Source organism: Sphaerodactylus townsendi, linkage group LG06, assembly GCF_021028975.2.
Source record: "Sphaerodactylus townsendi isolate TG3544 linkage group LG06, MPM_Stown_v2.3, whole genome shotgun sequence".
NCBI classification, from domain to species: Eukaryota; Metazoa; Chordata; class Lepidosauria; order Squamata; family Sphaerodactylidae; genus Sphaerodactylus; species Sphaerodactylus townsendi.
In genome coordinates this window covers 117,259,856-117,830,214 of record NC_059430.1, presented here as the reverse complement: position 1 = coordinate 117,830,214, position 570,359 = coordinate 117,259,856, and the positions used below count along the sequence as shown (strand labels likewise).

The following is a 570,359-nucleotide window of genomic DNA, read 5'->3' as shown; positions in this document are numbered from 1 at the left end:
CCTCCATAAATCTGTCCAAGCCCCTTTTAAAGCTATCCAGGTTAGTGGCCATCACCACCTCCTGTGGCAGCATATTCCAAACACCAATCACACGTTGCGTGAAGAAGTGTTTCCTTTTATTAGTCCTAATTCTTCCCCACAGTATTTTCAATTTGTGCCCCCTGGTTCTAGTATTGTGAGAAAGAGAGAAAAATTTCTCTGTCAACATTTTCTACCCCATGCATAATTTTATAGACTTCAATCATATCCCCCCTCAGACGTCTCCTCTCCAAACTAAAGAGTCCCAAACGCTGCAGCCTCTCCTCGCTTTGCATAGGGTTGCAGCGTAAATCTCTTAAGGTTGCAGAGGTTCTGCTTCCAAGGCATTGCTCAGCACAAGAGGTACATTCCATTCCTGAGTGGAAAACCGAAGTGTTCAACTCACACCACAATGAGGCATTACAGGCCACTTGCCCCCTCTAGTGGTCAATGCAACACCGTTGGGAAAGCTGCATTGCCAGAAAGTCACTAGAACCGATATTAAATGCTCTCTGGTTACTATCCTACCTTGGCTCTGTGTTGATTTCTGAATTATTTTACTCTTAACTGCTCCCAACTGGAAACCCCTCTGTGCTATAGCTGGGTTTGCATTTCTCAAGGAACCATTTCAGAGCTAAATTTTCCGAAGCACTAGTTACGGTATGCTGGAAAGCAGTAAGACAAGAACTCTTTCACTCTCTGTATCTCACATTTTGGTTTGGGCCCAGAAAGTTCTGTCTACTGAAGATCTTGGGGATGACATTCGCAGTAAGTCCACAGGCTGTTCGAGCAGTTCATAGCATTGTAAAGCTACAGATTTCAGAGTGATAACAGTGCATTCCGCCCCCTTTTGGAGGCAAGAACTGTTTGCCAAATCAGCCAGCTCGTGAAGAGATAAGAAGGTTGGACAATGGGTACCGTTGAGACATTTGCAAGGACAAATGTGCCCTTTCCAAGCCCAGAACTGAAGGCTCTCTGTCTTTGGAAATGACTCTGCATTTTAAAAAAAAGCTCTTGGCAGCCACTGAATAGTTCTGTCGAGAGAAGCGACCTGAAGCCTCTAAAGAGATTGATTACAAAGAAGTCAGAGGCTAATAGCTTCTGTGCAGGTTAAAAGACTTCTCACACAGCGATGGCAACATACAGGCATTTTTCCACAGGAAAATCTCTCTAGACCAGGGGTAGGGAACCTGCGGCTCTCCAGATGTTCAGGAACTACAATTCCCATCAGCCTCTGTCAGCGCATGGCCAGTGGCCATGCTGAGTGAGAGAACTGATGGGAATGCTGGTCCTGTTATCTGAAGCTTATGAGTTCTCCTAGGCCAGTGGTGGCCAACCTTTGGCACTACCGATGTTATGGACTACAATCCCCATCAGCCCCTTGCCAGCAGTGGCCATGCTGGCGGGGGTGATGTAGTGTGACCCATAACATCTGGAGTGAAGGTGCTCCTAAACTCCCTCTAGGAAGTGTGACAAAATGGGACAGAACAAGCTGTGCTTTGCAAATACAGACCAAGAATTCACTGAGCCCGCCATTCTGTTTAAGTTGTTTCTGGAAGGGTCTTCTCTCAAGGCCTTGCTCAAAGTACATTCCACCCTGGAGTGGAAACAGAAGCTCTCAACTCACACAAGATCAACCTGGCTACATTATATAATGGCTACTAATAGTCTGTGTTTACTAATCGAGCTTATGAACTGAAGATTTATGTTTCAGCTCATTGTGTATTTTTTTCTTAACTAGTAGTAGTATTTATTCCTTGCTAGATTTGGAAATCTATATACAACTTTTTAATCAGTCCACTTCTCAATATGTTGGGAATAGTTCTGCTAGAAACCAACCCAGGACCCCTGATAACCAAACACAAGCAAGTGTGGAGGACTTATAGAAAGATGTTGCAGTCTCATTATCAGGTGTCACTGTTTATCTGAACCGTAAAATAGTAAGCACTTATGGACTGTAGCTTTTGGTGATTATGTCTGGGCTTTTTATTGACAAGAGCTGGAATTACAAACAGAACCCATGAGAGCTATTTGTATGTATATGTCTGATGCATTTTATTTTTTATTGATTAATGTTTTACAGTCATTTATCATGCCAATTAAGGCTTTATGCCCTGTTTCTCCGAAAATAAGACAGAGTCTTACATGAATTTTTGCTCCCAAAGATGCGCTACGTCTTATTTTCAGGGGATGTCTTATTTTTCCATGAAGAATTCACGTTTATTGTTGAATAAAAAAAATTAACACTATATCCTGTACAGTAGTTGTCATCACAAACCAGTCTGTTGGGGTGGGGTCAGGCGAGGCAGGAAGGGGGAGGGGTTTAGGGGCACACATGCTTCCAAACAAAAACTTTGCTACCGGTACGTCTTAGTTTTGGGGGATGCCTTATATTTAGCAAAACCTCTGGTATGTTTTATTCTCAGGGGATGTCTTATTTTCGGAGAAACAGTGGGTATTACTAAACTCACACAAGAATGAGATATAAAAGACCATCTGCCCCCTCTAGTGGCCAATGCGATATCTTTTAAAAAGCTGGATTCCCAGAAAGTCACCAAAACCAATATTAAACTGAGGGCAAGCCCTTATGCTTACTGTGAACAATACTTGTGTATAAGAAATTCCAAATATATACTGCTTGATTACTCACTGTCTTTTTTGATATAGCTCTCTTTTGGAAGATGAACACCTTTTGCCCGGGGGCACACCGGTATGCATTTTTATGCACGGTTGCTGCAGAAAGACATGCATAAGAAATAAGTCATGATGCCAAATCTATCCAGGCCATTGTCAAGCCATCTCCAAGCAGGTCAGGGGATGCTTCCCATTTTACCTTATTCGCTGCTACCTTCTGAAACAGTCTTGGCTCTTCTGAGCCAGGAAGTGCAAGTTGTGGCAGAAGCCAATATCAGGGTGCTGTGCCAGAAATGTGAACCAGCACACACACTGGCATGCATAGTGGAAAGAACTTCGGCAGCAACGCCTGAACAGAACAGAAGAGCAAGCAAGCACACAAGGGTTCACATAAACCTCAGTGGTTTTATTTTAACACTTGCAAGATCTCAAGGAGACTACAGCCACACAAACTGATGCTTCATCCCAAAGGCTAAACCCTCCTCCTCCTCCTCCTCCTCTTCCAGGGGAAATTTGGTGCAGTTGTCTTCACTACGGTGTTGAGGCTGGTACAAGCTGCTCTGGAAAGCAGGACTCACATTCACATGGACGCACACAAAGCTTTTACGGTGACACACACGAGAAAGGGTGCAGTGTTCTGGGTTCTGTGGTGGAAGCAAAGAACTGGCCCAGAGATCAAACCTATGGACTAAAGGGGGTGTGAGGCCACTCTGCCCGACAGCCTGGAACAGAGAGTGTGGGCAGCGCTCAGTTCTCCTTGGAGTACATATGCTTCAGGAGGTCTGCTACGCGGCAGCTGTAGCCATATTCGTTATCATACCTGCGGAACAAAAGCAAGAAATATTAGGCTGCTTTTGCAAGTCCCAAAAGTCTACATTCTGCAAATCAGCTGTTCCTGGCAGTGTCCAACAATGTTCCCTCTAGTCCAGGATCCTGTTTTATGTACATCTCCCCTGGATGGCCAACACATATGACCTAGAGAGGTCATGTGCATCCCATGATGCCGCCTGTTAGTGATGAGTTTAAGAGGTTTACTGCCCCTGACTATGGTGTTTCTCTTAATTCACCATGAATCCATCTAATCTCCTTTTAAAGGGATTTGTGCTTGAGGCCACCCCAACATGGCAGCAAGTTCCACAATTCAATCACTCCTTGAATAAAGAAGTATTTCCTTTTGTCTGCTCATCAACTTCACTGGAAGCCCCTGAGTTCTAATATTATGGGAAAGGGAGGAAAGGCTCTCTCTATCCACTTTCTCTATCCTGTGCATATAATTTTATCAACTTCTCTCACATCTGTCCACCCCCCCCCATTTTTTTCTGAACAAAGAAGTCCAAGACTCTTCAGTTTTTCCTCATAGGGAAGGGGTTCCAGACTCTTAAGAGATCTGAATCAGAGAACCAGGGATCCCAACCTTAAATGATCACATGCCAAGTTAGGTAAATCCCCTTGCATTTAGCCACATTTGACACACACAAAATAGGGATCATTTGTTGCAGAGTGGAAGAAAAACACAATGGGGAACCCAATGCTAGATCTCACCAGGAGATGAGCTTCACAAAGTTGTCATTGAGGGAGATCCCAGCTCCAGCATCAAAGATAGAGGAACGATGGTCCCCAATGAAATCAGTCGAAACGACCTGCCCAAAAATAAAGGTGAACATTTGTGACATGCCATGGAAGATGAGCAACTGGCACCCCGATGTAGGCACCCCATATTAAGAAGAGGCTGCAGCTCTTGGTGAGATATACCTTAATGCAGCCTTGTAACAGGTGGACGTGTTGGTGAGCCAACCCTCTGAAATAGCCATTTCCTCCAGGAGAACCAGAGTCTGGAAATCAGCTGTAATTCCAGCAGAACGCCAGGCTCTGCCTGGAGGTTGGCAACCCAATCTGGTCATCTGGTTCATTCCCCTGCATAGTTTGCCATACTTGGAGAAGCCCTTCAAGACACCAGTGCTGTTTACCTCATCCTCTGTGTATCCCAGGATCCCAGCCATTGGCCCTTTCGCTGCCTTCTTGACAGCTTCTTTGATCTGAGCATAGGTGGCTGGCCTGGAAAGGCGGCAGGTCAGGTCTACTACCGAGACATCACAAACTGGCACACGGAATGCCATGCCAGTGAGCTTCCTGTTGGAGAGGAGTGGAGACATTACAAATAAAAGCAGAAAGATCAGGTTTGCTGGGAGCTGATGACACAGATCTTTTCAAACGCATTTCCTTGTACCAAAGCTGCAAGAAGCACAACCCTGGGGGAAAGTCCAAGTGCTGATCCAAGGCCATTTTTGATGGCACAAACAAATTACTTCGTTTGGTTGTACTGGCTCTTTTGAGTGTTCGGCACTTTTCAGAAAGGCAGACTTCTCTGGGAGGAAATTCACAGACCTCGTGCAATAGACCCTGCAAGCACCTGGGCAGGGAAGTGCTTTTCAGTTTGCCCCATGGAAACATTATGGACCAATAGGAAGATCTGGTTGCTAATGAGGGGCCTTTTCCAGGGGCCACTCAGATAGGATCCCTACAGAGGCCAATACTTTTCCAAACTGGATTCCCAAGGAAAAAAGACATCCCATACCCATTCAGCTCAGGGATAACTTTGCCCACAGCTTTGGCAGCACCAGTGGAAGCTGGAATGATGTTCTGGTGGGCACCCCTGCCATCACGCCAAGCCTTGGCAGAAGGACCATCCACAGTCTTCTGGGTGGCAGTGTAGGCATGAACGGTGGTCTGCAAACAAGAGAAGGCGGTTCATAGAGGAACATAAAAAGGAGACAATTGCAGAAGTGACTTCTGGCATTGATTAGCTTACTGAACAGATCTGCCTGGGAATACAAAATGTTCTTTTTGCATTTACAAGTTTTACAATAACCTGTGGTGCTCTTGTTCATCTTATGAATCCCCAGCCATCATCAGTGGCACAAATATGTCTTCAACCATCCTTAAAGACTGCGCTGCAGACTCAGCTATTTCACGAGGTCCCTTCTCACATCTTTTAGCAGTTGGTATTAAAAGCGAAGAAAAAACTTACAAGAGATTTATGAAAACTAAACACTGCCGTGGGCAATGGAGTCCACACATGGCCATATGACACAGTTGTAAGCCAGAGTCAACTCTCTACTGCCAAGTTCCCAAATTGAAATAAAGATACTTAAGGGCTGAAGGGAAGCAGTAACAATAGCTTTTAAAACTAAGAATTTTCACCATATGTGCTATATGTGTCTACGCTGGATTAAAAACTACACAAAATGTGCCCTGTCAATAAGAGAAGTTTCCAGTTTCCTTTAGATATTTTTTTTTATAAAGGGGAATAAGGAGAGGGATCTGCTGCTGGAGGCGAGTTCTGTTGTTACAGGGAATGAGCCAGTCTTACCATGAGGCCTTCCACAATGCCAAAGTTGTCGTGAATGACTTTGGCCAACGGTGCCAAGCAGTTGGTGGTGCAGGAGGCATTGCTAGAAGGCAAGCAGAAGACACTGAGCTGAACTGCCACCTGGCCAACTTGCTCAAAACCTCTATTTTGTCATCTTTGTCAAACTGTAAAGGGGAAGGTGTGCTTGGGCCTAGCACCAGAACAGCATAACCAGCCCGCCCACCCAGAGAAGCAGCAATGTCTACACAACTGGGGTTCCAGTGAAAGACTTTCTAAGGAAACCAAAAGGAAAAGGAAGCAAAAAAGTAACTTGAGGGGACTGAGCAGGCTTAGGATGTACCGAATATTCAAGACAGTCAAATGTTACTTTAAGAGGGGGAGCAAGTCTCGAAGGCCTCAAGTGTAGAACTCAAAGGAGATTTTAAAGCTGCTTATCCTTTTTTAGGCAATTCCTTATAGCCCCCCATTCCCAATCTAAAATTTCACAAACAGGTACCTATCTAGAAGACAGTGATATGGAGCCTCCTACCAACAATGTAGAGGTTTCTGAAGCGATGGGAAGACTCCCTAGATATGCAGGAAAGCATTCTGGCTGTTGCGGTTTTCTGGGCTGTATGGCCATGGTCTAGTAGTTTTTCTCCTAACATTTCACCCGCATTTATGGCTGGCATCTTCAGAGGCATGTCACAATATGATGTGTTTGCGGGCGTAAAGCTAGGAGCAAAAATGGCCAGACCACTGCCTCACAGTCCTGAAAACCCACAACAGCCAGTTGAGTCCAGTTGTGAAAGCCTTCGACAATACACAGGAAAGCATTCATTGCTGAATGCTGAAAAGTGATCAACCGTGCCTTAGGAGTCATTTGAGCTGGGCAAAGCTTCCCAATTTTTCATTCTGTTCGGCTGGCCCTCCAACTTGTTCCAGAAGCAAATCAGTATCAGCGAGGCAGCGAAACAGAGCCACTTGAAAGGCTTCCACTTGTTAATGGACTTCAAATCCACAAGGAAAATATATTTTAAAAAAGGAAAACTCCAAAAATGGCTTGGCAAGGACTGAGTATACCCACCGTTCTCTAGAACAGTGGGAAAACTGAGGTAGGTGGAGTATCAATAATACAGGGAGCAGGGAGGCAACTACCAGCAATGCTTAGAGATTCTAGCCTCCTGCAGGGGAGAGGTTCCCAAGGGTCTACTGTTCATGCAAATTCACCAGTTTTTGGATACCTCTAGCTTGATTTATACAGACGAGAAAAACCAACACGTATGCCTTAAAGCAGTGATGGCGAACCTTTTAGAGACCGCGTGCCAGGGGCAGAGCAAGGGGAAACTGTGCCCAGGGCACATGTGTGCCCTGCACCCTTGCCACGCTCCCCGTCCACCTGCTCTGGAACACCCCCGAAACGCCCCAAAACATCCAAGCCACACCCTCGGAATGCCCTCACCATGCCCCTGTAGGGGTGAGCGCCCAGTGTGTCACACACCCCTCACCCCCTTGGTGCTATGCCACCGCCGAGTGCCCAAACTGGGGCGACGGAATGCGTGCCCACAAAGAGGGCTCTGAGTGCCACCTCTAGCATGCGTGCCATAGGTTTGCCAACACTGCCTTAAGGGTCCCACTCAAAAGGTGTGCAGACTTCTACACTGGTGAAGAGACAACAATTACCAGCAAGGTCAGCAATTGGGAGATTTTTCAAACTGTAAACCTCTGACCATTTACCAGATCAAGAACCAGCATCCCAAAACCCAGGAAGCCAGAGCTCTGATCCACCTTTCTTTCGAAGGGGGCCTTTCACCAAACCCCCTAGCCCTGAAGTGATGTTACAAAACAGAGTCGACTTCCCTCACCTCACAATATTCATGCTGGAGGGATCATACTTCTCGTGATTGACTCCCATCACAAACATAGGCGCATCGGGGGATGGGGCGCTCACCACTACTCGCTTAGCCCCACCGTGGAGATGAGACTGTGGGAAGAGGGGCAGGATTCAGCAAGTCAGTCATGAGGCAGAAGGCACTAAGCATGCAGGGGCTAAGACAGCAATATTCTATGTTTATTTCATTAGATTTCTACCCTGCCTTTTCCTGGCACAAGCCCAGCTCGGGACGGCTAACAGCAACCATAATACAATAATTGATACATTAAAAACCAATCATAAAAACATATTCATACACACAGGTAGGAGGGAGAAGAGTTGTTTTTTAATACCCAGCTTTTTTCATTCTTAAAGGAATTTCAAGGTGCCTCATAAACTCCTTTCCCTTCCTCTCCCCACAACAGACACCTTGTGAGGCAGGTGGGGCTGAGAGAGTTCTGAACAAACTATGACTAACCCAAGATCACTCAGCAGGCTTCATGTGGAGGAGCAGGGAAAACAAACCTAGTTCTCTAGATTAGAGTCCGCCACTCATGTGGAAGAATGGGAATCAAACCTGGTTCTCCAGATTAGAATCCGTCACTCTTAACCACTACACCATGCTGGAGTCTTCCTTTATTCTGGGTTCAACACTTCACCCAGATGTAGTGACCACTTCACAATGCCGGATATTACTATAAAACCCAAAAGGTTCAAATTAACTAAAATGATGCACTAACGATGACTACATAATTTCACCAGATTAAAATAGGGTGAATCATTCTTTAATAGGGTAAAATTGGTCCTAGAGGGTAATAGTTGAAGACCTATAAAGCAAGAAGGAGGCACACAAAAAGGAGCCAGGCAGGAGGCACAACCCCTCCGCTCTAGGCAAAGTGGTCCAAAAAGAGGGAAGGAGATTTTCCCCCCTAAAAGCTGGCTCTTCATCTTTGATCTTCTTCTTTTTCGCTGTGATGCATGGAGATGGCAAAGTAACACAAAGGCCCTTTCCGCACTGAGCAGGGGTGCATCGGCATAAATTATGCCAATGCACCCCCCCCCCCCGGACCGTTTGCACAGACAGTCCCAGTAGGGGTGCTGGAGAAGGTGCAGCCTTCGCACAGGCTGTGCCTTCCTAACCGGCTTACGCTCCTACTGACTCCTGCCGCGTTGTGGAGGCCAGGGGACACGCCCCCCTGGCCAGAGCAATGGCGCTGGAGACGGAGGCCAGGGGGGCATGTCCCCTGGCCTCCACAATGCAACGGGAGCCAGCAGGAGCAGGTAAGCTGGCTGGGGAAGGCGGGAGGGAAACGTCACCTTCCAGCCGCTGCCGTTCACACAGCAGCGGCTGGAAGGCGCCCCTTTTGAAAAACCTCGCTCATGGAGCGAGGTTTGAAAGGGGTGTTTCCGTGCCGCTTGGGCGGTGCGAGCCTGCTATGTGAACGCCTCCTCAGGGATGGCATTTTTGCTGTCCCTGGGGCACTCTATTCCACCCGTGCGGAAAGAGCTAAAGGCTGCTCTCTACATGCAGCCAAGATTTGTGCCAACAGATCTAGATGAAAAACACCTGTTGGGGAGCCTATCACAGCTTCATGAAACACACAATTTTATTTTTCATTTCTGAGCAAGCAGCCCCACAGGCACCCCCATTAACTTACCGAAGCTTTGTCAACAGTAAGGAAGACACCAGTTGATTCGACTACATACAGTGCTCCCGCATTACCCCAAGGGATCTCATTGGGTTTCATGCTGTAAAACACAACAATGCAACAGTTACCCACAGGCTAGTCACCTGACCGCTGCTTGGAACCGTGTGTGCCCATGCACCACAAGTTAACCTGGAATCGCAAAAAAAATTAAATAAGCAACCAACTCGTGCATTCATCTTCGCAGCCAGTACAACTGACTCTATGATCCCTCTTTCAAACTGACCAATAATTACAAAGCAACAATAATCGTTTATTAATGTTGCCACTTTCTGAACTAAAGGAGCTCTTTGTAGTGCAGACAGAATGCCACCAGTAAAGACTAGGCAATGAAAATGGAAGTAACCCATGCTATCTACATGTGGCTGTACCAAAACTGATTCTATCTGTTTCGTCTGTAATGGCACCTACTGCAGCTTGTACCATGTCTCAGGTGTTATGATTGGGTCTCTGATCCCAGGGCAACAGTTCATTTTCCCAAGAGGGGTGAGACTGAGAAAGAACAGGAACAGAAGGTTCTGCAGGGAAACTACACCATTTGGGCCTACCTGCCAAAATGATTTGATGTATGGACATCATAAAAATTGTTGGGGTGGGGGAGAGAGATGAGGGCTATGTGCCAGAGGGTCTCATCAGCAGAGAGCTAAGCTTCTTGAATAAGGAACAAAAGGGGATTTCACCTGACCAGGCACAAGTTTTAAAAAAAGATTTGGGTTTTATGCCCCATTTTTCTCGACCGAAAGGAGTCCCAAAGCAGCTTACAGTCACCTGTCCTCCCCACCCCCCACTCCCAACAGGCACCTTTCGAGGTGGTAAGGCTAAGAGAATTCTGAGTGAACTGTGACAGGCCCCAGGTAACCTAGCAGGCTTCATGTGGAGCAGTGGGGAATCCAATGTAGTTGTCCAGATTAAAGTCCACTGCTCATGTCGAGGAATGGGAAATCAAGTCCAGTTCTCCAGATTAGAGTCCACTGCTCTTAACCACAACACCATGCTGGAATCTTCCTTTAATCTTGGTTCAAACACTTCATCCAGATGCAGTGACGTGAAAAGAGGGGGAGGGGCTTGTCCTCTATAGCAGCATAGTAGGGGGGATGAAGATGTGTTTGTTCCATCTAAGTTTACGTGGCAGCAGTTGGTCTACTGAGAGAGTGAGGAATTCTAAAACCCAGGTTCTGGCATTCGGTCCTAGATTGATCTCTAGACATTATTTGGGGTGGGGGTGGGGGGGAATGAACTTGCAGTCCTAACTGGAAAAATGCACTGTAGGCATTATGTTAAGAAATGCCACAAGCCGTCTTAAGAAGGAAAATGGGTTTTAAGTTTTTAATCCTACTTTTCCGCCAAGAAGATATGAGCAGTGTAGACCATTCCCCTTCCCACCTCACCCCTTCATGGCTAAGCAAGAGTTTGGACACAGGTTTCCACATCTTTGATCCAATCATTCACCTACAACATCACAGTGGATCTTTCCTGCTTCATTCTAACATTGTTGCTAAGTGTGGCAAGTATTTTTGAAACAGACAAGAGAAGACGACCTGCTTGTCCATGAATGGTTTGGTAAAAACACAAATAGATGCACATACCTCAAAGGAGTGCATGCAGGTTTCTAGTGCAGTCTTTTGGCAAGTTTAAAACCAACAACACAACTGAAGCTGAAAGCATTCCAGAGACTGATATCTTGTACTGATGGTCAAGGAAGCAAATTCCAGACCCTCACTTACCACTGAAATACTGCGATCTTATTCCCATTCACTATTAGCTTGCCACCTTCAGCATGTACTTCTCCTTTGAAGCGCCCATGGGTAGAGTCATACTTGAACATGTATACCTAAGGAAGAAGGCAGGAGTCAACCCAAAGCATATTAAGCAAGACAGATGGTATCGTTCCTGAATTATGTGGCTAGAACTGGAGATCCTGTACAGGTCTTGCTAGCCAATCTAGCCCGACCTCTCCCCAGTGATGCTCAGCATACATATGACAGGCACCCTGAGTGTCATGCTGGAATTAAGGGGCCAGATGGCATGACCCCCAACCACTACACTATATAGAAAACTGCTGCTAAGACAAACTTTTCTATACTAGTGATTCTGCAAAGTGTGTGGTGGGGGGAGGACAGAGTGCAGTTCCACACTGAGGAACAAAGTATGGGCTTTATGCTAGGAAACTCAGCCCTTAGCCTATCCTGAGTAGCGGCGCCTCATTCAATTGTAACATCTTAGTTATGAAAGAACACATTTCTAGGTCTATTAAGGCTGACTTCTATATTCTCATCAAGAAAATTTACTTAAGTAAAAACTATTTAGTGGTCAGTGTTAGAGTTTTTTAATTTGTTTCACAAAATATAGCACAATATGGTTGAAGCATCAGTGGTTTTACCATCTAGTGGCCTCCCTCTTTCGCTATCCTTCCCTACCTTTCTATGTAGACTTTTGGAATTTTAATGTTTTAATTTTTTTAATTTCTTCACCATCAGGGTTATATTTTTAAGACAGACTTGGTTAGATTTGGATGTTGCTTTTATCGTATTGTATTGGTTTTTGATTGAAGCCACCCTGAGCCTGCAGGGGGAAGGGCAGCCTACAAACGTCATGATTATTAATAATACTAATCTTAAAATAATGTTTACTTTTCCTCATTTATTCTCAAAATGATGCTAGTGCCAAAACAAAGCAATCATTACCATAACACAAAAGCATCATTCAGGTTTACCAATTTAACAATCTCCTAACTAACCAATCATTTGCAATATAATTTTTCGACTTGTTAAAATAAAGTAAGGTGTTCCTAACACTGGCTTATGACATGTAATATAGTACAGACAAGTAGTCAGCAAACCATAACAGAGAAATCTAAATTTCTGTACATAGCCTAAAAGGGCATGAATCTGTTCCCAAGTTTGCTGCAGCTCAGAGCTGTGGGACACTCAAAGGATGCGGTGCCAAATTTGTTCTTGAGCATGCTCAGTTTAGTTCAGCTTTCCCATAGCAGAGATTTGGTCTCGGACACCCTCTCTGCAGCATATTTTCTGATGGGTTTTATCAGCAGGGTAAAGAAACCACTACAGCAGTTGAGGTGTAAAGACCCATTAATATCTCCTGGGCAGAGCTCCACTATCACCATCTCTAACCTCTTCTGGAACTGAGTTCTGGCCCTCTTATAAAACACAATAAAATTAGGCTACAAGTCTTGGAAGTAGAAGCACATTTGGAAATCTGCTGTAAGCCACTCTGAGCCATGAGCTAGGACAGACATATATCACAGATACAAACACTACCTCTTCTTTGGTTTCTCAAAAAATTAAAACAGATTAATTAGAAGCTCTGCAGTGTGGCAGTCACACAGGTAAACCTTACCATATAGTTGAGGTCAATGAAAGGGTCATTGACAGCCACCACTTTGATCCCTTTCTCCACGCAGGCTCGGAGGACCAAGCGTCCGATGCGTCCAAAGCTGCGGAAAGAAAGAAGCAAACCTGTTGTCACCAGAATGCTATCAGGCCCTTGCATGCCAAACAATTTTTGGAACAGGCTCTTCCCAGGTGGCAATGAAGGCTTCCTTAGGCCCGTTTCAACTGAGCTGAAGCTACCCAACAAAGGAGACGTTCTAAAAACTGGAACTAATGCAACACCTTCTTAATGATCAAACCAATTTCAATGGGGTTTGCTGAAAACTATATGCTAGAATTTACTTCCAGGGAATCCTGGAGTTCCCTGAAACTTCATTAGGGGTTCCAAGAGAAGACAGGTAATGGTATTTAAGCTTTGCTGAATGAAGGACAGTTTCCCACCAAAGATTCCCAATAAAATGTGAAACCTCAAGTGATAATTTTCACCTACTGTGGAATGTGCTAAGGCCATGCATGTGACTGAGAGGTCCCAAAGGCCTGCCCAGTAAACCAGATAAGTGCAGCAGGACAGGCCCCAGAATTCTCTGCAACATGGGGTGGAATGGTGGGGGGGGGGGCTACAGCAGCTTTCTCAGCAAACAGTTCAGTGCTAGAAGTAGTTCCCAAAAGTGGAGAATTTGAAAGGCACAGGTTAAAAAAAGTGATTTATTTGATTCCCTATAACATTATCAGTAAGGACCCTTTCTTTACAAATGGCCTTTGAGGCATAACTCACCCCCCACCCCCACCCTAGCAAAGGCTCTCACCCATTGATTCCAACTGCTAGTTCAGCCATTCGTTTGGTAGGCGGTGGAGGAGGAGGAGGAGGTGGTGGTGGCGGCGGTGGTGGTGGTGCTTCTGGATCTGGTTCTCGCTCCGGTTCTGGCTCTGGTTCTGCTGGTGGAGTAGGTACCTTCTCCTCAGAGATCTTTGGGGGAGAACCTTCGTGGATCTCAAGCCTGGAAAAGTCAGGAAGGGATAAGAAGGCTGGCTGGCTTGGGCAGATTTCCTCCAGCTAGTTTTTTTGCCCTTGTGCAGGAGATTTTCAACAGGCAACCTATCTGGTTATCTCTGCCAGTCCATAATGCCACCTCCACACTTTTTTTGCCAATAGCACCACCACACCACATCAAGCACATGAGTTGACTGTGCCCACTGATAATTAATGAGGAATCCAGAAAGTGACAGCACAATCACAAGTCAGATAACCCATTGGAATAAAAAAAATGGAACACAGCCCATCAGGAGTAAATTCTAGTCTGAATCAAGCAGGTGAGCATTGCAGCCTTGGATAACAGACCATTCATTTTACCAGGAACTTTCGGTTTACAAGATCTATTGCTATATTAAAGAAGTAAGATACTTGAAATGGCAAGTGCCTTAATCCTCATCGTATACTTGAGATACCACTGATTTCACTGGACTTGTTCCAAAAAAGTATCCCTGAGGTAACAGTCCTACTTCTACAGAAACAGAACATGGGTCTGGGCTGTAAATACCACTGAGTCCAATGGGGGTTACTCCTGAGTAAGATGGCATTGCTACTTCAACCACTTTTAGGTAGATCATGGTCAAGCTATTTGTTTTGCTTCTGAAAGCAAAAGTTTTAAAGATGGATTGAAGCTGTTATAGCGTGTAGAATTCAAATCTCTCACACATCACCAATATACTTTGTGTAAGTTTCCTTGGAGGGAAAGAGTCAGGGGATCAGAACGAGGACACCCTGAACCATTTTGTATTGACTTAATTATAATTGCCTCTGATAAGGAGATCTGGGGATTGTAATTTGAGAATCCCTCATCTCCAACAAACCGTAATTCCCAAGGAACTGTGGGGCAAAGGAATGACTACAATATCTGCTGAAGTCTAAACAGCAGATACTCCTTGATCTCATGACAAAGGCCATTAACCTTCTTATGGACATCCTTTCAAGATTATAGGCTGTGATGTATTACGTGGGAACCAGAGATAGGACAACAAAGGAGAAATGGCAAGCATGTTATGGGTCACTGGGCTGATCCTAATATAAGATATTGGGTTGGTCCTAATATAAGGTATTACATGGATTATGTTATTGGCTTTTTGGATCTTACTTTTGGACCAAAGCAGCTGTAAACAACTTGTCTAATATGCCTCCGCCTAGGCTAACAATAGCTTTATTTTCAGTTGCTTTGGATCAACAACCTCAAAACAAAAAGCCCTTAATTCGTAGAGAAAATAGTTTGGAACATTTCCAAACATTGTTAAGTGACAAGCACATGATAGTCTTTTAATATAGGTTTAATACTTCAGTGCTGACTTGCTTGGGAGAGGCTCCACTGGATTCTTTTGAATACATGAAGCAGAACCACAAGAGTCCCTGACATCTACCAATGTGTTCCCTGAGAGCCACTTACTTCTTCCCCAAAGAGAAGATCAGGCAGACCAAGTTTTCCTTTACTGCAGTAGAAGGTGCTTTAGAACAATCTAGAAAGGATCACATTTGTCCTTGCAGGGAATACCCATGAGGAAACAGCTGCTTCCATCACAAGACAACGCTCAGCTTGGAATCTTCTAACATTTTGTGGATGTTCCCAATCTCCTGTGACTAGATGTAGCCCACATGGAAGATTCTAAAAGTGCCCACAGCTTCGATAAGGCATGAGGTCCATGGTAAAGAGTTTTCTGGAGGATACCAGGCACATTGGATTTTCTACTCTCAAGTATAACTTTCATTCATTGGAAAAAATCTCTAAGCATAAATGGGATTAGGATCTTGGTAGTACGAATTAGACAATGTACTGACACTCTCAGAATATATGGCTATAAATAAAAATATGTCTTACTGGTTGTAGTATCAATTCAGGGAGAACGTTGCTTTATTTAAATCCCATCAGAAAACCCTCAAGAAATTTGCTTACCTGAAAACTTTGACACTAACTGATGTGCCTGCCTGATCCAATATTTCGGAGTTACTGCGCTGCATCATTTTGCTGGCTGACCTATCTACTTTCTCTACCTGGAAATACTACCTGGAAAGAGGATTTCAAGACACTTAAAACTTGAGCAACAACAAACAACTAAACTTATTGTAACCATTACAAGAGACTCCTTTGCTCCCACCATTTCCATCTTTTTGGCTCCCTTCCAAAGATCGTTTTTACATTACATTCCACTGATGCCTTCTCAAAAATCAGGAACCAGACAGAGAAGGGTTTTAACAATAACCAGCTCAGGGTGGGGAAGCACAAGATGTCCACCAAAAAACCTCAAGAAGCTCTTGCACACAAAGCAACCTTAGAAAATGAATGAAAATGCAAATTGAAGTCCCTTCAGTTCCCAAAGGAGATAATTTTGTAGCAGTCAAATTTTAAAATTGAAAGCTGTTGTACCAATAAGATGCTAAGATGGATATAGCCTTCATCAAGACTACACATTTCTCCAGACAATATAGATGGTATACACAGAAATGAGGGGCAGAAAAATTTCCATGTCTAAAGGAACCCTTTGATCCCAATTAACAATGAATGAATGCTACTGCAACATAATATTGGGAAGTTGGACAGCTTTAAAGCTCTTAATTAATTATTTCATGAGATTTTCCTTAGGAATTGTGAGGATATACATTTGTATTTTATTGATTTGTAAACAAGGAAAGAAAGATAACCACATATATGTATAATAATCCAAATTTAAAATTTAATTAAGAATCCCCCTGGTTGGCTGCACAGGACAAATCAAAACTAACCAATTTCTTAATGATACATCTCTTGTCACAGAGTGATAATGATACTGTAATAACTAGTCATATGTAAAACTATAAAGTAATACAAGTGATGCCAAAGAAGAACTACAAAACTGAGTTGCCTCAGTGATTCCTGTGGAAGACATACAATCTGTGGAAACAGATGAGTGAACAACCACATCCAGAGAATATTACACATACAGTTCTTCCGTTTCTTGGAAGACAACATTTAAATCAAGTATGATTCAATTTTTCCCTAATCAAATTTCTGTTCAAATATGTGTTAATTTTATGTGGAACACTTCTTACTGAATAAAAGTCAAATATGCTTTATGGATTTATATTTATCAAGAAAATCCACATCACTGCATGAAAAGGATTATGACAGATCTCAATACTGATGAGATCTTACCTTCCCTAAGGAAACCGTCTATAAATTGGCCCCAATTTTAACATATGCCTTCCATTTATATGAATGCAGGATCATATTTCTGTGGACCATCAATATTATATTTTTGGCACTGGCCAACTTGAAGCTTTTGTTCCTTAAGTAGCATAGTCCATTGTATAATGGGCCAAGGAGGAAATGCTGGATTCTATCTACAGGCTGGCTTACAACCAATAACAATGTGGAAATCCTTGTGGAAATTCGGCAGCTATACATAGTAGCACTTTGTGCAAAACAGCAACACATATTGAAGCAAAGGTGGAGGGTTTTATAGCAGGATGTATTTGTTAACCTTCCTCATCATTACTAAGCAGGGTTGATATTTGGTTGTATGGCCATGCATGAGTGCTGTCAAGTCAGGAAACCTTATGTTAAGACATCTTATCAACCCACCTCACCAGGATAGCCCAAGCTAGCCTGATCCCATCAGATCTCAGAAGCTAACCAAGGTCGACCCTGGCAAGACCTTTTTCCTGGGAGACCTCCAAGGAATACCAGGATCATGATGCAGGGGCAGGCAATGGAAAACCACCTCTGAACATCTCTTGTCTTGAAAACCCAGTCAGTGGCCACCATAAGTCATATGTGACTTGATGGTCAAAAACAAAAAATCAAACGAACAATAATCTACTTCAACTCTGCTGACAAAGTTTCCCACTATGCATACCCTGTAGCAACCCACTGATAACTTTCATTGGCAATCTGCCCATCTGAACAGTACTCCAGTAAATGCATTTAAATAAGGTCATCCAACAATTTCCTTGATTTCTGGGCTTCAGTAGCCTCAGTATGTAGCCCCACAGGTGTTGTGTAGCAATAGTTTTGTACTGGAGGGCCCAGCAGAGCATTAGAGGACCCAAAGATTGTGAGACAGCTACACAGCAATCCTAAACCCAACTCTGGCCCTTCTAAATGAATCAGTTTCGGACTTGGAAGGGTGAAACTCTTATTTAGGTATGCACCACGGTGATGCCGTTTATCCTCCAAAGCACTTGCTTACTGTTGGAGGGCTCCAGCAAAAAAGGGGTGGGGAGCACAGCATCAAATTTTGAAGTCTTACATAACCATAATTGCCTCTTTGGGCTGCTCTTCAGCCCCACCACCTTCATTTAAAAGGATAAATAACTTTGATTTATATTCTGCTGGTTCATATGTGCAACATCTAGAACAGAGGCTTAAAAGAGGCATCCGATGTCTACGTGCACTCTTGCAGACATTTTATAAGCTTTGACTACAGCCTGCTAGACGCTACTAGCGGCAAGATGTTCTTACTGGGTGTGCTAGCTGAGCTTCTTCAACGTTCTAGATTACCAGGCCCCTTGCTCTCCTCCATCAATGAATCAATTACCGCAGCATAATTAGTAAACTACAGCTACTTTAAGAAACAGTTCCCAGCAATGCAAATCCCCTCCCCCCCAATTCTCTAGCCACTGTGGCTCAAGATCTCTGAATAGAGATGTCCCTGTTCCTGAGCAGGTTAGGACTTACCATAAGTAATGGGGAAAAAGTTTAATATTTATTTATTTATTTTTATATTCTATTTTATTTATATTCTGCCCTATTCCCAAAGGGTTCTGGGCAGGTTACAACTGAAAACATTCAATAAACTTTAAAATATAAATCCTAATTTAAAAATTAATATGCAAGGGAAAGGAAGGGTGTTATTAGCTAGACTTAATTTTCTTCTTGATAGCTTGAGTCCTCTGCTTTGATTTCTACTCTCAGATTCTTGCCTTGAGTCTCTGTGAGAAAGGCAGCTTAGTGGTTCAAACTGTTATACCCCCAACCAGTGATGTAGGTATAGATTTTTTATGGGGTGGGTTCGATGACTGAGGGCTTTCCGGCTGTTCCATTCTATGCACTGTTTCAAGCAAGCCGGACATGTAATGGGAGGGGTTTAAACCCGAGAACCCCCCCTTACCTACGTCCCTGCCCCCAACCTCTGCCAGAACCACATCTCACAACTTTTGACCTTGAACATGATCACTTCAAGGCCGCACATTAGCTCATTTGTAAAAACATGATTATCTGGTGGCCTTCCAAAATGCAGAGGACCATGTAAAGTGCCTGCAGGGATAGAGGCATTTGACTTCAAGGCCAGATCCTGAACCCCCAGGAGTTATAACGTGGAAGCTTTTCCATTAACCACTCACCTGCTTGCCCAAAGCAAATAGTAATTCCTTTTGGGGCAGCAGCATACTAGACCCTCTGCAGGTTGCAATTCTATCAGCCAACAAAAGGGTTATGGCTATCCCCCCAAAGGATCAAAACTCAAGGCCCCTACTTCCCAATGTTTCTAAAAAGTTATATGATCAAGATAACCATTTTGCCAACCTAAGCAATTCTACAGTGCCCCAAATTAAATAGGAATGTATTAAAAGTAAACCAGGCATTTATTTTTAAAAGTAAAAACAGATCTCCTGTATCTTAGCAGTCGCTCTCACTTGCACCTGCATTTTCACTTGTTTATCAGGAAGCAGCAAACCATAGCACCAAGACAGCAGAAGCCATTTTATTTCAGCACAGCAATTCCACCTCTGCAGTATCACAGACACATTTATATTTCTGAGTACAGAATCACTGTTTTCAGACCATTGGCACATCCTTAAATGTTTTGCAACCTGTTACATGTCAGCACATTTTTACAAGAATGTATATCCCCAGTACTGATTTTATCTGCACCCTTCCCACAATGGAATACACTGTTAAGAACCTGATATGGCAGCAAAAGAAAGGACTTGGTTCCCATGTCTGTAAAGACATCAATATATGAATTAAAAACCCAGGAACCCCAGGAATGTCCTGCTTATGGCACAACTATTCCATACAAATCTTTGGAACAATTTAGAACAGACAGACAGCCCTGACAAACTGTTAGCTCCAGCCTGACTTGATATTGGCAGTGTTAAATAGCATTTGTTGCCGCATTTCCATTTGCCTATCTGATGAGAGACTATGGCCATTCCACTGCAGGCATCCAGAGGCTGCAGTGACACTTGGTGGCCAGGAGCAGAGAGCCAAACCAAACAACCCAACCCAGCCCAAAGCAGCCCAGCACGTAGGAACTGCCTTTGAGTACTTTACAACCAGCACATCCTGATGCAGAGGCTGTGTGACCTTGGGAGGAAGGCAGAGGCATGAGAGAAGCCTGTAACAGTCTGATGTTATGCAGAGTTAAGTGCAGCCATGTCCATTGACTTCAAAGAGTTTAGGTCACCTAATTCTGTGCAAGATTAAGCAGTAAGGGTCTCAATTTCTACCCACAGCATCCACTATACATGGGTGACATTAACACTTTGGGTACAGATTTCCAGCTGGCATGTTTGCCATTTTCTTCCCATAAGTATTCTGGTTTTGGCTTCCAGACAGCCTGAACAGGAAGTCTGCTCTATTTTGATTTTAACCCAACTTGACATGTTTTCTTCTCTTCCTCGCTGCTTGCAGAACTCAGGGAAGAGGGAGCAAGATAACAGCTCATTATCCATGCACAATGACAGCGGAGACTTCCAGAAGGACTCCTGCAAGCATCTTTTCTGCAGATGGAACTTAAGTGTCTTCATAGCCTTGAATGTACTCTGGGGGTGGGGAGGAGGTGATTCTCATCTTATGTGGAAGTAAGAACCAGGTTAATCCTCCTTTTAATAGGGTTGTGACTTGTAGAGAAGCAGCTTTAGATTCCTGCAGTTCAGGAGAGGGAATCCTGGCCATCTTTCCGCTGCTGCTCTCTAGAACGTGCCTGCTTGCACGCAGCGGATTACCAGCGTCACAACCTCACCGCAGCAACAGTCACATAAGGATAGCAGAGCCAGACCATCAACTATTGATATGGAACTCGATATTAGGAAACGAGGGTCTTTGATTCCCCATCCACATGAGAGGTGCCCAAACATTAGAAGAACTAATCTTTGAGCAGGTATTTGAAATTGACACTGTGGTGAAGGGCAGAATCCCTTCCAAAAAAAGTTCTATTTGATTGTGAAAAGCTCTTATCAACACTCTTCAGTCAGCCCTCTTCCCAAGAAGGAGCCAAACAGCCTGAGCTTTTAGACGCTGTGAGAGGAAACACAGCATCAGCTTTCCCCAAATCCCTGTTAACAAGTGATGGGGAAGGAATGCAACGTGTCCATGTTGCATAAGAGACAGACAGGCACTGCCCCGTCTAAATATCTGTCCTATAAAATGGGATTGTCCAAAACTGGGTCTCTGGTCATTTTCCCTGACGCAGTTCCATTTCTGGAGAGATACACAGTACAGAGGCCCCAAAGAAAAACCCCAAAGAGAAAAGAACCCAACGAATCTGCATCATCCTCTAAGGGCATCTTGTGCAAGGTCAGGGGAGCGGGAGGCTTCCTCCATATTCACCTCCTTAAGTAGGGCAAATATTTCCATTATTTTCCTAGCTAGAACATCCAGGCTACTGTATTCCTCGGGGAGAGGTCAGAGACAATCAAACCCATACCTGGTTTGCACCATTTCCCCTGCAGTTACCAGTACCAATCCACAAACCACTTCCCGCTATGCATGTACCCTACACCCCCTTCTACCTGGGTGTTACAAATCCATCAAGTTGCCAACTAAATCCCTAACCTGTCGCTCCTTACATTTTTATATCCAAAGGCCTCCAGTTTTAACCCCTGATGTAGTTTGCCTGGCTGATGCGGGGGGCGGGGGGGAGAGGAGGGGAGGGGAGGGGGCAGCGAGAGTAGCATTATAGAGAAATACATCAAGCTGTTCAGAGGATGACTCTCACCATCTGCAACCTCCAACTGAGGAAAGCTACTGCAAGCTCTGCATCAAGCTCTCCCCCACCCCCCCAAAAAACAAGCAACAGCATCCTCTGTGGCCACATCCCACCCCAAACGCCATGGTGCAGTGGTTAGAATGTAAAACTACAGCCAAGGAAAGTAGGGTTCAATCCCCACTTGCCATAAAACTGTCCCTGGGTCAGCCCACTTGCAGTTTAACCACCTTTGCAGGGCTGCCGTAAGAGTAAAAGGGATAAAAGGAAAGAGCATCCTGCAAGCAAAGTGCCTGGGGTTCAAGGGAAGAGAGGGAGAGAAAACGCCTACCCTTCAGGGCTGTTTTGAGGGGGGGAAAGGAGGAAAGGTCAACAAAGGAAAGGCCGACCATGTACCGAACATACACTTAACTCTTGAAAAACGGAAGAAGAGAATAGCTCAGCCAGCCAACCCGCATTTCTCTCACTGCTCCATCACACAGTACCCTTTCTTGAACTAAACAGCAGAGGACCTGCCTTCCAAAACCAACCCTCCATTTTGGAGCCCACTAACACATTATAGCCTAGATCAGTGATGGAGAACCTTTTGGGCTTGGCGTGTCAAAAATTCAGAAAATGCACACACACTCCTAAACAAAAAAGAAGCAATTCTTTAGGGATTCATCATTTTTTTAAAAAAATGTAGCCCAATCCAGCATTATATATAAAAAGTCAAATAATTACAAAAATGACACAGAGAGAACACCTGTGGGTGTTGGCAGATGCACGTCACCCAAAATGTTGTGGGGTCACTTTTGACACGCATGTCTTAGGTTTGCTACCCTGTTTCCCCTAATATAAGACATCCCCGAAAAATAAGACATAGTAGAGGTTTTGCTGAAGTGCAAAATATAAGGCATTCCCCCGAAAGTAAGACATAGCAAAGTTTTTGTTTGGAAGCATGCCCGACGAACAGAACACAGAAAAATAAGACATCCCCTGAAAATAAGACATAGCGCATCTTTGGGAGCAAAAATTAATATAAGACACTGTCTTATATTCGGGGAAACACGGTATCACTGGGTTAGATAGTCATTACTTGGATCCTTTCCCCTCATTGTAATGATTCACTCATCAACATCTGCTCCCCCTCCCTCTGAAGGCACCTGTCAGCATCCCCGCCCCGCTGAAGCTTCCCTTCTTCCTCCCCTGGCTACCTGGATGGCCCCTCTGCTCACCTGCCCTTCCCTCATCACCTAACCCCCTCCCCACAAGCAACCTTGGCCCCCCACAGCTGCGTCCCCGCCTCACCTACGAGTCCGCCCAAGAGACCATCAAAGTGTCGAAGGCGCAGAGCAACGGCTGGGAGGCCGGTTTTATACGTCGCTCCGCTGCTAGGCAACGCCCGGCCCACTCCTTTATCTCCGCCCTCTCGGATAGGACACTTCCCCGCTCGCGCTCCGAACTCTCTCCTCCCTCCCTGAAGAGAACCAGCAGCGCGCCTGCGCGACGCACCCGCCTACGCTAGCTTCCCCTCTGGTCCTCTCGCCGCGCGCGCGACTCGCGCTCCCGTCTTATAGCATAACGGTCGTAGCGCGCGCTCCGGGCATGCGCCGTGTTGTTTAAGAGCATCCTGCGGCTGATGCACCTGCTCTTCGAGGAAAGAATGAAGACGGGAGCGAGCGAGCCGGCGGGCAGGGGGGAGGGGGAAATGAAAGAATGCGCAGAGGCTTCTGGGCATTGTAGTTTTCGCTATACTCCTTCAGTGGTCCTACCAAAGCCCGTTCTCATATTTCCTCCACATCTCCAGGCTACACATTAAATAAAGTGTAAACTGTTTTTTACAGCATCTAAAAGCAGTTTGCTCACCCCTGGCATAGTGTCAAGACAGCCTCTGTGTTTCCTCTATGGAAACTGATCTCTTTGTCATTTTAGCATTATTTTTATATGAGTTTTATCATTTGTATGTTATGATTTTATATAATTTCTATTTTCTTGATATTGTTAGGCGTCCTGACCCCACTCTGGCTGAAAGTGTAGGCTATTAAATCAAATAATAACAACAATATCTCAGAGAGTACCCCTGATATATGATCATCTAGCCTCTTTTAAAAACCTCCAAAGGAGTGGACTCCACCACTCTCGAGGCAGCAAATCCCACTGTCGAACAGCCCTGAAAGTCAGCAAGTTCTTCCTAATGTTTTGGTGGAATCTCTTTTCCTGCACCTTGAATCCATTAACCCGTGTCCTAGTCTTTGAGGCAGCAAAAAACAAGCTTGCTCCCTCTTGACATCCCTTCAAATATTTAAGCAAAGCTATCATGTCCCCCCTTAACCTTCACTCAAGACTAAACATCCCCAGTTCCCTAAGTCTCTCTTCGTAGGGCATGGATTCCAGACCTTTTACCATTTTGGTTTCCCTCCTCTGGACATGTTCCAGCTTGTCAATATCCAATATCCTTCTTGAATTGTGGTGCCCAGAACTGAACACAGTATTCCAGGTGAGGTCTGATCAATGCAGAATAGAAATGTACTATTATGTCCCTTGATCTAGACACTATAGTGCAGAATTGCATTGGCTTTCTTGGCTGCCATATCAAACTGCTGGCTCATGTTCAGTTTGTGGTCTACAAAGACTCCCAGATCCCTTTCACATGTACTGTTGTCAAGCCAGGTGTCACCCATCTTATATCTGCGCATTTCATTTTTTTCTGAGTGGAGTATCTTACATTTACCTCTGTTGAAATTCATGTTGTTAGATCTGGCCCAGCTCTAATCTGTCCAGATCATTTTGAATCCTGCCCCTGTCCTCCAGGGTATTAGCTACGCCTCCTAATTTGGTATCATCTGCAAATCTGATTAATATACCCTTTATTTCATCATCCAAATCATTGATAAAAATATTGAATAGCACTGGGCCCAGGACAGAACCCTGTGGCACCCCACTGCTCACTTCTCTCCAGGATGAAAATGAGTCACTGATGAGCACTCTTGTGTTTGGCTAGTCAACCAATTACAAATCCATCTAACAGTTGCATTTTCCCCTTTTTGAAGATGGGGACAACATCAGCTCTCCTCCAGTCCGCTGGGACTTCTAAGATTATAGCAAGAGATTCTGAGATTACTTCTGCCATTTCTTCTAATACCATGGGATGTAGTTCATCAGGCTCTGGAGATTTGAATTCATTTAAAGTATTCAGGTATTCCTGCACTAGCTCTTTATTCTGTGCTGAATTTCCCACACTGTATCTTCTGATCCCCAGTTGAGCACTGTTTTTCTTTTGAGAAAAAAAACAAGGCAAAGAAGGTGTTGAGTAGTTCTGCCTTTTCTCTGTTCCCTATTAGAATTTCACCATCTTCTCCACGCAGTGACCCTATCATATACTTTTTCTTCCTTTTGCTACGAACATAACCAAAAAAGCACTTTTTATTGTTTTTAACATAACTTGTAAGTCTGAGCTCATTGTGAGATTTAGCTTCTCTGACTTTCTCCCTACATGTCTTGGCTATTTGTTTGAATTCCTCTTAAATAATCCCCCCCTTTTCCATTTCTTATACATGCCCCTTTTATATCATAGCTCACTTGAGAGTTCTTTAGACAGCCATCCTGATTTCTTTAGACACCTCCCATTTTTTCTGTCTTTTTCCCTGGTCTCAGAGAGTACAGTTTGTCTGCTGCTTCTGAGCAAGTCAAAGACCAAGTGGCAGCAAGCGATAGTAACATAGGCAAAGACAACAACAGACCCAGGTATGCTTAAATTTGCTCTGAATCGTTTTTCATGTGACATGAAGGGCATGGTGCCCGCTGATTTGAGAGTCAAGCACATGATTACATTTCTCCCTCTGGATTAAAGTACTTCAACCTCAGCTGGATTTTGGCCCTCACATTTGGATAACCTAGCTATATAAAAACATCGACCCATACCTACTTACACAGACAGATGGGGCAGAAATAATCTGCTTAGAACACTTGAAGACGCTCTTCCACAAATAATTCTCCCTTAGTCTGTTAAACCAAAATTAAACAGAAGTCCAAATGGCTCCTTAAACATTAAAAAGACATATGCCATTGTATACTTTCATTTCACTTTTGACAGCTTTAGAATCAGCTGGCTCTCTCTACTATTCAATGATCTGCTCTTGCCTGTTAGGCTTTGGCTAATAGAAACTTATCCTATATAATAAGATGCCCCACACCTATTTCTGTAACATGGCTAAGGATGGTTCTTGTTTTTAATAAGCAGAGCACTCAGGCAAGCCAATTAAACTGCATTTGTTTGCCTAGATATAATTTCAAAGTATCTAAACATGATCACATTAGAAAAGAAACAAAGGGATGGATAAGTATGAATTGCAAAATAATAAAGAATATTGTTGTTGTTTTTTTAAAAAAACAGAGACCAGATGATCAACCTCTTTATGTGCAGGAGAGAAGAGGAAGGGCTAAGATAAAAAAGAAAAAGAAAAGAAGGACAGATCTTGCTGTGTGGTGGGGTACTTTTAGAATGGATAGGCACTACTATAGGAAGGCTTCCAAGTTATCTTGCCCCTCTCTTCAAGTTGCTGGGTAACAGAGGCTGTTTTCTTCCATCCTTCACCCACAGGGAAAGGGTCTGTCTGTGAGCACGAGGCCTGCATCGAAGCTGACGTCAGCCGGAGAGATGAGCCAGCACAATTGAGCTGTTAATAATTCAGAAGACAGGAGCGCGGGTGGAGTGGGGGAGAGGAAGAAACCAGAGCAGCTGCTGTGTTCTCCCCAATGTCTTTGATAAGGCCCTGTCTCAAGGAGACGCCTCCTCCTACAGCTCCGATATCCAGCATGGAAGCTGGGCTACTCCCCTGCTCCGTTCCAAAAACTGAAGGGATTCTCAGTTAATACAAATCGACAAGCCAAGAATTCACGTCCAGTAGAGGGGACAGACTTGTCTCCAAATCAGGAGCATGGATTTTGCAGAATTGGCACATTTCACATTGATGCACCAAGGGAACACTGTAGATCAAAAGACTGATGTGACAAATTTCAGAAAGGTTGTCATATTCTGCTGCAACCCCCCCCCCCCCAAAAAAAAAACGTTCAGCAAACCAAAAATTAAAATAATTTTAATCAAATTGCTACTGGAATAAACATTTTAACCTTGGTATCTCATGACCTGTGCTCTACTGAAAAGCAAAGGTGAAAAGCAGAAATTTAGTATCTTTTCCAAAGAAACATCATCAAATCTCCATTTATTTCCCCACCATGTTTTTTATTTCCTTTGGATCAAAACATTTGCTTCCAAGGTCACCTCCTCTCTCTCTCTCTCTCTCTCTCTCTCTCTCTCTCTCTCTCACAGGCTCACTTATAAAATATTAAGCAGCCAATCTTCTTGCTGTCTTCTTAGATGCCCTACAGGGATGGGGCGGTATAATAAATCGAAATAAATAAATAAATAATAAAAATAAATTGACAAGCACCCTTTCAGAAGAGGAATTGTGGCTACCTCATAATTGGGGACTGACCTTGGGACTTCTGAGATGTAAAGCAGATGTTCTATCACTGAGCTATAGCTTCTCCCTAGGTCCCTTTCTGTAAAAAAAAATACAGAACAGCTAAAATGCAATTTGAATAAGCTACTGAGCACAATTAATCAAAATAAACAAATCTGTGTTCATTTTAGTGTGCTTTGCGCAAGCATTCCCATGTGAAGAGTTACTGATCTCCAAAACGTGGGCTTTTGGTACACTATTCCACTGTTGGTGAAGGACATTTTCCTTCTTGTCATGCAAGTATGGCTACAAGACAACATAGCGGCTCTGATTTATCCACAATTGAGGCTAACATCTCAGCTTCTCCCAGGGGGGCTTATAGCCACACCCAGCCATCTGATTGCTTTCTGCTGTCTTTCCTCCTCTTTCCAGCCTCCCTCCAATTTCCCATGTCTCCTTTGCATGCTCCATTGGTGACCGTAATAGGTTATTTTTAGTCTCCACCACAGCAGCCCTGAGCTTCTTCATTAAGCTGCCACAAAGCAGTGCAGCATCGAAATGCAAACTCCAGCCAAGCCCAGCCCTTCCTGGTTTGGGGGTGTCTGTGCAGAAGAGCAGGGATGGGCAGAGGCATCACACGGCATTTCCGAAGGAAGCACTTTTGAGTCAAATTGACCAAGGCAGGATGGCAAGAGCCTCTGGGCTCCAGCTGCTGTACAGGAGACAGAGGTCTGATCACATGGCAAGTCTGCCCACACAACGGCAGCATTGATGCTCACCGATTCTGACACTGGAGTTGTACTTTGGATACCCACCCTCTGGGTGAGGAAAGATATGGCACCTTTTCCATGCAGAAAAGGCCCAACCGGGGTACCTTGATAGTTCCTGTGTGTCCCCTACGCAGCCCTATGTTTGGAACTTAGGCAAAATTCCTTGGAACTTAAAGCCTGGCTTAGAGCTTTTAGATTTTGGCTGCATCTTCATTATCTTCCATCTGAACATTCCCTTGTTTCCTTAATACTCCCAGACACACAGGCTAACCCCTGGTTTTCTCTGATTGAAAATTAAATTGTATCTATCGGTTTGTCTCTCGAATCACTCTACTCTCTTTCCTGCTCAGAAGCGTACAAACTACTCAAAAACCGTCTCTTAGATTGGGAATTTGCTGAACTGTATCTAGCAGCTAAAAGAACTTGCTCTCCCACACAATTTTTAATTCCATTTAAGCAGGGTCGCATGGCCCACTACTTATATTTTCTAACCAACCCCTGCTCAAGGAGAGCCTTCACAATTGCTAGATTCAATGTTATGCCATCTGCCTTACTACATGGCAGGTTTAATAACCTGGAAAAATCTAAAAAGTTGTGTAGCTGTAATTCTAAGGTAGTTGAAACATTGGCTCACCAGCTATTACATTGCACTAAATTTGCTAAAATTAGATCTAAATATGTCAATCTACACCCTCTCTTCCAATCTAACAGATTCAATTAGATTATTTCTCTTGTTGAACAATTCTGATTCTGTTTTTTGTGAAGAGGTTGCAAGCTTTGTTACGGAAATAATTCAGAGGCAGTAATAATATGTATATATCTGAGGTTATCCTTTTTGCCTTTTAAATTTTTTACGTTTGCTGTGTTTTGCTACTGTTGTTCTATGTATGCCAATAAAGGCTTTGCTTTGCCACTATTTGATAGTTCCTGTATAGAGGAGATTCAACCATGATGCTTACCAAATGGATCCTAACGATTTGTGATCACTCTGGCTTACCATTCAGGAGAAAAGATGGAAGCTTCCGTTGAATACGGGACATATCATTTCACCCATTCATGCTCACGCATAGGGTTGACAGCCTGGAGATTTCCCACTGTTATAACTGATCTCTAGACTGCAGAGATCAGTTTCTCCGGAGAAAATGGCTGCTTTGGAGGGTGGACTGTGCCCTCCAAATCTCCAGGTATTTCCTGAACTCCGACCTGGCAGCCCTACTCACAGGGCCTGCTTTCAGCGTTCCTCTTTACCTGTCACAAGGATTAGCCATCATGATATCCGAGGCCTACGCTGGGAATTGGGAAACCTCCAAGATAGATTTGCAAAAAAAGCAAAATTGTTTTGCATGCAGGGCCGATTAAACACTGGGACGGGACCCAGATGTGCCAGCAGCACTGATGGCCCTGAATTTGCTCCCAGAGTGTCTGACCAAGAATCTCACTACCTCTTTCCGCCCATATTTGCTGGGACATCAACATCTTCACATAAACATAAGAGGCGGTTTGTCACAGACCAAAAAGGTTTGCTACCCCTGGCCTACAAACTGCCTCCAGGTCACATTGAAGGGGAACGAGATCCATTAACAGAACAGACGAGATTTGCTAAATATGCTCAGGGAGCATATTGTTGGGACTGACGCTGCAACTGATCCCAATGAACAGAGATGTTTTTTTATTTCTCACTATCGGGCAAAAAAGCATTCCAGGTTTGGCCCTTGGGGGAAGGTCCTGTTAAAATGTTTTAAGGCGCTGATAACACACGTGAAAGCATTTCGGATTCCTGGGCTGCATTCAAAAACACCTGCAGTCCCTGACTTGAGACCGTCTCTGTGGACTGTGTGTCCTCCTTTGCCTCCAGCAGGACGGGCTCAGTCAGTGGCTTTCACAGTGCCGGGTCACGCAGCACAACATGTGAACGCACGAGCCCCAAACGGCCCCCTCGCGTGGCCGGCGTCTACCACTGCACGCTTCAAGAACAGCACACTGTATCCCGCTGAGCCAGGGGCTACAAGCCAAGTGGTTGTTGTAGGAATGACTGCCATCTGCTGGGCAGTTTGAGAACAGTTTGAGAATTCCCCCCCTCCAGGGATAACCCCCAGAAGAGCTGCTCCGAAACCCCTCTCAGCCCCTTCACACCTCCAAAATTCGACAGAAGGCCCATAAGCTAAACTGCTTTTGATCAGATTTGCAATGAGAGCATAGATGTCTCCTTGCTCGCTCAACGTGGAGTCTGAAAACGTTTGCTTTGGCAGCTTGTGGACGAAGAATGACTCAGCACATATGAGATTCAAAATATGATTCTCAGTATTGGAGCCCAGGAAAAGAAAAGATCATATCTGCCCAGAAAACAGCTTTGGAGGGTGAAATGGAGAGAGCTGTGGTACAGAGCAACAGTTGTACATGGAGAAGATCTCAAGGTTCAAACTCCAGGGAAAAGGATCAGCTAACAGAAGCCAGTGTGGTGTAGTGGTTAAGAGTGGCAGGACTCTAACCTGGAGAACTGGGTTTGATTCCCTGCTCTTCCACTGGGTGATCTTGGGCCAATCACAGTTCTTTCACAGCTCAGCAGGCAATGGCAAACCACTTCTGAACATGTTTTGCCTTGAAAAACTCTACAGGATCGCCTCAAGTCAGCTGTGACTTGATGGCACACACACACAACAAGTGTTAGGAAAGATTTTCACCTGAGCTCCCTGCTGCCAGTTAGAACAGACAGTATGGACCAGGGGTCTGCAACCTGCGGCTCCGGAGCCGCATGCAGCTCTTTCAGCCTTATACTGTGGCTCCACGTGGCCTGGAGGTTGGAGGGTAGCGTGGGCATGTCCCTCCAGAGCAGCACTGGAAGGTGAGTGTAGGGGCCGAACCAGAGGCGGCTCCGTGCGTGAGGGCGCCTCTTTTCGCATCCCTTCCACTCACCTCTCCTTCCAGCACTGCCTTGGAGGGCTGGAGGGACATGCCCATGCTGCCCTCCAACCCCTGCAGGTCGGAGGGTAGCGTGGGTGTGTCCCTCCAGAGCAGCCACCATCCACCACCACCCCAGAGCAGGCGGCTGCCTGCTCAGTCGGGAAGAGGGAGTTTCCCTGCCCGGCGCCACTGCCTCCAGCAGCGCGAGAGGTGGTGGCACCAGGCAGGCCACAGCCGCCATCCCCCCTCTGCCTCACAGAGCAGGCGGCTGCCTGCTCCATCGAGCAGAGGGGATTTCCCTGCCTGGTGCTGCTGCCTCCCGCAGAGCAAGAGGCAGCGGCACCAGGCAGGATGTGGACACCATCCCCCCCTCTGCCGCCTGCTCCAGCTGGAAGAGAGGGTTTCGCTGTCTGGCGCCTCCGCCTCCCAGCACTGGAAGGAAAGGTGAGTGGAGGGGCCGAACCGGTGGCAGCTCCGTGCGGAGCCACCTCTCTGGCTCGGTAGATCTTTGGGGCTGTGGTAAATGGGTCCAAATGGCTCTTTGGGTGGTAAAGGTTGCCGACCCCTGGTATGGACCAAGATACCCCAGTGGTCCAGTTCAGGATAAGCTCTCTCAAACACTATAGGCCACCCACAATTCTAGAAAAAAAAGCACATAAAAACCTTCCTTTATTAAAGCTGTACTGTACCTTCTGAAGAGTTACTTTTTGCTCAGAGAACTTTCTGTTCTTAACTAGCCGACACCTGCTTACTAGAGAGAAACAGGACCAGCAAACCTTGGACAGCAAACCTGCAGAAGGTACCAAAGAACTAGAAATTGGGAGGAAGCTCATTTATCAGGAATAGGAGGAAAATTGGAAAGTGGGAAGACTTAGGAGACGGGAACAGTCAGTTGGTACAAGTCTTAGAAAGAAGGGATGAAAAACCTGGATGTCCACAGAGGAGAACCAATAAGAGAGGCATTTTCCAAATACATAATCTGAAGAATCTCCTAGTCCAGTGGTTCTCAACCTGTAGGTTGCGACCCCTTTGAGGGTCAAACGACCCTTTCACAGGGGTCGCCTAAGACCATTGGAAAACACATATTTCCAATCGTCTTAGGAACCGAGACACAAATAATTTTATGGCTGGGGGTCACCACAACATGAGGAACTGTATTAAAGGGTTGAGAACCACTGTCCTAGTCCAACACCCTATTTTCTACAGTGGGCAACACTGTGCAGAAGAATGGAGATGTGAATGGAAAATTCCACAGGAGTGGTTTTAAGGTAATAAATCCCACCGAATACTTGCTCTTCCACAAAGTCATGTTCAGGGGGTTTACTGTCTTTGAATATGAAGACTTTATGGCCAGCAAGCTGTTGGCAGACTTGAACAAACCCCGAGATCTACCCGTCCACTTGAAATGTTACAAATCAGATTAATACAATTTACTCATTTTATTTTCATTTATACAAAATCGTAATCTCAAAAATACACACAATTCGGGGAAAAACCCAACTTGGCGACTAATCATTTTGAGGTATTTACAGCACTAGAAGTTAATTCTAAGGAGAACAATATTTTGGTTTTGTAAACACAGAACAAAAAGCCACAGGTCTTTAATAAAAAAATGTGCTGAAGCAATTTTACAACTTGGGCTGTGGGAGGCAATGAAGCTGCGTGGGTGCCCTTTGGAATAATTGTAAGGAAAATAAACAAAGACCGATTCCCATCTGTTGTTTTCTGGCCTGATTGTGCCGTATTATTTGCAGTACTGGAGGACTGTATTCAAGTGTTCTTTTGCCAAACCTGACCATTTAAATTAAAAAATTCTAGGTCTGAAATTTAAAAAGGAGTACCAAAAGGGTTTCAACAATTCTCCTGCAGCGCCAACTATGTCTCCAAACTCCTTGAGAATCTCAGCACAAAAGTGAGGCAAAGCTAAAACAAGGCACAGGAGTCAGTTCCTTGAGCGTTGGGACGGCCAACCCATCTGATCGGCAGCTGGAAACAGCGGAGCACATCTGCCCCGTGTCGGAGTTGTCTGGCACAAAACAGATGCCAACAGAGACTGTCGCTAGAGCCGGTATGCAGCTCACCTTGGACACTTGCGTCGTGGAACGGTACCAAGTTTAAACCACCAGGCTCTCTCTGCTGACAGCATGATTCTGGAGGGGGAAACAAACCAAGGTTAGCAATGCCCTTGAACACATATAAACACAACTGATATTCTGGACATCGCAAAGCAACTGACAAAATACAAGACCTGGTAAACCTGAGGGTTTGTGGAGCATGGTTTGCTTTCATATTATGTTTATGCATAGGTGGAGGCGACTTTCATAGGGGAGCTGTGGGGACCCCCCCAGCAGCTCTAGCTGCCGCCCATACTCATGACGACTGAACACAGGCTGCAATGGACCAGCCTTAGGAGAAGATGAAGTTGTTAGGCCTGGGGCCATCCAAGAAAGCTTTGTTCCTGCAATCTCATCGTTTTGCCGTCTCTCTAAGAAAGAGCTCCTGTAATTATGCTTCCATAGAAGACCTTTAAAATCACGTTCATCAAGATGATGGTCCGGTTAGTGTGACTGGTCAGAACTCTAGAACTTGTCCAGCGGGTACCAAGCTGGCTGGGAAGTTCTCTTTCCAAGCCAATTCCTAACCCCAACCCTGCCTCCCACTGACAAAACAACATCAGAACTAGATGCTATTCAAGGCACTCTTTTTGGCCTTTATTATGGTCCGGGGCTGACATAATTAGGCCCCCGTATGCCCTTATGAATCCACTCAACCACTATGGTCATCTTTAGATGCTCTGCTTCATCTTTATGGTCATCTTTAGATGCTCTGCTTCAGGTGTCCCTGCCTTTTGAGGTTAGGAATGGGCCTTTTCAGTCATGGCACCAAAGCCCTAGGATTCTCTCCCCAGAGTGAAAAATGTTTTGTTCCGTTCGGCATTCCCTCAGTGATCCCACCTTCCTGACGAATGACTGAATTGCTGTTTTTACATCCTTGTCTGCTCTTTAACTGTTCTGAATTTATTTTAATGATGTATCTTGGTGGGGCGGGGGGTTGATTTTAATGGTTGTAAACTGATTTTTATTGCGTGCATCTTAAATTGTGAGCTGCCTCGGTGGCCCTTGTGTGGGGTGAAAGGTGGGATACAAACTTTGTTAATAAACAAAATAAATTGCTAGGGTAGATTGACCCAGCATCCCCCCTCCCCCCCCCCCCAAATGGTCTCTGTCCTCACCCTTCTAAGTTTGCGGTCATTCTTGCCACGGGAAGAAACAGACTCCGTCTCGGTGTATGGAGGCGGTGGAGGCGGCGGGAAGTTGTTGCTATCATCGTCTCGGTTCTTCCTGTTACCAGACCTGCCGCTAGAAGGACTCGTTCGATCCAGCTGCTCCCGGCTGGCGGCCCGTTGCTTCCTGCGCAATGCCTCCTCCAGGAGCCGGTCGTCATAATAGGACGGCTCCAAGTCCCGCAGATCGTCTCTGCTCCGGCTGCGCCGCCCGCTGTAGTGCTCATAGTCATTGCGGGAGTCTGGGGAGTAGTCACGGCGGCGCCATTCATCTGAGCCTCGGCGCCCTCTGCTTCTGGGATGGGCCGGATAGGGGTCCCGTTCGAATTCTAGGTCATCCACTGAGTGCGAGCGTGGGCGTCGGGTGTAGCCCTGTGGCGGGGAGTTGTCGTAGCGGTCACGGTGAGTGGGGGGCAGCAGCCGCCGGTTCTCACCACCCCGCAGGCTTTCCTCCTCCAGGTCACTGATGGGGGACATGGCCTGGCTCCTCAGCCGCCCCAGCCCTTGATGTAGGTCGTAGCGCCGGTCGTCCTCATGCAGAGAACTCAGCTCGCTCATCACAGTGCCTGGAATGCATTTAAATTGGAATTTTAAAGGTCTCTGCTCTTATCCCAGATAGGGAAAAACAGGGGTCCCCAAACTTTCAGCCCGCGATTACCTTTAGAATTTGTGGATGTGGCAAGGCGGGCACAGCTGCGAAATGGCCGCTATGAAATAGCTGCTTCAGGAGGCAGGGCCAGCTACCAAATGGCTGCCCAAACTCACCTTCAGTCATACAATGAAGGTTCTTGTGCTGCAGTGGCAGTGGTTGCCAAAGCAGAATTTTAAAACATCTGTACAGCCAATCAAATCTCCAGGAGCCAATCAGAAGCCTTGCTGGGCAAAAGCTCCACCAGCTTTCTAAAAATGCTTGGTTGGTGCCAGAAAAGGCACCACATCAGGGATCCCTGGGGTGGAATGTCAGACAGCCATGCTTTCCTTGCAACGGTTACCACCGGCCACTCTCAACTGGCAAAGTCCTAGGAAGCCAAAAATACCTTTCTCAAGCCTCCCGTTAGTCTGGCCTGGACGAGTGGGGTCAAAGTTAGCCAGCTCCTTCTCCATATAGTACAGCACCCGCATGGAATCATCTTGCTGGTTTGCTTGGATGCGGTAGCCGCTGCGAACAGCTGGGGAGAGACGCCAGGAGCAAGCTTTAGGAAAGGGGGCCCATACTTCCACCACAGGGGTGGGTCTGAATTAGACAAAATGGGGAAAGGGGGTCCACAACGTCCTCTTTTCGTGTAATATTTTTTATTTTCTCAGCATACAAAAATATATATATAAACACTTTCACACCACCACCACATCAATACAAAACAACGCTAGGAAATACAGAAAAGAAAAAATAAACACACACAAAGGAATTAAAAGCATAACTCGTACAATAACTAGACTCAACCTATTATACCCAACTACAAAGTACTCTTTCTCGTGTTGCCTTTGAATCTGCAACTGACACAGAAGACCTCTGTTGCTTCCGCTGCCCACCTGGCCCACCAGCCCTTTTAACCTGCACACAACAAGGTGAGCAGGGCAGACATGCAGGGCACAGAACCATCAGGATGGGGATAAGTTGGCAGGAGAAATCACTGTGGCTTCTTTCAAAACTCAGCAGCAGGTTTAAAGAAGAAGAAGAAGAAGGGTTTGGATTTATATCCCCCCTTTCTCTCCTGCAGGAGACTCAAAGGGGCTTACAATCTCCTTGCCCTCCATGCCCTGTGAGGTGGGTGGGGCTGAGAGAGCTCAGAAGAACTGTGACTAGCCCAAGGTCACCCAGCTGGCGTGTGTGGGAGTGTACAGGCTAATCTGAATTCCCCAGAGAAGCCTCCACAGCTCAGGCGGCAGAGCTGGGAATCAAACCCGGTTCCTCCAGATTAGATACATGGGGAATCTAGGGAGGGGACTTCACAAATCCTAGCCTTGACTCAGTTCTTTTAAAGTTTCATCAGCTGGCACTTTGGGTACAAACTAAGGCACGCACCCCTCTTCTCCCTCCACCTTTCCTCAACTGGAAACATGAAGTTTCTTTCTGTGCAGCTCCCAGGCAGCAGAAGCTTCCAATTCCCATATCTTAATTTCCCTAAAGGATCCCCCTCTTTCCTCGCAGACCACTCTCATGATGGGAAGGTGCTGGTTTCCCTTCTTCCAAACAAACTGCACAATATTTATCTTTTTTTAAAAAAAATTCAACTTTATTAATGTACAATTTTTAAAAGTACCATGTCAAAACTTTAGGTCCAATAAATGTTCTGCACCTAAATTCAAGGAAAGACTTTCCACTTCTTCACTAAGACGGGACTGATTTATTTTTCTAAGTCATCCCTTGCTGTCGCCGTACTGAAACACTTATATAATGTCTAATTTCTACTACAATTGAATTGACTCATTACTGTCTAATATACAAAGCCTACGGTTAACCAATCTCTTTTACATTTCATCAGGTAGGCAATAAGTGGTTTCCAAGTATTAAGACACCCGTCTGGGTCTTGCCCTCTAATTCTGCACAGTATTTCTAAAGGACTCATCTTAGGCCACCAGGTTTTACATTTGCACCTTCCCACTTCTAATTGGGCAGATTCCTCACTGGGTAATGAGACTTTTCTCCGCTGGAAGGGAAAAGCTCTGGCGCCTCTTTGGCTATGGGGAGACCAAGGATGGCTCCTTTCATCCCAACCACCTGGGGTGAGTTCAGCCAATGCCATCAACTGTCCCTTCATTTTAGGACCAGCCCATGTGCCCAATTCCATCCTCAAAAGCCTCAAGTCAGAAGGTGTTTCTAAGTTGGTCTGTGTTCCGCCCTGATTAATAACTGGCACCAGTCTGCCTATTTGCCTTTGTAATACCTTCTGCCATCTTCTGACATGCCCGGATTGTTATTGGTAAATGCCAAGTTAAAAGTTTCCCTCCTACAAAAAGTGTTATTTCATTTTAATGTTTCGGCTTTTTGGACCTTCCACCGATCCATCCCGTATTGTGGCTCGTGCTACAGAGTTCTTTCTCCTACTGAGGTTTTGTAAGAGAAGCAATGACTCTTCCGTTAAAGCAGTGGTTGTTTTCTAGTATTCTGGATTACAGTTTGATTAGGAGAGAGACTGAAGTAGCAGGGCAGAAGGAACTCTGAATATGCTGAGCAACCTGACCCTCTACAAGGGATAATTTCACTGTATATTACTGGAAAAGCTCTGCTGAGTAAACAGTCAAGCCTCCTCCTCTTCCACTGAACCAGGAGAGTGTCTCCTACTCTTTGAAATTTTGTCCTGTTTTGTATGACAATAAAGGCTTGTCGTTGTTGTTGTGTCTCCTACTCCGGTGCAATGAAAAATTAGCTTCTTTTCATGGCAAGTGAATCTAGAATCATGACTCAATAGAACAGTGGTGGCTAACCTTTGGCACTCCAGATGTTATGGACTACAATTCCCATCAGCCCCTGCCAGCATGGCCAATTGGCCATGTTTGTAGTCCATGAATTGGACTACAATTGGCCATGAATTGTAGTCCATAACATCTGGAGTGCCAAAGGTTAGCCACCACGGCAATAGAATGTGGGGGGCTCCCTCACCACAGGAAGGTCGATAACACCCGGCCAAACCCTTCTATTGTGCAAGCTCTTCTGCTTCTGTCCAGCAGGGGGAAGCTATAGCTACAGATCGACTTTCAAGGTTTCACAATCTTCCTCCCTGGAAACTAGTACCTTCTCAGATCAAAGGGAAACAACAAAACTGCCAGACCTGCCCATTACAGTTTGATTAGGAGAGAGACTGAAGTAGCCACCCATCAGGGCAACCTTTCTGTGCAACTAAGCACGGAAAGGGCAGATCCATGGCGGAGAGTGGCAAACTGCAGTACTGCAATCCAAGCTATGCTCATGCAATGAGTTTGATCCTCATGAAAGTTGGTTTCAGGTAGCTGGCTCAAGGGTGACTCAGCCTCTCATCCTTCTGAGGCTGGAAAAGCGAGTAACCAGCTTGCTGGGGGTAAAGTGCAGAAGACTGGGGAAACCACCTAGTAAAGAGTCTGCCTAGTAAACATTATGCTGTGACATCACCCCATGGGTCAGTAATGACCTGGTGTTTGCTCATATCTTTACGCATGGGGAGGGACTGCTGTTCAGGAACAGCCTCTGCTTTACACGCAGAAGGTCCCTGGTTCAATCCCTAATTTCTTGAGTTAAAAGGACCGGGTAGCAAGTTATGTACAACCTGTACCTGAGACCCTAGAAAGCTAGTGCCAGACAGAATAGACCAAGAGTCTAAAACCTGTGGCTCTCCAGATGTTCTTGAACTGCAATTCCCATCAGCCCCTGCCAGCATGGCCTTGCTGGAAGGGGCTGATGGGAATTGTAGTTCATGAACATCTGGAGAGCCACAGGTTGCAGACCCCTGGAATAGACTGTACAGACCTTGATGTATTAAAGGTCAGATTCAGTATGGCTTCATGTGTGAATACCGACCCTGGACTGCATAGAGTTTGCACTTGTTAACATATATGCACACAACATGCAATGCAGAAACCAGCCATCTTAAACAAGCACATTTCTTACCAGAATTTGCAACGCTATCCGTATCTCGCAGGAGGGGCACTTGAGAGCTGTTCCCACCCACTGCAATGCGAAGGGGAGACAGTAGAGATTATTAAGAGCGATGCCACTCTGCCACAACTGGCTGGGAAAACAAACAAGTGAGCAAACCCACTGATGAAGCTTACCCTCCTAGATCCTGCAAACCCTTTCCTATGGTTTCCAGGGTGATACACAGTTCTGGGATCTGAGGTTCTACACCCCACCTAGGCCCCGTCTAATAACATGCCTTTTAGGCAAGCCTGTTTAAAGCAAAACCTATAAGGCTACCGTGGGTCTAGCACAGGGGTCTTCAACCTGCGGCTCTCCAGATGCTCATAGACTATAATTCCCAATTGGCCATGGTGGCAGGGGCTGATGGGAATTGTAGTCCATGAACATCTGGAGAGCTGCAGGTTGCAGACCCCTGGTCTAGCATATAGCACCAAACAATCGGCTCAAATGTTTAGAGTTCCAAAGAAGAGATTAACTGGGCTGGGCCCACAAAAGGGAGCTTAAAAAAGAAGAAGAGTTTGGATTTATATCCCCCCTTTCTCTCCTGCAGGAGACTCAAAGGGGCTTACAATCTTCTTGCCCTTCCCCCCTCACAACAAACACCCTGTCAGGTAGGTGGGGCTGAGAGAACTCCGAGAAGCTGTGACTAGCCCAAGGTCACCCAGCTGGCGTGTGTGGGAGTGTACAGGCTAAGCTGAATTCCCCAGATAAGCCTCCACAGCTCAGGCGGCAGAGCTGAGAATCAAACCCGGTTCCTCCAGATTAGATACATGAGCTCTTAACCTCCTACGCCACTGCTGCTCCAAGAACCAAGCCCTTGAATAACAGAAATCTAGCCTCTTTCAAAACTGAAATAATGAATTAGAAGAGTTGGATTTAAATCCCTCCTTTCTCTCCTGTAAGGATACTCAAAGGGGTTTACAAGCTCCTTTCCCTTCCCCCCTCACAACGAACACCCTGTGAGGTAGGTGGGGCTGAGAGAGCTCAGAAGAACTGTGACTAGCCCAAGGTCACCCAGCTGGCATGTGTTGGAGCGTATAGGCCCGTGGTGGCAAACCTATGGCACTCCAGATGTCCAATTGGCCATCCTGGCAGGGGCTGATGGGAATTGTAGTTCATGAACATCTGGAGTGCCATAGGTTTGCCACCACTGGTAGAGGCTAATGTGAATTCCCCAGATAAGCCTCCACAACTCAAGCGGCAGAGCGGGGAATCAAACCCGGTTCCTCCAGATTAGAGGACACCTGCTCTTAACCACTACGCCACTGCACTGAATTCCATGAAATATTCTGAGGGCATGAAGAAGGACCAAGGAAGGCCTTGCTACCTGCTGCTGAATTCCACTGGGGTTGTTTCTTTCACTCACTAACTCATTCACACTTTTCTCTCCTTGCCAGTACTTAAGGCCTGGGCAGGACCAGAGGAACAGGTCCTCAGGGCTAAACAGAAGGGCAAAAGCCAAAACATTCTGGATTTTAGCCTACAGCAAACAGGCAGTCCAACATCTAGCTCCGTGGTGGCGAACCTTTGGCACTCCAGATGTTATGGGCTACAATTCCCATCAGCCCCTTCCAGCATGGCCAATTGGCCATGCTGGAAGGGGCTGATGGGAATTGTAGTCCATAACATCTGGAGTGCCAAAGGTTCGCCACCACTGATCTAGCTGTTTCATCGTTTTATTACATTTCGGTATTTTGTGTCAGGCACTCTGGGTTGCTAAGCAGCACATAAATGCTATGGACAAACCCACTCAGATTTATCACAGCACAAAACTTTCACGGACTAGACCGTCCCTTCCCCTTGAGGTGCACGAAATGTTACCGGCTGAGTTGGCAGACATACAAATGGAAATGGCCAAGAGTGAGGCCAAAAGGGCCTTGAAATCCAAGAGGTACAGTCAGGAACACCTTTGTGCGAAGCCAGAATGTCTGGCTACCGTGCCCATTCACAAAAGGAGTAACTGGGACTAACACAACCTTCCCCAGCGCTGCCATGTTATTTAAAACCTCACAGTCAGAGAGGGAAAAAACACTCTCGGCTTTCTCTCCATTCAAGCTAGCTGGGGCCTAGTTCTGGGGCAGCAGGAACTTTGCTAGGAAAACTTACCTGAGCTGGCCCTGTCATAATCCACTCCATAGCCATTGTACACAGGGTTTACGGGACCCATGGAAATCATAGGACCTTGAATCCCTGCCTTCAGGTGATTACTGGATGTGTACATGCTGGGAGCATAAACGCTGGGGACGCCAGCCGTTGCAGCTTTTCCCGCAACGTAGACTGAAAAGAAATAGCAGAGTTAGTGGTCAGAGGATCATCAGTGAGAGCTCTTGAGTATCCCAGGGGCAACTTTGAGGAGCTGCGGCTCGGCTTCCTATTCAGAGGGTCCCAAGTCCAGTCCTCTGACTCTCCACTTAAAGGATCTCTGAAAAGCCTTGGCTCAAGATCCTGGAGAGCCACAGAACTCTACTTCACTAGATAAATTTAGGAGAAGGCAGCACGCCACGTCAACATAGGGCACGGAGCATCTGCTTGCTCGGTAAAGACCAGAACAAGACCTTGCTCAATGAAAGAAACCTGATGTATGGTGTCCCGCGGTTACCCAGCCAAATTGCAGGGCAACCAACTGGGTCAGGAGGCAAGGGCTTGGGGGCGGGGGGCATCCGTGAGCAAAACTTACGAGCTTCAGGGCAGCAGCACTTCTTCGGGCAGCAGGGGCACCGGACGTAGCAGCAGCACGTGTGAGGGCAGCACTGGCACCAGCAGATCCCCAAGAGCAGGATGAGCAGAAAGAACCCCAGCACCACCACAATGACAAAGACCCAGTCTGCAAGGAGAGGGAGGAAGGGGAATGAGAGACAGAGAGAAGAGCAGACCCGTTGAGACACAGCCAACTCTGGGTACCTTCTGGGTATCAACACGAGGCCCAGTTGCGCGGCCTCTACAAAGCTTTCATCGACGGAGAGAGAATTCTAGCTACAACTCCAGGGTCCCTAAGGGCACTTCCGCACATGCAGATTAAGGCACTTTCAATCCACTTTCACAACTTGGGTGCTGTGTGGTTCCCGGGCTGTATGGCCGTGTTCTAGCAGCATTCCCTCCTGACGTTTCGCCTGCATCTGTGGCTGGCATCTTCAGAGGATCTGATGTTGGGAAAGCAAGTGGAGTATATATCTGTTGGAGTGTCAGGGTGGGTGGAGAAACCTTGTCTGTGAGTAACAAAGAAGGCAACCAGGTCAATAGTTGAGGGCATCTGAATAGAAGTATGAGTAACAATGAAGACTATAGCATGGGCGTAACACTGGAGATAGCAAGGTCACTGGTGGGAGCATCTCAATAGAGGTATCCTGGCCTTTGTTTCTTTTGTCTATGGTCATCCTGTGTTTGTGTGGAGCTGGTTAGACACTGTCTTGACTCTAGTATTTTTCAACACTGGCAGCCAAGTTCTGTTCATTTTCATAGTTTCCTCCTTCCTGTTAAAATTGTCCATGTGCTTATGGATTTCAATTGCTTCTCTGTGTAGTCTGACGTAGTGGCTTTCAGAGTGGTCCAGAATTTCTGGCCGATTCCGGCCGTGAAAGCCTTCGACAATACACTTTCACAACTGTTTGCAAGTGGATTTTACTATTCTGCACAGAAAAACACAGCTGCAAAGTGCATTGAAAGTGGATTGAAAGTGCATGATTCTGCAGGTGCGAAAGTGCCCTGAGTGCTTGGATCAAACTAGCTTTAGACAACATCTTAACTTTTTTTTTTCAAAGGATAGTGGGCCTGGATGTCAGTGGCTTTCCAGGCTGCATGGCCAGGGCCTGGTAGTTGTAGGTCCTAACGTGCTGTACCTATCTATGCTGGACATCTTAGAGGACAAGGTACGCTGTTGCGACCAACGAGGACATCATCAGCGGACACAGCCAAGGATATTGGCTCCCATGTCACCTTCTCTGCAGGCCTCTATCCTGAGCACCGGTACTGCATGTGTGTATAAAGTGTTGTCAAGTACAGCCAACTTAGGGCAACCCCTTGTGGCAAGAGACTAGCAGAGGTGGTTTGCCATTGCCTGTCTCTGCATAGCGACCCCGGTATTTCTTGGAGGTCTCCCATCCAAATATTAGCCAGGACTAACCCTGTTTAGCTTCCATGATCTGATGAGCTTCCATGATCTGATGAGATCGGGCTAGCCTGGGACATCCAGGTCAGGGTTTCCGATATTTCATACTTTTACAACATCAGCCCTGCCTATATCCATATCTGCACCTATGTATGCATGCACACACACTCACTACGCAGAACCAGCTTTTTATCCTACGAAGAATGCAGACCCCATTCTTCGAATATAGGTTAGGGCTGACGCTCCTAAGTATGATATACCATTGCACGGTTTGAGGTTCGCCTTGCAGAGTTGGGCATTGACAGAGACTTCGAATGAGCCCTCACGCTCAGCTGTCCCCTCCCGCCTCAAAAGCTACAATTCAGACACCTGTGTTTAATTCTTGGCATTTGGGCACGCACTATTTTCCGTGTGGCGCACTCCTTCGTCCTCATTAGCTTGTCTGAGGGGCAGGGCCAATTAGTGGTGAAATGGAAGAGCTGCCAAGATGGAGCAAAAGATTTCGAGTCCTCTGGGCTGTTGAATGGGCTTATGAAGCAAGCCACTGCACCCAGACCCACAGCCGCAAAGACATCTCAGTCCCGTTTTGCACATTAGTGTAAGGACACATGGGTTGTTGATCTCTAGTCCAAAAACACAAAAAACTGCAGTTTCCCATATTAGCCAAAAAAACCCACCCCAAAACATTTGCCACATATACACTCAGAAGGGCATTCTGGCTGTCTGACAAGTATACTAGGAGTTGCTGGTCACAGTCACATTTAATGTTTTCAAGTGCATCCTCAAGAAAACACGATCATGTGTATAGCGTTGCAGTTGTCCTGTCCCCCAAAATCACAGACTCTGCAGGACCCTCCAAACTGAATTTCTCCGCTCATACCATAAGGACTAATTCAAACCATAAGGACCTGAAAATGGTATTTTCTTGCATATTCCTGGGAGAACAAAAGCGGAGACGCCTCAGAAAGCATTCACAATAGCACAGTGGAAGCTCGCCAGGGAAGAAAAGAGAAGGGAGGCAAGAGGACAAGCACTTTGAAACCTTTCCCAAACCCATGTCCCTCTGCGATATTGAAGATGAAAAACAAAGTTAGTATTTTACCTACGACAGTTTTGTCCTGCTCCTAAAAGGGGAGGGGGGCAATCCAGTTATGGTCTTAACTTGCATAATTTCAGCAGCCCAACAGAATCCAGTGGTCCCAGCCAGACCTCACACCTGGCCCCAAGGATGGGAGATGGTAAAGAATTACTGTAAACCCCTCCCACTTCCCGCTCCACAGAAAAAGAGCACAGATGCAAAGCCAGTACCTTCCATATCCCCTATCTGAAAGCCTGGCAAAAGCTCTGAGACATCGGAGGATTTGCCTACAGAATGAGAAGAAAACACACACAAAAAAGAGAAAGTTACTAAATATGGCTGGCTGCCCTGGAGGCAGGCATTCTTGGCTAGACTACACAGAGGTGAGCACAGCATGCAAGGCCTGCCCTTGATGAGGAGTTCTGCTGGTTAGCAGCCACTCACCTGGGTATCAGTGAGCACAATATTAAATTACCATAATAAAGTCTACTTTCCCTGTACTTTTATGAGCATCAGTGCACCTCTGTCTACAGACGGGTTTGTACTGTTGCCACATCTTCTCACCCTTTCTCTCCCCTTATTTAGCTGGCTAGGAAAATAAAGTAAAGCTCTTGGGGTACTTGTTCTTCATTATCTACAGCATCAATAAAAACATGTTTTGCTGTACCTCATTAGCACATGTATGTGTAGGTGAGCATCTGAGAGACTAATAAAAATGACTGCAGGTTAAAGGGAAGGACTTCAGCATATGCAACCCTATCCCCACCCCCACTCTCTTCCTTTGCAGAGTTTGCTTTGTGAAGAAATAGAAGCCAAAGGGAAACTGAAGGCCTCTTCATGGAATTCCTTAGAAGCACACACCTTTTGCGCCCAAATCCGAAACATGTTTATGTCGAAATGCCACTGAATGAGGCAACGGACATTTCCAAATAAGCATTCTAAGGACTGATCTAAATAGCTAGCCAACGCACTCTTCTTCCATGGAACTTTACATAAGAGGTTGAGTGCAAATTGATAGCCATGCAAGGCAGCAGTGCGTGTTTGGAGATGTAAAAATTTCAGAGATGATGAATCAATAGGAAGGAGGAAAAAAGGGGACTTCGGGCAGAGGGAACTGAAATATATGCAGAATAAATTTCCTCTCAAACTGAAGTTTTGATGCATTAATGTAAAATCATTCATAACTATTTGTATACTAATTAGCTTATTTACATTATTTATAAGTATGATGCTTTCATTTGCTTTGAGAAAAACTGCTAATATATACAACGCTTAAGAGCTGCAAACTGCTGTACCCCATGTTAATTTTGATATTTTGTTTGCCATATGACAAATAAAAATAAATAAAAACCTGAAAACATATTTCAGATTTATCAAACTTTACTGTAAGAGAATTAAGGTGGCAATAATTTGTGAAGGCACGCAGATAATGTTTAGGGCTGATGCGAATACGGGAAAGGACTAATGAATCATCTGCATAGAGAACCAGGGGGACATGTTGTTTTCCAGTTTCTGAAAGATGACCGTCTTGCCAGGTACACCGCTAGATCATTGATAAAAGCTATATCAACACTAGATCATTGGTAAACAGGCTGAACAGATGTGGGGCAAAAACATCTTAGCTTTATTCTCTTATTTGTTGGAATCTTGGGGGTAATCAGGAAGGGGTTCCTAAATGTAAATTGCATAAGAGGATGAGCAGGCGAGGGTCTGTTTCTGTTTTGGCAAATTTATTCCACAGAGCTTCTCTGGGTATGGCATCAAATGCATCTTTGAGGTTGAAAAACACTACAGCTTTTTCTGTCCAATATCAAGGTATTTTTCAGCCAGGATCAGTTGTAGATCTACCACGAAAAACCCAAATTGTTCAGGTACCAAGACATTTTTTTATTTTGCAACCAGGAAACCAATTTTTCCTCAAGGTATTTTGCATAAAGCTTTCCTACGGTGGAAAGGAGACTTACTAAATGGCAATTTTGAGGTTGATCAGTTGCACCTTTCTTAAAAATGAGAATAAGGGAATTCAGCTAGCTGTCTAGAAAGATACCAGAATTGTTTAACAATGCAAAGAAATTAGCTACAGGCTGACCCCGCTATTGTGGATCACTTTTAATAAGTTTGTTTGGAAATTCATCTGGTCCTGATGTTTTGTTGGATTTTAAGAGGTTTATTAAAATAATGATTTTGTTTATTTCAACAGGAGGCCAATCTGGGGTGTCTTTAAGCAATAGGAAATTATTACCGGGCATTAGATGTGAAGGATCTGTGAACAATGTCAAAAAACAGTCAACCCACTGTTGGGCTGAAATCTTAGCAGTTGGCCGAATGTTTGTTTTGAAATGCACCTGAAGCGATCATCCAAAGCAGCTTAGTATTATTGGAGTTGAGTGATTGAGAGACAGAGTGTCACTTTTCTTTGTAAAATTGTGGATTTTTGTTATATATTAAAGAATGGAAGAGTTTCCTTTGTTTGAAGTTTTCTTGGGATCAAATTTTGTAAGGAAAAGAAAGGGTGGTATTTGGTAGAAAGTCTCATTCAGTCACGGTAAGCAGGACCACCCAGAACTCTAACAACTCATTAAGGGTATTACAGCATCTGAATGGTCACCAAAATTGACAATTAAACAGACAGACCCTTGGAAATATGCTTTTTAAGGGTTGTTTGACACATGCATTCTATGTATCTAGATTCCACATCTCAGTGCACTTGCAAAGCAAGGCAAAGAATCAAGTTTCAAGAGAGATTAAACCAAAGCAAAGGTCTGGATTCCATGCCCTATGAAGAGAAGCTTAAGGAGCTGGGTATGTTTAGTCTGGGGAACAGAAGGTTAAGAGGCGACATAATAGCCATGTTTCAATATTTGTAGGGATGTCATGTTGAAGATGGATCAAGCTTGTTTTCTGCTGCTCCAGAGACTAGGACAGTGGTGGCGAACCTATGGCACGGGTGCCAGAGGTGGCACTCAGAGCCCTCTTTGTGGGCACGCACAAACAGAGTCCCCGCACACACATCTAGGCTGGCCTGGGGTGCTGGGCTCGATTATTAGCATTAAACCTAAGACCTAGTTTTGGGGAAGCAGTGTAGGTAACCCTGTTAATCACGGTTAAACCCCACTGATTTTCATGTGAAGAACTAAAGCGCGATCCTTTACCTGGGGGTAAGCTCAGTTGCTGGCAATGGGGCTTGCTTCTGAGTAAACCCTCCTAGGGTCGTGATTCACCCGTTCGAAGAGTTGCACAGTTGCTTCAAGGCAAAATCACTGAGTACCACCAAGCTTACTCCTGAGTAACGCACACCTTGGAGCCAACCATTTTTTCTAAACGAAAACCTCAGTACTCAGGTTAAATTGCCATGTTGGCACTTTGTGATAAATAAGTGGGTTTTGGGTTTCAGTTTGGGCACTCCGTCTCGAAAAGGTTCACCGTCACTGGACTAGGACAAGGAGTAATGGATTCAAGGCACAGAAAAAGAGATTCCACCAAAACATCAGAAAGAACTTTCAGACAGTAAGGGCTGTTCGACAGTGGAATATGCTGCCTTGGGGGATGGTGGGAGTCTCCTTCTTTGGGGGGTTTTAGAGGCTGGAGGGCCATCTGTCTGGAGTACTTTGATGGTGTATTCCTGCATGGCAGGGAGTTGAACTTGATGGCTCTTGTGGTCTCTTCCAGCTCTATGATTCTATGATACCAATGGCTCAATTTGCGGTGGAAATCACTAAGGTTTCAGTAGACAAGAGATGGATATGCTATGTGTGAACTTGCCTTGAGTGAGATAAGCACAAACCACTGCCTTTGTCTTTCAGAAACAGGGCAGGCAGAGAGTTATGGAGCGAAATGCCTGCTCTCTGAGCCTCACAGATGATTTCTCGAAGAAGAAGAAGAAGAAGAAGAAGAAGAAGAAGAAGAAGAAGAAGAAGAAGAGGAAGAAGAGGAAGAAGAGGAGGAGGAGGAGGAGGAGGAGGAGGAGGAGGAGTTTGGATTTATATCCCCCCTTTCTCTCCTGCAGGAGACTCAAAGAGGCTTACAATCTCCTTGCCCTTCCCCCCTCACAACAAACACCCTGTGAGGTAGGTGGGGCTGAGAAAGCTCCGAGAAGCTGTGACTAGCCCAAGGTCACCCAGTTGGCGTGTGTGGGAGTGGACAGGCTAATCTGAATTCCCCAGTTAAGCCTCCACAGCTCAGGCGGCAGAGCTGGGAATCAAACTCGGTTCCTCCAGATGAGATACATGTGCTCTTAACCTCCTACGCCACTGCTGCTCCTAGGCACATGATCTATGAGATCTCACCTACAGAGGTTTATAAACATGCTTCCTTTCCCAGGCCCTGCCATAAATAGCTAACATTTTTCAAAATACTTAATCCTGGCACAGCCAAACTCATTAACACAGTATTGCAAACTCCAAACTCTTGTGGAGAACATCTGATTTTGAGCAAAGGGAAAGAAGGAAGGGGGGGGGGGGCAGAGAAGGCAATGAATTGGCACTGTTCCCTGGCAACTTCACTTCGCAGCAGAAACTCAACCAGGAAGTTTTTATTCTAGTAGATGTTTATTCTGCCCCTTCCTCTAAGGAGCCAACAGTGGACAACATGGTTTTCCCGTCCCCTGTTTTATCCTTGCAAAAACCCAGAAGGGGCGGGGGTGCTGGCTCACTAAGATGAAGCTCAGGATCACCCAGAGAGCTTTGGTGACCTTGTGGGGATCTGAACCGAGACCCTGGCCTGATATTATATTGGCTGTGCAGGAAAGCACGAGACAGCTGCATACATCAAGACAACAGCAAAGCAATCGACAGCCAGCTTGCACGGCTCCCTCTTCACTGGCACGCTTGCAGCCCTTGAGAAGGTGCAGATGTCGACAACATAATTGTGTAGGAAGAGACAAGCCCCGAAGGCTTGCAACTAAGACACGGAATCCAACATCCTGAGTCTGACAGTAGCCAGTCAGATGCTCCTAGGAAACCCTCAAGCGGTCTATGAAAGCCGCACCCCTCCCCATCTGCTACCCCCTGATATTCTAGCCATGAACACGGAAGAGTCCATTTCATTATTGTGGCAAGCAATTACTGACAGATCTCTTCAGTCAGTGATTGACAGGGGAAAAAAAGCCAAATCCAGGATCAGACATCCAACCAAGCAGCCAACTCCAAATCCCGTGAGCATCTTCCTACAGACTTTGTGCTCTTGGAAATTCTGTGGAAATGTAAGCATCTGTGAATAAAGATGACAGGCTAGATTCTCAGCCATGAGGAGCCTCAAAGGCACCCACTGGTAATAAGTCTCGGCAATCTTTGCCACCCAAGTGAATTCAAAGGCTAGCTGCAGGACTTCCACACCCTCGTTGCGTGTGGCGAATCTAATTTCAATAGCCTTGTGTATGTAAATCAGGAGCCGGCGCTGTACTTCGAAAGTCGATGTCTACAGCCTGTACAGGAGGCTATTTTTAAAAGCTTTCCCCCCTCCCCCATCCTATTTTAATACTTTTATATAATTCAGTTGCACCCTGCCTTTCTCCCCAATGGGATCCAGAGATGCTTACATCATAGTCTTCTCCAATTTATCCTCACAACTATCCTGTATGTAAGTTTGGCTGAGAGTACTTGACTGGTTCAAGGTCACCCAGCAAGCTTCCATGGCAAACGTGGAGATTCGAATCCAGGTCTCCCGGATACTAGTCCAACATTCCCGATCACTACGCCACACTGGCTCTTGTGTTGGTGTTTTGCTATTTACAGTAGAGCAGAATTTATCGTGTATGGCTGTGGGCCGTCACAGTTAAGTCAAAATAGATACAATACAAAATATTTAAAATGTTGAGAGCTGCCCAGAAAATAGACATGCTAAGGTATGGACCTTATTAGCAAAAATAATTAAGAATTAATTCCATAATCGTTATTAGAGAGCAAGTCGCAAATGTTTAAGTGCATGTACATTTGGTGCAGACAAGATCGGGAGCGCCCCCTGTAAAGTGTTTATGTACCTTTGTATTGGTTTGGGTTTTTGGTCTGTTTGGCTTTTCTTCTTTCTGCATGTTTTCACATCATTAATTAGAAAAAGCTACTCCCCCTAGAATATTGTGAGCTGCCCCGCAGATATTTAAATTTAGATATTGGGGGGAGGAGGGAACTGCCCCAGTGCTAGACTCTTCTTCTACAGCATGAATTTCAAAGTCGTCGTTTCCTAGATGAAAAGAGCCACTTGGCCAGAGGTGCAGAAAGCACGGGATCCCGGCCAGAAGAGCAAGAGCTGAGGCCAGGCACTAGAAGGGATGAAAAACCGCACGCATAACTGCCAGAGAGCTGCAACCGTTCCCCCCTTTCGGCAGTCATCTCTCTCTTCCGCAATGGTCTCAGAGCCTCCCCACATCTGACCATAATCTTCTCCATTTGGCGGCAGAGCACGCCCCTGGACAGACCAGATTTGGGCAAAGCAGAAACAGAGACGCACAGCAACAGATCTTCTAAGGATCCGTCTCTAAGAAAACTGGTTACCTACTTCACCACAGAGCTTCCTTTGACTGAAAAAATTCTGTGCTATCAGACAGTTCTGTCCTGGACAAGGAAGTGAGCATCCTGAGAAGCTCATATCTGCGGTTTTTTAAAAACACACACACAAATCCTTAGTTTCTAGTCCCTGAGTGTCCAAACATTGATAGCACACAAGTAATGTCTTGCAAAATGGACTCATAGCATAGGCTTGCCTGTGCCAATACAGGCATGAGTACACAGAAATCAACCATGACCTTACTTATTTGTTTTACTTGGGAGATGCAAAGCCACTTCCATCCTCTTGCTTTCCTCCACTTTACCCTCGCGACAACCCTTTGAGGTAGGTCAGGCTGAGAGTGCACGTCGGGACCAAGGTCACCCAGTAAGCTTTCATGGCTGAGCAGCGGATTCAAACCTGAGCCTCTCAGATCCTACTCTGACACTAACCCATGCACCACACTGCCCTCAGAACATTATTCCTCTTCTTTTAAAACCAGCAGAAAGGTGGCAATGGGGAAACGGCACAGCGCATTTGGCACTGCCTGTAAAGCAGAGAAGCCAGCTAAACACACCTGCCTGCCCCAGCCACGATCCCATTTAGAAGCAGGTGGCTTCTCTGCAGCAGTTGTATTCCCAGCACCCACCACGCTGCCGGCAAAGAAAGAGCCAAGTGTACACAGCAAACAAAACTTAGCCCTCCTGGCTTTGGTCCCAGGGAGCTGCTCTTTGTTCCACAACACAGAATGCTTAGAATGTTTGTACTACCTATATTATTGAGAAGAATACCTGGAAACAACAGCTTCATGGAAGGGAAGCTGTTCCCATGGAGGGGAAGCTTGACAGATTCTGGCGCACTGCAGGGAAGCAGGCAGCCAGAGCCTTAAACCTGGGGACAGCACAGTGGAACAGCTATGGCGAAGCAGAACAGAACGATAAGTTTGCAACAAGGCTTAGAAGAGATGCGTGGAGCACATACCATAAAGTTGGAAGGGGCCCTATCAGCCGTCTAGGCCAGTGGTGGCGAACCCATGGCACTCCAGATGTTCATGGACTATAATTCCCATCAGTCCCTGCCAGCATGGCCAATTGGCCATGCTGGCAGGGACTGATGGGAATTGTAGTCCATGAACATCTGAGTGCCATAGATTCACCACCACGGGTCTAGGCCAACCCTTTCCACAACGCAGGATCAGCCTAGAGCACATGTCACAGGCTGGATAGACACTTGCGGCAGGAGAAGGAAGTGTTAAAGTGGAATCGAATCCCTGCTTTGCCCAGCAGGTGGAGGAGAAAAATACCACCAAGTTTCAATAACAAAGACACTGCAAAACGAAAGTTCGAAGAACTGGGTGGGGAAGGCTGTGGTCCAATGCTACTAGATTTCTTCCTCCACGTTTCATTTTCTTTTTCATGAAAAATACTATTCTCCCCAACCGTAGTATGAAGGACCCTTCACAACCTTACTGCACTATACTCAAGACCAGGATCTTCTCTGGATTTGGACTGTAACAGGGTGCAGGGGGAAAGCATCAGCATTTGTTTTGCGGGGGAAACTTCTGCAGCCGCTCTGGCATGGCATCCTTCCCGTTCAGGGATTAACTTGGCAGGTTCAGCTAGACTAGTACGAAAGCATCCCCTCCTACCAAGCATACAGTTAAGCTGCCTTGAGATGCCAGCACCCAGCAAGCGTCGGGTCTCGTGACTTACCCAACACAATCAGCTCGGCGTAGGCTTCGTTGTTGCCTTGCAGGTCTTGCGTGGAGGTCACGGTGCAGTAGTATACTCCGCTGTCCCCCCAGGCAGTCTGCTCTATGCTGAGATCGGCATCTGGATGAAGGGAAGGGGTGAAACAGAAGCCAAAGAAGTGTAAAGACAGATGCCAAATTCAAAACCCTCCCAGACGTAACAGTTCTGTTAGGCAAAACATGCTAATGTTTCATTTCCCTGGTTTGGATGGGAGACCACCAAGGAACAACCAGGGTTGCTGAGCAGAGGCAGGCAATGGCAAAGCACTTTAGTCTCTTGCTCTGAAATAAGGGGTCACTATTGTAGGGATGAGCCCCGCGAACCCAGCAGAGCCTCAGAAAGAGCGCAGGAATGCCTGCGCCATCTGTGTCCTTCTGGGCGCACACGCTCACCAGCCCCCAGGCCCCCGTGAGTCACAGGTCATGAACTACCTGACTCACAGTCACCAGATGTCCCAGACAAAGGGACAAAGGGGCACTTGCCCCCAGGTATGGATTAGACCCAGACGCGAACGTTTCCTCCCGCATGTAGGCCACCCCATGATGTCATTACTATACTGTATTCTCCCGCTCTCCCGCCTCCCGGTCTGCCCCTATTGTAAACCCTAATAAAAGGTGCCAGGGACTAGCACACGGCAGAGTTGCCAGATCCACAGATCACACGCTTCCTGGTGCTGGCTCTCTCCACCGTATGATATCTCCGCGTCTCGCCTCTTCCTTGCGACCCTCGCGGGCCGACTTCAATTATAAATTTTGGCTGGGACTTTATGGCACTCTGCATACACCCACTCACACAAAAAGAGACAGCTTTTCACTGCAAGCAAATAATTTTGTAATATTTTGTTGTTGTTTTTAAAAAATAAGATTCTTTCAGGACTTTCAGTTAAGGTCTTCCTAACAAACCAGCTCTCTGTTCCCCTCTTACAGAACAGCCTGAGATAGGGGTATTTTTAGTGGGCACACCTGGCCCACGAAACATTCTTCCTCTCAAAGCTAGCTTGACACATACCGTACTCCCTTTTAGGTGCCAGGCCAAAATACTTGCTTCAATCCAAGCTTTTAATTGTGGAATTGATCTGTTATCCTCAGTTACAATAGACTGCTTTTAGCCAGAGAACATTTTATTTGACTTGTTTTAATCTGCTCATTTTTTGTGCATATTTATGCTCTGGCTGCATTTTTCATAGTTTATTCATTGTTAATTGCTTTTGTGGTATTGTATGCTTTATGTTTTACTTTTCAAGCTGCCTTGAGCAGGTTCTCTGGATGGCCAGCATAGAAATTTTCCAAATACACAACTAAAATTAATTATTCCACTCACGTATTTAGTATTCACAACTTGATGCATGCACCGGGAATCCATGGGTGTTGCAAGAAGTGATCAATAGTTGCTCAACGTGAAGAGAAAGAGGTAAGGCCAGCCACCAATTATTCATAACCTAGCTATCTGGCAAGCTGATGCATTTTAGCATATGGGCGTTCAATACTGCTGACTTGCCAAAATACAAAAATCACAATTTCATAAACAAAAGCTACCATTCATTGTTAGCAGGAAAAGGTCACATTTATTTAATGGTGTACGTGCAGCTTTTGAACAAGAAGTGTTCCCAAAGCAGTTCAGCTAGAGGGAAGGAGTGTGGGGAAGGGCTGTGGAACAGTGGCAGAATGTATGCTTTGTATACCACAAGTTCAATCCTGAACATCTTCAGCAAAAAGTACCAGGAAGTAGGTGATACTTAGTACCAATCAGAGAATACAAGACTGATCTTGAGAGCCCAATGGCCAGACTTGCTATTTATTATTTACTTTATTTGTAGTATGCCTTTCTCACAGAGACTCAAGGCACACTACACAGGGCCAGTCAATGAAGGTGACTAGATGAAACATCTAATAAGCAGTGTAATACGACTAGGATTACAGAAATCTGAAACAAAGCATTGAATAGGGATGAAGATTCTTTTTAAGTCTGAAGGCACCTATGGAATTCTGAAAAATATATAGTGGGCCTGGCCACAAAAAAGGTGGAGCCAGCCACAAAACAAGGCTGCTGTGCCTTAACTTTAGACACACAGTACAGATCCTTGTGCTGTGGTGGCAGCTGCTGCTTTGCCCATCAAACCAGCAGTGGCCAATCAGAAGAACAGCTGGAGGAAGACCTACCTGGCCCCACCTACTTAAAAAAACACTTGGTGGGCACCAGTAAAGGTGTCAGCAGATACTATGTTGGGGACTGCTGGCATAGAATATTAGACATGACACATTAAACAATGGAGAACGACTGTCGGTCCTCATGTGTGAAGGGTCCTCCTCCTTTGAGCATTGAAGGACATCTTTCTGGATAATTCTCACCATTTGCTTGGGAAGCAGGAACTAAACTTTCTGCTTCCTGTGGGAGTTATCCAGTTAACTTCAGTGTGAAGGGTCCTCCTCCTTTGAGCATTGAAGGACATCTTTCTGGATAATTCTCACCATTTGCTTGGGAAGCAGGAACTAAACTTTCTGCTTCCTGTGGGAGTTATCCAGTTAACTTCAGTTCCAGTACTGCCTTTAGCTGTATCAGACTCTCAAACTAGTTAAACAAACTCAAACAGGAAAATACAGAATAACAGGAAACAGAGTAAAAGACAGACAACACTGTGTACACACAACATGGTGTCTTGATGAACTCCAATGATGTAGGGAGGGCATGGTGTCCTCTGACGCTCAGAGAAGGACCTTTCACAAGTAAGGACCAACCGTCATTCTCCCTCTGAGCCTTAATTTTCTCCTCACAACAACCCAGTGAGGCGGGTTGTGTGGAGAGTGTATGACTAGCCCAAAGTCTCCTAGTGAGCTTCGGGGCCAAAGTGAGGATTAGAACCTGGGTCTCCCAGATACCACTGTAGCACACACTCTTACTGCTGCAGCACACCGACTCTCCAGTAGAAGAGAAACAAAGGAACACAGTCGGCAAGCTGCCCACAATAGGGAAACACAGGCGAGAATACAGGAATTGGTGGCAAACGCATCTAGAATCATCTTTGCCAGCGTCCTCTCTTTGGGCACAGCTGCCTCTCTGAAGAGCTGCTAGACAAGCTGACCCACTCTGCACCCCAGAATCCTCGCACAGAGGCATTTTCCAGTCTCTGCCTTGTACATAATCTGTTTGCAAGGAGAAAGGACACCACTATCCCCTGCTACATACTCGCAGTACTGGAGCCTGAAAGAAATCAGGAAGTCCCCAAGTATCATAAAATATCTTTGGGACGCGCCTGCACAAAAGCTCGTATTGTCTTTTTACATTGCACTATCAAGGTTGAGTGTCCTGTATCTGCTACAGGGTCCTGAAAATTAACACGGTGTAAATAAATGCATACCAAAACCTCGAGGAAGAACATGACCCTCACCCCAACCTAAAGAACACTGTAGATTTGATGAAGTCCTAAACTCACCTTCCATTTCTCCTACACTTCCTTCTTCCAATTCGTATTAAAATAAATCCGAAACAGATTTTGAGAAATATCTCCAACCAAGTGGGACTTCCTTTGCCCAGTTTTATTTTCAGTCCTCTCCCCAAATTCCAGTTTATTTCTCACGGACAGTTCTTTTCTCAGCTCCTCCACCAGCCATGCTTCCAATTTTTGCAAAACATGCAATAAACCCATGTATCTGTTTTTTAAAAATCTAATTCCCATCATGAGGATTGTGATTTTAGCCCAGATTTTAAACCCAGTGTTTAGGATAGGGTTCTATCTAGTTCTCAGAACAAGATGTATCCACGCTTTTAGCCCGAACCATCTTTAAAAGCTCAGCACTAGGAGATTTTAGAAATTCAGCAATGCCATGCCTCTTGCAACGGGTGGAGCGTGCATTGTTTGGGATGAAGTACAAAGAAAACCCAGAATTCACGCAGAGGCAAGACGCCATACCCTGCCAAGGGGGAAACACTCCCAGGATTAAACAGGAAGCAGACAAAGTCATGCCTCCCCAGGACACTGCATTCCAAGTTCAACAGTAATTCACACTCAGCTGATCAAACATGCAAAGGACGTGTTGATTTGGGTTCTTCAGAACCCTTTTTGTCCATCCAAAAAGAATATAAGGAAGCTAGAATGTAAAAGCCAGAAGCCGGAGGGGGGGACGACAAAATGGTCACCAATGAACTGGGGGAGGGGACTCACAGAGCCCCGCCTCCTGCGTTTGGAGCCCTATAGAGCCCCATTTATTTCAGGATGCTTTTTGGAAGGATTTTGTGTAAGTAGGTATACACAGAGGACAAGCATCCCTATATTTATCCTTGGGTTGAGAAAGTAAAACTTCAGCCCAGCAGCTCAAGTTGTGCTTTCTGGTCCCTTGATAGCCCAGGCTAGCACGATCTTGTTAGGTCTTAGATAGGAAGCAGGGTCAGCCTTGGATAACATGTTGACGAGGGACCACTGAGAAATTCCAGGATCGTTATGCAGAGGAAGGCAATGGCACATCTCTCGACAGACAGCCCAACCAGCTAGTAAGTAGGGAGATCCAGGGGAGACAGGAGCCTTTTGAGAGGGATAAAAGCAGAAGGGGGGACAGCAAGGTGGTTGATAAGAGAGACGTGGTGAAGAGAAGAGGGAACTGTATTTGTTGGAAGCAAAAAGACCTTCTAAGGAAGGAACCCTATGGTTTTTGCCTTCTGTCATCATGCTGACTGGTCGCAAGGGTCTGAACCTACCCTACAAGGGCAACGGAGAGGGGCGGTGCTCACAAAATAGTGACCTTGGTGGACCAAGTAGCTGATTTAGAAGGCAGCTTTGTGACTGTGACCAGGAACTCAAGGAGGGGTGGGACAGAAGCAGCCTAGAAGCCAGGGCAGTACTGAACAACAAGAGCGTTGCCACCCCTTTTGCACTAAGAAGGTGCAAAATGACAAAGGACTCTACCGGGTGACACCTTAAGTGTGTGTGTGGGAGGACCTCTCCGGAGATTTTCATCACTACTTCTCAGCAGATTTGGATTTCAACCACCCAAAAGCTTACAGATATTACAGGGTAAACATCAATGAGTTGGGTGGCTTGGGCTCAGCAAAAAGAAAAACGCTACTCTGCGTACATTGTCCCAAAATTAGTTCCTGTTTCTCAACTCAACCTATACGTGGTCTGGCTGTTTTATCAAGGGAACACAAAAACAGACGAAGCGAACCGGAAGCTGGTCATGTGGACCCAAGCTTCCACGTTAGGAATTCTCTGGTTATCCCTACAACAGCTTTGTAAGGTGCTGTCACTCATACATTGCCAGCAGGAGTAAAGAGAGGAACAGCTTGTGAAAGTATTGTCGAAGGCTTCAGATCCTCTGAAGATGCCAACCACAGATGCAGGCGAAACGTCAGGAGAGAATGCTGCTAGAACACAGCCATACAGCCCAGAAACCACACAGCACCCCAACTTGTGAAAGGTCACCGAGAGAGTTAATGCCAGAGACGATGCTCGTACGAGGGACTTCCTGGTCAGTATATCAGAGAGGCACTAACTTTGTGGATGCAATGTGGATATCACAACAAGTTCAAAACGTGCTGAAAGACAACCAAAGGTGTGTATCTACATGGACAAGTCAACCCCTTTCTCTTGAACAAGACCCTAGCCCAGAGGTTATTGTTACTGATAAGTAATTTTAAATCAACTAATTATAAGATTGCAGAGAAGATTTTCTAACTTTTATATCAAAATATTATTGCTTCTTATTCCAAATTGTTTTTTAAAATCTCTTTAGTATGGTTGATAATTAAGGTATATCTTATCTTTTATGTGTTTGTATATCATTATTCTCTTTTCTATGCTCTTTCTCTTTCTTGTTATGCTGTTATTTTTTGTAAAAAAATAAACGAATTATGATTATGAGCAGAGCAGAGCTGTGACTGAAGTACTCCAGCTTACCCCTCTGCGCCATGGGGCCCCTCATCCCTATTCTACCCCAACCTTGTTCATGGACTCTCAGCTTGCCCAATAGTCATTCTTCAATGGTGAGTAAGAGAAACCAGCCGAAGCAAGAACTCTTGGTATTAGCACCATAAGAGAGTTCATAAGGAAAGAGTTGCTTTCTACCTGCTGAACTGACCCATGTATGAATGGTCATTGAGAGATTATATGATCACTAGTCTAAGATGCTCAAGATTACAAAGATGGGTCTCATGGTCTCTCTTCCCTTAAAAAATAAAATAAAGCCAGGTCCTCAGAGTCTCACAGATACACTTAAAAACTGGATGGCAAAATTTAAAACGCTACATCCATTCGGCCGCTGCCCCCCCACATTTCATTATCTCCTAAAAAGTAAAACATTGTTCAATTTTTTTTGTCTGCTGTGATATTACGCTACAAAATGAGCAATGCCACCAAAGAACTCAGGCAACACACTTTACCTGTTGCAAGTCTGACACCTGCCATATTAAGAAAACGTTCAGATCAGCGTAATCACCAATTATAGGTCAAGGAATTAAGCAAATCAACCACAGCCTCCTAGTGCAAATTTATAAATCAATCACTGCTGTTATTTCAGTCTGGCACCTATACTGCTATCACAGCAGCCTTCTTCTTACTGTCGTCTTCATTAATATTTTTTCCAAGAAGCACAATGCAGCTAACAACGCATATGATGACTCACCAGACAATTAGAATATTGACTGATATTTGAGAATGATTAAGTACTTTAAAAAATATTTGCCTGTCTCCTGGAGACTTATGGTCAATGAAAACAGCCCCTCCATCTTTTAGTCCAGTGTTTCCCAAACTTTGTTTTCCATGGCCTGGTTATTTTAATACCACTCCTCTGTGACCCACTAAAAATTTTATGGCCTATTTATTAGTAAAATAAAACAAATTTGAATGTCACCCCGCCACAAGTCTGCATGCAGCAGCGTCAGGGAGGCTCCCTGGGGTGCTGCTTCTGCCCCCACCTCCCTTGCGGTACCAGCATTTGCCACGAGTTATGGCTCTGTCCCCAGCCCCTTTCTGGGTGGTTGGCTGGCCAGGAAGGAGCCTCAAAGCTGCTGGATCGTCCCAGCTGGTCCGCCTCCAGGTGGGTGGTGGCCTCCAAGCAAGGACAGGGGTGGGGTGGTCGGCCCCAGCCCCGGACATTAGGTGACCCAGCATTTTGCTTTCGCCATTTGGGAAATGCTGTTTTAGCCTGTTGCTAAAAGATTTCTATTACAACACTGGAAAGATAGATGTTTCGCTCCAGGAACCCAAGGTATTGGAGACCTTTCAACCTCATCAAGATTTGAATGAGCTGCACGTGGATGACAACTGAATGTGAACACATTTTTAGATATCTGGAAACCTTTTATACAGGCTAATCTGTAGACTTTGCCACCATGGTTATATTTTTATTTCTTTCCGTATGGAGGTTTGATTTGTAATTTTAAAATGTAAAATCCAGTCGGTTTTAAGGGGAGGGGGGAGGTCACAAGCTAATAAGATAGGAGACAGGGAGAGAAAAATGAGTCACATTTGCCAGTTCTATAAAGTCTATAACTTGTTTTTGGAAGGAAACTACACTGACAAGATAACCTTGGTTCTGGAACTTTATGCATTCCCAAAAACCTTGGACTTTATTCCAACCTAAGGCACTAGTATTCCCTAAACTAAGACTACCAGTATTTAGATCTGATCAAGACAGTAGCCCCATTAAAACAGAATTCATTTATTCAGCTCCAGCAAAGATAGCCAGATTCTGTAATCCCAGGAACAACACAGTTCTCCTGTCTATGCTCTGCGGACTGGAAGTGTATTTTGCTACACAACTCAGTTCATTCATAAACATTTTGCCTTGGTTAATAGTCAGCAAAGGTGCAGCAACTTAATTAGGTCTGATCTATACATTCAGGAGAAAGCGAACACAGAATCCCAAGCATGTTGGAATATTTCTGACTACAGGTAGGGAATGCCATTTTTTGAACAACCCAGGCTAAAATAATAATAATAATAATAATAATAATAATAATAATAATAATAATAATAATAATAATAATAATAATAATAATAAACTGTAAATTAAAAACTAAAGAAACAAAGAGAAATACTCCAGCAAAGCAAAGCCCCTGCATGTTAATTTTCTGCTTGCAGGGAGCTTTTCACCCAAAGAAGCATTAAAAAACAGTACCCACGCAACTGCCGTGGTCAGTCCATAGCACCTTACTACAATCATTTTACCCCAGCCGTTCACTAGGCTCCAGTTACATGGGGCACAAGCACTCAGGTACGGCCAGGATATTATACATGAAGCCCACAAGAGGAATGTTATCTGTGTCTCATACAATGTTTGCAAAAAGAGTGCTCTTATCAACTGCAAATGAAACTTTGAACAGCAGTTTTTCACCACTGATGTTGGACGGAGAGGCTAGGAGCCAGATGCAGCTGCTGAACAGACCACAATAAGAACCTAAATAGAACTTGTGGGATCAAACCAGTGGTCCATCTATTCGCGACCCCTTCGGGGGTCGAACAACCCTTTCACTGGGGTCGCCGAAGACTCTCTGCATCAGTGTTCTCCATCTGTAAAATGGATAAATGTTGGGGTTGGGGGTCACCACAACATGAGGAACTGTATTAAGGGGTCACGGCATTAGGAAGGTTGAGAACCACTGGACTAAGGACTTCCCTTGATGCTGCCTCTCAGCCCTGGTTTGTGGCATCTTTATATGGATGTATATTTTAGCCAACATGCCTAGTTGCCACTGATGGATTTCTCTGACCCTTTTTAAAAGCCATCTCCTCGTTTGTGCCACGAAGGCCAACCCTGCTCTAGAACACGAACACGCCTGCAAAGTAAGCATATTCCCGGGCCAGTCGCTTCCGCAACCGGATCGGTCTCAGCCATGCACGCTTTTAATTGACGCTCTCTGAGAAGCACAACCAGGCATTTAGGAAAGTGCTGGGAGGGTGAAAAACGTCTGCGAGGATGTAATTAAGAACATTTTAAACTGTAGGTTCCAGACTGCTGCGCAGCACTTTGCCAGCCATCAGGATTCAACCCCGTCATCCACAGCAGAGTGGTAGAAAAGAACCTATTAAGATACAACAGGCATCGCAAATGTTTCAAAGGGGGTTTTTTCTCTTCCCCGACATGAGTCAGGCCATTCTGTGGCATGCAAAAAAGAAAATCTTCTGTTATCACACTGTAATTTTTGTGGATTTGGTGTGGGGGGGAGGCAGGGCAAGACAGAACAGCACGTAATTCTTCCGAGTCTGGAAACATGTTGTCACAAGCTGTACTTTGGCATGGACTTTTGACCTCCCTGAAACACTAAACTGTTGATTTTGTTGCTATTTTGCAGCTTTCTATTTTATCAGTTTTCTTTTTTAAAAAAAAATTGAAGTGCCACCCCCAGAATTTAGCAGAGGCCTGATTCTGAGATTTGAAAACTGCAGTATGAATGAAATAAACTGACAGCCCAAAGGTATGTTGCCTAACTCCATATCTGGATGAAATCGATGAACTTTTTTGAGGAAGTATGAAAACATGCCCGAAAGACATTCCTCACCACAGGTCTCTGCAGATATCCTGGGACAAGGAAGAGTTTACATATTCAGCACAGTTTAGCTGATGCTGTGTTCGGAATGGAAACTAAGAAGCCTGAACTCTAGCAGAAGTGCCATCGTTCTTAGCTACAGCCCCCAAATATTTTGGGTGCTGGTTGTAAGAGTGAGCTATTAGTTGCCACACTGTTTTTTTTAAACACACTTGTTGCATTTAACTAAAGCAATCAGACACCATGAAATATGCAGAATATAAACAGGACAGGAAGCTCACATCAGTTCCATCAATGGTCCAAGACCAGTTGTTTTCTGCATAGCTTTTACCTTCATTTCATATTTTAAATAGCAAACTTCTTGGGACACCTTGACAGGAAGGCAGTATGTAAACACATTAAAATGATTGAGCATATTATAGAGATTTGCACGGTCTTGCTTCAGGGGGGAACAATTCAAGGTACTGGTTTTGATCTATGAAGCCAATATAGTTTTGGCCCAAAAGGACTGTCATCTACTATACATCATATTTTGGTGTAAGGTTAACTACAAACAGCCATTCCAACTTGATCAAACTCTGGTTGATGTCACTACCACACCTTGCCTCCAGCGGCTTCAGCCCATCAGCTACATCTGGGTAAAGTAGGTTAAAGCTTCATGGCATGAGGAAAACTGATAAGAAATTGGCTGCCTGTCAGAAGAGTTCCTGCCGCTTGGGTTCGCCAGAAGTTCTCTTCGCAGCCTCTGGTCAAAACCACAAAATGATTCAAGCAGCACACATAAAAATCTGAGCCCCATATTCTCCCCAACCTAACAGTAGAGAACTTCACACCTCTAGAAGCTTACACACAGAGAATTGGGAATGCTACCATAACACGACTCACCTTTTCCCTTCAGGAGCTTAGAGAAAGATACAACCCCTGCCGACAACAGATCCCTTCCCCAAATCCTTGCAGAACAAACAAGGGGTCAGAATGAGCTCTAGCCTTCCCCGAAGGTGTCCCCTAGGTGTCAAGTGCCCACATACTGGCAGAATATATCCCTGGACATAATGTAGAGGGGATATGTCCCTGGACATAATGTAGAGGGGATATGTCCCTGGACATAATGTAGAGGGGATATGTCCCTGGACATAATGTAGAGGGGATATGTCCCTGGACATAATGTAGAGGGGATATGTCCCTGGACATAATGTAGAGGGGATATGTCCCTGGACATAATGTAGAGGGGAAGGCCACAGCCAGGAAAGAGAACAGTACTTCTGATGTTGTGTCCATTTGTTGTAGTGAAAGAATTGGGGGGTGGGGGTGGAAGAACAACTGGACTAAGAAGATGCAGTTCCTTAGAGATAAAGTCCTCTGTATTCCTCTTGTAAATTTCCTCGGGAAAAGGTTGCTCTTGGAAACCTGCTGATTATACCAGTTCAGGAAACGGCAGGAGGTTTGCACCAGGCAGCAGAAGCAGGCCAGCAGGCAAAGGGCCAGAATACCTCCTAGGTTCCTCCCTCTGCTCAGTGCAAAAAAGCTGGGTGTGACCAGATTCCATCCCTTCCCCATGTCCCAGTTTCTCCAGCAGCAGCAGCAGCAGCAGGAGAGTTTGCACTAACGTTCGCTCAGCTTGCCTTCTGACCAGGTACTCATTCTCCACCCCAACAGAGAGCCTGCTTTGCGGAGACACCACAACTAAGGTTCTCCTCGGAAACCTTTGAAATAAAAAAAGGAGGATCTCTGTATAAACAGTCTGGAGCTGCAGAAACTCCACATGCAAGAACAAGCTTTGTTCTATTTTCTGCCACCCAAGACACGCTCATCACTTCTGGACAGAAATTCATTTGTTGTGTGTTATCAACAGTATCGATTTCAACGCAGGAACTAAGCGGCAGTGCTGCAGGCAAAGCTCTACTTACAACCCGAGTTCAATCCAGACAGAAGCCGGTTTCAGGCAGCCTGCTCAAGGCTGACTTGGCCTCCCATCCTTCCAAGGTCAGAACCCCGAAACATAGATGTGATGTCACCCCATGGGTCATTAATGACCTGGTGCTTCCGCAGGGGACTACCTTTACCTTTACAGCGACTAAATACAGGGAAAGCTCAGAACAGAATTGCCAGGCAAAGAATTTACATTCTTCGTATTTAGGCAGAGCATTCAGTATTCAATTCCCTTATATATGTATTACCTTATGAATGTTAAGGACTACTAAAAGACACTAGCGGTATTTTCATATTGGGGAAAGGGGAGTCTGAGATTGCCAAGAGCTTCCTTGTAATTGAGCAGCCAAGACCAGTTCCAAGATTGAATCTTTCCAACTCACAGACCTAACACTTCAGCCGTACAAGCACCAGTGTGACATTACTTGTTTTTAAAAAAAGCGGAATTCCATAAGCAACACTTCTAAAGAGGCAGGGAGAACATGAAAAGGAAACAATGGAAAAAGCTGAAGGCACTCCCCTGCCCAGAAAAAAAAATCAAAAGCAAAACCTAGAAGCCCAGAACTGCTCCCATCTAGCAACAACACACACTTTTTAGATTGGCCCTGCACACCAATCCTCAAAAGGAACTAGACTGCAAAAAAACTTGTGTGAGTCATGTGTGACTTCAAATCTCAACCTCTGCAAAGCAGCTCTGCCTGATCGACTACAGCCTCCTTTTAAGCGTCTAGGTTGCTTTCGTTTATGAGACCACCGACACATCATACTTACCATTGGTGATGGTGATGCGTCGGCCCTGGTAAAAATCCCCAAGGGTGACAGAATTGCCTTGCTTGGAAGCTACAACTCGCACGGTCCTGACGCTGTCCTGACACTCCACGTAGGGGTTGTAACCCGGGTTGCTTTGCTGCAGCTGGTTGTTGATCTGGCTGTCCTGGGTGTTGGGGCTGAAGGCATCGGTCAGGCGGCTGCGGCAGTAAGATTTGTACTTCCAGGTGACCACGGGCGGCTGGGTGTAGGTGGTCTGGTAGTTGCACTGCAGGGTGACAGGCTGAAATAGGATGACCACGTTGAAGGGGTTCAGCATCGTGACTTGTAAGGCAGCCACATGATCTGGGGACAAAAGCAGATAATCAGATTGGGAGGGGGTCAAAAGGACACCAAGTGAGTCAGCTGTACTCAAAGGCTTCGGATGTCCCCACCCAAACACTCATTCAGAACTCTGCAAGCCCATTTCCCCCTATGACCCAGGGTGCCAAACCCTCCCAAGAGGGTAAAATGACCTTCCTCACACATTTATTAACCAGCTCGCTCCAGGGGAATGTAGCTAGTCTCTCAGACTGGTAAGGCCAGTTTGGCTTCTTTATTTTATCGGGAAGGGGTGGAGGGGGACAAAAAAACCAACAAAGAACAAAGCATGAGATAGCCCCAAGGAAGCCTCAGTTTCTCAAAGCTCAGACTGAGTGTCACCTCTTCCTTAAAAGACACGATCCTGGTTTGGATCTGTCATCAGGTATCAACAGCAGGAAACATCCTCCGAGGAATTTAACATGTTTTACAAGAGTGCATTGGATTCAGAACAATGCATAATCATGACAGCAAGTGGCCATCGGGACAGCCAAAAGGGAATGCTGGTTCACATACTTTCTCCAGGCAAGAGAAGTGCTTCATATTTCATGCTTCCTTATGCTCTAGGACTTGGCTGGTGGAAGCTAGAGCTGGAAATGTATTATTATCCGGATAATTTTTTTCAAGTGGAAGGGAATGCAAGGTTTTAGGGTGTAAGGATAGGAAAGGAATCCCACAGGGACTGTTTTCTGGTCTGTCTGCCACAATCAGATTTCCAAGAGGATCATTTTCCTCCCAATTGGAAGGTGCTCGTCGCTCCGGGGTTGAGGATTCAAGCCGCTCCAATATAGAATGAGAACTTAGTTAACTGAAACAATCCCCCAAAAATGAGCCAGTAGAAGAGAAATAAGAGAGATTTCTTGAATTTCTTAACCTCAAACTTTGTTTTTTTTTAAAAAGCCGAGGGAGACAAAGACTGCTTCCAATCACTAGGTCAGCATGCCAGGAGTTGAGCTACTTTATTTTGAGTAAAACCACCAGTCCACCAACATCCACTGCTTTCTACTCAGAAGGGGAGAGTAGCTATTCAAAATCTCAAGCACAAAAAAGGTCTTTTCAACCTGTTCCCCAGGAAATGCTACAGAATGAAACTTGACATGTACTTACTTATTGTTTATTTCATTCTTATATATCCCACCTTTCTCCAAAACAGGGTCCTAAAGTAGCTAACATTCATTTCACCCTCGCAACAATCCTGCGAGGTAGATTAGGCTGATAGAATCTGACTGGCCCAAGCCCAAGAAGAGAAATTCAAATCTAGGGCTTTCTAGATACTAGTCCAAAACAGGGTGGATTTGATCTACATAAAATCAGTTTAAATCATGATTTAAATTGTTAGTCAGTAACCATTTTTAACCATTTTAAAAATGGTTTTCTACATTAAGATTCATTCTTGCTAATATAATCTTAATATTTGCAACCAGGTGACATTTTCGTTCTTAGAATACTGACTTTTTTGGATTAGTTTTACAGTTAGATCAAAAATGCTTGATTTGGTTGTGCTATTAGAAATACACAGACGGTTAATTATGAAATTATTACTGTGAACAATCTCTACTTTCATTTGAACCACCAGGCCTCGCATTTCTTCACCACAAGGTTTGCATTCTACATGCGTACCTACAGGTAGGGGTACCTAGGTCAGGTGACCACAGGCCAGGGTTAATGTATCCCCTTCCTTTAAAGGGTCCCAAGTACACCACTTTATTGAATGTCTTGACCAGGATGGTCAAGCAAGCCTGATCTTGGAAGCTAAGCAGAGTCAGCTCTGGTTAGCACTTGGATGGGAGACCATCAAGGAATATTAGGGAGGCAGGCAATGGCCAACCATCTCCGCTCCTCTCTTGCCCTGAAAACCATGGGGGGCAGGGGTCTCTCCATAAATTGGCTGCAACCTGACAGAATTCCTGCCACTGTAGCAGTAAACAGCTTGTGTGCCGTTTGTAATGAAAAAGTTGTACACGCTTCCCTTTGATCCTCTTGCATTTTTCTCTATGTGAGGAAAAGGACAAACATTTTTTTTCAACCAAAGTTTCATCCCCACTGAAACAAAGCCAGCCCATATAACGTGATGGTCCAGTACAAAAAAGGGCCGCACCTCATCAATTGTTTGTCATGCCCCTCCAATCAGCACTAGGAAACTCATCTCGAGTCTTTCAAGTGTAAATTTTCTATGTAAAAAGAGGAAGGAGCTGCAGTAAAAAGACGTGAATCACATTATAAATCTTCTAAATGTGACTTTTCTATGCAAGCGGCTCGAACAGAATTAGCAGTTAGAAGGCTGAATTTAAAAACCTGAGGAAAGGGGGGTCAGGCAGTGGTGGGATTCAAATAATTTAACAACTGGTTGTTTACAAGCACCATTTTAACAACCGGTTCTGCCAAAATGGTGCGAACCTGCTGAATCCCACCACTGGATAGGGTGTCTGAAACTTTTTTGCCCTTTTCTAATTTGTGTAATCCTAGAGCTACTGCACTGCTTATTAGATCCCTCATGTTATTCAATTAAATTGCTTCACATCAGGTATCCACCTTCAGTCTCAAGTACAAAATTGGTTTTAAAAAAGAATAAAGAAATAATAAAGAAAACAAATAATGATGGGCTGACCAACACTGTATTCATTTACTGCTTCCACCCCCCACTCCAAAAATACACGGGCCTGAAATTCCACGCGTTTGCAGATCTGCCTCGTCTATTTGCTTTTGTGGTTTCTCATCTATTTGCTCCCATGGTTTCACTCCAACCTGGAAGAGGGGGGAGGGTTGGTAGAGAGATCAGCTTCCGCCCACAAGGGGCAGGGAGTTTCGGCAGACTGGTGTCAGCATCACCACACCAGCCAGGATCAGACATCACTCTTCCGGGGGAGAAAACAATTACACTCCCCCACAGACGGACACACCTCCAGCCTGCACCCAGGGATCAGCAAAGCATCGCTTACTGTGGCAAGCACCACCTTTCCCAGAGGTCACGAAACCAGGGCTTCTCAGAGGGAGCTAGGGACCAAGAACAATTTCCATTTTTTTTTCAAGCCACGCATTTACCTTTGAAGGTTAGCAGGCAAAAATACACCCTGCCTCACAACATACAAAGAGGCCACACAGCGAACATCGGAAAAGAGGAAACGAAAACAGCCCTGAAGCCTTCTGATCCATGAGGACATGATGCTGCTTTATACTGAGTCACTCCAACCGGGCCACCAAAATCACTATTTTTCACAATTCAGGGTCTGCAGCAGAGAAAGGGCTTTCTGAACACCACTCCTCTGCCTTTGTGACTGTTTAACAGGAGCCGTGGAAGATTGGAACAATGTGTGGAAAAAGCAGGCGCTCCATCACAGCCCCTCTCCAAGACGCCCACTGCAGAATTTGTCCTCCAGCATCACCTGTCGCCCCAGAAATAAAAAGCCTTTGGAGACCCAGTCCAGTACAGCATAGTAGAAATCCATTAAGGTACTCATGAGACTTTCTAGAGCCCACAGGTAAGAAGAGGCTCCATGTTCTCCAGGTGGTCCAGACGAATGCCTTTTCTTTTTTGGACGACACCAGCCTCTCCACATGTATAAGTGAGGTTGCCAGGTCCCAACCTGGAGATCTTCCCTGGGCCAGAGAGATAGGGGGACAGCAGCATCACCTATCCCCTCTCCACCTGCCACAAAGGTCTTTATAACAACAAAGGGAGGTGGCCGGATAAGAGACTATTGAGTCCCTCATTTGCAGATGAATTGGGAGACTTAAAAGTACAGGACATATTTCCGGGTTGAGACCTGGCCACCCTGCAGACAGAGGAAAAGGAACTCGCCCATAGAAAGACTGCGGGAAAGAATCTGTGAGGGCTGTAAACTAGAAACGGGGGGGGGGGGGGGGCATCAAAGAGGCAGAAGAGGAAGAGTTTATATTTGATATTTCAGATGGGGGAGGAAATTGGAAAGCCAGAGGGGAGCAGAGCATGGTCGAACCACAACCTCCTGGATCTCAAAAAGGGATTGCAAAAGTGGGTAAAAAGAGTGTGCCACTGCATAAATCGGAGTCACAGAAGTGGAAGGTGAGCTCACCAGCAGACCCCAGGTTGCATGCTCCCTGGCGCATAGTCACATTTACAGTTTTCAAGCAGGAATGAAGCAGCAAGGAGAAGTGGTTGTTTACACAACCCGTACTCTTGCAACTCCTCTGGGAAACCAAAGCTAGGCTCAGGTCTCCTGGAACATTGAAAGAGCTACCACGAGACACCCCAGGGCACTCAGCGGACCCCCAAAATCCTCCAGTAAAGTGGCAGATTCGGGAAACGGAGGCAAGCAGGACCATTTTGCCACCATGGGCCTTGTTCGCTCAGCAATCCGAGCGCCTGTGCAAGACAGCCAGTCAAGGGAGAAATCGCCCAGCCACCAAAGTTTCAGGGCCTCGCGTCAACCCTGGCCTTCTTTCCTATAACTGGAAATGTCTGGCTTTTAAAGTCACGCAGCAGGGTGCAGTTCAACCGGTGCAGCCTCTCCCCGTATAGCAGAGGTCTGCAACCTGTGGCTCTCCAGATATTCACGGACTACAATTCCCATCAGGCCATGCTGGCAGGGGCTGATAGGAATTGTAGTCCATGGACATCTGGAGAGCCACAGGTTGCAGACCCCTGCCGTATAGAGACGACTGACGGGAGGGAGGCACCCGTGGAGCGTCTTCTCCACTTGCTCGAGTGCCCACAAGGGCAGCACCTGTTGAACCTCGAATCCCCACAAAGAGAACACCTATTGGAACCACAGATTTAAAGAGGCAGGCACCCTGCTAAAAGAAAGAGACCCCCCACCAGTTCACATGTCCTACTCCAGATCCCCAGGAGGATCCCGCTGGACTCCCACAGGAGCCAGAGAACTATCCCGGGAGCCAATCAGCGCTCGAATACCCCCCTGCCCCTAGATAGGAAACCCAGGGGGACTATTTTCGCGCCTCAGAGGCGGGCGGAGGGGTCAAAAATAGTTCCTCGCCGCACTTACCTGTGAGCCAAGGGCTAGTCAGAAGCCATAGCAGGGTCAGCATAGCCGGCCGAGTTGTGGTACGAGCCTCCATGGCTGGCCAGCTTTTCCCCCCACTCCCCTCGCACGGACCTGAGGAGCGGTCCGCCAATGAAGAAGGGGAGGCCGCCGGGGGCGCGAACCAATAAGCCCTTCGAGCGGCTTCGGGTACCACGGGGCTTTTTTCCTTGTTTTTTTGCCCGCCCGCCCGCCCGCCTCTCTTCGGTAGATTGCTCGATGCCCGCCAAGGAACCAACTCCACTCGCGAGCCTCGCCTGGGACTCTGCGCGCGCCTCAGGTGCAGCGCGCTGGCAGTGCCTCGCCCCGTCGGGTGGACACTACCAACTCCGCCCCGCCGGGGGAGGGGAAGAGAGGGAAAGTAAGGTACTGATTCAGTCCTTACCAAACTTTGGACAGCGGAGGATTTGGCTTTGTTATTCAACCCACTGACCTGTCGTATAAAGAAAACGATGAAAGGGACAGGGGAGGGGAAATTGAACCTCACCTGCGTGTTCCTCCCCCCCTATTTTGGGAATGGTTTCGCCTCAATCCCCAGGGGAATGTATTAAGCCCTGGCCAATCGAGTTGGGAAAGGGGGAGGGAGTAGGTGAAGTTTGTTCAGCTAGGAAAGTGAACTCGCCCAGGTATTGCCTAGGAACGCTCAGAGAGATAAGGGGGTAGTTTTTGAACGGCGATGACTGATTGGGTGGCCAGACTAGGACATTTGAGCCGAGAGGTTATTCCATTGGTCAGCAACTAATTTTGAAAAAAAAAAAGGGGGGGGGGTCATAGTTTAAATTAAGAACTTTTATTTTTGCAAACTGGGAGCACCAAATGCCAGATATTTTACCTTTCTTTTTTTAAAACAAATTTTCATTAATTCCCAGAGGGTACTAAGCAGAATAGAAATGGGGGGAAAAACTAAAGAATAGATAGAGTTAAAGAGAATATCTACCCAAAATTATATTGAATACACATTACATCATGGATATGAGATATTTTACCTTTCTGTTTATGGTGTTTTCGCTGGTAGAGTTGCCAATTTCCCTGGCTGGGAATGGGGGGGGGGGGGGAATAAAAATAGGATTATCAATCGCAACGCTCAGCCCGGAGTTTAATTCTTCTAGTTACATGCGATTGCCACATTACAGAGTTCATCAGTTCATCTGGAGCAGGGGTAGGGAACCTGCGGCTCTCCAGATGTTCAGGAACTTCAATTCCCATCAGCCTCTGTCAGCATGGCCAATTGGCCATGCTGGTAGGGGCTGATGGGAATTGTAGTTCCTGAACATCTGGAGAGCCGCAGGTTCCCTACCCCTGATCTGGAGCAAATAGAAAATTCGCAGAATTCTTTGGTGCAGCACAGAGATTGCATTCCTCGTGAGCTCTCCATCCCCAAACTTGGCTCTCCCTTGACAACACTCCCCAATTGCCAGGAATTTCTCGAACTTTAGTTGGCAGCCCTAGTTAAGTTTTTAATATGCAGATATGAGCAAGTGAAACATTTCATTAGATGAAGAGGAGCTGTGTCCATCGTGGTTGCCCTTAATTGGTTACTTCTTTCTATTTTACTTTTTTTTAATAAGGCCAAAAATGGCTAACTATAAAGGTGTACCTACCAAGGGCAATTGAAAAGCGGGAAACCCTAGGTTGGTTTTAAGATATTTTGCTGAATAATACCGATATACTGAGAGCCATTTGCTTTTGGGATCAAATGCTTACATTTAGATTTATTAGAAAGATGGCCAATAATAAAATACCATCAAGTCGCAACTTGTCGTCTTATGAGGTTTTCAAGGTGAGAGACATTCACAGGTGGTTTGCCATCGTCTTCTTTTGGTGGTCTCCCATATAAATACTAATCATGGCCAGCTCTGCTTAGCTTCCAAGCTTTGAATTCTACATTGCCTTTGCATATTTTGTAAATATGTTTAAATTTGATCTAGCTTCATTTCAGCTTGCATTCCAAGACTGGCAGTGTTCTTGTATTGCTTGCAGAGAGGTGGGTTAGAGAATGTGTCTTGTTTACAACACGTCATAACTTCTCAGTGTAAATAAGGCAGACAAACCTCTACTGGAGTTTCCTAGAAATAACTTCTGCTCTTGTTTTAAAATGTTGCCAGTCCTTAGAAAGTAAGAGCTGAAAATGGGAGGGAGGAAAGGGAAAGAGACGGGAAGAAAAATGTAAACCAAGATGAAAGACTGAAATGGGTGTTTTCCACACACAATCAAAACAAGTTGAATAATCATGCCTACCATTTTTCCTCCCAGATCTCCTGTTTCTGCTCTACATTGCAATTCTCCAGAAAAATAACTTCAAAGGGAAACTCCAGCACGATGCCAAAGTGGACTTCATCAAGATGTTCAATACCAGCACTCAAGAATTTAACCAGGACTGGGGAATCTTTGGCCATTACAGGTGTTAACTAACTTAGTAAGTGAGAGAAATTGCCAAGTACTGCTACCAGGAATAGTGTCGATATTTTCCATGATTGTATTTGAAGTTTAGCTACTGCTACGTGCCAAGAATATCAGCTTTTTATTTCTAAGAGCACAATTCTATTAGGGGGGGGGAGGGAATTGAGTAATGGAGCCGGCGTGGGGCAATAAAAGGATACAATTGGCTCCTTTCCACCCAAGGGACAGTAACAGTGGCCGGCTTCCACTCAGGTCCATGGCAGCGAAACCTGAAAACCATAGCCCCGTGGTGGCGAACCTTTGGCACTCCAGATGTTATGGACTACAATTCCCATCATCAGCCCCTTCCAACATGGCCAATTGGCCATGCTGGAAGGGGCTGATGGGAATTGTAGTCCATAACATCTGGAGTGCCAAAGGTTCGCCACCACTGCATAGCCCCTGTGGAACTATACTAGCATCCAATTAGATGCCAGCACAGGCTGGAGCATCCCTGGGAGAGCAGTCAGGTACACCACAGTCTGAGGCTCTGAGTTACAACGGCGGGTTTATTGTTGTTTTTCCTCTGCTTCCCTGCACCTCTGCAAAGCCCTCTGGAGGCAAAGGGGTAACATGATATTGGCGCTGTCCTCAGCAGCCTCAGGCTTTCGATTGGGCTGCAGGTCTGCTGCTTTGTACCCATTATTCTTAGAGGTAATCCCTGTTGAACTTTGTGACCACGGGTTTCTGAGTTAACAGGCATGTGGATCAGGTTGCATACTATTGAGTGGGGAGACGTCTTGTGATGAATATTCTGAAAGATTACTGAGTAATGAAAGGAAAACAGGGCTTGGCTTAGATAAAAAACCCAGCATTGCTCCACCACACCTTCTCCTTTCAAGTTTCGCTCATTAGTCATGTCCTATATATATGATGTGTGAGGTCATATGTTTACTTCCCCCATGCGAGAACAGTGTTACACAGCCAGACTGCTGCTTCTCCACACGTCCCAAGCAAAACACACTTACACAGAAGGCAGTTTGAGTGAATTCAGAGCATATTGGATTGCCGCTCTGGATACATGAAGCTGCTTGTTATTGAGTCAGACGGACCCTTTGTCTGCGAAGGTCAGGACAGTCAAGTCAGGTTGGCAGCAGCCCTTCAGGGTCTCAGGTGGAGGTGTTTCGCATCACTTGCTCCTTTGATCTTTTTGACTAAAGATGCCGGGGCTTGAACCTGGGGCTTTTAGCAATGCTCTACCACTTAGCCAGAGCCCTTTCCCCTTTGAAAAGAACAGTATTTTTAAAAAAAACCCTGAAGAATGACAGCAAGGCTAATCTGACTCCTGGAAATTTTAGGCTTCCAAAATCGGAAGGGATGGTATTGACACCTTCACTCACGGTCCAGAGCCTGGGGGTGACTTTGGATGCCTCCTTAACAACGGAAGCCCAAGTTGGACAAACAGCCAAACAGTTGTTTTCCATCTGGACCTAATGAAGCAGCTAGGCACGATGGGGGCATAGCTGGGCATTCCAGGGGCGGGGCATTCCTGGGCAAGGACGCAGCCACTGCGCCAGTCCTTGGGCAGGAAACAAATGCACGCAGGCGCAGGCTGCCACGCACGCCGGTGCACCTCCTGCTAGACTGCTTCAAGTTCTGCGCGCTACTGCTGAGAGGAGGGGCGTAACTAAGGCAAAAATCACATGGCAAAATCACCAATTAGTAACCCCCTCTCGGCACATGCAAATAATTAGTAACCTACTCTCGGGAATCTGTGAGAACCTGCTGGATCCCACCTCTGCCCCTACCCCTGACCTAGCCACAGTTATCCATGTGACAGTCACCTACAGACTGGATTACTGTAATTCACTCTACACTGGACTTGAAACTCCTCCAAACACTACGACCGGTCCAGAATGCACCAGCAAGAGTTCTTACTAGAACTCCGATAAGATCACACATTACACCTGTGAGTTGCCAGCTGAATTCTGGATCGCGTTCAACATTTTGGTATTAACCTTTAAAGCCCTGAACTGTCTGTGACCCTTGTATCTATGGGACCGCATTTTCCAATGCCATCACCAGAGGGTATTATGTTCCTCCAGGACTAATCTTCAGGATGTCCCCAGCCCAAAAGAGATTCAACTAGCTTCAGCCAGGGCTTTTTTTTGGCCTTGGCCCATGCCTGGTGGAATTCTCTGCCACCTGAGACCAGAGCCCTACAAAATGTAGTGTGGCTCTACAGGGCCTACAAGGCACAGATATTCTACTAGGCCTATGGTTGAAGGAATCAGCTCTACTAACTTTCTGGCCTCCACCTTCACTCCTTCCCCCATTTCCCTCTTTCCCCCCCCCCCTTTTCTGGCACCTGGCAAGTGTTTTTAGAAAGGGAATGGTGCCAGGTAGGGCTTTTGGCGAGCAAGGCTTCTAATTTCCTGTTGGAGATGTGATCGGCTGTGCAGATGTTTTAAAACATTGCTTTCATAACTGTTGCCATCACAGCACAAGGATCTGGATTGCATGGTAGGCTAGGTTGCTTGTACAACTGCTCCAGGGCCTCCCTGCAAGTTTCCATGGCAGAAAAGGGATTCAGACAGGGGTCTCCAAAACCCTAATCCCATCCACTACTAGTTCTTCAGATTTTTGCTTTTAAACGGGAGGGAGGGATCGATCGATCTAGCACACTGGAACAGACTAGGAGTGGAGCTAATTCCCAACTTCCTGTAAGCTTAGGAGCATCGGATCCAGCACATTCATTCAAAATGCTGGGCTTCAGAATGGTAGCTTTGCAGCATATGACCCATTATGACCTCATCCTCTTGCTCGCATCAGTGGTGACATCACAGTGAGGTCAGTTGAGCTTTCTTTTCCAGTCCTCCTACTTATGTCAGAGCGCAGCTGGCCATGCCCTCTGGAGCAGCTGCTGTCGGTCTATTCCTCAGCCTAACCTTGGCCGTTACCAAAGGTACCCGGTTTGAGGGTCACTCACTTGGGCCGCCGTGTCGTCCCAGCCATGTTTGCACACTAGCCTTTGTCTCTGACAACCCAGTGTTTCTGCGTTGCCCTCATGGCTCGCTCAGGGTCTTTATCACCTGGCAGTATTTCGATCCGGCCCAGAGCGACGAGCAGCCCGCCACTTTTCTACACTCCAGGAGCACCTTTGGGCCTGTGGTCAGCCAAGCCCATTTGCGAAGGTTGCAGTCAAAGTCCCGCCTCTTAAACAGCAACCTCTACAACCCAAGCCCCAGCGTGCAGGACTCTGGCGTGTACACCTGCCGCACGGGCGATGCCACGCTGGCCTATTACCAGGTCGATTTCCAGGATGCCAACAGCATCCACGTCTCGCACGCCAGCCTTGGGGAGGCCACTCTGGCCAACACCACTGTCAACGTGACGAACGAGTTGCAGGCCAAGCTGTTTACCTCCTGGAGTCCCTGGCAACCCTGTGATCGCTGCGGCCGTCCTGGAGAAAGGAAGCGGGTTGGATTTTGTTATGCTCAGGTGATCTCCTGGAAGGAGCACCGTGTGGAGCAGCTGCTGCCGTGCGGAGTGGCCCAGAGGAAGCACCCGACGCTGCCCAAACGGGGGCCAGAGCTGAGAGTGGAAGCCTGCCAGGTCCCCTGCAATGAGTCCCACCTGCTTGCCAAGGAGGAGCCCGGCACAGTGCCGCTTTTCGTCTACACCATCTACCACCCCAGTTTCCAGGACACCACCTACTTACGCTGTCCGACCTCTTCTATCTACAGGTACAGGTCCCGAGCTAGGGTTTCTTCCAGAGGTGGGATCCAGCAGGTTCTCACAGGTTCCCGCGAGTAGGTTACTAATCATTTGTGTGTGCCGAGAGGGGGTTACTAATTGGTGATTTTGCCACGTGATTTTTACCTTAGTTACGCCCCTCCTCTCAGCAGTAGCACGCAGAACTTGAAGCAGTCTAGCAGGAGGTGCACCGGCGTGCGTGGCAGCCTGCGCCTGCGTGCATTCGTTTCCCGCCCAAGGACCAGTGCAGCGGCTGCGTCCTTGCCACAGCCCCGGCCAGGAATGCCCCACCCTTATATGCCATTAAAGGTTTTGTATTTGTATTTGAATGCCCCACCCTCGGAATGCCCAGCCATGCCCCCGTCATACCCCACCCAGCCCCATTGGCGCTACGCCACTGTTTGAATCCCACCACCATGGGAACCTGTTACTAAAAATTTTGGATCCCACCACTGGTTTCTTCCCCCCAATCCTCAGTCAGGCGAACAGATGTCAGGCCTTCATGCGTTAGTGGGTAGGAGCAGTGGACTTTAATCTGGGGAATTGGGTTTGATTCCGCACTCCATACGAGTGGTGGACTCTTATCTGGCGAACTGGATTTGTTTTCCCCACTCTTACACATGAAGCCTGCTGGATGACCTCAGAACTCTCAGCCTCACCTACCTCACAAGGTGTGGGGAAAGGAAGGGGGCAGAGTTTGTAAGCCACTTTGAGGCTCCTTGCAGTAGAGAAAAGTGGGGTATAAATCCAAACCAGGGGTCTTCAAACTATGGCCCTCCAGATGTTCATGGACTACAATTCCCATCAGCCCACCCCCCCCCCCCCCCACCCCCCACCCCCCCCCCCCCCCCCCCACCCCCCAACCCCCCCACCCCCCCACCCCACCACCCCCCCCCCCCCACCAAAACTATGGCCCTCCAGATGTTCATGGACTACAATTCCCATCAGCCCTGCCACTTGGCCATGCTAGCAGGGGCTGATGGGAATTGTAGTCCATGAACATCTGGAGGGCCATAGTTTGAAGACCCCTGATCCAAACTCTTCTTCTTCAAACGAGGACTGAGCAGGGATAGTAGGATAAGGCTGGTTCAAGCTATTTGTTTTTTACTAAAAAACAAAGGACAGTCAACATCCAGCCCAATGCAACTCTCAGCCCAAGCCAAGCTCCTGTGCCCCCCTCCCCACCGCCAGCCACCGGGACCAAGAAGGAGACATCACTTCCTACCCTCTGGAAATGAGCTGAGCTCCTGCAGGGTTTCAGCATTTCATCTCTCTGTTCCACAGCTTCCCAAATGCAGATCACCCATCACCAAGTTGCTACTTCCCTGTGAAGGAAACCAAAAAGCAAACCCTAGAGCTCAGTCACAGAACACCTTCCTTGCGTGTGGAAGGTCCCTTGTTCAAATTCCGGCCAGCCCTAGGTAACGGAACTCAGATAGTGGGAAGGAGTTTTCTCTATGTGAGATCCTGGCCAGTCAGAAGAGAGGCGGTTCAGCAGATCAGAAGTTTAAGGCAACTTTTGTGCCAGAGAGGTGGCGCAGCACTCAGAGTATCAGCCTGGGGCAGTGGTGGCGAACCTATGGCACGGGTGCCAGAGGTGGCACTCAGAGCCCTCTCTGTGGGCACGCGTGCACAGAATTCATCATGTGATAATAGTGTAATTATTTCAGGGAGATTATTAGCATTAAACCTAAGACCTAGTTTTGGGGAAGCAGTGTAGGTAACCCTGTTAAGCACTGTTAAACCCCACTGATTTTCATGCGAAGAACTAAAGCATGATCCTTTACCTGGGAGTAAGCTCAGTTGCTGGCAATGGGGCTTGCTTCTGAGTAAACCCTCCTAGGGTCGTGCTTCACCTGTTCGAAGTGTTGCACAGTTGCTTCAAAGCAAAGCCACCGACTACCACCAAGCTTACTCCCGAATAACGCGAGCCTTGGAGCCAACCATTTTTTCTATACTAAAACCTCAGTATTCAGGTTTGTTTGTTTGTTTGTTTGATTTCTAAACCGCCCTCCCCCTAGGGGCTCATGGCGGTGAACAAGAATGATAAAACAACTTTTAAAAGTTAAATTGCCATGTTGGCACTTTGCGATAAATAAGTGGGTTTTGGGTTGCAGTTTGGGCACTCGGTCTCAAAAAGGTTCACCATCACTGGCCTGGGGAGACCCTAATTCAAATCCCTTTTCAAATCAGAAAGCTCTCTGGGTCACTGTGGAGCAATCACTGACTCTTCTTGATTCACACCATTGTCAAGATAAGAGGCAAGAGTGTTTTGAAACTGGTTAGAGTATTGGGCTAGGTCTCTGGGACACATCCCCAGCTCTGCTACGAGGCTCACTTGGATGGCCTTGAGCCACTCATTTCCAGTCTTTCCTACCTCACAAGGTTGTCATGAGAGAAAAGGGAAGCTATGTATGCTATCCCAAGCACTTATGAAGGAAGGTGGGGCAAAAATGCACTATAAGGCCCCTTCTGCATGGGCCAATAAACACAGGAGTAGGACACTAAATAACCCATGGGGGGGGGGGACTTTGCACAGATCCCACGCCCCCAAACAAGTCTGCTCTGGATGATTTCCCCCAACCCGGGTTTTTCGAAAACCGCTAAACAAGCGATTCTTTTTTAAAATCCCAGGTTGCAGCCACTCACAAGCGAACAGCCAGGCAGGATACGCTTTATTTGCCTAACTTTTCCTCTTTTTTTGTGGCTTGCATCTGCGTAGCTACGCAGGTGCAGCTGGTTGTATTGTGGGACATCAGCATGGCTGTGGGGGTCCATTTGTGCATGCCTGCATAACTACGCATGTGTGGGAAGTAATTAAAAAACCAGACGCATCTCCATGCAAAGACGCGACAGCAACCTGGATTGTTTCCGTGGGCTCCAATTGCTGTCTGCACGGATGCACGTGAGTGCAAAAACAGGAATACAGATTCCTTTATCATGACCGCAACCGGTTATGGAGCAGCAGTGGCGTAGGAGGTTAAGAGCTCGTGTATCTAATCTGGAGGAACCGGGTTTGATTCCCAGCTCTGCCGCCTGAGCTGTGGAGGCTTATCTGGGGAATTCAGATTAGCCTGTACACTCCCACGCACGCCAGCTGGGTGACCTTGGGCTAGTCACAGTTTCTCGGAGCTCTCTCACCCCACCCACCTCACAGGGTGTTTGTTGTGTGGGGGGAAGGGCAAGGAGATTGTAAGCCCCTTTGAGTCTCCTGCAGGAGAGAAAGGGGGGATATAAATCCAAACTCTTCTTCTTATGCAATTGCTGTGTGGAAGTGGCCTTAGAGAAAGATATGATACAGTACGAAAGCCCTGCAGGGCAGTGACAACTTCATCTCTTACCTGTGAAATAATATGTGGATCACGTCAGCATTGACCACATTCTCTGCCTTGTCCTCTGCAGCCCCGTTTACTGGGAGGAAGGCTCCACAGCACTGACCCGCCTCCAACTTCTCCAGCAGAACCGTAGTTCTCATAACTTGGACGAGGCAACCGGAGGAGGGATCCTTCGCCTCTCCTTCCAGAACCGCTCGCAGAGAGTTTTCTACCAGTGCTACGTCAACGGGCATTTGGTGGGCAAGTTTCTGATCACCGCCCCCAGCCGTGTCGGAGAGCCGACCTACACTTACTCCATCGTCGAGGCGCTTGTGGTGGGAATGTCCATGTTCCTGGTCTTCCTGATGTTCCTCAGCATCATCCAGTCCTGCAGGAAGAAACCAGGAACCACAATGGTCTAGGTGCATGATGCGCCGCAGACGCTCCAGAAACAGCACATGGGTTGCTGGCGAATAAAAAATATATATCGGCTATGTTTTTAATTAGCCCGGGTCCAGCAGCTGCATCGAGGCTGTGTCTCAGTATCAAACAGTGTATATCACAATGCCCTGGAGCAACAGAAGGGGTTGTGACTGAGTGGTAAAGCATGTGCTTTGCACACCGGAAGTCCAGGTTCAGTCCTGGGCATCTCAATCTAAAGCAGGGGTGGCCAACCTATGGCACTGCAGAAGTTCATGGACTACAGTTCCAATCAGGCCCTGCCAGCATGGCCAATTGGAATTGTAGTCCATGAACAGAGCGCCATAGGTTGGCCATCCCTGATCTAAAGGATCTGGTAATGGGTGGCATAGGAGAGCCACTTCCAGTTGGAATGGGCAATAGCAACTTGCATGGAGGACTGATCTGACTCAGAATAGGACATCTTCAGCAGTCTCTCATGGGCTGTATTCTTTTTGCATTTTAATCCCACTCTTCCTCTGACAAGCTTTAGCTCAACCTACAAGGGTCCACCCTCCCCTGTTTTATCCTCCCAGCAAGTTTGTCGGATAGGTTAGGCTGAGAGAGAAACTGACCCCAAGCTCCCAATTCCTAATGGGACACTCTAACCACTACTTCATGCTTACGCTCATTATGGTGCCACTGGTTTGCCTTGCAGCTTCTCTGCAAGGATTAATCTTAAAGTGTACCAGTGTGGCCGCTAGAGGGCGCCATGGTACAAGGTGACCTGCAGCAGACTTTCTAGGAACTGCTGGCCACTGAGCATATGGGAAGAGAATTGGTGTTTGCAATATTCAGCTTTACTTTTAACCAGGGCTCCTTCCGGCTGTTGTTTCCAGTGCTGGGACTTTCACTCCTGCACAGGTGCTGGAAGCGCAACCTGTAAATTGCTGTTTCCTTAAGAAAACCAGTCATCCTGTTCCATCAGACATTTTTTATAGACTCTGCTTCTCATGCAAGTTGTGAAGCTTGGCTCATGGCGAGTGAAGTCATGAACTTTATCAAGGTCAGTAGCTCTCCTGGAAGTCTTTGACATCACTACCACCTGATCCTTTTAATAGGAGTTACTGGGGTTAGAACCTGGGACCATCTGTATGCAGATGTTGTACCCCCGAGCTACAGCCCCTCCTCTCATCAAGACCAAAAGAAGCATTTTGGTTAAAACTATTGATCTACTGTCTACTCTGACTGGAAGCAACTCTCTGGGTTCTCATGAAGGGATCCTTTCACATCTGCAGGGATCAAATATGGGACCTGATGATGCCAGGGATCAAGTATGGGGCCTTCTGCCTGCAAAGCAGACGCTCTGCACTGAGCTACGGCCCCTGTCCAAAAGATGTGTCCAGGATTGGCATCAAGTGGGAGCATGACAGTCTTCAGCCAGGATGGGCAGAAGGCACTCTGTCGCTTGGGTTTTTGCAAAGAGCCAGTGGCATATCTAGGGTGGGATAGGCAAGGCATGTGCCCCGGTCACCAGTCTTTAAGGATACCAGCTGGCACTCTGCAGTCTCTCTGGGAGCAACTGCTCCCTTCCTCAAATGTGGATTTTGAGGCAGGCACATAGTTGAACACTGGACTCTTGACTGATATGCAACTCAGGAGCTCATTTGTTCAAAGTTGGAGTCTGGGATTTGCTTGGCCCAGCTCTAAAGCTCTGGTTCAGTTGGTGACGCTAGTGCTGAACTGGAGCAATGGAGCCTTTGACTGGCTCCAGCTTTATTCTGCTGGCTCTGTTTCTCCCCCCCCCCCCCCCAAGATCCACCTCTGAAGGTCAAGTGGAGCTTGGGGGGAAAGCCAGGAATATAAAGCTGGAACCATTCAAAACCAGTGCTCAGTTCAACACTGGCGTCACCCTGGCTGGACCAAGCTTTAAACTGGGCTCAGCAAATCCCAGACCAGCTTTGAACAGGTGAGCCCCACCCAGTTCAGCTTCAAGCCTGCAGTTTAAAGTTCGGTCCAGCCAAGCCCAGTATTGAACAGGTGAATCCCTCCCCTAAAGTTCATGTAAACTTTGAGGGCAGGGCAAGTCCTAGTGCTTGTCCTGCATGCCCTTCTCCACAGATCTGCCTCTGCAAAGAACACTAGATGAGCTTACCAGTAGTTTGATTCAGCAATGCACTTCTCATGGCCATAAGCAAAGCAGGCATCCCCAGATCCAGGGGCGTAACAAGGCAAACTGGAGCCCTGGGCAAAACCTGAGTTGGATGCCCACCCCCCCATGGGCGGCCACCCCATCACGACCCAAAATTTTTTTTGCACCAGGTCATTGGTGCCTGCAGGGGGGGCATTTTTAGACATATAGAATAGAATATTTACGGTCAATAACCAAATATATTTTTAGACATATCAGCACCAAAATTTCAGTGTATCATCAGGAGACTGTCCTTATGCTATCCCCCAAGTTTGGTGCAGTTTGGTTCAGGGGGGACAAAGTTATGGACCCTCAAAACTGTAGCCTCCATCTCCTATTAGCTCCCATTGGAAACAATAGGGGATTGGGGCACCCCTCTTGGGAGTCCATAACTTTGGACTCCCTGAACCAAACCTCACCAAACATGAGTGGTATCATCAGTAGGGTCGCACGAAGATACTCTGAAATTTTGGTGCCGCTAGCCTAAAAACTGTGCCCCCTGCAGGCCAAAAATGGAAAAAACTACTCAAATACCTAAAAAACGGTAATCCTGCATTTTTTTTTTGATGCTCCACTACAAGGTGGTGCCCTGGGCAGCTTTGCCTTCCACTTTGCCCAAAATAATGGGTATTGTTTCTTCCCCTGCTAGGGATCATCACTAAACACATCCTCAGTACGCCTTCAGAGATCCTGATTATAAATTCTGGTTTTGTCAATTCTATTGGCGGGCCAAAGGATTCTAGTTACAAAAAGCATAAACCATGCCAGATTGAACAAGAGTTGGTTTTTATATCCCGCTTTTCTCACGTTGGCTTATAATTCCCTTCCCACCTAGCCCCCCCACACACACACACAACAGGCAGATGCTAATTTGATGGTGAGCCAGTCTGGTGCTGCAGTTAGGGTGTCGGTCCCAAATGCCGATTTGAATCCCCACTCTGCCATGGAAGTGTACTGCGTGACCTTGGGCTGGCCTACATGCTCAGCCTGAGCTACCTCAAAGAGTTGTGGGGATCATTGAAAAGAGATGCCCTGAACTCTCTGGAGAAAAGGTGGCATACACATTTGATAGATGGCAAGTGACACTTCATGGCGACCTCCTGGATTCCAGACTGTGGCCTTGGTAAAGGATGCTCGGACAGCCACCAGTTTGGTTCAGGTCTCGTTCACCAGGCGTGATCAGGCAGCCAGTTTTTGGGCAGACTATTTACCCACTGACATGTTAGTGTCTGTTCTGCAGCTGGCTCCAACATATTGCTAACAGCACAGCAGAGTGCAAGTGGTTGACAAAATTCGACTTTCCTCTGTCCTTGCTGTAGCTGTTCCACTCAAAAATGTTGTACACAAGACTACTGAATCAGTCCCTGACCAGGTAAATCATGAATAAATGCTATGCTTAGCAAATATTTCTACCAACTCTTTCTCAAGTAATACTAGGAACCAGGGTACATTAATTGTCGCCAAATGCTGGGGGGAACCAGGGTCTACTAAAAGCAGCCACTTCTTCAGACAGCCATGTGACTGGTGTTTGGAATATGCTGCCATAGGAGGTGGTGATGGCCACTGACCTGGATAGCTTTAAAAAGGGCTTGGACAGATTTATGGAGGAGAAGTCGATCTATGGCTACCAATCTTGATCCTCCTTGATCTGAGGTTGCAAATGCCTTAGCAGACCAGGTGCTCAAGAGCAGAAGCAGGAGGAGGCCATTGCTTTCACATCCTGCATGTGAGCTCCCAAAGGCACCTGGTGGGCCACTGCGAGTAGCAGAGAGCTGGACTAGATGGACTCTGGTCTGATCCAGCAGGCTAGTTCTTATGTTCTTAACTGTTGGGTTGTCTGGGTCAACAGCATTTTCAGACATACAGTTTTGAAGCACTCAGCGAAAATGGCAGTTGTGAATTTTATGGGCTGTGTGGCTGTGGTCAGGTTGTTCCTAACATTTTGCCTGCATCTATGGCGGGATCTGCAGAGGCATGTCATGGAAGATGTCAGTTACAGATGCGGGCAAATTGTTGGGAGCAAAAACTACCAAACTAATAACTGCAATGTCTTGAAAACCCAGCATCGGCTTTCAGTTGATCTCCATGAGCTGGAAAAGCCGGACACTCAATATAAAACCTTGGTAGGGTACTCATTACTCTTGGTGCTGAACTGAACAGACCCCATGATCGGCTCATGCCTCATTGTCACAGAATTCAGCCATCAAACATGGTTGCCGCAAAAATGGAGACACTCAGAGGTGGGATCCAACCAGTTCTCACCACTTCTCTAGAAGTGGTTACTAATTTTTATTGAGTGCCGAGAAGGGGTTACTAAAGCAACCTCCCTCCCCAATAGGGACTGGAGGTGCGTGTGTGCGGCGGCGCCACTGTTTGAATCCCACCACCATCGGAACCTGTTATTAAAATTTTTGGATCCCGCCACTGGAGACACCCCTAATAATTTGCACGCCCAAACTTCCAATTTTCTTTTAAAGCCATCATTATCGACTCTGCCCACACATTCACCATCTACCTCTTGTTGACAAATAAAAGGGTAGAAGAAGACAGTGGATGGAGCACAATCGAAGCAGCGAATCCACAATGCTTTGAGTCCAATAAAATGCTCGTCCCCAGGACAAGAGAAATAACCCTCTTTCAGGAACAATAAGCCAATTCTCTGCTCCCCACTGAAACAACGTACAGGGCTGGCATTCCTTGGCAGCCTTTGTATTCGCAATGAATCACCCGGCTGCACACAGTGGCTGTCGACTGACTCATCCAACTTCACAACCACCGTCTTTGTGCCCAGGGCCCAGGATGGCACAGTGGGGGACTGACACAGCCTCTGTGCCAGGAACGGCAAAGTAAGGAAGGACTCTTCATCTTCCTCCAAGGAAACCAAACTCCTTCGCCCACTTTCTAGCAGAAGCCTGGCTCGTGGTGTCATCCTGGCCTGGGAGGAGAAGGATGCTCTAGAGATCCAGAATTATATTACCACCTGGGCTCAATCGGTTGAGCTCCAGGATCAGCCTCCAAAGACCCAGGGTTGAATTGGACCAGCTGGAAATTCATGGTGCACAAACTTGCTTGCCGTGATCTATCCCAACAGGAGCCCATGGTGGGTAAACTCCAATTCCCTGGACTCACAAGCAGGGACAGGCTACAAGCACAGGTACTCTGCATACACCACAAGGCCTCCACCATCGTTGGGAGTTCGCCAGAGGGGCGCTGGGCCTCTGATGGGGCGCTCATTCGCAGGACAGCACATGCTTCTTTGCACAACCCTACGGCGCATTTAAATTGTAAATCGGTAGCTGTCACTTGAGAGCACAGGCCCTGCTTTCCAGTATAAAGACACTTCTTCAGGATCACACTATTCCAAATGAATGAAACAGAAGTCCAGTGACACAGTAAAGATTACTAGTTTTTTTTTTTCAATTAGGAGCTTGTGAGTCAGAGGCAAGAATTGTCCATCTTTCAGGGTGATTGATAACAGCAGCAGCAGAAAGGGAGAGGCTACGAAGAGAAGCCAGTTCAAAACAAGATGCTGTCCTGAAAACAGTTTATTCAAAGTGGGTGTAGGACGCTCCCAGCTATTGTTAGATATAAACATAAAACCTGGCAGAGGAGGGAAATATAGGCAGTTGTGCAGAGGTACAGCTCCTGCTCACTTTCTGTGGTGTATATAAATCAGCCTGGTGGGTGTACGCATCTGATGAAGTGAACTCTGGCTTGCATTGGAATTAAAACATGTCAGTATTTTTGCTCAAGTGGATCTTAATGTACGTTCAAAAATGGACCCCAGATCCAGAGGTGAAAATTGTAGCTAAATTGCTAGCGGATGTTGATCCTCGTGTGACTCTTGCTGTGGCAAACTTCCCGTCTGTGGCTTTCAATAATTTGTTTATGACCTATTGAGTCTGCAAGCATGAATGAAGCAGTGAAATGAAGTGAAATTACTCTTTAAAGGGGGTCCTGGGACTCCTATCCATTCTGCTACTCCAACCTAACATGGCTACCTATTTGGAACTATTCTAAATGGTATTAGCCTGTGAGCTAACTTCTGTAATGTTGCTTCTCACACACTGGCCGTGAAGGACTCTGCAATTGATCCTTTTCTGTGCACATGTTGAGATTATTGGCATTGATCAAGGGCAGAGGTGGGATCCATGGTTCTCTCATGGTCTCGGTAGGAGTAGGTTACTAATTATTTGTGTGTGCCAAGAGGGGGTTACTAATTGGTGATTTTGCCACATGATTTTGGCCTTAGTTACGCCCTTCCTCTCAGCAATAGCCCGCAGAACTTGAAGCAGTCCAGCAGGAGGTGCATCAGCGTGCGTGGCAGCCTCCGCCTACATGCAGTCATTTCCCGCCCAAGGACCAGTGCAGCGGCTGCATCCTTGCCACAGCCCCGCCTAGGAATGCCCCGCTCCAGGAATGCCCCGCCCAGCCCCATTGGCGCTACGCCACAGTTTGAATCCCACCACCATGGGAACCTGTTACTAAAATTGTTGGATCCCACCACTGATCAAGGGGAATGCAAAATTCTAATCAAGAGGTTTTGTAGCACAAGGGACGTACCTGTCACTGTTTTTCAAATGCCCAATTATTAGAGAGATTCAAAGAAGATAAAAGATCTCATGGTTTTGAATATTCTGATTTGATTAGAAGTATGAATTACAATCATGTTATTGCCAAAATGTATACACTTTTGTTGAAATTTGATACAGAGGAAGAACAAGTGAGACTGTATGACAAAATGGAGCAGTAACTTTGGGTATCATATACAAAACAATGAATCAGAGAGTAGGAATTAAAAGAGTTTAAAATTGCATTAAAGTTCCAGTCTTAAAGATAATTTCTATAATATAATGTATTGTTGGTGTTTGGTGTAAGAGAAATTAGCAAAAAATGTATACAGATGTTCCAAACATATGTTGGAAATGAGAATGTCATGAAGGATCATTTTACCATTTATGGTGGATGTGTAATAAAGCTAAAAAAAAAAACCTGAATGCAAATCAATTTAATAAGCCGGAAGATTTTAAAGCCTAATATACAAATGAAATTAGAGGTTTTCCTTTTGGGTCTTATGGATAAGTTTTTAAAAAGTTACGGAATTTTGTTTTTATATATGACATGGGCAGCAAGAATATTCTATGTGCAAAAATAGAAAACTTCATCCATAGCAATAATAGAAGAATGGTTTCTGAAGACATTGGCACTGGCCGAGAAGGCTAAGCTTATTTCTTTGATTGGAGAAAAGAACATCTAAAAGAGCATTTATCGAGAACTGGAAACTCCTGATAAACTTTTTGCTCCAAACAGAAAAAAAAATGAACTGACAATCTGTAAATTTGAAGACAAGGATAATAAGAAAATGTATATAGTAGAGAAAAGTGTGAATCCTACTTAATCAGTAATAATAAAAATTAATTGAATTATAATTTCATAACTATAACTAGGGAGCAAGGGGTAATTCTTTAGCCCTCCCTTTCCCTCTTATAGTATAGCTTTTATGTATATCTGAAAACAGATACCAAGACAGCAGCCGATGCTGATCTCTTCTCTCAGTTGCACCCTCTTGAAACTCTGCTATTAAATGGGCAACCATGAATGATCGAAAAAGAGCCATTTCGGACTTTCCTGGTCTAGCAATCTTGCATATATACAGAGAGGAAACAACTCACCATCTAAAATCCTGGACATATATGTTTCAGTGTTAAATCTTGTAGATTTTTTCCCTTCCTTCTGATATTGTGAGGGCCTTTAACCAAATACAATAAAATTTTACTACCACCACCACCACCACCTAAAATCCTCAAAGTTACTCAGAGTTGCAACTGTGCTTTACAAGGGACCTTTAGGGTTTTCAATTCTGGGCTAGGAAATTCCTGCAGATTTGGGAGCAGAGCTGAGAAAAGGCAGGGACTTCAGCAAGGTATAATGCCACAGAGTCCACCTTCCAGTTGTCTTTTTCTCCAGGGGAACTGGGGATCAGTTGTAATTCCACAAGATCTCAGCCCCAGCCTGGAGGTTGGCAACCCAGACTTTGGTGTTTTTTTTTAAAAAAAAGTCTTCTAAATATGCTGTTATTAGATTTATGGCGCGAGAAAAGGCCATAATAGTATCACCCAATGACCCTGAAGAGTTATTTAGCGCTACATTTCAAACAGCCAGCAAAGATCACGTGTTGATCTCTCTGTGGGGGGGGCTCGGCTAGCCAGGTAGACCTGCACATAGGTCCCGCCCAGTAAGTGGCGCTGCGGCATTCGATTGGCTGCAAGTGTGAGCCTCTCCTCCAATCGCCTGGAGTTTAGGTCTTCCAAAACACAGGGATTAAAAAACCTATGGAATGCGGCGAGCTCTCGTTTTCCTTGGACAGCGGACCCGTCAAGCTTCATCCAATCGCGGTACTCAGAGGGCTGGCCCTGAGAAATGGCATCCCTATTCAAGTCTAGGTGAAATACGAAGGGGAAAGACTACAATTCCCAAGTGTCTGTTCGGCAACGCCTATGACCATAATAATCAGCAACTGGCAGTGTGACAAACACCAGTGGGGGGTCCCCCTCCCCATCACGATTTGGAGGCTGTTTTGATTTAAGAGTCGCTCTGTTGTTGGTCTCTTCCTCCAAACTGCATACCTGGACAGGTAACAAAAGGGACTAAATTCTGCTCCGGAGACTGCGTGGTCCCCAAGCAAAATCCCAAACCGAAAGCCATGTAGGACCGACATATTTTTTGGGTCCCCTTTCCCAGATCCTTTAAAAACAAACAAACAAAACTGCATCCAGAGTCCTGGTGGAGAACTCGCACGTTTGCACGCTTTCCCGCCGCTGCTTCTGTTTTGCCCTGCGTGGCTGTTATTGTTCAGCTGGGCTTTGTTTGCGGCGGGTGATGCATGAGCGACGATGGCCCAGGATCAAAAACGAATCTGCCGTGCCTGTCTGGACACGTTTCCCCTGGTTTAAACCACGCACACGTGCACCCACCCAGGAAAAGGAGGGGGTTGATTCTGCCCTCCCAAGGCTGACGGCAGCTGAAGACCTCCCGCTGTTACAACTGATCTTCAGGTAACAAGAAATCGGTTCCCCTGGAGAAAATGGCTATTTTGGAAGATGGATTCAATAGCATTATATACCCCACTGAAGTCCCTCCCCTCCCCGAACCCCGCCCTCCTCAGGCTCCGCCCCCAAATATCCAGCCTGGAGCTGACAACTCTATACAGACCATCAGCTGAAGATCTCCCACTGTTACAACTGATGTCCAGGTGAAGGAGATCAGTTCTGGAGGAAAAAATGGGTTGCTTTGGAAGGTGGGTTCAATGGCATTATAGCCCATTGAAGTCCCTCCCCAAACCCCGCCCTCCTCAGGCTCCACCCCACCCCCCCACCCCCCAAATATCCAAATATTTCCCAACCTGGAGTTGGCACCTCTATCCTCACCATTACCTTAGTGGCAGTCCAAACTTGCTCCTCCCCTAAAATGAAAAAGGCAGGCGGGAAGTCCCATCCCGGGTTTAGTTGCGATCTCTTTGTAGCTATCAGTGGTATCAAATTCAAGCCCACCTGGTGTCGGCTGAACTGAAGCCTGGAGCCAGCCAGGCAGTTTGGATTGCAAGTCATTTGGAAGGTGGCACAAAGTGAAACAGAGAGGGATTATTTAAAGTGCATATTTTAAATGAAAATTCAAATTGCTCCCTGTCACCACCAAGACGTCACATTTGCAGTGCAATCCTAGACACTTATTCTGGTCTAAAACCATTGAAATGAATGAAGGAGAAGGAGCAGGTGTTTGGATTTATACCCCACTTTTCTCAACTGTATGGAGTCCCAAAGCAGCTTCCAAACTCCTTCCTTTCCCCTCCCGATAACAAACATCTTGCAAGGTAGGTGGGGATGAGAGAGTTCTCAGAGAACTGCAACTGGTCCAAGGTCACCCAGCGGGAATGTAAGAAGGGAAAAACTAATCTCGTTCACCAGACAAGAATCTGCAGCTCATGTGGAGAAGTGGGGCATCAAACCCGGTTCTCCAGATTAGAGTCCATCTGCCCTTAACCATTACACCACAATGATGGTCTCTTAGACCAAAGACACTCTGCTTTGGTTTGTTAGAACTCTATAATTCCTGAAGCCTAAAGAAAACCCAAAATATTCTGAGAGGCCCGTCTCATCCAGCACACTCTCTTTTTGAACTGTTACCATCTGGCAGATGATACAGGTCTATCAACACTAGGACAAAGAGGCTTAGAGACAGCTTCTACTCTAGAGCTGTGGCTATGCTGAACTCCGTGGCTTCGTGTTGATGTGTTTGGGGCTGTGTAGGGATGAGTGGAGGAAGGGGAAAGTGAGGATGGGGTATGAGTCTGAAATTGTGTGCATCGAGGAATGCTGCTGTAAATTTCGTTGTGATCCAGGTGATCGGGAGCAACAGCCGCAGAAGGCCATTGCGTTCACATCTTACATGTCAGCTCCCCAAGGCACCTGGTGGGCCACTGCGAGTAGCAGAGAGCTGGACTAGATGGACTTTGGTCTGATCCAGCTGGCTTGTTCTTATGTTGTGCGTGCACAATGACAATGAAATGCTTATGCTTATGTTAAAGAAATTTAGTTTTGTTTATTGGATTTATATCCCACCCTTTCCCATCCAAGGATGGCCTCAAGGTGACTTACAAAGAATAAAATACAAAAATATTTCTTACTGGAATACAACAGATAAATAATGGTATGGATACTACTTGTACATGTGTCACATTATACATTGCTACAGGCTTCTTAGAGCTGCAATAACAAACTATGGTTAAAATTACAATTCAGTGTTCATGGGAAAATTCTGCAACTGAATGGGTAGGCAGAAAGATTTTAGTGTAGAGTAGCTAAACTGTACTGCCCAATCTGTGGGGTGGTCTCCAAGTTTCTGTTCAATTCATGCTTAAGGCTTCCTCCTCAAAGCAACCAAATTCTTTGCTCTCAAGAAATTAAAAAAGGGGAGACAACTTTGTGTCTTAAAATAACTGGGAAACATAAATCTACATTGTCATCTAAAAACAAATCAGGTCGGGTGGCTACATTTGCAGATGAATGTGATGATTTTTGCAGGGTTAAATATGGCGCTATTATACAGCTTTTTGGAGCTACATCCACTGGTTCTTAAATTTCCTGAACCCAAACTCATCTGTAAGAAAGTTTATTTATTTATTTATTTATTATTACATTTTTATACCGCCCTCCCCCAGAGGGCTCAGGGCGGTGTACAACACTAAACAGACAATAAAACAAATAAAATTAAATTAAGACTTAAAATGCAGCAGCCCAGCTTATCGAACCCGATTTAAATTTAAGTTTAAAAATAGATGGCATCCGACTATTAAAACTCCTCTTAAGAGAGGGACAGTGGGTCTAGAATGTTACACAGCATGTTTGTTTGTTATGGGCACCCACATCAGCAGCTGGTCTCCCCGAAGGCCTGGTGGAAAAGCTCAGTCTTACAGGCCCTGCAGAACTCATTAAGGTCCCGCAGGGCCCAGACAGTTCATCAAGACCTTCGAGAATATCCAACTTTGAATTCTTCTTCTTCTTCTTCTTCTTCTTCTTCTTCTTATTATTATTATTATTATTATTATTATTATTATTATTATTATTATTATTATTATTATTATTATTATTATTATTATTATTATTATTAATTCGATTTGATAAACCGCCCTACCCCCAAAGGGCTCAGGGCGGTGTACAACAGCAAATAACAAGACAATAAAACAAATTGAATAGCCCCAATTAAAACAATACAAAACCTTAAAACTATTAAAACTATAGCAGCAGTAACCTACAAAAAATGAATAATAATAAAAGGCGTCTGGGATCAAACCCCAGTGGACAAACCCTGGGTGGGAGGGGGTAGGCAGATATATAGCCCATATTTCCCACTAAGTCCACCAACTTTGTATTTCCCACTAAGTCCTTCCAAACTCTGCCACCCCAGCTGATCCCTACTGCTTTCAGTCTGTCAAACAATCGTTCTTTCTTTCCCAATGGAGACCGCCTCCATTTTATCCTTACTACAACAACCCTGTGAGCTAGAAAAAAGGTTTGAGGTCTTAAAAGTGCCCCTGGACTCAAACTTCTTTCTGATGTTTCAGACCAATACAGCCACCCACCAAAACCTGTGAGGTAAGTGACCCTCAAAGAGAGTGACTGGCCCAGAGTCCTCCAGTGAACTACCCTGGGAGACTGGTGATTCGAACCTGCATCTCCCCAATTCTAAATGGCACTCTAACCATTATACAATGTCGACTCTCCTGCCTCTTAAAAAGGGTGCAACCCTCTCTTGGAGCTCTGTTTACTTCCTCAATCCCCCCCTTTCCTCTGTTTCTTCCTGGCTCCTCCCCGCCCTCCATCCATACTTAAGCAAAACCTCCTCACTTGGCACGTCTGAGCATCATTTCATCCAGATATCTCCCCGTTGCTCTTTCTGATGCCGGGGAGCACAGAGAAGCCCATTGTGCTGAGATTGTCTTTCTCCCTCTGCCTTGGGTTTAGCAGGCCTCTGGGGCTGGCATCCCCTGGTACCCTTTGCTGAGTCTGAAGGTCTTCTCTAGCTAGCCGGGACCTATTTGCTGGACGAAGCATCAGGGATTCCTCACACATACACAAGAACCTCTCGGTGAGTGCTCTTTTCCTACTTGCTTGACTGCCTTCTGGGGAATGCAAAGGATCTAGCTTTATTTTCTGATTATCTGTGGCATGAATGTAATCTCGAAGCAGGATCAGGAAGCAATCTGGAATCAACCTTAGGCAACAGAGCGAGAATCTCCACCCCTAAGATCTTTTCCTGGCTTTGAAAGGAAAAGGGGTTTTTGTGTGGGTGCATGTGGCTTAAGGAAGGGCGCCTGCAACTCCTGTCTAATCCCGATGCAAAATTGGAATCAGGGTGTGGAAGGATACTATGTATACCTGGGCCACTTGCTTTTGCCCAATCTAGCCTACCTTGCAGGGTTCTTTTGCAGATAACAAGGATAGGGGCAAAGCTAAAATATCTGCTGAAGAAAAGGTAGGATACAAAAACTGTCTTGAGCAAGGCTTTGGAGAGGGGGCAACATACAATTTTTTAAAATAATATAAAGAAATCATGTGCTAAGCATGGTGTAGTGGTTAGAGTCTCAGAGTAGCATCTGAAAGGCCCAAGTTTGAATCCCTTCTCTGGCATGGAAGTTTGATGAGTGACCATGGATTTTGGCCCCTTTGAAAGTTGCACCCTAAACCTTTTCCCAGCATTGCATCTGGGGTGGAAATTCTGGACAGGGACCGGATACAGCATGAAAACCAGCCTCCGAAGAAATGAACATTTTTAATATGGTAATGCAAATATTAATGTATCCAGCAGGGGGCAGCGGCGACACAGGCAAAAGAAAACATTTTAATTTGTGCGAGTGGAATTTCCTGAGTTTTAAAAGCAGGTGTCAAGAGGAACTGTGGTCGCTCCATCAGTCACAGGTGCCCCATTTCTACCTATTTACCTTTCCCACTCTTGTGAAATATTATTATTTTTATTAGATAGAGTTAAAAGTAGTTCCCTGTGCAAGCACTGGGTCATTACTGGCCCTTGGATTGATGTCACATTGTGATGTTTACTAGGCAGGCTATGTTTACAAGGTTGTTTGCCATTGCCGTCCTCAGCTGGGTACTCATTTTATCAACCTTGGAAGGATGGAAGGTTAAGTCAGTCTTGACCTGGCTGCCTGAAACTGACTTCCATCAGGATCAGACTCAGGTTGTGACCAGAGCTTGGACTGCAGTACTGCAGTTTTCTACTCTGTATCATGGGAGCAGCAGTGGCGTAGGAGGTTAAGAGTTCGTGTATCTAATCTGGGGGAACCGGGTTTGTATCTAATCTGGAGGAACCGGGTTTGATTCCCAGCTCTGCCGCCTGAGCTGTGGAGCCTTATCTGGGGAATTCAGATCAGCCTGTACACTCCCACACACGCCAGCTGGGGTGACCTTGGGCTAGTCACAGCTTCTCGGAGCTCTCAGGGTGTTTGTTGTGAGGGAGGAAGGGCAAGGAGATTATAAGCCCCTTTGAGTCTCCTGCAGGAGAGAAAGGGGGGGATATAAATCCAAACTCTTCTTCTTCCTCCTCAGTTGTTATTGCTATTTTATGAAATCACAGGTACCAGATCTTTAGCTGTTGTCAACCTTCAAACGCATTGGGTTCTTTCCAAGAACCTAGGATGTCATTATGTGTCAGCACAGTATACATGCGGATCCAAGCAATGCGGCCTTATGTAATTGACAGATGGAGAGTTTAGCAATGTGTACACGGTTTCAGTGCTGTCCAAGGTTTTTTGATATGGCACCCAGTGTGCCAATAATCACTGGACCACAACTGTGACATAATCTCTTGACTTCTATTCTATTATTATTTTAATTTGTTCAATCTCACCGCTGCCAGTTCTTTAGCTAGTTATTGGCCTTTTGTTACCATTTGAACCTCTTCCAGAGGCCTGGGACATTGAAATGTATCGGTGTAGTATTCATGTAGATCCTAGTAGGTCTGCCTTTTGAATCTGACAAATGGTGGTTTGGTCAATCTGAAGATGTTTCAAGTGCGGCCCTAGTGTTTTTGGAATGGTGCCCAGGGTGCCGATTACCACTGGGACGACCTCAGCTGGTTTGTGCCATAATCACCGAATCTCGATTTTCTATTATTTAATTTTGTTTCCTATCACAGCTGCCAGTTCTGTAGCTGGTTGTTGACCTTTTTCTAGTTGTAACAATTCGAGCCGCACCCAGAGGACATTGCAATGTATTGGTGTAGTATTTTTGCGGATCCTAGCAAGGCTGCCTTTTGAACCTGACAGATGTTGATGATTCTGAATCTCGATTGTCTATTATTATTTTTATTTGTAATACCATACTGGGTGCCACTTCTTTAGCTGGTTGTTGACTTTTCGTTACAATTCAAGCCTCACCCAGAGGCTTGGGACATTGTAATATATCGGCATAGTATTCGTGTAGATGGTGGTTTTGTTGGTTTGGAGATTTTTTTAAGTGCCGTCCTAGTGTTCTCAGAATGGCACCCAGCATGCCAATTACCACTGGGACGGCTCAGCTGGTCTGTGCCACAGTCGCAGAATCTCAATTTTCCAATTGTGTATTTAGTGACCTTCTTATATTCTTTTTCAATGACCCTACTGTCACCAGATACCACTATGTCAACGATTGGTCACTTTCTTGTCCTAAATCGCTGTAAATGTCTGGTGTATTATGCACCAATACTTTGTTCGTTTGGATTCAGAAGTCCCACAAGATCTTGTCATTCTCATTTTCCGTAACTTTCTCTGGACAACGTTCCCACCACAATGTCCTAATGTTGTAATTTTTACAGAAGCTCCAGTGAATCATTTTGGCCACTGAGTTGTGCTTCTGTTTGTACTCAGCCTGGCCAATCTTTTTGCAGCAGCTAAATAACATAATCTAAGTTTAGTCGGCTTCCTTGCATAATCTGCACTTTGCATCGTCTGAAGAAGAAGAAGAAGAAGAGTTTTGGATTTATATCCCCCCTTTCTCTCCTGCAGGAGACTCAAAGGGGCTGACAATCTCCTTTCCCTTCCCCCCTCACAACAAACACCCTGTGAGGTAGGTGGGGCTGAGAGAGCTCCGAGAAGCTGTGACTAGCCCAAGGTCACCCAGCTGGCCTGTGTGGGAGTGCACAGGCTAATCTGAATTCCCCAGATAAGCCTCCACAGCTCAGGCGGCAGAGTGGGGAATCAAACCCGGTTCCTCCAGATTAGATACACGAGCTCTTAACCTCCTATGCCACTGCTGCTCCTGAAGATTTTTCAATTATGCTGAAGATTTTTCAATTATGGCCTCGATTGTATTTGTCCTAATGGCCTGCTCTTGAGCAGTTAAAATCAGTGATTCGGTTACCATTTTCAGAGTTCCAGTTGCTAACCACAGCCAGGTCTTTGGCCATGTAATGCTTTATGGTGCTAGCTTTCGGTCCTCATTTTAATCACATTTTTTTTCTATACTCCTGTTGGTTGTTTGGGATATTATTGTTGTCATTGTTGTCTGGGCTGTTATTGTTGTTATTTAATTCTGTTTAATATCACAGCTACCAGTTCTTTAGCCGGCTGTTGGCCTTTCATTACAATTCGAGCCTCACCCAGAGGCCTAGGACGTTGTAATATATCAGCGTAGTATTTGTGCAGATCCCAGCAGGGCTGCCTTCTGAATCTGACAGATATTGATTTTGTTGATTTGAGGATGTTTCAAGTGCTGCCCTAGTGTTTTTGGAATGGCACCTAGGGTGCTGATCTCCACTGGGACAACCTCAGCTGGTTTGTGCCATAGTCAGTGCGGTGTAGTGGTTAAGATCAGGTGCACTCTAATATGAGGAATCCCCACTCTGGCACTTGAGCTGTGGAGGCTTATCTGGTGAACCAGATTAGCTTGTTCACTCCAACACATGCCAGCTGGGTAATCTTGGACCAGTCACAGTTCTTCGGAACTCTCCCAGCCCCACCCACCTCCCAGGGTGTTTGTTGTGTGGGAGGGGGAAGGGAAAGGAGATTGTGAGCCCCTTTGAGTCTCCTTACATGAGAGAAAGAACTCTTCTTCTTCTCTGAATCTCAATTTTCAAATTGTGGTATTTAGTGACCTACTCATGTTATTTTTCAGTGACCCTGCTGTTATCAGGTACTGCTATGTCGACAATGGTCACTTTCTTGTCCTCGATCACTGTGATGTCTGGTGTATTATGTGCCAATACTTTGTCCATTTGGATTCAAAAGTCCCACAGGATCTTGACCTTCTTAGTTTCCATTACTTTCTCTGGACAATGTCCCCACCAGTTTTTAGCCGTTCTGATGTTGTAACACTTCCATAAATTCCAGTGGATCATCTTGGCCACTGAGTTGTGCCTCTGTTTGTAGTCAGTCTGGGCGATCTTTCTGCAGCAGCTGAGTACATGATCTACAGTTTTGTCAGCTTCCTTGCACAATCTCACTTTGCATCGTCTGAGGATGTTGATGATGATTATTATATTCCGTTTAATATCACAGCTGCCAGTTCTTTAGCAGGTTGTTGTTGGCCTTTCATTACAACTCGAGCCTCACCCAGAAGCCTATTACATTGTAATCAGTGGTGGGATTCAAAAATTTTAGTAACAGGTTCCCATGGTGGTGGGATTCAAACTGTGGCATAGCGCCAATGGGGCTGGCCGGGGCACAACAAGGGCGTGGGCGGGCATTCCGAGGGCGGGGCATTCCTGGGCGGGACTGTGGCAAGGACGCAGCCGCTGCGCCGGTCCTTGGGCAGGAAACAAATGCACGCAGGCGCAGGCTGCCACGCACGCCGATGCACCTCCTGCTAGACTGCTTCAAGTTCTGCACGCTACTGCTGAGAGGAGGGGCATAACTAAGGCAAAAATCATGGGGCAAAATCACCAATTAGTAACCCCCTCTCGGCACACACAAATAATTAGTAACCTACTCTCGGGAACCTGTGAGAACCTGCTGGATCCCACCTCTGATTGTAACGTATTGGCATCATATTTGTGCTGATATTATAATAATATCATCATCATCATCATTGTGATCATGTTGGAGGCTACAGTACTTAATCCTGGAGTGTTAACTTGCATTCTAATGACAGAATTTCTCACTTTGGTCATTCGATTAAACAGCTCACCAAAGATACAGTGTGTTCTGAAATTCTGCACAAATATTATGTTTGAAAGCCAGAGTTGTACTATGGATAATTTTAGATGGGTAGCCTAGAAGGAAAATAAAACTGGCGTCTTGGAGGGAGGGAGAATCTTAAAAACATATTTTATTTAGGCATAGGATTTCATGAACCACTTTGCCTTGATCAGATGCACAAAACATTTACCTGTGGGGGACAGGTATACTGTCTGGTGCCTCAGAAGAAGTGAGGACTGACTTAGGCTGGGATAAATCTTCTTTGTTTCTAAGCTGCACCCCCACACACCCCAGATTTCTGTTTCATACATCTGTATTATTCATTCAGAGACATCTTTATTTGTACAAAAGATTTAATCCTGCTACTCCTGCTGTTCAGAGTAGCTTACAAAACCCTAAATCAAAAATATGCGTGCATAAATCAATAAAACATGGTATCAAAACAATAAAAAAGGAACATGAATTTTCCAGAAGGTAAATAAATAAATGCTTCTTTTGAAATTTGATAAAGGGACCAATTGCCTGGAAGAAGGTTGCCTGGGACTACAGGTTTTCAGTCAGAGGTTAGATAATCATCTCTCAGAGATGCTATAGTTTTTTAATTTCTTGAATTGGGTAGCAGATTGGACTAGATCATCTCTTCCAATCCTAGGATTCTAACAGTTTAACCCTAGGCATAGCTACTCCCATCTAAACTGACTGGGTTCAGGCCAGACTGTTAACTAGTAACTGGTAACACTGGTAACTGTTAACTGGTAACGCTTCAAATAGGCATTTACTACCACTAGATGGCATAGAAACGTGATGACATTTACATGAAATTAGGAGGTTTATGCTCATTACTCACTGCCACTGTTCCAAATTTGCACCTAATATTGGAGAAACAGGCTAATAGTACCTTATTTGGCTACTGGAATTATTTCTTATGAGTTCTTGAAAAAATTTTTAACCCATTTTTCTTCTCAGGTGCTCCCAGAGGCCCCTTCCGCACCTGCAGAATAATGCACTTTCAATCCACTTTCACAATTGTTAGCAAGTGGATTTTGCTATTCCGCACAGTAAAATCCAGCTGCAAAGTGCATTATTCTGCATGTTCGGAAGGGGCCTCAGTGTGTAGAATAGATTCAACCTTGCAACCAGTATAAAAGCAAGAAATAGTATACTGAACAATCATCAGTATCATGGCCAGTACAAAATAGCAGCCCCAAAAGAACACCCTTAGCACACATTAATATCCAAATCAATGTCCAGCAGCCCAACCAACACAAGGGCATGGGAGAAACAAAGGTTTCCATTACCTTCCTGAAAGTCAAGAGGGAAGGACCCAACTGTGCCCACAGGAGGAGGGAAGTAGGGTTACCTATTCTGTGTTGTGAAATTTCTGAAGATTAGAGGGTGTAGCCTGGGGAAGGTATAATTTGGGTAGAGCTGTGATACCATAGTGGCCATCCTCCAAATTGTGCCATTTTGTCCAAGGGAACAGATCTCTGAAGTCTGGAGATCAGTTCAAATTTTATGAGAGCTCCAGGCCCTACCTGGAGGTTGGCAACCCAAGGAAGAAGGCATTCCATAATCACAGTGCCACCACTGAAAAGGCCCTTTCATCCACTTGGACACTTATCATCTCATGTGCCCTTCTAAGTCAGAAGAATGATTCAGTATACTGTTTCATACAGTAGCCAGCCAGTTGGCCCAGAGAGCCAGTGAACAGGGCATAGAGGGGAGGCCAAAGTTTCCCCCAATGTTGCCTGCCTCTGTCCCACCAAATGATAAAAATGTGGTTCTGTGTTGTTCAAAGGAAGCGAAAGTAGTGTACTTCCGCTGTGGAAAACAAGTCCTGATGCTAAAATGGATAAAACCACCTGTATCTCTGGAATCACAATGGTTTGAACTGCATTATGGTTAGTGACCCCCAAGGATTTTTCCCCCACTAATGTTTTTTTGGAATTCAAACCCCCTGATTTTTCCAAAATGGCTGCCATAGGTAAAAACACCTGTATCTCTGGAATCCCTTGGGCTATCACATCGATTTAAACTTCATTCTGCTTGAGGTCACCTAGGGATTCTTCTCCACTTATTGGTTTTTGAAATATCAGATCTTCCAATTTTGTATTTTTTCCTGGTCCACTAAGATGGGTACCTCCTTCTTTCCATACAAAGAAGGTCCAGGAAAAGGCTGCGGATTAATTCAATATTGAAGTTCTATCTTTCTGTGAGATAAGGTATTAAACTGGTCAACTGTCTCTGGACATAGAAATTTCCATTTATCACATTGGACCTCTTCTCCATGGATCTGTTGAATTCCTTTGATGGTGCCCATAGCAGGGCCTCATCGGGTGATTTCAGTGTCCACGGGAGGTGGGGTCTGTGCATTTCATGATCCGGCAAGTGAAGTGCAGCAAACGAGTTTGGAATTTTGGCCACAAGATTCCACCAATCTCCTGGGGGTGGGGGGTGGCAGTTAAAAACTGGGAAATGCAAAAAGACAGAGATTGCCAACATCTGGCAGGCTATAAAGCACAATGGCATTCATAAGCCCCAAATTATGCAGGCCAGCTCTTGCCCAAAAAGGATCCAAGAAATTTGCTCTTGTGTATAGAGTTTTGAAACTGTGGAAATAAGATTGCTCACCAAATCCAAATGGCTCACGCAGAAAGTCCAAATGTATGGTTCAGGCCAATTTCCCTCTCCCCATTTATCCCATTGACCTTCAGAAGATGCTTTCTAGTTGCCCTTCAAGCCGATTGCTCGTGGCTCTCCCAAGTGGCATCACTGACAGCCAAGTCTTCTTCTGACATCAACGGTGTCGCCAGGGTAACACGATGACAAATTGCCCGTTTTTTTGAAGGCTGTAGAAATTATTTAAGAACTTCAGAAATGTTCTTTTTCTCCTCACAATACAGGGACGCTGCATTATAACAATTTGAAAACATGACAAACTGTCTCGCCATATGCCGGCTCTTAAAAACGTAATGAGCGGAAAGCCATTTGGATGCAAACACATCGGGCGTCTGTTTACTTCGATGTATCTTTAAAGTATGGCGATATTTTTAGAGCCTGCGCCGCTTTCCCAAAGTTTATCGGGAAGGCAAACAGGGAGGGACTGTGACTTGCTAGGAGACCATTGCATTCAGAAGAAGCTGGGTTCAATTCCTGGCATTTCCAATTCATGGATTTTAAAAAAAAAACAATATTGGGAAAGAGTTTTCTAGGAAACTTGATGAGCTGCTGCTAATCACAGTAGACTATCACTCTGTTCAGATGCTGCATGAAACTCTGGCCCCTTCCGCACACGCAAAATAATGCATTTTCAAACCACTTTCACAACTGTTTGCAAGTGGATTTTGCTATTCCGCACAGCTTCAAAGAGCACTGAAAGCAGTTTGAAAGTGCATTATTCTGCATGTGCGGAATGAGCCTCTGATTTAATTAAACTAGCCTTGGTTTCTGTGGTTGTCTGAATGCAGGTCACGGGACTCACTTGTTCACTGAGATGTTTATACCCAGCTCTTCTCACCAATGAAGACCCTAAGTGGCCCTTTCTGTACAGACACTTTAAAATGTTGTGAGGCAGGAAATAAAATGTTTCCTTCGAGGAGTTCCCCCAAAGTTTTTACCCGCCAATTTCCAGCATGAAAACATCTTAAATTAAAGTGACCAGATTTTTCTTATTAAAAAGCGGGGCGTGCGCGTGCGTGCACCCGCAGCAGCACACTGCCTTTTGCGGCGGCGCTCCCCAGTCAGGAAACAGGGAAGCGCCCCAGAAGGCACTGTGGCAGCCGCAGTGCCTTCTGGGGCACTTCCCTGTTTCCTGACCAGGGACCGCTGCACAAAAGGCAGTGTGCTGCTGCGGGCCATTGTCCCTAATCGGGACAATGGCATAAGCCCAGCGGGACGCGGGACACTCTACGCAAAAGCGTGAGTGTCCCGCGAAAATCGGGACAGCTGGTCACCGTATCTTAAATGCATCCTCAAGAATAGTGATTCTGTTGCCGAAACGTTTTCGAAACGTTTTGACTTGCTGCGTGATCTCTTTAAAACGTTTCCCATGCCTCTCTGCAGTCCCTGGACGTCCTCTGTTGTGCCATTTTCTGAGCTTGCTCTGTTCCCTCTCGCCTGTTTATTTTCATCAGTTCTGCTTGCTTGTTCGTTTTAATTTGGGAGGATGAAATCTAAGAAGCCTCGGTTGGCAGATTTGCAGCACAAAGCATTGAAGCATCAAATCCACCAAGAATTTTTTAAAAAAACCTGGAAAAATCACAAAATGGCAGCCAGGAATCATTTTGAGGGGTTGAATGTGGACAAACAGGAGGGACTGAAAATGTGTTTGTAAATGTTTTCAGTGAGTTGTGCAGAAAGGGTCTCTCTGCCTTACAGCATCATTCTCGCTGCCTCCATTTTTTCCTCGCAGCAACAATTCTGCGAGGTAGGATAGTCAGAGAGAGCGATTAGCTCAAGCTTTCCATGGGAGAGTGGGGATTTACACCTGAGGATCTCAGATCCTAATCTTCCCCCCTGAGCCTCACTAAAGTTGTCAAAGTAGGTCTGTCGTAGGAGGAGAAACTGCCATCTAAAGGCAGTTTATTAACTGCAATCAGTCGTAACCAGTGGTGGGATCCAAATATTTTAGTAACAGGTTCCCATGGTGGTGGGATTCAAACTGTGGCGTAGCGCCAATGGGGCTGGGCAGGGCACAACGGGGGAGTGGTCGGGCATTCCAGGGGCGGGGCATTCCTGGGCGGGGCTGTGGCAAGGATGCAGCCGCTGCGCCGGTCCTTGGCGGGAAACGAATGCACGCAGGTGCAGGCTGCCACGCATGCTGGTGCATCTCCTGCTAGACTGCTTCAAGTTCTGCACGCTACTGCTGAGAGGAGGGCGTAACTAAGGCCAAAATCACGTGGCAAAATCACCAATTAGTAACCCCCTCTCGGCACACACAAATCATTAGTAACCTACTCTCGGGAACCTGTGAGAACCTGCTGGATCCCACCTCTGGGTAACTATGGTTTCTCGTGCGATGTCAGAACGGAGGCCTTCTGGCTCCATCTTGACTCAGCCTGTGGCGATGCCATCAGCGACAGCAGAGAGAAGGAACAAAACCATTATTGGTTGGGAAGAGCCAGAATTTGAGTCATGCTGGTGAGCAGAATCCTGATTTCGAAAATGGTTAAAATAAACTAGAGTTTCATGTTAAGCCTGAACCAAGCCAATTATTAGGTCCAAAAAATCAGTGGCCATTGATGCATTTACTAGCTAACCTGAAGCTGTTTGGTCTGCAGGGGCGTCTCCCCACGTTTCTTCGTTTACATGCAAGGAAGTGCTCCACTGATTCCTGCCGAGCCGCCATTTTGCCCATGCTTGCAACCTCCATTTGGGAAGGCTGCCTCCTTCTTTATTGGGGGGAGAGCTTTCAATGCTCTATTGCTCCTGCAATGGACCCTAACTTTTTTTTTTGAAAAAAAGAGAAGCTTCCTGATCTCCTTGAAATGCCAGCAGAACTACTCCTGTGTGGATGGGGAAGGTGGGGAGGAGCAGAAAACCGGAAGGAAGGCAAACACAGACTGGACTTCTTCGCATTCCCTGCACAGTGAGACAAAAAGTCACACTTTCGCAGTTTCGGAAACCATGCAGAGAGTCCAAACTGTAATGCTCTGGAGCCTATTTTAATATGCCTAATAAAGGTTGTTGTATTGAGTCAAAACTGCGAGAGCCGTGAGTTCTGAAGAGCAGGTAACCTTGTCTACCTGAGAATCTGACTCGAAGGGAATGTACGCTCACTGTGAAGCAGACTACAAATGCATAAATGACCAATGACTCGGTTTGGTTTACAGCACCCTCCTGGGTGATAGAATTGCTAACCTCCGGGTGGGGCCTGGAAATGTCCCGGAATGAGAACTGATCCTCAAACAACACAGGTCAGTTCTCCTGGATAAAAGGATCACTTTGGAGGATGGATTATACGACATTAAACCCCACTGGGATTCCCCACCCACCCACCCTGCCCTCTCCAAGTTCTATCTCTGAATCTCTAGCAGTGGCATAGCGCCTAGGGGACAGGGGGCATCTTGCACCGGGTGCGCGCTAGTGCAGGGGCGTGGGCGTTCCGGGGCATCCTCGGGCATTCCCGGGCATGGCAGAGGATGGGGGCTTGTCAGGGGTGCAGGGCACACATGTGCCCAGGGCACAGTTCCCTCTCACTATGGCTCTGATCTCTAAGAATTTCCCAACCCTGAGACGGCTACCTTGTGTGTGAGACAGTGTGGTGTAGGGGTTAAAGGGCCAGAGTACAGCCTAGGAGGCCCATGTTCAAATTCCCCCCCTCTGCCACACATCTTGCTCAGTGACCCTCAGCCAGTCATACACTCTAACTAACCTTCCTCACAAGGTTGTTGTAAGGATTCAGGGAGGAAGGGAGATGCATGCCAGGAGTCCCTTGGAGGAAAGGGAGAACCAACCACAGACTGGACGGTTCACGGGCCGAGAAAACGTCCAGCCGATGCAGCTTCGGTTTCCATATCCCCTGCAGTCAGATTTCAGAAGGCAAAAGGACTGGAATTGGAAAAGCTAGGTTGGGAGTTATTTGGGGGGGGGGGCAGGGGGAAACATATTTCACCTCTTCAACCGAGCTGTCCCTGACATCAGATTTGCTCTCTGCTTTCCTCTCTAATGTCAGAACACAAGAGCAGCTCGGCGGGGGATAGGCTGATCCAGGGCTGGACAATCCGCTTTGTTCCGTGACCTTTCCTCGAGCAGCACTACCAGGCGGTGCCATTCCAGAGCTGCCGTTTCCAGGCGTTGCTCTGAGCACGAACTGCTTTTTCATATCAGCTATTGTAGTGAAATACAGAAGCTGAAGGACGGAAAGGCCGGGAAAGAAAAGCACCTTCAAGATACTGTCCAGTTGGAATGGATATGGAAAATATGGAATGGATATGGAAAATATGGAATGGATATGGAAAATATAACTCCTACACTGCTGCACCCATCGGTCCACAGGCTGCATTCAAACCCCCCAGGATTCAGTGGGACCATCAGCTTTGTTCCTTTGGACAGTGTGAAGTAGTGGTTAGAGTGGGATCTGGGAGCCCCCACGTTCAGATCCCCATTCTGCCACGAAGACTCGCTTTTAGTCCCAGTCAAACCCTTTTTCTAAGCCTATCCAACTTCACTGGGTTGTTGTGAGCATAAAAGGGAGGAGGGGGGAAATGAGCTCATCAGTCACTTTAAATCTCCACTGGGGCAAAGAAAAAGCCCCTCCTTTTCTCAACCTTTAAGGAGTCTCCAAGCAGCTTACTAGCTCCTTTCCCTTCCCCTCCCCACAACAGACACCTTGCGAGCAGGCTTCATGTGGAGGCTTCATGTGGAGGAGCAGGGAAACAAATCCAGCTCACCAGATCAGAGTCTGCTGCTCATATGGAGGAGTGGGGGATCAAAACCAAGTTCTCCAGAACAAAATCCACTGCTCTTAACCACTGAACCACACAGGATATAAATATCGAAATCATTAGTGGATGGTTCATTGGGTGGTCAAGCTTCTCTCTCTCTCTCTCTCTCTCTCTCTCTCTCTCTCTCTCTCTCATCCTAACCCACCTCACTGGGTTGTTTTGATGATGATGAAGAAGAAGAGTTTGGATTTATATCCCCCCCCTTTCTCTCCTGCAGGAGACTCAAAGGGGCTGACAATCTCCTTGCCCTTCCCCCCCTCACAACAAACACCCTGTGAGGTAGGTGGGGCTGAGAGAGCTCCGAGAAGCTGTGACTAGCCCAAGGTCACCCAGCTGGCCTGTGTGGGAGTGCACAGGCTAATCTGAATTCCCCAGATAAGCCTCCACAGCTCAGGCGGCAGAGCGGGGAATCAAACCCGGTTCCTCCAGATTAGCTACATGAGCTCTTAACCTCCTACGCCACTGCTGCATACTATAAAAATGGTATGACTTGTAGGCATCATGTTGAAGAAGAGTGCAACCCATCTCATCAAAATACACGTTCCGAGGCATTCTTGTTGGGGTTGATGGGGGAGGATATCCCAGATCAATACAGAACACTTTTTTATGTACATGGCTACCGCAGCAAAGATTTTGTATGCATACAAATGGAGGGGGAATAAAATATCCAACAAAACAAGACTGGATTTTAAAAGTCTCAGAATATGCAGAGATGGCCAGGCTGATAGTGTTTATAAGAGACAAGATTATGGACAATTTCCTTAAAGATTGGAAAGCCTTTGGGGACTAGCTAGTGAAAACATATCCAAATAGAGAAATAATGGCAGGGTTTGAGATTTAAATGAAAACAGCGGATTCGGCTAAAATAGTTTTATAAGAAGGACTAAAAGCAGAGGAAATTATCATATATGTATGCAGGAAAGTATTGAAATGTGTGTGTGGGTTTACTATTATTATTATAGTGGGGGAGATTACATTTGGGGGTTTTTCCCTTTTCTTTTTTTCCATATGTTTTCTTTATATGTATAAAAGAAATGAATGTGTAAAAGAAATAAACAAAAATTTAACTGCGAAAAAATATACCTGCTGGGACAACTATGTTCCATTTGTTGGTGACTATGCCCCTGGGCGTACTGCCCAGAGGGACATATGGGGTCAAATGTCCCCAGGCTACGGCCATTTAGTCACATGGGGGGCAGAAAATCGCCCCCACTCTCTCTTCCTTCTCCCCAAAGGAGATGGCCTGGTCAGTGGTGGGATCCAAAAATTTTAGTAACAGGTTCCCATGGTGGTGGGATTCAAACTGTGGCGTAGCGCCAATGGGGCTGGGCGGGGCACGACGAGAGCGTGGCCAGGCATTCTGGGGGCGGGGCATTCCTGTGCGGGGCTGTGGCAAGTACACAGCCACTGCGCCAGTCCTTGGGCGGGAAATGCTGGTGCACCTCCTGCTAGCCTGCTTCAAGTTCTGCGCGCTACTGCTGAGGGGAAGGGCGTAACTAAGGCAAAAATCACGTGGCAAAATCACCAATTAGTAACCCCCTCTCGGCACACACAAATAATTAGTAACCTACTCTCGGGAACCTGTGAGAACCTGCTGGATCCCACCTCTGGACCTGGTGCAAAAAAAAAGTTGTTTGGTCGTGATGAGGGAGGGTGGTCGCCCATACAGGGGGTGGGGACCCTCAGATATTGCACCGGGCTACATTTTCCCTAGATGCTAGCCCACACTGCTCTCCTCTGCTGTGAAGTCCTGCATTTCCTAGCAGCTTGATATTTGCCATTCAAGCCCACCTGGTTAGCTGTTCCTTTCATTGCTGTGAAACTGGAGGAAAAAGAGAGAGAGACAGACTCTTCAGTCCTCCCACCGCGGGTCCTTTCCAGGCGGCAATTAGCACTACTGCCGTTTGCCACCTCCCGCAGGCTTGCCCGGGCTCTTTCTTTTGGGGAAGTCAACCTAGGCCTTGAGCTGGAGGTATTCTCAAGCCTGGGCCTCTTGCCAGCTGTGGGCGGGCACAGCTGCTGCCCGTAGGAGGGAAGTCGCCTCCAAAGGGAGCCTCAGCCAGAACGGATGCCAACGTGGGCATGCCCGGGTGCTCGCAAGCACAGAAACACTGAGCAGGCCATCAGGCACGGACCGCTGCTGCTTCAAGCGTCCAGCAGAGAGCCATTCCACTCAGAACGTGGCACCGTGCCAGTTCTACCTGCCTTCAGTTTTCTGATCCAGACTCAAGCTCTTTGGAGGGAGGGCTAAAACTAAATAAATACAAAAGTAAATTAAAGGACAGATGAAGCACAAGCAGCCATTCCAGAGGAGGAGCTTTGAGGGGCTGTTGGAGCAATAATTGTTGCATCAGTGCTTCCGGAGTGCCAGCTTGTAATGTTAAGCATGAATATGTCTACTACGGATGTACAGTGGAACCTCGGTTTTCGTTGCTAATCCGCCTGAAAAGAATCGATGAAAACCGAAACCGATGAAAACTGAGGCAAACCTCTCCATAGGAATCAATGTAAACCCAATTAATCTGTTCTAGGCGCTCCAAAAAACATAACCAAAAACACATTTTTGGTGAATAAATATCGCGTTTAATGCAGTGGTGGGATCCAAAAATTTTAGTAACAGGTTCCCATGGTGGTGGGATTCAAACAGTGGCGTAGCGCCAATGGGGCTGGGTGGGGCACGATGTGGGCGTGGCCAGGCATTCTGGGGCGGAGCATTAATAATTTTTCTGTTACTGTAAAAAACTCTTACTGTAAAAAAAAAGTTCCTAATTTCCAGCTGGTATCTTTCTGTCCCTAATTTAAACTAATTATAGCAAGTCCTATTGTCTACTGCCAACAGAAACAACTACTTCTCCTCTAATTGACTGCCTGTCAATACTTTCAAATACTTAATTTTGTTTCTAGAAATCAAAAGAAGGATACTTTCCTTAAACAAGGAATTTTACCATATTTCTAAAACATGTTTTTAAAACAGCCCAACAGGGAGAATTATCCCGTTTTCTTCCTTCACTAACCAGCCACGTAGGAAACAACAGGACTTTACGATTTTTGGACCTAATGGAATTTCTAACGGAAAAGCAGACTCAATTAGTAACCCCCTCTCAGCACACACAAATAATTAGTAACCCACTCTCGGAAACTGGTGAGAACCTGCTGGATCCCACCTCTGGTTTAATGCTGAAAACAGTAACAAACAATAACACTAGGACCAGCTTCAGAGCCAGTGGACCAATGTCGCCCCAGAAAGCTGTCCAAAGAGGTCTGTTTCTGACGCCTCTTTAAGATTTGTCTGAAATGCGGCAAGACATTGTCATTAAACAAGTTGCAGACACGGCCTGCAACAGCTTTGTCCGGGTGATTTTTCTCCACAAACCCCTGCACCTTACTGCAAATCGATGAAGGGCCACTCCCCACTCACTATAAGCTGCGGGGTCACCTCTTTAAAAGACACGAGGAGGATGGACGTTCCCCACGTCACCAGCGCCCACTGCGCAGCTGCCCTTAATTTGCCGCTCTCCCACCTCCTTGTTGCGCGGCAAATTAGGTCCTCTGCAAAGAGCAACATTTTCAAAAACCCCGTGGGTGCTGCGGTGGGGTGGGGAACTTCGGCTGTTTACGCGCGGCTGATTCGCTCTGACGCGCAGCTTCTGGCCAATCAGGAAACAGAAACCGCCATTTTGTTTAGGGAGGTTGTCCCCGTCAGAAAGTGCTTGGAAATTGAGACGTGTGCACAACAAGACGTGCCAACATTGCTCTTTTTTGCTCTTTTTTGCTCGAGTTCCACGGTTTTGCAGCTTGGCAAAGTGCCGCTGAGCACAGTGTAAACCGAAAACGGTGTAAACCGAAACCGATTTTTACTTTCGTTTTTCTGCCCAAGCAATTTGCAACGGGTAGTGACGTCAGCATGTAGTGACGTCAGCATGTGCAGACGTCTCAAAACAATGCGTTCAGCTTATCCAAACCAAATTTTCCGGTCAGCCATTCAAAATGGAGCCCCGCCTTCGGCTGGCTGCAACTCCCACATGTAAATGACGCACACACGTGCCAGCCAATCAGAACGCTCGATTGCCTCTTTGACTCTTGATGTGGAACCCCGCGCTATTTCCTGAATGGAAAATGAGTGGGGAACAAATGTCTCCGTGGTCAAAAGCCACGGAGGCTTTTCTACAAGGGGTCGCTGCGGGGTTGCACTCAGACGAGGTAAGTGGGGAGTGGTCCAAAAACCGAGGCAAATCGATGAAAACTGAGACAAATTTTTCACTGGAAAAATAGATGAAAACCGAAACTGATGAAAACCAAAGGCAATGAAAACTGAGGTTCCACTGTACACTTCAAAGCCTCTGAGGAAACGAGCAGTGCCAGTATGCCATGGTGTTTGAGAGCAGTGGAATTTAATCTAGAAAACCGGGTTTGATTCCCTACTCCTCCACATGAGTGGCAGTTTCTGATTGGCCATAAATAAATTCCATAGGTGGCCATTGCTTGTTTTGCTAGTTGCGCCTAAGAGCACTTTTACCACTTTTCTTTCATTCTTGACTACTGAGTTACTTGCCCCAACCTCCAAGACTGGGCCTTGACGCCCAGTAAGCTCTGATCCTGTTCCTTTGAACCTGTCAGTTCTTAGTAAGCCACGACAGTGGACTTAATCATGATGAAATATAGAAGACAGTTTCTCAGGCACACAGAGGGTTAATAACTTTGATGGAGTAACAGCAGAAGAAAGTCAAAATTGTGGGGAAGATTACTCAGTGTGGCGTCTGTCTTTCCTTCAACATGAGCCACAAGGATGGTTCCCTTGGATACAGATTCAGAATTTCCCTCCTAGTACATATTTCAGACAAAGGGACCAAAAAAGCAAATCTACCTGATGGCAAATCTCAATAGGGCTGTTATTAATTTAGTAACTGTTAAACCCCAGCTCCTGGCATCCTGGGAATATGGAAGAAATCAATGATTTACTAAAAGGATTCACTGGCTAGATTTTGTGAAGTGTCCTACATAGGGCTGTCTAATCCTGTGAATCACACCTCACAGCATTCGCAGAAGAGATGGATTATATTTAGATGTCACAAAACAGGTATGTCGGTAGCCTTCCCTGCTGCCCTCTTTTGGTTCAGGTACTCCGCCTCTAAGAATTTCAGGAGAAAAATGGCCGCCATAGTGACATTCTAGGAATTTCCTATGGTCTTTACCACAGAGATTAGGGGAAATTCCTAGAGCATCACCAGGGAGTGGTATCACATGCTCCCCAAACTCCACTGCCCTCAATATCTCCTGGCCCACCATAGGTTTGACAATGCCTTTGAATTATAAAATTGACAGTCAATCAAGGCTGGCCACACCCAGCAGTCAGATCAGGCAAAGTTCCATGGATTTCCCAGAAAGAGCCGGGGTAGTGTAGTGGTTAAGAGCAAGTGGATTCTAATCTGGTGAACCACGTACGTTTCTCCGCTCCTCCACGTGAATCCTGCTGGGTGATCTTGGGCCATTACAGTTCTCTCAGAACTCTCTCAGCCCCACCCACCTCACAAGGTTTTTGCTGTGGGGAGACTGATGAAAGGCGTTTGAAGGCTGCTTTGAGACTCCTTATGGTTGAGAAAAGTGGGGTATAAATCCAAACTCTTTTTCCTCGTCTTTTTCTCCTTCTAAGGAGAAATTTCTACTCTAGAATTTCTGTCTCTATGCTCTTCCCTACATTCTGGATCCAAACTTTGCCCTGAACCTCAAAGATGTCTCTGATTGGTGGTAGCCAGAACACCTGGATAGGAGCACCACCTTTCTTTCTTTCTGTCTTTCTGTCTTTCTTATTTGTGCGACATAATGCAGCAGAAACATTTCCAACACATCAGCAGCTAAGGCTGTTATTTCCCATTCATGGAATGCCCCCACCCCATCCCAACTGAAGCAGGTAGAATACCTATCCAAAGAACTAAGTCCACAGTATGGGTCCCGTGATTAGAAATCCCTGCCTCCGACTGAAACTTGGCATCAGCACCAGTGATCCAGTTTGGGTGGGGGAGGAATAACTGCAATACATTCCCCTCAAAACACACACACACACACACACACACACACACACACACACACACACACACACACACACACACACACACACACACACACACATTTCTAGCACAGTCAAAACAAGCAGACAGATGGAAATGAAGCATTCTGCCAGATAAACAACCACATTTCAAAGTGGGGAGGGGGCATCCAGATTTAGGATAGGTGTAGATCTGGATCTCTGAACACACAGTCATTATTTAGCAGGAGGACGTGGGGCAGGGGGGAATGATAGAATTTTTCTGAACATGCCCAAACTGTGTTTCTCCGGTTATTAGAAAACCATTCCAGAATAGAGGGAATTCGTCCAGGAGATGCACCTCTCTGCCACTGAGGATCGCTCGTGTGCATTGCACACTGCAAGCACACATAAAATGATTCCACTTAACCCAGTAGGGGCTGGCAAGACTACTGTAGGGCGTAGTAGCGTGTCCCCGCACTCTCACTACAGGGCTGCAACAACGAAGTCAGCTGACGCTGCTTTCCTCAGCGCAGGCCACCTCTGGCGCCTTCCAAGCGGGTGCCTTTGATGACCTCTCATGGGTCGGGCTCCTGGTGCACGCTTAGAATGGACGACGCTTGGGACAGCAGCTACAGCATAGGGGTTGTGGCAAGTGCGGAAACGCCCAGTGCCACAGATCTCTCTTGAATACATGCCACAAAGAAGAATGTGAGCACACATGACCATCAGCTGTGAGAGCCGTTTGGTGGATCTCACCTAACTAAGTGCGGCTTAAGATTCAAATTCAGAGGAGAGAGCTACTCACCCCGTGGCTCGGGAGCCACAGGTGGTTCTTCTGAGCACTGTACTCCATTGCCACACCTGGCCCATGTTTCAGAAAGTGGGCAAGGCGTGGTGGGGCGAATGATTGCCAAGGTGTTTCCACCTGGAAACTGCTGCCATCAGAGGGACAAGTCAGGTGTTCACCTCTCTGAGTTGGGTTGCCAATCTCCAGGTAAGGCCTAGAGATCTTCCATGATTACAATTGATCTTCAGGTGATAGAGATCAGCTCTCCTAGAGAAAAATGGCGCTGTGGAAGGTGAACTCTTTGGCATTGTACGCTACCCTGACGCCACATCTGTAGTGGATGGGAGAGCCACTCCCATTAAATCCACCTTCTCCACACAAACACGCTACAAGGGTCAGTGCTATCAGTCACAGACCAGGAAAGGGATTTGGGCGTCTTAGTTGATAGTTCCATGGGAATGTCAACTCAATGCATGGCAGCTGTGAAAAAGGCAAACTCTGTGCTGGGGATAATTAGGAAAGGAGTTGATAATAAAACTGCAAAGATTGTCATGCCCTTATATAAAGCCGTGGTGCGACCGCACTTGGAGTACTGTGTTCAATTTTGGTCGCCACATCTCAAAAAGGATATCGAAGAGATAGAAAAAGTGCAGAGAAGGGCAACAAGGATGATTGAAGAATTGGAGCATCTTCCTTATGAGGAGAGGCTGCAGTGTTTGGGACTCTTTAGTTTGGAGAGGAGATGTCTGAGGGGGGATATGATTGAAGTCTATAAAATTATGCATGGGGTAGAAAATGTTGACAGAGAGAAATTTTTCTCTCTTTCTCACAATACTAGAACCAGGGGGCATTCATTGAAAATGCTGGGGGGAAGAATTAGGACTAATAAAAGGAAAAATTTCTTCACGCAACGCATGATTGGTGTTTGGAATATGCTGCCACAGGAGGTGGTGATGGCCACTAACCTGGATAGCTTTGAAAGGGGCTTGGACAGATTTATGGAGGAGAAGTCGATCTATGGCTACCAATCTTGATCCTCCTTGATCTGAGATTGCAAATGCCTTAGCAGACCAGGTGCTCAGGAGCAGCAGCAGCAGAAGGCCATTGCTTTCACATCCTGCACGTGAGCTTCCAAAGGCACCTGGTGGGCCACTGCGAGTAGCAGAGTGCTGGACTGGATGGACTCTGGTCTGACCCAGCAGGCTCTTTCTTATGTTATGTTCTTAACAGTATTTCGCTTAGGGCACCCTCAGAGTTTAAGCGGTCAACAGAGACAAGTTTCAGGGTCCCAAGGCATGGCTTCCAGCAGACGAGAACCCTGACGATGCTAATCGGTGGATTGGGTCCTGGCAGCAGGCATCTGAACAGCAGAGCCTGCACTTTGCAGATCCTGGGTGAATAATGCTTTGGCACACTGATCCATGGTGGTGGGCGTATTTACTGTTCCGTATCCTGCCAAGTCTTCCTGTTAGGAGGAGCCACCTGAGAACGATGAAAGAGACTGTTTCTGCGTTCGTTCCAACTGTTCTTGTTTTCTGAGGACCGTTCCTCATCAGTGGCAGTCGTTATATCGTCCCTGTTTTTATTGGGGGGGGATTTGAAGCAGGGGAAGGGGTGACTTTTATGTTCTGTCTTTGTACACTTGCCCTACAAAGGCTAATTTTGAAGCTTTGGTCCCTCCAGTTGCTCAGCAGAGGTGGAATATCCAAGAATGTGCACATGTGGGGTGCATCGGGTTTCCGATACCCATTTATCTCTATGCATGCATATGAAAACTTAAGGCACCCTCTTGACCAAGGGTCTTCAAACTATGGCCCTCCAGATGTTCATTGACTACAATTGGCCATGCTGGCAGGGGCTGATGGGAATTGTAGTCCATGAACATCTGGAGGGCCGTAGTTTGAAGACCCCTGCTCTTGACCATAGTCTACCATTTCACACACTGCAGATGGTAGGGCTTCTTTTGAACCACGTGAATTTTTATTATCAGACAATGTTAGGTTTTTTTTTAAGTGTGTGACCAGATCTAGGCTGGATCCAGAATAATTCGGCATAATCTAGATTCAGACAAAATAATTTGCAGGAGATATAATTTTAGAAGGACTCCAGGCATCACTTGACGCTGATTCCATAGTGGGAGTGGGGATTTGAACTCAGTTCTCCCAAATTCTAGTCCATCACCTTAACTCAGGGGTGTACTGGGGGAGGGGCGAGGGGCTTGGGGGGAGTCGGCAGCTGGGAGGAGGACAAGGCTTGGGGGGTCCTCTGGTTTCCTTGACGATGATGACATGGGCGGGGCCAAGGGTATCAGAAGATAACAAGGCAGCAGGAACATAACATAGGTGGTGATCATTGATATGAGCCCCAGTGGTTGCAAACCTTTGGCACTGCAGATGTTATGGACTACAATTCCCATCAGCCCCTGCCAGCATGACCAATTGGCCATGCTGGCAGGGTCTGATGGGAATTGTAGTCCATAACATCTGCAGTGCCAAAGGTTCGCCATCACTGGCCTAGACCAATCATCCAAGTACTCACAGATGTCCATGTTTCCATTTCTGAAAAGTTGAGGGAGGGGGACTTTCTATGAAGGAGTGCTCCTGCGTCCACCAAATGACACATCTTTCGAGGCAGTAATTCAAATCAGGTTTCCCATTTACCAGCCTGAAGTAGTGAATTACAAGTTCCCAGTCCTCATTTCCCATCCCTGAGAAACTGAGGATTGGGGCGGGGGAATGACCTGCACATAGTGACACTCTAGGAATTTCCCCAAGTCTATAGAGATTAGAAGAGGAAGCTTAGAGCATCACCCAGAGGTGACATCACATCCTCCCCAAATTCCACCCTCCTTAGACATTGCCCTTTAAAAAGACTAGAAAAAGGCAGCTGACTTACAGCAACTCTGCAGGGTTTTCCAGGCCAGAGACATTCGTGGTGGGGGGTGTCATTGCCTGCCTCTGCGTCACAACCCTGGTATTCCTTGGAGGGTTCCCATTGAAATATTAGCCAGGGTGAGGGCCGAGAGTGTATGACTGGCCCAAGGTCACCCAGCAAGATTCCATAGTGCGAGTGGGGATTTGAACACAATTCTCCCAAATTCTAGTCCATCACCATAACCCAGAGGCAAACTGGGGGAGGGGGAGGGGCTTGAGGGGAGTCGGCAGCTGGGAGGAGAACAAGCTGCTGGGATTTGGAAAGTGTCAGTCACACAATCCAGCAATGAAGGAGTTAATTGTTGCATGCTAATTAGTTAGTGAGATCAGAAGTCAGTGACCAGGTAATTGATACCTATTGGTCAAACAGACCCGGCATGAGCTACATGCAGTCCCACACGTAGGCATTAGATATATATTCTTTGTTACACTCTGCACATGATCAGTAGTAGCTTTTGTTACATGGGTGGGGCCGAGGGCACCAGAAGAAGAAGAAGAAGAAGGAGGAGGAGGAGGAGGAGGAGGAGGAGGAGGAGGAGGAGGATTGATTTATATCCCCCTTTCTCTCCTGCAGGAGACTCAAAGGGGCTTACAATCTCCTTGCCCTTCCCCCCTCACAACAAACACCCTGAGAGGTAGGTGGGGCTGAGAGAGCTCCGAGAAGCTGTGACTAGCCCAAGGTCACCCAGCTGGCGTGTGTGGGAGTGTACAGGCTACAGGACTTCTTCCTGGTCACATGGGGGGCCGATTTTGCACCCCACGCGTGACCAGATCAGTGGCACCCAGGGACAGAGGGTATCCCCTGTCCCTAGGCAAATACGCCACTACCTTAACCCCTACGCCACACCAGCTCTGTGACCTTTTAATACCCATCCTCTAAGCAGCAGTCAGTCTATTTCTCCTATTTGATTGCTGTTTCATTTTGTTTGTTTATAGACTTTAGGATGGATCACAGCAATTTCACAAAAATAAGGAGATGAATCATATTCCAAAAGAGCTCCCAGCAGGTCAATAGCCAGAAATGTTAGAAGATTGGAGAAGCGTAGCTGAAGGTACCCAGCAGGGAACCCCACCATAAGTCACTGTGAGATCACAGAAACATAAAGTTTAAACGTTTTCTCAGTGATTAAATAATGCTAAACAGATTCAAATGTCAATAGCATACCCCCCCCCAACCCCCACCAAAAATGCCCTAGTGTTTGCATGCCTATCTGCTGTTTGGATATCAGACAAGAAGATGAGTGCATGTTTGCTTCTCACTGAACAAATGGGTGGAATATTAAACGCTGTGGGGCCAGTGCTGGGGTCATGGAGGTCATTTGTAGGAGGCATGAATAGTGCCAGTTCCAGATTTAGGGGGGCCCTGGGCAGACAGTGTCCAGGGCCCCGTTGCTGCCTACAAATCTCCTTTTCTATGCATCAACCAGTGTGCATTCCCACCTGACTGTGAATCGTTGCTCTTCTCACAATTCACCCCCACTACCTGCACTCACCAGTGGCGTATCTAAAGTAGGACAGGTATGGCACATGCCCTGGGCACTACTTGAAAGTGGGCACCATCCCTGCCTGCCCACCACAGCCACACCTGTCCACGCACCTCGCCTTACATGCGTCCAACATCCAGCCCCTCGGCACTGCTCAACCACTGACAAACCCCATGCCTGTCTGCTCCTTCCGCCCCCACCAGGCTAGCCTCATCAGATATCAGAAGCTCAGTTTTGGGGAGAGGCTCACACCACCCTGAACAAACAGCAAGGCAGCAGGAGGACCAGCCTCCAGGCCAGGTATCCAAGGGGCGCACCATACACACCATACGCACCATATACACCATACATACATGCCATAAATATGCCGCTGGCATGTGCAGCCACCTGCACTACATTCATGCTTTTCCCCTGACAGCACCAACTGGTGCATGCAGCTGCTGTGGCCACCAGAGGCGCTGCAGCTGAGCGCTGCCCGCTTGCAATTTCCCATCAGTGCTAGGAAGCTGGGGGCATGGGTGGGGAATGTGCTTGCAAGCAACTGGGCAGCAAAAAGGCACCTGGGCAGGTGACGGGGGAGGTGCACACATCAGGAGCCTGTGACAGCAGACCGTGCCAGAAGCCCCAGGCTCAAGCAGGTGCCCCACCTCCAGGTAGGCTGTTACCAGCCCAGTCACAGGCCTCTGCCGCACGTGCAGAATAATGCACTTTCAATCCACTTTCACTACTATTTGCAAGTGGATTTTGCTATTCCGCCCAGTAAAATCCAGCTGCAAAGTGCACTGAAAGTGGATTGAAAGTGAATTATTCTGCATGTGCGGAAGGGGCCACATACAGCTATTCCCACACACTGCGTATTCCCCAGCAAAAATGTTGGAGGGTAGATGTTTGCTGGACTACTAAGCCTCTGATTTCTGCTGTTCTTACCATATGAGAACCATCACCAGCAGTGGGATTCAGCAGGTTCACACCACTTTGGCAGAACCGGTTGTTAAAATGGTGCTTGTAAACAACCAGTTGTTAAATTGGGGTGCTGTGTGGTTTCCGGGCTGCATGGTCATGTTCTAGCACAGGGATCTGCAACCTGCGGCTCTCCAGATGTTCATGAACTACAATTGCCATCAGTCCCTGCCAGCATGGCCAATTGGGGGCTGATGGGAATTGTAGTTCATGAACATCTGGAGAGCCGCAGGTTGCAGACCCCTGTTCTAGCAGCATTCTCTCCTGACATTTCACCTGCATCTGTGGCTGGCCTGCATCTGTGGCTGGCCTGCATCTGTGGCTTGGTCCAGCCACAGATGCAGGCGAAACATCAGGAAAGAATGCTGCTAGAACACGGCCATATAGCCCAGAAACTACATCACCCCAGTGATTCCGGCCGTGAAAGCCTTCGACAATACGGTTGTTAAATTATTTGAATCCCACCACCATTAAAAATCATCTCCTATCCCTCCCAGCTGTCCAGCAGGACACCTCCCATGTTCTCTGGAGGTGACAGAATACGTTAAGCTTCAGATTTGTTATTTTATAGATTTTTGTATCATGTGGTTCCCCCTCACTGCCAGGCCAGCCAGCTGTTGGAAGCAACATCTCCCGTGTCACTGCTATGAATCTGATGGAGGAATTACCCCTTGGAAGGCTCGAAAAACGGTTGGCTGTCTTCACTGGTTGCGCTGCCTTTACAGATGTTTTCCTGGCAAGATATTCTGTAAGCAGTGGCGTTCCTACCTAGGGACAGGGGGTACCCTATGTCCCCGGGCGCCCCCCATTTGGTCACGTGGGGGGGCGCCAACATTTCAGGGTCATTTGTGCGTTTTTAAATTTTTAAAGTGTTTTTTGAGTTTCCTTCACTAGCAGGGGGCGTGCATATTTACAGTTAGCAGCACTAAAAATTCCCCAGGGCACCACTCAGACTGTCTTGGATGATGCCACCCAAATGCTTAGGATAAGTTTAATTAGGGAAGCAAAGTTATGGGACTCCTCAAAAGGTGTGTTTCCCATCCTCATTGTTTTCATTAGGAGTTTTCAACCTGAGATGGGGGCTACCCATTTGAAAGACTATAAGCCCTTTAGTCCCTCTGAAATTATAATCTCACTCAGTTCCTTGGCTGGCATCATAAGAATAGTTAAATACATATGATACCCTGAAATTTTGGTGTCAATTAGCTTTTAAAAATAGCCATTCTCTCAGGCACTCCCCAAGAATTGTTCAAGATTCTTTATTTGTTGTGACTTTAGCTACATCAGGGCTAATAGAATTTCTGTGTGTAGGGTTGCACATATTTTGAAGACAGAGCACCACTTCTCAGGGTGGCTCCAGGAGGGCATCCTGGTACTGCATCCAGGCTTGGAGACTTTTGTTTATGGGGGGTTCCTTTAAGGGGCCCCTCAGCAGGCTTATTTTGTTTCTCGGGCCTCAGTAACATGAAAAGTTTGTGGGCTGGAGTTCTCTCAGAACCCTCTCAACTCCCCTCCCCCCCACTCCAGAAGTGAAAAGCTCATCAAGCTTGGATGCTGAGTTACTCAAGGGCCCTTGGAGTCAAGTTTGAAAATTATTTTCTATCTTCAAAAAAATAGTGCAGCCAGTGACACTCTGTGAAATTCCCCAGAATGTGCCAGACTCCACAGGCAGTTCGCTTGTGGTGGGAAAAAATTACTTTCCCCAATCACCATAGATGTCTCTGCAATGGCTATCTGTTATGCCCAGATGGCTCGGTTGTAGAGGTTTCAACAGGAGGCACTGTGGTAGGGATGTTGCATGTGAGTGGGGAAGGGCTGGAGAAGGCAGCTGGTGTGAGTCTTTCCGGGAAAGGGAACCAGCCAAATTTGCTAAAATGTGTGTGTGGAAGAGGAAAATGCTGTGCGCATCGAGCTGAAGGTGAACCTTGATGCCTACAGCATTCGGCCATCACAGGCAACTTTATAAAGTTGGCTGGTTCCTTTTCAGGAGACTCACACCAGCAGCCCTTGCAGGAAATAAGTGCCCCGCCCAGAGAAAGACCATCACACACTATGCCTCCTGTTGAAACCCCTCTACCACAGAGCCAGCTGGGCATAACAGAAAGCTCCCATTGAAGTCTATGGTGGGAAAAAATAATTTTTTTCCCACCACAGAACATGCACATCAAGTGCAGGCTTGATGTTCCTGGCAGATTCTGGGGAATTTCTGAGTGTGTAAGCAGTGACCACACATTTTTGAAGATAGAGGCCAGACTCTCAAGGTGGCTCCAAGATCTTTGGAGTAATAATAGCATCCAAGCTAAGCGAGCTTTGCTTTGGGGTGGTGGGGGCTTGGAGAAGTTCTGAGAGAACTCACCCAGCAGGCTTCATGCCAGGGAGCAGGTGAAACAAAATAAGTCTTTGGGGCCCATAAAATTGGACAGAAGTGCAAAGGTCTCTGGGCCTGGATGCTAGTTACCAGAAGGGCTTCCCTGGAGCCACCTTGAAAGTCTGGTGCCTCTATCTTCAAAAAAAAATGTACAGCCTGCCTCAGAAATTCCCTCATTAGCTACAATGGAGCAAAGCTTCACCGTGCAAAACAAAGAATCTTAAGCAAATTTCTTTGGGGTGCCTGGAAGGGATGTATTTTTACAAATTTCAGTGGCAATTCAAATTTCAGGATATCATCTGTTAACTATCTTTATGATGCCACCCAAGTTTGCAGGAAGTTATGTTCAGGGAGGACCAAAGTTATTGTCCCCAAATGGGCAGCCTCTATCTCAGGTTAGCTCCCACTGAAAACAATGGGGATGGGAGCATTCCATTTAAGGCCCATAACTTTGCTATAAGCCCTGAACCAAAACACCATCGCCAAATCTCAGGGTATCATCAGGGCAGCTCTGGATGATGCCCTGAAATCATGGTGCCGCTTAGCTTTGGGCAAAAATGCGCCCCTGCAGGCTGAAAAAACACCAAAAAAATGACTCCCCCAAAGCCCACCAGGATTGGTGATGGGGAGGGTGGCCACCCATACGCCTGCAGGCTGGGGGGCGGAGGGCCAAACTCAGGTTTTGTCCCCTCGGCACCAGCTCTTCTGTCTAGGGCACTGCCCTGTCTGTAAGGCTGCAACACATGTAGAAATTCAGCCGCGGACCCCTTTCTCTGGGGTCTGGTAAAAATAATGGGGAAAAGTATTCAGCGCCTAGATTTCTGCTGGTTCATACTTCTCCCTCCTCCTCAGGGTGATTGTCTATAATATTCTTCGTATGACGCAGTCCATGCTAATTTCTTTCCTGCTCCTCCATCCGCAGGCTGCGATTTCTCCCATGGCAATTATTGCTTGTTTCTGCACAGCTCCCTTTCTGCTTTTCATGCCAGGAACAGTTGCGATCCTTACACTGTTAAGAGAAACAGAGCAAATGAGTCAGAGCAGTAGTTAAACAGGGCCAGAGGCATAGCTCCAAGGGGACAGGGGGGCGCCCAACGCCCTGGGTTCATGCCCCTGTGGGGGTGTGGCGAGAGCATTCCGGGGGTGTGGCAGGGGCATTCCGGAGCGGGCGCATTCCGGGGCAGGAGGGGGCATTCTGGGGTGGGACGGGGGCAGAGGATGCACCGGTGCTCCGGGCACTTTCCCCCCTTGCTATGCCTCCGAACAGGGCCAGTTCATTGGTCCTTCAGTTTCAGCATTGTCTACTCTGGCTGGCAGATGCTCTCCACAGGGTCATGAGCAGAGAAAGACCCCTGAGATCCTTTCAACCAGAGGTGGGATAAAGGGGCTTGACAAACCTACACACGATCAATGGCCCCTTTCAGACCTCATGTGAAACCATGGCTTATTTTAACGAAGGTTCATTAGCACAACGAGAATTCGGCACGTAGGCAATCTGCTCACATCGTGATATGTTTTGACAAGTGCTGCTTTCACCGCCTTCAGGTGTCTGTAGCTTGGGAGCGCATGAGGGGCAGAGCAAGGGAACAAACTCAGATACTGGCATTCGCAAATGACACAGGAACTCCCGCAGCTGCCTTCTGAGTCAGACCACTGGTCTATCAAAGAATTGCCTACTCTGGCTGGCAGCAGCTCTCCAGGGTCCCAGACAGAGGTCACTCACATCCCTTCCTACCTGATCCGTTTATTAGGAGATGCCAGGGACCTTCTATGCACAAGGCAGATTTACTACCTCTCAGCCACAGCCCCTCCCTTTAGAAGAAGAAGAAGAGTTGGATTTATATCCCCCCTTTCTCTCCTACAGGAGACTCAAAGGGGCTTACAAACTCCTGTCCCTTCCCCCCTCACAACAAACACCCTGTGAGGTGGGTGGGGCTGAGAGAGCTCCAAGAAGCTGTGACTAGCCCAAGGTCACCCAGCTGGCCTGTGTGGGAGTGCACAGGCTAATCTGAATTCCCCAGATAAGCCTCCACAGCTCAGGCGGCAGAGCGGGGAATCAAACCCGGTTCCTCCAGATTAGAGTACACCTGCTCTTAACCCCTACGCCACTGCTCCTCCTTTAAGAAGACTACATGAATCCCAAGTCAGACTATTGGTTTATTTGAATCAGTATTGCCCACTTCAACAGGCAGTGGCTTGTCAGGTTTTCAGGGAGAGATGTTTCATACCACGTGCTACTGGATGCTTCTAACTGGAGACTCTGGGAACTGGATGTAGAAACTCGTGCACTCAAATCTCTACCTGGCTAGTCTGATAGTTCAAGCAGATTACAGTGAACAAACCCAAGTAAGACAATGAGAGTCACTGTGGTGTCACAGAAAAAGGGTCAGGCTAGTATCTGGAAGACGTTGGTTCAAATCCCCAGACTGCCACAAAGCTCACTGGAAGATCTTGGCCTATTCTCTTGGCAAAACCTGCCTCATAGGATTGTAGGGAGGATAAATGTGGAAGGGAGTCTTCATGCACACTGCCCGCAGCTCCTTCATAATTTATTTTGTTTCATTATATTTATACCCCAGCCATCCCTGACAATAGGCAGGCTCAGGGTAGCATACAAACAGTAAAAACCTTATATAAATACAATCTTTATATTAGAATTAGGCTGCGCATAGGTGTCAAACTTACGGCCCTCCAGATGTTATGGACTACAGTTCCCATCACCCCCTGCCAGCATGGCCAATTGCTCGTGCTGGCAGGGGATGATGGGAACTGTAGTCCATAACTTCTGGAGGCAGTGGGATCCAGCAGGTTCTCACAGGTTCCCGAGTGTAAGTTACTAATTATTTGTGTGTGCCAAGAGGGGGTTACTAATTGGTGATTTTGCCACGTGATTTTTGCCCTAGTTACGCCCCTCCTCCACTCCTCAGCAGTAGCGTGCAGAACTTGAAGCAGTCTAGCAGGAGGTGCACCGACGTGCGTGGCAGCCTGTGCCGCCGTGCATTCGTTTCCCGCCCAAGGACCGGCACAGTGGCTGCGCCTTGCCACAGCCCCGCCCAGCAATGCCCCGCCCCTGAAATGCCTGGCAATGCCCCCGTCGTGCCCCGCCCAGCCCCATTGGCGCTACGCCACTGTTTGAATCCCACCACCATGGGAACCTGTTACTAAAATTTTTGGATCCCAAAAAATTTGACACCTGTGAATTAGGGTATCAGAATCTCAAATTACATTTTCAGATGGCGATAAATAATGTCACATTCAACCTATGGATATCTCAATTTCCTCCAAGGGGACAAGATAGAAACAGGGCGGGAGGCACACAGTTTAAATACAGCAGAGGCACTCGATGGGCATCGGGTGGTCAGGGAGTCAAGGTGATTGGGAGGCTGGCGAGATGGTACCAGAACAAGGCAGGGATGGATGGCTTCAACCGAAACAAAAATCAGATGGCGAGATGGGGGGGGAAATCAAAATCCACACTTCCTCAGTTCTATCTTGAACAAATAGAAACTAGCATCCTTCCCTCAAGGTAGGCCTTAAGAGAGGTACATCTGAGCTGTACAAATGTCACATACTGGGTTCACTTACACTTCACTAACTTTTATCTACACATTTCTCCCACCATGCCTGTGAGCGTGTACAGAGGTGTGTACATACATGTGAATGTGCATATGGTGGTGGAAAGTGCAAGAGGTGGTTTTACCATGGCCTGCCTCCGTGCAGCGACCCGAAACTTCCTCAGTGGTCTCCCATCCAACATTCCAACCAGGACCAACCCCGCTTAGCTTCCGAGACCTGGTGAGATCTGGCTTGCCTGGGCCACCCAGGTCTGGGATGTGTGCAGTGGTGGGATCCAAAATTTTTAGTAACAGGTTCCCATGGTGGTGGGATTCAAACTGTGGCGTAGCGCCAATGGGGCTGTGCGGGGCATGACGGGGACGTGGCCGGGCATTCCTGGGCGGGGCATTCCTGGGCGGGGCTGTGGCAAGGACGCGATCACTGCCGGCTCTCAAGGGTCCTTGGGCGGGAAACGCATCGCACGCAGTGCTACAGGCTGCCACGCACGCCGGTGCACCTCCTGCTAGACTACTTCAAGTTCTGCGCACTACTGCTGAGAGGAGGGGTGTAACTAAGGCAAACATCACGTGGCAAAACCTCTCGGGCAACAATAACAAATAGCCGGTTAGGTAACCCGCCTACTCTCGTGGAACTCTGTGAGGAGTTCTCAGCGGGATCCCAATTCTCTGGATGTGTGTGTGTGTGTATATATGTGAATGTGTGTGTAAATCTGTCAATCAAGGGCACACGTCACACATCTGGTGAAGTGGGCTGAAGTTCACAAATGTTGCAATCAATCTGTTCGGTCTTGAAGCGGCTGTAAGCCTCTTTGCTTCCCCCCCTTCAGTTTAGCCCCCCCCCCCCTTCTTAGCTCCCATTTCCAGCAATAAATAACACCTTCCTATTTTGGTGATTGAATTCAGAAACATCCATTATGTTCTTGGGAAGTGTGATGATTAGTCATTCCCCATTATGTTCCAGGGATATTCAGGAATACGGCGTCGACATCCATCTTTGTGTTCAGTCCCGCGCTGGCTACTGGCGGCAGCTGTCAATCTCCCTTTCAAGCGAGCTCTGGAAATTCACAGCCTCGAAATTTGGCTGCCCCCCAAGCCCCTGACCTGGATGATCCTGGCTGGTCTGAGCTCATGAGATCTCAGCAGCAAAAGCAGGGCCAGTCCGGGTTAGTATTTGGAAAGCCAAGAAGTCCAGGGTTGTTATGCAGAGGAAAGCAAAGACAAAGACAAAGACAGGTCGGTCTTTTGACCTGAAAAGAAGAAGAAGTTTGGATTTATATTCTGCTTTTCTCAGCCACAAAGAGTGTCAATGCAGCTTATGAACGCCTTCCCTTCCTCTCCCCACAACAGGCACCTTGTGAGGCGGGGGGGGGGGCTGAGAGTTCCGAGAGAACTGCGACAAGCCCAAGGTCACCCAGCAGAAATGTAGGAGAGGGGAAACAAATCCAGTTCACCAGATCAGAGTCTGCCACCCATGCGGAGAAGTGGGGAATCAAACCCTCCAGATTAGAGTCCACCCACTGCTCTTAACTACTACACCACGCTGGCTCCCTACTGGGTTGCCACGAGTTGGCAGTAAATTGACGACTAATAAGAAGAAGTAGAAGGAGGAGGAGGAGGAGGAGGAGGAGGAGGAGGAGGAGGAGGAGGAGTTTGGATTTATATCCCCCCTTTCTCTCCTGCAGGAGACTCAAAGGGACTTACAATCTCCTTGCCCTTCCCCCCTCACAACAAACACCCTGTGAGGTAGGTGGGGCTGAGAGAGCGCCAAGAAGCTGTGACTAGCCCAAGGTCACCCAGCTGGCATGTGTGGGAGTGTACAGGCTAATCTGTATTCCCCAGATAAGCCTCCACAGCTCAGGCAGCAGAGCTGGGAATCAAACCCGGTTCCTCCAGATTAGATATACGAGCCCTTAACCTCCTACGCCACTGCTGCTCCTTTACACACACACCCTTGTCAAATAACTCAAGAGTTCCTCCTACTCTTGCAGAAGCAGGGGTGATGCTGAGAGAAGGTATCCAAATGCTTGGCCTGTCACTGTAGGAGAATGTAAGAAAAGCCTTGCTAGATCATATCAAAGAGTGGCATGTACAATGGTTAGAGTGTTAGATCAGGATCTGGGGTTGAATCCCCTCCCCCCCCCCCCCGCCATGGAAGCTCGCTGGGTGACTTTGGGCCAGGCACAATACTCTAACCCTCCCCTCCCTCACAGGGTTGTTGTGAGGACCATATTGCTGAGCCCAGCAGTGGTAACTACCTCATCTTGTGGCAATAAGTTCCATAGGTTAATTGTGCATTATCTGAAGAGGCCTTGTGTCTGTCTGGAATCTGCTGCCCATCCCATTTACTGAGTATCAAGGAAAGGCACAAAATGTGAACGTTCTCTAATATTTCGCAGCAGTGGTGAGAATAGGAAGTCAGTTCACAGAGCAGTCTCCTAACCGCTGGCACAGAGGGACTTCTGCAACATGGCAGGATAGGCATTCCATTTCAAGTAATCTCAGAGCATTGGAAGACTTTTATACCTTCACTTATGGGCTGTTTTCTGCTGAGTGGTGCTGCCCCACCCCCGGCCCCCAAGATTTTTCTCCACTTCTTTGCAAGCTCTGGTGCTCATTGAAAGAAAGCAGGCCTGGGCGTGTGGCTGTTTACTCAGCTGTGAAATCGATATGATAGGATTCACCATGGCAATGTGGCACGGCACGGGCAGAAGGGAGCTGTTCTCGAGGAAGTCGGCACCAGTGCCCATATGCTGCACAGATTGAAGCCGATTCACACCAATAATTAGGGCCGGATCCTTCTTTCTTTCCAGCAGAGGAGCTCTCGGAGAGGTTGGGGACAGGGACTGGGATTCAGGATCAATGCCAGTGACTCAGAGTTTAGTACAAAAGCCCGCAGGATTAAAATAGGCCCTCTCACAATAGGCAGCTATCTCTTAGATGGGGGCAGCTGCAGAGAAAGTTTCACACAAGGTCTGTTAAGATTTAACGCTGAGATGCAGCCATTTCTGGGGCAAAACTGGGGCACAGCAGTTGGGCACAAGCTCAGGGTTTGGGAGGGGCAAAGAGACACTCTGCAGTTGGTTTTCAATCCAAAGCGAGGGGCTTTGGACATAACTGCAGCTGCAGCTGTTCTTCCAGCCTTGGCTTCCTTATCAGTGAAATGGGAACAGTGATGAACTACCCAACAAGGATTATCACCATGATTAACAGAGTAGCAAACCAGGTTATACATAACACATGCCAAAATAGTTGAGACATAAAAGGCTAGTTCTCCAGTATTCACAAATAGAGGCGCAGGGCTATGCAGACTGGAACAGTTTTTTCTCCATGACTTCTTATTGAATTATATGTATGGGACGAAAGAAATGGGCTGCAACCTGCTGATTGGAACAAGCTTTGTTCTTCATGGCTTCCCATTGAATTCTATGGGACAAAAGAAACGGACTGCAATCTGCTGATTGGAACAGGTTTTGTCCTTCATGGTTTCCCATTGAATTCTATGGGATGAAAGAAATGGACTGCAATCTGCTGATCAGTACAGGTTTTGTCCTTCATGGTTTCCCATTGAATTCTATGGGATGAAAGAAATGGACTGCAATGTGTTGATCAGAACAGGCTTTGTCCTTCATGGTTTCCCATTGAATTCTATGGGACGAAAGAAACGGACTGTAATCTGCTGATCAGTACAGGCTTTGTCCTTCATGGCTTCCCATTGAATTCTAAGGGACTAAAGAAATGGACTGCAATGTGCTGATCAGAACAGGTTTTGTTCTTCATGGCTTCCCATTGAATTTTATGGCACAAAGAAATGAATTGCAGTCTGAGACATGATGGAAACACTGGAATTAATGGGACACAGGGAAACTCTAGCTCTTACCCAAAGAAGTCTCCCCATTACTTTCACCTATATAAACAGGTGCCGTTCACTTCACTGTAGCTGAAAGAGGCAAAGCGTATCCTCCCAACATTAAATCGGCCCAGATCCAGTAGGATCCCATTGGGGGCAGCGGTTTCAGTGTACACAGAGATGCGCTGAACCTCACAAGAGGCTTTGTGATGTATATGCACACCCCTGTAAGCGTTCTCGCTATAAATAATGATTCTCAGAGAAGTGTCCGTGAGAGTTAGGATGATTCAAGATAGCTCTCAGCATGCGTAACAGTCTCAGCTCAGATGCCATAAACATCTCTTCTAATTGGGTTAGCTACATTTGCAGGCGAGATAATTGTCTGTTGCTGTTCAACGGCTGCTGAGCTCCCTCCCAGAGGTGGTCACATTCTGCTGCCAAAGGAACGATCTATGGAGGGAAGGGAGGTTATCTATTCCGGAGGCTCTTGTGTTGCAGTGCCAGGCAGTTGGGCGCCCGTGTGGCAAATAAGATCACAGTCTAAATGGTCGCCCAGAGAGAAGGCTGTGCGCACCAAAGACCGCCATGTGCTGAACAAACAATTCAGGAGGGGAAAGGAAAGCAATTGGCATGGGCCAATGTTCCAAATGACTCAGATTTGTCAGTTTCACTTCTCAGCCTGGTGGTTTGGGAGTAAGGAGAACCGTTGAACAGGGAGCTTTTTGTGGCTTGTTGCATTTTCCACGGGGGTAAAAGGAAGCTTGTCTGCCCACTGTGTTGGGGGGTGGGGGAGTGAAATGTGCCAGGAATGTGTTTTGGGGCATGTCAAGAATTCCTCCTCATAAAAAGACTCTGCTAGAGGATATTGTGCGATGAGCCCAGTGGAGGGAAAGGGGTCGCTAAACTATTTACCTTCCAGGAAACTGGAAACTCCGATTCTCAGTTCTAAGGGACCATAGCCACTAGACCATGATCCTACCCAGAAACCAATCCCCTCTTGGACATCAGCAGTCACAGCCAATCCCCTCCTGCGATCAGTATCCAAGCTCAATCGGAGATGCCACCAGCAGAGCCCAAGTCCCTTCAGCCCCGGACAACAAAAACCAATCCCTTCTCACCATCAGTATCTGAGCTGCCAACCAATAGACGGTCCAATCCCCTCTTGCCAGTTAAAACAAAAACCAATCCCTTCTCACCATCAGTATCTGAGCTGCCAACCAATAGACGGTCCAATCCCCTCTTGCCAGTTAAAACAAAAACCAATCCCTTCTCGCCATCAGTATCTGAGCTGCCAACCAATAGACAGTCCAATCCCCTCTTGCCAGTTAAAACAAAAACCAATCCCTTCTCGCCATCAGTATCTGAGCTGCCAACCAATAGACAGTCCAATCCCCTCTTGCCAGTTAAAACAAAAACCAATCCCTTCTTGCTATCAGTATCTGAGCTGCCAACCAATAGACAGTCCAAACCCCTCTTGCCAGTTAAAACAAAAACCAATCCCTTCTCGCCATCAGTATCTGAGCAGCCAACCAATAGACAGTCCAATCCCCTCTTGCCAGTTAAAACAAAAACCAATCCCTTCTCGCCATCAGTATCTGAGATACCAACTAATAGACAGTCCAATCCCCTCTTGCCAATTAAACAAAAACCAATCCCTTCTCGCCATCAGTATCTGAGCTGCCAACCAATAGACAGTCCAATCCCCTCTTGCCAGTTAAACAAAAACCAATCCCTTCTCGCCATCAGTATCTGAGCTGCCAACCAATAGACAGTCCAATCCCCTCTTGCCAGTTAAAACAAAAACCAATCCCTTCTCGCCATCAGTATCTGAGCTGCCAACCAATAGACAGTCCAATCCTCCTTTGCGCAAGTTAAAACAAAAACTAATCCTTCTCCAGGCTATCAGTATCTTGAGCTGCCAACCAATGAGACAGTCCAATACCCTCTTGCCAGTTAAAAAAACAAAACTGCAATCCCTTTCTCGCCATCAGCATTCCTGAGCTGCCAATCACATGAGACAGTCCAATCCCTCTCTTGCCAGTTAAAACAAAGAACCAATCCCTTCCTCGCCATCCCGAGTAAATCTGAGCTGCCAACCAATAGACGGTCCAATCCCCTCTTGCCAGTTAAAACAAAAACCAATCCCTTCTCGCCATCAGTATCTGAGCTGCCAACCAATAGACGGTCCAATCCCCTCTTGCCAGTTAAAACAAAAACCAATCCCTTCTCGCCATCAGCATCTGAGCTGCCAACCAATAGACGGTCCAATCCCCTCTTGCCAGTTAAAACAAAAACCAATCCCTTCTCGCCATCAGTATCTGAGCTGCCAACCAATAGACGGTCCAATCCCCTCTTGCCAGTTAAAACAAAAACCAATCCCTTCTCGCCATCAGCATCTGAGCTGCCAATCAATAGACAGTCCAATCCCCTCTTGCCAGTTAAAACAAAAACCAATCCCTTCTCGCCATCAGTATCTGAGCTGCCAACCAATAGACTGTCCAATCCACTCTTGTCAGTTAAAACAAAAACCAATCCCTTCTCGCCATCAGTATCTGTTCAGTCTCCTCTGCCACCAGCATCACAGTCCGATCTGCTCTTGCTATCAGCATGTCAGCCCAACAGACCAATCTAGTACCACAGAGCAATCCTATTCTGCCATTACCGGTAAATCCCCTCTTGCTACTTACAACAAAAATCAATCCCCTTCTACTATCAGCAACAGAACTAATTGTCTTTGCATCTTACATACTGCTGCTCCCTATAACTGTTGTGCCTGCTCGTAATATTCCTAACCACTTGTGCGTCTTCACATATACATGCACATCAGGAGCAGTGGCGTAGTGGTTAAGAGCAGGTGCACTCTAATCTGGGGGAACCGGGTTTGATTCCCCACTCTGCCGCTTGATCTGTGGAGGCTTATCTCAGGAATTCAGATTAGCCTGTGCATTCCAACACAGGCCAGCTGGGTGACCTTGGGCTAGTCACAGTTCTTTGGAGCTCTCTCAGCCCCACCTACCTCACAGGGTGTTTGTTGTGAGCGGGGAAGGGTAAGGAGTTTGTAAGCCCCTTTGAGTCTCCTATAGGAGAGAGATGGGGAATATAAATCCAACTTGTCTTCTTCTTCTTCTTCTTCTTCTTCTTCTTCTTCTTCTTCTTCTTCTTCTTCTTCTTCTTCTTCTCCTTCTTCTTCTTCTTCTTCTTCTTCTTCTCCTTCTTCTTCCCACCATGCTGCATTTACTCCAGAGTAGTCTTCCTGCCCTGCACTAGGTTCTTTCTGAAACAGAAACATTAGAAAACTGTCCCAAACCCCTTTTCTATCCCTTCCAAATATGCCTTGCTTAAATCTCCCTGGATCTGGCAGTATTTCCGATTCTACAGCGGCTGTTTAAACGCTATATGGAATATTTACTATTCGGTCAGGAGTCAAGCAAGCACAGGGATGAAGCAGTGTGCTGGCGTTTGGTGTTGATATACCACGTGCGTGCACTCATCTGTCCCTCTCTTCCCCCCCTGCAAAGATTTAACCTCAAATCCAGAAATAAGGGCTGAGATCTTTAGTGCAGATATGCAGGTTTGTCCATATTTAACTTCAAAAGAGCATCTCCCACATCCCTCCAAAAGCCGAATATTTTCCCAGGGAAATATTTCACAAAACGTAGACTGTCCTTGCTAGGAAGGAGGGCTCAGATCCTTACTTGCAGCTCTCTTGCTCTAACCTCTAGACCCTGCTGCTTCCCCAGAATCCACTGCAGCAAGTAGGAGGGTGCCTCTGACATGCAGACAATGTACTCAAACGGAACAGGTATTTAGCCGATCGCTATAGCTAATAGCATGGTACGAGAAGCAAAGGAGCTGGCAGGGGAAAATTAAGGATGTGTCCCTGGTTGGGGAGCATCAGGCCCAGCCCCAATTGCATCCACTCAGGAGAGAGGAAGGAAGATGTGCTGGAAAGAGGCAGCCAATGTACTCAAGCAAGCATTCCCCCACTCCCTCAGAAGCCTCTGTTTCTCTCCCCCCCCCCCCAACACGCACACACAGCCGGTGGAATTTGTGTGTGGGCTCCGCTTGCAGAAATGCAGAGCTAACATAGTCGGGCACCCACTAACACATGCCCAAGGAGAAGCTGGCTCTCCCCGCAGCCCTGCCAAGGATGTTCTAGCTCAGCTACGCGCAAGCCCTCTTTCAAGGCCTGGAGCCGGGTGCAACTGTCCTGAGACGGGACCAGGCGAGCCTGCCGTGTCCCCCTGCGAAGCCTGGCTCGGATATCTTTCCCTGCTGCTCCCTCTCGCTCCAGCCAGCCCTCCTGTTTCTATCAGCAGGCAGCCACACCAGGGGGAAGGAAGCTCTGTTTCTGAGCCACTGCCTGCCCGGGACGCATCCCACCCTCCCACCCCCTGCCTTGGAGACGCTCAGATTCTGATTCGACGGGTTGTTTCCATTCCAGATCCCCACCCCAGCTTGGGGCCAATCGATGCTGGAAAGGCCGACAGGTGAGAACGCCTGCGAGACGCCACCAGAAGGTAAGGTCAAGCGTCATGGCCGGGAGGCCGAAGGGCTAGATCCAGGCTCGTGGGCTTCTCTAGCCAGATTTGTCGGTAAGGTCAAATCCAACCCTCAGCTAGAAAGTAAAAGCCCAGAAGTGTTCTTGCCTGCAAGGATACTTTTCTGAGCATTGCCTTTTTGGTCCCTGGTGAAAGCTCACATCTGGAAGTGTCTTCAACTGGCCCGGGGCCAACATCTGCAAACTGTCTCGGTGGCCCTTTAGAACCTTGCCCCCTCTTGGTTTCAGTGTGTGTGTGAGTGAGTGTGTGTGTGTGTGTGTCAGTAGCTCAAGCTAAAAAGCAACATACAGCTAAGAAGCAACATACTGTCTAGGACAGTAGGCTCTAGGGTTCCTGGTGGGCCCTCTCCTTGCATCCAAGAACCATTAAGACTCCAGGGGGATTAGTTTTAGGGACTTGCTGTAATGTATCCTCCATACTGTAGATAAACATGCCCATTTGTTGGCATGGAGGCTGCACCCTCCTTTCCCTACCTAGCCCAGTTTTTGCCAGTATCGGTCCTTCCCTTCTCTCCATTTATATGGAACGTAGCAAACTCAAAAGTCCACAAGCAGGAAATGTGATTCGTTGCATACAACGAAACAAGGGGGGGGGGAAGCAAACTCATCTCCCCCCTGAGCATCAAAACAGCTGGGCCAGGCCTGTTTCTTCCCTCTTGGGTCTGGAAACAGCAACGGCTGGGCGCAAAGAGGCCTTGTTCAAAGTGTCCCCTGCCTCCGGCACTGCTTCCTTTCCGAAGGCACAAAAACATCTTTGTCTTGGCATCGCGACCAGAGACGAGCAGCTTGTTTATCTGCCTGAATCCTCCTGGGGGAAGAGGTGGGCTAGCCCCCCTACCACCCTGATCTCGGGCTGCTGTGATGGGGGTGGGGGGGTGCGCTTGTTTTCCTCGGAACAGGCTGTGGCGAGCCAGCCCCCTTCCTTGGGGACACAGAACGGAACTGCTAATGACAGTAATGGATTGAAGCAGGGTAAACGCTGAAATGTGAGAAGTGACAGACAGCCGCAAGATCAGAGGGGCTCGAGAGAGCAGGCTTGATCCGAAATGAGCTACCAGTGTGTGTGTATCTAAGTGCAGTAAAGTGACTGCGTATTTACCAGCCTCCATAAAGGAAGGTGTGTTCTTAAATGCGGGGGTGGGGGGGGGGGGTTTAACCCCCTTGTACAATTTAAAGGCTTTGCTTTACATGCATGCAAGATGAAATGGGGAAAAGGGAGGCGGTGATATTTCCACAAGGGTAGACAAGCCAGTCTGTCGTAGCAAAATAAAACCGGGGTCCAATGGTACCTTAAAGACCAATAAAACGCACTCCGTTTCGTGAGTCAGCGCTCACTGCTTCAGACGCTGTCAGAAACAGACTATTTGGGAGGTTTTTATAATAAAAGACAGGGCGAGGGAGCTGTTGGAGCAAATTAATGCTGGTGTGAATCCCTTCATCTAAGATGGATGGTTTCACCCAGTGGTTAGGGCTGCCAACTCCAGGTTGGGAGTTTCCTGGAGACTGGAGGGTAGAGCCTTGTGAGGGATGTGATGCCATAGAGTTACAGATGTTATGCCATAGAGTTCCAGAGGGGCTGATGTCTGTTGCCTGGAGATCGGTTGCGATTCTGGGAAATTTCTACCTGGCCCCGCCCTTTGGAGGTTGGCAACCCCCAGTGGTGAAGAGCTGTCACTCCAAAGCAGAAAGTCCCTGGTTCAAATTGCTGGCTAGAGAAGTCCTATTCTTTCAGCCTTAATAACGGGCCTACTTTACAAGGTTGTTGTAAGGCAAAAATTACAGAGAGGAAATGCTAGACAAAAATAAATTTTATTGTGAGCAGTATTTGTTGCAGTTGCTGTTGTGTACCCAATGAAACCAATTCTATCAGCTGAAGTCTACCAATCAGGTGTTTTTGTTTTTAAAGCCCTAAGACTTTGTGCTTTTGGCATGCGTACCTAACAGGCAGGTTTGCTTGTGACAATAGTCTCAAAGTGAACAAACTGGGAATGTATTGCGGAAGGCTTTCATGGCCTGATTCAACGGGTTGTGGGTTTTCTGGGCTGTGTGGTCTGGTACATCTTGTTCCTAACGTTTTGCCTGCATCTGTGGCCGGCATCTTCAGAGGTATATCAAAGAGAGAAGTCTGTTACGCACTGTGTCCGAACACCAGAGGAGACAAAAGGACACAGTGTATAACAGACTTCTCTCTGTGATACACCTCTGAAGATGTTGGCCATAGATCAGTGGTGGTGAACCTTTGGCACTCCAGATGTTATGGACTACAATTCCCATCAGCCCCTGCTAGCATGGCCAATTGGCAGGGGCTGATGGGAATTGTAGTCCATAACATCTGGAGTGCCAAAGGTTCGCCACCACTGCCATAGATGCAGGCGAAACGTTAGGAAAAAGATCTACCAGACCACGGCCACACAGCCCGGAAAACCCACAATAACCAAACTGGGAATGATTACACTATAAATGTACCTGCGATGGGTTGTTTAAAGGGTAGATAGGAGCTGTGGAGCCCCTGATAAGTCAGAACTGGGGCAATGGGGGCGGGGGGGGGTCAAGTATTTTCTCCTTGCCATTTCTCCAAACTTAATCACAGGCTCAAAAAGCTGCCGTTTGGCCAGTCAGGTGGGAAATGGTGCAGACGCTCGATTGTCGATTACAGCATCAAACACCTGAACTGATCTGTGGTCCATTTTTTTAAAAAAAAAATCCCCTGAGGGATGATGAGAATTTGAGAGGTCACTGGGGAAGAAGAATTAAATCTCCTCTGAATCGTGCACCCACTCAATTCCTCTTTGCATCTTTCTGAAGACTGAGAGGGTCTCAGTAGTGGATCCTGCTCTCACTGGATCCACAGCTGCCCAGGAATAAGGATGTCTTTGAGGGATGACCCCGTCAAGTTGGAGATGTGGGGGCATGGAAGGCAGATCCCAGCCTACCCTTCCTAAAAGCAATCCCATTTTTTTTAATGAGGGGAAGAGAGCAACTGGGGAGAATTTCATCCAGCCTATTCCATCCCTGGGATACCTGTGAGCAGGTGGTAAATACCGACACAGGTCGTCAAAGCCCTGAGTTAATCTTACTTGTTTTATTATACTTCATTTATACCCTGCCTTTCCGCCCAGTGGGGACAAGTTGGCTTATATTGTCTTCTGCTCCTCTTTTTTATCCTTACAATAACCCTGTGCGGTAGATGAGCCTCACAGTGTGTGACTGGCCCCAGGTCACCTAGCAAGCTAGTGGAATCTGAATCTAGATCTCCCAGATCCTAAACCTAAGTCTAAACCTAAGTCTGACTCTCTAATCCAAGGGTGGCCAACTCTGGTGCCCCAGAGGTTCAGGGACTACGATTCCCATCAGTCCCTGCCAGCATGGGTGATTGGTCAAGCTGACAGGGACTAATGGGACTCATAGTCCATGAACATCTGGGGCACCACAGTTGGACACCCCTGCTCTAATCACTATGGCCCGCTGGCTTTCTTAGCTAAGAGGACGTTGCCAGGGTCCATTGGTGTGGGTCCATCTTTCCAACAGACAGGGAAACTTCAGCAGATGCAACGTTTGGAAATCTCTGCAATGGATAGGGTTGCCAACTTCAAGGAGACGGCTGGAGATCTCCCACTATTACAACTGATCTCGAGGCAACAGAGATTAGTTCACCTGGAGAAAATGGCCCCCAGAAGTCCCCCCCCCCCAACATGGAGCTGGCAACTCCTAGCAACGGAGCCCAGGAGTTCTGGATTCCAGCTCTTTCTCTCCAAGCCTGCCAACCACTTTAAACCAGCAAGACTCTTTCTCCTCCCAGAGTTGCTAAAAGGAATTCCCACACCCATGTTTTTCATCTCCTTTCACAGCTAGTTCCCCCCGCCCTCCCCTTTTAAGGATTTCCCTTCCTTAACTTCACAGATTTGTTTGCTGCTTCCAGTTCCATAACGCAGATTTGACCTGCTCTCTTGGCTGTTTTGCAGCTTCCTGTCCCGTTCTGAGGGCACCCTTGCGATAAGATCTCCCTGTGTACGTAACCTGAGCAGATGTCACGCACCCATGAGAGGGTAGCAGCCCTGCCCGTGGCTCATGCAGCCCTGCCAGGTTTTGCTGCCATTGAGTCTTTGGCCCTGCCGTGTGGCAACCACTGGACTTTGCTCGGCTGATGCGGGTCCAGGATTTTGCCAGATGAAATCCAATAAACACAAACACAGTAAGACAGAGAAGCTCTCCACACACCCTCAGGGGCATTCTCCTCAGCATGGCTGCTCTCGGTGCTCCTGGAACCAGGAACACCATGCCCATTTGCCCTCAAACTCACGGGGGATTAAGTGTTATCAACCAGTGTCGGTATCTCTGATTAAGTATCAGCGGCATCTGAGCTGCTGGGGGTTTGGAAAGGGGGGAACGCAAGCCACATCCGAAAGAGCCTCTCGCAAGCCGCTCCTGTGTTTTGCAGAGGCGAGCACTAGAGCTTTGAAAAGAAAGGCCACCTCGGTACAAGCAGCCCCAGAGGTGAGACGTGAGATTTTGCTTGCGGAGCCTACATGGTGGCATGGGGACGTGGAGGGAGGGATGCGGAGAGGCCTGAGGAGGAGGAGGAGGGCCAACACCAGAGGGGACAAGAGGTGTATTGACCAAGGCACAGGTTGCTTTTGTTGGGTGCGTGACGAGGACGGCTTGCTCCACCCGGCCAGGATCAAGCCAGCTCTTGTGCCTCGTTTTGTGACAGAAGCAAGCAAGTGGGTGTCGCCGTCAGCCGTTCGACAATGGGGGCCTGTGTCCTCCTGTGTGCGGCGTTTGTTTGGCATCCGGCTCCTTGGAAGCAGATTCTTTCCCCTGCTTGAGACCACTTGCTGGCTTAGCACTGGGACAGGGAAGGCATAATATTGGTTGCCCTGCAACAGTCGGTGTCGGCCATTGTGGGATGGTAATCTTGTGCTGGGATACTGTGCATGGCCTTTGTTGGCCTAGCTGTCATGAGAAAACAGAAAATATCATGTCAGTTGCCCCACATGTGAAGGGACAATGTGGAGCACCATGTTGTGTAAGGATGATGTTCATGGCCTCTGATGGCCTAGCTGTCACAAGAGAACAGAAAATATCATGTCAGTTGCCCCACATGTAGAAGGCCAATGTGGAGGGCCATGTTGTGTGGGGATGCTGTTCCTGGCCTTTGGTGGCCTAGCTGTCATGAGAGAACAGAAACTATCATGTCAGTTGGCCCACATGTGGAGGGCCAATGTGGAGGGCCCTGTTTTGTGGGGATGCTGTTCATGACCTCTGATGGCCTAGCTGTCACGAGAGAGTAGAAAATATCATGTCAGTTGCCCCATATGTGGAGGGCCAATGTGGAGGGCCATGTTGGGTGGGGATGCCATTCATGGCCTCAGATGGCCTAGCTGTCACGAGGGAACAGAAAATATCATGTCAGTAGCCCCACATGTGGAGGGCCAATGTGGAGGGCCATGTTGTGTGGGGATGCTGTTCATGGCCTCTGATGGCCTAGCTGTCACAAGAGAACAGAAAATATCATGTCAGTTGCCCCACATGTGGAGGGCCAATGTGGAGGGCCATGTTGTGTGGGGATGCTGTTCATGGCCTCTGATGGCCTAGTTGTCACGAGAGAGTAGAAAATATTCTGTCAGTTGCCCCACATGTGTAGGGCCAATGTGGAGGGCCATGTTGTGTGGCGATGCTGTTCATGGCCTCAGATGGCCTAGCTGTCACGAGAGAGTAGAAAATATCATGTCAGTTGCCCCACATGTGGAAGGCCATTGTGGAGGGCCCTGTTTTGTGGGGATGCTGTTCATGACCTCTGATGGCCTAGCTGTCACGAGAGAGTAGAAAATATCATCCAATGCTTTGTGGAGGCCAATGTGTGAGAACCATGTTGTGTGGGGATGTTCACTCCTGATGGCCTAGCTGTCACGAGAGAGTAGAAAATATCATGTCAGTTGCCCCATATGTGGAGGGCCAATGTGGAGGGCCATGTTGGGTGGGGATGCCATTCATGGCCTCAGAGGGCCTAGCTGTCGCGAGGGAACAGAAAATATCATGTCAGTAGCCCCACATGTGGAGGGCCAATGTGGAGGGCCATGTTGTGTGGAGATGCTGTTCATGGCCTCTGATGGCCTAGTTGTCACGAGAGAGTAGAAAATATCATGTCAGTTGCCCCACATGTGGAAGGCCAATGTGGAGGGCCATGTTGTGTGGGGATGCTGTTCATGGCCTCTGATGGCCTAGTTGTCACGAGAGAGTAGAAAATATCATGTCAGTTGCCCCACATGTGGAGGGCCAATGTGGAGGGCCATGTTGTGTGGGGATGCTGTTCATGGCCTCTGATGGCCTAGCTGTCACAAGAGAACAGAAAATATCATGTCAGTTGCCCCACATGTGGAGGGCCAATGTGGAGGGCCATGTTGTGTGGGGATGCTGTTCATGGCCTCTGATGGCCTAGTTGTCACGAGAGAGTAGAAAACATTATGTCAGTTGCCCCACATGTGGAGGGCCATTGTGGAGGGCCATGTTGTGTGGGGATGCTGTTTATGGCCTCAGATGGCCTAGTTGTCACGAGAGAGTAGAAAATATCATGTCAGTTTCCCCACATGTGGAGGGCCAATGTGGAGGGCCATGTTGTGTGGGGATGCTGTTCATGGCCTCAGATGGCCTAGCTGTCATGAGAGAGTAGAAAATATCATGTCAGTTGCCCCACATGTGGAGGGCCAATGTGGAGGGCCCTGTTGTGTGGGGATGCTGTTCATGGCCTCTGATGGCCTAGTTGTCATGAGAGAGTAGAAAATATCATGTCAGTTGCCCCACATGTGGAGGGCCAATGTGGAGGGCCATGTTGTGTGGGGATGCTGTTCATGGCCTCTGATGGCCTAGCTGTCACGAGAGAGTAGAAAATATTATGTCAGTTGCCCCACATGTGGAGGGCCAATGTGGAGGGCCATGTTGTGTGGGGATGCTGTTCATGGCCTCTGATGGCCTAGTTGTCACGAGAGAGTAGAAAATATTCTGTCAGTTGCCCCACATGTGGAGGGCCATTGTGGAGGTCCATGTTGTGTGGGGATGCTGTTCATGGCCTCAGATGGCCTAGTTGTCATGAGAGAGTAGAAAATATCATGTCAGTTGCCCCACATGTGGAGGGCCATTGTGGAGGGCCATGTTGTGTGGGGATGCTGTTCATGGCCTCAGATAGCCTAGTTGTCATGAGAGAGTAGAAAATATCATGTCAGTTGCCCCACATGTGGAGGGCCAATGTGGAGGGCCATGTTGTGTGGGGATGCTGTTCATGGCCTCTGATGGCCTAGTTGTCACGAGAGAGTAGAAAATATCATGTCAGTTGCCCCATGTCTTGGAGGGCCAATGTGGAGGAGCCATGTTGAATTGGGATGCCATTCATGGCCTCAGATGGCCTAGCTGTCACGAGGGAACAGAAAATATCATGTCAGTAGCCCCACATGTGGAGGGCCAATGTGGAGGGCCATGTTGTGTGGGGATGCTGTTCATGGCCTCTGATGGCCTAGTTGTCATGAGAGAGTAGAAAATATCATGTCAGTTGCCCCACATGTGGAGGGTCATTGTGGAGGGCCATGTTGTGTGGGGATGCTGTTCATGGCCTCTGATGGCCTAGTTGTCATGAGAGAGTAGAAAATATCATGTCAGTTGCCCCACATGTGGAGGGCCATTGTGGAGGTCCATGTTGTGTGGGGATGCTGTTCATGGCCTCAGATGGCCTAGTTGTCACGAGAGAGTAGAACATATCATGATAGTTGCCCCACATGTGGAGGGCCATTGTGGAGGGCCATGTTGTGTGGGGATGCTGTTCATGGCCTCTGATGGCTTAGCTGTCACAAGAGAGTAGAAAATATCATGTCAGTTGCCCCACATTTGGGGGGCCAATGTGGAGGGCCATGTTGTGTGGGGATGCTGTTCATGGCCTCTGATGGCTTAGCTGTCACGAGAGAGTAGAAAATATTATGTCAGTTGCCCCACATGTGGAGGGCCAATGTGGAGGGCCATGTTGTGTGGGGATGCTGTTCATGGCCTCTGATGGCCTAGTTGTCATGAGAGAGTAGAAAATATCATGTCAGTTGCCCCACATGTGGAGGGCCAATGTGGAGGTCCATGTTGTGTGGGGATGCTGTTCATGGCCTCAGATGGTCTAGGTGCCATGAGAGAGTAGGAAAATATCGTCTCAGCTGCCCCACAACAACTGATTGTGTTTGGTCACTGTGCGTCAGCCATGTTGTGTTGGAACGTTGTTAGTGGCCTCAGATGGTCTAGCTGTCAGTTGCCCCACACAACATGGCCCTCCACATTGGCCCCACACGTGGAGGGCCAATGTTGCCCCACACGTGGAAGGTCAATGTGGAGGGTCATGTTGTGTGGGGATGCTTTTCATGGTCTTTGATGGTCTAGCTGTCATGAGGGAGTAGGAAAATATCGTCTCAGCTGCCCCACAACAGGTGACCGTGCTTGGTCACTGTGCGTCAGCCATGTTGTGTTGGAACGTTGTTAGTGGCCTCTGATGGCCTAGCTGTCACAAGACAGTAGAAAATATCGTATCATGGCCAATTGGCCTTGCCAGCAGGGGCTGATGGGAATTGTAGTCCATGAACATCTGAAGCGCCAGAGTTGGACATCTCTGATCTAAGCCTTATAGCCTCTAGTGCTATGGACTGTGACAGCCAGTTTCCTTTCTGAATCCTCTTTTTCTGAATCCTTTGCTTCGTTCACTGAGCGGGAGGGGGTAGGGAGTTGTTCTGTTCATGTTGGGCAATTTATAGCGAGCTGCTCTTTAAGGGAGACTTTGGGACTCCAGGACGATTAACCCTTATTATCTTGCTAATGAATCTTTGAACCAGCGCTGCTGAAAGATCTTTCAAGTTATTGCAGTATCCTGTGTCTGGGAGTCATCACAGTATCCAATGTCTGATAGCTTGGAAACCAGCCATGTTTTAAAGTTGCAGGATTTCCGATTGCCCTGTCACAGAGATTCTGGCAGCTAGTCTATCCAATTTCTCATTTGATTAGTAAAACATAATTCCAGCAGTGCCTTAAAGACTAACAATATTTGGAGTGCGAACGGATTCCTCTCTGCATTTAAGAAGTGAGTGTTAGGGTTACCATCTCTGGCCTGAGAAGTTTCTGGAGATTTGGGGGTGGTACCTGTGGAAAAGAGGGTTTAGGGAGGGATTTTCACTAAGATCTTGTGATATACCATCAAGTTTTTCCTCTGAAGCTGCCATTTATCTCCAGAGGAACTTATCTCAGGGATCTAGAGATCAGGTCTGAAGAACTCCAGGCCCCACCTAGAGTTTGACAACCATAGGTCTGATTCATGACCACTCTTGCTGAGGTAAATGTTGGTAGTTTTTAAGATCTAGGGGTGGTGGGAAGTGTCTCCAAGCTTGGACTCCTGTTTGATTCTGCTGCTAGCAATACGGTGGAATAGTGAGGGGACGTGGGGGGACTGGAGCCCTGGGCACCACTTCCTTGGGGGTGTATTGCATGGCCATGCCCCCCTCCCAACTGTGCCCCCTGCTGAACTCCCCGTGGAACTTGGGAGTGAGGCCAGCTGGAGTCTCCCTGCCCCCAATCTCCATGTGGAATGCAGTAGTGGGGCCAGTTGGCTCCCCAGGGGAAGATTAGGGTCAGGGTGGGCCCATTTGGTGGTAGCCTCAGCTCATCCAGGTCCAGCTTTAAACTGCAAGCATCCAGCCTGCAGTTTAAAGCTCTATCCAAACCTCCCTGTGGCCAGGATCAGACTGAGAATTGAGGGGCTGACGGGCTCTAGCTTTATACTGTTGGCACCACACACAGACACCCCAAGCTCCACGTGGAGTTTGGCAGGTGCAGCTAAGGGTGTGTGGCACTCAGGATTAACCCCATATGCCATTTTATGAAGCTACATCTCTATTTCATTAGACTAAGTTGGCCACCTGTCTCTTTTTGTTCAATACCCCTAGAGCAGGGGTAGGGAACCTTTAACACTCAAAGAGCAATTTGGACCCGTTTTCCATGGAAAAAGAAAACACTTGGAGCCGCAAATAATTTTTGACATTTAAAATAAAGTTAACACTGTATATATTGGGTTTTTTAACCTTTTACTCCGCTCATTCTGAGAAGCGCACGGATGCATCCCACCTTTGCTGGATACTCTGCAGAGTGAGACAAGAGATGGCGGGCCAGCGATTGAAGGCTCGCCCGACAGCCGCTGGGAAAAGCACTCCCGCCTGCCTCCAAAGGGACAGAGGCGAGGGGAAGCCAGCTGGGCGAGCCCAGCCGCATCAAGTGGGTGAGCAGCGCCTGCCTCTGCTGCCTGCAGGGTGGAGCAGGCGATAGGGGCCAGCCCGAGGCTCAGCTCGTGGTGAAGCCTCCAGTGCAAGGGCAGAAGAGCCAAGATCGTCGGGTTCTTGAGCCAAGAGGTTCCCCTACCCCTGCTCCTAGAGATACTTGGGCCATGCAAACGTCCAAATCCTCCCTATACATTTTAGAAGAAGAAGAGTTTGGATTTATACCCCACCTTTCTCTCCAATATGGAGACTCAAGGTGGCTTACAAGTTGCTTTCCCTTCCTCTCCCCACAACAGATACCTCTCTCGGCTGAGAGAGTTCTGAGGAACTGTGACTAGCCCAAAGTCCCCCAGCAGGAATGTAGAGTGTGGAATCACATCTGGTTCACCAGATAAGCCTCTGCCACTCAAGTGGAGGAGTGGGAATCAAACCTGGTTCTCCAGATTAGAAACCACCTGCTCTAACCACTACACCATGCTGTCTCTTAGGGCTTTGCGGGTCTGATCCTGCCTTTTCTCTACTGATGCCTGACGCTCGAGATATTGGACACCACTTTGTTTGGCATTCCCTCAGCGATCCTCCTTCCTGCTCGATGTTTTAATTGTTTTTAATGTTTTGATTATTCCTTTTATGTCTTCATAAGATTTTTTTTAATGCACTGGCTTTGATAGCTTTAATTATGCATTGCTGCCAATTACGATGATTTGGTTGGCTTGAAAATACGATTTTATCATGAGCGTCTCAATTTGCTAGCTGCCTCGGCGGCACTTGTAAGGGCAGAAAGAGGGGATATAGATTTTATAAAATAAAATAAAATTCGGGGGGGGGGGTATGGTAATTATACTGGCTCACCAAATAACAAGTGAACAGCCATAAAGATGGATGGGGGAGTGCCCAAGAGTCAGTGGCACTCAGCCGCCATTTCCTGTTTTCCTGCTGGGTATTCCTCGCATGTACCTCCCACCCCCCACCCCAATCTTGTTTCTTTTGTGTAGGACTACTGTGCTTATCTAAATAGCATGAGAAGCAGATGTGTGATGACTGCAACTTTCCTCCTTCTCTGTATCCCCAGAGTACAGGGGAGAGGGAAAGCGGGGGAAAGGATCCGTCTGCTGGCTGCTAATGTAAAAGTGGTTTAAATGAGCCAAGGAAGGTCGAATCCCCACTTGAAATTTGCACGCAGATCCAAACCTGTTCGTGGTGAAACCGTGTCGTCTTCATCGGAGTTTCTCCCTCCCACTGCAGCTTGAAAGCACACAGCAGACACCCCCCGGTGTATCGAAAAGCCTAATTACCGAGGCGATTTCGCTTAGCCACGGGTCTCCCCTGATTGGCTGGCGTGACTTGATGGGGCGGGACCTTTTCCCACTGCGGAAACGTGCATTGTAGGAGCGTGATCAAAAAAACAGCGTGTAAAAGTTTAACGTTTCACTGTTTAACTGTGCAAACAGTTGTCGTTACCTGTAAACCATTAACGATTCAAAGTTACACTTTGACTGTTTATGTTTAATTTTATCTGCTATTGTCCAGCGTCCCCTTCTGCTGACTGTTTAATGTTTGCATCCCCTTCTGCTGGCCGTCGCGAAAAGCAGACGAACTTAAACCAAGGAAGGCTGCAGCCGCGACATCGCCCAGCCGCTGGTCGATTGGTTGCTCGAATTCTGTGCCACACTCCAGGGCAGGAAGCGAGTCAGGGTTTCAACCCTCATCCCTCCCGGATCAGCTCTGAACCATGTTAACAGGGTCTATGCCACTTTGCAACCAGAACTCTGCCGAACGCTGGATTAATGGGGAGAATGAGCACCAGAAACAGAATCTGTCGAAGCCACGCAAGCAATGGGGAGATGGTCCCTCAAACCTGGTTAGTTTGTGTTCTGAAACCTGGCTAAGACGGTAGTGGGGATTCGACCTAAGAGGACTGGTGCACAAGCCCTTATGTCATAGGTCTCTGAATGAGGAGAAGGAGAAGATTGGTCTGTAGGCTGTGACAGTCACAGTGATCTAAACGGGCAGAAGGAGATCATTGGTTTACCTTAATGTGCAAAGAGTGCAAATCAATTTACTGGCTAGTGATGTTATTACACCTTTAAACTTTGCAATGAAAAGGCTTTTATTTTTTCCTACTCTCCCCAGAAGGATGGAAGCATTTATGGAGGCAATTCCTCCCAACAGTTAAGCCCACAGATCCTCCTCAGTCTATAATTTTGCCCTCCCTCTGTTTTCTGATGCTTCTTCTCCTGTGCATGCTAGCGAAATGTATCAGGAGGAATAATCCAGCAGGAAGGCACACAATTATACCACTGACATCTTGGGTGTTTTTATGGAATAACTTCCTCTTTATGTGACATCATCACAGAGTTTGGTCTATGATGTCTGGAGCCAGACCATAGAATAAAAAGCCTGTTAACCCTCCTTTTTGGACTAACTGCATTTTTCATCCCTGGGGGTGGGAGGAAGGGAAGGTGGCCCACCATTGGCTCTGTGGGGCACCCCTCACAGCTTAGAGAAGGTGACCTCTCATGGCTGAAGGGGATGAAGCAGAAAACAACAGACTGAGCTTGGATGAGGCAGAGAGAAGTCAGACAGATGTTGTTGTGATGGGTGAATCTTCTGGAAGGTGCAATGCCTACTTTACACTGGAGCAGGGCCCACTCTGCCCTCTTCTTCCTTTCCTTTCCCCACACTGTACCATGCTGCTTCCTGAAAATCTTGGAAGATGAGGTGTTGCCCAGTGGTCAAATTGTGAATGACTGACTTCTAGCTTAAAGGTACAGGCTCTTGCCTCAGGGAACTGAACTCTGAAGATGCCATCTGATCGAGGGAATGTAACAGCATCACCTTGACTTGGGAGTTGCCTCTACTGTACCTTGAACATGGTCTCCTAAGAACATCTGAGGTACCTGCTGGTTCAGCCCAGTGGTCCACCTAGCCCAATAACTTTTTTCACACAGTGGCCAATCACACGCTCCTGTAATCCTGTCCCCTGATGTTGTTTCCTGGTATGTTTGTCCTGCTGGTCTATGACCATGTTAAATAATATTGTTGTTTTCTAGCCTTGGTATTCACAGATTGGCTGCCTCAGACTGGAGGTTTCCGTTGGTCATCACGGCCAGATTTCCTCTCCATTCATCTGCCTAATCCCTTTTCAAAGCCACCCATGTTTGTAGCCATTAATACTTCCATTGGCATCAATTTCCACAACTGAATCACTCACTTGAGTAAAGAAGTGCTTCCTCTTGTCTGTCCAATCGCAACAAGGCATTTCTTTCTGGGTCTAGATCTCTCTCCTGCTTGCCCTGTATGAGAAATGCTGTAGCCGATATTGCCATCAGGTCCAACCATAAAATCAAGTATTTTTGGTTTAGAAACAGTACCAAGCTTTGTTTGCAGAAATGCCCAAGTTCACTTCAGATCTCGGGGAGACGATATTGTGGGGGAATATGCCTGATGGCCACAGCTGGTTGGAATAGCCAGTCTTAGCCCAAGGAACGATAAGTGTCGGTATGAGGCAACTTCATGTGTTCATTTCAAAGTTGCTCCTATTCACCCAAGTTATTCTTCGCAGGTTCTCCGGGCCAATTTTTTTGTTAGATCCTTGCAAAGAAGTTCTTGCCCTATTGCTGCTTGAGAAATTTGGCAACATTAATTCCAAGGAAATAATACAGTGTAAGTGTTATAGGAATGTTTTCTCCCATTTGGACAATGTGAGACTGCTTGAAACTGGAAGCTCTCATGTCAAACATCTTATGTCCTGCTTTCCAATTCTCCGTTCTGCCAGGCTATCTGAATGTCACTGAATGAATCAGAGGTTTTCCCCAGCTATAAGCTTCTCCATCAGTAAGACGCCAGAGGGAGAATGAAGTAAAAATCCATTTGGAGCACTCTTTTTCCCCATTCTGCTGATTTTCTTGCCAATGTCTTTGTGTGTGTGTGGGGGGGGGGGGTCATAATGAAGAAGGTGTAGAACGGATGTATGGATGTACCCAACTGTGTGTTGCTATGGCTAGGTCAGGGGTAGGTGACACAAAACTTTACTTGCTTACTTTTATTTGTTACGGTCTTTGGCCAGCATTAAAAAAAAAAACACATGCAAATGTGACCGTATAAAAAAAGGAAACACAGCGTGACGACGCCTTCCCCAAAATTCATGAGCAGAGACACTAAATGCTTTCTTTTGCATACAACATCATATGTCATCAAATACATAGCTGTTAACACGACTCCCCTTTCAACAAAGAGCGCCTTCTCTTTGAGGCTAGAAAGCAGAATTTCGCTGCAGCATAAGAAATGGCCGGCCTTGCATCTTCCAACAATAATTTAATAATTAAGCTTTCACTGGCAACAGAGTAATTTAAGCAGTCGAAAGTGATGCATCTGAGGATCAATAGTAACATAAAACTGCAGCTGCTTCACCGGTCTGTGTGTGAAATGATGCTAGACTAGATGGACCTTTTACCTGTTTCAGCAAGACTTTGCTTATAGGTAGCGCAAGTACAGAGGGAAGGTACAGTGAAGATGGTTACAGAGTCAGTGTGGTACAGTGGTAAGAGTGTCAGATTAGGATCTGGTAGACCCAGATTCGAATCCCCATTTTGCCATAGAAGCTCACTGGATGAATTTCGGCCAGCCGTCCTCTCTCAGCCTAGCTTGCCACACAGATTTGTTATTGTGTGGATAAAGAAAGGGATGAGAACCATGTTGTAAACTCCTTTGGGTCCCCTCATCTAGCTGCCATGAATCCCACTTCTGTCTGTTTAATAGGTTTCCAGAACACAAACTATACCTGTTCAGGTTTAGGACGACGGCTTCCTGAGTTAAATCACTATAGATGCTGTCGTGCTTTAGCCAGGTTTCAAAACACAAACTAAGGTCGTTTGTGTTCTGAAACCTGGCTAAGACGGTAGTGGGGATTCAACCAAGGAGGTCGTCCCTCAAACCTGGTTAGTTTGTGTTCTGAAACCTGGCTAAGACGGTAGTGGCAGAGGCATTCCTCCCATTGGGCAAAGTGGGAAGCTGCTCTAAGCAGCAATACTTGTGGGGGGGGCGTAGGGTTCGCTGGTGGGATTTTTTGGCCATTTTCAGTGTTTTTTTTCCATTTTCTTGGCCCGCGTAGGGGCGCAGTTTGTAGGCTTAGCTAGCACCAAAATCCCTCTTTCAGTGGTATCTTTAGGGAGACTCCCCTTCTCTATCGCTACCACCTAGGGTTTAAGTTTGGGAGATTCCAGGGAGTCCAAAGTTATGGACTCCCCAAAGGGAGTGCTCCCCCATCCTCCATTGTTTCCAATGGGAGCCTAATAGAGAGATATGAGGGCTACACCCTTGAGGGAATCTCTTTAACGTTGGACCCCCCCTGAACCAAACTTCACCAAAACCTGGGTGGTAATCATCAGTAGGGTCTCATGAAGATACTCTGAAATTCCCTTTCGTGCCATGCTAACCTAATAATTGCACCCCCTTGACAGCAGGCACTCTTACACCTAAACCCCCCTACATTCCCCAGATTTTCCTTTTAAATCCACCCTTCCCATGCCAATGCTTGTTTTCTTTTCTTTCTTTTATTCCCTCTCAATGCCTAATAAAGGTTATTATTATTATTATTATTATTTAATCCATCCCCTTTGGCATAGATTTAAAGGAAGAATCTGAGGTCCCCGGATTAAACATTGAAAGTGATGCTGTTTCAGGTTGGGGGAGAATCCACCCCCAAAAGAGCATCACTTTCAATGTTGTTTAAACTGAAGACCCCAGATTCTCCCTTAAGGTGGATTTAAAAGGAGAATCTGGGCTCTCTAGTTTAAACACCATTGAAAATAATGCTGTTTGGGGGTGGATTCCAGCATCACTTGTTTAAACTAGGAAGCCCAGATTCTCCTTTTAAATCCACCTTAAAGGGAGAATCTGGGGTCCCCTGTTCAAATAACATTGAAAGTGATGCTGTTTTCCCCAATTGGGGGGATTGGATACAACACCATAAAATCTTTTCATAGCAGTAATAAAACATTTCGAAAGCATTTTGAAAATGTTTTCAAAAAATATTTCTGCTGTGTTCAGATTTGTGAGTTATGGCATGTTCTATAATGTGCTGGTGACTTTGAAACAACCTGGTGGAAAAAATCATTGTTTGGTTGCCGTGGGAGAGGTTGGCCGCCCGTGGGGGAGGGGGGCATCAAACTCAGGTTTTGCCCAGGGCTCCAGTTTGCCTAGGTACGCCCCTGGGTAGTGGGGATTCAACCGAGGAGAAAAGTGGGATATAATTATTGAAGCAAAATAGTAGAACTCGTGGTTTGGCGGGTGAAACTGAATGGTTGTAGGTTGAAGGCAGAGAAAAGGAAGTACTGCTTCACATGTTGGTAGTTGACATGTGGAACTCCCTGCCACAAGAAGTGGTGATGGCCACAATTTAGATGGACTTGATAGGAGGCTAGACGGATTTAGAAGTCTACCACTGGCTATCAGATGCTGAACAAATGGTTTAAAGGCAAAATGACTGTCAGAGGTTGGGGGGTAGACAGAAGAGAAGGGTTATGGCCAGACAGGTCCTGCTGTCCTTATGGAAACTGACTTTCCCCTGGTGGAAACAGTATGCTGGAATAGATGGACCATTGGTCTGATCCAGCACAGCTGCTCTTATGACCATAAAACTTTCTTTGCTTGTGTGGAGTCTGAATTTCTTTCTCTTTTGCAAGAACTTAAGCTTTGGTGGACTGGGTAGTAGAACAGACCCAGGCATTATACGGCCCGGGGGCCACATCCGGCCCGCCGGATGACCCTGACTGGCCCCCCTGCCTTGCTGGGGAGCGAGGCGCCTTTGAAAGCCCCGCAGAAGCCGGTTGCCTTGGCTGCCTGCTTCTGCGGGGCTTTCAAAAGCGCCTCGCCCCCCCGGCCTTTTGGCCCGGCCCTCCACAATATTTTCTGTTTCTTATGCGGCCCCATGGAAAAAATAATTGCCCACCCCTGTAGTAGAAACTCTGAGGTGATCATGGGGATGGGATAGTGCAGAACACCTCTGTCATTCTTCGGCCTCTGATGGGTTCCCCTTCCAGTCAATGCAGTCCACATTCTGGGAACGTAGATCAGAGGTCAGCAAAGTGTGCTAAACCTCCAGGCAGCCATGAGAATCCAGCTGTTCTTCCGATTTTTTCCTGAGCTTTTAGCAGCAACACAATGAGTAGAAATCCAGCAGTTGGGTTGTTTTGTGATCCACAAACTGGGGGAAACTCTACCTGCTTCATCTCTGACTGTTCAACCAGGCTGGATCCTAACCTGGGGAAGTTATAGCCTAGCAGAAGATAAGTTAGTTTGGTACCATCCTTTGTAGTCTGGATTCATTACAGGCTTTCCCCCCCTCTTTTTGCCATCAAGTCACAATCTGACATGGCAACCGCTGAATAGGTTTTCAAGGCAAGGGATGTTCAGAGGGGTTTTTTAATTGCCTTCCTCCGTATCACAACCCTAGTATTCCTTGGAGCTCTCCTATCCAAATCCTCGCCAGGATTGACCTTGCGTAGCTTATGAGATCTGGTGAGATGGGCTAGCCTGGAGCTATCCAGGTCTGGGCTTTTAGCAGTAGCTAAAAACACATTGCGGGGAGGGAAGGCAGGACGATATAGTTGGATCTCATCAAATCTCGGAAGCTAAGCAGGATTGGCACTTGGAAGGGAGGTCACTACAGTATACTCTCCAAAGGAAAGCAATGGCAAACCACCTTGCCTTGAAAGCTGGGGGTCTCCATAAGTCTGCTGGGATTTGAGGGGACTTTACTCACACGCCATATGTATCGTACTACTGCCCTCTGCTGACACTCTGAAGCAAAGCAATCATTGTACTTGGCCAAATGTTTTTTAAAAACCAGTCTGATTTTTTAATATTCTTTTTTACAAGAGTATGGTGGGGGAAGCTGGTACTCCTGCCCCTACAGTGTACCTGATACGAAGTCCAACACAACTGGGGCAAATGTTGGCTAAATAGCGATGCACAATTTGGAAAGCAAACTGGGAAATTCAGCTGGTTGTGGTAGGTTTTCCGGGCTGTGTGGCCGTGGTCTGGTGGATCTTGTTCCTAACGTTTCGCCTGCATCTGTGGCTGGCATTTCCATTCTTACTGGACACAGTGCGTAACAGACTTCCCTCTGCGATACACCTCTGAAGATGCCAGCCACAGATGCAAGTGAAACGTTAGAAACAAGATCCACCAGACCACGGCCAAACAGCCCAGAAAACCCACCACAACCAGTTGAATCCAGCTGTGAAAGCCTTCGACAATACATTGGAAAATTCAGCTTCATACCAACCCATGGTATTGGCATGCTTTGCCAGGTTGATTTAAGACGTGCAGCATATCCTGTTCCTTTTCCCTCCTGCATCCTTCTTTGTCCGGAAGCAGCAGAAGGTGGAGAACCTGCTTTTGACACTGGAGGCTTCCTCGAGTATGGGTCCACCCCCTCCAGCCTGTCCCCTGATGCACTTTGATCCATGTTCTTGCCTCTTGGAACTACCATCCTTGCTCACCCCCCTGACTTCACCTGCACATTCATCTTTCTCTTTGCCTATGACATCCATGTGCCCTGCAGAGGAGCTCTATGGCACATATACAGTTATGAATTAGTAGTTAAAGGGAAAAGAGAAGGAAAAAATACTGATCTGGCCAATTATGCATGGAACGCTTACCTTGGAGCTCTTCATTGGGCAGTGGGCTTGTAGGGAGGGGGGGTCTCCTCGCATTTCTCTTTTTACATGTGAGGAGGTATTTACTCCTTGCTGAGCAGCTTGTCTGATGAAAGCTCTCCCAGGTTTGCTTTTCCTGGTTCTCTTAACTCTGCCCATCAACTCACTCTTGAAGGTACAGATCTCATCACACCCAGTAGTCTCAAAATTGCTGGCTTTGTAAAAGCCTTTAAATGACCATTATATCAATATTGCTGTCGTTGCAGTTATATCAATCTTGTAGCTTTTTCCAAAAATAATCCCCTCCCAAATGAAAAAGGCAAAGCAATTCCCTGGACTACATGCTGCTGAATAAGGGGATCATGTCCTTGGACTGATATTCTTTACCCCTCCTCTCCCCTCCCTGCCCCCACATATACACATACTTCCTGCTGCTGCTGCTGCTGCTGCTGCTGCTGCTGCTTCTGCTGCTGCTGCTGCTGCTGTCACCACAGGAGGAGAGAGAGGTTTGTTATTTCAATATTCTTCTATTAGATCTATCATTATTTCGATAGATCAAATATGGCGTAAATGCTTGAAGCTGAAAAAAAGTTTTTAAAAGTCCTGTAGTGAGTGGGGGGGATTCACATCATCCCTGTAAAAGGGGGGGCTGAATGCATGGGAACATTGGGTATATGACAGGACCAAGCACTCTCCATTATTTTTATACCAAGATATCGATATATTGATATGAGAATTTAGAAGACAGTGTGTCTTGCCTATGCCCGTGTGGCTAAGCATCTTTTCTGTGACTCCCACTTGCTGGCTACTGAAAGATGCTGGCAGGACAAGTGGGAAGCAGGAAAGAGTTGGCAACATGGAAGGATGGCGAGGGGAAAAGTGTGGTTGGCAATGCAAGGGAGTGGAAAGGGTTAAGCTAAGTAGGCTGGCTGTGGGTGGAGGGAAGATGTCCGGAGCAAAGCTGTGCTCACTGGCAAATCTGTCCTGCTCTGGCGGCGAAGCAAATTAAAGTTGTCCTAGAAGCGGTGTTGCTTGCCATGGAGAGAATGGAAAGAGAAAGTGGGGCTCTAGGAAATACATCCATACAAGAAATCTTGCCGCAACGGACATTAATCCCTGCAGTGCCGCAGACACTTTGTGCATAATCCGCCTCGGTTTGACAAATGTATTACAATGCGCAGATGATGTTGTGGTGGTGGTGGTTCCCTCACCATGGCCTATTGTGCATGGAGAGCTCTCCTCGGGGCTCTTCGCTCCACGGTGGGGTCTCCTCACATTTCTCTGTTTACATGTGAGGAGGCGCCACACTGCCTGATGCACAGCTCACCTGCCTCCACTTCCAGATGCCTGCTGCACAGCTCCACCTGCCTCCACTTCCAGTCGTCGCAAGATTGCCAACTTTGTTTTTAAAGGCCTTTAAATGTTTATATCATTACTTCTGTGTGATATCAATATTTCTGTGTTATAGTGATACTGTTGTGTTTTTCTCAAAAGCCTAATAGAAAGGCAAGAAGTTGGGGTGGTGGTGGGGGGGGAACCATACACATGTTCTCTTTCTCTGTCCAAGGAAAGAGGATTTTTAAACTGTTTTCAAGCCACTTCGAAAGGCCATAATCAAAAGAAGCAGATCCAGCTGTCGTCTGAGGGAGGGGGTGAACTCACCTGGGTGGGGCGCTGGCAGACTGTGTGTGCGCCCCGATGTGATCCTTTTCGCCACTCTCTCCAGTGGGGAAGTTCTGTTCTGTTCATGCATGTTCTGTTGGTACCGGAGTACAGCGGCTCTGCCCAGCTCTTCCCTCACTGCTGCTATGGCTTCCCCCTTCTCTCTTTCTCCCTTTCCCTCTGACAGTTCTCTCTCTGACCCAGAGCAGGGAGGGATAAGTGGGTGGGACCAAAAGAAGTGGAAGCCCTGAAGCAAGGGAAAACATTGGGGTCTGCCTGCTCTCAGAAACCTCAGGGCTTCCAGAATATGTAGCGTGATCCAAGTGTGAGCACATCGGCAGTGAAATCTCTGCCACGAAGGAAATGTACTCTTGCTGCACAGCAGAACACCAATATATAATCAGCCCATGTCATGGATTTTAGTTTGGGTGTACAGTTCCTGTTGGATTAAGTTTCCAGCAATCAGAAGGAAGAAGTACTTTGCATAGATTGGTTCATGAGGATTTGAAAAAGTCCAAAATAATAATGGGGGGGGGGTCCCATCCCCCCAAACACAGGCTAGATGAAGCCAGAGGAGGGATGGCTGTGATGATCCAGTGGGAGGATTAAGAGGGGTCTGTCCAAGAGCAGATGCTCTCGGATCAGGAAAATGCACAGGTGTGCTGTGGTGCTCATGCAACTTGCATCAACCAAAGCATGCACATGGGGCATGGCCATTACAGCCCAACAAATCCAAACTTCACCAGCTGCCCTTATGGAGTCCCGAGCTCTGTGTGCTCCCTTTCTAAAATGTTGGTTTTAGTGAGATTTTCCTGGGGCACACTTTGACATGGATAGCTTTATTTTTTATATTTTATTCATTTTGTAAGCTGTGCTGAGTAATTTATTTAGCATGTTTGCCCACAAGTACATTTCCCTTGGGAAACCCCTAGAAGAAATTTTGTTAAGTTTTTAAGCTGATACTGGACTCTGGGTCTTTTCTACTGCTATAGACAGACTAGCCCGGCTGCCCGTCGTGATCTATCCCCTCAAAGAACTGAGGTTTAGCTGCTCAGCGTGCTCCTTGTAAAGGTCTCTCCCTGCCACCTCTTGATGGAGACTGTCCTCTTAATTGTTCCTGAGAGTCCAGTGGTCTCTTGCACTTCAACTCAACCTTGTTTCTCATTCTCTCCTATAGACCAACCTTCTCATCATTCTTCATAAGTCCGCAACATGAAGTTCTTCTACAAGGCTCTGCCCGTCTTCTGGATGCTGTCGGAAGGTATTGAGATATTTATACCCTGTTTTTATTCCCATGGGGACTACAAAGCAACTCCTTCATTTTATCTTCATGTCAACCTTGGTCGAATCCCCACTACCATCTTAGCCAGGTTTCAGAACACAAACGACCTCAAACCTGGTTAGTTTGTGTTCTGAAACCTGGCTAAGACTGCAGGGGATTCTAATCAGAGGCTGCCCTCAAACCCTGGTTATTTTGTGTGTTCTAAAAAACCTGGCTTAAGACGGGGTAGTGGGATTCAACCGGGAGTTCATCCTCAAACCTGGTTAGTTTGTGTCTTGAAAACCTGGCTAAGACGGTAGTGGGGATCTGACCGGGAGGTCGTCCTCAAACCTGTTTAGTTTGTGTTCTGAAACCTGCCAAGACGGTAGTGGATCACCTGGGAGGCCGGCCCCTCAAACCTTGCTAGCTGCGCCTGAAACCCGCTGGGACGGTAGGTGGGGATTCCACCCAGGAGGTCAACCTCAAACCTGGTTAGGTTTGTGTCTCTGAAACCTGGCTAAGGCGGTAGTGGGGAGTTCAACGAGAAGGTCATCCCCTCAAACCTGGTTAGTTTGTGTTCTGAAACCTGGCTAAGACGGTAGTGGGGATTCAACCGGGGAGGTCGTCCCTCAAACCTGGTTAGTTTGTGTTCTGAAACCTGGCTAAGACGGTAGTGGGGATTCGACCCTAGTGTGGTGGGCTAGGCTGAGAGAGCGTGACAGGCCCAAGATCAGTGAGCTTCAATGGCAGACTGGAAATTCAGAGTTGAGCACCGCAGATCAGAGTGCGTCATACAGAATCTCTCTGCTACGTTCTCTGTTCCACCTACACAATTTGTGTACGGTAGCTCTTCCCACCAGTTGTATTACGTATGTACTACCAACACCCAAGTCTGTCCAGGATGACTAGGGACTCAGCAGGCTGACTGAACAATTCCCTGGGGCTGAAAACTACCAGATGTTTAACAACCTCCCCTGAATTGCATTCTCAAGTTCTGTATATACTCGGGGGCTGCATTTCACTCACTGGATCATGAATCACGCAGATCTGGACAGTGAACATAAGAACATAAGAACATAAGAACATAAGAACAAGCCAGCTGGATCAGACCAAAGTCCATCTAGTCCAGCACTCTGCTACTCGCAGTGGCCCACCAGGTGCCTTTGGGAGCTCTCATGCAGGATGTGAAAGCAATGGCCTTCTGCAGCTGTTGCTCCCGATCACCTGGTCTGCTAAGGCATTTGCAATCTCAGATCAAGGAGGATCAAGATTGGTAGCCATAAATCGACTTCTCCTCCATAAATCTGTCCAAGCCCCTTTTAAAGCTATCCAGGTTAGTGGCCATCACCACCTCCTGTGGCAGCATATTCCAAACACCAATCACACGTTGCGTGAAGAAGTGTTTCCTTTTATTAGTTCTAATTCTTCCCCCCAGCATTTTCAATGAATGCCCCCTGGTTCTAGTATTGTGAGAAAGAGAGAAAAATGTCTCTCTGTCAACATTTTCTACCCCATGCATAATTTTTTAGACTTCAATCATATCTCCCTCAAGCCAGCCTCCTCTCCAAACTAAAGAGTCCCAAACGCTGCAGCCTCTCCTCATAGGGAAGGTGCTCCAGTCCCTCAATCATCCTTGTTGCCCTTCTCTGCACTTTTTCTATCTCCTCAATATCCTTTATGAGATGCGGTGACCAGAACTGGACACAGTACTCCAAGTGCTGTCGCACCACTGCTTTATATAAGGGCATGACAATCTTTGCAGTTTTATTCTCAATTCCTTTCCTAATGATCCCCAGCATAGAGTTTGCCTTTTTCACAGCTGCCATGCATTGAGTTGACATTCCCATGGAACTATCAACTAAGACGCCTAAATCCCTTTCCTGGTCTGTGACTGATAGCACTGACCCTTGTAGCGTGTATGTGAAGTTTTAATCAGCAGCAGCATAAGACAAAATCTATATTGCAAGGCCAAATGAACAGGAATGATTACAGAGAAAGGAACAGACCCTCGGATATAAAAAGGAGGAGAGTGAGGACAAATGTGAGAGTGAGCTTTGTCCCCAATTCTGCTAATACCCTTTGTCTCTCTTTTCCAAAGGGGTTCTAGCTGGGCCCTGGAGCGCCTGGATGCCAGAGAACATTGTTGCCTTCGAGGGCACCTGTGTGGTCATCCCCTGCCGTTTCAACTACCCCGAAGAGCTGCGCCCGTCGGTTGTGCACGGCATCTGGTACTTCAACAGCCCCTACCCCAAGAACTACCCTCCCGTAGTCTACAAGTCTCGCACCAACATTGTCCACGAGAGCTACGTCGGGCGCACCCGGCTGACGGGAGACCTGAACTCTCGCAACTGCTCCCTGCAGATCACCCGCCTCAGCCCGGAGCTGACCGGCAAATATTACTTCCGCGGAGACCTGGGTGGCTACAATCAGTATACCTACTCAGAGCACTGCAACCTGGAGATTATCAGTGAGTACTGGGGGTGGGCGGGCAGGTTGAGAAAGCCAGAATACCAGTTCTGTGACTGGCTTCCTGCCTCTTCTCCAGTTGGCTTCAATGATGGGAGGAGGGAGCTGGGAGGAGGGGGAGCTTTCTGCTTTATCTGAATCAAGGGAGAGTACAGGGCTACTCGGTTAAGTGTGAGCACAGCCTGGAGCTCTGTGGATTTATGTTGAACAAATGTAGCGGCCTTATCCCAAATGAATTTCCCCCATCTATCAAGATTTGTACTGTCTACTCTGATCAGTAGAGGCTCTGTGGGTTCTCAGGCAGAGGTCTTTCACAATACCTACGACTCGATCCTTCTGAATGGTGATGCCAAAAATTGAATCTGGGTCCAGCTGCACACTGAACGGATGTAGCAGTGGCGTAGCGGTTAAGAGCAGGTGCACTCTAACCTGGAGAACCGGGTCTGATTCCCCGCTCTGCCACTTGAGCTTGGAGGCTTATCTGGGGAACTAGATTAGCCTGTGCACTCTAACACACACCAGCTGGGTGACCTTGGGTGAGTCACAGCTCTTTGGAGCTCTCTCAGCCCTACCCACTCCACAGGGTGTTTGTTGGGAGGGGGAGGGAAAGGAGAAGGGAAAGACCCTTTGGGTCTCCTACAGGAGAGAAAGGAGGGGTGTATAAATCCAAAATCTTCCTCTTCCTCTTCTTTACTACAAGGGTAAAGTCAGGACCACTGAGTAACCTTTCTTGCAGGGAAATCTATCCTCTGTTACTGAACTCATTGACAAAACCCTGATGAATCTCTTTTTAAAAAACCTTGAGGGTTTCATCAAGGGAAAGATTTTAACGGCGAATAAGATTTCAGAGAGAGGTGATGAGTTAGTGGTAGATAGTCAGTGTTTTAGACCCTTAGCAGGAGTGGAAGTGCAGAAGTGGTGCAGTGGTTAGGCATGGTGTAGTTGTTAAGAGTACTAGACTCTAATTCCCCACTCCTCCACAGAGTCTTATCTGGAGAACTGGGTTTGATTCTTGACTCCTCCATATGAGAAATGGACTGTCTGGAGAACTGGTTCAATTCTCCACTTCTCCATATAAGCAGCAGACTCTTGTCTGGAGAACCCGGTTTGATTCTCAACTACTTCATATGAGAAATGGACTCTTATCTGGACAACCAGGTTTGTTTCCCCTGCTCTACACATGAAGCCTGGTGGGCGACCTTGAGAGCCATCATGGTGTAGTGGTTAAGAGTGGTAGACTCTTATCTGGTGGACTAGATTTATTTCCCTGCTCCTCCACATGAAGCCTGCTGAATGATCTTGGTCTCTAGTCACAGTTCCCTCACAACTCTCTCAGCCCCACCTGCCTCACAAGGTACCTGTTATGGGGAGAGGGAGAGAAAGGAGTTTGTAAGCCGCTTTGAGACTCCTTACGGTTGAGAAAAGTGGGGCATAAATTCAAACACTTCTTCTTTGTCATCCCTTCATCCCCACAGACCAGCCCTCCATTGTGACCCCGCCCGAAGTGCTGGAAGGGTCGGAGGTTGAGCTGCGCTGCGTGGTGCCCGACAACTGCCCTGAGATGAAACCCATCGTCTCGTGGTCCAACCACGAAGGTCTGAAGGAGTACTCGGTCTACGGGCAGGTGGAAGAGGAGGGCAGCACCTGGTCTCTCATTTCCACACTCAAGTTCCTACCTTCGCGTGAGAACAACCATCAGGAGTTAGCCTGCAAGGTCACCTACATCAACACCACCTTCGAGTTTGATGCCTACTCCGCCCTGGATGTCAAATGTGAGTCCATGTTGCTAAGTGACTGTCACCAAGGCAACCCACCATTCTGGTGTTGGAGACCTCACCTAAAGTGTGCCATTCGGTGATCCCCATTGTAGTACCCTTGGGTGCCATAGTACTCACTGGCCAAGTATGCAGGAGGCCCCCACAGCATGCTGGCAACCGAATGCCCATGCAACAAACATTCAATGTACAAGGATGTTGCCGGACGTGGGGAACAGAAGTGGAGCATGGCAAACTTCCTTGTACCTACTTCTCATGCTCTCGGCTTTCCCCGCAGTAAGCAAGAGCACTTCAGGCTTGTAACTGATGCTGCAGTGGGGCAGAGAGGTGGCAAGCTCTCCCATCCGTAATCGGCCACGGATATGTTCCCTAGCACCCAACAGAGTCTTCCCCCCACCCACCACCAAAAAAACCCTCCTCTTTCGTGAGGCAAAAGTCCTGTCCCAGCTATCATCCAACTCGCTGGATCTGGAGACACTTCAGGAGACCTGAGGAGACCTCGTCCTTAAGTTGGCAAGGAGCACTCATTCAAAAACATCTCCCCCCATTCACAGAAGAATGGCTCGGCTTCAAACCTCCCAGAGTTTTGCAGCTGTCCCTCTGTGGAAGCCATTTGAAAGTGGTCCCCACTACCCTTTCGCAAAATCCTGAAAGTGCTCACTGTCTTAACAAGTTGAGGAACTCTGGTCCATTGTATTGTCGAAGGCTTTCACGGCCGGAATCACTGGGGTGCTGTGTGGTTTCCGGGCTGTATGGCCGTGTTCAGGAGGATCCTCTGAAGATGCCAGCCAAAGATGCAGGTGAAACGTCAGGAGAGAATGCTGCTAGAACACGGCCATACAGCCCGGAAACCACACAGCACCCAAACTCTGGTCCAGTTTGTCCCTTTGTTATTTTTTTAAAGCAAGTTTCTAGCCCCAACTGCTGCAGTATGAACTGAGGCAATATACCCAGACCTGACCTCTTCTGCTTTCCTCTGCAGATGTACCCCGTATCGTGCAAGCAAATTCCTCTTCAGAGGTAATACAGGGCTCGCCGGTGGTATTGGTGTGCACGGTGGACAGCAACCCCTTGGCCCTCATCTCTTGGCTCAGGGACGACGACGTTCTGTATGAAGCACAAGGTGGAAGCCTCACGCTGCATGTCGAAAACATAACCTACCTGCAAGATGGCATCTACACTTGTGTGGCTGAGAACATCTACGGGAAGGAGAACCATTCTCTGGCCTTGACCGTGATGTGTGAGTGGCTAGCCTCTGAACACGCAGGGTGGGGATCTGATTCCTGAAAGAGAAATAGGGTGCAGTGCTCGAGGGGGGGACTGAGATGCTGATTGTGTGGGATAAATTTATTTATTTATTTATTCAATTTAATATGTCCCTACGCGGCCTCTGCGTTCAGCGAAATTTCAGAGGTTAATTTGCTGGAGTTGTCCCTAGCCTCGGGATGTTGCGTAGCCTTCATCTAGGCCAGTTGAAGTCTTACAGTCTGCTCTCGCCTGCGGAACACTTGCCACCAAAGCTATCCGGCCCCCCATGTGATCTTGGAGAAGTTCACGCAGGAGCCCGTTGTGGCTAAGCACCGAATTGTTCCACTGGATGCTTGGAGAGGCGGCGCTGATGTCATCTCTTCCCTTTTTTTTTTTACACTCTGGACCCTCTAATTTTTATGGGGGCCCAGCTCTCTGGGTTTGTTCTTTCCAGGGTGGGTTTATGAAGTTTCACGAAGTTTTATGCTGAGATGCGTCATAATTTTAGCTTAATCTGCTGTTTTAAAATGGGGTTTTAATATGAAAGTTGTTATTGTGTTTGTTCATCACGCTTCAGAGCCCTTCGGAGAGGGGTAAGTGGTGGTATATAAAAATGATTATAAATAATGAATGAATGAATGAATGAATGAATGAATGAATGAATGAATGAATGAATGAATGAATGAATGAATGAATGAATGAATAAATAAAATAAATCAATAAAATAACATAATAGGACCGCCCTCACCCCGCGTGAAGGGCTCAGGGCAGTTATCTCACACACTAATCCAAACATAATACAATACAATTAAAAAAAAAAAAAAAATCGAATAAATCCCAAATTAAAATGCAATATGATGATAAAACAGTAGCATCAGTAACCTGTCCATAGTTAAACAATTAAAACAGATGACGTCTGGTACTAAACCCCGGGAGAGGACTGGCAGATGTTCAAATTAGCCGATGGCACAGAGGGCAACAAAGAGGGCGGAGTCAGCGGCCAGCCTCCCCAAAAGTCCGGCGGAACAGCTCGGTTTTACAGGCCCTGTGGAACTCCCCAAGGTCCCACAGGGCTCTGACAGCTGGTGGAAGAGCGTTCCACCAGGCAGGGGCCAGGGCTGTAAAGGCCCTGGCCCGGGTAGAGGCTAGCCGCATCAGAGAGGGACAAGGGACCACCAGTAAATTAGCCACTGCAGAGCAGAGAGGCCGACTCAGGACATAAGGGGTAAGGTGGTCTCGCAGGTATGGGGCCCCCCGGCCGTATAGGGCCTTAAAGGTCAACACCAACACCTTGAAGACAATCCGGAACTTTACTGGGAGCCAGTGCAGATGGCACAGCACGGGGGTAATGTGATCTCTAACTGAGCCACCCGTAAGAAGGCAGGCTGCTGCATTCTGGACCAGCTTCAATTTCCAGATCAGCCGCAAGGGAAGGCCCGCATAGAGCAAGTTACAATAGCCCAATCTGGAGGTGACCGTTGCGTGGATCACCTCTGAAAGCTTCACAAAAGTGACCGAACTGGCAGGATATCAATGTGTCCTGCACTTCAAGGGATGGCTGAATAATTTGTTTGGATGTTTTGAATTGGGTCTCACTCTGAAGCAATGGCCATTTATGCATCCACTGCTCACCCAGCGGATGTTTTCTTTGCAGTTGCTTTTCCCATTTGTTTTATTTACAGAGGAATTTTCCTCTGCAAAGTGTCGCTAGCCAACTGATTCACCATTTTGACCGCCCACACACACATACACACACACTCGCTGTTTCTGTGAAACTGCAATTTGGGGAGGTTGCCTGCCGTCTTTTTTGTTTTGCTGTCTTTGATCTAGTGCAGGGGTAGGGAACCTGCGGCTCGAGAGCCGCATGTGGCTCTTCTGCCCTTGCGCTGTGGCTCCACGAGCTGAGCCGCTGGCCCCATCCTTGCCCGCCCTGCAGGCAGCAGGGTGGGCGCACCAACTGCCTGCGGTTGTCTGGGCCGCGCTGCGGGCTTCCCCTCTCGCCTGCCCCGTTGGAGCGGGGCGGGCGCTTTCCTGGCGGCCGGCGAGGCCGAGCCGCCGGCTTCATCCTTGCCTGCCCTGCAGGCAGCAGGGCGGGCGCTTCCATGCACTTCTCAGAATGAGCGGAGTAAAAGGTAAAAAAAACCCCAATATATATAGTGTTATCTTTATTTTAAATGTCAAAAATTATTTGCGGCTCCAAGGGTTTTCTTTTCCCGTGGAAAACGGGTCCAAATGGCTCTTTGAGTGTTAAAGGTTCCCAACCCTGGTCTAGTGTTAGTTTGATAGACTAGGTCAATTTCTTGTCAATTTCACTGGGTCTATCACTCCAGTGATAGACATTAAATGTGAAAACTTTAAAAAGCTCTTCTGATCCTTATGAAAGGATGGCCCAAAGAGAGGGAGAAACTGCTGGGTTGTGGTTAGGGTAAGGTGGAGAAAAGCAAGAAAACCCAAAGAATGCTACACGTGCCGATCTCCTTTGCTTTCCCTGTGAAGGAAGAGGAACAGTCACGTTTTCAGAGCTCTTAAAAACCATGGAGATTCTCTGATCTGAAGACGGGGTGACTGCCGAAGAGGAGGATGAGTGTAAACAAGAATCAACCCTCAGTGCAATGTACACTCAATGTGAAGGAGATCACAAGATCAGCCCCCTCCCAGAATTTGTCCACTCCCAGGTTTTGATCGCTGGGGTGTGATGCCAGACGCCCCTTATTATGAATTATTAACTATTTATTGTGGAATGCTGCTGCTATAGTTTTAAGATTTGTATTTTAACTGGGGTTATTCGATTTGTTTTATTATAGTTGTTGTTGTTTTGTTGTACACCGTCCTGAGCCCTTCGGGGGTAGGGCAGTTTATCAAATCGAATAAATAATAATAACAACAACAACAACAACAACAACAACAACAACAACAATAATAATAATAATAATAATAATAATAATAATAATAATAATAATAATAATAATAATAATAATAATAATAATAATAATAATAATAATAATAATAATAATAAATGGCCAATGTTTTGAATTGGCTTCTGCTCTGCTCACTTCCACTTTAAAAAAGCCAGAAATGCAGTCATTTTGTTGCACCATAGTTTCAGAACTAAGACTTTTAGGATCACAAAAGCGATGCCAATGGTTCTTAGTGTCACCTGGACATACAATGCAAAGCCTACCATGGCCTAAAGATATCCTAACGGGTGCTAAAGCTCTCTTCTCATGTTGCTTTGTTTTGCGGTGTGCAGATATAACATTGGTCAGGTAATCTTCTGAAAATGTTTGAAAATTAGGGATTCTTCTTGCACTGCCTTTAGGGTAAACTATGTGTATTTCCCTTGACCTTTCCCCCCTCTGCAGATGCCCCTTGGAAACCCATAGTGAATGGGTCGGTGGTGGCAGTCGAGGGAGACCCTGTGACCATCCTATGCAGCACGCAGAGCAACCCTGAGCCCATCATCACCATCTTCAAGGAGAAGAAGGTCATGAAGACTGTGGTCTACAGTAATCAGCTGGCCCTGGAGTTCGCCTCCGTGACGCACGAGGATGACGGCGAATACTGGTGCATTGCCGAAAACCAGTTTGGCCAAAGCAGTAGCCCCTTCAACTTGACTGTTGAATGTGAGCATCGGCCTTAATGGTTTGTTGGAACACCAAAGGCCCTTAAAGCAAGTGAAACGTTCATAAAAGGGAGAGAGAGCATTAGGGCATGGGTAGAATGCCTGATTAAGCATGGAGCTGTATGTCTCCCTACCTTCCCTTCCTTTCCCCAGGGCTTCTGGAGCAACTGGGACTCACAGTGTTGCTTCACCATTCCTTACGATCCTTACTGTAACTGCATACACACTTGCGCTCAACAATAGTGGGCTGGATCCAGACTCCATTTTCTATGAGAAGAGAGAAACTTTCCCGCCTGTCCCCCTCCCTGCACTTTAGGCTACTGATCTCCACAAAATCCACTGATCTCCTGGGATTCAGGAGACCCTGAGAAAGACAGGGGGAGGGTGTGCAGAGGGAAGGGCCAGGAAAGTGGAAACTGCCAATTTAATCTCGATCCCACCCAATACAACCAAAGACAATGTATACCATGTTGCTTGGTGAGTGAGACACAGTTGCGCTTGAAAAAAAATGGGTGGCGATGACAATGCAGTTCCATGCAGAGGTACTCCGGTCTGATCCTATCAATAATCAATGAACTTAGATGGGAGTGATTCTGCACCACTAACGACTGTGCATTGCATGCCTCTGATGTAGTGGAATGTGAATCACAGGAGCCTGTGCTGAAATCAAATAGAGGTAATCTTGAGGCAGGAGTCCCCCAAGTGGTGCCCATGAGCACCATAGCATCTGCCAGTACCTTTCCTGACACTTGCCAAGAGTTTTTAGAAAATGGGTGGGGCAAAGGGAGCTTCTGCCCAGCAAGGTTTCGAATTGGCCACTGGAAATCTGATTGGCCAGTGGAGATTTTTAAAAACCTTGGTTTGGTAGCAGCTGTCACCATAGCACAAGGCTCTTCACTGTGTAACTGAAGGTAAGCTGTGGCAGCCATTTTGTGGCTGGCTCCGCCACCTGCAGCAGCCATTTTGTGGCTGGCTCCGCTGCCTGCAGCAGCCATTTTGTGACTGCCTTCTCCACTCTGTGTCAGAATTCCAAAAATACCCACAGGCTCAAAAAGGTTGGGGACCCCTGCTTTAACGCACCCGCAAGATTCCGGGTTAATTTTACTGCAACAGGCAAACATGCTGTAGTGCTGGAATTGTTATACTTGTCTCTTTCCTCCTTCTTTTCCAGTTGCTCCACTTATCCTCACCGAATCCAAGTGCACGGCCGCACGGGATACGGTGCAGTGCGTCTGTGCAGCGAAATCGAATCCTGAGGCCGTGATCATCTTCAAGCTGCCCAGCCGCAACGTGACGGTGAACGAGACCGATCGGGAGTTTGTGTATTCGCAGAGAACCGGCTACACAGTCACCAGCATCCTGACCCTGCGGGGGGAGGTGGACTCTCAGCTGTACATCGTCTGCTCCGCGAAGAACTTCTACGGCACCAAGGACCAGCAGCTCCATTTCCACCACTCCAGTGAGAGTCCCTCACCAGTAACAGTTCAACCTGCCCGTCATAGCTTTATTCCTTGATAAGATGGTCCACAGGCTGGAATGAGCCTGTGGAACTCGCTAACCGGTCCTCTGTTTTTCATTTCGTGTTTCTACTGCTCCTCACCGGGGTTGAGGGCCTGGCCACCACGTTTCCTGGTTTGGCCGTTTCCATCCCCAGTTTCCCCCAATCTGTTCTAAATGGTGAAGGGAACATCTTGAGGTTGCTGCTATAATCCCTGGCAGCCCCAGTTAAAGGATCTGCACAACCACGTGCGGAGGAAAGATCTTTTCTGCAGCCTGAGACCCCGGAAACCTGCCACCAGTCAGAAAAGCTAATCTTGAATGGTGTAGTGCAAAGGTCTGATTCATATAAGGCAGCATTAGGTATAATTGCAGATGCAGGTTTTCTTCCTAATGGGAACCCCGGCTGCCTTACGACATTGTCCGCCATTTTGTCCTCACAAGAATCACTGCGAGTTGGGAAAGCTGAGAGACAGTCCCCCGGCAAACTCCAAGGCTGAGTGTGAATTTGAACCAGGGTCTCCCAAATCCTATTGCAACACTCCAATTACAACAACACGCTGACCATCTCCTATGGTTATATGATGCAGGAAGTTCCAAGGGATGTGTTCCTTTACAAGGAAAGGACATGGGAGTATTTTTATGACATCTGTTTATTTAGGTACACAAGTTGAGAGTGAAGGGGAGCAGGGCACTTAAAACAACTCTTGCTCCTTCCAAAAAGTACACAGTTATGGCCTCTCCATGTCCCCGCTCCATTATCACTAAAGTTCTCCAGCCTTAAGCAAGAATTCTATCCTTCTAAGCCCACTGAGTCCAGTAGGTTTAGAAGGGAGTAACTCTGCTAAGGAGTGGACTCCGAGCTTTGCAGCTAACAGGACAGAAAAGACTCAGACCCCTTCCGCACATGCAGAATAATGCACATCCAGTCCATTTTCACAATTCTTTGCAAGTGGATTTTGCTATTCTGCACAGCTTCAAAGTGCCTTGAAAGTGGATTAATAGGGTATTATTCTGTATGTGCGGAAGGAGCCGCAGTGCTTCCTTTCCTAACTCCAAACAATTTTCCCTCTCTGGCTCCCACTCATGCATGCGCTATAGATCATAGTCCTCAGCTGTCATTGCTAATGAAAGGAACATCTGAGCAAGCATCTTCAGCTGGCTCTGGAAATTGCAACTGACCATCGACCCCTGTTAATGTGCAAGCAAGCTCTAGAGAAGATGACCACCACCACAAAACAGCATTTCCATATGCACTCTGAACCTGAGCAATGCCTTAGGCCGGGAAACAGCAACAGCAGGCGCTACGACCCCTTCCGCACATGCAGAATAATGCACTTTCCATCCACTTTCAATGCATTTTGTGGCTGGATTTTACCATGCGGAATAGCAAAATCCACTTGCATACAATTGGGAAAGTGGATAGAAAGTGCAAAGGGAGCAGCAGTGGCATAGGAGGTTAAGAGCTCGTGTATCTAATCTGGAGGAACCGGGTTTGATTCCCAGCTCTGCTTCCTGAGCTGTGGAGGCTTATCTGGGAATTCAGATTAGCCTGTACACTCCCACACACGCCAGCTGGGTGACCTTGGGCTAGTCACAGCTTCTCGGAGCTCTCTCAGCCCCACCTACCTCACAGTGTGTTTGTTGTGAGGGGGGAAGGGCAAGGAGATTGTCAGCCCCTTTGAGTCTCCTGCAGGAGAGAAAGGGGGGATATAAATCCAAACTCTTCTTCTTCTCTTCATTATTCTTATGTGCGGAAAAGGGCTACAAGTGCTAGACTTGGCTAGACGCTCCCTTCTCTCACAAAGGCCCACCTCACCTATTCCTTGGCTATGCTCTGAATCCTCACCTTCCCCCCATCTCCTCCCTCGCAGAACGACGAAGCCTTCTCGCCAATCCCACGCCCGTGTCTTTTTGTCTTTTCCAGACAGTCTGATGTGGGCAAAAGTCGGACCAGTGGGAGCAGTCGTAGCCTTTGCGATCCTCATCGCCGTGGTGTGTTACGTCAGCCAGACCAGGAGGAAGTAAGTCAGCACTGTGGTTGAGGTCATCACGGTTTCTTCCAACGGCAGGGCTGGGCAGCAGGGAGAAGCCCAGTAGCTGCATTTATTCAATAGAGCAATAAGCTTAGATATTGTTCTGGGAAAGACTCAGACAAAGAAGTGGTCATTCAAGCCTGGAGTCAACTACTTATGCTCAAAGGTGCCATGCCTGGTTACAACAGTGAGGTAGCGGTGTGGTTCAGTGGTATAGCATTTATTTGGCACGCAAAGGGCCCCGGGTTCAATCCCAGATCTATCAGTGGGTTGTATGAAAGACCTCCGCCCAAAACCTTGGAAAAACTGCTGCCGGTCAGAGCAGACAATACTAACCCTGATGAATCAATCCTTTGACTCGGGAGAAGGTAGCTTCATGTCGGGGTTCCACACAGCCGGTTCCACATTCAGCTCTCACACAAAACTGTCCCTGATCTTCCTCCCTCAAGGTTTGGCATGATGTTTTCCAGGAGAGATTTATCTATTTAGAAACTGACGAGCACATAAATTTACCCACAGACGGATCCTTCAGATCCCTTTCAGAACACCGAGGGTGCTGTCGGTTTCAGCATCGCTTTCCCTTCATACGTGATCGATTAGTCCTTTGCTTATACCCTTAGTGGAATTTTACAGATCAATCCGCAATCCAATTACACGGAAGTAATTGGTTTTGAAATTATTCTAGCCCCACTGGCAGTCGCTGAATGATGGCACACAAAGCAATCAAACCTTGCATTGTCTGCCCATCGCTGGCTGCGAGTGAGAGCCTTCAAGAAATATGGGCAAAGGGAAAATAATTAGGGATTTGTAAACAAGAGCGAGATTTGGCCATTAATCCTAATTGCAGGTTGCCAAATTGCCACCAGGTCTCGATTATGAATGGGCGCTAATCAAAGCTTGCAGTTATATAAGCCATCGGTTTAATAATTAAACAGCTGACTAATTATTGATCGCCCATGATTGCAAACCAGAAACTCATGCTAAGTAGATGAGGCACGTGGGTGTCTGGCTAATTATATCCAACGCACAGCCTGCTTCCAGAAGTGTTCGCTGGCCACGATTCCCCTTTTGTGACCAGAAACTTTTTTTCATTCCTAGGAAAAACATGAATGAAAATTCAAGCTTCATGCAGACAGAAAACCCTCCCGTCATCTACAGCGGAGACTACAAGACTCCAGGCAACCTGGAGAAATCGGAGGTACTGACAAAGGGAGCGCTAGGCGAGGCAGAGATTCAATAGGCTGGAAATGAGAAAGAGCAGAAGTAGCCTGCGTGGCGTAGTGGTTAGAGTGTCAGTCTGGGATTGGGGAAAGCCAGGTTCAAATCCCCACTCTGCCATGGAAGCATTCTAGATGACCTTGAGTCAGTCGCTTACCTTTTCCCTACCTCGTTGGGGTTTTGTGCAATTAAAAAGGAGGAGAGAACCATGTTGTAAGCTGTTTTGAGTCTCCTTTGGGGAGAAAAGCAGGATACAAATATAAAACAAATAAGCAATAATGAAATAAGCAGTATTTACGCCCTATGAGACATAAAGACCTGATCCCTCTTGAGGGAGTGCACGTATTTGCCAAATGACCAGTCCAAAGACCTGCCCTTCCATCCTTCAATCAGACCCCGAAACCAGGAGTCAGCCTTAAATCTGAGTTCTGGAAAGGAGTCAAAACCAGTTTTGAGTTGCTCTGGATAAGTTGCTCACAGATAAGAAATGAGCATGGGGGAAGCAAAAGATGACAGCAAGGGATAAAGCAGAGGGGAGTCAGAGGGCAGATCTTGGCTGAAAGATGCCGAAAGCTCTTCTGCTTTTGATAACTGGGAGAATCCAGCATTGTCTCCGGTCACAGAGGCTCAGCTTGGCAATTACACTAAACAGGGGGTTTTCACTAACCATTCTTTAGACATTTCAGAGGGTAGCCATGCTAGTATGCTGTAGAACAGCAACATTCAAGTCTGGTAGGACTTAGAGATCAGCAGGGTTTTCAGGTATAAGCTTTCAAAGTACGTCACATGATAAAGGGAACTTTGAGTCTTGAAAGCTTATACTCTAAACATCTTCCTAGTCTGTAAGACGCTACTAGACCCAATCCATCATTTTCAGCAAAACCATGGTTACAGCTTCCACCCATATAGGTAAGCCATGGTTCACACAGGTTAGTACGGTGTTGTTCTGCATCTAGTCAGCACACCAGATGCATCTAACACTCTAACTATGGTTCGTCAATTGAGACACCTTCCCAAACCACTGCTGACACAAACCATGGTTACCAAAGCCACTTCAGGCCATGGTTTCTGATCCTAGATTTCTGGGTGGTCACAACCTGGCTCATGCATTTACTGGCTCATGCACTGGGACAGTCTACCAAACCATAGCTTGGTTTTGTTAACTGATTTGGGGTGGGGTCCAGATTGAACCAAGGCTGAAAACAGCTGCAGCAAGCGATCTTTTCCTTATTATTTATGTACTTAAAGCCATCATCTCCCCCTCCAAAGAGCTCCAGCGTTGACATTTCCTGTTTTCTGTTTGGGCAGCCTGCAGGGCTAGATCTCGACACCCACTGGGTGGCAAAAGGGCTGGACTAGGGCTGGGGAAACCCAGGTTCAAATCCCAAATCTGCCATAAAACATGACAGACGAACAAGCTTAGGTCAATCTTTTTCAGTCTACCTGGAGTAAATATAAAGCTGGGGAAGCGGAGAACTATGTAAGGCTGTGGTGGCGAACCTTTGGCACTCCAGATGTCATGGACTACAATTCCCATCAGCCCCTGCCAATCGGCCATGTTGGCAGGGGCTGATGGGAAATGTAGTCCATAACATCTGGAGTGCCAAAGGTTTGCCACCACTGATGTGAGGTATCCCAAGGTCCTTGGAGGAACACATGAAGCTGCCTTCTGTCGAGAGAGGCCGTCGGTCTCTCTGGATCTCCTCTGACTGGCAGCAGCTCTCAAGGAGCTCAGGCAGAGGTCTCTCACATCACCTGCTACCTGAACGAGAGATGCTGGGGACTGCCACTGAGCCACAGGCCCTTCCCAAAGAAAAGGCAGGAAAAAAATGCATGGGCCAATCCAGTGGTGAGATCCAAAAATTTTAGTAACAGGTTCCCACGGTGGTGGGATTCAAACTGTGGCGTAGCGCCAATGGGGCTGGGCGTGGCATTCCGGGGGCATGGCTGGGCATTCCGGGGCGGGGCATTCCTGGGCGGGGCTGTGGCAAGGACGCAGCCGCTGCGCCGGTCCTTGGGCGGGAAACGAATGCACGCAGGCGCAGGCTGCCACGCACGCCGGTGCACCTCCTGCTAGACTGCTTCAAGTTCTGCGCGCTACTGCTGAGAGGAGGGGCGTAACTAAGGCAAAAATCACGTGGCAAAATCACCAGTTAGTAACCCCCTCTCGGCACACACAAATAATTAGTAACCTACTCTCGGGAACCTGTGAGAACCTGCTGGATCCCACCTCTGGGCCAATCTGTTCGGCTTCTCCCACTGAATTGGGCCCTGGGCTTTCCTTGAGCCTCTGCCTTCTGAGTTTGAACAGTCCAGCAGCACTTCAAAGCCGAGGTGCCCATGTGACCTGGTATTAAGGAGGTTGCCCGCCATGAGGAGCAATCCCACGAAGCTGCTGCAGCTCAGTCTTCAGCGGTTGGTCCCAGGAATATACACCAGGGCCTGTCCAAGACAGAAAACCCAAACCAGAATCCTCCTGGAGTTTCATGGGTTCAACCAGACCCTCCCTCTCTGCTGCCCCAAACCCACCACCTCGCCATGCCTCATGGCAGCGTTGGTCCCAGCGCCAGCCGGAGTATCTGTTCCCACTCTGGTCACTAGTGACTGCTCTTCCTTTTCTGATAGTCTAAGGAGATCTGCTCCCTGGAGAGCCACTGACCCGGGCAGGTAAGTACAGATTCCCCTTTCAATGTGTCACTTTGTTGTTGCTTTCTGTGTACGTGACGCTTGGGCTGAGAGATGGACACTTTCCCATGTCATGCTCCCTCAGCTCTCTCCCTTCACTTTCCTCGGTAATGAAGAATCCAGCACTGCTTTTACATCAGTGGTCCCCAGTGAACACTCCTACAAAATGGCTGCCGTGAGGGGAGGGACCAATCACAAAATGGCTGCCATGAGCTGCTGAGGCCAATCACAGAACATCAGGAAGTTGCAAGCCTCCAATGGGGGCAGCTATTTCCAAATGGGTGCTCCCTGCAGACCCAAAGAAGACCCACAGGCTCTTCTGCAGCCCCTCCTGCTCCAAACTAGGGGAGGAAAGTCAGGATTGGCTCTTGGCAGGGGGCACCAAGAAACCCCAATGGGCACCCTGTTGGGAATCACTACGCAGTGGTGTAGTGGCTAAGAGCAGTGGCTAAGAGCAGGTACACTCTGATCTGGAGAACTGGGTTTGATTCCCAGCTCTACCGTTTGAGCTGTGAAGGCTTATCTGGGGAATTCAGATTAGCCTGTGCACTCCCAGCTTACTCCCGAGTAACGCTCGCCTCTGAGCCAACCTTTTTTTCAAAAACTAAAACCTCAGTATTCAGGTTAAATTGCCGTGTTGGCACTTTGCAGTAAATAAGAGGGTTTTGGGTTGCAGTTTGGGCACTACAGTCTCGAAAAGGTTCGCTATCACAGGGATAGAATAACCTCAGTTTACAATAGCAATCTTCACCAGCAGCTGAGATTCAAGATGTGGCAAGAAAGCATGTGACAGAGTCAGGTGACAGAGAGGAGCAGCCAGAGTCACTACATCTCTGCTGTAGTTTAAATGCGATAACATTCTGTTCCAAAGGAGGCAAATATATTCCAGGGGGGGCTGTAGATATTATTATTGCACAGCTCCTATGTGGAGCCTCGATATAGATCCTTCGTGTTAGTGAGAATTTAGACCAGCTTCTTTGTCATTTTTTGCGGTGAATTACAGGGACTCCCAAGATATGTTGTTCGGATATCTCCAGTGGTGGTATTCAAATAACTTAACAACCGGTTCCGGTGGTAGGATTCAAATAATTTAACAACTGGTTTTATAAAAGCACCTTTTTAACAACCGGTTCTGCCGAAGCGGTACGAACCGGCTGAATCCCGCCACTGGATATCTCTCAGGTTAGAACTGGGCCAAAGATCTATTGATCCTGAAGCGTGGTTGCAAGCATTCAAACATAGGCTAAAGGTCATTTTTGAAAGAAAGAAGGAGGCCTGCTCTGTGAATGTAATATTAAGATCAGTTCTATTCTTGCTGGATGCAAGGAAAAGATAAGGAATTGCTCAGGAGCAGCAGTGGCATAGGAGGTTAAGAGCTCGTGTATCTAATCTGGAGGAACCGGGTTTGATTCCCAGCTCTGCCGCCTGAGCTGTGGAGGCTTATCTGGGGAATTCAGTTTTGCCTGTACACTCCCACACACACCAGCTGGGTGACCTTGGGCTAGTCACAGCTTCTCGGAGCTCTCTCAGCCCCACCCACCTCACAAGGTGTTTGTTGTGAGGGGGGAAGGGCAAGGAGATTGTAAGCCCCTTTGAGTCTCCTGCAGGAGAGAAAGGGGGGATATAAATCCAAACTCCTCCTCCTCCTCCTCCTCCTCCTCCTCTTCTTCTTCTTCTTCTTCTTCTTCTTCTTCTTCAGCAGCCTTGGCCTAACAAAGGATGACACACTAAAGCATAGGTGTCAAACTTGCGGCCCTCCAGATGTTATGGACTACAGTTCCCACCATCCCCTGCCAGCATCATGCTGGCAGGGGATGATGGGAACTGTAGTCCATAACATCTGGAGGCTCTAAGATTGTTTACACCTGTGCACTAAAGCTTAGAAGAAGAGAATCTCAATTTCCTATTAAAATATATAAAAGAACTAGATTGCTTTTGTTCAATTACATGAGCTCAAAGAGTATGCTCCACCCAATTATTTTATATTATCCTGCCTTTAAATATCCCAGGTTACATTAGATACCTGACAGTCCCTTGGTATGACAGAGCATTCATGCCTGGACGTTTGAATGCAGCACTTTCAGCGGTCTTATCTGAGAGATACCAGAATCTACCCTATTCAGATAGGCTGCATCAATGCGATTTGAAAAAGGTTGGCTCTCTATCACATGTGATTTGGGAAGGCGCTCATTATAATTCTTATTCTCTATGGATTGCTCCTATTTTAACTAAGCTCCCTTCTGTCATAATAAAGGATAATTCTATCATAATAAAAGATAATATAGCCCCCTACTTGTTGGTGGATGAAGATCCAAGAATCACGCTGGCAGCAGCTAAATCTCTCTCCACCGTATTTTCCTCAGGGACATAAAAGCTCCCTGTGCACTGTTCAAGATCTTTAGATCAAAATGGTGTGAAAGAAGGAAAGGAATGGGATAGCAGCCACCTGGGTTTGTGTACATTCACCTTGGAAAGCAGCTTCCATCCGTAATCCATCTTCCATTACCTGTATTCGCCGCAGCGCAAGAACAGCTCAAAAACACCTTTTAGTGTCATGCGTGAAACTATCCATCTCAGTTGTTTTTGTCAAACCAACCCATCTGCAATGGCTTTTGCGGTAAAACTGAGCCTGTGTGTGCCTTTCCCAGGTACTGTTGTGGTGTTTCGTCGTCTTTGTTTTGTGTTTAAAAAAATGAGATCCTCCAAAGAAGGCTCACTTGTGTCTCCCAGAACTGGCTCAACCATTCAAACCACCCAAGTGTTTAAAGTAGCAAGATTTTTAAGATGTGCTGGTAAACCAGTATAAAGCTTTGGCCTAAGATCTCTTGCTATGGTGTTAATGAATTCTCAGATCACCCCCAGCTCTTTTAGCATGCGGTAAAGATAACAGGAGGAAAGATAACGGTAAAGATAACAGCAAGGAAAATGGCTCTACCGGTAGCTGTAAGCCACAATGGCTAATTGGAACTTCCATGTTTGGGGCAGTGTACCTCTGAGTAGGAGCCACGTGGCATAGTGGTTAAGTGCTTGCACTGCCACACACACGGTCAGGAGTTTGAGCCCCCTGTGGGTCAGATATCCTCACAGCTGGCTCATGGTCAACTCAGCCATCCATCCATTCCTTGGTTGGTGAATGAGTACCTAGCACATAGGTAGGGGGTAAAGAATAGCCGGGGAAAGCAATGGCAAACTTCCCCACAAAAACAGCTTGCCTATGAAATCACTGCTTGCAGTGGTACCCCAGGGCCGAACACGACTGAAGGGGAAACTTTACCTTTTTTACCTCTGAGTACCATTTGCACCCTGCTTAGAAGTCCTAGAGTGACTCACAATAAGAGGCAGGAGGCTGGACTAGATAGAATTATGCCTGATTCAGTAGAGCTTTTCTTATAAAGGAAAGGAGGACATGTTCTCAACTATCTTGAACTCTAGGTAATTCCAAATCTGTGCCATTGCCAGGGCATAGCTCAAGTCTTGGGTTTTCATTTATTTCATTCATTTATTTCATTTATTGGATTTATAGACACCCCCCCCTTCCCCAAAGGGCTCAGGGTGGTGAACAACGACAAATATACAATATAAATTTAAACACGGTATAAAATAACTTTAAAATATAATATAAAACCATCTCAAACACCCCCCCCTTAATAAAATCAGGAACCAAGTAACCTCAGATGGCGGCATTTTCTTCCCCCCTCCCCCCCCCATGCCCACGGGAGGCCAGATGGAACTAGAGTGTTGTTCTTAACCATGCTGGCCAAATGCCTGGCTTTTAATATTAAAACTCAGCCCTGGGGTATTAGAACAGATAAAGGGCCCCTGAGCAGGTGCAGAGTACATTCCCCTCGGTACTGAGGATTTGGAGAAAGTGTATCCCAGTCCAATGGATTATGTTTCCAGGAAGGCGTCAACACCCCCACCTCACCTTTTAAAGTAGCTAATTCTCATCGAACTCAAAATAAATGCAAAGCCCATTTGGGGAATTATATGAACTAAAACTATACGTTCAGCAGAAATCACGCAATAAAAGTGGCTAATTCATCAAGCAGCAGGTGAAAGCTGTATGCTTGAATGCGTGCTGTAAAATAAAACAAACATCCCTGCATCTAAAAAAATCAGCCATCTATATGCAGGGAGTTCAAAATTGTCTGAGTTGACATGCCTGCAGCCTGGAATGGTACAGTCCAATAAAGGGATTACTGCGAAATTCAGGTGACTATATAGGAGGTAGCAAAGGTGAAAGATCTTTCTAGAGTTTCAGCCAAATTCCTCTTTTGCAAATGTCCTTGAAAGTGGTTGTCAGTATCCACCCGTTGCCCTCCCCTTCCAAAGGATCTTCTCCCTTCTTTCTGGTTTTTCAGTGCTGAGTGAACAAACCCATTCACATACTCCCCTGGCTAGAGGAGACCCATAATCCAGGTCTTCTGAGCGTTTTTTAAAACGTTAAAATCATGGGGATGTGGTCTGATGGGGCCCCCATCATACAGGAGGAAGCCATAGTCCAGGGGTAGTCCAATTGGCCATGCTAGCAGGGGTTGATGGGATTTGTAGTCCATGAACATCTGGAGGGCCGCAGGTTGCAGACCCCTGCAGTAGTCCTTTCCCCCAGAGTTATTTTCCCAACCACACTCTAGGGGCCTTTCCCCACTCACGTTTTGCAGCGCGCTACTCTGAGCAGGAGCGATTTCGCGCTGGGTTCGTCAGAAGGTGCCGTTTTCTTCAGTGTCAGAAATGACGCGCGCTGAAGGGACGTTAGAGCGCAGAGTCCGAGGCGGCGCGTTGTCGCCCGCCAGGACTTCATGGGGAGCACCGGCGCTGGACCCGCAGCGCTTATTAGCAGGGGGGGCACGTGGCGCAGCAAACGGTAGGTGGGAAAAGGGCCATAGATGCCATATGTCCAACAAGAGAAAATGCTCCAACACTATTTTCCCACCGAGCACAAATTGTAGCACTGGGGGAGGGAGAGATATCTACAACAGCCTGGAGAGAAAACTGATCTTCCTTTCACCAATGCCACAGCGCTGACCCGTCTCCGCACTGCCAGCCGATAGCAGATTTCATGATTAGAGAAAAAGCCACGTATCCTTTGAGCTGATAACCCAGTGTTGCATTCCCGCGGGTGGTAAATCCCACAGATTAATGATCTTGTTTCGGGTCTGTGTTGATGTCTCCTTCTCTGTCCTGCCCCTGCAGTACGGACGCCACCCGGGTACCGACAAACGGCTCTTGAACAAGCGGGAGGACCTGGGCATTGACTACGCCAACATAGACTTCACCAAACTGTCCACCAAGGATAGCTACACCCTGACGGAGGAGCTGGCTGAATACGCCGAGATCCGAGTCAAATGAGACTTGTTCGGTACAACCACGGCAGCTCCCACGGATCTCCGAACATAAGTCAGTCGCCTAATTGACACCCCTCGCCAAGCCAGCTGGCCCAGCTAACCCTACCGGTCCATCGAGATGAGCCTATCCACCGGCTTCTTCTGTAAATGTATGTCATGATGCTCCCGCCGTGAGATCCCCACGTGATGTTTGTGTTTTCTTCAGGACACACGCTGAAGATCACTTTAATGTATTTTTATGCGTACCCTCAGCTGCCCGCTTTTCAAACTATTATTTCAGCCACACAATCAGGGCGATTACAAAACAGTAAAAGGACAGCCGTATTCCACTCCTTACAATCCATACCAATTTTTCCAGTCCACGTTTTCCACATCTGCAAAGATCGGGGAGCCGTCCTTGCTCCCAATTAATGCTGAAAAGATTAACAAGTCCAAAATGACAGAGTGATTTGACTTATGTACCCTTCTCATTCCACTCAAAGATCACCTTTTTGGTATGCACATGCGGACGTGTGTGGTGGATATCTGTTGGCACACACCGGGCTGATTCTGGTTCATGCCAGCTACTACCTGCTGCAGATCTGTGATCTCAGCAGATCTCAAAAAGTCCATTTCATACTCCAGGCCCAGGTTTCAGAAAGCACGAAGTCATGAAGGTCAAACGCTGATGCAGAATTCATGGCAGACCAGTGTCCTTAGTTAGAATAGCAGGAGGGTGCTTCAACAAACTATGTGATTTAGGTTACCCAAAGCAGCATCGCTGGTGAGAACCCCAGTAGTGTGGTTAAGAGCGGCGGATTCTAATCTAGTAAACCGGGTTTGATTCCCCACTGCTCCACGTGAGCAGTAGATTCTAATCTAGTTAACTGAATTTGTTTCCCCTGCTTCTCCACATGAACCCTGCTGGGTGACCTTAGGTCGGTCACAGTTCTCTCAGAACTCTCTCAGACCCACCTACCTCACAAGGTGTCTTTTGTGGGGAGGGGAAGGGAAGGCAATTGTCAGCCGCTTTGACACTCTTTAAAGGGAGAGAAAAGCAGGGTATAAAAACAAACTCTTCTTCTTCTAAATTCTCCTGAAGCCTGTAAAGTGTATGCAGCTAGATACAGAACTAGGGCTTCCTATCTTGCCAGCCACTGATTTATGCCTTGGTATTAAAGTTGTTTTGTTCTTCACAGACTGCCTTCAAAAGGTAATTTGATTGGGGGGGGGGGAGTCCTGTCCCCATCAGGGCAGCCATCTTGGGCATTTAAACTCATCCTCAGCCAATCTGTTTAAGATTATGCTAAAAGATAGGAATAGTTTTCATTAAGCCATTCCCTCTCTTGGGTAGGTAGGTGAGCCAGTGTGGTGTAGTGGTTAAGAGCTGGTGCATTCTAATCTGGAGAACCGGGTTTGATTCCCTGCTCTGCCACTTTGAGCTGTGGAGGCTTATCTGGTGAACGAGATTAGCTTGTGCACTACAACACACGCCAGCTGGGTGACCTTGGACTAGCCACAGTTCTTCGGAGCTCTCCCAGCCCCACCCACCTCACAGGGTGGGAAGGGAGATTATAAGCCCTTTTGAGTCTCCTTACATGAGAGAAAGGGGGATATAAACCCAAACTTTTCTTCTTCTTCTAGAAAGTGGGCAAAAGGTGAAAAAATTATATGTTAATCCCCCGTAGGCAAGGTGCCGATCCGTTACGTTTAAAGAGATGGCTAATTCACACTCAGGGCTGGAGATTCTAACGTTTCAGAATCCAGCCTCACAAATACAAATAACTAATAACAGCAAGGCACACAAACCATCTGAGATTGATGATTTCTAGCATGCTGAAGTGATAGCTAAAGGAGGTGGAACAAGATCAGAACAGATCTCCTGTGGTTCACCCTGCGTGAGCTCACACTGTTAGCCAAGGCACCACATTTCTTCCGTGATCCCTGAATCTGTTCCGTTGTGGAATGGCCCGTGTGCCTTCAGAAAAAGGCCTTTGTGTCTGAAGCACAGCTAGTCAGCAACCTCCCAAGCAGATCTATGCCTCTGCAAAAGGGGACCTAAAGGGCCAGGTAACGCAGAGATGGCTAATTCACACATTCATGAGAACACAGGTCCAGACTAGATTCTCCACCCTGTGTCTTTTGTTAATAGTCACGTGTGAGCTGCATATGTTATCCATTTCCGGGCATGCTGGGCCTGATTTGCTTTGTGACTGTGATATGCATGAAAAACAGCTTCGGCTTCTCTCCCACCATCCCTGTTTTCTTGACTTGAAATTGTCCAGGGTGGGGGTTCTGTCTGGTCACTTGGGGACAGCTCAATCCCTGTGCTAAGGTCGAGAGCAGCCATAACAATCTGGGTTTGCCAGCTGCTTCACAGACCCTGCTCAGACCCTGTCTTTAAACACTGCAAGCTGTGTAGAATCCATGCCTTTAAAAATCAGGCTTGGGAAACTTTCCCCACGCCCTGTACCTGGGGCAGACTGGCAGGCCAAAACGGCCCTGCCTCCCCATTCCTGATGGAGAGAAGCAGGCAGAGCAAGCTGAAAATGAGAGTCGTTGACTTGTGGCATCGGATGCCACTTGCACCTGCGCCTAAAGAGACTGGAACTCATCTGCGCCTCACTCCAAAGTAATGGGAGCCTCTGGATTTTAAGCCTGCGTACTTTGTGCAAAGCAAAGGCTGCTGGCTTGTGGCAGTTCTCGCCTACTTTGTGTGGGGTCACCCTGCTGAATCTTGCCTCGCTCAGGGCCACAGTATCCCTGACCTAGGGTTGTGGCCCTCATAAGAACATAAGAACTAGCCTGCTGGATCAGACCAGAGTCCATCTAGTCCAGCACTCTGCTACTCGCAGTGGCCCACCAGGTGCCTTTGGGAGCTCACGTGCAGGATGTGAAAGCAATGGCCTTCTGCTGCTGCTGCTGCTGCTCCTGAGCACCTGGTCTGCTAAGGCATTTGCAGTCTCAGATCAAGGAGGATCAAGATTGGTAGCCATAGATCGACTTCTCCTCCATAAATCTGTCCAAGCCCTTTTTAAAGTTCACATCATTGGCCCACGACAGGGGTCTGCAACCTGCGGCTCTCCAGATGTTCATGAACTACAATTCCCATCAGCCCCTGTCAGCATGGCCAATTGGCCGTGCTTAGCAGAGAGTGATGAGAGTAATGGATTCATGAACATCTGAAACTAGCTCCAAGTTGAATATTACCGGCAAGGACTTTTCCCAGTGGCCGATCCATTCCTGGCAGTTTTCCACGTTATTATTAGCTTTCCCGCACTAGATGGTTAGCCCACTGTCTCGTGGCAAGTCTCACAGAGAAACATTTGTAAAATCAGGGCCCTTTCCCCACCCTGTTTTTTTTTTTAAACCAAGGCTATATCTCCTTCCACTGTTCCCATCACCTCTATCTGTACTGTACAGACAAAAAAAAATGTTTTTTGCTGATCAAACTACGGATAAATCAGAATGCAAAGGAGCTGTCTTTAAACTGGAAATTCATGAAACAAAGCTGGGGAGATGGAGTTACAGCAGCCACAAGCAGGGACACACAAAGAGGGGGACAGGCTGCTGATTGGCAGCGCCGTAGGCACTATCCAATAGGTATTATTTCTATTGCAGTTCTGAAAGCAAAGCAGTTACCCAGCGACAAGAAAGAAAGCTGATTTTTTTCCCCCTTTCCATTTTCTTGTAACTAAACTAATTTCACCTACTGGAAATCAAATCTCCTAACCCTCTTAATCCCTAACACTCTGGGCAAAAAGTCGGGAACGTTCTATTTATTGTAAAGGTACATTTTTTAAAAAAAAAAAGTTTTGTTTTAGAAGCGGTGGGAGGCTGGAGTCGTAACAGTCTGATCTAAAGAATCAGTGAGATATTCTAATGGTGTTTAAAATGAAGCGTACCAACTATGGTCGCCAACCTCCAGGTGGGGTCTGGAGATTTTCTAGAATTAAAACTGGTCTGCAGAAATCAGTGTCCCTGAAGAAAATGGCTACTTTGGAGGGTGGACTCCATGACCTTATTCTCCATTGAGGTCCCTTCCCTCCCTAAACCCCGCCCTCCCTAGACTTCACCCCCAAATCTTCAGGAATTTCTCAGTCCAGGCGTGGCAACCTTAGTACTCAATGCCTGGGCCACAGAGAATGGCTGGAAGATTCCACTGCAAGAATCTTAGGATAAGCTAGCAAAAATCTACAGACGTTTGCCACTGGCGACGGACTACCGTTTTTAAGGGCCAAACTAATGTTACGTTGGAAGATCTATGACTGATTTTTTTTTTCACTAAATGCAGCTGTGCGTTAGGGCTGGGAAACGCTGATTTGACTAGGGCCGTGGTGGCGAACCTTGGGCACTCCAGATGTTATGGACTACAATTCCCATCAGCCCCTTTCAGCTGGCAGGGGCTGATGGGAATTGTAGTCCATAACATCTGGAGTGCCCAAGGTTCGCCACCACTGGACTAGGGAATCAGCAAGGTGTCTGTACTGTACTCCTTGATCACCCACGCAAACCCTCGAGACGCTATCTGCCTTGAAGGGGGGTAGAATAGAAACTCATGGCTTTTTATTCTTCCCTCCCAAGCAGAGGGAGTAAACAAGTCTGAGGGAAGGTTTAGGTCAGGAAAATAGTACAGACAGTTAATCTTCCTCACCCCTTGAACTATTTCCTTGATTCTCCTCCCAGGCAGCCACATTTAGTATTTTGGTTTTTCAATTGAGAGATCTCCTGCAGTAACATGTAGTTCAGCCAGAAGAGAGCTGGGAGTGGTTTGTTACATGAATGGCTAAAAAGGTGTGGCGGGTTTTGTTTTAAGCTATCAACCTGCCAGACCTGTTTACCCAACTGAGTCACAATCTCCCTTTCAGTCCAGTTCTCTGCGAAAGCTGTTCTCTGCCTCCAACCTTACCCAAATTCAAGCCCCCTCTGTATCAGCCCAGTAATTTAAAGGAAGCCTGGCAGAGACCTGGTGTTACTCTGAAGCTACAAAAGCCGTTTGCTTGGTCAACACCACCTGAGCAGAGAAAGGGGAAGAACACCCCAAGAATCTGTCATCAATCTTACATGGGAGGACTTTCCACTTCCTAGGGGTGTCCCTGAGAAGGGCTACAAGAGAAGCCCTTCTCAGGTACCTGCCAGTTTTTAGGTGAATGTAGAGTTCCATACCAGAATTGGAACAGCTGCTGTTGGCAAAGGAGGTTCCTACATTGATAAACATTACGGATGGGACTGTTACATGGTTTGGAGCTGAAAGGAATTGGAATCAAGAGATGGCAATCTGTGCACATTGAAATACCAACTGTTCCCAAGATCCACTCAAAATGCTTTTAAGTGCAAGAGACATCAATAGCATCATCTCCTATACATACCAATATCCAAATAAGCACAGGTTGAGATTGCTGGGGGCGGGGGGGGGGGGGGAATGCATCCTCGTGCAACCAACCCTGCATGTAGAAAACTACCATGTCAAAGTGAAGAGCTTCCTTCTAGTCTGATGCTTTGAGTATTGCTGAAACGCTTGGTTCCTTTTCATATGAGGCAGCATTTCAACAAGCAAGCTAACACCAGACACTTCAGCTTTGGTCAAGTTCTGATTGAAGGAACTGTCATGCCAGGTTCTTCCATGATGAGTGTAAAGCATAGGAGTCAAACTCACGGCCCTCCAGATGTTATGGACTACAGTTCCCATCATCCCCTGCCAGCATGATGCTGGAACTATAGTCCATGACATCTATAGAGGCTCTGAACTGACACCTATGGTATAAAGCTTCAGGGCACTCAAAAGACTCCGTTTGTTTCAGCTCCAAAACAGTTGGCATAAGGCACACCTATTGTCGTGGTCTCTGTCTCTATCTCGACCGAGTGAAAGAAACTGAAGTCTCTGGTTCAGATGATCGAGTTATCTGTCCACATTTCCTCAATGGGCAATTTCAGCTTGATTGTAAATAGGGGTGGGGGTGGGGATTCCAATAAATATGTTACACTTTTAAGAGTGACCATTGACACCTTAAAGCCCCTTCCTCCGTCTGTGTGTCTGTGACAGGTATGCATGTGTGTGAGTGTGTGTTAGGCAGATTAAAATAAAAATAAAAACTCTGCAATGATTTCTCTGAACAGTCTGGCCTCGCAAATGTACGCTAAAGACCAGCTTGTCCATCAGGCCGGCAAGAGTCATCCAGCAAACTGCTGGGCTTTTTTGTACATCTTTGGTCCCACAATACGGCAAATATTTAATGACTTTAACCCATCTGACTTTGTATTCTGAAAGAAATAAACAATATTTTACAAATCCACATGGTGTCCTGGCTCCTTTAAGTACTGACCTCAAAATCATCTCTCAAAATAGATGCTCTATGCTGTAGGGAGTATAAGCGTGAAGACATGTTAAGAGTAGTGGAGTCAGCACGGTGTAATGGTTAAGAGCAGGTGGATTCTAATCTGGAGAACTGGGTTTGATTCCCCACTCCCCCACCTGAGTAGTAGAGGCTTACCTGGTTCACCAGATGTGTTTCCACACTCCTACATTCCTGCTGGGTGACCTTGAGATAGTCACAGTTCTTTGGAACTCTTCCAGCCCCACCTGCCTCACAAAGTGTCTGTTGTCAGGAGAGGAAGGGAAAGGAGCTTGTAAGTCACCTTGAGTCTCCTTGCAGGAGTGAAAGGTGGGGCATAAATCCAAACTCTTCTTCTTTTTCAAAATGGCCATAAATGCACTACTTACCCTGGAGCTGTTTGCTACACAGGAATTCTCCCCTGTGAAGTGTCCCTAGCTGAGCTGATCTTACATTTTGCAAGCTTCCTTATTCTTTCCATGCAACCTCCATTTGGGGAGGTTGCCTACTGCTTTTCTTTCTTTCGTTCTTACGTTACTTCAATAGATCATGCCAATTTCATAGGATCAATCGCTCCAGCAACAGATCTTCACCATTAAAATATAACAAAAGAGAGAGAGAGAGACCTTCTGATTCTTCTGAAATGGTGGCCCAAAGAGTAGGAAGAACTGCTGTTGTAACACATATGGATCTCCTTCGTTTTCCCTGAAAAGGGAATTAAAAAGCCACGCTTGAGGAAGTGTCGGAAATGTTCTGATCAGAGGGCTCTGGGTGACTGCCAAAGAGACCAAAACGTGCATAATCGAGAATCATCAAACCCAAAGGGAACATAAAGGAGACCACACGTGCGTAAAATGACAGTGTTGCCATGCAAACTAATGCACATTTCTCTGGTCCAGGAGCAAACTCTGGGGAATACATGTTTTGGTAGGTTTTCAATACAGTTCAGTTTAATCTAAGGAAAAGCCGGCTGTTGAGGGAAGCTCGTGCCAAGGACACCTCTAACATATACATATGTCAGAGTTCCTAGAACAGATTTGCAACAGTTTTTGATGCGTGTGCGGATGGCCTGCGCCCAAGCCACTTCCAATCTTCACAGACTCCCACAGTTTCCTGGAGCAGATTTGCAACTGTTTCTAAAATGTTTGTAAAATTGGGGGCGGAAAGGCAAAACAAGAATATGCGCATGCACTCAAAATGTGCAGCACTCAAAATGCGGAAGAGACATGAACTGACAGTGTGCTAGCAATACCCTTGAAACGAAAAGAAAAACTCTGACACAGCATTCAGCTTACTGGTATATATGTCTGGAACCCAAATGCAACAAAGCCAAACCTGGCTAAATGCACTTCTTTGATTAGAGAAAAGAACTTATCCAAATTTACTGATAATTGAAAATCCCTGATAGACTTTTTACAGAAAACAGAAAAAAAATTGATGATGTGTGCATTTGAGGTATAGAAGAACATGAAAGTAGATTTAATAGAGGAAAGTGTGCAGCTTATTAATAATAATAATTAAGAATTAATTTTATAATTGTAACAAGTGTGAGGCCAGAACCCATGTCCGGCCTGCGCAGCTGTCTTGAGAAAAGATAGGTTAAAAACAAACTCCAAAAAAGCATCAGACATCTGACATCAGAAACAGACAGAATGTTTTACTAAGCAGAATATAGAAGGGGACAGAAGGTGACCCCCTGGGTGCTCTTGAAAGAGAGACACACCCACCATACGAAAGACCTTAGTCTTTATAGATACAAAGAATACATACGTCACAGTTCATCCCCATACCCACGTACATAATCCATACCTTTCATGTGCTATATTGCATGAACCTTAAAATCCCATTGGATAGTTTGTCTTCTTTCTGCTACATGTCTGATTCCTTCTGTTACACAAACACTGCATGCTGTTTGCTCACGTCCCTCTGCCCATATGCAAACGGCTGCAATAAAACTAACTTCTACCTTTTCTTGTTTCCAAGAATAACCTGTTTTCCTACTTTTCTAAGTTTGCTCCTGAAGAGAGATACCTCTCCAGGGTATGCAGGTCTTTACATCCGATTCCGTAGAACCATAAAACTTCCCTTTTCCCAGTTTGAAATGATTTCACTTTAACAGATTGTACAAACATTGATTCTAACAATTATACCGTTGGATTCTAATACAATAGAATTATAGTAAAATACAAGTACATATGAATCTCACATTATCATTTCTGTGTTCATTTAACAATATAAAAACACTTTTTCCATTTAACTAATCACATTCATTTCTATTCTAACCTCTGATCTCTTTATGATTCTGTTTATTCATGTAGCTATCCCCTATAGCTGGTTCTAACAAAGTTATAAATGTATATGTCTTCTGTCGCGTATTAACCTTTAGTGACAAGATCTTAAAGATATTTTTCTTTGCTTGCCTGCATAATCTGCTAACATGCAGGCCTGCTGGTACAGAAACCCCATTTTGATTCTTAGAAATCTTTGGTTCATACAAAATCCATATTCCTTGATCAAATACAATTTGTAGACATTCTGGTCCATTCCCACACTAGAGAGCAAGTTTTAAGTGTTTTTATACTCAATGCAGATGAAATCAAAATCCCTCCCTTTCCTTCTTGCTGGACGGACTTTTTGTGTGTTTTTTCTTTCTCATTTGTTTGAGCTGTACAACCCCTTCTGCACGTGCAGAATAATGCACTTTCAATCCACTTTCAATTTGCTTTTACTTTTGCAGCTGGATTTATTTTACTATGCTTGGAATAAGTAAAATCCACTTACGCAAACAATTGGTGAAAACATGGACTAGAAAGATGCGATTGGCTTCTGCGTGATCTTGGAAGGGGCCTATATGACTTTAAGGTCTTAATAATACAAAATTAAGTTAAAAAGCTGAACCTGCTATAGTTGGCCTTAGTCATACAAAATGTCATTTCCCCCCAGTTAGAGTCAGGACTGGATTATGGCCAAGCAACTTCCTGTTCCTCAGAGGCTGAGTGGTTGCACCCGCTGCCCATCAAAAGGGTTTTACAAAACAGAATTTATGAATTCACTTCAACTACAGCCCATCTTCCTCACTGAGACTCAAGATGGATGATGAAATGTTTTTGGAAATTCAACCACACACAGAAAGAGATCCACTGAAGGATTATAGAATTAGAAAACAATGGAAACAAATACTGTTTAAGGCAGGGGTCCCCTAAGTGGTGCCTGCCAATATTTCTCCTGGTGCCCGCTGTTCTGTCCCCCAAGCAAAACAATCTAAAGGTGCCCTGTTCTTGGGTGGAACAGAGTGGGAGACACACAGGGATTCAGCAGGTTCTCACAGGTTCCCGAGAGTAGGTTACTAATTATTTGTGTGTGCCAAGACGGGGTTACTAATTGGTGTTTTTGCCACGTGATTTTTGCCTTAGTTACGCCCCTTCTCTCAGCAGTAGTGCGCAGAACTTGAAGCAGTCTGGCAGGAGGTGCACCGGCATGCGTGGCAGCCTGCACCTGTGTGCATTCATTTCCCACCCAAGGACCGGCGCAGCAGCTGCGTCCTTGCCACAGCCCCACCCAGGAATGCCACGCCCCCAGAATGCCCGGCCACACTCCTGTTGTGCCCCGCCCAGCCCCATTGGCGCTATGCCACAGTTTGAATCCCACCACCATGGGAACCTGTTACTAAAAATTTTGGATCCCATCACTGGAGACACATAAGCAAAGTATAACGGTTCGAAACAAGGTTTATTGCTTAGAGAAATGAGACCTTAACTCCCCCCAAGGTCTGACTAAGATAAGTTTGAAGCTTGAGACTTTTGTTCTTTCTTTGACTGCTTCCAAGAAAGTCCACTTTGTCTGTGCTTCTTCTGGGTTCCTTGACTGTCCTTTATCTGGATTCTACTTTCTGTACACCTTAACTTTATGCTATCTCAATACACCTTGGACGTAACATATATTGCAGCTTTCCAACTACCCGAGGCACCTTAGACTGATTGACTGATCAGGAGGATTACTGGGTAATAATATGAAGACTGCCTGTAGGGAAATTTATTAAAGGGACAGGGTCCACTAAAATTCCCTTTCTTAGAATACTATACAAAAAACTAGACCCATTATAACATGCTTAATGAGAAAAATAATGAAAGCTTCTCCGGGGGCATAACACCCGCCCAGTGCTTTTCAATACTTTTATCAATGACTTGGATGGTGGAATAAAGAGTATGCTGGCACAGATGTCTAAAAGACGCCCTCAAACATATGGGTTAGCTAACACCCTGAGATTTCAACTTGCTGTTCTCAAGGACCCCAAAACCTAAGTCTCTGGGCCCAAGATTCAGTAACTAATCTTGTGTGTCTGGCATCAGAGAACCTTCTCCACATTACACACCAGAGGTAGCTGCTCATTGTAAGGCACAAAGGGCTATTTTATCCCCTCTTCTTCAGTGCTTACATTCACACTATTCATCTTTCACCCAGGGCACTCTGAACACCTCTCATGCTGAGATCTGGGCTGGTATTTTCCTAACTGCCACTGGCACACGGTGAGATCTGAACCCAGGTCTAGCAATCTAATCCCACTGGTTGGCAGTGACCTTAACCAGTGGTGGGATCCAAAAATTTTAGTAACAGGTTCCCATGGTGGTGGGATTCAAACTGTGGCGTAGCGTCAATGGGGCTGGGCGGGGCACGACGGGAGGGTGGCCGGATATTCCAGGGGCTGGGCATTCCTGGGCGGGGCTGTGGCAAGGACTCAGCCACTGCGCCAGTCCTTGGGCGGGAAACAAATGCACGCAGGCGCAGGCTGCCACGCTTGCCGGTGCACCTCCTGCTAGACTGCTTCAAGTTCTGCACACTACTGCTGAGAGGAGGGGCATAACTAAGGCAAAAATCACGTGGCAAAATCACCAATTAGTAACCCCCTCTCGGCACACACAAATAATTAGTAACGTACTCTCGGGAACCTGTGAGAACCTGCTGGATCCCACCTCTGGCTCTTTTATCCCCTCTTCTTCAGTGCTTACATTCACGCTACTCATCTTCCACCCAGGCCACTCTGCACACCTCTCATGCTGAGATCTGGACTGGTATTTTCCTAACTGCCCCTGGCACACAGTGAGATCTGAACCCAGGTCTAGCAATCTAATCCCACTGGTTGGCAGTGACCGTAACCACATAAAACGAGCCCTACTGGATCAGATGAGAGGTCCATCTTCTAGGCCTGCTTGGCTATCCATCTCCAATAAGCAGAGAGGCCAAAACCTTCCTCTATTGCCCCTTCTCTAGTAATCATAATTCAGAGATTCACTGCCTCTTGGAGATGTGGAATAGTATAGCATAGCCTGACCTCATCAGATCTCAGAAGCGAAGCAGGATTGGTACTTGGAGAAGAGACCACCACAGAAATGTATTGTCGAAGGCTTTCGCGGCTGGATTCAACTGGTTGTGGTAGGTTTTCCAGGCTGTGTGGCCGTGGTCTGGTGGATCTTGTTCCTAACGTTTCGCCTGCATCTGTGGCTGGCATCTTCAGAGGTGTATCACAGAGGGAAGTCCCTCTGTGATATACCTCTGAAAATGCCAGTCACAGATACTGGTAACAGATAGGGGCAAGCTCAACTCAGACCAAACCACCTAACTCAGCTCCACCACAACTCCCTACACAAAATCTTTGCAGAAAAAAGGCAAACCACCGCTGCTTAATTACTTGTCTTGAAAACCCTATGGAAGTCACTATAAGTCAGCAGCAACCTGCTGATACTTTACACACACACTGCCTCTTAACATGGAGGCTCTGTTTATCTACCATGCCCAATTGCTGTTGACAGAACAACCCTCCATTATTTGTTCAATGCCCTTTTGAAGCCCTCTAGGTGAACGATCTTTAAGGCAATGAGTTCCATGGGATAAACATTTCTCTAGAGCTCAGTCAATTGTCCACATTTGCCCAGAGGAGAAAAAAATGGAGGGCATACAAGAGAGAAACATAGTTGTAGCTGGTCACGCCAGGCAGAGGGAACTACAAAGCTCTCCGCCTTACTTGGCTTAGGAGAAAACGTCTACTGTAAGGAGGTGGGGTGCTGTGTAGGAGGCTGGACTGAGCCTCTAAGCCACTAATTGCTTAACCCTTCTCATTGGAAGGCTTTAAAAGCTTCCATCCTGGCACGACCATGCTGACCAGTTGATGTGATTCACACTCCTCTCCCAATAGGGCAAGTTAGTCACTTCAGGAGATGGGCTTGCTTAGGTCATGGTTGGGGCCAGCACAAGAAGTCTGATTCATATCATAACTATTTTCCCCGTATAAAAAAGTGGTGATAAACAATGACTCACACAGTAGAAGCTTCACATTGTCTCAACACAAGACTCTTACTCTGTTCCCATCTAAGCCACCACTGTTACAGCAACAGTGGGCTACTCAATAGTCTCCGTGGTTACAGCTGGTTTCACACAATGGAAAACCTATCCTTACCTCCTACAGTCCTGTTGTTGCTGCTAATGGGGGGGGCAGGGGGAAAGTACTGTGAGTTTCATACATTGTTTGTCAAGATGTGGTTTGTGGATATTCTATAAAAGCACAGAATCTGCTGAGTTGACACCAGATCTGATGCCCTAAGAGTCTCTTCTCTCTCTCTTACAAATACAAGTTCCTAGAAAGTGTCAGTACGACAATCTTCTTTTTTTTTACAACCTTGATTTGGATGGCCCAGGCTAGCTGAATCTTGTCAGAGATTAAGCTGGTTAGTATGTTACTGCGCTGCCTGGTAACTTTTATTAGCTCCAGACCAACCAGCTCTCAGCAGCGCAGGGGAACAGAAATGGGACCCGACACAGCGAGTATAGTGAAAATAAAGAAGGTTTTATTGAGATGCTGACCTATGTGTCAGCACCTCCACACCACAACAACTGCGCTGCCTAGCAGCTTTACAACACCTTAAATACACATTCTCCCGCTGGGAGTCTGGGAGAATACAAGACAGCCTACAACCATTCATTCACAAAATACATGACAACCAATCATACATCTACAAGTACATGGGAACCAATTAGAGTCCAGTGGGCAGTCCCTTCTTGAATTTCGCGGCAAAGGCAGGGCGAGGCGATGACGTAGGTACTGGCGGGAAGAACACAAAAGAGTCCTTTGGGTGCTTGGGGTCAGGAAACGAAACTTAACGACGATGGCACCCTTATCTGCCTGCTGGTGGGATTAGGCATATTGAGGCGCTTCTTCCGGGGTCCCTTTTGTCAACATCCATTCAGGGTTTTACAAATGAAAGGGACATGCCTATGTGGAGCAGGGGTAGATTCCTGCCTTGAGCCAAGGAGTTCCATGCAGACGCAAATACAAGATAGCTATAATTCCTACTTTCTACCTAATACAGTTTGTTCCTATCTATCTTATACAGAAATAAAACATTGTTCCATCTTTATTCAAAACAAGACCAGAAATGGAATAAATCACTTCTGACTCCGCTATCAAGTACTTGGACGGGCGACCACCAAGGAATACCAGTCTTGCTATGCAGAGGCAGGCAATGCAAACCACCTCTGTTAGTCTCTTCCCTTGAACGCCCTGAAAGTGGTCATCCTCGGTGGCACTTTACACACACAAGTTTCTAGCTTGCATAGGTGCAAGAGGAATGGTTAAGCAGTATCTGTAGGTAATTTTGCACATGCTTTTGATACGCAAGCCACACACAACATCCACATTATCAAAGAATTATCAAAGAATTTGAAACTGTCAAGCAAGGATTAACGTGTCTGAAAATAATGGAAATAGCAGGGGCACAGACGATGGGGACCAAACAATCAAAACATTCACGGGGACAAGCACATGTAAGTGACAGCTTTGGTGTTGGCCTTAGGCTACCCAGTATTGGCCTAAGGCAGCGATAGCGAACCTTTTCGAGACCCAATGCCCAAATTGCTACCCAAAACCCACTTATTTATCACAAAGTGCCAACATGGCAATTTAACCTGAATACTGAGGTTTTAAAAAACAGTTGGCTCCGAGATGTGCGTTACTCGGGAGGTAGTCGGAGGTAAGTGGCTTTGCTTTGAAGCAACCATGCAACTCTTCCAACGGGTGAATCACGACCCTAGGAGGGTTTACTCAGAAGCAAGCCCCATTGCCAGCACCCGAGCTTACTCCCAGGTAAAGGATTGCACTTTAGTTCTTCACATGAAAATCTGTGTGGTTTAACAGTGCTTAACAGGGTTACCTACACTGCTTCCCCAAAACTAGGTCTTAGGTTTAATGCTAAGAATCGAGCACAGTGGCCCAGGCCAGCCTAGATGTGTGTGTGGTGGGGGGGGAGTGACTCTGTGCATGCCCACAGAGAGGGCTCTGAGTGCCACCTTTGGCACCTGTGCCATAGGTTCGCCACCACTGGCCTAAGGCTACACTGGAATTCCAGCTGGAGATTTGTGGGTGATGCCTGGCATGGTACCCAGCAGGAATGTGAGGTCACTCTAGAATTTCAATTTCTCCTAGGCTCTATGGTATACCACCCTCTGAGCTGGGTTGTCTGAGGTCAATTGTAATGTAAAGAGAATTTCAGACCCCACTTTGAAGTTGGTAACCTAGCCTATTCCAGCAATTCAAAGTGGCTCTCCTGATTCTTTTCCCCTGTGTCAAAGCTACAACTTACTTCTTGCAGGGAAAGCACAGGTGTATCAGTATATTCTCCTATGACCAGGCAAGTCACAAGGGAGGGGAGTTGCTTTGGGAAAATAGTAGGAAAAAGGTTTCCCTACCCGAGCATTGCAGTGCATACCAGCTCTGACACGCTGCAAGTTTTGGTCAAGATGCCATTTTGTGAGCCTCTCCAGCCACTAAGCTGCCATTCTGAGTCTGGCTCCACTCTCCAAGCTGCCATTTTGTGAAAGTTTTCTCCCCATGGTCTTGAAAAAAAATGAAGATTCCAGAAACATAAACTCCAGTCCTGAGTCCCACAATAATGACGCTTTTGAATCTGTTCCTGGAATGGAGAACACCAAAATCTGAATTTCAGATTTTTCCATCTCAAAAAATCAAGATGCTGTCAATTGTTTTTTTAAATAGTTGGAACCCAGATGCTAACAAATGTGCTCTTAAACACCATTTTAGCCGATGCAAATAACAGTCGCTTAATAGTTTCAGAGAGGTAGCCATATTAGTTTGTTGCAACATACATAAATAAGAACTTTGAAGAAATTGTTAGAAACGTGGGTCCAAGAACTCTAAAAACACTCTGGACCAGTTTGGTGAAGCAGGTAACAAAGCTTTTATTGGTTTACGGTCTTGCAAGCTCGGGTGTCCACCCAGTGGTAGACACATCCTTCCTTTGTTTTACAACAGTTTATATTTCTTTTTCAGGTCTACCCAACCCCTCCCTCACTTATCCATTGGCTAGGAGATGAGAAGGCCACAGCCTATTACAATTCATCTAGGCATACTATGTCATATACCATGTGGTATCTCCTTCAATTACATACATCTCTATATGGTCATTTCCTTTCATTAGTACCTATTTCTCTTTAGTTGTCAACCCTTCATTAGTGTCTTCTTGATATATATCACACCTGCCACGTCTTATCTTACTGTGAAAACGCCATCATATTTCAATCACCCCTTAACAAGCGCATTAGGCTCATAGGTGCCTCTTGGCACAGGAACTTAGCCTCCTATAAGCAGGTGCCTCTTGGCACAGGAACTTAGGCCTTCTTGGTCTGAGGCCCCCACATTCCTTTACTGTAGATAACTATTGAATCCAGGCTTCAGGAGCATCTTAGAAAAAGACTTTAAAATGTTTCTTTATATTTAGGTTAACATGTAAGTTATGAGTCAATAAAAATATATTCAGGGCAAACAGTTATTTCTGCTCCTTTGGCTATACCTTAGCTAGAGGCCTAGGAAGCCCAATCAGATTTTCTACATGGAGTTTCTGCTGGACAGCTCCTACTAGCACCATCTTACTGATTAGGGTCTTCTGCAGAGAGGCAAGCTGTTTTTACACTTCAAACTGAGAGAAAGACATTTTCTTTTGACCATATTAAAGGATTACATAAAGATTCATGACACATGAAACATTCAATGCCTATAACATACTTAGGATACATACATTGAACGTGAGTGATTAATATATTCTTTAAGTTTCATTATTAGCTAAAATATAAAAGCATTCAAATATAAAAACATGCTTATAAACTACTACATTACTGGGGTGCTGTGTGGTTTCCGGGCTGTATGGCCATGTTCTAGCAGCATTCTCTCCTGACGTTTCGCCTGCATCTGTGGCTGGCATCTTCAGAGGATCTGATAGAGGATCACTTCATCAGATCCACTCTGAGAGGAAATACTCCAACACAGACTCTGGCGAAACATCAGGAAGAATACTACTACCTAACTGACCTTTGCCACAGCCGGGGCTCCTGTCACAGCTACTGCAATGATTCCAGCCGTGAAAGCCTTCGACAATACATACTACATTACTTATTATTCCCCTCTAACCCTTGACCTCTTCTTCTGCTAGCTCATTTATCTTAGAGCAGGTGTGCTTTTAATTGGAATATGATAAGAAATACACAAGTCAAATGGGATATGATAAGCACCATACTCCCATCTCTCCTGCATTCTATCCAATGAGCAGGCTTTTCTTACCCTGGAGCCAGGCCGTTCCACATACTTTCCTTTATAACATTTTATAAAAGTATATTAGGAATATAAAAGTGTATTTTAAAATCATCTAATATTCAAGCGTAGATACTATATATGAACTTTATAAAACTAGATTATATTCAGTGTTCAACAACTAAATCTTGTGATTCTGTGAAGGGTATATTTGTGCACTAAAATATGTTTATGTGTGAAGATAACTCAATATAGTCTTACACCTCATGAAAACACCTAATGATACCTCCTTTATAACTTATAAGGCAATCTTTGTCATTGCCCCATGCATACTTATGTTTATAAAAGTAACACCTCTTTGGTGTATGTGAAGGCAACATTTTACCATCTCTCACAGAATTTAACAACTTTTACAGTTTGATATAAGCCTATCAAGTGGGGTTGCCAACTCCAGGTTCAGAAATACCTGAAAGCTACAAAATATTCAGAAATGGCAAAGCTACTAATGGACAGTATTTGGGCCAATTGTTTTAGAAACCTGGAAACCTTTTAAAAACCTATTTCAATAGAGAAGCAGTAGCGGGGTTTGAAATCTAAAAGATAACAGTCGATTGTAAACACTAGAATACATTTTTTTAAAAATAACAGTTGAAGTAATGTTTTTAACTATATACCTATGGTTACCTTTCAATCGAAGATAACCTAATTGGAAGTCAATATATGGTGTGTAAGGGATTGCATTTTGTTTTTGCTTTTTTGTTTTTTTAATTCTTTCTGCGTGCATGTGTTGTTTGTTTTGCATGTGAAAAAATAAAAGAAGTATTATTGAAAAAAATACCTGAAGCCTTGGGGAGGGATCTCAGTAGTAGGGTGTTGGTATTATGCCATACAGCCCACCTTCCAAAGTAGCCACTTTTCTCTGGGAGAAGTGGAATTGTTGGAAAGTAAGATTTATTTACGGTCTTTGACCAAAGCATTTACAATACAGTTTAAAATAAAGCAGCTTAGAACCTTCTTAGCTACTATAAGGCCCCTTCCGCACATGCAGAATAATCCACTTTGAATCCCAGTTCACAATTGTTTGCAAGTGGATTTTGCTATTCCGCATAGTAAAATTCAGCTGCAAAGTGTATTGAAAGTGCGTTATTCTGCATGTCTTGGAGAAAGACCTAAAAGCCTATTTCAAAGATAATAATTAAATACTCCTGCATATTTCAGCAACCAAGATGACCAAAACTTATAATGGTGTTTCTCAGTATCTATTTAAAAAGTCACTTCACCCTATTTTTCATTGTTCTTCAAAGTTCCAACAGTCTCCCAGTTGCACAGAGACATGCAGAGTGGTTCAAAGAAGCAGATAAGCTTTTATTGCAATAATAGCCGGACAATGTGCTGCAGTCAGCCAAAAAAACAATGTCCAAAGGACACACTTCAAACACATTTTAATAGTCTTTCAAGCAGGCAGTTTATTTTTGCAAATACCTGGTGAGTTACAATCTAATATTTCCTACAAAAGAAGTATTTTGAATGAATGAATGAATGAATGAATGAATGAATGAATGAATGAATGAATGAATGAGGGATCTATGAAGATCAGCTCTATGAAGGTACCTATGAAGGTATTTATGAAGATGAGGTCTCGAGACCCGACCTGGGGGCTGGCAGCGCTACCACCCAGGTGGGGTGGCTAGTTGTAGCTGGCACCTTAAACAAGCTTTCATTCCCCTTTATGGAAGCTGGAGCTACAATAAACCCATGCTAATATTTCACAGGTCACAGCGCTCCCGTTTGCAAGTTTTCGGGGCTTTTCGATTCTCAAGACACCGGCCCCCGCTCCCCCCCCAAAAACTACAAATCCCAAGAGGCCGTTCGGCGCCTCGAGGCCGCCGCCGCGGAACTCCCGGCATGCCTCGAGAAAGGGGCGGGGCTCGAGTGGGCGGAGCCAGGCCGGGGAGGCGCCGGAGTTGAAGTTTCGCGGGCACCGTTAGAAACGCCGTCTGGGCCACCATGGAGCGGAGCGGGCCGTTGTTGGCGCAGGAGCTGAGACGCTGGGCGGCCGAGGAGATGAAGCTCCCGCCGGGCAAGGTCCCCTCCGAGAGCGCCGCTCGCCGGTGGGTGAGACTGGGGTGGCTTCCTCCTCCCCCAGGCTATGGGGATTGGCTGGCGAGAGCGCCTCTGAACATGTACAGAGTGTCTCTCGGCTGCTTTTTCTCTCCCAGGCTGGGGGTGGGTCTCAGTGCTTCTGTCGCTTGCCTTGTTGCAGCGGGCCTTTCTTTCTTCAAGGAGTCTTGGGGCACCTTGGAAACAACTACTTTTAACCTTAAACTTTTTTTTTTCCCATTTCAAGTCATACGTTTTTTTGAGGGGAGGAGGGGATCTTTTTCTCTCATAAGTTGAGAAATGAGCAAAGATCCATATTTTCAGTCATTTTAAATAGGGATTTGAACAAGGAGGTATTGAGGTATTAAAAAAACTCTGCCTAAAATAATTGAAAACCCAAATCCCTACATCTAACGCGTGTAGATTCTTACTATGTGCTATTATTATTCGGAGGAGAGTTTTGCAGATCCTTGGACCTCCGAAAAGCCAAATAAGACAGTTCTGGATTAAATCAAGCCCCTGTTCTACCGATAAGATAAAATGGCTAAACAGAGGCCACTGTATTTGGTCACATTATGAGATGACAAGACTCACTGGAAAAGGCAATAATGCTAGGAAAAATTGAAGGCAGCAGGGAAAGAGGAAGACCCAACATGAGATGGATTGATTCTATAACGGAAGAAGAAGAGTTTGAATTTATACAGTACCTGGAAGACCTGAATAAGTCTGTTAACAGTATGATAATAAATCATAGGGTTTCCATAAGTTGTGAGCTACTTAATGAGACACACTTGAGAGGGGGGAGCATTGGGATTCCCCCCCCCCCAGGAAAGTTTTCCTTCTACCATGCACCATAACAACATTACTGTACAGTGACCAAGCATTTGCTTTGAAGATTTTCATTGTGTTTTCCATTGTAGGAATATGAAAACAATAAATTTATGGCAATGGGAATCCACATGGATTAATCTTTCCTTGCCTTTATTCTCTCTTTCTTGCTCCCTTTCCTTAGGATGTGCTCCGGCCAGTGTGCCGAGATCTGGAACTATGTTATCCGCCACGTTCGCCACCAGAGGTAAGATACAGATGGAGGGAGTTGGATTCGGATCAGCTGGATTTTTGGCAACTCCTGGCTGCAATTTAGGCCAGATTTCATTTGGGATGCTGCCATGCAAGAAATCTCACCTGTCCATTGTTGCATGTCCAAGCAGCTCCTTTAAGCAGGGCCCTATAGCTGAACAAAGCAATTTTAGAAGAGGAAGAAGAGTTTGGATTTATATCTCCCCTTTCTCTCCTGTAAGAAGACTCAAAGGAGCTTACAATCTCCTTTCCCTTCCCCCCTCACAACAAACACCCTGTGAAGTAAGTGAGGCTGAGAGAGCTGAAGGATTGTGATTAGCCCAAGGTTACCCAGCTGGCGTGTGTTGGGTGTGCACAGGCTAATCTAGTTCACCAGATAAGCCTCCACAGCTCAAGTGGCAGAGCGGGGAATCAAACCCGGTTCCCCAGTTTAGAGTGCACCTGCTCTTAACCACTACACCGCACTGGCATGCTAATGGAGATGTTACCCATCAGCATCCTACTGAAAGGATGGGCACCAGCATGGAAGAAGGTACAGCCTGTAGGGAACTTGAATCACCCACCCACTTCTAAAGAAGAAGAGTTGGATTTATATCCCCCCTTTCTCTCTTATAGGAGACACAAAGGGGCTTACAAACTACTTACCCTTCCCCCCTCACAACAAGCACCCTGTGAGGTAGGTGGGACTGAGAGAGCTTAGAACCGTGGTGGCGAATTGGCCATGCTGGCAGGCGCTGATGGGAGTTGTAGTCCATAACATATGGAGTGCCAAAGATTCGCCACCACTGGCTTAGAAGAACTGTGACTAGTCCAAGGTCACCCAGCTGGCGTTTGTTGGAATGTACAGACTAATCTGAATTCCCCAGATAAGCTGCCACAGCTCAGGCAACAGTGCGGGGATTCAAACCCGGTTCCTCCAGATTAGAGTGCACCTGCTCTTAACCACTATGCCACTGCAGCTCCTCGGGTCCTTTACCCTCGATTGTTGCAATCTCTCCCTGCTTAATTGTGCATGCCAGGCTCATATTTAAATGGAGAAGGGCCTGGTCCGTTTTTTAAAAATAGTAACCTGATGACCTCTTTTGCGAGAAATGATATGCTTTTCTTCTTCGGCTCGCTGTCATGAAAGGGGCTTTTGGGTCTGCCAAGCAGCATGCAGTTTCTTGTGACACCAGTTAGCCTCTGGTGTTCTGTTGCTTCCCCCACACCCACCACTTCACATTTCCAGCTGCTCTGTCTGGATGTAATATATTTTGTTGTTTTCTGTTGTAGGACTGTGAAGAAGATCCGGGGGAACCTGCTGTGGTATCCTTTTCTTTTTTCTCTCTCTCGGAAAGCGTCCTGCTAAGTCTGCTCCCCCTCGTCGGTGTCAGCCATCGCACGGCAGGCAGCCGTTCCTCCAGTGACGCTTTCTCCTTTGCCCGGGAAAGTGTTACCGTAGAGATGGCATGAGTTGCGTTAAAAATAGTCCCCTGTGCAAGCGTCAAGTCGTTACCGACCCACGGGGTGATGTCGCATCACAAAATTTACTAGGCAGAACATGTTAGCGGGGTGGTTTACCATTAAGAAGAAGAAGAAGAGTTTGGATTTATATCCCCCCTTTCTCTCCTGCAGGAGACTCAAAGGGGCTTACAATCTCCTTGCCCTTGCTCCCTCACAACAAACACCCTGTGAGGTAGGTGGGGCTGAAAGAGCTCCGAGAAGCTGTGATTAGCCCAAGGGCACCCAGCTGGCGTGTGTGGGAGTGTACAGGCTAATCTGAATTCCCCAGATAAGCCTCCACAGCTCAGGTGGCAGAGCTGGGAATCAAACCCGGTTCCTCCAGATTAGATACACGAGCTCTTAACCTCTTATGCCACTGCTGCTCTTAAGGTTTTGTTACCTTGACTGGATCTTTTCTGACTTAGGTATCAGCAAATGGACAAGACTGAGGTAAGCAACAGAGCACTGGGTGAATGGGGTGTTTGCTAATCTTCTTGGGGGGGCACGGCAGTGATTCTTAGACTCAAAGAGCAGATTCACTCTGGGCAGGTCAGTGGGCACAGAGGTAGACAATTCCAAGGGAGGCCTCGGTAGATCGAAGGCTTCCCTGAGTCATGGAAGGCTTTGACTGAGTTCCGCCCTGCGGACGCCCCCCTCCCCCTCCTGTTTCTCCTCAGAGCAAATCCAGTGGCTCGGATTCAGAGAAGGAGCGCCGTAAGCAGCTGGCTCAAGGCATTGCCCGCCTGCGGGGAGAACTGGAGCAGATAGACCTGCAGATTGAGTCAGCCCAGCGCCAACTCGCAGCTGATGGTGAGTGACAAGGTGACACCGCCGGAGCAGGGAAGGCCTCAGGGGTGGCACGGAGGGCAGACTGAAGGGCCCCTGGGTTGGTATTCCCACTCCCAGGAAGGGGAAGTCTTCAGCTAACAGATTAAGACCAGCAAGCAGGTCTCTGCCAGACCTAAGATGTGTCACATCTTTGGCTCTGCCCTGTTTGCTTTGATAAAATTAAGAGCGGGGGGGGGGGAAGGAGGAGGATTCTATATCACGCTGGTCTTAAATGAGTTTGAGTCTCATCGTTCCCACACCTGACGCTCTTATGAAATACAGTTTGGGTCTCGTGCTAAGGATGGTCTTAGGTCTCCGCTTCCCCGTCCAGCTACTGCTTAGTGCAGGGGTGGCCAACCTATGGCACTCCAGATGTTCATGGACTACAATTCCCATCAGTCCCTGCCAGCATGGCCATGTGTCAGAATCCGAAAAACTGAAACAAACTCATGTAAAAGAACAGTAGTTTATTGAGTATTGAGATCTTCTCTGGTCAATGCCAGAACTAAGGTTTGCCCGCGCAAAACCCAATAGTTAAAGCAGACTGCACACCCCCACCCCACCCCCCCATCGTGGGAATGCACGCCCAAAAAGAACTGCAAATGAGATAACGGTGAAGACAACCAGGCACTGACCTTGGGCAGCACCTGGTAAAGTATAACATCATACAGAAGACAGAGGAAAGTCAGTTAGAGATGCAATTAACCCATTCCTCCACCCTCAGCATCCAGAAAGCAGCAAACGCAAAATCCCCTTTATAACAGGCCTCCTGACATTATGCTGGCAGGGGCTGATGGGAATTGCAGTCCATAAACATCTGGAGTGCCATAGGTTGGCCACCCCTGGCTTAGCGGTTAAAGGCCTTTACATACTACAAGAAGAACAAACTTTGTAGGAGTAATTTTAGTAATTTCTGGGAGTAATCAGAGTCATTTTAAAATGGGGGAAGGGGAAAGTGCCAGAGGAGGGGGAGCCCTCAGAAGCACGTGAGAAATGAAAGATGTCCTGAAGCCACGGTAAAATTGCCTTCTGGTTTGGAGGCTTGCCAGTGGGATTCCCGAAACGGCAAGAGGTCACTTTCCTGGCAAGGTTAGGAAGGCTCCCACTTCTCCTGGCTTTCTGCAAACTATGCAAAAAAGAATTACTCAAGACAGATTTTTGCATGGGTTAAATGGGTCTGTGCTGTAATGAAATGGTCAGAAAGTCACCTTGGTAAAGGGACGGGCTGTAACCTACCCTACTGTCACTGGAACTGTGTTTCAGGCTAGGTCAGTGATAACGAACCTTTTCGAGACCGAGTGCCCAAATTGCAACCCAAAACCCACTTGTTTACTGCGAAATGCCAACACGGCAATTTAACCTGAATACTGAGGTTTTCGTTTAGGAAAATGGATTTGTCTCAAGAGTAAAATTATTATTTTCGGGGAGTTAGCTTGAGTGGTGATGCGGTGGCTGCTTTGGGAAGCTGGCTGTGCAACTCTTCCAATGGGTGAATCACGACCTTAGGAGGGTTTACTCAGAAGCAAGCCCTGTTGCCAGCAACCGAGCTTACTCCCAGGTAAAGGATCACGCTTTAGTTCTTCGCATGAAAATCAGTGGGGTTTAACAGTGCTTAACAGGGTTACCTACACTGCTTCCCCAAAACTAGGTCTTAGGTTTAATGCTAATAATTGAGCCCAGCGGCCCAGGCAGCCTAGATGTGTGGGATACTCTGTTTGCGCGTGCCCACAGAGAGGGCTCTGAGTGCCACCTCTGGCACCCATGCCATAGGTTCGCCACCACTGGGCTAGGTGGTTCTATACCACTTTGTTTCATCTCTGTTTGAGATTTTTGTGTCTTCTGATTTCTGTAGTCCAGACTCTATTGTACTGGTCACTGGAGGTCCCAAACTGTTGATTATACTTGACTTACAATGGTGCACGTTTGTCCCCTGTGTGGTGGTTGACACGTGTGGGTAAAACGCAGACAGAACCATTGGAACAGTGCCGTCTCCTTCTGGTCCCCCAGAGATCGCTGTGGAGGTAGCTCAGGAGAAGATCCATGACACCAAACGCCGGACGTTGTTGCTGAAGGCCTACTCGGCTCGGGTCACAGCGGAGCGTCAGCAGTTGAAGACACAGGTGGTGCAAGTCGAGGGGCGCCTGGAACAGCTGCAGGAGATGGAGAGGTATATGATCTTTATCCTCAGATTCATTGATTCCCAGTCGATGAGAGTGATGTTTGCAGGTAGTCGAATGTAACGCCTGGGACAGGGCATTGGCCGCGAACATATTCGCCTCTCCAAATGAACTGCCCAGAGAACTTTACACTCAGCAAACAGCAATTTACTGGTGATCCTTGGCTTGAAAACTGTCCGGCTGTCCTCATCCAGAGCCAGAGCCTTTTCGGGCTTTGCCTTAGCCTGGTGGAACACTGTTGAATGAGACCAAGGCCCTGCGGGAGTGTTCCATCAGTCTTATGCAGTGGTGGGATCCAAAAATTTTAGTAACAGGTTCCCTTGTCAGCCTCCCCTCAGCAAAGGGGGCAGAGGCGTACCTGGGCAAACCTGAGCCCTGGGCAAAACCTGAGTTGGATGCCCCCCCATGGGCAGCCACCCCACCACGACCCCCCCCCCCAATTTTTTTGCACCAGGTCATTTCTAAATCATCATCACATTATAGAAAATGCCCCAACTCACAAATCTGAACACAGCAATGGTGAAACACACAGGTTCTTTGATAGAGACTGCGTAGATAAAAGGTACGAAAGGCTGAGAATCAATGAATTGCAATTTACCTAGAAAGGGATTAACCTAGTTCCAGGGAGTTACATGATTGAGTACATGGTGGTGCTATATGGAACCTTCGCGTTTCCAAAGGAGCAGTAGGCCTCTCGGGGAGTCGTGGAGATGGAAAAGCGGACCCAATTAGTAACCCCCTCTCGGCACACACAAATAATTAGTAACCCGCTCTCGGGAACTGGTGAGAACCTGCTGGATCCCACCTCTGGTCTTATGGTTCAGGACATTGGTGGAATCCCATCTGTTTGGCCTCCTCTCCTCTCCTTCACTTTTCTCTTGTCCTCTCCTTTCTTCCTGGACTAGTATGAAAGCATTCGATGGGAATATAGCCTATATTTTAATTACCCTCCCTCAGTTGGATGTACTGGTGCGGTCGCATTGTTGAATAGGAATTTTATTGGATTTTAGCGTAACATTGATGTTGTACGACACTCTAAGCCTGCTTGGGGAACATTGTTTTATGAATCAAATGTAAAGAAACGGGTGGCTTGGAAAGAAGGGGTGAGAGATTCACAGACGAGAAAATTCCTAATGATTATTCTTTGTGGCAGCTGAGGGGAAGCTCCATATTCAGAGGCAGTGTGTTTCTGCCAAGCAGGGCTAGGAGGCAACATTGAGAGGATGCCTTAGTGTGCCCTGGACCACTGCTCTGATCCGCCAGCCTGGCTCTTAAATGACAGGGCCTGAGAAGCATCCCTCCTGTTGTTTTTGCTATGCATGTTTGATAGTGGAAGAGAAGTTGCCTCTTGCAGGTCATCAACCACCTGTAGCGTGATCTTGGCTAAGCACTGAGTGGTCCAGATTGGCGCCAGAACCGGGTGACCCACCTCCTACCCCCGTGGTGGCGAACCTTTGGCACTCCAGATGTCATGGACTACAATTCCCATCAGCCCCTGCCTGCATGGCCAATTGTAGGGGCTGATGGGAATTGTAGTCCATAACACCTGGAGTGCCAAAGGTTCGCCATCACTGTCGATGAAGCCCTGGCACTTTTCTGTCTTCACAGGAAAGCCAAGAGACCGGTGGTGTTTGGCGGCAGAAGAGCCCTTGAAGCAGGATTCCCCAGTTTGGAGCCCAAAGTTCTGGTACGAGCTCTCAGTGAATATGATAATCTGTGCTTGGTTGCCATAGGAAAACATTGCTCTAGTAAGCAGCGGTGCCTTTCCTTGGAGTCAGACATTCAACTGGCAGGGATGTTAGTTCGGTCAGTTGAGGTGCAGCTGTTGAGAAGATTGTACACTTCCACATTATAATATAGTCCCAAACAAATACGAGAATTATCATTAATTTTTGACCACTGCCTTTGTCAAAACCCTTTTGTGATGCAAGAGCATTTGGGCCAAAATGTATTTTTACTTTCAAATGGATGCGGCGATCAGGGCTAGGTAGGCACTAGGATCCCAGCGGAGCATTCTACCACAAAGGAGGTCCGGCCTGCTTTGTTTTGTGGAGGAGGAAAATACAACCTACTAACATCTTTGTGTGAAACAGAGGATAGCTGAGTGTTGCAAGGTTGGGGGTGCCGAATGCTATAGTTAGGTTGCTCTGACAAAGATGCTGTCCGTAGGCTCCCTCCCGCAGTATGGATCTTCAAAGTATTGCCCGGGGGGGGGGGGGGGGGTGCAGTCAAGTTTCCTGGCCAGAGCCTTGCATGAACACCAGAGAACATATCCCAGAATCCTCAGCAGTGAGCCAGGGTCCCATGGTGGCTGCTCAAGCTGGGAGGGATTTCCTCTTCAGACAACTCAGTACAGATGGAGTGATGGGAAAGTAGGAAATGTAAAAAAACTTCTGCCTTGCCCATGTTCCGTTTTTTGTCTTTCTCTCCAGCGTGACGTGCAGGAAGCCTGCAACTTGCGGTTTCTCTTTCTGAAGACCCTCTTTGAACAGAGTGTGTCCGGGAACATCCCGTAAGGCCTCCCCCCGTGTCTCTGAAGGGCCCTGGGCTGTCTGGCCTTATTTGCGGTGGTTCTGAAAACCCTTTCCCTCTGTGTCTCTCAGCAGCGGGATGAGTGAAGAGCAACTGAGCATGTCCTATCAAAGCTGGCTGGGCAACGTGGAGGTAAGGGCCAGCGGGGAGCAGGGCTCTCTTTTATTTTCCTCCGGACCGTATTGCAGGGGTTCCCAGCTTTTTTGAGCTTGTAGGCACCTTTCGGTTTCTGATACACCACAGAGAGCTCAGCCACAAAGCGGTTGCCTCAGGAAATGGAGCCCGACACAAAATGGCTGCCACAGCATATCTTCAGTCATTCAGTGAAGATCCTTGTGCTGTCGTGGCAGCGGTTGCCACAGCAGCATTTTTTAAAAATAAAAAATCTGCACAGCCAATCAGAAGCCTTGCTGGGCAAAGGGCCTTGCTTGGCCCTTTCACTTTCTAAAGCAGTGGTCCTCAGCCTTCCTAATGCCGCTGCCCTTTAAGACAGTTCCTCATGTTGTGGTGACCCCCCCAGTGGTGGGATTCAAACATTTTAACAACAGGTTCCGATGGTGGTGGGATTCAAATAATGACTGTTAAAAAGTATTTTTAAAAAATTTTAATATCAGTTTTTTATTTTAAGTATTAAAAATATTAATACTTAATGAAAAATATTTGAAGTATTAAAAAAGTGATATTTTAAATTTTAACAACAGGTTCTACGGAACCTTCAGAACCCCCTGAATCCCACCTCTGCCCCCAACCCTAACATTTATCCATTTTACAGATGGAGAACACTGATGCAGAGAGTCTTAGGCGACCCCTGTGAAAGGGTCGTTCGACCCCCAAAGGGGTCGCGACCCACAGGTTGAAAACCACTGTTCTAAAGCTACTTAGTGGTACCCATGGGGTCCCCATTGAAGAGCCCCGCCATATCCAATGAATCATTATCTCCTTCCCACAGAGAGTCACCGGTTCCCACCCGCCTGCTCACATCCTCTCAGCCCTGGAACACCTGGCTCTTCAGAACACCCTCCAGTTGCAGGAACTCACAGACGGCATCGACATCCCTCGCGACGTGGAGGCACTCAAGTGGGTTCCACCCCAGGGTGGAGGGAGGACGTGTTCCTACCCCTTCCCATCAATGGCAGCACAATTATCGTGGGCCCTCTCTATGGTCTTCAGATCTGCCTGTTTTCCCCATGTCCAGGTTCCGCTACGCCAGTGTCCACCTGGAAGATGTCTCAGATGCGGTGGAGGACTTGCCCTCTGTCCATGGACTCATACAGGTGAGGGGTTGGCCATTGCCAAGCAGAGGGGTCAAGAGTCCAGCTGGCATGCGCTTGTTCAGCTCTTCTTGGTGGTGGCCCCAGATGCAGCTCTCCTGCAGGCTCAGTCTTCCTTTCATCCCTCTCTGACGGCAGGAAGGCTGGAGCGAGTGTGAGATGCTTTGTGTGCAGCAGTTCCTCCTGCAGGCCAAAGAGAAGCAGTTCAAGGCACAGCTCGAAGCCGTCGTCCAGGAGATGCACCGTCTGCTGTCCGATGGCTCAGAGGTCTCCATTCTGGCCAGGTGAGAAGAGACCTGCTATTGTGTTCCTGCCAGAGACAGTGTTCCAAGGCCCTTGAAGCAGGAGTGTCCAACTCTGGTGCTTCAGATGTTGGACAACAATTCCCATCAGCCCCTGCTGACATGGCCATGCCAGCAGGGGGATGATGGGAATTGTAGTCCATGAACATTTGAAGCGCCAGAGTTGGACACCCTTGCCTTAAAGTTTGTTGGGCAACATCTTGGTTAAGTCAGTGCTTTCCAGACCTCTGTTCTGTGCACGGGTGGTGTCCTCTGGAAACAGGGAGACATTGTCCCTGGGTCCACGATTCAGATTAAGTTCTGCGTTCTACACCTGGGTAACAAAAAGGAGGAACACACATACTGGATGAGACGCTACCAAGTAGCAGTGTGTGTGAACAAGATCTTGGGGGTACAGGTGGGCAGTAAGTTAAATATGAGCAGTCATTGGATGCAGCGACAAAAAAAACCCTAATACGATCTTGGGGTGTATTAACCAAGACATAAAATCAAAATCACAAAATGTCACAGTCCCACCGTACACTGCCTTGTTCAAGCCTCATCTTGAATATTGTGTACAGTTCCGGAGGCTTCCCTTCAAAAAGGATGTGGACAGAATGGAGCGTCTTCAGAGAAGGGTGACAGGGATGATCAAGGGCCTGGAGTCCAAGGCCTACGAGGAAAGGCTAAGGCCGTTTCATACTTTTTTTTTTTTTTTTTTTGCCACGCGGCCCCTCAGGCCCCATGCGCCGGCAGGAGTTCTGCCGAAGCGTGAGGGGCGGGAGCGCTGCTACGCACTGAATAGCGTCGCGAGAGCAGGAGCAACTTTAGGGAGGAAGCCCGGCAGAAGCGCGAGGCAGCTCCGCTTGTGGAGCCGCCTCTGCCGCCCTCCCCTGCCCCACTTACGGTGTCCTCCTGCGTTAAGCCTGCTTGAGGCGTGGCAGCCCATACTGCCCTGCCTCAGGCTGCCTGTGCAGGGAGGACAGCCTGTGAAGCCGAGACTCTCTGACGCCAGCTTTGGCTGGCGAGCTGCAGGCGAGGAGAAAGCGTCTTCTAACAACAACCCTTTAAAGGGTTTATTTGTTTTAGAAGCTGGCTTGGCTGCCATGCCTGGGGAGGAAGAAGAAGCGTCAGGTCGCCCAGCCTGCTCTGCGTTGCAGCTTGTGGCCCTCTTGGCTGGGGTAGCTCTGACAGTGTACAAAGCGCCTTTTTTGGCAGGCCCAGGTACACGTCGTCATGACCGTGCAGAAGCGGCCCTAAGGAGGCTTGAGAATGTTCCATCTGAGCCTGAGGGGAGGCGTGAAGAGGAAGAGGAGACTGAGGGGAGGCGCGATTGCTGTCTTGAAGTACTTGAAGGGCAGGAAACTGCTCCTGTTGGCAGAAGAGGATAGGATTGGCAATGATGGGTATAAATTACAGGGAGAAACGTTCCAACTGGATATTGACAGAAATGTTTTTACAGTAAGAGTTGAGCAACGGTTGGAATCAGCTGCCTAGGAGAGTGGTGAGCTCCCCCTTACTGGCAGTCTTTCAGCAGCTGTTGGACAGACATTTGGCTGGGATGCTCTAGGACGGTGATTCCCAATCTTTTTCCACTCACGTACCCCTTTCCCTAAAACTGTACCCCCAAATTAGCACACCCATTATGTAAATTGTTTCCCATGACCCCAAACTCTCTGGTGCGATCCCTGAGAATACACAAGCCACAGGTTTGGAACGACTGTTCTGGTCTGATCGCGCGTTGAGCAGGGGGTTGGACTAGATGGCCTGTATGGCTCCTTCCAGCTCTTAGTTTCTTGCCTGGGAAACCCTGGAGCCAGTCCAAGTCCTCACCCCTTTCTTTAGCTTCTTTTTCTCCCTTCTGTTAGCTGGCTTCATTTCCCCTTCTCCTGCCTCTTCTCCTGACAGCCACTGCTAAACTAATATGTTTGCACAAATAATGCGTCTTTTTTTCCACTCCATTGCTTCCTAAAGGCACTAAATTAGCACACCCATTATATAGAATTGTTTCCCATTTAAACTCTCTGAGTGCAGTCCCACAGGAATGCAAATACAGGTTGGAGCGGCTGTTCTGGGTCTGGTGTAGCGTTGAGCAGGGGGGTTGGACTAGATAGCCTGTATGGCTCCTTTAGCTCTTAGTTTCTTGCAGGAGCCCTGGGGCCAGTCCAAGTCCATCACCTCTTTAGCTTCTTTTTCTCCCTTATTTAGTATTTCATTTCCCCTATCCTGCCTCTTCTCACAGCCACTAAACTAATGCTCTTTTTAGATGTACAGCTCTATTTCTTGATCTGCATGTGTAAGACTGGCTATGTTTTGTTAAAAAATTACTGACTTAATGGATACCCTGTCTTTTGCCCCAGTGGGGGACAGAAAGGGGCTTATGTTACTCTCCTCTTCTTCAGGTTGGTTAGGCTAGAACAGGGGTAGGGAACCTGCGGCTCTCCAGATGTTCAGGAACTACAATTCCCATCAGCCTCTGTCAGCATCAGCCTCTGTCAGCATGGCCAGAGGTGGCCATGCTGGTAGGGGCTGATGGGAATTGTAGTTCCCTGAACTGCTCCTGATGAGCCGCGGGTTCCCTGGAGCCTAAGCACATGATTATCCCAGGGTCACCCACGAGCTTCTGTGGTAGAGCAGGGTTTGGAACCTGGGCCTCTCCAATACTAGTTTGACGCGCTAACCACAACACCACACTGTCTCTCTAAATCAGGGGTGTCCAACTCTGGCACCCCAGATGTTCATGGGCTGCGATTCCCATCATCAGGGGCCGATGGGAATCGTAGTCCAGGAACATCTGGGGCGCCAGAGTTGGACACCCCTGCTCTAAATAAACAAACCCTTTTCTCAAGGAGAAGAAGTCTGTCACTGGCAGGAATCTTCTTTCCTTCCTCCCCTTGCTCCCCCTTTTGATGCAGAGCTGTTTTTGAACTGGAACTTCGGGCAGTGAAATTGCGGGGATACCGAGACGGGCTGCTGAACGGCTGTCGGGCGTTGGAGGAAACCGTGAGGACCCGGTGCGAAGAGCTGCAGGCCTTACAAGCCAAGCGTCATCGCATCCTACAGTTCCGCCACCTGGTGGTAAGAGCCGGGAAGTGCCGATCAAGATTTCATTGACACATCTTGGGCTAGCTAGTCCCAGTTCTTTGGAACTCTCTCAGCCCCACCTACCTTACAAAGTGTCCGTTGTGGGGAGAGGAAGGGAAAGGAGCTTGTAAGCCAACTTGAGTCTCCTTACAAGAGAGAAAGGTGGGGTATAAATCTTCATCTGTCTGTTGGCTCCTTGCTTAGCTATCAGCATCTTCGGGGCAACCTTCAGACCATAAAACATCTTGACTGCAATGTGTCAAACAGAATTCTTTCAGAGAGCATTTTTAAACTGATGGAATAGGAATGTCATTTTTACATGCCTGCAGAAAATGCTTTGTACGTAGTGTACTCTTTTTATTTAATTTCATTGAAACATTATTTTAAGAGTCCTGGCCAGAACAATAGACTTTAAATGAAGCAAATAAATAAATTGAGGGTTTGGTGGGGCAAGGTATTCCAGGACTTCAGGGAGTGGGGTTCCTGTAAACGGGAATGGAATCGGGTCCATGGGGTGTTGCAGATTTCATTAGCCATGTTTAGAACATATATTTAAATGTTCTGCTTTTTTGTTAAAAACACTTAGAGATGTTTAACTTTAGCCTAGCTAGATCATTTTCGTCCCAGACTTCCTTCAGGGGGTTCGGGGTAGTTTAAGTGGTTCTCTTCTTCCTCTGCCCCCTTTAACCTCATAACGATGCTGAGAGGTACCCTAAGCCAACAAACTACATTCTTAAAAATCACCAAGCGTGATTCCTGGCTGAGTGGGGACTTGAACTTGGAGCTTCTAAAATCTAAACACGCCATCCTACTAGCTCTCCATTCCTTAGAACTGTGGTGGCGAACCTCTGGCACTCCAGATGTTATGGACTACAATTCCCATCAGCCCCTGCCAGCATGGCCAATTGGTGAAATAGCAAGGAGCAACTATTAGATAAAGACCAACAAATAACGGATGTCAACAGTTTAGTTTAGTTTCGTGTAGAAGTCGCCATCTAAATTGGATGCTGTTATCAGGTTAGCTAATCTATGAGGCTTGACTTAGTTGTAACAGTTTAGGATTTAGGTCTTAGGGCTTAATGCTGTTGTAGGTGTCAGGATGTTGTGGCCCCTGGTGTTGTGCTATCATGTTATGCATCGTATTGGGTGTTATGCTATTACAAAATGTTATGATGGTTATGTTATGAATTGTTGACCTGTGATAGGAATATTTAGTATTACTGTGTATTAAGTATTATTGAATTGCTGTTGGTCTATGTTAGGGTTTATTGTAAATGCTGTTGTTATTAGGCTCATTATACTAATTTTTTGGTGTTTATCCATGGTTTATGCTAGTCCTACTGTATTAATGTATTGCTTTTTATTATTGTGTTGTACACCACCTGAGCCCTCCGAGGGAGGGCGGTTTATAAATTAAATTTCAGATCAAATTAAAAAATTGGGGGGGGGGGGGTTCAGTGCCCCAAAGTACAGGAGAATATAGTCTCTGTCCTATGCCCGCAGATGCAGGTGATGCAGGTGTCAAGCAAGTGTCACTGGGGAGAATATTCCATTAGGTGCCACCACAGAATAGACCCTGCTAGAATCAATCGCCTGCCTACACTCTGTCTCAGAAAAAGATGTTTGCCTGGTCTGTTGAGGTGCAGCACTGAGAAAATTGAATATTTCCACATTAGAATATAGTCCCAAAAGAATGAGAATTGTCATCCATTTTACGCTCTGCCTTTGCCAAAGCTATTATTTTGTGCATTATTACACATAGTACTTTGATACAAAAATACTTATGGTTCATGTATTTTTACTTTCAAGCGTTGAAACAGATGAGGAGGAACAGAGCTGGTGAACCTTTGGCACTCCAGATGTTAGGGACTACAATTCCCATCACCCCCTGCCAGCATGGCCAATTGGCCATGCTGGCAGGGGCTGATGGGAATTGTAGTCCATAACATCTGGAGTGCCAAGGGTTTGCCACCACAGCACTAGGACCACAGCAGAGCATTCTACAACAAAGAAAGTCCAGCCTGTTGAGTTCTGTTGCAGAAGACTACTAGCATCTTTTTCTGAGACAGACTATCGCCTTTTTTAAAAAAGTTACTTTGAAGAGCAGGGACTTGGGAAAGTAACAAAAGAACAGGAGGATCATAAGCCAAGCCCACAAGGTTACTAGCCCTCAGATTCCCTAGCCTACTTGCTTGCATTTACCTCCACTGTAGCTCTGGGCAGCCCATAGCTGAAAGGCACCCCACTGTTTCTTTCTGGTTTCACAGCAGTGATTCTCGCTTGCAAGCAAGAGAACTCGGGAAACAGCCATTCAGAAGGCCAGGGAGAAAGTTCCCTTTAGTGGCATTGGTCGTTAGTTCTCAGGACTGGTACAAAATGCCTCTTTGTGCCGCGCTTTCCTTCCGACCTGTGAGAAATGCATTCACGCGTGGCGGCCGGGCAAGGTTGAATGTGTATCGGCGTCTCGAATCCGCTTCCCTTCTTCTGTTCCCACAGGACGAGAAGCAGCAACATATCCGGACCCTCATCAAAGGCACCTCCTACATTAAATCTCAGCTGCGCAAGGACCAGGCGGAGGTGAGAAACGCCTTTCATCAGGCAAGCGTCTGGCCAGAAGGGCATCTGATTCCTACCCTGGAAGCCACTGGATTTGAGTCCAGTAGCACCTTAGCAACCAAAAAGATTGAAGGGGGGAGTGGGGAGAAGCTTTTAAAGGTCAAACCTCCATTTTCAGATAGCAATAGAGTTTTAACTTTCTCAAGCTCATACTCCCAAAATCTTGTCAGGCTGTGGACTCAAATCTCGCTGTTTTGCTGTGGACCAACATGGCTACCGTCTGCCTCAAAAGCATCAGGAAAACATTGCTGTGGGGGGGAAAAACATTTCCGCTCCTGGATTCCACAGCAGTCTTCAGCACGTTTGCACAGGCTTTGCTTCAGTGTAATCCTATTATTGTGGCTTTTCTTTGTGAGCGCTTGCGATATTTTTTTCAAGTTCTGAGGTGTTTCAGCAGTTAAAGCAAGGGGAGAATTAATAGGCGGGCAGTTGATTGATTAACTGATTAGATTTGTATACCGCCCTCCCCCGAAGGGCTCAGGGCAGTGAACAACAGCTGCAAATAATATGACCAATAATCACATTAACAACCACCATCAAAAAACATAATATCAATAAGCATGAAATAATAAACATACTTTTATAACAAAACATTCTAAATTACAATAGTGTAACATTTTCAACAAAGGATAATAATAACAGAAGCATCAACATTTCAACATCATAATATCACAGAGGCATCAATAATCCTAACCTAACATCATAGAAAACAACAACATCAATATTTCAACATCATAACATCACATAACAAAGGCATTGATAATCATGAGGCAAGGACAGTCGCTTTGAAGGAGAGATGTTAAGGCAGGGACGTGGATACGAAAGTTCTAACCATAATAAAGTCCCACACAGCGTTGTGCAGCTTGTTCACATTTTCTTTTTAAGTCGACACTACTTGTTCCACTGTCTGCCTCTGAACGTATGAGCTGCTGCCGTTCCGGGCATATTGATTTGATCGCCTGCTTTTCACAGATCCAGGACTTCATAGAGAAGAAGCTACTGCCTCAACAGCAGCAGGTGGAACTAGAGGCCCAGCGCCTGCACAACAGGGTGGATCGAGAGGTCCAGCTGTTCTGGGGTGTCAGTCTGCCTTGCTTGCTGCGCCGGGACCTGGCGGGGTGAGTCTTTCCTGGCTGCTGGGTCCGGGTGAAGAAGAATACGAGTTGGATTTATATCCCCCCTTTCTCTCCTGTAAGGAGACTCAAAGGGGCTTACAAACTCCTTTCCCTTCCCCCCACCCTGTGAGGCAGGTGCGGCTGAGAGAGCTCCAGAGAACTGTGACTGGCCCAAGATCACCCAAGGTGGCATGTGTTGGAGCACACAAGCTAATCTAGTTTACCAGATAAGCCTCCATAGCTCAAGTAGCAAAGTGGAGAATCAAACCTGGTTCTCCAGATTAGAGTGCACCTGCTGTTAACCACTACACCATGCAGTACTAAGGAGGATTTCACCTGCTTTACAAGGAGAGTGTAAGGTGGCTGAATTCCGTGCTCACACAAACAAGTTTCTAGTCCACGTGGTTCAGAAGGAGTCAAGTAGGACTTTTTGTGAATTCTCCAAATCCAGAAAGGTGACTGAATATGATTTGCCGTGACCGTAGCAATGGGCAAGTCTGTGTCCATACTGATATATGTTCTTTGTACCTATTTTTAAAAAATCTGTTATATACTTGCAATGTTTTTTAATCTGCCACCTGTAAATGTGTACGCTAATGTCACTGGCTCATCATCACCCAGCGAGGTTCAGTGGCAGGGTGGGGATTTGAATCCGGGCCTCCTGGACCTGAGTCAGACACTCTAACCACTATCCTGATGTTCCTGCCGCCGTCTTTCAGGTTGCAGCGCATCCCCGCCCACGAGCTCTCGATCCATCGCCTGAGCCGGACCGCACCAGCTGAATACCGGGCATTTATCAACGTCTGCAATGGCGCTGCCTTCCCCCTCTACAAGGTGTGTGTCGTCTTGACCCAGGTCTTGAGCATCTTTTACTGGGAGAGCTGGGCCCCTTTTCCATTCTCTTCTCCTGCAGGGCCCTGAGCAATTCCTCTCCCACGTGGCGGAACTGAAGAAAACACTCCACTGCCTGCGTACCCAGCTGGGCTCGAAACAGAGGACAATGGGAAGTGTGCAGCGCCAGCTGGAAAACACTCAGGAGCCTAGTGTGCAGGGTGAGTTTGGGGGGGTTTTTTTGTTGCACCTCTGTCCATGCTTGGCTGGATCGCCTTTTCCGGTATGTGGCTGCCTGCTGGATGAGATTTTGGCAAGGCGTCTCCATTTTCTATGGGGAGAAGGGGGAACTACCAGGAGTAGGTCCTGGCCGGTGGTGCCTCCCTTCCCCCCCAGCAGTGGAACAATCTCCCCAGGCCAGTTTACCAAGAACTGCAGCTTAGAAGAGTACATTTTGTACTTTCCCTCCCAGGTGCTTAGCAGCATAACCTTGCTACACCCCTGCTAGCTCTTAAAACTCCCAAACCAAGCCGATGGACAAAACGGGGACTTTCGCATCCAAGTCCAGGTGGTTGGAGAACACCATCCAGGTCTCTCCCATGCCAGGTCTTTCTTAATCCCTGTGTTCGTTCCCAGCATTACTGCAGGAGTTGCAAGCCCATGATCAGGAGCAGGCCCGCAAGCTGCTACCCCGGGTCCTGCGGATGACGGATCAGTGCAAGAGTTGCATAGAAAACTGGCCGGAAATGCAGGCCATGGTTGATGCCTGGTGAGTGCAACGGGGAAAGCGGAAGACCCTGGTAAGACCCACCCACTTTGGGCCGCATCGCTAGACTGCTTTTACACATGCTCAATAATGCACTTCCGGTCTAGCTCCAGTGCGCTTTCGCCATCGTTTGCAAGTGGGTGTTCCCATTTAGCATAGTCCAATCCGGTTGTAAAGTGCACGTGGATTGATGTGGCTCATACGTGGAAACGAAGCTAGCGAGTCACGTGGGCTGTTCTGCACCAGCAAAGTGGGGTGGAAATTTTGCCCAAATGCTTGGGTTTCCCCACCCACCCACCCCTGTGGAAAATTTTCAATCATCTCCACCCCCACCCCAGGGGGACGTGGCCTCTTGTTTACAGTTATTCCTTCCACATTGTGGGGATTAGCAGCACGGTGTCCCCTTCATCTGGGAATCTGTATAAAAAAATTTGGCCCTCCCTTTGTACAGAGAATACATACATTGAAAATGCTGGGGGAAAGAATTAGGACTAATAGAAGGAAACATTTCTTCATGCAACGAGTGATTGGTGTTTGGAATATGCTGCCGCAGGAGGTGGTGATGGCCACTGACCTGGATAGCTTTAAAAGGGGCTTGGACAGATGTATGGAGGAGAAGTCAATCTATGGCTGCCAATCTTGATCCTCCTTGATCTCAGATTGCAAATGCCTTAGCAGACCAGGTGCTCGGGAGCAGCAGCAGCAGCAGAAGGCCATTGCTTTCACATCCTACATGTGAGCTCCCAAAGGCATCTGGTGGGCCACTGCGAGTAGCAGAGTGCTGGACTAGATGGACTCTGGTAGGCTCTTTCTGATGTACTTAGAAGAAGTCTGTATTTTTTATTTTTCTTTTATTTTGACTTTGAAAAAAGAAACTATGTTTATGGCATTAAAAGATAAAATATGTGGATACTGTACAATACTATACAAATATTGTATGCATTTCTGAGTTTCCAAGCTTTTTCAGTGCCAACTGCGGCTTCTGCAAAATTGCCCCAAAATTCTCATCTAATTTCATACGCCGACCCACGATATATCAAAACCGCAACGGGGCAAGTCACAATGTGGAGGGGATGACTGCAAATCAATTGTGCTGAGTGAGCTAAATGTTGGCTATGAATCACGGACAAATCCCCAAAGCCAGTCCGTGGTCTAAGCTCGTACGTGACGCATTCGCCTTATTTTGCTACCATCATTTAAATCAGTGGTTCTCAACCTTCCTAATGCTGCGAATCCTTTGATACAGTTCCTCATGTTGTGGTGACCCCCAACCCTAACATTTATCCATTTTACAGATGGAGAACACTGATGCAGAGAGTCTTAGGCGACCCCTGTGAAAGGGCCGTTCGACCCCCAAAGGGGTCGCGACCCACAGGTTGAGAACCGCTGATTTAAATCATTGCTTAGAACTGGACAGTTTTCCACTTTTAAATTTTCCTTGGAAAACCCACACCGCTGTTCACCACCATGAGAAGGGAAGATGGCTTTCACCTTCTGGGGCACTGTCCCTCAGCTCCTGAGCTGTGAGGGGAGGCCTATTGCCCTAATGCCTAGTGCAGTGGTGGCGAACCTTTGGCACTCCAGATGTTATGGACTACAATTCCCATCAGCCCCTGCCAGCATGGCCAATTGGCCATGCTGGCAGGGACTGATGGGAAGTGTAGTTCATAACATCTGGAGGGCCAAAGGTTCGCCACCACGAGCCTAGTGTGAAAGCACCTACCTGTCCTCCACTGGAAACAGGACGCTGCACTAAGCAGACCTTTGGTCCAGTTGAACACACTGTGTAAAGAGGTGACCTAGCCTAGGGCATGCTTCCAAATATCCTGCAGCCCACAGGAGTGCCACAAACCAGTAGGATTATCTGGAAGTCCAAAACAGCGGGTGCTCGGTGACAAGGAAGCCCTGGTTCAATGGCTGGGGATGCTTAAAAAGCATCCCCAGTTGCTAGGTCTACCAGGAAAAGATGGTGGGGGAGATTAAAAAACACCCATAAGGATCAGGGGTGGGTTTGAAAGGGAAACTTTAGCCATTCCCAGTTCACATCTTTTGGGGGCAGAGAGGATCCCTGCGCTCGCAGCTCACTCCCGCACTTTGTTTTGCAGGTGGGAACAACCCGGACAATTTGTGCTCCCCGGCGAACAGCGCTTTGGCTGCACTCTCCAGCAGTGGCTGGAGCGCTGGACCTTGGCCGCCAAGATGGTGCAGCAGAAGCAGCAGCAACTCCCCGGCTGGATCTGAGAGCAGGAGCCAGTTGGAAGCAACCCCCTAACTCTGGAACCTGCTGGAGTGGACTGAACTATAGCACTGGCTCTTGTAGGGGTGTAGGTGTTGGCTGGCCGAGAATTGGAAGGAACAAATGTCTGGGAGGAGAAGGGATATATCCCCTTTTCGTTGGAACAGAGTCTTGGCAGGGACATTAAGGGCAAGAGTGACCTGTCTGTTTCTTTCTGATCTTCCGGAATAAAACCTAAATGCATTAACCTTAATTATGATCTCTGTTTAGTCCACTTTTTATTGTCAGTATACCAGGGGGAGGGGGCCCTTCTTTATTTTATCCTCCGAATGGCAACTGTAAAGTTGTTTCTGGAGTAGTGGAACAAAGTTAGAGCCCAACGTTACCTGAAAGACCAAGAAAAGCTACAAGGCTATATAAGCTTTTCTGAGCGAAAGCGCAGTTCATCAGATACAAATGAAAATGTAGCAGCCTTCCTATCCTGGTCAGAACATGGAATATAAGAAGAAAAGGAGAAGTTTGGATTTATACCCTACTTTTCTCAACAGTAATGAGTCTCAAGGCAGCCTACAAACTCCTTTCCCTTCCTCTCCCCACAACAGACACCATGTGAGGTAGGTGGGGCTGAGAGAGTTCTGGACAAACAAACTGGCCCAGCAGGTTCATGTGTAGGAGCGGGAAAATGAATCCAGTTCATCAGATCAGCTGCTCATGTGGGGAATCGAAGTTGGTTCTCCAGATTAGAGTCCACCTACTCTTAACCACTTCATTAGGTGAAATCCTGATGCCATCTGGCTCTGTAATCCCGCTCCCATTTTCTGACCTGGATTTAAGAGACAATAGATCTTCATTCTGAAAGACCACCTAATCCCTTAAGAACATGCCTGAACATTACAATCATCTTTGGAGACCTTTCTTTGGGTGCCCCCACCTGGTAGAAGGCCTTCTTGCTGATGGTGCCCAAAGTCTGAAACACTTCCTGGGGAGATTCATTGGCTCTTTCTGTTGCTATCTTCTGACAGTGGCTTGAAGACTTCAGTTTCATTTGGCGTCCCCTCACAACAGCCCTTCCTACTAATGTTTTATATGTATTTTCACTTTGTAAAGTTGTTTTCATGCAGTATATTTGGAAAGGGGAGTTATTGTAACACTTTTACATTGTAATTTGATCGTGGACATTTTAAATTGTCAGGGTAGAAAAACCGGATATACAGTTTGTACAGAAATACAATGGATTTGTATCTGATGAAGTGAGTTTTGACTCACAGAAGCTTAGATCCTAGTAAATTTTGCTGATCTTTAAGGTGCAGCTAGATTCTAATTTTCTCCTGCCAACTGATGAACCAGACCACCTTATCAGCTTTCCTGGCAGACTGGGGGACGTGACCCCGGTCTCCCACCTTTCAGAACTAAGGGTCCTAAATGTTCTACCACACTACTCAAGAGCAACCATTCCAGACAAAAGCCATTGACCACAACAGGATTTACTTAAGAGAAATATAGATCTGAGTCCAGTAGCACCCTGGAGACCAACAAGATTTTTGAAAACCTTGCAGGTCTCTGAAGTTCTACTGACTCAAATCTAGCTCTTCCACTGAAGACCAGCATGGCTACCCTCTGATGTCTCAATGTATTGTCAAAGGCTTTCATGGCCAGAATCAACTGACTATTGTGGGTTTTCCGGGCTGCATGGCCTAGTTTAGTAGTTTTTGCTCCTACCGTTTCGCCCGCCTCTATCGTTGGCGTCTTCAGAGGCATGTCGCAGTGCTGCGGAGGGAGGAACACGTCTAACCATGACATGCCTCTGAAAATGCCAGCGAAACGTTGGGAGCAAAAACTACCAGACTATGGCCACACAACCCAGAAAATCCACATGATGTCTACAATCTGTTTCCTTCCCAAAATCTTAAAAGTCTGCACCCCTCTATGTAATGTTCTTGCTGTGGTTGTCATAGAAGAAGAAGAGTTTGGATTTATATCCCCCCTTTCTCTCCTGCAGGAGACTCAAAGGGGCTTACAATCTCCTTGCCCTTCCCCCCTCACCACAAACACCCTGTGAGGTAGGTGGGGCTGAGAGAGCTCCGAGAAGCTGTGACTAGCCCAAGGTCACCCAGCTGGCATGTGTGGGAGTGTACAGGCTAATCTGAATTCCCCAGATAAGCCTCCACAGCTCAGGCGGCAGAGCTGGGAATCAAACCCGGTTCCTCCTGATTAGATACACGAGCTCTTAACCTCCTACGCCACTGCTGCTCCTTACCAGTCCACTGCAGAGTATTTGATGAGCCATGTATTTTTAAAATTCTGTTCATTTCCCCTATATACACTGTTAGTATTGTAAAAAGAAAGCTAGAAAGAATTGCATGGTTAAGTGTCTGAACAGCCCCATTTCGTCCAATCTTGCCTTTTGGTATCTCCTGGAGCATTTCGCCAGTTGGCGTGCCACAAACGGATCGATCGTGTGGCCAGGTCTCCCCGTAAGGAGTGACACCCACTTTGGAACCCCGAGAAGCTATATGATGCTGGTTTGATTGTTCCTTGGCATTTGAAAGACAAATCCTTTAGGAAGCCGGCGTTCTCCCCTTCCTGTTCTGCAGCTGCTCGGCCAGCTCCCCCAAGAGGCCCCGGACGTCGTGGACAAAGCGATAGACGTAGCGCTGGCCGCTGGTCTTGTGAATGATGTTCTTGTGGTAATAGTAGCGCAGCCCCCGGCTCAGCTTTTCATAGGTCATGCGTGGCTTGTTCTTCCGCTGGCCCCAGCGCCGTGCCACCTGGTGGGAGGGGAGGAGAAAAGAGGCTGTGATTAGCAAGAGCGTTTTGCCGGCAGGTAGCATTCAACAGTAGTGACTCTCCATCCTAGCAGCCAGGATGTGCAGTGGTACAGTAGAGCCCCATCTCGCAAGCTACGCAGAGTCAGTACTTGGAAGACCATCAAGGAAGACTCTGCAGAGGAAGGCAATGGCAAACCACCTTGGCTTCATCATCACTTGACTTGAAAGCCTTTTGATGAGGTTGCCGGTTGCTTCTTGACGGAACACAATTATTATTACTGGTCAGAAGTGGCTCAATGGAAGGGAAGGCAGAATGGTATAACCAGAGGTGGGATCCAGCAGGTTCTCACCAGTTCCCGAGAGTGGGTTACTAATTATTTGGGTGTGCCGAGAGGGGGTTACTAATTGGGTCCGCTTTTCCATCTCCACGCCCTTGCCTCCCCGAGAGGCCTACTGCCTTTGAACGTGAAGGTTCCATATAGCAATTGCGACTAATAATGTAACTCCCTGAACTGGGTTAATCCCTTTCAGGTACCGCAATTCATTGATTCTCAGCCTTTCGTACCTTCTATCTCACCAGTCTCTATCAAAGAACCTGTGTGTTTCACCATTGCTGTGTTCAGATTTGTGAGTTGGAGCATTTTCTATAATGTGATGATGATTTAGAAATGACCTCGAAAAAAAATTTGGGGGGTCGTGGTGGGGTGGCTGCCCATGGGGGGGGGATCCAACTCAGGTTTTGCCCAGGGCTCAGGTTTGCCTAGGTACGCCTCTGCCCCCTTTGCTGAGGGGGGGGGGGCTGGCAAGGGAACCTGTTACTAAAATTTTTGGATCCCACCACTGTGTATTACCCCATGCAGTCGGATTTCAGAAATTAAGCAAGGTTGGTTCCTGGATAAGGGACCACCAAGGAAGACTCCGCAGAGGAAGGTGACGGCAACCCCCTACTGCTTTTCACTTGCCTTGAAAACCCCTTGCTGGGGTCACCGTAAGTCGGCTGCGACTTGTTGGCTCATCCGTATATACTCTAGTAGCCAGAAAGTGACTTTTGCTCAGTTTGGTAGCACAGCAAATATTGATTTGGTTGATTTGGTTCATGCCCTGCCTTTTTCCCCAAAGGGGGCCCAATGCCCTCTCCTCTATTTTAGCCTCTCAAGAGCCCTAAGAGGTAGGCTAGGCTAGGAGAGACTGGCTGGTCCAAGGTCACCCAGCAAGCTTCCATGGCAATTCAAAGGTTGGTCTCTTAAATCCTAGCCCTGTGGTGGCGAACCTTTGGCACTCCAGATATTATGGACTACAATTCCCATCAGCCCCTGCCAGCATGGCCAATTGGCCATGCTGGCAAGGGCTGATGGGAATTGTAGTCCATAACAACTGGAGTGCCAAAGGTTCGCCACCACTGTCCTAGCCTGACTCTAACCCCTGCACTCCACTAGCTAACTGCTCTGTATACTCATAAGAGCTAGAAATGTGGAATTCCCTCTCCCCCTAAGAGCAGGCTCAAGAGTGTTTTCTTTTGTGCTGGAATTAGCAGAGGAACTCGTAAGAATGTGTAACTCCTTGACTCAACACAGAGTCAAGGGGGAAAATACAGGCCTTACCTCATGAGGATCCCGGAGTTTGAACTCCCAATCATTCCCCGTCCAGCAGATAAAGGCCTGACATGAGCCATCCTGGAGCAGCTCCAGCAGAAAGCGCCACAACTGGATTGGACCTTAACATGACCAGAAAATAAAGAGGGCTTTTTTTACTGTCCAGACTAAGGTCTTTGGGGGACAGTGAGGTAAAGTCTAAAGGCATGGTTTTCCCCAGATATGATATGAGAGAGAGAGAGAGAGAGAGAGAGAGATACTAGTAATATATATACATGAGTTGCTTTTTATATGATGGTTTTTTAAATAATTTCTTACTTTCACATGTGTTATAAATAAATAAATTTATTTCACATGTGTTATAAATAATATATGTATATATATCTAATATCTATATATATATAGATATCTCTACATATATTATTTATAACACATGTGAAATAAATTTATTTATTTATAACACATGTGAAAGTAAGAAATTATTTAAAAAACCATCATATAAAAAGCAACTCATGTATATATATTACTAGTATCAGTAAAATGGGTCTTAATAGTCAATGAAAACATGATATAGACTTGAGAAAGAATCTTCCATTTTACTTATGTCATCTTACACTCTGCTTTTCAGTTAACACAATAAACAGTTACTTGTAGTTTTACATTTTGAACTGTTCAATCAATTCCTTTGCTTCTAATTGTAATCTGCTTTGGTATTATTATTATTATTATTATTACTTTTTGTGGTTGTTTAATATCCCAGCTGCCAGTTCTTTAGCTGGTTGGTGGCCTTTCATTACAATTTGAGCCTCTCCCAGATGCCTAGAACGTTGTAATGTATTGGTGTATTGGTAGTATTTGTGAGGATCCCAACGGGGCTGCCTTCTGAATCTGACAGATGTCGATTTGAAGATGTTTGAAGTGCCGCCCTAGTATTTTTGGAATGATGCCCTGTGTGCCGATTACCACTGGGACAACCTCAGCTAGTTTGTGCCATAGTCTCCGAGTCTCAATTTTCAAACTGTAGTATTTAGTGGTATTATTATTTTTAAAAGTGATTCAACAACATTCAAGAAACACAATTTCCAGTTCTCATCAAATTCATGCTTTGACTGTTTGTTTACAAGGTCTGTTTACATGCTTTGACTGTCTGTTTACTGTCTGTTAGTTCAACCATTGCAGAATGCTCTCTTACTTTTATACTGTTTCAATCCCCCACTACTGTTGTGTCTCCCCATAGTTACCTGTATATTCCCTCAGGGGCTTCTGAGGATCAATCCGATCCGCTGGCACCTTCTTTCTCCTGTTTTGTTGCTTGCATTGACACAAATCCCAGTCCTTGCTGGGCTGACTGCTGTCAGCTGGGGCAGGCTTCTTAGTCCAGTCTAAAGATGTCACAACCCTTGAGATGATTTGTTCTGGAAGGAATAGCAGAGCATGAACAGGATCCTGGAAGTCACTTTTAAAATGGAAGGATAATGCGGAGGGTAAGTGGGTGGTACTGAGTATCATTTCTGGTGAGGCGTCTTCCCTTCCCCTATGTCCCTCAGCTGCCATAAAAGACCTATTTTCTAAATGCATTTTAAAACTCTGCAACCCAAAGCGAACACAATTTCTTAAAATGCAAACCTTCAGAGAAGTAAATATACTAAAATGTTTGCACCAAACAATAGGTAAAACTATTAGGCGCATTTCTGTGTGTCAGCAGTTGGATTAACCCAGGGGTCTGCAACCTGCGGCTCTCTAGATGTTCATGGACTACAATTCCCATCACCTCCTTCCACCATGGCCAATTGGGAATTGTAGTCCATGGAGCTGAAAAAAAACAATTCTGAACCTGGAATACTGAGTTTGGTCTTTTTCTGTGACCTGTAACCAAAACAAAACATAATTTCTTAAACTGTACCGGTTCAAATAAATAAATACACCGTTTCTCTGCCACAGAAAAGATACGCCTAGTCATTTTAATGTTGTTCACAGTCGCATTATGAAGAAGAGAAGAGTTTTGGATTTATACCCCATCTTTCTCTCCTGTAAAGAAACTCAAGGCAGCTTACAAGCTCCTTTCCCTTCCTCTCCCCACCACAGACACCTTGTAAGGTAGATGAGGCTGAGAGAGTCCTGAGAGAACTGTGACTAGCCCAGGGGTCTGCAACTTGCGGCTCTCCAGATGTTCATGGACTACAATCCCCACCAGCCCCTGCCAGCATGGGCAATTGGCCATGCTGGCAGGGGCTGATGGGAATTGTAGTCCATGAACATCTGGAGAGCTGCAGGTTGCAGACCCCTGGACTAGCCGAAGGTCATCCATTAGGAATGTAGGAGTGAGGAAACACATCTGGTTCACCAAATAAGCCTCTGCCACTCAGGTGGAGGAGTGGCAAATCAAACCCAGTTCTCCAGATTAGAATCCACCTGCTCTTCATCACTTCACCACTATGCAAATTTGGTTTGGTCCAAAGGCAGCACATGCTAGCATTCTTGCTCCCAATTTCCTTACTTTTCTCTCCTTGCCCCTGAGGAGACAGAAGATGAGAATGGGATTGGAACGTCTGTTCTTCAGAGGACCAGGAATATAGCAGAGGCATCAAGGGTTGATGCGGGAGGTCAGTATAGTAAGCGGCTTCCTGTCGAGAGGGGATGCTGTCCAAGTTAGGCCTGGGAGCTAAAAGAGATTGAATAAATGGTCACTAAGAGAATGGGGAAGGTCATAATTCAGGGGCAGGCCTAGACCTTCCAGTTTGGAAAAGCCAACTCTTTCCCCACACACAAGTACGAATTCACACGAGACACAATCTCTGTAAGCAGGGGACAAAAGTCCTCATCTGTCCATTGCTTCTCCTTTAGCCATGTCTGTTCAATCCCACATCTCCCCTCTTGCATCTGTGTCTCTCAAAGAAATGAGGTGGTTTTTTCTTCCACCCTTCCTCTGAGGAACTCTGGGATTTACATGGATTTCTTCCAGGTTATTCCCACAACAACCCTTTGAGGTAGGTTAGGCTGAGAGAAGGATGGCCCCAGTATCACCTGATACATGGCCCAAATCTGAACCCAGCTAGCCGAGGTCATTGTCTCACTCCTCTCAAAAAAAATGTCAGCTCCGAATAACCACCTACTTCAAATTATCATCAGGATAGAGGGAAAACCTTGCAACTCTCACTTGTTAGACTCCAACAAGTGAGATTTGCACAATTGCCCTCTACCCTGATGATAGTTTGAAGTAAGCAGAGATTCTGAACAGGAACAGTCTTTTAAGAGGGTGTCTGACCGTCGGTCACCAGACAGAGATAACCTCCAGCTACTAGAGCAGTGATGACGAACCTATGGCACGGGTGCCAGAGGTGGCACTCGGAGCCCTCTCTGTGGGCACGTACACACAGAGTTCGTCATGTGGGGGGCAGAAAATCACCCCCCACACACACACTCACATATAGGCTGGCCTGAGCCACTGAGCACGACATGCGTGCACTGCGGTGGGCAGGGAGGACTCGGCTGGCGGGCCCGGTGCCTGCTGCTGCCCGAGGGGGGGGGGCGTAGAGAGGAGGCAGAAATGCTAGAGAGGCACAGAGTGGTGCGCATGGGACTTGCTGGAGGCTAGAGCAGACTGGCCCCTGCTCAAGCGGGTGGGGCGGAGGAAGAGGGAGCCAACCGTTTTTTTCTAAACTAAAACCTCAGCATTCAGGTTAAATTGATGGGTTGGCACTTTGAGATAAATAAGTGGGGTTTGGGTTGCAATTTGGGCACTCAGTCTCAAAAAGGTTCGCCATCACTGTACTAGAGGATTCAAAAAAAGATTCCTATACATGCCAAGCAATTGTGGAATAAAGAGTAGTGAATTCTCACTGAGGTCTAGCAGCTTGGGACTCGGGCCAACAAGATCAGTTCCACGTTCCTCATCTGTGTTGCAGGATCCCCAATCATCCAGGTAGCAGGGAAGCTGGGTGAATTCCATGATGGTGTTGGTGTAGTCTGGGGAGCCTAGGAGCCACAAATGGGAACATTGGACTGCGTGTCAAAGTTGGTCCATCCACCTTACGACAGCTGCTGTTTCTGGGTAGGGTGAAAGGAGCGTTGAGCGGTCACAGCCGCCGCCTCCAGAAACTATTTACCTTGCAAGCCATCTGTGTGATGGAAATGTGTCTCCTCCTGAAAGTCCTCAAGCTCAGCTAGATAACTCCTTCCACCCCAGTTCGGAAGTTGCTGATCCATCCCGTTTGGGGGCTGAAACCAGGGATCCAGGGGGCTGAAGTCTTCTTCTTGGGAGATGGTCACTTCCACAAAGCCTTGGTAGGGAAAAGAAGGGGCAGAAGAGAAGAATTTAGACAGGGCTCTTTCACTGCGAACAAGCAAGGTGACTTATGGCCACCTTGCAGTAGGGTTTTCAAGGAAAGAGACATTCAGAGGGGTTTGCCTGGATGGTGTAGTGGTGAAGAGAGGTGGATTCTAATCTGGAGAACTGGGTTTGATTCCCCGCCTCTCCACATACGCAGCAGACTCTCTGGTGAACTGGACTTATTTCCCTGCTCCTACACATAAAGCCTGCTGGGTGACCTTCAGCTAGTCACAGTTTTTTTGGAACTCTCTCAGCCCCAGCCCCACCAACCTCACCAGGTGTCTGCTGTGGGAAGAGAAGAAGAAGAAAAGTTTGGATTTATATCCCCCCTTTCTCTCCTGCAGGAGACTCAAAGGGGCTTACAATCTCCTTGCCCTTCCCCCCTCACAACAAACACCCTGTCAGGTAGGTGGGGCTGAGAGAGCTCCGAGAAGCTGTGACTAGCCCAAGGTCACCCAGCTGGCGTGTGTGGGAGTGTACAGGCTAATCTGAATTCCCCAGATAAGCTTCCACAGCTCAGGCGGCAGAGCTGGGAATCAAACCCGGTTCCTCCAGATTAGATACACGAGTTCTTAACCTCGTACACCACTGCTGAGTAAAAGAGGAAGGGAAAGGAGTTTGTAAGGAGTCTCCTTACAGGACAGAAAGGCAGGGTACAAACCCAAACTCTTCTTCATCATTGCATGCCTCCCTGTGGTGTAATGGTTAAAAGTGGAAGACTCTAATCTGGAAAACTGGGTTTGTTTCCCTGTTCCTCCACATGAAGCCTGCTGGGCGGCCTTGGGCCAGTCACAGTTTTCTCAGAACTCTCTCAGCCCCACCTGCCTCACAAGGTGGCTGTTGTAGGGAGGGGAGGGAAATGTTGGTTGTAAGCCACTTTGAGACTCCTTGGAGAAAAGCGGGGTATTAAAACCAACTCTTCTTTTCCACGTCATGACTCTGGTATTACTTGGAAGGTCACCCATCCAAATACTAACTAGGGTCGTCCCTGCTTAGCTTCTGAGATTTGACAAAATCAGACTAGTCTGGGTCTGTTTCAAACAGCATTTAAAAGCCAGAATATTAAATAACAAATAAAGTAGCAATGCCACTTGCAATGTGAACACCAGGATTCAATATTTTTATGAATGAGCTGGTGTGGTCTGGTGGTTAAATCATACAACTAGGATCTGGGAGGTCTCCGTTCAAAATTCCATCCCCACCATGGAAGCTTGATGAGGGATCTGAAGCCAATCACATGCTCTCATCAAACCCACCTCACAAGGTTGTTGTGAGCATTAAATGGAGGAGAGGAAAACAATGTAAGCCACTTTAAGACCCCAGCAGGGTTGTAAGTTAAGTAAATATTAAAATAAAGCATCACATCGTCTGATTTGTCCTGGGTTTTCCTCCAGTCTGTCTTTTGTATGTTTTTGCTAATGTAAACCATACAGATTGTTTATTGTAAATGTACTATTTGAAACTAATAAAATTTATTCCACAAATTTATTCCACAAACATCAAGGGATTTCGCAAGGAGCACAGCCACACTGCTTTACTGGTGTGAACCAAACATTTGCAAAGAAACACTGGTACAGGAATGAATTGGGCATGAAGAACATTTTATTCCCAAGTTAAAGCCTACTTTTCTGTTTTAACCCAAACGGCATTTGTTTACCTGCAGAACAAACAGAGGTCCAGCATTATGCTGAATTATACAGATTTTAAATAGCACTGTATTCTAAATAAGCTACTACCATTCATGGAAAGCTTGAGAAATATTCATTGGTAGAGTTGCTGCCACATACAGAAAGGCTGGTGGGGGAAAGGGATAAACTTGGCTTAAAAGCTTTGCTTTAAAAAAGCCATTTTTATGGCCCCGTAACCACTTCGACCCCCACCAATGACACTATACTGGAAGGAGAAGAGAAAATCCTCTACCTGGTTCTTCGATCTCTGCTCCAGTTGGTACCACTTGCTGGGCTGAGTCCACCCAACAAAGTCGCCAGGTATCCAGGTCTTCCATCCAAGCGTCAAAACAGACGCGGTAAAACCGGAGAGCTCAAGAGTGGGGTGCAGGGTAGGCCCAGGTCTGCACCTGAAATGACAGGTGTGATAACATATAAGATGCTGGCTCAGCCCTCGGTCCTTCCCTGCAGGGGTATCGGCCTGGATTTCCATCACCATTCTCAAACCACAATGAGTTCAATCTAGCCAGGTGTTTCCCTCAAACTCCCCCCATTCCCTTTCTTCCAGACACTCCCATCCTACATGGTTTTTGTCTATACCAGTGTTGGCGAACCTTTTTGAAACCGAGTGCCCAAATTGCAACCCAAACCCCACTTATTTATCGCAAAGTGCCAACCCGGCAATTTAACCTGAATGCTGAGGTTTTAGTTTAGAAAAAACCGGCTAGCTCCCTCTTCCTCCACCCCACCTGCTCGAGCAGGGGTCAGCCTGCTCTAGTCTCCAGCAAGTCCCGCGCGCACCGCTCTGTGTCTCTCTAGCATCTCTGCCTCCTCTGCCCCCCCCCCTCAGGCAGCAGCCACCCAGAGCACAGGCACCAGGCCTGCCAGCCAAGTCCTTCCTGCTCACCACGGTGCGCACACGTCGTGCTCAGTGGCCCAGGCCAGCCTAGATGTGTGTGGGGTGTGTGTGTGTGTGATTTTCTACCCTCCACATGACAAACTCTGTGTGTGAGTGCCCACAGAGAGGGCTCCGAGTGCCACCTGTGGCACCCTTGCCATAGGTTCGCCATCTATAGGTTCGCCATCGTCTATACCAGCCTTGTGATTCACAGCTTAGCCGTCTTTATTGTCCCTAGGGTTCTCAGTTCCAGGATGGGAAACTCCTGGAGAGGTGGGGCGGGGGTGGGGGGGGTGGGGGGTGGAACCTTCGGGGAGACAGTGGGGTGCAATTTCATAGCAACTGCTCTCCCAAGCATCCCTTTTCTCCAGGTGAAGTTGTTCACTCCTGCTAATCTGGGGACGCTGTAGGCTGAACCCAGGCTGGAGATGTCCCTGATCCCACTACTGAATGCTGCAGACTTGTCCCTTCCCGTTGCTCAGATTTTTCACTTGGCAGAAAAAACTGGATTTGAAGTCCAATTCAATGAGTATCCAGTACTCTTTTTGCGCACTCCTTTTTAAAACATCCTGTTATCCAGTTCTAGGTAACCACCCAGTGTGCCATCTACTCACCTCTCAGTGATGTTTTCTGGGATGGAGAGATTACCCATGTAACCTCTGGGAATGCCAGAGTTGCCTTGTTCTTTAACGGCACCAAGGGTTTCCATCCAATTCTACAACCTTTGTCTAATGCTTGTTTTCTCCAGCACTTTGAGATGCCTCTCACTCGCCTCCTTGGGGAAGAAAAATGTCAAGATATTCTAATTCTGGCTGAGATTTAAGCCATGTTGCCTTTTCCTTGCCTCTATTCCATGCAGCCTCCATTTAATTCTCATTGGCTGGGTTCACATTTCGTGACTTTTCCTCTACTGGGGAGGGGGAGATGAAGTTTCCATGACATCACAGTTGTGTGTGGGGGGGGGGAGGAGGTAGGTCTATCACGACTCTGCAGACCCAGATCAGAGGCCAGGTGGCCAGAATTCGAGGGGAGCGTAGGGGGGTAGAGGAGTTGAAAGGAAGCAGGCCTGGTGTGTTTATCTCTCGGGACCGTGATGTAGACAGCGCAATCTCCCAGGCAGGCTTTCCCCGACCCTAATAAATCTTGAAATGAGACACCCCCCACTTCCTCCAAGGCCTGCCCTGGGCAGAAGACACACAACAGAGGAAGATAGAAGTCTTGGTGGTTGCTACAGCTATGCTATAACTACTAGGCTTTCCATTTTTGTCCCTTCATGTGTTGCCAACATGCGGTTGGGAGATTCCTGGAGATGTTGGGGGATAGAGAAGAAGAAGAAGAAGAAGAAGAAGAAGAAGAAGAAGAAGAAGAAGAAGAAGAAGAAGAAGAAGAAGAAGAAGAAGAAGAAGAAGAAGAAGAAGAAGAAGAATTTGGATTTATATCCCCCCTTTCTCTCCTGCAGGAGACTCAAAGGGGCTTACAATCTCCTTGCCCTTCCCCCCTCACAACAAACACTCTGTGAGGTGGGTGGGGCTGAGAGAGCTCTGAGAAGCTGTGACTAGCCCAAGGTCACCCAGCTGGCGTGTGTGGGAGTGCACAGGCTATTCTGAATTCCCCAGATAAGCCTCCACAGCTCAGGCGGCAGAGCTGGAAATCAAACCCTGTTCCTCCAGATTAGATACACGAGCTCTTAACCTCCTACGCCACTGCTGCTCCTTACTTGAAGAGGGTGTGGTTCGGGGAGGAAAAGGGACCTCAGCTAAAAGGGTATAATGCCGTAGAGCCCGCCCTCAAAAGCAGCCTTAGTGTTCAGGGTGAACGGTCACCTGGAGAGTGGCTCAAATTCTGGGAGATTTCTAGGCCGCGTGTGGAGGTGGCTCTCAGCCTAGCCTACCTCGCAAGAGTAAAAGCAACAAGGGAAATTGATAAGTACTCCTGGGAGGAAAACTATGATTTTTCAAAAATGCAGTAGGTTAGTCCAGGCTAGGCCAACCTCGCCAGGCCCCCAAAACTAAGCAGGTTAGAATGAGAAGTATTTGAATGTATACCCTCCCCTTTCTCTCCTGTGACTCAAAACAGCTTACAAACTCTTTCCCTTCTTCCTCCCACAACAGACACCTTGCGAGGTAGGTGAGGCTGAGAGAGTCCTGAGAGAGCTGTCTTTCCAAAGGTAATCCAGCAGGTTTCATGTGGAGGAGCGGGGAAACAAAACCCAGTTCACCAGATAAGAGTCCGCCGCTCATGTGGAGGAGTGGGGAATTGAACCCGGTTCTCCAGATTAGAGTCCACCTGCTCTGAACCACTACACCACACTGGTTCTCTCTTAGGGAGAAGCATCGGGTTAGTACTTGGATGGGAGACCACCAAGGAATACTGGAGGGCTACACAGAGGCAGGCAATGGCAAACTACCCCTGAATGCCTGATGCCTTGAAGGAGGAGCAGCAGTGGCGTGGGAGGTTAAGAGCTCGTGTATCTAATCTGGAGGAACCGGGTTTGATTCCCCGCTCTGCCGCCTGAGCTGTGGAGGCTTATCTGGGGAATTCAGATTAGCCTGTGCACTCCCACACATGCCAGCCAGGTGACCTTGGGCTAATCACAGCTTCTCGGAGCTCTCTCAGCCCCACCTACCTGACAGGGTGTTTGTTGTGAGGGGGGAAGGGCAAGGAGATTGTCAGCCCCTTTACTGTCTCACAGTAAAATTTTAACTGTGAGACAATGTATGTCTATTCTGTAATGTTGTTATGTTGAATAAACAATCTATTAAAACCAAAAAAAAAAAAAAAGATGTTTCCCACGCCTCTCTGCAGTCCCCGGACTTCCTCCTTGGCGCCATTTTTTGAGCTCCCTCCGTCATCATGTCTGTTTATTTTCAACAGGTGTTTACAAATTGGGGCGGGGGGGATTATATCTTCGAAGCTTTGAGGGCACAGCCTATGAACAATCACAGCACTGGGCTCTGAGGGAGCTTGGCGGGAATGTGACACTACTCTCTGAAGCTGCCATTTCCTCCATGGGAAATCATCTGTTGTCTTAGGGTTGCCACCCTCCAGGTGGTAGCTGGAGATCTGCTAGGACTTCAACTGATCTCCAGGCAACTTGGCGGACAGATTCACCCGGCAGCAAGGCTTCAGAAGGGTGAAGTCAATGAGCATTATACTGAGCCCATCACTCATTTACCCAAAATACCTAGTTCTTTTCAATATGGATTAAGCTAGCAGACTCGCACTGTAAGTTGCCATTTTAAGAGCATTCAGGCCCCACCTGGAGACTGGCAACCCAACCTGTCTTCCTGACCATGCCCCTTTCCAGAAGACTCACGGCTTCCACTGCCAAGTGCCAAGATTCCATGTAAGATAAGTGAGGAAAATAGGCCACTGGAGGAGAAGGGTGTGGCTCAGTGACTGAGGATGCTTTACATGTAGAAGGCCTCAGGTTCAATTCCCTGTGTCTCCAGTTAAAAGGGTCCGATGGATCATAGGTGATATAAGAACCCCTGCCCCGGGAGACCTGCTTCCATGATGGACCAGTGATTCATCAAGCAACCCATAATTCGTAAATGCATGCACATGAATGCTAAGGCATCATGCAGCAAACACTTGGGGCATTTATTTACATTAATCTGAGATTTGATCTGAGATTGCAAATGCCTTAGCAGACCAGGTGCTCAAGAGCAGCATCAACAGAAGGCCATTGCTTTCACATCCTGCATGTGAGCTCCCAAAGGCACCTGGTGGGCCACTGCGAGTAGCAGAGAGCTGGACTAGATGGACTCTGGTCTGATCCAGCTGGCTTGTTCTTATGTTCTTATGTTCTTATATTTTTATTAGGGGATCAAGCAATAAACAAATCAAGTGTTTCAGCGCTGCAGCTGCGAAGAGATATCGTGAACGACCGGTAGCAAGTTTTTCTCTGTCCCAGTTGGAAGGGGAGCCTGGCCTTTGGCTGGGAAAGGGCAGGGTAGAAATCAAATAAAAGTAAAAAAGTAAAAGAAAGCCTCCCCCCAGCCTCCAACCCCCATTGACAGCAATGCAGAAAACTCAATGCAGAGCAAAGATCCTTGGGCAAATTTCTGGGATGTTCCTGCAGGGGGCGCGTTTTTGGATGTATCGACACCAAAATTTCAGGATATCATCTGCAGACTGTCCTGTTGGGACCCCCCCAAGGTTGGTGCAGTTTGGTTCAGGGGGTCCAAAGTTATGGACCCTCAAAAGGGTAGCTCCCATCTCCTTAGCAAAGAATGCAGGCGGGGGGGGGGGCACATTTCTGAAGGCACAGTCTCAAAACTTTCAGGGTCTCATCAGGAGACTGCCCTAATGATACTCCCCAGGTTTGGTGCAGTTTGGTTCAGGGGGGCCAAAGTTATGGACCCTCAAAACTGTAGCCCCCATCTCCTATTAACTCCCATTGGAAACAATGGGGGACGGGGCACCCCCTTTGGGAGTCCATAACTTTGGACTCCTTGAACCAAACCTCACCAAACCTGGGGGGTAGCATAAGGATAGTCTCCTGATGATATGCTGAAATTTTGGTGCTGATATGTCTAAAAATGCACCCCCTGCAAGCACCAATGTCCTGGTCCAAAAAAAATGTGGTCGTGGTGGAGTGGCCACGGGGGGGGATCCCAACTCAGAGTTTTAGCTCCAGGCCTGGTTTGCCTCCTTACACCCCTGGTATGAGAGAAACATTACCCAGCCGACTGCAGGAATCAGATCATTCGTGCCCCTCTTCTTCCACTAACCAAACAGTCAAACAGTCCCAAATCTATTCCTAGACCTTAAAGGGGGGGGTGGGAGGAGTGTTGGGTGTTTGCAGTCACCGTTCTGCAGTTTTGCAGTCGTGATGGAAAATCTTTTGTAATCCCAGGGAGAATTGGCAGAGGAAATGGGCGAGGGAAGGGGGGGGGGGAGAGACAGGAGCGTGCCACACCTTTTCTTTCTCCTCACACACAAAACACATCATTGTGAACTCATGTGCATTAGTGGGCACTTAAAACTTTTCAACAATTTGTATAGCCGTTTGGCTTGTGAACTGGGAGTTGCCGCTTGCATTTTTTAAAAGGCCTTCTCTTTTCTCCAACCGTCACTTGTGAAACGTCTCCCGGATTCAGACGAGGAGCCATAGAAAAGTGCAAGAAATTCTGCACATCCAAATAGATTTTTGTTTGCTTTGTTTATATCACACCTATCTCCCCGCTGGTGATAAAGTTACGAGCTCCAGGTTGGAAAATACCCGGAGATTCTTTTTGAGGGGTGGGGAGGGGGAAGGAAGCCTAGGGTGAGCTGAGTATAATACCATAGAGTCCAGGAGAGAGACTTCAGTGGGGCACAATACCATAGAATCCAGCTTCCAAAGCAGCCATTTTCTCCAAGTGAACTGACCTCTATTGCTGGAGATCAGTTGTAATCTCAGGAGATCTCAAGCCACCTCCTGGCAACCCGGCAACCCGGCCTAAAGGAGCCCACGTTGCTCTCTTCACTGCCGTTTTCATCTCCAGGTCCCACCTGGAGGTTGGCAACTCTACCAGAGGAGGGGATTTGGCAAAATGTGTAGAGAGCCGGAGTGGTGTAATGGTTAAGAACAGGTAGACTCTCATCTGGAGAACTCGGTTCAGTTCCTCACTCCTCCAGTCACAGTTCTCTCAGAACTCTCTCAGTCCCACCTGCCTCGCAAGGTATCTTTTGTGGGGAGAGGAAGGGAAAGAGTTTGTAAGCCACTTTGAGACTCCTTGCGGTTCAGAAAAGTGGGGTACAAATCCAAACTTCTTCCTCTTCTTCTAGGATTTGCAGAATCCTCTCCTGATATCTCACAGGTCTCAACCTTCTAATAACTTCAAAACCCCACGAGTGGCTTTATTTATTCAAATATTTAGTCAAACATCCTGCACTTGCAAGCAGGGGAAGAGACTGGTGTAACTTGAAAACTGTCTTCCAACACTCAAAAGGCCCTCAAAATGATATTTCTTCACTGATTCAGGATTTTGCTTGCACGCACACACATACAAATTCTCTGTTTTGATTGTACATACATAGTTGAATCCGTATTACCCCACATGGCTTATCTCTGGGGTGTCTTCTTTTTTGTGCGGAAGACTGAGAGGAACAATGGCCAGGTCTTGTTTCATCACCCCATAGCCCAGCCCCTTTGCACTTAAACAGCCTTAAACCACAAACCCGTAGATTGTGTAACAAACACCCTTCTGTTGGGTAAGGGAGAAAAGGAGACTCATTCTTCCCCTCCCCACTCCTGCTTTTAAACCTCTTGTTATGCCAATTGGAAACCAGCCTTAGGTGGCCCCCTGGCCCCCGTCCGCCCAGAATCCTCTCAACAGCGTGAATGCATGAACCTGCCTTATCCTGAGTCAAACCATTGATATGTCAAGGTCAATATTGTCTACTGGCGAAGAAGAAGAAGAAAAAGATCCCCCCCTTTCTCTCTTGTAGGAGACTCAAAGGGCCTTACAATCTCCTTGCCCTTCCCCCCTCACAACCCCCTGTGAGGGGGGTGGGGCTGAGAGAGCTCAGAAGAACTGTGACTAGCCCAAGGTCACCCAGCTGGCGTGTGTTGGAGTGCACAGGCTAATCTGAATTCCCCAGATAAATCTCCACAGCTCAAATGGCAGAGCGGGGAATCAAACCCAGTTCCTCCAAATTAGAATGCACCAGCTCTTAACCACTGCGCCACTGCTGCTCGAAGGCAAAGGTCTTTCCCACCACCTCATTCTTTTAACTAGAGATGCCACTCATTATATCTGGGACCTTCAGCAAGCAAAGCAGATGTTCTACCACTGTTGAACCACTGTCACAGTTTGTCAGAACTCTCTCAGGCCCACCTACCTCACAAGGTGTCTGCTGTGGAGAGAGGAAGAGAAAGGAGTTTGTAGGTTGCCATGAGTCTCCTTACAGGAGAGAAAGGTTAGGTGTAAATCTAAACTCTCCTTCAGTTGAAGACAGTTTTATTTAAGACTGCATTTGATAAATTTAGAAAGAAAAGGAGGCGGAGTTTGGATTTCTACCCTGCTTTTCTCAACCACAGGACTCTCAAAACAGCTTCCAAACTCCCCTTCCTCTCCCCACAACACACACCTTGGTGAGGCAGGTGGGCCGAGAGAGTTCTGAGAGAACTGTGACTGGTCCAAGGTCACCCAGCAGGATTCACATGGAGGAGCAGAGAAGCAAATCCAGTTCACCAGATAAGAGTCTGCTGCTTCTGTGGAGGAGTGGGAAATCAATCCCCTCCCTCCCCTCCCTTGTCATGCCACCCCTCCCTCCCTCCCTCCCCTTCCCTTGCATGCCACCCCTCCCTCCCCTTCCTCTCCTTGGGTGAGTGGGCCATGTCCAAATGTAGACACTCCTCCTCCCTCCCTCCCCTTGCATGCTGCACCCCACCGCCTCCCTCACGCCCCTTCCCTTCCAGGCATTGCCACCCCTCCCCTCCCTCCCCTTCCTCTCCTTGGGTGAGTGGGCCATGTCCAAATGCCGAGCCACTCTCCTCCCCTCCCTTGCATGCCACCCCTCACTCCCTCCCCTTCCCCACTCCCTTCCCTTGCATGCCACCCCTCCCTCCCCTCTCCCTCCCTCCGCATCAGCATCCACCACTATACCATGCTAGCTCTAATTTAGTTTTTTTAATTTATGGGCTGCCTTGATTTGTGGTCTTCTGTGTGTTTTTCATCATTGTTTTCTTTGCATTGCAAACTGCCTGGAGTTCTGCCAGGTGGAAAGACAGCTTAAAAATTTAAACAAGAGATGAATATATACTAGAAAAGTCTTCCTTGTACCTGTTTCTTGATACCTTTCAACCAGAGGTGCTGAGAATTGAACCTGCCATCTTCTGCATGCAACGCTTGGGAGGCTCTACCACTCAGCCTCAACACTTCCCCTCTGACCAGCTGACTTGTGAAATCTCTTTGCAAATTCCCTTCATAGCAGGCGTGATATTCTCCCATTAGGGGGAGGGGGACCCTGACAATCCCCTCCTCATGTCTCTTCTTACCCCTTCGTCTCCTTTCAGGGATTCTCCAGGCGAGGCCGCTTGGACCTGAACGTACAGCGTGAGATTGTGCAACGGCCCCAGCACTGAGGCAAAGAGTGCACAACGGCGACCGGAAACCACAGGCCCCCACGGCTCCCCGCAAAGCGCAGCCCAGGTGCACACACAGACTCATAAGGAGAATCATGAGGCTCCTCTTGAGCTGGAGAACTGACAGGTCCAGCCCAGAGCCAGCTTCATTCGGTATCAGTAGCGGCGTTCCAGACCTTGACTCCGAGCGTTCCTTTTGTAAGCATAAGCATAAGCATTTTTATTGTCATTGTGCACGCACAACGAAATTTACAGCCGCATTCCTCGATGCACACAATTTCAGACTCATACATCATACTCATACAATTTCATACAATACATCATACTCATACAATTTCTTACTCATACCCCATCCTCACTTTCCCCTTCCTCCGCCCATCCCTACACAGCCCCAAACACATCAACACGAAGCCGCGGAGTTTAGCATAGCCACAGCTCTAGAGTAGAAGCTGTCTCTAAGCCTCTTTGTCCTAGACTTGATAGTCCTGTATCGCCTACCAGATGGTAGCAGTTCAAAAAGAGAGTGTGCTGGATGAGACGGGTCCCTCAGAATATTTTGGGCTTTCTTTAGGCTTCGGGAATTATAGAGTTCTTCCAAGGAGGGGAGAGGGCAGCCGATAATCCTCTGTGCAGTAGTGATCACCCTTTGGAGCGCCTTCCGATCTGCCACTGTGCAACTGGAGAACCATACACAGATGCAGTAGGTTGAGACACTCTCTATAGCACAGCGGTAAAAGGACACCAGGAGTTTTCCATCCAGTTGTTACTTCCTTAAAAGTCTCAGGTAGTACACAGGTAGTACACAAGTGAGTACACAGCAGCACACAAAAACACCCCTAGAAACACGTCCCAGAAACCCTCCCATGTTCAGGTTTCAAGTGATGTTCTTGAGGGTCTTCTGTTCTACCTAAGCTAGGGTTGCCAACTCTGGTTTGGGAAATTCCAGGAGATATGGGGTGTGTGGATTTTAGCAGGAGTATGGTTTGGGAGGGGGGACCTCAGCAGGCAATAATGCTATGGAGACCACCCTCCAAAGCAGACGTTTTCCACCAGGGAACAGATCTCTTTACAGATCAGGGTTTTTTTTTTCTTCTTCTGGGACATCTCCAGGCCCTACCAGCAGGTTGGCAACCATTGCTTCCCTCCCCCTCCTCCTAATGTAAACCTAGGGAACAAGAATGCAATTTAAGCAGCTGTAGGCTGTGATGTACCAACCAAGGATTTGGTTCCCCTTCCTAATTTGACAGGACACTTCAGTTCCCGTCCACATTAACCGCTTCTCTGCACAATCCCACCTGAAGCATCATTCACTGTCCCCCTCCTGCAATTGTGAAAAACGACGAACTGTCGAAATATGGCTTGTTCCTAAATATCTTCTGTGATTGGTCTTTACAAAAAACAGAGGTCACATTAAATAGATCAAAGGGGGGGGGGGTTAAGAAACCATCGTTACACGACAGAATGATGTGAATCTAGGGTTCCCAGTTCTCACCTGGCCACTGGCAGTGGGTGTGGGGTAAGGCCAGAGGTGGGATCCAGCAGGTTCTCACAGGTTCCCGAAAGTAGGTTACTAATTATTTGTGTGTGCCGAGAGGGGGTTACTAATTGGTGATTTTGCCATGTGATTTTTGCCTTAGTTAACGCCCCTCCTCTCAGCAGTAGCGCGCAGAACTTGAAGCAGTCTAGCAGGAGGTGCACCGGCGTACGTGGCAGCCTGCGCTTGCGTGAATTCGTTTCCCGCCCAAGGAACGGCGCAGTGGCTGCGTCCTTACCACAGCCCTGCCCAGGAATGCCCCGCCCCCGGAATGTCCGGCCGCGCCCCCGTCGTGCCCCGCCCAGCCCCATTGGCGCTACGCCACAGTTTGAATCCCGCCACCATGGGAACCTGTTACTAAAATTTTTAGATCCCACCACTGGGCTTTGGTTGAAGTGCACCGGGACACTATAACTAGGCTGCAAACAACATACAAAGTGAGCATCCATCCAAGGAAAGGGTGTGTATTTATTAAACCAACAGTATGCAAAATGAAAACAGGCAGATCTGCAAAAGACACAGAACAGCTCTCAATGTCCTCTAAGAGAACTGTCCATGGTCGATTCCTTACTCATGATTAGATGCGTGCTCGTCACTCCAAACATCCAGGTTTCCAGCAAAACTCCCCACTACACCAGTGCTGAACGCGCATTCATCCCGTTTCTGTTGCTCCCCACCCCCCATTCCCAGCACGTGTTATTTCAGAACCTGGAAGAGAGTTGACCTTTTCGAAAAATGTGTGTGCAATCTGGAGCAGTGGGGAAGTTGGGGGGGGGGGGGGAGAGGTGGGATCCAGCAGGTTCTCACCAGTTCCTGAGAGTGGGTTACTAATTATTTGTGTGTGCCAAGAGGGGGTTACAAATTGGGTCTGCTTTTCCGTTAGAAATTCCATTAGGTCCAAAAATCATACAGTCCTGTTGTTTCCTATGTGGCTGGTTAGCAAAGGTAGAAAACGGGATAATTCTCCCTGTTTGGGCTGTTTTAAAAACATGTTTTAGAAATATGGTAAAGTTCCTTGTTTAAGGAAAGTATCCTTCTTTTGATTTCGAGAAACAAAAACTATTTGAAAGTATTAAGTATTTGACAGGCAGTCAATTAGAGGAGAAGTAGTTGTTTCTGTTAGCAGTAGACAATAGGACTTGCTATAATGAGTTTAAATTATGGACAGAAAGATACCAGCTGGAAATTAGGAACTTTTTTTTTACAGTAAGAGTTTTTTACAGTCACAGAGAAATTATTAATGCCCCACCCCCGGGATGCCTGGCCTCGCCCCCGTTGTGCCCTGCCCAGCCCCATTGGCGCTACGCCACTGTTTGAATCCCACCACCATGGGAACCTGTTACTAAAATTTTTGGATCCCACCACTGGGGGGGCGGGGTTGAATCCAGATTCGAACTACGCGCCCTTAAGAGTAACGTGGAGCCTCCCATCCAATCAGGACACAGTGGGCTGTGCTCGAAGCACAGGTCTCAGATACTGATCATATGAACAGTGTCAAGACAGTCCAAATTCATATGAGCTTCCTCATGGTGTATGCTCGTTTCGTGGATGCCTGTCCTCTTTCTCACCGTAATATTTCAGGCTTGCCCATAATATTCCAGGATCACTATCTTTGGGATATGTATTGTACAAATTAAATGCAATCCTATAAATGCGTCCCCACAAAATCGGTCTAAGCAACAGATAGATTTGTTTTGTCACACTTTGCTTAATAAATACACACTCATTACTTGGACGGATAGATGTGTGCCTTGTATATTGTTGCAGCCTAGGTATAGTGTTCCAGTGTTTAATTTAAATTATGGTCTCACACTATATCCTTTTGTTGCTTCTGTTTGGTTAAAATACAGACAGATCACCCATCAACTATGGCTGCCAACCTCCAGGTTGGACCTGGAGTTCTCCTGGAATTACAACTGAACTCTCAATGACAGACATCAGCCCCACCCCCCCACCCCCGGGAAGAAATGGCAGCTTTGGAGGGTGAATTTCATGGCATCACATCCTCTTCTGTGGTCCCTCCTTTTCTCAAACTGCACCCTCAAATCTCCAGGAATTTCCCAACCCAGAGTTGACAACCCAACCAGAGCTGCCATCAGTTTGTCAGTCTAAGTGGTGCCAGGCTTAGGGAGTGACATTTTGTATAACAAAACAGCATGATTCAGATTACGTGCCTAGAACCAATTGCAAAGATTGAGAGCTGGATTTACTATCAGCTCCAAACAGGCATACAGGCTGTTAAATAAATATCTAGATGCGGCCACTCATGCTGGAATCCAGAACTCCAGAAGAATCCGCATCATTGCAAAGTAAGCCCTAGACTCTCTTGTCTGTATTTTGCTTCTGCAAGGAATATTCCCAGACAACACAGCTTGCTTGGTAATCCAGAAGCCTCTGGTCATGTGCAGAGTGCCTGACCCTTGTCCAGAGTAACTGTGACCATTGCTGACTTCATCCACAGCCTGTCTTTCTTCCCAAGACTCAGGGCACATTACAAAATATGAAAAACTTTTCAATTGAACGAGAAAGCCCTCCGATACACCATGCAAACAAATAAAATGACAGAAACTGGAAAACAAAACAAATGTAAAATTAAGGCATGACATACCTTCATGCAGGAAGAGGGTTCAGAGTAGAACAGAAGAGGATATTGCTGTAAAAAGGGAGGGAGATATATAATAAACTTTGCAATAGACTTCTGTTCCAGTCTCTCAACATTTCTTAATAAGGAGCAGGGTTTCAGATCAGAGACACCAGTTTTTACAGTTCTGGTTTTTACAGAAGTTCTCATTTTTGGTTGTTAGCACCTTTCTTCCCATGAGTTCTAAAAAATCCAAGCTAAAGAATCGTCCCACTGAAATCCATTGGTCCTTAAGGTGAGCAACATCTTTTTCTTGCCATCACTGCATCTCTCAATCTCTTTATCTCATGGCCTGTCTTACCCCACCCCCCCATACACCATTTGCAATTTGCAAAAAAATAAAAAAAAACCCTTTCAAACCGACCGATGCTATTGAAGAAGAAGAAAAAAAGGCTCAGAGCTTGCAAGCTCGGTCACACCAATAGGAAACCAGCCCTGGTGGTTTGTGTGACTTCACTTCCCAAAATTACACACACACACACACACACCCGAGCCCTGTTCATCCGGCCCCCCGTGCAAGATCCACCCCTGCCAATGCAACTCTGCTGGCTGCCCATGGAGTTCTAGGCGGGAAGCAGCAGGTAGAGGCGTGCCATGGATTGCCCCATTAAGGTAAGTTCTGGAGATGTTCGTCCGGCTCCATCAGCCACTGATTCCTTCACCCCCTTCTCTGTCTGTCTTGCTCTGTGCTGGTCTCTGGTGCAGTTCCTCTCTCATACACACCCAGTTCCAGAAACAGGGGCCCCCTCCGCTCTTTCCTTCTGGTACAAAAAAATTTCCTCTTCCTTCCCTTTCGTGGTGGTTGATGTCTCTGAGCTTGAAAAACCCAAACCAAACCACCACGAGAGACGCCTTCAGCTCTAGAAGAGGAGACCTCCTTCGACTGTGGAGACTGACCGACCGATTATTTGGGGGGATAATCAGGGACCCCGCGACACGTTGATAAGGGAAGGCCGGGCTCCTTCTCTTTCAGTTCCTCTGGTGCAAAGGAAAAAAGAGATTCTTATAGGGATGCCTACAATTGTCAAATCATCAAGTTTTAGGAATGGCTGTGAAGAGTCGGGGTCACTGCGATCCCACAAAATGGAGGTTCTTCCCATCATAAAAGGTCAGTTCAAGTTTCCTTTGGGATGTCGAGCACTGGTGTTTTCTTGTCCCCCAGATTTCAGATTGATTTATTCTTTACAACTTAAAAAAAACCACTGGGGGTTTTGGGGGATCATTTTCTTGTTTATCACAGATCAGGTTTTGTCAACCAGTCACTGGAGTCTAGAGATGTCTTTAAGGTTCTGACTTTCTTCTGCCTTGATTTAGAAATCCTGTGGAATCAGATTTGGCTTTGAGGGGTGTGTTCTTGGAGAAACTGATTGCTTTTAAAAAGAAAGTCACATTATTTTATTTTTGAAATGATGGTTGAGACGAACTGTCTCTCATCTGATGACCCCCGGCAGGTCAAATTGTGCCTAAAAGACTCACCCCCCAAAAAGGTTCAGGATTTGTAATCAACGCAACATGAAAGGCATCTTGTCACATCTTGCAAGCGGGTCTAAGCTGGGCTCAGCAGTAAATTAGGATCGGCCTGATCTAGATTTCCAAAACAAGAAATGCCTTGTCAGGGTCAGCCCCAGAGGGTGGCAATATTGGGCATTTGCCAAGGCCCCCCGCTTGGCAAGGAACCTAAAACTACAACAGAGACCTGTTCTCAGGGTTATTTCCTTGGACGGCTCAGTGCCGGCGCAGCATGTGAAAACGTTGCTTGTCTATACACACCATCTTGGAGTGAGGGTTTTCACTTGTTCTAGAGAATGAATCTGCTTCAACTGCAGAATTCTGAAACACCGTGGCTTGCGCATTCAACCAGATTGTGACACCAGATGCCATTTTAGCGGTGAATTCAGCATCTGCGTTGGCAAACTTTTCACCTACTAAAAAGGACAACAGTAGTTGCTTTGGTGCCGAAGCCATTTACGGTGTCTTTTTAACTGCGGAGGGAGAGAGGAGGTGGAACAACCAAACTCTGGCTTTTTTTTTACTAGCTCCAGCTTTTCTGCGATTAACATCTCTCTGATCGGCAGGTAAAGATCTTCAGAGTAGGGAAATAAATATCACTGCTTGACAATTTCTGCAGCTTGTTAAAAGCCAACGAGCAGGGGTGGCGGACAAAGTTGGCATCCCTATTTCTCGAGCTCTCCCGGCAAGAATCCTAGCATTGTGAGCTTATTATGAACAACAGGCATTGTTGACATTTTTTTAAATTAACGCTGTTCCTATGCCTTTAAATAGCATCCTGAGGTTAAAAAAAATGACCAAAGCAGGCAAAGTAATGGGGAAATCTTCCTATTCATGATTTCTGCATGTCAGTTTTCTCTTCGCCTAGAAGAATTTACTGCTTTCAGCTACCCACTGGGAATCCAGAATTCAAACTTCAGCTAAACCATGAAGTCACTAGGCAAATTCGTTTATCTCCTTCCTACTATCTGCAATATAGGAACTGCAATAGTGGTGTACCTTGCAGGGTGGCTAAGGATCATGCTGACTTATGCAGTTTTAAGAACTCTCTCTGTGGCAATATAGGGTCAAAAACAAGGGAAGCATTTTCTTGAAGCCCTGCCAGTAAAAGGAAGATGGCCCTTCTCAATAGAACCAGCTGATAGAACAAGTTTTTCTCCTAGCATAAAGCTAAAACTTTTATGGAGTAGATCTCACTCCACCAGATCCAAGTCTTTAAGATACCATTAGACACCTGCTTGTTTTGGGGCTGAAACAGACACACAGCCAGCCTGACAGAATTAAAATCCAGGTGAAAAATAGGCTGAATTAAATAACCTGGAGTACTTATAGGCAGTCTGAAATATGGCACATCGAAACCTTAAGACATATCAAAGCCATAGTCCCCTTCCATCCCAGCCTGGCCTCACACTGCCAAATCTTTGCTATGCCTCTACTGAAAGTCAGAGGCAGCAGCCACAGGCTTTGTACGATTGTTTTTTCTGCAGGTCTAAGCAAGTGAGAATCTCCCTGCTGTGAAAAGCTTTTTGTTGAACCCGTTGATCAAACTGTCTTTAAAGACATAGGGGTAAACCAGAGACATTTCTCCCTCCCCGCCCCTCCCCGCCCCGCCCCGCCCCACCCCGATCTGCTGGCAACCTTATTGATTTTTATCCCAGCTTCCCTCCATGGTGTTCAGGGTGGTTCTGGGGTTGCCAGCTCCCAGGTGGGGCCTAAAGATCTCCTGAAATTACAAATGCTCTCCAGGTTACAGAGATTAGTTCCCCAGAGAAAAATGGTTGCTTGGGAGGATGGAATGTATAGGGTTATACCAGTGATGGCGAACCTTTTCGAGACCGAGTGCCCAAATTGCAACCCAAAACCCACTTATTTATTGCAAAGTGCCAACGCGGCAATTTAACCTGAATAACCCCCTCGAGCAGGGGCTAGCCTGCTGTAGCCCCCAGCAAGTCCCATATCTGCCACTCTGCGCCTCTCTAGCATCTCTGCTGCCTCTGCCCCCCCCCCCCCGGGTAGCAGTCACCTGGAGCACAGGTACCAGGCCCACCAGCCGAGTCCTCTCTGCTCGCTGAGGTGCATGCACATCAAGTCCAGTGGCCCAGGCCAGCCTAGATGTGTGTGTGTGGGTGGGGGAGCATTTCAAGACAAACTCTGTGTGCGCGTGCCCACAGAGAGGGCTCTGAGTGCCACATCTGGCACCCGTGCCATAGGTTCGCCATCACTGGGTTATACCCTCCGAGGTCTCCCCCCTCCCCAATTCCCACTCTCTCAAGGCTCTACACCCCGCGTATCCATCCGCAGATCTTCAGGAATTTCCCAACAGTGCTGGCAGTTTACATCAATATGTCTAGAGACTACCTCAATCTCCCTCCTCCTCCATTTTATTCCCTCAACAATTTGGCGAGGTAGGCTAGGCTGAGGGGGGTGTTTGGTTCAAGGCCATTCAGTGGGCTTCCACAACAGAGTATGGGTCTGGTCCTGGACTTCCCAGACTCTAGTCCCATTCTTTCACCACTACAATCAAGGTGTCTCTTTGTGGTTTGGCTGCTCTGCTCCCAGTCTCAGTGTGGAGGGGACGTCTCATCCCAGGCTTGGTCAGAAACCTGCATCTTGGGCTCCTGGACAAATCCATCCCTGATTCTGCATAAGTTGTACTACCAGATGAGGAGAAACTATAGCTACATAGGTTAAGAACTGACTACCCTTCCTCACCCCTCCACCCCCTGCCATACCCAGGATTTTGGCATGGCAGGAAGTTGTGTTCCCATCCCTCCATTGTCCCCCCTCCGAGTGCCTCTGGCCTTTATTATAGCAGATGGGAGAGCTATTTAAAGCGACCCCCCCCCCCCAAGCAGGCAACTTCTGAGCCCATTTCTCAGCAGGCAGCCCTTATCAGCAGCAACAGACACTTCCGGCTTTGCGGTCTCCAACTTCCTGCGTTGGCTTCCTGCATTAGCGGTCCCACCAGCACTGCTGAGCCAAATAGAGTGTGTGGGTCCCCCACCAACTGCTATCATGTCAGTCAGACAGCCTAATCTTTGAGCAGCTCCCATCTCACACATACACCCAGTCTCATGCTCAATTCAGACGTCTGAGTTGAGGTTTATTTATACCCCACTTTGCTCTCCTCGGGAGACCCAAAGCGGCTTACAACATCGTGGTCTCTGCCTCTGTTTTATCCTCCCAACAACCCTACAATGTTGCTGAGGTTGAAAGAGAAGGTACTGGTTCAATGTTACCTAGCAGGCTTCCACAGCAGAGATTCAAACCTGGGGCTTCCAGATCCAAATCTGATGTCCTAGTATTGACTACAGGGGTGGCCAACCTATGGCATCCCAGATGTTCATGGACTACAATTCCCATCAGCCAATTGGCCATGCTGGCAGGGGCTGATGGGAATTGTAGTCCATGAACACCTGGGATGCCATAGGTTGGCCACCCCTGTAGTCAATACACCACACTGGCTATTATTCAGAGGCAGGGGCCAATCCTGACAGCTTGCACCTAATTCCCAACATTGCTGGTCCCTACCCATCATAGATAACCCAAATGAATAAAAAATTAACAGGATTTAGGGGGTGGGAAAAAGGAGAGCTGGCATAGTAGCAAAAGAAGAAGAAGAGTTTGGATGTATACCCAACCTTTCTCTTCTGCAAGGAGACTCAAGGTGGCTTACCCTTTCCCTTCCTCTCCCTACAACAGACACATTGTGAGGTAGGTGGGGCTAAGAGAGTCCTGAGGGAACTGTGACTAGCTCAAGGTCACCCAGCAGGAATGTAGGAGTGGGAGAACACATCTGGCTCACCAGATAAGCCTCTGCCACTCAGATGGAGGAGTGGGGAATCAAACCCAGTTTCTCCAGATTAGAATCCACCTGCTCTTCACCACTACACCACCAAGCCTGATCTTGTCAGATCTCAGGGTCAGTACTTGGAATAGAGATTACCGAGGAAGACTCTGCAGAGGAAAGCAATGGCAAAGCACCCCTGCTTCTCCTGTGCCTTGAAGGCCCTTTGTTGTTCAGTTGTGACTTGATAGGCACTGCACACAGCTGCAGGGGAGGGAAGAGAGGATTTGATGTCTTGGTTTAGTCAAATCATACGATGTTAATTTTTCCGGACGGATACGCTGCTTCTTGGTAGCTGGTCCTTGCCGACCCTTGGGGATAGGCTGGGATAAAAATTCCACACAAACAAACCGTCCTTTTATTTTCCCCTAGGGAAACATATGTAGTTGCTAGGCAGCCCTGGTTTCCTTCCTCCCTGGACCCAGCGGCTGTCGTGGCAATAGAAGGGCCAAGCCCAAGATAACCCAGCAAAGTGTGGAGAGCAGACTCAAGGGTGGACTGGGAGAAGTTCCCTAAAGTAGTTACCATTTCAGAAACCGGAGGAATGGATTTCTCTTGGGGAAATGTTTAACGGCTCCTATTTAGCGTGTCTGATGAACAGACCTTTGACTCTCAAAAGTCTGAACCCTGCAACTCTGGTTGATTTCTAAGGTGCGACTGGACTCAATCCTCTCTTATATAGGGCTGCGTACTGATAAAGCACATCTCGAGAGCAAATAATCTGACCTCTTTAACGAAACCCCTACAACAAAGGCCGTTTTCATTAGCAAAGCTAAATGCTTTCCTATCATCAGTGACGATAGGCAGATACTGACACTCCATTCCATGTATACCCCTGTGGCATTGACACACCAGATAAAATATTGCTTACTGCATATACTCGTGTATAAGCCAACTTTTTCAGCACATTTTTTACGCTGAAAAAGCCCCCCTCGACTTATATTCGGGTCGGCTTATACTCAAGTATATACGGGTTGGCTTATACTCGAGTATATATTGGCAAAGTCTTCTCAAGTTACTTTGGCTGTTATTCCAGGTGGGCATACAGAGCTAGTTTACTGTTTTTCTTTGAAATAAATATTCAAAAACATTTAACCTACTGATGCCTCAATTGATGTAACTTTATTGGTATCTATTTTTATTTTTGAAATTTACCAGTAGCTGCTGCATTTCCCACCCTAGGCTTATACTCAAGTCAATAAGTTTTCCCAGTTTTTTATGGCAAAATTAGGTGCCTCACCTTATATTCGGGTTGGCTTATACTCGAGTATATATGGTATCTTAAACTGCCTGCTTCATAAAGAAATTCGCTCCCACCTAATTGGGCCTTCAATCACCAAAGAAAGAAAAGTTTGGCTAGACCTCTTAAGCAAACTTTTTTGGCTGAAGCCCCTTCCGCACATGCAGAATAATTCACTTTCAATCCACTTTCAATGAACTTTGCAGCTGGATTTTACCGTGCGGGATTGGTTTTGTGAAGAGAGATGCAGACAATCCACTTGCAAACAATTGTGAAAGTGGACTGAAAGTGCATTGTTCTGCATGTGCAGAAGGGGCGTGAGACGATACCATCCTTGGCAGCATGTTTTCGGGGCACAGCACTGATCGAAAGATTTTGAATAGGATATCCTGAACTTAAAAGAGGAGCAGCAAAATGAGGATTAACCTTTCAGACAATGGAATAGTTGTCATTAGGTATAATTTTATATCTTTATTTATTTATTTATTTTTCCATTTGTATCCCGCCCTTCCCACAGGGCTCAGGGCGGCAAACAATAAAACCACGACAATCATACAATATAAAACCAATACCGACACCATAAAACCAATAAAACCAATATAAAACCGACACAAACGGTATCATTTAAAAATCCTGATATTGGGGTGCTGTGTGGTGTCCGGGGTGTATGGCTGTGTTCTAGCAGCATTCTCTCCTGATGTTTCGCCTGCATCTGTGGCTGGCATCTTCAGAGGATCTCATGGTAGTAAAGCAAGTGGAGTATATACCATCAGATCCTCTGAAGATGCCAGCCACAGATGCAGAGCCTTCAGAGAATGCTGCTAGAACTTGCGGCTATAACCCGGACACCTACCAGTGATTCCGGCCGTGAAAGCCTTCGACAATACAAATCCTCATATTGTTATATGTAATGAGGCCCAATTGGACATACACTTGTCTTTTAAATACCATTGAAAATCTCTGATTCCGATAAAGGGCTGCTAAATCCAGACTGGGGAACTCCGGGAGATTTGGGGGTGGAGACAGGCAGGGTCATATTTGGGAGGGGTGGGACCATAATAAGTTGTAATACCATAGAGTCAGTCTGCTAGAGGGGCCCTTTTCTCCAGGGGACCTGATTTATGTTGTCTGGTAGAGGCGAACTGTAATTCTGAGACGCCTCCAGGCCCTCTTTGGAAGCTGACAACCTTCCTTAATATCTCCCTTCGAGATCCCCTGTAAGGGTTTGCCTCAGTCTGTAAGACTTCTGAGAACAATGCTGTAATATTATCATTGGCCTCTTCCACACATGCAGAATAATGCATTTTCAATCCACTTTCAATGTACTTCACTGCTAGATTTTACTGGGCGGAATAGCAAAATCCACTTGAAGAGAAGAAGAAGAAGAGTTTGGATTTATATCCCCCCTTTCTCTCCTGCAGGAGACTCAAAGGGGCTTACAATCTCCTTGCCCTTCCCCCCTCACAACAAACACCCTGTGAGGTGGGTGGGGCTGAGAGAGCTCCGAGAAGCTGTGACTAGCCCAAGGTCACCCAGCTGGCGTGTGTGAGAGTGTACAGGCTAATCTGAATTCCCCAGATAAGCCTCCACAGCTCAGGCGGCAGAGCTGGGAATCAAACCCGGTTCCTCCAGATTAGATACATGAGCCCTTAACCTCCTACGCCACTGCTGCTCACAATTGCAACCAATTGTGAAAGTGGATTGAAAGTGCATTATTCTGCATGTGTGGAAGGGGCCTCAGTACAACAGTATTCAGCTGCTAATGTTTAAAAGTAGAAAAAGTCCATGGAGACAGGGAGCTGCCACCATGGGACCAGGGAAGGGAAACCAGCCATGTGGAAGCCGCATTGCTGTTAACGCCATACTGGCAGGTGTTACTGGAAAACTACACCCTTCTCCACGTGGTGAGTTCCACCCAAACACTTACTGATTGGTTCCCCACCCTGGGACATGGACAATATATACCCCACTAAAACATTCCCTTCTCACTGGACACAGTGTGTAACAGACTTCCCTCTGTGATACACCTCTGAAGATGCCAGCCACAGATGCAGGCGAAACGTCAGGAACAAGATCCACCAGACCACAGCCACACAGCCCGGAAAACCCACCACAACCAGCTGAATCCGGCCATGAAGGCCTTCAACAATACTAGTTCCAATCGTTTTCCATGGGGGTTCCAGACCTATGTAAGCGAGATACAATTGGTGGGAGATAAAAAGAGCTGGGGAGGGGATTTAAAGGGAAACCAACTGATAGGGGGAAAGATTAAGCATTCCCTCTTGTGGATCCCTTCCGTAGGCAAATATCCCCCCACCCCCCCATTCTGCACTTTGTAGCTCCCTCCTCCTGAATTTTTATTTTCAGATTCTCCTTCAGTCCTCGCTGTGTCCCTGCAGTCTGGCTGGGCTTTCTTCCAGAGGTGCTATTGAGAAAGGACTCCCATGTTGCCCTCCCCCCAAAACCCCAGCTCCCTTATACTGAACTGAAATTAATTTTGCTCCCTTACACTGCTGAGAATGGCTTTGCTCCCTCCCCCGCAACCCCCCTTTATTTTTGCTTGTTCGCCTCCTAATCTGAGTCCATCAGTTTGCTACAGTTAGAATCATTATCTCGTATCTCTCAATGAAGCATCGAGGCTTAACGCATCGGCTTGCTGATTGGCTGGCTTCTGAAGGGGAAATAGTGTGGGAAGATGAACGGATCACATGCTGACAGGGGCCGAGAAGCGGCAGGAGGGGATCAAAAATTGCCTGCAAGGATGATAATAAAAGAAAGGGGATCACTCAGTACAAATCCCTATGCACAGAGGTGGGATCCAACCAGTTCTCACCACTTCTCTAGAAGTGGTTACTAATTTTTTCTGAGTGCCGAGAAGGGGTTACTAAAGCAACCTCCCTGCCCAATAGGGACTGGAGGTGCGTGTGTGCGGCGGCACCACTGTTTGAATCCCACCACCATCGGAGCCTGTTATTAACATTTTTGGATCCCACCACTGCCTATGCAGGTCTAAATCTAATCCTGAGGGCTGTAACTGGAGTCACTCTGCACAGGGTGGCATGTTTATATTGAATTTAAGAGCCCTGATGGATCAGACCAGTGGTCCATTTAATCCAGGAGCCTGTTTCACCAGAGGGCCAACAAACTCAGCATAGAGGGCATTATCTTCCCTTCAAATTCAAATTCCCTTCAAATTCAAATTCCCTTCAAATTAATAGAATCATAGAGTCGGAAGAGACCCCAAGGGCCATCAAGTCCAACCCCCTGCAATGCAGGAACACACAATCAGAGCACTCCTGACAGGAGGTCATCCAGCCTCTGTTTAAAAACCTCCAAAGAAGGAGGCTCCACCACACTCAGAAGTAATGTATTCCACTGTCGAACAGCCCTTACTGTCAGGAAGTTTTCCTGATGTTTAGGTGGAATCCCTTTTCCTTCACCTTGAGCCGATTACTCCTGGTCCTAGTCTCAGGAACATCAGAAAACAAGCCTGCTCCTTCACCAACATGACATCCCTTCGAATATCTAAACATGGCAATCATGTCGCTTCTTGACCTGAGGTTCTTTACTCATACCTTGTCTTTCTCCCCAGTGGGGATCCAAACCAGCTTGCGTTGTTCTCCTTTTCTCCATTTTAACCTCACAACAAACCTGCGGGGTAGGTTAAGCTGATTGTGTGACTGGCCCAAAGTCCCCTAGCAAGCTTCCAAGGCAGAGCAGGGATTTCAACCTGGGTCTCTCAGATCGTAGCCTGACAATCTAGCCACTGCACCATACTAGCTCACTATACTGGCTCTCTGTTACTTCTTAGCACTGGCATTCAAAGGTTTGCTGCCTCTGTCTATGGAGGTTCTCTTTCGTCACTGTAGCTAGCAGGTATTAGTGATGCTGGTGGAGAGAGTACGGTTGCTTCGATGTCATGCTAGAAATATAATGGAAATGGGGACATTTTAAATGTCAAGAACGTTTTTACAGTCTCTTATAGTGTAATCTTAAACAGAGTTATGCCTTTCTAAATCCACTGAAGTCAACGGGTTAGGAGGATGCCACTCTGTGCTTCCCTTCTTAGTACATAATTAAAGTGGTCAGAAGCAATGAAGGAAGATCTGTTCCCACAATAGAGTGTAATGGTTAGCAGTGGAACAGGGAGACCTGGGTTCTAATCCACACTTGGCTGCCAAGCGCACCAGAGAGTCACTGTGGTGTAGTGGTTAAGAGCAGGTGGACTCTACTCTGGAGAACCAGGTTTGATTCCCCACTCCTCCACATGAGCTGTGCACTCTAATCTGGTGAACCAGATTCGTTTCTCCACTCCTGCATTTCTGCTGGGCAACCTTGGGCTAGTCACAGTTCTCTCAGAACTCCCTCAGCCTCATCTACCTCACCAGGTGTCTGTTGTGGGGAGAGGAAGGGAAGGAGTTTGAAAACCCTTTGAGTCTCCTTGCAGGAGAGAAAGGGCGGGGGGACATAAATCCAAACTTTTCTTCTTCATTGCTCCTCCACATGAGGGGCAGATTCTTATCTGGTGAGCTGGATTTCTTTCCCCACTCCTCCACATGAAGCTTGTTGGGTGACCTCAGGCTAGTCACAGTTCTCTCAGAACTCTCCCAGCCCCACCTACCTCACAAGGTGCCTGCTGTGGGGAAAGGAAGGGAAGGAGTTTGTAAGCCACCTTGAGTCTCCTTACAGGAGAGAAAGGCGGAGTATGAATCCAAACTCCTAGATGACTGTAGTGCATTCATTTTCTCGCAGCCTGTCCTACCTCGCAGGGTTGTTGTGTGAACAAAATCAGTAGGATCCATCTATGCAGCTCAGTAGAAGGATGCTGGGATTAAAAATAAAAAAAAATCCACCCCCTGCCTCCCATGTCATTAGATTGGCGCTGACTATAAATTGGCTGACCATGTTTTCAGTAAAAGGGCAGAAATCTAAGCAATAATATACCCTAACTGGGAAAGCTAGTGGGTGTTTTCTTATCTGAGTACATCCAGAAATTTTAGCAAGTGATTCTCTTCCTGTCACAGAGATACAGGGCTTGAAAACAATGCATCTCCTTAATCTCAGCATGCCAGTTTTTTGCTAAAGGCGCAGCCCCCTCCCCCCACCCGAACTAGCCAAGCATAACCTTCTGCAACACAAATGTTGCTATATCCAGACAACTTTTCCTGTCTGCTTTCCATTTCGCACCAAGCTGCTTGCCTTCATGAATGGGCAGCCTCTTTTAAAACCAAGACTACTTAAAATATGGAAAGATCCTGGCTCCTTCTTCTAAAATGGGAGCTTTCAAAATTTGTTGCCAGAAGACCCTAAGATTCTTCAGTAGGTTCTAATCTGGACTGGCAAAAGAACAGCAGTGGCGTAGTGGTTAAGAGCAGGTACACTCTAATCTGGAGAACCGGGTTTGATTCCCTGCTCTGCCGCTTGAGCTGCGGAGGCTTATCTGGGGAACTAGATTAGCCTGTCCACTCCAACACATGCCAGCTGAGTGACCTGAATGACCTTGGGCTAGTCACAGTTCTTCGGAACTCTCTCAGCCCCACCCACCCACTCTCTCAGTTCCACCCACCTTGTTGGGGGGGGGGGCAGAGGGAAAGGAGATTGTAAGCCCCTTTGAGTTTCCTTACAGGAAAAAAGGGGGGGATATAAATCCAAACTCTTCTTCTTCTTTAATGAAAAATTAAATTATGGAATTTGCTATCAGTTGACATAGTGACTTACAGGACCATAGTTGGCTTTAAGAGGAGATCCATGAAGGAGAGGTCCATCAATGGCTACTTACCATGGTGACTAAAAAGAACCTCCACAGTCAGAGGCAGTCAATCTCAACACCAGTGCTAGGAGGTAATACCAGGTAGATGCTGTAGCTTCTATGTCCTGTTCGTTGCCCTCCAGGCAACTGGTTGGCCACCATATGAAAACAGGATGCTGGAGTAGATGGGCCACTGGTCTGATCCAGCAGGGCTCTTCTGGAGTTCTTATCAGGAAAGAAAAGACCAATCAGGAATAGCAGACAAATTTTGTTTCCAAAGGCTGTTCTTGAACTTTGCTCATAATACACAGCCCCCAAAAAGATGGGAGCGGGTATGTCCTAGGAAACACTCTCAAGAAACTTGATCTCCATTTCACACAAACTGTACATTCAGAATCCTTAGCAATACCCACGCACCACTTCGGCAGAACCGGTTGTTAAAACAGTGCTTGTAAACAACCAGTTGTTAAATTATTTGCATCCCACCACTGGCTATTTGGCAGGAGAGGTGGTATGGAGAGGATTTTCTAAATATTTGGGTTTGTGCTCTGGGAAAATCACAGTCGGGTGAAATTAACAAAAGAAGTGAAATTGACAAAAATGGTTTTCCAGTTTGAAATGTGTGTGTCAGTTTCTCTTGTTGTCAATGTCTCATGGTGTCAGTTTCTTTTGCAAAGATGCACAGTAACAGAAAAGCGATCTGAACCCAATAAGGGGCTTTGCCAGATTGCAGCTTGTGATTTTGGACCTTGCCTTTTTAAAAATTAAAAAAAAATATGTTTCTTTGGTGAGAAGGATCTCAATCTAGTGCTCCTTCCCGAACATCAAATTAGATTATCCTCTGTTTTGTAACTGCACTTTATTAATGCAGACCTGGGCAACTATATCTGGGTTGGGGGGCACATACCCAGCACCTGTGGGCATGTCTAACTGTTCATTAAGGGACAAATACCCATGGGAGCTGGCTGTATCACCCTAGCTGGACTAGAGCGCAGAATATCTCTTAAAACTTAAAGAAAAGCGTTCTTCTGTACTTGAATGACGAATATTATCTGAATATTTTCTGACTGTGTGGATATTCTCAGCAGGAGCATTTTGATTTCCCAGTATTTTCCTAGCAGCAAATAAAATTTACAAATTAGACCAGTCAGTGTTTAACAGCCAGCCTGCAACAGCCTGATCGTATCAGATCTCAGTAGCTAAGCAGGGTCAGTTTTGGCAAGCAGGAATTGATAATAAAACTGCAAAGATTGTCATGCCCTTATATAAAGCCGTGGTGCGACCGCACTTGGAGTACTGTGTTCAGTTCTGGTCGCCACATCTCAAAAAGGATATTGAAGAGATAGAAGAAGTGCAGAGAAGAGCAACGAGGATGATTGAAGGATTGGAGCGCCTTCCTTATGAGGAAAGGCTGCAGGGTTTGGGGCTCTTTAGTTTGGAGAGGAGACATCTGAGGGGGGATATGATTGAAGTCTATACAATTATGCATGGGGTAGAAAATGTTGACAGAGAGAAATTTTTCTCTCTTTCTCACAATACTAGAACCAGGGGGCATTCATTGAAAATGCTGGGGGAAAGAATTAGGACTAATAAAAGGAAACACTTCTTCACGCAACGTGTGATTGGTGTTTGGAATATGCTGCCACAGGAAGTGGTGATGGCCACTAACCTGGATAGCTTTAAAAAGGGCTTGGACAGATTTATGGAGGAGAAGTCGATCTATGGCTACCAATCTTGATCCTCCTTGATCTCAGATTGCAAATGCCTTAGCAGACCAGGTGCTCAGGAGCAGCAGCAGCAGAAGGCCATTGCTTTCACATCCTGCACGTGAGCTCCCAAAGGCACCTGGTGGGCCACTGTGAGTAGCAGAGTGCTGGACTAGATGGACTCTGGTCTGATCCAGCAGGCTAGTTCTTATGTTCTTATGTTCTTAAGTACTTGGATGGGAAAACTCCAAGGAATACCAGGATCACTATGCAGAGGAAGAAGAAGAGTTTGGATTTACACTCCACTTTCCTTAACCATAAGTAGTCTCAAAGTGGCTTACAAACCCCTCCCTTCCTTTCCCCACAACAGAAACCTTGTGAGGTAGGCGGGCCGAGAGAGTTCTGAGATAACTGAGTCTAGCCCAAGGTCACCTAGCAGGCTTTATATGCAGGAGCGGGGAAACAAACCCAGTTCACCAGATTAGAGTCCGCCGCTTATGTGGAGGAGTGGGGGATCAAACCCAGTTCTCCAGACAAGAATCTACCAATCGCTACACCATGCTGGCTCTCAATGTTGCCATAAATTGGCTGCAATTTGATGGCCGTTTATACATGAGTTTCCACTAATCAGTAGTGACTGAAGGACGTTTATACACACACAACAGCAGTTGTTATTTGATATCTGTCAGCATCTGACAGGCCACAGTGATGACTATTTCATAAGATTCTGGCAGGTGATGTGCAGTTTAGCAAATTAACCTTTCATTTAGTCCATCAAAAATAAAATCCAAATTGCAAAACAGCCAGTTTTGAATCCGATAATGTTTTCTCCATCTCTAGTATTCTTCAAGGTCAACTTTACAAAGGTGCAGTTTAAAGGTGTTCAGAATTCATCAGGTCAAAGTTGGAGGTTGGACGTTTTGCTATATTTCAAATCTGCAAGACATTGTCAGTTCTGTTTTAGCAGTCCCAAACATCTGGCGACCAAAGGTATACTGTGTTCATACATGGAGGTTTCATTCTGCTCAAATATTGGCCACAACCTCCAGCAATTTAATTCTTTTTTTTTAAAGGACCATTTATGACTAGTGACAGTGGCAACATCCTGAACCCATGAATTGCAAAGGAAGAAGAATGTCATAAGAACATAAGAACAAGCCAGCTGGATCAGACCAGAGTCCATCTAGTCCAGCTCTCTGCTACTCGCAGTGGCCCATCAGGTGCCTTTGGGAGCTCACATGTAGGATGTGAACGCAATGGCCTTCTGCAGCTGTTGCTCCCAATCACCTGGTCTGCTAAGGCATTTGCAATCTCAGATCAAGGAGGATCAAGATTGGTAGCCATAGATCGACTTCTCCTCCATAAATCTGTCCAAGCCCCTTTTAAAGCTATCCAGGTTAGTGGCCATCACCACCTCCTGTGGCAGCATATTCCAAACAACAATCACACGTTGCGTGAAGAAGTGTTTCCTTTTATTAGTCCTAAATGTCCTTTTCTTCACTCTTCCCCTGACAATCAAATACCTGGGCAAACCTGACTTTTTGGAACAAATATTCCTCTCCATCCTTGCCTTCTCTCTGCACTGCCTAGTTTTTATAGCCATGCCACACTTAGGCCCACTTCCGCACCTGCAGAATAATGCACTTTCAATCCACGTTCAATGCCCTTTGCAGCTGGATTTTACTGGGTGGAATAGCAAAATCCACTTGCAAACAATTGTGAAAGTGGATTGAAAGTGCATTATTTTGCATATGCGGAAATCTTTCCTCTGTGGGTATGTCTCTGTTGGAGAGGTCATGCCAGGCAAAGATCTGGATCACACCCAGCCTGGGTTTTGTTTGTTTTGTTTGTTTAGTGACTCATATCCGAATACCCCATCCTCATGATCATGTTTGGCTTTTGGAGCTGGGTGCTGGTCACGATGTTGTGCCAGCAGCCCGGGCATCATGTGTACCCTCTCGTGCCCCGTGCGAAGGCTTAGTGATGCAACACAGCATCCTAAATCTCCGCTCACACACTCAACTCATCTGTCTAGCAGAATTCATTATAACAAACAGCAGTGGCAGCTGGCTGCTAACTTACCTAAATTATTTGTGCCCTGAATGCTCGATAAAACGTTTCCGAGGCTGCTTTCATTTAAACAAATAAAAACACACAGCGATCGGCAATAAATAAAACAGCAGCGCAAAAAAACCCTTTAAATGCAGCAATAAAACGTTTTTTTAAAATGCTGAAGAGACAGTTTAAAGCATCATTAAAAAGATAACAGGAGCCAGGAGAGAAACCCTACTGCACCCACAGACATTTAAACTGACCCAACAAAAAATGAAAAACAATAAATTAACAAAAAGCTTGGGAAAAGAAAGTTATTTTCACCTGGGGCATGAAGGAGAAATAATTTGGTGCCATGTGAGTTTCTGCAAATTCCAAAGTCTTAGTGCCACAACTTAGAAGTCCCTGTCTCTGACACCTACTTCATTTTCCTTCTGAAAGCTGCAGCACAAAACAAAGGGCTCATGAAGATGCTTTCAACTGTTAGGCAGATTTGCATAAATGGAGGCACACCTTTGCTTGGCCTGATCCCAGGTGGTGTCAATGGTGTCTATTCATCTCCTCCAGAAGCAAACTGGCAGACATCAGAAATCTTCTTGACAGCCAAATGTTAGACAAAAATGAACAAAAACCAGTCTGCCAATAACTAGTATTAGCCACAGAAGTTAGAAATGAAACCTCCATGTTCAAAGGCAATATATCTTATTGTTGTTTTCTGGTCTGAGTGTAGGCTGGACGTTACCCACTCCTGTTGCTTTCTCCCACAGTTGTTTTCTCCCCAACAGCACTTGAGCAGAGATCTAGCCCAGTGCCGAGCAAAAAGATCTGGTGTACCCATGTCATGTGCCGGGGGGGGGGGGGTGACCACTCTGATGTAGTTTGACCCACCACAATGTCACCAGGGGTGGGATCCAGCAGGTTCTCACAGGTTCCCGAGAGTAGGTTACTAATTATTTGTGTGTGCCGAGAGGGGGTTACTAATTGGTGATTTTGCCATGTGATTTTTGCCTTAGTTACGTCCCTCCTCTCAGCAGTTCGCAGAACTCAAAGCAGTCTAGCAGGAGGTACACCAGTGTGCGTGGCAGCCTGCACCTGCGTGCATTTGTTTCCCGCCCAAGGACCGGCGCAGTGGCTGCGTCCTTGCCACAGCCCTGCCCAGCAATGCCCTGCCCCCGGAATCCCCGGCCACGCCCCCGTTGTGCCCTGCCCTGCCCCATTGGCGCTACACCACAGTTTGAATCCCACCACCAGGGGAACCTGTTACTAAAATTTTTGGGTCCCACCACTGAATGGCACTCTTGTGTTTGGGCTGCACCACTGTGCCACGTCTACTCAGCAGCAAGCACCACCCAAATCTACAAGGCTAATTTCCAAGCAGGTAGGAATCAAGCCCGTGACTTCATCTGCCGGGCCTCAACAGCCTCTCTTGACAAACTGAAAAACCGCGCTAGTGAAACAAACCGCAGCTCCCCACCCCCACCACTGGGGCCTTTGCATCTGCTGTTAGCATCTTCCACCAGCGCTGCTAGGAGAAACGTCTGCTCAGCACCCACTCCCCCAGCGACTTCTGCTTTCGATGCACACAGTAGCTCACACCCTGGAATGGGGGGGTGGGGCTGGGGTCACAATTGCTAGATGCAGCCGTGGGTGCACTTAAACAGAATATGGACCTAGAGCCATGGTGGCGAACCTTTGGCACTCCAGATGTTATGGACTACAATGCCCATCAGCCCCTGCCAGCATGGCCAATTGGGAATTGTAGTTCATAACATCTGGAGTGCCAAAGGTTCGCCACCACTGACCTAGAGCTTTCCCCTGGAATTTCTTTGGCAATTAGGGGTGCCAGGAGTCCTAGAGGCAAGAGTCCTGTCCCTTTAAGAGTGACAGGTGTGGGAATGGACAGAGGACCATTTGTGTGGCTTGGAAGTCAAATAGTATCACCTGGTAAATAACATCCCATTAATCTCTTCAGATCTTGGAAGCTAACCAGGGTTGGCCCTGACCAGTACTTGGATGGGAGACCACCAAGGAAGTCCAGGGTCCCTACTCAGAGGGAGGCAATGGCAAACCACCTCTGTTAGTCTGTTCCCTTGAAAACCCTATAAGGGGATGCCTTAAGCAGGCTGTGACTTGATGGCTCCTTATAGGCACACACAAGTCTCTATTTAAGCGACTGAGCATATTTCTCCACACCTTCTGGAAACCTTTAATGCAAGCCGATTAGCTGGGGAAGCCAGTGAGAGCCAGCATGGTTGCCGTGGTTAAGAGCAGCAGGCTCTAATCTGGAGAACCAGGTTTGATCCCCCCACTCTTCCACATGAGCAGCACAGTCTTATCTGGTGAACTGGATTTGTTTCCCTGCTCCTGCACATGCAGCCTGCTGGGTGACCTTGGCCCAGTCACAGTTCTCTCAGAACCGTCTCAACCTCACCAATTTCACATGGTTTCTGTGGGAAGAGGAAGGGAAGGAGTTTGTAGGCTCCTTTGAGTCTCCTTATAGTTGAGAAAACTCTTCTTCTTTTAAAGAATAACCAATAACTCTTCTTCTTCTAAACTAAAGAGAAACCGATTCGTGATTTTTAAGCATTGCAAATATTTTAAACATTGCAAATATTTATTGTTGACAAAGAAGAAGAGTTTGAATTTATACCCCGCTTTTCGCAACTGTCTCAAAGAGTCTTGTGAAGTCCTCCCTCTTCCTCTTCCTCTTCCCCTTCCCCCATCCTTTCCCCCTCCCCCTCCCTAACCTCCCCCCAGGGTGGGCCACAACCAGATGATGGGCCCAGTCCTCTCTCCCCCTCCCTAACCCTCCCCTCCCCCTCTCTAACCCTCCCTCTAGTGCAGCAGTTCTCAACCTGTGGGTCACGACCCCTTTGGGGGTCGAACAACCCTTTCACGGGGTTGCCTAAGACCCTCGGAAAACACATATTTCCAATGGTCTTAGGAACCGAGACACAAATAATGTTAGGGTTGGGGGTCACCACAACATGAGGAACTGTATTAAAGGGTTGCGGCATTAGGAAGGTTGAGAACCACTGCTCTAGTGTGAGGTAGGTGGAGCTGAGAGAGTTCTGTGGTTGGACCAAGGTCACCCAGCAGGCTTCACAAGTAGGAGCAGGGAAACAAATCCAGTTCACCAGATTAGAGTCTCCTGCTCATGCGGAGGAGTGGGGAATTGAACCCGGTTCTCCAGATCAGAGTCTACCATTAATCACTACACCGAGCATACATTTTACTATCTGCTTCGATTAAATGTGCATCTGGATACAGCAATCGCTGCAAAGAAACGCACACACTTTCTGCGTTTGAAGATCCTGCGCTCATGTTCCACAGTGGGGAGCGCTGGGGGGGGGGGGGGGGCATTCCTTCCATGAGTAAAAAAAGGATACTTCTATGAAGGATTCGTAACAGTTTACATTAAACGAGAAAATCTTCCCCCTGATTAATGAGGGATAGGCACCCTTCTGAGAGGCAGATTTTTTTTAAAAAAATCAGGTCACAGACTTAACAGCAAACTTAATTTTAATATGGGATGCTTTGTAAAAGGTTCAGCAACTGTTTCTTTCAGGCTTTGAAATGTACCACATTAAGAGAGTACCTTTGCTTCATAACTTTTGGCTTTCTACAGTGGACCTCGGCCCTTCAGAGGCGTAGGGGGGTGGGAAATGGTGCCCGGGGTAACACCTGCTCGGGCTGCCCTCCTGCCCCACCCCCCGCCCCACTTATCTTAGCCAGTGGGAGCCTGCCGCCAGCTGCCCCTTGGCTTGACCCCTTGACCTGGCTGCTTTTTCAGCCAGCAGAGCCTCTGCCGGTCAAAGGAGTAGTCTAGCGGGACGGGCCCGAGGAGAGGGGCGTGGGGCTGCCTCCATGTGACCAGTTGGCGTTCGCCCAGGTGAGCGTTCTGCCTCCGTGGCCTTCAAGGCAGGTTTTCTGGAGCTTGCTGAGGATCCACCCTTTTCATTTTAGATACTCATCACCCCCCCCCCCTTCCCTTGCTGTGGTCTCAAACAAGACCAGAATGGATGCCAAGCAGCATTCAAGAGACTCTGGCCACAAGCTTCCAGGTTTCCATCTGCTGAGCTGTTATTTCAGGACTCTGTAGTCTTTTACCATTAAAGAGCCAAACTGCACCACAATTCAGAGCAAGAGATCAACCAAGAACCAGACATATTTGCGAATTTAATGTGTGCAACTTTGTTGAGAGGCGGACGTTTAACCACCCAAAAGGTTTCCGCGACCCAAACACCAGTAATTGTGAGTCCTTCATTAGAAAGTGGCACACATTAAGTTCTCACAGTAAACTATAAATATGCGCCGGAGCACCCTGTACAATTTATTAATATGCAGGAAAGACACTGTGCATGGTTTGCATTCGGATCACTGGCAGCCGTTCACCTCTGTAACTTCCCTTTCTGTAAAACGTCTCATCTCATAAAAATCTTTGCCCGCTGTTCCTTTTGCATCGTGGGGATTCCAGCACCCCATCCATCCCTCCAATAGACTTTAGCTTAAGTATTTAATTTCCTTTAAAAAAAAATGAGTTATTGAGCCACATTTGGCTTTGGATTTATAGGTTGCAGCCCCCTGTGATATTGATAAAGGGAAAGACACTCTTTCTCAATAGTGGAAGTTACTCCCTTGGAAGTTACCTTTATGCTGAGTCTGAGAAATGCAACAGGATGGAATTCTTGATCACTCCCTCTTTGGGTAAAAACAACGCCAAGGTCACGGTCACTTACATTGGTTTGGAGAATAAGTAGTTTCTGAAAATCTGGAGCAATCGGAAAAGAGACTGGAAAATTCTTTTTTCTTGACCAAGTTGAAATCTAGAAGAGGAGGAGGAGGAGGAGGAGTATGGATTTATACCCCACCTTTCTCTCCTGCAAGGAGACTCAAATTCCTTTCTCTTCCTCTCCCCAGAACAGACACCTTGTGAAGTAGGTGAGGCTGAGAGATTTCCAAAGAACTGTGACTATTCCCATGTGATCCCTCTTCTAGTCTAAAGTGATAAACTCCAATGTATCACCTCATTCTGTGTTAGAGTCTATTAGAACTGGATATGCTGAAATATCTTATCTTTTGGTTAATTCATTCCAGGGGTCATTTTTTCCCCTGTTTTGCCTCTGCTCCCCCCACCCGGCTTTCCATTCTTGATAGGCTGGGAGCAGAAATTAGAGTTGCCAACAACCTTGAGGAGAGGGGGGCAGGAAATGTCCTGTGCCCTTATTCGAGATTTAATATGTGGACGTGAGCAACTGAAGCATTTCATGTCATGGAGGTCAAATAAAATCATCTGCTGCTACACAGCATCTCCTGACCTGAATGGGTTAGGCTAGTTCAATCTTGTCAGATCTTGGAAGTGAAGAAGAAGAATTTGGATTTATACCCCACCTTTCTTTCCTGTAAGGAGACTCAAGGTGACTTACAAACTCATTTCTTCTTCTTCTTCTTCTTCTTCTTCTTCTTCTTCTTCTTCTTCTTCTTCTTCTTCTTCTTCTTCTTCTTCTTCTTCTTCTTCTTCTTCTTCTTCTTCTTCTGTGGTAGTGTTGCACATGCCTGGTTGACATTTGGCCAATAGAAAGTGCACTGAACTTTTGCTACAGTGCGCTTTATGCCCAGATGGTAAGAAAGAGATAAATTATGTGCAGTCTTTAGCATTTGCTCCCTATAGTTCTGGGGAACCACAAGTTATGTAGCTGGTTGCCAGTCACAAGACTGTCACTCTTTGATATGTTCATAGTGCAGCAATCTGTTTTTCTAGAAAAAATCTGCCTGGATTGTTAGGTGTATGCTGTTCAGGGGTCTGCTCTGCTTGGTTTCTACATTCCTTTCTGGCTATCTTTGCGCTCTAGAGAGCAATGCATTAGCTCTCCAGTCTGGTATAGTGGTTAAGAGCAGCAGACTCTACTATAGACACCTGAGTTTGATTCCTCACTCCTCCACATGAGTGGTGGATTCTTATCTGGTGACCTGGATTTGTTCCCCTGCTCCTTCACATGAAGCCTGCAAAGTGACCTTGGGCTAGTCACGGTTCTTTGGAGCTCTCTCAGCCCCGCCTACCTCACAAGGCATCTGTTGTGGGAACAGGAAGGGAAAGGAGTTCATAATTTGCCTCAAGTCTCCTTACAGGACAGAAAGGCAGGATATAAATCCAAACTCTTCTTCTTCTCCTAGCTAGACCTGGTTGGAACTATCAGAGACACTCACAGGTTATAAATCCTGGCTCTGATGTCACCTATCCCCTTCAGTCTCTTGCTGGGTTTTAATTTTTGGAGACTGTGTTTGAGTGGCATGGACCTGTGCTGTTTTATGAAAAAGGTCAGCCCAATTTCCAGATCTATAACCATGCTTCCTATGCCCAAGCACCATGGTTCCCCCTCTACAATTCTCTAAACTTCACATATACTCCAGCAAGAGAAACCTGTTTACTTTTACTCCCGGAAAGCTCTATTTGCACCAAGCCTTCTGCGCACCATTCCTGACCTTCTAACCTCTTCCTCGTAATGGAATTGATATCAGCACCAGAATCTATCACACCCGCAAGAGACACCTTAGGAGACAACAGCTCAGTTCTCAAATGGTAGACCGGCTGGTGTTGCCGCTGAGAAATAAGCTGACTCACGACAGTCGCTTCCAGTTAACCCAGGACAGCGTGTGCCGAACTGACTTCCAAAGTATCTTTGGAGGAAGCTTCTGAGCTGGACTCCGTTGCCAATTCCTAGCTCTGCGCCACCCTTGCTGCTAAAGTCTCTGAGTCAGGCCGTTGCTCTGCAGGCTGATTTACTGAACCCCTTACTATCGCTATGGGCGAGATGTCTGAGTCGGAACCACTGCACTTCCAGTTCTCGGCATTTTCAGGAGAGCTGTTGCTAGCAGAGGGTCCCACCTTCGTGTAGTAACACAACCAAGTTACTCCCCAAGTAATGCACATCACAAAGTAATAGAAGCTTTTATTGAGGAAATCCTAGAAAGGATATAAAAACAAAGTATATAGTTCAGTGGCAGTAAAATGCATGAAAATAACAAAGCTGATCAGCTATCTTACTCACTGGATTCTTCACATAGCATAGTTGGTTCTTAAAGCAAAGAGTTCCAGAGCATAATACAAATATTTTCATGGCAGCAAGGAGAGAGAGGGAGAAAAGAGTAAAAGGGGATAAGAATTCTTCTGTCTTGACTAGGCTTTATTGAAAAATCCGGGCCATAACCTCCTGACCTCCTTAACCAAGTCAAGTCAAGTAGTATTTATTGCTTGAGCCATTGGCTATAACATCCCAAAATACATACAGTTAAAACATTCAGATTAAAATAATAAACTTATCTTTAGGTTAAATATAAATGATTTCTATTCACTATATCCGAATTAAAATGCCCCATCAAATACTTTCCTTAACCAATTATTGGGCGGTATCCGTGAAAGTTTCCGAAGTGAGAGTGAGTTGCCAGATTCACAACTGAACTGTGAGCTAGTTAACAGGTTCTGGGTTGATGACTTTGATGTGCTGTGCAATAGTGTGCGTGTGCGTGTGAGAGAGAGAGAGAGATCAGAGAACAGTGAACTTAGAAGAAGAAGAGTTTGGATTTATATCCCCCCTTTCTCTCCTGCAGGAGACTCAAAGGGGCTTCCAATCTCCTTGCCCTTCCCCCCTCACAACAAGCACCCTGTGAGGTGGGTGGGGCTGAGAGAGCTCCGGAAAGCTGTGACTAGCCCAAGGTCACCCAGCTGGCATGTGTGGGAGTGCCCAGGATAATCTGAATTCCCTAGATAAGCCTCAACAGCTCAGGCGGCAGAGCTGGGAATCAAACCCGGTTCCTCCAGATCAGAGTGCACCTGATCTTAGCCACTGCTCTTAGCCAATATGCCACTGCTGGAACTAACTGGAAAATTTCTCGAAGATGACTTCTCTCTTGAAAAGTCGGCAGCCCCTAAGAGGCACAGGAAAAGCCTTCAGTTATTGATTTGAAAAGGCATACTGAAAAGCATCCTTGACCTGGATGACTCAGGCTAGCCAGATCTCAACAGAACTTGCAAGCCAAGCAGGGTCAGCCCTGGTTAGCACTAAGATCTAACATTTCACCCCCCATCTACGGCTGGCATTTTCAGAGGCATGTCACGGCAAGTTGTATTTCTCTCTGTGGCACAGTGTAGAGTGCTTGTGTGGAGGGGTATACCATATCTGTTTTGTCCTATTCTCAGGTGTGCGTGTTGGGGGCGGGATGAGGCACATTCTGGACACATGCAAATGTGCCTCCCCCACCACCCCCTGTGAGAGAAACACATCTCACTGACCCCCAGAGAGAAACATCTCTCACCGTGACATGCCCCTGAAAATGCTGGCCATAGATGTGGGCAAAATGTTAGCAGCAAAAACGTTCAAACCACAGCCGAACCCGATATTTACTTATTTCAAGAATAACAAGTGTGGCTAGTGAATATGGTTTTGATTGTGTGTTTTTTGCATCTGAGGTAGAAAGGTCTGCGACAGGGCTTGGCCGCACTAGATTTGATTGCAAGGAGCCTCCTCCTTACGTTTCCTGAGCTGGGGCTGTCTCACTGCCCTGGAATTCCATTGTCAAGCCAGGCAGGCAGAGAGGTGGAAAAACCTCACGGTGTAGCCATGGGAAACCTCAGCCAGCCAATTCCCTCCTTGCTGTATTTTCCAAACTGATTCCAAGCCCTGCTTTTAAGAAATCTTGTCAACACCTCTGGCTGGATCTACCTAGGCAACTGAACGAGGTGGTAGAGTCTTGCCAGTCGAGAGGTCTGTACTGCTTCAGACCAAATGCATGTGATTCTGTTTTTTTTTTACATATGCCAGGGGGAGGAAAAAGAAAAAAAAATGGCAGGAAGCTAGCACAACTGGCAAAGATATACCCCAAGAACCCTTCTTTTTATTGGGACACATTTTAATGGAGGAGCATTCCCATGTGATCCCTCTTCAAGTCTAAAGTGATAAAGTCCAGTGTATCACTTCATTCTGTGTTAAGAGTCTATTAGAACTGGATATGCTGAAATATCTTATCTTTTGGTTAATTCATTCCATTTTTATCATGTTTTGTCTCTGCTCCCCCCACCCTCTCACCTCGCTTTCCATTTTTGATAGGCTGGGAACATAAATTAGAGTTGTCAACAACCTGGAGGGGCGGTGGGAAGAAATGTCCTGCACCTTTATTAGAGATTTAATATGTGGAAGTGAATGACTGAAGCATGGAGGTCAAATAAAATCATCTGCTACACACCATCTCCTGACCTGGATGGGCCAGGCTAGCTCAATCTTGTCATACCTTGGAAGTGATGAAGAAGAAGAAGAAGAAGAAGAAGAAGAAGAAGAAGAAGAAGAAGAAGAAGAAGAAGAAGAAGAAGAAGAAGAAGAAGAAGAAGGAGAAGGAGAAGGAGAAGGAGAAGGAGAAGGAGAAGGAGAAGGAGAAGGAGAAGGAGGAGGAGTTTGGATTTATACCCCACCTTTCTGTCCTGTAAGGAGACTCAAGGTGGCTTACAAACTCCTTTCCCTTCCTTTCACCACACCAAACACCTTGTGAGGCAGGTGGGGCTGTGAGAGTGCCGAAGAACTGTGACTAGCCCAAGGTCACCCAGCAGGGATGTAGGAGTGGGGAAACACATCTGGTTCACCAGATAAGCCTCCGCTACTCAGGTGGAGGAGTGGAGAATCCAACCTCGTTCTCCAGATTAGAATCCACCTGCTCTTAACACCATGCTGGCTAAGTGGGGTCAGTCCTGGTTAGTATTTAGACGGATGCCAATAAGGAATCCCAAGGAAGGAAATGGCAAACCACCCCTGCTTGTCTCTTGCCTTGAAAACTCCATAAGGGGTCATCATAAGTTGGCTGTGGCTTGACAGCACTTCACCCATTCACACACAAAACATCCCACGGAGCCTTTCTTCAAGGGATGGGACATTTTTCTCTAGGACTGTGGACAGTGTGAGTACTTTCCCCCTGCAAATGCTGTAATCAACAACACAACAGCCTTTATTTGGCATTTAAAATAGGCTCTAGAATGTTACCAGACATTTATAAAGGACAAATCAAGAGTACATTCAAAATGCAGACAGAAAGACTGTAAATAGCAGTATACATGGCTTTGAAAGTTCTGTCACTTGTAAAAGAAATTTTGCTACTTTTTCCAAGAGCACGACATCTGCATTGTTCAACAGAAGCTGCACAACAGAACTGTCAAAGTCTCCTTCAGATTTGTCTAGGCCGGGCCAGCCCGGGAGAGTAATTCCTAATGCCCACATATCTCGGACAGTCGAGTATAATGTGAACAAGAGTCTCCACTTGGTTTTGACAGTGTGGACAAACCCGATCCTGGAGAAAGATGGATAAGTAACGACCCTTTGTAATGGCCGATGGGAAAGTATTGGATCTGGCCCTTGTGATAATCCATCAGTTAATATGGGGTTCAGTTAATAATTCAAGATATTTGGCTATGTGCCCCTGTTCCGGTATTATTCCGACAGAGAGGGGTGAGCATTATTTATTAGCTTGCCCCAACAAGGTATGGTATTCCTGTTCTAAAAGTCTGCTTTTTAAGGTTTGGAAAATCTCTCTGGGTGACAGCATACAGAGATCTTCAAGTAATAAACCTATTGAATAAATTTTTGATTTGAGAAGTTGGTACCATTCGAACACAAATAGGTCTGTAATCCACCTTCACTTTCAGCAAGAAAGGTGGGTTACAAAAGAAACAATCTATATGTACAAAGACTTAATGTAATAAACAAAATGCAGACTGCTTCAGGGTTAACAAATGCAAGCATCTTGCATTTGAGATTAGGAAGGGGGAAATGGCTTTATTCCTTTAAACCCTGCTTCTTTCACTGGCCCTTTCCCCACTCACTGTTGGCCACTGATGCGGCTTACGGCATCGTTCTCCCCTCCTCTGTTTTATCCTCACAACAGCCCTGTGCGGTAGGCTGAGAAACAGTGACAGGGCCAAGATCAGCCGGTGAGTGTCCATGACAGAGCAGAGAATCGAACCCGGGTCTCCCGGCTCCTTGTTTGACCCTCCAACTGTTGTGCTACAGTGGCTCAAACATGCAGTTGCTTTGTGAGCAGGCTAATGGGATTCCTGTTCAAATCGCAAGAGTTCTGGACTAAAGTGCACATGTGAACCTCAGAACAGGAGCGATGACTGTGCAGGAAGTGAACTATTTTTGCACGCCTAATCTAAGTCACACAGTCTCTGCTCTTACCCTTTCTTCTTCACTATGCAAACATCCTGGGCCTGTACGGTTTCTCTGTTTTTTGTTTTTAGAAGAAAAAGGGGGGGGGGAGGAGCTAGAGCTGCTTCCCTCACCCTGAATTCCGATGGTTTTTTTTAAAACATTGTTTTCAAACATACATCCTGCCAACTAGCCTACCTGAAACTCTTTGATGGTTTAGGAAGCTTTTTTTTTTAAAAAAAAAATGCAGATTCAAGAACGCTTTTCATCTCCCTGTTAGGAAAAGCTTCCCTTTGCTTAATGTCTGCATATTGAGTTCAAAACGCAGGAGGAAAGTCAGGCTAAAAAAATTTAAGTTAGCATGGCAGGGCTGGTGGCCTTTATAAGAGACGAAAACTTGGACAGTTTCCTCAAGGACTGGAAACCCTTTACGCAGTGGTGGGACCCAAAAATGTTAATAACAGGTGCCGATGGTGGTGGGATTCAAACAGTGGCGCCGCCGCACACACGCACCTCCAGTCCCTATTGGGCAGGGAGGTTGCTTTAGTAACCCCTTCTCGGCACTCAGAAAAAATTAGTAACCAGGGGCTTCCGGTTGGGATATGGCCGCCCTCGACAGCCTTTGAGCTTCGGCAACAGAGGCAGCTGTGCATAGGGAGTGAAACCCTTGGAATAAAGGGAAAATTCCCCACCAACAAGAAGGAGGGGAAACAAAGGAAAAAAAGAATAGAGCGCGAGTTCTTGGGAGGCTTAACCGCCGAGACTTTGCTCTCATTTGAAAAAAAAAACCACTCAAAGGGCACAGCGGCGATCCGGTAAGAAGGGGCCATACCCGACAGTTTTAAAAACAAAGCACTCTACGGTATATAAATTAAGAAGAATCAAAGTACAGACGAGTTTAGCAAAAAATTACTTACTTACCAAATACTAACAAATGGAGGGACGAGTAGTGAAAAAGGAAAAAGAATAGCCGCGAGTGATAAGAGCACAAGCGACCGGGGAAGGAGGCGCTAGTTCGCCCCAGCTTGGACTCGACGGCGGCAGGGACTTTAATTTTTTGGAAGTAAACATGGTCAGGTTCGAGGCGAAATCTGTAGAACTCCCTTTGGCTGAGACTTAACTTGGAGGGTTTACAAACGAGAAAGTAGTCGCGCGCGGGGAGAATCAAAAGTACGTGCCCTTTAAAAGCTGAGGAAAGGAACGGGGAAACCCGGGCGCGACGGGATGACGTCACGCCGCTGAAGCTCCTCCCAAACGCGCTGCAACGAAGCGGTGCCGAAATAACCGGACGAGTTTAGAATAAGGAAAATAAGCAATATAAGGAAGACGGAGATAAATCCTTTAAAGGAGCTTGCAGACGGCTTGGCTGCGCTGACGGGGCGAACAGGAGCTTGTAAAACCTGATTAAAAGGAAAAACGGCTGGAAACATTACAGTCAAATCTATCCATAAGAAATAAGGTAATGACTGCAAAAACGAGACAGACCCAACTTAACGAATTAAAAGGCCTGAGAAACGGTTTGGGGGACCCAAAAACACCAGAAAAAATGGCAGACCTGAATGCAAAGATAGAAAAACTATTGGAAGTAACGATGGGCACACAAAAAGAGACAATCATCTTCCAGCAGGAAACGAAAGATAGACTCACTAGGATGGAAGATGAAATGAAAGCTTTAAAACAAGAATTAGGGACTATTAAAAAGTTAGAAGAAACAATCTTAACATTTAAGGAAGACCTTAAAAATAAGGAAACTAGAGTAACAGCGTTGGAAGTTGCAACAGACAATATAAGAGACCACAATGCAAGACAAGACGACACTCTTGCTCTTTTGGAGTATGCCCAAAAAGAAAAAATGTTAAGAATCCGTGGCGTGCCTGAGGTGGAAGGTGAAGTGACCCTAAGCAGAATTATGCCACTGCTTTTGGAAGTATGGGGCATGCCAAGGGAGGAAATTGCTAAAGAAATTGACCACATCTATCGAGTCACCACACGCTCCTCAAGAGCTAGAAACTATCCACGTGATATAGTTATTAGTTGCGTCAGAAGAGACTTAAAAGACGAACTTCTCCGGGCCAATTCCAGGAAGAACTTTAAATTAGATGACGCAAAAATAATCATCATGAAGGAATTACCTGTCTCGATTCAACAACGTAGGAAAGACTACAAGAAGCTTATAAACTTTCTTAAGGAATCCTCTATAAATTACCGCTGGATTATACCAGAAGGACTATCATTTATCTGGAGCAGCAAAAGATTAAACTTAACTACTATCTACAAGCCAGGCAACAAGAGTTCCTGCAAATCGATTTACGCAACTCCACAGCAGACAAAGGAAAAGTAAGGAGGGAGTAGGAAGGGGTGAGGGGAACCTTAATCATGGTATTGAGAATATTAAGCTGTAATAATGTAAATGGTATGAACCACCCCTGCCAAAAGAAGAAAAGTCTTTGCCCACCCTCAGCAAGAGACATCAAACCACAAGATTCTTTGCCTACAAAGTATAGAATCTTGCATATCAAAAAAGGGGAAGAAATGAGAATTAATAATGCAAAATTGGGGGGGGGTATTGTTTCCATGCTGGTTAAGCAAAAAGAAAAAGAGAGGGGTGGCCCTATTCAGGTGCAAGAAAATTTGCACTTGGCTAGGAAATAACTGAAAGATAAAGGAAGGGTCGATATTTGGTAGTAGAAATATTACTAGATAACTCCCCGGTGATGGTGGTGGGGATTTATGCTCCTAACCAAGCAAAAGCAGAATTCTACGCCAATTTAAAACAAAGATTAACAGAAATCCACTCTCAACTATGGATTCTAGTTGGAGACTTTAACGGGGTTGTGGACGTAGATATGGATAAAAAATTAAATCAGAAAATCAAAGAGGGGGGAGAAATAAGAGGAGGAGGTTAGGAGATAAAGTGAGTAAAGAGGGGAAACTTCCTAGAACTTTCTTCGAATTAGTGAAGGATTTGAATTTAAGTGATATTTGGCGTACAAAAGTGGGAAGTTCTAGAGAGTTCACCTTCTATTCGAACAGATATCATTCATATTCACGTATCGATATGATATGGGCATCAAAAAAATTAGGCATAAACACTACTAGTATCCAAATAAAACCTAGGATAATTTCAGACCATAATCCTATCCTGTGGGAGTCTTCTGGGAGGCGGGTAAGAACCCCGTGGAAAATGAAGGATTGGACATTGAGGAATGCCACATGCGTAAAGGAAGTGAAACAACAGATTAAAACATATTGGGAAATAAATTTAGGCTCTGTGAAAGGAGAGGATACCTTATGGGACGCACACAAAGCGGTCCTACGTGGCGTAATAAATGGACAAGAGATTAAATTGAAAAAGATTAGAAAGTTAGAAACTCAAAGGCTCGAAACAGAATTGAGAAATTTAGAATTAAAATTACAAAAAAAGAAAGAGAATCAAAAAATAATGAAACGTATTAAAATAATAAAAACCCAACTAGAACTATTACTAACTAACCAAGTTACCAGTGAGCTAATATATTTGAAAAGAAAATATTACGCCTTGGATAATAAAATTGGAAGGTGGTTAGCAAACAAGATCAGGAAACATAAGGCCAAACAATATATCACTCAATTGAGGGTAAATTCGAAGATAATTACAGAGAAAGAAGAAATTAAAAAAGAAATTTTAACTTTCTATCAATATCTGTACGCTAAAGAAACAATTAAAGGGGAACAAATTACTGAATACTTGAGGTCGCAAAAAATCCCAAAATTGAATATGGATCAACTAGAGAACTTAAATAGCCCAATAACGCAAGAAGAAATTGAAGTAGCGGTGAGAAGTCTTAAAAATAAAACTCCAGGAGAAGACGGCATAATAGCAAAATATTATAAAATATTCCTCCCAGATTTAATAGTACATCTACATAGACTATTTAATAATATTTTAGAAGGGGGGCAAATACCAATGTCGTGGCAACGTGCTCTAATTTCACTGATTCCAAAGAAAGAACAAGCACTGTTAGAGCCGAAAGATTTCCGCCCTATTTCTCTTTTAAATCTAGACTATAAAATTTTTATAGGGATACTGGCTAAACGTTTTAAAAAGATACTCCAGAACTATATTACAGAAGAACAAGCAGGATTTCTTCCAAAGAGACATTTATCACATAATGTACGAAAAATCTTAAATATAATCGAGTATCTAAACGACAAGCCGGGACTACCGACAGCCATCGTATTTCTCGATGCAGAGAAAGCGTTCGACCAAGTTAATTGGGACTATATGCTTGAGGTATTAAAAAATATGGGTATAAATAAAGAATTTTTTCAGGCAATTAAAACAATATATACGAATCAAGAAGCCATAATTAAAGTTAACGGCGAACCTACAAACAAATTTAAAATAGAAAGAGGCACCAGGCAAGGATGCCCCATATCACCCCTACTCTTTATTTCAACCTTAGACATATTATTAAGAAAACTAATAAACTGTGAGACCCTAAAGGGGATACAGTTTAAAAAATACAAGATAAAAGTGCTGGCCTATGCAGACGACCTAGCTTTAGTAATAGATGACCCCATGGAAAAAGCCTCTGAGATATTGGAAATTATAAATGAATACGGCAGGGTGGCAGGGTTAAAAATTAATTACCAAAAAACTAAAATGCTTACTTTTAATTTGACTCCTAAGGATAAACAACAATTAGAGGACAAACTAAACATTAAAATAGAAAATAAAATAAAATACCTAGGTATTACTATTGAAGCAAGTAATAAAAATCTCATTCAGAACAATTATGCCCCAACATGGCTGAAAATCAAAGAAGATTTGAAAAGATGGTCAAATAACCAAACCTCCATTTTAGGCAGGATCAGTATTATTAAAATGAACATCCTGCCCAAATTTCTATTCCTATTTACAAATTTACCCTTTATAACGTCAAAAGTCAACTTTCAGGAATGGAGAAGGGAATTAACAAAATTTATCTGGGAGGGGAAAAAACCGCGGGTCAGATATAAATGTGCAATACAAAGCAAAAATCAAGGGGGGTTAGCACAACCAGATCTCCAATTATATCACGATGCGGTGGCCCTAACGTGGGTAAAAGAGTGGATAACCCTCCAAAATCACAAATTGTTATACCTAGAGGGATATAATTTACCCTATGGTTGGCATTTATACTTATGGCCTCAAAAAAGAAAAGACCAGCCACCGGACAAGTTATTCAAACAACACTTTATTAGACCAAAACTATTAAAAATCTGGACGAAATATAGAAACATCTTCTATAACAAACTGCCGCCCTGGGTGTCCCGTTTGGAAGCACAGGGTGGCGGAGAAAGAAGTAGTGAGATTCACTGGATAAGGTACCAGGATGTCATCCAATGGGACCAAGGACTACCTAAATTGAGAAATAGAGAACACATCATTATAGATGGGAGAGTATGTCAGTGGTACACATACCTCCAATTACAAAGTAGCTTTAATGCAGATAAGCAACTATGGAATCTGGAAAAGAAAATGACAGAATTAGATTGGGCTTTAACCAGAACTGACATAAAAAGTATAAGTACAATTTACAAAACCCTATTATTACAAAAGACAGAACAGGAAGTAATAAAAACAAACATGGTGAAATGGGCCCAAAATGCAAACGAGATAATAACTATTGAACAATGGAATAATTACTATAAAGATATTTACAGACTGACCCCTAATTCATCCCTTTGGGAAAACAACATAAAGATGTTTTATAGGGCCTATATAACTCCAATGATACTTAACAATATGAACCCTAAAATACCACCTTATTGCTGGAAATGTGGGAAAAAGCAAGGAACTTTTTTCCATCAATGGTGGTCTTGTAAAATAGTGGGAAAATTTTGGTCAGAAGTCCACATTCAAATAACGAAAATACTGAAAGTTAATTTTAAAAAACACAGTATTACCTTTTTGGGTCCAGCAATGGCAAGAGAAAAGTTTACAGCAGAGGTTAAACATTTGTTGTTTCACATGTTTTCGGCAGCAAGGACAATACTTGCACAGCATTGGAAGTCCGGGTCAACGCCGAATCTAGATGACTGGAGGAATAAAGTACAAAAACTTTTTATTCTAGACAAAATTTCTTTTGAATTGAAAGACCAACCAACAGTAGACTACTACCGAACCTGGCAACCTTGGATGAATTACATGTCTTTGTTATATAAAATTCCGGCTTTTAAAGTTAATTTTTAAGTTTGAATAAGTAGCTCAGGAAAAACTTCTGTTTGTATTGGAAATTAATGATTAGGTATTAATGAACTGTTACTTTAAAATGATGTTTTAGTAAAAGTAAATATTTTTTCGGGTACTTATCTGTACTTTAGTATAAACAATACGTTATGATGTTAAATGTAGAGAGGAAGCAGGGGAACGGGCAAGGGTGGGGGAGGGGAATGACAAGCAACAAAGAAATATTAAGATATTTGGGTGGGGTAGCCGGGAAGGTTGCCTTTTTATTTTATTTGACATGACTTTATTTAGTAACTACACTACTCAGTTATTGCTGTTTAGAACAGATAATTTCAAACTTATTTCTGTAATATATAATGTTTAACTCTGATCGCTTTGTATTCTTCTTGCTTGTCATGGGGAAGGGGGGGAAAAAGCAATAAAAATTATATATACAAAGAAAAAATTAGTAACCACTTCTAGAGAAGTGGTGAGAACTGGTTGGATCCCACCTCTGCCTTTACAGATGAAAACATACGAAGAGAGAAATAATGGCAGGATTCGAGACTCAAACGAAAATAGTGGATTGGTCTAGTGTAGTTTTACAAGAAGGACTAAAAGTGAAAGAAATGCAGATATTAACCATAAACACGAAACTAGATTTGTGTTTGGACCCATAATGAGATAACTGGAAGTCACCATATACGTATGTAGGGATTTGTGTTTGTTCTTTTTTTTTCTTTTACTATTTATTTATTATAGGGGGGGAGGGGAGACCAGATTTGGGCTTTTTCTTTTTTTCTGTATTTTATTTGTTTATTTATTTGTTCAATTTATATACCGCCCTCCCCTAAGGGGCTCAGGGCGGTTCACAACAATTAAATCCATTAAAAACATGAACAGCTAAAACACTCCACCCTCACAAAGTTAAAAGAACCATAATTTGGGTTTTTTTAAGTTTTTATTGTTAATAACAAAAGAATATATAAACAAAATACATAAATATAAAACAGACATATTAACATAAAACATCGACAAATTACATACACCTGTAGTTACATACGCAAACTTATATATCTTCCACCCTAACCCTAACCCTTCGACACCACACACCCATACACATACACAGAACCATAATTTGTTGATGCCGTCAGAAAGAAATTAATCCCCCCCCCTCTTCCTTGCGCCCACAGGAGGCCAGATGTTAATTTATAGCGAAATTCGATGTTACCCTGGCTGGCCAAACATATGTGTTGCCTATATGTGTAAAAAAAATTAACTTTTCTAAAAAAATTAAAAAGTCAGTGAGCTTATATGTAGGTGTGGAACTTGGAGTGACACAGACTTGGTCCCTGTACATACACTCGTATTAAATATACACTCACACTGAAACATTCAGATATTTTAAGGCTGTCTATTGAGGCATGAAACGGACCATTTAAAAAAACCAAGGGAGTCATCTTTTTTAAAAAACCACAGTATTAAAAATAAGAACAAAAACCATTAGAAGAGTGGAATGAAAAAATGCTAGATGATAACCTTTGACCATTTGGACTTCTGTACATTTAATCGTTGCCAGCAATCTGGAGAAACATCCTTGTGTGTATAAATCTCAGAAGATGAACATGCCTAATATGGATTTAGAACATTATAGTATCGTGCTCAATATTGTCTGCTCCGACTGACAGCCCCCCTCCAGGGTCTCAAGGGAAAGGTCTTTCCTGGCACTTAAGAGACTCTTTGGGATGGGACTTGGTACAGTATAGTCTGATCATAGTAACACCATTATCAAATTTGCCAATGACACAACGGTGGTGGGGCTCATCTCTGGAGGGGATGAGTCTGCCTATCGGAGTGAGGTGGACCAATTGCTCTCATGGTGCAGGGAAAATAACCTGGTTCTTAATACTAACAAGACAAAGGAGCTTATAGTGGACTATAGAAGGAACAGCTCAGAAATTCAGCCCTTGACTATAAATGGAGATCAAGTAGAGTGGGTGGCTAGTTTTAAATTTCTGGGCGTTATGATTAAAGAGGACTTGACCTGGGGCGTACAGACTGCTGCGGTGGTTAAGAAGCCCCAGCAAAGACTGTACTATCTGAGACTTTTAAGGAAACAACAACTGAATGGAAAACTCCTGGTGTCCTTTTACCACTGTGCTATAGAGTGTCTTAACCTACTGCATCTGTGTATGGTTCTCCAGTTGCACAGTGGCAGATAGGAAGGCGCTCCAAAGGGTGATCACTACTGCACAGAGGATTATTGGCTGCCCTCTCCCCTCCTTGGAAGAATTCTATAATTCCCGAAGCCTAAAGAAAGCCCAAAATATTCTGAGAGACCCGTCTCATCCAGCACACTCTCTTTTTGAACTGTTACCATCCGGCAGACAATACAGGTCTATAAAAAACTAGGGCAAAGAGGCTTAGAGACAGCTTCTACTCTAGAGCTGTGGCTATGCTGAACTCCGTGGCTTCGTGTTGATGTGTTTGGGGCTGTGTAGGGATGGGTGGAGGAAGGGGAAAGTGAGGATGGGGTATGAGTCTGAAATTGTGTGCATCGAGGAATGCTGCTGTAAATTTCGTTGTGCGTGCACAATGACAATAAAATGCTTATGCTTATCTTGTCAGATCTCAGAAGCTAAGCAGGGTTGGTACTTGGATAAGAAACCCTCAAGGGATCCTTTGCAGTAGAAGTCCAGAACAAATGACATCTGCTCCTCATTTGCCTTGAAAGATCCTTACTGCTGTTGCCATAACTCAATTGCAACTTGATAACACTTATGTACGTAAAGAACCCTTCAACAGAATTCTCCAGGCTACAGAACTGGGGAAATAAATCAAGGGAGCATGCAACAATTGCAAAATTAATGAGCTTGGTCAATAAAAGAGCCAGCATGGTGTACTGGTTATGAACAGATAAACTTCAATCTAGAGAACGAAGTTTGATTCCCCACTCCTCCACATGAGTGGCAGACTCTTACCTGGTGAACGCAATTTGTTTCCCCGCGCCTACACTTGAAGCGTGCTGGGTGACCTTGGGCTGGTCACAGTTTTCTCTGAACTCTCTCAGCCCCACCTGCCTCACAAGGTGTTTGTTGTGGGGAGAGGAAGGTAAAGGAGTTTGTAAGCCACTTTGAGACTCCTTATGGATGAGAAAGTGGAGCATCAAGAATAAATCAAGAATTCCCAGATATATGGAAAATGTATTTTCATATTACTAATAAATAATTAAAAACAAAAAAGATATGGAAATATGGAAATGTAGTATATGTGTGTATATTTGTATGCGTGTGTGTGTGTATATATAAAATCATTAGTAGACATTAGTATTGTTATACCAATGCCGGACGATTAAAAAAAATTATATCCCAACAGATTTTATAAGGTGGGCGGGATTTTAGAATATAATAATAATTGTGATTGAATATGAGTTGTTCAATTTATGCCTTTATAGAACATCGTTGGTATAACTTTATTGGCTCTCTCCCCATATATTTAGAATTATAACCTAGTTATGTTTCGTTCTCAGTTCCTATTCTTTAGTTTGTTGATGTCTTTATGAAACATTTTTAAAAACAGATTTTTCAAAAAGGATCCCTCCAACTTCAAATGTCAGGGATTGAACCTGGAATCTTCCGCATGTCTAGAGATGCTCTACTACTGAGCCGGGGCTCGAAATAAATTGTGTCCACTAAACTTAAACCAGACCATTGGTCTTTCAGAGTACTGTCTACTCTGATTGGATGAACCAATCCAGGGTCTCAGGTACAGATCTGCCCCATCAGTGGACATGCTGGGGATCAAACCTGGGACATTCCACAGGCCAGGTAAATACTCTACTACTGAGCCATAACCCTTTCAAAAGAACACAGGTTTGGCCCCCAGCCAGCCAGCCAGCCACCCTCCTCCTCCTCCTCCTTTGATTCTGATTACCTTTCCTCTGCTTGCTTAATGTTTTGCTGAAGGCCCTCCAAAGGGCAGCAGGTCAAAGATAACCTGTTTCTTCGATCTGCCCCTCCACAGGAGGCGCTGTCCGTGGTGAGCGAGGACCAGTCGATATTTGACCCCTCCTTTGGTGCTCCGCAGCTCTTGAAGACAGAGCTGCCCTCGGTGGACGACTACGGCAGCAAAGAAGGCCTCGGTTTGGAGGATCCTCAGTGGTCGACCCAGAACAACAACAGAGGTCATGTGGTCAAGCAGGAGAACGAGCAGGTCAACTGCTCCAACAGGTCAGCAGCAGCCACAGCTTCGTTCTGATCTGGGTTACCAACTTCTTTTTGGGTGGAGCTCCTGTGCCCATATGGGCGTAAAGCATATTACCAGCACTAAGGCTGGCATACTAAAGCGTAATGTGACCTAATAGTTATAGTCTTTTATCTGCCAATGCATCATGCTGGCAGGGGATGATGGGAACTGTAGTCCATAACATCTGGAGGGCCGTGAGTTTGACACCTGTGCTTTACCCCTTGTTTTCTTTTAATATTTACGCTCTTATTCCACCCCCTTTATGTTCCCATACCTTTTTAATGTTCCCAGTTTTGTTCTGCCCTTAGACTTTTTTAGACATACGTTTACAGTTTTATCTTATCCTTTTACTTGTATTTCATTTACCTTATGTTGATCCATGACCGCAATAAAGATCAGCTGATTGACTGAGCATTCATCAAGCGAAGCGCCCCCTTTAATATGCATGCACCGTACACCTGCGGTTACCCTCAAACATACACAAAACCATCTTATACAGAAGCAGACTTTTGGTCCCATTAAAGTCTGTATTGTCCACAGGGGTCTGCAACCTGCGGCTCTCCAGATGTTTATGACTGCAATTCCCATCAGCCCCTGCCACCAATTGGCCATAGTGGCAGGGGCTGATGGGAATTGTAGTCCATGAACATCTGGAGAGCCGCAGCTTGCAGACCCCACTCTACTCAGACTGGCAGCCACTCCCAGATCTCAGTCTTCTACATCACTTACCACCTAAGGCTGAATTTGAGATGGCAGAACTTGAATCTGGGACCTTCTGCAATGCCAAGCAGAAGTCCTACCACTAAGCCATGCCTCCTCTCTTGTGGAGAAAGCTTTGCCTGCTGGATTTCTGCAGCACTTAAAAGTACAGGAGCCGCCCTAGAAAGGAGTTGGCAACCCAAAGTTTGTGGCCCCTGCTCACTCTTTGGTCTTTCAGTAATTTGCCAGTGGGTGGAGGGCGGAGAATTTTTGGTTCCCCCAGATGATGAAAGGGTTTACTTCTATAACTCACAATACACAACTGCTCCCATGTCTATAACTGCCAGCTGTTTTTTATTGGCCTGGCTAGTCCCTTAAACAATTCCCTTCAACAGTTGAACATTATATCAAGAAAAAGCTTGCCCTGCTAGATTTCTACATCGCAGGCTGCTTTTTATTCCCAGGGGCAGACGCGACAAGAGCCAGTCAAAAAGGTGACTGTTTCTGTTAATCACTCCCATTTTTCTTTTGTTTGGAAACTGTCTGAAATTTCAGTTTCTGTGGGAACCTGAAACTTAAGAGCAGGTTATCGAGGCATGAAGTTCACTTTTATTTTATTTTTTTGAACAAGTATATGCCACATTTCCACCCAAATAAGGTCCCCAAGGTGGTGAACACAGAATTTCTGAACACAGAGTTTCAGATATTTTAGGACAAAATCCAGGCTGAATTAAGACAGGCTGAATTAATTAGCTTTCTTCCTCCCCATGACGAGTTGGTTACACAGAACTGGTTTTTAACCCGATGTAGCTCATTGGTCCTAACATCATGATGATTTGGAGCTTAAGCGTGAGACTCCTTGGTGACCAATCCTATCCTATCACCAGTGGTGGGATCCAAAATTTTTAGTAACAGGTTCCCATGGTGGTGGGATTCAAACTGTGGCGTAGCACCAATGGGGCTGGGCGGGGCACGATGGGGGTATGGCTGGGCATTCCGGGGTCGGGGCATTCCTGGGCGGGGCTGTGGCAAGGATGCAATCGCTGCGCTGGTCCTTGGGCAGGAAACAAATGCACGCAGGCGCAGGATGCCATGCATGCCGGTGCACCTCCTGCTAGACTGCTTCAAGTTCTGCGCACTACTGCTGAGAGGAGGGGCGTAACTAAGGCAAAAACCACGTGGCAAAATCACCAATTAGTAACCCCCTCTCGGCACACACAAATAATTAGTAACCTACTCTCGGGAACCTGTGAGAACCTGCTGGATCCCACCTCTGCCTGTCACCTTCTGCAAGGTCCCTCAGGGATGTCATCAGAAAGGGTGCCCTGTTCTGTCCTCTCGCCCTTCCCCAAAGCCTCGCAACGGAATAGCAAGACTGGCCTTCTCAAGTTTTGTGGCTGTTCAGAAACCCACAGGAAATAACTCACTTCCCTTTGGCCAAATAGTTTGGATTAGCATCTTGGCATCAACAAAGGGCGGAGGCTCGAAGGGGCTGGGTTGGCAGGAGCCAGTACGTGTCAGGGCTGCAGCGGGATTGTCCGGCAAGCTCTCCCAAAAGGGCCTTGTGGAAAAGTCCATCAGGAAGGTCCTCTTCCAGGTCTCGGAGCTTGCACAAGAGCGCAGCTGGGAAAGGAGAACATGGTGCATCACAGTGCAGCGGAGGGAGGGGATTTCTCATAAGCCAAAAAGCTGGCAAAAGTCGCCCAATGTTCTCCACTCCTGATTGACACAGGACACTGCCTCATACCGAGTCAGACTGTTGGTCAATCAAGGTCAAAGTTGTCTGTCAGGCTGGCAGCTGCTCCCCAGGATCTCAAGTAGCTGTCTCTCCATCGCCGACTGCCAGGTCTCTTAGCGGGAGCAGGTGATGTGAGGTTGGAGCTTAGACACTCTGTGACTTAGACTTTGGGCTAGTCACAGTTCTTCTGAGCTCTCTCAGCCCCACCTACCTCACAGGGTGTTTGTTGTGAGGGGGGAAGGGAAAGGAGTTTGTAAGCCCCTTTGAGTCTCCTTATAAGAGAGAAAGGGGGGGGATATAAATCCAACTCTTCTTCTTTCTTCTGTATATATTTACTAGCGGGGCCCGGCCACACGTTGCTGTGGCAATTGTCCTTCTCATCACAGTCCGCAACCCACACAGATGTCCATGCAGGTCCAATGATCCCCAGCATAGCCTTTTGGGAGCAGCAGTGGCATAGTGGTTAAGAGCAGGTGCACTCTAATCTGAGCAACCGGGTTTGATTCCCCGCTCTGCCGCCTGAGCTGTGGAGGCTTATCTGGGGAGCTAAGATTAGTCTGTGCACTTCAACACACGTCGGGTGGGTGACCTTGGTCTAGTCACAGTTCTTCTGAGCTCTCTCAGCCACACCTACCTCACAGGGTGTTTGTTGTGGGTGGGGGAAAGGAGATTGTCAGCCCCTTTGAGTCTCCTGCAGGACAGAAAGGGGGGATATGAATCCAAACTCTTCTTCTTCTTCTTCTTGTACCCCATGATCCATATAGTTTGAAACAGCAGAGATCTGTTTATGCAAACCTTATGTACCAGTTGGGTTTTTACGCACCTTTGAAATGTAAGGGTTGTTCTGTGCTTTTGATGCTTTTAATTATTATACGTACTGGGCTTTCACGGTTATTTTAATGTGGGTTTTTTGAAGTGCTGTGATTTGTATCTTTTATGATGCGGACCACCTGGAGCAGGACTCAGAAGAGCTTATAAACGCCTTAAATATATAAGTGGAGTGCATTTTTTTCGGAATGAGCTTGAGGGCCCGATCCGTTGAGCTCCCTTCTTTTCCCCCCCAGGCAGTCGCCTGTTGACTGTAGCGTAACCCGGAGGAACAAGGCAATAGGTGCTGTTGACTCCTCCCAGATAGCGTACCCAGGTGGCTACCTGCGCAACAGCCCCCCAGCCAACCCCCCCAGCGAGGAGAAGAGGGTCATCGTCCCAGCAGGTCAGTACAAAAACCACCCACCTGTCCCTTCATCCTTTGCTGACATTTGCTTATTTTGCACATAATTCCATAGGGTTTTATGCTCTTATGCTTTTTTAGGGCGTGTCCCCCATTTTTGAATCTCCCCCCCCCCCCCAACCTATTCCTGAGTCTTCCTTGATTTGCTCTGGGACTCATCCCCGGAACCTCTTTTGAGTGCTAAAACGTAGCTTTGAAACAAGCAAGAACATGAAACATGTATTGAAGGGTTTTATGACTCTTCTGAATGAGCACAGCCGTCATCCAACAGGGAGAGAAGGAAAGCCTCCTCGGGTTTTGGTTGCCAGCCCACAGGTGGAGACTGAAGTTCTCCCGAAATTACAACCAATCGCCAGACTACAGAGTTGTTGTTGTTGTTTTTAAAAAAGGCAGCTCCAGGAAGCAGGCTCTATGACATGCCATCTCTTCTGAGCTCCCAACGCCATTCCAAAATCTCCAGGAATTTTCAAACCTGGAGTTGGCAACCCTGCCCTGGCAGACAGGGCTGAGCCCCAGCCCCCCTCATATCTGCAGTCACGTCTCTGAGCATGCGCAGAGACCACTGCAAGCTTCACTCTTCCCCATTGCTGTATTTCGCCCACAGATCCCAGCATCTGGACATACGAGCACGTCCGTCAGTGGCTGGACTGGGCAGTGAAGGAGTACAGCTTGCTAGATGTGGATCACACGCTCTTCCAGCATGTGGATGGCAAGGAATTGTGCAAGTTGGGGAAAGAAGGCTTCCTACGACTCACCACGCCGTACAATGCAGACATCTTGCTGTCCCACCTGTCCTACCTACGCCAGAGTAAGCCCTCCCAGCCATCCAAAACCTATTTGACAACAGCGAAATTGATTTTCAAAACAAACATTGACAAACTAGATCTGGGCATGGCCCACCCACCCTAGCGGAGGGTGAGGGAGGGAGAGGGGTGGCATGCGAGGGAGGGGGAGGGGCCCGGCATCTGGACATGGCCCACCCATCCTAGTGTAGGGAGGGGAGGGGTGGCATGTAAGGGAGGGGAGGGAGAGAGGGAGGGGAGGGGAGGGAGTGGGGCTGGCATGCAAGGGAGAGGAGGGAGGGAGGGGAGGGAGAGGGGTGGCATGCAAGGGAGGGGAGGGAGAGAGGGAGGGGAGGGAGGGAGTGGGGCTGGCATGCAAGGGAGAGGAGGGAGGGAGGGAGTGGGGCTGGCATGCAAGGGAGAGGAGAGAGGGAGGGGAGGGAGAGGGGCTGGCATGCAAGGGAGAGGAGAGAGGGAGGGGAGGGAGAGGGGTGGCATGCAAGGGAGGGGAGGGAGAGAGGGAGGGGAGGGCGGGAGTGGGGCTGGCATGCAAGGGAGAGGAGGGAGGGAGGGAGGGAGGGAGTGGGGCTGGCATGCAAGGGAGAGGAGGGAGAGAGGGGAGGGAGAGGGGCTGGCATGCAAGGGAGAGGAGAGAGGGAGGGGAGGGAGAGGGGTGGCATGCAAGGGAGGGGAGGGAGGGGAGGGAGGGAGTGGGGATGGCATGCAAGGGAGGGGAGGGAGGGGGCCCAGCATCTGGACATGGCCCACCCATCCTAGCGGAGGGAGGGGAGGGGTGGCATGCAAGGGAGGGGAGAGAGAGGGGGGTGGTCTTGGCAGAGTCTGCATGATAGTGTGGTCAGAGTACCAGACGAAGATCTGGAAAGTGTATTTGCATTTACGTATTGATATCTTGCTTTTCTCCCAGTTGGGACTCAGAGTGGCTTAGAACACTGCGCTCCATTTTCTCACAACAGCCCTGTGAGGCAGGCCAGGCTGAAAGACGTGGAGGGGCTCAAGGTCACCCAGCGAGCGTCCATGGTAGAAGTGGGGATACAAACCCAGGTCGTCCAAGGTCCTAGTCCAGCCCTCTATCTACTATACAGCACTGGCTCTCAGACCTGGAAGCGTCAGGTTCGAATCCCCACTCCGCCATGGAAATTTGCTAGATGACTTTGGGCCAGGTACTCTCTCTTAGCCTAACCTGGATAAAATGAAGAAGGGAAGAATGTTGTCACCCCTTTCCGGTCCCGCACTGGGCAGAAAAATGGGGTACAATTGATGTAAATAAATAACTGGGATATTGTGGGGTTTCCGGGCTGTATGGCCGTGTTCCAGCAGCATTTTCTCCTGAAGATGCCAGCCACAGATGCAGGCAAAACATCAGGAGAAAATGCTACTGGAACATGGCCATACAGCCTGGAAACTCCACAACATCCCAGCGATTCCAGCTGTGAAAGCCTTCGACAGTGCATTACATAAATAACACTTCCACCAACATAGGTGGAAATCCTAAGAGAACACACAAGCATCTGAGCATTGTCTGAAAACAATCAGTCATCTTCAAAATTAAAGGTTTTATTTCTAGGCAAATATATCCAGATTTGGGCCTCCAGTGATGAACTGGACGAGATTTCGGAGTGTGATAATGGTCTAAGTCAGGGGTAGGGAACCTTTAACACTCAAAGAGCCATTTGGACCCGTTTTTTACAGGAAAAGAAAACACTTGGAGCCGCAAATAATTTTTGACATTTAAAATAAAGATAACACTATATATATTGGGTTTCTCATTCTGAGAAGCGCATGGATGTGTCCGCCCTGCTGCCTGCAGGGCGGGCAAGGATATGACCAGCGGCTTGGCCTTGCCGGCCGCCAGGAAAGGGCCCGTCCCGCTCCAACGGGGCGGCGAGAGGGGAAGCCAGGCAATTGGTGCGCCCAGCCTGCTGCCTGCACGGTGGGCAAGGATGAAGCCAGCTGCTCGGCCTTGCTGGCCGCTGGGAAAGCACCCGCCCAGCTCAAACAGGGCGGGCGAGAGGGGAAGCCCGCGGCGCGGCCCAGCTGGCTGCGGGCAATTGGTGCACTTGCCCTGCTGCCTGCAGGGTGGGCAAGGATGGGGCTGGCGGCTCGGCTCGTGGAGCTGCAGTGCAAGGGCAGAAGAGCCGCATGCAGCTCTCGAGCCGCAGGTTCCCTACCCCTGGTCTAAGTAGAAAGAGAGTGGTAAGCTGCTCTACGGCAGTCAAAAGCTCCACTCACGACCCGAGTTCGATCCCGACAGAAGTTGGTTTCAAGCCGCTGACTCAAGATGGACTCATCCTTCCATCCTTCAAGGGGGAGTAAAATGAGCACCCATCTTGCTGGGGGTAAAGCGTAGACAACTGGGAAAGGCAGTGGCAAACCACCCCGAGAAATGAAGCCTGCCTAGTAAACATCATGACGTGACGTCACCCCGGCGTCTCTAACGACCCAGTGCTTGCTCAGTGGACTACTTTCAGCTTTATCTAATGGTCTTAGTGGAAACACTATCGCTGAGTTGTCCCAGATTGTCTCATTTGGAAAGAAAAAGCTATAATCTGATGCCAATAAAGGCTACGGAATGGAGTGGAATGGAAATAACGGCTTCCAAATCTTGAGTCGGCATAACAAGAGACCAGTCTGTGGCCGGCCAGTTACTGCTTGGGCCCCTTCTCTCTAATGGCGCCTTCTTCTTTCCTCCCCTGCCTAGGCAGCCCCACGTTTACTTATCCATCTGCGCCAGTAATCACCCAACAACCACAGCCACCACCACCGAGAGCTCAAGTCAAATCCGGTAAGTTGGCAACATGGTTGTTTGGAACAAAGGTAGGGCAGGGGGGCTAGGAACCAGGTTGCATGGGAAACCTGCAGCACAACACAAGGCCAGCGTGGTGTAGTGGTGAAGAGCAGGTGGATTCTAATCTGGAGAACCGGGTTTGATTCCCCACTCCTCCACCTGAGTGGCAGAGGCTTATCTGGTGAACCGGATGTGTTTCTACACTCCTTCATTTCTGCTGGGTCACATTTCTTCGGAACTCTCTCAGCCCCGCCTACCTCATAAGAATAGTTTGGATTTATATCCCCCCCTTTCTCTCCTGTAGGAGACTCAAAGGGACTTACAATCTCCTTGCCCTTCCGCCCTCACAACAAACACCCTGTGAGGTAGGTGGGGCTGAGAGAGCTCCGAGAAGCTGTGACTAGCCCAAGGTCACCCAGCTGGTGTGTGTGGGAGTGTACAGGCTAATCTGAATTCCCCAGATAAGCCTCCACAGCTCAGGCAGAAGAGCGGAGAGTCAAACCCGGTTCCTCCAGATTAGATATATGAGCTCTTAACCTCCTACGCCACTGCTGCTCTGTTGTGGGGGTGGGAAAGGAACTTGTAAGTCACCTTGAGTCTCCATACACCTTGAGTCTTCTTGAGTCTATAAATCCAAACTTTTCTTCTTCTATTCACGATGCTAGAAAGAAATCCTCAGAGTTGGGGGATATCTGGCCATAGAATTGATCCTGCAGTCTTTCCTCTGGGGGAACCACTTGGGAAATGACACTTAGGACATCCCAAACAGGAGAATCACGTCGTGTACCTCTGGCTGGATTCAGATAGGGTGTAAGAGAGTACAAGGTTGGATGCTCTCAGGTGTTAAATTCGAAGATTTCCCTGCATATGGAAAACTAATGTAACAAAGAAACATAGCTAGGCCAGAACCTTTTTCCTTGATGCGATACCTTTCTTTGAGCTTGGTGTTTATAAATAGGGGCTGCTTTCAAAAGAGAGATCTATCACTTGCTGTCTCGAGTGATCCAGTGCAGATATAGGACTATACGGAGCTGCCTTGCGCAGAGATCCAAAGGCACTGTGACGTGGTTGTGTCTTGGTTGTACGCAGACTAGATTACGGTAAAGACCACTGCTTGGAACCTCTGTTGAAAGGTGTTATGATTGGTGCAAAATATGGCCTAGATTTACATGTGATTCTGCCATTTTTGTCACACACACACACACACACACACACACACACACACACACACACACACACACCCACCCACCCACCCACCCACCCACTAAGCGATTCCTGGAGTCTGGTTACCCAGGAACAGAATACAGGGGTGTGTTTGGGGTCTCCTTCAGACCACTGACCACAAGTATTCTTGAGGAACACGTCCATTTCTGGCCTTTGCACCATACACATTTAACCAGTGGTGGGATTCAGCAGGTTCGCACCACTTTGGCAGAACCGGTAGTTAAAAATGGTGCTTGTAAACAACCAGTTGTTAAATTATTTGAATCCCACCACTGCATTTAACCCCAGCAAGCGCTGGGGAAATCCAAAGCTTCTTTTTTCTCACGTCTTTGAACCCTGGCTGGGAACGTATATAAATTGAATAAATAAATAAATAAATAAATAAATAAATAAATAAATAAATAAATAAATAAATAAATAAATAAAACGTTGCCCCGAACGCCAAGAGACCCCACCAAATATGGAACGGTAGCCCTCCTCCCACTTTAATTCGAACCCCTCTTCTATCTCTTGGCACAGAGTCTCCCTACGAGGAAATCCGGAGGAGCAACTGGAGTGGAGGCCCGATCAGCCCCGCTCCTAAAGGTAAGAACGTGAGAAGAGCCCTGCTGGATCAGACCAGTGGCCCATCTAGTCCAGTGTTCTGTCACACTCAGAGGCCAGCAAATTGCACTGGAAGCCAACAATAGGGTCTTGAGCAGTGGTGGTGAACCTATGGCACAGGTGCCAGAGGTGGCACTCAGAGCCCTCTCTGTGGGCATGTGCAAAGAGTCCCCCCCCCCCCCACACACACACATCTAGGCTGGCCTGAGCCACTAGGCTCGATTATTAGCATTAAACCTAAGACCTAGTTTTGGGGAAGCAGTGTAGGTAACCCTGTTAAGCCCCACTGATTTTCATGTGAAGAACTAAAGCGCGATCCTTTACCTGGGAGTAAGCTCGGTTGCTGGCAATGGGGCTTGTTTCTGAGTAAAACCCTCGAAGGATCGTGATTCACCCATTGGAAGAGTTGCACGGTTGCTTCAAAGCAAAACCACCGACTGCCACCAAGCTTACTCCTGAGTAACACACACCTCGGAGCCAACCGTTTTTTCTAAACTAAAACCTCAGTATTCAGGTTAAATTGGCGTGTTGGCTCTTTGCGATAAATAAGTGGGTTTTGGGCTGCAATTTGGGCACTCGGTCTCGAAAAGGTTCGCTGTCACTGGCCCTGAATGTTGCCTCCTGGCACTGGGTTCCAGATGGGGTGGCCAGCTCTGGATGGAAAAACTCCCGGAGATCTTGGTGGTGGAGCTGGGGAGGGCAAGGTTTCAGGAGGGGAGGAGCCTCAGGGGGGTGCAATGTCACAAAGCCCTTCCTCAAATGCAGCCATTTGCTCCAAGGGACCTGATCTCTGTTGTCTCGAGATCAACTGGAATAGCAGGAGATCTGTAGGACCCACGTGGAGGTTGCAACCTAGATTCAGTGGTTTACTGTCTCTGAATGTGGAGGTTCTCTTTAGTTACCACACTACTGGACCTTCCCAGCCAAAATGCAACCAAAATGGTGAAAGGTCCAAAATCCATGCCCTACGAGGAGAGCCTTAGGGAGCTGGGGATGTTTAGTTTGGTGAAGAGAAGGTTAAGAGGTGGCATGATAGCCATGTTTAGATATTTGAAGGGATGTCATGTTGGTGAGGGAGCAAGCTTGTTTTCTGCTGCTCCAGAGGCTCAGGAGTAATGGGTTCAAGGTGAAGGAAAAGAGATTCCACGTAAACATCAGGAAAAACTTCCAGATAGTAAGGGCTGTTCAAAAATGGAGTGCACTACCTCGGAGTGTGGTGGAGTCTGCTTTTATTTATGTATGTATTTATTTATTGTATTTATTTATTATTAAACTTGTATACCGCCCTCCCCCAAAGGGCTCAAGGCGGTTCACAACATAGATATACAACACAGGTAGATAAATAAACTCCGTATGTTTAGTACTGATCCTTATTAAAATACAGCGCTCAAATTATAACATTTAATTACAAAAGCAACAGATGGCGTCCAACAGCTTAAAACTCCCCTAGAGTGGGGGGACAGCAGGGCCCCTGCTGTTAAAAGGGGGCGCACATCAGTGGCTGGCCTTCCCAAAAGCCCAGTGGAACAACTTTGGAGGTTTTTAAAGAGAGGCTCAACGGCCATCTGTCAGGAGTACTTTGGTTATGTGTTTCTACATTGCTGCGGTTTGGACTTGATGGTCCTTGGGGTCTATTCCAACTCTATGATTCTATGATTCCCAGGGGAGTGCGGGGTTGGTTGGAGCTTCGTTACCTCCTACCAGCCACTTCCTACTGAACCCGCAATGTACAGCCATTGCCCCAAAATAGTTCTATTTCATTTGTTCCTAATAACACATAGTGTGCAGCTTTTGTTTCTAGCAAAACCAAGTAACCTTTCTCCCTTGCTTGCACTCTTTTGCACTTTAGGCTCCCCGCCGCAGATCCAGAACGTGGGCCGGACTCCTGATTCTACACGCGTGGCGCCAGGTACACCACTGTCCCGCCCTCTGGAGGGAGTTCAGCACCTTCCTGCCTTTTAATTGGGTCGGCTAATTTTAACCAGCCCTGCTTCTGGGCCTCGAATGTTGTTGCAATCTGCGGTCGTGAGCAAGCAACAAAAAGGGGCCAAACCCCTTATCTCTGCCACTGCGAAGAGCTAGCAGCAGATCAAGCTACTGATTAAAACATCAGAGCAGGCTAGGTGGTTTTTCTTTATGCACAAGGTTACACGGGCAACCAAGCCTCCTAAACAGCACAGGATGAAAACCATGTTCTGGCGGTGCTGTCTAGGCAAGATCTGTGGCTCTTGGAGGCGACGGGAATGGAAAGTATCGATCGACCCCACGGAGCACAGAAGCTGCAGCATGTCATGAGGGTGGCCAGTTTTTAAAATAGTCCCGTTTTGGACATTCCTGAAGATTTTCTGAAGGAAGGGGTGGAGCTTTGGAAGAATGGGGCTTGGGGAGGGGAGGAACCTCAGTGGGGAGTCCGTCGATTGGCTCCAGGGGAACAGATCTCTGTTCTCTGGAGATTATTTGTAATCCTGGGAGTTCTCCAGTCCTTCCTTAGAGGTTGATAACAACCAACAGGCACCCTGGATAGATGAGATCACAAACACATAAACACTGTGTGCACACTGGCCACAATAACGACGACTGCATTATTTCTATTAGTCAGTTGTACAGTATATAAAAATGTGTACGCGTTAATTTACAGTACTGTAATCTTACTATAATGGAGCAGCGTGTTCCCAATGACGAGCCAGAAAAAGCGAGGGCTGCTGGGAAGTGTAGTCCTTGGCCATCCGTGAGGGCCCAGATTGCAGCTCCTCCCAGAGGAGCAAGGACCACACTATGTATTGTCAAAGGCTTTCACAGCCGGAATTACTGGGGTGCTGTGTGGTTTCCGGGCTGTATGGCCATGTTCTCAGATCCTCTGAAGATGCCAGCCACAGATGCAGGCGAAACGTCAGGAGAGAATGCTGCTAGAACACAGCCATACAGCCTGGAAACCACACAGCACCCCAAGGACCACACTTCTCAGCAGCCATACTCTCATTCATCCCCCATGATGTGCTTTTCCTGGGGGCAGCAAGCCATGAAAAAGAAGAAAAGTGTAGAAACTATTCACACACACACTCACCACGGTGTGCTTCTCCCTACCAGGACTATGTCCCTGTGGTGAACTTTGAAGAACTTCCTGCCTGGCAATATGGGACAAACTCTGTCAAGCCACAGCTGAGCCAAAAGAGCCTGTTAGCAAAGTTAGGGGTGCCTCTCTCTGTGTTTGTGCGTGGGTGGAGGGGGTAAGAACATAAGAACAAGCCAGCTGGATCAGACCAAAGTCCATCTAGTCCAGCTCTCTGCTACTCGCAGTGGCCCACCAGGTGCCATTGGGAGCTCACCTGCAGGATGTGAAAGCAATGGCCTTCTGCGGCTGTTGCTCCGGAGCACCTGGACTGTTAAGGCATTTGCAACCTCAGATCAAAGAGTATCAAGATTGGTAGCCATAAATCGACTTCTCCTCCATAAATCTGTCCAAGCCCCTGAGAATACCTGAGAAAGGAGAATCCATTTGCAATGTTAGGGGAGCCTGTCTATGTGTTTGTGTTCGTGGGGGTGAATCTGTAAGTAAGCTCTTTTTCCATTGACTAATTAAACTAGGTTTTCGTTATCTGCAGTAAATTGAGAACCAAGTGGGGAGGAAAGGTGGGGGGGTTGGTTCACCACAGTTTTCTAGAGCCCTTTAACCCACCAACGGTTTTCTAGAACCCTTTAACCCACCAATGGTTTTCTAGAACCCTTTAACCCACCAATGGTTTTCTAGAGCCCTTTAACCCTCCAACATGTTTTCTGGAGCCCTCTAATCCACCAACTCTTTTCTAGAGCCCTTTAACCCTCCAATGGGTTTTCTAGAGCCCTCTAACCCACCAATGGTTTTCTAGAGCCCTTTAACCCACCAACGGTTTTCTAGAGCCCATTAACACACCAATGGTTTTCTAGAGTCCATTAACCCACCAGACAGTTTTCTAGAGCACGTTAACCCACCAACGGTTTTCTAGAACCCTTTAACCCACTAACGGTTTTCTAGAGCCTGTTGTATTTGTTCGTACAATGGGCTTTACTGCTAGTAGCGTAATAAACAACTTAAACAATACCCACTTGTTTGTGTTTATCAGTATCAGATCTCTGTTGTTCAACTGAAATTATAAACAGGTATACAGACCTTAGTATAGAAATTAACAAAAGCCGCAAATGCTAGTACTCACAGATGCGCTAAGACAACTTCTTGCATGCTGCATAATATACTTTAGGGATTTAACACAAGTTCTGTTAAAAGGTGCAAGACCTTTTAAAGATAGTGAAAGATTCAGAAAGGCACTCAACCAATATGTACAGCAAATATATATAGCAAATATGTAGGCAGATCTCTGGTATTATTGAACTACATTTTTACGCACACACATTTTTATACACTGTACAATTGATTCACAGAAATAATACGTTCAGTGTTATTTTTGCCAGCGTGCACATGGTTTTTACCCACTCGGGTATTGGCAGCCTTACCCTGCCTTTCTCTTTATAGTACCTGTTTGAGCAGCAATTCTCAGGCAATGCTGTTTAGCTCCATGCCCCAAACAGTTTGACTGCCCATTTCCACATATGAAATTTCTGTTAAAGGGATGGGATTTTTTCCACCTCCAGGTCTGTTGGCAACCTTACTTGTCACGCCCATGGGAACAAGAAAAGTAGCACAGGCTGAGGTTCCCTCTCCTGTGGTGACGCAAAATGCAGGATAAGAGGTCGAGATTCCTTTCCATTGTAGCCCCCATTAATGAATCACCAAATGGTAAATACGTTTTAAATAAATGCGGGCCACCTGACCTTCAGGTGACCCAGTACAATTTGAGATGGTAGCAATATTTCTGTATCTTCCCCAGCAACCCTGCAAGGTGTTTCACAACATTTCCCACTTTTACAGATGGGGAAACTGAGGTTGAGGATCAGAAAGATCAAGTGAGCTTCACAGTTGCCAACTTGTTTAATAGGAAGGCTCCTCCACTACCAAACAAAGATAGGGGGATTTTGGCTGTTAAAGGCACAGGAGCCCTGCTATGAAAGGATGTTGGCAACTCTACCAGGGTGACATTTTGGAATCTTGCTCTAATTCTAATTCAGTCGTCAAGAGTGGGCCTCATATGGTTTGACTAGTGGCCTCGCTGAGCTGAGACACCTGTGATGGGGCTGTACCATATGAGACCGTGGGTGGAATTCACATTATTAAGTCTATTCCTCAGTGCAAAAAAGAAAACCCCTCAGGACTAGAACTAGTCGTTTTCCCTTGCTGTGCTGACTTTCTGTGTGCAATGCTTTGCTGAACAGAGGAGCACCCAATAGATGACCCACCCCTTCCACTTGCAGGCTCTAGTGGTACAGCCCTGCCTCAGATTTTCCACCTCAATGAGAACTGGGGCAGAAAGGCACTGGAATGAGCAGCCAGGCATCTTGGGATGATGGGATGAGACAGGTGGAAGTGGGGGAGGACCACCTGAGTGCTTCTGGCTCTAGCCCTTCTCTCTGATTCACTTCTCATCCCTGCCAGATCCATACCAAGTCCTGGGACCCACTAGCAGCCGCTTGGCAAACCCAGGTGGGTCCAAATCTTTTTCCTCTTGGGGGTGGTGGGTAGGGGTGACAGGTTTAAGGAAAGCGCGCCTTTCCCAGGCATGAAGATACATAGGTGGGGGAGCTTCACCTGGTGAGCTTCTGCCTTTTGCATCTCTGTTAAGGGCCAGGAGGGGGAAACGATGTAGAAAAGAGATTAAAAATATAGGAGCCCGACAGCACCTTGGAGACCCACAAATCTCCCCCAGGATGAGTCAAAGCTCACTTCATGAGCTAGTCGCTTAACTTCCGACACCATCCTGAGCGCAATTACACCCTCGTCAGTCAATTGCAATCAATGGGCTTGCTCAGAGCTGTTAAAAACAACACGCATTAGCTTATGTGCTGCCCCCTCGTGAACCACCAGCCAGCATCAATAAGCGAGTCGATGCCATTTTCGGTAGCGGCAGCAGGGCCTCAGCCGAGTGGCCCCGCGGTGCTGTCTCATAACACCACAGGGCCACTCCGCTCGGTTTGCTGTGGGCCCATTCCAACTTCCCGCCCCCTCCCCCCCACCCCACCAACAGTCAGCAGATGCTAACCCGGTCCTGGTCTCCCTCGGCAGGCAGCGGTCAGATCCAGCTATGGCAGTTCCTCCTGGAGCTCCTGTCGGACAGCAGCAATGCCAGCTGCATCACCTGGGAAGGGACGAACGGCGAGTTCAAGATGACCGACCCCGACGAGGTGGCCCGGCGGTGGGGCGAGCGCAAGAGCAAGCCCAACATGAACTACGACAAGCTGAGCCGGGCGCTGCGCTACTACTACGACAAGAGCATTATGACCAAGGTGCACGGCAAGCGGTATGCCTACAAGTTCGACTTCCAGGGCATCAACCAAGCCCAGCAGGGGCAGCCGGGCGAGCCCAACCTGTACAAGTACCACCCCACGGACCTGCCTTACCTGCCCTCTTACCACCAGCAAAAAGTGAGCTTCAACCTCGGCCACGCTGGGCAGATGCCTGCCTCCTCTGCCGGCTTTTTCGGGGCACCCTCCTCTTACTGGAGCTCAGGCAGCGGCAACCTGTACCAGAACGCCCCCGTGCCCAGGCAAGCTGGCAATCACTTGAGCTCCTTCTATTAATCCCCAGTGGCTTTGAGGGTCATGAAACCACCTGGGACTTTGACCAGCCAGAAGACCTTGTTATTGAAACAGCAGTCCACCCCTCCGGTCTAGAATACCTTCTATCCACCTTGAACAAAGGAGTGGGGATGGGTGGGGGAGAGGTCTGATGCCCCTCTCTTCTGCCATCCCACTAAACCGTCTGCTCTTCACCCTTATGAATCAGCACTGAAGAATGCTCAAGGGAAGGAAATAAAAGCAGGGCAGTGTACAGCCCCCAGCCAAAGATTCCCTCTGGGCCCCCTACATACTGCCCCCCCCCCCCGCCCCGACCCAACACAGTTATATAATAACAGGAGTTGCCAACCTTTTTGAGTCTGCAGGCCGCTCTGGAATTGTGGCATGGAGTGGCGGGCGCAGCCACAAAATAGCTGCCACAGGAGATAGAGCCAGATACACAAAGTGCAGGGGAGAGAGGGTGTTTTAAGAAAAACACTGGGAAAGAGGAGTGAAAGAGAATGAAACTAACACTGTGCTGGTAGCTGTCATTGAAACTACATTATTTTGATTTGCTCAGCCAATCAGATCTCCAGTAGCCGGTCAGGAGCCCTGCCGGCCAAGTCCCCCACCCACTTTCTAAAACACCTGTCAGGCATCAGAAAAGGTGTTGACGAGCGCCGTTGGGCATCCCTGATATCAAAATACAACACAGAATTTGCCTCCATGGTGTCTCGAGCTGAACAGGGCCTTCGGAATCCTGTCCTCGTGGCCCCCTTATCTCAGCCGCCCTGAACACAACCACAGTTCCACCAGCTGCACTACATCCAGAGAGTGAGCCATATGGGTCTGCAGTGCCAGAAACGAACAAGAGAATTCCAACCCTTTAAGGGAGAACATATCTTTAGTCCCAGTTACCCTTCTTTGAACAAGGGTTCCCTTTGTCGGGTACTTGGAATTGGATGAACTCAGCTTCAAGTTGTCGAATGTTACGCTGGGAGATAAACTGATTTGTTTTTAAGAAGCTCCCGAACACCAGCTCATTTTGGAATTAGATAGTTATCAGTGACCTGTTTATTTTTTGGATTTGACAGTTATCAGTGGCCTTTACTGCGCTCCTCGGTAAAGGCAGATCTGAAATTTCCTGATAACGGCCGGTTAAATGTAATGCACAACGATTGAAGGCGGACATCTTGCTTAACCACGATGAAAGACGCCCGTGTTCAAAGTCAGTTTGTTTCCAGGTTTGCACAAGTGCCTTATTCCTCTTTCCTCCCTCCCTGTGCTAAGACTTGTGGTTAAAAACTAATTTTTTGTTACCTGTGATGCTCAGCTAACAGGCATCCTGAACCATCCCACTGGCTGGGGTGTGGGAATGAACCACCTGATATTCTATGGTTCCTTCTCCCTTCTTTCAGCTCTGTTGAGGATGAGGCCTGGTTCTCAGTCACTGCTTTCCGTTGCATGTGGGAATTAGGCTTACTGATTCAAAGGAAGAGAGAAGAAACATAAACAAGCCCACCTCTGAGTCTTCCTGCCACATCTAGTTCCGCCTGATGTTTCAAACCCTTGAGGTGATGATGGACATACTTTTTTCGGTGGTGGGGGGGGGGATTACCGTGGGAAACTCGTACCTTTTTTCTATTCTAAAGTGAGCTCAAGGGGTGGTCAATGGTTCTGCACGTTTTCTAGGTAGTGGGGGAACTGCTGCATCGGGTAAGCGCCTATTGGCCGGAACCCTATACGTCACCAATCTCTTTCTATTCCAATCTCTCAAGCGGTTTCACAATGTTTTAACAAAGTGTTCTTGAATTTTTTTTGTAAAGTGAAAGATGCAAATATTTGTCTATAAATGTATATATGTAGCTTTTAACTCACAGCAAGGACGGTAAAACCGAGGCACTGTCCAGCAGGAGTGGTCTTCTTTGACAGGCGAAAGAAGGGTTGCTATTGTGTTCACAATGCAGGGGAGATAGATGTCTTCACTTCTGGTTATCTTGCCAGTAGATAACTGCCGTTTGGTTCCAGTAGTTGCAAACCTCAAAGCACAACCAGGAGAGAAAACTATGCAGAGCTCTCTGAGGAATCAAGGATTATATTCAGAGATTTGAGTCCTTACTCTTGTCTGTGTCGTACCAAGAGGTTCATAGTGGTGGGTATTATTCGAGGGAACTGCAAACCTGCCTCTAAACAGGGTCTACAGGTAATCTTGCAATGTCAGAGCTACACTACCAACCGCTACCAACTAAATTTGCTCAACACTTTTTATGAAAAGCAGTCAAAATAACAGAAAACAGTGTGCAAGTTTTCAGATTCGCCAGAATTCTACGTCAGGCTGAATGGTAAAAAAAAAGAAGAAAAAAAACAGCAAGAAAAGAGTGTATGTGTGTGCGTGTGCCGAGAGATTTCTCATGGAAGTTCCTTTTTTTTAATAAGGAAGTGAATTTAGACATCGCTAGAGAGCTTTGGGGGAAAAACTGCTAGTGTACTTATTTAGCTTTAAGAGGAACTGATCAAGACCATATGAAGCCTTGAATTGCCACTAGGAGGATAAAGGTATTCCCCTGAGCAAGCACCATGTCATTACTGGGCCGTGGGGTGACGTCACATCAACAAAACTCGGTTTCACATAAAGATGTTAGTAGATTGTATATTCTTCCACCAGAGGACAAAGCATGCCAGACCTTCTTTGTTGTAGAATGCTCTCCCTGGGTCTTAGTGGCTACCTATCCTGGCTCCCCCATCTGTTTGATAGTAAAAATAATTTTGGCATAAACGCTCTTGTATCAAAGTACCGTGTTCAATAATGCACAAAAGAATGGTTTTGACAAAGGCTACGTGTAAAAATGAATGATAATCCTCATATTGGCTTGGGACTATATTCTACGCAATTTTCTCCACGGCTGCACCTCAGCTGACCAAGCCAACATCTTTATGTGGACACAGAGTCTAGGCAGACTATGTTTATGGGATGGTTTACCGCTGCCCTCCCCATTCACCCGCTTTGTCCCCAGCAAGCTGGGTACTCATTTTACCGACCTTGGAAGGATGGAAGGCCGAGTCAACTTTGCGCTGGATACCTGAGCCTCGAACTCAGGCAGTGAGCAGAGCTTGGACTGCAGTGCCGAACAGCAAAGCCACTATAAAAACACCCAAATGTTTGACATTGCACTGAATGTTCTGGCTGCCCTCAAGCATGCTGTGTAACTTGGCAGTTTGGCCAGTCTGGTTCCAGGACGCAGGTTACCGAGTTACCCCCTTCTAAGCCCACAGACCTCAATGGACTTAGAAGGGGAAACTGTGCTGAGGACTGAATCGTTCTTGTTTCTTGCTAGCTTCTTGGGACCTTGCGGGTGACTGCATTCTTTAGCAAAGAGGGCTCTCTGTCTGCCAGCTGGGCGAGGCTTGGGCATCCCCTCAGGTGTCTTTGGAAGAATTTTGGGGTCACTGTTTCTGAGACCAATCGGGAGCGGGTGCTTTCTGTGCCCCCTGAATTGTATAGGAGACTAGGCTGGCCGTGGTTGCTGGCAGGAGTCTTGGAATTGTTTGATTCATGTGAATTCCAAAAGGGGCATGGTGCTAGAATACCAGCAAGGCTTTGCCAAGTGAACTCAGCCAGTTTTCTTCACAGCAGAAGTGAGAATTGCAAGCAATCGCACCATGAAAAACTGTTGCTATTCTGACTGGTGGATCACCCTCCAGTAAAGGCGCAAAAAGACAGATGGCTGAAAAGTTGCCAGCCTCCAATTTTTAAAAACGAAGTGCTATTTCACAGCGCCACCCACATGTGGAACTTGGGGCCGCAACTAGTGGCGATCCGTAAACTCTGCGCTTTTGTCCTCTATTCCCACATTTATGGCTACCAATCTTGATCCTCTTTGATCTGAGATTGCAAATGCCTTAGCAGACCAGGTGCTCCGGAGCAGCAGCAGCAGCAGCAGGCCATTGCTTTCACATCCTGCATGTGAGCTCCCAAAGGCACCTGGTGGGCCACTGCGAGTAGCAGAGAGCTGGACTAGATGGACTCTGGTCTGATCCAGCTGGCTTGTTCTTATGTTCTTATGTTCTTACATACCTTGAAGCTCCGCTCCTCGCTTTTCAAAACTTTCGCAATCAAGTTTTTGGCACTTGAGTATTGAAACCACACGGGCAACTTGGTGAGATCTCAGGGGCTGATCTGTCCAGGAATGGGGCTAAGCCACCAGGCACAGTTCCTCGTTTTGCCTCGAGGACTAGCAGATGCGAGCCTTTTGCTGCGTCGGCCAACATACCCAAATCCTTCCCTATGCTTTGTGAGGGCCCACTCTATGGGTGGAGACAGACCATCTGACAACGCTTACTGAAGGTAGGCAAGGTTTGCTGAGTGGCTGGATGGGATCTTGCCTAGGCAAGCTTCCAGTCAAAGAGTCCAGACCCATAAGACTCGGGCTTGATCATTTAAAAAAAAAAAGAAGAAAAGCACCCCTTCCTTCATGGTGGGGGTACGGTTTCGTTCAATGTCTCCTGTTTGCATTAAACATTTCATTTGTACCTCTGGTTCCAGTTGTGATTTTTTTTTAAAATGAATTTTTCACAGGAAATAGAAACAAACAGAGAGCGCCTCAGCTCACTTCAGCCTGCCCCCTTGTCACACTGTTAACCAAAGACTGATACAAGAGAAGAAGAGTTTGGATTTATACCCCACTTTTCTCAACCATAAGAAGTCTCAAAGTGGCTTACAAACTCCTTCCCTTCCACTTTCCGCAACAGATATCTGGTGAGGTAGAAGAAGAGTTTGGATTTATACCCCCTCCCCCTTTCTCTCCTGCAAGGAGACTCAAAGGGGTTTACAAATGCCTTTCCCTTCCTCTCCCCACAACAGACACCTTGTGAGGTGGGTGGGGCTGAGAGAGTTCCAAAGAACTGTGACTAGCCCAAGGTCACCTAGAAGGAATATAGGAGTGGGGAAACAAATCTGGTTCACCAGATAAGCCTCTGCCACTCAGATGGAGGAGTGGGGAATCAAACCCGGTTCTCCAGATTAGAGTCCACCCCTCTTAACCACTTCACCATGCTGGCTCTCCCTGTACAGTTTTTGATCTAAATGGACTCTGGTTATAAGTACAGAGACTTCATTTAAAGCTGCATTCCATCTTTTCTAGAGTTCAGAGGTGGACAAGGGTATCACTCAGTTTGTCTTCTTACGTAGCCTTGGGAGGAGGGTTACCAACACTAACTTGGGAAATTCCTGGAGATTCGGGGGTAGATCCTAAGCAGGGTGGGGTCTGGAGAGGGGAGGGAGCCATAGAGCGTAGTCCCTCAGAGTCCACCTTCCAAAGAAGCTGTTTTCCTCAAGGGGAAACTATCTCTGTGGTCTGAAGACTAGCTGTAATGCCAAGAGATTCTCTTGGCCTGCCAGGAGGTGGAGATCAAATACTGTTAATTTCAGTGCTGAGTGAGAGTTGAACTTAGCTCCGCAAGGTCATGTGACACTGTCCCCGCTGGTGTCAATTTTACGTTTTGCACGCACCGCCTTGCACAAATTTCTTTCTGCACCAGCCTTCCCCCCGAAGGAGAAAGCATGTGTCCTGGCAGAACAGATTACAGCAGAGGTAAAAAGCCGGATAACAGCAAGCCGGTCACAATTGCGGCGCTCTGCTGCCCCTTCCCTTTCTCCCTGGCTCTCTTATTTATTTAACCAAGGAGCCTCGTCCTTCACAACAGCTGGCGTCTGACCCGCCTGCCTCTTTCCCCGCAGGAGCCAAAGGGGCCACCTTCCTCTGCTTCTCCCATCTGCTTCCTACTCTAGAGGGGCCTCGAGCCAAAGCTGCCTTTCCTGTTTGTCCGGCTTCAGAACAATGCAGACCCCTCCTCTGGAGCAAGCCGGGAGAGATACTTAGAACAATGAGGACTACAAAGCAGGTGGGCTGGGCAGCAACGCCAGCTCCTGGGGGCATTTCCCTTCCTCCTGTTTTGATCTGTTCCCACTGTTGGTGGAACAGGACTTCTTCCCGGTAAAGCTGGCAGAAAAGAGCGCACTCTGGTGATGCGTAAGGAGAAATGGGGAGGGTTCTTGCACAAGGGAAAGAGAGAGCCGCGGGCTATGCTTGGCTCCTGCTCAAGCCCACTGACCTGAAATATGCTTGGCGGGGGGGGGGAGAGGGAGGGGTCTCCCATCCACTTCCCCTGCAGTTCAGTAGCCACAAACAGCCTGGCGTGTGAACTAGAGATACACCATGAATGACGGTGCAACGACCAAATATTTAAAGAGAAAACAACGCGTTGCACTTACCGCTATACAATATATATTGGTTCAACTAAATTATCAACAAAGTGCAATAGACAATAAACATGCTCATAAAATACAGTGCTCTTAACCTATGTACAACATCAGCATCCTACAAAGTATACAATCACAGAGCCTTGTGGGAGAATGCATATGAACGACTTTCGAGTGCCCAATTAGGCGTCCACAATATAGGCAATAGATTGGTTCAGTATCGAAGTACTTCTGTTACTTGTGCGATCGTCCTCGCTACTGAGGTCTCATGCACTCAACGAACATAATGTGAACGGGATACACGATTTTTCACCGTTTTCGAACTCGGTCTTCATCAGATACTGAAGCTCTTACCCTTAAATATGCCTCTCATACGGGGTCTATGCAAAATTAAATATGATTCATATATTTAATTTTATATAGACCCCGTATGAGAAGCATATTTACGGATAAGAGCTTTAATATCAGATGAAGACGGAGTTTGAAAACGGTGAAAAATCACGTATCCCGTTCACATTATCTTCGTTTGTTGCATGAGAACTCAATAGCGAGAAAAATTGCACAAATAACAGAACGTTATCTTCGTTGAGTGCACGAGAACTCAGTAGCGAGGACGATCGCACAAATAACAGAAGTACTTTGATACTGAACCAAGTTATTGCCTATATTGTGGGCGCCTAATTGGGCACTTGAAAGACGTTCATATGATGGTGAATTCTGCATTCTCCCACAGGACTCTGTGAGTGTATACTTTATAGGATGCTCATGTTGTACATAGGATAAGAGCACTGTATTTTATGAGCATGTTTATTGTCTATTGCACTTTGTTGATAATTTCGTTGTACCAATATATATTGTATGGCGGTAGGTGCAACGTGTGAACTAGAGAAGCCAGGGGTCACTTCCCAAGTGAGCAGTGCTGCCAGCACAAAGAAGGAGGGGCTGCTTCATCAGGTGCCGCAGCACTCTGAGTCAAGCGGCACCTCTGCCTTAGTGACCAGCAGAACTTTGGAAAGGGCAGGGTGGTCTTAAGTGGGAGGACAGCAGAATGGGTAGAAGCGCTGCAAAAGAGAGCAAATGGAGGTGACCCAGTTTTCTCCCCCACCCCCACCCCAAGTTGGGTCTGATTTCCAAGACACCCTGAACCTTTGGGATGACCACTGAACTTTTTGTGAAGACACTTTGCTTCCCCGCTGGCAGGGGCTGATGGGAATTGTAGTTCATGAACAACTGGAGAGCCACAGGTTGCAGACCCCTGCACTAGTGGTTTGATTTGGCATAAAGCAGCTTTAACAAGAGATGAAAGCTTGTCCATATACACTCAAGCCATAGGGGAGAGGTGCTCACAAAAAACCAGAGGATACAAACAGCTTGAAAAGCACATTCCTTTCCTTCCCGCTCCATTAGTTGGACAACAATATAACGAGAGATGTCTAGGATTGAGGACTTTGTGACCAGACTACTAGAATCAAGTGAACAAGAAAAACGGATGGTTAAAGATGCACAGTGAGAACATATCACTCTGCAGGCCTTACAACACTTCAACCTATAATAAAGACTACCATGTCCAGGTCAGTTTCCCTTTTTAAAAAAAAAATAAGTAAACCATGCCAAAGAAAAAAATGGCTCTTGCAAAAGTCAAGAAATTTAAATACAGAACAAACCAGAAGAGATTTTTCTAACTTTCTGAAAAGCCGTGAAGCGAGGAAAACAGTTTGGCAAAGTCCCAGAGGAAACAAATGAAGCAGAGAAAACAACGGGAAAAAATAGACACATTTATTGAGTTAAGACACTCCCCCACCCTACGCAAATGGTTGTTATGCTCAATTTTTTCCCCCAGAAGAAAGCGCAGGACTGCAGTCTTGTTAGCGCCGTGCCCACTCGAAGACTTTAAGTCTGTAGGAGCTACAAGGAGGTGTCTGTGCGCACACATCTTACGTGCCTGGCTGGCAGGAGAGCTGTGGGGAACTCAAGGTCTCCTACACGCAAAGCCTGCTTGCGATGGGCATCCTGCCCACCAGAGGGCAGGACTTGACAGCTCAGAGGTGACAGGACGGCTCCTTGTTTCTGTATCAGAGGGTGAACAGGGCATAAACAGCTGGGTTACCTCAGGCCCAGCTTCTTTTTCTCCTTCTGTTTCTTGCGCACCACGTCGATGTTGCGATCCTTCCACATGCTTTTGCGCAGCTTGATGGGCCGGCTGCCGACATACTTACCTATAGCAGACACAGAAGAATAGAGAACAGTTAGGCAGGCAGGCTAAATGTGAGGACAGAGAGGCGCCCCAAGAAAAGCCCGTTCCTCCGTGAGCTAGACTTCCACCTGACAGCCTAGATCAGTGGTGGCGAACCTTTGGCACTCCAGATGTTATGGACTACTATTCCCATTAGCCCCTGCCAGCATGGCCAATTGGCCATGTTGGCAGGGGCTGATGGGAATTGTAGTCCATAACATCTGGAGTGCCAAAGGTTCGCCACCACGGGCCTAGATCATAGGTGTCAAACTCGCGGCCCTCCAGATGTTATAGACTACAGTTCCCATCATCCCCTGCCAGCATCACACCACCCCTTAGAAACTCAGAGTTGGAAGGAACCCCCAAGGTCATCCAGTCCAGTCCCCTGTACAATGTAGGAAATTCACCGCAACCATCTTCCCCACCTCTACCAATGACCCCTGCTCTGTACCCACAGGAAGACAGCAAAAAACCCTCCTGAATGGGCTAATCTGCCCTGGAGAAAAATTCCTTCCTGACCCCGAAGTTGCCATCAGCATTATTCTGGGTCAAGATATTCTAAGAAAAGGCCACCAGAGTCAATCGTTTGCATATCCCTTTCTGCCCTCTCACTCACAACCTGCCTAAACTCACAGTGAGGATTGCTGTCAGATGGCCATCCAGCCTCTCCTTAAAAACCTCCAAAGAAAAAGAGCCCATCACCTCCCAAGGAAGCCTGTCCTACTGAGAAACGACTCTGACCATCAGGAAGTTCTTCTAATGTTTAGGTGAAAACTCTTTTGATTTAATTTCAACTCGTCATTTCTGGAACGACTTTCTGAGGCAACGGAAAGGAATTCCACTCCAACCTCTATGTGACAGCCCCTCAAATACTTGAAGATGGCTGGCATATCACCTCTCCATGCAAAACATACCCAGCTCCTTCAAGAAGAAGAGGAGACTTTGGATTTATATCCCCCCTTTCTCACCTGTAAGGAGACTCAAAGGGGCTTACAATCTCCTTGCCCTCCACCCCCCCATAACAAACACCCTGTGAGATGGGTGGGGCTGAGAGAGCTCCATAGAACTATGACTAGCCCAAGGACACCCAGCTGGCATGTGTTGGGAGTGCACAAGGCAATCTAGTTCACCAGATAAGACTCCACAGCTCAAGGAGCAGAGCAGGTAATCAAACTCGGCTCTCCAGATTAGAGTGCACCTGCTTTGTCGCCTTCCTCTGGACACGTTTCAGCTTATGAACATCTTTCACAAGCTCATTAGTTCCCCTTCCGCCCACGCCCACGCCCACACAGAGCCAACAACAATTTACTCCAAAGCTCTGGTTTTGTGCTCTAGCAGGATTCCAAAGAAGACAAAATTAAGGTGACGCTTCTGCACAAAATGGGGTTTCTAAGCCATCATTTCATGCTGCTCAGGAACAGCCAGCCAGTGTGTTCGAGTGTCTGCATTCAGACTTCAGGACAAACTGGGATTTAGACTGGGAACTCGTCAACTGGGTTCAAGGCATGATGGGAGAAGAGAGGGAGAAGTTGATATGCAAGCACACGGGCACAGCTATAGAGCAAGGGACAGGGAACTCTGGCCCGAGCACAAATTTAAAGTATTTATTTTAATAATACTTGTATTTATCGATTCATGTTATTTATAATACGCCCTTCTCACTTGGATTCAAGGCAGGTTACGCAGAGGAAGTCAATGTAACTGATAGGATAGGACAGTCGATAAGCAATACAACAGGATTAGGGGTGCAGAACCAATCAGAAACACGCCTTTCTCCCCAATGGGAACACAAAGCAGCTTACATCATGCTCTCCTCCATTTTATCTTCCCAACAGCCCTGTAAGGTGGGTTATAGGCTAAGGGTGTGTGGGGGCCTGTGGTTACCCAGCAAGCTTCCACAGCAGAGAGGAGATTTGAACCAGGATCTCTCAGATCCTAGTCCAATACTCTAACTACTCCACCAAGGCTTTCTTCTACAGCCATGGTGGCGAACCTATGGCACTCCAGATGTTCATGGACTACAATTCCCATCAGTCCCTGCCAGCATGGCCAAGACTGACTTTGGTGGGCCAAGGGATAAGGCAGCTCTGGGAGCAAGAACTACACCTGCTGTTTTAAGGGGGCAATACAAAAATGAACGTCAGAGAAATCTTGGAGCCGCAGTATAAGGCTGAAAGAGCCGCAGGTTGCAGACCCCTGACTCAGCTAGATGGCTCAATGGCGGAATTGGTCATGCTGGCAGGGTCTGGTGGGAATTGTAGTTCATGAACATCTGGAGTGCCATAGGTTTGCCACCACTGCCCTACAGGGACCAACTAACCCAGTGGTTCTCAACCTTCCAAATGCCGCGACCCTTTAATACAGTTCCTCATGTTGTGGTGACCCCCAACCCTAACATTTATCCATCTTACAGATGGACAATACTGATGCAGAGAGTCTTAGGCGAACCCTGTGAAAGGGGTCCCAACCCCCAGGTTGAGAACCACTGAACTAACCTAATCCTTCCTATCTCAGGGGCACAGTACTGCAGCCAGCATTCCCAGCACAGACGGGGGCTCACCGTTCATCTCTCGCATGGCACGGACGTAATCGTTGGGGTCCTTGAAGCTGACGAAGCCGTAGCCTTTCGTCTTGCCGGTACGCTTGTCCCGGATCACTTTAGCCTTCAGGAAGGACGGGTAGCGGCTGAAGGCGCGTGCCAGGATGTCGTCGTTCACCTCGTTGCCCAGGTCCCCGCAGAAGATCCGGAAATCATCTGGCAGAAAGGGAGGGAAGAGCGACGCAAGGAGTAAGGGAAGGTGACTGGTATGGCCTCTGAACATTTGCCTCGGGACAAGCTTCTAGCAAGGAAGCAGAGCTAACCCCGAACAAGCATGGGGAGACGGAAGCCAGCCTCAGGAGAATTTCAAATCACTGAGAAGCTGGTCACGCCTCTTGCATAGACAAGCAGAATCCCACATTCTCTCCCCCTTTAAATCCTAGCTCCAACAGTCTAAATAAGCATCAGAATTCAGTTTTACCTGACAGTGTTTCAGTTCATTTTTCTGCCACATTATTTAAGGAGGAGGATGTTTAATAGCTACAGCAGAGGTCGGCAACCCACGGCTCTAAAGCCAAATACAGCTCTTCAAAGACACAAATAAATTCTTAAAATATGTTGGACAGGTGAAGGTGGGGGCAGAAAAACCAAGATGTGAAAGGACCAACAGGAACAGGGTTTTGTGACTTCTTAGAGGCGATGTACGGAAGACAAAATGGGAGATGTGAGAAGTGATCGGCAATCCATGAGCAGATTTGGGCAGCAGGCTAAAATAACTGTGCAGGATGCCGGTGTAGTGGCAGAGTGGTTAAGAGCAGGTGCACTCTAATCTGGAGGAACCGGGTTTGATTCCCCGCTCTGCCGCCAGAGCTGTGGAGGCTTCTCTGGGGAATTCAGATTAGCCTGTGCACTCCAACACACGCCAGCTGGGTGACTTTGGGCTAGTCACAGTTCTTCTGAGCTCTCTCAGCCCCCACCTACCTCACAGGGTGTTTGTTGTGAGGGGGGAAGGGAAAGGAGTTTGTAAGCCCCTTTGAGTTTCCTTACAGGAGAGAAAGGGGGGTATAAATCCAACTCTTCTTCTTCTGTATATATTTATGACTTACTGCAAAACTCAGCGTCTGCCACTTCCTAATGAAGGGCTCGCAACTATCACCGTTTGGGCTGCAGAAACTTTAGGGACTGTTAAACACATTGACTCTCCATGGAACAGTATATTTCAAGGTGCACAAATAGGCTCCTTTGCGTTGATTCTTTGTTGATCTCTCACACAATGTCTCTTCAATGAGAAAAGACTGCCCATTCCTGGCTGCAAGCTCTGCTTTGGGCATCCACCGATCCAGGCTACTGACTGCAGGCTTGAGGAAAGAGCCCTCATTGTTTTAGGCAAAGGTTCCCTCAAATAGCAGCTGCTCACCGGGGTCCCACTCCAGGAGACTGGCGTCTTCCCAGCAAGTGCCGGCTGCTGTGCGGATGCAACGCTTCAGCTTCTCCTGCTTGGTTTTCTTCTTGTCCTCGGGTGTGTTCTCCACGACAGGCTGGGGAGGGGTGAAGAAGTATGCTGGTTAGTCCATGCACTATACAAGTACGCTGGTGGATGAACTTGAACCACTCAGCTCAGGGGTCGGCAACCTTTACCACCCAAAGAGCCATTTGGACCCATTTTCCACGACCCCGAAGATCTACTGAGCTGGAGAGGCCGCCTCTGGTTCGGCCCCTCCACTCACCTTTCCTTCCAGCACTGGGGGGTGGAGGCGCCAGGCAGGGAAACCCTGCATCCTCAGTCTTTCTTTCACCCCTGTGGAAATTAACCCTTTCGTGCCTCTTGCCATTAAATAAACCCCACTCCCAAAACACACGTTGTATCCAACATACCCCTAAACTTAATAGCTGAGAGCATGCCTTCCGTGAAGAATATTCCAAGATTGTTCCGAGTATACCAAATAAATATAAATAAAATAAACAATCCCTTTCTAAAGTGTTCTCTCTGTGCCTGTGAATTTTCTTCTCATACAACTCCTTGTTTCTCACTGCTTCTTCTGGCAGACAGGCCAAGAGCAAGCATCAGTCCAAAGATGGGACACTAGAGTTCATGGATATCATACAACAGTGGTGGCGAACCTATGGCACTCCAGATGTTCATGGACTACAATTCTCATCAGTCCCTGACAGCATGGCCAATTGGGCATGCTGGCAGGGGCTGGTGGGAATTGTAATCCATGAACATCTGGAGTGCCATAGTTTCGCCACCACAGGCATACATAAATCCCTTATTACCTCAACAGGGACGAAGCCAGAGTCAGGTCCTCGGGGGCGCTTCCCCCGTGCAGGCGGCGGCTCGTGCACGCGCATCGAAGGGAGTCGACTCAGGTCCACCAGCGGAACAGGCTCCGCCTCCGGCATGCTGGGTCCAATCACCGGCTCCTCCAGCCCAACTGGCTCCTTCTCCTCCACCACAGGGGGCGGAGGCTCTCGATGCTCCTCCTACAGGGGGAGGAGAAAAGGCCATGAAACCCAGGAGTAGGCATGGATCAGATGCGTTCCTCAGAAGATTGCCTAAGGAACTGCCTGCCATGGGAATCTTAGTGGTGCAACTCCTACATCCCAGAGTTGCCGCACGCAGGATCCACCCACAGGATGCTGCGCTGTCACCAACCTCTTGCTTCTTCACCGGAGGGGCAGAATACACCGTAGGAGCTGCCTGGATGACAGTGGGGTTCACTTTGGGAGGTGCCACAACAGGCCGAGGAACAGGCACCAGTGGAGCCAGAGGGCCGACAGGAATTCCTGGGCCAACCTAGTGGACAGAGAGCAGCAAGAATTCAAAAAGGATATAGAAGAGATAGAAAAAGTGCAGAGAAGGGCAACAAGGATGATTGAGGGATTTGAGCACCTTTCTTGTGAGGAGAGGCTGTAACATTTGGGACTCTTTAGTTTGGAGAGGAGACGTCTGAGGGGGGATATGATTGAAGTCTATAAAATTATGCATGGGGTAGAAAGTGTTGACAGAGAGAAATTTTTCTCTCTTTCTCACAATACTAGAACCAGCGGGCATACATTAAAAATGCTGGGGGGAAGAATTAGGACTAATAAAAGGAAACATTTATTCACGCAACGCGTGATTGGTGCTTGGAATATGCTGCTACTGGAGGTGGTGATGGTCACTAACCCGGATAGCTTTAAATGGGGCTTGGACAGATTTATGGAGGAGAAGTCCATCTATGGTGACCAATCTTGATCCTCCTTGATCTGAGATTGCAAATGCCTTAGCAGACCAGGTGCTCCGGAGCAGCAGCAGCAGAAGGCTACTGCTTTCACATCCTGCATGTGAGCTCCCAAAGGTATCTGGTGGGCCACTGCAAGTAGCAGAGTGCTGGACTGGATGGACTCTGGTCTGATCCAGCAGGCTCTTTCTTATGTTCTTAAGAACAACCTAAGAATTAACCGCTCATATCGCTGCCTGACCCACATCTCCAGCCTACATCCTCTCTGTTGCAATTCGAATGCTGCTCAGGCAGGTTCCTGACAGCATCTCTTTAGCAATTATAGGAATATATAATACAGAAAGCAGAAGATGGGGTTTCTGGGACAAGGGCAAGATCACATGCAGTCAAATGCCCAGGTCAATGATAGAGGAAACATACAACCAATCAGGGGTTGTTGGTCAACAAAATAATAAACGTGCAGCCAATTGGGGATGCGTAGTCAAGTCTGTTCTGGATGGGACTGCATGTCGTAGCTTGGAGGTGCTGCCAGTTGACAACTTATCTCCCAGCTGCTGTGAATGGCCCTCAGCTGATCTAGGAAGTGTGCCCGCCTGCAGACCTTCCTGGACAGCCAGAATCCGGCCACAGTTACTCCTATTTGACTTCATCCTGTGTGACTGCAGCGTGCTTGGAAATTTTTCAAGGCTTGCAAGCGATGCAGGTTCTGTCGGTGCAAAATGCAAAAGAAACTCTTCTGGAGGCCCTAGGTTAGCGAGGATGCACACACCTGGCCCAAACTACACAGACAGTGAACTCCTTCGAAGAATTATTTGAACACAAGTTCACTGAATGCACGGAGCTTGATCGGGAATTAACTGGAAGGGCTGCACGGCAAGAGAAGCCCACTGGCTGCTCATATCCTACCGCAGTTGAATGCGCTGACTTTTAAAGTTCTAAACTATCTAAACCCGTTCCCTCATGAGTCTCCTGATCAATTAAAGGTATCTAAAGGACCCCTGTCCTGGAGGTCCCAGGCTAGCTTGATCCCATCAGACCTCTGAAGCGAAGCAAGGTCAGCCCAGATTACTATTTGGGTGGGAGACCCCCGAGGAAGTCTAATGGCCAGCTGCCTCTGAATGTCTCTTGCCTTGGAAACCTTGTAGGGTACACTGTAAGCTAATGCAACTTGATGCCAAGAAATAAAAATAAGTAACAGCCTTGATTTCCTGTGCCAGCATCTTCGGGGTGAGCTAGGGAGGCAACCTGTTTTTGTTTTTCCTGGTTGATAAATTATTTTATTATTATCAGTATCAGTGGCGGAGCAGCAAGGGGACGGGGGGTGCGTTGCGAACTGGGCGCACGTCTGGGGGTGGGAAATTGCCCACCCGCACCCCTCCCCCTTTTCCTTGCACCCCCCTGTGCCCCCCTGCCCCATTCCCACATTTACCTTAGTTCCTTTTCTTTTTCTAGTACTTTTTCAGGCTGAAAAAAGCAGCCTATTTACAGTTCAGGCTCAAAAACGGCCTGAGCTCACAAGGTCTCCTGGGAAGTATAGTTTCTCAGGCAGTTTTTAGCCTGAACTGTGAAGAGGCTGCTTTTTTCAGCCTGAAAAAGTACTAGAAAAAGAAAAGGAACTAAGGTAAGTGTGGAAAGGGGGGTGGGGGGTGCCGCGGGGGCCATGGAGGGCCAGAAAAAACACACTGCGCACTGGGCGCAGTTTGGCCCAGCTACACCTCTGATCAGTATTTAAATATGAAACCTGGATGCTGAGCAGTCTGGAGCAAAAGCATTTTAAATATAAACTCTGCCCTCTCCCGAACGACCTCTGGATTCCCCTCTGCATCCCTTTCTTCTAAAATGCCAAAGTTCAAAATGCGTCTTCTTTGATTCAACTCTAACACAGACATGCAGGAAGTAGTCTCAGCACCCCAGGAAAGACAAACCCAGCCGGTGTCAACCGACCTTCTCACAATAAAGGTACTCACGGGGGGACCAGGTCTCATGGGCCCGATGCCTCCGAGAGGCGGGCCAGGGGCTCTCTGCATTGGTGGACCCATCAGCATTGGGGGGCCCTGGGGCCCTGGCATGGGAGGCCCCACCATGGGTTGATGATGAGGCGGCCGCATTGGCATAGGCCGAGGACCACCTGGAAAGAGGACAGAAGAGAAATAGTTAGCAGGCAGCGATACCCAGCAACAGTAACATTAGCCAACGATGGCAACAAGAAGTGTTTTAATAAGACAGGTCTTGCTGGTTTTATTCTTTGCAGGGCAGCTTACTTAAATAACATTCCTTAAACAGCCAAAAGGCCCGCGGCAGCATCACACTAATATGACCCCCAAAATTACTGCCCACAAAACTTTAGCTACTGATAATATAATTCTATTATCTTTGGAGAATAGTAGCCACTGATCTGAACTTTGCAAGGGAAGATATGATTTATAGGATAAAAGTTGCCCTAAATATTTCTGCCTCTGATCACCCCAACAACAGCAGAACAAAGTATGTTCCAGAGTCTCTAGATGGCCATTGCACATTCACAACTTCTGTCTGAATAAGTAATGCTCGCAAGATGTCCTTCGGCGACCCTAGACAGAAATGCATTAATTGCAGAGCAGCTATGAGATTCAGATTCAGCTGAGGATCAGAGAGTACCTAATTTGAATGTGGCCTTTGTTGCCAATTCTGACTACCTTTAGCAAAGCCCCTCAATCTGAAGTCCAGCCAACAATCATCTGTAATACAGACCACCTTACAGAACCATCATCAGGTTGATGAGACAATATATTTAAGTATTGTCAAAGGTTTTCACGGCCAGATTCAACTGGTTGTGGTAGTTTTCCGGGGTGCGTGGCTGTGGTCTGGTGGATCTTGTTCCTGACGTTTCACCTGTATCTGTGGCTGGCATCTTCAGAGGTGTATCACAGAGAGAAGTCTGTTACAGGCGGACCCAGTGTGTTAAAGACTTTCCTCTGTGATACACCTGTGAAGATGCCAGATACAGGCGAAATGTCAGGAACAAGATCCACCAGACCATGGCCACACAGCCCGGAAAGCCCACCAGAACCAAATGTATTTAAGGCTTTTTGACTAGTTAAAATATTTACATAAACACTATTTATGATGTTGCTGTTGGGTTGGGATAGGTTAGAAATTAAATTTTAAAAGCCTTCTGGTTAGAAAGGCAGTAGGTTTTATGTATTTAAGCACTGGTGCTCACACTTGTCTGGAAGAAAGAAGCAGCAAATGGGTGCGAATGCTGGGATTTCCCACAAACACAACTAAATATTTCAGGAGGGTTTTGGGCCCGTCTCATCCTGATTTAGCAACAGCTCTCCTGGGAGTTCAGGAAGAAGAATTTGCCAGGCGTATTTTCAAAGGTCTTGTTTTTAATTAAGATGCTAGAGACTAAACATGAAACCTTGGCATGAATGAAAAACGGGTAATTTAACAAGACCTTCTAGGGTGGACTAAAATCTTAATGCCAGATGCCTCTGCAGTGAAACGAGTGAAACGAAACAGAACTTACCAGATCTCTGCAAGACATGAGGCACAAAAGTCGGTCGGAGGATAGGAGGTCGCTGTGGGGGCACAGCTGAAAGGCAAATACCAAATTCAAGATGAGACTGGAATCCCTGTTACCACCCAGCTGCAAACAAAGCAAGCATACAATGCAAGTATAGAGCACGACAGGATACCTCTTTTTCAAAATGCCATCTCAGATTAGAAAAATGGCACATCAGAATGAAGTCTGCTCCTTTGACACAGCAAGTTCTGCATGAGGTAGCGGTTAAGAATTCTCTTAGTCTAGAGAACAGGGTTTGATTCCTCACTCCTGCACATGAGTGGGATTTCCCACAAAACAGATAAGAAGAAGAAGAGTTGGATTTAAATCTCCCCTTTCTCTCCTATAGGAGACTCAAAGGGGCTTACAAACTCCTTTCCCTTCCCCTCTCACAACAAACACCCTGTGAGGTAGGTGGGGCTGGGAAAGCTCAGAAGAACTGTGACTAGCCCAAGGTCACCCAAGTGTACAGGCTAATCTGAATTCCCCAGATAAGCCTCCACAGCTCAAGCGGCAGTGCGGGGAATCAAACCCAGTTCCTCCAGGTTAGATTACACCTGCTCTTAACCACCACGCCACTGCTGATAAGGACTCTTATCTGGTGAACTGCATTTATTTTCCCACTCCTACACATGAAACTTGCTGGGTGACCTTGGAATAGTCACAGTTCTCTAAGAGCTTTCTCAGCCCCACCCACCTCACTAGGTGTCTGTTGTGGGGTGAGGAAGAGATGGAATTTGTAAGCTGCATTGGGACTCCTTACAGGAAAGGAAGTGTATAAATCCAAACTCTTCTTCAAATGTAGTAACCTCAACTATAGTGTTCACTTCCATGCAGAAAGTTTTGTGCCCCTGTTTCCAGATCCTCCTTTCCTGACAAGAGGTTACTAGTCTACCTACCAGTCCCACCTTCAAGCAAATCTGCAATTATGGTAGGTAAAGATAGGGGGGGGGGGGGGGAACTGGTCTAGCTAGGTGGCAAAGGTCCACCAAAAGCATACCTGGGCCTACAAACGGTACTGGAGGGGCCACAATAGGAGCGACAACAGTTGCAGCAGCTGCTGCTCGAGCTTCCAGTCTCTGCTGGACCTGGAGGACAAGAAGAAAGATCCCAGTAAGAATGGGTCATCGGCTCAACAGGATGAACAGCCAAATGCAGAAGTCTGCCTGCCCACTCTTGTCACCTTCCCCATGCCCAAATCCTAGACTATAAAGCTAAAAACTAAAAACACACAATCATATTTACGTTACTGTATAAGAATGAGGAATCAAACCCCACCCCCAATGTGACATCCTACACGATATCACAGAATCATATATTTATTCACAATATATCTTAATACCCATTTGTTTTAGCCAGGCCTCAATGGGCTTACAATAAATACCGGAGAATAAAATATGTGCAAAAACGCAATCACTTTAACCATAAAAGATCCATCAAAAATTCTGCTCCCTCATCTAGCTGCGAACACCCATCATCTAATTGTCTTGCTGAAAGAATATGTTTGGGCCAGGTGACTCAATGGTTCTAGTAAATGAGGCTAATAAAATTTCAAATAGCAGTGGCCACCACTGAGAAAGCTCTGCTCATGTCCACAAGCATGGGTTTTCAGATTCAGTGGCCTAAAAGTGCTTATGATTTACAAGATGAGACTCAAATGAGAAAGGTATCAAGTGAGCATGTCCAGTGCTGTATGATTTGCTCAATGAAGGATCACAATGCATTATATCAAGTAGAAATGCTGTACAGCACAACATTGAGAGATGAAAGTGAAGCATGTTCCTCCTGCTTCAGCCAGAGTACTAGCATAATGCTGTTCCCATAGCACTAGAACCTCTACAATACACAGTCTCCTGTACCTCCAAAGTCAAGACTGTCTGGTCATCTAAGCCAGATTTTGAAATGAAACCAGCTTTCTAAGCTTCCTAAGGTTGCAAAATAAGTGGCTCAAATCAGGTTCTTACCTGCTGGTAAGTGTTGGTGGCGATGATAGGGCGGATGACTGGGACAGGTGGAATTGCAGGCACAGCTGGCACTGCCAGGGCAACTGGGACAGCCTCCACCACTGGAGTCACAGCAGGTAAGGAAACTGGAGCTCCCAGCACTTCTTGTGAACCAAATCATGCCAAATGACACCCATATGAGTTTATGCTCATATAAATTGCCCAGAGTTCACCTAGAACACCTCACATAAGTTAACTTCGTAAGGCAGGTCCCCCACTGACTGTTTGACCTGCCAGTTCAATGATCCATCTTCAGTGTGGATCATAACATTTGTATTTACACATATTTTAGTGATCAACAGCGTCTGATTATGTGGAATGGGAGGGGAGGTACCCGCTCAAGAACCTTGTTGTTTGTCCCCTGTGGGAGATGGGCTGAGACAAAAAAACTCTTGCATAATCTACTGAGTCCATAGCAGAGGTGGGATTTGAACTCGGGGGCTGGATCCTCCAGGTGACACTCTCAGGCTCCATTACACACAAGGATATGAGGAAGTGGCAATAGCCCAGCTACACAAACTCCTCATCTTGAGGAACTATGGCTTGCGGTACAATGGAAATCTGCTTGGCATGCTAAAGCCCTGCTGAAAGGATCAGGTAGCAATGATGTCAAAGACCTCAGCCTGCAACATTTAAAAGCTGCTGGCTAGCCAGCTGGCTAGCATACGTCCCTGTGACGATTGCAAAGGGATAACCATAGTGGTGCATCGTAGCAAAATAAAACCGGAGTCCAGGGATATATCAAGGACTAAAAACACTTATTTCAACATGAGTTTTAATGTGAGCTCACTTCCTTCGACAGATCCACAAAAGGTAAACTGTCCCGGAAGATTATGCATCCATATGAAGAAGTGCCCTTGACCACTGAACAACTGGAGTCGAGTCCAACAATATCTTAGAGACCAATGGGATTGTCAGTGTGTAAGCTTTCGAGAGAAAACGTTCCCTCGGACTCTCCAAAGCGAATACTCCCAAAATCTCACTGGTCTCTGGGTTCCAGTCGAGTTCAAGTGCAGATGAGCACCGCTGCCTCCCGAAACCCACTCAGGAAAGCTCATATGGAAATGTGGTTGTTAGTACTTCAGGTGCCACTGGATTTTCAGTTCAACTCAGCCCGACCTTTCTGGAATCCATACTGCTCCCTCAACACCTCTGTGAGCTCCCCTGAATCTCAGTTAAGGGCTAACAACTCCACACTGTGCCTCTGAGCATATGACAAGTGCGGCTTCACACGCTCAATGGGTCTCGACAAGGGAGCCCCCCCCCCCCCCCGCCCGGGGAAACCTCTTACAGCGCCATCTCGGCCTCCATCTCCTTCAGCCGCTCCTCCCCGCTCTTCCCGCCTCCCGGTCTCGGTTGTCCCCCGGGCACCGCGGGGGGTCCTCCCGGAGGAGGAATAGCGGGAGCCGCCATCGCAGAGACTCTTCGGAGGCCGGCCGCCTCACGACCACCACAACCACGAAGAACAACTCCCGGCGCCCGCCTATGACACCGGAGACGGCTTCCGGCGCCGCTCTCTCTCGCCGCATAACTTCCGGCAAAAATGGAAAAGGTGTCATTGGCCGTGGGACTCTGTGGGCGGGGCTAGGTCTCCAACTATGCCCTCCAGACGCTTATGGACTACAATTCCTATCAGCTCTGCCAAGGCCGTGCTGGCAGGGGCTGATGGGAGTCGTAGTCCAATAACAGCTAAAGGGCCACAGGTTGGAGACCCCTAGACTTTGATTACTCGTTTCTACAGCTAGAGTTTTAACTCTTTGCATGCTGTCAGTTCTTTTTTTCTCCAGTTGGAGAATGCTGCGCGCCAGGGAACGGATGGGAGGTGCTAGCAGCCTAATTGGCTGCCTGAGACACAGGAGGCGGGGCCTAGCTTCAGAGAAATGCACAGCTGTCAATTTGGAATCCGCAGTCAGTGGTGTTAGTCTGCTGTGTGCAGTGAGACATTCATTCCAACAGCAGGATCTTTATATCACAGAGACTTTGCATGAGTTATTTGTTATTTCCCGTCATCCCTTTGTTTTTGTCTATTTCTTTATACAATTTCCACCAACACGACCCTTCTGCTGGGCAAAAATGCAAACAATTTGGATGCAAGGCACGAAGGGCATTTATTGGCCCATCCAGCACATTCCAATTCATGTTAACTCAGGAACTAACCCCTCTCAACTGAATGCATTACTCCCAAGAAAATGTGCATAACCTTAGAATCTTGATCTGGTGTTCCCACTGACTTACACGTCCCAGGAAGGCATTTTCTACACTCTTGAGCTGTGCTGAGGCCTTTTCCTGCTTGCATCTCCATCATCTATTAATCCAGTGGTCTTCCCACGTGAGTACTACAGCGCTATCAAATTACTTCACTGCTTTTTTCTTTTTGATTTTGCAAGCAAACAAGAATTTACACATTCTTCAACTGTCTGCGAACTCTGTCCGTTGCTTTAGTCTTTGATGGTTAATTGAAAGTTACAGAAAAAAATTAGATGAATTGCTTTTTTCACAGAGGTTAAGATTGGTTTTCTTATCTTGCTTTATCAAATGTTCATTCATGCACACCTGTTGCCTCATTTGCACTTCTGATGATTATCTCAGATTTAGAACCAATCATTTACCTAGATAGTCATCACATGATTAAGACAGAAGAGATTTAGAGGATACAGCAGATTTTTTTCAGCAAACATGCACAAGTGTGATAAGCAAATCATATTTCCCTAGATGGAAATTTCAGAAGATCGGGCAAAATTTCTGTGTGTGTTCAACTTGGGCTTGTTATTAATCCCTAAAAGCAGTGAGACGTAAACCTGTAACCTGATTTATTTTTAAAATATTATCAAGAAATGTTAGCAACCTTAATAATTTTTGCACTTATTTTTACAGTAACTAGGATTAAATTTCACATGCCTGCATTTCTTAACATCTTGCATAATAAGGAGAACTGTTTATTTTCAAAAAAATTTCAAAACCAGGTTTTCACTGGTTTGCTGGTTATAGTTCAAAGAGCAGAACTCGCATCTTATTTCTTCATATTATCAGATCTGAAAGCCAATGAAGAGCCTTTAACAGATCAATCCTGGAGAACTTGCTAAATGGTTTGATTTAGACAACGCCCTTTTAAAATAGTTCAGTCCAAATTCTCTAACTGGATGCAGGAGTGACAGTCCTATTACAGTAAGGCTCTACAATTGAAGGTCCAGATTTAATACTTTCCTCTTTCAGGGCATACCTGCACTACACAAGACGGTTAGTTTCTCCTTCTACATCTTGAACTTATACCAAACTGGCAGCTGGTGCAGGAAACCTCTGAAGAACGGATAGTTTACGCATCCACACATCAAGAACTACAGGAGTTAGGGAGGACAGATTTACAGGTTGGGAACCCTCCAGTTTTTTCATTGGTAATCCATCTGAAAATAATTGATGAAAACCGAAACTGATGAAAATTAAGGCAAACTTTTCCATAGGAATCAATGTAAGGAACCAATTAAATCCTGTTCTAGAGCACTCAGGAAACACATATACCAAAAAATTACATTTTTTGGTGAATAAACTATAGTGTTTAATGGCACTGAAAACAGTAACAAACAATAACACTAGGACCAGCTTCAGAGCCAGTGGACCAATGTCGCCCCAGAAAGCTGTCCAGAGAGGTCTGTTTCTGATGCCTCTTTAAGATTTGTCTGAAATGGGGCAAGACATTGTCATTAAACAAATCGCAGACACGGCCTGCAACAGCTTTGTCTGGGTGATTTTTCTCCACAAACCCCTGCACCTTACTGCAAATCGATGAAAACCGAAACCAATGAAAACCGAAGGCAATGAAAACCGAGGCTCCACTGTATGTACATATATGTATAGTATAGTTTATGTAGTGTATATCTTGATCCTGTTTTCTCCCTGGTTTTCATTTTGTTTTTAAAATGTGCACCTTCATTCAAGCTCGGGCTCACTAGCTGAGGATTTATACCTTAACTCGTGCATTTCTAAGTGGGCAAGACCCAATCCTCCCAGTCTCATCTGCCCTTAAAGGTATGAATATGAATATCAGTTCTGTTCTTTATCTGTGTACCACGTGGACGGTTCTTCATGTGTAGTCACAGCCCCAGGGGCAAGTGGGTGATGTGAGGTTCTATGGAAGAAGAAATCAAAGGATGCCTACTCCTCCCTTCCCACAGCCTAAGACAATCTGAGTTGAACAGCTCCAGAAGAGAACTGTCTCTCCGCCACTGAGCCATAGCAGAATTGTGAGAATAAGCAAAATATTACTCCAACCTAATTTTAGAAAAATTATGGAAGAGCCTGCTGGATCAGACCAGAGTCCATCTAGTCCAGCACTCTGCTACTCACAGTGGCCCACCAGATGCCTTTGGGAACTCACATGCAGGATGTGAAAGCAATGGCCTTCTGCTGCTGCTCCGGAGCACCTGGTCTGCTAAGGCATTTGCAATCTCAGATCAAGGAGGATCAAGATTGGTAGTTATAGATGGACATACGTCTGTCCAAGCCCCTTTTAAAGCTATTTAGGTTAGTGGCCATCACCACTTCCTGTAGCAGCATATTCTAAACACCAATCACAAGTTGCGTGAAGAAATGTTTCCTTTTATTATCCTAATTCTTCCCTCCAACATTTTCAATGTATGCCCCCTGGTTCCAGTATTGTGTGAGAGAAAAATTTCTGTCGACTTTTTCTACCCCATGCATAATTTTATAGACTTCAATCACATCCCCCCTCAGACGTCTAAATTAACCTCAGTAAGAGTCTCTTGCCTTGGATGGTCCAGGCTACCTGATCTCGTGAGTTCTTGGAGGGGTCGGTCCTGGTTAGTACTGGGATGGTAAACCACCAGAGCAGTCCAGGATTGCTATGAAGAGGGCAGGCAATGCCAAACCATCTCTGTCTGCTGCCTTAGAAATCCATTAATTTAGTTGGCTGCAACTTGACAGCAACTTTATACACACAAGAGTCTTCCGATTTCTCCAATTGCCCAGAATAAAAAACGGAATCAAAGATTCCGTTCTATTACTCTATGAATGACAGCACTGGATTACTACCCAGTCCACATATTCTTGCCTGAGCCTCTATGTAATTTCCCTTGTAGATCTGCATGCCGGTAGGTAGACCAGATATGTGAATGAAAGGACCCAGAAGTGATTGCAGAAGAAGTCTTGACAACTTTTTTTTTGCATCATCAGCAGCAAGACAAACTCACTCTGCCGGAATTGTCCCTGCTTGCAAACTAACAAGCACTTAACAGCGTGGTGTAGTGGTTAAGAGCAGGTGGATTCTAATATGGAGAACTGGGTTTGATTCCCCACTCCTCCACCTGAGTGGCAGAGGCTTATCTGGTGAACCAGATGAGTTTCCACACTCCTACACTACTGCTGGGTGACCTTGGGCCAGTCACAGTTCTTCGGAACTCTCTCAGCCTCAGTTCTTCGGGACTCCCCACAACAAGGTGTCAGTTTTGGGGAGAGGAAGGGAAAGGAGCTTGTAAGCCACCTTGAGTCTCCTTACAGGAGAGAAAGTGGGGTATAAATCCAAACTCTTCTCTTCTTATACAAAGATATTCCAAAGCTGTTTATCTAGGGGGGAGGGACAGGAGGCAGTACTTTATGAGCAAGCAAGCAGTATCATGGCCCACTGAATTGAGAGGCATACCACCCAGGGAAAACACGGTGCCACAGATGAACAGCTTATCAGTCAACCTCACTACAAATGGACATAATGACAGGTTTCAATAGGATTTAATGAGAATTGGCAAAGCCCAAGACTCTGCACCATCACATGATGATGGATTTTCAAGACAAACAGAAACCGGAGAGGCGACAGATGTCGGACATTCCTTCAGAGTCACCCCACAGAGAGGACTCAGCAGTGCTGCATCATCCTGAGCCATTCAGCAGGCACGAGACAATCAGATCTTGCCTTGAAAATTCCCGTTTTCTATGCGTTCATCCCAAGCAGTGACCTGAAAGAGACCAACAGTTTCTTTGAGTCAGTGGTCCAATCTTCAGGGGCAAAGTGCAAGATTAAAGAGGACTCCAGTATAGCTGAATGCTGAATTATATAATTTACATTTTTTAAAAAATATATCAGATTTCGTCCCTGAGATTATAAGAACAGTTAAAAAATAAATAAACACCCAGAACCAAGTGCAGACAGTAGCTTACAGAAGGCTCTGCTGTACTGAAGTCAGGTCATCACTAGAAGAAGTGCTACCCTACCTTCATTGGTTCTACAGAGGTTGCTTTATTTCCCTTTCAATTACTATTCTCTTTCCTTTGCACATTTATCAGAAGGAAAGCCCCCAAGGCTTGCGTTCCTCTAGGCAAAGTGGGTCATGCTTAATCCATATTAAGACTGAAATATTTTTCACTGGACCATTTAAGCAAATCAGACGTTTATCTTTCAGAAAATGCATGAACAGCCCCAGCCCCTGAGCTGCATCTCTGTATTGGGATGGATTCCATGTCATGCGACCACCACAGAAATACCTCTTATACCAGACCTAAAAAAGGCAGAACCCCAGAATGTGCTGAGCATCATCTGACCCAACTTCTTTCAGTCCCCTCCCTTGCCCTTACCACCCCCTCTCTCACACTCCTCACAACTTGCTAACACAAACTGCGTTTTATTTACCTACCCAAGAAATAGGGCAGAGGGACGTGTACACCCTTTTGTACCACTGGCAAACGTAAGGATCTCCTCCCTTGGCAGCCATGGCTTTCTCACAGCGATGGTAATCTGCACAGAGAAACATTTTGTGACCACAAGGAAGCAGATGGAGGCCACCCGAGTTCCCAGAGAAGGAGGGCATGTTGTACTCTCAATAATACAACTGTAGGTTTGAGTTCCAAATTATTTACAGAAACCATGAAAGCCATCAGCCAAACAAAAGGCGATAAAACCCATTTTGCACATAGTAAAATTCACTGCAGAATGAAGCCACTCATTGAATGAACGTAATGTTCTCTGAAAGAGGAATGCCAATGTCCAGCGCCAAACAAGTCACAGGGAGGAAGAGCAATGGGCAGCAAAGATAGAGAGGGTTTAGGTCAGTGCTAGAACTTCTGCTTGGCATGCGGAAGGTCTCAAGTTCAATCTCTGGCACCTCCAGCTGAAAGGATCAGGTTGTAGGTTATGCAAAAAGACCTCTGCCCGAGTCGTAGATGACACTATGACATCCAGGGAAGAGCATATGGGAGCAGATCTTCTTCAAACATTGTCTTAGTGATCTTCAGTTGAGACACTGTAGTCTAAATATTCAGTTATGTTTTCCTGTTTTGTCCATTCACTGTCACCTTTTATCTTCAGAATCCAGCGATGTCGCACAAGCATCATTACAATGCATACAATTCTGCAAGTCAACGCTATAGGAATTCAAAGTTCCTAACAAAATAAAAAGTAACCAGACTCTTTTTGCCTTGTGACAATCTAATATTCAAAAGCCACACTGGGGATGAGAAATTTGGGGGAGGGAGAGAGAGAGAAAGATTAAAAGACTCAGATTCACATCACTAACTATATACCCACCAAGGTAGTTTTGCCAGCAATTGCGTGTTTGGTTTTGGTTGGGGAACCTGCTATCAAAAGGAGCTGTTTTATAGTTTGCCAACTTCTCTCGAATGTTGTCAGCCATTTTCTGTATCCTGAAAAGATATATAGAGTTCATAAGAAAGCAAACAAGACCTTCGGCACACAGCCCTCAGAGGATAAACTACCTTCCCAAGGAATTGTGTTTCGAAGTAGAAGTTATATTCCTGGGCTACGTTTTGGTAACTGAATGACAGAAAGCTTCAATTGGGAAACGGTACACTGCGACTAAGAATCCAGTGCCAATGCAAACCATTTACTCAAGAAGCATATCACCGATTGGTACCTCTTACCTGCAACATTAAGACCCTACTCTAATAGGCTTCAGTTCCGAAAAGTATAGACCTTATTTCACAGGATTTGGTGCTTGCTTCTTCTTCCTTCTCACAAAATGGTGCCACGTCACCAATCCAAAATTAAGGATACATAAATACAAGCACTGGTGTAGTATAAAGATTGAAAGAACAAACAAGTTACTAGTTCAAAGTTCACAATCTCACTGGGTGATCCTAGGCAAGGTGATCCTACATTGAGCATGGGGTTGGACTAGATGGCATGTATGGTCCCTTCAAATTCTATGATTGTATGGTTCGTCTGTGTCATCCAGTAACCTGCAACATGAGGATAATACTGGCCTGTCTCTTTGGGTTGATGCTAGAATTATTGTGATGCACATGCCATGGTTTGAACGTGGAAAAATGCTATACAAATACTACTACAATTGTAATAGCTAACACCATTACTACCCTTTATCAGGAATCATACCCACTGGTCTGTAACAGAACCAACCTATGCTGTGGGTGATTCTGAGAAGACTGCAGCAGAAACTGCCTGAACTGAAAGACTGACTTTTATTCAGAGAATGTTTAACATACATGATTAAAGAAAATGTATACGGAGCAAATACAGACAGTTCCCGGAAAGGTGGGTAAATGCAAAACATTGGTCAAGGAGGAAGTAAGACTACTACACATCGTAGTAGCCAGGAATTTTGCTCCAGCCCAGCTACAAAGTACCTCGACTTCCTTGCATATGAGTGGAAGTTCCTTTGCCAGATGCAGAAAACACTTGTTTTAGAAGTCCTTAGGTATGAATTCTGCCATCAGCACCAATTGCTGAATTGGCATTCAATCCTGCCCCATTCTCAAAGCAGGACAGATGTAGGAGAAGGCTGAGGAGAGAAGTACTAGGGCTCAACAGTGCACCAGCAGACACCAAGAGGGTCATCAAAAGCAGGAGGGAGATGCCCTGAATGCTTGACAACCAACTACTTTTAGCTGTTAGCAGAAGAGGATGAGACTCACAATAATGGGTTTAAATTATGGCTGAAAGGTTTCGATTGGATATTAGGGGGATTTTTTCCCCCGATAACAGTCGTGCAACAGTGGAATCATTCACCCAGGGAGGTGGCAAACTTCTCCTCACGGGCAGTATATAAGCAGCAGCTGGATTAACACTTGTCTGGGATGCTCTCCTGCATTAAGCTGGGTGTTGTACTAGATGGCCTGAATGGCCCCTTCCAACGCTATGATGCTATACAGGATGCTTACCGAACGCTTACACCACCCCTGGAAGGTAGGCCACTCAAGCTGTCACACCTTGAGCCTATGAGAATGCTCACACCACCCTTGCAGGTTAAGCCATTCACTCAGTTCTCGCCATCTGCCTGTGAAAATGCATACACCAGTCTTGTTAGGTAGGCCCTTCAAATTATCAGTGCGACCCACCAATTAGAAGGCATACGCCAGCCCTGTTAGGTAGGCCACTCGCTATCAGAGGCATCCACCCATTAGAAGGCCAATAGCAGCCCTAAAACTTATTTCGGTGGCTGCCGCAGCGCAAAAAGCTCGCCAGAAAAAAACCTCCCGCCTTTGCAGCAGGTTCCGGGGCTCAAAGTCGGTCACACGGACCGAGCGAGGCCTGACCCGGCCAACATCCAAGGAGGCCGCGTCAGAAGCCTCGGGCTACTTTTTATCCTCACCCCGGCCCAGGCCCGTCCTCTCCTCAGCGCAGCGGCGGCGATCGAGCGCAGACCTCAAAGTGACTTTCACTCGGCCACGGCAAACCGGATCCAGCGACACCGGGGAAGAAGGCGGCGGCCAAAAGGGTGGGCACGAACGAAGGCACTTCCGGTTACTCCTGCTGCCCTTTCCTTGATGCAAACCATAGAGGGAGAGGCTTCCCGTGGAGATTGCAAAGCCCAGAGCGGCTCTAGAGTATACGGGCCAGTGGTAGCTTTCAATACGCCGCTCTGTCCTTGTTTTTAAAATCTCCATGGTGACAAAAAACGCCGTACTGGAATGGCGACTGTCGTCCTTGTAAAGCGAGGCAGTTCCAGATTAGGCAAATGCACCGTGGAGGACTGCCACTCAATGGATGTTGCTTTTTTAAAAAATTTATTTATTTTTCGATTTTTATGTTTGTAAATGGTACTCTGAGCGGACTTTGGAAGTTTGCAATGCAATTTAAAAAACAACAACCATAGGCTGATTCCCCATGGGCCACAAACAGTGGAGTGAAAACGATATAAACCCTTTTACACCATTTTCACACCTCTGTTTTTGGCCCATGCGGAATGATCCCTAGTTTCTTGTCCGCTGGTTGTTGGGGGATGCTGTTTCCCCAGTGCCTGATAGGACATATTTGGAGCTTGGGTTTTGTGGGATTTACAGACCAAATTGGCACACTAGCTTGTACTTATGTATATATAACAATTGTAATAAATAATTCCAGCAGCATTTGTACAAAGTTATTTTTTCAATTATTTCTCATACAAACATCAACACAACTATACTAATACTAACCCTATTCTAATATCCTATTGATGAAAGTCATAAAGTGCAATACATTTATATAAAGTGCCAGTGTCAATAAAACAAATCAATGTACAATTTTCATCATTTCATTTGTAAAGTGTGTATTCAAAAGTCCATATGAGACTTCAGATTGATGAGTTCCAAGAAATATTTACATTTCCATTTTTTATGTGGTTCTCAAATGGAACTTCACAGATTCTCATCACATTTTGTGGGATTTAGGCAGAGGTACAACCTGAGAGCATTGTCATATTAATAAATCATACCTACTACATCATAAGAATGCCTTTGAGGAGGTTCAGAGGGCCTTCCCCAGTACCCCCCCGACTCCCGTGCACAACCATTAGACTTCCACCTTAGACATTTCATTTAGAGTTGCAAGTTCTGCCCTGGGAAATTCCTGGAGATTTTAGGGACTGAGAATGGAGACAAGGGATTTGGGGAGGTGAGGAGCCTCAGCCGGGTTTAATACCATAGAGTCCACCCTCCAAAGTTGCCATTTTCTCCATAGAAATCTGAAAATCATAATACTGAGAGATCTACCCCAAATTCATCTATCATACCAGAGACGTTATGGCAGTCCGTGGTTGCTGAACATGAAGGCAGCTGTCTGCTCTAGATACCCAAACATGACACCCAATTTTGGTTCTGTAATCAGAACATCTTATCACACACAATACATGCAAAACAAAGTGCCGGTTTCCACCCACGCAATTGCACGAATGGGAACACAATCTTTGTGTGCTTTCCTGCCCCTCAGAGTCCTATGCTTTGCTCTCCTCAAGGCACACTATGGGCCCATTCAATCCAGCTCTTCCCAAGACCTACCTGACCCACCAACCTATTTTCTGCAGTGACCAGTTATATGGTTCCTGAGGAAGAAGAAAAGTTTGGATTTATACCCCACCTTTCTCTCCAGTAAGGAGACTCAAGGTTGCTTACAAGCTCCTTTCCCTTCCTCTCCCCACAACAGACACCTTGTGACAGTGGTGGCGAACCTATGGCACGGGTGCCAGAGGTGGCACAGCCCTCTCTGTGGGCACAAGCAAACAGAGTCGCCCCCCTCCCCCCTCAAATCTAGGCTGGCCTGGGCCGCTGGGCTCGATTATTAGCATTAAACCTAATTTTGAGGAAGCAGTGTAGGTAACCCTGTTAAACCCCACTGATTTTCATGTGAAGAGCTAAAGTGTGATCCTTTACCTGGGAGTAAGCTTGGTTGCTGGCAATGGGGCCTGCTTCTGAGTAAACCCTCCTAGGGTCGTGATTCACCCGTTGGAAGAGTTGCACGATTGCTTCAAAGCAAAGCCACCAATTACCACTAAGCTTACTCCCAAGTAACACACGCCTCGGAGTCAACCGTTTTTTCTAAACTAAAACCTCAGTACTCAGGTTAAATTGCTGCATTGGCACTTTGCGATAAATAAGTGGGTTTTGGGTTGCAGTTTGGGCACACGGTCTCGAAAAGGTTCGCCAACACTGCCTTGTGAGGTAGGTGGGGCTGAGAGAGTTCTGAAGAACTGTGACTAGCCCAAAGTCAGCCAGCAGGAATGTAGGAGTGAAGAAACACATCTGATTCACCAGATAAGCCTCCGCCACTCAGGTGTAGGAGTGGGGAATCAAACCCAGTTCTCTATATTAGAATCCACTTGCTCTTAACCACTACACCATGCTGGCTCCTGAAAATTATGAAGGTGATAGGCCTCCCCCAATGATGCTCTGCAGCGACTGGTATCTAGAGATATACTGTCTCTGAACATGGGGTTCAATTTAGCTAGTGTGGAATAACTTCTAGACCCCAAGCTGAAGAACTGTCAGACTTATAACTGCGGATTTGAATGGCAGATCTCCTCAGCCCTTATTTGACACTCTAATTGCAAATCCACACTACCCCTCCTGTTGATTGCTAGGCCAAAATCCTATGTATTCAGAACAAAAATAAGAGTTTGAATTTATACCCTGCCTTTCTCAACTGTAAGGAGTCTCAAAACAGCCTACAAACGCCTCCCTTTACTCTTCCGGGGGGGGGGGGTGTTGAGAGAGTTCTGAGAAGACTGTGACTGGCCCAAGGTCACCCAGCAGGCTTCACAGGGAGGAATGGGGAAACAAATCCTGTTCACCAGATTAGAGTCTGCTGCTCATGTGTAGGAGTGGGGAATCAAACCAGGATCTCCAGATTAGAGTCCACCACTCTTAACCACTACACCAGGTTAGAGGCCACTGCTCTTAACCTCTACACCCATAAAATAAACACTCTTTTATGGGTAAAAAAACAGTGCCTCTTGCACTTGTGGGTGCTACTCAAAATTTGTTTTGCAGCCATGTTGAATCTCACCAATGGTGACCTCTGTGAGGTTCTGAAGGCAAGAGATGTTCAGAGGTGACCTTCCTTTGCATCATGATCCTGGTATTCCTTGGAGGTCTCCCATCCAAATACTTGCCAGGGTCATCCTTGCTTGGCTTCTGAGATCTGACAAGATCAGGTTAGTCTGGGCTACCCAGTTTAGGGTGCTATGCATAATTATGCAACTGACATTGTTCTTTCACCTTTCTCCCACCTTTCTCTCCTGTGGCTTACAAGCTCCTTTCCCTTCCTCTCCCCACAACAGACTCCTTGTGAGGCAGGTGGGGCTCAGAGAGGTCCAAAGAACTGTGACTAGCCCAAGGTCACCCAACAGGAATGTAAGCGTGTGGAAACCAGTGCTGTAGCGCAAACAGGGCCAGGTGGGGCGCGACGCCCCAGGCGGAGCAGTGGAGGGCCGTGGCTGGGCCGTGGAGGGGACAGGGGTGGAGCGTTCGGGGACAGGGACACGGGGGGCACGCACACTCCGGGTGCAATCCCCCCTCCCTCTGCCTCTGGCAGAAACCTATCTGGTTCACCAGATAAGCCTTTGCCACTCAGGTGGAGGAGTGGGGAATCAAACCCACTTCTCCAGATTAGAATCCACCTGCTCTTAACCACTACACCACGCTGGCTCTCCAGGTGGCTCTACATCAGTGGTTCTCAACCTGTGGGTCGGGACCCCTTTGGGGGTCAAACAACCCTTTCACAGGGGTCGCCTAAGACTCTCTGCATCAGTGTTCTCCATCAATAAAATGGATAAATGTTAGGGTTGGGGGTTACCACAACATGAGGAACTGTATTAAAGAGTTGCGGCATTAGGAAGGTTGAGAGCCACTGTTCTACATGTTTGTTACATGTAGGTAACAAACAAGATCAGCTACTAACTAAATACGATAGGAAAAATTGGCCTCGCACTTATGGATTCTTCTGTTTTGTTTACACGCAAAGGTCAGCACACAGGTGTCCATGAGGTACCAGCTTCTCACCCACTCACATTTGACTTAGCCTGGCAGCCATGGGGAGAGATAAATGGAGTAGGATATTCATCTGGACAGAAACAGAGCCAATGCCTTTGAGAAGGGGAAAGCAGACGTGCGCACAGGATATGACTAATGCTATCTATGAGCATTGCCCACAAAGAACATATAATAGCTTCACTTGGCACAGAATGTTCAGTCTTAATGGTAATAAAGACCAGATTTCTAAGAAGTAGCCTTGCCCCGAATGCCCTATCTAATCAGATCTCAGAAGCTAAGCAGGGTCCGCTCTCTGGGTAGTACTTGGATGGAGACCAGACCTCCAAGGAAGTCGAGGGATGCTACGCAGAGGCAGGTAATAGCAAACAAACTCTGGTTGTGTCTTGCCTTGAAAACCCTACGGAGTCCCTACAAGTGGGTTGCGACATGACAGGGATTTCCACCACCAACCTGGTTTTTAAGTGAACTTCAACCTGGACTGAGGAAATCACCGAAATACAGACTGCTCACTGCAAGTTATTTCTCTAAAAATTAATGAAAACTGAAAGTAACAAGCTTGCAATCCTATGCAGAGTTACTCCAGTCTAAACTCATTAATTTCAATGGGCTTACACTGGAGTAACCCTGCACAGGCTTGGAGAGCTAGTATAACATATATTCTACTAATCTTGATATCTCATCCTATGAAGTCAACCTATAGAATTCTTATTTGCTTCATATGGACTCTCAAAAGGAACAACTCTTGCTTCTCTCATATCATACAAATACTAATAAAATCTGGATGGTGTAGAATGATACTTAAGAGGCACTAATATCCCCTAAAAGTCATAGAATAACAATGGCCCATGATTCCTCAGTTTTACAGTTCTGAAATGTTTCCTTCTTAACTGAAAAAGGTATTGTTGTTAAAACTGCAGGGTGGCATCATTGGCTGAGACGAGAGTTTAGATTTTGTTCACTTGTGATGCCTGTCTGGGAAACAGATGACTTTGTAGAAAGAAAATTTGAAGTAGTTTGAAACAAACAGAAGAAGATGAAGACAAACAGAAATCTATTTATTTAACTATGTTGCATCCCATAACATACCATATAGTTACAATAAAAGTGCAATCTTCAACAGGTTTACAGATTGTCTCAAAGATGTTAATACAGTCTGTTCAGGTGCAGTTCTCGAGGAAATTGTATGCTTCTGCATTAGAATATAGCTCCAAATGAACATGAGAATTTTCATTTATTTTTACATGCTGCCTTCGTATTATTTTGTGCATGGTTTAACATAGTATTTTGATGCAAGAGCATTTATAGAACATCTATCACCAAACTTTCAAACGGATGGGGGGGCGGGGAGCAGGGCTAGGTAGGCACTAGGACAGTGATGGCGAACCTTTTTGAGGCCGAGTGCCCAAATTGCAACCCCAAACCCACTTATTTATCGCAAAGTGCCAACGCGGCAATTTAACCTGAATACTGAGGTTTTAGTTTAGAAAAAACGGTTGGCTCCGAGGCTTGGTGGTAGTCGGTGGCTTTGCTTTGAAGCAACTGTGCAACTCTTCCAACGGGTGAATCACGACCCTAGGAGGGTTTACTCAGAAGCAAGCCCTATTGCCCAGCTTACTCCCAGGTAAAGGATCGTGCTTTAGTTCTTCGCATGAAAATCAGTGGGATTAAAGCGAAACTTGACAGGGTTACCTACACTCTTTCCCCAAAATTAGGACTTAGGTTTAATGCTAATAATCGAGCCCAGCGGCCCAGGCCAGCCTAGATGTGTGTTTGTGGGGGGGGGGGGGGGGGCTCTGTTTGCGTGTGCCCACAGAGAGGGCTCTGAGTGCCACCTCTGGCACCCGAGCCATAGGTTCACCACCACTGCACTAGGACCCAGACAGAGCATTCTACAACAAAGAAGGTCCGGCATGTTGAGTTCTGTGGTGGAGGAATACACAATCTACCAACATCTTTTTGTGAGGCAGAGTATAATCAGAATCCTACTCAAGTCTACTCACTCAGTGTGGTTTACTTCCAGGAAACAGTTGTTAGGACTTTACTAGAAGTGCAAGGTTTTTCAGAGGGACAGTGCAGTGTAATGGCTGGAATGTCAAACTAGGATCTGGGAGACCCGGGTTCAAATCCTTACTTTGCCAGGGTTATTGTGAAGATTGTGAGGATAGCATGGAGCAAAGGGTGATGTAAGCTGAGCGAGGTCTCCATTGGAAAGAAAGGCAGGGTATAAATGTTACCACTGTGCACTGTCCCAATAAACTTATTCGATTTTGTTGTCTGAACTATTCCTCTTATAATTTGTGAGTTTAGTCATTGCAATTTCCCCCCCCCTTTTTTTTTTAAATGAAAATATTGGCAAAATATTTGATGTCCTCCAATATGCTGCTAAACATTTTTTAATCCAAAATTATAAAATCCAGGAGATTTTAGCTGTAAGGCGTTTAGAATTTGAGTTGTCGTTCGGCATCTTAGACTGTATTAGCAGCGGCATCTCTAACCATAGCATCATGTGCCTCTTAGTCATTGTTATCTTTTGACTTTTAGGGGATATTTTGTCACTTCACTATCACTACATAACATCTGGAAATGATTTTTACCAGTGTTTGCCTTTCAGGCACAAGATTATATTCTCTTGAGACTCTGCATGAAATCTACTCCAACGCTGTTGGCCCACTGAGTCTGAGTCTTTGTTTCTCCCCTGAACTGGCATATCTAATTGGCTTTATGGTGTGAACCTGCCTTCTCCAACTTGGTGAGATTTACAGGATCAAAACTCTATACAGACTGCTAAAGAAGGCAGGCTTTTCAAATGAACAGAAACTATGTTAGACTGGGTGTATTGCACATTTATTTTTACCAATTTATTATTTTCAAGAAAAAAACAGTATGCTGTGCGTGGTGCTCAACCCAGCCAATGGTTTTCTCTCTGTGTGACATAGAAAGTCTATGTGGAGGATCATGTTAAAGGTCAGATTATCTCAAAATCTGCTATTTAATACCATTAATGGTGGTGGAAAATGCTGTCAAGGTGCAACCGAATCATGGCAACCATGTAGTGCAGTTGTTCTCAACCTGTGGGTTGGGACCCCTTTGGGGGGTCGAACAACCCTTTCACAGGGGTCGCCTAAGACTCTCTGCATCAGTGTTCTCCATCTGTAAAATAGATAAATTTTAGGTTTGGGGGTCACCACAACTTGAGGAACTGTATTAAAGGGTCGCGGCATTAGGAAAGTTGAGAACCACTGATGTAGTGTTTTCAAGTAAAGAAAGGAAGTGATTTCCTATTGCTTGCATCTGCACAGCCACCTGGACTTCCTTGGTGATCTCCCAATTACTTCTAAGAGAAGACTGGTAGTTGGAATTTTGTTTGAATGTGGATCAGCCCAATCCTGTGTGTGAATGCAGTAAAAGGAGCTCTTCCAAACAAATATATGCAAAAAAGGAAAACCTACATTTATTTCAAATAACTTTGGATCCCGAGCATTGTTCCAGGTGAAAGGTAGATAGATAGAAACCTTAGTCTAAAGAGATAATTTCCCCTATAACAGGTGGGCATTCTAACACGCCATCACATATGTGCAAGTGTGATATGCTTCTGCAGGAAAGCCCCAGCAGGAGAAGGTAGCCATTACATTGTGCTCGGTGCAAAAGAGAAGAAAGGAAATGGCTGAAGGGTGAAGAATGAGTTGGTGGGCGGAGCCTAGACATGGAGTGCAAACAATAGAACAGTTTAAACTTAGAGATACATAGCGCCCCCCCCCCATTGTCTTTAAAAAAAAATTTATTGTATCATTTGAATTTTACAGTTTATAGTATTTTCCTTCATACATTTTCAAACAATACTTTCCCCCCCTTTTCTTCCTCCCCCATTACTACTTCTTCATAGTTTTGTCACACAAACAGCATTCTCTGTAGCCTCTTCTCCCATATTTCTTCATCGACTTGAGCTTCTTAAATCCAGTCCACGTATATTATCCATATCTTCAAAATTTCATTCTGTTTAATCCTTGCTGACGTCTGTATTTTTTTGGATAATATATCGAAAATATCAAGTGTCACTTGTTCCCAGATATATTCTAACCAGAGGTGGGATCCAGCAGGTTCTCACAGGTTCCCGAGAGTAGGTTACTAATTATTTGTGTGTGCCGAGAGGGGGTTACTAATTGGTGATTTTGCCATTCGTGATTTTTTGCCTTGAATTCGACCTCCTCTCAAGCGAAGTAGCGCGCAGAACTTGAAGCAGTCTAGCAGGAGGTGCTTTTCCAGCGTCTTTGATGGCAGCCTGTGCCAGCCGGTGCATTAGCGTTCCGAGCCCAGGACAGGAGCAATGACTGCGTCCTTGCCACAGCTCCGCCCAAGAATGCCCCGCCCCCAGAATGCCTGGCCACGCCGCCCGTCGTGCCACGCCCAACCCATTGAAACTCACATGCAATTTGAATCCCACCACCATGGGAACCACACTAAAATTTTTGGATCCCACCACTGATTCTATGCTAATTTCTGGAAGTGTCCATTTTTGCTTTTCTTTCCAGCCCAAGGCTACTGTTGCATGTGCTGCTTTAGTCATTATTTTATACATATAACTATATTGTTTGTCCACCCTTCTGTTTTCCGTTACCCCCATAAACATTATTTAAATCGATATTTGTCTTCACCAGTTTCTCGATATATAACAATACAATTGTCCAATTTTTTTTTACTTCTGCACATTCTATCCACACGTCTCCACAGTGCCAGCATTTAGAACTAAGTTCTTTTATCATGTATGCTAGTTGTTTTGGTGTTCTGTACCATTTTAATACCCCCACCCCCATTGTCTAGGCATGCATCAGTTGCCTATTCCAACAATTAGAGCATGCTAGCCTGGGCCAACCAGGTAAAGGCAATACTGTTAATATGCATTATGTACTGAGTAGAGCTGCTAAATGCCCTTCAAGGGTAGGATTGCCAACCTCCAGGTAGGGGGTTGGAAATCTCTTGGAATTAGAACTGATCTCCAGACTAAAGAGATCAGTTTCCGAGGAGAAAATGGCTGCTTTGGAGGACCCTCCCCCCCCCTCCCCAATCCCAGCCCTCTCCAAATTCTACCCCCAAATCTCCAGGGATTTCCCAATCTAGAACTGGCAACCCTGTTCAAGCCTGGTTCCTTGTAGGTACCATTCGTCACACTGCATCAACGCTTCTGTTTTCCCCTTCCAGAAGAAAACGTCTCTGCCTCCGCACAATGACCAACCGAACCCAGTCTTTCTGCTCACAGCTGCCTGGTTGAGAGATGGTGAGAGCTGGAACCTTCCAGACACCTGGCCAGTGACCTTTGTGTGCATGTCAAACAGTGCTGAGTTGTTTTTCTTTTTTATCATGCTCGATTTATCGCTAGTCTAGTTCACCACCTACATGTGCAGGCACACCACTAGGCAAAGCTTCTGCTATGGAACTCGTCCGATTGCTGGGCGTTTTGCTGGTACTACTGTTACCTTACGGTAAGGCTCTGATGTAATTCTTGAGACCAGGAAAGGGGGGGGGCGTGATATGCATCGCTTAGTCCGCTGTCTCCAATTGTATTTGGAAGTTTAAAGAATGTTGAGTAATTGGGCATGTGTAGCACCCATATGCCCAAACAGCAAAGGTTGTGTCAACCATAGCAGAGCATCCCCCTTATACCGATTCGCAATCCCTCCCTTATTTTAGTATCTGGGTGCAGCAAATGCATGCAATATTTGAGGGGCAGGTGGAAAACGAGTATGGCATCGTTAGTCGGACTAGGGCTTGGGAGAATTTCAAGTGAGAGTTCACTGTGCGTGTTCATCATGACCCTGTAACATTTCAATCTTTTTCATTTGTTTTTCTTCTGGGAAGAACTTACTACTTATATCCAATTTGTATTAGAACGTTAGTTGATTTTTGCGGATGCTTACGTAGCTTTAAAGTACACGCCTGTCTCTTGGAGGCTAACCAATGGTTAATGAAAATGAGAATAATGCACTTTCAACCCACTTTCACAATTGTTTGAAAGTGGATTTTGCTATTCCACACAGTAAAATCCAAAGTGCATTGAAAACGCACAGTAAAATCCAGCTTCAAAGTGCATTGAAAGTGCATTCTTCTGCATGTGCAGAAGGGGCCTTTGTAGCTAAAAGACTGGCATTACAACATTGGAAAGATAAAAGCCCTCCTCCAGTAAATCAACCAGTTGAAGACTTTGGAACACTCAGTGATTGAAGGCCTTGCGTACGGGCTTATTTTTAGATATTTGGAAACTATTTGCAGACATTTATGCATAGATTCATCACTTTTGCTGTTATATTTTTGTTTCTACCCTACATATCTTTTTTTCTTTTTTTAAACTTGATTTAGGTTCTAAATTTAGAGTTTTTTCCTTGTTCTTTATTTTGTTTTTTAAAATAGAGATTTTTTTAAAAAATGTAATCTTTGCAAAGCCTTCAGAATTTTATTAAGGAGCTTGAACATCATTCTCTTTGTATTGTCGAAGGCTTTCACGGCTGGAATCACTGGGGTGCTGTGTGGTTTCCGGGCTGTATGGCCATGTTCTAGCAGCATTCTCTCCTGACGTTTAAGCTGCATTCTATTAGCATTCGCTCTCTTTATTTGTATACCATCCTGCTGGCTGGCATCTTCAGGAGGATCTTCTGAAAGATGACGATCCTCTGAAAGATGCCAGCCACAGATGCACCGTTGGCAAACCGAACGTCACGGAGAGAATGCTGCTAGAACAATGAATGACTTCCTATATACCTAAGCTCTTTACATTCTGAAATGTTTCAGAATATTACATTAATCAGTTCTTAAATGCTAAAGTATTCCCAGGAAACCCATGGATACTAAATATCTGAGCCCTCCCCCTAGCACAGGGGTCAGCAACCTGCGGCTCTGCAGATGTTCATGGACTACAATTCCCATCAGCTCCTGCTAGCATGGCCAATTGGGATTTGTAGTCCATGAACATCTGGAGAGTTGCAGGTTGCAGACCCCTGCTCTGGCAGATGACAAAAGAGAGATGCCAGGTATTTTTTTCAGAGTGATTGGCAGGTGGTGCTATTTTTCCAGTGCTTTGATCTCCATCTCAGTTCAGTGGAAAGCCTTCCCCTTTTATTTTGCAGTGTCTTCCTACCGTGATCGGATCATTGGAGGCCGTGAATGTTGCGAGGATGAGCATCCCTGGCTTGCGCTGCTGTACAGTTTAACAGTGCCCTATTGCGCTGGAGTATTGATCGACTTAAATTGGGTGGTCACGGCAGCTCACTGCTGTAAAAACAGGTAAGGGGTGAGGAGGGAGATGAAAGAGACAGGGAACATATTGAGAATCCTCTTTTGTGTCCTTGGCAATATCTCTGATAAAAACAGTACGGGGACCAAAGTGGTCCCATAAGTTAAATTCTAACTTTTCCAGCAGGCATGACATTTGCCCATTTCAGCCACAAATCTCCTGGCGGTCTGGTCCTCCCGCCCAACTTTCCATCCTGGCAAGCAAGACAAACAGCAGCAGGAGGAGATGACATGGGGCTATGTAAGGACACAAGGGCATAACTAGGGTAGGGCAAGCCAGGACTCATGCCCTGGGCACTACTTCAGGGCGGGGCTAGCAGGGGCGTAACAAGGCAAACTAGAGCCCTGGGCAAAACCTGAGTTGGATGCCCCCCCATGGGCGACCACCCCACCACGACCCAAAAATTGTTTTGCACCAGGTCATTGGTGCCTGCAAGGGTGCATTTTTAGACATATCGGCACCCCAGTGGCCAATCAAGCGGCAGGAGGAGGAGGAGGAAGGACGGCGGCCCAATCAGCGCTCTCTCTCGGGACTCGTCACCCTGGAGGCGACAGGGAGGAGAGGGCAAACTCAGAGCCCCCCACAAGCCCTGCCTCTTATTGTTAAACTATGCCTCCACCCCTAACTCCATATGGACCTCGGGGGCATGAGTACAGTTTAAGGCTGGGCTCAGGTCCCCTCGATTTCACATTGAGGGGGCGCAGTTTAAGGTTGGGCTCAACTGAATCTAGCCTCCACCTTGCCCACAGTTTAAAGCTGGATCTGACTAGGCAGAGGCCCGCTTTGAACTGCAAGCTCTGCCCTGACTGGACTTTGCACTTCACGGCTAGGCTCGGTCTGGCTGGGTCCAGCTTTGGAGGTGGAGCCTGAAGCTTAAAGCTAGACCAAGCAGAGCCCAGCCTTGAACTGCATGCCCCCCTCTGCCAACTCCATGTGGAGTTGGAGAGGTGGTGGTGGGCACAGCTCAACGCTTGCCTTGGGTATCATCCTTAGATGACATAATGTCAGGGTACGCCCAGATGTGATATCAGCAGGTGAGCTGATGCTCTGGAAACTCTAGTAACATCTATTAACCTGCTGCACAACTGGTTGATGCATTGAACAACATCACATCCTCCTCTTGCTCCACCTCCCAAGCTTATGGTGTGCTAGGTAGCATCTTGCCTATTTTCCAATGACAATTTTTCAAACGAGTTGTGGAACCCTTGCAGTTATAAAGGTTAATTCAGCAGATGCTATTACAGAGTTGGCCTAGGAATCCAGATGCATTCACACCGAGGAAATATCATCAAGTGGTACTAATTGCCATAGTGGAGTTAGGTTATTCATTGATTAAATGCACAGCCTAGTCCCGTGGTGGCAAACCTTTGGCACTCCAGATGTTATGGACTACAATTCCCATCAGCCCACCTGCTTCCAGCGATGGCCAATTGAAAGCCCATGCTGGCAGGGCTGAATAAGTAGTTCTGGATAACAACATCTGGAGTGCCAAAGGTTCGCCACCACTGGCCTAGTCCAATTGGTCCAGCCCAATCTAACAGGGACCAAGCCACCATCTTTTCAGGACTTCCAGTTTCCTGCCTTTAGGGGTAGACCTGCAGACAGGTTTAGTTGCCAGTCACAAGCTATTTCCTGTAGGCCTGAAGCTCAGTCAGACGTCCATTCCAAACTATGGTGTCAATCAGGTGGTTAATCGAGGCTGTGCTTTGAGGGACTCTCTTGAGATCTCTGCTGGTTTTTCTACAAGCAGTGATATTGTGGTCCGGCTTGGAGAGCACGACTTGGAAGTATCATCCGGCCATGAGCAGATGAGGATCAGCAAGAACACTTTTTTATTCAACCCCAAAGGAGACTGTGAGTCTGAATGCAAAGAAGACATCATGTTGATCCAACTGAACGAGCCCGCTGTCCGTACAGATTGGGTTGCCCCCGTCAACTGGGCCACAATCTGTCCCGATGTGGAAACCATATGCACTGTGATGGGTTGGGGCGCAATCACAAGTCCTGATGGTAAGTCCTGGTTCCAACTTGGCTTTACACGTGAGGAAAAAGGGCTGGGGGGGGGGGTCACCTTTGACCACCAAAAGTCTGTGCTGGGGATCATGGAACCTGCATAGAGAAACATTATGTGAAACGGGAGTTGCAGTCAAGAGGAGGGGAACTGAGGGATAGTGAGCAAAGAAGTTGGCTGGCTCCGTAGTTCACACCAGCGCCAGCAATTACCAGAGCCTGAATTAAGCGTTGATCTGGCAGTGACAGGACAATGGTGGTGATGGGAGACCACTGTGGCCTGCCCTGGAAGAGTCACAAAACACTGAAGCTCACTGTGGTAAGAAAGAGCACACATGCCAAAGGGCATCGGAATAAGGGAGGCGCATAGGAGTCACAAACCAAACTGCTGAGTCAAACAGGGCTGCTGCTGGAAGAAGAAGAAAGAAGCCAGGAATGGGAGAACAGGCTGGGTGCAGAAGTGCTCGAGACTGTTCCGCACTGCAGGGACGCTTGTCTACATGGTGAATGGCTACCTTGTGAAAACAGCCCTAGCGAAATGTACATATCAAGATTGTTTTCTGAAAAATGAGGGAATGGGGAGTGAATAGCACTCTTTCCAAGCAAAGCAGATGCTGCTCAAACATCTACTAGACCAAGGTTTACCAACATGGATCCCAAGGGCATAAACTGAGCTTATGTGGAGCAGCAGTGGCGTAGGAGGTTAAGAGCTCATGTATCTAATCTGGAGGAACTGGGTTTGATTCCCAGCTCTGCTGCTTGAGCTGTGGAGGCTTATCTGTGGAATTCAGATCAGCCTGGGCACTCCCACACACGTCAGCTGGGTGACCTTGGGCTAGTCACAGCTTCTCGGAGCTCTCTCAGCCCCACCTGCCTCACAGGGTGTTTGTTGTGAGGGGGGAAGGGCAAGGAGATTGTAAGCCCCTTTGAGTCTCCTGCAGGAGAGAAAGGGGGGATATAAATCCAAACTCTTCTTCTTCTTCTTCTTATCAGAAAATGGGGCGGGGTCACTGTAAGATAGGGCTAGTTATTGGCTGCCCTCATCCGAATGTAAGGATTTTACACTACAATAGCGGCTGTGACCTCTATAGGATTGGGACTGACAAGTTACTATGTTTATCTTAGTGTGGATCCGTTTTCTTCTCAGGTTTTCCTTCTTTTATTCTACTTTCTCTTTCTCCCTTCCCGCAGACCTTTCTTCTTTTTGTTCCTCTTATGTGATTATTTTGCAAGGTGAAGTATTGTGTTTGGCTCCACCTTCTGCAGCAGCCATTTTGGGCGCCCGTGGCAGCCATTTTAAGGTAGTGCTCACTCTCTCCTTTCTCTCAAAACTCCAAAGGTTCCTAGACATTCAAAAAGGTTGGGGATCCCTCTGTTAGACAAACATGGCTTACCGCATGGTGTAATGGTTAAGAGGTGTGGACTCTAATATGGAGAACCAGGTTGGATTCCTCTGTCCTCCATATGAGTGGCGGACTCTAATCTGATGAACCAGGTTTGTTTTTCCATGGCTGCTGGGTGGGTCACAGTTCTCTCAGAACTCTCTCAGCTTCACCTAACTCACAAAGTGTTGTGGGAAAAAGAAAAGAAGGAGTTTGTATTTGTAAGCTGCTTTGAGTCACCTTATTGTTGAGAAAAGCGGGATGTACATGCAAACTCTTCCTTGGTTTTTCAGAAACGTTTCCCACTGTTCCTCACTGTGTTAACATTACGATCTTCGAAACGAAATTGTGTCAGGATGAATTTCCATGCATCGTGCCAGAGAATATCCTTTGTGCCGGAGATCTTGAAGGAGGCAGAGACTCATGTCGGGTAAGGAAGTTTTCCCTTCGACACAGGAAGCGGAGTGTGTTCATAAAACAATAGAAAGACAAACCAGGTCAAGATGCTTAACCTGAAGAGATGACTTCTCTATTAAGGCAAGAATTTTGGTGGAGCTATAAGTGGGATTCTAATCCTTCCAGTAACAGTACTCATGGGTACATTTCTCCAGGATTGAGTCACAACAGACTTCTCTGAATTTTCCACATGTGCACTAGTTTTCAGCTCCAACCAGAGGTGGGATCCAGCAGGTTCTCACCAGTTCCCGAGAATGGGTTACTAATTATTTGTGTGCGCCGATAGGGGGTTACTAATTGGGCCTGCTTTTCCGTTAGAAATTCCATTAGGTCCAAAAATCATAACGTCCTGTTGTTTCCTATGTGGCTGGTTAGCGAAGGTAGAAAATGGGATGATTCTCCCTGTTGGGCAGTTTTAAAAACATGTTTTAGAAATATGGTAAAGCTCCTTGTTTAAGGAAAGTATCCTTCTTTTGATTTCTAGAAACAAAATTAAATATTTGAAAGTATTAAGTATTTGACAGGCAGTCAATTAGAGGAGAAGTAGTTGTTTCTGTTGGCAGTAGACGAGAGGACTTGATACAATGAGTTTAAATTATGGACAAAGATACCAGCTGGAAATTAGGAACTTTTTTTTCCCAGTAAGAGTTTTTTACAGTAACAGAGAAATTATTAATGCCCCGCCCCCTGAATGCCCGGCCACGCCCCCATCGTGCCCCGCCACGCCCCATTGGCACTACGCCACTGTTTGAATCTCACCACCATGGGAACCTGTTACTAAAATTTTTGGATCCCACCACTGGCTCCAACATTCTTCCAGCAGCAAAGATGGGTACACATTCACTAGCTATGGCCCTTAGGGGAGAAAGGGGCACATACCTTCACAGGAGCCATACGCACCCATATTTCCCCCTGCCTCAAATGTGTGCCCTTGGTTTTTCTTGTGCATTCCACGCAGGATGTATGGAGAGGCTTCATCTACAGCACAGTGCCAGGGTTCCCTTGGCAAAGGTGCCTCTCAATAAAAGCAGAGATCGGGTAGACCAAATGGAGAAGGAGAATCAGCATGTGCTGCTGAGACACATGTACTCATAAGAACTTTCATAACCTTCTCTTAATAGGGCGACTCCGGTGGACCCCTTATCTGTGACAATACGCTTCATGGCATTGTGTCTTTGGGGGGCAACCCTTGCGGCCAGCCAAACATGCCAGCCGTCTACACCAAAATCTGCAAATATGCCGACTGGATCCAACAACACCTCAGTCAATCTAGATCTTAAGCATGGAATCTAGATCTTAAGCATGGAATGCTGGCAGGCTTCTTGAAGCACTTTTCGGAAAAGGCTTTCCTCTTTTCAGTGACCCTTTCTTGTAAGCAGATTCTATGCACGGTTACTCATTAGTCTCATTAAACTGAACGGGACTTACTCCCAGGTGTAAAAGCACCCCATTGTCCTGTCCCGCCCCAATTGTCTTTGGATACATATTTTCCGCCATGGGTATTAGAAATTTTGAACAATTATACTTGGATGTGAATTTCTGGCTCCTGAAATCAAACAGTTGAAAAAAATAAAGCGACCGTCCTCCTTTTTCCTGGATAAAATACAAGGGTGTCGCCCTTGATTTTCAGTCCTAAGGGTAGAGTTCTCATGCGGAAGCTGCCTATGAGCTAAGTAACATTTCCCTTCTTCTAGAACAGGGGTCGGGAACCCGCAGCTCGCGAGCCGCATGCGGCTCTTCCGCCGCTGTTCTGCGGCTCCATGAGCCGAGCCGCTGGGCCCATCTTCACCCGCCCTGCAAGCAGCAGGGCGGGCGCATCACTCGCCCGCGGCTGGCCAGGCCGCGCCGCGGGCTTTGCCTCCTGCCTGCCCCGCTGGTTGCGAGGCGGGCGCTGTCCCGGCGGCTGGCCAGGCCGAGCCGCCGTACCCATCTTCGCCCGCCCTGCAAGCAGCAGGGCGGGCGCATCGCTCGCCCGCGGCCGGCCAGTCCACGCCGCGGGCTTTGCCTCCTGCCCGCCCCGCTGGTTGCGAAGCGGGCGCTCTTCCGGCGGCTGATCAGGCCGAGCCGCCAAGCCCATCTTCGCCTGCCCTGCAGGCACGGGGGGTCTATTATTGTGCGTATGTGAAAGCGGGCGAATGACGCGCGAGCAAGTACAAGTGAAATCGAGGAATCGCGGAGGAGAGTAGGTAAAGTGGCGGGGGAGGGTGAGCCAAATGGCTCTTTGAGGGGAAAAGGTTCCCGAACCCTGTTCTAGAAAAATAACTTTGGGTTACCTGAAAACCTGCCTGCTTCTCACAAACGGAAGCTGATTGCATTTCTAAAATTAGAAACCAAAATGTCAGAAGTTAAAAAGGCCTGCAGATATGGAACACTGCAGAAATATTTATAACTACTACAGAAACCTCTCCAAAGGAAACTTTAATTAAATAGCCTTCCTCTGCAATCTTTAATTAAATAGCCTTCCTCTGCAACCTTAAAGAATTCCTGGGAACGAGAAATACCCCTACTGCCAGGAAATGGTGAAATCCAGGAAGCCACAGAAAACACACAGTTCTTGCCTTCAAGTAAAGTTTGCAGGGGGAATACAACCACCTCTCAGCAGAAAACAGAGCCACAAGCAATTTTGGGAAGGGGAAAAGAGAGAGGAAACTGCTGTTTATTGAAGAAGGGTTGGTAACGTGGGAATGACCCACAGCGAACAAAGGGCTATGACCAAATAACTAAGCAAACCTTTTGAAGACCTTAAATTTACAGCTTTGAGAAAGCCGCATGCATCACAATGTTTCTTTTGCTGCAAAATTTTAAGTTGCCAACTGAATCACCTTTGGGTCTGCAAAAATGGTGAAATGTACTTTAAAAATGCCTACAGGCACATTTGGAAACTTATTTGTGTAAATGTGTTTCCTGCCCATCACCTGAATCCCTGGGTGGGGTACGATAATAAAATGTTGAGTGTAGGTGGTGAGCCCCATCTCAAAATGGCTGCTGCAGGAGGCAGTCTCGAACCAAAATGGATGTCACAGGAGGCAGAGCCAAACACGACACCTCCCTCTACGTTTTGTAAAAGAATCACAGAAGAGGGAGAAGGGTGATTGAAAATCTAAAGGCTTAGATCCTCACACTGACAAAGAAAGCCCAGGTACTTACCAGTCCTCCCGGCCCTCCAGTGGCTGCAGCTGCTACCTTTGCATTTTGTATGAGCTCAGGTAATAAGCTATGTCAGGAGTGTCCAACTTTGATGAGGATCGTAGTCCATTAACATCTGGGGCACCAGTGTTGGACACCCCCGAGTTATGCAATGGTCCCCCCTTTTAAAAAACTTGTCAATCACCATGGCATAACCCAAAATGGTGGGACGCAACAACCCTCTTTGGTTGGGGAAGTTAGTTGTAGAGCAAAAGGTCACTTACCGTGGCTTGGGGAGTGTTGGATAACTTTATCTATCATCATAAGAAACCAGCAGAGAAAAATAAATTTTTAAAAAGGATTTTATTGAAAAAATAAGAAAATGAAATAAACTGAATTATTTTATAATGAGCCCCTTGGGGGAGGGCAGTAATAAATAAATAAATTTATATATATATATTCATTCAGTGTATATGGGTTTCAGCTCATCCTAAGAAACCAGCACAGAAAGAAACCAGAAAGAAATCATAAGAAACCAGCACAGAAAAATAAATTTCTTTTTTTAAGGTTATTTTTAATTTTTTTTAAGGATTTTATTGAGAAAATAAGAAAATGAAACAAACTAAATTATTTTATAATGAGCCCCTTGGGGGAGGGCGGTATATATATATATTCAGTGTATATGGGTTTCAGGTCATCATAAGAAACCAGCACAGAAAAATTAATTTCTTTTTTTAAAAGGATTTTATTGAAAAAATAAGAAAATGGAATAAATTCCCACTCACAATCACTCAGTTACTGGGGGTAAAAACACACACATACAAGGTTTCCCAGGATGCAATTTAGAGGTGAAAGACAGGTTGTGGCTATAGAGAAAAGCGATGGGACATTAAATATTATATTTACCAGACTTGCAGTGAACATCCAGGAGACAGAGACCTAATGGGCCAGCACTAGGCTCTGGATGATCAGCTCTTATGGAACTCTATTATCAAACAGCAAAGTAGGGTGTGATAATATTGAACACTTAACTGGGGTCCCAGGCATGCCTTTATAAGGAAAAATGTGTGTTGGGCCAAAGGAAGTCCTTTGAACAAAGGATTTTTCCTGCTGTCCCAGGTGCTGCAATGATCTTGAGTGTCAGACTATGGACCTGACGGCTCACCCATTATCTTGATGGGTTTTGCCAGGTGTTAGACAATAAACAGGTAACGACCCTTAATGGGGGTTACCACCCAGATGGTCACAAGAAGGGTGAGTCAGAGGAAGATCCTTGAATAGGTGAAGAGACATAGACAAAGGAGAACTGGTTTGTCCAGGTGTGCTGTTGTTCATATTCAAATGCTGTTTCCTGAGTACATGCAAGGCATGAGGTCAAGGGAGGAGGTCATTCAGGCAGTCTTGCCCAAAAGGTCAGACACAGTCCCAAGATGGAGTTCTGAATTGAAACAGGCTGCTCTGTTCAGGGCACTGATCTGCCAGGTCAGAACTCCAGGCAGAAAGACCATTCTCTCCCCCTCCATGCCATGCCATCCCAGGTCAGGCTGGTTACCATGGAGTGCAATGGTGCCCATGTGCACATTGGGGAGACATGACCTAGATCCTATGCATATGATCCATAAAGGAAACCATGGTCCTTAGTTTGCAAGACCTGAGCAAGGCTGTTAATGATAGGACATGTTGAAAGAACAAGAACAAGAACAAGAGTTTGGATTTATATCCCCCCTTTCTCTCCTGCAGGAGACTCAAAGGGGCTGACAATCTCCTTGCCCTTCCCCCCTCACAACAAACACCCTGTGAGGTAGATGGGGCTGAGAGAGCTCCGAGAAGCTGTGACTAGCCCAAGGTCACCCAGCTGGCGTGTGTGGGAGTGTACAGGCTAATCTGAATTCCCCAGATAAGCCTCCACAGCTCAGGCGGCAGAGCTGGGAATCAAACCCGGTTCCTCCAGATTAGATACACGAGCTCTTAACCTCCTATGCCACTGCTGCTCCTGAATGAAAGATAATTGCCATAAGTTGGAACAGACCTCACAGTACATAACACACGCGGCCTTACTTTGGCTATACAGCTGTAGCTCACACATTTTTAAACCCATCCTTCCTCCAAGTGGCTCAGGGGACTGGACATGATCTATGCTTCCCTCTTATCGTAGATTAGATGGCCCATGATTTTCCAGTGCTTTTCATGCCTGGCAGGGTTTTTCAACCTGGGACCCCCAGATCCCAGTTCAACACTTGAACCACAGCAGCACAGTATAAACGCTGCACTGTCTTCTAGAGATGAAGAGATCACACCTCTCAAGAGGCCCGGTCAGCAGCCAGCCCCTTCTTGAGACAGTCGTATAGGCCCTGCAAAGTTTAATGCTACCTTTTAACAAGCCTGCTATCTTCAGTTTTGGATCGGCCAACCCAATTTAGCACAGCCGAAAGAATCCACATGGGGTTTCCCAGGTTGTGCCAGGGGTCAAAATTGTACTTGCACTATTTGAAGCAACTCTTTCAAAGCACAGGGCCGGGGAGTCATTTTGTCATGCCTGGCACAAACAGACAGGCACCAAGGTTCTGTTTCACACATATGGCCATTAAAGGCTGTTGCCCATTGCTCCAAACTGAGGACAGCCGTGTCTGTGTTTGTGTGAAGTGCCATCCAGTCATGGCTAACCTATGGTGATCACATACTGTTTTCAAGAGAAGAGACTAACAGAGGTGGTTTGCCATTGCCAGGCTCTGCTCAACAAACTTGGAATTCCTTGGTTGTCTCCGACTCAAGCACTAGCCAGAGCCATCCACCCCCTTAAAAAGGAAAAACCTCAAGAAATCTGTTAAGAGTGGACAGTGGTGAAGCCACCAGGGGACCGGGGGGTGCACAACGCACCGGACACACCGATTCTGGTCACGCGGGGGCGGAAAAATCCCCCCGCCCCCCCTTTCGCGGCTCCTCCCGCCCCCCCACGGCACACACCCCACTTACTTTTAGGAATGGAACATCCTAGAGAAGAAGCCTACCCGCGTTGCCTGGCCTGGTGGGAACTACATTTCTGACCTAGCTACGCACTCTGGCCTAGCTACGCCTCTGAGAGTGGAACAACCATTTACTTAAGGGTCCAGCGTTTCACATTTGATCAGATCTTAAAGGCAAGAGTTTATTTAGTTTTTAAAAGAAGATATTTCACAGCCAGGAACATAGAGGGAAGCCCCACAGTGCACCTTTGGAATGTTTGGGAGGCCACAAACTTTCTTCAGCTCTGCATACAAGCAAGACATGAAGACGTGAAGAAAATCGGCGCAGCAGAAGAGAGAATAACACCAAAACCTCTGTGTGTGTGGGAAGAAGACCCTTTAATCCTATATACTCAACAGACATACATACACACTGGAAATTTACGCAAAAGAAAGCAGAGGCTAAAAATCCAACCAGCCGGTACAAGCTTAAGCTACATTACAAACGGTACACTTAAGAGATTCAAAAACTTAGTACCCACAAATGGGGGAAATGCAGCTTCAATTTAAAGGTTGTAACCTGGGGAGGATGGGGGAAGTTTTCTGTTTGATTTCTGGGCTGCTGTTCAGAAAGGGGGGGAAAGTGTAAAGTATCTAAAAGGCATCTTGACATTCAGCCAACAACTAGTACAGAAATCAAGTGATTTGGCTCAGAAATAAGACCTCCAGGCTCTGAATCTCTTCCACAATGTCAGTGTCTAACATAATGAATCGTGATCATCAATGTGAAAGTTTGTGGCTTGTGATGGAAGCGCTGGGCAGGTTTTCACACTTTGGCGTAAGCAAAGGCCTCCCAGCTAGCAACAATAGATTACTCTCAGGTTGGCTTTGTACACTGTGGCTGTGACCTAAATGGTGAAACCTTGTACTGTAGCACTGGGATGTCCCAGGTAAGTTAGCCCAATCGCATGGTGAATTCCCATGCCAGTAATTCCAAGGAATGTGAGGTTTGGCAGAGGAGACTTCCTGTAAGATCAAGTAGAACAATATAGGGAAATAAATTGTGAATGTCATGGCAGCCTGAGCTGCTTAACGTCACAAAGGCATGGCAGGTCCTTGGACATTTGCAATGGTTACACAGCGCATTGCTACCTTTCTTCCCAGGAAGTCTGGGGATGGGGCATATATACGGCTTGTCAGAGCCTCTCTGGTAGCATGCATCAACCAATTCTTCCATCCCCCAAGGGAGAGACCAGGCCACTCTCTTTCTATCCCCTGAAAACAAGGAAAGGGGGGAAATTCAAAGGCGGACATCATTCTGGGAACTTGCTTGCCTGTTTGAAGGAGAGGAGAGGAGACAAATAATCTGAAGGAAATCTAGTTTAAATGCCTGGGAGATCAACCTTCGCCTCAATAGGTCTTGTTTCATCTCAAGATCACCCTTTTCATATCCTTGCAGAATCTGCAAGTAAACTGTACATTCCAGTCTTCCTCCTTCCACAGTTCAGCTCCCCCCGCCCCCACAGAACACACTTGGCCTTCCCTCCCACCTATCCCTGTGCCACAGACAAGTAGGATGGAACAAGTCCTAAGCATGGTCGTATTGATCCCACTGCCCCCCCACCCCCCATCCCCCAAAAATAGAGGCTGAAAAATATAAGATGCGGTGTAGGTTTCCTCCAGGTTGGGTCTTTCCGGCAGTGAAGTCCTTCTCGTGCTCAGTAACATTGTGTTGTGGTTTCTGGCTTCCCATGACTTCTGGTCCATCTAGATTTCTCCCTGGCATGGTAGTTAAACTAGGTCTTTGATTCTCTCAAGTCTGTAAGGAAAATCGAGGACTTATGAAAAACCAACCAACCAACCAAAAAAAAAAGAACCCCTACAGTCCCACCCCCAAAAACTGAAGCCAAATAAGCCCTGTTCACATTATATTGCGTGTATGTACATCTGTTTGTAATGAAATGAAGAAGAAGAAGAAGAAGAAGAAGAAGAAGAAGAAGAAGAAGAAGAAGAAGAAGATAGGGAGGAGTAGGAGGAGGAGTTTGGATTTATATCCCCCCTTTCTCTCCTGCAGGAGACTCAAAGGGGCTTACAATCTCCTTGCCCTTCCCCCCTCACAACAAACACCCTGTGAGGTGGGTGGGGCTGAGAGAGCTCCGAGAAGCTGTGACTAGCCCAAGGTCACCCAGCTGGCGTGTGTGGGAGTGTACAGGCTAATCTGAATTCCCCAGATAAGCCCCCACAGCTCAGGCGGCAGAGCTGGGAATCAAACCCGGTTCCTCCAGATTAGGTACACGAGCTCTTAACCTCCTACGCCACTGCTGCCAACATGTGTTCACTTTACAAACAAAACCAGGACTGCTATTTGGATAAGTGTGGGGTTTAGATCCCATGCTGAGCTGTACATATGTTGAGCGTCACACGAGAATTACTTAATGCACATATAAAGAAAAATCAAGCGTGCGCTGGACATGGACTGAGCACGTGCGCACCGTAACTTGTGAGCAGGGACGCAGTGAACTAACAATGCTCCCTCGCCTTCTACTTACCGATAACCAGTTCTCCTTGCTGATCAAGAGACTTCAGCGAAGCCAACTTCTCGCCGAAGCTCTCTGCCTTGCCCTTTCCGGGTACGGCCGCCTCCCAGGCTCCGGGTGCAGAAACTGGTAGTCTTCCGCCAGAGCCACAGCCTCGTCTCCATTTTCGGGGTGGCGCTCCCGAACCCAGCGCTGAACGTCCTCCGGGAGGAGGTTCAGGAACTGTTCGAGAACCAGCTGCTCCACAATCTCCTCCTTGCTCCGGGCCTCCGGTTGCAGCCACTGGAACAAGAGATCCTGCAGCCGCTCGTAAGCCACCTGAGGGCCTTCAGTCTCTTTGTACGCGAAGCCCCGGAACCGTTTCCGCTGGTTCTCCGAGCCCATGTTGGAAAGGCACGGGACGGCTTGCTCCACTTTGCCGCAGCCCCCGGCCCTGCCAGCCTCCAGGCTGCTGTGAGCTTGCTGGGCGTCTCCAAAGAGGTCAGGCAATAGCATTGCCCTCCCTGGCCCCCGAGCATCTTGGCAGACATCTGGCATTTCTTTAAAGGCTTCGGCATCGTCCTCCATCATCCTCTTTGACCCCTTCCCTTCTCCTAAGGAAGGCATAGGAGATGGCGCGGCCACCTTTGAGGAACAGGATGCCACGCCTGCCTCAGTCTTTGGCTCTTCTTCACATTTTACTGGCAAGCTCATTCTGGTTGGACACTGATTGGCAGATTGCTGAGACATCTCTGAAAGCTTGGCTCCTCCTCCTTCTGCATCATCGCCGGCTGCCTCGGGCTCATCTCTGTCCAAACTTTGATGCTCGGCTCTGCTGGGTGGATCCCTCTCCTCCCTTGGGTCGGCATGGGACGGATCCAGGCTTGGCTCTTGGTTCTTTGTGCTCATCCTTCACAGCAGTGCTGCTCACCAATGCTTTTTCTTCTGAGATGTGGGGAACACAGGCCTCCTCGTGGGCTACTTTCTCTTTCCTATAAAAAACTAAACCTGGGGGAGAGAGAGACAGAATTCATGTTCAAGCCACAAGTTAGCACAGTGTGTCAAGATATGGGAGCAGCCTGGATAAAAACCATTCCCTCCAGACTAGGGTATCTACTGGTATTACAGTTTTGCAAGTGCTGGACTTCTTATTCATATGGAAGAATGTTCCTTTTTTTAACACATACGCAGATGTATATGCATAAATAATTTGCAGTTAAGTATAAATAACATTTTAATAGCCTGACTGGAACAAGAATTTAACCGACTATCGTAACATGGTTTTCTTTATGTACAAAAAAGTATACGTATCTGTCTAATAGCTTCTTTTTAAAATATAATCAAAGAGAACGATGTGAGAAATAGCTAGATTGCTTAATGATTAAGGGTGTTCTTATTTAGCATACTACCTAATGTTAATTTATCTTTCTTAATATGACAAGGTTATAATGCAGATCCCGCTAATATAATCAGCCCTAAAATGTATTACTATTATTATTATGTTTATTTTTTTTAACTTTCTGTCCATTTTCTGTAACTTTTTGTTGATAAAATCAATATTATTTTTTAAAAATCGTAGAATCTGTGGAGGCTCAGGTTCAACTGCGCACTCTGCCACCAAAGCCTGCTGAGTGACATGGAAACAGATTCAAACTCTTAGCCAAATCTACCTTCCAGTGGGTTGTTTGAAGAATAACATTTAAGAGGGAAGGACTACGTCGTAAGCTGTTTTGGGTGCCCATTAAGGAAAAAGGCACAGGAGAAATGAAGTTAAATGAAATAAATTATGAGGCAGGAAATTTTCACCAGTTATTGATAGTATTTCCTTTGTCCACCATGGATCTAACACCCAATTATTTTCAGTAAGTCTTGATGAATCCCAGGGGACTTACTCCTGAATAGTTGCATGCTTAACAGTTTTACACTGCCCCATTTGTAATCAGAATGTGACTCTCACCTTGTGCAAGCTCAGGATGCAAATAAGCAACCACTTAACCTGAAAGACCTTTATTTTGTTATTCATGTGCTAGATTGTTAGCTTGCTGTTCTTGTACACCATCACCTCTGACCATGATTTTTGTTAATGATAGCGAACACACCAGTGTACTACAGTGTAAAGCTTCTGGACAAAAGCTCAACGCCAAAACGCCAAGGGGAAAAAGTTAAGAACAAGCAGGCCCCTATTTAATACGTTTCTGCACTTTTCCTGTTTGCAAGAGATTTGCAACAAAACATGCAAGTGATGTCTCCTCCCACCTGATTATGTTGGATGATCTGATTATACAGGAGCTGACTCCATTAGATGGATCTGCCTTCACAATTTGCTCATTTGTTTTCCGCAGGAACAAGCCACATTAAACAAAGTAGTCTATTAAATGGAGGCCACTTTTAACCCTCCACTAACACATTGTTACGTGAAGCCTAATGGACCCGAAGGCAGCCTTATGCAGATGTTGAATGCTTATTATGCCTACCCTCCCCTTTTACAGTTTTCAAAGTTTTAATTCCTCTTCAGTATTTATGCTTTTACTCTGTTTCCTTCCTACCTCTGGAGATCCCAACTTCCTTTTACCAGTAGTTTTTGCATTCAGCTCTTTCTACATACATATGTACTGTTTTAATGTGCTTTATTTGTATTTATTTATTTTATATTTTATGTGTATATCCCGCCAATCTCCCAAGGGACTCGAGGCGGCTTACATATATATAAAAACATATAAAATCATAAAAACAATACAAGTACTTTGTCCTTTAACATGGTTTATCCTTTATCTGACTTACCTTGCTGGTCTGTGACTGTAGCAAAGATTGACTTGATTGCGGCGGGAAGGGGAAAAAGCCACTTCCTTCCTCTCTTACCTACCCCTCCCTCGGTGTCCCCTCTCGCTTTCTCTCCCTCACGTCTGAACGCGGCCCCAGGCGGGGTCAGAATGCGAGTTTCTGCAACTCGGCCACCTCAGTTTGCAATTCGGTCCGGATCCCAGCCTGCCGCCTCCCTCCTGCGCAATAAACCCGGAGCCCCCCGACAAAACGGAGCCGAAGCCCCTTCGCGACACCTACCCGCTTCCAGGCCCAGGTGCGACTGAGCCTCCGAAACGCACTTCCGGGGAGGAACCAATCACTGCTCGTTTTACATAGGTATCCGGCTGCCTGTAAACAACGTGAGCCGCCATTGGTGGCAGTGTTCCTTAAAGGCGCAGAGCGACGCCGCTCTGGCTCTAGGCGAGTCTATGGTGAAAACGCTTGGGGAGCAGAGTCGGGGGATCCTTTTGTGGAAGTGTCCGCGAAGGAAACGAAGACGCTGCCCCAGAGCATGGATCAGCCGGGCTCTCTCCGGGCAAAAGTCTCCAATACGTTGCTGAGATAATAGAGAAAATGTTTAGGAGACCATTCGAATCAGGCCCTTCCCCTGTTGTAGCCAATGAACGAATCCCTCCTTTGCATCTCTGTCTCACTGTCTTTTAAAAATATATATTTATTTTATTTATATATTACGTTTTTGCCCCGCCAATCTCCCGAGGGACTCGAGGCGGCTTACATGTAAAACATATAAAAACAATAGTCATATAAAAATAGTATTAAAATATAAACACTATAAACATTTTTTTAATTCCAGCAAGATGGCATAGGAAAAAAACCCTAGATAGGGATATAGAAGGCGGACGTCTGTGCTGCATATTTTTAATAATAAAGATAATAATTTTAATAAAAATCTTTGTCGGTTGTAACGGAGCAGGCAGAGGTGCAGAAAGACTGGGGGGGGGGTCTATCCCACCCCCCACCCCATTTCAATTTATTCGATTTGATAGGTCACCCTGCCATGCAAACTGAAAGGAGGAGATGAACAAGGAGGAAGAAGGCAGCAAGCTGATATGTTGAGGCTAGGTGTTTCCCTTCAAGAGTAAGCTGGCAGCCGCTCGCCCTGACCTGACCCTGAGATCCCATCCCAGCCTTGAACGACACTGAGAAATTATCCAATCTCAGTGTTTGCATAGATATATATGATGCCACTACTCTTAAATAGAGCAAATACATTCAGATCTGCAGTTTTCACTCTTGTCAACAGATGAAGCTCCAACACTGCACATCCAGATGCCAGACATACATAGACATCACAGTTCCAGAAAAAAAGGATTAGCTGTTGCCACTGTGACTGGATTGAAAAATTCTAATCCCAGGGCCTAGGATGTCCTCAGTGAGTTGGCTAAAACCTTGTGGGTTTGCAGAATCCCTGGATTACCTGAATATACTGGTAGCCAGTCGTGGCCACTTGTGCAATCCTACAGCCAAGCCCTAAAGTTTAGGTTTATGTTACGGTATGAGGTGCTGCCATCAACAAGGGTTTAAGCATAATGCCTCCCCACAATAATTAAAGTTCAGCCTCTCCCACTGTCTTCCTCAACGTGAAGAGAGAATAAAAAGACAATCTCCAGAAATGTAGCGGAGGAAGGGAGCTTGCCCCACTCCTCCGAGAGTGTCAAAACCAGTAAAATAAGCCCCATTCACATCCACAGTCCCAATCTGAGTCATGGCACCAATCTTGGACCCTATGGATTCGTGGGCTGGATGAAGTGAGAGGCTGGGCGATGAACTTTGCAGAGACAGACAGAGAGACCCAAGCACAAGCTACAGCCATTTATTTTACCTTAGTCATTCTATGCAACAGAACTATACATAGTAGTAATATGTGAGAAATTCCACTAAGCATAATATAGTAAGAATAAGGAATATATTTGGTCTGCATACCAAGGCCTGCTCGAAGAACTGGTGGAATTGGCACGGAGCCCTGCATGAAGAACTCATCAGATATATTTACCTTGGGAATCCATAGGAGGTACCAGTTTAAGCTGTTGTTAGCTATGCTCTGTTCCACAGAAAGATGGTAGTAGGATTGTATATTCCTCCACCATGGAATAAAGCATGCTCCACCTGGGTTTTAGTGGCTACCTAGTCCTGCTCCCCCCTATCGGTTTGAAAGTAAAAATATATTTGGCACAAATGCTCTTGTATCAAAGTATCATGTTTAATAAGGCACAAAATAATGGTTTTAACAAAGGTAGCATATAAAGATGAATTATAATTCTCATATTTGTTCAGGACTATATTCTAATGTGGGTGCATACAGTTTTTTTAACCACTGTACCTTAATTGACCAAGCTATCATCTTCCCATGGAACAGAGAACATCTTTCAGATCCTCAAAAGAAATAAGGGCAAGTATGGGGAATACATACACCATACAGAGTTATGGCCGTAGCTGGTTTGCTGTCTCAAAGGCTAATCTCTGGGACTGGGAACGCTTAGCATCAAGTAATCTATGTTGTTTAGACTTGAGACTGGCACTCCCTTTGTCTCTGGAACGTCTGCAATGACAGAGGAAGGGCCACAGCAGGGCACTGCAGCTTTGGAACTTGTACTAGTAATTTGCAAAGGCTTGTGGGAGAAAGGACCAAAACCCAAGTTCAGAGAAAGACGTAAGGGCTGGGATCACTGTACTCAAAATCCTGCAACACAAATCCAATCCAAATATTACATGTAAATAAATCCCATGTGTTCCCCAGCTCTATGGACTCCTCAAGGGATAAGTGCCCCTTGATTTTTGTCCCTCAGCAATACAGGCACCCTTGATGGTTCAGACAGTGTGAGGCGAAGATTGGTTTGCTCTACAAAAAGCAAGTCTTCAAAGGTGTTGATGTATTATCAGTGTAAATGCTTTTTGCATGTTCGGACAGGCTCCATTTCCTTTATCATTTCCACCTTTCACATCTAAGATTGCTAGGTTTAAATCCCCTACTCTGCCACAAATGCTTGCTGGCTAATCTTGAGCCAGTGACACAGTCTCAGTCTAACCTACCTCATGGAGGAGAGAAAAACAATGACAGCTGTTCATTGGAGTGAAAGGTGGGATAGGGCATACATCTTACTGTGACATGCCTCTAAAGATGCCAGGCATAGATGCGGGCAAAATGTTAGGAGCAAAAACTTCCAGACCAGGGCCACACAGCCCAGAAAATCTACAACAGCCCATTGATTCCAGCTGTGAAAGTCTTTACAGTAAAGAAGCAGTTAACCATATTTGGCTTAGATCAGTGAGATATGGCTTTGAGTACCTACACACCCATGAATGTTATCCAGTGGCCTTGGCCCACCAACTCCCAGTCTAATCAGCTTCACCAGATTGTTGTGAGAAGAAAATCTGAATAGACCATCTGTGCTGCCCAGATCTCTTTACATGAAGACTGGCATAAAAATGAAATAAAGAATATGTAAGCCCTGTGTCTGAGACTCTGAAGTTTCTGTCAGAGTAAATAGGGCTCAGCTAAACAGGCAAATGGTCTCACTGAATCACACCGTAGAGCACTAGATTAGATCTAGTCAACTATTCTTCTGGTGAAAAAAGGAGAGAGTTCCCTTCGGCCAGGAAAGAGGCTATGCTAGGGATCACGGGACCTTCATGGATCAAAGTCATGTGAGATGTTGGCTCTGGTAAGGAGGGAATTGGGTGAAATAGTGTGAACAAGCTGACTGCATCCAACCCACTCTCAACAAATATTCTGGCTTATTCCACTAAGCAATGTTTTTACGGAGGGTACTGGAGAAAAAGAACAACAGACCTTACTTGGAAAAGAATGACGTGGCTGATGGCAGGAATCACAGAATCCATATGGGAAAAGGTTTGCTCGATGATAACGAGAAATAACAGGAGTTAACTTTTCCAGCTGTCTAACCCAAGATTCTTTCCAGAGGCAGAAGGTACCTTTTTTCCTGCAAGATCTTCATATTTTGACTTAAGGAATGAATAAGGAGCAGTTCCACATCCTTTTTGGCTCAATTGCAGACGTGATTTATTGCTCACAGAGAGAATTGAAACAAACATGTTCCCAATTGCTTTATTTGGATCGGATCAGGAATGGGGAGAAACAGCTACTACTGTATTTAAAAAAACACACACAAATGAACCCTAGTTTCACATTTAAAGGGCAAATCAAATCATGATGGTATCTGCCCCACTGCAGGCAAAGAATATCAGCTCTGGGGCTTCTAAGTCTTGCTGCAGCCCTAGCAACTTACATGATCCTCTAAGGATGATAGGGAGTGGGGAGAAAGAATGTAGCAAGGTCAATCGCAGAACTCCAACAACAAGAGCTGAGGACACTGCTGTTGCTAAAAATTGAGGCCTTCATCCAGAGGTGGGATTCATCCTATTCGCACTTATTTGTAGAACCAGTAGCTAATTTGTTGTCTATTTCAGAGAATAGTTGTAATCCCACCACTGAGTCCTTTTGGAACCGGTTGTTAAATTATTTGAATCCTACCACTGCCTTCATCCTAATGCTGTCGCTATTGCTGTTGAATTTCTTGGTTGCCTTCATGCTGGAGTACGTTCAGATCATTCGGTGGTTCAGAAATTCTAAGAATGTAAAATTTTTTAAAAACTGTTAGTTAAACAAGCAGAAGTTCCACTTAGATTTTCTTTAAGAAGTGTAAACTAAGCATACTAAAAATGGTTGAAGCTTTTTCAAAAGCTTGTTCCTTTCACAATTCTCAGGTACAACAATTTCTACATTCCCCCAGTAACCAAAACATTTGGAAACTTTGCTTTAACAACATTAATTATACTCTGCGTGCGTATGGTGACTGTTAGAACCTCTCCAACGTGTCACTACAATTTATGATGAAGGCCAGGTAAACTGATGGTGCAGATATCTGGCAGTGTGTTATATGAGCAGAGAACTAAATCACTTAGTCTTGTACAAAGCTGAAAACAAAAGACTATGGAGGAAGGGGAAACTCTCAGGGCTTGCCCCACCAGTTGTTGTGCAACAGAGGTAAAAGGCACACACCTGGATACATTATGCTCCTCAAGAGTGACAGGTAGGCTTGCCAGCTTCAAAGTGGTAGCTACAAGATCTCCCATTATTACAACTGACTTCCGGAGGACAGAGATCAGTTGACCTGGAGAAAGTGGCTGCTTTGGAAGGAGGGACTCTATGGCATTATACCCCATTGAAGCCCCTCTGTGCTCCAAACCCCACCCTCCTCAGGCTCCACCCCCAAAATCTCCAGGTATTTCCTAACCCGGAGTTATCCTATCCAAGTGATAGGACAGTACTCTGCCAACGCAGAGAGAAAAAAGAGGACGGTAATTGTACTAGTATTTCCCTTGTTCTTCTTTCAAAGAGGGGCTATTCAACACGATCTAGACCAGAGCTCCTTGTCCTCACTGTCTGCTTGTGTTTTCAGTATTAGAGTCCTTACCCCTGTCTCTCCCCCATCTGGGACCTGGAGAATTCTTTCAGGAGTGGGACTTTGTCCCAATCTGTTCCCAGATCAGGAGCCATCCTCATCCCCACTCACTTCTGAAGCCAGGAACCTCTGATGGTGATGGATAATAGGTTTAATCCAAGAGCAAAGGGTGTCCTTGTACCCTCCTCAAGTCAGGCTGCCTGCTTTTTAAAAGAACTATTTCAGTTCTTGCTGCAGCCATCTGCTCTGGAGCCAGGGGAAAGCTACAGACTCCATCTTACAAAATAAGTAACAAAGCTAAATCTTTAGGGAATACAATTCCCACTAAACTGCATTTTTGCACCCTCTTCTTTTTTGCCTGCTTTCACTATGGAAAAAGACAAAGTGTTGAAAATACTGTTTCTGGGGAACAAAGAGTGAGAAGCAGATGATATGAGAAGAACCAATCATTTTTTGGGAAAAAAACACAGGATAGGAGGCAGGGAAAGACTTACATTTTTCTATTGCCATACTGGCCTCGTGGGTATTTCAGCAACTTTCTGGGGTGCGTTTGCGGCTGATGAAGACTTCCTGTTGTTGAGGATGTGCGCAATGGTGCCAAGAGCTTCTGTTAAGTCTTGCAGGGAGGTTCCGCTGAGTCCATACAGTGTGGAAGCTGGACCAACAACAAACATGAAACTGACCTGCAACACTGTCCGTACACAGAATGATTGATAATAGAAGAGATGCTGACAGTTTTTGTTCAGACCTTCACTAGTGCCATCTTTCTTTTATCAATAATTGATCTTTGAGCCTACGATTTACAACACGTTTCTGTACTAGATTGACTTTTCAAATCTTTGTCTTCAGAATTAAGGCTCCTAACTTCAACTATATATCTCCGATCACCTCCCCCCTCCCCGGCTGGGTTCTGCAGAACCATCTGCTATTGTTCAAGTCTCTCCGCGTGCCTCCTACATGCAGTTCTATACCCCTGGCACGGCCTCTCCCTGTCTACCCAGAAGGCTTCTCCCCTTCAGATCCTTCATTAAAACCCACTTCTTCTGCAAAGCATTTCATAAACCACCACTGGTGACACCAGAGAATAATTCTGGATTTTCCTCACCAATATCACAAGTATGCACAGCATTTGAACTCTGGGTTTAGTTATGCATTGTACTGCCATGGTGCTCCTCGTTCCCCATGCCAACACATGGAGGCACATTTGCCACATCAAGCAATCGCTATTACATCAGCCTTACTCAATTTGGTGGCTGCTGCTTGCAGGCATCTTGTTACCGGTGTAAAGCTGCCGGGTTGTGTGCAAAGTTGTGGAAAGGGACATGACTTGCCCATGGGAAGTTGATCTTGGTGACATTCCCGAGGAGTGCTGACACTAGCACTGTACTGTGGCCAGTCCATGCTAAACCATTGTTATAGAGCAGTGGTGGCGAACCTATGGCACTCCGGATGTTCATGGACTACAATTCCCATCAGCCCCTGCCAGCATGACCAATTGTTTATGCGGTGATCCAGATGGCCACTTGTTTATCCAGATGTTCATGGACTACAGTGATCCAGATGGCCAATTGTTTATCCAGATGTTCACGGTCTACATGGTCAATTGGCCACACTGGCAGGGGCTGATGGGAATTGTAGTCCATGAACACCTGGAGCGCCACAGGTTCGCCACCACGGTTATAAGAGCCATAACATCAGCTTAATCATTTAAAAGAGAGTTGGCTCTCATCCTTCTGAGGTTGGTAAAACATGTACCCAGCCTGCTGGGGCTAAAGTGTAGAGGACTGGGGAAGGCAATGGCAAACCACCGCATAGACAAAGTTTGCCTAGGAAAGGGTGTGATGTGACACCACCCCACAGTGACTTGGTGCTTGCACAGGGGACTATCTTTCCCTTACTTATCACCTGCCACGTGAACTTGTGATCACAATACAGTTTCTTGCACAACAGCATGGTAAAGGACAGGCTGGCAACCTGAACCAGCGAAGTCACCTTTCCCATTCATGCCCCTAGTGGTTACCTTGGGTTATCCTGAGCTCCTCACAGATCGTGTCCAGCTCAGCCTTCAGGACAGAGCAGTTGGCACAGGATGGCGCCACTCTGGAATCAGTGGGCCCGTCATGGGTTGTGTCACCGCTGCCGTTTCCGCTCCACGGAGAATCCGGCAGCAGCTCAATACTGTCACTGAGAGAAGGTCCATCTGCCTCGGGAGATGTGCGGCTTTCATTTCTATGCCAAGGGCTAGACACAATGTCATCCTTGTCGAAAGCCAGCTGAGAGGGCACAAGGCTCACTGGCGTCTTCCGCATTCGCAGTGTGGCAGAAGGAAGTGCCCCATTCAGAGATTTTGAAGCCCTTCCACTGCCCTCCACCTTGGCTTGCCCCTCAGCTGTACTCTCCGCAGCCACAGCAACTGGAACAGATCTTTCGTGCCCTTTTCCTTTCCTGTCTTGCTTTCCTGACCCAGGAATCGGCCTGCGGTTCACTCTCTCTGCAGCCTCCGTCGCCTCCTGCTCCTCTAGGTTATTATCCAGCTTCCTGTGTTTTGCCGTTGTCTCTTCATGTTCTCCACTGTGCCTGGATGCAATCTTTGGTCTCTTCCTCAGACGAAGGTGCGCTTCTGTACCTGAAGATGGAGAATAAGTTTATCTTGAGAGACCTGCCAAGATAGAAAAAAATAACAGATGGGCTTTTGGTTAAGGCCCTAGGCTGGGAATCAGAAGACCTGGGCTCCTTGCCCATAGATGCAGTCTCCCTGGATGGTTGTGCTTCCTTACTTTACAGCCAGGAGTTTGAGGGCACAAACCCTCAGAAAGAGCTTTGATGCAGTCACAGTAATCAACAATGTTGCACTCAGAACTGTGCAGAAATGCTTGGCAGTCTGCCCTCACCTTCATGGTAATCTCACTGTAGGCCAGGAGCTGGCTTTTATTAAGGATGAAGTATTTCCTACACTGATTGTCCTGTTACCTTAGACATGTCTGCATGAATTGTTTGGGTTTCCACTCTGTTCTATAATTGAAGCCCAACTGCATTTTTTTGGGCTTACTAACAAACTTTGCTGTTAGATTGAAATGTTATCATATCTTATTGCCTGAAAAGTTTTTTTAAAATGATACTTGTAATGTGACTTGCTTGCTGGAGGTAAAGTGTAGATGACTGGGAAAAGTAATACCAAACCACCCCATAAACAAAGTCTGCCTAGTAAATGTCGTGATGTGATGCTACCCCATGGGTCAGTAATGACTGGGGCTTGCACACGGGACTGCCTTTACCTTTATAATGTGCCTTGGGTCACAATAACATAAGCAGAATAACAACAGGTACTACTGGAATAATAATGCAGAGGACAGACGGAGGCTGACAGTGATCCACTCAAGAGCCATCCAGCCATTTCATATATGGAAGTCTCCTATAGAGTTCCCATGTACAGATCAGCATGTACTTGATGTTATTTGAAGTGTGGCATGTTTCTGGTGCTGTCACAAATTACAACGATACCCAAGTAACTTGAACCAAACATCAAACATCCATCTGAATAGATTTTTTATTTGAATGCCTTGTTAGGTAGATTGTATTTAGGTCATAAATGTGACTAGCTTCCCCTTTAAGTCAGAATCTACTCCCTACCTGTTGTCTAGTGAAGATTCTGGGGATACTTTGCCTATCCCTGTATCCTGAGGTTTGCTACACCTGCATGAATCATTGGGAAGTTCAGATCAGAGGGCTAAGTGATTACAGCAAAATACATATTCAATTTAATAAGCAAATCCTTACCCAGTAAGCTAGTCCTCCCAGGGTTCTCCTGACTATCTTTGACATCTGTTTGTCTTTCATTCTCATCCAGTTTTCCTCGGGAAGAAATTGGAACCATGTCCTCAGACGTGACTCGTGTCTGGAACAAGAAGTCATCACTTAATCACTTAATGCAGTCATCACTTAAGTAAGAGGCCCTATAAGAGATATACAGGAGCAGTTCCCCTTACCTGTGAGCCTTAGGTGGAAAATACTAATTTGCTTTTTGTTAGCAATTTTTAAAAAATTCTTGCTAACAAAACCACCTTACGCTAAGTTTCCTTGGAAGACAAAAGCCTACTGCATATGCTTCCAGGCCTTTTCACAGGACTAAAAATATTGTGCAGTTCTGAGTCTTGTGCTTTGCAATGATGTGAACTTCAACTTTTCTTAAAGCAAATTTCTAGCAATTAGAGTTATTTAGGAGAAATCTGAACATGTGCGTGCAGTGTCAGCCAAAGTCTGAGATTTCTGAGGGAACCAACAGGCAAGGCTTCCAGTAGTCAAACTGCAAGCACCAGCTCTCTGTTCTCTCCTTCCTTGAGTTGGCAGGCTAGAATCAGTCACCGAAAACAGAGATGGGATTCTTGTGATTCCATCATGAACCCCTTGGCCAAGCAGAAATCTATGCGATGTCTCCTATCCCTTTTCCTATCTCCCCAAATCAGAAATAACTAGTTCTCAACATGATCTCACCTGGTCCCGTTTCCTCTTGGATTCAAAGTGAAGCTGGAACCTCTCTGCCAGGGCCACAGCCTCTTTGCCATTTTCTGGCTGGCACTCACGTACCAAGGTCTGGATTTCTTCAGGCAGGATACTCAAAAATTGCTCAACCACCAACAACTCCATGATCTGCTCTTTGGTGCGGACCTCTGGCCTCAGCCACTGATGCGAAAGGTCCCACAGGCACCTATAAACCTCTTGGGGCCCACAGGCATCCTGGTAGCAGAACTGCCTGAAGCACTGGCGCTGTGTTTCGACATTGACATCTGCATCTGTCTCTTTAGCACAGAGCTGCTGGACTTTGTTGCGGCCCTTGCCAGCCACACTCCCTGGTCTGGGGGTCACTAATGCCTCTGGGCACTGGTCGCTGGGAGATTGCTGAGACAGCAGCCACCTCAGTATCTCTTCGGCAGTCCAGTACTGCACCTCAGGAGGCACCTTCATGGCTCCCCCAAGGGCGTCCTTCACAGGAAGCCTAGGCAGGCCTTTCTCTGAGGCTTCAGCCTGCACAATCTGTTCTAGCAAAGCCTGTAACTGGGAACCATGGGCTGCAGTTCCTGCTCCATTCTTTGCAGACACCAGCAAGGCCTGCAGGGTGTTGATACAGGTGGTGGAGGCAGGGCTGACAGGAGCTCTCTGAGACAGTGCTTGAACAAGCTCCGTTTGCTTCTGAAAAAGTTTCTCAAAGAGCTGGGCCTGGAATTCCCGGTCCTCCCGGCGCATCTCCCTGTCATGCTGAATGAATTCAGCTAAGCTCTGCTTCTCCTCTGCTTGGTTGGCCGCCTGTCTCTGCACTCTCTGCAGCTCCAGGTGATGGGAACTGTTGTACTTCCGGCCAGCGCCCCTTTGATAGCTTGATGGTCCCTCCCCCTGAACCTTTTGCTTCTGGGTTCGGAGGTGAGGACGCTGGTCAAGCATGGAGATGAGATGCCTTGGCATGGGTTGTGTTTCCATCACTATAGAAGAGGACACATACATATAAACAAACATCCACAGGAATGCAATTATGTACAAATACTGAAGACTTTTAACAGTCGGGCTAACCTAAGTGGGTAAGTGAGAAAATTAATAAGGATCAAAAGTGGAACAAAACTTCAGAGAAAATACATTACGCAGTGTTTACATTATGAAATAGCTTCAGTGTATATGCCGGAGCATGGAAGTGCGCTGATCTACATCAGAAGTCACTGTGTTTGGAAAGCTAATATTTAATGGGAAGACAGCCTGGCTTTTTTGGGGGTGGGGGGAGGTGAGGAAATGGTCAGAGTGTGACTCTCTGAAAATGGTACAGCTTCATAAGTACCATTTGAATCTCCCACCCCTCTGAATGTTTGAATGGGCTTTAGCAGCCAAAGACAGGGAGAGTTGAAGCATTGTGGGAAGCTGATTGCATGATCAGATAGAGAAATTAACATATAAAAGTCCAAGAATATCAACTTTCATTATACCCTGTTGATTAGATTTGGTTGCAACAGAACATTCTCCGTTTGCAGCTTCCCCATCTGCAGCGATCCCATGAATACACAAAAAAGTGTTAGTATGAAATTGCCTGTCTGTTGGATAGGATCTGTTTAGCAATCCAGCTTGGATGCTGAATTCTCATCTAAAATTTCCAGATAGAGAAATAGTGGGCAAAGAGCTAGTACTAGGCATATCTAGACTTTGAAGAAAAAAGACCAGCAAATTCCAGCTGAGGAACACTCACAAAATATGCTGTCTTCACAAGGAGGATCCTGCGGTCCAAACGGACAAACTGTTAATTGCGACAGCATTAAGATATGATGAGTGAGCAAGCTACCTAGTACACAATGGGTGTCATAAAAGTCCCTTGAATTAATAACGGTCCTTATGGGAAAGTACCTTGTCTGCAAGGCTGAGGTATATTTTTATTTGATTATTGGATGGCAGCAGAATTTTAATAACAGCAGTTCTTGTGAGACATCCCAGGACAGGAAAGAATCAGTTCTTGAGATACACCGTACATGGGTACCAATGAAAAAAAGGAAGGATGGGTCAGAGGCTTTAGGGACTAAAGGTTTAGGAAATGGCTCAAATGAAATAAACATGACAGAATAACAGAACCAACACTACACTCTACAGAGCAAGGAGTCAGCCCGACCTGACACGTCCTGCAGCAAAGGCCCTGTTGACATAAACTCAGGCAAAACAGACAAAAGAGCTTACCAAGCTCAGGTGATATCTCATCTTCCGATTCCTCCTCCTTCACTTGAACTGGGATGACTTGGATCTCACCAAAGGCATCTTGGGACTCGGCCTGGACATAGCTGAATTCATCAGTCCCTTGACTTTCAGAGGCAGCAGTCTGTGACAACCAGTGTGCTGCGGCCTGGGATCCCCAGCGCTCAGAGATACCAGATTGGGACCCCCAGGGCTCTGAGATGGGGAGTCCTTCTTGCCTGTCCACGATGGTGCTGGAGCCTTCACCCGTTTCTGAGGGAAAGCCTGGCCTGCAGTTGATGTACTGTGTCATTATCTGGTCTATCTCATCATAGAATGGACACTTGATAGGGGGCCGCCCCACTGAATTGTTTTCTTTGGCTTTGCGGTAGGCGACTTTTAGACCTTTCATTTTCTCCCGGCATTGGTCCCCAGTCCGGTAAATGCCCATTTCGGCAAGGCGCTGGGAAATGCCGTCATACACAGCACGATTCCTCCCGTGGGAACTGAGATCGTGAGTCACTGCTGCCTCAGTCCAGAGGGCAAGGAGCACCTTGATGTGTTCTGCTGGCCAGCTGGCTGCCCGCTCTTGGGGTCTGTCGCGCCTCATTGTTCTTGAGACAAACCAAGGTGTTTCACTGGTGGAAGTGAACATGCGAGAGGGCAGGCCTTTGACAGTTCAAACACCAGAAGCCCAGATGCCAGAAAAGAAAATGCAAAAAAATTCAGGGTTCCCAGTCTTCTTGCAGGCGATCCTCCTTAGATGATATGTGTCCTCCATACAGAGATTATACAAACTGTGCAACTTCTAAAACAAGGGACTTAGGGCAGCCACAACAGCTTTGTTTCCCCATTCATACCAATGCTGAAGAATCACCCTGGATCAGAATTCATAAGAAAATGCAATCAAAGAACTGCTGCTCCTGTAGAAATGTAGCTTTAATTTACATAAGCCAACATTCCAAGCAAAAAGTCTTTGGTGTGGTGTCTATATTCAGTTTCAACTAAGCAAGGTCACATCTGATCAGACTGGCATGTATCCTAGTGCCCACTCAACAAAGTCTGAAGCCTTCCTCCAACTTAAGGAGCCATTATCTGACTTGTGACTCTTTCAGAAAAGGCTTGGAGAAACCTTCAAGCTTTGCTGAGTCAAGTGCTACTAGGTGGGGGGAAATTCAATTTCAAAAAGACATGAATATCTGTAATAAAGCTGCTAGAGAAACCCTAAACACCCAGTAGTCTAAAAGTGAGATAAGAGGAAGTTACATATATTTGCCATTCCTGCCCAGGACTAGTGGTTAAAAGTATTTATTATACTTCGGCTTTTCTTCCAAGGATTTGAAAGCAGTCAGAATGGGACTTCCTCAATGTTATCTTCTCAACAACCCTGTGAGGAGGACTAGACAGCCAGCCAGCAAGTGCCTGTGCTTACCCAGAAAGCTTCATGGCAGCACTGGGATTTGAAACAACCCAACATTTTCTTGTATCCACTGAAAGTTCTCCATTGTTCAACAACCCATGGCTGCAATCCATTCACTCAGTTAACAGTTTGCTTCTGTGTTTGTAAGCTTTGCTACAGAAGTGCTTGGTTTCCAATGCAAAACATCTGGAGATGCACAGTAGAAGCTAGTAGCACTCAAAAGTTTCGGTTTGGTTATAGTCTTGTATCTCACAATAAATGCACACAGGCCTGACAGGGCACTGGTTGTTAAACAGGGCACTCTTAGCACAGGGCACTCTTACAAGTCATTCTTACAGGGAAAGCCCATATTGGGCATTTTGTTTCAACAGAATTAAAGCTGCTTTTATACCAACAGCTCATTTGCTTCTTCACTGCTCAACATTTAAAGAAAAGACAGTAGCAATGAAGTTGGTTGGGCCTGCCTGGCACTGAGGGCTGCCTTTTCTTTAGAAGAAAAAGAGTTGGTTTTATACCTGCTTTTTTCCATCATGAGGTGTCTCAAAGTGGCTTCCAATCTGCCTTCCCTTTTTCTCCCTACAACAGGCACCTTGTGAGGCAGGTGGGGCAGAGAGAATAACTAGCCCAAGCTCCCCAGCAGGCTTCTTGTGGAGGAACAGGAGAAACAAAGCCAGTTTACCAGATGGGGAAAATAAACCCAGTTCACCAGATTAGAGTCCACTACTCATGTGGAGGAGTGGGGAATCAAACCCAGTTCTCCAGATTAGAGTCTGCTGCTTTTAACTACTGCACCATGCTGAGAGAAAAGGAGGACTAACTTGCCTGGTCATGATGACACTCTTGTCTAAGGATGTTTGTACATATTCATGCAAGTGGCTTGACATGAAATGCAGGGGAGGGAGGGAGGCAATCACATACCACTTCAGGCCAAGTTTCCCTTTCTCTGACTGCATCAGCATTTCCCTAACCAGTGAAGTGGCTGATATCCTCATATGTCTGGTAAACATATTGTTACCTCGACCTAAATGAAGTCATCAACTTTTTCACTAAGAAGTGACCCTGTGGTCTATTAAAAAAACTCCCTTGCTATCATTGGCAACCACTGCTCTGTGTAATATCACATCTTGAAGTAATGCATTATTATAACATAAGCAGCCCATCAATATACATTTAGTGATTTCGAATCTTAGAAGCAAAATAAGAGTTATTTGACCCCAGGGAGCTTAACAGTCTAAATTTAATTATGGGGAAAACAACAGAGGGAGAGGGCTGAGACAGACAAGTGTAGCAAGAGATGTATGACAGTGTGCAGTAATATGTGCTTAAACTTTGTTACAGCCGTCCATGAGGATTAAGGGGTTAAGCCAAAGACCTCAGTGAAAAGGTGGGGGCTGAGGAGGACTTTGAAGGAAGACTTGGCACCATATATATGTCCAGGGAGGGATCAGGGAGCAGAGATTATGGGAAGGTTAAAGGAGGTAGAGACAGCTAAGAAGTCATGAGTATATGATGGGTAACAGCAGATAAACAATTCCAGCTGTCTTACCCTATCTATGTTGTGTATTTAGCTGTAAGCAACAGCTAAACAACTAGCTGACAGAATTTTCAGCAAAAATCCTGCATTCTTTCACAGCACAAAATCTAATTCTGTGATTATGATAAATTACACATTTAAAATCAAATGCTTTGGAAGGAAAATGAGAAGATTTGGAATGAAAAATGTACGTGTAAAAAGAATGGAACTAGCGTAAGTCTCTAAGGACAAAGAGACATAGTGAGTAAGGGGGGGAATGTCACAGCTCTGTTAATAGAACAAGTTCTGTTGTAGATATTTCACTGCTGGCAAATTGGCCACAGGAATAGCAAAATGTGTTGACCACATCATAGCCTGGATGCACATAATAAATCAGCCTGAATGAAGATAATAAATCAGCCTTGTAAGATGCCTGGATGTCTTTTTGAAAAAGTTACCATCTGGGCTCTTGGGAGGAAAAAGAGAGTAAGACTATATTAAATAACAAAATGTTTTGTAATTAGAACATATATCTCATTTAAAGGTGAGTGACTTCTGTGTGTTATGCTATTTAAAAATACATAACACAAACTATCTATCTTTTTAGAGCCTACTCCTATGCATACATAAAAGCAAACCTAGCCTATTTTAATGGCACTTGCTTGTAAGTGTGCCTACAACTCATTCACATTTGCTCAAGAGTCTTACTGTATTTCATAAGCTTATTATTCCCAGACAGTGTGCAGAGGATCGTGGCCTCATAGTGCAACCCTAGTAAATCCTAATACAAAACAGTCCTTCTACATTCCCTGGTTCTTACTTCCAAGTTAGTGTGTAATGGACTGAAGCCCAGTCCTCTTGCACAGAACAGTAGCTTTATGGTTCAAGCCTACCATTCTCATAAATCCTAAAATGTTCCATAGGAATAACTCCCAGCTTTTAATGCATGGATATAAAACTCAAAGATCCATTTAGCCTGCAATTCTATCTTGTATCATGGCCAGCTAGATGCCTCTGAGAAATCCTCAAGCCCAGCATGAAAACAATAACCATCCCTCGCTGTGGGCCAAAAAACCTCCTATTTCAGAAATACGTTGCCTCTTTCCATGGAGGTTTCACCATTACTGTCAAGCCTCATCTCCTCCTTACCCTGTATTGAAAGGAATTTCAGTGAATCACTGGAAGGCACAGGACACAGGATCCTTGCTGAAACTAAGCAGGTCTGAGGTCTGGTTACTGCCTGCTTGGGAGAGCTTTTGGGAAACTGAGGCAAGCTCCCTTAGGTTCCCTGATGGGGAAAAGATTTCAATGTAATAAAGAAACGCAAAATATTAATAAATAGCCCTGATTCCTAGTTGCTTACATCTGTGAGGGAATAAGACAGAAAACAGCCAGATCAGGTGATTTCAGAGAAAACCATCAGTGGCAGGTCAGGCCATGTTTTAGTTTTATTTTAATTAAAATATTTATAGGCTTAGGCCTGACCTCATCAAACAACTTATTATGCACTCGAACTGTGAGATACCATCAGAAGCATATCTGGCTGGAAACTAAAGTATAAATACAATAAGCCTAGGCGGTCATCACCCCAACATTTTGTGGAAGCAAAATTACAAACATATCAGCTGTGTGAAACAACTGGTTGAGACAGCGATGGTCAGACTTTCTGGATCTGGAAACCTACGAAGTTGCAAGCACATACAATTACAGTCGGATAACACAACAAAAGGGAGCCGGAGTTATGAACTGGTTTGGAAGCCAGGGGTATGTGCAACATCAGACAATAACCTGAGCATATTGCTGGTAGGAATCAGCCAAAGAAGGAATTGTTTGCATCCCCCACTGCACTAGTGTGGTGTAGTGATAAAAAGTAGGTAGACTCTTATCTGGAGAATCAGATTTGATTCCCCACTCCTCCACCTGAGCAACGGACTCTTATTTGGTGAATTGGATTTGTTTTCCTGCTCCTACACATGGAAGCCTGCTGGGTGACCTTGAGTTAGTGCTTCAGAACTCTCTTAATCCCACCTACCTGACAAGGTTGAGGGGAGAGGAAGGGAAAGGTGATTGTAAGCTCCTTTGAGTCTCTTTACAGAAAAGGGAGGTATAAATCAAAACCTCTTCTATTGCTTCTCTTAGCCCATGCATCAAGGCAGACAGAACGTAGTGCTGCCAACAGCCTGGAGAGAGAAAAGGCCCTGTCCCTTAAGTATAGGTTTAATAAGAGGAAATGGGTAGGTGAAAGTTTTTTGTGACACTGAGGTAAATCACAAACTATTCAGTTTCTATTAAAGGAGCATTTTTTCCTCTGGGCTGCTGGCACTTACTGTGAATGAACCAGGTCTTTCTAAAAAGCAGCATTTTTTTGGGGGGGGGGATCTGACTATGTAGGAACTTGCAGGCGGGGCTCTGCAATTTTTAAAAGAGTTTTTATCCTGCCCTTTCTGCAAAGACTTCAGGAAGTATATGCATAACTATCCCTTACCTATTTCATCCTCACAGCCCTATGATAGAAGTGAAGTCAGTTTATGGTCACTTGGTAAGCTTCAAGTAGAGATTTGACCTCAAATTCCAGTCCAGCTCTCTAAGCCCTTGAAGACCAGGGGCTCAAAATACAATCTTCTGACTAGGGTTGAGTCAGGGTTGCCAACAGGCCTGGAGAAAAATATCCCATGCAACAGGCTAAGACTAAGGTTGCCAACAGGCCTGGAGAAAAATATCCCATCCCTTTAACAGAAGTTTAACAGGATGAGATTTACCAGGTGATGTTCTTTACCCTCCATGCCTTGGGGTGGAGGGGGAGTCAGCTGCCCCTTCCTACACATCAAGTCTCATTCAAGAAATATGATTCATGTATTTATTTATACTTGTCATTTGTACCCCACAAATCTCCCGAGGGACTCGAGGCAGCTTTACATATCAATACATCATAAAAATAAAATTATATATATATATAATCTATATCTCCCTCGGGAGATATTTTTGTATTTATATTTATACACACACATACAAACACACACACAAATATAAGCATTAAAACCATTTCATTACAAGATGTTTCGTTTTGTTTCCACACTGCGGACAACCCCGGTTCATCCGGTACCGTCGGTCCCAAGTAAATCGTATATTTTAAGCAAAATAAATAATAAATCCCTCCCCCGATCGAAATCGTTTTCATCGAAACACACACAATGCAAAGGCTCGAGGGGGGAAAGGCGGGAGACGGGGAGACAGGAGCATGCATCGACTGACTGGAAGCATCCTCGGAAAATGGAGCCCTGAGGGGAAAGCGAGGCCTGGAGCGAAGGAGGATGCTCTTTGATGAAGGGCAAATGGGGACCAGGCGCTGCACGGAAAGCAAAGGAGAAAACCCGCCGGACCCTCCATCTCTACTCTCAGAGGGACGAGCTTCTTCCCGCGCCCGCATCCCGCCACCCTCTGAGGTAAAAAAGTTACCTCAGCCGGCCTCCCCTCCCCCCACCGCTGTGCTAAACGGCGCTAACCACCAACCTACCTGCGGTTAAAGGGCCACCATAAAGGGGAGGAGCCGTCAGCTCTCAGAATCCGCCCACCCCCCGCCCCCCGCCAAGAGAGCAACAATTGGTTAGGTTGCCTGTCAATCAAGAGACAATAGGGAGCGGGGTGGCTGGGGATAACAGCCTCACCCCTTCGCGGTGGAAAAGTAGGCGATGGGGATTGGTATGATAACAGGTCAATCAAAGGGAAAACCTAGGTAACGGAGAGGTCCCGTGGGTTGGCGAGATTGCCTGTCAATCCGATGGAAGAGGCGGGAGTATAACTCGTCTCCTTTCCAAGGCATCTATGGGTGGTCTATGGAGGGGAAAATGCCAGGGCGGAAGGGAGGAAGACACGCCCCCTAACATCCGGCTTTGATTTAGGGGCTCCATTTTGGAGGCTTTGAGTGGCAGAAAGGGGAGCAAGGCTAGAGGATAAGGGGGGGTCCACACGTCGTTGGATATTGTGCAGCAGCAGTCATTTGCAATGGGATTTTAGCCAATACCATTGTGAATCCCAGTTTAATACTTTTGTTTATACATGTGTTGCCAAGTCACAGCTGATTTATGGTGACCTGGTAGGGTCTTCCAAGGCCATTTGCCTGCTTCTGTTGAGAGTGCTGGAAAAGAACTGTGACTGGCCCATGGTTCCCCAGCTGGCTTCATGTGGAGGAGTGGGGAATCAACCATAGTTATCCAGATCAGAGTCGTACACTCAATGATGAAGCAGATGCTGAAACAAGGGTCTAACATGGGCTGCAAGAGTGCATGGCAATAATTCTAGGTGTGCACTCACTGCTAAATAAAACAGCAGTCCAGTGGCACCATAAAGGTTCAACCACATTTATAGTAGTGTAAACGTTCCCAGATAGCCCAGACCAGCTTGATCTCAGAAGCTGCACATAGTGGCAGGGGCAGAGTGTGGGGAAACACTTATGCCCTGCGCACCTGCCACGGCGCTCCCCGCCCTGGCACGCCCCTGGCACACCTCTGCCACGGCTCTGACTGGGGCGCTGTGCCCCTCCTGTCCCATGGGTGCTACACCACTGCACAGTGGTCCCTGGCTGGTTCTCAGATGTAACAGTGAGTTTGCTTGTGAATGTCTCTTTACAGAGTGGCCATAAATCTGCTGCAACTTCACCAACAACAGAAATCTTTCCCCAAATGCAGGTAAACCATGAATCAAATGAAACAACTTTTCACTCATCTGTTTCTGCTGGAATAAATTTTGTTTACATTTTGTATTCATACCTAAAAACATTTTGACAACACCAACAAAAGTTTCAGAAATTACAAATATAGATAAATACATCTATCAAAGGAACTTCCAACTTCCTCTGCCTCGAGTATTAGTTGTAAATAATACTTGGTTTTGAAGTAAGTAATATCTTTATAAACACATTACTGATTATCAGATAAATATCACCCTTTTCTTTAATGGTCCTTACTTTTAAAAGTACTCCTTCAAAACCATTAGTCATTGCCTCTTTTTTGGCTTTTTATCTATATAATCTACCTTAGCTCTCGATCCTTGAATCAATAAACAGACTCTGGATTGTTGATCAGAAGAATTTATTGGAAGGCAATGAAGGACCCAGCTTACAAGTAGCCAGTTCTGGCGAACCTGGCTTTTGGTAGCCCCTTTATTCAAAAACAATCCCCCCTCCTATTTTCCCAAAGAATGTGAGAAGAGTTAGCTGGGAGACTAAGTGCCCCAATATCAGTGGCAGATAGAGATAAAGCCACCTGGACTCTTACTCCCACAGAGTAACGGAAACACCCTGGTTCCCATGGAAGTAGAAAGTGTCAGGGATATAAGCATAGTTCTCTACCAAGCACGTGAAACCGTGAAAAAGAGACCAAGGAAACTGGGGTGCTTGTGGTTTCCAGGCTGTATGGCCGTGTTCTAGCAGCATTCTCTCCTGACATTTCGCCTGCATCTGTGGCTGGCATCTTCAGAGGATCCTCTGAAGATGCCAGCCACAGATGCAGGCGAAACGTCAGGAGAGAATGCTGCTAGAACACGGCCATATAGCCCGGAAACCACACAGCACCCCAGTGATTCCGGACGTGAAAGCCTTCGACAATACATAGACCAAGGAAAGCATGTCCCATTACAGCAGTGGTAACATATATTTTGAAGCAGTTACATTGACAGGAATGCATCTCAGTCTCCCAGATACAATCACCGTCCGTATTTCATGTAGCAACTACACTGAGTTAGGAATGCATGCATCTCAATCAACTAGGTGCCATCCCTGACAGGCTTCTATTGTCAAAAAATTTAATCAAATCCTTTTCTTTAAGCAACGAAGTAAGCTTGGCCATTTCTGCTGATTCTGCCTTCACCCACCATTCTTCAATTGTGGAAATAGAATGAAATTTACCTTTTTGGCGCTGTTGTTGTCCTATATAAAAAAACAAAGCTCCCTGCTTTCTTTCCAAAGTCCCAACAATGTCCCAACAGCAATGTTCTGGTACGTTCATTTTTAATATAAATGAAATAAAATTTGTTAGGGTTTAAAACGCTACCGAACTCCTGCTTCGTTCTATTCTTCGCCTCTGCGCGTTTCCAGAGTCCCTTCCTGGCCATAACCAAAAAAAAGACTACAGCTCCCATCAGGCCTTTCGTTAGCTTCCGGAACCTGCTCCCGGAAGCGGCAAGGAGCCTCCTGGCCTGAACTTGGCTGGAGGGTCAGAAATGGAGGAGATCGGCATCCTGGTGGAGAAAGCGCAGGTGATACTTCGTGGGGGGCACCTGGGTCGGGGTCGCCGTGGCCTGACTGGGGTCCTGGGTTTCCCCTGATCCCCCCTGCATGTGAAAGGGAAGAGGGGCGAGGGGGGGCGGGAAATGCCGAGTCACTGCCTCACCAATCGGTTGTGAGTTGGGCCTCTGAGAACCGGCTGGGGAATGCCGGGCGATCTGCAGCTTTCCTTCGCTCATTTCAGCCGGGATCCCGAAAGGTTAAATTCTCCAGTGCTGTGGCCGTACTAAAACTTGAGCCATTTGCTGGGGCTCCTCAGTCTGCAATTAATTATTTTCATTATAGTCCGCCTTTCTCATTAGGATCCAAAGAGGATTACTAGTGTGAAAAATGAAACTTTTTAGTATATTGTCAGATGGCCAGAAACAGCTGAGTTTTCTGGGCTGTGCGGCCGTGGTCTTGTAGTTTTCGCTCCTACTGTTTTGCCCCCATCCGTGGCTGGCATCTTTACAGGCATGCCCCTGTAAGATGGAGGAACACATCTTACTGTGACGCACCCTTGAAGATGCCAGTGGTAGATGTGGGTGAAATATTAGGAGCGAAACCTACAAGACCACAGCCACGCAGTTTGGAAAACCCACAACAGCCAGAAAACTCACAACAGCCACCTGATACGAACTTTTCACTATATTGTAAGCCAGAATCAGCTGGCTGTTGTGGGTTTTCCGGACTGGGTGGCCGTGGTCTTGTAGTTTTCGCTCCTAATATTTCGCCCACATCTTCAGATGCATGTCACGGTAAGATGGAGAAACACATCTTACCGTGACATGCCCTTGAAGATGCCAGCCATAGAGGCGAGTGAAATATTAGGAGCGAAAACTACCAGGCCACGGCCATGCAGCTTGGGAAACCCACAACCACCAATTTGTCAGTAAATCTGTAAGGTGATGTAATAAAATTGGAAGCTCTTGGCCTCGCTGCTGATTTTATTTTTGAACCTCTCTACCATCAAATGTTTGTCTGGCAAGGTACTGCTGCATTGCAGTTGAAGAAGCGAGCTCTGGTCTGCAGATGGTTAATCCCAGCGAAACAAGGATCTGGGAGAGTCAGGTTCCAGTTTCCACTTGGCAAAGCAACCTTGGGCCTCTGGGGCACTCTTGGGCTTACCTACCTCACAAGGTTGTGGTGTTGCTAAAATGGAGGAGGGGAGAATCTTGTAAACTGATTTGGGACTCCACGGAGGAGAAATGTGAGGTATAAATGGAGTAATAAATGAATGATATGCTCCTGGACACTTGTATATATTATCTAATGGCTCTGGTTCAGAAGTAGAAAATTTGCTTTGCATGCCTAAGGTCCCAGGTTCGATTCCTGGAATCGTCAGTTACAAGAATTACACAGAGTGTGATATTAAGGTCTGCTTGAGATCTCGTGTAAGAGCATAAGAAAGAGCTTGCTGGATCAGACCAGAGTCCATCTAGTCCAGCACTCTGTTACTTGCAGTGGCCCACCAGATGCCTTTGGGAGCTCACATGCAGGATGTGAAAGCAATGGCCTGCTGCTGCTGCTGCTCCCAAGCACCTGGTCTGCTAAGGCATTTTCAATCTCAGATCAAGGACGATCAAGATTGGTCCAAGCCCCTTTTAAAGCTATCCAGGTTAGTTGCCATCACCACTTCCTGTGGCAGCATATTCCAAACACCGATCACGCGTTGCATGAAGAATTGTTTCCTTTTGTTAGTCCTAATTCTTCCCCCCCAGCATTTTCAATGTATGCCCCCTGGTTCTAGTATTGTGATAAATAGACTAGTATTATGTGTAAACAGACAACCCAGACTTTGATAGCCTTCTTCAAAGAATCTGGTATTTTTTGTACCAACCAGTTAACACAGAGACCCCTCTTGAATTTATGTGTTGTGAATTTTAAGGCCGATCTTATTATCGAGATTTTCAGAGCAGCGTTCAAGGAAACACATGGATCAGGTTGCAGGAAACTTGATCACATGGCCAGACTGTGTATTAAATCTAAATGGGTCTGCCTAGTGCCTTTTTATCCCACCCTTTTACCCTTTCTGACTTTTTTCAATTTATCATGATAGTTCTGTGAGATAGAATTAAACTGAGGGTGTTGTGTCATAGTGGGGATTTGAAAGCTGGGCTTTATGTATTTGTTTACTTTATTTATATCCTGCCTTTTTCTCTAATGGGCCCCCAAAGCGGCTTACATTATTCTCCTCTCCCCTGTTTTATCCTCACAACAACAACACTGTGAGGTAGGTTGGACTGGCCCAAGGTCACCCAGCCAGCATCCACGACTGGGGTTTCAGGTCAGGTCCCCCAGATCTTGGGTCCAGCATTCTAACCCAGGGGTGTCAAATTTGTTACAACGGCTGGATATGACATGAATGTGACCTGGTCAGGATGGACCTGGGAGGTCTGGCTGCCTCAGCTGGACACTGGAGGATGCTTTGAGAGATCTTATCAGGCCTATGAGCCAGGTGAAGCAAACCCCTCCCCCACTCCCGATCTGGCCTGGCAAGCCAGGCTTGCCAAGTGGCGTATCTAGGGAGGGGTGAGGGGGTCATTTGACTCAGGCACCATCCGCCTGTTTCACATGGGGGCACATGTTGATCCCCCATGCCCATCCCATGGCCAAACTCCCCACCACCACTGCAACTCCCCCCTCCCTGGGGCATGCTCCAGAGCCCCTCGCTGTCTTCTCCCTGCTCAGACTTTCAGGGGACTTTCCAAAGGCCCCATTGCACATGTGCTTCCTCAGCTGGAAGAGAAGGAGGCTGCCTCCCCCTGGCTGCTTTTTGGACTCCACAGCCTCGCAACAAAGGAAGCCCCAGCAGCAGGCAAGGCCCACAGGATGAGGCAGCCCAAACTTCCATTCAGCCAGGAGGAGGCCAGCTACACCACCCCACTTGCTCACCTACCTGCCCGCCTTCGAGCGAGCCACAGGCACTGAGTGGGTGCAGAATGCAGCCTCGGGCCCGGCAGAAGGGATGGCCGGTGGGGGAGTTTAGTGGAGGGCCAGGGAGTTCAGTTGAGGGCTGGGTACCATTTTAGGGCAGTACGTCACTGGGTTTGCCAAGCCAGATTGGGAACAAGCTGCCGGGGGGGTGGGGTGAAGGAGGGGGTTGCCTCAGCTGGCTTGCGGGCTCGATAAGCCTCTTCAAGGGGCAAGATCGAGCCCTTGGTCTGCATGTTTGACACCCCTGCTCTAACCACTACACTATGCTGGCTCTCAGATCCTATACCCTGTCCCACTGAAAGATCTAAATGTGGTCAGTAGCGCTTCGACAGAAAAGAGAGCGTACCTATGCTTCCGCAGTAGAAAATAGTCTCTTGGTGTTTGGGGCTGGAGGGGGAAGAAGAGGCGGTGGCTGAATACGAATTCTACTTATATATTTTGGTGGGACAGAGTATACTTATCTAACTACTACACTGATTACTGATTACTGTGACCTTTAATAGGCGTAGTTCAAATACACAAAGGGTATAACATATGCAATGAACAACAAAATACTCTTTATAAATAACATCCAGTCATGATATTCCATATGATAAAAGAAAATGCTCATACAAATATTAAAATACAACATAAATAAAATAGCTAGGCCAATTAAAATAGCACATTATCAATATGTTCAACTGAAATGTAGATAAAACTCTTTTATAGCTGTTAATAAAATGTTAATAAAAATTGTTAATAAGTTTAAGTGCTAATAAAAGTTTAGATACTAAAATGGAGATCTCCTTCTTAGAGCCTGACAATAGGAACAGAATTTTTTGAGCATTATTAAAGGATTTTTTCTCCGTAATAAAGGTGAAAGAAATATAGTACAGGGCTCAGCAAATATTGTTGTTGTTATCATTATCGTTATCGTTATTATTAACGTTTCTATACTGTCCTCCCCCAAAGGGCTCAGATGGCATTCTAGAATAATGTGAGTTAACGTGAGTTAAATAGATGGCATTCTAGAATAATGTGAGTTAACGAATCAGGAGTCCAAGCCCCACATGGATATAGTCTCTCATGATAGGGCAGTGGTGGCGAACCTATGGCACGGGTGCCTGAGGTGGCACTCAGAGCCCTCTCTGTGGGCACGCGCAAACAGAGAGCCCCCCCTCCCCCACATCTAGGCTGGCCTCGGTCGCTGGGCTCGATTATTAGCATTAAACCTAAGACCTAGTTTTGGGGAAGCAGTGTAGGTAACTGTGTTAAGTGCTGTTAAACCCCACTGATTTTCATGCAAAGAACTAAAGTGCAATCCTTAACTGGGAATAAGCTCAGTTGCTGGCAATGGGGCTTGCTTCTGAGTAAACCCTCCTAGGGTCGTGATTCACCTGTTGGAAGAGTTGCATGGTTGCTTCAAATCAAAGCCATCGACTACCACCAAGCTTACTCCTGAGTAACGCACGCCTCGGAGCCAACCATTTTTTCTAAACTAAAACCTAAGTATTCAGGGTTGCCGTGTTGGTGGCACTTTGAGATAAATAAGTGGGTTTTGGGTTGCAATTTGAGCACTTGGTCTCGAAAAGGTTCGCTATCACTGTGATAGGGGATATGTAAATATCTACCAGAGAGAACACTGGAAGGAAAAGCATCCATGCGTGCTAAAGTAAAAGCCCTTCTTTGGGCAGGAACTTCAAGGAAATAAAAATATTGGGCCAACGACCCAGTTGATTCTGAATGTCAGTAAAGGCAGGAGAACACACAAATGGCTGAGCAGGAAAGAGTTTTTGATGCTCCTGGTCCAATAATAGCTGTTTAATAGATCTAAATATATCTCTTTCATCAGAGTGTGATAATGAATCAAAAGCAATTCCAACCTGAGTTAATTTTAGCATGATTTCTTGAGGCCATTTGGACCAGTAAGAATCACTCTTTAGGAAATCCAGTAAGTTTATATCATTTCTAAAATGTCTTTCCAGCCAATATTTAAAAGTGGCAATCCAAGCCATAACTTCAGCAGAGCTTTGGCCTAATTCAGCACGCACGGTCAAGTAAGGGACGCAGTTTGGAACTCCTAAGATTTGTCTAAAGAAAGAAGCTTGCGTGCTTTCATCCCAGTTGTCACCTGGACTGGGATGCAATATAAAATTTGAGAGAGAAACTTTGCTTTGAATATTGGGATTGCTGCTGGGACAAACTGATTATCTTTTAAGAAAAAGAACTGTTTTATTTGTTTTGTATACTTATTTAATTCCCACATCCTAGTGGCTGTATGAGTGTTTTTACTCCCTAGTCACTCACTTTACACATTGGTGATCTTATTTGTTGGCAAGAATTCTCAGTTTATAGACTCCTATTTATTTTTCCCCTTTGTTTATACTTAAGTTTGCTAAAAAGAATTAAACCCCCCCCCCCACCTTTGTGTGACTGACTTGGAGTTGATTCTTGTACTTTTGTTTTTTCATAGGCTCATTCCGCACATGCAGAATAATGCACTTTCAAACTGCTTTCAATGCTCTTTGAAGCTGTGCGGAATAGCAAAATCCACTTGCAAACAGTTGTGAAAGTGGTTTGAAAACGCATTATTTTGCGTGTGCGAAAGGGGCCATAATTTGCAGTGAAATGCAGTTGCTCATCTTCAAAGCCTTCCTAGCTAAGCGCACATGCAAGAGGGTTTTTTTTCTCATTTCTTTTTGATGTCTCCTTTCTTGATACTAGGATGAAATTCCTGCTCTGAACATCTCCAGGCCACAGACTGGCCTTTCCTTCTTAGTTCCAGAAGCTGAGGATGTAGAAGATCTCTACAGTCGTTACAAGGTGAGCTAACTGATTATCTTACACATTTGTGGAGTTGCAGCCACGCAGGAGGGCTCTTGTATTGTTGTCACTTTGGCTATATCTGATGCTGTCCAGAGCATTCAGGAACTCTCTCGTGGCATTGTAAAAAAAAACAGCGGATGCCTAGTGGTCTGGTAAACCTGTGAGTCCATACAAAAAGCATAAGCATAAGCATTTTATTAAGACTTGCCAGCTTTAAAAACTCCTTGCTCCATGTAGCATGTTTAAAGAAGCAGGAAACACAACACAAAACACAAAACATCCATACTACATCAAGGGAAAGCAACCAGCCGCAGCAGCTTCTTGCGCACCCATCCTTGCCTGGGGACCGGGAACCGGGAAGCTAAAGCCTAATGGCTTGAAGTTGTCAGTGGCGTTGTTAAGGGCCGTAGTTTACAGTTGGGGGGGGGGGGGGGAGATGTTACCGAGGCCTTGCGGGAACCTCCGATGAAACCGGGACTCGCTTGCCGCTCTTTAGTTTGAAACTCCTGCGCCTCCTGGCCGGCTACAATGACTCACGGCTCCATGCAGCGCCCTCCCAAGCTTTGGAGAATTGAGAAGGCCGCCCTCACCGTCTCTCCCAAGCCCGCCTGCCATCTCTCCGTCTCTCCCAAGCCCGCCCTCACCGTCTCTCCCAAGCCCGCTTTCTTGAGCTTAGAAGCCCTCCAGTTTCGAGCCCCCAATAAGGAAATTGAGGAGAAACTGCAAAACTCCGACACTCCGCTGCTTACGGAGCGTCTTGCCCCACCGGAATCCCCACTGGAGAGTTTGAAACATGTAGTTGTATTTCTTGCCTTTCCCATCCCAGCCCCTTTCCCCGTGCATTTCAAGACTCATCTTTAATAAAACTTAGGACTCAGAGGACCATGCGGGCCCACTCTCTCTGTTGCAAAAGTTGCAGGATGTTATGATTTATGGGTGGATTGAAATTGTAAAAGGAACGGAACGCTCTGCAGATTTTGTGAACTGAAGTGCCATTTCTCAAAAACTGGCCACAGAGCAGAAATTCCTGTGGTGTTGAGAGAATGTGAGTTTTCACCTGAGGAGAAACATTTCTCTTAGGGATTTGAAAGGTAAAAGGGATAGAGGTGTCATCAAAGGCACTAGCAGTTTAAAAAACAAATGCAGAGACCTATAGGAAAAGAGTATAGATGTGACAAGGGATTCCGTTCTTCCTTCCATCTTCTGGTCTCTGAGCAACACGGAAATCTTCCTCTTTACTCTCTGAAAGTCTTCTTAATTTAAAACATTCATATGCCCTAAACCCAATGGGGGAGACAACTTTATAAAACAAATTAATAAAACAAACTTCCCAAACACTTCAAACCTGTCTAAAATCACATTACTCCCAGCAGATATTCCCTTTCTGCCAGGTATCAGATTTCTCCCCCAGATCTCTAGAACAGCTTTTTTGCAGTCTTCCTGGAAAGCCAGGAGAGTAGAAACCCTCTGACCTCTCCTGGGAGGCTGTTCCAAAGGTATGGAGCTGCTGGTGAAACATACTTTTTCTGCAGTTAAAAAAAGTGTATCAAAATTCTACCAGGTTTGGCACAACCTGTGTTTCTTGAGATCAGAGATTTTTAGTTCTCTCTGGTTTTTGAATTTGTCAACTCAGTGGAGCGGGAGGGATCATACTGGCGCATGTGTCAATGCCATTCTGTGCTGTGCGCTGATGTTGGAAGAAGCAGTGGAAGACGAAGTGTTCCGTTGTGTCTCCCCGTAGAAACTGCAACAGGAACTGGAGTTTCTGGAGGTCCAGGAAGAGTATATCAAAGACGAGCAGAAGAACCTAAAAAAAGAGTTTCTCCATGCCCAGGAGGAAGTCAAGCGCATCCAGAGCATCCCCCTGGTCATTGGCCAGTTCCTGGAGGCTGTGGATCAGAACACAGCCATCGTGGGCTCCACCACAGGTATCTTCTCTTCTCCATTCATGTGCTCAAGGAAGCCAGCGGGCTTCTCTCACTTGAGCCCTACCTTCACCTCTTGACCATCTCTCGCGCAGGCTCCAATTATTACGTCCGGATCTTGAGCACCATCGACCGGGAGCTGCTCAAGCCCAATGCCTCGGTGGCCCTGCATAAACATAGCAATGCCTTGGTGGACGTGCTGCCCCCTGAGGCTGACAGCAGTATCATGATGCTCACTTCAGGTAAGGGGATCTTCCTGTACTAATTAGAGGAGGGAGCCCTGCTCAGAGGAGGCATCCAGGTGAGCTGGTCTAGCTGGAGGAAGAAAGGGCCATTTGCTGTGTTGCTTTAGCACAGTGGTGGCAAACCTTTGGCACTCCAGATGTTATGGACTACAATTCCCATCAGCCCCTGCAAGCATGGCCAATTGACCATGCTGGCAGGGGCTGGAAATGAAGGCAATGTGATCCCATCCTCTGGAATTACCTGAAAGGGTCGCTTTCACCACGGCTTTAGCATATAGAAGGCTGAGCCCAGATAGTTCTGGGGTTGGGCTCAAAACAAATGTTCCGTTAATGGAAGGAGAGAAGGCTTATTTGCCTTCCTGCTACAGACCAGTGGCACACTGCTGATGGGGACATAAGGTACCCTGTGTCCCCGGGCACAAGCTGCCAAACCCCTCCCCACTTCCCGCCCCCCTTCAGACTGGCTCCTGCCTTCCCCAGGCCCTGGGAAGGACAGAAGCTGGCCTGCACAGAGGTGTGGATGGCTCAGGTCAGCCCAGGAGCTGCCCTGCCGCCGTGGTACCCATCTAAGCTGGCCCTAAGCCCCGCCCTCCCCCAACCTTCCTTTGGGCTCCCATAAGTGGGGCACGGGGGGAGGCGGTCATGCCCCTGGGTGCCATTTATGCCCCAGTACGTCATTGCTGCAGATCCCCCCCCCCCCCCGCCCCATGCCTTTCTTGAAGCTCCACTGTTCCTGCCCGAGGAGAACGTTTCTCTGTAGGATAAGTATTCAACAGAAACATTACATATCTTCAGTTCACTTGTATTGATTAAAGAATTACCGTAGCATCCATGCAAAGCTTCGGCTAACTTACATTTCCACTGGGATGCGGCAATAGTTAATGCTCTGAGCAGAGAAATGTATACAATTCAGTGAAAAATAGATTGAATCGGCAGAAACAAACTTTTACTGACCTTTATACTGCCAGCCCAGAAAGGCAATTATGTGCCAATCAGAGAGCTAATAAGACACATGACTCAACAAACTACAGTTATCCCTCCCACATTGTGGTGGTTAAGGTGTGGTGCCTCCGTGATCTGGAAATCCGTGTAAAATTTTCTCACCCTCCCTTCGCCCCAGAAAAGCAGTCTGATTTTTTTCCCCCTTTGTTTTACCTCTTAAAAAGAAACTGTGTATATTTATGGTATTAAACGATAGAACATGTTGCTATTATACAATACTATATATCAGTGATGGCGAACCTTTTCGAGACCGAGTGCCCAAATTGCAACCCCAAACCCACTTATTTATCGCAAAGGGCCAACCCGGCAATTTAACCTGAATGCTGAGGTTTTAGTTTAGAAAAAAACGGTTGGCTCCCTCTTCCTCCACCCTACCCCCTCGAACAGGGGCCAGCCTGCTCTAGCCTCCAGCAAGTCCCACGCGCACCGCTCTGTGCCTCTCTAGCATCTCTGCCTCCTCTGTACCCCCTCCCCTCGGGCAGCAGCCACCCGGAGCACAGGCACCAGGCCCGCCATCCGAGTCCTCCCTGCTCACCGTGGTGCGCGCATGTCGTGCTCAGTGGCCCAGGCCAGCCTAGATGTGTGTGTGTGTGGGGGGTGGGGGGTGTGTGTGTGTGTGTGATTTTCCACCCCCCACATGATGAACTCCGTGTGCGCGTGCCCACAGAGAGGGCTCCGAGTGCCACCTCTGGCACCCGTGCCATAGGTTCGCCATCACTGCTATATATATATATATATATTTATGTATTTCTGAGCTTCTGAACTCACTGCTGTGTCGTCTGCTTTGCCTTCACGTGTCGTCTGCAGTTTCCGCAAAACTCCCCCAAATTCCCATTTCTTTCGCCCACTCATGATACCCTGTTTCCCCTAATATAAGACATCCCTGAAAAATAAGACATAGTAGAGGTTTTGCTGAAGTGCGAAATATAAGGCATCCCCCGAAAGTAAGACATAGCAAAGTTTTTGTTTGGAAGCATGCCCGATGAACAGAACACAGAAAAATAAGACATCCCCTGAAAATAAGACACAGCGCATCTTTGGGAGCAAAAATTAATATAAGACACTGTCTTATATTCGGGGAAACACGGTACATCAAAACCAAGATGGGGAAAGTCACGATGTGGAAGGGATAACTGTTCAAACTACAACTCCCATCATGCTCTTTCTTAAAGGGAGAATGCGACTTTAACTCGCCTTGACATCCTTTCACTAATGCCTACGTTTGCTCTGACTAGAAATAGCTGCAACCCCTGCAGAGATAGTACATCCCCTGAACCCCCCAGGAGCAGCAGATCAGTAGACTTGTAAGGGGAAGCAGTGGAAATGCCTTCCGTTAGCGGAAAATGCAGTCTTGTTCCAGCCTCATGTCTTCAGAAGAGGGTGGCGTGGCGGAACCTGCGTTGGGGGGTGGTTTGTGCTGATCAGCCTTGCTCTTCCTCGTTCCTGGATATGAAGAAAGGAAACCTGGCTGACCTCAAGCTTCTGTGCTTCAGCTGGGGGTGGGGGTGGGGGGGTGGATGTCTTTTCTGACCATGGACATTTTGCAGTTATTTTTTTTAAAATTCTCCTCAGATCAGAAACCGGATGTGATGTATGCTGATATTGGTGGGATGGATATTCAAAAACAGGAAGTCAGGGAGGCTGTGGAGCTGCCCCTCACCCACTTTGAACTCTACAAGCAGGTATTTTATTCCAACGTCTAATCTTGGAGTCAGGAAATCTACCTGCATTGAGCGTAATGCAGTTACTGATGTATGCAGTATCCTTTTAGATATCTACCAACACCTTCTTTGAGCCACTTGCTGAGCAGGTCTGTGCCTGGTTGACTTTGAAGAGCCTGCTTATAATGGGGTGGTTTATCGTTGTCAGTTTTGCGTGATATTGTAGATTGTCAGTGACCTTTCTGAGCCTGCTGTGGTGTAAGGGAGTGTTACTCTGATCATCAATTGAGATTCAAAAAGTTTTCAAGAGCTTTACTGGAACTGTGTCATCCCAAGGCTCAGATAGCCAAAACTAAAGTTTGGCTCTCTGACCCCAGTACAGTAAGTTACAGAAAAGTTCAGCCCATAATCTCCCCACCCTCGCATTCCCGTAATATCAGCATTTGAAAGGACCGTGGAAATAGTAGCATTGTTGAGGACAGGCAGTTCACTCCCTCAAAGAAGGCAGATAAGAATGAACAGGAAGCTCTATTGACTAGTTTCCCACAAGCAGGGGGAGGCCTCCTTAGCCTGGGGCAATGATAATGGCTGAGCCATCTGTGGCCTTGGAGTTGATGGGTTGGCTGCCAGGCTGAGAATGGCGCAGGCCTGACATGTGGAGTGAATAAATCAAACATGAACAAACAAAGTAGCACTCTTCCGCCTTTGTACCTTTGGGGAACGATTTGTTTTCTGCCATAAAACCCTTGCACGCTACAAAAGATTTCAGGGCGTCAGGTGTAGATTCATCCGAATGGCCCAAGTTCTTAAATGTCCTGATTCATTGTTTTCTCATCTCATGGTTCTTTCAGATCGGCATTGACCCTCCACGGGGTGTACTGATGTATGGGCCCCCTGGATGTGGAAAGACTATGTTGGCCAAAGCTGTGGCCCACCACACCACAGGTGAGTGTGGGAAGGGAAGGGAAATCCAACGTGAACAGAAAAATGGTGTGGGGAAGAGAAGAAGAAGAAGAAGAGTTTGGATTTATATCCCCCCTTTCTCTCCTACAGGAGACTCAAAGGGGCTTACAATCTCCTTGCCCTTCCCCCCTCACAACAAACACCCTGTGAGGTAGGTGGGGCTGAGAGAGCTCCGAGAAGCTGTGACTAGCCCAAGGTCACCCAGCTGGCGTATGTGGGAGTGTACAGGCTAATCTGAATTCCCCAGATAAGCCTCCACAGCTCAGGCAGCAGAGCTGGGAATCAAACCCGGTTCCTCCAGATTAGATACACGAGCTCTTAACCTCCTACACGAGCTCTGCACAGTTCCACACCCATGCACATATTATGTCCTGGGTAAAGGTGCAGTGTAGCCCTGGTCCTTTTTTTGAGCTTTCCAGGCAACCAAGTAAAAGCTACTGAACCAGACATTTGAAATGAATAAGGGCAGCAGCTGCCCTCGGGAGAATCTCTGAGCACCATGAGGTGGATGAAACCATGGTTTGCAAAGTAGAGGAACCGGTGCTGATGCTGCCTTTTTTACCCAGCTGCCTTCATTCGAGTGGTGGGATCCGAGTTTGTGCAGAAGTACCTGGGCGAGGGGCCCCGCATGGTGCGCGACGTCTTCCGCCTGGCCAAAGAGAATGCCCCGGCCATCATCTTCATCGACGAGATTGATGCCATCGCCACCAAGCGCTTTGACGCACAGACAGGCGGTGAGCTGGCGACGAGAAGAAGGGGGTGCAGGGTCGCTGGCGAGGGTCTGGCTTTTAAAAGTTTGGGGGGAGGAAATTAGAGGTGTGCAGGTTTTTAAAAAAATGCCTTAATTACATGTCTGGAGAAAGCACATTTACTGTTACCTTAATATATCAGGAATATTGTTCTTGTGTTAGAAAGTCATTCCAGAAACATTGGAACAAACTCCCCATATTTAATAAAAAGCCAATCATGCACACCCCCAGACAGAATTGATGAAGGGGGAAACTAAGAGGAAGCGCTGGGTTTATAGCTGTCAGGCCCCTAAATCAGGCTGTTGGGGGAGGAGGGAGGGGATAGGGAAGAGACTTGGTTTCTTCAACCCAAAATCAAGGCCTTCCTCCATAAAAGATACTAGCCCTTTAAAATTTAATGGCCTGAGGCCTGATTCTCAGGGACCACTGTTTGATCCCTAGCAGCCTCCAGACACGATTGCCAGTTCTGACATCATTCCTGATAATATAAGAATTGGGAGTTGCGTTAGAAAAACCACTGAGGTGCTGGATATCGCTGACTAAACCTGATACTTTAAATAGGGGGCGTCTAACTGAGCCGACACTGTCTGACTGCCCCTCCCCCTCTCCGAGCCAATGCTGCTTATAGTGCTATATTGGACTGCCAAAACAAGATATTATGCTGCAAAGACAGGTTCCTTTTATGTCTTCTGTTACCTGACCTGGATGTGGCACAAATGGGCAGAGAGGGATTTTTAGCTTGTCTGTAAGTCATTTATTCCCCCATCACTTCCCCAAGACTGGAGGGGGAGGGTAGAAGAATAGCAGTGAGTGGGGGCAAGATTCAGCACCCCCTCCCACACATGTGCAGCTTCCCTTTTGAAAAATGTCCCATCTCCCTTTCACGTTAGGTAGCAAAGACGAGATCAGAAATCCTACGTTCTCTGCATGTGACCTTTTTAGATCGTTCAGTTCCCACTACATCCCCTAAGTCAGGGGTTTCCAACCTTTTGAGCCTGGGAGCACCTTTAATATAGCATAGCGGGCACAGCCACAAAACAGCTGCCACAAAATAGCTTCTGCAGGCGATGGAGGCAGCCCCATGGTGGCCGCTGCAGTTTACCTTCAATCACAAAGTGTATATGCCAGTGGTGGCGAACCTATGGCACGGGTGCCAGAGGTGGCACTCAGAGCCCTCTTTGTGGGCACGCGAGCTGACGCCCCAGTTTGGGCACTTGGCAGTGGCATAGCACCAAGGGGGCGAGGGGTGCACGACGTACTGGGCGCGTGCCCCTATGGGGGAGTGGAGAGGGTGTTTTGGGGGTAGGCGAGGGTGTTTTGGGACATTCCGGGGGCATTCCAGGCCAGGGCGGAGGCGTGAAAGTGGCACAGGGCGCACACGTGCCCCAGGTGCAGTTTCCCCTCGCTCCGCCCCGGCACTCGGTCTGTAAAAGGTTCGCCATCACTGGTATATGCCAATAAAGGCTTGGTGCTAAAAAAGAAGGTCACAAAGTGAAAATGCTTGTGTTGTGGTAAGCAGCTGCTGCCAAGGCAAATTTTTATGCTGTATTAAATTTGCGTGTCTCCAGTAGCCTTTGTGGGAAAAGCCACTCATGGGTCCACTCACTTTTATCTTATTTATTTCATTTTATGTATTCCCTGGCTAAAAACATTTGACTGGCACCAGCAAAGGTGCTGATGGGTGCCATGTCGCTCACAGGTACCGCACTGGGTACCCGTGCCCTAAGTATTGCTGTGTCTGCACAACCTCATAATGCTCTGGAACCCGTGGGTTCCAGAGTTCCATGTTCTCAGGCCCTACATATTCTTGTCCTGTAAGAACTGCAGGGGAAACTTAGGTGATGCTTGGTGATTTTTGCTGTAATTGGGGGCGGGGGTGGGGGTGGTTCAGAAGTCAGACATGTATATTCAACAAGATACATTTTGCATGTGGGGTTAGTGTATTTTTTTTCACCCCCTTTAAAATTTGTGCAGCTAATGAGTCCCAGGCAGCTTTGTTCAGAGATTTAGAGATTTCAAATTTGGATTAATTTTGCAAAGAAGAGGAGGAAAATGAGGAATGTAGAACATGGAGTCAGCTAATTGTCCTAGAGAATAGCATATACAGAAGGGAGAACCTCCAAACCTTTTAGAACTCTGCTCGATCCTTCTGATTACTAACCGTATGTCCTTTCCAGATAAAAACACTGTGGTGTACTAGATTCTTAGGGGAGTTCCTTATAAATGAACCCTTTGGTATTCTTTGAGGAAGTGTGGAATAAGCACAGGCCTTAGCTAATCAGGAATGTGAAGGCCGGCTTTCTCGCAGGGTGCCAACTGATCACGTTGTCGGTCTCTTTGCAGCGGACAGGGAGGTTCAGCGCATCTTGCTGGAGCTGCTCAACCAGATGGATGGTTTTGACCAGAATGTTAATGTCAAGGTAGGAGTCTTGAGAGATGGTTCATTGCAGCAACTTAAGAAAAAAAGTCCCGATATTAAAATGACCACCACCTGTAAAAACACCAGTAGCTCTGGAATCCCTTGAGCTATCACGGTGGTTTTACCTGCATTCTGCATGGTGGCCCTGAGGATTCTCCCTCACTAACTTTTTTTGAAAATTCAGATTTCCCAATTTTTCCAAAATGTCAGCCGCAGGTAAAAACACCTGTATCTCTGGAATCCCTTGGGCTATTGCAGTGGCTTTACCTGCATTCTGCCCAATGGCTCCTGAGGATTGTCCCCCACTAATTGGTTTTTCAAAAATCAAACCTTCCAATTTCATCATTTTTTCCCAGTCCCCGAAGGTCCAGGAAGTCGCTGCAGATGAACTCAACATTAAGGTTCTGTCTGTCTGTGAGCAAGGCATAGTGAAGCACTAGGCAATATTTCTAGCGTGTTTTAATGAAAGCATAGTTTGGTGGGTAGATCCCTATAAAATTGCTTCACCAGTTGCCAACATCTGATGTAGAAGGAAAACAACATTGATTTTCATCCAGTGAGACCCAATGCTGTTGGGAAAGAGGTCTACTAAGGGATAGACTTCTCTGTTCATTAGATGTGCTGGCATCCACTGTTTATGTGAATCAGTCATTAAAGTGTGCTTTGACCAAGACCCCTAACAGGATGGAGGGAAATAGGTTTGATAGGTGGGGAAGGACATCTCTAGGGGCTTGGAATAAGCATTTCTTGAACTGGAGACCTGCTTATTTTCTTCTTGGGTTCTCCTCCAGGTGATAATGGCCACAAACCGAGCTGACACACTTGACCCTGCTCTACTCCGGCCGGGCCGCCTGGACCGTAAAATTGAGTTTCCTCTGCCCGACCGACGCCAGAAACGATTGATCTTCTCTACCATTACCAGCAAGATGAACCTGTCTGAGGAAGTGGATTTGGAAGACTGTATCCATTTTTGTTAGAAGATTTTCACAATCTTTAAGAAAGGCAGCTTGGTAAATGGGGACTCTTCCACCCCTTCTCTCCCACAGGCTTCCCTGATCCCCTGTAGATCAGGCCTTTGTTGCTCCCTGTTCCGCTCTGTGCGCACTCTGGCAGTAACAAGGGGGAATAAACAGGGACTATAAAATAGAGATTATGTGGATTTGTTTAATCTTTAGCATCCTCTAGCAGGTCCATACATAATGGTCCATATATAATGGGGTCCTGCTGGCAATTTTTTCACCGTCTGCCCTCCCCCAAGACCAGAGGTGGGATCCAGCAGGTTCTCACCAGTTCCCGAAAGTGGGTTACTAATTATTTGTGTGTCCCGAGAGGGGGTTACTAATTGGGTCCACTTTTCCGTTAGAAATTCCATTAGGTCCAAAAATTATTTTTATTATTATTATTATTTTATTAGACCCAATGGTGTAACCCCGAAGGAAACAACATTTTATTATTATTATTATTTTATTATTAGACTTAATGGAGCCGCCAACTTGAAGAGGAAACAACCTCAAAGTCCTGTTGTTTTTTCCTATATGTTGGCTTTCAGTTAGTGAAGGTGAAAGCAGGGATAATTCTCCCTGTTGGGCTGTTTTAAAAACATGTTTTAGAAATATGGTAAAGTTCCTTGTTTAAGGAAAGTATCCTTCTTTTGATTTCTAGAAATCAAAATTAAAGTATTTTGAAGAGTATTAAATTATTTTGACAGGCAATCAATTAGAGGAGAAGTAGTTGTTTCTGTTGGCAGTAGACGAGAGGACTTGCTACAATGAGTTTAAATTATGGACAGAAAGATACCAGCTGGAAATTAGGAACGGGTTTTTTTACAGTAAGAGTTTTTTACAGTAACAGAGAAATTATTAATGCCCCGCACCCGGAATGCCTGGCCACGCCCCCGTCGTGCCCCACCCAGCCCCATTGGCACTACGCCACTGTTTGAATCCCACCACCATGGGAACCTGTTACTAAAATTTTTGGATCCCACCACTGCCCGAGACCTTGAGTTGCTTCTCACTTTGCCGATATCTTCCTAGGTCCTGTGGAAAGGACACCTGCCAGGGAGAGGAGGTCTTTTTGCCCACATGTTGGCACCCTCCAGGAGAGAGTCTCCTCCTGGGATGCTCACCAGCAATTGTTGGTGCTACACAATGTTTTTTGCCCAACCTGGAGACACACCTGCTGTCATAGAAATAGAAGGAGGTCTTCTGCATCAGTTCTGGATCCTCCCCACTTCTGTTGCTCATGGAGGCTGGATCCTGTGTCGTTCGGCCTGTAGTAGAAGCTTACGGGCAGTGTTCTCAGGGGCTTTGTTGACTTGAACGGAAAGAGAGCAGTTTGCTCCCAGAGGGTCATTAGGTCAAGCATACCCCTATTTGGAATGGATCCAGCTGGGCTCTTCTCCCCAGCACTTTCCTTCACTCCTCCTTCCAGATGTTGCTCGACCAGACAAGATCTCAGGTGCCGACATCAACTCGATCTGCCAGGAGGTTAGTATCATGTGGGTTTCACGGGAAGCTTACTTTGGAAACAGGAGGTTATGTCAGCTGGCCCCTTTTGGTAGTTTTTACAACCAACCTATCAGTCAACCTTTATTGGGCATTAATTATAGAGTTACATCACTCAGTTATAGGTCAGGAATCAACAACAAGACAAACAATATTAATGCTCAGATGTCCTTAGCTTTTACAAAGTTTGCTTTTATGCAGTTTTTGAAGCCTTTAGAGTTGTGTGAGAGAACAAATCTTCAGGGAAGGGAAGGCCAAAAATAAAATCCTGGGGATTGTGTCGTGGATCAGTCACCTCTTGTCTGTATGGGTGTGAGATAGAGTTGCCAGACTCCAGCTGGGGCCCAGAGATCTCCCGGATTTACAGCTGATCTCCACTGCAGGGGTTAGTTCCAGAGGTGGGATTCAGCCGGTTCGCACTGGTTCCGCCGAACCGTTAGCTAACCGGCTGAATCCCACCATGGCACCATCCCAGGGCGGCTGCAGATCAGGTCACCGGCACAGAGGCGCATGGCCCTATTGGTGGCCACCCTGGGGTGGTGTCATGGCACACAGCCTTCAAGGATGGGCCGGGAGGCCTGCTGGCACTCCAGCAGGCCTCCTGGCCCTCCCCTGAAGGCCATGCTGCAGCCGGCCCCCCAAAACCATCGCCTTCCCTCGCCTCTCCCCCTGCCCAACATCAGAAAGGGGGGGCGGGGGCACAGCAGGCAGGTAAGTGGGGGGCGGGGGCGGGGGGGACGGACCGGTGGTTGATCCGGTTGGATCCCACCCCTGGTGAGTTCCTTTGGAGAACATATCAGCCTTGGAGGGTGGGACTCTGGCATGATACCCCTCTGAGGTCCATCCCTTCTCCAAACTCTGACCTCCCCTGGCTCCTTCGCTAAAGTTCCAGGAAGGTCCCAACTCAGAGTTGGTAACCCTGGTATGGGAGCATTATGGCTGCACTTAGATGTCACGTGGCAGATGTTGGTCCATGGTGGGCAGGAACACAACGTGCTGCCATTCTTGCTTGCTCCCTTCCTGTCCCCTCTGAAGGGCAGCGTGGAGCTTGAGCCGCCCAGGTTGCAGAAACCTGTGATCATGTCACAGTTTCCTGTGAGGTCTGCAGGCAAGCAAGTGCTGGAGCAAATTGGGAGTTTGTTTGCTGCTTGCCATCAGAGATACTGAATCCCAGATAAAATGTGGTGTGTATATGTATTGAAGGCCGGAGGGTGGGTGGTGTTTGTGTATATGTGGTGTGTGTGTATGAGTGTGTGTGTGTGTGTGTGTGTGTGTGAGAGAGAGAGAGAGAACGAGAACGAGAACAAATTCCACTTTGCCCTGGCGTTTCATTTGGATGTTGCTTCTAACTGCGGTTTGTTTACAGGCTTACCACACACACAAACCTTCAGTTGCACTCTTGGTGTGTGGGAGGGGGGGGGAGGGCTGCCCAAGCACAGAAACATGCCCTCCAGGAACAAACTTCTGTTGTGTAGTTCTGACATAGATGTAAATGGGATGAGGAGGCTGACCTGTGAAGTCCCCAGTTCAAACTTTGCCTTTGGTGCAACCCCGATCACCACTCCTTTTCAGTTGAAATATGCTGAGGATATAGGTCTGTGGCGGCGAACCTTTGGCACTCCAGATGTTATGGACTACAATTCCCAGCAGCCCCTGGCAGCATGGCCAATTGGCCATGCTGGAAGGGGCTGATGGGAATTGTAGTCCATAACATCTGGAGTGCCAAAGGTTCGCCACCACTGATATAGGTGAAGCTATTCAAACCCTTAGAAGCTCTATGTCAGCATGAAGTATTCCTTTGTGCGTTTTATTGCCTTTTTCTTCTGAGAAACTCCTCCGTCTTTCACCCTTATAACAACACTGTGAAGTAGGTTAGGCTGGGAGTGATGACCCAACTCAGAACTTGAAACCGTCTCCGCAGGATTCCAGTCTGACGCGTTATCCGCTATCCTGCATTACAGGAGTCTATGCCTTCCTTTTCACAGGAGAGCCCGTGTACATGTAGGGGTTAAAGTATTGGGCTGTGAGCTGGAATCTCTGAGTGTCATTCCTCACTTTGACGCTCAGAGATTGTTGTGATACTCTGGGCATGACAATGGAAAACCACCTCTGAAGGTGTGGCTTGAAAACCCTTTGGGGTCACATTGACAGCAAAAAAACAACAACACCTCCCCCAGGTGAGTTTCTCAGTTGAAACACTCCCCTCTCTCCTCAGAAAGGCTGTCATTCAAGCTTTTATGTCTTCCTGTCACCTTAGGCTGGAATGCTGGCTGTACGGGAGAACCGCTACATCGTCTTGGCCAAGGACTTCGAGAAGGCCTACAAAACCGTCATCAAGAAGGATGAACAGGAACACGAGTTCTACAAATAAAATTGGGGGAAGCCAGATGGAGCTCGGATGGTTGTCTCAGTCCTTCGTGGGGTGGGGGTGGGGTGTTATTTTGTGTGCCCTTGGTGTTCCGAGGAATGAATAAACAATTACCCAGGACCTTGGATGTTCCCTCCTTCCATGGCATAGCAGATAATCTTTCCAGTCTGCTTCCAGGCTAGGTTAGCTTTTTCAGCCACGCTTTTATTTGTAGCTCAATTGAGGCCTCATCAGCATTATATGTATTGTGAAAATGTATTGGCTGCTGCTCCAGAGATCTGCTTGATGCAGCTCACTAAGTAAAAGCAGTACAGTGCTAAAATTAAGACCACAAAAATTATCAGTGTTAAAACTATCATTAAAAATAGCCTGCTCCTTCATTTTGAAATCTAGGTTAAAAAAATGTTATGGGGCTGCTGCTTAAATGGCAGTAAAATGGTATTAGGCAAGGCTCAAAGAGGAGAGGGTCAAGACCCTATTTCAGGGGTGGCCAACCTATGGCACTCCAGATGTTCATGGACCACAATTCCCATCAGGGCTGATGTCAAGTCAAGTAGCATTTACTGTTTGAGCCATTGGCTATAACCGTGGGGGCGAACCTTTGGCACTCCAGATGTTATGGACTACAATTCCCATCAGCCTCTGCCTCAGGGGCTGATGGGAGTATGAATCCATAACTATCTGGAGAATATAAGAACCATCCTGAAACTTCTGACACATCCAGAAATACATACAGTTAAAACATTCAGATTAAAAGAATAATAGAAACTTATCTTTTAGGTTCAAAATATAAATGATGATAATATTCCACTTTATAGCCGAGATTAAAAAATTGCCCCAAGCTTGAGGGCTGATGGGAGTAGTAGTCCATGTGAACATTGGGAAGCGCCATAGGTTAAGCCACCTGCTGCCCTATTTCATGCATAGGGGGGCAGCCTACTGGAGAAAGGGGGGGTAATTTTTTCTTTATGATACTGGTATGTTTCCCACTATGGGACAAATAACTATCCGCATGATGGGCGGGAGTTTACACACTGTATGAGAAAAGATGCGTAGGGGAGAAATAGTTATTACCAGTCCTGCTGCTTCAGAACACAAACACACACAAACTTACGATCACATTATGACTAATTTTACTAAGTGAATTGAAAGAAGTGAAAATAAATGCACTACTGTCTAAAACAGCTCTACGAACATCACGTAAATACAAGAAGTTACAAAAATACAAACCACTAACAATATACATGTACAGAAAGATACAATTGTATACATAGGAACGAACAATTATGATCTATGAGTTCTTTTTTTGTTTTGCTGTTGAATGAAACAGAGTTGAATTTAAAGATACAGTCGCTTTACTGTCAGCATACATGGAAGCACTTGGTGGTTACAATGGCTGTACACCTCCTTTGGGAGTGCAAAAAATATCAAAATAAGGCATTCCTAAAGGCGCCATATCTGATAATGAGATGTTTTAAATTAAGCAGCTCTTTCTCCAGTAGAATGCACTGTGACCCTAATTGCTCCTATGTATACAATTGTGTGTTTTGTGTTCTTAAACTGCAGGGACTGGCGGTCATTTTTTTGTTTTATTTGTTGAAATTGCTATTCCAATGTGCTTAAGTCCTGTTTGTAATAAGAAATGGTTATCCCTTCTATATTAGTTTCTCCAGTCTCCTGAATTGGGGACTTATGCAGGTTTCAAAATAAAGACTCCTAAAATAGCAGAGCGGGAGGAAGTCCATTCTCAAGTATCTCACCATGATAATCTGGTTTGGATTTGCCAGGAGATATAATTTTTTTAGCTACCAAATGGCTTGGTCCTTGGAAATCTTAGAGACAACCTCTCTCTCTCTCTCTCTCTCTCTCTCTCTCTCTCTCTCTCCCTCCCTCCCTCCTCCCTACCTCCCTCCCCTCCTCTCCCTTGTACTTTTACAGCTGTTTAGGATCAATGTTGATTCTGTGCCTCCACATTCCAAGCATCCCAGCAGTAGGAGAGAGAGTCACTTGATGAAAGCTACCCTGCAGTGGAGAACTCCTTGGGAAGTCTACACAGGCTGTATAAGGCCCCTTCGCTGCACATAAAATAATGCGATTTCAAACCACTTTCACAACTGTTTGAAAGTGGACATTTTATACATTCGCACAGCTTCAAGAAGAGCACTGAAAGCTTGGTTTGAAAGTGCATTATTCTGCATGTCTTGGAAGGAATGAGCCACAATTCTGGAAGAGACAGCCAGCAGAGGCGTGAGTGGTTAAGAGTGAGGCGGACTCCTAGTCTAGAGAACTAGGTTTGATTCCCATTCCTTTCCAGAAACCATGCTGCTGGATGACCTTGGAGGCCCTGTCACAGATGTCTCAGGAATTCTCTCAGCCCCACTTACCTCACCTGTTGTGAGAGGAGGAAGGAATGTGATTGTAATGGCCACTTTGAGACTCTCCTTAAAAGGTAGAGGAAAGAGGAATATAAAAACCATACAATTTTTCCTCTTTGGCCTGTATGCCTGGCAAACCCTTTCTCTGTCTTCAGTGAGAGTAAGTAAGAAAATAGACTCCGCGCTTGACTTGAAATGTGTAATTTACAGTTGTTTATTGTGATAGCCGCGTTACCCAAAGTAAGTTATATACTCTTCAGTGACTTTTCCAGTATCTTAGTTACACAATATGTGCATGTAATGGCATAATGAAGGGAACATGATAAAAGGGAATAGAAGTCATGAGTGGCTGACATAAGCCAGTAGCATACTCCAAGCACTTCTGGGTTTGGCCAGTAGCTCCCATCAGTAAAAGCATATAGGAGAGCTTTATTGAGGAAAATTAAAAACAAACAGAATTAAAGCCTGGCATGGGCAGGATACACACAAGGAATCAAAACTATATTTCTATATATTTGGTGAAATCCTACAGAAGCGTGTAGTTGTTCTTAAGCATGCTGGGTTTTGAGGCATGGCGAAAGTTCTCTCTATTGTGGCAGCAAAGTGGGGGTCCAAGAAAGGGCGATAATTGCTGTTACAATGATGAGTCTATTCAAAATGCTGGCCATAGTCCTACCAGTGACCCCAATTGACCAATCAGAGGGATTTGCTCTGAGCAAACCTTCTGCATTCAGATGAAACTCTGTTCTCCTCAACTGGAATGAGCAGTTTGCCTCCTCCCATGGAAGTATTCCTTAGACAAAGTGACTCTTTCCAGTGAGTGTTGGCCTGGGAAATGACCTTGAAAGATAAAGAAAGATTGAACAAGAGCCTGCAGCTGCTCTCTAGCTTTACTGATTAGAGCTGGAAGATTCTCTTAAGATGGATATCTTTTTGGCCTGCCACCTTCAAAACAACTAGATAAGGGGTAGGGAACCTGCGGCTCTCCAGATGTTCAGGAACTACAATTCCCATCAGCCTCTGTCAGCATGGCCAATTGGCCATGCTGGTAGGGGCTGATGGGAATTGTAGTTCCTGAACATCTGGAGAGCCGCAGGTTCCCTACCCCTGAACTAGATGAAGCCACCCGAAATACGTTTGTTGGATGATAGCAAAGGATTGTATTTCATTAAATGGTAAATGCTACGTCTGCATCTCTTCCTTCTGCTAATGAAGCCTGTAAGAAAAACCCGATCACACACAAACTCTGAACATCACAGAACTAGAATAAAATAGTGAAGGAGAGAATGCTGCATCTTCCAGCCTTTTCATGAACGCACCAAAAGGTCAGGGCTGAGTTCTTGCTATGATGGGCTCAGCTTAGGCCTTCTGTGAAAGAATTTTGCAGGATCTCATTGGCTTCGGAGGTTCAAGCTAGGAAATGAGCAACTGCTTTTGATGAGATCTACTGATGTTGCTACCATTGGAGGTTTATTGAATCTTCATAGTCTGTGAAGGGCTTTACTGACCATAGATCTGGTGAACTCCTTGCCCCAGAGGGCTTCCAATCTATATGAGCTTATGGTACAGGTGTAGGGAGAAGGGCAGAGATTTAGCTTGTGAAAGACAGGAAATGTAACCTTGGATATCTTTGGGCAATCTGGGCCACAAGTCGGCTGTGACTTGACAGCACATACCACCACAAGTGTGCAGCCGGCGTAGCAGGACTTTTCCTGACTTTAAGGCAGTGGAGGGATTCAGCCAGCTCGCACCAGTTCGGCAGAACCAGTTGTTAAAATGGCGCTTGTAAACAACTGGTTGTTAAATTATTTGAATCACACCACCAGAACCGGTTGTTAAATTATTTGAATCCCACCACTGCTTTAAGGCCCTGCTGTTGCAATATAATGTGATTATTCCTCCCGCCCTGGTGAGAAGATGAAAAGAAGGCCAACATGTAGATATCTTATGGGAAACCAAGAAGAAGGAGGAGAATAGTGGAGGAACAAAAATGGGGCAAAGAGAAGACCCACAAGGAAATATTCTTACCAAAGCAGAAAATTCAAAGTACGATGGGATAAACTTCACTGCAGCCTCAAAAATTCTCTATATATTGAATCTCCCTTCTCAGGTTATTTTTTGTATAACAGTTTTCTGGGTGCAGTGATGCTTTGCTTGGAAGAAATATTATATGTTCCCTGCCTGCCCCCACAATAACATTCCCTGCAGCAAAGAGTTCCAAGGTTCGACCCAATCTTGCAGATCACTGAAGCAAATCCTAATATACACCCCAGTTGTGAATCTCAGCAGTTCTATCACAGCAAGAAGTTAAAGCAAGAGGCCTTAAAATTGCTGCTGTTCTGTCCCCTAAGGTGGGCATCAATATTTGCCCCTTTTTGTTTAAGGAACGCTTAATTGTTGAACTGATAGCTGGCAATTCTAAATAAGCAGAATCTCAGTGAAGCCCAGTCTTTTTCTCACGCATGTTTTATGGGGATGTAGACCCCTTTCTCAGCGTAACCTTCGACATTGCTGGCCTGGCACTCGTATTTACTCTCGTCCTCCAAAGTCACGTTCGAAAGCCTCAGTTCATTGTTATATATGTGGAGGCGAGTTCCCGGGAATTTCAGCTTCCATCTCACGAAACTCTGCGGGTTGCTGTCCGCCTCGCAACTAACCACGAGAGAATGGCCTTCCCGGGGAACGATCTGGGAGATGTTTGTGAAGTACTGCACCTCTGCAAGAATCCAAAAGGACAAGGCATTTCCTACCACGGTTTTCCAACTTTGGTAACCAGCCGCACCTATTTTCCCTTTGCCATCAAAAAACACTGAGCAGGCGAATTTCCTCAGCACAGCACCAAAAGAGTCAATTTGTCTATCTAAGGAACCTGATGCTGAAAAGGGAGAGGAACTACCTTACATGGGTGCATAATCCTGTGAAATTGGTTGCTTATGTTTTACAAATGGGCAGTGGGGGATGAGAGGGTGCGATTTAACCAGAGCAGAGGAAAGAGCCAATCACAGAGGAAGAAATTGAATGCTGTTTTCTTTTTACTCAAATACGTAACATTTTGGCTCTCGCTATCTTTCCGGGGAAAAAAATTCAGCCATGGCAAAGTCAGAGGGCGAATTTGTTAAATATTTATTGTGATTTGCGAGTTACGGGTTGATTTATTTATTGCTGTTATCACTGTGAATGCATAGCTACCCAAACATATTGAAAACTTACCGCCATTGGGGCGTATAAGGTGGCCGCTGAAGTGTAGGTTCCTTGGTGGATCTGTAACACAAAGGCAAGCATGGCTGATAAGGGATTCCTCTGGTAAGTGAGCACCAGAGAATAAGAGGGAATCTAAACTAAGGATTCTTCTCATCCATCAGGAATGTGAAAACATTTTGGAGTATAAGACCAATGCATACCTAAGCTGACCATCCGTCCCGCTTTTGGCGGGACATTCACGCCTTGAAAGAACTTGTCCCGCATCCCGCGGGTTTTCCCCAATTTCCCCGAGTGTGTGGCTGCATGAGTGTGTGTGGCTCCGTCTGTGTGTGCGAGTGTGCGCTCCGTGTGTGTGTGTGAGTGTGTGTGGCTGCGCGAGTGTGTGTGCGCGCGCGCACGGGGGGCCGCCCGCCCGTCCTGGTTCTTGAAGGTGACCATCTGGTCACCTTATGCATACCTCCCATTTAATTTGGAGAAAAACTGTGTTTCAACTATACTCGGTCTCAGATAAAGATGTTAGTATGGTCAGTTGAGGTGCAGCGGTTGAGAAAATTGTGTGCTTCCGCATTAGAATATAGTACCGAATGAATATGGGAATTGTCATTCATTTTTATGCACTGCCTTTGTCAAAACCTTTCTTTTGTGCATTACTGAACTTTGATACAAGAGCACTGACAGCTCATTGAATGACTTTCACCAAACTTTCAAATGGATATGAGGGTGCAGGACTAGGTAGGCACAAGGGCCCAGGTGGAGCATACTACAACAAAGAAGGTCCAGCATGTTGAGTTCTGTGGCGGAGAAAAATACTACCTACTAACATCTTTTTGTGAGACAGAGTATATCAAAAGGTGGTGATTGTTGTTTTTTTGTGGGTGGGTACCTTTGTAAACACAATTTAGCTAGAATTCACTTGATCTGCCTTTCTGGCAAATGCTACCCAGGTCCAGCTGACCCATATCTTTAGATCAGCAAAGATCTAAATGAGGCGCCCCCAACATGGTGCCTGCCCACTGAGACCTTTTCTGGTGCCCACCAAGTGTTTTTAGGAAGTGGGCAGAGCCGGGTGGGACTTTTGCCCACCAAGGTGTCTGATTGGCTGCTGAAGGTTTGATCAGCAATTAAAAAAAACATGGCTTGGGCAGCAGCTGCCACCACAATGCAAAGATCTTCACTATGTGACTGAAGGTAAGCTGTGGCAGCCATTTTGTGGCAGCGCCCACCTTACTATGTCAGAATCCCAAAGGTTCAAAAAGGTTGAGGACTCCTGCTATAAATAAACACCCAATCATCTTGGGATCTGGACAGCCACTCACAGTTGACGTTGAGAGTGGCTGTCCTCTCCGTAGTCACATATTTAGGCGCTCTGAAATAGGTCGCTTTGCAGGTAATATTTTGGAGATGGTCTGCTGCCGTAGGGGTGAAGTCTATGTGACTCGCCACGCTGTCATGTGTCACAAGCTGACTTCTTTCCCCTCCAGAAATGCCTGTCCAGGTGATGTTAGGCTGGCCTGAGGAAGGGCTCCAAGGGGCTCTACAAGTGACGCTTGCTTCCCGTCCTGCCCGCAGTAATTCCGGAACAGTTAAATCTGGTTTTCGTTCTGAGAAGAAAGGAGTCAAGAGTATAACTACCACACCAACCCCAGTGTTTCCTCCCCATCTTCTTCTTGGATAAACTGGAACTGCAAGGCAGATTCCCCACCAAACTGGAATATGGGATTCTATTGCAGAAGGAGGTCCCTTTTAAATAAGTGCCTCCTGGCTAGCGTAGATCAGTGGTGGGATCCAAAAATTTTAGTAACAGGTTCCCATGGTGGTGGGATTCAAACTGTGGCGTAGCGCCAATGGGGATGGGCGGGACATGATGAGGGTGTGGCCGGGTATTCCAGGGGCAGGGCATTCCTGGGCGTGGCTGTGGCAGGAGGCATGGCCTCTGCGCCCGGTCGCTTGGGCCCGAGAGAAAGCGAGATACACGCCGCGAGGCGCCAGGCTGCCCGCGCCATACGCCGCAAGTGCACCTCCTGCTAGACTGCTTCAAGTTCTGCGCACTACTGCTGAGAGGAGGGGCGTAACTAAGGCAAAAATCACGTGGCAAAATCACCGATTAGTAACCCCCTCTCGGCACACACAAATAATTAGTAACCTACTCTCGGGAACCTGTGAGAACCTGCTGGATCCCACCTCTGGCGTAGAATTGATCCAGCCTTGCCTTTCCCTACAGTCCAAAATTGGATCTATCCTTTGCCTTAATTCCCTGCCTCGAAAGAGACAATCTCCACAAGCAAATCTGATTCAGCCGCAAAACAGCGGGGAAATTATATTAGATGGGGCACTTCGACTGAGAGGTCAGCAGCACCCACCTTTCAGGAACTCAACTGTCACAATGACAGACACTCTTTCTTTTGCTGCAGAATAACTGTATCTTTTGCGACCTTTCTCCATCCTGAAGTGGTAAATACCCTCATCGGCTGCTTTGACATCCCTGATGGTGAGGGAGCAGTCGCCCTGGTTCAGTTTTCGCTCTGACAGTTCAAAACGATCTCTAACATGAGGGCTTATCTCCTTAATTCTCTCCAGATTACTGGTGGCCACTAAACGTGGCTTGCGGATTTGCTTGTCGTCCACATACCAATACCCATACAATATAGCACGTGGGTTGTCGCGCGATGTGTCATAAGTGAACTTGCACGGGAGGTTGACGCGGAGACCCGCTTGCACAATTACCGGGGAAGTGATTTCCAGAGAGTACCTGTTTTTGTTGCACTGGACTCCTGCAGTGAGAAGACAAAGAAATTCAATCACCCAATTGGCAAATACCATTCTCCGCTCAAGTCCTGGAAGACAAGAGACAGAACAGCTTCCTAGTGAGGACTCTGTTGCTGAGTGTTACAGTTCCCAAGTCAGTCTTCTTACCCTCCCAAAGCAGGAGTGCTGAAATGACTGCAGGAAGCAAGACTTGGAGGAGATGGCGCCCCATCTTCTCTTCTGTTTTTCCTGGAATCCTTTTGAAACTTTGCTGTTAGCCCTACAAAACAGTACAACATGAGAAGGGGGAAAAAGGGACACAGAATTGTTTTTAGTTTCAGAGGGTAGCCAAGCTGGTCTGCAGTAGAACAGCTAGATTTGAGTTCAGTAGCACCTCAGAGAGCAACCCAAGTTTCAGGGTATAAAATTTCAAGAGTCAATGTCCCCTTCCTTGGACGTGAACAGAGTACAAAGGAGATCTCTGAGTCCTTTTATCCTAGTTAGAAGGTAGGAGGGTGCTGTCAAGAATGCTTGTAAAGGATGCAAAGGCACAATGCTCTTTGTAAGCACCTGGATTAGAGCAGAGGGGAAATGCGGGGGGGGGGGGGGGGCAGAAAATTGACATCTGTAGAAAGGTAAGAATCCTGTACCCCTATTCAGCCTCAGAGAAGAGGCCCCTTCCGCACATGCAGAATAATGCACTTTCAACCCACTTTCAATGCATTTTGCAGCTGGATTTTACTGTGCAGAATAGCAAAATCCACTTGCAAACAATTGTGAAAGTGGATTGAAAGTGCATAATTCTGCATGTGCGGAAGGGGCTTGAAAAACTTTTGTCTTCCTTTGGAGAACTGTCCTTAGGAGCAGGTGCTCAGACAGACTGCTTATATCTCAAAAAAGAAATTAAAGCAAATTCACCTACAGTTCTTGGAAAGGCAACCTCGAAACTAATCAGATGGATATTTAGGGTGTCTTTAAGTTTTTATGTTCCCCACAAACCAGTGGCTACATCATGATGAATAAAAGAAAGGAATAATCTTACCTTGGGCAGGAGTGTTTGTTTGATCTGCCTCTCCCCTGGTTTTATCCTGTGCCCCATAAAAGCAGAAGTGGTCGTGCTGATTTGCAATCTGTTCTCAGAAAATTACAACATTGATTTAACGGTGCAAAGGGTTCTTTTGTCAAGTAAAGGGGTTGGGGCTCTGGGCAGGAGAGATTCGGGGTCAGATAAACCATAACCCTCAGCCTTTGCTCCATGGCAAAACATATTTGTACATATTTTAATGTTGGCAACACGGGTAACTTTAAGATGCCAATGAAATGTCTTCCAACTGAATCAATCAATGGATTCAAGCATGTTTAACTCTGTGCGGGTAGTGGCTATGAGGAAGTTTAGGAGGGAATTACAAAAGGCAAAGAGCACCCGCAGGCTGGCTCCTGCCCAAGAGCTGGACTGTGGCCGCAGCTCACAACCCAGGCAGGACCATGGCTTCAGCCTCAAACTGTGGCAAATTTGATCAGGGAAGGAGGAGAAATTATGACACTACAAAATTTTATAGAGATAGGGGGAAATGAGAACTGGTTGGTTTTGAGAGGCATTTGGGAAAGGATAAAGGCTTCACGGATAAAAGGAGAATGCATCATGTCGAAATGTTTGGAATTATATGGAAAATACAAAGGGAAAATTTTAGGGCACATATACAATCACATGGTAGATGCTAAGGATTTTATGATAAGAACGTTGAAACAAAAATGGGAGAAGGAAGGATCTCTAGACATTGGAAATATTGAAAAATTAATAGACAGTTGGAAAAATATAAAGATTGAGAAATATATGGAGTTAGAAAGAAAAGTGATATTAAAATGGTATAGAACACCAAAACAACTAGCATACATGATAAAAGGACTTAGTCCTAAGTGCTGGCACTGTGGAGACCAAGAAGCATATTATAGCCATATGTGGATAGAATGTTCAGAAGTAAAAAAATTTTGGACAACTGTATTAATATATATTGAGAAACTGGTGAAGATAAAGATTGATTTAAATAATGACTTAATGTTCATAGGAGTAATGGAAGACAGAAGGGTGGAAAAACAATATAGTTATATGTATAAAATAATGATTAAAGCAGCCCATGCAACAATAGCCTTGGGCTGAAAAGAAAAGAAAAAATGGACATTTCAGAAATGGTTAGAATATATCTGGGAACAAGTGACACTGGATATTTTCGATATACTAACCAAAAATAAGACGTGGCAAGACAAACAGAATGAAAATTTGAAGATATGGATAATATACGTGGACTGGATGAAAGAAGTTCGAGTCATCGAAGAAAAATGGGAGAAGAGGCTACAAAGAATGAACTCACTGCTGTTTGTGTGAAAAAACTAAGAAGAAGAAGCATGGGGGGTGGGAGAAAAAGGGAAAAATGTATTGTTTGAAAATGTATGAAGAGAGAAATTACTATTATAAACTGTAAAATTCAAATGATACAATAAAAATTTTCAAAAAAAACCCCCTCATGGCTTCAGCCAGCTTCCCTGTCAGCAGGGAGGCCGAGAAGTGCAGGAGCTGACCTGCAGCCATGGAGCCCATCTGAGCAGCACGGAGGGAGCTAGCCGGCGCACCTCCCCCATGTGATCAAATGGTGTGTGCCCGGGGACATGGGATACCCTATGTCCCCCATTAGCGGTACGCCACTGGTAACCTCCAAATACAAGTTTGGGGAAGCAATTTCAGGGAAAGCTTTCTGCCCCATGCCCTGCTCATTGGCCCTTCAGGTTAACTGGATGCCTTCTGTGGAAACAGGCAGTGGTGGGATCCAAAAATTTTAGTAACAGGTTCCCATGGTGGTGGGATTCAAACTGTGGCATAGCGCCAATGGGGCTGGGCGGGGCATGACGGGGACGTGGCCGGGCATTTCGGGGATGGGGCATTCCTGGGCGGCGTTGTGGCAAGGACGCAGCTGCTTTGCTTTGCTACGGTCCAAGGGGGAAAGCGAATGCCGCGCATCGGCGCCGAGGCTGCCACGCACGCCGGTGCACGCTCTCCTGCTAGACTGCTTCAAGTTCTGACTTGGCGCTACTGCTGAGGAGGAGGGGCATAACTAAGAGCCAAAAATCACGTGGCTTAAAATCACCAATTAGTAACCCCTCTGCGGCTGCGCAATACTCTAGCCACTGGTAACCTACTCTCGGGAACCTGTGAGAACCTGCTGGATCCCACCTCTGGAAACAGGATAGCTAGACCACTAGTCTGATCCAGCAGGGCACCTCCAATATTCTTACCTTTGGCAAGCCCAATAACTTTTCAGTAGGCCTGCTCATATAAGTCAGCCTGTCAAAAGAGCAGTGGGGCTGTAGACAGATTCATAGTTGAGAAAACAGAGGCTTTTTCATTGCACAAGGGCTTGTGTTGATTATATCACAGCTCCTGCAAATGTTGCTGGGTTATGGATCTTCAAGCTGGGTCAGTCAGTTGTGAATCCAATGAAGGTCTAACTGGAGAAACAGCTGAGGTTGTGTCCTTACTCGTCCACAGTACCTTTGAATCTACACCTCAGCCCTGCCCACATCTTTTGTAACCTCCAAACTTCATTATTGTCACGCTCTCTTTCTCCTCTAGTATCCTAACTCTTGGGTGTTACGAAAACGGAAGCTCTTCAAAGAAACTGGAACACTTTTCTTGAGAAACGGTTGTAGATAAATATGCACCCATTGCACTTGCTTTTTTCAAGGACCAATGTGATCCTAATTTGACCTAACTGCAGTGGCGTAGCGTCAACATGGTGGGGTGAGGGACTTGATGCCCCGGGCGGAGTCATGGCAGGGGTGTGGCCAGGGCATTCCTGGGTGGGGGGCATCATGGCAGGGGCACAGCGTGCGCACTTGCCCCGGGCGCAGTTTCCCCTCGCTCTGCCTCTGCCTAACTGGTCAAATATAATTTCATCTCATCCTTATTCTGTGGATTTGCTCTATATTTGTTCTATACTCTTTGCAGATTATCCATTGGACATTTGGGTGAATTCTGTTGTGAATACAGGTTTGAATGCAGCATTCATACATGTTAGGTATATGTTACTCTCCCATAGTAATTCTATAATCAAAACAAGTGTCCCAGTGTACATCTCTGCCCCCAAACCAGATGCACACTGATTAAAAGGTTACACATGCACTTATGTTCTATAGCATGGAGAATTTTTATATCCTGTCCTGTTTGTTATCCTTCATGGTGGAACAAACCTGCTCTGAACTGCAAACCCTATTTCACCCGTACTCTCTGTGAGAAGCCCCTCTCTTTCTCTTGGGCCCCTTCCGCACATGCAAAATAATGCGTTTTCAAACCACTTTCACAACTGTTTGCAAGTGGATTTTGCCATTCCGCACAGCTTCAAAGAGCACTGGAAGCAGTTTGAAAGTGCATTATTCTGCATGTGCGGAATGAGCCTTGGAGAACCGCTGCCACCACCTGACCATTGAAGGAAATTGCCCACGGGGAGGGTAAGGACCCCCCAGCTTCCTTTCCGAACTCTGAGGCCATGGCTAAGTGTTTACCCCTTCCCCACCCATGGGCACCATGGGACGATTTGACGATTTACTGCCTGGTAGGTCCCTGAAGGAATAGCTGCTTGCAAACTGCCACCCTTCCCCCTCCTTGTGCATCCTTTAGAAAACAGAATGTTCAATACAGTGGAGTTCTGTGGAGTATTGGGAACTGCCAGCATCCAAAATTAAAGTGTATTTCTTAAACAGAAAATGTTTGCAAGCACACTTTTAGCACGGCACCAGATTGAACATGAGATCCAAAAGAAATGGGAGAAATGCAATCCCTCTGGCCCTCTTTGTATATATGCCCTATCGGAATATAGGACAGGCTCTTGAATTCAGGATGTTATAAATCTCTACAGGGTTTCTATTTGCTGGCAGTTTTCGCCAGCTCCTTGGGACAGCACAGGGTCAAAATGACTGCCTTCTTCCAGACCTCAGATGAGAACCTGGTCTCCCCTGAGAGTTCCACAGCCAAAAGAGAGAAGTTCCTTCTTGCTCCCAGGAATTTTATTAATTTCCTTTCTCCATCCACTGACCAGGTCAGCCTGGCTCAAAGAAGCTTTCCTGAAGCCTCCAGGAAAGTTTCCTTCCCAAAGTTCTTTCTAGTATTTTACAACCTCCCTATCCCTGATCCCTGCTTGGAAGGGGGTGGTGCTATTAGCATTTCTAAAAAGGTGGCTAAGATGATGCTGGAAAGCAATTGAACTGCATTTCCCTTTCCTCCTGCTCAGAGGGGGCAGGGGTGGTGGTTAAAACATTCCCTTCAAACCTAGACCTTTTCCGCAAAGGCCGTTTACGTTGTTTTTAGCCCACTAATAAAATGTTTCCTCCGTGAGTTCTTGTTGGTATTTGCAAGTGTCTGTCACAATCATTCATGAAAGGGTTAACTGTTTGTATGTAAACAAGTTGCTGAAGTCACTGCTTAGGACCTGACCTATTGATTAGCTATTGGCCAGTCAGGTAGCCATTGCTTACATGTTAGTGAGCATGTGCATCAGAAGTTATAAAGAACTTGGTTTCTTTGTTCTAGCAGAGAATAGCACACAACAACATGTGAGACTGGAGAATAGAGCAAGAGTAGTCTTAAGTGTATAATTAGTACTGTAAATATGTAACAGACCAGTACAGTATTTCTTTGTTTTCATTCCATGTAACCCTATCCTTTAAGTTAGTAAACTTTTATATAAGCAACTCAAAGCATCTCTGGCTCTCTTCTACGTATACAGATGCTGCTTCCGTATTTTTACTAATTCCGTATCTTTACTAATCTTCTACGGATACGGATGCTGCTTCCGTATCTTTACTAATTAAGTGTCTCTTATTCACATACCCACAGCTCTGCACATTTTCCCCCTATGTGGTTCTGAAAACGGTTCGAAGCAGCTTTTGCCTTGTTTTTTAAAACACTTCTACTACATTGCTTTTTGCTGAAACGTTTCCAAGCCGGCTTCCCTCACAGTGCGATCATATTTGAAATGTTTTATCTTTCCCGCTAAAACATCAGGCTATTTTCCACACCTCTGTGCTATTGCCTAACTTTCCCTTCTGGTCCTCATCCTGAGTTGGGCTGAACACCTTTACAAGACCAGTTCAAATGTCAGATCTACCAAGAATAAGGTGACCAGATGGTCACCTTTCCGGCGCGGGACGGGGAAATGGCCGCTTGTGCGCACGCGCGCACAGCCACAGAAGCGCACGGGCTTCTGCGGCTTGCCGTTTGCCGCCCTGTGACAGGGTGGCAAACGGCAAGCCGCAGAAGCTTGCGCGCACGGCCGCAGGAGCAAAAGGCCGCAGGAGCAAAAGGCCGCAGGAGCAAAAGGCAGCCCTTTGCGCCGCGCTCCCTGGTCAGGAGGGAAGCGCCCCAGAAGGCACTGCGGCGGCCGCGGTGCCTTCTGGGGTGCTTCCCTGTTTCCTGACTGGGGAGCGCCGCTGCAAAAGGCAGTGTGCTGCTGCGGGTCATTGTCCGTAATCGGGACAATGGCATAAGCCCAGCGGGACGCGGGACACTCTACGCAAAAGCGTGAGTGTCCCGCGAAAATCGGGACAGATGGTCACCCTAACCAAGAAGAATTTGTTTATATATGCTTCCAAAAATGATAATGAAACCAGGGATTTTTATTTCATTTTTTTTGGTGGTACCTGTACCGAGGTGAAACTGCAGGGAATATGTCAGACATTAAAGCAGTGTAATATCGACTCAACCACTAGAGGAAGCAAAATGTGTGTAGAAAAGAAAACACAGAGATGAAGCAACAGGGTCAGCCGAGCGATGAAAATGAGAATGCCGAAGAGTTCAGTGACAAAGCCCGGGGAAAAAGCTTGATCCCTGCTACCAAATGCCTGTTTAAAAATTCACACTGTCAAATAACAGTATCCCACCCCTTCTTGGGTTAAACTTTGCCTTTTACCTACTCCACTGAAATGTGTTGTTGTTGACCCTGTGTCAGTATGGCTGCCAGAGCCCACCAGGGTAGATGTGGAAATTGTTAGCCCTGAAGTGCCTCTAGCATTTGCTGAAAATCTAAGCTAAATCATAGAACAAAAAAGAGGAGGGGAGATGGCAGACAACCAATGTATCTACGTATTCCTCCCTGAGATTGGGAATTTGGATAGGATACTATGTTTTGTATAGAAACAATGAAATTAGGGATCCTAAACCTGGTTGAGCTTTTGGACACTCCTGTAATTGTGAATGTGTGGTGGGCTGCATATTGCCACAAAATGGGGCTTTCCGCACTGACAGAGTTGTACTGGTTTCTATCTAGGTTCACCTCAGTGTATCCGCACTGCAACTGAGCTCAACGTTGTTTTATCTCAGCCCCCTCCCCCCCAGAACTGCGACATTCCTGTCGCAGTTATGAACTGCACCTTTCTGCTGGAACAAGGTCGATACCGCTTCGAAGCTTCGAAGTGCGGATGCATCGAAATGACACCTCATCCGTTCAACCAATCAGGAGCCGCTTTTGTGGCATGCGCAGAATGGGAGAGTCAGGGCGGGCATGTAACTGTAAACTGTAAAAACTGTAAAAAAAAGAGATCGCTCTCGTTTCCCGTGGTAACACAAGCTCCAATCACGATCGAGGAGCGAAACAGGCACCAAGATGATCCTGCCCACTTAGCTCGGTTCCAGGTTCCCAGGGGGCCAAGTAAGTTGCTGTGCGGACAGCCTGGAATCGCCCCCCACTGAAGGGAACCGAGTGGACCTTAGCTCCCTTCTGTAGTGCGGAAAGCCCCAATGGCTGCCATGTGAGGGAGGACTAATTTCAAAAATGGCTGCCATGAGAACTGAGGCCAATCAAAGAATGCTGGCAAGTTCCAAGCCAAGTGTCCTCCTGTCATGGGGTTACTGCTCCTTGGAGACCCCAATGCGATGCTACCTGGGGCTGTCTGAAGCCCCTTCTGCTTTAGTGAAGAGGAAAACCAGGATTTGCTCTCTTTTTCAGCATCCTCAAAATACCCATAGACTGTAGACTCTTGACAAACAAACATCAAGGTCTCTCAATGTCTTTTGAGTCTAAGTGTCATGTCCAGGAGGAGCCTCCAAGCAAAGTCTGTTGTTTTTCAAAACTGGTGGCAATGATTTTTGTTCTAGTTGTAAGAGATATTGCTCAATCTGCTCCAGAGTGTTTCAAAACAGCCCTTTTATGGTGTTATTGCTACTTGTAGGCCACTATTGAGAAAGCCTGACTGGTGAAGTGGTTAAGAGCGACAGACTCTAATCTGAAGAATTGTGTTTGTTTCCCTGCTCTTCCACATGTCGCCTACTGGGTGACCTTGGGCCAGTCAGAGTTCTCTCAGAACTCTCAGAGCTCATGCAAAACCAGGCAATAGCAAACCACCTCCAAACGTCTCTTGACTCGAAAACCCTACAAAGTCACCATGAATCAGCCATTACTCGGTGGCATGCACACAGAGAGGCTGCTATTGAACCTTGCCTCTTACTGTTATGTTTGCCTCAGGCTCTTCCAGCAATGGCCACACCCTACAGCTTTCCTGAGATGTACCAACATTTAGTACAAATTCAAGTCTTTCTGGGAAACCAAGTCTACATAGAGTAGGCTGACCAGATGTCCCGCTTTTGGCGGGACAGTCCCGCCTTCAAACAATTTGCCCCGTGTCCCACGGGTTCTTTAAATTGTCCCGATTTTTGGGAGGCTGCCGCACTGCCTTCTGGGGTGCAAGGCAGTGCGGCAGCCTCCCGCGTGCGGCTGCAGGAGCGCACTGTTTTTTGGGGCTTGCCATTTCCCGCCCTGTCACAGGGGAAACGGCAAGCCCCAATTGGCCATGCTGGCGGAGGCTGATGGGAATTGTAGTCCATGAACATCTTCAGCGCCACAGGTTCGCCACCCCTGTATCTAATACCTCCCCCATTTTAAGCTTACAACCACTCTGTGAATAGAGTTGCCAGCTCCCGGCTGGGAAATATCTGGAGATTTTGGGGTAGAGTCTGAGGAGGACAAGGTTTGAGAATGGTAAGGACCTCAGCAGGGTACAATGTTACAGCGCCCACATTCCAAAACAGCCATTTTCTCCAGGTGAACTGATCTCTGTCAATTGTAATCCCAGGAGACAGGGGCGTATCTTCTAAAGATGGTGCCCAGGGCAAGCTATGTGTGTGCTCCTTCAAGACCTGCTGAGTTGGAGGGGGGGAGACATGCAGTACAAGGCTGGGCTGGGCTAGATCTAGTTTTAAACTACAGGATCCACCTCCGACGCTTGTAGTTTAAAGCTAGATCTGGCCAATCCTAGTCTTGAACTGCACCTGCCCCCAAACCCCATATAGAATGCAAAGTGGAGGTACAGCTCAGAGGCGTAGCTCCAAGGGGATGGGGGGTGGTGGGACGCACTGGGCTCGCGCCCCTGTGGGGGCGTGGCGGGGGTATTCCAGGGCAGGACGGGTGCGTGGCAGGGGTGGAGGATGCATCAATGCACTGGGTGCTTTCCCCCCTTGCTACACCTCAGGTACTTGACTTGAGCCCAGCCTTGAAATGCCTTAAACTCCATGTGGAGTTCGGAGTGGGGTGCAGTTCAATGGTGGGGTCAGGGCTGGGGCTCTGGGCTGCATGGAGTCCCCCTCAAGCAGTGTCCAGGTGCCCAGGTAAGCAGTGCCCTGGCTTGTCCCACCCTCGTTACGCCCTTGCTAGGAGATTTCCAGCCACCACTTGGAGGATAGTAACCATGCCTGTGAGATAGATTAGGCTGAGAGAAAGTGAGGCCCTGGCAGTTACTTAGCAAATTTCATAGCAGAGTGGGCCTCTAAAGTTTGGTTTCTGAGGTCCTGACTCCCTAACCATCACACTACACTAATGATTAATTTCCCCTATCAATTCTGTAACTTATCAGCAACTAGCTTTCTGTAGATTTCCTGTCATAGAACTTTTCAAACTTTATGGTCCAAAATGTTTCTCTTCTGAGTGGGGCTTGGGGTGGATCGAAAAAAACAGGTGATTTTCCCATTGATTCTTTGTAAAATGAATAACTGTATGGTCATTCCTCCAAGTGTAACCAAAATGTAAACATCTTTCTTCAAAGCAGAACTTTTAAGAAACAGTAACTATGACATTGTGTGGGAGACAACGGAAAGAAGTTCTTTTCAGAAGATCTGAAGACAAACCCCCACATGTGGAGGGGAGTTTGGGATTGGTTTGACAGACCCTGTCTCTGATCCCCATAAAAGTTTATTAACTCTCTGTGCACAAAATGCCCACATTTCCAAACCGTACATGTGCACCTAGAATCCATCATAAACCCATTTATAACAATATATATTCTTCAATTGGGTAATTGAAAATATATATATATATAAACAAAATTTATATCCCCATCAGGACCAACAAGGCAGTTAATAATTTAAAGTGGAGCATGATAAAACATATCATAAAACCAAAAATTATATATATATCTTACCAATAATAAAGTGCTAAGGGATGGAATGTCCGACGATGAACCCTCCACCAATAAGGGAGCAGTTCATCGTCGAACAGTCTATCCCAGTGGTGGCGAACCTATGGCACGGGTGCCAGAGGTGGCACTCAGAGGCCTCTCCGTGGGCAAGTACAAACAGATTGCCCCCCCGCGCCACACACACACACACATCTAGGCTGGCCTTGGCCACTGGGCTCTATTATTAGCATTAAACCTAAGACCTAGTTTTGGGGAAGCAGTGTAGGTAACCCTGTTAAGTGCTGTTAAACCCCACTGATTTTCATGCAAAGAACTAAAGCGCAATCCTTTACCTGGGACTAAGCTCGGTTGCTGGCAATGGGGCTTGCTTCTGAGTAAACCCTCCTAGGGTCGTGATTCACCCGTTGGAAGAGTTGCATGGTTGTATTGCTACCACCAAGCTTACTCCTGAGTAATGCATGCCTCGGAGCCAACCATTTTTTCTAAACTAAAACCTTTTATTGGCACTTTGCAATAAATAATAATTTGGGCACTCAGTCTCAAAAAGGTTCGCCATCACTGGTCTATCCCCACCCTGGAGCAGTGGTGCCGAGCCCCCTCGCCCGCCCCCCCAACAAGTCCTCCTGGCCATCCCCCCACTCAGCCTCTCCCACCCCCCAAAAACAATATATATGCCCACATGACCCAGCAATTAAAACAAAAGCAGGAAGGAGGTAATTTATTTATTATTGTCACCTTATTACATTTACAGTTCATCTTTCTCATTGGGACCCAAGGTTGAGGAAATGCCCAATGAAAGAAAAAAGACTTCACTCATTGACAAAAGACAGTGATAGAACATTATCATCCTGGGGAAGAGATGGTGCTTCAAGTAGCAGATACAATCTTTCGACCCCATTGGAGCGGTTCCACAGCTTAATCCCATGTACCTGAACCTAATGGAGAACAAGATATCAGATTAGCTTTTTTCTTCTTCTTCTGCTGATGTGCTTATTTGAATCTAAGTGGAGATGTCCTGTATTTAGGAAATGTGTAGGCTGCATCTCCAGAGCTTTGCTTGTAGTGGTTCACAAAATAAAAGCAATACAACCGTAAAATAATAAGCATTAAAAATGTCAGTATTAAAGCTAGCATTTTTTTTTAAAAGCCCTTCTTGGGCCATAAACTCCAATACTGAGAAACTTAAAACATGAGACTGCCAACTTCCTAGCGGGGTCCCGAGATCTCCCAGAGTTACATTTGATCTCCAGACTACAAAGATCACTTTCCCTGATTAGCTGCTTGGAGGGTGGACTCTAAGGGATCCTATCCTACTGAGATCCCTTTCCAAACTCCATCCCCCCTCCCCACAGGCAGGCTGGACTCCCAAATCTCCAAGAATTTTTCAGCACAGATCTGGTAACCCTACTCCTTCTGGAGATTGGCTTGCCAGCCCGCCCCCCCACCCCCCATCCGCCCATCCCCAACAATGACACGTAATAGGCTGGAGGTCTGCAAGATTGTTGGGATTTGCAAGCATCTGTCACAATTCAGATATGAAGGGGTTAACTATGTGCATGCCAATTAGTTACTGAGGTCAGAGTTTTATGACCAGCTCATTGATTAAGCTATTGGTTAGCTAACCCCGGCATTGCTTATGTGACACAAGTCACGGAGGTCAGAGGTTATAAAGTTAACTACGGTATGTTTCTCTCTCTCTCTCTCTCTCTCTCTCTCTCTCTCTCTCTCTCTCTCTCTCTCTCTCTCTCTCTCTCTCTCACACACACACACACACACACACACACACACACACACACACACACACACACACACACGAGATTTTTTTCTTTGTTGAGATTCATCACAAGAGATGAATCTATGCCTTGCCATGTAGGCACCATGTAGGCTCACATGGTCCTAAGCAATGTAACCGTTAGTGCTAGAATAGAAAGTTGTTCTTTTTTTTAAATTCCATGTAGACCCTTTCCCTTATTAGTAAGTTAACTCTTTTATATAATTACAGCAACTGTCTCATGGTCTCTTATTCCGCACTCTGCTAATTATCAAGCTTAAACAACCCAACAAAGATCCACGGAGATTTGAAAAGGGAGGCCAGGGGGCATAGCGGGGTAAACTGCCATAGATTCTTTTTGGAAAGACTTGAAGTGACCACCATCATTCCCACCCCGTTTTCCTTACAGGCTAGAGTACAGTATGCATTCCAGCTGCAAATCTAAGCTGTGCCCCATTGTCTAGCAAGAGCCCCAGTACTCCCCTAAAGTGGACTCCTTTGGCAAGTAAAGTTCACGAGTGTTTCAGTATTGCACTGAACAGCCGGCAAATCCTAATGAAAAAGCCCCATCAGCAAAGTCTAGTTTTATCTTACCTGTTACACGGATGCTCAAGATTCCCCTACTGGAACCTTCTTGATTGTTGGCCCAGCACTCATATTCCCCTGAGTCATCCTGCCTTAGATTAGGAAGATGAAGTTCATCATTTGATGTTGGCTGATGAATGTGTGAGGAGTGCTGTTTGGCTTGTAATTTGCCCCAAGTCTGAGTGCTCTTGGGATTGGCGTCTGCCTCACAACGTACCACAAGAGAGTCGCCTGCTCGTGCGATAACCTCAGAGACATTTTGACGGTCCTCCTTATCTACAGAAAAAGATTGTGGTAGTTTGGTAAGTCCCCACAGGTTTCTCCCTTACCCAGAAAAACGGCAAACATGCAAACTTCCTCAGGAGTTTAAAAAAAAACAGAGAGAGAATTCATAAGAACATAAGAACAAGTCTGCTGGATCAGACCAGAGTCCATCTAGTCCAGCACTCTGCTACTCTCAGTGGCCCAACAGATGGGAGCTCACATGCAGGATGTGAAAGCAATGGCCTTCTGTTGCTGTTGCTCCCGATCACCTGGTCTGCTAAGGCATTTGCAATCTTAGATCAAGGAGGATCAACATTGGTAGCCAAACATCTTCTCCTCCATAAATCTGTCCAAGCCCCTTTTAAAGCTATCCAGGTTAGCGGCCATCACCACCTCCTGTGGCAACATATTCCAAACACCAATCATGCGTTGCGTGAAGAAATGTTTCCTTTTATTAGTCCGAATTCTTCCCCCCAGCATTTTCAATGTATGCCCCCTGGTTTTAGTATTGTGAGAAAGAGAGAAAAATTTCTCTCTGCCAACATTTTCTACCCATGCATAATTTTATAGACTTCAATCATATCCCCCCTCAGACGTCTCCTCTCCAAACTAAAGAGTCCCAAACGCTGCAGCCTCTCCTCATAAGGAAGGTGCTCCAATCCCTCAATCATCCTCGTTGCCCTTCTCTGCACTTTTTCTATCTCTTCGATATCCTTTGAGATGTGGCGAGAACTGAACACAGTATTGCAAGTGCGGTCGCACCACTGCTTTATATAAGGGCATGACAATCTTTGCAGTTTTATTATCAACTCCTTTCCTAATTACCCCCAGCATAGAGTTTTCCTTTTTCACAGCTGCCATGCACTGAGTTGACATTCCCATGGAACTATCAACTAAGATGCCCAAATCCCTTTCCTGGTCTGTGACTGATAGCACTGACCCCTGTAGCGTGTACGTGAAGTTTGGATTCTTTGCTCCTATGTGCACCACTTTACATTTTGCTACATTGAATTCAATTTGGCTCTACTATTCAACTTGGCTCTACCAGGAAGGTGAGCTCCCAAAGGCACCTGGTGGGCCACTGCGAGTAGCAGAGAGTTGGACTAGATGGACTTTGGTCTGATCCAGCTGGCTTGTTCTTATGTTCTTATGTTCTTAAGGTTCCAAAGAAGGGAGACAAACAAGTGTGACAATAAGACCACAATATGAAATTGGTTGCTAATATCCCCATTTTACAGGTGGGAAGCCCAGGCTGAGAGAGAATGACTTCATCGAGGGCAGAGACATCACGGAGGTAGGAACTGAATGCAGTTCCAGACCTTAGCCATCCTTTCAGACCTAAGACCTTCATCCAGACCTTAGCCTTCCTTTCAGAAACAACCCCTCACTGCCTCACTCCCCACTCAAGGTTTTAAAAGAAATGTGTATTGCAGTTTGTCTTATGGGTTGTGGATTAATTAGCTATTGTGAACGTAATCGGGTCATTGTGTGTCTGCTTAAATCCTTAGAAACTTACGTCCATCACCACGGTGAACAAGATGCATGTTGAACTGTAGCATCCTGGGGGGATCTGTAACACAAAGAGAAGCGCTACGGGTAATAGGGTTGCCAACTCTGAGTTGGGAAAGTCCTGGCAATGTAAAGGTGGAGCTGAGGGAGGGTGGGATTTGGGGAGAGTCCTCCTTGGAGGCTAGCAACTTTCCTTGGGAACCCCTCTGGCGAGGGTGCAGCACTGGGGAGGAGAGAGTCTAATATCCCAGGATATCCCCATGCCTGCAAACACGACAGGCCTGAGGCATTTGACCCGTTCTTCCAGCCAAACTTTTATTCACCGTTTTCCTTACACAGCCCTCCCCACCTCTCTTCTGCCTCGGTTGTGGCTTAAGAACATAAGAACATAAGAACTAGCCTGCTGGATCAGACCAGAGTCCATCTAGTCCAGCACTCTGCTACTCGCAGTGGCCCACCAGGTGCCTTTGGGAGCTCACGTGCAGGATGTGAAAGCAATGGCCTTCTGCTGCTGCTGCTCCTGAGCACCTGGTCTGCTAAGGCATTTGCAATCTGAGATGCTCGGTGGCAGAGCATCGACTTTGCATCCAGGGCACAAAGGCAGTCCCTGCCACTTTATTTATTTATTTATTTATCATTGGGTTTTATGTACCATTCTACCCCCCAAAGGGCTCTGGGCAGTGCTTCTGCTTACAGGATGTGCGGCACTTCTGCTTACAGTATGGTGACCAGACGTCCCGCTTTTGGCGGGACAGTCCCGCCTTAAAACAATTTGTCCCGCATCCCGCAGGTTTTTTGAGCCGTCCCGATTTTTGGAAGGCTACCGCAAGAGCGCACTGCCTTCTGGGGTGCTCCCCGGTTTCCCGCCCTGTGACAGGGCGGGAAACGGGAGCGCCCCAGAAGGCAGTGTGCTCCTGTGGCTGTGCGCGCGCACGCGGCCGCCCACCCGCCCGCCCGCCCGCCCGGGTCCCGGTTTACAAAGGTGACAATCTGGTTACCTTAGCTTACAGGATGTGCGGCAGCAGACACATGCTGGGAATGTCCTTTCTCTACCTGAGACTCTGGAAGGCCACTGCCAATCAGCACGGGGGATGATGACCTAGGCCTCTTCTTCACATAAAGAACAATGCACTTTCAATCCACTTTCACAATTGCTTGCAAGTGGATTTTGCTATTCGGCACAGTAAAACCCGGCTGCAAAGTGCATTGGAAGTGGTTTGAAAGTGCATTATTCTGCCTGTGCGGAAGGGGCCCTAGATGGAGCAATGGTCCAACTTGGCAGTTCCAGGAAGTTGCCAGAAAGCCGCAACAAAACACCAGCTAGTTTGTGCCTCGCACAGCCCATTCCTTTGTGGAGTAAGACTAAAATGTCCCTTCTGTTTAATTTGGCCGGGGAAAAGGTGCTTCAGCTATCAAATCGTTGGGAAGTATCACGATTCATCTGAATTTGCTGGAGCAGCCCAGCCCCAGCCCACTCTCTGCTTAGCTCTGGTGGAATCAGATTTTCAGTTCAGCATTGGTAAAAATGAACACCCAAAGATATGGGGGTTAAGATCTGATGAGCTGCTTACAATGGACGTCGAGCATGACCGTCTTCTCAGCGGTCCTGTAGGTGAACCCTTCTCCATAAGTGAATCTGCAGGTGACATTTTGCTGATGGTTTGCCGCTTTAGGTATGAAATCCATCCGACCCTCAACATAGTTATGCTTCACACTGCTGGAGATCTCCAGACTTGAGAAGTTAAATGGGCGCAACCAATTAATTTTGGGAATCTCTCTGTAATTACATATTTGGGTTTTGCAGAAGATGGTTTCGCGTTGTCCTGCTCTCACTGGTCCCGGAACAGTTATGTTGATTTCCCTCTCTGGAAAGAGAAGAGAGCATATGTTTACCCTACCAAGCCCAGTATTCCCTTTCCACCTTTGTCAGATGAACTGTAGTCACAATTCCTTCCACCACACCTCTAAACAAGATAATGGATCCATCACCATGCTCCATTAGGGACTGCCTTTGAATGACAGATAGACCAGGGGCTTCCTGGATTGTCCAGTTAAGCACAGATTCCTATTTTGCCAAGAATGGGATCCTCCATCCTTGCCCCAACTGCCAGCCTTAAAATTGTATTTTTATTTATTTCAGTTTGTTGTATTTGAACCCCACCCATCCCTGACCACAGCTGGGCTCAGAGTGGCTTCCAACAGAGAAAAATAACTCATTTAAATAAATCCACAATTAAGATTAAAATGCTAACATTTCAGGATGGTGCAAACTGTAACACTCACCCTGCAAATATAATACCCAGTCTTCCAAAATCTGTATTCTGGGAGTAAAAAGGACCGCGGGCCAGATACACATTAAAAACACAGAGGGATAACCAGGAGTAAAACCAGTATGTTAGTTGGTACTGGGTTTCCATTTTCAGGGGTCAGTAGCTGGACTATAGTTGGAGGCCAGCAAGATAGTATAGGGACAGCGGGTGGCCTCAACCAAAGGCACAGTAGAACATCTCTGTCTTACAGGCTCTGAAGAATTGACTAAGATCCTGTAGGGCCCTGGTGTCATCCAACAGAGAGTTCCACCAGGTGGAGCCAGGGCCAAGAAAATCCTGGCTCTGGTTGAGGCTACCCTAACATCCTAGGGGCCAGGAACCACCAACAGACTCCAATCAGAGGACCATAATATCCTCTGTGGGCAATATGAGGAGATGCGGTTCCGAGGGTATGAAGTCCCAGGCTGCTCAGAGACTGCCCAGTTCCTCTCTAAGGCCCCTTCCGCACACGCAAAATAATGCGTTTTCAAACCACTTTCACAACTGTTTGCAAGTGGATTTTGCCATTCCACACAGCTTCAAAGAGCACTGAAGGCAGTTTGAAAGTGCATTATTCTGCTTGTACGGAATGAGCCTAGGGCGGATTCCACATGGGCCCAAAACAGCCGTATGAAAATAGTGTGAAAACAGTGTAAACCATTTTACACCGTTTTCACGCTGCTGTTTTTGGCCCATGCGGAATCCTCCTAAAAGACCATTTGGAAAGCAAATCTGCCAAACAATGAGGAAATTATATCAGTTGGGGACTTCAACCAAGAGGCCGGTTCTCTCCTTTCAGGCACTCACCTGTCACAATGACGGATGACTGTTCTGCTTTTTCAGAGTAACTGTATTTTTGGTGACCTTTTTCCATCCTGAAGTGATAAGCACCCTCGTCGGCTTTCGCAGCGTAATGGATGGTGAGGGTGCAGTCTCCTCGGTTCAGTTTTGGCCTCGACACTTCGAAACGATTCCGAAACTTAGTATCAATATGTTTTTCCTCCTTTGGATCGTTAGTGGCCACTAAACGTGCCCTCCCTCCTTGCTTGCCTTCCACATACCAATAACCATACAATTCAGCCTGTGTGTCATCATGTGATGTAGGATAACTGAATGTGCATGGGATGTCCACGCAGAGCCCGTCTTGTACAGTCACTTGAGAAGGCACCGTCAGGTCGTACCCTTCAGCGCGGCACTCAATGCCTGCAGTGAGAAGACAAAGAAACTTAGTCACTCAAATAGTAAACACCGTTTTCCACCCCAGTCCTGAAAGATAGGGGATAGATAGAACCTTTCAGACAGGACTGTGTTGCTGGGGCCCCTTCCGCGCATGCAGAATAACGCACTTTCAATCCACTTTCACAATTGTTTGCAAGCGGAGTTGGCTATTTCGCACAGTGAAATCCAGCTGCAGTGAATTTAAAGCAGAGGTGGGATCCAGCAGGTTCTTACCAGTTCCCGAGAGTGGGTTACTAATTATTTGTGTGTGCCGAGAGGGGGTTACTAATTGGGTCCACTTTTCCGTCTCCACGCCCTCGCCTCCCCGAGAGGCCTACTGCCTTTGAACGTGAAGGTTCCATATAGCAATTGCGACTAATGATGTAACTCCCTGAACTGGGTTAATCCCTTTCAGGTACTGCAATTCATTGATTCTCAGCCTTTCGTACCTTTTATCTCACCAGTCTCTATCAAAGAACCTGTGTGTTTCACCATTGCTGTGTTCAGATTTGTGAGTTGGGGCATTTTCTATAATGTGATGATGATTTAGAAATGACCTGGTGCAAAAAAATTTTTTGGGGTCGTGGGGGGGGGGTGGCTGCCCATGGGGGGGCATCCAACTCAGGTTTTGCCCAGGGCTCAGGTTTGCCTAGGTACGCCTCTGCCCCCTTTGCTGAGGGGGGGCTGGTGAGGGAACCTGTTACTAAAATTTTTGGATCCCAGCACTGATTTAAAGTGGATTTAAAGTGCATTATTCTGCATGTGCGGAAGGGGCCTGGGTATCACAGTTCTCGAGCCAGCCTCCTTACCCTCCCAAAGCAGGAGCGCTGAAATGACTGCAGGAAGCACAACTTGGAGGAGACGACACCCCATCTTGGCTTCTCTCCTTCCTGGAATTTCAGTCCCTTTCCAACTTGGCTGGTAGCTGTAAGAGCCTACAAAACAGCACAGTGTGAAAAAGAAAACAAGGATATGGAGGACCCCCCCCCCCCTTCAGTTATTCTCCCTTTGCAGAACTGCCCTCAGGAGCAAATGCTGAGTCAGACGGCTGATATCCGAGAGGAGAAATTAAAGCAAATTAACCAACAGCTGAATGCATTGTCAAAGGCTTTGCCCCTTCCGCACATGCAAAATAATGCATTTTCAAACCACTTTCACAACTGTTTGCAAGTGGATTTTGCCATTCCACACAGCTTCAAAGAGCACTGAAAGCAGTTTGAAAGTGCATTATTCTGCATGTGCGGAATGAGCCATGGTTGGAATCAGCTGGCTCTTGTGGGTTTTCTGGGCTGTGTGGCCGTGGACTGGTAGTTTTTGCTCCTAGCATTTCACCTGCATCTATGACTGGCATCTTTAGAGGCGAGCCACAGTAAGATGCATGCCAGCCACAGATGCGGTCAAAATGTTAGGAGCAAAAACAACCAGACCATGGCCACACTGCCTGGAAAGCCCAAAACAGTCACCAACAGTTCTGTACATGGTAATCCCACAGTTCTTAACATAGTGATCCCAAAGCTGGACAAAGGGATGCTGGGGCGGCAGGGGGGGGGTGTTCTTTAAACTTTCCATAGTGCCCCCAAATCAGTGGTACTTCAATGGCTAGATCATGCTGAACAATAAGAGAAATAATCTTACCTTTGGCAAGAGTGTTTCTTCAATCTGCCCTTTTCTCTGTCTATTCCCATTCCTGTAAATATATACATCAGAAAAGGAGAAGTGGTGACTCCGGATTGCCAGTTTAGCCATCAGTCATCAGAAAATTGCAACACTGATTTAACTGGGAAGAGGGAAACACCAGGGTTGCTTTGATAAGGGATTTGGGGCGTGGGTCTTTGTGCAAGAGAGATTCAGGACTCTGAAGCAAACAAATTTGTACACATGCCTTGTACCCAACTGTCAATAGCAGCTTTTGTCTGGATCTGTCAATTAATTTAAATGTGTTTAACTCTGAATTGGGTGGTAGCCAACAAGGAGTTTTAGGATGGAATTGTGAAGAGTTTGGGGCCACCACTAAAACAGTGTTCACATTTCTTCCATATCTTCCTTCAAAGCAGCAAGTCAACCCAAGCTTTCCTCGTCCATATTTGGCATAACATTTAGGGTTGCTAGGCAGGGCATGGCCCCCAATGGGGCAACTTTACTATTGGCATTGGCCCTAGCCCGCGATATAATGGGCTCCCCTTCAAGAAGAAGAAGAAGAGTTTGGATTTATCTCCTGCAGGAGACTCAAAAGGGGCTTACAATCTCCTTGCCCTTCCCCCCTCACAACAAACACCCTGTGAGGTAGGTGGGGCTGAGAGAGCTCCGAGAAGCTGTGACTAGCCCAAGGTCACCCAGCTGGCGTGTGTGGGAGTGCACAGGCTAATCTGAATTCCCCAGATAAGCCTCCACAGCTCAAGCGGCAAAGCGGGGAATCAAACCCGGTTCCTCCAGATTAGATACACGAGCTCTTAACCTCCTACGCCACTGCTGCTCCTGCTTCAAGACACTATCACTCTCTATGCGCCTGGGTGTGATGTCAGCACATCCCCAGGGGATGCTGTGGACACTCAGAAGAAGGTGGTTTTGGATGTGGACCCCACCTTTCTCTCCTGTAAGGAGTCTTAAAGCAGCTTACAAACTCCTTCCCTTCCTCTCCCCACAACAGTCACCTTGTGAGGTAGACGAGGCTGAGAGAGTTCTGAGAGAACTGTCACCCAGTGGGCTTCATGTGTAGGAGTGGGGAAACAGATCCAGTTTGCCAGATAAGAGTCTGCTGCTCATGTGGAGGAGTGGGTGTCAAACCCGGTTCTCCAGATTAGAGTCCCCTGCCACTACACCATGCAGGACAAAATTTTATGGATAAACTGTGGAGTTTTACCCAAGAGCCAGAGCATCCTTGGTGTCCTCCAGTAATTCACCGACATCACTTCCAGGTGCATTGAACAGCTTTCAATTGCCATTCTCGGTTTTTGGAGACAGCAGGACCTCAGGCAAGGTGCTTTCTACTTAACCTTCTCCAGCCAGTTAATGTAAAAGGGTTAAGAACATAAGAACATTAGAAAGAGCCTGCTGGATCAGACCAGAGTCCATCTAGTCCAGCACTCTGCTACTTGCAGTGGCCCACCAGGTGCCTTTGGGAGCTCGCATGCAGGAGGTGAAAGCAATGGCCTTCTGCTGCTGCTGCTCCCATTTTGCCCATAATCCCTTATTTCCCCAATTATAATAGGACTTCATCATATTGACATGAAAGATCTTATTCTGATCTGCATCAGGATTAATATTGATCAAATAGTTAACATTGGAAATGTCAGCCACTACATTGAAAGGACCCTCCCAAGAAACTTATTCATTTTCTTCTGGCTCACAGCGCTAAAACTGGATCTACTGGTTTGAGGATGAGATGTCTGGCTCCTGGAGTCATACCATTTCTTCTCTGTCAGCTGGGTCTACGAATTTCGGATGCAGTTTCTTTTAAGCTCTTGTAGATTTTGCTGAGGGTCTTGTAGGTAGTTGGCAACATCTTGTCTGACAATCTGTTTTTGACCAGGCTTCTCTTAAAATGACCAACAGTCCTCCAGTTCTATTGAGACCTAAATGTCCAGTCAAAGGTATTCTATGCACCAGTTGCAAAACTTGCATGCTGTATTTGCACGGGACTACAACCGGAGTTCTTTTTCCCCAGATGGCAAGACACCTCTTTCGCCTTGCGATTCTATACAGTTTATTGCCTATAATCTGGTAAATGCATGGATTCCCTCGGTGCACTCCCCCCCCCTCCACTGGCCAGCTAAGCCACAGCGAATCACCTGCTACTACCAAGGAAATGTCAGTCCTAATAAAATTTGAGCTTTTGGGGGCATACCCAGTGATGGGATCCAAAAATTTTAGTAACAGGTTCCCATGGTGGTGGGATTCAAACTGTGGCGTAGTGCCAATGGGGCTGGGCAGGGCATGACGGGGGCATGGCCGGGCATTCTGGGGGCAGGGAATTCCTGGGCGGGGCTGTGGCAAGGACGCAGCCGCTGCGCCGGTCCTTGGGCGGGAAACAAATGCATGCAGGCGCAGGCTGCCACGCACGCTGGTGCACCTCCTGCTAGACTGCTTCAAATTCTGCGCGCTACTGCTGAGAGGAGGGGCGTAACTAAGGCAAAAATCACATGGCAAAATCACCAATTAGTAACCCCCTCTCAGCACACACAAATAATTAGTAACCTACTCTTGGGAACATGTGAGAACCTGCTGGATCCCACCTCTGGGCATACCCATTTAGAAACAACAGTATCCATTATAGGAGAACACTTGGCTTGGACCTTCACAACATTTTGCGATTACAGCCATTTTGTACTTGGTCCCACCTCCCATGGCAACCATTTTGAGGTAGCGCCCAGCACCTCCCTTCTCTTCACATTTAAAAAAAAAAAAAAACACAAACAGGCTCAGCAAGGTTGGGGGTCTTCTGATTTAAATGGGGAAACAAACAACTAGACCTCCTAAGATCTTCTGAGGGTAAATCAACAACAACTCTCATGCCTCCATCTAAAGTTTTCTTAAGTGGGTAGGACTTTTTGCTGTTTTGTGATGGAAATTTCTCAATCTTCTCTGGAATATTTCAAAATAGCTCTTTTGGGGCCCATTGCTTTTTCAGTCAGATAGGCTGCTATTGAGTAAGGGTCTTGCCTCATACTTTCAAACTAGAGGGACCAACCTCCAGTTGGGGCCTGGGGATTCGCTGGAATTACAACTCATTCCCAGACTGCATGGCATGGCATGGCAGGGGTTGGAGTTGATGGCCCTTGTGGTCTCTTCCAACTCTATGATTCTAAAGAAATCAGTTCCCCTGAAGAAAATGGTGGCTTTAGAGGGCAAACTCTTTGTAGAGTTGCCAGGTTTCCTCCTGGCCACCAGCATGGGATGGGGGAGATAGGTTTGGGAAGCTCCCGGAGGTTTGAGGATTGTAGCTCGGCAAGGTACCTTTGGCACTCCAGATGTTATGGACTACAATTCCCATCAGCCTCTGCCTCAGGGGCTGATGGGAATTGTAGTCCATAACATCTGGAGTGCCAAAGGTTCGCCACCACTGGGCTATAACATCCAAAAATACATACAGTTAAAACATTCAGATTAAAATAATAAACTTATCTTTAGGTTAAAATATAAATGATGTATATTCACTATAGCCGAATTAAAGTGCCCCAAGCAGGGGCTGATGGGAATTGTAGTCCATGAACATTGGAGCGCCATAGGTTAGCCACCCTGCCCTATTTCATGCATAGGGGCAGCCTACTGGAGAAAGGGGGAATTAATTTTTTCTTTATGATGCCTGTATGTTTCCCACTATGGGACAAATAACTATCCCATGATGGACGGTTCACACTGTGAAAAGATCGTAGGGGAGAAATAGTTATTGCCAGTCCTGCTGCTTCAGAACACAAACACACAAACTTCGATACGTATGACTAATTTACTAAGTGAATTGAAAAGTGAAAATAAATGCACTACTGTCTAAAACAGCTACGAACATACGTAAATACAAGAAGTTACAAAAATACAAACCACTAACAATATACATGTACAGAAAATACAATTGTATACATAGGAACAATTATGATCTATGAGTTCTTTTTGTTTTGCTGTTGAATGAAACAGGTTGAATTTAAAGATACAGTCCTTTACTGTCAGCATACATGAAGCACTTGGTGGTTACAATAGCTGTACACCTCCTTTGGGAGTGCAAAAATATCCAAAATAAGGCATTCTAAAACGCCATATGCGATAATGAGATGTTTTCGTGCGCTCTTTCTCAGTAGAATGCTGTGACCCTAATTGCTCCTATGTATACAATTGTGTGTTTGTGTTCTTAAACTGCAGGACTGGCGGTGTTTTTTGTTTATTGTTAATTGCTATTCAGTACGCTTAAGTCCTGTTTGTAATAAGAAATGGTTATCCCTTCTATATTAGTTTCTCCAGTCTCCTGAATTGGGGACTTATGCAGGTGCAAAATAAAGACTCTAAAATAGCAGGCAGGAGGAAGTCCATTCTCAAGTATCTCACCATGATAATCTGGTTTGGTTGCCAGAATATAATTTTTTAGCTAAATGGCTTGGTCCTTAAATCTTAGAGACAACCTCTCTCTCTCTCTCTCTCTCTCTCTCTCTCTCTCTCTCTCTCCCTCCCTCCCTCCCTCCCTCCCTCCCTCCCTCTCCCTTGTACTTTTACAACTGTTAGGATCAATGTTGATTCTGTGCCTCACATTCAAGCATCAGCAGTAGGAGAGAGTCACTTGATGGCTACCCTGCAGTGGAGAACTCCTTGGGAATCTACCTGAGCTGTATAGGCCCCTTCCGCACACGCAAAATAATGCGTTTTCAAACCACTTTCACAACTGTTTGAAAGTGGATTTTGCCATTCCGCACAGCTTCAAAGAGCACTGAAAGCAGTTTGAAAGTGCATTATTCTGCATGTGCGGAATGAGCCACAGTTTCTGGAAGAGACAGCCAGCAGGGCGTAGTGGTTAAGAGTGGCGGACTCTAGTCTAGAGAACTAGGTTTGATTCCCCATTCCTTTCCAGGAAGCACGCCTGCTGGATGACCTTGGGCCTGTCACAGATGTCTCAGAATTCTCTCAGCCCCACTTACCTCACCTGTTGTGAGGAGGGGAAGGGAATGTGATTGTAAGCCACTTTGAGACTCCTTAAGGTAGAGGAAAGAGGAATATAAAAACCCATACAATTTTCCTCTTTGGCCTGTATACCTGGCTCCTTTCTCTGTCTTCAGTGAGTAAGTAAGAAGACGCAGACTCCACGCTTGACTTGAAATGTGTTACAGTTGTTTATTGAAGCACGTTGCAAGTAAGTTATATATTTCAGTGACTTTTCCAATGCTCTTAGTTACACAATATGTGCATGTAATGGCATAATGAAGAACATGATAAAAGGAATAAGTCATAAGTGGCGGCATAAGCCAGTAGCATACTCAAGCACTTCTGGGTTTGGCCAGTAAACTCCCATCAGTAAAAGCATATAGAGCTTTATTGAGGAAAATTAAAAACAAACAGAATTAAAGCCTGGCATAGGCAGGATACACACAAGGAATCAAAACTATATTTCTATATATTTGGTGAAATCCTACAGAGCGTAGTTGTTCTTAACGCCTTTGGGTTTTGAGGCATAAGCGAAGTTCTCTCTGGCAGCAAAGTGGGGGTCAAGAAAGGAGCGATAATTGCTGTTACAATGATGAGTCTATTCAAAATGCTGGCCATAGTCTGGTGACCCCAATTGACCAATCCAGAGGTTGCTCTGAGCAAACCTTCTGCATTCGGAGTAAACTCTGTTCTCTCAACTGGAATGAGCAGTTTGCCCCTCCCGCCCAGAGTATTCCTTAGACAAAGTGACTCTTTCCAGTGAGTGTTGGCCTGGGAAATGACCTTGAAAGATAAAGAAAGATTGAACAAGAGCCTGCAACTGCTCTCTGCTTTACTGATTAGAGCTGGAAGATTCTCTTAAGATGGATATCTTTTTGGCCTGCCACCTTCAAAACAACTAGATAAGGGGTAGGGAACCTGCGGCTCTCCAGATGTTCAGGAACTACAATTCCCATCAGCCTCTGTCAGCATGGCCAATTGGCCATGCTGGTAGGGGCTGATGGGAATTGTAGTTCCTGAACATCTGGAGAGCCGCAGGTTCCCTACCCCTGGTATAGATCTAGTGTAGACAATGTCTAACTCTCTCCCATCAGGGCTATTTTGAACATTATTTGTTTTTTTAAAAAGGCTTCAACCTGAGAGACGCCTTAAGAACATAACAGGAACCCTGTCGGGTCAGGCCAGTGATCTAACTAGTCCATCTAACTACCGTGTCTTGTCTGACAAACTGGTCATTCATGCACGTGGTCTCCTTCACATTGAGCATACATTCCCTTTGGTTTTGATGCATGGTTACACACATGTTTTCCCCTCTTTGGAACTCTGAGTTCAGAGAATCCCAGCAGTTTCCAAAAGCTGTTAAACAGTGATTTTTCCTCTCCATTTGCAGGGAAAGCAAAGGAGATCAGTGGCGTACCACCAAAGGGGACAGGTGGGGTCAAATGATCCCGAATGCAATGGCGGGTGTGTGTGCAAAATTGCCCCCCACCCCTCCTCCCCTGCGCCGACCTGGCATAGTTGGCATGGGGAAGGCACTTAAAGATAGAGCCAGCCTGCTGCTGCGGTGCCCGTCTGAGCTGCCCCTCCCCCGAGCCCCACCCCTGAGCACTGGGGTGTTGGGGTGTTGCCCCCGGGCACCATTTCCCCCGGTACACCTCTGAAGGAGGTCAATGTGCATTGAGCTTTCTTCAGATTTTCTTGCTCCCTCCCACCTCCCCCTGCCCACACAACAGCTGTTTCTCCCTCTCTTTGGGCAACCATTTCAAAACAACCAGAGGGCTTTCTTTTTTAATTTTTATTTCAACACTGAGCCACAGGCCCTTGAAACTGACAGGCAATTTACATGGTCTCTCAAAGTAACACTAGACCAAAGACAGCGTACAGACACACTCAAAAAGCAGCAGGTGACTTCCCCAAATGGAGGTTGCACAGAAATGGCAGCCGGGAAAAATGGTGGATCAACTTGGCTAGGGACACTTTGCAGAGAAGTGGGAAAAACCCATTGTGAAGCAAACAACCACAGGGTAAGTAGTTAGTGCATAAATGGGTGCTGGCCGGTTGCTCTGGGGGGACTAATAACAGCATGGAGATCTTTTCCTGATGTTGCCTCCTGGCACTGGCCTTCAGCAGTTTGCTGCCTCTGTATGTGAAGGCTCTCTTCGGTCACCAAGTTTCTCTTCCATCACTATGTCCCCTGGCAGTGAATTCTACAATTTAATTGCTCACTGAGTACTTTCTTTTGTCTGTCCTGAATCTATTGCCCATAAACGTCACTGGGCACCCCCAAATATTATGGAACAGTGAGAAAAAGTCTCAATGCGTGACCTTCAGACCTCTGATTGGTGTGTCTGTCATGCATTGGAGCCAAGATTTTATCTCTGGGTTTTGCATGGGATTCTTTATTCATTCTTACTGTTTCAGAAATATTTCAACAACTAGAACGCAGATTGTTTGAGCAGGAATACCAATTCCTTATGAGCAAGGCACAGAGTTCCTGCTCTCCTTTACATTTTGGTATTATTCCTCAAAAAAATTGTATTGCTGTTTATTTGGATCAATTACTTGTTTATAATCGAATATGGGTTTTGACACGAACAAGACGCAACGCCTTTCCTTCTCCATTATTACAAGGTCAGTTTTCTAAAATCCCACGGCACAAACGGCGTTGCTTATTCTGTCCATCAGTAATTGATTCCCTTGAACACACCTTGCTTTTTTGTCTAGATACAATAACTTTAGACCTGATTTTGCTGCATTGCTCCCGGTTGGGTTTGAGACACTATCTGATAATGTTAAATTTATTAACATGCTAAATAGCACTGAAGTTGAGATATCTGAAGTTGTAGCTAAATGTCTTTTGAAAGTCTTGTGTGGCTAGGAACAATACCTAATGTTTTTGCTAAGCTCAACCTTGTGTCCTGTTTATTCCTTTCTTCTTTTGTAAATTTATTTATTTATTTGGGTGCTGTGTGGTTTCCGGGCTGTATGGCCGTGTTCAAGCAGCATTCTCTCCTGACATTTCGCCTGCATCTGTGCCTGTCATCTTCAGAGGATCAAGATCCTCTGAAGATGCCAGCCACAGATGCAGGAGAAACGTCAGGAGAGAATGCTGCTAGAACACGGCCATACAGCCCGGAAACCACACAGCACCCAAGTGATTCCGGCCGTGAAAGCCTTCGACTATTCATTCATTCATTCATTCATTCATTCATTCATTCATTCATTCATTCATTCATTCATTCATTCATTCATTCATTCATTCATTCATTCATTCATTCATTCATTCATTCAATCAATCAATCAATCAATCAATCAATCAATCAATCAATCAATCAAATTTATATACCGCCCTCCCCCGAAGCGCTCAGGGCGGTGTCCAACATTAGCCATAAAAACAATTAAAACAGTTTACAACCACCAAAATCCGATTAATAGCTTCAGCCCCCACCCCCACCCCTTACTTGTACCCACGGGAGGCCAGATCTTCATTATATGGCGAAAAGTCGATATTACCCCGGCTGGCCAAATGCCTGGCGGAACAGGTCCGTTTTACAGGCCCTGCGGAAACTCAGTAAGTCCCGCAGGGCTCTGATCTCACCCGGGAGCCTGTTCCACCAGGTAGGGATAATAATAAAGGTTACTGAACTGACTGAGAAAGAGTGCTCTCTATCCACTTTCACCCATGAATAATTTTCTAAGCCTCTATCACGCCCCGCTTCCTCAATCACCCCCTTTTTTCCTAAATGGAGAAGTCTCAGGCTCTCCAGCCATTGGTGATGAGAAAGATGCTCCAGTCCCTTTAAACATCTTGTGCGCTCTGTTCTGTAATAAGCGTAGCATAGATTTATACAGTAGCATTCCCTTATTGGTTGCCTTATTTTCAATCTGCCATCAAGTCGCATTTGACTGATGGCGACCCAGTAGAGTCTTCAAGCTAAGAGAAATTCAGAGGTGTTTTGCCACTGCCTGCCTCTGCGTAGCAACCCTGGTATTCTGTGGTGGTTTCCCATCCAAGTATTAACCAGGGCCAACCGGAGATCAAGCTAGCCCAGGCCATCCAGAGTAATGAAAAATGGAAGGTTTAGCAGCATCTCAGAGAACGGGTGACATCTTGTGGATAATGCTGAGAAGGACAGCTTCCCAGTGGTCCGAGGCAGAAATTGGTCCCTTTTGCACATGCAGAATAATGCACGTTCAATCCACTTTCAATGCATGTTGCAGCTGGATTTTACAGAGTGGAATAGCAAAATTCACTTGCAAACAATTGTGAACGTGGATTGAAAGTGCATTATTCTGCATGTGCGGAAGTGGCCAAAGTATCCTCCTCAAGTATCATGCAAAATATCTCTCCCAACAGCTGGTAGCCAGGCATGGTTGAAGGACACAATTCTCATTGAAAGTGCTGGGGGGAAGAATTAGGACTAATAAAAGGAAACACTTCTTCACGCAACGTGTGATTGGTGTTTGGAATATGCTGCCACAGGAGGTGGTGATGGCCACTAACATGGATAGCTTTAAAAAGGGCTTGGACAGATTTATGGAGGAGAAGTCGATCTATGGCTACCAATCTTGATCCTCCTTGATCTCAGATTGCAAATGCCTTAGCAGACCAGGTGCTCAGGAGCAGCAGCAGCAGGCCATTAGTTTCACATCCTGCATGTGAGCTCCCAAAGGCACCTGGTGGGCCGCTGCGAGCAGCAGAGTGCCGGACTGGATGGACTCTGGTCTGATCCAGCAGGCTAGTTCTTATGTTCCCCTGCCTCAACTATTATGCCTGTGCAAATACTGGTATAACAAATATATAGATTTCTTAAAAAACAAACAAACCTCGGTTCATTCTGGACTGAATGCTTCTCTCTTGTTCTACATGATATTGCCCTTTGAAAGAAAAAAAAAAGACAAACTCGAGGAAAGAAGGCAGCGCGAATTCATTCCATGAAGGATATGAATTCATCTGTCTGTCAAAATTTTATCCCGCCTTTCTCCAAAGCTGGATTCACAGTGCATCATGCGAACTCTATTTTGGTAGTAAGCCCCGCTGAATTGACCAAAGTAGGGCTTTGACAGACCTGCTTAGGGGGCCTGGTCAAGGCAGGCTACAGTGATAACAAAGCAATGCACAGGTAAAGATGCCCTGAAAACAAAGGTAATTTTTTTAAAAAGGTGGCTGCGCCAAAAACTTTCCGGAATAATTGCAACAAGCAACATTTGTGAGAAGGTGTTCTAATTATTTCAAGGAAGGCTGTTCTATTAAATAGCAGCTGCCACTGAAAAAGCCCTAGATCTGGTTGTGACTGTCCAAACTACCCTATAAAAAAGAACTAATAGGCGTCAGTCCAAGGCCTGTTGATAATGGGATAAACATCCAGCAGGTATCTGGATCCTAGGCCACATTTCTATCTTTCTCTTAATAGGCTTGGTATTTGCACCCGCACAACAACCCTTTGAGGTAGGTTGGGGCCCCTCCACAGTCACTGTGAGTGCTTTTGCTTTCATTGGTGGTCCCCATTAAGCTCAGCAACACCTTTTCCGCATCTCATCTTTTGCTTACTGACTCCGTGATTAAGAATCCGTCAGATTTACGAGGCCTGGCTGACACGTGCAACAAAATGACGTGGAGTGTATGATTTCTGGTCTTCGACCACAATGAAGCTGATGGATTGATGTGGAGTGTATGGGCTGCCGTCTCCTCACTCACATCTTTGGTTTATTGGTGTTGCCTAAGGCTGGCAGCCGCTCTCCACGATTTCACTTAGAGATCTTCATCATCAGTTACCTCATCCTTTAAACTGGGGCTGCCGGGAATCGAACCTGTGAAGGTCTGTCACTGAACCACAGCCCCCCACTAAAGAGAACCTACCTAGTGTGGAAATTCTGAATTTTTAATGTACCTGCCCCCACAGCTTTACAGAGATCTGAATTCTTAGCTCATATTTAGGCACAAATGTTTTGCTATCTCACCTTTTAACAGATGTCAATTAATTCAACTGTGCCCCTGCAACTCCAATCAAAACTACTTACCGGTATCTTATTTCAAGTTGTTTTTGCCTCCCTAATCATATTTTTATTTATTTTATTGAATTTTTTAGGCCACCATTCCTCTTGCAGGCTCGGGGGGGGGGGGGGGCTTGCGAGATACAAATTTCAAATGTATCCCGCGTGGGTGTGTGATCAGGGTGCAAATCATGACTAAACTACGGGAGAGGAAGGGAAGAAATAAGGGCACAGATACGGATGGAGGCAAGGAGTTCAGCTGTATTGGCAATTACTGTTGCTGTCCTCAATTATATGACTGGTGGAACAGCTCTGGCCCCTTCTGCACATGCAGAATAATGCACTTTCAATCCACTTTCACAATTGTTTGCAAGGGGATTTTGCTATTCGGCACATCTGCAAAGTGCATTGAAAATGGATTGAAAGTGCATTATTCTGCATGGGTGAAAGGGGCCTCTGTCTTACAGATCCTGTGGAATTTCAGCAAATTCTGCAGGGCCCCGGTCTCATTTGACAGAGCGTTTCACCAGGCAGGGGCCAGAGTTGAGAACAGTCTAGCCCTGGTCAGGAACAACTGGACACTTTTTGGGCCAGGGACCACCAATAAGTTGTTCTCCATAATGCATAACGCTCTTTCGAGGGTGTATTGGGAGAAGCAGTCGCGCAGATACAATGCCCCCTCACTACTTAGGGCTTTAAAGAAGTGGTTCTCAACCTTCCTAATGCCGCAACCCTTTAAGACAGTTCCTCATGTTGTGGTGACCCCCAACCCTAACATTTTATTCATTTTAGTTATGTTCTATTAAAGGGCTTGGACAGATTTATGGAGGAGAAGTCGATCTATGGCTACCAATCTTGATCCTCCTTGATCTCAGATTGCAAATGCCTTAGCAGACCAGGTGCTCAGGAGCAGCAGCAGCAGCAGAAGGCCATTGCTTTCATATCCCGCACGTGAGCTCCCAAAGGCACTTGGTGGGCCACTGCGAGTAGCAGAGTGCTGGACTAGATGGACTCTGGTCTGATCCAGCAGGCTAGTTCTTACAGATGGAGAACACTGATGCAGAGAGTCTTAGGCGACCCCTGTAAAAGGGTCGTTCGACCCCCAAAGGGGCCCCGACCCCCAGGTTGAGAACCACTGCTTTAAAGGTTAAACCCAAGACCTACAGAGTCTCATACCCACACCTAGTGAACTGTTTATTTATTTTAAGCTGGATCTTGTTTGCGTAGGCCTCTCTTTGCAACACCCTTTCCACTTTCTCTTGTCTATATAAAAAAGCCTGATGCATTTATACACCAGTGCTTCCGATGGAGTGAACCCTGATTCACAAAGGCTTATGCTGTAAGAAACGCTGTTAGTCTTTGGTCCCCTCTTCACAAGCCGATAAACACAGGTGCAGGTCAGTAAAAAAACATTTCACGGGGGAACTTTGCACAGTTCTTGCCCCTAAACTGAGTCAGCCCCATGTTATTTCCCCCAAACTGGTGTTTTTTTTAAAAGAATTGTGCTATTAGTGAGTCTTTTCAAAATTCCTGGGCTGTAGCCACGAGAGAGCAAATGGCCGGGCAGGAGGTGCTTTATTCGCCTCCATTTTCCTTTTTAACTTTTTTTTGTGGCTTACATTTGTGTAGCTACGCAGGTGCAGGGTCGTCGCACTGTGAGACATCAGCATGGGTTGTGGGAGTTCATTTGTGTGTGCCTGCATAGCTATGTATCGGTGGGAAGTCAATAAAAAAAAAGAGATGCGTCTCCCTTGAAGGCAAAACAGAAATCCGGATTGTTTCCATGGGCTCCGATTGCTGCCTGCACAGAGGCATGTGAACGTGACAACAGGAAAACAGGTTATTTTATCCCGACTGCCCAACATTTGCTGGGCAGAAGGGGCCTTTAAGGTGCTAGTGGATTTCTGTTTTATTCTACTGTAGCAAACTAGTAAGCCTACTTACCTGGAATGAACTGCATGTGCTGTCATTCTGCAGTCCTGTCCCCTCGTCCCCCATTTCATTTTAAAAAAATTATCCTTCCCAGGTCTGTGTCTGGAAAGTTGCTGGTTGACTTCTCTGGTTACCGGGGCGCCTTGAAGTGAATCATATCTCAGGCCTTCTCTTTTCTGCATAGCTCTGCTTTGCTTAGCATAAACCAAATGGGTTTTTTTTCTTCCACCAAATGCTGGAATATCGATCCAGGGTGCATGATGATCAGTCAGACCTGCGTGGTGCCAGAACGGCGTGCGCTCGTACAATAGCAATGACTGATAAGCGATGAGGCAAATCTCAACCTGTGTTTGCTCTTGAGTTTATTGGATTGTAAAGCAAACTTGGCTTCTGACTCACCTCCTTGGGGTAAACAAATGTGAGCGGCTACCAGAGATACAGACAGAATCCTTTAGCCACCTTTCCCCCCACAATCTCTGGGCCCAACAGCCCCTTACTCAGTTGCAAATAAAGATGGTTGTTTCACAGCCTGTGTGGGCTTGAGTGTTACTTGGTATTGATTGGCTAATCTGCTGTGACGTCACAGAGGCAGGCAGAAGCATTGCGTCTGTTCTAACTGTTATTGGTTTAGCTGCTCTGATGTCACAGAAGAGCAGAACAGCTTTGAGCTGGGCGACATGTGAAAAGACAGGAAGATGTGTAAGTGGAATTCTGTCTTCTGTGAGCAGCCTCTGTCAACACTGAATCAAACTATGTATTTTTATTTTTATTTATTTTTTATTCATTATTTATTTTTATTTATTTATTTTTTCAATTTATTATACCGCCCCATCCCCGTAGGGCTCATTACATTTATATCCTGCCACTCTCCCACAGGATTCAGAGTGGCTTCCAGATTAAAAGCACACAAAAATACAAAACTATAAATAATACAAAAATATATAGATTAAAACATTATAAACTTTAAAAACAGATTACAAAAGACAACAAGAAAAAACTACCTGGAGGCATAAAAACGAATGTGCGCGCCATAACCAGATGAGGACCAGAAATTAGTTTAGAAAAAGGGATGCCCGGCTAGCCTGGTGGAACAGCTCTGTTTTACAGACCCTGGAATAAACTCTGCAGGATCCGGATGTCAACAGGGAGAGAGTTCCACCAGGCTGGGGTCACGGCCGCAAGGGCCCTGGTCTGTGTCATTGCCAGCCGAACATCCCTGGCACCCAAGACCACCAGAAAATTCCCCTCTGCAGACCAGAGGGACCATTGAGGGTGATAAGGGTAGAGGCGATCCAAGACCGCTAATGGCCTTAAAGGTTAATATCAAGACTTTGAAGACGATCTGGTACTGACAGGCAGCCAGTGTAGATCTTTCAAGTCAGGTGTTATATGGTCCCGGCTGGAAGCTCTCAACCACTGCCGTTCCACAGCAAAATGGTGATGATATAACACGGGCAATACTGCAGCAAATTCAGGTATAATAGAAATTGTGGATTTTGAAAGCAAAGCATAATGGAGAGGTTTTGCTCTAGAATTCCACTTTCCAGTGATTTGCTTCGATCCTGTTTCTGCCATTTATAGGAAGGAAGGAAGCTACTTTTCACAAGCTGCGGTTGCTTGGATTTCTGATCCTACTGTGAAAAGCATGCTTTCCTTCACTGAGGCGGATTCACTCCATTAAAGTTCATCTCCCCCGCAACCCCTACATCCAAAGGACAGGCAAGTTTTGGGGGAAGGGAACTTCCTTGCTCCTGTCCATCACTAGCCCTTCTTGGGGACCATCTCACCAATTCTGCTTCCCATACCCAGAAGCCAACTACTATGAGATATCCTGTTGTTGTTGGGGTTTTTTGCTCTCCCTATATCCAGCTTAATGAAACGTTCTGTGAAACCCAAAAGTTTGCACGTTGTGTCATGCTATTTGGCTTGATCTTCATAAATGGAGTTTTTTCATGTCCCCTCCCCTTGGATCATAAGAAAGAGCCTGCTGGATCAGACCAGAGTCCATCTAGTCCAGCACTCTGCTACTCGCAGTGGCCCACCAGATACCTTTGGGATTTATTGGACTCTTCCTCTTCTTCCTACTTTCAGGAGTGGGAGAGAGACAGAGGGGGATAGGACGAAACCCAGGAGTCTGCGCTTGCTACCCTAACTCTCCTCCTCCTGGGACTGAACCTGGGAGAATCTTGGTTCTCCAATCCACTTCCAGCATGGTGTAGTGGTTAAGAGCAGGTGGACACTAATCTGGTGAACTGGACTGGTTTTCCCTGCTCTTCCATATGAAGCCTGCTGAGTGACCACCGGCTAGTCACCGTTCTCTCAGAACTCTCGCAGCCCCACCTACCTCACCAGGTGTCTGAGGAGAGGAAGGGAAAATGAATTTGTAAACCGCCTTGAGTGTAACAGGAGAGAAAGGTGGGATATAAATCCAAACTCTTCTTCTCCTCAAAGCAACCCCTCCAGACGCCTCTTCTCTTCCCTTTGAAGTGCCAACCCTGACGAAGAGCCCTCCAGGACTCAAACGCTGGCGCGCTTGTGTTCTCTTTACGCGGGCGGCAAAGCTGGACGGAACCCCCAGACGTCACGCTTCCCCTCCCGCGAATCCCAATCCCCCAACCCACATTCCCAAAGCCCCCGGCCTGCCGAAGATCCCTGCAGTACCCGCAAGCCTGCGCCGCCGGCTTCTCAAACAAAAGGCGACTCCATCCGACGCGCCAGGCTGGGTCGCCGTGTCCCTTTCCTCGCAGGCCGGTCGGGGGATCCCCTGGGAATCGGGGGTCCCGGCTGGGCGGCCAGCAGCCCCCTCCCTCGGCGTGCTCTGGCCCCTCCCCTCGAGCCGGGGGTGCGCGCAGCAAAAGGGGCGGGCGAGGGAAGCGGGGCCGGCCTCTCCTTCCTCTTCCTCCGCGCGGCAGCAGCAGCAGCAGGGCCGCCGGCCGGGACCCGCGCTCGCCTCTGCATCCCGGCCGGGCGGCCAGGGGGGGAGCCGCTATGTTCGAGTAAGAAGCGGGGGTGCCGGGGGCGTGGGGGGCCGGGGAGGTCCGGGGTTCAAGGAGGGGAGGGGGGGGGAAGCAACCGGGCTGCCCTCCCTCTTTGCCTCCGCGGTTGCATGCAAAAGAGCTGCCGTCCTTGGAGGTCGCTCGTCCGCCTCCGGGGCTGTGCATCTGGCGCTGGGCACCGGGGGAGGGACAAAGGATGCAGTGGGGGAGGGCTGCCTGCATGCATGTTTGTATGGGGATGGGAGGGGGCTTGCTTGCAAAAAGCACCGGCTGGAGGGGAACCTGCGTCCCCCGGTAGCCGGGGATGGTCTGGGAATGCGTGCCGGAGAGGGTATGCCTGCAAGCTCTTTAATGATGATAATAATAGTAATAATCTCCCCATGGGTTGCCCCTTGGCGTAGGGAAGGGGCTTGCGCGCTTCGATGACGTTGAGAGCTGTGTTGGAGGGTCTCCCAAGCCAGACAGGTCTCCACCGAGAAACCAGGCTAAGAGTGCCCACCGACCTAGACAATAGGGTGAAACATTTTTTTTAAATATTATTGTTATTATCCTTACTATTTCAAAATCGTGATGGATCCGGCAACAGAACCGGTTTCAAAGCTAGCCAGATCCCTGGATCCCCCCCCCCCCCGCCCCCATCATTGCTACAGGTGTGCCTGCCGTGACATCACCAGCTGACCGCCTTTGTTCTGCAGATGCAGAGGATGGCAATGTCAGGGTTGAAGATCCAGAGGCGCAGCTCTGCTGGGCCTGAAGGATTTGCCCCTGATTGGAGAGGCTACAGTCTCCTGTTGCTCCTTTTTCCACTGGGATGTTTTGGGAAAGGGGGGGGGGATTGGGTTGTTAGGGGGAGAACCGGTAGGCAGCAACCAGCGGGACAAATATGGGACTGAAGGACCCGTCTCCTAGACTCTGGCTGGATCTTTTTGAGGTTGTGTGGGTAGGCTGATGCACGTGCTGGCCCACACGTGGCTTTTCTCTTGTGATGAGGGAAGTAAACACGGCTGTGATCTGTTGGCAATACCCTTGCAGGGTTGTCGATTTGTGTGCTTTTTTTGCCAGAACCTTTTCATTTCGGGAGCGTAGTGGTAGAAAACTGCAGCATGCATTGGAGCAGTGAAAGGAAGGTGTGTGTGGAAAGGTGTGTGTTTTAATTTTTGTTCCCTTCTCTGATTGTAGAAAACAATACCAGATAGTTTTGAAAGAAGCCCAGGCAACTAAATACCTCCGTTAAGCATTCCAGTTGTATTTGGAAGCTTGGACTTAGAAGGGCCTGACTCCCAATACTGATTTTTGGGATGGGATATCCCTAAACTAGCAGGGTTGAGTCTCAGGAGTCAATCCACATGTTGACCATAGTGCATTACCTGCGAACAATGGATTCCTTGAGTAAGTGAGCCGGACTTCATTGTCAAGAAATCTGAAACCAATCTTCATCCTTCTAATGCAGCGGTTCTCAACCTGTGGGTCACGACCCCTTTGGGGGTCGAACGACCCTTTCACAGGGGTCGCCTAAGGCTCTCTGCATCAGTGTTACTATTAGCTTTAAAAAGGGCTTGGACAGATTTATGGAGAAGTCAATCTATGGCTACCAATCTTGATCCTCCTTGATCTGAGATTGCAAATGCCTTAGCAGACCATGTGCTCAGGAGCAGCAGCAGCAGCAGAAGGCCATTGCTTTCACATCCTGCATGTGAGCTCCCAAAGGCACCTGGTGGGCCACTGCGAGTAGCAGAATGCTGGACTAGATGGACTCTGGTCTGATCCAGCAGGCTAGTTCTTATGTTCTTAGTGTTCTCCATCTGTAAAATGGATAAATGTTCGGGTTGGGGGGTCACCACAACATGAGGAACTGTCTTAAAGGATCGCAACATTAGGAGGGTTGAGAACCACTGTTCTAATGCATAGGAAAAACCCTTTTCTGATTCTATTGATTGACTGTTATGTCCCGGATGTGAAGGAAAGCCCCGTGCGTTGCAGGTTAATTTCCCGCATTTCATTCCTTCTGAAAGTGACATGTGTCTGAAAATTTAAAGGGAATTTCAGTGAAGGAACCGTAAGCAGTCATGTTACAGAAAAAAACCTTTTTGTTTCTCCTAAGGTAGTATAAAGCTACTCTTGAGTTCCACCAACAGAAACTTGTATGGGATGATCTGAGAGTCCTAGGTTTGAATCCCCATTCTGCGTGACACCTTAGCTTGGCCTACCTCACAGGGTTGTTGTGATGGTAAAACAGAGGAGAGGAAAACAACATATGCCGCTGTGGGTCCCCAGTGGGGAGAATCACGAGATAGGATGATAATTAATTAATTATTTCCTGCTTCTAGTTGTCCCTTCTCCTAGTGTCCTGGGGGCAACCCCTCCTAAATTTTGTCAGGGTTTTTTTTAAGGGGGGGGGGCTTCCTGGTCCACAACGATGTGCATCACAGGTGCGTTATTTGGTGCAGATGCCTTGCAGACTGCAAGCCACGTGGGCCCTAAATTGCTTCCGCCGTGAGAACGTTCAAATAACCCAACTGTACGTGTGGGAGGCGATCACATGGATCTGTCACGGAGAACAAACACCGCCTTCTGGCACCGTGCAGATCCTGTGGGCAAGAGTCAGGTGACTGCCCCCTAGCCCACACAGTTGAGTCACTTCCAGTTGCCTGGTGGCTGCTGGCAGATCTGTGGCGGGGAGGACATGAGAGGCGCCTCGGAGCAAAACCAACCCGAGATGTTTGCCTGTTCCTGGCGGCTGCAATGCACTGTTTGGAAGATGAGCCCTGGGATGCCTTCACTATTGCAGTGACCGGTGCATGCTCTGACAGCTGTGCCCTGTTGCATGTTGGGACTCTGGGATGCGTCTCCTGGGTTCAGCCCAGCTTCCGCGGCGCCGTTTAAAATACAGCTATTCCAAAATTATCATCTGGGTTGCTTGTAATTGTTGGCCTTATCCCGGAATGCAGCAGTGTATTTAGGAAACCGTTTGGCGGAGCTATGAGGAAACGCTCGGGGTATCCAACTGTCGCTGTGTGTGCCATATGGAACTAAACTGTGAAACTGGATCACAGGAAAGCACACCCTTTTTTCCTCTAGAATCCAGATAGCATCCTCTCCATCTGGTTGACGAATGTGGTTGACGCCATTGTATCAGCCCCTGGTTCGAAATTCCCAGCCTCCCACCTGCGGGACCAAACGTCACCCCCGTCTCTTTGCTGACCCTTTTTTTCCTACCAGCTTGTGATTTTCCGTTCCTGCGGCAGCCCCTCCATCTGCGGGATCTCTGACCTTTTCCTGCTTGTGGGAACCGAGGTCCATGTGGAGAGAGAACGTTCCATGGACCAGGCAGGGGGGAACTGGGTTGCTGAATGCCGCGGCAACATCGTCCCCAGGGAGAGAGCAGCTTTTATGACTGACGTGACTGTGACAGCTCAGGAGGAAGAAGGGAACGAAGACCGCAGTGGCCTCTTCCCAGTTCTGACTTCTCCTAACCCCAGCGATCAGTGGTCTGATGCAGTTCTCCCACCCATTACACAGTTTATTTGGGTTGAAAGCTTAGAAGTGGGAATGTGAGAAAAGTCAGAGGAAAAGGAATGGAGGAATGGGCTGAAATCAACCATGAGACCTTTTAAAGGTAAAGTAAAGTTTCCCCTTCAGTCGTGTTCGGCCCTGGGGTACCACTGCAAGCAGTGATTTCATAGGCAAGCCCAGGGGTAGGGAACCTGCGGCTCTCCAGATGTTCAGGAACTACAATTCCCATTAGCCTCTGTCAGCATGGCCAATCCCTACCCCTGGGCAAGCCGTTTTTGTGGGGTAGTTTGCCATTGCTTTCCCCGGCTATTCTTTACCCCCTAGCTATGTGCTAGGTACTTATTTACCGACCAAGGAACGGATGGATGGCTGAGTTGACCATGAACCAGCTGCCAGGATATCTGGCCCACAGGGGGCTCGAACTCCTGGCCGTGTGAGTGGCAGTGCAAGCACTTAACCACTACGCCACGTGACTCCTATGAGACCTTTTAGGCAGGTCTTATTCAAGCTCCTGTTTCATGCCGTGGCCAACCAGTTGCCCTGGAAGGCCAGCAGGAAAAGTGTGCCATGGCCTTCAGTACTGATGTTCAAGGTTTAACTGTCTGTTGTGGGTTTTCCATTTTGTGTGGCCATGGTCTTGTAGCAGTTGCTCCTAATGTTCTGCCTATATCTATGGACGGCAGACAAAACGTTAGCAAAAACTATCAGACCATGGCCTCAGAGGCGTAGCTAGGCCAGAGTGCGCCCGGTGCACACTCTGGCTTTTTCGTCCCCCCGTGGCGCCCCGCCCCCCGTGGTGCCCCCGCGACAGCCTCCCCTGCAGCACCCCATTCTACTTACTTTTAGGAAAGGAGTAGGCCGAAGAAGCCTGCCTGCATAACCTGGGCCTGGTGGGAACTACATTTCCCAGGAGCCCCTGGGAAATGTAGTTTCCACCAGGCCCAGGCAACGCAGGCAGGCTTCCTCTCTGGGATGTTCCATTCCTAAAAGTAAGTGGGGGGGGGGGTACGCTGTGGGGGGCGGGGAAATGCGCCGTGGAAGGGGGGTGGGGTGCGCCGCGGGGGGGGATTTTTCCGTCCCCCACGTGACCAGAATTGGTGCGCCCAGTGCGTTGCGCGCACACACACACACCCCGGATCCCTGATGGCTTCGCCACTGCATGGCCTGGAAAACCCAAAACAGCCAGTCGATTCTGACTGAAAACCTTCAACGTTACATCGAAGGTTTAATGCCTCTGAATGTAGACATTTTCTTGAATCACCGTGTCTAATAGCAATGGATGGAGCTCTCTAACAATTTATTAATAAAACATTTGACATCCTGCCTTTCCTTATGGTCCAAGGCATCTTGCAATAATGCTTCCAAAATTTTCAGCTGAAAACCAAACAGGAAATAGCCAACCTGAAATTTCCCCTCCTTTAAAAGATGCCTGCCAATTCGGACCCCCTGAAAAGCACTGGCAAACAGGTTTCCAATGAGGTGACACCCCTCATCTGTTCAGGGAACCCGTTCCACACAGCTGGAGCCACAGAGGAAAAGGCTTGGACTCTGGTCAGTGCCAGCCCGTGTCTGTCAACTGGACTGAAAGTGTAACCTTTATTCCCCACAACGAGGCCATGCATTGTATTTATTTATTTAAACCCAGCTTTTCTCCCCAATGGGGGCCCAAAGTGACTTGCGTTGTTCTCATCGCCTTCATTTTATTCTCACAATTAACCCTCTTAAGTTAGTTAGGCTGAGAGTATGTGATTGGCCCAGGATCACCCAGCAACCTTTTGTAGCAGAGTGGGGATTCGAACCCAGGTTTCTCCGATCTGGTTTGGCAGTCTAAATACCACATCACACTGGCTGTTCACCCATCTGAAGGCACAGGGGGGAACCAAGAGAGGACTTTGCTGCATTGCCCTGTGCTTTTCATGAGCAGGACAGGCTCTTACAGAATTTTTCTTTCTTCTGTGTATTGTTGAAGGCTTTCACGGCCAGTCTCAACTGGTTGTTGTGGGTTTCCCAGACTGTGTGGTCATGGTCTGGTATATCTTGTTCGTGCTTGTGGAAACAAGGTCTACCAAACCATGGCCACACAGTCTGGAGAGCCCAATACAACCAGTTTCTTTCTTCTGTTTTTTTCAGCTAGCTCCTGAACATTCCTCTGTGTGTGTTCCTCATTCTTGTCTTCGTTCTTCAAGTTCTGCGTCTCATGTGGCCAGCATGTTGCTATATCTCTATGCTGCTCAGTTGCTCAGGGATTTCTAATGGCCACATTGGCATGGAGAGCCAGCATGGTGTGGTGGTTAAGAGGGGTGGACTCTAATCCGGAGAACCAGGTTTGGCTCTATGGTCCTCTGCATGAGTGCCAGACTCTTGCTGATGAACTGGGTTTGTTTCCTTCTCCTCCACATGAAGCCTGCTGGGTGACCTTGGCCCAGTCACAGTTTTCTCAGAACTCTCTCAGCCTCACCTACCTCACAAGGTGTCTGTTGTGGGGAGAGGAAGGGAAGGAGTTTGTAAGCTGCTTTAAGACTCCTTACAGGAGAGAAAGATGGAGTGTAAATCTTTTTCTTAGAAATCTCTATTCTGTGGGTGCTTTGGGCTCAGTGGTAAGATGTGTCTTTCCCAATGGCTGAGGCCAAATTCCCAAGTGCCACTTTAAACATTAGTTTGTTCTCTCTCCCCACCCCCATGTGAACCAGCTTCACATGTGACATTTGTCAAGGTGCATCAAAACATTTTTTTCTACAAATGTCCAACAGGAGAAGGTTGCAGACCTGTGACTCATGCAGGTACACACCTCAGGGAGTTCATTTGGCTGTTGCTTAAATATCCCTCATCCTGATGTCTTTGTTTTCCTTTCTTATTGGCCTTTCCCGTAAGAGCAGCCAGAGGAGCCTAGCTTGTCAGGGCTTGGGAGCTAAGCGGGGTCAGCCATGGTCAGTCAATACTTGGATGGGAGACCACTAAGGGAATCTAGGGTTGCCACGTGGATGAAAACTTATGGCAAACCACCTTCTCATCTCTTGCCTTGAACAGCCATGGTTGGCGTCCCCACGAGTTCTCTTTCTCTCTCTCTCTCTCTCTCTCTGTTCTCCTAAAATACCATCATGAGCACTTTTTCCGGGATCTTTTACCCTTTCTAGGTGATGAGATATTCCGTATGGTGAGATATATTTACGCTTCCCGTAAGCGATCCCAGACTTTTTCCCATCAGGGCTGTAAAAGGGAAGGAGTTATGATGTTGAACTGTAGGAAGATCCCAGATGACGCAAGCATTTCCTCCTAGCTTGGAGATAGTTGTGGAGAAGGATTTTGGCGATTGGATGAAACGACCGCCGTTTGTATGTGTGGGTTTTGTGCTTGGGTCCCGCTTAACATTGCTGACTGAGGCCTTGTGTGGATTTCTGGGAGGGTGCATCAAAAGGAAAGAAAAAGCTAAATCAGTGAGTTATGGCTATTGTGTCAGAATCTATTGGCCTGTTTGCCACCTTCCTTTCTTCAGAGTCTGGGGCTGTGGGTAAGAAATACTTCACAGAGGAGGAAATAAGGTGGCACAGGGCAAGGAGACATGCCACCCCCCTTCTTCCCAGAAATGGATGTGTTGGATGGAAAACCAAAGAAATAGCAGGAGAGGCATTTCAGTGTTTACTCTGCTAGGCTGTGTTCGTAGGAAGAAGTTGCTAGCTGCGTTGCTCCCAAGAAAATATCCAAAAACTCCGAACGCAATCCATAACACCTTTTTTTTCAGGACCATCCAAATCATGGGTAACAGGTTGGTTGGTCCCAACAGAAGATGAAGAAGGAGTTTGGATTTATACCAGTGGTGGGATCCAAAAATTTTAGTAACAGGTTCCCATGGTGGTGGCATTCAAACTGTGGCATAGCGCAAATGGGGCTGGGAGGGGCACGACGGGGGCGTGGCCGGGCATTCCGGGGGCAGGGCATTCCTGGGCAGGAAACGAATGCACGCAGGCGCAGGCTGCCACGCATGCCGGTGCACCTCCTGCTAGACTGCTTCAAGTTCGGCGCGCTACTGCTGAGAGGAGGGGTGTAACTAAGGCAAAAATCACGTGGCAAAATCACCAATTGGTAACCCCCTCTCAGCACACACAAATAATTAGTAACCTACTCTCGGGAACCTGTGAGAACCTGCTGGATCCCTCCTCTGATTTATACCCCGTATTTCTCTCCTGTAAGGAGGCTCAAGGCATCTGACAAACTTCTTCCCTTCTTCTCCCCACAACAGACACCTTGTGAGGCAGGTGGGGCTGAGAGAGTTCTGAGAGAACTGTGACTGGCCCCAGGTCACCCAGCAGGAATGTAGGAGTGGGGAAACAAACCTGGCTCACTAGATAAGAGTCCACTGTACTTAACCGCTACACCACACTGTCTCCAAAATATTCAGTGGATTGTCTTTTGTGTCCATATAGAAAAATGTACGGTTAGCTCTGAGTTTTTCTGTAGGGAGCTCAGCATATCTGGCTCTTTGGCCCAATTTTTCTGCTGTAATGGTTGAAACAAGAAAGATTAGGCATGTTTGCATTTTGCCTAGCCTGTGAATCCTTAGTCACTCTATTTTAAAACTCCAATGAGATTAAAGGGATTGAAAAGAATTTCAGTTAGCTAATTTGTTCGTTTCATTTAGTTCATTTCTGCTCAACCTTTCTGCCCAGTGGAGACCCAAAGAAGTTTATATCATTTCCTTCTCTTTCGTTTTATCCTCACAGTATCTCTGTGAGGTAGGTTTGGCTGAGAATGTGACTGGCCCAAGGTCACTCGGCAGATTTCCATGGCAGAGTGGGGATTCGAACTTGAGTCTCTTAGATCTTAGTCCAGCACTAGCCACTACATCGTACTGTAATTCTAGCAGGGTAGCCATGTTTATCTGTAAGCTGGTGAAGCCGAGATTCTGTTTACACAATACATTGTCCAAATTTATTGACTGATTTAGATATTTGTACCCTGCTTTTCTTTGTGGCTTGTGTGTGTGTGTGGGGGGGGGGGGAGGGCTCACAATATTGCGTTCTGCTCCATTTTTGTTCTTCACAGTAACCATGTGGGGAAGATTAGGTTGAAAGGCAGTGACTGGCTTCGGGTCACCCAGCGAGCTTGTACGGAGGAGTGGAGATTTTAACTTAGATCTCCTTGATATTTTAAACACTTTTTTCTGCCTCTTCACCATCGAACCTTGAAGAAGAACAGTGTGGATTTATGCCCTGTCCTTCTGTCCTGTAAGGAGTCTCAAAGCAGCTTACAAACTCCTTCCCTTCCTCTCCCCACAGCAGACCCTTTGTGAGGCTGAGAGAGTTCTGAGAGAACTGTGACTGGCTCAAGGTCACCCAGCAGGCTTCATGAGGAGGAATAGAAAAACAAATCCAGTTCGCCAGATAAGAATCTGCCATTCATGCAGAGGCGCAGAGAATGAAACTCAGTTTTCTCAGATTAGACTCCACCTGCTCTTAACCGCTACACCTACTGGCTGATGGAATATATGTGTATTGGTAGGCAACTTCTACCAGTAAGTTTCTATGGTGGGTCATATGATGGCTTCCTGGGGCCATTTCAGAATGGCAAAAAAGCACCTGGTAGAGGGGGAGGGGAGGTTTAAAGTCTCTCTCCTCTTGTGCTGTGACCTCAATCCAAATTCGGCACACACATCTACAAATTCAGTTTTGAACATGGGGCTTCTTGCATATGTCTGGCTGTCCGGACCCTTGGCGGGTGTCCAGGATATACAAGGTCACTGTATGGTGTATTTAGACCTCTGTTGGCTAAGAAAAAGAACTGTGAGTAGACATATCCAAAGTTCAACCCTGCCCGTGCCATGAGTTCAATAGGTAATGTTTGGCAAATCAATAATTCCCCTTTCCTTCCACAATATGGGGATTAATGTACGGGCTTGCCTTTCATGGTTGTTGTCAGAATGGTGTGTGTGGGAAATATTCTAAAAGTGCTAAACAGTGTTACAGCAAACACAGAAATTGGCAACTTGAAGACAGATTTATTGTGGCTTATGCTTTCACAGACTTGAGCCCTCTTGGTTCACAGTGTGAAGTGAAAAAAACACTGTAAACAATGGGGCCAAAAAGCTACAAAATGCAAGAAGTCCAGTCTCTGACATTTCATGTGCCCTTCTCCAATATGCAGAGGATAAGCCCAGAGGTTACAACTGCAACTCCTGTAGTGTACAAGAGAGAAAACACTGGTCGTAACCGGGACCTGAAAGAATAAGATCAGATTTGGTAATAATTCTAGTTTGACAATTTCACGCTGGAGTCTCCCTTTGAAGTTCTTTTGTAGAAGAATGGTAACTTTCAGCTCAACGACTGAACACCTTGGAAGGCTGAAATGGTTTCCTTCTGGGTGCACAGTGTTGCAGTTTTTGAAATCTACAAAAGTGTCTGATCTGTTTGTTCGTCCCTGTAGTCAAGCAAAGGGCATTGTCAGCAGTTGGCTCCCTTGCGTTGAGAGGGAAAGTTCAGTTACGATTTGCGTCTGGTAGAATGTGAACCGGAGAACTGTAAGGGATTGGGGTGGTAGTATGTCCTTTGAGCTTCACCTTGCAAGCAAAGAAAGACAAGTTCCTGCCTTCAAAGAGTTTATAATCTCTTTGGCCATTGAATAAATAACAGCAAGTAGATGGAGACACACACAAGGACTCTTTGCAAACAGATCCACAGAAGTTACTAGCCCACACAGTTTCTACAAACCTGGTCTGTGCAGACTTGTGGTCGATTTAGGATTGCCAGCTTCCAGGTAAGGTTTGAAGTACAGAAATACAGATGTTCTCCAACCAATAGGGATGAGTTCCCTTGGAGAAAATGGCTGCTTTAGAGCAGTGGCGGCAAACCTATGGCACAGGTGCCAGAGGTGGCACTCAGAGCCCTCTCTGTGGGCACACGCAAACAGAGTGCCCCCCTCCCCCATATTTAGGCTGGCCTGGGCTGCTGGGCTTGATTATTAGCATTAAACCCAAGACCTAGTTTTGGGGAAGCAGTATAGGTAACCCTGTTAAGTGCTGTTAAACCCCATTGATTTTCATGGGAAGAACTAAAGCGCAATCCTTTACCTGGGAGTAAGCTCGGTTGCTGGCAATGGGGCTTGCTTCTGAGTAAACCGTCCTAGGGTCATGATTCACACACTGGAAGAGTTGCACGGTTGCTTCAAAGCAAAGCCACCGACTACCACCAAGCTTACTCCCGAGTACCGCACACCTTGGAGCCAACTGTTTTTCCTAAACTAAAACCTCAGTATTCAGGTTAAATTGCCGTGTTGGCACTTTGCGATAAATAAGTGGGTTTTGGGTTGCAATTTGGGCACTCGGTCTCGAAAAGGTTCACTATCACTGCTTTAGAGTGTTGACTGTGAAGCGTTGTACCCCACTGAGCGTCTGTTGCTCCCCAAGCCCCGCCCTCCTCTGGCCCCACCCCCAAACCTCCAGGAAACTCATTACCTGGTGTTTGGCAATGCTAGCTACGTGCTACAAATGCACTGAATGAAATATTCATTCATTTGTTTGGAAAACGTGTATACTGCTTCTCCAGGCCTGCTGGTGGCAGCTTGCCAAAATGAGCAGAACCAAGCAAACGGACAAGAAAAACAAATCACGCCAATAAAAACACATCAATAAAAAAACCCCAGTCAGTAACATAATTTAATCCAACTGAGCTGATTAAAACAATGCCAGTAAAAACAGTCAATAGAAGCAAGCCGGGGCATAAAAATGTACGGAACAGAGCAGTCTAAAATGATACTGGTAAATGTATTGTCAAAGGCTTTCACGGCTGGATTCAACTGGTACTGGTGGGTTTTCTGGGCTGTGTGGCCATGGTCTGGTGGATCTTGTTCCTAACGTTTCGCCTGCATCTGTGGCTGGCATCTTCAGAGGTGTATCACAGAGGGAAGTCACAGATACACCTCTGAAGATGCCAGCCACAGATGCAGGCAAAACGTTAGGAACAAGATCCACCAGACCACGGCCACACAGCCCAGAAAACCCACCACAACCAGATACTGGTAAAAATCCTCAGGTCAGGCAGAGCCCCAGAAGCTGTTAAAAAGAAAAGATGGAACCCCTTAGTGGGTAAACACTCATGCTCCGTACGTTTATAGCACAGATTGAGTGAAAGAAATTTTACAAAATCAGCCTTTGTACTGTTAGCATAACCCGCCTCATAGGGTTGTTGTGAGAATGAAAGGGAGAAGACCAGAACAGCGTAAGCCGGTTTGGGTCCTCACTGGGGAGAAAAGCGAGATTTTGTACAAACAAATAATTTTTTATTGTTGATTCGTGGCATCATTGTGGTGCAGAGGCAGACCTCATGCATTGCCTGCAAGTGGTATCAGTTTCAGATTCTGACATCACAAGAATCCGAACATGGCGACAGGGGGGAAACATGGCATTATGCCACTGAACTAAAAATTACTGTTCTCCTACAAAGGAGCTTCAAAGGGAGGACCTAATGTGAAATTGTTACATTGGAATTCATTAACAATTCACGACAACCCCCCTGCCAGGGCTTTATAGGGACCCTAATGCACTTCAATTGCTAGTATCTTTCATATGTCGTCCCTTAAAAATGATCTTTACTTCATTTACACCCACATTACTTCTCATTGTATCTGATCATCTCGCTTCATCCTGCGCTAGGCACACATTTGCCTATCTTTTTATAATTTATTTTATGTAACTACAAGACAGAAGCGGAGCAAGGGGAAACTGGGCCCAGGGCGTGCGCGTGCCCTGCGCCCCTGCCGCAGTGCTCCCCGCCCCGGAGCACCCCAGAACTCCACGGCCCCGCTACAGCTTCTCCCGGAGTGTTGTGTTCCCTCGTCCCATGGGCGCTACACCACTGCTACAAGATGGTGAACCAGCCACCCTTCAGAGAATTAAACAATGGAGGAAAAAAGAAAAATAGAATGTCACCCTCAGTCCCCCAAATATTTATCCCTTTCCCGACTCTGACAACAGTATAAGAATAAGAAAAACATAGACTTCAGATTAAAAAACAAATAATACTACATCACTACAGTCCCTTCCACACATGGAGAATAATGCACTTTCAATCTACTTGCAGTGCTCTTTGAAGCTTTTACTGTGCGGAAGAGCAAAATCCACTTTCAAACAATTGTGAAAATGGATTGAATGTGCATTATTCTTAGTGTGACCAGACGTCCCGCTTTTGGCGGGACAGTCCCGCTTTTAAGTAATTTGTCCTGCGTCCCACGGGGTTTTTTAAATCTCCCAATTTTTGGAAGGCTACCGCACTGCCTTCTGGGGCGCTCCCCTTTTCCCGCCCTGTCACAGGGCGGGAAACAGGGGAGCACCCCAGAAGGCAGTGTGGCAGCCTCCCGTGCTGCCGCACTGCCTTCTGGGGCACTCCAGGGCGGGAAACGGGGGAGCGCCCCAAAAGGCAGTGCGCTCCTGCAGCCGCCTGCACGCGCGTGTCCTGCTTTAAAAAGGAGAAAATCTGGTCACCTTAATTATTCTGCCTGTGCGGAAAGGGCCGTAGTACATATTGCCTATGTAACAACAGTAGGGCATGCTCATGCTGACTTGGAGTGACCTGATTATTCTTTGGATTCAATCTTGTTTTGGAGATCTTTGTAACGTCCCTCCCTCTTCTTTTGCATATGGGTGTACAGCCCATGCCCACCATTGACTGTTTATAAAGCAAAGTATAGATGCTGTGCGGACTTCACGGTTGTGACCAGAATAGAAATGACATGAAGTAAAAGGTTGCTTCTAGCTTGCGTATTTTGTGTGCATATAATGGGCAGGATTTTGCATTTAATAGACAGGCGATGGAAGACTGGGATTTGGGCCTACTAAAACAGCTCCCTTAGAATATTTCACCTTGCAGTGCAGAAAAACATAAATAGATGTTGAACTTGACCTTCTCCTCATTGTTCGTTGGTGTTTCTGAGCTGTTAGTTATAGAGCCAGCGTGTTGTAATGGCTACAGTGTCATGCTAGGACTGGAGAGAGCCAGGTTCAAATTCCCCGTCTGCTGTGGAAGCTTGCTGGGTGACTTATGCCCAGTCATACACTTTCAGCCTAACCTGCTCTGCAGGGTTGTTGTGCGGGTAAAATGGAGGAGAACGATTCAAACTGCTTTGGGTCTGTGCTGGAGAGAAAGGCAGGATATAAATGAAGTTGATAAAATAAACAAATGTATCCCCCCCCAAAAAAAGACTCCTCAGATGGGCAGAGATTGAACTAGGTTGTTCATCAGTGCCACGTGCTGTAGCCGTCTTTGGGTCTGTACTGCCTCACTGTGTAAATGGATCTCTAGAGGTCATGTTTATAACAGGAACAGGTTTGCAGTAAAATAGAATAGTTCAGGAGGGTGATTTTATAAACAGACTCAGGTTGTAGTTTATTGCACTGCTTACTGTATGCAGTGCCTTCAAATTCTTGTAAGTTACTTGTTGGTTTATGGCCTGTCTTAGACTGTTTCTTATTGTGCTGTTTTCTAATTTTGCAATCACCTCAAGTCTGGCCAAGAAAGAAGGAGAGTTGATTTTTATCCCTGGCTTATCTCTACTGAAAGGAGTCTCAAAGCTCCTTCCCTTCCCCTCCCAACAACAAGCACCTTGTGATGTCAGTGGGGCTGAGAGAGTTATGAGAGAACTGTGGCTAGCTCAAGGTCATCCAGCAGGCTTCATGTGTAGGAGTGGGGAAGCAAACCCAGTTCACCAGATTAGAGGCTGCCACTCTTAACTACTACGTAGCACCGGCTCAGGAGGATTATGGATTTACTGAATAAGTTTTAAAAAATCGTATACATCCCCCACTGAAGATCTGAAAAGTGACTGGGATGGAGCCAATGTGGTACAGTGATTTCAGATGGTTTATTAGGTGACCTTGGGCCAGTCACTATTTCTCAGCCTAAGCTATCTGCTATCAGTGGTGGCGAACCTTTGGCACTCCAGATGTTATGGACTACAAGTCCCATCAGCCCCATGCCAGCATGGCCAATTGGCCATGCTGGCAGGGGCTGATGGGAATTGTAGTCCATAACATCTGGAGTGCCAAAGGTTCGCCACCACGGTGCTATATGGTTGTTGTGAGAACCAAAGGGCCGGGAACATTTGGTGTAGGGGTGGTGTATGAACTCTTTGGAGGAAGAGTAGGATAAAGGTGTATAGGTAGAGTGAAAAGATGTCTCAATGGTGGGAAGGCAAAGCTTCATGTTGGGAAAGCGGCATAAAATTAAAACCACCCAGTAACTCTTGTGACAACTGATACGTATTTTTCCGTATCGTTTCTGAATGCGCCAAAGTTTTCTTTATTAGGGCTGCCAATCTCAGGTAGAGCCTCGAGATCTAGAACTGCCACTGATCTCCTGCTGACAGAAATCCGGTCCCCAAGAAGAAGAAGAAGAAGAAGAGTTTGGATTTATATCCCCCCTTTCTCTCCTGCAGGAGACTCAAAGGGGCTGACAATCTCCTTGCCCTTCCCCCCTCACAACAAACACCCTGTGAGGTAGGTGGGGCTGAGAGAGCTTCGAGAAGCTGTGACTGACCCAAGGTCACCCAGCTGGCGTGTGTGGGAGTGTACAGGCTAATCTGAATTCCCCAGATAAGCCTCCACAGCTCAGGTGACAGAGCTGGGAATCAAACCCGGTTCCTCCAGATTAGATACATGAGCTCTTAACTCCTACGCCACATCACTGCTCCCTACAGCAGTGATGGCGAACCTTTTTGAGACCAAGTGCCCAAATTGCAACCCAAAACCCACTTATTTATCGCAATGTGCCAACATGGCAATGTAACCTGAATACTGAGGTTTTAGTTTAGAAAAAACAGCTGGCTCCGAGGCGCATGTTACTCAGGAGTAAGCTTGGTGACGCTTGGTGCAATTCTTTGAATGGGTGAATCACCATCCTAGGAGGGTTTTACTCAGAAGCAAGCCCCATTGCCAGCAACCGAGCTTACTCCCAGGTCAAGGATCATGCCCAGGACAGCCTAGGTGTGTATGTTGGGTGTGTGTGTGTCATTTTCCGCCCCCCCCCCCACACGATGAACTCTGTGCATGCATGCCCACAGAAAGGGCTCTGAGTGCCACCTCTGGCACCCGCGCCATATGTTCGCCACCACTGCCCTAGAGAAAGTGGCTATTTTGGAAGGTGGACTCTGCACCCAAAATCTCCAGGAATTTCCCATCTTGGAGTGAGCAACCCTAGGCTGGATGTTCAAAGTTTACCACTCCCAGAGTCCCATTGAGGAGCTCCAGAAACCCTTGCACAGTGTAGTGAGTTATTTTGGTTGACCGTAAAACCAGTGGTGGGATCCAAAAATTTTAGTAACAGGTTCCCATGGTGGTGGGATTCAAACTGTGGCGTAGCGCCAATGGGGCTGGGCGGGGCACGATGGGGGCGTGGCCGGGCATTCCGGGGGCGGGGCATTCCTGGGCGGGGCTATGGCAAGGACGCAGCCACTGCGCCAGTCCTTGGGCGGGAAACGAATGCACATGGGCGCAGGCTGCCATGCATGCCGGTGCACCTCCTGCTAGACTGCATCAAGTTCTGCGCGCTACTGCTGAGAGGAGGGGTGTAACTAAGCCAAAAATCACGTGGCAAAATCACCAATTAGTAACCCCCTCTCGGCACACAGAAATAATTAGTAACCTACTCTCGGGAACCTGTGAGAACCTGCTGGATCCCACCTCTGCGTAAAACCTGTTGCATGGTTTTCATTATGGATCAATACGACTGCTTACTTTAAAAAACATGAATAAACCTATACGAGGAATGAAATTAGCATCACAAGGATTTGGTAGCCCCTTTTCTAAAGCCTGCTAATTGTTTTTGACAGGCATGGGTGTACTCTTTCTGATGCCTCATCCCCCCACATCATAAAATTCCCTGCCTATAGCTCTTCAGGCTCTAACTTTGCTAGTTTTCTATGCATAGAGAGAATAATCGTACAATTTCCAACCTGAGTTCCAGAACAGTATCAATCCTTGGTGGATTGTACTGTGCGATTCCCGCTCCACCTCCTAACAAAAACAATCATTCACATACACGCTACAGGAGTCAGTGCTATCAGTCACAGACCAGGAAAGGGATTTAGGCGTCTTAGTTGATAGTTCCATGGGAATGTCAACTCAATGCATGGCAGCTGTAAAAAAGGCAAACTCTGCTGGGGATCATTAGAAAAGGAATTGATAATAAAACTGCAAAGATTGTCATGCCCTTATATAAAGCAGTGGTGCGACCGCACTTGGAGTACTGTGTCCAGTTCTGGTCATCGCATCTCAAAAAGGATATTGAGGAGATAGAAAAAGTGCAGAGAAGGGCAACAAGGGCAACAAGGATGATTGAGGGACTGGAGCACCTTCCCTATGAGGAGAGGCTGCAGCGTTTGGGACTCTTTAGTTTGGAGAGGAGGCGGCTGAGGGGGGATATGATTGAAGTCTACAAAATTATGCATGGGGTAGAAAATGTTGACAGAGAGAAATTTTTCTCTCTTTCTCACAATACTAGGAACCAGGGGCATGCATTAGCGAAAATGCTAGGGGAAGAATTAGGACGCAAATAAAAGGAAACACTTCTTCACGCATGGCGATGGCTGATTGGTGTTTGGAATATGCTGCCACAGGAGGTGGTGATGGCCACTAACCTGGATAGCTTTAAAAGGGGCTTTCTGGACAGATTTATGGAGGGAGAAGCTCTGATCTATGGCTACCAATCTTGATCCTCTTTGATCTGAGATTGCAAATGCCTTAACAGACCAGGTGATCGGGAGCAACAGCCGCAGAAGGCCATTGCGTTCACATCCTACATGTGAGCTCCCAAAGGCACCTGGTGGGCCACTGCGAGTAGCAGAGAGCTGGACTAGATGGACTTTGGTCTGATCCAGCTGGCTTGTTCTTATGTTCTTATGTTCTTAATCATGTTTCTTTTAAAGTTTAACTGTTCACATTCCTTAGCTCCTGGGCCTCAGGATGGCTAACAAAGTGTCCACAGGTTTCAAACAAAGCAGTACAACAGTAAATCAGCAAGATAAGAATGGCACATGAGGTTATAAAAAGGGCACCTTTAGACAACTTGTCCCTTCATAAAAATAGAAATGTTCTCTGATTCTCTTTTGGTTTTGAAAATGAAAGCCAGAATTGCATCAGGAGGATTGTCTGGAGGCTGTGTGCAACTTGGGTGTTATCCTCTCTGCTGGCCTTTACTCTTGTTCATTAAATTAAGAGGTTGTCCCAAGCGAATGAATAACTTCCGAACTGTATTCGATAGTAGATATGGAGTCACCTGGTTGTATAGGCCTGTATTTGTTTTTCAACATCAGTTGCTTCTGTTGTGGGCCCAAATCCCTTATCTATTTTTCAATAACATCCGTTGCCGGCCTTGATCCTAATTCTGGTTTTTAAGTTTTAAGTAGATTTTAATTTTAACTGTGTTTAATCTAGCTTGGATTTGATTTTAATTATTAATAGCTGTTTTAACTGTATTGTTGAAGGTTTTCACGACCGGAATCACTAGAGTATTGTGGGTTTTCTGGGTTGTAGGGCAGTGTTCTAGTAGCATTTTCTCCTGACATTTCGCCTGCATCTGCGGTTGGCATCTTCTGAAGATTCCAGCCACAGATGCAGGCGAAACGTCAGGAGAAAATGGTACTGAAACATGGCCATACAACTCGGAAAACCCACAACTCCCTAGCTATTTTAGCTGTTTTTTAAATCGAGTTTTATATGTTATGTTTTATTATTATAAGCCGCTCTGAGCTCTTTCAGGGAGGGCGGTATATAAATAGAAATAAATAAAGCCACAGTTTAAAAACTCTTGCTAGGGGTATAAGGTTTGGTAGAGGGCACTTTCTTGATCCAAACAATGTGTACGTCTGATATTCTTTAAGGAGGTTGTGCAAATCAGTTCTTTAAAGTGCTTCTGGTCACACCTGTTGTGAACTGATAACACAACCTTGCCAGGGCTAGTCTTTTTGGCATATTGCGTGCGCACGCACCATTGGCCTGGAATTCATTCAGGTCTGTTTCAGGGCTTTTTGAAATGAGGAAATGGGAAACTGCACAGTGATGCATATCCACTATCGCACCCCTGCACATTTTCCCTTGTGTGTGTGCGCATGCTCTGTCACTTAGCGTTAAATTTTGTGACCTTTGGAAGCTGCATGGAGAAAACCCTCCAAACGGGAGAATGAGGTTTTGACTTGTGCAGAAGACTTTATCAACGGCACAATTGCTCATTTGGAACTCCCCCCAACGGCAGCTTTTTTTGGTCTTGGTTGCTCATTTTAAGAAGAGGTCTTGACCTGATTCATCCAGGTTGGCCTCTGGAGAAGTCTGAGGGTTAACAGGTCCCAGAGGCATATCAGGTGGGGGAAATGGCGCCCGGGACAACACCTTCTCTGGGCGGCCCCCCACCTCCTTGCAGGCCGGCTCCTGCCATTCCCAGGGCCTGGGGAGAGCAAAAGTCGATCTGCAGGGAGGCTGTGGGGGGCAGGGCTTAGGGGGGCGTTGGCGAGGCGCATTCCATTTCATAATGTGGGGGCGCCCTGTGCCTCTGCCCTATCACGCCCCCTGCAGAGTGCCTGGCCCTGTCTTTAGGTGCCTCCCCCGTGCCGTCTAAGCTCTTCCAGGTCAGTGCAAGGGGAGTGGGGTGGGGGCGATTTTGCATCCCCTGCCATTGCGCCTGGGAACAGTTGACCCCGTCCCCGTGGGTGCTTCGCCCCTGCCAGGTCCCCCCTGGATACTGTTGGGAACTCCTGGAGATTTGGGGGTGGAGCATGTAGAGGATGGGCACCCCAGTGCGGTACTACACCACAGAGTCCACCCTCAGAAGCATCCATTTTCTCAGGCAAACTGATCCCTGTAGTCTGGACATGAGCTGTGATTCTGGGGTATCCGCAAATCTCACCTGGAGACTGGCAGCCCTAGTCGGTTTCTCAGAGCCTAACCTACCTCACAGGGTTGTTGTTAGAATAAAATGGAGGAATGGAGAACAACGTAAGCCCATTTGGGTCCCCATTGGGGGAAAAGGTTAGGTATAAATAAAGTAAAATAATTAAATACCTACATAAAACATATTTATTTATTTACTGTATATACTCGCGTATAAGTCTAGTTTTTAGCCCTTTTTTTAGGCTGAAAAATTCCCCCCTCGACTTATGCGCGAGTGAAGGTGAAGAAAGCCCAACTGGAGACTGGGGCGCCACCAGAGAGAGAGGGGTGCTCCAGTCTCCTTTGCCCATGGATCCTGTGATCCATGGGCAGTGCCAGCTTTCCCATCTCCTCCATCCCCATCAAGCTTTCTCTGCCCATGGATCACAGGATCCATGGGAAGTGCCAGCTTTCCCATCCCCCCATCCCCAAGGAATGTTATTATTATGAGTATTGTTTATATAATTTGTGATGTTATATTATGATTATTGCTGGTTGCTATGTGATGCTGTGATGTCATTACCAGTAGCTGCTGCATTTCCCACCCTCAACTCATACACAAGTCAATAAGTTTTCCCAGGGTTTTTTTTGGTAAAATTAGGTGCCTCGACTTATACTCTGGTCGACTTATACACGAGTATATACGGTACATATTTATACCCTGCTTTTCTCCCTTACAGGGACCTAGATCAGCTTACAACATAATTTCCTCCTCCTGTGTTTTATCCTATATTAATCCAGCATTTTACTGTGGTATTTTTCTTGGTGGAATTCAAGGTTACGACTTGGACCTCTTCCATAGAATCTTAAACAGAGCTATGCCCTTCTAAGTTCATTAACTTCAATCGATTTAGAAGGGTATAACTCTGTTTAGGATTACCCCGTTAAAGCCCTAATTTGTTTTTGTTTTGTAATTGTGTGTGTGTGTGTGACCTAACTGCAAAGGCCTGGTCAGGATCCCCCCACCCCTAATAAAACAATTTGGGAAAGGGACTTTTTGATGGTGGCACTTCATCCATGAAACAACTTACCAGGGTAAGTTTACGTTGCACCCGTTTTGTTGTCATTTTATTGAACCATGCAAAGCCTTTTAATTTCAACTAGCATTTAGTTAAATTAACTATTATTCAGTGCCGCCTCAGTATAGTTTTTTTTTTTAAAAAAATAACTGGTTTATCTGCTGCTGCGGAAAAAGTTGGTGTTGTTTGTTGACTCGTGAAATTGTTCCAAGAAACAGGAATTTGATTGTCAAGTGGTCTTCATATTTTTGAACTGTTGCCCTGCATGCTGATTCTGCTGTTTCTGTGCTGCAATTTAGCTCTCTCTTATCTCCAGTTCCGTTTTTAGTGCCTTTTTATGATGCGGTGTTTTATCTCATGGTAGTTAATTGCTTAGGGCATTTTTTAAAAAGGAGATAAATGCTTCAAATAGATAGCTGACCGGGCCCCAAGCTCCCGATCCTTCTCAAAACTGTGAAGGGTGGGCCAGAACTCATGGAATCCAGACTGATTCTTGAACCTGGGAGAGGTGGGGTATTCTTACCAGAAAATAAAGCAGGAGGTAAATGAAATTCTGAAATGTGTAACTTTAATTTGAAGTCTATAAAATTATGCATGGGGTAGAAAATGCTGACAGAGAGAAATTTCTCTCTCTTTCTCACAATACTAGAACCAGGGGACATTCATTGAAAATGCTGGGGGGAAGAATTAGGACTAATAAAAGGAAACACTTCTTCACACAACGTGTGATCGGTGTTTGGAATATGCTGCCACAGGAGGTGGTGATGGCCACTAACCTGGATAGCTTTAAAAACGGCTTGGACAGATTTATGGAGGAGAAGTCTATCTATGGCTACCAATCTTGATCCTCCTTGATCTGAGATTGCAGACCTTAGCAGACCAGGTGCTCAGGAGCAGCAGCAGAAGGCCATTGCTTTCACATCCTGCATGTGAGCTCCCAAAGGCACCTGGTGGGCCACTGCGAGTAGCAGAATGCTGGACTAGATGGACTCTGGTCTGATCCAGCAGGCTAGTTCTTATGTTCTTAATTGTAGTGATTTTAAAAAAAAACTTTTGGTGTTTCAACTTCCATGTTTTTTATGGGGGTGGGGTGGGGAGGGAAATGGGCTTATACCATAATTCAGTTTGAGAAATGACAGGGTGGTGATGAAGGGTGTGTACTGTTATGGGAGGAGATACTGGTAAAGAACCTGGTTTTTATTTCCAATCCAAACTGCAAGAGGCCTCTTAGCCCGCCCTAAGAGCTTATGGGCACTGTAGTATCTGCCAAGTGGTTTCCTGGCACCCATATGCCTCTTCTGCCAAAGCTTTCTTCCGGAAAGCACAGCCCTGGTTTTTTCCTCTTCATCACTGGAGCAAGAGATGTTTCGAAGAAGTCCAGGAAGAATCACCTCAGGGTTTTCAGGAACCTCCTATCCTGAAGCAGCGCCATTCCTCTTGCCGGCCATTTTGTGATTCCCACTCCCCTTAGTCGAAATCCCAAATGACCTACAGCAGGGGTGTCAAATTCGCAGCCCTCCAGATGTTCATGAAGTGCAATTCCCATCAGTCCCTTCCAACATGAGCATTGGCTATACTGGCAAGGGCTGATGGCAATTGTAGTTCATCAACATCTGGAGGGCCGCAGGTTTGACACCTGTGACCTACAGGTTCACCAAGATCGGATACTCATTCTCTGCACTGAGGGAGGTCTTCAGAATTGCTTCGAGGGCAATAATGATGGCCACGGGGTTGACGTTTTGCCGAGGCCGCTAGATTTCTAAGAACATCCCTGCCAGACATAGAAATCCGGATGCCAGCTGGGACGAGCTGTGCCAACTGTTGACGGCACAGCCCAATTTGGGAAGAGATAAAGGAGCAGAAACTCGGACCTGAGCAGCATTGTGTGGCAGGGAGGGGGCAGTTGGTAGGTTGCGTGGACGTTATGAGGGGGACGCTGAGATTCTTCACCTTTTAGCAAGGAGCCGGGGGAGGGAGCACTTGGCATCGGAAGGGTAGCACTGACTTCTCGGGAACCCGTTTGGGAACCCATGCTGGTTTAGGGAAAGAGGTGCGACAGGTGGGCTTGGTAGACCAACCCTCTCCTTACAGGCTCAGGGATGGGAGGGGGGCTAGGTCATTCGCTCAGCCAAACACAAGGCTGTGTGTATGCTTCTTTCTGCAGCTGTTCCGGGTAATACAAGCACCTGCTGCACGGGGCTGGTTGGGAGGGGAGAGGTCCAAAATAAGAGCGTGATCTACACAGACAGGAGGAACCGAGCAGCCCAGATCGACCGTCTGTTGTTGTTCCAGTATCCGTTTCCTTCTCTCTCTCTCTCTCTCTCTCTCTCTCTCTCTCTCTCTCTCTCTCTCTCTCGCTCCCCAATTCCTTCTTTTTCATGACTTTCCCTATTTCTTTTTTCCTTGCTCTCGTTGGCTGCAGGACACAGGGCAGAGCCGTGGGTGGCTGGTAAGTTCCCTGATAGATTTGTGGGGGTGCATGATAGGGGAAGGCGGATGCCCAGTGAAGGATATTCTCCCACCTGACGTTTTGACCCATAGGGAGCGGGGTGCCACGTTCCCTTGCTACTGGTAATGAGCTGTAGTGGTTAGAGTGTTGGACGAGGCTGTGGTACACTCAGGTTCGAATCCCCCGTCTGCCGTGGAAGCTCGCTGGGCGATCTTGGGCCAGTCACCCGTGCTCAGCCTAATTCTCAGCTCACAGGGTTGTGTGAGGACAAAATGGAAGAACACAATATAAGCTGCTTTGGGTTCTAATTGAGGAGAAAGATGGGATATAATTACCGTAAAGATAAAAAATAAGGCTGAAGCTGGTGGTGCAAAGGAAGTAAAATATGTTTTATTACTCAGTTAAAATTCCCCCTGTGTTTCGTCAAGAGGCTTCTTCGGGGGGAATTTATTAGTCCCACAGTGATTTTTTTTTGGGGGGGGGGGGGATCAGTCAGTTATGTTGAATACAAGCATTTATACCAAGTATAAACAATGGTCCATTCCGCACAGCACAACCCCCCCTCCCCCAATCTTGGGATACCTTAAAAAGAGGCGATTGCCTCTTTTCACTCCGCCCACCCAAAATAAGACATTTTGGGGATGTCTTAAAAAGAGGTCGCTTCTGGTGTGCTTTCCAGATTACAAAGGTGTCAGAGGGGAAAATAGGCTGTTTCTGTCACCCAGAGAGATTCCGCAAACCTTAAAAAGCAGACTTCTAGAACAGGAATACCGTATCTTGTTGGGGCAAGCAAATAAATCATGCTCACCCCTTTCTGTCAGAATAGTACCAGAACAGAGGCACATAGCCAAATATCTTGAACTATTAACTGAACCCCAACAGAGATGGATTATTACAAGGGCCGGATGCAATACTTTTCCATCGGCCATTACAAAGGGTCGCTACCTATCTATTCCTCTCCAGGATCGGGTCTGTCCACACTGTAAAAACCAAGTGGAGACTCTTGTTCACATTATACTTGACTGTCCGAGATATGTGGGTATTAGGAATTTCTCACCTGGGCGGGTCTTAGACAAATCTGAAAGAGACTCTGACAACTCTGTTGTGGAGCTTTTGTTACATAATACAGAGGCCGTGCTCTTGGAAAAAGTACCAAAATTTCTTTTACAAGTGACAGAACTTTCTAAGTAACGTCCAATGCTAGATACAGTTTATCTGTGTTTTGAATGCACTTTTGATTTGTACTTCAGAAATGTCTGTAACGCTCTGGAGCCTATTTTAATATGCCCAATAAAGGTTGTTGTATTGTATTGAGGCTGTTTCCGGTTCTGGTTAATTTCTGGTTAATTTTACCCTCTGCTTGCGCCCAACATTTTGTGCGCTGCTGAAGGGATTATTTCTGCTGCCATTTTGCTGAAGGTTGCCCCAGGATGTTTGCTCTGCAAACTCCTATCCTGGGTGCCTTTTCAGCCCGAAAAATAGACAGTTGTACTCAGTTGGTCCTGCCTATTCGGGCAATATATTGTTTTTCTAATTAAAAAAAAGAAATTCTGAGGAGCTATCTTTGTAATTATGCATAAGGAAATCTTACCTGCTTGCGGGGCAGGTCTGTTGCTCATTGCAAAGCGTTGGGTAGACCTGCTCTCCACAAACTGTGTTTTTTGGGGGGTTGAAAAGGTGCCCAGGATCGGAGCCTGCAGAGCATATGTCCTGGGACAACCTTCTTCAGCAAGTGGCAGCAGGGAGAATCCCTTCAGCTGTGCACAAGATGTCGGGTGCAAGCTGAGGGTGAAACAAGCCCAGAAAGCAAAATGGGCGGGTGGGAAACATAAGACACTTCCTGAGCTCTGCATTCCGCACGGCCAGGCAGGAGACGTCTTGCAGGTGGCTTTGGGGGTGGCTTTGCACTTTGAAGCATTTTCCAAATAAGATGTCTTGAGCTAAAATTAGACATCCTAAGGAGGCCTCGGGAATATCGCTGTGCCTTCGCAGCGTGCCTTTTTTAGTGTCCCCAGGTGTTATTTAGGTTGTGCAGAACGTACCAAAGGAAGTATCTGCCGAAACTGTAGACTCTCCTTTCTCATATCTGTTCTAAACTGAAATGACTTAGTTTCTTCCTGTACCACCTGTGGGCAAAGAAAGTGTGTTTTTCCTCTTCAAAACAGTCGATTCATTCCTATGAGGATTTAACCGTTTAAAATCCTCTCAACTGAATGGAACTGAATGACTTCCCTGGAAGTAAACTCCTTTGAATAAAATGGGACTTAATTCTGAATAATCTTGCTTTGGAGCGCACCCTAACATTTCTGGTGTCGTGCGACATCTGTGTACAAAGAACCTGTGCTGGTCTGCATGGGCATTTTCTACACATTGTGTCTTTGTCCTCTTCAGCCCACAGTCTTGCTCCAGGGCAGAGGTGGAGCACTCACGGGGACATGTGGGGTCACGTATCCCCGGGTGCACATCAGCTGGTCACATGTGGGGGGGGGGGCGGAAAATCACCCCGTGCATCCCCACCCCCCCATGCCCCATTTACCTTGCCCCTCCCTGCTGGCAAGGTAAATGTGGCGTGGGCGGAGGGGGGCTCCCGGAACAGGTGTTGCCATGGGCGGCATTTCCCTCCCCCCTACGCCTCTGCTCCAGGGTGACCCTGGAGAAGGTATTTTCTTTGAGCCTCAAGTCTCTGGGCTGTTCTTATCCTACCTCACAGGACTGTTGTGGGATGAGCATGAGGAAATACCCCTTTACACGGTGCAATGTCTTTAGCATTGGCTCGTAACGAAGATCAGTGCCACAGTGCAATACCTGAAAGACTTATTCACGGCCATCCACCAATATGAATAAGTGGAGTAGCTGGGTATACTTCTCCCTCTCCCCACTTGGGATAATGCATGACATGGATTGCATGCATGCATAGCCATATGCATGATGGCTCAGTTCAGACAATCCTTGCTCCCAGCTTTGATGGGAAGAGCTGCGTCAATAAGGTCCCAGGTTGGACAACATAAGAACATAAGAACTAGCCTGCTGGATCAGAGCAGAGTCCATCTAGTCCAGCACTCTGCTACTCGCAGTGGCCCACCAGGTGCCTTTGGGAGCTCACGTGCAGGATGTGAAAGCAATGGCCTTCTGCTGCTGCTGCTGCTCCTCAGCACCTGGTCTGCGAAGGCATTTGCAATCTGAGATCAAGGAGGATCAAGATTGGTAGCCATAGATCGACTTCTCCTCCATAAATCTGTCCAAGCCCTTTTTAAAGCTATCCAGGTTGGTGGCCATCACCACCTCCTGTGGCAGCATAGTGGCCATTACCACCTCCTGTGGCAACACCTTATAAAGCAGTGGTTCTCAACCTTCCTAATGCCGCAACCCTTTAATACAGTCCCTCATGTTGTGGTGACCCCCAACCCTAACATTTATCCATTTTACAGATGGGGAACACTGATGTAGAGAGTCTTAGGCGACCCCTGTGAAAGGGTCATTCGACCCCCAAAGGGGTTGCGACCCACAGGTTGAGAACCACTGTTATAAAGGGTAAGGGTGCCCTCTCCTTTCCCCCTGTGTACTGATAGGGTAAGGGTGCCCACGGGTCAGACACAAGTTGGCTGTTCTTTCCCACAATGGCCAAGTCACGCCATATGAAGTTAGAATTAACAGGTCTCCTCTGCCTACCAGTGGGTGATGGTGGAATACGGTTGCCAGATGCAGGTTGGGAAACCCCTGGATATTTGGGGGGTGGAGCTTGGGGAGGACGGAGACCTTAGTGGGCTGCAATGCCATGGGGTCCACCCTCCAAAGCAACCATTTTCTCCAGAGGGACTTGTCACCATAGTCTGGAGAGGGGCTGTAATACCAGGGGATACCCAGGTCCCACCTTGAGACTGGCATCCTTGTATGAAGTCCTCGTGACCGCAACAAAGACTTTGTATCCCTGTTCACAAGTGGTAACGAACACGTGTACAATCCATGCACGGCATACATTTGATTTTTCTTTGCCTGTTTTTTGAATACCATGTTTCCCCGAAAATAAGACAGTGTCTTATATTAATTTTTGCTCCCAAAGATACTCTATGTTTTATTTTCAGGGGATGTCTTATTTTTCTGTGTTCTGTTCGTCGGGCATGCTTCCAAACAAAAACTTTGCTATGTCTTACTTTCGGGGGAATGCCTTATATTTCGCACTTCAGCAAAACCTCTACGACGTCTTATTTTCAGGGGATGTCTACTATTCGGGGAATCAGGGTACTTCGGACGTCAGTTTCGATGCGTGCCAGCGTGTTGTAGTAGATAAAGTTTTGGACTTGGTGCCTGGGAAAGCTGGGTTCAAAGTCTCACCTGTGTCATGGAAGGTTTTTGGGTGAGATTTTCAGTCCTGACGCTGGCTAGTATTTGGATGGGAGACCTCCAAGGAATACCAGGATCCTGAGGTAGAGCCAGGCGACGGCAAACCACCTGTCTCTTGAAAACCCTGTGGAGTGGCTATGCTGAAAACAAGCTCCACAACAGCTGAATATGTCATTGAAAATGCACTTTTACCCACTGCCCCACAGTTTCAGTTGTAAAAATGAACACATGCCGTCTCTCTTGCAAGCAGATATAGGAGTATAGGTACAGGCTGTATGCCTATTCACTATAAGAAGAAGAAGAAGAGTTTGGGTTTATATCCCCCCTTTCTCTCCTGCAGGAGACTCAAAGGGGTTTACAATCTCCTTGCCCTTCCCCCCTCACAACAAACACTCTGTGAGGTGGGTGGGGCTGAGAGAGCTCCGAGAAGCTGTGACTAGCCCAAGGTCACCCAGCTGGCGTGTGTGGGAGTGCACAGGCTAATCTGAATTCCCCAGATAAGCCTGCACAACTCAGGCGGCAGAGCTGGGAATCAAACCCGGTTCCTCCAGATTAGGTACATGAGCTCTTAACCTCATATATCTCATGAATGCTGGGAATTTCTGTATTTCCCAGGCACTCATGGGCCTGATTCAGACTAGTAAAACAGCATGTAAGGATAAAAGACTTCATTACCTTCCGCTCTTGCTGTTTTTATCAGATCTAAAATGACTCTAGGGCAGTGGTGGCGAACCTATGGCACGGGTGCCAGAGGTGGCACTCAGAGCCTTCTCTGTGGGCACGCGCAAACAAAGTCACCCCCCCTCCCCACACATCTAGGCTGGCCTGGGCTGCTGGGCTCAATTATTAGCATTAAACCTAAGACCTAGGCCCCTTCTGCACACGCAAAATAATGCATTTTCAAACCACTTTCACAACTGTTTGCAAGTGGATTTTGCTATTCCGCACAGCTTCAAAGAGCACTGAAAGCAGTTTGAAAGTGCATTATTCTGCATGTGCGGAATGTGCCCTAGTTTTGGGGAAGCAGTGTAGGTAACCCTGTTAAGCGCTGTTAAACCCCACTGATTTTCATGCAAAGAACTAAAGCGCGATCCTTTACCTGGGAGTAAGCTCGATTGCTGGCAATGGGGCTTGCTTCTGAGATAAACCCTCTGAATAGTGTCGTGATTCACCTGTTAGGAAGAGTTGCTTACGGTTGTTTCAAAACAAAGCCACCGACTACCACCAAGCTTACTCCCCGAGTAACGCCATGCCTGCGGAGCCCGTTGTTTTTTTCTGGGTAAGCTAAAACCTCGAGTATTCAGGTGTTGGGCCTTGCTGTGTTGGCACTTTGTGATAAATAAGTGGGTTTTGGGTTGCAATTTGGGCACTCGGTCTCGAAAAGGTTCACTGTCCCTGCTCTAGGGGATCCTGGGTTTGCACTATTTGGAAACAACTTCTGACCACCCGCTGGAGTCTCCGATGCTCCCTTGGGTGACCCCACTGTGGGATTAGGATCCTCTTTCACCCCCCCACCCCCACCCCCGGGAAGCAGCCTTCCTGTTTACATTCCAAAACTCCAGTTATAGCCTTGTTTTTCTGCTGCATCAGGGGCTGGAGAGGAAAAGGAAGGAACTCTGGACCTCATTCAAGTTTCCAGGTCCAGACCCAGAGAGGACTCCCGTCCCTTGACGTAGTGGCAGCAAAAGGAGCAGAGCAGATTTTCCCTTTACAGTCCTGGCCTGAAGAGCCGAGCTGCATTTGGCAGAGTTCCCCCCCCCCCCCTTTGTCTTCAACTCTATAGCCCTGTTTGTGCATTGACATTTATTTAGGACCACATTTAGTTACTTTACAAACAGCCTTAAGTTGTGATTTTAAATTATGGTTTTTAATGTATTTTAAATATTCTTTTTTATTATGTATTTTATCTATACTGTATGCCCCCTTGAGCTCTGCCAGGAAGAAAAATTGTACCTTCGGGACCTCGTACCTTCGGGACCACATTACCCCATACGTCCCTACTCGGCCTCTGCGTTCAGCAGAGGCCAATCTGCTGGTGGTCCCCAGCCCCTCAATGATGCGGCTGGCCTCCACACGGGCCAGGACCTTTACAGCGCTGGCCCCAGCCTGGTGGAACACCCTTCCTCCAACTGTCCAGGCCCTGCGAGACCTTGGTGAGTTCCGCAGGGCCTGTAAGACTGTGTTGTTCCACTGGGCCTTTGGAGTGCCCAGCCACTGATGTGGTGCCCCCCCACTGCTCTTTGCCCTTGCACTTTTACATCAGAGCCCCTCATATTGAGGGGCCTACCGTCCCCCCTTTTGGGGTAGGTTTTAATTGGGGTTTGGACGCCTCTTGTTTATTTGTTAATTGTTAGCCGCTGTTTATATGAATTTCAAGATGTTTTACTGATGGAGCCTATGTATTGTATTTATAGGATTTGCTCCTGTTTAATGTTTTGAACTATGTTGTTCACCGCCCGGAGCCTTTCGGGGATCGGGCGGTATAGAAATTGAAGTAATAAATAAATAAAAAATAAAAATAAAAATGACTAATAAGTGTTTCAGTTGACGATGGCATGACCATGTCGACCTTGCACTTACGGGCGCACATCTGTTTGTGAAGTAGATCTTGTAAGATAGATCTTGTAAGGAAAAGTTCACTTTGCAGTTCAAACCAGGGAGTGTCAAACCTGGATCAGTGTTGGGTTTAAATCCCAGGTTCTGCTGCTCATGCGCTGAATGCTATGTGAGAATGAATCACTGCATATACAATGAAAAATGTACACAGATTGTACATGAGTTCACTATAACTTGGAACAGGGCTTTGGAAATAGAAAAACCCTCGGGGTGTGGATCTGTTTTTTTATTTTTTTATTTTTAATTTTTTTTATTGTATCATTTGAATTTTACAGTTTATAGTAATTTCCTTCTTCATACATTTTCAAACAATACTTCCCCCCCCCCTTTTCTCCCTCCCCGCATTACTTCTTCTTCATAGTTTTGCCACACAAACACCAGTAAGTTTATTCTCTGTAGCCTCTTCTCCCATATTTCTTCATTGACTCGAACTTCTTTCATCCAGTCCATGTATATTATCCATATCTTCAAAATTTCATTCTGTTTGTCTTGCCACTTCTTATTTTTGGTTAGCATGTCGAAAAGGTCCGGTGTCACTTGTTCCCAGATATATTCTAACCATTTCTGAAATGTCCATTTTTTCTTTTCTTTCCAGCCCAAGGCTATTGTTGCATGGGCTGCTTTGATCATTATTTTATACATATAACTATATTGTTTCTCCACCCTTCTGTCTTCCATTACGCCCATGAACATTAAGTCATTATTTAAATCAATATTTATCTTCACCAGTTTCTCGATATATAACAATACAATTGTCCAAAATTTTGTGGATCTGGTGATGTTAGTGGGTATGTGTGGGGAAGGCAAGGTGGGGCAGTTGTCCAGTAGGGTAGGAGACTGATACGGCAGATGGCTTTGGAGTGGGGAATGTGGGGCAGAAATCAGCTGGGGTGCTTGTTCTCAAGTGACGGGGTGGTGGTATTCATTTTAAGCCTAGCTGTTTCTGTCGCCTCTCTGCTTCCCTCCAGTGATTTGGCACCATTCTCCCTCAATGTTTGACTTACCTTGTTAACCCCCCCTCCCTGAGGAAGCGCCTCCTGCTGCTGCCGCCACGGCCTCCACAAGAATCGCCCTCTGAGACCATGGTGGAGAAGGGGTCAGGGAACAGCTCGGAGCGGACCCCTCAACCAGGGCCTCCACCTAGCACCCCCGTCAACTATCCACTCAGTGGGCGCAGCTTCATCCGCAACAACAAGGTGAGAGGGAAATGTTTTCTGGGGGGAGAGCGGGCGGGATTGCACGTGTGCAAGATGTCGGTTTGCCAACTCCGGCTGGGGATATTCTGGAGATTTGGGGGTGGAGTCCAGGGAGGGTGGGGTTTAGGGAGGGGAGTGACCTCAGGGAGGTATAATGGTCTGGTATGTTTAATTTATATACCGCCCTCGCCCGAAAGGCTCAGTGCAGTGCACAATAGGATAATAACAATATCAGCAATCAAAACGTCATACTACAAACATCGAAAACATATTGTCAATAATAAGGGTCAGAAAACCTAGCGTCATCACATCAAAACATCATAATCATAACATCATAGACGTAACCAGAGGTGGGATCCAGCAGGTTCTCACAGGTTTCCGAGAGTAGGTTACTAATTATTTGTGTGTGCCGAGAGGGGGTTACTAATTGGTGATTTTGCCATGTGATTTTTGCCTTAGTTACGCCCCTCCTCTCAGCAGTAGCGCGCAGAACTTGAAGCAGTCTAGCAGGAGGTGCACCGGCGTGAGTGGCAGCCTGCGCCTGCGTGCATTCGTTTCCCGCCCAAGGACCAGCGCAGCGGCTGCATCCTTGCCAAAGCCCTGTCCAGGAATGCCCCGCCCCCGGAATGCCCGGCCATGCCCCTGTCGTGTCCCGCCCAGCCCCATTGGCGCTACGCCACAGTTTGAATCCCACCACCATGGAAACCTGTTACTAAAATGTTTGGATCCCACCACTGGACGTAACATCATAACATCAAAACATAACATCATAAATATAACATTATAAATAACAATAAGCCTGGAATCATAAAACAGAACATTAAGAACAAGGATAAACGTAGCATGATAAACAGTAAATATCAGTAGCTACAATATCATAAACTGTGAAGCAACAGTAGTCATAGCAACATACATAATCAACATAACTAGGTAATGCCGCAAAGTCCATTCTTCTAAGCTGCCCTTTTATCCAAGGGAACTGATCTCTAACATCTGGACATCAGTTATATTTCTGGGAGATGTCCTGTAGGTTGGCATCCTTAGCAAGATGTGAAGGTAATGTGTGCTGTGGGACGGGTGCTAAGAGTGGCTAGACACAAAATTAAACTTCACTCTGTTCTCTTGCTGTTCATTCATCTCCTGTCCCTCCTTAGTGCTTCATCTTGTCCTTAGAGAGGACCCCCTTCACCTTTTGAACCTGCCGTCTGCCAAGATCAACCTGCTCAGGGGTGCTCTCCCATTTTCAACTAAGCTTGGTTTTAAAATAATGCAGGCAGGAAGGTTTGACTGTTCTGCATCACATGGAACATGGTTAGGGTTGCCAACTCTGGGCAGAGAAATACCTGGAGATTTGGGGGTAGAGGGTGGAGTTTGGGGAGGGGAGAGACTTCAGCCTGGTATGATGCCATGGAATGTATCTTCCAAAGCAGCCATTTTGATTTGGTCATCTGGACATCTGTTGTAAAAGCAGAAGATCTCAAGGTGCTGTCTAGAAAGTGACAACCCGAAGGAGATTTCTCACAATTACAGTTGGTCTCCAGATTACCAGGATCAGTTTCCCAGGAGAAAATGACTGCTTTGGAGGGTAGCTTCTATGGCGTTATGCCCTGCTGAGGTATCTCCCTGCTCCAAACTCCCGCCTCCCCAGGTTCCGCTCCCATAATCTTCAGGCATATCCAGTGGTGGGATCCAAAATTTTTAGTAACAGGCTCCCACGGTGGTGGGATTCAAACTGTGGCGTAGCGCCAATGGGGCTGGGCGGGGCACGACGGGGGCATGGCCGGGCATTCCGGGGCGGGGCATTCCTGGGCGGGGCTGTGGCAAGGACGCAGCCGCTGCGCCGGTCCTTGGGCGGGAAACGAATGCACCCAGGCGCAGGCTGCCACGCACGGCGGTGCACCTCCTGCTAGACTGCTTCAAGTTCTGCGCGCTACTGCTGAGAGGAGGGGCGTAACTAAGGCAAAAATCACATAGCAAAATCCCCAATTAGTAACCCCCTCTCGGCACACACAAATAATTAGTAACCTACTCTCGGGAACCAGTGAGAACCTGCTGGATCCCACCTCTGGGTATATCCCAAACCACAGCTGGCAGCCCTAGTACAACTTGATGAAACTGAGATGTATACGGTGAGGCAGGAAGCTGAGAGGAATATTTAACACCAGAATCTCTCTTTCTTCAAAATGTAATCACTCCCGTATTTATCCACGCTAAGGACCCAACTACCTACAGTCTTGAGTCACCTTCTTGTGTTAAAAAAAATGCCACAAATGCATCTTTTCCTTTCTGTTTTGGGCATTTGCTATCAGGGATCTGATGATCAAGTGTATTTGAACAGGTAAGATAGGGTGAGAGAGGATGTGATGATTTCATTTTCTCATTGTACAGGTTATACTAACTCTCTCTCTCTCTCTCTCTCTCTCTCTCTCTCTCTTTGTCTTTCAGAAAATGCAGAGCTGGTACAGTGTAAGTGGCTTTTCTTTTTTCCTGTTGGTGAGAACAAACTCCTTACTTTTGAGCAAATGTAATTTGGCAGGAAAAAAATGTGAACTTTCCAGCAAAGCTGGTGAAGAATCTCTCTCCTGGTACCTTCCCCAAAGATTGCTCTGTTCAGTGAATACCAACCTACTGGTGGTCCGCTGCCCAAAGGACATCTGGCTGGCCTCAGCTGGGGCTAGGGCTTTCTTGGAAGGCTGGGTGGAACGCTGGCTCTGAGGAGACTAGGGCCCTGAGGGACCTTATGCAGTTCCACAAAGCCTGTATGATGGAGTTGTTCTGCCAGGCATATGGTTGAGGCAGCTACAGTCAACCATCCAGGGCGTCTTTCCCTTTCCAATCTCTAATTTCCAACTTTTATCATTCCATCAACCAGGATCCCTTGGTGGTTTTTTGTTTTGTTTTTGTTTAAATTGTAATGAATTTAGAACTCAAATGCCACTTGGAATGTTACATGGTTTCAGTGATGGGATCCAAAAATTTTAGCAACAGGTTCCCATGGTGGTGGGATTCAAACTGTGGCGTAGTGCCAATGGAGCTGGGTGGGGCACGACGGGGGAGCGCGGTCGTGGCATTCGAGGGGCGGGGCATTCCTATGGGCGGGGCTGTGCTTGGAAGGACACAGCCTTTCCGCAGCTTCGGTCCTTGGGCGGGAAACGAGTACGACGCAGGGCGCGGAGGCTGCCACCCGCCTTGCGCCAGTGCACCTCCACCTGCTGTGGAGACTGCTTCAAGTTCTGCGTGCTACTGCTGAGAGGAGGGGCGTAACTAAGGCAAAAATCACGTGGCAAAATCACCAATTAGTAACCCCCTCTCAGCACACACAAATAATTAGTAACCTACTCTCAGGAACCTGTGAGAACCTGCTGGATCCCACCTCTGGATGGTTTTATTAGATGTTTTAAATATATAATGTATGTGTATGTATGTATATTCGTGTGTATGTATGTATATGAATGTTGTAATATACATAACACAAGATATATGTACACACACACACACACACACACACACACACACACACACACACACACACACACACACACACACACACACACACACACACACACGAGTAAGTCGCCCTGAGCTTGAAATGGAAGAGGTGAGATATTAAGTCCAATAAATAATGATTCCTGTTGCAGAGGTTAAGTGTCTGGAAATGGGCAGCTGAAACTTTTCAAGGCACTGAGGTGAAATAACTGAACAGGTTATGCTCCCCCCCCCCCCCTCCAGACCGGTTAGCAGTCCTAATTTGCGTACAGTTTCAAAGATAAAAACAAACCACATCTCTACAATAAACTAAATTTATAAACAAATATTACAGCTTTTCCAAAGCTGACATAACAATCAAGAGAGCTGCAGCAGTTGGTGTGGGGGACCGGGGGAATTATTCCATGACCTTGGTGAATTAAACTAATTTTCTTCTTAAATTGGGGGAATATGCCATTTTTAAAAGAGGGTGTGTTGTTTGGCCTCAACAAAGGCTATTTATTAAAGAACATTTATTTGTTGGTGCTGATGAGCTAGATCTGCCAGTAAAATGCAAACTTGGTGGCAGATCTGGGTGCAGTTCTAGCTATGTCGTGTTCCCAGTCACCCTTCTTTTGGACTCCATGCAGGTGAAAGAACTCTGTGGCAGCACAGAGATCTCCTGACGTAAGGTATATTTTCTCTCAGCTATATAGGCAGTTGAATTCTGGGCGAAATTCTTAGCGAGATTTTTAGCCTATCATGCTTTAATTTCTCTTTAGCTTCTTTGATGATTTTGTTGTAAGTAGGGTTGTAAAAAAATACATCTCAATTAAAAAAAATCAATTGGCTCTTTTCCAACTGTTTTTGTGTTACCTTCAGCCAGGTCATTGCTTAACGTTTTCTTGAAGTTAGACTCTAATCTTGCAAGAACGCATTTCAAAACACTGAAACAGGCAACCCCTGAGTGTCTCCACAGGCTTGGACAGGAAGACGGGAATGGGAGGAGAGGAATCTAAATCAAGGGCTGCCACAGTTGTTTGAGTTGTAGGAGTAGCCTAAAAGAAAATTCAACCTGCCTGCAGTTGAGTACAAGGAAGGATCACCACTTGGATCAGGGGTCTTCAAACTATGGCCCTCCAGATGTTCATGGACTACAATTCCCATCAGCCCCTGCCAGCATGGCCAAGTGGTAGGGCTCATGGGAATTGTAGTCTATGAACATCTGGAGGGCCATAGTTTGAAGACCCATGACTTGGATGAATTATTCTTCCCATAATGCTCTGAGGACCAAATGGCACATCATGATGAGAGATCCGGGAATGGATTTAAAATTGTGATTTTAAACTTCAGCTGCTGCGCAGGGCCCTGATCTAGATCGAAGTTGTAGGAGAGAGCCGAATTTTAATTCTCTCCCAGCCTTGTTGTTTATTTGTCTAGTAGAGTATGCTTTGTGGCTCCGATCTGAATCCAGAACTGTGCAAACCTGATATTTTAAAAATGCATGTATGCTGGAACTATTCAGAGATTTCCACTTATTGTGTATGGCTTGGCTCTCTAGATATTTATAGCCTGCTTTTCTCTCCATTGGGGGACCACAGAGGGCTTACATCCATCTCCATTTTATCCTCACAACAAAACAAGTAGGCTATAGAGAGACTGGTCCAGGGGCACCGAGTAAACATCCATGACAGGGTGGGGTTTTGATCTAACGAAGAAGAACAAAACACTCTCCAATGGCCAATGTTGTGATTAATTATAATGCGATGTAAAGTGCAACAAAATAATACAGATGTGCAAACTCACAAACTAACAACCCAAACCCTTCTTGCATATACTATGACGTACATGGAGTATCACCTGTTACAATTATCAACTAAGCTCTGTACAGCACTGTTAGAAACACAGTCTTTAAAGAGTCACTTTTACTCTCAGCAGGGGTGAACACTTCTATTCAACAATTTGTTTCAGACCACTCAAAAGCATTGCGCTGCATAAAGCCATCACTTTATATCACATTATAATTAACCACAACATTGGCCATTAAAAAGTGTTTTGTTCTTCTTTGTTAGAGTATTTGGCTCACACCTCTCCATTTTTTCAGGTATATAGGGTGGAGTTTTGAACCAATGCTAACTACTACACAGAAGGTAGAGTAGTCTGGAAAGGCAGTGCTTTTAGAGCAGGGGTGTCCAACCCTGGTGCTTCAGATGTTCATGGACTACAATTCCCACCAGCCCCTGCTGACATGGCCAATTGTAGTCCATGAACATCTGAAGCGCCAGAGTTGGACACCCCCATTTTAGAGTCTCCTGTTCAGAACGTTCTACCAAACATGGGAGGAATAAGTATAATATTTTTCTACTGTTTTGTTTAGTTCTTTTTGCCAGTGACAGTTTGCAACATTTAACATGCTGCACAGGCCTGTCCTTGATTAGACACAGTTGCCAAATCTGGGTTGGGAAATTCTTGGAGATTTTGGCTGTGAAGTGTGGAGAGGGTGGAATTTGTGGAGGAGACGGAGCTCAGTGTGATATATTGCCAATTGTGCTTACCTCAAACGCAGCCAGTTTTTCCAGAGGGACTGTCTTCCAGGGATCAGTTGTAATTCTAAGAGATCTCCAGGCATCGCCTGGAGGTTGGCAACCCTGCCTTGATGACCTTTACAACAACCTTGTAGAACAGGTCACTGTTATCAAGTCCAGTATTTACAATCCGGCTGAGAGACCTTGACTTGTTTTAAGTCACCTTATGAGTTTAGTGCTGGTAAGATTTGACTCATGGACTTCTCAACTCATACTGTTAAGTTAGCTTTGCAGAATGTCCAGGTACACCCAGTGGTGGGATCCAAAAATTTTAGTAACAGGTTCCCATGGTGGTGGGATTCAAACTGTGGCGTAGCGCCAGTGGGGCTGGGCGGGGCACGATGGGGGCATGGCCGGGCATTCCAGGGGTGGGGCATTCCTGGACAGGGCTGTGGCAAGGACGCAGCCGCTGTGCCAGTCCTTGGGCGGGAAACGAATGCATGCGGGCACAGGCTGCCACGCACGCCGGTGCACCTCCTGCTAGACTGCTTCAAGTTCTGTGCGCTACTGCTGAGAGGAGGGGTGTAACTAAGGCAAATATCACGTGGCAAAATCACCAATTAGTAACCCCCTCTCGGCACACACAAATAATTAGTAACCTACTCTCGGGAACCTGTGAGAACCTGCTGGATCCCACCTCTGGGTACACCTTTATTTTATTCAGAGAATGTGGATGCAGCGGAATGGTGTGGCAGAGCCCCTCCGGGGAATGGATCATGCCATTGCAGACTGGATATCCCTGTTAGGTAAAAAATAAAATAAAGCGATCCCCTGCAAGCAGAAAACAAGCGCATCAGGAAGAAACCTGGGCTCGAATATTTCTCTTGAGTGTGCAGGTTTTCCTTTTTCAGAGAACTTAAAAAAAATTATTGTCAGTGCTCAGCCTGTGAATCCATTTTCAGCAAAATACTGTCTCAGGCTATTTGCAGCGTACCTTTCTCAGGTGCCAACGATGCCCTTCCCGGAGTCCCTGGGACTCTTGGGAGCCGTTCAGAATTGAAGGGCACATGTGGCGCGCTTTGTTCCTCTTCACCTACCCGAAGTCCCCTGCTTGGGCAGGATATGGTTAACTGTGGCCTGACACCCTCCTTCCCAACCCCCAATCTTTTTGTTTCCTGTAAGCGACACCCGGGCACCCTCAGCCAATGGCTGGATTGTGTAACTGGAGCTGGCCCTGGGGGGAGGCCTCTTCTTCCTTGCTTTGATGGGCTTCAGGAAAACTTTCCACCTCCCCCCTTCTGTCTGCTGTCGCCAGCTTCGGCACCCCCTCTATCCCTCCCCCTACTCTCCCGCATTCCCTCTACCAGAGGATCCGGGCCTCTGCAACCAGGTCCCCCGATCTGGTCCCTCTACCAGAGGATCCGGGCCTCTGCAACCAGGTCCCCCGACCCTGCATGAATTCTCCATTCCCCCCAAGAGCCCCTTTTCTCTCCTTCCACATTTCCCCCCCTCCTTGATCTGCTACTGCTCAGCTTCCCTTTCTGACTTCCCCCTCTCTTTCCTGAGGCTGGCCTCCTTCCTGCCCTCCTCTTTGCCGGTGTTGATCCTGCACCGATCCTGTAACCTGCCTTGGGGTGGGAGGTGGGGGCACCTGAGCATTGCCTTCTCCCAGCTGGTCAGAAGTTTGGCCCCCTCGAAAGTTGCCCCTATCTCGGCTCATGCTGCCACTGCACGGAAACCTCCTTCCCCGCTTGGGTCGGGGCTGCCCCCACTCCCTGCGGTAAAACGAGGGATTCCACTCATCCAGCCCACCGGGACAGAGTAAGAGACTCCTTATTTGTTTTGTTTTAAAACTTTTCTGGTTTTTTTTCTTGTTTTTTTTTTTGCTTTTCCGAGACAGCAGCCCCCGAATGAATCTGGGTTGCTCCATGCTTCTATTTTTGCTCGCAAAAGTGTGCAAGAAATCTCTTGCCCGGACTCTTGGGTATGTTCTCAGCTCCTCCTTCTATTTGCTTTCTTCAATAGCCCCAAGAAAGGCATTTCCTCTGAAATTGAGGGCTTTGAGTCTTGCAGGCCACCTTTTCCCCGCAGCGGTGTCTGTCCCGGTGATTTCTCCCTGGGAGAACTCTGGCTGGAGTTCTGCTGAGAACCAGGACAGCGTAGCGGTCAGCATGTCAGGCTAAGAGCTGGAAGAGCTGGGTTCCAGTCTAGCATTGTGCCAAAAACTCTTGGGGTGGCCTTAAGCTGGTTGCCATCTCTCACATTCAGGGCTGTCGTGAGGATCAGATGGGGAAGGGAGAGCTAGTTCTGCCGCCCCTCAGAGCCTTTCACTTGACCCCCACTTTTCTGTGTCTCCCTAGTCTACGAGGGATGGCCCCTGATGCATTTGGTGCAGTCGCCTTGCCTTGCATTGCTGCTCCCAACTAAACAGATTCCGATGAGGCAACAGCCTTATTGATTTGATCAGACTGTTATTGATTTAATAACAGCCTTATTGAATTTAATTAATTGATTATCCATTAAATCAATGGCATTTCTATCCTGCCTTCCTTTGATTCTGGGGCATTTGTAGGGGGCCGTCTTTCTAGTCGCGGGCCATACCCACTTAACATCTACAAGCCTGCCATATTGTGTATCTCCAACCATATCGGACGTTCATTTGATGCCCTCCCAACTCTGCAGCTGGCACCTTTATGCCTCTGCTGAGCCAAATTCAAAGCCCTCTAAGCCACAGATGCCAGGGTTGCCTCTTTCAATGTCGGAAGGCCCCTTAGGCTCGAGGAAGGCTTGCTGCTGCGTTTGGAACAGAACCTTTGGAGACCAGCTTGCGCATCCTTGGGGAGAAGGTCTAGTAGGAACGCTGGAGGGGGGCGGTGCCTTCCTAATGTGCCCGATTGCTATTGGCAGATGCTGAGCCCCACTTACAAGCAACGCAACGAAGACTTCCGCAGGATCTTCAAAGGGATTCCGGAAACCGAACGACTCCTTGTAGGTGAGACACGGGAGGAGATGGGGAGTTTGTGCTGGGTTGGTGGGCTCAAACTGGGCAAGGGTGGGAGAGAGGTATTGGGGACACCCCTAGATCAGGGGTCTGCAACCTGTGGCTCTCCAGATGTTCATAGACTACAAATCCCATCAGCCCTTGCCAGCATGGCCAATTGGCTGCAGATCCCTGATCTAGATGATTGGTTATAGCAAACAAGACTATAGTGAGAATGATGGTGGAGGAGAGAGTGGAAGGCGCTGTTGAGATCTTTGTCCCGCATTCTGACTTGATGGGCTGTTTTAATGTACTTTGAATTCTTTTGCTTCCAAATTGGGGTAAATGGTAACATAAACCCACCTGATCTTGCAATACAGATTCAAATGAATCCATCTGCTCCCTTTCCCTAAAGTGAGGAATCTTCCTCTGATGAATGAAGGCTCCTTTCTCCATTGGATGAAGGTTCCTCATTTACTGGAAGGGAGGCACCGGATCTGACCTACTCCGTTCTTTTCGTTCCATGGAACATTTTCAGTGCCACCTCAAATTAACTTACTTTAAAAACAAACAAATAAAATGTGCTGCTTTTTGCAATCGCGGGTTCCTCTTTTCTGTTGAATTGTGTATTTAAGTGTTCTCTCCCCAGTAATGGATTCCATCCTTCTTTTATTTATTTATACTGTGCTCCCCTCCCCAGGTGGCTTACATCATTCCTGCCATCTCTGTTTTATCCTCACAACAACCCAGTGAGGTAGGCCAGGCTGAGTGGGTGTGACTGGCAGAAGGTCACCAAGCACACTTGCATAACACAGTGGGGATCTGAATCCAGATCCTATTCCGATAATCCAGCCATTACACTGCATTGGTTCCATGGGGACTGCAATTGGAGTTTAGAGCAGAACTAATTCTCCCCTTCCTTTAGTTGGAAGCAAAATTGATTTTCAGGAACACACCTGTGAATGCCACATTACTGGTTCTTAACTTTCCTCCATCTCTTCTGAACTAGCAGCCTTACGTTCTTGCTAATTCTTGTTTGGGGAAACTCTTGGCTGGCTCTTTGCAGACTTCAGCACATGCCATTTGTTTGCCCGGCCATAGCTCTAGACCTTGGATTTATTGCGAGTTCAATGGTCAAAGCTCTCCCCAAAGAATCCTGGGAACTGTAGTTTCAGGAGGATGCCAGCAATTTCCAATGAAAGAATCCCACCTTCATCCCACCCTTTGCCTTTCACAGAACTACAGCTCCTAGGGAACCTCGAGGAACAGGAATAGGCTTTTAACATTGAAGCCTCCTGTAGAAATGCCTTATTTTGGCATATGTGGCCTTTTAAAAATATATGGTTATTTAACTCACTCAAGCCTGTGGTACAGATCTGCCTCGTTTTGGCATCTGGCCTCTACTTTTGGCATCCTGAAAACAGGCCACTAACTTGTCAGTGCCCAGCAGTTGTGGCCCAGATCCCCCCCGCCCCCCCGCCCCAAGTTCACTCCCCTTTGTGTCTCCCCCTCCTCATTCTCAATGTGCAGCCCCTCCCCTCTCTCGTTTGCTTTTCCTCACCCTGTGCCTCGCTTTCTCCTGTCTGACGTATTCCCTCTCCTCAGATTACTCCTGCGCGCTGCAGCGTGATATCTTACTTCAGGGGCTCCACCACCCTGTCGGGGAGGGAACTGGATCTGTTTTACACCCAGCTTAACTTGTTGCACCGATGGGGGGGGCCACGCCAGTGAAGTCACTTGAGGCCTTCCACGACCCGGGGGCAGAGACCAAATAGGCAAGCCCCCCCTCCCCCCGGTGCTTTTCCCCACCTGGCTGTTGCTGATCTCCTTTTCGTTCCTCCGCAACAGATCTCCATCCAGCTGAAGGACGTGAAATACATCAAAAAGGAGAAGACGGCAAAGCTGATTCCCAACGCCATTCAAATTTGCATGGAGAATGAAAAGGTAGGGTGGTTGCCTCTGGGCCTACCTCAGCGCGCTTACGTTTTTATGTCAAAAATCCTTTTGAGTTAGAAGAGTATGAAGAGTGCCAGCCTTGGGGGTTTATTGTTAGAGCTCACACATATACCTAGTTACTTTACTGATTTATGTAGATATTTACACCCTTCTTTTCTCCCAAAGGGAGATTCAAAGCATCTTAAGACGGTGTTTCTACCTCTTTTGTATTTTATTCTCACATCGACCCTGTGAGGTAGGTCAGGCTGACGGAGAGTGACTGGCCCAAGGTCACGCAGTGAGCTTACATGACAGGCTGGGAATTCGAACCCGGGTCTCCCAGATTGACACTCTAACCGCTACACTGTGTTGAATCCTAGGGGTCTCCAGCAGTGAGACCGGTTCCCAAAAGTGGGTTGTAGAAGAGTGTAGACTAGGAGAGTGGACATGGAACTGGGCGAGTCTTCAAAGATGCAATGGCAAATTTTGTCTCTGCACTTAACAATCCAAATGACACATTTCTGTCATCCATTGTCCTTGCTGGCTAGTTGGTCAATGTGCAGTTTCTTCAGTTAGAAAACAACCATTTCTAATGAAACCTGAGGCTTAGCTGTTGGAACTTCGAAGCAGATCTATGGAAAGAAAACAAGGAACTTTGTTTTATATGTGACTGCAACTGCGAGCATGCTATCCATGTAGAAATGGAAAACGACAGCTATACCTGCAATTGAAGAATGGTGGGTGAAGGTATTAGAGCTGGCAGAGATGGCCAAGTGAACTTCGCTACTCAAAGAAAAGAACTTAATTAAGTTAATGGACCATTGGAAACCCTTGACAGAGTATTTAGACAAAACAGGGGAAAAAAATGAAATTGATCACCAGTGGCTTTGAAGGTTAAGAAACTATCAAAATACGAATGGATAGAGAAAAGAGAGACTTTTTAAATTAGTAATGACGCTAAAGATTTGATTTCATTTTGATGCTTAATGGCCAAGTGCTGAACGTTTCTTTTTAGGGTTTGAGGGCTAACGTTCATTGCAGAAGAAACTGGGAGTCGTTACGGAATGACTATCATTTGGTGAATGTTTGTGTTTGTTCATTTTGGATTTTCCAAGGATTTTGACGTATTAATGCAAAATTGCTATGCTCGGAAGAAAACTACCATTTATGTTGGAGGGCACGGGCTGATTTCTCCCAACCCTGGATTCGTTTTGCCCTGGAAAGGACCTGTTATTCCCACTCGCACCTCCCCACCCCCTACCTGGAACGATGTCTCAGTTTTCTAGTTTCACATTTGTGGCTGGTGCATGCGCCAGAATTCAAGACTGAACAGGTTACCCAGATGCAATTTCAGGAGGTGTCTGCTGAGCTCTCTGACCTGCCTGGCACATTCAGCCTTGGCCCGCGAGCTTGGTTCTTCTTGTTGCCAGCTGCACCCTGAAAGGATCAGGCTAGTACTCAGATAGGCAGATGAAAGAGGGGTCTTGCAAGACATAAGCAAAATCATTTGGAGTGTGAGGAGACTCTAGGGCAGGGGTAGGGAACCTGCGGCTCTCCAGATGTTCAGGAACTACAATTCCCATCAACCCCTACCAGCATGGCCAATTGGCCATGCTGACAGGGGCTGATGGGAATTGTAGTTCCTGAACATCTGGAGAGCCGCAGGTTCCCTACCCCTGCTCTAGGGTGACCTTTCTAACTCGGAAATGAGCAGGTGGGTCAATGGTGAAGGGCAACAGGTATATTTATAATGTATAATCCTGTCAAGCAGAGTAACGAGCAACGAGCAGAAATGTGGATTGTGTGGCCTGTTAAATAAAAATAGTTGTCTCTCGAAAGACCAGCCGTTTTACCTCAGAAGTTCATAAACATGAAGAGAACTTTACTTTAACTGAGAGAGAAAAATAAACAGTATATACAGATCAATCAATCAATCAAGTATCACGTATATATCATTACATTCACTGCTCATCGTCTGTTGCAATTTGGTTGCGATAGTAAGCTTATACAGTGAAATGAAATGAAATGAAAGTGGATTACTTGCAAGACATGAGTTAGGTGACCATAAGCAAAATTGGAGTGTGGGGAGACTCTAGGATGACCTTTCTGACTTGGAGATGAGCAGGTGGGTGAATGGTTGGGTCATTTTCTGCCATTTTCTGGTGGACCAGGGCGTGCAACTTTTTACAGTGTTTCAGAGCAAGAGATTGACAAAGAGCCAGCACAAGAGACCCTGTCCGCATAATAGAAACGATACAGCTTAGCGTTACTGAGAATTGTTGTATTGATTAATAATCCATAAAGCTTCCGCAACTCGGAGGCTGACTGTTGTGTGTCCTTTATTAGAAAGTGGCGTACACGAGAACTCCAATTAATGTACACAGGAGGAGCAGATTCCGTGGTTGTTTTACACACAGACGTAAATCTGCAAGATTTGCTCTTGGATTATTGGCAGCCGTTCACCTCTGTCGTTTCCTTTTCTATAACTCAGTGTATCTGAGGCTCTTCTAAAAAGGGTCCTTGTTCAGGAATATTTATCACTGATGAGATCTGGCTGTAACTGTCTGAGTGTTTCTTCTTACTCTGTCAATTTTTTAAAAAAAAACCCTCAACCAAGGCAGCATAGCTAGTTCCCTTCCTCTGTGCAGCAGGCCAGATTGAGAGATGTTGACTAGCCCAAGGTGATCTAGCAGGCTTTGTGGCCGAGCAAGGATTTGAACCCAGCTCCCCCTAGTCAAAGTCCAATTCTTTACTTCTACCACACCTTGGTGTTTTCTTTGTAAAGAGTAGATCGTGCAACATGGAAGCCAGCCTATCTCTGCTCTAGCTGACGTGCCATCCCTTGTCCCAAAGCTGTGGCTCGCTTTCCCGTATCGTATTTTATTTATTTAGTTAAAACATTTGCGTGCAGCCTTCCCACCCAATTTAGGGTCCCTAAGGTGTATTTTTCCTGCAGATCGGGGAAAATGCACTGTGCGCTGGTGTATAGCAGGTGCTCTTAATGTCTGCATAGGAAGTGGTGTCCAGAAAACATGAAGAAGAGGCTGGAGGTTTTAGCCAGAACAGCCTAGCAGCACCATTCCTCCTTCCGCCTCTTTATGCACTGTGTGAACGATATCATCAAGTCTTGATTTCCTGTGTATGCCCTGTTTCTGCCTACCTTTGTTCCCTCGCTCCTTTTGGAACATGAAGCCACAGAAGTGCAAACGGAACAGCCTGGGCTGTTCTGTTGATCGCCTCTCTGTGCTGAATAAGTTCACAGCTTGGAACTGGACAGACCTAGTTGCCTTCCCTGGTGCCTCTTTGCTGACCGGCGACCTCCCTTCCTCACCCTGGAGAATGTGCTTTGGTGTTGGACCCATCTGTGTCTTCGCAGAGGGTGCAGTTTTTTTGTCTGTGTCTCCCATCAAAGACTCTACCCCCCAAGTCTCACTCTCAGACCGGCAACGTCCAGAAGCGAGAGTGGACAGGGTTCACAATACAGATCAAAATGGGGTGTGACTCATGGCCTCTCTCAGTATCATTTAGGGGTGTCAGCCTCTGGGGGCGAGGAGACCTGGGGATTCCTCCAGAATTACTGCTCATCCCGAGACTACAAAGATCAGTTTCTCTGGAGAAAATGGATGCTTTGGAGAGTGGGCTCTAGCGCCTTGTTCCCCACAGAGATCCTTGTCATCCCCACCCCCTGCCCCCAAATCCCCAGAAGTTTCCCAAGAAGGAGGAGGAGGATTATTTATACCCCACCTTTCTCTGCTGTAAGGACTCAAGGTGGCTTACAAGCTCCCCTCCCCATAACAGACACCTTGTGAGGTTGGTGGGGCTGAGAGAGTTCTGAGAGAACTGTGACTAGCCCAGGGTCACCCAGCAGAACTGTAGGAGTGTGGAAACACATCTGGTTCACCAGATAAGCCTCTGCCACTCAGGTGGAGGAGCGGGACATCAAACCCGGTTCTCCAGATTAGAATCCATCTGCTCTTAACCCCTACATCACCTGGGTCTGGCAACCCCATCCCTTGCCGATGGGGACCTGGTAACCCTAGTATCACTTGACACAAAGTTGCTATGCCTGAATAGTGGATGATCCCCTTCTTAAATGCTGTGGAAGTGATTCAGGAGTGGCCGCCTCGCCTCCCAACTTCTGATGTGCATTTTGGAGGTGTCAGGATTCTAATCTTTATTCACTTGTCTGCAGAAAATCTGCAGGATGTTGTTATTCCAGGTTGCTTAAATCCAGACCCTCGTTATCACCCAGACTCCAGGAGAGGAAGGCTTGATAACCAGTGGTGGGATCCAAACATTTTAGTAACAGGTTCCCATGGTGGTGGGATTCAAACAGTGGCGTAGCGCCAATGGGGCTGGGCGGGGTGCGACGGGGGCGTGGCCGGGCATTCCGGGGGCGGGGCATTAATAATTTCTCTGTTACTGTAAAAAACTCTTACTGTAAAAAAAAAGTTCCTAATTTCCAGCTGGTATCTTTCTGTCCATAATTTAAACTCATTATAGCAAGTCCTGTCGTCTACTGCCAACAGAAACAACTACTTCTCCTCTAACTGACTGCCTGTCAAATACTTAATACTTTCAAATACTTAATTTTGTTTCTAGAAATCAAAAGAAGGATACTTTCCTTAAACAAAGAACTTTACCATATTTCTAAAACATGTTTTTAAAACAGCCCAACAGGGAGAATTATCCCGTTTTCCACCTTTGCTAACCAGCCACATAGGAAACAACAAGACTATATGATTTTTGGACCTAATGGAATTTCTAATGGAAAAGCAGACCCAATTAGTAACCCACTCTCGGGAACTGGTGAGAACCTGCTGGATCTCACCTCTGTTGATAACTAAGATCTGGGTGCAAATAGATGAAGCTCGGAAGCTTCATTGATGGAGCTCCCTATGCTTTCTCCACCGTCTAAAAGTCAGGTGCACAGAACCCAGTTTGAATCTGTTGGATAATCTCCTTGGAGAGATGACACCTTTGCATAGCAAGCAGAGTGCATTGGAGGCTGCAGCGCCTCCCAAACATGCGTGTGAGCTTCGGCACAAAGAAAAAATCTAGAGTCGTTTGTAGTTTCTAATCTAATAAAAGGAGTATTTATTAGTGAACTCCATTCTGGATGGGAAGGTAGGTAGATAGGTTCACTAATCTAATCTAGCTGGATGGGGATGGATGCACTCAGCATCCATCCTCTCTGTGCACATGGTGCTGTAGAAGGTGAGAGAGAGAGAGAGAGAGAGACGGAAGGAAGGAAGGAAGGAAGGAAGGAAGGAAGGAAGGAAGGAAGGAAGGAAGGAAGGAAGGAAGGAAGGAAGGAAGGAAGGAAGGAAGGAAGGAAGGAAGGAAGGAAGGAAGGAAGGAAGGAAGGAAGGAAGTCCCTGAGGGTATCAGTCTAACATCAAAGGGATAGGGCCAGCATGTTAGAGTAAAGGTGTCAATCCCTTGGTCCCTATCTAGCTTCTGGCTTACTCATAAATCTCCTTCTGTGGTTGAGGCAGGAAACAGCGTAAAGTCCTTCTCTTCCAACAGAATCAAGGTTGGGGGAAGAACAGTGCCAGATTTACCTATAGCAGTGGTGGCGAACCTATGACACGGGTGCCAGAGGTGGCACTCAGAGCCCTCTTTGTTGGCACGCGAGCTGTCGCCCCAGTTTGGCATAGCGCCAAGAGGGCAAGGGGTGCGCGACGTACTGGGCACATGCCCCTGTGGGGGTGTGGCGAGGATGTTCCAGGGCGGGGGTGTTTCAGGACATTCCGGAGGCATTCCAGGGGTGCCCCAGGTGCAGTTTCCCCTCGCTCCGCCCCCGACACTCAGTCTCTAAAAGGTTTGCCATCACCGCCTATAGGCTTGGCAAGCCGAAACCTAGGGTTTCAAAATCTGGGGGGCCTCTAGCCAAGGTGTATAATATTTTTGACACTGTCCTAGGCCTTTCTAGCACAGGCTGTCATGACACACTGTAGTCTCTAAATAACCTTTCAGTAATTTTCCTTGCACTCCCATTTCAAAACAACACATTTCAAAACAACACCGGGGAATTCCAAGGGAGCAGCAGTGGCGTAGGAGGTTAAGAGCTCGTGTATCTAATCTGGAGGAACCGGGTTTGATTCTCCGCTCTGCCGCCTGAGCTGTGGAGGCTTATCTGGGGAATTCAGATTAGCCTGTACACTCCCACACATGCCAGGTGGGTGACCTTGGGCTAGTCACAGCTTCTCGGAGCTCTCTCAGCCCCACCTACCTCACAGGGTGTTTGTTGAGAGGGGGGAAGGGCAAGGAGATTGTCAGCCCCTTTGAGTCTCCTACAGGAGAGAAAGGGGGGATATAAATCCAAACTCTTCTTCTTCTTAAGCAGATAACTTGACACTAGCATTGATTTCGGTATTGATTTTATCCTTCCACGGCTTCACGGAAGCGGACCTCATTTTGCGACCCCAGTTTGTGGACTCCATGAGGAGTGGGGGATTGGGAGGGGCCTCACAAGAGGAATCGCCCCGGGCCTCTCTTCATCTAAACCCGGCATTGTGCAGGGATTGGTTTTTAAGACCCCACTTTGTTTTCCTGACCCAGATCAGCCCTAGGGAGCTGCTGCGCAGATAAAGTATCAGGGAATGTCTGAGAAGGGGACTGAAAAAGCAGCCTTTATTTTTTTCCTTTCGTTAGTTCTTGCCTGGATGGTTTTATACCCCTCGTCAAAACCCTCTGCCCCGTCTCAGGGGTAATCCGGCCCCTACCAGGTCACCGTCAAGGATAATCTCTGATACTGGTGTCCCTTGGACGTTTAGACTTCAATGAAAGTATGTCTGGGCTCAGGAATGTCTGGAATAACTTAACCAAAGGGCAACTCCAAGGCATAGCTTTCTTGTAGCTCACAGCAGTTATATTCACAGAGGTTTACGGGAAAGAGAACCAAAGAAGAGAATCCAACGAGAGGAAAAGAGCTGGTCTCTGTCCTTTCAAATCATTTTTATGCCCCCATGTTCATTTCATCTATTTAAAACATTGCTATTCTGCCGGACTCCCAAAGGTCCTGAGACACAGCGATAGAGAGTCAGCATAGTATGGTGCAGTGGTTCTCAACCTTCCTAATGCCGCGACCCTTTAATACAGTTCCTCATGTTGTGGTGACCCCCAACCATAACATTATTTGTGTCTCGGTTCCTAAGACCATCGGAAATATGTGTTTTCCGATGGTCTTAGGCGACTCCTGTGAAAGGGTTGTTCGACCCCCAAAGGGGTTGCGACGCACAGGTTGAGAACCACTGGTGTAGTGGATAGAGAGTTGGATTAGGATCCTAGGAGACCCAGGTTCGAATTCCTGCTGTGCCATGGAAGCTCACTGGGTGAACTTGGGCCAGTCACACACTTTCAGGCTTGCCTACCTCATAGGGCTGTTGTGAGAAAATGGAGGAGGGGAAACGACATTCCGAGCCACATTGAGTTTCAGCTGGGGAGAACAGTGGGATATAAATGAATGAATATGAATAAATAAATGTGGCTCTGCAATGCCATTTCACGTCAGGAAAATGATATAGGGCGGGGCTTAAATCTCCTCCCCCAGCTTCTTTGTCGAATCAGACTCCACATGCCTGATTTTTAGAGGAATAAAATACTGGCAGGTGCACCTGTGGAACTCCCAGCCTCATGTCTTTCTCCCTTCCCCAGTGTTCCAGTTGTAGTTTCTATGTTTTGTATTTAGCTCTGTTTTTGTTGTGCTTGTTGGTTTCGATGACTTTTAAGCTGAGATTTTGTTATGTGAATTTCAATTTCTTAGCCTGCTTTGTGGCTCTATGAGGACAGAAAGACACGATCAGATTTTCTAATAACATAAAATGTTTTGAGGTCAAATGTTTTGAGGTCTGGCGTGAAGGAGAGAGGGCGAGCTTAACACCTCTAAGATAACAGGATCTGGCCGGCTGACTGGAAAGGTGCTGGCAGAATTTGGGGATAGATGCCTGTTGGGAGGATGAAATAGAGGAGGGGCGAGTAATGAAAACCATTTTGAGTCCCCATTGGGGAGAAACCGTAGGGCCGAAGTATCTAAATATGTACATGAAAGAATTGCATTCAGATATTCTTGCTAGGATTCATAGGAACCAAGACAAGCGGGTGTAAAATATAATTCATCTTTGGTTTTCAGTGCAGCCCTACATGGGACTGCACTTGCTCAGGTCTGTTGTTCAGAAGATTTTGCTTAGCTCTAGCAAAAGAGGAGGGTGCCCCTCCGAGCCGGACTGCAATGTGACCGCCCCTTCCTGCCCCACCATCATGTGACTGGAGGGGGCGCTCTCTATCACCTTCTGTTCTCTTTTTGCTGCCGTAGCATGAAGGTGTTTCCCTAATTGCTGCGACTGGCGTTAGAGAATTTAATTGTTCTTTGTGAGTTAGTGAAGCTGAAGTGGTTTTTGCAGACTTCTGATCTGTTCGCCTGTTTCCCCTGTTGGGACTGCTTTTCTATTTCCCTGACCGTGGGTGCTTGCTCCACTGAACTAATGGCCTGCAAGGTATTGTTTAAGTATTGTGCCCGGTGCTCAACTAAGATGACACATACAGACGAGCTTCAACTTTCCCTGTTGTGTCTGGAAGAAGCTCAAACGGTACAAGCTTGCTCCAGTTGCCAAAAGCTTACTCCCGAAGCCAGATTGGATTGGGCACCACTTCGGCAGAACCGGTTGTTAAAATGGTGCTTGTAAACAATCAGTTGTTAAATTATTTGCATTCCTACCACCGGAACCGGTTGTTAAATTATTTGAATCCCACCACGGGGCGTGCCCTCATGTGATGGGTGGGACGGGAAGGGGCCGTAACATTGCAGCCTGGCTGGGTGGGTCGCCTTCCTCTTTTGCTAGAGCGAAGAAAAATCTTCCAAATGGCAGACTAGTGGAAGCACAGTCCCATGTGTGTCTGCACAGAAGACCTCAATGAACAACAGTGACAGTAAGTGTATAAACTTTAAAAATGCATTCCAGAATTCTCAAGAAGTTGAGATTGGTGGTCAGTATCCTATCCTATCCTACTGCATGTTTTCTGTATTCACACATCCTTTAGGTAGAATCTGCCGATGCTCAGCTCAGCCATTATTGTAAGCATTATTTTTGGCTTAAAGAGTCTCATGCTCTTTCTTTTCACTGGCATTCCACAGCATTTCTTCACGTCGTTCGGGGCCCGCGACCGCTCCTTCATGCTGATCTTCCGCCTCTGGCAAAACGCCCTTCTAGAAAAGGTATGGACCAATGCTTTGAGGACATGGGAGTCATCTAGGGCAGGGGTCTGCAACCTGTGGCTCTCCAGATGTTCGTGGACTACAATTCTCATCAGCCCCTGCCAGCACGCTCAATTGACCATGCTGGCAGGGGCTGATGGGATTTGTAGTCCATGTACATCTGGAGAGCCGCAGGTTGCAGACCCCTGATCTAGGGCATGGTAACTTATTCCTCTTCCAGTAATGAGGGCTGGTTATACACTGCTGCTGTGCCCCACAAGTGAGGGAATGTCTCTTTCAGGGTATAGATTTCTAAACTGATGTGCTCTGTGTTGCGGCGTTGCAGATCCTGAAAGCTCCGCAGTTAGAGTGGAGAAACCCCAATATTTTTCCCTTGTTTTAGGGTTTCCATTCCTTCTGGACTCCCCTGCCACTCCTTGTGGGCATTTCCAGGGGATCTATGGCCAGCTTTTCCGAAAAGCACAAAAATATCGATATAACACAGAATATTGTTCTGAAAATTTAAAGGACTTAAATTTTCAGCAATCTTGCAATAACTGGGAGCATCCTGGAAGTGGGGGCAGGCAAGCTACACAGCAGGCAGTGGGGCGCCTCCTCACGTGTAAACAGAAAAACACAAGGAGACCCCCTACGACGGGTGGGCAATTATTTTTTCCATGGGGCCGCATAACAAACAGAAAATATTGTGGAGGGCCTGGCCAAAAGGCTGAACTCAATTCTGCATAATATTTATTGTATTTGTTTATATAAAAAAGCAGTAAATAGCATTGTTTTGACAAGCGGGCAAGACTAGTATATGTTAAAGTTATGCAATGAAAAAGTGAGGTTGCCTTCCAAAAAATGTAATTTATTCACACAAATTTCTCAAAACAATGGTAGACAAAATGTTAACATTTTTTACTATTTGTGACTCATACGGGCCAGTCAGGGTCATCCGGCGGGCTGGATGTGGCCCGTGGGCCGTATAATGCCCAGGTCTGCCCTACGACACTACTGTGGAGTCAAGGGCTCGGAGGAAAACCCTCCGTGCATAATGGGCCAAGGTCTCTAAACTGGCCATGCTTCAAGAGTTTTTCACTGGGGTTCCTGACTATACTAGATGTGTGATGTTTATTCTCAACCCAACAGAGGAATCGGTGTCAAATGTTGGGTTCTAGATCCGTGCACGCGTGTCAGGGCAATGCAGATAGTCTCGGATGGCTTTCGCACTGGTCATCCTGTGTATTTCCTCTTCTCTGCATTTCCTTCGATGCCCTTTTGTCTCTCCAGACGCTGTCGCCCCGAGAGCTTTGGCACATTGTTCACCAATGCTACGGTTCCGAGCTTGGCCTCACCAGTGAAGACGATGACTACGTCTCTCCCATCGATGAAATCAATGGCTTAGGCTTAGGGTGAGTTTTGCTGGGCCCTGCAGATACACAAAGAACCAGCCAATCCAACAACTAAGAATTTTTTTTTAAAGCAAGAAAAAGGTATTCACAAACTAGAGACAAAACTATAACAATAGTGGTGGCAGATCTACGCATAAGTTTCTACAAAAGGTTTCCAAATATCTAAAAATAATTCCCTAAGCAATTTGTCATCTCCATGCCATGCGTTCAAATTATTATTATTATTATTATTATTATTATTATTATTATTATTATTATTATTATTATTATTATTATTATTATTATTATTATTATTATTGATATTGATATTGATATTGATATTGATATTGATATTGATATTGATATTCATTCATTCATTCATTCATTCATTCATTCATTCATTCATTCATTCATTCATTCATTCATTCAATTTAATATACTGCCCCTCCCCTTCTGGACTTTGGGCGGCTTACAATATATAAATATAAAACATTAAACACAGTTGAAAATCAATGAAATATACTCCTTGATCCAAGCGAAGGTGAACTCCAATTCATAAAATTTAAGAAATAACAGCAGCCATAACTGGATGATGAAGTTGGAAGTCGAGTAATGATCAGGGAGAGATTTTGATAATCGGTAAAGTAGTGGTTCTCAACCTTCCTAATGCCACGACCCTTTAATACAGTTCCTCATGTTGTGGTGACCCCCAACAATAAAATTGGTATATATAAAATATAAAAAGTCCGTTTTCCGATGGTCTTAGGCGACCCCTGTGAAAGGGTCGTTAGACCCCCAAAGGGGTCATGACCCACAGGTTGAGAACCACTGTGATAATGTTATAGGGGCCTCAATCCATTGATGTATCAAAGGTGTATATTTATCTCTCCAATGTTGTAATATAATTCTTTTAGCTGTAGTAAGGGCATGGTTGGTCCATTTTCATAGACCAACGGTTAGTCTCCAAGAGACAGGCGAGTTTAGAGCCACATAAGCATCCTAAAAAAAAATCAGTAAATATTCTAATACAACATTGATTTCTTTCCCGAAAAAAAAAGAATGACTGGACACACCCAAAATATATGTTATAGAGATGTGCCCTATGAGTTACAATGACAGCAGTTAGACATTTTACTTAACCCTTTCCTAGACTTTTCTGTTGTTAGGCTGCGAGACAATGACTGACCCAAATTCTCCTGGCGAGCTTCCGTGGCAGAGCCTGGGATTTGAACCTGCGTCTCCCAGTTCCTAATTGACACTAACCACTATACCACACGGGCTGCAGGGCCACAGAAGATGCTAGAGTTATTTTCTTGAACTGTGGGGCCTTTCGTTCTACCAGCTGTATCCTGAGACCTCAATGACATTGCTGGGGATCTTAGAGGACGTCGGCCGCAAGTGATGTTTGTGTAGCTTGCGCCAGGCTGTCATTAGGGGTCAACACTTGTCAGGCATTTTTCAAGCTTGTGGCTGACTAGAGGGCTGTGCTCCGCGTGCAAAAGAACCATGCTCAGTTGACTTCTCCTGCTCCCCCGACCCACCCCAATCAGCCAAGAGCTCCTTGCGATCACTGTTTCTTTGGGCATTTTGGCTACAGCCAGCAAAAATAATCATAAGAAATGTGCTGTTGACTGACTTGCATTCTTTTCTCAACAATGCTCGAGGCAGACTCGTGTGTGTATGTATGTGTGTGTGTTTGTGTATCTATAAAGTGCCCCCCTAATTCTAGATTGAACCACCTCTTGAACAATGAGGATCCCAAGCAATTGGAAATGGTGGCCAAATTCCTGCTCAATATTGTGAAATAATCCTCTGGGTCTCCTTTTTTAAATTATTATATTATTTCCCTCAAGTTTGCATTTTATGAAATACGAGCAGTTGTTTTACTTTGTCAAATTGTACCTGGATTATACTACCACACAGTTTTTAATCTGTATTTACCTCCTGATGCCTAATAAAGGTCTCTGAACTGAACTATAAAGTGCCATCGAGTTTTAGCTGACTTGCGGAAAACCCAACAAGGGTGTGAAGAGTAATTAGGAAGTAACTAGGAAGAGCACTTCCAAATGGGGAGCTCCTATTGTAATTGTTCCAAGGAAGAAAGTATCTGAGCTTGGCTCTCATTAATACCGTGTATCTTTGAGATTGGGCTTTACCATGCCGACTTCCCTCACTCGAGGCAGACTACAAAATATAAAATCAAGGCAACCTGAACAGTGTGAGACATACAATAAATAGTGTAGTAAAACTGGAGGACAGAATTAGAAAGCCAAGCAATTTGAAAGCAGTGTAAGACTTGGTGATGCAAACACTGAGAAAAATGTATGCTTCCTCATTGGAATATAGTCCCAAATGAATATGAGCATTGTCATTCATTTCTATGCACTGCCTTTATCAAAACCCTTATTTTGTGTATTACTGAATATGATACTTTGATACGAGAGCATTTGTAGTTCACTGAATGACTATTATCCGACTTTCAAATGGATGGGAGGAGCAGGGCTCGGTAGGCACTAGGACTCAGGCGGAGCATTCTACAACAAAGAAGTTCCGGCATGTTGAGTTCTGAGGTGAAGGAATATACAATCTACTAAAATCTTTTTGTGAGACAGAGAATAACCTGAGTCAGTATTTATGTTGGGGTCCGCAAAGCGGGAATTTCATGCCAACAAACCTCTACAATCGTCTCCCATAAAAACTAGCGAGTGCTTATATGTGAGAATGCGACCTCTTTGTTTTTAATATCAGCTCTGACCATCCATGGTCTTCTTTCTTCCCTCCCCTCTGCCTTTCCCCGCTCTTGCTTCTAACAGAAGCTCCAAAGAGATTGGAGACATCATAGACCTCAGCGATTTGACTTCTCGCTGCAGTACGGACCTCAAGCTGGATGCCAGTCCCCTATTGGACAAACGGGACGCCAGTCAGAGCGTCAATTCACTGGCCAGCAGTAGCGACGGGACCACCTCGGTGAGGACGGTGGGGTTCCAAAAGGGGGGGGGGGACTGCAACGGGTGCTGATGATTGTCCCAAACGCCAGCCTACTGGCCCCGTTCACAAGTTCCGGTAGACACGCACTCAATCTTTGCATAAATACATTCAGCCGTTTGTAAGAAGGAGAGAATACATGTTCACTTTGTAAATGAAAGCAGCGATCAGGTGCCTGGATAAATCTGGGGTTTCAGTCACTCGTCCAGCTGTACGTGGGCTGAAATGTAATGTGAGAAATGACTCAACAGATAGATAAAGAAAAATTGAATGTACACTGTTCGTAGATTGCATGTGCGTTCTCAGTCATGGGAGAACAGGGCTCTTGCAATTGGATGGTTCAGAGTTAACTCATTTGCATTCTGTGTTCCTGCCTTTACATACTGTCTCCATGTAGAGTGTTTCTTCAGTTAGATAATTTGGATTATTCCCAGCATTTGTTACAGACAAGGAAGTTGAGGTTGTAGTTCTCTGAACAGTGCTTTTCATATCTGGGGGGTGGGGATGGGTACCTAGACTGCAAGCAATGAGATAACAGTGGTGTAGTGGCTACTGTAGTTCCTCTTATCTGGAGGAACCAGGTTTGATTCCCAGCTCTGCCGCTTGAGTTGTGGAGGCTTATCTGGGGAATTCAGATTAGCCTGGGCACTCCCACACATGCCAGCTGGGTGACCTTGGGCTAGTCACAGCTTCTCGGAGCTCTTTCAGCCCCACCCACCTCACAGGGTGTTTGTTGTGAGGGGGGAAGGGCAAGGAGATTGTAAGTCCCTTTGAGTCTCCTACAGGAGAGAAAAGGGGGATATAAATCCAAACTCTTCTTCTTCTTCTTTTTCTGTTGTGGGCAGGAAGAGGATGAAACTGCCAGTTGGTAATGAAACTGGGAGATGGAAAGAACAAGATAATCTTTCAAAAAATGTAGTTATATCCTGTTTTTCCCCTAAGTGACGTAGACAGGCCCTCAGGAAGCAAATATAGTCTAGACACAGTTCTTAGCAGGTTTAGTAGTTTAATGCGGACACAGAGCCTGGAACTAAGACTGGAACTAATGATCTGAGATTGAAAATGCCTTAGCAGACCAGGTGATCGGGAGCAACAGCCGCAGAAGGCCATTGCTTTCACATCCTGCACATGAGCTCCCAAAGGCACCTGGTGGGCCACTGCGAGTAGCAGAGTGCTGGACTAGATGGACTCTGGTCTGATCCTGAAAACTGAACCTCAATGTTGCTGCCACAAGCTATTCAGATCACCTACCTACTTGTTGAGCAGGTGCTGTCAAATACTAACTGCTTCTGCATGTCAGTGGTCAGGAGGACACTTTCATGTCAGATGTTTTGCAGGAATGGCTTTTGCTGTATTCTCTGTCTCAGAACACCACCCCCTGTGGGTCACTTTCAGTTTCTTCAGAAGCCAGGAGTCGATGGCAAATTCCAAACTCTCCATACAGGCCCAGAATATTTTCTGCCCAAATTTGGGGGAGGAAAATTTTGAGCAGATGTTCTTTGAGGACCAAAAAAATATTCCCAGTTCCACCTTTTAGTAACACTGCCTGTTCATTGTCCGTTCAAGCTGGCAGAGGACCCAGAAGAAAACACGGACAGCCAGGTAGATGCCTCGTCTAGCCACACAGTGACCTCAACGACGGAACCCCTCCCAGAAGATGTCCCGCAAGGACCACCGGTGGCCCCCCTGGAGGGAGAGCCAGTTCCCAGTGAGGAACTCCCTACCGACATGAGCAATTCCTCTTCTTCCACACAAGACGAAGGTGAGCGCAGCTTCCCTCCCAAATCCGGCTCCCAACAGGTTCCCCTCCTGGGATTTGGTCCCCTTTCAGCATCTTTTAATTCTTTCTGTCTCTCCTCCCCAAGCTGAAGTAGACGCCTTCTTCTCAGACCTGCCTGGGCGGCTTCTCATTAACGCCGTTTACCACATGGGAGCAGAGAGACTCCAGCAGATGCTTTTCAGCGATTCCCAGTTTGTTCATGGCTTTTTTGACCAGCGCAAGTTCACAGGTAGCGGGAAATTTTGGAAACTGTGAAGCCCGTAGGGATTGGGAAACACTTGATAGCTATTTGGGATTGGAAAACACCTGGCTTATGGATCATTAACAGCAGTGGTGTACCAGTCCTAAATGGCGTCTGGGGGCATGACCGCCTCCCCACGCTACCCCCTGCCTTGCTCCCCGCGCCCCCTCCCGTGCCCCCTTACAGGAGCCAGTGGGAGGCAGGGCTCAGGGGGGCGGCTTGGGCGCATGCCATTTTGTCATGTGGGGGGGATGCCTGGCACTTCCCCATGTGACAAAACAGTGTGCTCCCAGGGACATGGGATACCCCATATCCCCATTAGCGGTACACCACTGATTAAAGCAACCATCCGGGAAGTTATCTTTGATGGTCCTAATTTACAACAGAGGAAGATACGTAGTTCTTATAAAAAAAAAAAATTACACCTGAATTTCAGTGCCTTGGTCAGGATTGGCCAGGATTTCAATTTTAACAGAAACATTATACAGCTATCCCTTTCACATTGTGATTTTTCCCATCACAATTTCAGTATATTGTGGGTCGGCATAGGAATAAATGGGAATTTGGGGGGGCCTTCGTGGAAGATGATGCACAAAGGCTGGCGGGCGGCACAAAAAACGTTAGAAACTCAGCAATGCATAAAATATACCGGTATGTATAGTATTGTATAATATCAGCATATTTTATCTTTCAGTCCCATACATTTCTTTTTTGAAGTTAAAATTTTTAAAAAGAAAAAAAAACAACAGACTTCTCCTCTGGTACAAAGGAAGGGCCAAATTTTTTTACACCGATTTACAGATGGTGGCAGACACCGCGCTCCTAACCTCCACGATGTGGAAGGGATAACTGTATAGTGGGTATGGCAAAGATTTAAACTTCACAGCCGAAACTTTGCATGTGGTTTCATTTGATTCAAAGGCATTTTTTTTGCCATTTGTAAATGTACCTGGTGATAGAAATGATGCTTCTGATTGTGTGACATACCCTTGTACGCAAGTGCAATTTTATTAAAAAGGGTTTACATACTAAGCCGTGGTGGTGAACCTTTGGCGCTCCAGATGTTATGGACTACAATTCCCATCAGCCCCTGCCAGTATGGCCAATTGGGGAATTGGGGGCTGATGGGAATTGTAGTCCATAACATCTGGAGTGCCAAAGGTTCGCCACCACAGCACTAGGGGAAGGTACATGCATACGTAACCAAAGATTATTGTTTTGTGATGCATGGCTTTTAATATTTGTTATTTGGTTAAAGATTTTAGATGATAGCTGTAGCTTATTTTTGTAATTGACAGGGATTATACATAGGTTGTGGTGGGTTTTCCGGGCTGTGTGGCCGTGGTCTGGTGGATCTTGTTCCTAACGTTTTGCCTGCATCTGTGGCTGGCATCTTCAGAGACGTATCACAGAGGGAAGTCTGTTACACACTGTGTCCAATGAGAAGAAAAAGTTTAGTGGGGTATATATTGTCCATGTCCCAAGTGTTTGGGTGGAAAGCCTTCGACAATACCTTATACATAGGGTTTTCCCCCTCTTTTTCCCCACCTTTTTGGCCACCTTGTCTGTTCTGAGTTGGAAATTTCTCCCCTCTTGTATTTTTCCTTACATCTGTGAAGTCATAATTTTGGCACGTCCTGTTTCTGTCACATGACTCTGATGTCACACTCTGACGTCACACTGTCTGGTTTTTTGAAGGTCACTGGGTCCTAGATCTAGAAAGCCGGAAGACCGCTGCTCTAACAGAGGGAGCGAATTTTAAATCAACCAATAAATATTTTTAAAAACTCAACAGGAAAATTAGTCCCAGTCCATAGGCTACCATGTCTTTCAGGAACTCAGCCTGATTTGTAAGGCTCCAGGTGTCTAAATCACTGTAGCTGCAAGAGTAATTAGAACATTAAATATGCACGCGTATACAACAAACCTCTGCCGTAATAGATAACGTTGGCATTTGATTCCCCAGTGGTTTACGCAGGTGTTTGCTAGCAGGCTACTATTATTAGTGGAGCGACTCTCCGTGCCCATGAGACTATTAAGGAGCAATCGCAGGATCACGAGGATGTTAATATATCAATGGGGATGGCTGCGCGGATTTTGCTTCCTAATCGCAGTCAGGTGTAGCTCAACAAGTTGCCTCCTACCTGGATGAATTCCGGAAGAGCCATTTCGTTCCCCCAAACTGCCCCACCCTGCCCTGAAAACTTGGGACAGACCGCTGCGCTTAGGGTTGCATAAGAACCAAAGAGTCTTTTGACGGCCTGGCCCCCTTTTCTCCCCAGATGTGACGCTGACGTCGTGGAACGGCGACAACAAGTGCCATCAAAGCCGCGTCATGTCCTACACCATCCCCATCAGCAACCCACTGGGACCCAAGGCTGCCACCGTGGTGGAGACCCAGGTGTGTGGGCGTGTGAAAAGGCCTTTTCAGAGAAGATACCTGGGAGGGCACGTGTTTCAGAAAGCTGTCTTGGCCATGGCTTGAGGGATAGTTTTGGACGTGGCTTTAAAAAGGCACAGGCAAAATATAATGGGTTAAGGGGTGTGAAAAAAGCTGTATTGGGGAGAAGTTCCTACAGAACTCGCCCCCCCCCGAAAGCTTCTAACCTGTTTTATTTTGCTGGACCAGGTGAAATGAAAATCACTAAATTAGCAACATTTTCCCTTTAACCTGGGTTTCAGACACTTCCTGCTTACCTGTGTGAACTTCAGTTCAATTCAATAAGCCTTTATTGGCCTATACACGATAGTATAAAAATACAGTTCCAGTTAAAAAGTGAATAGTAAAAAAACTTTGCCACTATGAGGCAACAATGAAAATCCTGACAATTTAAAAGCATAACTACTTTATCTGATTCAGTATAATCAATCATAGGGTCTATAGCTTGGGACAGCAGGCTGGATCGGAGTTCTTGGTATAATACGCAGTTCAGGAGAATGTGTGGGATGGAATCCAGCTGTCCTATGCTACAGGTACAGAACCTCTTATCGCTTGGAAGACCTTTAAGTCTTCCTCTATGTAGCGGAGATGGCATGATGTTAAATCTAGCCAGCATATAGGCTCTCCTGTGTATGGGATTTGTGAGCGCTGTAATATAATAGGCTGGGTATCCCTGCGTGAAAGGAATTGACATATTTGTTGGTGAACAAGATTTATTTGCCAAGCTCTGCAGTTGTTGATAGTCCATTGCTAACAGCCTCTCTTTAATGAGGGCAAAAGTTTCCCCTGGCAGGGGAGACACCATGATCACCTGTGTGAACTATGGCAATCAGGAAGTGTTCTGTTCCCCCCCCCCCCCCAACTTTCTGGCCACCATTATGGTGGATTCTGCAGGCAGCTGCCATTAGAGTGGATTCTCTAGGTGGCTGCCATTTTGTGCCAATATATTTGGGGGGAGGGAGATTCTCGGATGGGGGGGATTCTTGGGTCCACGTTTTGCAGGGCTCCCAGCGATCCTGGATGGCCCCTGTGCCCTCATGCGAACAGCAAGACAAGCAACACAGTGTGTTGCCTGTACAGAAGGGACCATGGACAGATTCAGGAAGGTGGCTGGTGACCAAAGGGAGCCTCCACATCCAGAGGCAGCAAACCTCTGTATACCAGTGCTGGTAGGAAATGTCAGGGGAAGGCCTTGGAAAGATTGCTGGAGTAAGTAGACTTCTGATCTGATCCCACAGGGCTTCTCATTTTCTTATGTTCCTGAGGACAGTTGGTTGAGCCAAATTATCCTTTCCCGTTATTTTGTAACCATTAGAATCACTGCTGGGAGTCCTGATCATGGGTCTCTTTCTGTCGCTTGGCCTTGAAAGGTGTAGAACAGGGGTGTCCAACTCTGGCGCTTCAGATGTTCATATGACCATGGACTACAATTCCCGCTGATGGGAATCGTAGTCCATGAACATCTGAAGCACCAGAGTTGGACACCCTGGTGTAGAAGAAGCAGCGTTGGTTTATGGGGGGTGGATATGGCATTGCCTAGCAGCATGTGACAATCAGTCAATCAATAATTTATTGAGGTCACGGAGCAACAGAATAACATATGTCAGCAGAGGGGTTTTAAGAATATGGATTGGCAGCTCGGTAGATGGACATACAGTCTCCCGTTAAGAGGCATAAAAAACAAACAAATCGGTGACAATAAGTCAACCCTATCCCTCAGTAGACTCTGCCAGCATCACTGAATCTGGCAATTCCACCCCAGGTTTCCGATTCCAGGTTTGCAAAAAGAAAGGAGTTACAGCAGCATGTGTCAATGATTGAGGGGCGCACGCATGCACAGAACTCATGCCTCTCTTTTTATTCTTATCCTCCTCCTCCTATCCAATGCTTCATCTTCCTCCATGGTCAGACGCTGTTCCGGGCCAGTTCCAAAAATGGGAGTTGCGTGGTTGACTCTGAAGTGGTCACCCATGGTATCCCCTACCAGGACTACTTCTACACGGTGCATCGGTACTGCATCACTGCAGTGGCCAAGAGCAAGGCCCGACTCAGGTATGCCCCTGCTCCCTTCCACTTCTCACCTTGGGACCTCTCTGTGCTGTTTACGGACAAGCTTCCCCTTTCCTCTTGGGATGTAATCCTGCAGTTAAATTTCTTTGCAGCCAAAGCAACCAGGGAACCCAGTTTCCCTTCAAAGACAGCTTATTGTGAGGTGAACATTTCTGAGTTTCCTGAAGTACACCTTTGTCCAGAGGTGGGATCCAGCAGGTTTTCACCAGTTCCCGAGAGTGGGTTACTAATTATTTGTGTGTGCCGAGAGGGGGTTACTAATTGGGTCCACTTTTCCATCTCCATGCCCTCACCTCCCCGAGAGGCATACTGCCTTTGAACGTGAAGGTTCCACATAGCAATTGCGACTAATCATGTAACTCCCTGAACTGGGTTAATCCCTTCCAGGTACTGCAATTCATTGATTCTCAGCCTTTCGTACCTTTTATCTCACTAGTCTCTATCAAAGAACCTGTGTGTTTCACCATTGCTGTGTTCAGATTTGTGAGTTGGGGCATTTTCTATAATGTGATGATGATTTAGAAATGACCTGGTGCAAAAAAAATTTGGGGGGGTCGTGGTGGGGTGGCTGCCCATGGGGGGCATCCAACTCAGGTTTTGCCCAGGGCTCAGGTTTGCCTAGGTACGCCTCTGCCCCCTTTGCTGAGGGGGGGCTGGTGAGGGAACCTGTTACTAACATTTTGGGATCCCACCACTGCCTCTGTCCCTTTGGTGTTCGTCAGCCTGCGGATGCCACTGGAGTCAGACAGACTGCAGAGTGTCTCTGTCCTGAATGCTGACCTTTATTGATGTGGTATAGAGGGTGTAGTGTCAAATTGAGAGACCCAAGTTCAAATCTCTAGGCTGTCACAGAAGGTTGCTGAGGGACCTTGGACTAGGCACACCCACTTATCTTAACCGACCACAAAGGTTGTTGTGAAGATGTAATGGGTGAGAAGAAATTGATGCAAGCCACTCCGAGTCTTCCTTGAGGAGAAAACTGGGGGATAAATGAATTAAATAAATGCACTTTCCCCCCTGTAATTTATCTTGGGCTAGGATTGCTGTTCTGTTTTGCTAACCAGAGCATCCTGGGCAATGGAAGTCTACTGCCACCTGCCGACTATTGAAGGAAGTGCATTTCATTGCTCTTTTTTTTCACTGTTGTCTCAGCTGATTTCCGTTGATCCGCTGGGGTTTTCAAGGCAAGAGACGTTCAGAGGTAGTTTGCCATCGCCTGCCTCTGCATTGCGACCCAGGACTCTGCTGGCGGTCTCTACTGCTGCTCATTTTGGATTAAGGACCAAACTAGTTAACCAAGAAGGTTGGTCAGCCTTCTTGGCTACCTGGTATTTCTGGGTCGAAGTCTTATTACTCCCCCTTCCTGTTTTGGTTTAGCTAAGGGCCAAAGTGTACATCTGGTTTTTAAATAGAGTTGGGTTTCCTGGACCCTGCTCAGGTTTCCCACAGTCAAACAGCAGCTTTGGGAATGCATAAATCAGAACTCATTGGGGTTTGAAATGCTGCCATAGGGGAGGAAGGGCTCCTCCCCCCCAGTTGTTTTTTCCATGCTGAAACTACACCTGGAGGGTTATTTCCCCATTTTGGGGGAGTATTCTGTGCAGGTAGAATAACAGAGTAAGGAAATAAACAGAGGTGGGATCCAGCAGGTTCTCACCAGTTCCCGAGAGTGGGTTACTAATTATTTGTGTGTGCCGAGAGGGTCTGCTTTTGTGTGTGTGCCGAGAGGGTCTACTAATTGGGTCTGCTTTTCCATTAGAAATTCCATTAGGTCCAAAAATCATAAAGTCCTGTTGTTTCCTGTGTGGCTGATTAGCGAAGGTAGAAAACGGGATAATTCTCTCTATTGGGCTGTTTTAAAAACATGTTTTAGAAATATGGTAAAGTTCCTTGTTTAAGGAAAGTATCCTTCTTTTGATTTCTAGAAACAAAATTAAGTATTTGAAAGTATTAAGTATTTGACAGGCAGTCAATTGGAGGAGAAGTAGTTGTTTCTGTTGGCAATAGATGATAGGACTTGCTATAATGAGTTTAAATTATGGACAGAAAGATACCAGCTGGAAATTAGGAACTTTTTTTTACAGTAAGAGTTTTTTACAGTAACAGAGAAATTATTAATGCCCCGCCCCTCGAATGCCCAGCCCCACTGGCGCTACACCACTGTTTGAATCCCAGCACCATAGGAACCTGTTACTAAAATTTTTGGATCCCTCCACTGGAAATAAATCCTTCTCGCTTCTGCTTCCACATGGTAAAACAGTTGGAGTGGGGCAAGGTAGAAGTCCTTTCTTTCCTCCCAGTGGCATTCTGATAGTTTTACCAGCTCCAGGTTGGGAAATAGCTGGAAATTCAGGGGCGGAGCCTGAGGAAGGCAGGGTTTTGGAAGGGGAGGAACTTCAATGGGGTACAATGCCATAGACTCCATCTTCCGAAGTGGCTGTTTTCTCCAGGTGAGCTGATCTCTGTTACCTGGAGCCAGAGAGCTCCAGCCACCATGCAGAGGTTAGAAGACCTACGTTCTAAGCCCAGATGGGCTTTCCTTTTTTCTTTATTTTTTTTAAATGCTTCAGGGGAAAAGATTATACAGCTACCTTGGCCTTGTACCACTTTACTCTGCATTGATCAGACCTCACCTAGAGTACTGTGTTCAGTTATGGGCACGTTAATTCAATAAGGATATTGGATATTGACAAGCTGGAACATGTCCAGAGGAGGGCAACCAAAATGGTAAAAGGTCTGGAATCCATGCCCTACGAAGAGAGACTTAAGGGAGCTGGGACTGTTTAGTCTAGAGAAGCAAAGGTTAAGGAGGGGATAGCTATGTTTTAAATATTTGAAGGGATGCCATGTCGAAGAGGGAGCAAGCTTGTTTTCTACTGCCTCAGAGATTAGGACACTTGGTGATGGATTCAAGGTGCAGGAAAAGAGATTCCACCCAAACATTAGGAAGAACTTTCTGACTGTCAGGACTATTCAACAGTGGAATTCACTGCCTTGGAAAGTGGTGGAATCTCCTTCTTGGGAGGTTTTAAAACAGAGGCTGGGTGAACATCTGTCAGGAGTGATTGTGTGTTCCTGCATTGCAGGGGGTTGGGCTTGATGGCCCTTGTGGTCTCTTCCAACTCGATGACTCTGCGATCCTTTATTTTTTTGCCATCCAGTCACAGTTGACTTACTGCAACCCCACAGGCTTTTAAAGGCATGAAACGTTCAGAGGTGGTTTGCCATTGCCGGCCTCCGCGTCACGCCTCTGGTATTCCTTGGAAGTTTCACATCCAAATACTGAGCAAGGTCAACCCCGGTTAGCTTCTGAGATCTGACTAGCCTGGGCTATCTAAGTCAGAGGTGCTTTGGCCCTAAAATTCTCATGAAAACCTGTGATGAAGTGAATAATTATTTATTCACTCAGTTATATTCTTGTTTTTTATTCAGTCAGTGGGATTTAAAGTCGTTTGTGTCATTAACCCCAGTTAACAGCTCATTTCTCAAAATACAGTGCAAATAGTAAGAAGCGAGCAAGCTGTCGATCCTCATCATAATAATTACCCTTTGCTTTTAAGCTACTCCCCACCAAAAAAAACCCCCAAAACCTTTGGAAAAGCTTTTTTTTTTTAACAGAGCCTCTAAAATTCCTCAAGGTCTGGCCTTTTCTTACATCCTCCAGAGGCCTTTCTTGAGAGTCAGCATGGTGTACTGTAGTGGATAATGTTGGGATAAGTGCTCCTGGTAGTTGGAGATTATCCCTATTCATAGTTAGCAGAGCGGCACGGGTGGCTAGAACACAGCAGAAGCCTTCCCTCGTGTGCGTGCGTGTGATGGATCCCAATGTGCGGCAAGCTTACACAAAAGAAAGTCGGAGTCGGTTGTAGTTTCTAATCTAATAAAAAGAGTATTTATTAGTGAACTCCATTCTGGATAGAAAGGTAGGTAGATAGAGTCACTATGCTATCCTAATCTAGCTGGATGGGGATGGATGCGCGGAGCATCCATCCTCTCTCTAGGCATGGTAGGAATAAGAAAGGAGAAGGGGTCGAGGAAGAAGCCGGAAGGAAGGAAGTCCCTGAGAGTATCAGTCTAACATCAAAGGGATAGAACCAGCATGATAGAGTAAAGGTGTCAAATCCCTAGGTCCCTATCTAGCCACTAGCTCTCTAGTAAAACCCCCTCTGTAGGTTGAGGCAGGAAACAGCGTAACAGTGTAAAGTCCTTCACGTCCAACAGATAAGAGTGGTGGATTCTAATCTGGAGAGCCGCGTTTGATTCCCCACTCCTCCGCATGACTTTTATCTGATGAACCAGCTTTGTTTCCTCACATTCCCGCTGTGTGACCTTGGGCCAGGGACAGTTCTCTCAGAACTCTCTCAGCCCCACCTACCTCACAAGGTGTCTGTTGTGGAGAGAGGAAGGGAAAGGAGTTTGTAAGCCGCCTTGAGTTTCTTTACAGGAAAGGCGGAGTGTAAATCCAAACTCCTCCTCTTTCTCTTCTTTTCCTTCCTCCATAAAATAGGACAGGCCTCCAGGAATGCCAGAGCAGAAAGCATTCTTGGTACCCAGCATGGAGGAACTCTTAATATTCCATAGGCTGACAATCAGAGCTCAGCTGCGAGCAAAGAAGGTCAAGAAAACACTCTTGTGTCAATTCCGCACTTGGGTTATCGACCTAAGTTTGAGCTGCGTTCAACCTAAATGCTCCGCACAACCACTGGGATCGACATGGTTTTGTACCAGCTTCGCCCCGTGTAACGGTCAAATTTCCAACTCCAGTTGGAAACTTACTTTTTCAGGGAACCACGCTCGAACTCAGCTCGATTCCAGTAAAGTGCGGAATCTCTGGTGCCAGGACTCCCCCATTCAGCCAATCACAGCTGAGTGTTTCGGGCATGCGTGCAGCTGGCCAATCAAAAAATGCCACCTTCGTCCCTCCATTCCTGTGGCAGTTTTTTTTATAACGTGTGTGGGGATAGACGGGACATAGCCGTAGAACAGTAGCCAATCGGATCGGAGCGGCGAAGAGGCACAGGATGATTCCGCCCTCCGAGCTGGGATCAAGCTGGTTGCAGTGGGGAACAACAATGGTTTCGACCTAGGTTAGTGCCCTTCTCAGGGAACTGAGTCGAACCTATTTTACTCATGTGCGGAATCGCCCTTGGGGTTCCAAGACAACCAGAGTGAAGCCTGATATCCCCTCCATGCTTTGGAGAAGTTGAGGGCCACAGCTCAATGCCATTAACCTGCTTCATTTACATGCAGAAGGTCTCTGATTCATTCCCAGAAAGCAACGTTGGCGTAGGCCTTCCTCTTCCGGGGACCCCAGGCAGCTGAAAAGACTGAGACAGTCCAGGGCAGGGGTGTCCAACTCTGGCGCTTCAGATGTTCGTGGGCTACAATTCCCATCAGCCAATTGGCCATGCCAGCAGGGGCTGATGGGAATTGTAGTCCATGAACATCTGAAGCGCCAGAGTTAGACACACCCGGTCCAGGTGTTTGACTCAGTATACACAGCTTTTCAAACTTTCATGGGTCTTTTCTGGGTTCCCACCACCCCTCAAGGGAACTCAGAGCATCTAAGTCAGATCCGACTTTGGCCTCTCTTTCAGAGTCTCTTCTGAAATCCGGTATCGGAAACAGCCTTGGAACCTAGTGAAAGCACTCATTGAAAAAAATGCTTGGAGTGGGGTCGAAGAATACTTCCAGCACTTGGGTAGGTGGAACGGAAAGGCGTGGTGGTCTCAGAGGTCTGCTTGCTGGGGTTTAAACCTGGGCTCTCCCCTATCTCTTGCTGGGTTCCCAGAGTTCATCTCTCCTCCTGCAGTGAAAGGCAGGTTAGTATGGTTGGGAATGAGTTGTAGGATTATGTGCAGGAGGAGATGGGGTGTGCCTGGATGGCTGACGTGGGATAATGGTTAGTGTTGCTGAAGGACCTGAGACAATAGGGTTCAAAACCCTCACTCTACCATGGAAGCTTGTTAGGTGACCATTGCCCATTGGCGTACCGCTAATGGTGACATGGAGTATCCCATGTCCCCGGGCACATGCTGTTTCTCACGTGAGGGGGGGCGCCGGGTATTTGAGCCGCACGCCACTGAGCCCTGCCCCTGGCCTCCCTACAGGCCAGCTCCTGCCGTCCCCAGGGCCTGCCCCTGAGCCATGCCCTCCCTGCTGACTCCTGTAAATGTGGCAGGGGGGCACGGAGAGCTGAGGGGGACTGGAGGCAGGGGGCACAGGGATGGGGCAGGGGGGCACAGGGAGCTGAGAGGGGGGACTGGGAGGCAGGGGGCACAGGGATGGGGCAGGGGGGCATGGGGAGCTGGGCAGGGGAGGTGCGGGGGAAGCGGTAATGCCCCCGGGCGCAATTTACCCCCGGTATGGCATTGCCATTGCCCCGTCTGAGTCTCTCATCAAATCCGCCCTCACAAACATTTGTGAAGATTAAGGAAAGGCAGGAGGAAGGATGTGACGAGGTGCCTCGTGGCGCCAATTGGGGAGAAAAGTGGTATGTAATTAAAAAGTTTTTTGCAAAAAAAGCAAGTGAGCATGTACTGCACACGAGACGGATGGCTGGAAAGAAAGATAACATGGAAATAGTGACCTCCTCCTTGGCTGTTGCAGAGCTGGCCCTGGTCCAAGCCGAGAAGGCCCTGCTAGAAGAGAGCTGCCACGGCAAAGAGCCTCGGGGCCTCTTGTCTGGATTGCGCCGCCGAAAACGCGCTCTGAGCTGGAGGACCCCCCACGTTGAGCCCGCCATCCCCACGTTACCCGACGGCGAGGGGACGTCCCACGGCATTCATCCTTCAGGTCAGCGCCTTCCACTTCTCCTCCTACAGAAATCTGAGCTGGGGTCCCACCGTGTTCCTTCCCCAACTCCTAAGCTGGCTTCCCGGAGACCCGGGGAAAGGTACGCCCGTGGCCACTGACTCGGCGTCCCTTGTCTGTCTTGCAGGCAGCCTTACCTCGAGGCTCTCCGAGCAGCTGTCGGAACAAGGACAGGGCCAGAGCGTCTCCACCGTCATCCTCATCATCAGCCTGGTGTAAGGATGCTGCTGGGTTGGACTGGACGATTGGGGGGGTGAGGGCGGGCAGCATAGAGCCCAATGCAACTTTACAGCAGGGGTGGGGGACCTGGCTGTTGGTGCCTTGGCTCATTGGACCTGGCCTTCCCCACAAGGCAGAATTCTGTCTCCATCAGGCTGGCCTAAATTGGATCCCTGGGCAGAGCAGAGAACAGCGGAGCATGGTTGTATAGACAGGGCTGGTAGGAAAGAGTTGCATCTTTCTGGCTCCCTTTTTCAGTTTTACAATTCCTCCTTCTGCCCCATCAGAGTTGCCGGAGGGCCAAACGATAAATTAAATGGAGTCTCATGCCTTTAACCCAGGAGTCTTCCATCTTTCCAGACCGTGAACCGTCTTTTCCTTTAATGGCCCTAATGGGACTCCATTGAATTGCAAACGTGTGATCAGGAAGTAATATACATCAGTCACGTGGCAGGAAGGGGAGGGGCCATGCCTTTGGTATGAGCTGACCCTCTCTGCCAAATGATCCCATTTCGCCATCATGTTGTCCCTCTGCGCCTGAAAGAGCTGAGAGGCAAACCACTCGTTGTCCTCTGGGCACCCACCCTATTAGCAAATCTCTCCAAACCGCAGATTCAAGTCCTGTAGGACCTTAGAGATGAACAAGATTATTGGGGTATAAAGGGGTATTCAGGATATAAGGTGCTCCCAAACTCGAATTTAGCCCTTCTTCCACAGGCCAACGCAGCTACCCTCTAAAACTAACAAAAGCATGTGCCAAGAGGTGAGCATTATGTGACCCTCCTGAAGGGTCCTGACCCATAGGTTTGGAGAACACGGCCATAAATAGCAAAAGCCTGTTTAATTCTTACTCCTTCCACCCCCCCCCCCCCCCTTTCCCCCCCCCCCCCCCCCCCCCCCCCCCTTACCCCCCCCCCCCCCCCCCCCCCCCCCCCTCCCCCCCCCCCCCCCCCCCCCACCCCCACCCCCACCCCCCCCCCCCCCCCCCCCCCCCCCCCCCCCCCCCCCCCCCCCCCCACCCCCCCCCCCCCCCCCCACACCCCCCCCCCACCCCCCCCCCCCCCCATTCCTTCCCCCCCCCCCCCCCCCCCCCCCCCCCCCCCACCCCCCCCCCCCCCCACCCCCCCCCCCCCCCACCCCCCCCCCCCCCCACCCCCCCCCCCCCCCACCCCCCCCCCCCCCCACCCCCCCCCCCCCCCACCCCCCCCCCCCCCCACCCCCCCCCCCCCCCACCCCCCCCCCCCCCCACCCCCCCCCCCCCCCACCCCCCCCCCCCCCCACCCCCCCCCCCCCCCACCCCCCCCCCCCCCCACCCCCCCCCCCCCCCACCCCCCCCCCCCCCCACCCCCCCCCCCCCCCACCCCCCCCCCCCCCCACCCCCCCCCCCCCCCACCCCCCCCCCCCCCCACCCCCCCCCCCCCCCACCCCCCCCCCCCCCCACCCCCCCCCCCCCCCACCCCCCCCCCCCCCCACCCCCCCCCCCCCCCACCCCCCCCCCCCCCCACCCCCCCCCCCCCCCACCCCCCCCCCCCCCCACCCCCCCCCCCCCCCACCCCCCCCCCCCCCCACCCCCCCCCCCCCCCACCCCCCCCCCCCCCCACCCCCCCCCCCCCCCACCCCCCCCCCCCCCCACCCCCCCCCCCCCCCACCCCCCCCCCCCCCCACCCCCCCCCCCCCCCACCCCCCCCCCCCCCCACCCCCCCCCCCCCCCACCCCCCCCCCCCCCCACCCCCCCCCCCCCCCACCCCCCCCCCCCCCCACCCCCCCCCCCCCCCACCCCCCCCCCCCCCCACCCCCCCCCCCCCCCACCCCCCCCCCCCCCCACCCCCCCCCCCCCCCACCCCCCCCCCCCCCCACCCCCCCCCCCCCCCACCCCCCCCCCCCCCCACCCCCCCCCCCCCCCACCCCCCCCCCCCCCCACCCCCCCCCCCCCCCACCCCCCCCCCCCCCCACCCCCCCCCCCCCCCACCCCCCCCCCCCCCCACCCCCCCCCCCCCCCACCCCCCCCCCCCCCCACCCCCCCCCCCCCCCACCCCCCCCCCCCCCCACCCCCCCCCCCCCCCACCCCCCCCCCCCCCCACCCCCCCCCCCCCCCACCCCCCCCCCCCCCCACCCCCCCCCCCCCCCACCCCCCCCCCCCCCCACCCCCCCCCCCCCCCACCCCCCCCCCCCCCCACCCCCCCCCCCCCCCACCCCCCCCCCCCCCCACCCCCCCCCCCCCCCACCCCCCCCCCCCCCCACCCCCCCCCCCCCCCACCCCCCCCCCCCCCCACCCCCCCCCCCCCCCACCCCCCCCCCCCCCCACCCCCCCCCCCCCCCACCCCCCCCCCCCCCCACCCCCCCCCCCCCCCACCCCCCCCCCCCCCCACCCCCCCCCCCCCCCACCCCCCCCCCCCCCCACCCCCCCCCCCCCCCACCCCCCCCCCCCCCCACCCCCCCCCCCCCCCACCCCCCCCCCCCCCCACCCCCCCCCCCCCCCACCCCCCCCCCCCCCCACCCCCCCCCCCCCCCACCCCCCCCCCCCCCCACCCCCCCCCCCCCCCACCCCCCCCCCCCCCCACCCCCCCCCCCCCCCACCCCCCCCCCCCCCCACCCCCCCCCCCCCCCACCCCCCCCCCCCCCCACCCCCCCCCCCCCCCACCCCCCCCCCCCCCCACCCCCCCCCCCCCCCACCCCCCCCCCCCCCCACCCCCCCCCCCCCCCACCCCCCCCCCCCCCCACCCCCCCCCCCCCCCACCCCCCCCCCCCCCCACCCCCCCCCCCCCCCACCCCCCCCCCCCCCCACCCCCCCCCCCCCCCACCCCCCCCCCCCCCCACCCCCCCCCCCCCCCACCCCCCCCCCCCCCCACCCCCCCCCCCCCCCACCCCCCCCCCCCCCCACCCCCCCCCCCCCCCACCCCCCCCCCCCCCCACCCCCCCCCCCCCCCACCCCCCCCCCCCCCCACCCCCCCCCCCCCCCACCCCCCCCCCCCCCCACCCCCCCCCCCCCCCACCCCCCCCCCCCCCCACCCCCCCCCCCCCCCACCCCCCCCCCCCCCCACCCCCCCCCCCCCCCACCCCCCCCCCCCCCCACCCCCCCCCCCCCCCACCCCCCCCCCCCCCCACCCCCCCCCCCCCCCACCCCCCCCCCCCCCCACCCCCCCCCCCCCCCACCCCCCCCCCCCCCCACCCCCCCCCCCCCCCACCCCCCCCCCCCCCCACCCCCCCCCCCCCCCACCCCCCCCCCCCCCCACCCCCCCCCCCCCCCACCCCCCCCCCCCCCCACCCCCCCCCCCCCCCACCCCCCCCCCCCCCCACCCCCCCCCCCCCCCACCCCCCCCCCCCCCCACCCCCCCCCCCCCCCACCCCCCCCCCCCCCCACCCCCCCCCCCCCCCACCCCCCCCCCCCCCCACCCCCCCCCCCCCCCACCCCCCCCCCCCCCCACCCCCCCCCCCCCCCACCCCCCCCCCCCCCCACCCCCCCCCCCCCCCACCCCCCCCCCCCCCCACCCCCCCCCCCCCCCACCCCCCCCCCCCCCCACCCCCCCCCCCCCCCACCCCCCCCCCCCCCCACCCCCCCCCCCCCCCACCCCCCCCCCCCCCCACCCCCCCCCCCCCCCACCCCCCCCCCCCCCCACCCCCCCCCCCCCCCACCCCCCCCCCCCCCCACCCCCCCCCCCCCCCACCCCCCCCCCCCCCCACCCCCCCCCCCCCCCACCCCCCCCCCCCCCCACCCCCCCCCCCCCCCACCCCCCCCCCCCCCCACCCCCCCCCCCCCCCACCCCCCCCCCCCCCCACCCCCCCCCCCCCCCACCCCCCCCCCCCCCCACCCCCCCCCCCCCCCACCCCCCCCCCCCCCCACCCCCCCCCCCCCCCACCCCCCCCCCCCCCCACCCCCCCCCCCCCCCACCCCCCCCCCCCCCCACCCCCCCCCCCCCCCACCCCCCCCCCCCCCCACCCCCCCCCCCCCCCACCCCCCCCCCCCCCCACCCCCCCCCCCCCCCACCCCCCCCCCCCCCCACCCCCCCCCCCCCCCACCCCCCCCCCCCCCCACCCCCCCCCCCCCCCACCCCCCCCCCCCCCCACCCCCCCCCCCCCCCACCCCCCCCCCCCCCCACCCCCCCCCCCCCCCACCCCCCCCCCCCCCCACCCCCCCCCCCCCCCACCCCCCCCCCCCCCCACCCCCCCCCCCCCCCACCCCCCCCCCCCCCCACCCCCCCCCCCCCCCACCCCCCCCCCCCCCCACCCCCCCCCCCCCCCACCCCCCCCCCCCCCCACCCCCCCCCCCCCCCACCCCCCCCCCCCCCCACCCCCCCCCCCCCCCACCCCCCCCCCCCCCCACCCCCCCCCCCCCCCACCCCCCCCCCCCCCCACCCCCCCCCCCCCCCACCCCCCCCCCCCCCCACCCCCCCCCCCCCCCACCCCCCCCCCCCCCCACCCCCCCCCCCCCCCACCCCCCCCCCCCCCCACCCCCCCCCCCCCCCACCCCCCCCCCCCCCCACCCCCCCCCCCCCCCACCCCCCCCCCCCCCCACCCCCCCCCCCCCCCACCCCCCCCCCCCCCCACCCCCCCCCCCCCCCACCCCCCCCCCCCCCCACCCCCCCCCCCCCCCACCCCCCCCCCCCCCCACCCCCCCCCCCCCCCACCCCCCCCCCCCCCCACCCCCCCCCCCCCCCACCCCCCCCCCCCCCCACCCCCCCCCCCCCCCACCCCCCCCCCCCCCCACCCCCCCCCCCCCCCACCCCCCCCCCCCCCCACCCCCCCCCCCCCCCACCCCCCCCCCCCCCCACCCCCCCCCCCCCCCACCCCCCCCCCCCCCCACCCCCCCCCCCCCCCACCCCCCCCCCCCCCCACCCCCCCCCCCCCCCACCCCCCCCCCCCCCCACCCCCCCCCCCCCCCACCCCCCCCCCCCCCCACCCCCCCCCCCCCCCACCCCCCCCCCCCCCCACCCCCCCCCCCCCCCACCCCCCCCCCCCCCCACCCCCCCCCCCCCCCACCCCCCCCCCCCCCCACCCCCCCCCCCCCCCACCCCCCCCCCCCCCCACCCCCCCCCCCCCCCACCCCCCCCCCCCCCCACCCCCCCCCCCCCCCACCCCCCCCCCCCCCCACCCCCCCCCCCCCCCACCCCCCCCCCCCCCCACCCCCCCCCCCCCCCACCCCCCCCCCCCCCCACCCCCCCCCCCCCCCACCCCCCCCCCCCCCCACCCCCCCCCCCCCCCACCCCCCCCCCCCCCCACCCCCCCCCCCCCCCACCCCCCCCCCCCCCCACCCCCCCCCCCCCCCACCCCCCCCCCCCCCCACCCCCCCCCCCCCCCACCCCCCCCCCCCCCCACCCCCCCCCCCCCCCACCCCCCCCCCCCCCCACCCCCCCCCCCCCCCACCCCCCCCCCCCCCCACCCCCCCCCCCCCCCACCCCCCCCCCCCCCCACCCCCCCCCCCCCCCACCCCCCCCCCCCCCCACCCCCCCCCCCCCCCACCCCCCCCCCCCCCCACCCCCCCCCCCCCCCACCCCCCCCCCCCCCCACCCCCCCCCCCCCCCACCCCCCCCCCCCCCCACCCCCCCCCCCCCCCACCCCCCCCCCCCCCCACCCCCCCCCCCCCCCACCCCCCCCCCCCCCCACCCCCCCCCCCCCCCACCCCCCCCCCCCCCCACCCCCCCCCCCCCCCACCCCCCCCCCCCCCCACCCCCCCCCCCCCCCACCCCCCCCCCCCCCCACCCCCCCCCCCCCCCACCCCCCCCCCCCCCCACCCCCCCCCCCCCCCACCCCCCCCCCCCCCCACCCCCCCCCCCCCCCACCCCCCCCCCCCCCCACCCCCCCCCCCCCCCACCCCCCCCCCCCCCCACCCCCCCCCCCCCCCACCCCCCCCCCCCCCCACCCCCCCCCCCCCCCACCCCCCCCCCCCCCCACCCCCCCCCCCCCCCACCCCCCCCCCCCCCCACCCCCCCCCCCCCCCACCCCCCCCCCCCCCCACCCCCCCCCCCCCCCACCCCCCCCCCCCCCCACCCCCCCCCCCCCCCACCCCCCCCCCCCCCCACCCCCCCCCCCCCCCACCCCCCCCCCCCCCCACCCCCCCCCCCCCCCACCCCCCCCCCCCCCCACCCCCCCCCCCCCCCACCCCCCCCCCCCCCCACCCCCCCCCCCCCCCACCCCCCCCCCCCCCCACCCCCCCCCCCCCCCACCCCCCCCCCCCCCCACCCCCCCCCCCCCCCACCCCCCCCCCCCCCCACCCCCCCCCCCCCCCACCCCCCCCCCCCCCCACCCCCCCCCCCCCCCACCCCCCCCCCCCCCCACCCCCCCCCCCCCCCACCCCCCCCCCCCCCCACCCCCCCCCCCCCCCACCCCCCCCCCCCCCCACCCCCCCCCCCCCCCACCCCCCCCCCCCCCCACCCCCCCCCCCCCCCACCCCCCCCCCCCCCCACCCCCCCCCCCCCCCACCCCCCCCCCCCCCCACCCCCCCCCCCCCCCACCCCCCCCCCCCCCCACCCCCCCCCCCCCCCACCCCCCCCCCCCCCCACCCCCCCCCCCCCCCACCCCCCCCCCCCCCCACCCCCCCCCCCCCCCACCCCCCCCCCCCCCCACCCCCCCCCCCCCCCACCCCCCCCCCCCCCCACCCCCCCCCCCCCCCACCCCCCCCCCCCCCCACCCCCCCCCCCCCCCACCCCCCCCCCCCCCCACCCCCCCCCCCCCCCACCCCCCCCCCCCCCCACCCCCCCCCCCCCCCACCCCCCCCCCCCCCCACCCCCCCCCCCCCCCACCCCCCCCCCCCCCCACCCCCCCCCCCCCCCACCCCCCCCCCCCCCCACCCCCCCCCCCCCCCACCCCCCCCCCCCCCCACCCCCCCCCCCCCCCACCCCCCCCCCCCCCCACCCCCCCCCCCCCCCACCCCCCCCCCCCCCCACCCCCCCCCCCCCCCACCCCCCCCCCCCCCCACCCCCCCCCCCCCCCACCCCCCCCCCCCCCCACCCCCCCCCCCCCCCACCCCCCCCCCCCCCCACCCCCCCCCCCCCCCACCCCCCCCCCCCCCCACCCCCCCCCCCCCCCACCCCCCCCCCCCCCCACCCCCCCCCCCCCCCACCCCCCCCCCCCCCCACCCCCCCCCCCCCCCACCCCCCCCCCCCCCCACCCCCCCCCCCCCCCACCCCCCCCCCCCCCCACCCCCCCCCCCCCCCACCCCCCCCCCCCCCCACCCCCCCCCCCCCCCACCCCCCCCCCCCCCCACCCCCCCCCCCCCCCACCCCCCCCCCCCCCCACCCCCCCCCCCCCCCACCCCCCCCCCCCCCCACCCCCCCCCCCCCCCACCCCCCCCCCCCCCCACCCCCCCCCCCCCCCACCCCCCCCCCCCCCCACCCCCCCCCCCCCCCACCCCCCCCCCCCCCCACCCCCCCCCCCCCCCACCCCCCCCCCCCCCCACCCCCCCCCCCCCCCACCCCCCCCCCCCCCCACCCCCCCCCCCCCCCACCCCCCCCCCCCCCCACCCCCCCCCCCCCCCACCCCCCCCCCCCCCCACCCCCCCCCCCCCCCACCCCCCCCCCCCCCCACCCCCCCCCCCCCCCACCCCCCCCCCCCCCCACCCCCCCCCCCCCCCACCCCCCCCCCCCCCCACCCCCCCCCCCCCCCACCCCCCCCCCCCCCCACCCCCCCCCCCCCCCACCCCCCCCCCCCCCCACCCCCCCCCCCCCCCACCCCCCCCCCCCCCCACCCCCCCCCCCCCCCACCCCCCCCCCCCCCCACCCCCCCCCCCCCCCACCCCCCCCCCCCCCCACCCCCCCCCCCCCCCACCCCCCCCCCCCCCCACCCCCCCCCCCCCCCACCCCCCCCCCCCCCCACCCCCCCCCCCCCCCACCCCCCCCCCCCCCCACCCCCCCCCCCCCCCACCCCCCCCCCCCCCCACCCCCCCCCCCCCCCACCCCCCCCCCCCCCCACCCCCCCCCCCCCCCACCCCCCCCCCCCCCCACCCCCCCCCCCCCCCACCCCCCCCCCCCCCCACCCCCCCCCCCCCCCACCCCCCCCCCCCCCCACCCCCCCCCCCCCCCACCCCCCCCCCCCCCCACCCCCCCCCCCCCCCACCCCCCCCCCCCCCCACCCCCCCCCCCCCCCACCCCCCCCCCCCCCCACCCCCCCCCCCCCCCACCCCCCCCCCCCCCCACCCCCCCCCCCCCCCACCCCCCCCCCCCCCCACCCCCCCCCCCCCCCACCCCCCCCCCCCCCCACCCCCCCCCCCCCCCACCCCCCCCCCCCCCCACCCCCCCCCCCCCCCACCCCCCCCCCCCCCCACCCCCCCCCCCCCCCACCCCCCCCCCCCCCCACCCCCCCCCCCCCCCACCCCCCCCCCCCCCCACCCCCCCCCCCCCCCACCCCCCCCCCCCCCCACCCCCCCCCCCCCCCACCCCCCCCCCCCCCCACCCCCCCCCCCCCCCACCCCCCCCCCCCCCCACCCCCCCCCCCCCCCACCCCCCCCCCCCCCCACCCCCCCCCCCCCCCACCCCCCCCCCCCCCCACCCCCCCCCCCCCCCACCCCCCCCCCCCCCCACCCCCCCCCCCCCCCACCCCCCCCCCCCCCCACCCCCCCCCCCCCCCACCCCCCCCCCCCCCCACCCCCCCCCCCCCCCACCCCCCCCCCCCCCCACCCCCCCCCCCCCCCACCCCCCCCCCCCCCCACCCCCCCCCCCCCCCACCCCCCCCCCCCCCCACCCCCCCCCCCCCCCACCCCCCCCCCCCCCCACCCCCCCCCCCCCCCACCCCCCCCCCCCCCCACCCCCCCCCCCCCCCACCCCCCCCCCCCCCCACCCCCCCCCCCCCCCACCCCCCCCCCCCCCCACCCCCCCCCCCCCCCACCCCCCCCCCCCCCCACCCCCCCCCCCCCCCACCCCCCCCCCCCCCCACCCCCCCCCCCCCCCACCCCCCCCCCCCCCCACCCCCCCCCCCCCCCACCCCCCCCCCCCCCCACCCCCCCCCCCCCCCACCCCCCCCCCCCCCCACCCCCCCCCCCCCCCACCCCCCCCCCCCCCCACCCCCCCCCCCCCCCACCCCCCCCCCCCCCCACCCCCCCCCCCCCCCACCCCCCCCCCCCCCCACCCCCCCCCCCCCCCACCCCCCCCCCCCCCCACCCCCCCCCCCCCCCACCCCCCCCCCCCCCCACCCCCCCCCCCCCCCACCCCCCCCCCCCCCCACCCCCCCCCCCCCCCACCCCCCCCCCCCCCCACCCCCCCCCCCCCCCACCCCCCCCCCCCCCCACCCCCCCCCCCCCCCACCCCCCCCCCCCCCCACCCCCCCCCCCCCCCACCCCCCCCCCCCCCCACCCCCCCCCCCCCCCACCCCCCCCCCCCCCCACCCCCCCCCCCCCCCACCCCCCCCCCCCCCCACCCCCCCCCCCCCCCACCCCCCCCCCCCCCCACCCCCCCCCCCCCCCACCCCCCCCCCCCCCCACCCCCCCCCCCCCCCACCCCCCCCCCCCCCCACCCCCCCCCCCCCCCACCCCCCCCCCCCCCCACCCCCCCCCCCCCCCACCCCCCCCCCCCCCCACCCCCCCCCCCCCCCACCCCCCCCCCCCCCCACCCCCCCCCCCCCCCACCCCCCCCCCCCCCCACCCCCCCCCCCCCCCACCCCCCCCCCCCCCCACCCCCCCCCCCCCCCACCCCCCCCCCCCCCCACCCCCCCCCCCCCCCACCCCCCCCCCCCCCCACCCCCCCCCCCCCCCACCCCCCCCCCCCCCCACCCCCCCCCCCCCCCACCCCCCCCCCCCCCCACCCCCCCCCCCCCCCACCCCCCCCCCCCCCCACCCCCCCCCCCCCCCACCCCCCCCCCCCCCCACCCCCCCCCCCCCCCACCCCCCCCCCCCCCCACCCCCCCCCCCCCCCACCCCCCCCCCCCCCCACCCCCCCCCCCCCCCACCCCCCCCCCCCCCCACCCCCCCCCCCCCCCACCCCCCCCCCCCCCCACCCCCCCCCCCCCCCACCCCCCCCCCCCCCCACCCCCCCCCCCCCCCACCCCCCCCCCCCCCCACCCCCCCCCCCCCCCACCCCCCCCCCCCCCCACCCCCCCCCCCCCCCACCCCCCCCCCCCCCCACCCCCCCCCCCCCCCACCCCCCCCCCCCCCCACCCCCCCCCCCCCCCACCCCCCCCCCCCCCCACCCCCCCCCCCCCCCACCCCCCCCCCCCCCCACCCCCCCCCCCCCCCACCCCCCCCCCCCCCCACCCCCCCCCCCCCCCACCCCCCCCCCCCCCCACCCCCCCCCCCCCCCACCCCCCCCCCCCCCCACCCCCCCCCCCCCCCACCCCCCCCCCCCCCCACCCCCCCCCCCCCCCACCCCCCCCCCCCCCCACCCCCCCCCCCCCCCACCCCCCCCCCCCCCCACCCCCCCCCCCCCCCACCCCCCCCCCCCCCCACCCCCCCCCCCCCCCACCCCCCCCCCCCCCCACCCCCCCCCCCCCCCACCCCCCCCCCCCCCCACCCCCCCCCCCCCCCACCCCCCCCCCCCCCCACCCCCCCCCCCCCCCACCCCCCCCCCCCCCCACCCCCCCCCCCCCCCACCCCCCCCCCCCCCCACCCCCCCCCCCCCCCACCCCCCCCCCCCCCCACCCCCCCCCCCCCCCACCCCCCCCCCCCCCCACCCCCCCCCCCCCCCACCCCCCCCCCCCCCCACCCCCCCCCCCCCCCACCCCCCCCCCCCCCCACCACCCCCCCCCCCCACCCCCCCCCCCCCCCACCCCCCCCCCCCCCCACCACCCCCCCCCCCCACCCCCCCACCCCCCCCCCCCCCCCCCCACCCCCCCCCCCCGCCCACCCCCCCCCCCCCCCACCCCCCCCCCCCCCCCCCCCCCCCCCCCCCCCCACCAGCCACCCCCCCCCCACCCCCCCCCCCCCCCACCCCCCCCCCCCAAGGGGCTGATGGGAATTGTAGTCCAAAACATCTGGAGTGCCAAAGGTTCGCCACCACGGATCTAAACTCTTCTTCTTCGTCGTCATTTACAGGACCACATTGTCTCCCACAGATGATAGCAAGGTAGCTGCAGTGGTGGGATTCAGCCGGTTTTTCCCGGTTCGGGCGAACCGGTTGTTAAAAGCCCCCTCATTCCCCCTCCCCTGGCAGAGGGAGCGAGGGAGCTTTTGAGCTTTTAGTGCCTCGGAGCCCAGGGCAGGAGGACAGCCAAGCTAGGCAGCGCTGGGGAGCAGAGACATAGTGGGGCAAAATGGCGCCTGGGGCAAAATGGCGCCCCCCGCACCCCACTTACTTGAGCTGGTGGTGGTCCTGGGCAGCCTGGTGGGGCGGTGCCAAGGAGTGCCCAGTGGGCCTACAGCAGGCTGCCCCACCCCCTGCACCTCCATTGGAGGCAGGCGCAGGCTCCAATGGAGGTGGGGTGGTGCAGCCCGGCAGCAGTTTGCTGCAGGCCCGCTGGGCGCTCCTCAACTCAAGGGGCACCCAGCGGGCCTGTGGAAGGCTGCTGCCCCTCCCCCGCCCCCTATTGGAGGCCGCACTTCCTGGCTTAGTTCTCTCCGCCCGGACGTGGAGGTGAGGAAGGGCAGCGTGAGAAGGTGAGGGAGGGTGGCTGCCTGGGAGGGGGGCAAGGTGCCCAGCTGCTCCGGGGCTCTGAAAACCCCCTTGCTTCCCTGGGAGAGAACGCAACGGGGCTTTTAGTGCCCTGGAGCAACCGGGCGGCAAGGCGGAACCGGTTGTTAAAGTATTTGAATCCCACCACTGGGTGGCTGCCTGTTTGCATTCAACATTGTAAGAGATGATTTCTTTAAAAGGTCCGTATTACTTTAGGCAATGTTACTGTCCTGCCTCTTGGGGCAGCATTATTTAGGGGGGGAAATAGCTCCAGCCCGTTGGACAAGAAGATCTGCCCCAATTTGCCATTGGTCAGGATGATGAAGGCGGGGCTAGTGTGGGAGGTTATAAATCACCCAACTTCCTTCCTAGGGACTCTGCAAAGCAGGGGCTGCGTCGCTGTTTTGAACAAGAACAGTACGCCGGCTTTCCTGTCTTGGAACCGGGGTTGCCAACCTCCTGTTATCCCCCGGAGAGATCCTGCTTTTGCAGTTGAACTCGAGGAGACCAAGATCAGTTCCCCTGAAGAAAATGGCTGCTTTGGAGGATTGATGCTATAGCATTGTACCCTACGGAGGTCTTTCGCCACCCCAAACCCAACTCCCACCAGGCTGCACCTCCAAGCTCTTCTGGTATTTTCTGACCCAAAGCTGGCAACTCTACTAGTTGGGACGCTTTCGGAGAAAACGTCTGTCGGGAGTAAACTTGATGATGCTCGGGGCAAAGTTGCTTCTGAGTGAACACAATCAGCTTGCTAAGAATTCTGGACTTGGTGGGCAACCTTATGAGGGCAACCCCCCCCCCCCACCTCAATTCTCTGCCTGCAAAATGCTGATAGTAATACACCCAGATTTATTGTGAGAACCAGCAAAATCAGGATTGCAGAACAGATTGACAGCTTGGGTTGCATTGGGACCTAAAGCCAAATAAGTAAATAAAAAGTCACGGCGATGTTTTCTTGACATGAACCAGACTGGCCTCTCTTTTAATGAGAGATAGACAGAGGCAAGAAAATGATGCTCCTTTCAGGAAGAAAAAGAAAAGAAAAAGAAAACAGTAATCCCCAGCAGGTTTTATTGGGAGCAGATCTTCCTGAATTCAGAATAACTTTGCTTTAGGGTTGCTGCTTTATAGAATATTCACACACCCCGCCCGCCCCATTGCTCATAACCTCACTATTCCCAAAATAGCAGTTTGTCAAAAATAGGATGGCACTTGAGCAGTCAAAAAGATTGGATAAGAAGACAAGGAGTCACAGTAACAAGGATGGTAGATTTCAAGGTGGCAAATGGAAAGGGGAAGAGTTTTAACCCCTGCTTCAGCTGTGGTACGGTTCTGATTCCAAATCCCCTCCTCTGCTTTGAAATAAAGGTGTGACAAGACCAGATTTTCCCTAGCTGCACCCCTCCTTCAAGTTGCTCAAGGATTTTTAAAAACATAAATACCTTCCCCCCTAATAGGAACAGAAAGAGGCTTACAACCTGAGTATCTCCGATCCTAGGGGGCCGTGGCTCAGAGGCACAAGATCTGCACGGCACCAGATTCAACCCCTGGGATGTGAAAGGCCCTGACCAGGAGAACGGCTGCCAGTCTAAGCAGACAATATCGACATTGGCCCGTGTGGTACAGTGCTTAAGAGCAGGTGGACTCTAATCTGGAGAACTCCAGAAGAGCAGCGGACTTTTATCTGGTGAACCAGCTTTTGTTTCCCCTCTCCATCACAGGAAGCCTTCTGGGTGACCTTGGGCTAGTCACAGTTCTCTCAGAACTCTCTCAGCCTCACCTACCTCATAAGGCTGTGGTGGCAAACCTTTGGCACTCCAGATGTTATGGACTACAATTCCCATCAGCCCCTGCTGGGAATTGGAGTCCATAACATCTGGAGTGCCAAAGGTTCGCCACCACTGTCATAAGGTTTCTGTTGTGGGGAGAGGAAGGGAAGGAATTTGTAAGCGCCTTTGAGTCTCCTTACAGTTGAGAAAAGTGGGGTATAAATCCAAACTCTTCTTCTGGGGCCATGGAGAAATAAAAAAAGCCACACCAATCACAGGACGTGAAAAAAAAGGCCAACATCGATGGTGCAAAATAGGTAAAACATAGCTTATTACTCAGTTAAAATTCCCTACACTTTTCACCCATGAGGTTTCTTCAGGGGATGCTGTTAAACGCCATTGCTTCTTGAAGAAGAGAATAAGATCAGTAGCCATGTGCTGATCTGTGAAAAATCATTGTTATTAAAAGATTCCCCTGAAGAAACCTCTTGGGTGAAACACACAGGAAATTTTAACAGAGTAATAAAATATGTATTTACTTATTTAGCACCAACTGCCTTGCCCTTTTTAAATCTCCATCAACTTTGATGGGCCCAGAGCCTTGTTCAAGTCAACGGCAGTTCCATGTGTTCAAGGCAGCTTGTAAAAATACTGGCTTGGACAGATCCACAGTGTAAAAAGAGGCTTCGTGAGTTCCGTGTTCTTGTACCTACACACCCTGGGTTTTCGTACTGTGTTTCTTTAGGACATCAATTGACAAGCCGTGAGTAAGCAGACTCTTTGCCAGACAAAGATTGACAGCATCGGGCTCCCTACGATACCTGAGGCCACCCCACGAACCCCCCCCCCCCCGAAATGTTAACTAAGGACTTGTGGACCCACACATACAATCTCTGCGCCTGAAGCTTTGCAAGGCGATTCGCTTTTGCTTGGATAATCGGCGCTAACAATATGTAAGAAGCATGGGCTCAGGGGCAAAGTCTCTGCTGGTCATGCAGAAGGTCACAGGTTCTATTCCCAGCCTCTCCAGTAGAACAGGAATTTGGCAGCCAGTAGGGCGTGTGTTAACTGCTGTCAAGTCGCAGCTGACTGATGGCAACCCGATAGGGTTTTGAAGGTGAGAGACCAACAGAGGTAGTTTGCCATTGCCTACTTGGAGCCTGGTGCAAAATCTGAGTTTTGCTGCCCCCCGCCCCATGTTCGTTTGTGTTTTTTATATTTGTAGTGTTTTTTTTTCAGTTTTAAGCCTGCAGGGGGTGCAGTTTTTAGGCTAGCAACATCAAAATTTCAGAGTATCTTTAGGAGACTATCCTGATGATACCAGCCAGGTTTGGTGAAGTTTGGTTCATGGGGCCCAAAGTTATGGACTCTCAAAGGTGTAGCCCCCATCTCTATTAGCTCCCTTTAGAAACAATGCGGAAAGAGGCACCCCCTAAACACTGCAGGGAGCGCAGTGTTTAGGCCAGCAGCACTAAAGTTATGTAGTGCTGCTGGCCTAAACACTGCGCTCCCTGCAGGCCAAAAACTGAAAAACACTAAAAAATACAAAAAACAAACCTGAAATTTTTGCTGCCCCCCAGGCGTGCCCCCGGTGCAACGCGCACCCCCCAATCCCCTTGTAGCTACGCCTCTGGTGGTCTCCCATCTAAGCCCTAACCAGGGTCAACCCTGCTTAGCAGCTAAAATCTATCAGGCTAGCCTGGGCCGTCCAGGTCAGGGCACAACTCATGGGAAGTGATGTATAAGATCTGTACCTGGGACCTTGGAGAGAGACTTCCAGATAGTAATGATCACGATGGTTTCAAGATAGCAGTAATGACACCTGTTCTTGTTAAAGGAAGGGGCTGTAGCTCCAGCAGAGGATCTGCTTGGCATGCAAAAGATCCCAGGTTCAATCCCTGGCCACTGCAGTTTTAAAAGACTCCTGTGACGCATGCTTCAGACAACCTCTGCTTTGAGACCCTGGAGCTCCTCTGCCAGTTTCAGCAGACAAGACTGACAGAAGGGCTGGTCCAGCATAAGGCTGGACGAGTCTATTCATAGAATTGAAGGGCTAATGGCAACCCAAAGTCAAGCCTTGCCTTCCTTCCCAATTACTTGTGTACTTCCTGTCCCTACGCTACACCGATTGCTCATTTGAGCAGGGACAATGGGCACCGGGCACCGCGCCAGGGAAGCGCCAGAAACCAAGATTCTCCCTCCAGAGTCCGATTGCTGCTCTCAGTGGGGGAGTGGAAAGTGGGAACAGCACGGGTGGGTGCGCAGGAGGCACAACAAACCAAGCAGGAGGAGGGCTGATCTACCCCCTCCCCAAATACATTCACAGTTAATCCTGCCAGTGGGAAAAAAGAGGGTCAGGGAAATTATTTACTTCATTCATACCCCCCTTTTCTTCCCAAAGCACCTTGTGTGGTTCTCGTCTTTTAAAATTTATTTTATTTATTTGTTCAATTTATATACCGCCTCCCCCCCAAGGGGCTTGGGGCGGTTCACAACAATTAAATACATTAAAAACATGAACAGCTAAAACATTCCACCCTCACAAAGTTAAAAGAACCATGATTTGTTGATGGCGTCAGAAAGAAGTTATTCCCCCCTTCTCTTCTTTCCACAACAACTTTGCAAGGTAGGTTAGGCAGAGAGTTGCAATTGGCCTAAGGCAGTGATGGCAAACCTTTTTGAAACCGAGTGCCCAAACTGCAACCCAAAACCCACTTATTTATCGCAAAGTGCCAAAACGGCAATTTAACCTGAGTACTGAGGTTTTAGGGTTTTTTTAAATGGTTGGGTCCGAGCGTGCGTTACTTGGGAGTAAGCTTGGTGGTAGTTGTTGGCTTTACTTTGAAGCAACCATGCAACTCTTCGAACGGGTAAATCACGACCCTAGGAGGGTTTATTCGGAAGCAAGCCCCATTGCCAGCAACCGAGCTTACTCCCAGGTAAAGGATCGCACTTTAGTTCTTCCCATGAAAATCAGTGGGGTTTAACAGTACTTAACAGGGTTACCTATACTGCTTCCCCAAAACTAGGTCTTAGGTTTAATGCTAATAATCGAGCCCAGCGGCCCAGGCCAGCCTAGATGTGTGTGTGTGTGTGGGGGGGCGATTCCCCCCCACGTGATGAACTCTATTTGCGCGTGCCCACAGAGGGCTCTGAGTGCCACCTCTGGCACCCGTGCCATAGCTTTGCCATCACTGGCCTAAGGTCACTCAATGATCTTCTGTGGTAAAGCGGGGATTCAATCCTGGCCCGTTCCTTGTCTGACACTGAAACTTCTATCCCAAGGGTGTGAAACATGTGGTCAGGGGGCTGAATGCAGCCCCTTGAAGGGGTTAATCAGCCTGCGAGCCGGCTGAGGCACCACCACCTACCTTCCTTGTTCCTGATCTGACTTGGCAAGCCTGGCTCTGCAGGCCAGTTTGAGAGCAAGGGGGTTGCCTCAGCCGGCTTGCGGGACTGATAAGCCCCCTCAAGGCAGCCAACCCGTCCTGCAGAAAAGTTATGGCTTGCTGCTGATTGTGCAGGGACAGACACTCAAATGGGCAGGGTGAAAGAGTCCCAGCCGGTTTGTTGGTACCGTCTTTTCGCCTACGTCGACTGGACTGAGGCGGTCGTCCTCTGCTCGCATTACAAGAAGACAAAGCGTCACTGGAAAAGATGCTAGTGCTGGGAACTGTGCAAGGCAGCAAGGAAACAGGAAGACGGAACGAGAGATGGAGTCGCTCAGACAAGGAACTTCAATTTGCAAAACCTGAGCAAGGCTTTTAACAAGAGGACATTTGGGAGGTCACTGATTCAGAGGGCCACCATGAGTCAGAAACGGCCTGATGGCACTTAACATGCACATAGATTGGAATTTGCACCTCAATAGGGCAAGGGGCTCAGAGTTTGAGAATTTGCAACTCAATAGGGAGGGGGTTCAAAGTTTCCTGCCAACTGCAATGTGCCAAGGAGTAACACACTTAGTAGTAACTTCATATCACCGGGGTAACTTAATCTCCCTATTTAAGCGTGGCTGTGCTAGTTTTTTAATAGAGAATATTAAATACTTTCAGTTGCACTTTTTAAGACTTATCTTTTTTCAAAAAATAATATTTTTTATCCATTTTAGCTATTAGCTGCTTCTCTGTAAAGCCCAATAGCCTCTGATGCTCTTCTGTTAATCACTTTTTTCCTTTGACGATGTCTCGGGAATGAATGAAGCAGGTAATAGCTCCCTGATCTGTAAATAAAAAGCATTACTTGCCTTTCAAAATGCAACCGGAGTTCCTTAATCATCGGACTTAAGTGGCTCTGATCCTTAAAAGCTTCGAGAATAAGAAGACTGGAATCCTAAGGACACTTTCCCTGGGAGTAAGCCCCAATAAAGAACACAGAGCTGACTTCTGAGTAGATCTGCCTCTGTGGCTCCACAGTGAATGTAGCTAAGTACATCAAGATCTACTGAATTAAAGATTACTTCTGAGTAATTGTTGCCTCAGCTTCAACTGCATGGCCTATTTAGGATCTAGGAGTCGGCAGATGATTTTGTTTAGGATTGCAGTGGGAGGTTCCATGCTTTACAAGTGAGACACCCCCTCCCCCCCCAGAGAGACAGCGTGGTGCAGTGGTTAAGGGCAGGTGGACTCTAAATTTGGAGAATTGGGTTTGATTCCCCACTTCTTGGCATATGCGGTGGACTCTAATCTGGTGAACCTGGTTGTTTCCCTGCTCCTCCACATGAAGCCTGCTGGGTGACCTTGGGCCAGTCACAGTTCTCTCAGAGCTCTCTCAGCCCCACCTGCCTCACAAGGTGCCTGTTGTAGGGAGGGGAAGGGAAGGAGTTTGTCAGCTGCTTTGAGACTCCTTAAAGGTTGAGAAAACCAGGGTATACTTCTAAACTATTTTTCTTGTTGCTCTTATCAGTGCCCAGGTTCCACTGACAGCGTCTTTTGATAAAGCAAGATGTTGCCTCTGTGCATGCACAAAGTGTAATTCCACGACTTCACCACAGAGTAATCACAGACCGAATTACAAGGACAGGTATGGTTTCCAGACAGAGCACCTGCCTCTCTCCCTTCTCTATAGAAAATAGGAGATTATTGGGGGCGGGGGCGGGGGGAGTTGAGGCTCAGTCATTGGCCCTGCCAACAGCGTGATGGAGTCGGTAGCGACCAAGGCGGGAGGGAGCCCCCCCCTCAAAATCTCTGCTTGTCACAGAACTTTCCGCGTGACCTTGAGCCAGCGGGCCCTACCTCTCCGGGTTGTCGTGAAGTGGAAACCGCCCCCCCCCGCCCAACAAGGCACATCAAGAAAGGCCACCGCGGGGAGGGGTGGGGGTCAGAGCCCTCCTGACCATGTGCAGAAACATTCCTGCGACACGGCCCCTGCTTTCCAGGAGCCAAGGGCGCCGGGCGAGAGCTGGGGCTGAGCCACTGCAGAGACCAGAGAGTGACGCATCCCCGCCCCCCCAAGCCGACTTACTGTTCCCGGCGCTCCATTGGGGCGGGGGTGTCCCAGGTAGCCCCCTCCCCTGGCCTGGCACCCCCGGGGGCCCGGCGGCTCCCCTCCCCTCCCTTCCCCTCCGGCTGCTGCAATGCATCAAGTCTGGCGGCGCCCTCCCCCCTCCGCCTGGCGCACGCTTCGCTCCCTTCCCCGCCGCCCTCTCCGCCAAGCCCGGCTCTGCCGCAGCGGTGCGCGCCGCCAGAGGGGTGGGGGGGAAGCCGGCCGAGGCCACGACCACAGGGGCCGGGCGCAGCAGCATCCCCGGCCCGGGCAGGGGGCCCCTCGGAGCCTCGCCCTCCGCCCTGCAGCCCCCCGCCTCCTCCGGGAGCCGGCAAAGCTCGCTCCGTCCCAAGCGCAGCCCGGATCGCACCCTCCCGCGTCCCGGGCGGGCGCTTCCCCGCGGGGGCGCCGGGCTCCTCCTCGCGCGCTTTGCCAATCGGCTTTTTGCTGACGGGTCCGGATTTCCAGCCGCCCCCCCCCCCCCCCCCGCCGTTTCTAACGTGCCCTCCGCGGAGGCGATGCTGCTGATGCCGAAGTGAAGCCGAGCCCACGAGACCTCCCGGGGACGGCGCCGGGCCCTTGGGGGGACGCGCGGCGCGCCGCTTGGCCCCGGGTCCCAGTGGCGGGTCGTTCCGCGGGACCCGGACGCCGGGAGAAGGGCGCCCGCGCCCCAGTTCGCCCCGCTCTCTCCGGGCCCACCCCAACTTTTATGGAGCCTCCCGCCGGCCGCCTCTCCTGCTTCTCCGCGCTCTCTCCGTCCCAGCGCCGCAGCGGGGCGAACGGGCCTCCGGCCGCGGGCCCCGGAGCGCCACCTGCCGCCGCAGGTCGCCCCCGGGCCGGGAGGGATCCGCTCTCCGAGGCAGGGCCGGCCGCATCCGGCTGGGACATTCCAAGGCGCCCGGGACTGGCGCTATAAATACCCTCCCTGGCAGCTTCTTCCCCGGGATCGTCTGTCTGCTGACCGCAGGAGGGGGGGGGGGCACCGCCGAGGGGACAGAGGATCGTGAGCAGCGGGGCTTCGCCAGGCCGGAGAGGGGCGCGCACCCTTGAACCGAACCCCCCCAGCATGGCCCTCTTGCACCCCGCTCGCCTCCTGGCCTGCCTTACCTTAGGTGAGTCCCGCACAAAACGGAGGGAGGGTTGGGAAGTGCCGAGTGGGACCTCTGGGTGGGTCGGGGGGGAGGGGGGGGACAGCCGCCCCCCGGTTTGGACAGAGCTGGTGGAAAGGGAGCAGGGGGAGAAAAAGACTCCGGCCTGTGCTGACGCTTCTTTCGGCTTCTTCTGGCCTGCCTCTATCCTCCCTTCCATGGCCTGGGGAAAAAAAATCCACTTTATTGTTGCTGCCCGGGATTTGAACTCGGGACAGAGTGCAGGGCCCCTCCCAGGAGAGCCAAGGTTTCCCCTTGGGGGCATGCAGACGGGGCCTGCTGGGAGGCTTCAGCTCTCCAGCCTTCTCCACTCAGTTTTGGGGGCGCTGAGGAAAAAGGCCCAGATTCTGCTGTTGGCTTTCTCCTTAGTTCGTTCTGGGACCCCACAAATGTGGTCTTCCCTTCGTTCTTTAGGGTTTGCCCAGGGGGGCCTAGGACTCAACAGAGCGCAGTTTGCAGAGTCCCTTATCTCTTTGGATTGGGGGGAGGAGAGGGGTGGGACGTCTACCACCACCCATTCCCACACCTTCTGTAATCCATGCCTGGGTTTCCTTTTTGCTCTCAGTGGGGGTCAAGGATTTAGTAATAACATCTTCCTGTATTGCAACCCTGCAAGGCGAATCCCAGAGGAGAATCCCTGGAGTAGATGGAAAGTTGTATGAGAAAAGGTGGCTCTGATGATTGAATCCTTTAGGAGGAGAAAGAGGCCGATTTCAGCCCTCAGCCAAGTGGGGTGTGTCGCTTTCCTCAGGCCAGAGTGCTGATTTTGGTGGAGTGAAGGATTAGAGTGTCTGACTAGAATCTGGGGGATACAGGATCGAATCCCCACTCTGCCGAGGAAGCTGGTTGTTGGGTGACCGTGTGCCAATCGTGCACTTGGCCTAACCTACCCCGCAGGGTTGTTGTGAGCATAATATGCAGGAGATCAAAGCTGCTTGGGGTCCCCATTGGATGGAAGGGTAGGGTGCAAACAAGTAAATAAAAGGAGGCAGACGGTTGTAACTCCTACGAAATCTTTGGGGGACAGCATCATTCCCAAGCCCAGGAGGAAATACTCACTGGTACACCAACTTTGCTGTCTATAGTAATGAGTACTGTGGACTAGCCTGTGTTCAGTTCAGTCAGGAGTCAGGACTTTCAAATAAACAGGAGTTGGTCTCAAGCTTATATAGTCACCTGCCATTGATTTTGACTCGCCATAGGTGAATAGACTAATGGCTGTTTGCAAGGTTACCTTATCCAAAGGATCTCGGGGCTTCCCTGATGGAAGAAATCCATTCTCCACATACTGGAAAATACATTATGGATTTGCCTGAGTGTTGAATCTAAGTTGGCTGTGGTTGTGTGTTTTGCCACGCCAAATGGTGCCTATAAATTGAAATTGTGCATATGAGTGTGTGTGTTATATAACAATTTCCCCAGGTGGTCGTTTTTGACTTGTGGGCTCTTATTAAGATACTCAACACATCTCTCTCTTTTTGGGAAGTGGGTTTTTTTTAATGTTCAGGGAACACTTTGGAAATGGCTTGAAATTTCTCTAGCGTGCACTACGTAAGCTAGTGGGAAATACAGAGTAATTTTAAAAACACCTCGTCTTTCATAATCCAGCCTTGATTCATTGGCCTTAGTGTCACGGAGTCAGGTTGTTTGAGAACGAGGCCTCAAAGGCAGAGGTGGGATCCAGCAGGTTCTCACAGGTTCCCGAGAGTAGGTTACTAATTATTTCGGTGTGCCGAGAGGGGGTTACCAATTGGCGATTTTGCCACGTGATTTTTGCCTTAGTTACGCCCCTCCTCTCAGCAGTAGCGCGCAGAACTTGAAGCAGTCTAGCAGGAGGTGCACCGGCGTGCGTGGCAGCCTGCGCCTGTGTGCGTTCGTTTCCTGCCCAAGGGCCGGCGCAGCGGCTGCGTCCTTGCCACAGCCCCGCCCAGGAATGCCACGCCCCCGAATGTCCGGCCACGCCCCCGTCGTGCCCCGCCCAGCCCCATTGGCGCTACGCCACAGTTTGAATCCCACCACCATGGGAACCTGTTACTAAAATTTTTGGATCCCACCAATGCTCAAAGGGGGTGTTTTTGAGTGTGAAGAGGGCTTTTTTCCTTTGCCACCAAACAGGTGACACTCAACGGCCCTTCTAGAGATTTCTGGTCCTTGCGTCGCCCTCTAGTGCACACATCAAGTACAGGCTGAGGGGAGCCATTGAGTGGGAGATCAGCATGGGAAAGTTCCATCCCTTGCCAGAACTACAAGCAAACCTCTTTGCAAGTTCCTTTAAAGCAGGGGCCTTCAAACTATGGCCCTCCAGATGTTCAGGAACGACAATTCCCATCAGCCCTGCTACTTGGCCATGCTAGCAGAGGCTGATGGGAATGGTAGTTCCTGAACATCTGGAGGACCATAGTTTGAAGACCTCTGCTTTAAAGGCTTAAATGATGGGACAAGGATATTTTCCATAAATGCATTGCAAACCCTAAATAAAATAAAAGGCAAAATTGAACAGTTTTCAGCTTTATGGGAAGTCGTTTATTTATATCCTGCTTTTCTCCCCAGTGGGGACACAGAGTCATGCAATGTCATTTTCTCCATGCTACATTTTATCCACCCAACAACAGGCCTGCGAGGTAGGTGAGATTGACAGCAACTGGCCCAAGGTCATACGGAGAGCTTCCGTGGCAAAATGGATTTGAACCAAGGTGTCCCAAAACACTCTAACCTTGTCACCATTTGGAGAATTTGAGCCTCTATAGTCAGTCCCATAAACCATTTTTCATGGGTTACCTCAAATGTTTAGTCCTGGGGTGTCCAACTCCAGCGCTTCAGATGTTCGTGGACTACAATTCCCATCAGCCCCTGTTGATGGCCATGCCAGCAGGGGCTGATGGGTCTTCTAGTCCATGAACATCTGAAGTGCCAAAATTGGACACCTCTGGTTTTGTCACTAGTACCGCATAGAAGTTACATATTTTAAAGTTTTTCATCCACATATTAGGAATTATACAGACTCCTTTCACACTGCCAGTATTTCACCAATGGCCTCCTCTTAACGTGTCACGGTTTTGAATCCTTCGGCTTCGTGTCACTTTACAAAGTAAAGGGGGGGCGGTAGCTGGCTGCTCAGCTTTGCTTGCTACAGAACATCTCAGATCTTAAGTTAAAGAGGTGGGACTTGAGATAAAATTTAACTCAAATGTGTTTTAAAAAGGGACAATTTAATATGCCCTTGTGATGTGAGAGGTGGTAGCCATGGGCTTAGAGATGTTTGTTTTTAACTGGTCAGATTTAGGAGAAGTCACTATTTGGCTGTGAACTAAATGGAGCCTCCATATCCAGAGGCAGTATACCAGTGAATTCTCAGTAGTGGAAACAAACAACAAGGGAGTACTGCTGCTTTCATGGTGTTCTCCTAAACTTCTCTCGAGCATGATCTGGCTACACGCTGTTGGAAACCGAATCCTGGGCTAGAAAGCCAGATACAGCAAGACTCTCGTGTTTTTCATACAACATTGCCAGGGCAGAATGCACACGGCCTTCTCACTTGTTTGATGGGGTTTCCACACCATTGTAGCCTCCCTTGTGGGTAGAAAGCTTTCTTCTTGTGGTGTCTTATTTATTGATTTGCTTCATTTATACCCTTGTCTTTCCCCCCAGTGTGGACCCAAAGTGGTGTACATCGTTCTCTCTCTTCCATCTAATCTTCAAAACAACTAACCTGAGAGGTAGGATAGACAGAGAGAGAGAGAGAGAGAGAGAGAGAAAGAAAGAGAAAGAAAGAGAAAAAAGAAAGAAAGAGAATGACTGACAGGCCTCACGTCCCCCAGCAAACTTCCATGGTAGAGAAGGGATTTGAACCTGCTTCTCCCTAGTCTGACACTCTAATCATGACACCTCATTGGCTCTCTAGCTTTCCATTTGCAGACACATTGGAACGTTCCAAAAAGCAATCTCTTATGAGTGCATAAGCATATTCCAGCTGGGCTGAACGGTTCCTGGATTGTGAAGGACTGCTTTGTAAAGGGGGCAATCAGTAATCAGTTAGAGAATATTGGAAAAAACTTTCCCTGCAACTCAAATCTTTTTCAACCACCACTCCTAAACTCAGGAATTGGAAGCGGAAGTTACTCTAAACTCTGCACATGTTCAGAGGTCCTTTTTTCTTTCATACTTAATAGGCCCTGAGGTTTTACCGCGACTCATATTAATGAATTAGCTTTACTTATATTCTATGTTCCTTGGCAGGCTTTAAGGCTGATTACAGAATTGGGGGAAAAACCCACAAAGCCATAAAAAAGCAACTATCAGAAGACAAAACATTGTGAAAGAGGCAAAACAAACAAGGGAATAAGTACAATAAACAAGGCAATTAACTACAACCCTATTCCCTTTATGAATGTTCCCTTTTGGCCCATGCAACTGACTCCTTCAGACTAATTTTTAAAAGGTGTTTGGGATTAATCAAACCCAAAATGTTACCATGGATGTTGTGGAACACCTTGTACTGTGCTCTAAGCAAATTACATACCAAATGATCTACACACGCACGCACGCACGCACACGCACGCACACTCAGACCTACGTAACTAGATATTTGTATTACGTGTGGTCCTCTCTAATCGGTCCCTTGTCTCTGATGTGCAGTTTGACTATGGAACAAACAGCCCCATCTATTCTGCAAGATGGGATGTTTCTTTTGGGGGCGTTGCTCCATTGGGGTGTAATGATTTTATTAGAAACTGGGAGGCCTGGGTTCAAATTCCTGGACTGCCACAACTTTGCTGGGTAGCCTTGCGCTGGCTTCTCTCTCTGCTTCGCCTGCCTCACAGGTTTGTTGTGTGGATTAAAATGGAGACGGCTGCTTGGAGCGCCTTGGAGGAAGGGTTTGAGTCGACCTCCATGGTTGTAAATGTGATTTCTCAAGCAGCCGGTCCACTATTGATGCAGAACATATTTTTTTGAAACGATATCTGTTGTCAATTATTATCCTGAATCTGCCCCCCCCCCCCAAGAGATTCACATGTGCTGCAATTTTATTTATTGCAGCCACAATACTGGGTTTATATTATTTATTTATTCATGTATCTACCCCACCTTTCTCTCAAATGGGGACCCAACTACCCATCATTCCTCTTTCTGTCATGATCAGCCCCTGTTTAATCCTTCCTCGTCTCCTGTCCAGGATGTGGGAACCTTTTTCTTCTTATTCCCTTTCCCTGCTGTGCTTATGTTTTTCCACTTTGCTGCTCAGGTAATGCCTGAGCAGCTCATTAGACACCTCCTATTGTAGCTCTGTCAGTAGTGTGGAATGTAGCTTGTTTTGACCACAGGGGAGGGAGGTTTCTTTATCTCTGGACCATGGGACTGGAGGGGTGCCATACCCCCTTAGAAACTGGTAGCTAGGAGTGGAGTGACATGACATGGGGGTGATGAGGGATATAATGGTGATTGTATTGCTGGTTATGCTTAGTTCTGGCAATAGAAGTCTAAATGCTTATTCTTGATGCTTTTTTCATAATAAAGAAATCAACTGAATACAGAGTCTTATTGAACAGCCCAGGGACATGATACTTTCATCCATTCTGCCCTCACAACAATCCTGTGAGGTAGGATCGGTTGAGAGCATGTGATTGGCTGTAGCTCATCCGGCAAGCTTCCAGGGCAGGGCAGGGCATGGCAGGGCAGAGTTTTGAACTGAGGTCTCCCAGGTCTTAGTCAGACAGTGTAGCTACTACGTTGCTCTCATTTCCAGTTAAAGGGCTCAGGTAGCAGGTGAAGTGAAGTAGCTCCAACTGAGCCTTTAAAGGTCTGCTTCCACTCACAATAGACATTACTGATGTGCAATAGCTCCAACTGAGCCTTGAGGGTCTGCTGCCACTCACAATAGATAATACTGAAGTGCAATAGCTCCAACTGAGCCTTGAGGGTCTGCTGCCACTCACAATAGACAATACTGATGCGAAATAGCTCCAACTGAGCCTTTAAGGGTCTACTGCCTGCCAGCCAGACAATACTGAAGTGCAATATTCCAACTGAGCCTTTAAGGGTCTACTGCCACTCACAATAGATAATACTGATGTGAAATAGCTCCAAATGAGCCTTGAGGGTCTGCTGCCACTCACAATAGACAATACTGAAGTGCAATAGCTCCAACTGAGCCTTTAAGGGTCTGCTGCCACTCACAATAGATAATACTGATGTGAAATAGCTCCAACTGAACCTTGAGGGTCTGCTTCCACTCACAATAGATAATACTGATGTGAAATAGCTCCAACTGAGCCACTCACAGTAGAAAATACTGATGTGAAATAGCTCCAACTGAGCCTTTGAGCATCTGCTGCCACCAAGGGTCTATCAACTTATGGCCTGCCAAAACTGAATGGTCCCCAATGGCCCTGTGTGGTGACTTGCCAAAGGCCAAGTAAACTTTGTCCAAATGTCGGAAGAGTCTCACTAGTCCAACACTGACTTGCACAGTGGCAGAGAGGCCCACAAACAAGCTCCTGGATGTAAAAGTCTGCTGGCGCTCGCTTCAACTGGTGCTGAAAGGTACACTGCCTCTGACCATGGAGGTTCCATGCAGCCGGCATAACTGATAGCCATTGAGGGACTGATCCTCTACCTGTGTCTCTGATCTGTTTCGCAGCGGTAGGCTCAAGGTCATGTAGAGCGGGTTCTTGCTTATTTATGTTTCTCTCAGTGCGTACTGCTCCCCAATTTACCTATTAATATGGATGATTCTGATCTGTTTAAAGCCATCTGAGCTATGAAGCCAGACCTAGTTAAAGACTTTGAATTGAGACCATGGAGAACAGCAGCCAGGTCGAGTACTGACCAAGGCAGACTAATCACTTAACTCTGTGTAAGGCATCTTCATGTGCTTCTGCCAGAGGCGTAGCTCCAAGGGGGCTTGGGCGGTGTGTGCGTGTGATGCACTGGGCGCGTGCCCCTGTAGGGGCGTGGCAAGGGCGTGGTGGGGACGGGGGCGGGACGGGCGGGGGTGAAGGATGCACCAGTGCATTGAGTGCTTTCCCCCCTTGCTACGCCTCTGGCTTCTGCCCCTGTTGTCTACCACACTGCAGTGGCTATAGCTGGGCAATTGTGGACCAGTCCCTGTTGCTTGGTCCAACCTAACTTACAGGGTTGTTGGGAGGATAAAATGAGGAAAGAGAAAACCACATACCTGTTCCTGAGCTACTTGGCAGAAGAGCAAGGCAGAACTACACCACTCTGAAATGTGTTGCAACCCCAACAGTCACGACCAAATCCAACTCGTCACGCTATTGACCTTTCGCTCTCTTGCGTGCTGAAATATTTAGCTATGCGTTTTCTGTTTAAAAGGAGAAATAGCGCGTCATGACTGCCGCGAGAACGTCGTCCAGGTACATCATTACCTTCTGCTTACAGTCGGAGTCATTCAGCGGGGAGGCTCTGCTTTTCCGATGCTGCTTGAACGCTAATGGTCAGCCCATTTCGGGTCATTAAATTTTCACAGCTTTGGCAAGAGCCGGCTAGGGAGGCCTGGCCAAATTGAAGCTCTCCTCCCACTCCGGAGCTTGACTGTGGGATGCAGGGATCCTTCCCAAAACCCATCCATTCTCAAAGCCACCGGAACCTCATTGGCCCTGTTTGAAGGGCCTCTCAGGTTTGGAAATGTAACAGGGCGGTGGCTCCCAAAACGCCTTTGCTCCATGGCTTTAAAAAAGTAATAAATCCTAATTCGGCAGGGAACGTGACGGATTTTCACATGGCAAGCTGGCAAAGATGTACCGAAGTGGCAAGCTCTCACGGTCTATCCATCAGTGTTAAGCTGAGAATATTTTAGCATTTCCTGCCTCGCATCCCATCCTTACATCACCTTCCCTTCTTCTACCTGATTTTTCAGAATGGCATAATTACCTTGGCCGAATATACCAGCCGAATATACCGAAAATATATATACCGAATATACAAGTAGCTTTGGTCTTTGCTTTTAGACCTTCCTGAAGGGGGAGGTATAAGGTTGCCAGCTTCTAAGTTGAGAAATACTTCTGATAGTGGTGGTTAATTTTATATTCAGATAGGATTATTGGCTCAGCCTCTGCCAAAGGCAGGGAGCGGTTCTTATATCACAGGATTGCCACCAGCCCCTGCCAGCATGGTCAATTGGCCATGCTGGCAGGGGCTGATGGGAATTGTAGTCCATAACATCTGGAGTGCCAAAGGTTCGCCACCACGGACCTAGAGATTTGGGGGTTGGAACCTGGGGAGGGGATGGGAGGGACCTCAGCAGGGTTTAATGCCCTAGAGTTAATTCTCTGAAGCAGCCATTTTATCCAGACCTTGGTTGTCTGGACAGCAATGATCATAGCAGGAGATCTCCAGGTGCTACCTGGAGGTTGGCAACCCAGCAATGTGTTTGGTCACTGTGAGAATACAGGAAGCTGTGCTAAAATGGCACACTTGTCTGATCCAGCAGTGCTCTGATATTCCTATAAATCCCCATCCCCATCTTCAGGGGACATATTTGAGCTGTTATCTCTTTGCGCAGGGATTTTTCAGATGGTAAATATAGGGGCTGAGGGTTTCCGAATGGAAATAATCACCTCTGTCCAGGAAGCCTTTTCCAGCCACGTCTGATGTTTTGAAACTGCCCACGGTAAGGTGATGGTGAGGGAAAGCACTTCGTACGTTCTCAAGGGCATGGTCTCCTTCTCCTCAATTTTGGGAGCGCAAAGTGGCTAGACGCAGCCACAATCTGTCGATTGTTTTTCCGTTCAAGTCGCTTCTCACAGGAGTTAGAACGGGAGTGAAACCACATCCCCCTGAACAATTAATTGTAGATGGATTTATTTCTTTTTTTTTTAGCTAGCAGCACGAGCTCCTGGAAACCTCCGTTTTGAGGGTATGGGTGCAAATTGTGCTGTTCTGAGACATCCTCCCCCTGATAGGGTCAGGAGGCAATTAATTGGAACCAAATTATCCCAGCGAAGTAGAGCAAGGTTTGTTTACCCATCTTTTCCCTCCAGGAACACTGGAAGGTGCGATGACCTTTCAGAGTCAATCACTGGTGCTCCACAGAGACGTAGCTCGTGTTCAGTAGCAATTTTCCGTTATCTCCTCTCCAGGGAAGGGAATTAGGGACCTTCTAGCCAAACAAGCTTTCCAGAGAGAGGGAGAGAGAGGGAGAGAGAGAGAGAGAGAGAGAGAGAGAGAGAGAGCAATAGTGTTTTGCCAAAATGCTCACAAGGAGCCAGTTCTGGCGATTTGAAGGAACAATCCCACAAGAAGTTGCCTTCTCCCAAGTCAGACCCTTTGTGAGGCCAGTATTGCCTGCTCTGGCTGTTAGCAGCTCTTTAGAGGGGTCTCAGAGATCTTCCACACCACCTACCCTCTGATCCTTCTAACTGGAGGTCGAACCTTGGACCCTCTGCATGCAAGACAGGTTCTCCGTCACTGAATCATAAACCCTCCTCTGTCACTTGTCAGAGATGATAATACTTACATCCAGGGCTCTTCTACAAATTGGGCTGGCCAAACAGCTGTATCATGAAGAAGAACTGCTGAGTGGGGTGAGCCAGTATGGTGTAGTGGTTAAGGGCAGGTGGGTTCTAATCTGGGGAACCAGGTTTGCTCTCCACTCCTCCACATGAGCGGTGGAGTCTTATCTGGTGAATCAGATTTGTTTCCCCAGTCCTACATTCTTGCTGGGTGACCTTGGGCTAGTCACAGTTCTTCCGAACTCTCTAAACCCCAACTACTTCACAAGGTTTCTGTTGTGGGGAGAGGAGGGGAAAGGAGCTTGTAAGCCACCTTGAGTCTCCTTGCAGGAGAGAAAGGTGGGGTATAAATCCAAACTCCTCCTCCTCCTCCTCCTCCTCCTCCTCCTTTATTATTATTATTTATTTTATTTTCTAAGCTTTTATTTTTTAAGCTTTTATACCGCCCCATCCCCGGAGGGCTCTGGGTGGTGTACAGCAGAGGGAAAACAATATAAGTAGTTAAAACATTTAAAAGCAGCGACAACCATAAAAACGTTCCTAATAAATATAATAAATTACAGTAAAATAGATGGCGTTCAATAGTCTACTATTGTAATTCCCTCCCCTCCCCCAAAAGGGGGGGAAAGGCGTCCAGTATTCTAATCTAAAAATTCCCTCCCCCCTCCAAAAGGGAGGAATGGCGAGTCTGAGATGACAGTTGGCCCAGGTGTCAGGGCCCGGCCCAGATGTCAGGGCCGGGCCAAGGGCGGGGGCACCATCAACGGCCGGTTCCTCCAAAGGCCCAGTGGAACAGCTCCGTCTTACAGGCCCTGCGGAACTCACCAAGGTCCCGCAGGGCCCGGACAGCTGGAGGGAGAGCGTTCCACCAGGCCTCCTCCTCCTCCTCCTCCTCCTCCTCCTCCTCCTTCTTCTTCTTCTTGGCACTTTTCTCAAAGTACTGACCCTGCTTAGCCTTTGAAATCTGACGTATGCAAGCTGTAGCATGGTGCCATCCCTCCGGAAAAAGCACTTTGGGTGACTTTTCTCAGGCGAAAACAGCAGGGCATGGAGGAGTTAAAGCTCCCCATCCCTGCCACACACCATTCTTTTCCTTGCCAAAGCAACCCAGGCAGCTCAATTTTCAGAAGGGGAAAATTCAACATGTGAAAGAGTAACCGAACCCTCAGTTGTACTAACACAGCCCACACAAGAGTCTAAGCTGTTTTTGTGCTTGCTTCGAGCTTATCTGTTGCTCACGTAATGTGAAATCCAAACCAGAGTTGCACATTTTCTTCCACTGCTGAGAATATTTTTGTTCCCTAAATCAAGATGAAACGGTTATAGATGTGTTTTGCATGCTTTTTGGGGGAGGGGAGAGAGGAAGGTCATACATTTAATATGAGTTAACTGTCCTGAAATAGCTCCCCAAATGATATAAATATAATAATTCTAACATGCCTGAAATAATTCTGATACCTGCAGACTTGGGGGAAAGTATTGTGGGAATTGGAAACACAGGATCCTTCCGCACATGCAGAATAATGGACTTTCAAACTGCTTTTAATGCTCTTTGAAGCTGTGCGGAATAGCAAAATCCCCTTGCAAACAGTTGTGAAAGTGGTTTGAAAACACATTATTCTGTGTGTGCGGAAGGGGCCACAGAGTTAGAAGACACGCTATGGTACAGTGGCTGGCATGTCAGAGTAAAACCTGGGCTCAAATCCCCACAGCCCACAAAGTTCACAGGCTGATGTTCAGCCAGTGATTCTTTCTCAGCAAGGCTTTGCAGGGGTGTTGTGTAGATGAAATGTGGGAGAGAAGAATTGCATGTTCTAAATCAAACTCCTGGGTAGGATAAAAATGCAGTAGATCTCTTTCAGAATTAAGAAATCCAGAAATGCAATTGGGCCCATCACAAGTCAGGTCCCCATGTTGTACAAAATACTTTCTCTGTAGTGAAATGCGTGAACTAATGAAGATATTGGTTTCTGTTCATGGGCAGAGTGCCTTGGCTTCAAACTCAGTTAACATATGTGCTTTTTGGGGGGTGGGGGGTGGGCATATGGTTAAGTGGCAGAACATCTGATTGGCATGGAAAAGGTACCAGGTTCAATCCCTAGGACCTCCTGTTAAAGGGATCAAGTAGAGATGATGTGAAAGACCTCTGTCTAGGACCCTAAACAGCAGAGGCGTATCTAGGCAGACTGGAGCCTGGGGACACAGCCTGAATTTGGTGCCCCCCACCCCATTTGGGCAGCCACCCTCCCCCACCACGACCAAACAATGATTTTTTGCACCAGCTCACAAAACATCTCCCACCCCCAGCAAAGTTATCGTCCCTCAAAGGTGTAGCCCCCATCTCCTATTAGCTCCCATTGGAAACAATGGGGGATGGGGGCACCCCTTTTGGGAGTCCATAACTTTGGACCCCCGGAACCAAACCTCACCTAACTTGGGTGGTATCATCAGGAGAGTCTCCTGAAAAGTCCCGGAAATTTTGGTGCTTCTAGCCTAAAAACTGTGCCCCCTGCAGGCCGAAAATGGAAAAAAACATTTAAAAACAAAAAAACAAATGAACCTGAAATTTTTCACCCTCCAGTAGGGGGCACCTGGGGACATAAGGTACCCCATGTCCTTAGGCAAATACGCCACTGCTGAACAGAAGCTGCCAATCTGACTAGACAGTACTGACCTTGATAGATCAAGGATCTGGTGGCATCAGTACAAGGTGGCTTCATATGCGTTCATCTGTCAAACAAATGGATTGTCCTCTGGGGAGGTTGTTTTTTGAGTCCTGTCTGGGATGATTCACAGGAGACAGTTTGTATATGCTTGCCAATCAGAGCTTGAAGGTCAGTGATAGACGAGTGCACATGTGCAGACAGGCCTTTCCTACGGCACCCGAGCAGGTTTAAGTTCTGGAAACAAAACACGGTGCCTCCGCATTGTGTACGATTCCGTGACAAGACAGACCTGAGATGCATTGGAGTTGGCTTCTTCTTCTGGATTTTGTGAGCCTGCGGAACACTCTGAAGTTGCCGGGTTTCCAGTTTTCATAGAATATTTTATAGCAGTTGTAAGTAATATTGGAACTGGGTGTGCGATTGGGACGTGTGTGGCATTTGGTCAGTCCTCTGGTCAGTTGCAGTGGGTGGAAAGCTGGTGTGAGAGAGCTTGGTAAAACAGAACAGAAGTAGGGGAGAAAACGATTTGAAGTATAGGGTGGGATCAAGAACTAAAGTGTAGAAATCTGTGATGGTCCAACTAGAACTTCTCCGGTTTCTATTCTAAAACAGGGTGTAGTGCGGGTTTTTTTGGATAATTTATTCCCTGTGTCACTGAGGACTAGAAACTTGCTTGTTTGGCAGATGTGTGAGATTCTCAGGATTCTATAGAAATGACAGGATTTCCCATTACAATCACAGGTTAGGAAGGGGGAGACTCCTGAACCAGCTAATGTCCACAAAAGTTGCCGTTCCACTCATTTGCACATACACCTATCAGTTCCCTCTGACCATCTTCAGTTCCAACTTCCATAACATTTCTTTACCTACCAGGGTACCCAAAGACAATTCTGACTCATTCCTGGTTGTAAACGGAGCTTTTCAGGGTGATCAATGCCCTCGTAGGTTGGCGACCACCGAGCGCAGGTGCTCGCGCAGGTGCTCGCGCAGGTGGGCTCATGTTCAGAGGTGGGATCCAGCAGGTTCTCACCAGTTCCCGAGAGTGGGTTACTAATTATTTGTGTGTGCCGAGAGGGGGTTACTAATTGAGTCTGCTTTTCCATTAGAAATTCCATTAGGTCCAAAAATCATAAAGTCCTGTTGTTTCCTATGTGGCTGGTTAGCGAAGGTAGAAAATGGGATAATTCTCCCTGTTGGGCTGTTTTAAAAACATGTTTCAGAAATATGGTAAAGTTCCTTGTTTAAGGAAAGTATCCTTCTTTTGATTTCTAGAAACAAAATTAAGTATTTGAAAGTATTAAGTATTTGACAGGCAGTCAGAGGAGAAGCAGTTGTTTCTGTTGGCAGTAGACGATAGGACTTGTTATAATGAGTTTAAAGATACCAGCTGGAAATTAGGAACTTTTTTTTTACAGCAAGAGTTTTTTACAGTAACAGAGAAGTTATTAATGCCCCGCCCCCGGAATGCCTGGCCATGCCCCGTCGTGCCGCGCCCCCTTGGCGCTACGCCACTGTTTGAATCCCACCAGCATGGGAACCTGTTACTAAAATTTTTGGATCCCACCACTGCTACCAGGGTACCCAAAGACAATTCTGACTCATTCCTGGTTATAAACGGAGGTTTTCAGGGTGATCAATGCCCTTGTAGGTTGGCGACCACTGAGCACAGGTGCTCGCGCAGGTGCTCGCGCTGGTGGGCTCATGTTCCAATCCCAGATTGCTCTCTGGTGGCATTTCCCATGTGCTACTTCCCAGGGCAGTGCATCGGGCTGTAGTGAAGCTTCCGCAGAAGAACTGCTGGTGTTTTTGAATGCTGATCACCGCATCTGAGTCAGCAAAGCCCTCGTCCTTCAAGACTGCAGAGTGTCACTGCTGATGTATGAAAACGGGGGAAGAGAGCCAGGGAAAAGAAGTGTGCAGAGGCGAAAATTATGTGTCCCTGCTGTCTGGGGATGGGGGGAGGAGAATGCCTCCCTGGCTGCCAGGTCCTCCACTGTTTCCTGGTGGGGGCAATGCCCCTCCTGGGATCCCCATTAGCATCATGAATCTGCTCAGGTCCTTCAGTCAGCTAGTCCTGTTTGTCTTTCTAGCAACGGAGCAAATTCCTAGGAGCCGCAGGACTGGGTTGTTGTTTTTTTGGTAAAGATAAGAGGGAGAGGGGACCTTATTTATTTATTTCACTTAATATCCTGCCCTAAAGGTCAGGCCCTGGGTGGCTAGCAGCATTTAATAAAAAACATTGTTTACAATACACTGACAATAAAAATTCAGCGATATTCATCTAAAATTCATACAGCGCTTAATATTTGCTAAGTTGAAACCACACGGCCAATTGGGAAAGATGAAAATTTAACCCACAATCTGTCAAACGACTCCTCCCATCCTTACTCCATTTAAAATAATATCACAGGGAAGGGAGGGTCGGGGGTGGGCGGATTTGGCAGACCAGCTAGTTGCTGTCCCAACCATAAGCCCGGTGGAACGTCTCTATCTTACAGGCCCTGGGATACTGGACTGGGGCCCTGGTTTCAGCTGAGACATAGTTCCTCCAGGATGGATCCAGAGTGGAAAATGCTCTGGCTCTGGTTGAGGTCTGGGGTGCTGTGTGGTTTCCGGGCTGTATGGCAGCATTCTCTCCTGACGTTTTGCCTGCATCTGTGGCTGGCATCTTCAGAGGATCTGGTTGAGGTCAGTTGGATATTCTTGGGTCTTTGGACCACCAGGAGCTCACTTGCATAATGCCCCCGGGCAGTGGTGGGATCCAAAAATTTTAGTAACAGGTTCCCATGGTGGTGGGATTCAAACTGTGGCGTAGCGCCAATGGGGCTGGGCAGGGCACGACGGGGGCGTGGCCGGCCATTCCAGGGGCAGGGCATTCCTGGGTGGGGCTGTGGCAAGGATGCAGCCGCTGTACCGGTCCTTGGGCGGGAAATGAATGCGCGCAGGCTGCCACGCACACCGGTGCACCTCCTGCTAGACTGCTTCAAGTTCTGCGCGCTACTGCTGAGAGGAGGGGCGTAACTAAGGCAAAAATCACGTGGCAAAATCACCAATTAGTGACCCCCTCTCGGCACACACAAATAATTAGTAACCTACTCTCGGGAACCTGTGAGTACCTGCTGGATCCCACCTCTGCCCCCGGGGTGATATGGATATTCACGGAAAAATGGATAACACAATGGGTATTATCTACCTCCAGTGGATAATATTCATTTTAGGAGATAGCAAAGCTTTGTTTTGAAGTCTGTGAGCTCTCCTTAAGCTAGGCTAGTGAGTGGCTAAATCTTTGGGCGGGAGATCGATTCACTGATGGGCCATCTGCGGGCCTACCCATGGCCAGAGGGGCTTGCCAAGCCAGGCACCCACCTTGGCCCATCAAGGTTAAGTTCATCAGTAAATGCAAGTCTTCCAGAGTGCAAAATCTAATTGCTATCAAGCAGCCAGGTAAGCTGAATTCTGCACCTGGACACTTGGAAAAGCTCCTCACCCACCAGGACGAATGCAAATGCAATTGCAAATAAACAATTGCAAATGCCCCTAATCCCCTCCCCTGGGAGAAGAGAACAAAACAGATACCCACCATGCAAATCACTCCCCGCTGTGCCATGGGAAGAAACACACCTTACCATGACATGCCTTTGAAGGTGCCAGCTTCAGATGCAGGCCAAATGTTAAGAGCTAAAACCACCATACTACGGCCACGCGGCTCGGGAAAACCCACAACAGCCAATAAACTGAATACCTTTTCCAATATGTTCCCTGAATGCCTCCAAGATGACCAGCCCACAACCTGCCTGGATTCAATCCCTTTTTGTTGTCTGTCTGAGAAGACATTACCCCTTTTAAACAATATTTTTAAAATCACATGATTAATTGTTGGTGGTATATGGTTTTTAGAAACATAAGTCCAGTCCAGTCCAGAACCTTTATTAGGCATATGATCAAGAAAATGTCAAACATTTCCAGATACATTTTTGAAAAATCACTCATTGTTACATTGTAAAACACGCCTTAAAAATATGGCAACTGCTTCCGAAATTTCTACATTGGAATTGTTCAGGAGCTTAAACATTTTTCTTTTATCGGAGAAGAGCGTGAATCCTGTTGGTAACAGTGCCCACAAGTCAATTCTGAAGTTGTTATACTTTGAACAATACAGCAAAATATGAGAGATTGAGTCCGATGTATAGGGACAGTACCGGCAGTGACGTTCGTTGTGTGGAATATTGAGAAAGCGCCCTTGGAGGTAGACTGAGGGAAAGGAGTTGCATCTCACTCTGGTTATGACCCATCTATTCTTGCAATCAACTTGTTGTTCCAGATATACAGCTAGGCTTGTTTTCTGGGGAATGATCCTGAGGTATATAGAAACATAAATAGTTTCATATTGAAATAATTTAATATAGAATACTACATACGGGCAGAGGTGGTATCCATCAGGTTCTCACAGGTTCCCGAGAGTAGGTTACTAATTATTTGTGTGTGCCGAGAGGGGGTTACTAATTGGTGATTTTGCCACGTGATTTTTGCCTTAGTTACGCCCCTCCTCTCAGCAATAGCGCACAGAACTCGAAGCAGTGTAGCAGGAGGTGCACCGGCGTGTGTGGCAGCCTGCGCCTGCGTGCATTCGTTTCCCGCCCAAGGACCAGCACAGCAGCTGTGTCCTTGCCACAGCCCCGCTCAGGAATGCCCTGCCCCTGGAATGCCCAGCCACGCCCCTGTCGTGCCCCGCCTAGCCCCATTGGCGCTACGCCACAGTTTGAATCCCACCGCCATGGGAACCTGTTACTAGAATTTTTGGATCCCACCACTGCATACGGGGCTAGAAGAGATATCCGGAGCTGAATTAAGGTTACCTTGATTTGACCTCTGGGTTTCAGTCTGGCAGAGTTCTTCTTCAGGCTCTAGTTGGGTTGCTGCTTCTCTATTTCTCCCTCACATGCTTATGTCCCCGACCAGTGCTGTTAATAAGATCATGTCCCTAATTTTTTATAGATTACATTTAATGTTCAAAGTGCACCCCTAATCCTAATGTTTGCCTTTTGAAAATCTATTGCGCTGGAAATCATCCAGATTTACAGGAGTTACCAAATTTTGTAACTTTCCTGCTGACCCTGTAAATTGCAAGCAGGTGTTATTTCCACCGACAATGGAGAAATGCAGAGAAGAGCTGCTAGGAGATGCTGTTATTTCTAAGGGGAGGACTTCACAGGGCGTGCAGGCTAGGCCTGGGCTCCTTAACTGTGCATTAACAGTCAGATGTGAGTTGTGGATTCTCCTCAGTTTGTTGTGCGTGTCCTCAGCCCAGTTTGGGGATAGGGCCACAGTGTACATGGAGAACAGGTTTCAGTCCCTTCTCCCTTTCATGGCTTTTCCAACCTGAAGTTGATCTGGGCGTGTTATTGGGAGAACCCATGTTCATCTCAGGGGACTTGTAAATTTCCCCAGTGTATCAAAGAGCAGCCACCTCACAATTCTTTTGGGTCACAAAAATGGTACAGGGTAAGGGGCAGGTGGCCGAAGCCCCCTTCTTCATGGTGCTGTGATTCCGAACTGAATTAGTTACTGTGTATGGGAACTGAGTAGAACCCACAAATCACTTTGAAGCATTGTAAAGTGGGAGATGCCCAAACCCAATCCATGTATGCACTCCATTGGGTTGGCAACACTGGGCTGGCAAATTCCTAGAGATTTTGAGGGTGGAACATGGGGAGGGTGAGAGATTTGTGAGGTAGAGGGACCTCAGTGGGGTACAATGCCACATTGGCCACTCTCCAAAGGCACCATTTTCTTCAGGGAAAACTGATTGCTAAGTCTGGAGATCAGTTGTAATATTGAGAGATCTCCAAGTATCAGCTGGAGGCTCGCAGCCTTAGTACCCTAAGGTATAGCGGAATGGGGTTTTAACCAACATTTATACATAAATGGTAGCCTTGGCAATGGGGTATGGTGGACCTGAATTAACTTGGAGGATTACATTCTGTTTTATGAACCCAGAATACAATGATCTCATCTGTGGGGAGTTTGGAAGAACATGGCTCTTGATCAGTCTGAGCTCTGCTAGCTCCCAGCTGCACTCACTGAAGGGGCAAATTACCAGCTAAAGAGTAGACCACGTCTAACTCTTGCCTCCTCAATGTTTTGAGGCCCTTTAAAATGACAGGTGGACTAGTTTGGGCTTACTTTGACCCACTAGTTTTGACAATATTCAGGATCAGTCAGTTCCAGCTTGCCATTTTGACTGAAGAGACTGCCCTCTTCACCCACCTTTAATTTTTTTTTCTCTTCAGTCTGTTACTTCCATTTTCTCTGTGGTGTCTTTCTTTTACTTTTTTCTGGGTCTGCTACAAAACTTGGAGTACTGAAGGAATTAAAAAACATTTTTGTCAGCTAAATGAAGAAGCTTTCTCTGTTTTTCTTTGTTTCAACAACACTAAATGGATTTCAAGATTCACAGACTTGAAAGCATCCAAGATGGAGGCCGACAATAAACAGGCTGATCTAGTGATTTATTGACTCTATTGAATGTGGAACTCTTCTCGGCCGTGAGATGTGATGATCAGTAAACTCTTGAAGTGATTTATAAGAGTGTGATAGACTTTGTTCAAGATCTGTTCTGTCTCTTGAATCAAAGTTACTTTGATTTTTTGTGATCAGAACTTGTACAGTTGCAAGATTTGTTGTTACTGAGAAGAAGCCTTGGAAAACTGGACCTCAAAACATTTCTGACTGACTATTTAGGATTGGCTTTGTTTTTTTGGATTGGAGTTATTATCTTTTTGGCTTGGCCTTGGCCTGCACAGTTACAAAGTATTTAGCATACAGAGTGGATTACAAACTTTTTGACCTAGAAAATACAAGATTATTGGACATATTGAAAATACAAGATTGAAAATACAAGATTATTGAACGAGGAGCAGCAGTGGCGTATGAGGTTAAGAGCTTGTGTATCTAATCTGGAGGAACCGGGTTTGATTCCCAGCTCTGCTGCCTGAGCTGTGGAGGCTTATCTGGGGAATTCAGATTAGCCTGTACACTCCCACACATACCAGCTGGGTGACCTTGGGCTAGTCACAGCTTCTCGGAGCTCTCTCAGCCCCACCTGCCTCACAGGGTGTTTGTTGTGAGGGGGGAAGGGCAAGGAGATTGTAAACCCCTTTGAGTCTCCTGCAGGAGAGAAAGGGGGGATATAAATCCAAACTCTTCTTCTTCTTCATATGTGCGTTCAAGACTGATAAGGACCTGATTTCTTCTTTGTTGAAGTCACATGGAATTTTGACTGTATATGGTGGTGTCAGGGTTTTTTTGGGAAAGATTTATAAGTTCTTAAGAGACCTTTTTGTAAAGGTAATGATTGCTGGAGGCTTAGGATGAAGCTACATTGAAATTTATAACTATTCAGCCAAAGACAGCTTCATATCTATCATAATGGGACGGGACTGCTTTTTGCTGACTGGGGGAACATAAGCAGTTTCACTGTAAACAATCATTCTTTGGAGTTTTGCCAATAACTTATGTTTTCTGATTGAACAGCCCCATTTACTCTGATATGTTGCTGCCACCTACTGGAATGGAGATAATTAAATAGCTTCAGTTAATCCTTGCAACTAAGCCAATTAGAACACAAAAGGAAAGAAAATTTTAGGAGTTTGAAACAAGAAATTCAGCAAACCCAATTCAGTATCAAAGAACAGTATCAAAATACAGTGGAACCTCGGTTTTCATTGCCTTTGGTTTTCATCGGTTTTCGTTTTCATCGATTTTTTCCGTGAAAAACTTGTCTCGGTTTTCATCGATTTGCCTCGGTTTTCATCGATTTGGAGTAAGGTTCAGGGGTTTGTGGAGAAAAATCACCCGGACAAAGCTGTTGTAGGCCGTGTCTGCAACTTGTTTAATGACAACTTGTTTAATTGCCCCATTTCAGACAAATCTTAAAGAGGCGTCAGAAACAGACCTCTTTGGACAGTTTTCTGGTGCGACATTAGTCCACTGGCTCTGAAGCTGGTCCTAGTGTTATTGTTTGTTACTGTTTTCAGCATTAAATACTATGTTTATTCACCCGAAAATGTGTTTTTGGTATGTTTTTTGGAGTGCCTAGAATGGATTAATTGGATTTACATTGATTCCTATGGAAAAGTTTGCCTCGGTTTTCATCGGTTTCGGTTTTCATTGATTCTTTTTGGACGGATTACCAACGAAAACCGAGGTTCCACTGTACCTACTCTGCAGTTCATTCTTTATGACCTGCAGAGTATAAGACAGGAACTATTTTCAAACCTGCTTATATTCAGTTGACAAGTTCAGAAGAATGTCCAAGATTCAGCCAATCAGACCCCACTGGAATTCTTTTGCCAATCAAATAACCCGCAGAAAAGAATATTGAGCAAAGAGGAAACCACAGGAGAACTAGATCTTGAAAAAGAATTTGTTGACAGTCCATGAAAATATATCCCAGTTGGTTGTGGTGGGTTTTCTGGGCTGTGTGGCCATGGTCTGGTGGATCTTGTTCCTAATGTTTTGCCTGCATCTGTGTGTAACAGTGTGTAACAGACTTCCCTCTGAAGATGCCAACCACAGATGCAGGTGAAATGTTAGGAACAAGATCCACCAGACCATGGCCACACAACCTGGAAAACCCATCACAACCAGTTGAATTCGGCCATGAAAGCCTTCAACAATATCCCAGTTGGTGAAGACCTACTTGAAACTGAGGAGACCTACTAGTGAGAACTGCTAGTGGTAAGATCCCTGAAGAAAGATGAGCTTAATTTTCTAAATAAAAATTCCCTTGAAAGAAGAAGCAGAACATAAACAATTTGGTAACATGTCTTATAGATGAAGATTTTGTTAGTCTCCAGGATTGACTTTAGAGGAATGCCACCAGTAAATATAAAAGGTCACCCACCCAGGAAACTGCAAGAAAATGTACTGACTCTTTTGAAATTTCAAGAACAAATCCCAGAGAAAAAGGTAGAATCTTTTAAAGATCATTTACTTGGAAGATTGCAAGAAAAAGGATGTAAAAAAATTGAGTTTATGCTGGAAATCTGTCTTATTCTTTTTTATGTTAAAAGATTTAAAAAGTTTTTGGGATATTAATTTATTCTAGAGTGTTAAAAATATCATATCCATAATGCTAAATAATTTTAATATGTACTACTTATTTGAATTTGATACTCTTCTATTTTTTTCCTTTTTTCATTCCTTTCCCCATATTATTTAGAATGGTACTTCGCATTCTCTAAGTCAGGGGTAGGGAACCTGCGGCTTGAGAGCCGCATGCAGCTCTTATGCCCTTGCACTGTGGCTCCACGAGCCGAGCTGCCGGCCCCATCCTTGCCCGCCCTGCAGGCAGCAGGGCGGGCGCACCAACTGCCCACGGTCGGCTGGGCCGCGCCGCGGGCTTCCCCTCTCACCTGCCCCGTTGGAGCGGGGCGGGCGATTTCCCGGTGGCCGGCGAGGCCAAGCCGCCGGCTTCATCCTTGCCCGCCCTGCAGGCAGCAGGGCGGGCGCATCCATGTGCTTCTCAGAATGAGCGGAGTAAAAGGTAAAAAAAAAAAACCTATATATATAGTGTTAACTTTATTTTAAATGTCAAAAATTATTTGCGGCTCCAAGTGTTTTCTTTTCCCGTGGAAAATGGGTCCAAATGGCTCTTTGAGTGTTAAAGGTTCCCTACCTCTGCTCTAAGTATAAGGTTATATCTGACTAATACGGTTCTGATATATAAGAGCATAAATTAATGTATACCTCTCTAACATATTATTTCAATATGAATTTATTTACCAAATGTAGCAACTGTAATTGATGAATCATTTCAGTAAGGCATAAATTTAACACTACTTTATAGGTTATAATATTTAAGGCAAGACTGTTTAACATATAGTGTTAAGTTTTTGTCTTGCCAAAATGTTTTTAACATACAAGAGCTTAAATCTATATTTTTAACAAGTTTTGTTACTGTGAAGGGATTGCAAAATCCATATATCAAGCCTGTTTTTTCCCCTTCTTTTTCATTATATTTTAAATTGTAACTGGTATTTCTTATAGTTCAATCAGTAATTAATGTAGATCCACTGTTTATTATTTTTTCTTCTCCTTTTCTCTTTTCTGTATCAAGTTCCAATTTTCCTGGAAAACAATAAAGCATATTTGAAAAAAAAAATGATCTCATCCATGGCAGCATCAGGTGAATCACTCTTGTGAAAAGGCTCACGCCCCCTTAAGAAATGAATATTCAGATCTAGAGGAAAACATCTGTGGGTGATACAAGCTGAGAAAAATAATTTTGAAAGGCGTGGAGGAGGGGAAAGAAATCGAGGGCAGCTGAGCCAGGGAGATAAGACCTAGGCCAAGTGTTTGCTCCTTGTCTTGCAGGTAGTTGACACTTGAGCTTAGTTAGACACTCTGGATCCTTGGATCTCAGTCCCCAGCTCACCGCCTCTGACCCTGTGCATACTGTATCAGTGGAATCAGCCCAGCATGGTCCTTGTGACCAGAGGTGGGATCCAGCAGGTTCTCACCAGTTCCCGAGAGTAGCAAAGGTAGAAAACGGGATAATTCTCCCTGTTGGGCTGTTTTAAAAACATGTTTTAGAAATATGGTAAAGTCCCTTGTTTAAGGAAAGTATCCTTCGTTTGATATCTACAAACAAAATTAAGTATTTGGAAGTATTACGTATTTGACAGGCAGTCAATTAGAGGAGAAGTAGTTGTTTCTGTTGGCAGTGGAGGATAGGACTTGCTATAATGAGTTTAAATTATGGACAGAAAGATATAAGCTGGAAATTAGGAACTTTTTTTACAGTAAGAGTTTTTTACAGTAACAGAGAAATTATTAATGCCCCACACCCGGAATGCCCAGCCACGCCCCCGGCGTGCCCCGCCCAGTCCCATTGGCGCTACGCCACTGTTTGAATCCCACCACCATGGGAACCTGTTACTAAAATTTTTGGATCCCACCACTGGTTGAGACATGCTTTGACGTTTGGGTAGCTGCATAGTCCCAGAGAGATATATTAGCTAGAATGCCAAACTAGAATCGGGGAGATCCAGGTTCAATTCCCCACGCGATAATCCCTGCCTCTCAGTTTACCCTATCAGGCACTCTGACCTGGATGGCCCATGCTAGACCAACGTTGCCAGATCTCAGAAGCCAAGCAGAGTCAGCCTCAGTTATTACTTGGATGTGAGGTTGCCAAGGTAGTCCAGGATTGGCAACTCTCTTTGTTTGCCTCTTGACTTGACAATCCTGCTAGGCAGTGGTGGGATTCAAAAATTTTAGTAACAGGTTCCGATGGTGGTGGGATGCAAACAGTGGAGTAGCGCCAGTGGAGATGGGCGGGGCACAATGGGGGCGTGGCCAGGCATTCCAGGGGTGGGGCATTCCTGGGCGGGACTGTGGCAAGGACGCAGGGTGCATGTGCCCCAGGTGCAGTTCCCCTTCGCCCCGCCTCTAGATTCAAATAATGACTGTTTAAAGTATTAAAAAAGCAATATACCATATGGTAGTGTATTATTTCTTTTTTATATAATTATATTGATTGATCTTAAATAATAGCATAAGTAAGGAGAGAAACCAAAAACTGTTTACAATTGTTAACATATTACAAACATATTTTAATTGTTCATCATCTCTGAACCCACCCAGCTGGGACACATCCTCTCTATTGCCTCCCCTACTTCCCCTATATTTCCCTCCCTCCCTTACTTTCTACTTCCCCTTCAGATTCCTATCATCACTACTTTATCTATTCCACCTTGAAAGAAAAAACTAACAGAGGGAGAGATCCAAAATCCTTAATCAAAAAGAATAGTTTAAACTCCTCTCTTTCCAATATAAATTTCAAGGGGAAAAAGAAAATGAAAATCTTTACCGATAATAACTTTTCCCAACTCTTTTATACCAATGAACAAAAAAAATAGAATTACTAGTATATTGTATTATTTCATACAAGTTCATACACACATGGGGGGTGCCATGGGGGCAGGGGGGCTGCAAGCCCTGGGGGTGATTTTGCATCCCCCACTTGACGAGATTTGTTGTACCCAGGGACAGAGATTATCCCCTTGTCCCTAGTGGAGTTAATCATTAATAACCGGTTCTCCGAACTGAGAACATTTTAGTAACCGGTTCTACCGAATAGGGGCGAATAGGCTGCATCCCACCTCTGCTGCTAGGTCACCATAAGATGAAGGACCCTTCCGTCACCACCCAACAGATAAGGCAGGCTGACCAGACAGCCCCGCCTTCAAACAATTTGTCCTGTGTCCCGCGGGTTATTTCAATTGTCCTGATTTTTGGGAGGCTGCCGCACTGCCTTCTGGGGTGCAAGGCAGTGCGGCAGCCTCCCACGCACACGGCCGCAGGAGCACGGCCTTCTGGGACTTGCCGTTTCCCGCCCTGTGACAGGGCGGGAAACGGCAAGCCCCAGAAGGCCATGGCTATAAAGGCCTGGCGGCTGCGCTGCGTACATGATACAAGACGTCAGCTTGCTACCCCCCGTCTCCTTGAATTCACCACAAAGGTGACCATCTGGTCACCTTAAGATAAGGTCATTGTGAGGATAATATGGAGATGAACCTTGTACATCTCTTTGAGTGGAGCATAAACACCTCTTTTGGTTGAGTGGCGTATTTTTGTTTAAACAGTGTATCCACCTTCTGTTTCCTCGGTTGCTTCTGGGCAAGAATATCTCTGGCTGTTGTGAGAACACTTGCGTTTTCCCCCCCTCATGCTGTCCCCAATTTATCCTGCCCCACTGGGCCTTCTTCCAGTCCTCCAAAAACATTCTGGGAGCACAACTGTGTCTCTGTTCCCTCCTCCCGCCAACCACAAGTGAAGCTCCCTGAACGAGGTTACGGTGGGTTAAGGAGTCGGTGGGTGCTGGCAACTGACGCTGTGGTTGCATTAGTCAGAACTGCCATGGCAAACCTTGCTGGGAGGTTTTAATTGGCAGTAGCTGATACCTTGTGGGAAGCAGAGAAAGGGGATTCCGAGGCCTACCCTGAATCGCGAGCTGCGGACGCACAATGGGGCAGAGAACGGCAACTTTCCCCGTACATTGAGGCTCTTTACGGTGCAATTCTCAGCCGAGTAACTTCCTTGTAATGTTATTGAAGCCAATGGGCTCACAAGAGGGTTCTTTTGGTAGGGGCGATGCTGTTTGTGAACCCTTTCCAGCACAATTCCAATACTCTGGGATATTCTGGGAATTGCCCATATCAGGTTGGTCTGGCTGGGTCACCCGCGCACCAGACAACCTGGGAAACGGCTTCCAAGAGTCGAGGGTGGTGGGGGCAGATTCCAGTTAATGGGACCAGCTGATCTCTCTTAAATCCTCCTTGAACTCCTCTCCAGAGTAAGCTGCATTCTCTCTGCTGGGAACATGAGAACCACCTGCTTGCATTAGAGAGTCCATCTGCCTCAGCAGTCTAACAGTGGGCAGTCAGATAACTCTGAGATGACTGTGATCCAAGGCAGTAGTCTGCCCTGTTGACTGTCCCCAGTTTCTGTTTCTCAGCTATATCTTCTGTGCACATGGTGGCAGTGGCATAGCGCCAAGGGGATGGGTGTGTGCACGATGTACCGGGCGCACGCCAGTGCGGAGGGGTGGAGGGTGTGTGGCAAGGGCGTGGCGGGGTGCAGGGCACATGCGTGCCCCAGGCGCAGTTCTCCCTCGCTCCAGCCCTGCATGGCGCGTCTATTGAGGTGTCATGGCTCATAGGCAGCAATATACCCGTCACCTGTAAACATGTCTGATTCCTTTGAAAAGCCATCAAAGCTCCTGGGTATCGCCACATCTGTGGCGTTATGTTCTTTAATTGAGAAATATGTACCTGGGTTTTCTTCCCAGTGGGAAACCAAATTGACTTACAGCACCATATCTGACCTACTCTTTTTTTATCTTCAACCCTGCGAGGTATGTTAGTTGAGAGGAAGTGACTGGCCCAAGGTCACCCAACAAGGATCCATGACAATGGGAATTTGAACCTGAGACTCCCAGATTTGACAGTCTAACCATTCCACATGTTTGATCTGAATTTATATGCCTTTTGCTTATTCTGGAATGCAAGAAATTCCATCCACCCTTGTGTTCCCTTCCTAGATCCATGATACTCTTTACTTCTAGCAATAGATTCTTTCTCTGTTTCTGCTTTTCGTAATGGGGTTTGTTATTTATTAGGTTGCTTAGGTTTTTATAACCATATAGTAAAATATTTTTTTTAAAAAGATTTTTTTTTAAAAAAAATCTGGATTTCTGGATTTAAAGCACTTTGAGAGTTTTAAAGGCCAACTGCTTAAAGATCAGTAAAGAAAACGATTGGCCTGCAGTGGCAACATCCTTTCTTGATGAACTACTAGAGACTGGTAAAATTTATCCCAACCATTTGTGAACCAGAGCTCACTGCAATTGACCAAGATAACTCTCCCCCCTTCCGCACAAGCAAAATAATGCGTTTTCAAACCACTTTCACAGCTGTTTGCAAGTGGATTTTGCCATTCCGCACAGCTTCAAAGAGCACTGAAAGCAGTTTGAAAGTGCATTATTCTGCTTGTGCGGAATGAGCCTCTGACTCACAAACAGCTTAAACTAGGGTAGATGTTGTTAGTCTTCCTGATGCCCATAGAATTCACGGCTGGGTAGTATTCTCCAACTAATGAGATTTCTGCCTGTCATGCAACTGTGCGAAGCTCCATCAGAAAGAAAAAAAGATGGCTGATGACAGAGAGAGATTAGAGTAAGCAGGGCAGAAACTGAACATGGGCACGGAATTTGTTTTGCCCTTTGTAAGTAATTTCTTTCCCTCCTGCCTCTTGCAGTGACGTTATGCCAGGGGGGCTGCGTGGAGGTGGAGTCGCATACGGAAGCCGTGCTGGGCCAAACCTTCAAGATCATATGCATCTCTTGCAAGAAGCGGAGCGAGACGGTGGCCGTGGCCTTCACCGAGTGGTTTTTCAAGGAGCAGGGAACGGATGAGCTAGTCAAGGTGGGTGCTGCGGCGACAGAAGGACACAGGGCAAAAACTGGGGCCTATTCCCTATGGATGGAGGAACTGTGTACATGATTTTGCTAGCAAGGTGGGAAGCTGTCTCATTTACCTGGTTCCTCCCCCGAGCCACTGAGGAGTGGGAGAACAGATAGCCTCCACATATTGATGCAACAGGGATGTCCCCTAGTCTGTGGAAAATATCATAGAGACTAGAGGAAGCAGCCCAGAGCATTACTCAGAAATGTCATCACATCCTCTTTGGACTCTTCCATCTTCAGGCACTTCTCCACATATCATCTTGTGTTTGCTGGATATAGAATCATGGCGTTGGAAGGTGCCATACAGGCTATCTAGTCACAGGTGCCATACGGGCGTTGCTTAATTCACGATTAGCCTACAGCAGGGGTCTGCAACCTGCGGATCTCCAGATGTTCATGGACTACAAGTCCCATCAACCCCTGCCAGCATGGACAATTGGGATGGGAATTGTAGCCCATGAACATCTGGAGAGCCGCAGGTTGCAGACCCCTGGCCTAGAGCGTCCCTGACAAGTGTTTGTGCAGTTGCTGCTTGAAGACAGTGGGAATTCGAACCAGAGTTTTTCAGATCCTCGTCTGACATGGTTCACTACTACACCACATTGGCTCATAAGACATGCACCTATGAAGGGCATTCACTTTGCAACACACATGGTTCGAGGAGGCAGCTTGATGCATTGGGCTAATCAAGTTCAATTTCTAAGTGCCCAGCGTTTAATGACATTACTTTATTCCTTCCCAAAGGGCTTGTGTGCAGTACAGATTTCTGTGTACCTGGTGTTCCAGACAGCTGTTCCTAGGGCTATGTTTGCTAACTGCTTAAATGATTAACCACTTCAGAAGCACCTGTATGAGATTCTTCTTAGAGGGGAAAAACATGGATGGAACTTTCCCTGCTGGGGCAGGGGTGGGGACAGGACAGTGTAAGTGGATTCTACCCAAAATGTGGCTGGCTGGCTGGCTATTTTATTTTATATGCCGCCTTTCCCATTATGACTTCAGGGTGGCTTCTGTCATATCAAGTACACTAAACACATTCTAAAATTTAAGATGGCAATTCAAATCTTAGTTAAAAATAATAACAGTAATGCGGGGAGGGGAGTTGGTATGTCAGAATAGATGGAAATTGTTGATGCCTCCAATGTAAGCCTGGTGGAACAGTCCCAACTTACAAGCCCTGCGGAAATCAGCATGCCTGTAGGACGGTGACGGCGAACCTTTTTGAGACCGAGTGCCCAAATTGCAACCCAAACTGCACTTGTTTATCGCAAAGTGCCAACCCGGCAACTGAACCTGAATGCTGAGGTTTTAGTTTAGAACAAACTGGTTCACTCCCTCTTCCTCCACCCCACCTGCTCGAGAAGGGGCCAGCCAGCCTGCTCAAGCCTCCAGCAAGTCCCGCGCACACCGCTCTGTGCCTCTCTAGCATCTCTGCCTCCTCTGCACCCCCACCTCGGGCAGGAACACAGGCACCAGGTCCTCCAGCCGAGTCCTCCCTGCTCACCGTGGTGCACGCATGTCAAACTCAGTGGCCCAGGCCAGCCTAGATGTGTGTGTGGGGTGGTGGTGGTGATTTTCCGCACCCCACATGACAAACTCTGTGTGCGCGTGCCCACAGAGAGGGGTCCGAGTGCCACCTCTGGCACCCGTGCCATAGGTTCGCCATCACTGCTGTAGGACCTGAGTTTCGTCAGACAGAGCGTTCCACCAGGATGGGCCAAGGGCCAAGAGTGCCCTGGTGGTGGCTGAGGTCAGCCAGACCTCTTTTGGGTCAGGGATCAGCAGTAGGTTGTTACTTGCTGATTGCAATGCTGTTTGGGGTGGGTGGGTATTGACCGTGTCAATTTAATAAATGAGAGCCAGAGCGGTGTAGCGGTTAAGAATGATGGACTCTAATCTGGAGAACTGGATTTGATTCCCCACTCCTCCGCGTGAGCAGCGGGCTCTTATCTGGTCAACTGGATTTGTTCCCCCACTTCTACATTTCTTCTGGGCGACCTTGGGCTAGTCACAGTTCTCTCAGAACTCTTTCAGTCCCACCTACCTCCAAAGGTTCTGTTGTGCGAAGAGGAAGGAACGGAGTTTTGAGACTCCTTACAGTTGAGTAAAGTGGGGCATACATCCAAACTCCTCTACTACTTTTAGACATCAGTGCTGGAAGAGTGGATAATGTTTACGGTGGACTGCCACTGCCCATCCCCTCCTGCAATAAGTGAATTCTAGATCAACTCAAGAATGACGTGTCCCTAGAAGCTAAAATGACTCAATTGAGGCTGTCATACATTGGTCGCATAATGAGAAGAGATAGAAAGATAGTGCAGAGAAGGGCAACGAGGATGATTGAGGGACTAGAGCGCCTTCCTTATGAGGAGAGGCTGCAGCGTTTGGGACTCTTTAGTTTGGAGAGGAGACGTCTGAGGGGGGATATGATTGAAGTCTATAAAATTATGCATGGGGTAGAAAATGTTGACAGGGAGAAATTTTTCTCTCTTTTTCACAATACTAGAACCAGGGGGCATACATTGAAAATGCTGGGGGGAAGAATTAGGACTAATAAAAGGAAACACTTCTTCACGCAACGTGTGATTAGTGTTTGGAATATGCTGCCACAGGAGGTGGTGATGGCCACTAACTTGGATAACTTTAAAAGGGGCTTGGACAGATTTATGGAGAAGTCGATTTATGGCTACCAATCTTGATCCTCTTTGATCTGAGATTGCAAATGCCTTAACAGTCCAGGTGCTCAGGAGCAACAGCCGCAGAAGGCCATTGCTTTCACATCCTGCAGGTGAGCTCCCAAAGGCACCTGGTGGGCCACTGCGAGTAGCAGAAAGCTGGACTAGATGGACTCTGGTCTGATCCAGCTGGCTTGTTCTTATGTTCTTAAGAGAAGAATTACTGGAAAAGACAATAATGCTAGGAAAGGTTGAAGGCATCAGGGAAAGAGCAAGACCCAACATGAGATGGGGGACCGCATTACCCCATATGTCCCTTCTAGGCCTCTGCGCTTAGCAGAGGCCAATTTACTGCTGGTCCCCGGCCCCTCCATGATGCGGCTGGCCTCCACCCGGGCCAGGGCTTTTATGGCCCTGGCCCCTGCCTGGTGGAACACTCTACCTCCAGCTATCGTAATCTGGCATTCTGTGGGACCTCGGGGTGAGTTCTTGCAGGGCTGGGCCTGTAAGACTGGATGTTGTTCCACCGGCTTTTGGAGTGTCCGCCGCTTTTGATGTACCCCCCCCCTTTTTTTCCTTCTTTTTCCTGTCCCCTCTCCCCGCCTCTCCCTCCCTCCCTCTATACTCTTCTTGTGGGGTTCCTTGTGCTGAGTTCCCTTACCACCTATGGGACTCCTTCCCCTCCTTTTTGAGAGGGTTTTAATAAGGATTTGTTACGGACGCTGTTTTTATATGCTGATTGTTCTCTTTTAAATGGTTTTAATTGTATCTTGTTTTAATCTGTTGTTCACCGCCCAGAGCCCTTCGGGAGTAGGGCGGTATAAAAAACTCAAAAATAAATAAAAAATAAAAAATAAGTAAAGCTATGACCCTCAAGTTTGCAAGGCCTGACCAATGCTGTTAACAATGGGATGTTTGGGAAGACACTGATTCATAGAGTCGCTATGAGTTGAATACGACTTGAGGATACATAACACACGTAACCAGAGGTGCTTGCTCATATCCATCTCTCATTTTTTGGGGATACTAAAAGGGATTCGGCAACATGGTGTAGAGGTTAGTGTGTTAGACGGGGACCTGGGAGAGCCAGGCTCAAACTCCTTCCCCGCCAGTCACTTCTCAGGTTAACCTATCTTGCAAGGTTGTCATTGTAAGCATTAAATGGAGAAGGGCTGAACAACGTTGTCAACCGCTTTGGGCCCCCACTGAGGAGAAACACAGAGTATAAATATTATCGAAATAACTCTTCAGTTGTAATCGAAAACTTTCATGAGCAGCTTGTATGAAGAGGTACATAAAACTCAAGGACTATTTTGTTTAGGAGCAGCAGTGGCGTAGTGCCTAAGAGCAGTGGCTAAGAGCAGGTTCACTCTGATCTGGAGGAACCGGGTTTGATTCCCAGCTCTGCCGCTTGAGTTGTGGAGGCTTATCTGAGGAATTCAGATTAGCCTGTACACTCCCACACACGCCAGCTGGGTGACCTTGGGCTAGTCACAGCTCTTCTGAGCTCTCTCAGCCCCACCCACCTCACAGGGTGTTTGTTGTGAGGGGGGAAGGGCGAGGAGATTGTAAGCCCCTTTGAGTCTCCTACAGGAGAGAAAGGGGGGATATAAATCCAAACTCCTCTTCTTCTTCTTCTTCTTCTTCTTCTTCTTCTTCTTCTTCTTCTTCTTCTTCTTCTTCTTCTTCTTCTTCTTCTTCTTCTTCTTCTTCTTCTTCTTCTTCTTCTTCTTCTTCTTCTTCTTCTTCTTCTTCTTCTTCTTCTTCTTCAAGAAAGGAGGCCAAATAAATTGTGGTGGAAATGCTAGCGTTTGAGACATTTTAATTGTTGTTGTGCCCTGGAATTCAAGGTGGTGTGCTTGAGGGGTCCGTAAGAGCTCTCTTCCAAAATTGGTCAGCTTCAGTAAGGAAGATGTACCAAGTGCCTTCGTATCGTGCCCTAGGATCACATCGTTGCAGCATCTCACCAACTCTACCCTTTTTGAGCATTGGTTTATTCTACCATCAAGTCACAGCCGACTTACAGAGAATTTCTAGGGTTTTCAGGGCAAGAGACAAACAGAGGTGGTTTGCCAATGCCTGCCAATGCGCAATCACTCTGGACTTCCCTGGTGGAGTCCCCTCCAAGTGCTAACCAGGGCTGACCCTGCTTAGCTTCCAAGATCTGGCGAGATCAAGTTAGCCCAAGCAGTGGTTTTCATTCCTTGCCTCTGATGCAGCCCCTTCCCATCTTACCTCCCCAGATCCTTCACTATGACAGCTACAACAAGCTAGAAGTGATGGACGAGCGCTTCGAGGGTCTGGTTGTGTGGAACGGCACCAAGAAAGTGCCGGATTTACAGGACGTGTCCATTTTCATACTTAACGTATCCTACAGTCACGCGGGCGAGTATCTCTGCACTGTGAACCGCACGCTGAACTTCAACGATGTGTTCTTCCACAACGTCATTGTCAACAAGACGATTCACATAGGGGTGGTGCCTAAAGGTAAGCACAAAATTTGTCAAAAAGGAGAGCAAGGCTGGTATGGAGAGGACCTGGCTGAGCAGGGAGAGAGAAGAGAGGAATCTTGGCCTTCTGAAGAGTCTTTGCATCTATTTGTTTAAGCAGTATGTTCATCAACTAAAACTTTTTTTATTTAATTTTTTTATTGTATCATTTGAATTTTACAGTTTATAGTAATTTTCTTCTTCATACATTTTCAAACAATACTTTCCCCCCCTTTTCTCCCTCCCGTCATTGCTTCTTCTTCATAGTTTTGTCACACAGTTCTTCATAGTTTTGTCACACAGCAGTAAGTTCATTCTCTGTAGCCTCTTCTCCCATATTTCTTCGTTGACTTGAGCTTCTTTCATCCAGTCCACGTCTATTATCCATATCTTCAAAATGTCATTCTGTTTGTCTTGCCACGTCTTATTTTTGGTTAGTATATCGAAAATATCAAGTGTCACTTGTTCCCAGATATATTCTAACCATCTCTGAAGTGTCCATTTTTTCTTTTCTTTCCAGCCCAAGGCTATTGTTGCATGGGCTGCTATGATCATTATTTTATACATATAACTAGTTCATCAAGTAAAACTTGATTAAATCTCTCTCTCTCTCTCTCTCTCTGTGTGTGCGTGTGTGTGTGTGTGTGTGTGTGTGTGTGTGTGTGTGTGTGTGTGTGAGATGGGGAGACAATCTGAATTTGGCGTGGCAGAAAATTGAGGACACATCTTTAACTGTTTTGGCCCTGGTTTCTGGAATTGCAATTGATCTCCAGACAACAGGATCAGTTCCTCTGGAGCAGAGGTGTTCAACTCTAGCACTTCTGGCAGGGGCGTAACGAGGCAGCCCTGGGCAAACTGTAGCCCTGGGCAAAACCTGAGTTGGATGCCCTTCCCCCACCCATGGGCGGCCACTCCACCACGACCAATTTTTTTTGGCACCAGGACATTGGTGCCTGCAGGGGTGCATTTTTAGACATATCAGCACCACAATTTCAGCATATCATTAGGAGACTGTCCTTATGCTACTCCCCACGTTTGGTGAGGTTTGGTTCAAGGAGTCCAAAGTTATGGACTCCCAAAGGGGGTGCCCCATCCCCCATTGTTTCCAATGGGAGCTAATAGGAGATGGGGGCTAAAGTTTTGAGGGTCCATAACTTTGGCCCCCCTGAACCAAACCTCACCAAACATGGGGGGTAGCATAAGGACAGTCTCCTGATGGTACGCTGAAATTTTGGTGTCGCTAGCCTAAAAACTGCGCCCCCTGCAGGCCAAAAATGGAAAACCACTAAAATACCCAAAAACGAACCCAGCATTTTGATGCCCCCCACAAGGTGATGCCCTGGGCAGCTGCCCACCTTGCCCAATGGGCATTATGCCAGTGGCTTCTGGTTTCTGGAATTGCTAGGTTTCTGGAATTGCAATTGATCTCCAGACAACAGGATCAGTTCCTCTGGAGCAGAGGTGTTCAACTCTAGCGCTTCAGATGTTCATGGACTACAGTTCCCATCATAATGGGAACTGTAGTCCATGAACATCTGAAGGACCAGAGATGGACACCTTTGTCCTGGGGAAAGTGACTATTCTGGAAGGTGAAGTCTATAATATTTTACCATGCTGAGTCCCCCATCCCCCCCTCAAAACACTGACTTCCCCAGGCTCCACCACCTCCAAATCCCGAGGGATTTCCCAACCCAGAATTGGCCACCCTCTTGACAGCTTTCAGTCTTGATGCGTTACAGTAATGAAGAGCAAACCAGAGCCTATGAAAGAGGCCCTCCCTTTCTGACAATAAAGCTGCTCCCGCAGGAAATAGATGCTCTGGTTTGGTGTCCAGTCCAGAGAAGGGTTTTGATTTTGGGGCCTCCTCGTGACACGGGATGCCCTTCAAATTGGTCACTTGGTGTGTTCACCTTGTGGGCTGCAGGCTTTCCCTAATGCGATTTGTTAAAATGGTTTGCGAAAGATTGTAGTCAAAGCACGTTTGCCTCTTTTACTGTCCTGCCTGCAATCCTGCCCCCCACCTGCAACCATTTCCTCCTTTTATAGCACTGCCCCACAAATGTTGTTTCAGCCGTGACTCTGTAACTTCTAAATGTATCTGTGTCTCACCCCCTTTCCGAGTGAACTGAATACTCTTTGGGGCTTGATCTTGTTTTAAAGCAGGCTCTCTTCGTTCCCTCTCCCTTGCCTGGCCTTCCTCTGTAAAACTCAGAGTAATGTATATTCACCTCAAACATCTGATAAAGGGAGCTCTGACTCATGAAAGCGTATGCAGGAATCTGTTCAGTTATGGCCCCATCCAAAGTGTGTGTGTGTGTGGGGGGGAGGGGAGCCTGAATCCGCCGCTAGGAATGGTGAGGGGCCACACCGACAGATTTGCCCTCTCTGGGGCTCTTGCCCAGGCAGAGGAGTGAACCTACTGGTGGGTGACCGCCACAGCCCTTCACTGTGGTGAGACGTGGCAGTGAATGCTGCACCGGTGTCCCTGTGCCCCTACTGGCATAACGGGGGCAGGCCGGGGGCATGGCCGGGAGAGGAACCAATGCTAGTCAGCTTCTGCTCGGGCATTGCCTCTGTTGTACTGGTGGCTGGACTGACACTTACACCCAGCCATTTGGATGGGGCTGTGTTTAAGATGCTAACAAGTGCTCTGTTGGTATAGTGCAGGGGTCTGCAACCTGTGGCTCTCCAGATGTTCATGGACAACAATAATTGGCCATGCTGGCAGGGGCTGATGGGATTTGTAGTCCATGAACATCTGGAGAGCCGCAGGTTGCAGACCCCTGGTTTAGTGGTTAGAATGTCTAGGACAGGGGTGTCCAACTCTGGCGCTTCAGATGTTCATGGACTACAATGGTCTAGGATCTTAGAGACGTCTAGGATCTTAGACGCCTGGCCCAGGATCTTAGACTCCTGGTCTAGGATCTTAGAGACTCAGGTTCGAATCCCTATTCATTTATTAACACATTTACATCCCACTTTAAAATAATATTTTTATTAATTTTCACAGTATATTTAACAGACATAGGAAAAAGATACCAAAAAAAAAATCAAAACAGGAGCAGAGCAAAAAAGAAACACAGTACATCTACCCAAAACTTCATTAATATAATCAGAACATAAATGGATCCTGAAATCCCACTTTTCAAGGTGGCTTCTAATAATATTTTTATAATGTTATCATAGCATTTTCAGTCTAAAATAACAGACCTCCAATCTCCCTACCTTCCCCCGCCACTTTAAAAGTTGCATACCAATTCAAACCCCCTCAAAAGTCCTGTTAAACGGGTTGGGTCTTGAAGAGCCTCTGGGACCGTGGTGGCAAACCTTTGGCAGGGGCTGATGGGATTTGTAGTCCATAACATCTGGAGTGCCAAAGGTTCGTCACCACTACAGAGGTCTCCAAGGAGGGAGCCCCATCTCTTCAGGCAGTCCATTACACAGAGGCAGAAATGTTTCCTAATTAAATTTGATATTCCACCTTTCATTTTGATCCAAAGTGAGTCTGGTCAGTGCCAGACAGCCCATCCTAAGTGGTGGTGTCGCCACAGGTTTGGGGTACAGACCCAGAGGCAAATGAGCCAAACCGACAAAGGAATAAAATTAAAGAAATAATTTTATTCAACCCAACAAGGGCTTCCGCTAGAATCAGGGAATCACACCCAACTGAGCAAAACCAGGGGTTTATAAAGGGTACAAGCCCAAGTATATCAAAAGAAAGAGAAGACCAATTGGTTCAGATAGGATTACAACTGTTCTGTCATAATTAAGTCATCAATATGCCAATATGCCAAGAGATAGTCAGGAGAGGGTCTTAATGTTCCAACAACATGCAGAGACTTAGCTTCGTTGTTTGACCTGATTCAGCATATTTCACACCATGGACATCCTGTTCTTCTGATGTTTCTACTTTCTTATCTGAATGTGCCTTTATGGCCCTGACTTGAATTGAACAATAGAAACTGACTATTGACACTCCTCTGGAGGATCTCAGAATCCTGGTGCCAAGAAAAGTTTGTTCCTAGGCAGGAGACAGGAGTTTCCCCTTTATAGATGCCTAAATTCCGGGGCATGATCTAGAACAAGAGGGGTCTTTTGAAGACACTATGAATCCTATTAGGCTGAATGCTAATATGCCTCTAGTTTGGGGGGATTATTGCTGCTGCTATCTGGGGGCCTGGCTGGAAGAGAAGGCCTGTGCCCAGGCTGACCAGACGTCCCGCTTTTGGCGGGACAGTCCCGCCTTCAAACAATTTGTCCCGCATCCCGTGGGTAATTTAAATTGTCCTGATTTTTGGGAGGCTGCCGCACTGCCTTCAGGGGCACAAGGCAGTGCGGCTGGCGGCGCTTATCGACGCCGCAAGAGCACGTCGCCTGTGCTTAGGAGCTTGCCGCTTTCCTGCACCCTGTCACAGGGGCGGAAAACGGTAAGCCCCAGAAGGTCGATAGCGCTTCCCATGCAGCCGCCTACCCCCCGTCCCGGTTCACAAAGGTGACCATCTGGTCACTTTACCTGTGCCTACAGTGGGGTTGCCAACATAGCTGCCTGATGACCATAGATGGTGTGCAGGAACATATGGAAGGAGGCAGTCCTTCAAATATGTGGCCACCAGCCCAGGTTTTGAAGGGCTTTACCCTACGTCAGAAGCTTTCTGGGTGATCAGTTACATACGTTTCGCCTAAGACATCTTAAAAAAATTTTGAGGATAAAATGGAGGATGGAGAACGATGTGACGTGCTTTGGGTTCCCTCTGGGACAAAAGCAGGGTACAAATGAATAAATGGAAAGGGGAAAAAATCCACCAACAGTAACAACCAGGCTACACCCCAAGCCTAAAATGAGGGTGGGTGGTGATGGGAGTCTGCTTTTGCACACGGAACTTTTCCAGTATGGAAGGGCCACAGCAAATGAAACTAGGCATGCGTATTAGCTGTGTGTGGGTCGGTCTTCTTCGCGTCCTCATCGCTGTCCTTCCTTTCCCAGCAAACCGGGACATGGCGTCCATCGTCTCTGAGATCATGATGTACGTTCTCATTGTGGTCCTGACCATCTGGCTGGTAGCGGAGATGGTCTATTGCTACAAGAAGATTGCCGCGGCAACGGAAGCAGCTGCCCAGGAGAATGCGTAAGCCTCGTGGGTGGATGGGTGGGGGCTGGAAGGGAGGACCGTGGAGAATGGAGGTGGGATGCAGGCACGGGGGCGAGAGGTGTGAAGGGCACAGAAAGATTAGTAGGAGATGGGAAGGGATGGCGGGAAGGGAGGGGGTGAGGAGTTCTGGGAAGTAGTCCCAGGGCCCTTTTGGGGGATGGCTGCTCCGTGACTCACTTTGGCTCGAAACGAAAGGTGGAATATCAAATTTAATTAGGAAATGTTTCTGTTCTACACACGTGCTTGGTGTCCATGCAATGAGGTACTTTTCAGGAGCGCTCGATGTGCTTGTTGGGAGCTGCCAAAGCTGCTATCTCAAAAGCCGACAATTAGTATCTTAGAAGAGGGGAATAATGGGTCCGTACCTCATGTTTCCCCTTTCCTTTCTCTTTCTCTGTTCCCCAACAGCTCTGAGTACTTAGCCATCACATCAGAAAGCAAGGAAAACTGTACAGGGGTGCAGGTAGCCGAATAACCATGCAGGACTGTCGGTGGATGCAGGGATGCCTGGTTGGCAGGTAATTTTCATTGCTGTTGTTACAGCTGTGGGGAAGAGTTGTGGCTCAGGGGTACAGCACCCTGCCATAAGAGAGCCAGCATGGCGTAATGGATAGAGCGTCAATCTAGGCAAGCCGGCTTTGAATCCCACACTCTGCCGTAGATGCTCATTGGCTGATCGTGGGCCAGTCACACCCTCTCAGTTTAACTTACCTCACAGAGTCCTCATTGTGAGAAAATGTGGGGATGGGAGGACCATGTTTGAAGTCTCTTTGAGTTCCCTTTGGGGAGAAAAGCCGGATAAGAATAAATAAATGCTGTGTTTTCCGTATTGGAGGTTCTCGGCCTAACCCCGGACAGCTCTAACTGAAAGGATTTTGCGGGGTAGTGGGAATACCCTTCTTTGCCTGGGGTCAGGAAGAGCTGCTATCATTGCAAGGAGACCCCACTGATATCAAGGGACCATGTCCTGCCTCCCTAAGAGGCAAATGATCACCTTGGCAGTTTATTGATTGATTTCAGATATTTTGGTACCAGTTTTTCAAAGCTCGTAAAAACCCTGGGCTTTCTGCATTCCCTCTTTCTACGCTGCAGACCCCCCCCCATTTGTTTCCCTGTACCGAATAACTCCACAGCTGTTCAGCAGAGAGGTCAAGAAGGCCCCTCAATCCTATTCCAACTGAGCTGCGATCAAGTCAAGTCTGAGATTCCAAACTCACTAAACCAGGGGTCTTCAAACTATGGCCCTCCAGATGTTCATAGACTACAAGCTGGCACTCCAACACATGCCAGCTGGGTGATCTTGGGCTAGTCACATTTCTTCGGAGCTCTCTCAGCCCCACCTACCTCACAGGGTGTTTGTTGTGAAGGGGGAAGGGAAAGGAGTTTGTAAGCCCCTTTGAGTCTCCCACAGGAGAGAGGGGGGGATATAATCCAACTCCTCCTCCTCCTCCTCCTCCTCCTCCTCCTCCTCCTCCTCCTCCTCCTTCTTCTTCTTCTTCTTCTTCTTCTTCTTCTTCTTCTTCTTCTTCGCTGCAGCTGCCTTGGAATATCGAAAGAAACTGTTTTAAAGTGGTGGTGTTTTTGCTGTATGTGATAGATAAAAACAGTCAGTATGTGACGGATAAAAGCCACCAGTGTATTCTTCTATTTATTTATTTCATTGGAGGAATTTACATACTGCCTCTCCAAATGTGTTCCATAAAAAGAGAGAACGATCAGTGAATGATACAAAACAGACGAAGCGTCTTGTACTGTATAAAAATAGCATCCAATATGGCCCTCAGGCAGCAGTGTAATCAATGGGGAGATACCACCTAATTATAAAAGGAACAGCATTAAAAAAAATCAATCCACATTAAAATGAGCTGTAGATCATATAAAAATAGCATCGAACGTCACCCTGGGGCAGCTGCTGAATCCATACAAATGGAATTTCCGAACCATTTTCAAGGGCAACCCCAGCAAGTCTATTTTAAAGTAGTCAAGGCTGGATGTTCAGTGCCCCTTAAAAGTGCTGCAAAAGAGTCAAATCCATCTGCGTCGAAAGGAGTAGCAAACAAGGTTCAAAGTCTAGAGAATCGCATGCATCAGAGATAACTTGAAAGAACTGGCCCAGAGTTTACAGTTGATCGTGCTGGTCCCTTGGATTGCTTGAGTATGTTTTGCAGACCGCTGTTTCAGCCGCAACAGCAACCCAGTCAGAGTGTTTCTATTTGGACATCTTTGGATCCCCCAGGAAGCTACTTGGATAGGAGATGGGTCTGTGGTTTTCACAGCTCCAAAGGGATGCTCACCTGCAGCCCACAAGGGACAATTTCACATTGGCAGACAAAAGGATTTAATCTGCAGTCTTCATCCATACCTAATGGTGCTCTCCCTCTGGTCGGCAGAGTGGATCCCTCACCCAAGCGCCCGCTGCCTGATGCCACGCACAGTGCAAAACCAGTTTCTGGTAATTCATCTTTTGTCTTTAGTGCTGTCCCCCTTTGGGGCTGCGTCTGTGTGCAGGTCTGCCATCTGGGTAAAGGTTTCTAGCTTCCAGAGTCAGACTATGGAGGGAATGCTTCCTTCCTCCAGAGGGGATTTGATTCCCCTCCCTTTATCTAAACTATCGCATGCTCCAGATAAGCATATTTCTCTTTCTCTCTGTTTTCTTCTTGCCATTATAAATGAAAGCCTTCTTCATCCCTCCGTTTTCTTTTCAGCGGTATTAGTTGCGTTATGCTTTGAACTTTGTAGTGATGCTTATGTCTACGGCTGTTGAAATAGCTTTTGCTGACCTACTCCCAAATCTTTTTCAAAGGGGATTGAGGATCTTCTCCTCAATCCCCGTCGATCTATGGCTACCAATCTTGATCCTCCTTGATCTCAGATTGCAAATGCCTTAGCAGACCAGGTGCTCAGGAGCAGCAGCAGCAGCAGAAGGCCATTGCTTTCACATCCTGCATGTGAGCTCCCAAAGGCACCTGGTGGGCCATTGCGAGTAGCAGAATGCTGGACTAGATGGACTCTGGTCTGATCCAGCAGGCTAGTTCTTATGTTCTTATGTTCTTCTTCTTCTCCTGCAAAGGATCTGAGCTCAGTCTTCAAAGCCCAGTGGTGCTATGGCAGTGATGGTGAACCTTTTTGAGACCAAGGGCCCAAATTGCAACCCAAAACCCACTTATTTAAAGTGCCAACACGGCAATTTAACTTGAATACTGAGGTTTTAGTTTAGAAAAAAACAGTTGGCTCTGAGGCATGCATTACTCGGGAGTAAGCTTGGTGGGTTTGCTTTGTTTGACTTCCTTTGCTTTGTAAGTCGGTGGCTTTGCTTTGAAGCAACTGTGCATCTCTTCCAACGGGTGAATCACGACCCTAGGAGGGTTTACTCAGTAGCAAGCCCCATTGCCAGCAACCGAGCCTACTCCCTGGTGAAGGATTGCGTTTTGGTTCTTTGCATAAAAACCAGTGGGGTTTAACAGTGCTTAACAGAGCTACCTACACTGCTTCCCCAAAAGTAGGTCTTAAGTTTAATGCTAATAATCGAGCCCAGCAGCCCAGGCCAGCCTAGATGTGGGGGGGGGGGGCGACTCTGTTTGCACGTGCCCACAGAGAGGGCTCTGAGTGCCACCTCTGGCACCCGTGCCATAGCTTCGCCACCACTGTGCTATGGCTTCCAAAACACTGTGCAAGAAATGCACTCAGTACTCTACTAAGATGACCCATGGTGACATGCATATGTGCTTAATATGTTTGGGTGAGACCTGCAACATTAAGGCATGCACAATCGGCTGAAAATTCACACCAAAAGCTAGATCTGATTCACACCAAAAGCTAGACTGAAAACCATACTATAGCACGAGCACTGATGCCAACTTCCCCCCAGTGAAATTCCAGACAGATCTCAGACTGTCCTCCACCTTCTTCCATTGTGACAGAAAAACTGCAGACCAAGCAAAGGCAACACCTTACATTGGCAAAGGAGAGCTGTCACCTTGATGCCTTGGGAAGAAAAATGTTCTCAAATATAAAGAATGAGCCAGAAACAGCATGGATATGTGAAGGAAAACTACTCGGCCTGACTCAAAAGAACAGCAATAAAACCATAAACTCAGAGGTGGGACCCAGCAGGTTCTCACAGGTTCCCGAGAGTAGGTTACTAATTATTTGTGTGTGCCGAGAGGGGGTTACTAATTGGTGATTTTGCCACGTGATTTTTGCCTTAGTTATGCCCCTCCTCTCAGCAGTAGCGCGCAGAACTTGAAGCACTCTAGCAGGAGGTGCACCGGCGTGCGTGGCAGCCTGCGCCTGCGTGCATTCGTTTCCCGCCCAAGGACTGGCACAGTGGCTGCATCCTTGCCTCAGCCCCGCCCAGGAATGCCATGCCCCTGGAATGCCACGCCCAGCCCCATTGGCGCTACGCCACAGTTTGAATCGCACCACCATGGGAACCTGTTACTAAAATTTTTGGATCCCACCACTGCATAAACTTTAATAGAAATGATTAAAAGCATTATATCCAATAGGCCAAATATAAACAGTGGAAACAATAATGCAATACATGAACAACACGAATAGACAGAAAGGGGATCCCAAAATAGGCACAAAAGATCATGAGTCCCTGTATAAATAATATCCCTTCCGTGAAATCCATGCAATTCTGTTGTCAGCATCAAGCAGGCCTTCAGTAATCAAATCTACTGAAATGAAATGAATGCTTGTCCTTCACCAAAACATTGGAATATCCAAATAGTCTGCTGCTTGTTGCTGTGACAATAGAGGCTTGAAGTACTCCAGTTACCAGATCTCATGTGGATGCCAGGTAAAGTGGTGAACTGGCTATGCCTAAGCATGAATAAATATCAAAAGTTGGAAGTACTCCAGTTGCCAAGTGTTCAGCTGGATGCCGCGTCAGGAATAAGCTGGCCACATGTAAACATCAAATAGATATGGTATAGTAGTGCTAGCCCAGGTAAGTTAAACACTTTTTACCTTAGTCTTCTACAGCCACAACAATTATACACAGAAGGTGTCAAGGCATCTAGCCCATTTTGGCTTCTGTATATAATTGTTGTGGCTGAAGAAGACTAAGCTATCTAGTCCAAACGTATTCAAGGTTGCCCTCAGGGCTATACACATTGCAGGCACCAAAAACGCTGTCGCTGACGGATTAAACAGAAATGATTGAACCAATCACAAATGGTCGATCCAAGACAAATATTTCATACCAGATTTCGAAACTTGGGGCGTCCCCCAAGTTCGCAGCCGGGATGACAAAGAAGGCACACGTATTTTGTTCCCTGGCTGGAGCGACCCTTTGTTAATTGGAGTCATTTTTCAGATTCAGCGGTCAGAGCACCTTTTTAATGCTTTCCTCTTTCCCTATGCTACCCAGAGTTTTAGGGAACGGGATTACAGATCAGGCAGATAGTATCCTGATAGGATCCTTCCGACTGTGCCGGATCTAGTTTTCAGAGCTGGTCAAAATGGCAGGGTCACAGTACACGCTCCTTCCTCAAGTACCAGACCTACTAACATGGTGGCAACTGTGCTATCAGGAAGTTGCACGCCTTCATTTGACAGCGTGGCGCCTACGGTTGCAGTGGTGTAACTAGGCAAACTGGAGCCCTGGGCAAAATCTGAGTTTGATCCCCCCCCCCCGCAGGCATGTGCCTGGGGGAACGCGCGCACCCCCGGCCCCCTTGCAGCTACGCCCAGTGTCGTATCTAGGCAAACTGGAGTTTGGTGTCCCCCCCCAATGGGCAGCCGCCCTCCCCCACCATGACCAAGCAATGATTTTTTACCCCAGGTCGTTTCAAAGTCACCACCCAAATTATAGAACATGCCCCAACTCACAAATTGGAACACAGCAATAGGCCATGCCACACAGCAGAAATACTTTTTTTTGGAAAACATTTTCAAAATGCTTTCAAAATGTTTTATTACTGCTATGAAAACATTTTATGGTGTTGTATCCAGTCCCCCCAATTGGGGCAAACAGCATCACTTTCAGTGTTATTTAAACTGGGAACCCCAGATTCTCCCTTTAAGGTAGATTTAAAAGGAGAATCTGGGCTCCCTAGTTTAAACATGTGATGCTGGAATCCACCCCCAAACAGCATCATTTTCAATGGACTAGGGAGCCCAGATTCTTCTTTTAAAGCCACCTTAAAGGGATAATCGAGGGTTCCCAGTTTAGACAACATTGAAAGTGATGCTGTTTTGTGGTGGATTATCCCCCACCCTTAAACAGCATCACTTTCAATGTTTAAACTGGGGACCTCAGATTCTCCCTTTAAATCCATGCCAAAAGGGGGGTGGATTTAAAAGGAAAATCTGGGGGAATTTGGGGGGTGCCTGCTGTCAGGGGTGCCATTGTTAAGCTAGCAGCACCAAACTTTCAGGGTTTCTTTAGGAGACTCTCCTAATGATACCACTCAGGTTTGATGAAGTTTGGTTCAGGGGGTCCAAAGTTATGGACCCTCAAATGTGTAGCCCCCATCTCCTATTAGCTCCGATTGGAAACAATGGATGATGGGGCACCCCCTTTGGGAGTCCATAGCTTTGGACCCCCTGGACCAAACTTCACAAAACCTGGGTGGTATCAGTAAGAGACTCTCCTGATGATACCTCCCAGTTTTGGTGAAGTTTGGTTCAGGGGGTCCAAAGTTATGGACCCTCAAAGATGTAGCTCCCATCTATTAGCTCCCATTGGAAACAATGGGGGATGGGGCACCCCCTTTGGGAGTCCATAACTTTGGACTCACCCAACCAAACCTCACCAAACCTGAGTGATAGCCTCAGGAAAGTCTCTTGAAACATCCCTGAAATTTTGGTGCTGCCAGCTTAAAACCTGCAGGCCAAAAATGGAAAACCCACTAAAATACCAAAACCCCCACAAACGAACCCTGCATTTTTGGCGCCCGCCACAAGGGGGCGCCCTGGGCAACTGCCCACTTTGCCTAATGGGCATTACGTCCCCGTATGGTTGCAGGTGTAGGTCTATTGCAAGGGATCTAAGATATACTAATTCAGGATGGGAAACAGTCTACTAAGTATTCCTAGTCCAAGAAATGGGAGTTATTCAGTGATGGACTTAGGCCTGAGGGGATTCCCCTTTTTTATGTCCTTTGTCACTTTCTTGGATTACCTTCTATCCTTGGCAAATAAAGGACTAGCGGCATCATTGGTCAAGGTACACTAGCAGTTATTTCAACATGTGGTTTAGTGGAAGGCTATTTCCTGTTTACTCACAGCCTGTCCAAACGTCTTCTGAAAGGTTTCATAAATGTGTTCCCACAGTACCGAAATTGGTGTTATCAGAATCAGTCTTTCCAAAATCTAGTCCTGCTGAAACTCATGGGGGGCAGCACTAAAGCCTTTTGGGATTTGCTCTCTGGCCGCCCGGTCCAGAAAGCTGGCCTTCCAGGTGGTGGTCACATCCAGTCAGAGAATGAATGCTTTAGCAGCCCTGCAGGTAGACTCCCCCCTTATGAGAAAGTTATCCTTCGCCTCAGTCTAGATTTCCTTCCTGAAGAAGTATTGAGATTTCATCTAGCTCAGGAGGCAGTCTTACATTGGATGCAGAAAGTGTCTTGTAAACACTTGACATCAGAAGGGCCGTGTTCAGTGGTGGGATTCAGCAGGTTCTCACCACTTCAGTAGAACCAGTTGTTAAAATGGTGCCTGTTCAAGATGTAATGTGCTGCCATCAGCTCTGCTGGAGGGAAGATTTAAGAATATGGAACGTTCTAAAAGAGTTTGTTCATGTGATATGCCCACGGTTGAAACACTTGACCATTCTTTGTTTCTATGCCCTAAATACAATAAGATATGCATGAAATACACAAATTCCATTTTCTTGCCATGTTCTCAGTGGCATGAGTGTTATAAGATACCCAATCTCCTGAACAGCTCTGATGTGCTCTTTTGTGAAACTGTTGCAAATTTTATACTGGAAATTAGTAATTTTAGTAATTTTAACTGTATTTCTTAGCCTTGTTTTGTTTTAAAATTTTGGCCTGTTTTATATGCCAATAAAGGCGTGTGTTGTTAAAAATGGTGCCTGTAAACAACCAGCTGTTAAATTATTTGAATCCCCCCCACGGGTCCTGCTGTATAATGTTGATAGAAACAGACCATTTAGAGTGGGTAAAACCTTATCTGCTATTCTGGACCCCAAAGGGCCAGGCAGCCTCACCACAATCAATAGCTAGGTAGGCAGTGTCAACTGTCCATGTTATGAGTCTGTTGGGAGATCCTATTCTCTGGATGTCAAGGCCCATCCTGCGCAGGCACAAAGATTGTTGGCTGCCTTTTATCTGAAGTGCGCCTCAGGCAGACATCTGCCAGACAGTGACCCGCTTGGCAGGAGACGTCTTTGCGAGGCTCTGTAAGTTGGGCTTGAAAGCCGAGAAACAACGGAGAAGGGGAAAAACAGCTCTTGAAGCTTTTCTTCAATCAGAGCGCATTCTAGTGTGGGGCTGTGCTTTGGGTGCTAGTCCTGAAATAGCTCTGCCAAACCAGCGTTGCATTTAGTCATTTTTGCTCCTGCATCCTGTAAACGGTTTTGGCAGACTGCCAAGGGAACCGCTTTTGCGCGCTGCTTCCCTTTGTTGGGGGAAAAGAGTCAGGGAAACGGCCAGATGTCCGGAGCAGGTGGAGGATCATTTCTGAGCAGGGCTGCCAATTGAGCGGGATTCTCGTGCCTATAACTGTTGGACTGGGGAAAATCTGACCTTCTTTCCATTCAGGGAGGGCCCACAAGGTGGCAAATATCACAGATTAGAACATTTCAACATTAAATCCTCTAAAAATAAGCGTGGGGGGTGGAAAGTGCCATTAAGTCCCACACGACTTATGACGAATTTTCAAGGCAAGCAACATTTTGCAGGTGTCTTGCCATTGCCTGCCTCCTTGGTGGTCTCCCATCCAAGCACTAACCAGGCCAGGCCCTGCTTAGCTTCTGAAATCTGGCATGATCAGGTTAGGCCCCTTCTGCACATGCAGAATAATGCACTTTCAATCCACTTTCAATGCACTTTGCAGCTGGATTTTACCGTGCGGAATAGCAAAATCCACTTGCAAACAATTGTGAAAGTGGATTGAAAGTGCATTGTTCTGCATGTGCGGAAGGGACTTTAGTGTGGGCCATCCAAGTCAGAGCAGAGCATATAACAGTGATGGCGAACCTATGGCACGGGTGCCAGAGGTGGCACTCGGAGCCCTCTCTGTTGGGCACGCACACAGAGTTCGTCATTTGGGGGGTGGAAAATCACCCCCCTTTCACACACACACACACACACACATCTAGGCTGGCCTGGGCCACTGAGCACAACGTGCGCACACCACAGTGAGCAGGGAGGACTTGGCTAGCGGGCCTGGTGTCTGTGCTCCAGGTGGCTGCTGCCCGGGGCGCAGAGGAGGCAGAGATGCTAGAGAGGCACAGAGTGGTGCACGCAGGACTTGCTGGAGGCTACAGCAGGCTGACCCCTGTTCGAGGGGGTAGGGTGGAGGAAGAGGGAGCCAACCAGTTTTTTCTAAACTAAAACCTCAGCATTCAGGTTAAATTGCCGAGTTGGCACTTTGCGATAAATAAGTGGGTTTTGGGTTGCAATTTGGGCACTCGGTCTCAAAAAGGTTCGCCATCACTGGCATATAAGCATACGTAACACCGAAACCGTGGTGCCATGTCTGAGAGGGCCCGTCTCAGATCGCCCCCTAGTCTAGTTCCAAACAGCGAGGACACTGAAGCAGGACCTCCAAAGATGACCAGGGCGAATGGGTCAATTCGTACGGTGGAAAGCAGCCCTTCAGAATCCCCTCAGAATCTGCACTGGTGGAATCTTGTTCAATCTTTTCAGAATCTGCATTTGTTCAAAGCGCCGGGAAAACCCCTTCAGGTCTGAAACCCAGCATGCCTAATTTCAGGTTATCATCGGGCGGGTTAACTAATGCTGCACTCGTTTACTTTGTTCCAGGAACGAGGCTTTGAAGGCGAGAAGAGGAGGGGGCGAGTGACTCAGCAGAAGCGTCGGCAGTCCCTGAGAAGCACTGATCTGGAGCCAAGCAGCCTCAAACCCCCCCTCCGCCCTCCCACAGCACGGCCGTTTTGTTAACAAAGCATGCTATTTTTAATAACAGCTGTATACGCAGTCGCCCAGGGACAGACAAACGTGTCTTTCAAATGGAAGGGTGGTTCCTCCCGATGGGCACCTCACTCTTTCAGATGGGCCCGCTCCTTCGCCCGCGGCGAGCCAGTGTCGCCCCTGCCGCAATGCATGACGGGAAAAGTGGGGCATGGCTGCTTGCGCACGCAATGCAAAAGCTTGGCGCGCCCCCCTTCCCCTCTCACGGCCCTTGCGGTGCCGGCCCTCGGCCTCTTTCCGTTTACGGGGACGTGTGCTTTCTGATTTTTTGCACATTTTCTTGCGCTTCGAGTTCTTTCGGTGACTTCGCTACCAGCACTTTCTGTGGGTCTGAGGAGAGGAGGCCCATGCAGTTTCAGTGACCCGTGTCTTCCTTTACCCCCCCTCTACACACCTTGAGTTCATCCTCTACCTTTGTGTCTTTGCTCCCCACAGATGGGAACAGAGAAAAGGGTTCAAGATGGCAGCTGCCTTTGTGGTTCTAATGGCTGACCCCCAGAGGGAACGCTGTGTTTCAACATTGCCACAAAAGCTCTGTTGTGTTCTTGTAGGGTAGATCTCTATATACTACTATCTTAAGAGGAATCAGTAACTCGATTTTCTGACAGATTTTCCCTTCAAGGGTATCACTCTGATGGAAGGGGCGGGGGCTTCTTAGTAAAGAGAGATAGAAATGTGATCAGAGCTCTTGAGGGTGTCTGAAATTTGCCACTGTCGCACTCTGCCCCCCACCCCGGCATCTCTAGTGGGAATTTGCTCTCCAATCTCAGGACAGATTGGTTCCTTCTGGCTCTGTTCCTGTTCTCTCCTCCCTCTGGAAGCATTTCCTTCCCAGAACCAGCCTGTGCAATATAATTTGGGCTCCTGGGAGACCACCATGCCCTCTCCTCTCTTCAGACCCCGGGTCTGGTCTCCAGGACCAGACTACCTCACGATAGAATAGGGTTTGTTCACAAATAAAGATGATTGGATTTCACCTATTCGGCTGGGAGTGAGTCATTCCTTGGGGGAAGCCAGATGTACTCCTGTGGGAAAAACAAAGTAGGAGTGCCAAAGTGATCGAGCTTGACGAGGGAAGATGTTAATGTGGATCTAAGAAGAATGGAAGGCAGGGAATGGGGTTGAAGGGGGAGCCGTTTGTCCCCTCATGAACGCCTTTCCAGATTCTGGTAGGAAAAGGCGGTTTCCGCACAAATCCCCCCCAAACATTTCTAAAACGTTTTCAATC

The 570,359-nt window shown here is 47.7% G+C and overlaps 18 protein-coding genes and 1 long non-coding RNA gene across 35 annotated transcripts; 9 read left to right on the top strand and 10 right to left on the bottom strand.

The window, feature by feature from the left end:
• Positions 1-3,037: 3,037 nt before the first annotated feature.
• Positions 3,038-23,324, bottom strand: GAPDHS (glyceraldehyde-3-phosphate dehydrogenase, spermatogenic). The gene is made up of 11 exons (XM_048499849.1): positions 23,170-23,324; positions 13,737-13,928; positions 12,938-13,034; positions 11,305-11,411; positions 9,533-9,623; positions 7,867-7,985; positions 6,023-6,104; positions 5,228-5,379; positions 4,620-4,782; positions 4,195-4,292; positions 3,038-3,472 (listed from the first exon to the last, which is right to left on the bottom strand). Exons 2-11 carry the CDS (start codon positions 13,763-13,765, stop codon positions 3,400-3,402), a joined length of 1,011 nt encoding a protein of 336 aa, XP_048355806.1. The 5' UTR covers positions 13,766-13,928; positions 23,170-23,324; the 3' UTR covers positions 3,038-3,399.
• Positions 23,325-32,414: 9,090 nt separating this feature from the next.
• Positions 32,415-70,198, bottom strand: LSR (lipolysis stimulated lipoprotein receptor). 2 transcript variants are annotated; one of them, XM_048499135.1, is made up of 10 exons: positions 69,820-70,179; positions 64,481-64,822; positions 52,265-52,384; positions 44,303-44,359; positions 41,567-41,713; positions 40,996-41,166; positions 38,860-38,919; positions 35,315-35,446; positions 34,227-34,843; positions 32,415-33,144 (listed from the first exon to the last, which is right to left on the bottom strand). In XM_048499135.1, the coding sequence occupies exons 1-10, from the start codon at positions 69,890-69,892 to the stop codon at positions 33,109-33,111; spliced, it is 1,755 nt and encodes a 584-aa protein (XP_048355092.1). In that variant the 5' UTR covers positions 69,893-70,179; the 3' UTR covers positions 32,415-33,108. The 2 variants fall into 2 exon arrangements, with proteins under 2 accessions (XP_048355092.1, XP_048355093.1); XM_048499136.1 differs by lacking the exon at positions 44,303-44,359 and having other exon boundaries at positions 69,820-70,198.
• Positions 70,199-75,138: 4,940 nt separating this feature from the next.
• On the top strand, positions 75,139-79,771 carry FAM187B (family with sequence similarity 187 member B). The gene is made up of 2 exons (XM_048501657.1): positions 75,139-75,980; positions 79,393-79,771. The coding sequence occupies exons 1-2, from the start codon at positions 75,139-75,141 to the stop codon at positions 79,724-79,726; spliced, it is 1,176 nt and encodes a 391-aa protein (XP_048357614.1). The 3' UTR covers positions 79,727-79,771.
• An 8,623-nt stretch (positions 79,772-88,394) lies between these two features.
• MAG (myelin associated glycoprotein) lies at positions 88,395-176,189 on the top strand. 9 transcript variants are annotated; one of them, XM_048499981.1, is made up of 12 exons: positions 88,395-88,949; positions 92,415-92,538; positions 131,448-131,523; positions 153,350-153,433; positions 155,532-155,900; positions 157,375-157,671; positions 158,657-158,914; positions 162,285-162,545; positions 163,716-164,003; positions 165,969-166,065; positions 167,176-167,275; positions 175,174-176,189. In XM_048499981.1, the coding sequence occupies exons 4-12, from the start codon at positions 153,385-153,387 to the stop codon at positions 175,327-175,329; spliced, it is 1,875 nt and encodes a 624-aa protein (XP_048355938.1). In that variant the 5' UTR covers positions 88,395-88,949; positions 92,415-92,538; positions 131,448-131,523; positions 153,350-153,384; the 3' UTR covers positions 175,330-176,189. The 9 variants fall into 9 exon arrangements, with proteins under 9 accessions (XP_048355938.1, XP_048355940.1, XP_048355943.1 ...); XM_048499986.1 differs by lacking the exon at positions 88,395-88,949 and adding an exon at positions 169,921-169,962 and having other exon boundaries at positions 92,337-92,538; positions 175,174-175,293; XM_048499983.1 differs by lacking the exon at positions 92,415-92,538.
• A 17,980-nt stretch (positions 176,190-194,169) lies between these two features.
• On the top strand, positions 194,170-214,879 carry HAUS5 (HAUS augmin like complex subunit 5). The gene is made up of 19 exons (XM_048499979.1): positions 194,170-194,338; positions 195,340-195,402; positions 196,680-196,712; positions 197,315-197,339; positions 197,567-197,699; positions 199,725-199,884; positions 201,503-201,581; positions 202,327-202,406; positions 202,498-202,558; positions 203,376-203,503; positions 203,622-203,700; positions 203,836-203,981; positions 206,894-207,056; positions 209,559-209,639; positions 210,651-210,796; positions 211,513-211,627; positions 211,707-211,845; positions 212,261-212,393; positions 214,496-214,879. Exons 1-19 carry the CDS (start codon positions 194,235-194,237, stop codon positions 214,629-214,631), a joined length of 2,004 nt encoding a protein of 667 aa, XP_048355936.1. The 5' UTR covers positions 194,170-194,234; the 3' UTR covers positions 214,632-214,879.
• Positions 214,880-216,785: 1,906 nt separating this feature from the next.
• Positions 216,786-226,632, bottom strand: ETV2 (ETS variant transcription factor 2). Its single transcript, XM_048502085.1, has 8 exons — positions 226,496-226,632; positions 225,237-225,393; positions 223,093-223,266; positions 222,827-222,961; positions 221,484-221,648; positions 220,228-220,401; positions 218,996-219,108; positions 216,786-217,394 (listed from the first exon to the last, which is right to left on the bottom strand). Exons 2-8 carry the CDS (start codon positions 225,319-225,321, stop codon positions 217,185-217,187), a joined length of 1,056 nt encoding a protein of 351 aa, XP_048358042.1. The 5' UTR covers positions 225,322-225,393; positions 226,496-226,632; the 3' UTR covers positions 216,786-217,184.
• An 11,989-nt stretch (positions 226,633-238,621) lies between these two features.
• LOC125435649 (retroviral integration site protein Fli-1 homolog) lies at positions 238,622-296,115 on the top strand. Of its 2 annotated transcripts, XM_048501931.1 has the most exons (9): positions 238,622-238,745; positions 275,639-275,844; positions 279,362-279,510; positions 280,133-280,336; positions 283,030-283,113; positions 284,860-284,925; positions 286,793-286,852; positions 290,468-290,515; positions 291,095-296,115. In XM_048501931.1, the coding sequence occupies exons 1-9, from the start codon at positions 238,728-238,730 to the stop codon at positions 291,607-291,609; spliced, it is 1,350 nt and encodes a 449-aa protein (XP_048357888.1). In that variant the 5' UTR covers positions 238,622-238,727; the 3' UTR covers positions 291,610-296,115. The 2 variants fall into 2 exon arrangements, with proteins under 2 accessions (XP_048357888.1, XP_048357889.1); XM_048501932.1 differs by lacking the exon at positions 290,468-290,515.
• A 3,491-nt stretch (positions 296,116-299,606) lies between these two features.
• On the bottom strand, positions 299,607-312,886 carry RBM42 (RNA binding motif protein 42). Its single transcript, XM_048502348.1, has 10 exons — positions 312,682-312,886; positions 311,352-311,508; positions 310,388-310,475; positions 309,352-309,417; positions 307,808-307,968; positions 305,273-305,413; positions 304,894-305,100; positions 304,034-304,154; positions 302,638-302,832; positions 299,607-300,060 (listed from the first exon to the last, which is right to left on the bottom strand). The coding sequence occupies exons 1-10, from the start codon at positions 312,801-312,803 to the stop codon at positions 299,948-299,950; spliced, it is 1,371 nt and encodes a 456-aa protein (XP_048358305.1). The 5' UTR covers positions 312,804-312,886; the 3' UTR covers positions 299,607-299,947.
• A 159-nt stretch (positions 312,887-313,045) lies between these two features.
• Positions 313,046-337,778, top strand: LOC125435171 (alpha- and beta-fibrinogenase OhS1-like). Of its 4 annotated transcripts, none has more exons than XM_048501275.1 (6): positions 313,046-313,093; positions 330,309-330,589; positions 332,228-332,384; positions 334,142-334,404; positions 336,080-336,216; positions 337,364-337,778. In XM_048501275.1, exons 2-6 carry the CDS (start codon positions 330,538-330,540, stop codon positions 337,520-337,522), a joined length of 768 nt encoding a protein of 255 aa, XP_048357232.1. In that variant the 5' UTR covers positions 313,046-313,093; positions 330,309-330,537; the 3' UTR covers positions 337,523-337,778. The 4 variants fall into 4 exon arrangements, with proteins under 4 accessions (XP_048357232.1, XP_048357233.1, XP_048357230.1 ...); XM_048501276.1 differs by lacking the exon at positions 313,046-313,093 and adding an exon at positions 313,268-313,719 and having other exon boundaries at positions 334,145-334,404; XM_048501273.1 differs by lacking the exon at positions 313,046-313,093 and adding an exon at positions 313,268-313,719.
• Positions 317,113-321,147, bottom strand: LOC125435172 (cytochrome c oxidase subunit 6B1). 2 transcript variants are annotated; one of them, XM_048501278.1, is made up of 4 exons: positions 321,013-321,147; positions 318,919-319,034; positions 318,029-318,129; positions 317,113-317,353 (listed from the first exon to the last, which is right to left on the bottom strand). In XM_048501278.1, the coding sequence occupies exons 2-4, from the start codon at positions 319,022-319,024 to the stop codon at positions 317,300-317,302; spliced, it is 261 nt and encodes an 86-aa protein (XP_048357235.1). In that variant the 5' UTR covers positions 319,025-319,034; positions 321,013-321,147; the 3' UTR covers positions 317,113-317,299. The 2 variants fall into 2 exon arrangements, with proteins under 2 accessions (XP_048357235.1, XP_048357234.1); XM_048501277.1 differs by having other exon boundaries at positions 320,960-321,116.
• Positions 337,779-342,690: 4,912 nt separating the features above from the next.
• LOC125435149 (neurotrophin receptor-interacting factor 1-like) lies at positions 342,691-348,011 on the bottom strand. Of its 2 annotated transcripts, none has more exons than XM_048501226.1 (3): positions 347,887-348,011; positions 344,860-345,834; positions 342,691-344,129 (listed from the first exon to the last, which is right to left on the bottom strand). In XM_048501226.1, exon 2 carries the CDS (start codon positions 345,733-345,735, stop codon positions 344,893-344,895), a length of 843 nt encoding a protein of 280 aa, XP_048357183.1. In that variant the 5' UTR covers positions 345,736-345,834; positions 347,887-348,011; the 3' UTR covers positions 342,691-344,129; positions 344,860-344,892. The 2 variants fall into 2 exon arrangements, with proteins under 2 accessions (XP_048357183.1, XP_048357182.1); XM_048501225.1 differs by lacking the exon at positions 347,887-348,011 and adding an exon at positions 347,608-347,880.
• Positions 348,012-351,645: 3,634 nt separating this feature from the next.
• Positions 351,646-368,794, bottom strand: LOC125434482. 2 transcript variants are annotated; one of them, XM_048499924.1, is made up of 7 exons: positions 368,604-368,794; positions 359,775-360,646; positions 357,564-358,546; positions 356,850-356,967; positions 355,093-355,698; positions 353,567-353,727; positions 351,646-352,236 (listed from the first exon to the last, which is right to left on the bottom strand). In XM_048499924.1, exons 2-6 carry the CDS (start codon positions 360,421-360,423, stop codon positions 353,573-353,575), a joined length of 2,511 nt encoding a protein of 836 aa, XP_048355881.1. In that variant the 5' UTR covers positions 360,424-360,646; positions 368,604-368,794; the 3' UTR covers positions 351,646-352,236; positions 353,567-353,572. The 2 variants fall into 2 exon arrangements, with proteins under 2 accessions (XP_048355881.1, XP_048355880.1); XM_048499923.1 differs by lacking the exon at positions 368,604-368,794 and adding an exon at positions 366,216-366,336.
• A 68-nt stretch (positions 368,795-368,862) lies between these two features.
• On the top strand, positions 368,863-388,658 carry PSMC4 (proteasome 26S subunit, ATPase 4). The gene is made up of 11 exons (XM_048499925.1): positions 368,863-368,953; positions 374,601-374,699; positions 376,444-376,630; positions 376,723-376,869; positions 379,447-379,556; positions 380,387-380,480; positions 381,065-381,232; positions 383,591-383,667; positions 384,458-384,626; positions 386,097-386,152; positions 388,428-388,658. The coding sequence occupies exons 1-11, from the start codon at positions 368,918-368,920 to the stop codon at positions 388,539-388,541; spliced, it is 1,257 nt and encodes a 418-aa protein (XP_048355882.1). The 5' UTR covers positions 368,863-368,917; the 3' UTR covers positions 388,542-388,658.
• Positions 388,659-393,328: 4,670 nt separating this feature from the next.
• On the bottom strand, positions 393,329-395,515 carry LOC125434484. The gene is made up of 3 exons (XR_007244792.1): positions 395,431-395,515; positions 394,124-394,174; positions 393,329-393,629 (listed from the first exon to the last, which is right to left on the bottom strand). It is a non-coding gene; the product is annotated as an uncharacterized LOC125434484 (long non-coding RNA).
• Positions 395,516-396,460: 945 nt separating this feature from the next.
• LOC125435457 (sialic acid-binding Ig-like lectin 14) lies at positions 396,461-397,132 on the bottom strand. The gene is made up of 2 exons (XM_048501656.1): positions 397,028-397,132; positions 396,461-396,885 (listed from the first exon to the last, which is right to left on the bottom strand). The coding sequence occupies exons 1-2, from the start codon at positions 397,089-397,091 to the stop codon at positions 396,461-396,463; spliced, it is 489 nt and encodes a 162-aa protein (XP_048357613.1). The 5' UTR covers positions 397,092-397,132.
• Positions 397,133-408,019: 10,887 nt separating this feature from the next.
• LOC125435455 (sialic acid-binding Ig-like lectin 13) lies at positions 408,020-433,919 on the bottom strand. Its single transcript, XM_048501655.1, has 9 exons — positions 433,878-433,919; positions 432,625-432,819; positions 432,176-432,500; positions 415,777-415,902; positions 414,557-414,952; positions 413,012-413,305; positions 411,448-411,501; positions 409,677-409,943; positions 408,020-408,246 (listed from the first exon to the last, which is right to left on the bottom strand). The coding sequence occupies exons 1-9, from the start codon at positions 433,917-433,919 to the stop codon at positions 408,227-408,229; spliced, it is 1,719 nt and encodes a 572-aa protein (XP_048357612.1). The 3' UTR covers positions 408,020-408,226.
• A 29,446-nt stretch (positions 433,920-463,365) lies between these two features.
• Positions 463,366-501,636, top strand: GRAMD1A (GRAM domain containing 1A). The gene is made up of 15 exons (XM_048501654.1): positions 463,366-463,545; positions 465,991-466,011; positions 472,443-472,527; positions 474,121-474,194; positions 474,364-474,459; positions 483,587-483,667; positions 484,937-485,058; positions 487,851-488,004; positions 489,589-489,784; positions 489,888-490,031; positions 492,326-492,444; positions 494,393-494,535; positions 500,151-500,254; positions 501,163-501,348; positions 501,494-501,636. Exons 1-15 carry the CDS (start codon positions 463,432-463,434, stop codon positions 501,583-501,585), a joined length of 1,731 nt encoding a protein of 576 aa, XP_048357611.1. The 5' UTR covers positions 463,366-463,431; the 3' UTR covers positions 501,586-501,636.
• Positions 501,637-512,774: 11,138 nt separating this feature from the next.
• LOC125435453 (translation initiation factor IF-2-like) lies at positions 512,775-521,422 on the top strand. Its single transcript, XM_048501653.1, has 3 exons — positions 512,775-513,100; positions 520,266-520,826; positions 520,909-521,422. The coding sequence occupies exons 1-3, from the start codon at positions 512,775-512,777 to the stop codon at positions 521,420-521,422; spliced, it is 1,401 nt and encodes a 466-aa protein (XP_048357610.1).
• SCN1B (sodium voltage-gated channel beta subunit 1) lies at positions 520,490-570,107 on the top strand. Its single transcript, XM_048501953.1, has 6 exons — positions 520,490-521,484; positions 548,480-548,646; positions 553,606-553,849; positions 558,836-558,977; positions 559,410-559,519; positions 568,964-570,107. Exons 1-5 carry the CDS (start codon positions 521,439-521,441, stop codon positions 559,474-559,476), a joined length of 666 nt encoding a protein of 221 aa, XP_048357910.1. The 5' UTR covers positions 520,490-521,438; the 3' UTR covers positions 559,477-559,519; positions 568,964-570,107.
• Positions 570,108-570,359: the final 252 nt, after the last annotated feature.

Bases quoted from the DNA above. Each gene is read 5' to 3' on its own strand.
- GRAMD1A (XM_048501654.1), top strand. From the start codon at position 463,432: ATGGTGGAGAAGGGGTCAGGGAACAGCTCGGAGCGGACCCCTCAACCA. The intron at 472,528-474,120 runs GTGAGACACGGG...CCCTCTCCTCAG, and splicing joins AACCGAACGACTCCTTGTAG to ATTACTCCTGCGCGCTGCAG. The intron at 474,460-483,586 runs GTAGGGTGGTTG...GGCATTCCACAG, and splicing joins TTTGCATGGAGAATGAAAAG to CATTTCTTCACGTCGTTCGG.
- LOC125435171 (XM_048501275.1), top strand. From the start codon at position 330,538: ATGGAACTCGTCCGATTGCTGGGCGTTTTGCTGGTACTACTGTTACCT. The intron at 330,590-332,227 runs GTAAGGCTCTGA...TTTATTTTGCAG, and splicing joins GGTACTACTGTTACCTTACG to TGTCTTCCTACCGTGATCGG. The intron at 332,385-334,141 runs GTAAGGGGTGAG...TTTTTCTACAAG, and splicing joins GCTCACTGCTGTAAAAACAG to CAGTGATATTGTGGTCCGGC.
- LOC125435457 (XM_048501656.1), bottom strand. From the start codon at position 397,091: ATGGGGCGCCATCTCCTCCAAGTCTTGCTTCCTGCAGTCATTTCAGCA. The intron at 396,886-397,027 runs GTAAGAAGACTG...TTCTCACTGCAG, and splicing joins AGCACTCCTGCTTTGGGAGG to GAGTCCAGTGCAACAAAAAC.
- LOC125435455 (XM_048501655.1), bottom strand. From the start codon at position 433,919: ATGAAGTCCGGCTCACTTACTCAAGGAATCCATTGTTCGCAG. The intron at 414,953-415,776 runs GTAAGGAGGCTG...TTCTCACTGCAG, and splicing joins AGCGCTCCTGCTTTGGGAGG to GCATTGAGTGCCGCGCTGAA. The intron at 409,944-411,447 runs GTAAGTTTCTAA...CTTTTTCTGTAG, and splicing joins TGTTCACCGTGGTGATGGAC to ATAAGGAGGACCGTCAAAAT.
- GAPDHS (XM_048499849.1), bottom strand. From the start codon at position 13,765: ATGGCTGAACTAGCAGTTGGAATCAATGG. The intron at 4,293-4,619 runs GTAAACAGCACT...ATTTTTGGGCAG, and splicing joins TGGGATACACAGAGGATGAG to GTCGTTTCGACTGATTTCAT. The intron at 3,473-4,194 runs GTGAGATCTAGC...TTTGTTCCGCAG, and splicing joins TTTGTGAAGCTCATCTCCTG to GTATGATAACGAATATGGCT.
- FAM187B (XM_048501657.1), top strand. From the start codon at position 75,139: ATGCCCTCTGGAGCAGCTGCTGTCGGTCTATTCCTCAGCCTAACCTTG. The intron at 75,981-79,392 runs GTACAGGTCCCG...TGTCCTCTGCAG, and splicing joins CCGACCTCTTCTATCTACAG to CCCCGTTTACTGGGAGGAAG.
- LOC125435649 (XM_048501931.1), top strand. The intron at 283,114-284,859 runs GTAAGTTGGCAA...CTCTTGGCACAG, and splicing joins GAGAGCTCAAGTCAAATCCG to AGTCTCCCTACGAGGAAATC. The intron at 284,926-286,792 runs GTAAGAACGTGA...TTTGCACTTTAG, and splicing joins GATCAGCCCCGCTCCTAAAG to GCTCCCCGCCGCAGATCCAG.
- LOC125434482 (XM_048499924.1), bottom strand. From the start codon at position 360,423: ATGTTCACTTCCACCAGTGAAACACCTTGGTTTGTCTCAAGAACAATG. The intron at 358,547-359,774 runs GTAAGCTCTTTT...CCTCTTCTATAG, and splicing joins TGAGATATCACCTGAGCTTG to TGATGGAAACACAACCCATG. The intron at 356,968-357,563 runs GTGAGATCATGT...TTCTTGTTCCAG, and splicing joins CCAAGAGGAAACGGGACCAG to ACACGAGTCACGTCTGAGGA.
- PSMC4 (XM_048499925.1), top strand. From the start codon at position 368,918: ATGGAGGAGATCGGCATCCTGGTGGAGAAAGCGCAG. The intron at 368,954-374,600 runs GTGATACTTCGT...TCTTGATACTAG, and splicing joins TCCTGGTGGAGAAAGCGCAG to GATGAAATTCCTGCTCTGAA. The intron at 374,700-376,443 runs GTGAGCTAACTG...GTCTCCCCGTAG, and splicing joins ATCTCTACAGTCGTTACAAG to AAACTGCAACAGGAACTGGA.
- LSR (XM_048499135.1), bottom strand. From the start codon at position 69,892: ATGGAGGCTCGTACCACAACTCGGCCGGCTATGCTGACCCTGCTATGG. The intron at 44,360-52,264 runs GTAAGTCACGAG...CTCATTCTGTAG, and splicing joins CGCCGAGCTGATTGTGTTGG to GCAAATCCTCCGATGTCTCA. The intron at 41,714-44,302 runs GTACTGGCTTTG...CTCTCCTTGCAG, and splicing joins TCAGATAGGGGATATGGAAG to ACTGGGTCTTTGTCATTGTG.
- ETV2 (XM_048502085.1), bottom strand. From the start codon at position 225,321: ATGGAAGACCTGGATACCTGGCGACTTTGTTGGGTGGACTCAGCCCAG. The intron at 221,649-222,826 runs GTGAGAATTCAC...AATCTCTTTTAG, and splicing joins TCCCAAGCTGCTAGACCTCA to CTCCCAGGCCTAACTTGGAC. The intron at 220,402-221,483 runs GTAAGGAAATTG...TATTCCTTCCAG, and splicing joins TCAGGGGCAAGGAGAGAAAA to AACAAATCATCTCAAGGGTT.
- LOC125435172 (XM_048501278.1), bottom strand. From the start codon at position 319,024: ATGGCTGACAACATTCGAGAGAAGTTGGCAAACTATAAAACAGCTCCT. The intron at 318,130-318,918 runs GTGGGTATATAG...TTCTCTGTGCAG, and splicing joins TTGCTGGCAAAACTACCTTG to ATTACCATCGCTGTGAGAAA. The intron at 317,354-318,028 runs GTAGGTAAATAA...GGTCTCTTTCAG, and splicing joins CCCTCTGCCCTATTTCTTGG to GTCACTGCTTGGGATGAACG.
- LOC125435453 (XM_048501653.1), top strand. From the start codon at position 512,775: ATGGCGCCCCCCGCACCCCACTTACTTGAGCTGGTGGTGGTCCTGGGC. The intron at 513,101-520,265 runs GTGAGGGAGGGT...CCTGCTTTCCAG, and splicing joins AGGAAGGGCAGCGTGAGAAG to GAGCCAAGGGCGCCGGGCGA. The intron at 520,827-520,908 runs GTCCGGATTTCC...CTGATGCCGAAG, and splicing joins AATCGGCTTTTTGCTGACGG to TGAAGCCGAGCCCACGAGAC.
- LOC125435149 (XM_048501226.1), bottom strand. From the start codon at position 345,735: ATGAGCACAAAGAACCAAGAGCCAAGCCTGGATCCGTCCCATGCCGAC.
- SCN1B (XM_048501953.1), top strand. From the start codon at position 521,439: ATGGCCCTCTTGCACCCCGCTCGCCTCCTGGCCTGCCTTACCTTAG. The intron at 548,647-553,605 runs GTGGGTGCTGCG...TTACCTCCCCAG, and splicing joins GAACGGATGAGCTAGTCAAG to ATCCTTCACTATGACAGCTA. The intron at 558,978-559,409 runs GTAAGCCTCGTG...GTTCCCCAACAG, and splicing joins GCAGCTGCCCAGGAGAATGC to CTCTGAGTACTTAGCCATCA.
- RBM42 (XM_048502348.1), bottom strand. From the start codon at position 312,803: ATGGCGGCTCCCGCTATTCCTCCTCCGGGAGGACCCCCCGCGGTGCCC. The intron at 310,476-311,351 runs GTAAGAACCTGA...CTTGTCCTCCAG, and splicing joins CCACCAACACTTACCAGCAG to GTCCAGCAGAGACTGGAAGC. The intron at 304,155-304,893 runs GTAATAAGGGAT...ACCCCTCCCCAG, and splicing joins CTGGCTTCGTCCCTGTTGAG to CCTGTCGTGGAGAACACACC.
- MAG (XM_048499983.1), top strand. From the start codon at position 153,385: ATGAAGTTCTTCTACAAGGCTCTGCCCGTCTTCTGGATGCTGTCGGAA. The intron at 157,672-158,656 runs GTGAGTCCATGT...TTTCCTCTGCAG, and splicing joins CTCCGCCCTGGATGTCAAAT to ATGTACCCCGTATCGTGCAA. The intron at 166,066-167,175 runs GTAAGTCAGCAC...TTTCATTCCTAG, and splicing joins GTCAGCCAGACCAGGAGGAA to GAAAAACATGAATGAAAATT.
- HAUS5 (XM_048499979.1), top strand. From the start codon at position 194,235: ATGGAGCGGAGCGGGCCGTTGTTGGCGCAGGAGCTGAGACGCTGGGCG. The intron at 196,713-197,314 runs GTATCCTTTTCT...TTTCTGACTTAG, and splicing joins ATCCGGGGGAACCTGCTGTG to GTATCAGCAAATGGACAAGA. The intron at 201,582-202,326 runs GTACGAGCTCTC...CTTTCTCTCCAG, and splicing joins GTTTGGAGCCCAAAGTTCTG to CGTGACGTGCAGGAAGCCTG.